This window comes from Passer domesticus, chromosome 1 (assembly GCF_036417665.1).
Source record: "Passer domesticus isolate bPasDom1 chromosome 1, bPasDom1.hap1, whole genome shotgun sequence".
Classification (NCBI taxonomy): domain Eukaryota; kingdom Metazoa; phylum Chordata; class Aves; order Passeriformes; family Passeridae; genus Passer; species Passer domesticus.
The window spans coordinates 78,603,857-79,171,723 of NC_087474.1; the positions used below are offsets into that span (position 1 = coordinate 78,603,857).

Here is a 567,867-nt window from a genome sequence, read left to right on the forward strand (position 1 = left end):
ACCAGAAATTTCAGTAATTTCTAATTTCCTCCTTAGTAACCTGGTCTTAAGGACTTCCAGCAAGACTGCAGTCAAAGCACCTCAAGTCCCATTTACATGCAGAGAGAGCCGAGATTTTCTTACAAGGAGTGAGTACAAACTGTGAGCCTGAGTCAAACTTTGACACAGGTACATTTGTTTCAATGGAAATTACTTTTCTCTTCATGTACCTAGAGACAGCAGTAGGGAAAAAGGCCACACTTCTTTCTGTCACTAATATAAATGACAGACATATTAAATACAGCAAACAAAAACCCTGGAGTAAACAAAATCAGCATTTATTCCTCATTCATCTTTTTACAATCATCTTTTTCATGATTTTCACAAAAGAACACATACCAGAGATACATGAGTTAATCTACAAAACCAGATATGCAAACCAAAGTGATAAAGGTACATGAAAATCCACATGCTTCATGATTTAGTTGCCACATGCCTGTTCTCTAAATTCAAGGAAAGTTGTCATGGGGTACACAAACATTAGTTCTGCCACACCAAAATGAGATCACCAACTCTACAGACACGGCTAAACAACATATTTACAAAACACCATCTCTACCAGTCTTCATCTAAGTTTGAAACAGGTAGTTAGCTGTTCAGCTACCAAGCCTTCATGGAAGGTGAAACAGTCTAGCATTCCTAAACAGATTAATGCAGAGTTTAGTTTTATACATAGGAGACACAAGAACAAGTACGTATCGGTGATAAATGTAGCACGTGAAGATGCATCATCCTCCTGGAAGGAATTTGGAGCATCGGTGCTCATTCATCCATTCATCACTACTCTGGGTGCAAAACTGCATCCGTTATCACATATCAAAAGTCCAAAAGCTAAGAATTGCCCTGCTCACTGGATCCAGAGGAATGGAATCCAATTATTCCAGGTTTCCATCAGTGGAGAAGAGCTGACAAACACCTTTGTTTCTCACAGCTCCTGGTGGGTGCCATTTTGCTGAAAGAGGCTGTCAGTGATTCATAGTGTCAGCATTAAACTGAAAATGCTAAAATAACTTGACTTTTACTGCAGCAATTTAACCACTGCAGAAAAACTGTTTCTTGATTGAGATTCCTTCACTGTTAAAAAGATTATGGTTCCTTTCATTTTTACTGATCAGGACTGGTGCAAATTAGATATTTTTGGCAGGAAGGCGGGGTGGTTAAACTGGGCTCTTCCACTACTCACATCACAAAAAGTGGATCTAGCATTTCTCTTATTTCTGTGAGTTACCCTGTTATTCCTGGTTGGAATCAAGAATTTAGGTTGACTTTTACTTCATTCAGCTTCTGCCATTAGAGGTAATATAAAAACAAAATCAAAAAGCAACTGCTCTTGTAATCTCCAGAGTGGATTGTCCAGGTTGCCAGCTGCTTATGCTGTGAGGGTATCCAGAAGAGTGACTGGCTGCAGGTGTTCACAAACATGGACATGATAGCATGGACATCTTTCTGCAGAAGAGGTTTTTACCCATTTCATAATCTTCAGGATGTACAACATATAAAAGCCATTGAAAAACCACTGATGTCCCATCTTGTGCCAAGTATATTTGCTTCTAATCTTGAAGTAGTTTTAGACTACGCCAGTATATCTGGCATCTAGTATACCTGCTGCATCTACAGGAGTGAGAATGACAGTGTCCTGATTCTTTTGAGTGCCAGGTGATACTTGTCATATTCCCAGGATTTTATTTTTTTAATTTTTAAATGTCAGGAAGAATGCACAAGACAAGCACAGCATCTGGGCACTTCATCCCTCCGACCACAACTGATGTTTCTATACCACTCTTGAGGCACCTGCAGTCATCCCTGTCTGTCTTTTAGTACACAGCTAGATGGAATAAAAGAAGCTAGAACAGTGTCTTTCACACCCAAACCTGCTCACAAGCACAGCAATTCACAGTTTCCAAATGCAATTACATAAGCCAATAAGTAGCAAAAATTATAAGCAAACTCACACAGATGTAGGTGACTTTGTAGAACCTAGTAGCCTTAGTATTATTATGACCTAGTAGAAAATAAATTATGATGTGTCAAAACAATGATTTAACACAGCAGGACTTAACTATTAGTCATTACAGAACATACTTAAATCATAAAATCATAGAATCACAGAAGAGTTTGAGTTGGATGGGACCTTTAAAGGTCATCTAGTCCAACCTTCCTGCAATGAGAAATGAGGTCTCCCACTTGATCAGGTTGCTTACGGGCCTATCCAACTCACCCTAGAATGTTTCCAGTGGTAGGGCAAAGTAAAACAGAATGCAAATCAAACTTGCATATGTGGGCACACACAAAACAGCATACTGCTCGACGTGCAATGAGACACAGCTAGGAAGCCACTAAAAAGAATCTGTCTCACGCTATTATTTACTAAAATTACAACAGCCAGAAAAGATCCCAGAATCACAGAATTACATAATTTTTAGGGTTGAAAGGGACCTCTGGAGATCATCTAGTCCAACCCCCTTGCCAAGGCAGGGTCACCTAAAGCAGATGACACAGGAACACATCAAGAGTGGTTTGGAACATCCCCAGAGAGGGAGACTCCATGATCTCCCTGGGCAGCCTGTTCCAGTGCTCTGCCACCCTCAATGTAAAGAAGCTCTTTCTCATGTTGAGGTGGATATAAGACACAAATGAACATCTCTGGAGACATTTTTCTCAGGCACATTGCTATACACAGCAGTGATGATTACACAGCAGTATAATTTTTTACCCTTGGTGACAGTAAGGCCCTAGGTAAGGTACGTCCCTTTTGACTCAGTGCTGCAGATCCAGCACCCCTGGAGAAAAAAAGCAGAAGTGCACTTGGGAATCTGTCCTTCTCCACTGCACACCTGCAAGCCCACTTAGGATTAATCCTGGGTAGCAAATGGCACCTTCAGTCACTGCAGAAACTTTCTCAGTCCAACCTCCTCTGACTGGCCCGCCCTCAAATTCAGCCCCTACTACAGGAGCTGTTCCAAGAATGAAACAGTGAGACAATTCACAGACAAGACTCTAGAGAGGGACCCTCATTATCCATGTTGTGAAGAATGGAACTTAAATGCCCTAATTGTGTTAGCACACTGCCCAGTAGCACAAGCCAGAGGCTGCTGAGGGGTCCCCTGCACAACTCATGCCTAAATTTTCAAGGTGGGGAAAATATGTCCAGCTCTTCTATCCTCCCATGCGTTCCTATTTCTGACAGAGCACTGTACAGATGAACTGGGGGGATGTGCTCAACAGAGGCCACATTTTCCTACAGTTCCTGGAGGATTTGTGGTTGATTCAATGCAGCATATTCTAACACTGGGCTGATCTTCATGGCACTAAGCTCTTAATTACTACTCAGATGTATATATCAAAAAATAATAAATCCTCTTAATTCAACTGAGCAACAAAGCAGAAAAGACTGTAGTCACACTATTATTTTAGTATTGTTAATAAGGTTCAAAATTACATGCAATTTATCCATGTAAAATCTACCAAAGGAAAAACAAAACCCTGATCCAATTCTACAACAATGGCACTAAAGTGCATAATGAGATCTTGTAATTCCAAAATAGTTTTGGAATTTTAGTCTGATCATTGAGTTGTTTACTGTACAAGAAGCTACAACATCTTGCAGACAGTCAGAACAGGAGTGGGAACTCCAGCCCTAACTGAAAGGCAACTTTTATATTCATTTTGACCAGACAAATGTAAATGGTGACTAAAAATAAGCAGCTCAGCTTCTACCTAGAAGTCATATGCTCATTTTCTTGCTTTGATACAGGTCAGTCTTTTCCCAAAGAAACTTCCATTTCTGCTTGGCAACATTTACTTTAATAAAGGCTGCAGATGAGGATTTGAAGGTGGCAGTGCTCTATATTGTATAAAAGCTACATGGCATGTCAGTGTGTGATAGCATTATTTGCAATCTCTGTTGCAACACATCAGTATTACTAAGATGTCACAGTTGTAAGAAGCCCAGTTCATTTACAGGAGCAGTCTTAAGGGATGTACTACAATGATTCTAAAACACTGGATCAAACTGGCTGTAGAGTGTGTGATGGCCATGATGTCCCAGTAATGGGCCCCTTTTCATTTCAAAATTAATGCTGCCCAGAAAGGACAAAGGTGTGAGAAGCCACTCATTGCATGGTGATGAATAATACTGTTTTGTCTTTATGTTGATCCCTTTTTTAAAAAGACAGAACTTAAATATATAAACATATGAAATGAGAAATAGAAATGCAATGTTAATATGTGGTTTGATCAGAACTGCATTAAGCAAAGACAATGTAAAGACACCACAACAGCATGATTAAATAAAATACTCAGTACAATTTGCATTTATGTAGTTCTGAAACCAAGCAGTAAGAAAGCCATATACAGCAGGAAGTCTCATTATTTTAACTTCAGAGCTTTGGCAACTTAGATTCACTTAATGATGAGCCATAAACAAAAAATTTCAGGTGAAGAATTCAACTGTTCTGACTCCTATTTTTTTTACCTAGTTAAGAATCAGAAAGGCTTGGGAGCAAGATAAGAAAACTTTAGAAATACAGAGGATTTTTACTTGAGCCTGTACTGAGAGGTTACAATGAGCAAAGCACTGACTCCCCTCTTTGCCAGTGGTCCTAACCAGTTAAATTAGCATTAAACAGATTAGCTGATATAAAATCACCCTCTGTTAAAATAACTCTGAATTATATTTGCATTTTGGTGAACAGGGTCTGCACGGGTACAAGTGAATAGTGCCTTGTTCTCTTTCTTGTTTAATTAATCCAAGTGTATTTACAGCGAGCAGTAATTCATCAGGCTGAAAAATCCTGAAATGTACCATACCACAGTTGCAGCAAATTCACCTGTACACAAGGAAAGCCTCATTTCTCCCTTCCAATGGTGTTACATTAACATGGCTTTAACTCTGGTTGAGCTAATCCTTAACTCATTTTAGTGTGACAGGAAAAACAAACTTCAAATCATCTACTAAAGGCAGCTTTAAATTTGCTGCAATTTGGTTTTTAGTTGTTTTTGTTTTGTTTTGTTTTGTTGTTGTTGTTGTTGTTGTTTTTTTATTATTATTTGACTTCAGTGTCAAATGAACTTTGGAAACAGATATAACATAGTGACAGATTGCCTTCTGGGAACACATGAGAAACAGTTAATTTTACATGATAATTTAAACTTTAAGGAGCCTTTGATAAGTAAATGAGGACATAAGACTAGATAGAGAAAAGTTCATTATGAAACCAAGCTAATGTAGCACTTGCAGGCATGGAGACCACGCTGCTTCAGAAGAAACACGTTCCTGCAACCTGGAGAAATACTTTCCTTCTTTTAACAGCTGAATAGAGAAGAAGCAGCTTCACAATGCTGGGACTTGTCCTGCAACTAAAGTGCTGTTGGTCCATTTAGTAGAAGTCTCAGTAATGGCAGGGGGTTAAAGCACCGAGACTGCTGATATTTTCAAATCTCTTAGCAGCAGTAACCACACAGCAGCTTCTCTGAAAAATAAACAAAACAAGAATCCAGTTAATTCAGCAGTATATTTTTTTCTTTTGGTTAAATGTTCTGGGATAACCACATGGTGGTTTCTTTGTGCAAAAGTAAAAGAAAGCAGCACTGAAGTTTCTTGCTTACAAACGATTCTCACAGCCACCTTTTCTGTGAAATGTTTTATACAATATTAAAAAGACAAGGCTTCTTTGTTAAGTAGAGAATTGATCCTGGAAGTATCTCTTTAAATGCAGTTACTCTGCTTTTTTTACTTCTCTTGTCATACAGATCATGGCCTGCAAAGACATGCTGCAAACCTCTCCATTTATTTGTGTTACCACTGCAAGCATTTATAATGCCAGGTTTAAATCCACTGGCACTTGAGTGCATTATTTTGGGTGAAATGTGGTAACCATACTACTTGCCTGATAAAAATAGCTAAAGGGATTCTTTAAAAATAAAGCACAGCTATGACTTTAGATCCACTCATTAAGTAAACTCAAATAAACTCCAAAAAGAAAAACACACACAGAGGAAATAACACTGCAAAAGCCAAAACCAGATTTTCCTGCAAGTTAGATCATGGGTAGGTTACTATGTTACAAAGCTATTAAAAGTTTATTTAAAAATAATTTTGACTGCTGTTGGACAGTCAATTTATCTTAACGTTGACTTTGGTTGTAACATAAAATTGTGTAATACAGTGCTTCCTGCACTGCAGAGGGAGAATTTTCACCATTTTGTTGTTGTGTTTGCTGCCACAAGTTAGTGGCTTGAAATGGGAAACAGATACAAACACTAATCTTGCAACAGGGCCGGAAAACCTGTTCAGATATCTACTGTGTAGAAGCACACAGGTGAGTAGACCAAAGCTTCAAGGAATCTGTCTCAGCACCAGTGATGTGAGGTTGAATGCAGAGGGTCACAAAGAGGTATAAATTCCCACTGGATTTCTACTCCAGAAGCCAATGGTCAGATATTACCATATCAGGAAGTTGCATGGCTTCAGAGAGCAAGTGGGGTGTCATAATGGTACCTTAGTCCTTACTGGCTTCCACTGTATACACTGAAAGGCATCTTCAGTTCTCTGAAATAGCTCATGTAAAGATCATTAGCTTCTGTGTTATCCCACTACACTGTATAAAATCTGCTCTAATCTTACTTAGAACAAAAATTTCAACCTCTCACAATACTCTGTTTTCCACATGTTCCTGGAAAAAACTTGTTGCAAAAAAAACCCAGTATATCACTTGTCCTACCAAGCAGATGATGTATGATGGCACCATTAAAAACTTGCCTTTTGGCAAGTGGTGAAAGGTGGACTACTTTTATTTTGGCATCCTGTTGTTACTCATGACGCACTATGAAAAGGAAGTGGTTTTACAGTGTACGTGTGTGTTCTCAGCCTAATTCACATCTTGACCCTCCACTGAGTTTTGGCCAGAGATGGCCTCCAGAACCTTTGAGCAGTTCCCCTGGCCCTGAGCAGAGCCACCAATTTTTGTGATAATTGGTGAAAGTGGCAAGGGGAATTGGAGTATTGGTTTATGGAGACACTGCACTGCCTGAGGCAGCGCGATTTCAAAGTGACCCAGTGAGTGTGCATTGGTCAAAGACCAGGGACAGAAAAAGAGAGCAGACTTAAGTCTGCCTGATGCCCAGGGGAGGCAGCCGAGAACCACTAATGAACTGTTTGTTAATGAAAGGGCAAAGACAAGGAGCCAGGGAGAAAGGACAGAGAGATGCTCTGTCAGACTCCTTTGGGCTGCTAAAAGGGGAGGTAAGTGCCCTGTCAGAACTGTGTCCTCAGACATGTGGAGCAGCTTCTTTTAGGGGTCACCTTGTTTTGATTTTGCTGCAGTTAGTCAAGCTGCCCTGAGGGTCTGGCCCGTGCCTCTGCTAAAAAGTTGTTATTTTTCATATTTCTACCCTTTTTAAACCATACTTCTAACCACAGCATGAAAACCCGAAAGCTTTCAACACTGAAAAATTATTGGGTGAAATCCCTGCCCCATGAGAGCCAGTGGGAGCATTACCATTCCCTCTAAAATGGCCAGGGTTTGCAGCACATATGGCTCCATACCCATTAATTATTTTGCACGTTGCTGTTACTTGGTATAAGTAATAGAGCCAGTTTACATTTTGAATGCCTTCCAGACAGCAGCAGGGATGGTGGTGGTGAATACAGTTTGGACCGTGCACTTTGGACTACCCAAGGTTTTCAGCTGTCCACTGATCCCTTCCACAGGGGATACAGCTTTTACATCTGAAGGAACATTTGGGACCTGAAACAAACCTTCTGTTTGGCAGCTCTTTCAGAGAGGTTATTTAGCCAGGGGTGCTTGAGACACGCAGTCACCTTTAGCCTTTCTCTAAGGGGAAAAAAAAATAAAAAGACATCATTATTGGAGCACTAATTTAAGATTAATCACATCTTACTTCTACTTAAGGTAATGGCAGAAGAACACTGCAACATCAGCATGTTTAGTGAAGCTATTTTGCAAAGCACAAGTATGAATAAAAACGCTGGGGGAGAAGATGCAAAGGACAACATGAGCTGTAAGGCTTGCATTTGGTTAGGATTTCCTGAGGAAAAAAATGGTGATAGGAAGGACAGTAGTTTGTGTTCCTGCAGCATTTGGAAAAGACTGTCTCTTCCCCAGATTGCAGAAATCAGAGTCTCACTGAAGCCCAACTAAAGGAGTCAAATTATATCCTACAAAAGACTCTGAAGATATATTAACCATGACAAACTCTCCTATTTTTGTTGTGCACACTGACTTACAAATCTTCTAATAATCTCATGGGCATTGCTGTTCTGGGATATTACAACAAAAACTAAATTTAAGTGAAAATTTGAGTAATTTATTTGATTTTTTATATCCTATTTTATAGTAGTTCTGGTTATCCTTAGTCTATAACAGGAACATCTTACAAGGACAGAGCTGACAAGATGCTGTTCAGTCCATCCCACTGCCTTATCAGTAGGGCTACCTCTGCTTGATTATCATCACAATCTTTTCTTTTAACAACACTATTTTGTTAATTAATATCATCTATTAATTCTTAATGATGGCTGTATATGCACCTTGACATATATATCCTAGACAATACAGCAGTCATTTTATTTAACTCAGAAGTGCTCTGCCTGCAACAAAATAACTGATTATTGCACTTCAAATGCTGTGAAAATTCTGAAACCTGTTTAAAATTATCCTTTGTGAACCACTGAACCACAGAGTGGACTCACTTAGAAACAGCCAACAGAGGTGCCACCAACAGCACGAATCTCCAAAAATTACTGACACAGGAATAACCTCCAATTTAAAAAAGTGTTTTAAAAGTGACTTAAAATCTTGTTGCTCCTCCAACTCAGCCCAACTGAATTGTTTGCTTGAGCAAACAACTTCTTCCGTGTTGGCCACTAAGCTGGCTACCATTGTAGGGCAAGAAGGTGTTTAACTACCAAGGTAAGCACCAGGTGAAGTTCCAAGCTCTGTTGGGAAAGGTATCTCTTTAGAAGAGGTAGAATGAAACAGCCCTTGGGGGATCTTCAGGAGAGCCTGAAAGGGTTTTTAAAGTAGGAACAAGAATCATCCCTAGCTGGAAAATCCTTTTAATACAGAAATTCAGTGCTCATTTAATAAATACTTTGATAAGAAATTGACCCACTCAGCAGCACACAGCATTGCAGGATCTTTTCTTTCCTCCCAGACATGCAAGAACTGATAAGCAAATGTGAGCATGCAAATTCTTACAGCTAAAAAAAAGCAATGGGACACACGTGGCTCACAGTGGCAAGAAATGAATCAGTAACAAAGACTCAAATGAAGTTAAGAAAAATGTCAAAGCAAAGTGATGCAGCAGCACAAGAGGGCAACAGTAGATGCACAAGAATATTTAAATGTAGGGACCTGGAGTCTGCAGTGGAGCTTGTGATCTGTTAACCATGGGTGTTTTAAGGCAGCAGTTGCACTTAATCTCCAGCTAGAGGAAAACCAGAATGCTATTAAAATGAGTTTTTTCCCAGAATCTTACACTTTAGCAATTATCTGCTACAGGTCATGTGTTCTGCCATCTTTCAACACTGTCATTTCAGAACAGTATGACAGACAGCAGATTAATTAAGTTTTGTTTCACAGTAAAAATGTATTCAGGTAATTTCAGAGTATTTGATGGACACAATGAACAACATCAATGAAGTATCATTATAATACTGTATGTGGGCATAAAAAACATATAAGTCGTATTAGTCCTGCAGTGGAGCAGAACAAGTGACACAAATGTGTCATGATGGCATGAAGTACACATTTCAAAGATACAGGATTATATACCATTTTTCCTTGATGAGAAGCTTTGAGATGAAATCTTTGGCCTCATCAGAAACATCTCGAAATTCCTCATCTTCAAAATCCCAGTTACAGGCCAGGATATTGTTGAGGGTCTCATTGTCATCATCACCCAAAAAAGGAGACAATCCAGTGAGGCTGAAGTAAAAAGGATTATATTCAGTAGAAACATAGAAGGAATATGTTCAGTCCTCCTGTCTTTCGCTCTTCCTGTACATGGTCTCCAATGTGCCAGCTAAGATTGTTCTGTCACTCTGACCTAACTTTAAAAATACTATTCTCTAAGAAGGTCTCCAGACCATTCCCATTTTCTCATCTATTTACAAGTTTAATCACCTCTCTTCTCTAACACACCAAGCATTACTGTCTTTCATGGTAGGTCATATTTTCTAGACCTCTGACCACTCTTGTACTAACCACTGGGAATTTACCAAGCAGCTTACATTATTCTGGAAGTGTGATGCTCAAACACTCCTGAGAGATGTGCAAAAAAACAAAGATGAAAAGTTCATGGCAATTGGAAAAGAGAGATTTCTCAATAGGGAACTTGGAAAGAAGTCTACATTTCCTATTTTGGATACACAATTTTTCACTCTTCCAGCATAACAGCAAACTTGGATGACTGACACAGTTCAACCCAGAAACAGCCTACAAAGCAGATACTAAATCCTACTTACAGCATATAAGCAATGACTCCTAAACTCCACATGTCTGTAGGAAAAGAGACAAACTCATAATTCACAACTTCAGGAGCAAGAAATTCTGGAGTCCCAAAGTTAACTCGAAGTTTTTCCCTGGGTTTATATCTAGGAAATGGAAACATTAAAAAAGGGCATCAATTACAGTTCTTATTAAAGTTGCATCATCAATTGTCTAGCACTTAGAGGAATTCCAGAAGCATACAGAAAATTCATTAGGAAAACAAGGACAGACAGAGGCACAAGCTAAAAAGAAATATACCCATATATAGAATGAAAAGTATTTTCAAGCTTTGTATCATACTAGGACAAAATGCAATTGCTACAAAAAGGAAGAAATTCATAATTCAAGGACTTCTCAGAGCAGGTCTTACCATCCTTTTGGGACTTCTCCATATCATAGGCATGAAATTTTTAACCAGTAAATCCTTCACTGAGGCTATAGCACCTAATTAAACTAGAAAGGGATATAGCATGGGATATTTTGTAAGAGCCCTCAATGGTATCTTACACTCTCTTTTGAAGAATATCTTAATACTGGAGACAAGAGACTAGAAAATATGTACCACTATTTTTGTGCATTTTACCTGTTCCAAGATACTTATATGCATTCTTAGTGAAAATCAGCCCTCTTTCAACCACCTATCTGAAAAGAAGGTTTCAGGGCAAATCTTTTTCACTCAGCTCCAAACATTCCATATTAAAAGATATCCCTGGTTAAAAGAAACAAATTTGTTCTAAGAACAGTAGAAGACCATTATGTATCAAATACATCATTGCAGGGATGCAATACTTTTTTCATTGTTTCCTAATTCATTTTTGATTAGTGAGAGCACACGCATGTACCTTCTCGCCAATCCAAAATCAATAATTTTTATTTGATTTGCCTCTCGGTTCACACACAGGATATTCTCAGGCTGCCAAGAGAAAGAAAAAAAAGAAAAAAACCTGAATGAGAAACAAGTATGAAAAACTAGGCTTTTAGTAAACTGTAGGAAGAAAAACACTAATAACAGTGCAAATATCTCACAAGCACCTTTTGCTTTCCTCCTTGTTCAGATCTCTTTGCATGGATACCCCCCTTGCTGTCACACAGCAATCAGAGCCATGCATTTTGTGCCTTTCAACTGCTTTTCCTATGCCACAGCTTTTCAATTTGACATAAGGCAGCAGTTCAGATAAAGAACTCATTAGGGGGAGGGGGACAGGGAACACAGACTTCCAAGAAGGGGTTTCAGGATGCTTTCACTGTGACTTTACAGACCTTAAGCTCACACTGACTTTAAAAAAAATTAAATTTTTTGGGCTTTGAAATTTATCCTACAGCTTTACATTTCTGAGTGCTCAAATGTTCTGTCAGACTGAACATTAATATATTAAGCCAGTCACATCAACTTCATGTTTTTTTCAGGTGTTTTAGCAAAAAATAGGATTCACAGGTTAAATCTCTCTGATTTTCACAGGGCCAAATGTTACTCTTCACTTTCCTGGCAGGAATCCATTAACTTCCAAGAATTACTCCAAATCCTTACAGAAGGAACTGAGAGAAGGATTTGGCCAATTGTCTTTGAAATGTAAATACCTAAAGCACAGAACCATAATCACTGCCAGGACTTTTATAGCTACTCTGTCTTGTTGCTCAGTGAGTCCTCTTTGAAACAAAACAGCCCTCAACACTTAAAACATTAGTTAACCTTTGTCACCATTACTAATTCATTTTACATGTAGGACTTTTAAACACCATATGTCCATAGTTTCTGAGGTCCTGGATGATTATGGTCAAGATGATTTTCTTTCAATTTCAAGCTTTCTTTCCCAAACTCATTTGTTACTGACAGCAATATATGAACAAGCAAAACAGAAGGGAGAAGCTGTAGCTGGCGAGCACATGAAAAGAGATCTCTGGGATTAATTTCTTGGATTGTATATGTATCTTTTTGTCAGCAGTTTGACCTCATATTAAAACTGTGCCATCTCAAGATCATAATTAATGTGTCCCAAAGAACTGTATGAACTTCTGTTTGACAGGTTTCTAGGTAACTGGATGTTTATAGAGAAAGAGAAAAGTAAGTCTGGCCATCGATCGGCTACAGAAGCAGGTCCCAACAAGCATCTGCTCATTTCCTTAACCACTGCAATAATATGGATGCTAACAACATTAAAGATGTACTATATTAACTCAGTTATTGCAAGCCAAAACCAGCAGCTGTTATAAAAATCTCACCAAAGAGAAAACCATCTTGTGCTCTCCTTGTTTCTTTTTATTGTATTGTAAAGCTCAGGGATCACTAGGAAGCTTTCTAGCCAGTCATAATGCTAAAGACATCATCCCATTTTATTCCTGCACTAAATAGAGGTAAGAAACAATTCCATTATTTAATTTTAAAAATGGGGCTAAGGTAAAAAGAGCCAGCTCAAGTGTATAGTTTAATGAAAAATAATAACAAGTGTTTTCTAAGGGGTGGCAGTTGACTATTTGCAGCTGGCCAGAGTGAGAATGTGTAAGTACGGTTAAGTACTTGTACATGTGTAAGTCCATGGTAGAGAATCTGCCACCTTTCTCTGGGCTTTCACCTACACTAGCCACGTTCATGACATTAACCACTGACTTTTTATTTCTTTCATTTCAGGAAGTACTTTTTAATGTACTTTCCCTTAATCAGACTATCTATTGATGCCTTTTCATGACAACAGCAATTGAGTGTAGTCCTCAGAAAATTGTGTGGGCTTACATTGATCCAGAATGACCCTTGAATTTAATTCTACTCACTCATGCCTTTCTGCATAGTACAAAACTGGGGCAATTGCCACCCCACAGCTAATGTGTAAAACATGCTTGTGCAGTTGAATTAAATAATATTTTCACAATATCTAAGTATTGAAATCAAAAATAGCAACGTATTTGTAGTCAACTGCTGGCTTTCTATGAAATCACTCTGTGGAAAATTTAAGCGCTATGAAGCTTGATGACATATGACCACAATTTTCATCTAATTTACTTAGTCCTGTAGTAATTTAACTGATCTCAATGTGGTTAAAGTAAATATGCATTGAAATAAGGAAAGCAGAATAAGGCTCTTTGTTGTTTCTGCCACAGGAATCTGCTAAGCTTTATGGCCTACCATTAAGAATGGAATTTCCACATCTGTCACTGCACAAAACATACATCTCAAAACTCTACCTTGAGATCCAAATGAAGAATGTACATTTGGTGCATGTACTGAATTCCCTTGCAGATCTGTTTTATGAACGAGATTGTATCCATTTCTGTCAAATTGTAGTTTTCATCAATAATTCGGTCAAATAACTCTCCTCCTTCCACACTGAGGAGAAAAAGACAATAAAGCAGTGACCAAGTTCAAATCCCATCCCATACAGTAAGACTTATGCAGAAAATACGCTATTGACTATTTTTATCATTCACAGTCAAGTTCAGTAAGATGAGCTTGTACTCTAATCTGAACTTTCTGAAATGTGAGTTCCATTGCATACTGGCCTGAACCTCTTCAAGGCCTAAGAGTCCAGTCTCCCATCCATTGAAAACCATGAACATCTTGAAATTTAATATGCTGTCTTGAGTTCTCATTTTGGAAATTAATGATGTTCCATGGAAAACCAAGACAACATGATGGAGAATCTACATTTAATTCTGTGGTCTCTTCCCTCTGAGTTTAAGAGGGACAGGATCCAAAAGGTCAATCTCAAACAATCTAAAGTCAACAAAATTTACTTAATTTCTCTTCACATTTCAGTATGCCTCCAGTTTATCTGTTCATAGGTACACAGACACTTTTCTTTTGTGATATGTTAATCATATAGAACAAATTCAGTTGACTATCCGAGAATGTCCAGAATAGTCAAATTCACCTAACTTTGAACCCTTCTGCCACACATTTCAATGTTTTAGTTTTGGCCTTTTTGGCTTCCTTAAGACAGCATCTGCTTAACCTGAGCTTAAGGCAGGTATTTTGTGCCTGATATTATTAGCCTGATAACCCAGCATAAAAGCAGGTTTATCCTTTCAGGCACCCAGTATAAGGATTAGGCACAACACCCATAGCTGGCTCCTCTTTGATGTAAGATGTCTTCTTGTTTGCCTCATAGAATAGGAGATATTCTAAGAGGTTTATTTATTGGCTGACACAAATTAAAGTATTTAATTAAATATAAGATATGTAACACAGCTCTATCTTCAATTGGATCAGTTGCTTTATGGCACCAGGAATGTGGCAGATTACTGGAAAAAATTTAAAAATGGCTGCATGGGAAAACTTTTCTCTTAAATTCCTGGTTTTTTTCCTGTTGTTCATGAGAACATATATGCATTTTCCACCTGTAAGAAGCTTTATTTCTCATTTCATGAGAAAGCAAAAAGGAAATTGACAATTCTAATGAAAGGAGTAAACACAGAAAGGAAAATAAGAGAACACACTTACTATTCCATGACGAGTACAATATCATTTTTAGATTCAAAGGCATCATATAGCTGGATGAGGTTGACATGATTCAGCTGGTTCATGACATTAATTTCATTTTTTACTTCATCCTGTAAAGAGCCATGAGTATTGCTTCAGATGCTTTTGTTTCCTAAGACAGCTATGTTTGAAGCAAATCTGCATTATCTTCATGTTTTCTCTTGTGGCAACCAAACTCAGGGCTCCTGCAGTAGATGTCAAAGCTATGGGAACTAACAGACTGAATTCAAAGCTTGAGTAGGGTGTTTCTTAAGGTATTTAGGTATCCTAAGGTATTTACTGGAAAAGGAAGAGGGGAGCCCACATGGGCAAGTAACAGGCTCCCAGGGATGTAAAGGGAAACAAAAAAAAAAAAGGCAGCAGAGGATTTTGTTCAAACAGCTGTAGTTGCACAAAATCAATCTGAGTAAAGTCTAGGACAGACCTCAAAACCTAGTTTTGCAGTTAGAGGAGAGAGATTGGTACCTCCATTCAGCCCAACTATGTTAGACATGCTGAATGACAATGACAGTCTCTCTCTGTTCACCATAAAGGGGGTCTGGAAGATCAGCTTGGCCACAGCTACACCTCAGCAACCCCAGTTACCTGAGACAAATCCCATTCTTGAATGCTTTGAATGACACCCATGAAAAAGGATATCATGCCTTTATTTCCAGTGAAAGCCAGTCCCAGATAGCCAAGAGCTTGCAAAACAGCCCAGACTAATTGCTCTCATCTGTATTTGTGTTGATGTCAGGTGCCCAGATCATGCCTGCTATCAGCCCCCACTGATATCAAGTCATTGCAGCAAAGGCTACAGTGTGCTTGGGAGGGAATATGCTATGTCACAGGCCTGACAAATGTTTTTACCATTGAAGAAAACACTAATAGAATTAGCAACAGAAAGGAAAAAAATAATATATTTAAAAGAAACAGAAAACACCCCAAAAATAATACTTTGATGAGCTATTGAAAGTTTTGGAGGAGACAGGAAGTGGAACTGGATTTAATGGTATTCCAGTAGATTCTATGAGTGTGATGTCTTGTGAGACACTTGGTCATGGCCTGTTGTGTAGCTGAAGAACAGCGTGTGATCCATTGGGCGACAAAAAGTTAATATCATTCTCCACCAACCTTCTGTTTTGGACCTTGTGCTTTTATAATTTTGGCTGCCAGCTTGAGACCTGTTGCTTTCTCTTCACATTTGTGCACTTGCCCAAAACGCCCTCTAGAAAAAAAGAGAAACAAACATTTTCCAGTGCTACAGGTGTCAACTCTGCACTATAAAGAATCATAAATTATCCTCTCCCTACTGGCTTTCATTTCAATTGCTCTGTTGCTGTTATTTTGTTGTGTAGATTGTACTTGCTGCTACTCATTTAGGCCCATCAACTTCACATTGTGTTCTATCTGGTCCTACTCCACTTGCATGATTCACTATACTCACCTCATAACCTGCAATGACTAATCCCAGGAAAGTCAAGGATATACTGTAAGGATAATGGCTCACTTCTGTGCAACATCTGCCCCTCTCCATCACATCATTCTCCTCCATGGGAGGGTTGTGTTTTCTTGATGATACAAAGCATTTTCCCAGAGTATGCTGCCATGAAAATTACAATATCCCACTCTCCTAAATAACGACAGCATGAGAGATAAGTAACTCCATGTCCTGTCAGATCAACCTGCTAATCTATCTGAAAATAAGCATGTGTCTTCAGGAGTGAGACTCACTGAGAGGAAGAAGACTACAATATGTGTCTACATACTGCTGGCTGTAATTTGAGGTAAAGTATTTCAGCATCCTAGGAGCCCTGTCATAAAGCCTGAGGGCATCTGGCTGGCCTAGAACAATGCCAAACACAGGCCAAGTCTGCTGGTGCCAAATAGCAAGCCAAAATTCACTCTCACTATAAAACCAGCCTCCTCTTTTCATCCCTCTGTTAAGCACTTCAAGACCTCAGACTTTCATGACTTCAGCTCTAGTGGGGCATGTTGCCTCCATTCACCTCCCAGGATGCTTGGCTGTAAATTTGTGCCTTGCTTTCCAAGTTGATTTACTACACCTGACTTACCCTCCCAGAATTTCATCCTCGTTGACATTATAATAATTGCTGATCCCCACCCTTTTGGCTGAGACAATCCGGTGATCAAATGGTGCTGGTGGAGTAGGAATATCATCTAAAAAAGACAAAACAGACAGAGTGCATATGAGTGGTCACATGCAGTACTTGTCTAGCCCATATTTTAGCTCCTCTTTTCCCCAGATAAGTTCATTTAAGAACAGAATACACTTACTGTAAGCTTTATATACAGGCCTTTCTCTGGTATTGAACAAGGGTTTTATTCCAGAAACTCTGGCTCAGAAAAAGAGGTTGTTGTTGGAGAACTACACTACCAAGACAAGGACCCCTTTTTTAAGTCATCGTCTTTCATACAACAGCTGGGAGAGGCAAAGTGAAGACCACTAGACTACACCAATGTAGCTTCATAGTCACAAGGGACCTCTACAATTCAGCCTAATCTCTGATTTTTTAAAATATTTTTTCCTCCTCAGGGACTGTTAATAGGGGAGTATGTACTTTAACTCTCCAGTGGGGTAGGAAGAGAAGCAACTCTCCTGCAGGCCCAGATAACAGAGACTATTTCCTAGCTTTTGGTGTTGAGAGTGAAGAATCCCCTTCTCAACTGACTGACAAAACTTGTCCTTCTCCACAGTGTGGTCATCACCTTTAAATATGGCATTTAGAGCTTGTGCACATGGGGGAGTTTCACCCTGGTGGACAGCACTTGGGGTTTCCAGTATGACCCAGGACACAGCAACCCTCATATGCTGCTCTGAATAATTTCTGCCCTTAAAATAGATGGCAGATAAAAGCTAAAGAGGTGCACAGAGGAGGGATGGTTCCCAATATTGCACTGCAGCAGCTATGGAGTTTTGGCAGGTCTCAGGTGTTACTTTCTGGACCTCCACATGCTGGACCTTTCTGCCATCCTGATGTCAAAATCCCTGCTGGAGACCAGCCCCCCACGCCTATTTTGGACATTTTGCAGGCGGTTGTGTCTTCAATTTCATACCCAAGTTGTTTTTCATTTGATTGATACTCCTGAGAGTGACCTTTGGCTGACCAAGGTGACAAATACTTCTTCAACCATTTGGGAGGGCTACAGCCCCAGTGTTTCAATATGAGCTCTCTGGTTTGGAATGCCAGCTCCTTTTTGTGTGAGGCTTGTTGAGCAATTTTAAAACCATTCATTACTCCAGTGAAAATGATCAAAAACACAAACAAGAAACCCCATGACAGCATGTAGCTGGCAGGAACACTTTGGTCATTAATGTGGCAGTAGATTGTCCTTATTCTCAGTGAATGTCCATTTTTCCAGGACACCAGCTGTGTACCTAGATTTTTTCTTGACAGTGTTAATAACTTACATGGTCAGGAAGTTAGTTCATGGTCAAGGAATTGTGAAAAGCTGGGGCTTCTGGAAGTTTGCCACCTACTTGGGATTCTGTGGAGTTTGAATTGCACGACTGTAAGTATGGGTCTTTGCACGTTACTGAGACCCAAAAAATGCCAAGAAAACCACTAACCTAAGGCAAAATTTGACGCTAACGACACAAACTCCATCAGCACCAGCATGTAAGTGACAGAAGAAAATGTAGTTCTGAAAGCTCAGCTAAAAACATTACCAAACTTTGGGCAAGGAAATATTCTTTTAAAGATGCCAGATTGCCTTTCAAAACTCTGTTTAAGTTTTTGCCTTCAAAATGTTCCCCATGACATACCCTATATTTTTCTTTTCCTGCAAGCCAGAGGAGATCTTTCCCTGTTCAAGAACAATTTCCTATTGCAGATCAAAGATGCTCCAACAGAGACACTATAACCTTAATGTCATCCATAAATATTTCCCAGAGCTCACAACAGTTTATGGATTTTAAAGTTTTAGTGTTCTATCTCCTGTTTTCTGCTACAAAAACCTAGGGCAAATCTGTAATAAATGTTCCTCTCCCACACTCTCCCCACTTTCCCAAAGCAGATAAATTCATCTTGAGTCTTGTGTATGCACATGCACACTCATATATTTCCAAGTCTTTCAGGCCACCTCCTCACATGCCATAATTTCACTTACAGGAATAGCCACTGAAATTCTCAAGATGGAGGTTTAACATTAGAAATCTCTGCCTCACCATGGTAGGAACTGCTTCAAAGTTTGGTGCCTGAGCACCATTTATCTGTCTGTTCAACAGCATCATTCGGGCTTACACAAAAAAGTCTGTATTTCTTTACATTGTAGCCTGCAGTTGTTCTCACTTCAGACTACAATTGTGTGAATATGAGCAAGATGGTTTTTCAGGCTACGTCCACAGCATTGCAGATTCCCTGTTAAGACACATTCTCAACACTTCCTCAGGCTCACCAAGTTTGCCACACCTGATATAATTTCTTCCTCTACTCTATACTTAGGGATTTTAGCTCTTTTGTTAAAAGAAGAGGGAGAGAGGGTAGTGTAAGTGGAGTAGCTGTGGCAGAAGCAAATTAATTTTGAATAATTTCTGACAAAGCAGAAGCCTCTAATATGAAAGCAAGCAGAATCGTGTTACTTCTCACCAGCACAAGATGCAGCCCGTGAAAAACTGTTTCCCATCAGAACTACCATACTTTTTCACCTACTAATTAGAATCATGAAATCATTCTCTTCTACAGATCCCTGTTCATCACTGTAATACCAGGGGAATCACATGCTTTGCCTTTAGGATACTTCCTTTAAGAGCCTTTTATAGTTTTACACATGCCATCAGCACTTTTTGCAACTACTCTGCTCTTTTTGTTGTCGTCTTTGACTAGACCATCATCATGCACTTGATGCTCACTTCTACTACTATGCTCAAATTGGCAGGTCTGCCCAGGGATTGAACTAGAATTTCCTGTACCTTTTTCGCAGCTTTTACACCTGCAAGGACAAAACATGGTATTAGTGCAGAGTACACTTAAAGCAGAGCAACTTTAGAAACATAGGTGAAAAATGCCTACACAGATATTGCATTCAAATAACATTAAGCTATTTTGTTTCATGGTGTAAAATTAACTGGTTTAATATTCATGTTGAGAAATAAAAATGGCCCTTAAATTTATTATAACAGCAAAATGTTTCTCAGTTACTGAAAACCTCACCTGAGGTCTTCTAAACTTGACATTAGGCTATCAATCTCACCTTTAAAGAACGGGGAGAACATTGAGTTTCCCCTTTGTTCATACAGGTTCCTGAGGGCTTAAACCTGTTTATCCCTGAAAGGCTATATATTAAATCCAGCAAAGATAGAATTGCAGTACACAAATTTATTGGGTCAATTGCCCGCGCAAATTTTAAGTTGGTTTTTTTTATTATTAATTTTTATTATTTTGTTTTATTTTAACATTTTTATGTTGTCTTTTAATTTATCACATTTTCAGTAAATCAATTCCCAGTTGGCAGATGGCCTAATCTATTTTGCTGAAGTTACATGACATTGCAGTATATAAACATAACCATGGGAGAATTTTCCTCAGAGATAAAGAATAGCGTGATGTAATTCCCGTGTTCCCAACATATTTCCCAAGAAAACAACCACAGCACACTGCTAATACCATGTGTGGTGGATTGTTTACCTGTCTTTTTTAAGAGTATAATTTCACTTAGATCAGAGACATAAACATGTTTTTAACTTTTGTATTGGGCTAAATTTTCACCAATATTTGTATTAATCAGCCACTTTGACTTGAAACTTGAACTACACATTTTTCTGAAGCAAGGGTCTCTTCAGAATGTGTAGTTTCAGTTTCAGACCTTACCTTCCCTCTGATACCTCTTCATCATCACTTTTTTCTGCCTCATCTTCCTTTTGGGAAGGAGCTGATGGTTCCTCAGCACCTTTTTCACTCTTAACAGCATTTTCCTCTCCTTCACTCTCTTTCTCCTCCTGTTGTTTCTCAAGTGCATCTTCAGGCACCTGATGTTCCTTCCTCTCCTCAGCTTCTGGGGACTCACTCTCTATCTCCTCCTGCACAGTTAGTTTTTGACAAGCATTATCAACAGCATCTTCTTCCTGCTGCTTTTCTGGAGTGAACGATTCCTGAAAAGAGTTTCTCCTATATTCATAATGGCTTTCTAAAGACAAACTTTCTTGTTTCTCCTCTGACTCTTCAGTATGAAACTTGGGAGGATCCACTTCAAGCAGAAGGGAACTTTCCCTCTTGGCATTTTCCTTGTTGAGCTTATCAACTTCTTCTTCCTGAGAGCAGGACTGACTCTGCTGGATGTCCCCATCTGTAAGAGATTACAAAGCAATCTGTCAGTGGTTTTCTGATAGTCAGTAACACTATTAAAATATGGCTGCACACTTAGCATAACTTCTGTAGAATTTTGAGCTAGGTATTTGTTTTCCTCTCCCACTTTCAAGGTCAGTACAAGTGTCTCCTAAGCAAGAAAAGACTACTTATTTAAAACTGGGATTTCATGGATCCCAAGTGCTTTCTTTGAGACACAGAACTAGAAAATGTTTTTCTCACTTGAAGTTATTGTCAGCCAAGTCAAGGTTAATAAACTCCTCATGCAAAGCACCTTATTGAGCAGTTGGATACCCTGTGCTTGCTCACGCTGATGAACACACATGTAACCCACGCAACTTCACTGGAGTTACTCAGGAAAGTCATGGTTATTTCTGTGTTATTTCTTAGGAAATAGAAGTTGATCAGAGAAAAAAATAGTCTAACCTGTTGAATCTGGTGGCTTCTTTTCTTTTGTTTCTGTTTCATTGAAATGTGACTTTTCTTTGATGACCTGTGGAGTAGGCAATTGATATATTAGTCAATTTATACAGTGTGCATGTTGTATTGGTCCTCATGAAATCGCAGCCTGATTTTTTTTTATCAAATGCAAATACTCAGTGTTCCAACTCATAGATTTCCTATAAATGATAGTCCTTATTTTAATTACTACAAGCTGATTGAATTGATACCAGTGCAAAGAGAAATTATCTTGGTTGTAATCAACATCAATGTTGCCATAAAAACAGCCTAGAAAAGATTAGGACTGAACCTCAGAGACTAAACCAAAGAAGCATCCAGGAATCAGCTGCTGCCCTGCCCTAGCTTTTGCTGTTAAAAAACTAGATTAAACCAAATCTCAGAAAATTTAATATTCTAGGAAAATATTTGGTACAATCTTACTGACACTTATCAAGAAGTTCCTTGCTGTTTAATCAACATTTGGTAAAAACTTCTTTAATGATGCCATGATTTATTAAGGGGTGACTGAGACAGTAACCAGGACTTGGAGCTTTGTATCCTTCTTTTACTTGGATTTCACAATGTTGCAGTGACATCTAGAGGTGTTTCGTACCAATCCAGGTCCTTATAAAACCTCTGCCATTACTGTTACCTTTGTGGATATTAACTCCTGTTTCTATGCTATGTGCTCAGTGTGTTTTTTCCTGGCCACTCCTAGACTTGTCAGTAGGTGACCACAGTACAACATGGCATCTGCAGCTGCTCGGTTCTCCTTTTTCACCTCTTCCTCTCACAATGCTATGAAACTGGCACTGTGATTACACATGGTGTGAAAAATGCTTTCACGTCAAAATATTTTCCAGAGGGGCTACCAGCTAAAGCAGTATTGTGCATATCCCAACAAAATATACAAGTTCAGGCACTTAATTTTAAGTGTCTTAACCATGTGATCAGTCCCTCAGCCCTGGGCATCAACCAGTTCTATTACTAAACACTTGTTCTGGTAGGCCCTTCACATTTTTTTATACTTTATTTTTTTTAATTTCATCAGGCTATATAGAAAATAGGCATGAAATCAAAGCAATGTGTATCTGCTATAAACAGAGTTCAAGGGAAAGGAAATTCCACAAGAAGCCAAAAGAGTTGAGACAAACTGGATGTAACTGCATAGAGGGATTTCAATAGGACTTGTTCAGAAAATCTTGATCCACAAGGGACAAGGAAACTGTAATACGAGCATAAGACCTGAGACTGACAATTGTTTTGGATGCAGTTTGTCCCAGGAAGTTGCAGGCCATAAAATGAAAAAGGCCACAATACAACAAGGTAAAACCCTTTGAAATATAAATTGGAGTCTTGTTCCTACAGAACTTAAATATATATAATGTTGCCAGATAGAACACAGAGAATCAATCAATGCTCTAAAAAGCACTAAAAAAAATAGGGAAAAGCCACAGACTTATTTATTCTGCACTCTGTTGGCAATTAGTAATGCACTCGCATTCCTGTAAGTATGTCAGCCTCTCCGTACCACTGAGAACATCAGCTCTGATCAAACACAGTCAGCTGAGCAAATAACCAGAGAAATGGCCTCCAAGCTCTTTGATGCATGAGGCCAGATTTCACTTCTGCATTCAGAATTAATTGCAGACACACAGCACTTCCAACTAAATATTGCTGTAGTTTGCAGGTGTGAAATACAGAAGCCAGCTTTTAAAAATCTGTCTAGTGGAAGAAACACTGGACAGTGCTGAATACCTGAGACTGCCAGGGCATTACATAAATTACTACTGTGTTTATTCAAGCACCATTTCTGATCTCCAGCATTTCAAAAGCAGATGAGGACTTCATACTAATATAAATTTAAAAAAAAAAAATTTACTGATATCCGTAAGAATCAATTTGCAATAAATATAGGGGCAAGAGTACTCTAGAGCAAGAAATACAGATATAAGGACTAGATATTGAAATAACTGTAAATACATGAGCAGTCCATACATGAACAACCCAGTTTTCTCCCCATTTTGCTGTTTGTAGAAACATGTGACTTCAACTTGTTGAATCTTGACCTGGCAATAAAAACAAGACTTTTTGCCCATTACTTCTTCCCTCTAAAGGGTGGGGGCTCACCAAGTTCTCTGGAGCTGTCAGACGTCAATGTATCCTTCCTATCCCAGCCACAGGCAGTACAAAGACCTCCTTGTAGTTTGTCAGGGGCATGCGTGACGTCCAGCCCCAGGCAGTGAGCAGCTGCTCTGAGAGCCCACAATTCCCAAAAGCCATCACACTCTTTGAAAAAAATCTCATCTGAAAGGTGTGGTGGCTTGTTAAAGACATCTATCCCACCTAATTATTCTTCATACCAACCCCTTCCCTCAGTCTGTTAGAACTTTCCTAAAGGTCTTTACAACTTAATATCTTATAATATTTTATTTATTTATGTATTATTCTTCACAAACTTATGTAACATGACTTTTTCCAGTCTGTAATTTCTAGATTACAGTAATCAATATTCCTTAGTAGAAAACTTTTTTTCCCTTTCTTTATTGACTTGAATATGTAAAATCAGGTAAATGGCACTACAGTAATTTTTCTGAGGCATACAAGCCTAAAGCTTCAAGGAATTTGACATTTTTATTTTACAAAGGCTTAAATATGAAAGTTTGTGTTGTGACCCTATAAAGTATACCACAGCAAAAATGTGTCTGTATCTACATAATTTTTTATTGTGTCTTCAAAAATACGTTTTCTAGACTTAAACATATTCTTTCATAGAGTATTGCCAGACCCTAAGGAAGAGAGACAGAATAAAAGCCCAGGTGATGATACAGAATAATATGAGATAGTCCAGAGGCTGAAATTTCAGTATAGACCAACAGAAAAAAAAAAAAAAGCCATTTGGAAATTATTTAAATTGACTTTAGAAACCTGCAGAAATCAAGCAAAAAGCAATAATATATATAAATATAATATACTCTAATTGAAATTTCAAATGCAACAAAAAAATTAATGAATTCTATAGACATTTGACTCCTTTTTAATGAGCTCTATATGGTTAAATTCCTTCTTTATACTGCAGCAGTCCTACCTTTGGAATGTTTTTTTAGCTAACTTTCAGATTTTTTATTCACCTAATAAAACTCTTTGATTCTTTTTTTCCTACTGCAAAAATTTTTTTTAATGAATGGCCTCATGATGTAACCCCAACCATTCAGTTAGAGGTCCTTTATCACCCCACCACCTTTCATTTTATCCCAAAACTATTATCCTCAGCTTCCATCTCCCAATACCATGACACAAACCTTGGCATGTGCCTAAACCATGTTTTAGCTGTGTCACTTTCTCATATTCTTGATAGTTTGCAGAGCTGTATTATGGCAAGATAAGCCGGTTTTGTGTAAGATCTGATCACCATTCCTTTATCAAAAGTATTAAGCTACTTGAGATTTCCAATGAATGAGTTTCCCTAACATGGGCTTTGCCTCTGAGTGTGCTCCCAGTATCTCCTCACCAGTTTCCAGGAGAGTGCAGAAAAAAACACAGAGACCTTGGGACAACCACATGTGTGGTGATGCCTCCTGTGCCATCCATCAAAGCTGTAATCAATCCCCACCTGCCCTTTTGTGTTCCTCTTCAATACATAGACCTTCCTCCCCCCTCAGCAGTGTAAAATACTTAGTGAGAGTATTTTTGATACAAACTTGTAAATGCTAAAAACCACACTCAAGGGAATTCTGTTTTTATTGGCAGGTGGTGCATCTGCTTCCATGTCATTATTTTTTTGGTACACTATAACAACTGCTGGCACCTCCAGGCAGATTTTGACTCCTGCATGATTTTTATTGAACTCCTTAAACTAGATAAAGAAACCATTCTTCTGTAAAATCCAAACTCAATCTACAAACATCTTTAATCACACACAAAAAATAAGCTCTGAACCATGAGAATCATGATTCCCTCAATATGAAATACATGAGAAGTTTTATGTGAACTGCTGTTTTGAAAATGCATAGGTAATGAGGTAACAACCTCTGCCGGAAAAATCCCTCAGAACAACATCCTGGAGAGGGAAGAAGCTGAAAATCAGTCAAGACAAAGCATTGTCCATTCCCCACTAAAATTTGCTGACTTCCCACCCAGTGTGCTGGAGAAGCTGGGGCTATCCTGTTTCAAACGGATGCTTACTCCTGCCATGCCATTCTTCCCAAAACAGGGGACCTTACTCCGAGGAGTAGAAAAGGCTTCCATGCAACCAGGCTCCTGACAGAGCCCATGGCCTCAGTGAAGATGTGACAGGTTGCACCAACACTGACAGGCTGATACCAAACATCTTTACTTTTATCTTGAGATCCAGTCACTGCCACTTAACAGAGCCATTATCAGGCCTAAGAAGGTCTTTGGAGGTAGATTGTTTAACTCCAATTGACTGGTTTACTTTTAATGTCACTGGAATACACAGAGACATTATACACAGTATAATCACTGACAAATCTGAGGCTACTAAGACACTCACTAGAACCAGAGCACTCAGCTTTACCTGGCTTTGACACATGTCCTTTCACTGCATTTGGGAAATCAAATGAACCAGTCACTGCTGGTTTGGAGTTTTTCTTCTGAACAAATAAGGGGCAACATCAGCACAAGCACAATTCAGCTGCTTTTCTTACCAACACGTTGGACAGCCTCACATCTACCCCTTCTCTATACTGCTCAATTTCCTCTCCTGTGTGATGATTGAAAGGGTGCACTTTTGCCTCATATGCACCTGTGCCATAACCCTAAATATCTTCCACATGCTACTCCTCACATTTTTACTGTTACTATTAAATAGGACAACCTCCTAAGTGGGTTCCTCTATTGTCACAGTGTGACACAGGAGAAAAAAATTCCATGTTGAAAGCCAAATCACTGGCAGATCTTTTTAACTGTGGGGATAATCCACCGTCTTGTCAAACTACTCAGGCAATTTTTTAAAATTACAGTATCAGTTAGGTAGCCTCACTGTAAAGAGAGTATTTCTCAACTTTAGCCCAGCTGAGCTAAGCAGGCAATGGTACGGATGGCAAACACCTCCATTCTTCATGAACTGTCCTTCCTAAGCTTTTCTCCAAAATCACACAGTTGGGAGATTTCCATCCAAAGGGTTATAAACTTAAGAAATCATCTGCTACAGCTTTGATGACTCACTTTGAATTGGACTCCCGAAATGCAGGTTTCCTAAAAATTCATTTAACAACAAGGGAGCTTGAGTTGTGGGGAGAGACCTGCTTGGGGCTTTTTTAATTTTCCCTTTACAGACAGACCATGGTTCTGTGGCACTCACCATGCAGAGCCCCGTTATTGGAATGTGGTGGGGCTCATTCCAGGCTCTGCTGGGGCTGCTGCCCAGCCACCCATCTCTGTTCCTTCTCACTGTTGCATGTGTATGCAAAACCCAGAGTGCTGCCAGGATAGTACCATATTAGTTGTGTTTCAGAGCAGTCACAGTTGTAATTAAAATTCAGTGTGGTGCAGACCCCACATTTAGTTGCAATGGCACTCTCCTACCAGAGGAAATAGTCAGGCATGGTACCCCTACACCTTCAGATAGGGGCTGAGAGGAGTCATTACCAGAAAACTACTTAAATGCCTAGGATATCTGATGACAAAAAATGAATTTTAGATGACTGCAGTTGACAAACAATTCCTCCCTGAGCAAATTCCTCCTACTACTGTCTCACCTCTTTGAGGAACCTTCTGCTTTCCCAGGGCTGCTCTCTGATGAGCTGCCTTGCTTTGCTTCCCTGCACTTACCAGTCATCTCTTTATCTTCATCATGAGGTCTCCCTAGTTTTGCAAAGAATTGTAATGGATTCCACAATGGTCACTCTAACACATAGGCATGCATGTCATGCCCCGAAAGTTATCCAAATTGGCTTATAGTTATTTAGAAATTAGCTGTGTCTACTTTGATTTCACACATTTTCAGAGTTGTAGAGACAGCAAAATCCCAACAGTGTTCAGGGAGGGATCCTATGCAGGGAACACTGTACAGCAGATAGCAAGTTCTGAGGGTAAATGGAAATAAAGTTAAACAGCATCATGAATTAAAAAGGCATGAAACAACTCATGTGGCTGTAAGCAAAGGAGAGAACAGGGCAAAACAAGAGGAAAACATTGTCCTAAGCAAACATACCAGTTTTATGACTGGTACACAGACAAAGAGAGAATTTTAACTCAGATATACTACAGCTCACTCAAAAGCTGAAATTCTTCTACCAAGAACATATTTAAGTAAATGCATCAGTCCTGGGGGAAAGAAGAGCATTCCCAAGTATAATGGCACCTGTGGGCACTGACCAGCTGCATTGCCCAAACAACAGACAACCCATCTGTTGAGATTCTGCAGAAATCTCTAGCCTTGAAACCACCAGCCCAGCAGAAACTCTTGCACAAAAATGTAAAAAAAAAAAAAAAAAAAAGAAAGAAAGAAAGAAATATTTCCCACCTATTTGGCTGAAAGATGAAAAATACACAGAACATGGCCATTTTGGAGAGAATTTAAATAATACATAAGGGACCTGTTAGCATTTGTAGACAAAATGAAGGGATCAGAACAGTTATAGACTGAGGCTGAATGGATCTTAAAACACATGTGGCAAACAGCAGTTTCATTGTGGGCTGCTACTAAAGCAGCCAGTGACCTGCAGTTGCAGTGTGATACCTGCACAGGAGGTACAGAGGGCTAAAGCAGAAAACACAGCTCCCACCACTGGCATGTCTTTAGTGTGGGAAACAGCCCCAAATTGCCAGAAGTTGTTATTCCTACAGCAAAGCCTGTAGAAATGTCAGGAAACCAAAGCTACAGTCACCTGCAGGCAGCTGCGGGAAGTTCAACACTGCTTTACGATGGCAACAAAATGGACTTTCTGACTCTCCAGATGAGTATTTGCAGGTTAATAGTATAGAATCTCTAAAGTCTTTAATTTGGAGGAAATAAGTGAAGTATTATTTTACCCTCTTTCTTTATAAGTGGAAGAAGTAGGACTGAAAATGGAGTTATAGACAGGAACCTTTTGCAACAGGATTATCACAGCCTACTTAAAAAGGTGAATTTGAGGAAAACCTCAAGGCTTTTAAAGACGCTTACTGTAGAACTGCTGATTTCCCTGAGCGGCAATAGCGACAAAATAGCTTAAATGACAAGTAATACACACTACTCCTCTCAGCCATGTGGTGATAAGGTCACGCTGCCCTCGGTGGAAAACGGCTGGGAGACATTTGGCAGCATCGACAAAGCACGAAGTGTCTCCAAGCTACACCATATTACAACTTCAACCCAAACCAGAAATAAACTAAGCTCCTGTATGAGGCAGTGGAGGTATTTCAGGATGACAATAAAAGGCAGGAAAGCAGAAATTTGCTTCAGAAGAGAGCAATCCCTGCATTTTGCAAGAGCACAAAATGTGCCTGTGGAGCCTGTGATTAGCAAACTGTTACAGCTGCTGCTGATGCTGCGAGAGAGATTACACACCCCAGATGCTTATACCCCTTCTTCACCTCTCTCTCATTCCCCCTCTTCCCTCTCTGTTCTGCCTCTTTCACAGCTCTCTACATAAGATGGTTCTGTAAAAAGAGGCAGTTAGGAAAAATTTAAAAAAACAGTACTACATTAAGCAAAGAGCATCACCTCTCTAGAGAAGGATGGAAAGGCAGCTGAGCAGCATGTCAACACTATTCACTGCCTTACCCAGTTGTACCCAGGGCCACCTACTGCACCACCTCCCAGTAATCCATTCATAAGTAATGGTTGGACTATTTTGCAGAACCAGGCTTTTGACAGACAAACATTTTGCAGACAGCTCAGCTATTAGAACCAAGAGATGGCATTTACTCATAGCTGCAGCAGGGTGGATGACAAATAGGAACATCATCCAAAATACCTGATCATCTCCAGTAGTGCATAGAAGTGGGTTCTGTCCTTCAAATCTAGCTGCAGTGAACGGATTGCCTCGTTTGTGGCTGTACAGAAACAGGATAGGACTGTGCATGGCTAATGGGTTGCTTAGTGTCACCACAAAAATTCCACCTATGATACAAGAGATGTTGTTCTTGCTGCCTGGCAGCTTGCACTTCTACAGGGTCAGCACTGTTTAAAACTATCATTGTGTGGGACTAGAGATGGGAACAAGGATTCTGTTAAGAGAAGCAAGGATTAGTATCTGCACATTTGGGTAAATGTGTTCATTGCTATGTCACCAGATATTAGTGGTGCATTTCAGGTGTAAAACTCAGTGTGAAATCCCCTGTTTTTCTATTATTTTGCTTTTTGTTAACTTTAATCACAATTATATAAAACATAAATAAATATGTAGATCTAATTCAAATATGGAGGCACGAGCAACCAGCTTCGCCATGTCTCATGGACCAGTGCTTTGATGAACTTGCTCAGAGATTCTCTTCCTTCCCTCTCACCCAGAGGAGAGTCTGGTTGCCCCAAATGCTGGCACACACTGTCTCCTACTAAGCTGACAGCCAAGCTCAGCAGTCTCTGCTGAAGGGTATCATTCCATGTTCTGTTACTCCTAATGCAGGGCTGACTTCAAGTCTGTTTTTACTTAAACTTAAGATGACTAAGTGTTTACCAAAGCCAGCTGTTGTTCACAGGATAGCTTGGTAATTTTATGATGGCCCTTTTCTAATAAATCAAACACAGAGAAAGGAGGTAATGACAAGGTAACATATGTATGCTATCTCATAAAACAAACAAAATATAAACAACATCATAATATCATCAGCATGATTCCAGACATGCTCATGCTGCCTTTCCTAAGCCCACATGCTAGGCAAGCTCCTACAAGTCCATTCAACATTGCCAAGAGTCTGCCTAAAGGAAAATGAATCAGTGAGGGAATTACAAATGCTGTTGTAAAAAAAGACAGAGACTCCACTTGCTCCTCTTTTTATTGGGTCCTTGTCAGTAGGCTGACTCTGTTTCCATCATGTTCAAGGCCTCTTGCCTCTCCTTCCAGGTATTTTATAGCCCTGAACTCTCCATGGGGGGCACCTGCATCTCTGCCATCTGTCTCCCCTCTGACCTGTCAGGAGCACAAGCTCCTCCTGTTCTGCTACACCCGTTGGTTCCCACAAACTCACTAGCAAAGCCTGCAAGGTTCTCTCCTTTCTCCAAGCCTGTGTTTCTATTGCAGAGAGCCTTGCACCCACTCCAGTCTCCAGGAGGTGCCAGTTCATTAACATGCCAGGGCTGATTCAGTTTTCATTTAAAAATACTTTAGATGAGTATGTACTGTCACTGAGATAAGTAGGTCTCTACCACAAACTGCAGTGACAGCAGCATTACAGAGATGACCTGTGGGTCTCACTCCAGTGGGGCTTTTACAACAGATGTCTTCATTGATGTTTTGAAAAGTAAAAGAAGCCCTAAACTCAGATGCTCAAAATAAATAATCTTTTCTTATCAAAGTAATTGTGTCAAACAAGAAAACTTCTCTCCTGTTGAAACTCCTTTTTTAGACCAGTGCAGCCTGATGTTCGAGAAGGACCTGTAATGACGATTTTTGTTATCAGTCTTCTCTGGCAAGGAAGCTATTTTTCTCTTCAGTTAATGATGCTCTGGAAACAAGGCTGCATACTTTATATCCTTACATAGCAACAGATCAGTCAGTTCAACTGACTGAGCTTTACAAGATGCTCCTCTGCTGCTACTCAGCACTGACTGATATTTTTATAGTTTCCTTTGAAGGCTCAAATTCTTCTGTCTATCTACGAAGTGGGGTTGCCTTAGGGTAACCAAACTGAAAAGCACATGGTTTGCTGACCAGGCCATTCTGACCAGGCTGCAGTGCTTCTTTTCTTCAAGGAATGCTGTTTCCAGTAGCACCTTCATATGATGTTTTTCCTGCTCAAAAACTTTAGAAAAACAAACTCAAAAACTACTCTTTAAATGAATCAAAGAGTAAAGCCTGCATGTGACTTTTTGGGAGAAAAAAATTAAGCAAAATGGAACAAAATATGAAAAGCAACCTTTTTGGTTCACCGTGCGTTAATTAAATACCAACATACTTTGTCAGAAGAAATTCCTTAATTTTCTTCACCAAAATGAATATTCAAACTGCCTTACAAAAACTTATTACAATCAAGAGAGTCTTTCAAGAGATTTTTGGTGTCTTTTAATCTGAACTTTAAAGAACATGGTGAAACTCTCATTATGGTAACAGAGGGATTTTTTACCCAGGGAAGTTTACACAAGCCACAGCTCCAGTTACAGTAACCCTACCTCAGATCCCAGTTTAGAAGTCCCCTAGTTCTCACCAATGGAGAGAAATACCAAATAGGAAGAGCACACTTAAGATGTTTCTTGAAATAAAGGATAAACATATGTACATGCCCTGACCTAAGGAGGCTTTTTACTAGTTCCACTAATCTCTAGACCCTGGTGCTCATAACACGACTGCTGCAACTTGACTCCCCCAGATAATTATAAATCCAGAAAAGATCATTGTAAAATTCATGGCCAGGACCCAAAACTCCTGAAGCCTGTCAATCTTTTTTATGTTCTTTGTTGCTATGTTTTACAGCTGCAAAGGAACAGTTAGGGAAAAAATGAAGGTCTGTATAACAAGTAGATTTTTCTATATTTTTTCCACTGAAATTTGCTCAGCTTGTTCTTACACTTTTCACTTTTAGAGCACATTGGTTGTTCTTTCTTAAATGTCAACAAAACGAAAAAGCTGAGCATGTAGCAGAACATATCCGTAGCTTGCAATGATTCTTGCCAAGATGAAACACAAACCTGGGCTCACCTTTTCATTTTTCTTCCTGAGCAGATCACCAGCTGTTGTCTCCGAGAAAATGTGCATCCTAAAGGGATGTCCAGCTCCCGCCTTGCAAACTTTACGTTTTTTAACATGATGTTTTACACTTGAATTATGAATTATTAATGTTTTCACCTTTTCTACCAGAGGTCCTACAAGTTTCTGTAGTCCAGAAACACTTTGTTCAAGTCCATCTAACCTTTTAACCTGCTGCTCAGCTTTCCTGTTTATATCAGAAAGAGATTTTTTCATTTTAAGGCAAAGTCTCTTCATTTCATTATTTCTCATTTTTTTGTTTCTTTCCATCCTTGATCCAGGTTCAGATGTTTCTGCCTTTACCATCTCCATGTCTTTTTCAATGCAACAGATTTCTTGGGAAACACTGTTAAGCTTCTTAAGGACATTGTCTTGCAGAGTCAACAGTTTATCAATTTTCTCTTCAAGGGAGGCAAATTTCACTTCCATGACGTTGAAACTTTCAGATGTGCTGACATCACTTCTCTCAACATGAAGAATTTGAGGAGGTTCCATTCCATTACCTGGCCCTTGGTTTTGCAAAGTGTTTGGATCAAATATTTTGGCCAAGTTGTTGACCATAGACGTAGAAGAGCTCTGCCTGCTGGATGTGGTCATTTTGCTGGTTTGGGTATGGGAAGGAAATGCTCTGATGATCAGCTGCTTGAGGACAATATCAGTTGCAAAGGCTTTCCATCCAGGCTGCTCAGATATACAGCCAAGTTTGGCAACTCCAGCTCAACTAATTTATAAACTACTCTCATGTATTTGACTAAAACAGAGAAAAGAGACACCCAAATTATTTAGCAGAAAAAAGCCTTTCATCCATTCTTTTCTTTCCATATATATTTATCTATCTATTTCCAAATGAAGTGAATATAGAGATGCATATCCTAAATGCACTCGGTTCAGTGACATCAGCCCTAGCAAGGACCGAACTATTTGCACTCCAATGGCATTTGACAGCAAAAAGGCAACGCGATACATGAGAAGTCATTAAGGGTAGTGAGACTTTGGCAGTGGTGTTGTTGCTTTTCAAAAGCCTAGTATGTAATGTGATCCCTGCTCTGAAGAGAATAAGGATCCTTACAGGGAACTTAAATGTGGCTGCTTGAAATTTCTGTTTTAAGGTAAACTTTTCAGATTAAAATTTCTATTCCTTGAAAAGTCTGTTATGCCCGGCAGGAAGTTGAGAGAGTGGTTAAAAAACAAATACATTAAAGAAAATAGAACAAGAAGGAGATGCTGGAATGTAAATATTTTGGAAAAAAAAAAATTAGAGCCTTTTAACCTATCCTATGTCTCAACTACCTGCCGGGCATAACAGACTTTTATATAGCCAGCTGTATATGCATAAGTAATTAGCTCCACAGCTAATATCTTCATTTAGCTCTCTATTTATCAAGGCTGCATTTGATAGAGACTCAACTCTTTTCTTTGTTTGCCTGACAGTAAATGTCTCATTATCAGTGATTAATACTCCTAGCTCAAAGAGTACATTTAAGTTTTGCTTTTGCAAAAAACTTCTGTTTCTTTCAGAAACACAACATTGGACGCAAAAGAAATTTCATTACTGGGAACAGGCTTCCCCTAAGGGTAGGCCTGAATTGTTGAACACCTTTTATGTTGGTTAGAAAAATGAAAACAGAATTTAAAAGGAAGCATAAAACCAGAATTTCTCAAGTCAGCTATACTCCACAGGAGCAAGAAGTAAATCAGTATGGATCAGCTTGATGGAGACAGGCTGCCTCTGAAACACAAAGAAATAGCTACCTTGGACAAATGACTGTCATATATTGACCACACATAGGTCAGTCTGCACTGTTGCCACATCTTTTATAGAAATAAATGCCTAAAGTTGGCCAGCTGGTTGGAAAATAGCCTTGCTCTGCTCAAAGGATCAAGAGCTTCTTTTGTGATCCCTGTGAACTATTTCTTTTGCCAACCTCAGTTTCTCCATCCTTTAAACAGGGAGCATGAGGGATAATTAGGTAAGGGATATAGTGAGTTCTGAATACCTAACATACTAAATAGTCTTTCAAAATTGCATAGTCTTCTCTTCAGTTTTAGGTGGCAAATGTCTTTTGGAGTAAATCACAGCTGAAGTTTCCAAAAGCTTCCACAAGGCATTCTCCCACAATCATTTGTGACTCAACATGTAGTCAGTGTTGATAAGGATAAGCTAATTCAGGAGCTTGTTCTCCAGTTACCGCAGGTTCATAAGTACATTTGTCACCTTCTGGGATCAGCATGTTACTGCAAGTGAAAGTGAACTGTGTTCATGCATGACCCTAAAACATGGACTGAAATCTCTCCTTTAAATAACAGACATTACCAAGAGGTGGCCATCATGTGTTACTGTGCACAGCATATTCACTGAGAAGGTTAAATATTTTTAAAATAGGAAACAGGATTAAAAAAAAAAAAAAAAACAAAAAAAAAACCCAAAAGAGTTTAAAGATCTCTATTTCATGAAAAGAATAATCATAATAATAATACAGGACAGCAGTTAAAAAAAGAGGAAGTAATAACAAAACAAAGAACATCACATCAGTTCCAGCAAAGTAGTTATGTTTGAGGCTCTTTTTCTTTCTCTGTTCATCTCTGCTAGAAACATGAACTAAACTCTCCTGACAGTTTCATATCTCCAGAAGCCCTTGCTGGAGACAAACCTCCAGAACAGGCATTTGCATGTTGCTTAACTGGTCAGGTTTGAAAAGCCATTTATCTTGGATGAATGAATGAATATTCCTGCAGGATTTCATGGTCAGCTTCCCCCTGTCCCCTGCCCTCCCTGCACACACACACACAAAAAAAAAAAAAAAAAAAAAGGTTAAAGTTTTATTAGACCTTGCCACCCATTCAGCTAGGACTCCTGGTCTGGGGAATTTCATAGGCAAAGACTGTCAGGCACAAGGATCCTATTCAAAAAGAACACTTGGTAAAGCAAGAAATCATTAAAAGAAAAAACAAAAGGACATCCAGATAACAATGGTAAAATCATGTGTTACATTACTGTGCATAGCCACATATGTTAAACATTAAAATCTCTCCTAACAGTTGCCCAGGGAAATACTATGTGAAATACCTCAAACCAGTACTATAAACACTAATAAAAATTTTAAGCTCTGTGAGGTAAGATCCTATTATCAAGTATCATCTGTAAAGTCCAAGTGATTTAACATTTTACCATGACATACACTGAAAGGGTAGAAAGCAAACTATGAAAATGCTTCATTAAAAGCTCATCAGTATGTTAGCACTTCTATCTGAAGCTGAAGAGAACTGGAAGAGAGAACTGCTGTGTAGGGGCTTGACAATAGGAATAAATGAAAGAAAACTAATATCAGCTTGCTTTCTAACTCAGAAAGCTTCTTCACAGCTGGGAATCTGTGATCCCTGTCTCTTGGTCTGTAAACTGGAAATAACTTTACATATCCACATGCTTTTCAGGAGTTCAGTGAGAATTAATTACTTTAGGGAAATTGTTTTGTAAAAATAGTGTGATTTAAAGTATTTGAATATTTCTTTCTTAGTGCTGTGAATTATTATTGCTACATTATGAAATTCAATAATACTATATGCAAATAATTTGAGCCATTTATAATAAATAGCTGAATGCAGTTTTCCCAGTTTTTCCTACCTGCACCTATCATTAATGCACAAAATAAGTCCATACAACAGCATTCTTATTTTTATCTAACACATTTTAGTGGTGACTGGTGACTGGATTTGCATAGTACCAAAGAATCTTTAAAGTCTGTTCGAAATTAAGGGTATGAGCTTCAGGAATATTTACTTTTCTGTAATTTTCTGTGAATTGAAAACAAAGAAACAGAACTGATTGAAATACATTAGAAAGAAAACAATTCCACTAGTTTTAAAGATTACATGATTCCCCATGTTCCCAATATTGCATAATACTACAATTCAGAATATTAACACTAGGCTGCTGCACCATGGCAGTGACAATGTCACCTAAAAGGCTGACATTGAACCCTGGGAATTTTTGCACACAGGTGTAACAAACACCTGCTAATCAACTGAGAAAATGTATGGTTTGATTTTAACAAATCTGCCATACAGCTTAACTTCTTCTATACAATTGCTGCCCTGTTGATGATGAATTCTTTTAAGTGGCTTTTACATAAAAGAAATTAACCTGTACATCTCTTTTACTTCAAGGTCAGTACAATCTCTTTTACTTCAAGGTCAGTTGGAAAAGGCCTTAAAGCAGTATATACCATTTTCCAAGTGTTGTGGCACTGAAAATTGGGAAGAAATATCAATGAAGTATCAATGGATACATTGATGCTACTGTGACTTTCACATTTTTAATATGTCTGCAGACATGATACAGTGAGCCCGTAAGAGATGCCATAAAACTCTGTACCTTATACAGACATAGTTAAACAGGCTATAGGTGAAGATTGGACAGACTGGAGAAGTAAATTTTTCCTTCTGATTTCTCTCTTGAGCTCAAATTTCAACCAGGGTTTTTTTCTATGCACACACAAATGTGAAAAGCTGGCTAGCATTAGGAAGTTATCCCAGCACAGCTATTTGCTCCCAAGCTCTATTAGCTGTCTGCTTCTGAACAGTGATCCTCTAGTTCAGAGATGCCCAGACCAAGCTTTTGGCACATTCTGCCCCAAAGCCTGTAAAAGGCAGGAGGAGCTCAGTTCCACAGTGTTTGGATCTCAGACTCTTAGGCATTACAGAATTAAACATTTGAAAACAAATCATAACAAAAAAACCCGTAATATTTGTGGTTCTTTTAATTCCACATGACAACTTATCACGCCTGCTTTCTGCCTAAAAAAGTTGTTCACTGAGGTTTTCATCAATTCTTGGTCCTCTGATCATACAGCTGAGCTGTTAACTACCCTGCCTTACTTTATCTCGTTCTACTGGACCCCTGTTACCAGGAGTTATCCTCTCCCTCCATGCTTTTTTAGACTGAGTCCTCTCAATTTAGTTCAGTTCAGTTCTTCATTTTTCCTAACAATTAAAGGTCCAGACAGTGCACATCATAAATTTAAGTCTGCTGGCATCAAACATTATAAACAAGAAAACAAGTGGAAATGTTTTACTTGTAGACTCTTATTCCAACTTTTTTGGGCTGTAAGCCATGTATCAGGATATTTTGTGGAAGACTGCTACGACTGAACTTCATCTGAAGAACATGGTACACATTCATCAATCTCTAGTTGTTCTAAACAAGGTATCTCCAAAAAACCCATGTCCACTTTAATATTTTACTGCAATGGAGAATTGGGGTGTTTTTCCCTCAGAAATAACATGAGGCCACCTGCTGTGCATGAGTTTGCAGCATGCGTGTGGTGCATGCTCCACGTTCCAGCCATTCCTCATGCATGCTCTCCTGACATTTCTGTACCTGTGTCCTGGCAAGGATTGAGTTTACACAGGGAATATATTAAGGGGACTGTGCTGCAGATATGTGAACAATCAGCGCTGACCGATTTTCTGAGTTTTCCAAAAATACTATCTAAATTCCCCTTGGTGCAACTGAAGTTGATTTCTTCCTGTGCCATCCATGGATGACTAGAATAAACTGTTCTCTTCTCTTTTGCAAATACATTTAATGTATTTGAAGTTTATTATTACACCTCCTTCCAAGTGTTCCCTCATATATATAGTTATATTTCACACAAAAACATATTACCATTTCCTAGAAGTGACCTGTATTGAGAAAAAATGGGGGGATTTTTTCTTGAGTACTTTTCTGGAGAAGTTGCCTTCTTAGATGAAAAGAAATCAAAGATATTCTGTGTTTGTGGATTTTTAATAAATTTATTTTTGAAAATTTTACAAGCCAACATGTTATGCTGTATCTCCCAGAAAATAATGCAAGATTTTGCTTTCCTTAGAATATATGAATCTTCTTTTCTATTAAAAAGAAATTATTTAAATCTTCAAAATAAAACCTCTGGACAGAGAAAAAAAATTTCATAAACATACAGCAGGATGCTCTTCAGGAGCCCACACACAAAAAAATATTATCCATTGTTTTATATTTCAGTGAGTTAAAATAAGACCTTTGTAAGATTATCTACAATTATCTTAATTTTCTGCTGATTTCTCATTTATTTTTATTATTTTAAATGTCTAGTTCATGCCTTATATATCCCTGCCCTACATATCTGGAATTTTCATATTCTTCTTCCTTCCTTAAAATGAATTATCTTCTGCTATCCTGACCACTGTTTTGTCTTCAGCATTTATCCTATGGTTGATCTGAATTCACTTGATGGAAACCCATTCATAAGTTAAGAAAGGTCAGGGAATATCCATTATCCTACTTTTATGAAGTTCTAGTTCAGATTAACTATTCTAATGATCTATCTTCCACAAATTAAAAAAAAAATACCGAAGACAACCAAGTAACCATTTCTTTTTCTGAAATTCCGATCTAGAGAAACGCAGACTTTATTCTCAGATTTTCCCCAGCAATGCATATTTTATGGCTGGACTGGCTACAGCACATAGTAGAGGAGTTCCTATAGTGTCTTTTATATCTGAATCACCAATTGTGGTTTAGAGATAAGTCGTATCTTTGTATTTTTCCCTATTGTGATAGTGGTCATAAACTGTAGGCATCCCTAGCAAAAAAGTCTGTCTCCTTTAATTATTTGCAAACAAGGTGTTTTGAAGAAGACGCTTATATCATGCACAGAATATTTGTGTAGAAGTCTCAGTACGATCCATACCTCAATAAGTCTCAAAGAAGGAACAACGTGAGACTTTGGGGAGCAGGAAAGCCACCATCCAAAATACTCAAAGATTTCTATGTGCTCATCACAAAGCTGAGAATGCCTGTATGCAGTAATGCACGTGAGAGCCAAAGCACGTCTGCTCTTTCTCTAGCACACAAAAACGTCTCCCTGAGAAACTGTATAAGCTTACAGCTGCCCAGCTCTGAAACAGATTAGAAAGCAAGCATGAAAGCTATGAACCAGATTCAGAAAGTCATGCTGTTTACTGAAAGTTCACAGATGTCCCTGATGGTAGAACAGAAAAACCATTCTCTTCCCTCTGCCCCCATTTCTCCGACTGTTCCCAATCAAAAAAGATCCATCAAGATAGATGAGGAAGTTTATCCAAAAAGATGTGTTTTTACAATCAGCAGTCATGTTGGACTCCTTCACCATGGGGGCTGAAATAACTGCATGCCTAAGATTAAGTGACATACTGTATCACAAGTGATACACCTTTATGGCTCCTCTGGGGCCTGCCTAAAACACTTGTCTGCAGCTCTGCTCAGGGTCAGAGAAGGAAACAGCTTCATACAGTGCAGGAGCATACAGCAAGAAAAGTCTGGCACTGAACTTCATGAGGTAGGACTAGGGAATTTACTGCTCCACAGGGCTCTCTGCATACAACTAGTCTACGACCTGTTAATTAATTATGAATTCTGACTTCCTTTACTGTAATGACTCTGGTAACTAAGTAGCCTGGAATACCCTGGGGATAAATGATGAGAGCAAGCCCCTGAAACAAACTACAGAGAGATCCCAACACAGTTCAGTGATCAATCTGCAGATGTCTGGTACTGGTCTTTCAGATATACTAGCATCTTCAAATTTTCAGCCTCTCTGTAAGCATTTATGTATCCACCTTTTGCAGAAAAATAAATGTTAATTGACCTGTATATCCTTCTGTAGAAAATATCTTTGAAGATGAAAATTATAACAGAAGGCACAATGCATGTTCTTGGGGTGAAATCTCTTGTACTCTGGAATTCTGAAGATCTCCTTCATGTGGAAAAATATTTTCAGAGGAAACATAGTGTAACTGCAAGTTGCATGGTGCAGCATGCAACATTTATCCAGGTGAAGAACAACTAACTCATACATGGCATCCCAGTGTTAATGGGTTTCTTTGAATGAATAAGAACTACACAGCACATAAAAAACACCACCAAAATCAGCATCTGTCTGCTTAACAGCAAAAGTTCAAAGCATTTCACCATCAAAGTGCATGGTGTTCTTTCGCTGAGGCTCGGTCTCCACTATCATCTCCTGCTGTCAAGATATCACATCAAGAGTCTCACCTTTGCTTAGCTGTCCCCAATTAACTACACTAAAAACAAAACAAACCTCAAAACCCAGAGTTTCTTAAGGCTGAAAAATACTGTGTGATAAATTACCCATTAATAACCTAAAACTCTATTTCCAGGAAACCTGTTTAAAGGAAAATTCCTGACTTTCTGAGGCTAAAGCAGAGGTGTCATAACTCTGAAACAGAGCAATGAAAGAAGTACTGTCTCCAGGTGCAGCAGGAGCTATACCTCATTTCATCTGCTGGGTAGACTGGTTAAAATCTTTGGTTTCAGTCCAAAACTTTCTGGCAGCTAGCATCCTGTATTAAAATTTATAAACTACAAAAGGCCTTTTCTTACAAAAAAGTTAATTCAGGATGGATAGGCTGAAAAGACTTGAAAGGGACAGTCATCAGAAGTGGTTATATGGAAAATTGGATGTAAGTAACACCTACTGCTTCATCAGAACATACTAAAAATACAGTAAATGCAATTTCAGTGAGAAAGGGAAACTGTACTGATTAAAAGATCTTTAAAAGAGCTGCAGAGAAGAGCCCCAGAGCTGCCTGTCTTGTTGGGAGGTAGAAGTTTTAAGTATGTAGTATCCTCTCCAGAAGAAACACATTGATAGCTCAGCTTTCTTCAAGCTGCTAAACTCACCTGCTGTCCAGCACAGAATAGCAGAGCCTTGGTCAGAAACCTGACCTAATAGCAGAGCCCAGGTCAGAAACCTGGTGGCCACCCTCTGGGATGACTGGCCAGTCAACAGGCAGAATAGACAAGACCCATGTGTGCCTCGGGCTGTCACTCTGTGGTCAGCTGGCTTTACAAACTAACCCTTACCATGCAGAGGCACTCATCTTCTGATTCCCCCAGAGTTAACCCATATTCCCTGCTATAAGAACACTCCAAAAGATAACACCACCAGCCTAGTGAAGATCCCAGTGTGGCAAAGAGGGGAATGTAGTGCTCTTCTGATGAATGACTTCTGATACATTTTCACTCGTGGTGGTTTGTTCCCTGCTGCCTTCTACTGTGAGGCCAGCTATGGCTGTGCAGAAGTGGGAAGGAAATTTCATGGATTTTTGCTTGTTTGTTTCTTTAGAATAAACACTACCCACAACTACTATCAGCCCAATTCTGTATCATACACTTACTGCACCAAAAATCAGGAATTCACTCACTCTGTAAGCAAGCCAGGGCACTAGTTATTTATCCAGGCCAACTCTGCTGAAGCAAACATTTTTTTACCAGTATGACTACAACCAGATTTGGAATTAAAGATACATTAACTAAGTAAATCAGCATAAAAAGCTGAATGTAGAAAATGCCTTGAATCATCTCTTGAAAATCTAGCATCAGAAAAAGTAAAATAAATGGCGCATTCATATCAGGCATGGATGTCAGAATCCAAGACTGTGAAAAAGAAAAAAGAAAAAGCACCACATATAGTAGCATATAGTAGCAACCAATGTTTTCAGGAAAGAGGCAATTTGAGCTTATTTTATCTCTAGGGTTGGCTAATTCTGGTGAATGTTGATATTTTAACAGATTGTAACCTGACCCTGGCAAGTTTCCATAGCATTACTTTATGCTTTGTGGATGAAGAATTCAAAGGAAGGCTGTTACCTAAAATTTAACTTCTGATCTATATTAAAAAGCCCTAATACCCAGGAAGTTAAGTATTAAAGTCTTTCTCCCCTTTGATCTATTTGTTTTATATCAATACAAACTGCCCATTCTGCACAATTTCATGACAGACTGAATGGACATGAGGTAAATAAAGGTCATAGAACTCTTTTTCCTTGTCTTTCTGTCCTGCCCAGGGGGCACATCCTAATATTTTTCACTAGTGGATATTTTCAGCAACAGAAATGCCTTTTAGCTACATGTCTTCTTTTTTAGCTAATTTCACTCCTAAAATGTTCATTCCAAAATGAAACATGGCAAGTTCCCAGCCTTACCAATGAACTTTGAAAGCCATCAAAATCATCACCTATTTTTGTCTCCTTTAAACCCCACATATTTCAACTAAATGATCATTCCAGATGCCTGGCCACCTGGCTGCAAAGATTAGCCACATTCAGTGCCCAGCCATAGACATTCAGAAATTAAGAATATCAACAGCTGTTACAGAGATCCTGCATGTCACTTCTTCAATTTTGCATTACATGGTGAGTTCTAAAAGGTTCTCTGGTAGCTGGTAAGACACTGATATACTGAACAAGCTGAGATTCACCAAATATATTATATAATAAAGCTTTTTTATTTTAATTAGTCAGGTTTTGTTCCGCTTGAAAACTTCAGAAGAAGAATATCAGTCTAGGCCTTATTGTTTGGAGAAATTTCAAATTAATTATTTCTAAGAAAAAAATTTAAAATATGTTTTGTGTGTAATAAATATACTCTTATGATCATTCACACAAAATCTTGGGAGAGCACTCTTGCTGCCAAGGGTTTACCTTAGCTTTCAGAGGAGGACTTTCCTGGCAGATGCAGGGAGCTTGAGCAGGATTTACGTTGCAGAAGCTTCTTCCACCTTCAAGAACCCACAGTGGCCCTGGCACTGATATCATTGCATCCCTGAACACTGATATTTTTTCTTCCCATGCTTTCCCTTCTGTCTGTGACACCCTTCAGGCATTCTAGGGTAAGTAAAGAACCTGTTTAAATGGAGGAGAGTGAGTATCACGAGGAAGGATGCACTAAATAAGAAGAAAAGTCCTGAAAGTCAAGCTGTTGTAAACAGGCTTCTGTTTACCATCCAGAAAGGTCCCAAAAAAGGGTAGTATGCTTCCAGATGTTAAGATAGTCCATAAGAACTGGGGGAGAAACTCTGAGGCTGCACATTTGCCATTTTTCAATTTCAAGTGCTTTTCTTGGGAAGCGATGTTCCTTAAGGCAGGCCAGAAATAAAATAACAGCTGTGTCATTCAGGAAAGAAGAGCTAAGGTTTTATTTTATGGTGATGCTGCAGGAAAACTGCTTTCAAAGGTCAGTTTGGACATCTGATGAGCACAGTGACCCAAAGCACACAGAGCTGGATCACAGTGCCCACAACTGAAACACTATTTATCCACCTAAATGTACAGGTTAAGTAAAATCATGTAAGATTTAAACTACTTGGCTTTTGGGCCAACTAGCTAAGCAAAACCAGCACTTCCTTTGGCCAGCTGTAGCTTTTCCCTGACAGAAGTTTCTTTTCACAGAAGAATTTTTATCAACATGTAACACTGGATAAGTCTGCAGTTTGAGTAAATAATAAAGTACACCAGTGTTACAGAATCTGGCTAATTAAACAGAGGATGGCATTACTCATTTATTAATGTTCCTGAATATTAATGTGCTTCAGCCTGTAAATACTGAGGAAATACCATTTTTTTATTTTCGGGAAAAAAATGTTTTATTAGTTCTATGCTGCCTGATGAGAAGCCTCATCTTCCTACCACATTGTATCACTTCCACACTTGCAGTCCTACCTGTTAAATCCCTGATTTCATGCAACTATCACAGTTTTTCTTCCAAAAAGTTCAATGCAGTCTTTCAGTAGACTTTAAAGAGCTCAATAGTCGGATTATTAAGCTAGAGTCCAAAATGAAAGCCTTGTGTTAACAGAATGCCTTAAGTTAGATCACAAGTGCTGAAGGCCAGATATTTTCTCTCAGTGAGTTCAGAAGAACCAAACCAATGAACTCACTCTGTCTACCGAAGCTCAGCAGTTGTATCACTTCTTTGCCAAAATGCACGCGTTGTGCTTTCCTGTTGACACCTGCTCCAAATTAAAACTCTGTTACAGTGCACACCTGCGAGCCACCAAAGTGGAGGCTGTAAGCCTTTGCTTGGTCCTTGCTTTGGGATTTAGAATTAGTTTTATGAGGACAATTTTAAGCTACAGACACCAGAACTGAAGTACGAACCATTTAGAAGGGCCCATCTATGCAGGTGGTCAGAACAGGTGCAAGGAAACCTTTGCAGACAGTAGCCATGTTTCAGTGTTTCACCATCTGATGTCATCAGGTGCATCCAGAAGCATTTCTGACTGCTTTTTGAAAAGCCTTTGGGGAGAAGCTGTGCTTGCTGTTCATACTTACTTGTATGAACTTCTGAACTCTAAGGCCTTCTGGAGTGTTCAGGTGAAAACTGTGCTGCTGTGTGAGAGGAGTGGGAACCCTTCAGAAGCTGAAGAAAAGATCATTCTGAACAATTCATGCAGTATGCCAGCCACATGCACTGGTAAACAGGCCTGGCTTAGTGAAGCAGATGGTCAGAGCAATGCTCTCCTAGAAATTCGTCCAGCAAAAAGAAAGTCAAGTGAGGAGTTTGTACCCTTATTTTTCCTCAATTGCTCCATGTAGTTGGCCCAATCACAATCTTGATTTCTTATGCTATCTGAGAACAGAAAAGGGGGTGATGATGTTTAGACGGCGTGTTTTTCTTGCACCTGTAACTTCCCCACTTCTGCATAGGAGGGACTATAGGCTCTCTAAATTTGAATGGTTAAAATACAAAGAAACAGCAATCAGAAAAGGTGGGGCTCTTGCTGCATTGCACAACTGACCACAGTGTACATCCTGTGTTATGCAGGAGTATAATAGTCAATAAACTTCACACATAGGAAACTCTGACTTGAAAATACAGCAGGAGTAAAAAACATTATACCCATGAAATACAAGAAAACTAACATTTCCTAGGAACCAGACCTATTGCATTTTCTGAAGTGTATTCAGGCTAATTTGTTAAGTATTTTTGTATTCAAAAAAGGAAACATAATATTGCTTAGAATAGGTTTGTTGTATTTATGTTAATGAAAGATCAGATCTGGATTCCTGAGTGTTTAGTGACTGCTTCTGGGACAGAGAAACACGAGAAGAGCAGTCATGTTATGAAACAAACTCTCCTCTTACCTCAAAGTCACTTTCCTCTCTTCTCCTGACCTATCCTCATCTGCTCCCTGCTTCTATTTACAGAACTCCATTAACGTTACACACTCTAATTTGATCACAAGTTTTTGGGTTCCATACAGAAACCCCCTGGCCAATTTCCATGGCCTCTACACCATGGAAGGGCAGATTGAGAGATGAAAATGGTCCTTTCTCATTTCATGCAACTGATGAAAGCCTATATTATAGGCCTTTTTACCTGCTTAACTCTGTAATATTTTTGGGATCACAGATACAAGTAGCATCCTCTTTCTCTCTCCTATTTGAAGGGAAATCACACGTAGATAAAGCCCTACTGATACCCTGTGTGCTTTTCCTCTTCTCCTCAGCAGGATAGCCAGCTATTACACCAGTTAAAGCTGAGTATAAACACAAGGAAAATGAAGATATAGAACCTCTAAACCCCATAGTATAACTCCAGTCATCTAAAAAATGTTTCGCCTAAGGCTAAAGCCTAAATTCTGTATAGTCAAGCCAGAGAAAAAGTGAGCAATGTCTAAGGACAGTTCAACCCCAGATTATAATGGAGGATTTAAATGGAAAGAAGTGTGCTAGGTGGCATTGCTCTCCTTCCTGACTAAAGGAGGAGAACTGCTACTGTTTCAAGGACTAGGAGCAGAGAAGACTAATGTCACCTTTTGCCCTCACTACAACAAAGCTTAGAAAAAAGTCTGTCATCACAGAAACTTGAATCATGGCTTTCAGCATTGTTTAAGTTACGTCTGTCCCTATCCTAGGCAAGAGCCAGCCTTGTAACCTTCCTTCTACTGCATTGTTGTTTTAGGCTCTAATGAGAGAGCACAAAGAAACAGAACAATTTCATTTCATTCTGAGTTCTCATCTCAGAACATCAAATAGTGGGGGGTTGATTTTGTGAGAAGATGGGGCAGATGGTATTCTCATCGTGACTTCTATCATGTAACTCATGAATGTTGCTTGGAAAAATGGCATTAGCAGGAATCATGGATTAAATCTTGTCCAAAGGGTAGGAAATAGATGAGAACTGATCAGAAACCAAATATTATTTCATCACTTTGCCTACACAAAACAGAGCAGCACTGGGAAAGGGATTGTTCTTCTCAAAAGACCTGATTTTCACTCTTTGGAAAGACAATTTTCACAGGCTGGAAAAGATCCACAGTCTTTGGAAAGGTGAGGAAATTTCACAGAGCAGTCTCACTTCACAATTTGGCTATGTTGTTCAGTTTTTTATCAGTCTGCTTAGCTGGTTTAATGATTTCATAAAATAGTTAATTTCTCTCCCAGTTGCTCTTTCTCTCCCCTCCCCCTTTTTTAAATAAATACATGGTTTCTAACTAATCCTTATCCCTTAATCTCAGTACTCACTGAAGAGTCATACATCCACCTGTAAGAAGCACCACAGCTCTAGACAATAATGATTTTTGTGACAAGATGAATAGGGAAAGACTGACTGCCATTTCTCCCAGTGCAAGAGGATACAGACACTCAAAACAAGTACTGCACATCAGTTTTGAATCATAAATGACAGATTCTCATACCAATTGTGGAGGAACTTACTGACACAGGATATTGATGGGGTGCTGGAATAAGGGCAGATAAATAGGAATTGGACAAAATTATGAAGGACAGTTGCATTAGGTACAATAGCAAAGATTAACTTCTGGCCATGGTCTGATGTCTGACCGAATGTCTCCCCAGGTAAGAATTTCATCTTCCCCAATTTTAGACATTGCTACTAGTCACCTGTAGCTGGGATGCTAGCCAACCTCTAACTCAAAAATACTCACATGAAAACCCCTGCTTTATCACTTGTAAGCCTTGCTTTCTGCCACTAGAACATAGTGCTTGCACCTGGAAACATTTGGAAGCCTTGCCATGACCTCACTCACCTTTCTGCCTCTGGGATTCAATTTCATGACTGCTGCATTTGTTTTTACCTAAATTCTTCATCTGACACTATGGAAAATGAGCTGTGATTACCCAGAGCACAAGCCTCTATTCCCTGACCAATTCATATGATCCAACATGAGAATTAAAAATAGTTGTCACTGGAGCTAACCAAAGAGTTTTGAAACAAAACACTGGAATGTGTTGGAAAACGATGGCTCATGAAAACTGAAGACTGATCAACACATGATGTGCTAAGTAAAATTAACTAGGGAAGAAGGCAGAGTAATACTTGCAACTCTGCTGGAATGAAGCATGCCTATTTTTCATTTCAGTGCAGTTTTTCTTTTGCAGCCCTCTCTTCAAGGCTGTGAAATTATTACAATGAAATTCAAAACCTTATGAAATGAGACAGATTATAAATTTCTTTGCAAACTAATTTCAACCAGCTTGCTTAGTCAAAGGTTTTTTCTGTCTTCTGGAGACCCACTGACTGAACTGAAATGTACTTACTGTGAAATAGAATCAACCAAACTTGACATGAAAAGACAATTTTGCCTGAACCTGAAGGAAGCTAATTTTAGTTTTAGGTGCTGCTAGTCTGTGTTTAACACAGCATACAAAGACAGAGCATAAAGCTCTGACAACAGGTAGAAGTGCTGGGATCAGCACTGATTTTTTTTTAATATTTCCTCTACATTTTCTCCTTTTAACCTGCATCACTACTTCCTGCTATTTTCCTTAAAAGATGGCATTTCTTAACATCAATTTTCATCCACAGTATCTGCAGAGCACAGCAAAATTCTTCAATTCTTTGGTTCTGCTGTACTTGCTGTTTCGAGTTTACTTTCAGGGGTAAACATGCCACAATGGGGAACATCACCATATATCAAGTAGCTGTAATCAGGCAGATCAGGTTCCAGTAATTTTCCTAATAGAGAGCCAGTGTCAGAGATCAAGCACGAAGGCTCAGATGTCTGCATTGCCACCATCCAGAATCAAGTGTCAGGGATCAGGGCTGTAACTGCCAGGAGTAAAGAGTCACTTGTGGCAGAGCAGGGAGCAGATCCCACCCTAGACCTCAGTGGGGAGGCTGTGTCTCCAGAGCTTCACCACTGGCAGTGGAGGACCAATGCAGCAAAGGAAAGGGAGATTAGGTGTTTGTCCTCCGAGGGGAACCCGATGCTTCTTTGCCAAACATTGATTTGTTCATGCAGGTGTGTCTCTGGGCAGGCAGCACCTGAAATTCTGTGTGTGCAGTTAATCTTTGCAGACACTGCCAGTCATGCCTTTGGCTTGCTGCTCAATACTTGTATGTTTTCTTAAGGAATACACCCTGAATGCATGTAATGGCAGGGCAACATCCCAAACCAGCACAGCAGTGCTCCTGAAGGGAGCTGAAGAGGCACAATTTCTTGACAAGGTCCAATCAAAGACCTGTCAGTGCCCTCTACTCCTCTTGAAGGTATTTTCAGTATGCCCAGTGCTATAGGGCTTAGCCAAAACAGTAGTAGAACATTAAGTAAAAAAGTAAAATAGGAAGAAATAAAAAAAAAACAAGTATTTTTAAAAAATTAAAATATTTCCTCTCATTTGTATCTTGTTTCAGGTTCAGATTTTTGAGATCAAGGGAAAATAACAGGGAACTAAGGTCAGTCAGTGCTTACTTGCTTGCATCTCCCTAAGAAAGTTGTGTAATACCTTTCTGATTCAGTTTTTCAAACAGGGATAATAATACAGAAATGACATTCAGAGGATTCATAACACGTTGAGAGCTTTGAGATTGGAAGGATGCATCCAGCCATGAAAATGTACAGACTGTTACACTGAAAGCTCTCCACAGGAGCAACTTTAACTGTCATGGACATAATTAGAGCTGGAGTGGAGTGGATAAGCATCACACCAGCAGAAAGAGTAATTATGCCTCTTTTGAGTAATGATAGTTAAAGTAAGCAACCTCTTTTAACCTTTCCACTTCCTGAAGAAGCGCTCATATCATTGCCTACCACTGTGGACACAAAGCAATAAGTAACAGATGAAGAGGTAATTCTTTGAAATTTCAAGACATGATTCTAACTTGAATATCAAGGACCAGTCAGCTATCTGCACCTCTCAAACATATCATCACTGTGTTCTTGTTGCTGTTTAGAAGCACTTTGTGCAAACCTGTTGAATCTTGTAACCTGGGTGTTTGGAGATGACAGAACTACCACTGGCAACATGCTCCCTGCCTCTCACTAACTCCATGCACAACAACCCTTAGGCTCTCAAAGTATGCAGAAACATTCAAAGAATCATTGACTTAATCCATCTGTTAATACTAAATATGTGAAGGTTAAGTAGGAAGATCCTAGTGAGTTCTAAATCCACATCACTTCAGCACACTAACACATGTTCACCTGCTTGAACACACTAATCCAAATCAAGGAAAAAATTCACCGAGCAGGGGCACTGAGGGAGCATGCAAGAAACAATTTACATGAACCTTGAATACCCTACTCCACTGCAAGGTACAGTAATTTACATGTCCCAAACAGAGACTTAGAGTTGTGCTTTAATATGAATAAACAATGCAATTTGTTCCTTGGGGTTTCAGAACTCACTAGAAATTGCAGAGATAGAGTTAAACCTGTTAGCAAAGTAAAAGTTTCAGATGTTTCATTAGTTCTGCAGTCCCTCTCACAGCGCACTGTAACATAGTCTGCCTAGGTTCAGAACAGACTATTTGAGTACAATTGTTTTAAAATTTAGTTTGGTTTTTTAAGATACTTAGCAAAAGAATCTGAGGCAACAACGTACAAAGAAGAAAGACAGGTAGAATGAAAAATAAAATTTAAAAAAAATGAATCTATTCCCTCTTTCCTCTCTCCCCAGCTCACCTCCCCAGACTAAGGGTAAATATAATTGTGATTTGAAACAGGAAACCCTGCAAATGCCTTTACATTGCAAAGAGCTTCAGTTGCTTGCATCCCACCTTTCCTTCATCCAAGGTGGGATAGATACAAGTTTCTAAGGAAGGCATCAGAAATTCTGTTTAGAGTGATATTCATTCCTCATCTGGAAGCACAAACCTTATTTCCGACCTGCTTCATCTTGAGCTGGGAAGTAATGTTGGTGCATGAAAGCATCTTAACCTTTTTTTCTTAAGCTAATACACAAAGCCACAGATCTGTAGATTTTAAGATAGGATGGGCAGCTTATAATTGTGTATTCTAATTAGTTTGCACAAGTTCCTAAAGATTATCTTGTGATTCTCAAGAATCACTCAGAAAACAATTCATTGTCAAGATGCCTACCGCTGCTGAACCAAAAAAGGAAACACCATTGTCCTCAGGAAGCACTTCTGGAAAGTACTGCCACAAGTAAGTTCATGGAGAATATCCAAAACTGTGGTTTAAAGCTATGACACATTTTCATAGTGCTTGGCATTAAGTTCTTGGCATATGAGCCATCTGTAAATCCCATCTATTATTAGCAGGGATAAAGAAATATGACTGGAGCCATTTAAGGAACAGAAACAATTGAGGAGAGGTGGACTCGTTAAAGTTAACATTCATAGCACTGAACACCACAATTAGAAAGTCTCATAAGCCCACAGGACTCATCACCATCTGCAGGTACTTCAGTTCCCAATTTGCTTTGATGTAAATTACTTATAAGCCAGAAGAGCAGAGCCAGCTACAGCCATTGCACCACCACATTTCATGTCATAGGTCTGAACCTTTGTCAGCACAACACCTGCTGTTCTGCTGACAACTACTGTCTTCTAACTTTTCTAGCTGCTGTGACACCATCAGCATCTCTGCAGCAGTCCATGGTCTCTCAGAAAGGCATGAAACCTGATGTCTGTGTTCCACTGTCCAGAGATTACCAGTGAAACCTTACAGGGAGGGCAGCTCATGCTGGCCACAGCAGAACTGTCCATGATAATGTCCATCACCAATTCTTCACCTCAACTCCAGTCTGAGCCTTGCTTTTTTGCTGGCCTGGACAATGAGATGAATGGACTATTTTTATACATGTTTACTCCACAGCTATGAGAAATGTGCACTCCAATTCTAGGCATTTACAGGGTTCACGAGGAGCAGCCTACAGGGAGATTCCCAGGAAGCTAGGAAGGACCTTGCCAGCATGACACACAACCTCCCTCCCTACAGGATTTGAATAGTTCCATGTACAAGCATAGCTGCCCCCTTGCAGCCCAGAGAAAGGAGTGCAGAAATGTGGTCAACACACCCTTTTCTTTGACAATGACAACTGGATCTTTCACTGTCAGTCACTGGGGTTATGGCAAAGGTACAGCAAACCTCTGTAGAGGAAATACAACAGCACCCAACTGATCTGTTTGGGAAGGATTTAGAAAATGCCCAGCTCAAGCACAGTTTGTAGTAGAATATTTTATGTTCTTTCAGTGAGCTGCTCTGCTGTGTTGTTTAATTGTTCAGTTTGTTTTCCAAATTCTAGCCTATCCGGAGGAAGACAAGGAACTCCAACAACATCTCAAATACCATCTCAGAGGTCCAAAGAAAGTCCACGAGAATGAAAGAATTATTATTATGATAATAATCAGCGAAACTTAGTTCAGAAAATCAGTAAACAAGTGTAAATTCTGAAACATGATCTTCATGCCTGTTTGGGTTTTATTCTGTTTATCTAGATATTCCCAGGAAAAAGCAACACCCAGTATAACCATATTGGCAACTCAGAATATGTCCGCTCAAGTAATGCATGTATGGATTTACATTACGGCTCTCTTGGGCCTGCTGATTTCTGATCTCTTGCATGCCTAGCACAGAGCACATTTACTTGGTATATAAAGTGCCAAAGAATAGAAATCATCTAGGAAAGGCTAGTGATTCCACATTAACCCCCCAAAATTTCCTCCCCACCCCTGTAAAACCACAAATTACCTGACATCTTGACTGCTCTTTGTAGAATTCAGCTCCATTTTCATTCCTGAAGATAGCTGTCTATTTTCTACAGGGAAAGGTCAGTAATGCTGAGAAGTGGAAGTAAAGAATTCAGGTTATACTGTGCTGCCCATAGTACAGAAGCCAGTGTAGGCAAAGACAAATATTTCTCTACTAAAATTGCTATGAGGGACTCTAAAGCAAAAAGGTATATTCTGCCTTGAAGAATAAGGAAATATTTTCCCTTCACTCTCAATGGCACATTCCAGCAACATCAGTTCAAAAAATCTACTCTTTCATACTATTTGTGGGGTCTAGGCTACCCAGATGGCTAAACCTTTGCAGAATCAACTCAGCACAGACCACTGAAAAACCACCTTACGCAAAATGGAAAAAGTCCTGAATGAACAACATACATAAATATATGGGAAAGACAGAAAGAAAGATGTAGAAGAAGGTTTAAAGAAATTATGTGCATTGAGAAGACTATAAAAGAATCATGAATTCTGAAGGAAAGAAGAGAACTGACCTCATGTCATTATACCAGGAGACACCTAATCAAGCAAAGCTTCATAGCTCATATACAATATGGCTCCAGTAGAACCATTGTCAGCTACTGTCAACCCAAAAAGTAAAAAGATTCTGAAACAAGAAAGAGCAGAAAGAATAAAAATCCAAGGTTATTTTTTGAAAAAGCAACAACAGAAACAGCACAAAATCAGAATGTATTATGCTGTATAGAAGCTGCATTACTTAAACCCTCTGAAAATTGGGTATTAGCTCTGTTCTTCTTCCAGAAGAGGGTTTTCACCACTGGAGGTCACTGTGAACTGTAGTTGCTCTTTATCAGCCTCTCAAAAGAAAAGGAAAAAAAAATATTGCAGGCGAGTTATCTAGAATGCAGGACCTGAGGTGAGGGAGAAATGAAATATCACTTGCAGAGTACTTGAAAAACACCCATAGCTAATTGGTGAGGACTTGTCTTTGCTGGAGACAAACTTAGTCTTGTTTCAACTCATTCCAAGCAAAGCAACTGACAGACTGCTGAGAGTTTAGACACAAGAGCTTGATTTTGCATGTCAGCTTTCCTCTCCTACTGCTCTTGCAGACACTCCCTGAACACCGGCAAGCTAACAACAGCTGTGGTGATGAGCACACAGTGGGAGACGTATTACTGGAACTCATGAAAATACCAGGGATTTTTTTAGAAAACAAGGGTAGATTACCTGCATTAGGATTAGGACCTCTAAAAAAGACAAAGGTTTGGCAAGAGTTCCTAATAATAAAAAAAAAAGCCTCTCAGTTTGAAGGTCTACATCCTATGGAATCCACAAATCACAGCTCATCTGAATGTAATTTTCTTTTCTCATTTCATTGCATTCAGAGAACCATTATTGTGAACAATCTTTCAAACATTTTCTAGCCCACCACATTCAATCAGATAGCAAAGCATACATACTATATTCGTTGCTGATTTAAAAATTATATTCAGACAGTGGAGGGACGTTTGTCTGAATTCCTGTCTCCCATACTGTAGGAATCCTACTGATATGAATATCAGAATGAACAGCCAATGCTCACAAAACAGTGGTGGTGGGCCACTTTTGGGGGCCATAAGTATGAAAGCACTAGAAAAAAGATAAATGAGCTCAGCTAAATCCCAATGTATTACAAAAAAATTAGCAGCCTCATAAAATAAACAATTTACATTTCAAGTACACATCTGAAACTCCCACTTGACCACAATTTTGACAATGAGTCAGTGACAGCTGGGCAAGTTTTATCTGAAATACACCATTTTATACACTGAAGTTATTTGTTTTTGATACAGAAGGGGAGCCATCCCAATGGAGGTTTCTGTATTTCCTGGTCAGTGAAATACAGCAGACCAATTATTGGCTTGTGTAAACCAGAATAATACCAAAGGAGTTTGGCCTTGTTTGACTCAAAATGAGAACTTCTGTAAAAGACAAGTAATATAAGTGTCTGAGAAATTGAAAATAAATTGAAAAGGGACCAGCTTTTCTTCACTCCTCTGATTTATCTTTTACTTTTCTCTTTATTCTTATACACTTTAACCTATTTCAAGGAATCAGCAACTAAAGGCTTATCAACACAATCCATGATACAGCAAAATCCTAACAAAGACCAAACCCTGCAGAATGAAGATTGAAAAAATCCTCTGATATGATTAATGCATCACTCTTGTCAAGCACAGGCTAGCTACAAAAAAAAGTTTGCTAAACAATAATTACTGCTTTAACAATAGTTACTGCTTTGTTGTGCTATTGTTCTTTCATTTACCTTTACATAGAATATGAGCTCCTTGAAAATGCAACTTTTTACTGGATGTATGCTCAGACAACCTCAATGTACAGGAATACATGATGCCAAACAACCCTGATTTAACAAAGCATTTCAGCATGTGCTTAACTTCAAGTATGTGAAGAGACTCACTGTAAATAATGTGTAATCTGAGACCACCCACTTGGCATCTCTGGCTATATTTTTTAGCATGTCATTTGGGCTTACTGGAAGGTAGAAAATCCCATCTTTCCTCTGGAACAAACAGTACTTGCTTATTTGTAATTATAATTGACAAACAGAGAGCAGGACGTTAAATGTCTTACATAGTTCAGAAAGCTATGCTTTAATTTTAGTTAGTTCTTTCTAATACTGGAGGAATCTTTTAAGCTATATGGAGTACCACACAGACCAAACAAAGCATGCTTTTAAAAGCTGAGGGGAAAAAAACAAGGACAGGTACTGAACAATGGATAAACAGATGCTCCAAAGCAATGATTTTTGCAGGGGTTTTTTTTGCAGAAAACATTTTTTTTGGCATAAACTTCCGTGCTTCCTTTGACAAATTAATTCTCATTCCAAATTTATGCTGATAAAAGTTGTTTGTAACACTAGAGAATCACATTTCTCTTCTTGACTTCCCTGGCATTGACGGCTCTTTATAAATTATTATGATTTCCAAGCTGAAAGATAAAATGCAGTTTCTAAAGTCAAATGTTATTAAAAGTTAATGCCAAGGGGTAATTCTTTTTGAGAGTCTATTTTTTTCTTTGGTGTCTGCTGAATATTTTGGAAAATTCATAGCTCCAGACACTGCATACATTAAGAGTATAATTCCAGATGCAGGATGATCCTGGGAACTATAGGAGGATTGGCAGTCATGGAAATAGAGCTTAAATCATTATTACCAACCCATATTCCTTCAATTATGCATTCCACTGATTTTGGAACTCAGAGACAGCTAAGAAGCCAATACTCTACTGCAGTCACATGATGCTGAAATGGAGATGACTGAATAATTCCTGGGGGAAAAAAAGTATCTCCCACATACTTGGCAAATGCTAGTTGATAACATGGAGGCTTTTATACAATGTGTCTCAGAGAATACAGCTCCAGACATAAGAAACAAGTGTGATAAACAAGACATTTCTTTTATTGCAAGGAGGTCCCACTGCAATAGCAGCATGACTTGGACCCCAGTCTGGAAGACAGAAAGTCTGACTTTCAGCCCTGCTTCTGTAACAGATCTCTTGGGTGACCTTGGATGCTTATTTCCATCCTTCTAAGCCCCTGCTTCTCCACTCAGTTTCATAACAGCTTGTCTACTTAGACTGTCATGCCTCTGATGTGGCAACTGTCACTCACAGTGTCCATAAATAATCTCTGATACATTTAAACTTTGTGTTGTCTGGGGATGTAAGGAGCAAATTCTCACCCTGAGCTGGCTTCTGAAATATCTAACCATCCATGAAGTTACTGCTAACAAAGCATGGGGACCTTGTAAAGCACAGTGTGAGCCAGGAACAATGCATTGCACAAGCTTTCTTTACAAGTCCCATGCTGGCGCTCACACACTTTGAATCAATCTGCTGGCAGTCAGTGGCAGCTACAATTCCAAGCTAAAGATTTTCATGCCTATTCTCTGTAGTAACTGCCTGATGAAAAAAAACATAGTGCAATTTTTATGCAGCATTAAGTGCACAAGGTGTTGTCCTTAATTAAGAAAAGTGGTGCAAATGCTGTGTTTAACAAGCCCAATAATGAACAATGGCAGAAGAGGCAGTAGTTGCATATGGAATCAGTAAAAGAAAGAGAAAACGCTTTCAAAAACCTGCCCAATTTAATTTTTTTTTTATAAATTCATGCCTTTCCATGTTTCTGTATTTTAACAGACAGTGAATTATTGTACAACTAAAAATGAAGTGCACACACAAGGGAGATTAAAGATACAGGTCTTGGATGTAGTGCTGGAAAGATGCATTTTAGGGGCTAGAATATTGTCCTGAAAAAAATGACAGCTTAAAGGATTAGAAGTGACTAAAACAGAAAAAATAAATTAATCATTTTAGTAAATTTGTCCTAATCTTCTGAATTTTGTTCATTCTTCCATTTTAGTAATGCCATAGGAAGTTTTTTTTACATCCCCAAGCTCTTTTAAAGCTCTCACCAACGAGTTACATTTCTGTATTGTACATTTCTATTCTTATACAATAGGTTTCTTATGAAACCACTATAAAACCCTGCTAAGATATGAGTTGGAAGAAATAGATAGGGTAGGTATAAATAGGAGAATGTAGGATTCTTCTATTATGATCTAAAACATGCAGGACCAAGAGGCTTTAGGCAATTGCTCCAGATTCAGAACTACCAAACATGGGTCTACTACGAGTTTCAGAAAGACAGCAGAACATGTTTGATTTGATAAAAGCAGTAATTCCTTTAGGGAACATGTCCTTTAAAACATAGTGATGATAATAAGGGCTATGGCAGCATCAAAGGTCAAGAGAAAATCACCCCACACCTTGTTGTCTCCCTGCAAAATAGTCAAGTTTAAAGGCAGAGATTTTCTCTATAATCTTCAACTACAGTCCCTATTTAAGATATGAGGTAAACTAGACAGAGTCATATCTAGGTGGGATCATAACTGAAATTAAACCTATCTGCCCATATATCTGCTCTATCACTGTTTAGTCCAGGTATGGTGTTAGGGAGATCTCACATACCAGTATGTCTGCTTAGTTAGCCTTGAAGACAGGAAACAATGGAAAAATACTCTTTTTTTATCGTCAATAACAAAATAATTTATGTGTATTATAACCACATCCCATTAATTTTCTTTAACATGAAGTCACATTATAAAGCTCACTTTAATTTCTCTCAAGAATTTAATTTGTAAATGGCAAATAAGCATTTAAAAGTACCTGCATTACATTAGTACTTGAAAAAATCCTCTCTTACATACTGTACAATGCATCTTTTCAGTATGAGCAGTTTAGCAATTTCTTTAACTCGGGAGAGTTAAAAAAAACATTTTCAGGAAACACAGAAGGACCAAACATGAGGAATTACATCAGGTTGTCCATAGAAGTGGGAAAATAACTATACTGGACCCCTTAAAATGTTCCTTACGTGTGAGGTTTCTGTTCAAGGTAACAGAAATGTGCCTCTCCCATGCAAGGGCCCTTGTTTGGAATTCTCATAGCACACTCAGTGCTGGAAAGTCACTTTTACTGCACCATGACTTCTGCTAAATGTGTCCACAAGACATTGCACAAGGATGCCAGAAGAGAAAGGTCACAGGGACAGTCTGAATGTCTCTCCCTGGACCTCTGTGTATATTACAAATTGCTTGGATAGGTAATCTGTAACTAGACACCTCTGAATGATTGTGGCCAAAAGAATTCTTTGCTAAGCTGTGCACCCAGGGCCAAAAAGAAGTTTTTAGGGGAAGATAGACAAGATGCAACATACACAGAAATCAATATATATGCCTTCCCTGTACTGAAACTGATTTTTAGATGTTTTAACAGTCATGTATTCCAAAGGTTACAATAAGACTTTAACCATGGTATTCATAGGATCTAAATAAAAATCAAGCAGAATTAAGAGGGAGAGGGTGAATTGTACGTAAATGAACACCAGAAAAATAAAGATATCTAGAAGATGCCATAGATTTTTGAAATTTTAGATCCTGGACCAAATGGTGTGTAGGAGCTTTGCAAAGTAATCAGCACTCACGAAATGGCTGGGATCCAGCAGGCTGTGGGTTCAGAGGCATGCCTCCCCTCAGATCTCAGCATATAGCCACGTAAAGAGGACACTGGACACTAGACAGAGAGTCAGCAATTTCATTTCCACATTGCAGATGTCTCTGCACAGATGTCACTGACTGAGAGCATGACCTTAGCACAGTCTTCATCCATGTCTGTACCTGTTTCTCATTTCACTTCTCCCTTTTCCAGCTGTTCAGACAATGAATCCTGTGGAGTGGATCCGACCTGTACTAAGCCCCACACAGTCCCAGTTAGGGACTCTGCTTGCTCATAATAACACACTTTGGCAATTATTACCAAAGGCCCTTCACAACCTGCTGAACAAACACAGGGTCACCCACAGTCCCGCTACCTCCCACAGGCAGTAATGTTCTGTTCTAGTATCACGCACAGAAAAAAAATGGATTTGCTGCTAGTTACTTGATATAACTCCAAACCTTTTTTCTCAATTAGCATTTCTTTGGGGAAGGAGTGTCATGATCAAAGGGTAGAACTGTTCCCTTAAAGTCTCTTAGGAAGCCAAATTCAAATTTTCACCAGAGCCTCAGAAAAATGAGCAAGACCCATAGAGCCCTCTTGATCCAATTCCTGTTTTTCCTGACTTTGGGAGTTCAAGGAAGAACCATTCTCAAATATGAATGCTGGTCACCTGCCTTTCTCATCACAGCAGTCCAAACCCCCCCAGGTCTGAGAGCCATGGGACACATATCAGCGTGCACAGGGACAAGGGAGCTTGAGGAACTGCTTTCTTGCAGTTGACAATAATGCTTCTCTAGAAAGGAAGAGGGAATGATGAGTCTGGAATGGACATGCCATGGGGTCCTGAGATGACAACACAACAATCTTGGTTTCAGGCAGCTGTTGCCTCATTTCCTCCCAAAGCTAAGGATTCCAATTACCCAGGAATCCCTGCATGAGCACAGCCCTACCGCCAGTTCCTGGAAAGGACGCTTGCCCTGCCCTTGAAATACTTGTGAGTCCCTGCACCTTTCTGAGTATGAGGACTTAGGAGACGGCCTGGGAAACTTGCACTTCATGAAGGACCTTTCAACTCAAAAGAACAAATGTAACATATGCAGAGCAATAAAAAAAAAAAGGGAAAAATAAAGTCTGACAGATATTACCACTCTGAATTTCAAAAGTGGGTTAATGATGTGCAAGAAAACTGGCAAAGAGCTCTGACTTATGCCAAATTCAGGAAAAAATACTTTAGTGCTAATAAAGACTAGAAAACAATCTCTGGTAGTCTTAATACAGGGTATTTTAAAATCTGTTTTCTTCACAGTGCAATGGATACAATTCTCTTGCTACCAAATACCATGTAATATGGTGGCCTTAAGTCTTAAGTGAAAAATAGATTGACCATAGCAAAACAGTAGAAGTAGAATACAAATGGAAAGAAATTAACAAGAATGACATTGGAATGAAATTAATTTCTTTTTTATTTCAGATTACAATTCACTCAAGAGAAAATGCAAAATTTTAATGAGCTAGGCATTAAGAAAAGAGTGGATCCTTTTCAAGCTCAGGTGTGAGTGCAGGAACTGTTTCAGATAAAATGTAAACTATGAACAACAGATTTGATTTTTTTATTTGCCAGGTGATTTCTTTGTGAATCTTATTAATTTTGCATGCTGATATATGTAGCAATATTTCAGTTATTCCCCTTATCACTATTGTGTGTGGTCCTTACACTATGTGTGAAAATTTCTGCTATAAATTCACACAATAGGTCATGACTCTTTTGGCTGATAACACTAAAAGAATATACAAATGTAAGGTTGCAGAATTTTCAGACCTCAAACCTTTGTCATGAAAACACTTTTGAGATTCTGCAACTGGCTGTCTTCAAAGAAAGAAAAATGCCATTTTTAGCAAACTAATTAAAATCCTGAGCATTTTGGCAATCTACATCCTTGGAAATACTTTAGAAAAAAAGCATCTTCCTTTTTGCCTTTCTAAAGTCATCTATACCTTTTGTTTAAGTAATGTTAGGAATTCTAAAAACGCTTAAGCACCAAATGATGGGTAATCCCTGCATTACTTTCTGGGAAACCACAGCAAACATGCATATTATCTTTGCAACGTGATGTAATAACAAGTGATGCTAATTCTTTGGGGAGACAACGCTACATTCACTTGGCAACAACAGGAAAATGAGGAGCTTGCTAGGGATCTCTGAGTCCCGCAGCAAGAAGGGCTGGCAACCTTGCTCCCACCATGGCCACGGCCGGTAACCTTGAGGCACTCCCTTGTACTGCACCCAGTAGAGGTCACTAGAGGATGTTTTAATGGCAAGACAAAGCCTTCCGAATGCAAGGGAAGAAGAGATGCACCTTCCTGAAAAGCACATCATCTGCCTAGGATTTACTGCCGGCCAGACCTGGATTCTGCCAGTATGAAAGAGAGAAATAAATGGCGCTACAGGAAAAAACAGATAGGTTTAACTGGTTACATCCGAACACAAGCAGCATTCATCCAGTTAAACAATACTGAGAGTATTGAGCAGTGAAATGTATCTAATTTATTAAAAGTATATCTACTACCTGTGCATTTCCAGGTGCAGGGATCCCTTTCTTTCTTCCACAGCTTAACACAGTCCACAAGGTGTGCCAGAGATATGAAGCCAAAAGGCAGAAATTACCTACAATCCAGGCAGCATTTCTTTGCAGGATTAGATCCATCCCTTTAATTTTAATCATCTCTTTAACTTGGTTCTCCTGCTCTAGCAGATGCAATTTGGCAGGCACCCTCAAAACCCTCCCCAGCTCTGTAAGTACCACCTAGCCAGACAAGGTTCGGACACGCAGTAGGATCCCATCTCACACTTCAACACATTCCCTGAACCTATAAGGAAAAGAAGTGATGGATCACTGACAAGCATGAAACAGGTGCAGGGATCTACACGGGATGTGTATTGCGCGAACTTGAAGGCAATTACGCTGACATTCCAGAACTTCTCCAATGAAAGCAAACTCTTAGCACAATCCATTTGCAGTTAACATTTCGGGCAATTGAGAATATTTTTTTTTCCCCCTCACTTTTAATAGGCCAGAAATGGAAAAAAAATTCAAGGCGATATCCTCACATGTATAGGTGCATCTGCATAGAAAGGTCAGTTTGAAACGCCAGCTTTACTGTCTTCAGTGCCTTCTGTTCCTGTGCTTGCGGTGTATCTCCACGGCTCCGTACCCAAACCAACACCATGCAGAAATGGAGTCCTAGCTGTCTGCCCTTTCATATCCAGCATTTGCTCACCTGCAGACCATCAATTCCTTGATCCAAAGTATGGAAAGTGCCAAATTATTTCAACGACGTGGATGTGAAACACTCAATATTATCATAAAAGTATCTTCTTTTCCCTAAAATTCCCAGAAGCAGATATACTGCTTTAGTTGAATTTTCCCAAGCAATTCAAAGTGATGGAAATTCTGCATGGAAAATATTTGCTTGAGCAGACTAAACCTGGGAAATTTCTAAACAACCAAAACCAAGGTAATAAAACTGAAAATGGTAAGTAACTTTAACAAAAAAAAGGTCCTACTACCAGCCCCATTGTAAGCCCAGAGAAATTTATTTCTAGAGATTAAAAAATGAAAATCTGCCAAACAAAGCATGTTGTGGTTTATTGTCTAATAAATAAGGATAAAAGGATATGTAAGGATTGTGGAGAACCATTACATAAGGTCTCAGGTCTATATTCATGGAAGGAATCCTTATGTATAAGGATTATACTTATCCCATGCAACTACTGTCCATAATTACAGTGCACTAAAAGTCATTGAAGAAGTAAGAAGAAATGGTGTCATTTCTTCTCTGCTTGGATATTTACCTGATCAGAGGTGAATAAGCAAAAAATATGAACACCAGAAATCTCAAGTGCTAAAAATTCACAAATCAATTTACAAATATCATGACATCATTTGGAAAAAAAAGTCATGAGATTAAAAAAATTTAATGACTCTTGCCCTTTCCTTAGTCAGCTTCTGACTTCTGTGACTCCACAGCGCTCTCAAGCCACTTTTGATTTTGTACATAGCTGTTATGTTGGGAAGGGTTAGTGCAGTGATGCAGTTTTTTTCAGTCAAGAAACATTGATATTCCCTTCTTTCTTTCTAAGAAAGACATGAAAATACTCTCACAAGCATGGGAGCTGGGAACATTAGGTAAAATGAAGCTACCTGAAGTCACAGAATCACACACACATTGCCACATGACAAGAGAGCACCATGAACTTGGGACGTGAAGAGAGCACCACAAAAAGGATATTCTGTAAAGCTGCGCCAGGCTGAGGTTGGCAGAGCCGTATCTCATGACAGCATTCCAAGCAAGCTGAAAAGGTGCTTGGTAAAACAAAATGGACCCAAACTTGGCTGAAGTCCACTTTCAATTTCCTGACCATACCAAGGCAAGCTTTAGACATGGTGCTTCAATTTCAAGGTTAAAGAAAGCCTTGCGGGTTTAAGAAGTTTTGCTCCAAATGTACTGAGTCCCTTACAGAGTTTTGTTAAAAAGCCATTCTTGACTAAAACTGTAAAATCAGAAATAAGTTTCTGTCAAAATATATAACTCAGTATCTTGAACAGTGTTAGGGACCAGAGAATAGTTATTTGGAGTTCATTGTGTGACAGATATCAATCGTTACATTCTCTGTACAAAATATTGCCACAACTCTGGCCTCCCCTGGAAAAAGAAACTTGCAAAAGTATCGTTACCACCACAGTCAGCCCAGAACCTGCAAGGAAAGTAACTGCTAGATAAATGGTGATGGTGGTGGAGAAGGAGGTGACAGAAAGCTCAAAGGATACAGGGAATTAGAGGACAATTAGCTACCCCCAGGCCTAGTTTAACTGAACATCAAATACCAACAGCTCTAGCTGAACTAAATATTAATGAATTAGTCCTTAAACTGTTTTCAGAATATCAGCAAAAGGATAGCTTTGCATAGAAAATGCTGCAGAATTAACTTCTTCAGGGTCAGTGATTTGTGTTTAAATCCTAGCTCCATGATTCACGAGTACAACTTGTTTATTTCATGTTGGTGATGTTCAGAAGCATAGAAGCTCTCAGGCTCCTCTTTACCCAGTTAACCCACTCACACTGGATAATAATTTCATGACCACTTTTTGCAGATAGCAATTCAAGATCAAACAATTTGATTTGCATTCTGACTCCAAATATTACTCAAGTAAGAGCCAGAGGGAAGAGGCAGCAGGTTTGTGACCAACAGCACACAGCTTTGGCTGGGCCATCAAAAGCAGTCCAGGTGTAAAACATGGAGCTCATTGGCATCTAATGCAGCTGGGTCAATTATGTGGCAGTTTCACAGTCAATTTACATTTGCATAAACTGGTGCTATTGTCAAAAGGAATTATTTCACCTTCTCAAACCTGCTTGCTCCTACCCTGTACCACCCCCTTCCCTTGGACCAGCACCTCCAGATATCTCAGTGTGTCTGTTCAGTGCAATGGGTCAAGGACAGGTCTGATTTTCAATCTTCTTTTAATTTGGTTCTCACACATGAAAACAAAATGTCTCTTACTTGCTAACATCTAACCTGAAGCAAAACTTCACGTTCACTGAAGACAGAACCTAGCCAAGATACAAAGACATGTGCTGCCAACAGCACAAACAGGGGACAAGAGGGCACTTTGAACAAAGCACACATAAAACTCATAAGGAGCTGTCAAGGGCTGTTTTGCCATCCTGTCCAAGAGGGAAGTGGTCGATGGAGAGCTGGAGTGGCAAAGGGTGCCATCTAGGGGGCACCGAGAGCAGAACTGATCACAGCACAAACCACTCATCACTGATGGTCAACGACTGAGGGGTTTGCTTTCCATTGAAGTCTTCTAATAGCTATGAACTAATAATAATAATAATTATTATTATTATTGTTGTTGTTGTTATTACTACTACTACTACTACTACATTGTGTTTGGGATTGAGTTTTTACAAAAATATACTGTACCAAAAGACAAAAATTGTGTTTGCTCCTTTTATTAAAAAAAAAAAAATAAATCTAGAGAAATAGTTGTTTTGAGGAAATGGATCATTTTCTTCTTTAATTATAATTTGGTAGTTTCAGACAGAATTCTTTTCTCCAGCAAGTACAGGCTTGACCACTGTCCTCTATTTGGTCTCTTGAGCTCCAACACATTCCCATTTAAGTGAATGGATGTTTGTCATTGCTATCACCTTCACCCACAGAAATTACATACACAAGGACATGGCATACATCTGGGCAAGGGTTACTGTATTTCCTGCCAACGCACTCTTCTTTCCATACTTTCCTGATCAATATAATAAAACTGCTCATCGGGCCAGCAGACTACACTAAGACCTCTTAAGGGAAGGTCTTGATTTCCCTTTTATCAATATTAACAGGCAGTTAATATTGATATCCCATTGAGAAATTCCTAAAAAAAAACCAAATAAACAACAAACACACACAACAAAAAAAAACCGAAACCCAACCCAAACAAACAAACAAGCTGCATGACAGTGAACTTTTAAAAGCCTAGGAGAAATATAACAAATGTTTATGTATCTGGAAGGCTCACTCTGGTGAGGTATATTACCAGAGTTCAGTTAGATTGACTTTCACCTTTGAAGTCTTGCTCCCAGGAGACTGATGAGCTAAAATGGGAATACAGAGCTATTTCTCCAGCTTGCAACTAGCCACCAGCTGTTCATCTTCTCAATGCATTCCTTTCTCCTCTACTGCACCACCAAAGTCTCCCTACCCTTTCTCTACAGCATGCTTAAGAAAGGGCCAGTCCCAACCATCAGACTAAAGAAGCAAACATGAAGAAAATGAATTAAGAGACTCTGCAGCACAAACTGGCAAAAAATCCCACCACCTTCAGTTACTATCTGCAATTTAGCATCAAGCTAAGGTACACTAAGGCAAAGCAACTCTCAGTCCCTTTGCTGATCTTTTGGATCACTGGAAGAGCTATGTTGCAGAAACAGCCATTTTTGCTGTCTCACTTGTGCAACTTGTTATTTTCACACTGGAAGTATACTCTCTGAAAAGAGCCAATAACATCTTCCAAACTCCAAACACCCAATTGTGGGGGTTTTTTTAGTTCTCATTTCCACTGTAACACTAAATGAAACTCTCTAAAATAAACACATCCTACTTATATGAGATATTATTTGTTTGTTTCAATATAAAGTTCTCTTTCTATGTCTACAAAGTAAAAATTGTAGCACCTTCCTGAACACTGGAATAATTTTGAACAAAAGTGATTCAACAGATTAAGGAGTTTCAAAAATCCAGCTTCTTGATTTGATAATACAAATGGAAACATCATTAAATTTACTTTACACCAGTGCTCCAAGGTATCATCTGAACACAAAATATTCAGAATACTGAAAAACTGCTCTGCCATATCAGCATACAAACAGCTACAACACAAATTTTTTAAGTCTTTTCACAAACTGGTATGTAAAATTAATTTCTCATTCTCCTACTGCAAGTGGATTTTCTCAGTTCTTATCTAAATGATGTGTCAGTAAAAATACTACTTCCTTTAGATTCTTGCATGGAATAAAAACATAATACAAGGAAACGTGCTGTTATTTCTAAACATATTTTGGCTGATCACAGAGCCATTTTCCTACCAGAGACCCCATACCATAATGCCTAACACCATTCCTACAGGAGACAGGTGGAGAACAGAGCCACACTGATAACACTCAGCCCTGCAAGAGTGGAACACAGCATACGTGGCATGTAACCATGCTCTGCTCACCAGGTAGCAGGGAGCAAAGCACGAAGCTGCCTCAGTTCCACTGGGGAATCTGCTGTTTCCATGGGATTCATTCAGTCTCCACTAACTCCACAGCTGTTAGGACAGATGCTTTCAAAACATGAATCCAACAAAATCTATGATTACTTTCTGATTTTGAAGGGTGGTAGAACCACACAACCCTTTTACAGTTTCTGAATATTAAGTCCAGTAGTAATTAAACCCCAGAATAACAACACATGCTTGTTTCTATGAACACAAAATATTAAAAGATGCTAACCAGTCTGTAAGAACCTAAAGATCACAGTCACCTGTCCCAAATACTGTTAGGGCCACAGAAGAACTTTGCCACAAGATAAACACAGAATGGAGCAACAGTGTGGTGCTAAGTCCAGACCTGGTGGAGGTGAAATCTGGTTAGCACACACTTGGTAATTCATTGAGACAAAAATTCCTGGTGTCCTGTTGTGGCAAATTGTGTAAAGAAGCAACTGCTTGTATGCATATCACAATCAAAAATCACCCCAAGTTATGGGACAGATGGCATCTGCCATCACCAAAGCCCTCCCCCAAATAGTTAAGCTACTGTGACAAAAACTTAAAATAAGATAACAGTGTTACTATTGTCCTGGCGTTATCTCAGACTGGGGATGAGGTTAACAAAGCCAGGGGGGAAGGATGTATCACTGAAAATGGACACAAAAAACACAGAATTTATGGGCCACGAGGAAAGCTTACTCAGCAACTGTGCTGAAATCAGCTGTGACTGGGTAAAAATTAATTCCAGCAAGGGGAGAGTGAAACCACCCACAACTCAAGAAACCCACCGACCCAAAAGAAAAGACTCAGCATGTGCACTACTTAGTATTAGAAGTGAAGCAATCATTTAACCAACAGAATAAGAGAACTGTGTAGCCAATGAACTTTCTTTCTCTGCTTAGATATATAAATAATGAAAAGTTTTGAATGACCTCAGGACCTCCACCACTGAGAAGCCATGTGTGAAAAAGGATCAATGGGATGTCATTTGATCCACAGGTGGTGACTAGCTTCTACTCAACCTCTCTCTCTCACCCTCCTCTTTCCCATTTCTATCTCTCTACCTCAAATCCATTATTAACTAAAATCCATACTATTGACTTTGGCATGTGGTCTCATTCGCACCTTAATTTGCGCAGAGGAGTCTCTCAATAATCAGATCTTAACACAGTCTCTCACAGCTGCAATACATTTTCACAGATGATAAAGAAAAATTGAAGTCTACTGGGAAATACACAAAGTAACCTCCTTAACTAGCTCAAAAAAGAAAGAGGCAGTGCTTTTGGGAAAACAAAATTAATTATGCAGTTAGTTAGTTACCTTTTTCTCTTCTGTTCCAGGATCTGATTCACTGAATTTTTCTTCCTGAAAGCTTCTAGTCATCTTCATTTTCTCCACACTCTGAAAAAAGGCTGTTTTTTCTAGTCTGCTTGTGCTGAATCGTGTATTTATTTCTTCCAGCCTGTTAATCTTAAGTAGCTTCATATTATGTCCAGTTAATTTACTGTCTGTTCTCCTCTCCACCTTAGATTCATAAACCAGAGAACACTCGTAACTTCTGATTTCTCCTCTTTCTTGGCTGTATGAAAGAAAGACAAATAAGAGGTTTTAGTGTTATTAATGCATTTTAGCTTAGAAAATTACCATGTTGCAACACTTTATATTTCAACTCTGTTTTCCTTATACTTGCTGAACAAAAAGTCAGAGTATACAGCACTGCCTGTTCACAGACACTGTTCTACATGGAACACCAGATAATTCAAGAAGGCGACAAGACCAATATAATTGAATTTGTTCATAGAAACTACTTAGCTTAGTGAAATCAGTGCCTACTGCTGTTTCTGCAGACCTTGCTTATGGAGCATTTCTCACTTTTTAGCCATCTCAGTGGTTCCCTCTGCTCAACATGTTCTCTTTTCTGTTGCAGTTCCAGCAAGTTGATGTGCTGTTATTAAGTCCAAAAATATGTTAATACTCAACAAAGTAGTACAGGCATGAACACGGGCCTTTTCTCTCTCTTCCCACCACCCTGTACCACAAAAATAATAGTTGCCAAAATGGTGGCAACTTCTGGTCCTCTGTTGAAGGCTGCAGAAGAGCACAGTCCTCAGCTGGGTTCTTCTCCTCTGCAGGCCCTTGCAATGTGCCTGGCAAGTACAGGATGTAGGATCACCAAGGCTTGTCTAACAGTAGGAGTGGTTGGAAGGCCACTGCAAGTCAAGCCTTCTCTGTAGAAGGCTTTTATTCCACAGCAAGGTCGTGGGTTCCCACCTCAAGCAATCACTTGGCTATACTTGGAATATATTTCCTTCTGAACAACTAATTTTTTTTTAAGAGTACTCTAAAATTTCACTTAGCATCTCTTTATACACCTAGGAAATAGAGGACCAAAATATTTCTGTTGCGGTTTTTGCAACCCTTCCTTCGCTGTACTGAAAACCCAGGTACAAAAGAACAGTGCTAATGCCTTAGCTCTAGAAAGCTGAATCTGTTAAATCTCATTACACAGCTCACAGTTTCAATTTAACTTGCATAAACACCATAAATTATATGGTGTAATTAAGAACTTATATACAACCTCACAGTCACTGGCAGCACAGAGAAACAGCTTTCAGAGTACAATCAAAGAGGCAATTAAATCAGTTATTTTTACCCAAACACCTTCCAACAGAAAATGTTCCTCAGTGTTTTGACCCCACATCTGTGCACATGCAACAGATCAAATGTGTACCTATACCAAGTAACTGCTCTGCCCACAAAGCTTCCCAGATGTGAAAGATGCCACATGCTATCCCATGTGACACGAGAGATGGTTGGATAGTGGTGACATTTAAAGACGATGGACAGCAAAAAACCATGTAAGCCTGTAGTTTTGAAATGAGCCTTCCAGAGTGATTCCTGCTACCATGTTGTTGTAGACTGTGCTGTTAATATGGGAGATGCAGGCACACCATCATGGGCCTGTAAGGCATTCATCATCTGAAGAAGTCGTGCATCCAGTATAAAAAAGTCTGCTGCATCTAGCATCGCTCAGCAACTTTCACAGATTTGACATCCCTCTCTTTCCATTGCCATTAGTTGAAAGAACACTTCATGAGATTTTTCCCCCCCATTTCTCAAAAGCAGGTTTGTGGATTTTCTTGAAGGTTCTGACAATTGCAGGTGAAATACCCAACAGCTCAGTCTGACCTTCGAGCCATTATTCTATGGATTGTCAGATCTACTCAACACCAAGGGATGATAAGATGTAATTGAAAGCTGTCAGAAAAAAAGGGGGATATGTTTCCAGATGCCCTCCTGCTAACTCCATGTCTGCAGCTACTCAAATCCTACAGAGATTTAGAGTGACCTAGCTGCGAAGACCTTGCGGCCTGACAGGACTTCAACCAAGGAAAGCTGATTCAGGCTCTCCATAGCTCTTCAAAGAGCACATCATCCTTTATGCTTTGATCACCAAATGTGGCTATCTAATGAGAATAACACATCCTCATTAAAGGACGTGTTTCTTCAAGCTGGCCAGTGAGTTATTATCTGGGAAAATATTAATGGAATAGCAAGCTCAAATGTCTTGCTGGGCTCTGTTACCAAGCAAAGACTAGGATTGAGTCCAAACATGACTGTGCTCTCCACCATTATTATCTTAATACATCCCTGAAACAAAAGCTGAATGTGAAATTTGTTTGCAAGTGCCTCCTCCAAAGTCCAACAGAAGAAATCTCACCCTGGTCATGTGCCACTGAGCAATGGGAACTATGACCTTCACATGGTGTGAAGTTCCATTTTCCCCCAAAGGCGGGTGAAAACCTTCCCCCAGTCATTTACATTTCCCAGCTGGGGCCTGTGAGATACTTTCTGGGTCATCTTTAGCAAGCCAATCGCTCACTCCAAGAAAAATATGCTTCATGACATCTTCACTTACACACTCAGAGATAACACATGTCATAAAAGCATTGCTTAGCTGTAAGCACAGGCAGTGCATACCTATGGTCCTGATGCTTTTTCTACCTTATAACAGCAAATCAATATATTTGCATTACAAAAATATAAACAATATAGTAATTGTTTCTAACTCTGATCAGGAATAGAAATGGGCAGGCAAATACGTATTAGCCAAAAAGTGGAACCCAAAAACACCTCATTTCACTTTCAACATCTGGGTTTAGACTGTAATCCCTTCAGTAAGAACTAGGTTTACATGATGGGCTGTAAAGCACTTTGCTTCAAACTCAGTCTTTGGTCTCAAACATCAGTTCGAATAAAAATTTTATTTTTGACCTGTTGGCCACTTTCTAACTAGCCATTTTCAAATTTTAAGCCTGGGGGTACTGTTAGCCAGTAGCTAGACTTGTTTACCTCCTAATACAGCTGACATTAGACTGACCTGAATTTTTACAAGCTGGGAACTATTATGTCACGGTGTATAATTAAACCTAAACATATACTTTAAGAAAGAAAACAAGATGTAATGTGGAAAGAATTACCAATGGGTCAAGTTCGGGTCATAAATTAGGATGCGAATGGTACCGCTTGCTGTCCCCATCTTTGAAATACAACCTGCCATGCATTCTGCAGAATGCAAGAGTTTGGTTTTGAACCTATTATTTTAAAGAATAGTAATTTATTGATTTTTTTTTTTCACAGAGAATGACGTTTTCACGTATTTCAGTGTAAGACCAGGTGGACCCGAGTTCAGAGACCTGGGCGATGTCGCTCAGCACAGAGGGGCGGTAAAGCCCGGCTGCTGGGGCGGGGAGCGGGCCCGGCCGGACTACAGCTCCCGAAGGGCCGCGGGCGGCTCCGCTTCCTGCCTCAGCCGCGGGAGCCCATGGAGCCTACGGAGGGCGCCGAGGAGGAGCGGCTGGTGCAGTGCCCCGTGTGCCTGCGGGAGCTGCCGGGCGCCGACATCAACCCGCACCTGGACCGCTGCTTGCAGGCCGGCGGGGCCCCGCCCGAGCCCCCCAGCAAGCGCCCGCGCCTCGCCGCCGCCGCGCCGGGCAGCCAGGCCGAGGGGCAGCCGGAGGAGGCCCGCCCGGCCGCCGGGTCCCCCGTCTTCTCCCTGTTCCACAAGGGCCGCGGCGGCGGGCAGAGCCCGGCAGCGGCCGGCGGGCAGAGCGGCGCGGGGCGGGACGAGGCCGCGGCGCCGCCGGGCCATGGGTGCGCGGCCGCGCTGTGCGGGGAGAGCCTGGCGCAGAAGCTGGAGGGGAAGCCCCTGGCCGAGCGGCTGCGGCCGGACACGCTGGGGGACTACGTGGGGCAGGAGCGGGTGCTGGGCGCGCAGACCCTGCTGCGGTCCCTGCTGGAGTCCCAGGAAATCCCCTCCCTCATCCTCTGGGGGCCGCCGGGCTGCGGGAAGGTGAGTGCGGGCGGCCCCGCGCGCAGCCTGCGGGCTCGGGCCGGTGCGGCTTCACGTGGCTCTTGAGGCCGCTGTACGTAAAACTTGTTAATTTTCGCACTCGCTCTTTTTTTCGCCCTTCTGCCTTCTTGGTTTCTTTTGTAGGTTCATTATGTTGGCTGATGTCCACTAGTTTTCACTGAAGATTACAAAAAACACAACCTGCCTCGTGAATAAAATAGAACTGGTCCACCCCCATCAGCCCCGCTCCATGCAATTTGGTCTTTGGTTATACAAGGCCTCTCTTGCTGTCAGATAATTCAGATCTCGTAACTCCAAAGTCCATACCTAAAACATAAGCCGTGGTTTAGTTAATGGCTGAGAAGCTGAAAAACAGCAGCAATACAGTATCTCTAAATATGTCTAGGAAACCAGCAGGTTAATACAGCACAGTTTGCAAGTACTAGGTTTGTTTTGGCCTACGAATTCTTGCCCCTTAGAGAAGGCAGCCCTGGTGTGAAAGGCAGGTAGCCTTTTGGCTAGGCACTCATCCACCTTCAGCCACTTCCAGGCTGGTGGGTCTTTGTGGGATCTGACCATTGCATCTTTGTATTCTGCCTCCTTTAGCATACCAGGGGCCATCATGAATCCCCAAAGACCCCCTAGCACAGCAGTGAAGGGGTTCGCAGTTGTTGCGAAGGAAGGACCAAAGGAATGCTCAGGTATGGTTGAGCAGTGTTTTAGGATCTCACCTTAATTTTGTCCTGTTGTTCCATATATTTCAGATTTGTGGTATGGCAGGGCAAACAAAATACAGTTTTCTCTGTCAGTCTAGTGTGTTCACAACATTTAGTTTCATGTATATATATATATATATATATACACATATATATATGTACATACATATATATATGTGTATATATATATGTGTATATATATATATATATATACATATATATATATGTAATTTGGTGTGTTGGCTGCGTGACAGATTGTTTGAGAAATTGGGAATAGGGGAAGTAAATGCTTAGCGGAGAAGTTAAGGACAGAGCAGCAGCTTGCTCTTGTCAGCATACTTAATTGAAAATAAAAAAGACTTGCTATGTGGTGTTTGAATAATAATGCTAGTCAATCTCAGTGAATAAGGAGCAGGTATTAGAATTGGATGAATACCTTTAGCAATGATGCAGCAGGTTTCTTAGGCTAGATAACTTACGCCTCAAAAGAACCAGCTAGTGAACTTCAATAATGTTTACTTCCTTTAAAACAAGAAAGTAATAATAGAAAGTAAGAGCTCAGAATAGATGGGGTGAAGAAGGGCTGTTTCTGAAAATTGATGAAAGGGGAGGTGGATTGACTGAAGTAAGATGGCCAGAGAGAGAAGTGGAATTCAGTTCTTTAATAAATAAGAATTCTCCTTTCTGAATAAAATATTCAGGGGCTTGCTTCTATATTTTTTGTGGTCTCCTGCCTTTTGTTTCTTGTTATCTCTGTCAACAGCATGTGCTTGCTCTTTCTTGAAGCCCTCTTTGTTCAGGAAAAAAAGGCTGTAAAAGTGCAGTGGTAGCAAAGCAAAGGCTGCAGAACAGTCTCTGCAAACTGGCACTGGCTTCAGTGGCCTTTGGGTTGTGATCCGATGAACGCACCTGGCTTTGACCATGGAAGTGCTTTTTCATGAGCTTGTGACAGCTTAACAGTTGTGTTCAAGGTCTTCTTTAGGAGCCTTCTGTGGTACTGAAAGTGCCTTTGAGTAATGGGCAATCTGTTTTATGCCTATAATGTCACAGCTTTCATTTTCCTTTCATATGACTCATCCTCCTCACCAATATGCTTTACACATAATTGTATTTAGTAAGCTTGCTTTTCACAGAGTTTAAATTCTGTTGCTCCGCAGTTGTCTGACTTGCATCATTTCTGTGCCTTTTGACCCTTTGTAAGTACTTTTGAGTACTTACACTGTTGGGAAACTTGTCTGCTTTTTAGGTTATTCCTTCTCAGCAGTTTTAAGTCTATGTGCTTTCAGCTGGCTCCTGATGAAGCAGCCTTTATTAGCTGAACCAGAAATTCCTCTGCAAAGAGTTGAACTCTGCCTCTTCACCCACATTTATCAATATTTCTATGATGGTGCTAGAGTAGAGTTTTATCTCAGGCTTTCTTCCCCATAAATCATATTGTCTGTCTGAGTTAAATATCTGAAAGTTCTATTCTTTTCCTGGATATGTCCTTATCAAATTCCTCTCCTAACAGATTTAACGTGCAAGCAAAGTAGTCCACCTGAAGATAGAAAGGAGATCTGTTCTTGCCTGCCTGTCCCGCTCACTTGCTGTTTGAGTTATATGTATATAATGTGTCTAAGAAGACGTTTCATGACAAAGCAACTTAGGGCTTGAAAACTGGAAAGACCCTGCAGAGGAGAAGTATTCTCACTGCCTCAGGACCTGGTTGGACTGATCAGAAAAAAACTTCTTCCATTAAATACAGTGCTTTTCAGCAGGAAAAATACTAAGAAGTCACTGTGTGTTATGTAGTCTTGTATATAACAAGGCCATATGCTTAGCTCTGCCCATCAAAGAGCTAAAATAGCAGCATAATTAGATATGTTGGTCTAAATTCAGAAGTGCTGTGTAAGGTGGTCATACATTTCTTAAACCTCTTCAGGCTCTTGCTACCCATGGAATCTGGTTATTGCAGCCCATCTATGCCTTCTTCCATTTCTACAGCCAAATGCCATGGTAACTGATACTTTTGAAAAGGGTAGAGCAGGACTAAGTAAAAAAAATAACTGAACATGGACTAAATCATCAGGGCCGAATTTCAAATCAATTTATGTATTATTTTTCAGTCTGGATGTTATGAAAAATTGTAGTTCAACAGACTTTTTCTAAGCAAGAAGAAAATAATCTTGCCTGTTATTTCATATTGTAGGTCAAAAGTATTTTTGGTGAATTTTTGGAGAATTTTGATCATGAGAACAATAAAGCTAGATGCTGGAGTAAAAATGTGTGGTATGTAACTGGTCTGCCCAAGTCGATTTTGGCCTCAGCTGCACTTGAATAGTCAAGGAAATATCCTCAAAATTGAAAAGACAAAATTTTGGTATTTCCTTTGTGGTCCTCTTTTCTTTTGAGTTTCCATCTGTACTGAGTCCTCTTACTTTAAGGGAACAGCATCTTTGTACCTTGAATCTGTCATCCTAATTACGTAGGAAGCCAAGGTGCTGTGGATGAAAAAACTTTAACTTTTTGTTTACACTTTTGTCACTCTGAAGTCTTGAACACAAGAGCCAATTTTATTCTTTTAAGAAGCTGACCAGACTCAGGCCAGAAGAAACACTGCTTCAAAGAGATGCCGTGGTTATTAACTTAGGAACAGTTAGCTTGTTCATACTGACTATGCAAATTTTTAAAGGCCTGTATAAATCCGAGTGTAATGTGAGTAAGCTATGCTGTGATTTATGGCACCTTAATACAGGGATTTAGATTTTTGCATGTCTGCCATTGGGGCACCAATTTTAGTAAAGAGTTAGCTGGGGGACACAGCGTAACTTGAGCACCGAATAATTTTGCTGCCACAGATGAAGTTTAAGCCTTATAAACCTGAACATTCTGTATTTAAATACAGTAAACATTCCCTCTTAGGGCTGCTGCGTAACAAGGAAAAAATAGGTAGCAAGTGTCATGAACCCGCTCCTTGTAGAAGATAAGACAAAGAGCATTCATGCATGATTTTTTGAGGTTCATGTGTGCACTCTAGTAATAAGATAAAATGTGCAATGCTGGTATGAGTGCAAAACATTAAAAACCCCAGTAAGTGGTCTTGGAAGTTTCAAATCAAATTTTCAAATCAAATATTCAAAATCTTCTATCAAATCTTCTCTGACATTATATTTTATTTCTAGAACTCCCTGTATTTCTTTTCTTTGTTTGCATTTAAAAAATGACATATTGAAACACAGACAGAAAGTCCAACACCTATTTTGGTGCCCACGTATTTGTTATCGCTTCCCAGTGGTTCCTATTTTGCTGATTCAAGTGGTTACCTAACAGGCTGTTTGATTGCCTAAGTGTATTTCGTCTTCCCTTATTCATACAGCTTGGGGCCTGATTTGAACCATTTGGACTAATGAGTTATTTCGATTGATTAGCATGAAATTTTAAACTGAAAATGCATCATGTCTTTTACAGTAGTGTAAACTGAAAGTCCAGGACAGCTCTGAAAAATGGGTTTGTCTTTGCAGTTGCCTGGGAGCAGTGTTGTAATGCAGTGTGCTTGGTTTTGCTTATGCCAATCTAAATCAGGAGTAAGTTGGGGTGGCTCTCAAGGAAGAGAACTCTGGAAGAGAAAATACCATTGTATCCATAAAGCAGTTAGAATTTAAGTACACAAATCAGAATTCAGCAAATGGAGATACAGCTCCATTTCAACAAAGATTATGCAATGACCTTGCATCTGTTTATGCTTGGTTGGGCTTGGATTCTGGAAGTGCTGTAAAGCACATGCTGTGTCTCTTGTTCAGTGACACTTACTCCTCCAGTAGTATCTCAGTGGGCTATTTGGGGTTTGAGGAACCAAACAAGATGGGTAAGAATAGCATCTGCCCTTATATAAATGCCAACTGCTGCTACTTTTGATTGTGTTTATCTGTATAGACAGTGTCCCCAGGCCATGTTCATCTGCTGTGCTGCCAATTTCCTTTAGACACGGCCTGGCTTATCTCGTGTGACGCAGTGTGGTACAGAGAACATCCACAGAGCAACATCCCAGAGAGCTGCTGCCCTGTGCGGCATCCAAGGATGCTGTTGGTGTCTCCCTCAAGGCAGTGAAACAGAGCCCGGCCTTTCCTGATTGCTTGGCAGCCACAGTATGGCCCTGCTGCCAGCAAAGGGAGGGTTGAGGGTGAGGAGAGGCCATTGATGGCAACACCATGTAAACAAAGATTTGGAAATCCTGGCCAGAATAAAGGAAGAGCAAAAAATAGCTGCGAAGTCATGGTCAAATAGCAGCAAAGAAAATTAGGGTGCTAGTTCAGCACTCTGATAACATAGTTTAGACCCTACAAGTCTGTAGGTGTAACTAGCCTGTTTTGTTTTGCACTAGGCTTACCAGTCTCTTGTCATCCCTGCCACAAACATAATTCACACTGTGGTTTGCTCTGGAATAAACCAGCAAAGTCACCTGTTGGGGAATTCTAGATGCCAGCTAGATTATCCCTGCTCAGGAATAATCCATGCTGTGCTGCACTTGTGCCAGTCTGTGCCAGATCTGCTTTGGTCACCTAAACGTGGCCTGGCAGAGCCTACAGCCTTCCAGACTTTCTGAGAGAACCTTGTCGCACCTTAGCTTTCACAGTATTCTTGATACAATCTAACCCTGTGTTCTAATCCCTTCCCAGTTTTTTCCAGTTCCACTTCCTGAAGTGAGCTAGGCAGTACCACTCTTCATTCTTGGTGAGGTAATGTGATGAGCATAGTTTAATGCCCTGGTATAGGGCTGCAAAAATCCAAAAGACCACCTTATTTCTGAGCAGGTAGTCCTTGAGCATTAGTAAGACTGGCTTGACTTGTACAAGCTTTTTGCTGTTTTCTTCCAGCCGTGGATGTGAGGGAGCACTGACTAGTGGCAGTGCAGAGAGGAGAGAAATGATTCATACTTAAAGAGTGTAGCCCAGTCAGGGAAACTTCTGAGTCTACAGAAAATTCTTGTCTCCTAGTACAAAGACCCAGCTTACAAACAGCAAATCTGATTGACTTTTCTGCTCTGACAGTGGGAAGTGTGTGGAGCCAAGCATGCTTGGTGGGTTGCTTTTGTTTCATCCATGACTTGTATCAAAGCCTAGAAAAACGGATAACATAGTTGCTGTGAGCGAGCCTGTTTGTTTGAGGGTTTTTTTTTTTGTTTGTTTGTTTGATTGCTGGTTGTTTGCAAATCTGAGACGGTTTCAGCCTTTTTGAAAGGATATTCTCATTTGGGCTGACACAAAGCAATAGGTACGGGATTGTGAAGGAGAGTTTCAGCAGTTAAGTGTTTGTTCTGTGTGTAATGGATCTGGAAATAAATTACCACAGATTGAAGTTAAGTGTTATTCATTGGTTTGGAAGTTTCTTCGTGAATATGTTTCTATTTCAGAACAGCTTTTTATGATGTCACTGTTTTAGCTTGTCTAAACAGGTAGGTCAGTAAGGTCTCACAATATTCAGCATAAAAGTTTGGTAATAATAGTAGGTACAAGTTTGAATAGTTTGGCATTGTAGTAGAAGAATGGTTTCAGGAAGGGGCGAGGATCTTACACTGTGAGCTTTGTAAGGTGTTATTTTTAGTGAAATTAGCAAAAGGTTAGTTTGCAGGATCACTGGATCACTGCTATTCATAATTTGTGGGAAACAATATTCCTGCTCCTGCCCATAAAGAAAAAAACAAGAACTAAATAAGAAATACCTGTATAATAAAAGGAGCACATTATCAGCTTGTTTGGATTTCCTTTTTGTGCCTCTTATACAGGTTCTGATTCAGGGCACTCAGAATAAATTGCAACATCAGTGTCAATATTTTAAGAGATTTGTTTTCCAATGTAAGAATCAAACTTCAAAATTTATTTTAGATGATGGATAATCAGTGTGTTTTCTTCTGCCTTATTCCATGTCAGATTTCTACTTTTCTTCTTGTCCCTTAAATATTGTCTGTGAGGGAAACTAGGAAATTAGCATATGAGTTACAGTTGTTCTGTGCTAGGGCCTTCATGCTTACGCTACTTTTCTTATGTGAATTCTGTACTAGGTTATGTGTTCCTTTAGGTTGTAACCTGAAGTAACAAAGAGGGAGAAAACTGTAGCTTCTGACTGACTTTTGCTTGAGATGGTTGGACAAAAAGCAGTATAAAAAACCTGAGCTCATGGGAAGTAAGTCTTTCAGAGGACCAGGGAAAGTGTTACATCTGTGTGATAGGCAGTTTGACTTGCTGAATGATTGATTGTGCAGAACAGAAGGAAGAGGCTGTGAACATGCCTGTCCTTGTCAAGCATTACATTTGAAAGGCAATGTATGTTATTCTTATTGCAACCTTTGGTGACCCACAAGTTGGCAGAGGGGAAGAGGTATCTGCTGGCTGAGATCCATGCAGCAGATTTCAAGTAGATTCTTGGTCTAATGGTAACTTTCAAATAAATGTCTTTGATTTTTTCCCCCTAAATTAGAGTTACAACTACAGACTCCTGTGCATGTGTATAAAACAAAGTCCTTACTGCTTTTTTTGTAAATAAGAAAACTCTCTGAGTAACAGCCAGGGTGCCATGTGAGCTACCAGTCCAAGTGCAGCTACAAGAAGAATAGCTGCTTTATATTTTTTTTATTTGTAATCTCATCACGGCCACTTTTAGAGAAGGAAGAGGTAAATTTTCCTTTTTCTTCCTCAAATTTGATGTATTGGGTGTTTCTGTGCTTTCAGATATTTTTAAGGCATAGATATATCCTCTGAAGTTACATTCTGATTCAAGGCCCTTTTGTAAGGAAACATGAATTTTGGGTTTAATTTGGTAGCTCGTTTTCAAAGATATTTTTCTTTTGGTTTTGGTGGGGTGAGGGTGGAACTTGCTTATTCGTTTATTTTCTCAGATCTGTCTAATGTCTGTAGGCTTTGCTGCAAACACTTTGCAAGTGTCTTTCAGTCTTCCTCTGCAATGATACGGCTTGGGGATGGTCTGGTGGATTGAGCTCCAGGAAGGAAGGAAGGATCTGGCATGGGATGCGAGTCTTGTATTAGGACCTGAAATGACACTGCTTCTGAAGGCAATCAAGAAACCCTTACTAAAACTAAAGCAAGAATAAATAACAATATATCCTTCTCCTTAGCCTCCCATTTCTAACTTGGGCTGGTTGCAGTTTTAGGGACAAGGAAATCCATTAAATGGACAGAGCAGCACCGTTGGTAGCCAAGTGGTAGGTGCTTGTTTCTGCAGCCTCCCTGCAAGAGGATCAGGTTGACACCACCTGCTGCTTTAACCTCAGCACTTAGAATATCTTCTGAGGTGGTTTTGTTGGCACCTGTCACAGTCCTCATCTGCTGAGGCACTCCTGTCTTCAGTCTCCTTTGGATCTTCCTCTAATACAGAATAGGGAGCTTGATGGAAGAATCACCTGCTTTCTCTAGCAGTACTTTCAAATACAGCTACACTCTCTTTGGGCATACACCTGTGTTTACTAAGGGTTGTGAGGGAAAGTCTCAAAATCATGTATGTGATATGTTCAGGTATAGTAAATCTACCCAGGAGGTTGATGGAGGTTGCATCTGTGCCTTGGTAGGCTAAGTGAAATTATAAATAAATTTGGATTTGAAGAGGCTGTTCATCAGGACAGAAAAATAACATAGCTGCTTACTAAGTTTGTTCAGTCAGCTGCCTTTTGCTTCCCTAGGCCAGCATTTGATTATTGTTGACTATTTAGATTTAAGAGTTATATTTTCTTAAGTACACATGTAATTTTTTAATACTAATGTTCTCATGCTTTTGTAGAAACTGCAGTCTGAATTAATTGCATTTTTAGTGTATTTGAAATATAGAAGGGTTTAGTTAATAACACTGTAGCTTTTTATTTCTCACATGCAGTTGCACTGTAAACTCTTAGGCAGGTGTCTTGGGGTAGCCCAGCTCTTTATCCATTAACATGCTACACAAAATAACTGCACAGGGAATTGCAGTCAGCCCGTCTTCTGTGACAGAAATGTATTTGGCAGAGAGTTCTTCTTCCGTGACAAAGGAGACAGCTGTCAGTGCTGTCCTTTTCTGTGCTGAGGCTCACTGGGTCTGTATGTAAAAGTGCAGGCATTGGAAGTGCAGCAGAGGAATTGGCAGTTACCTCTAGCAGGAAGTTTTTAAGTCTTCTGTGCCCTAGAATAACGTGAGCTAAAATCTCTTAACTCTGTAAACTGTCAACACTGTCCCTATGTCCAAAATATATAGCTTTGTTCTTTACTTATGTCCTTTAAATTGGTACTTTCTGTGTCTGAAATTATTTTTACAAAGCTTTCTCCTATTGCTGTTTCAGACTACACTGGCACACATCATAGCCAACAGCAGCAAAAAGAATGGCATGAGGTTTGTGACACTGTCAGCAACAAGTGCCAAGACAAATGATGTTCGAGATGTCATCAGCCAAGCCCAGAATGAAAAAAGACTCTTCAAGAGAAAAACTATCCTCTTTATTGATGAGATCCATCGTTTCAATAAATCTCAGCAGGTATTGTACTATGCTGCTTTTTTAAAACAGCCTTTGTCAGCACTTCTGTAAAATCTCCCACTTTGCCTTAAGGTGATACCTTCCTCTGGGCTTTTGATTTCAATGTTAATACAGGTAGTAGATGAATTTGGGAGAAACATAAAAATTAAGTCCTTAGCTAACTTCCAACCAACATTTAATTATTGTGATTCAAGGATTTAAATAAAAGACTGAGTTACTTATGCGCCAGTCTTTATATGATATTTTTATGAAATTTTATTTTTGCAAAGTCATGTTAGTAGTGTTTGCTGCACACATCTTATTTTCAGCCTCCATCTAGGGGGTATCATTCTGTATTACCTTTACAAAGGTCTGGAATGTGAATGTGCCAAAGGTGGGTATTTTAATGTTGTCCTCTCTTCTGTGCAAGAAAAAATAAGTCATGGCATGGTACTTCAGGATAACACTGCAGCCATGACTTGGGCTTTCTTGTCTTTTTCCTTTCCTAGGTATAAGTTTTTTTCAGTTATGCCATGGAAAGCTTGAATTCTGTACTACAGGTTGAATTGAACTATTCTGTAATCTTCCTGTAGTTTTCTGAGTACAGAACTAGGCAGGGAGTTGTAGTTGTAAAAGTTGATTCAAACATATTTAGGATTAGCCTCACTATTTGTTATACTTGATAAGGCAATTTCATGATTTCTTATGTTGTCATGCAATAAACCAAAGTCACACAAACCCAAAATTTGCAGATTTCTTTACCCTATTTCTTTTCAGCTGGTAGGGTCATTCTCAGTGCAGTCATTTATTATTGAGGTGTTGGGTGCATGAAATTAAATCATTTCCCTATCTGTGCAGATGAACTGTCAGTGCGGTTATTTGTCATATCAACAGGGAACCCAAAGTCTCACAAGACGCAAAAAAAAAAAGTAGCCTACTCACATGGGATGTTTCAGGTTGTCATTGATCGAGATCAGCTTTTTCTGCTTCCCTCCCATGCTCAGGACACTTTCCTTCCTCACGTCGAGTGTGGGACGGTGACCCTGATAGGAGCGACCACAGAAAACCCTTCCTTCCAAGTGAACGCCGCTCTCCTGAGCCGGTGCCGGGTGATCGTCCTGGAGAAGCTCTCGGCTGAAGCGATGGAGGCGGTTCTGATGAGGGCCGTCAGGTTCTTAGGGCTCCAGGTTCTGGGCCAGGGCGACCAGCACGGCACCCCTGCGACTGGCAGCTGCAGCAAGAGCTCGGAGTGAGTACTTTATGGGCTGCAGGGTGTTAACGTGCGCAGCCCGAGGAGCTGACTGCCTGCCAGGGAGAGAATGAAGCAGTTGGGGGGTGGGAAGAGAAACCCTAGCCACTTCTGATAGTAAAGAAAAGAAGTGGCAGCATATGGCAGGGGCGGGGGTGACAGGAGAGAGAGAATTCAAAGCATTGGCTCTCTCCATCCAAAACATAATCTCACCATCTGGATTAGGAGAGAATTTTATACTTGGATCCATAACTCCTGACTCACCCTCTCAGGATATTTAAATCTGTTCTGCTGCTGAGGATTTACTGTGGAAGCCTGTATCTGGGTCTTTGTCATGTCCTAATGTGTGTTACTTCTTGCTACTGGTTGTAAAAGCATCATGTTACCGTTAAGTGCTGGATGGGCTATCCCCTCTTAAGTTTGTTTTCTGAGAATTTGTTTTTAATAAATCAGGGGAGATGACGTTCCCCCCTGAATCAGGGAGATGCTTCTGTTCTTTAGTTACAGGATAAATCCTGTGCTGTGTTTTAGGATATCCAGTGACGAGAGGAGACTGCTGCTGTGAGATGTTAATAGATTGTTTTTAGAGAGACTTTGTTTTTCTCTGCTCCTTGATGTCCAGACATTAATAAATAAATTCATATTAAACACTTGAGAAAGTTTTGGGAAAAAACAACATCTACATTTGTCTACAGGAGATGTTATCTGCCTTCTGAAACAGGAGGCTGGCAAATAAGAGTAATGCGAGGTACTGTGCTACTCACATGCAAGCAATTGCACTTCCTTCGTGTTGCTTCTTGGCTGCTCTCCTAGTAATTTACAGTGCATTGGCCTGGTGGTGATTGATAGACTGCATGAAATAAATGAGAGGGAATCCACTTGAACTTTGTCACAGAATGTAAGCACAAAGAATTGCCAACCTGAATGAGGTCAGGACAGGTAAGGAAAGGTATTCCTTTCTTATTTTTAGGTTACCCTGCCTCATGGTTTAGTCATTTGTAGCTTTTATGTGTTGTAGTAATGTGAATTTCAGAAGAGAAGGCAGTACTGCATGTCAGCATTAATGTAGCGGCACAGCTGTGGTTGTGGCTACACCCTGACTGGGGTTCAGAGACTTTCCTTTCTGTACAGGATTAAAGTACAAGGCATAGTTTCAGCTGCAGTTGTTTGGGTTTGGGTTTCGCTGGACTCTCCATGTCTGTAACCTTCCGATAGCTATGGATGATTTAAACAGCGCGGTGCTTCATCAAACTGAAAGAAGTCTGGCAGGCAGAGAGTCAGACTAACACAGTTTCAGAAATCTCTCCATGGGGAGAGAGGACCACACTCCAAAGGCAGTCATGGGAGCCAAGCCTTTAAAAATAAAAGTGAGGTTTTGTTGAAGTTGTGTGTCAGGTCTTTCTTATCTTTCATTATGCGATCTGGTGCTGGGGCACAGTTCCTACACTCTATTGCTGATAAGTTCAGATGCTGATAAGCCATCCACCCTCCTATGATCCTGGTTTGGATTCCTCACTGATTCCTGCTTCTTGCTTCAGTGTCCATACCATTTCTGCTTCTTCATTTCCTCTCCACTGCTCCACAGGAGCAGCTGTCTCAGCTTTTTACTCCCTTGCCTCTATGGAACAGGACTGTCATTAGGTACAGGCAGGTACATAATTTATTCTTCATGCTGTCCTGAAGAATAAATGGAAATCACCAATTACAATTGATTTGGTTGTTAATGGTGCTCACCTTTATAGCAGAGTGAGAAAAGAAGCTGTAAGGCAGCACGTCCACAAACAGTGGGGTGTACCCACTTTGAAAATGCTGCAGAGATCTAGCAGGAAGGCACAAGAGATATGCACATTGAATTTTGGGTTTCATTTCCCATGTGAGTCTCCCTTTCCAAGCCACAGCAGTGTAGTATGAAGTACTGCATGCGCTACTTGGCCTCAGTTAATCAGATGGTTTTAGTATCACATCACTTGTTTGACAGGATGGCTTACCTAAAAGAGATTTTGAAGGAGAGGATGATTCTTTGTGGTCTCCTGTTACCTTCAGGAATAAGGTGAGGGTGAATCTTCCTTAGTCTTTACAGGCATCTTTTGTGCTTGGCAAGAATGTTACCATGCCCGAGTGATTTTATAGATTTCATCATTGCACTCCACAAGGAAAGTGTGCTCTACCCAAAACTGTTTCCTTAGATTTTCTTTGTGGATTTTTCTTATCTTGCTTCCACCATTGGCACAGGTTTCTGATAAAGTTAGATCACCTGGATTCTCTTTCATTCCACCATGGCCTTTTCTTGCTCTAAAGGTGGAGCAACTAGCAGTGGGTTTTAGTTCTTGGATATCTTTCTATTTGTTGTGTCATCATGGCTCACAAAGGTTCTTTGACAGTTTTTATGATAATTACTGAATTTCTTTAGGATAATGTGTACTTCTTGCTGTATTTTCATCAGCATGCCATCAAACTGTGCCTCTAAAGTCTTGAGTAAATCTGAAGACTTTACTGAAGTATAGACTTCAGTATACTGAAGATGGAGAAACGAGAAAGAAAGAAACATACTCATGGTGAAGAAGTCAATGTTAAAGATGTTTTTTATTACTGCAAGTGCTTGTTCTTTCTGCAGTTTATGCTGGGTCAGTAATAGCACCAGCTGTTCCAGGTGTGCACTGATACATTACACTTCACTGTGTCAGTGGTGGAAGAAACCAAATTCTTCCCTTGGCTTTTTATTTTTGTCATTCAAGTGCTGCCCTCAGAATGGGATCTCTAATTGAAGTCAGACAGTAAACTGGATGGTTGATTAATGTGTTTGAAGCTAGATAGCACAGAAGGCACACAGCTGAGGGAAATGGAAGGAACCCCAGGTTCCTGTTGGCAAGCCCAGACATCATGCATTTCAGCTTGTTATTGGCTGTATTACAAGTTCTGGCGTGTTTTGAATTCACTGGTTCGTAAATCACAACACTGAAGGTGGAATTCCTTGGGATCTTCGGTGTTCAATACTTTCTTGAATATTATTCCTTAACTGGAATATCCATTCAATTTCCTTGCAGGAAATGAGTTGCTGGATTGAGAGGCAATACTGGGAGACAATGCTGTAAGGCAGTGAGTAGTGCATATCACACTGCAGTAGTTCAGTTGAGGAGCTGTGTTTGCTTGAAAAAGTGTTGCAGTCTGCCAAGGAGTGAACATCGTGAGAATAATTGCACTGAGAAAGTAAGAAAGTACTGATTTATATGGGAAAGAAGCAGTGGGTGCTTTATCTCGTGTATTGGTCAGTAGTTTTTTTAATCTTTGATCACGCAGGTTATCATTGCTTGGGCTTCCTACTATTTACTCCCTGATATTACTTATGCTCTCTTGTCATTGGCTCAAATGCTGCAGGTTTAATGGGGTGCGGGTTTAATGGGTTTAATGGTTTAATGGGTTGTTCATCATACATTTCATGTTGGTTCTTGGCACAAACTGTCTCAAGGGTATGGCGATAAAGAGGAACTGGAAGAAGGATTTATTATCCTGTAGTGGTAGTTTTCCATTCCTTGAGGTAGTATATCACCTTCAGCCCAGTGAGTGATGGATCCCAGCACGTCCCTTTTGGCTTGTTTATGTTTTGGTCTCCAAGTATCACTGGTTACAAAGTACCAACATTGACCATTGGCATCCAGTGAGTGTTCGGTGTTAATTTTGGAAGTTGAATAAAATATGGGATTGCCCGTCTCCAAGCGTTATCAGGAGCTTGGAAGGAAGTCAGAAAGCATGGGAGTTACTCTGCCTTGTGGTTCTGATGGGTGCAGAAGTTGGGTAATCTGGAGGGAGTAGGGCACTTGAACTTCTGAAGACAGGATGGGCTTAAAACACAAGTGGTTTTTGGAAGCCAAGGTACTGAAATAATTGCCATCCTGATTTTGAAATTAGACTCCTGCCTACTGAAATTACATCATCCGAAAATTGAATTTATGGTATTAATTGCTCAGGAAAAAAAAATCTCAATTCAGTTATTCTGAGTATAACATTTTATTATTTTGAAATACCAAGTGTGTATGGAACTGAGATTATGCAACGGGGAAGCATTGTGTTATTTCCAATCAGTGATTCTCATCAATGTGCTGTGCAAACAGCTTGTATGTGGAAGTTTTCTCCATTTATTCTTATTCTTTATCACATCCTGCATGTCTTGCTATTGTAGGCATGGACTGGATCAGCCAATACATAGTGCATTATTTGGTTTGGAATTGCCGTTACCCTTAGGTTACAACTGAAATTTCACCATGGAAATGGACAAGGCCATTGCTTGTAACCAGATTTCTCATACTTTCTTGTGAATATTTGTTTCACTTTCTGTAATATAAATTGCTTACGTCGAGTCAACAGGGCAGTTAAGAGTCCTATAGTGAAACAAGAGAAAGGAATACAACTCAGCTTTAAATTAGCAGATAAATTGCAAAAGTGCTCTGAGGCCTCAATTTTATTTTTTTTTTTGGGAAAGACTGTACTTAGCTTCTTCGAAGGTAGCATCTGTCTTTTAGTGCTCTCAGTGCTTCCCCTTTACTTGCAGTCACTGTCTGCAGTTGTGGTATCAGTGTGAGGAGGCCTCAAGCACAGGGTGTGCTTCTCTGCAAGCAGCAGGCAAAGAGCTTAGTCCTTGAAGGTGAAACCTTCTCTCAAGTATGCTCTGCTGGTGTGTGAGAAATGTTTGCTCAACATGTTGTATATTTGGGGTCATTTCTATTAAAGGAGGCCTTAGCAGCAGGATGTCTGTGTGTAGTGCCTGCTGTTTTTTTAAAAGGAGCTTTTGCTTTCCTTGCTGGCTTTTTTTAATTTAATGCTTATGAAAGACCTGGTACCCATCTGTAGTGCTGAGGGAAAAATGTTGCTTCCTGATTGTCAAGGAATTTGATGCTGGAGATAATTGACTAATTACTTGCATTTTTCTGCTTCCTTGTTCAAAGACAGTATTGGAAGCACCCTGGCAAAAGTGCCACTGTATGTGTGTTAATATTTTTTACTAGATTCATCAAATACATGAGAAATAAGGGGATGGAAAAAAGTCATGATGAGATGTATTTGATGCATCTATTTTTGCGAGGGTCTGATTCCTACCATCTGCTCTCTGCAGCATGGGATTTTCCCCTAGAAGACATCAGTCAGCTTTTACTTGCAGTGGTTGATTAAGACTGCAGTTCTACTAGTTCTTCCTTTTTATGTGTGGCCATGAGAGGATTCAAATATTAACTGCTAAATTTTTTTAAGAACCTACAGTCTTTCTTTTGTGTGACAAGTGCAAAGTGGGTTTGTGGGGAAGAAGAGAAGGCAAGTAATGAAAATAAATGGACACATCTGTCTGGGAACCCTGACGCTCCCTTTTTCTACACCACTGGTACTAAGAGTAACACATCTTTTGGTTAATGAAGTGCAGGGGTGTTGTGAATCCTTAATTATTTGACACACAAGAGCTTCATAAGAAATGGCCTCTCACACCAAGCTCTATGTGCTAATCCTTACTGATACCTGTCACTCTTGATTTACAGTGCAGCTACTCCAAGTGGCTCAGTTAGGGCCATTAATGTCATGTTTGAATTCCATTAGCTGCTGTCTCCAGATCAGATCAGTTACACCCTCTGCCTGGCAACACCTTAGATGTTACCTTGTCTACATAAATGAGGTTTGAGGGTTAAATCTTCAACAGGGTGCCTTTGAAACATGCAGAGGTGAACTGGTTTGAATGTGTCCCAACAGTGAGGACTGCTGCCTAGCAGGTGAAAACCTAGAGACAAAACTTGAGTACTTGTTGCTCTCACAGATTTTTCATGGACTCACTAGAAGATCTCAGGAGATCCTGCTGCTGCATTTCTCAGGTCTTCCCATCTTCATAGAATCACTGAATATTCTGAGCTGGAAGGGACCCACAAGGATCTTCAAGTCCAGCTCTTAAGTGAATGGCCCATACAGGGATCAAACCCTTGATGTTATCAACACCATGCTCAGTCAACTGAGCTAATCTTAGTGACTTGTTCATTTAGATTGTGATTTCACTGGAATTTGGCCTTTTTCATGTTTGTATAGTTCTGGCACACTTAGAGTGTAAGTAAATGGCAGGAAGAGTGATGACATGTATTGGGATGCAGCTTCTTTCTAGTAAGATTTTTTTTTGTATCCCAGTGACTAAGTTGTAATACCAAAAAAGTAGGATACATGTGTTTTACATTGTAAACAATCTTTCCAGTTGTTGTTTTCTAAAAAACAACTGATAGCACCTCTTGCTGTTGTTAGTAGATCAAAACGTTATGCTAATGACTTTATAACTCACTGTATTCTCTCACCTGCATTTGGATAGCTTGCTGCCTTTTCACTGTCCTTCCACCAAGGAATTTGAAGTGCTAGCAGTGAAATGCTGGAGTAAAACCTTGTAAAGTTCAGCTGGCTTTATCAGAATTGGGCTATGGTGAAAACCTAACCCTAGTTTTTGTTGAATTTAGTGAGGTGAGGAAAAATAAGGGGGTTAAATAGATGAGAGCTCCTGCCTACATTTTTCATATGCAATTGTATTTAGCAGGTATTGGAGTAGAGGAAGAGAGTGGACTGCTGGCTCTGCAGGATGAGTTAAGACAAATCTTAAACCCAGCTGTGTATCAAGAAACTTTGTAAAGAAACATCATCTCCAGCACAGCAAGCAGGGAGAGGAGTGTGATGGGGGCTAAGGGTGTGTGGTTATTCTGTTGCAGACTCCCCGTGTACATAGAGGAGAAAGCTCTGAACACACTTGCCTATCTTTGCGATGGGGATGCCAGGACTGGGCTGAACGGACTGCAGCTGGCAGTTCAGGCCCGAGTAGCAGCGGGAAGGAACACTCCTTTGAACACCACTGCCAGAGGTGGTGCTGCACATGGCATTCTGGTAACAGAAGAGCATGTAAAGGAGGGCCTCCAGCGATCTCACATCCTGTATGACCGAGCAGGTGAGTAACAGATGCAGTTTCTGAGATGCAGTGTTCTCAAAATGTGATAGGTTTTCTAATTCCTCTTTCTTCTCCCTTTTTTGTACCAGCTGCTCGATTAAACAGTGGTTGTACTGAAGTTTGTCCTGAAAGTTACTTTTCTTCTGCAATGTAGTTCAACTGAAAATTCCTTCTCAACCAGGAAGTGTAGATTAGCTGAAAGACCTCTTTGCTGTCCTGAGAACAGTTAGTTGCAGGGTGAAATTATTTGTTGTTATTTAAGGTCTGTGGGGGTTTCAGTGAAAGGGGCAGAGGAATTTGATGAGGACATTTTTGTTGAAGGGCTGGATATCTTCCATTGCACTTCTACTCCTTTGAAAGTCTTGGAAGTGCTCACATCCACAGCAATATGTTATGTCAAAACCTGAGCAGTTTGCTTTATTTTTAGAGTTGCTTTTTAAGGTAATGAATTCTGTAGCTTGCTTAGGACAGGCCACATAAATCGCATTGCACTTAATGCTTCCTAGTGTGATAATCACTCCTGCTAAATTTGTGACTTGGCAATCTTAGGCATCATAGTAGTTAGCACTAAACCATTTTATGTTAGACGGTTAAAAATCAGTGAGTGCAGATTAGGTGAATCCCCTTGAATGCATATGCTGGTTCTTCAGCAACACTTGAATGACTGTGCAGAATAGTATGAAATGATTATGACAAGCAGTATTTGGAGAACTGATATTTTTTTTTGGGGGGTCACTATTTCTGATATACTGCATTAACTGCCACTGTTCAAAACCTGTGACGAGAGGTTTCTTGGGCTTGCTTGTAACATATGCCCGCTTGCAGCCTTCTTGCTACAAAGAAATAATGATGACTCACTGTCAGGAGAAAGGCAGCTGGGCAGATACTGATCTAATGGCAGCTGAGAAGTCAAGGGCAGGCTGGGGGAGGGAGAAGAAACATTTTATGAGGTCTGTGGCAGGAAGAGGTCATGATTAGAAGGAAGTGGAAAATCTGACTGGTTCGCTGGTACAAGTCTCTTGCACCATGTAGGTCCCTTGTGTGTTTGCTGTCGCCTTGTGGCCACTGTCACACAGAACTCTTGGCTGTGTCCATTGCTCCCAGCCCTCCAGCACCTTCTTGCTCTGGTAGGGATGGCACAGAGTGCCTCTTCCTGAGGCTTGCATCAAGTCTGGGTAGCGTGTGTCAGGCCCTTATCTGTTGCAGTAATCTTTGTTGTGGTTTATTGTGGGTTTTTTTGGTTAGAGATTTTCAGAATGGGGAAAGCAGTGAAAACTCTGTTTTTCTGGATTGTATAAATGCCAGAGAGCCTGACACAGATATTGTCACAGTAGCAGGTTGCCCGGGTACATGTCTTTTCTCTGTTCTGTGGAATGGTCTGTGTTGACCACTGACTGTTGACTGCAGGTTGAATCACAGCTCTGGTGGTGGGATCTACGGTCCTCTAAAATAAAATGCTTCAGTCTTTTAAAGCGGAGGGTCTAATCATGATTGCAGCAATATACATTTGTTACATGTTCAAGTAGAAAGCACCAAATAATTGATTAGTGTTCAGAGTGTAAATATGGACTTCTTGTTTTACATTATTTTTTGTTACTTTCTGCAAAATTTGCCAAATACGTGTAGTTTGGCATTCTCTTCTGTATTTTCATCAAGTAATCTAGGAAAGGATCATTGATAATGCTTGTTGTTAGGCTGTTGTTCTAATCTATGTGCAGACATGTAGAAAAAAGGTCTTTGTGTAGATAGTTTATGCATTTTAGCTGAAAGGACAAAGAAACAACTTTAATCAAATTTCACTGCCAGCAGCTGCCTGAAGCCCTTGTGGTTGGAGAGGAAACAAAAACTATTAGTCATATTTTAGCTTTTAATTGCAGTTGTTAAAATTTTGATCCTTTTAGAAAAATGATGTAGCAACCAAATTCACTGAAGTTTACCAGCAGCTGGGCAGCGACTAGACCTTTTAAATAGAGTTGTATTGTTGCCCCTTCATTTAACAGTTTGTATCACTCTGCTAACAGATTTAATAAGATTAATGTCAGTAATTTCACTGTCTGTATGGTGACATAACTTCATGTATGGTAAAGACCATATATGTATTGTGCTTAAGTTAATTTATTCTGCAGTCTGGAACACAGTTTTTTGCTTTACTTTCTCTGGGAGAGAAAAGAGAAGGTATCTCACTGTCCTGCGTTTGCTGTCAGGGCAGAGCTTAGAGCCATGTGGGCAGGAATAAGTTGCTATTCCATACCATGCCCATCATTGCTGGGGTAGGGGAGTGGCTTATTTGGAGTTGGATTCCCAACTGGTGTTAAATCACCGTACTCACACCATAAGGGCTTTTTCCAGCTCATTTTTTTTCTGCTGGATCAGAGTGAAAAGTCTTCTCATCCATGCTGTTGGTCTAGTCTTACTTCCAAGGCTTTCTTCTTTCCTTTGTCAATGAGCAGTTTGATGTGTACCTTTGGCTAAGATAGAAAATCATTTGAGATGGGGACTGATTTTAGTTTTTCCCACTGCTTTGTGAATAGAAATTGTTTAAGAAGCTCAAATATTAATTATGGTGAGTGAACGAAACCTTTTCCCTATCTTCTACCAATATGACTTGAGATAAATTGGCATCTTAAACTAGCCTGAAAACTCCTCATGAGCACATAAAGCAATCTCTGGGCATCTGTCAACAAGATTTATGCATCTGTATATGTCAGACACTAGAAAGCACCCTCTTCCACAAAGCCTCTTGTGCAGTGTCTTGTTTCAGAAAGGTATTTGCCTTTGTGGGAACTGCATAGAGAAAATTTATTTTGATTCCAAAAACTCTTCATAGTTTTGATTTCAAGAGGCATCTGGGATACAGCAGACATGGATAACTGGTATGTGTCTGTCTCTCAACTGATAAGGCCCAAACCTGTATGTTAGCTAACTAGCATGAGAAGGCTAATAAATAAAGGTTTACTAAAAGTTCTAATTTTTTTGTAACTGCTTTTGGTATCTCAGGCTATCTATAAGCTGTATTTTTAGACAGAAATGTAAGATCTCTTTCCAGTGTACATCACTGTATTTTGTCTTTAACTGATAATGCAATGTGATTATACTGATGTATAAGTGCTGTCATTGTAGCTCTGTCACCAACACTAACTTTGTAAGGAAGGAAATAAAAGGCAAAAACTCATTCCCTTCTCAGCATGAAATCTGAAGTTCCCTGCAGGATCCATATATATATATATATGGATCAAACCTATCTGCTGGATTTCTTCTGCCTCTTCAGCTGGTATCCCCACATAAGACACTTTACAGTAGCCCAAACAGCATATAAAAGCCTCCAGCAGAAAAATCTGGGTGAGTGCAACCTCTGCAGATATTTAAAGGCCTTCTTCCTTGCTTTCAAGAGACCAAGAGACGCCTCTTGCAAGAGGATGATGCGAGTTCAGCTGCTTGGGGTTATTGCTCCTGACTCAAGTGTTGTGGTGGAGCACGGACGTGCTGTTTGTGTTGGCTCGAGTGAGGGCTGCATACCAGGGCTCTTTGTGTGGAGTCCTGGCAAAAATAGCTGCCTGACTGCCTGTGCTGTCGGCAGCGTGTTGAATTCCCCACTGAACCACACTCCAGCAGGAGCAGAGATGGGGGGAATGCACCTGGGAGGTGGAGGTCTTGCTGGCTGCAAAAGGAGCAACTGCAGCAGCATGGTGATTTTGGTTCTCAGACTCACTCAGGCAGCCCTTTTATTTTTCAGGGCCTACAAGTCACTGGTGTGTTCTGATGTGGCCCTCAGGCCACATCAGAAGTAAATCCTTTTAGCCTTCGGAAGAAGAGGAATATTAACAGATGGCTGTGCATGCAGCCAGTTGTCTTTAAAATACATGCTTAGCTGTGAGCCAAGGAATGCCAGGCACTTGAAAAAATAAAAAAGGCAGATAACATGGAAAGTTTAATAATATTGCAGCAAAATACTCTTGCAAGTTTGATTAAAAGACATGCATAAGAATCAAAACCAGTTGCACAGAGAAGAATTGTAAGCAGGACGGGTCGCATTCAGTGTTTGTAATACTGACTCTCTGTTTTTAAGTGTAGCCCTAGAGGATCTGTGGAACAGCTTTCTCCTGGAGTCCAAATCTAATAATATATTAAGCTTTAATATTTTTTTAAAAATTCCTTGATTTCTTTCAGTCTTCCTACTTTTTACTTAGAAGCCTGGCATTTCAAGTGTTGTTGCAGTAGTGCAGATGTCTGCAGTTGAATTCAGCATTTCTTAGAGGTTTGCCAGTGTTGTGCACTGCAATTCTGTTTTTTCCAAATTGTATGATGTTCCATCATTGTATATCCATGGCATTTCGTTTTTTCTCACCCCTACAGAGCACATCAAACTTGTGTTTTACTGCACACTTTGTTTTCAAGTTTTAGATTATATGAAATGTCTTTTTTCTAATATACCACTACTGTATAGCACTGGATTTCTCTGATTCTTGTGTTGTCTTCTCAGAGCTCTGTGTGTGTCCAAAAACAATGATCAGTTGTTTGTATGTGCTTGTATTTTTTGGCAATTATAAGATATTTATGTAGAGTTTTCTTCCTAACTACTTAAAATATCTGGGGTTATCTTTTTTTTTTTTCCTTTTGAAGGAAAGGCAGTTAGGTTACAGAACGCAAATTGTTTGCCTAGCAATGCTTAAAAAACAAAACAAAACTTAATTTTCATCATTGCTCTGTTTTGCTTATCTAGTTAGGGAATGATTCACATGGGAAACCATGAAGGCACTGAAAACATTAATGAGTGTTGTAACCACATACCTGTAAAAAGAGCTTGGAAAAGCAGCTTATGTTTACTGATGTGATCCAGTAAAATATATTCTGTCCCCTTAAATGCATTTCACTTAATTTCCTCCTAACAGCTTTGTGTATTGCTTCTCCCCCATCCTAAACAGGAGAAGAGCATTACAACTGCATCTCTGCCCTGCACAAGTCTATGAGAGGCTCTGATGAAAATGCCTCCCTTTACTGGCTTGCTCGAATGCTTGAGGGCGGTGAGGATCCACTCTATGTGGCAAGGAGACTGGTGAGATTTGCGAGTGAAGATATAGGTCAGTATTTGCAGTATTTCACATTGGAAAATCACATTGAATAAAGATCTGCCAGGCTTCTCTGGTTTCTAAAAGTCGACCTTTGAAAAACAAACTAACCCAAAACAGTTATCTTCAGAATAGGTACGAAGTACTGAAATGCCTCCTCACATGGTATAAAAACTTTCTATATGCAGGCAGAGACCTATATGAGGTGTCATTGTGATGATTACCTATTTCAGGAAAGACAAATGTTTTTGAGATCAGGGTTGGTGTGTATTAATATGGATTCTTTTAAACCCTGCTGGTTGTAGGTCACCAATAAACTTGTGCCACAGGCAATGTGTATTTCAGGGATGTCTGATTTTCTGATAAGTCTGGCACATGAATACCTACCCTGACGTGTAGGTTTGATAGCTGTAAGGCATCTTTATTTACTTATCCAAAGTAGCAGATCCAGCAACACTTTTAGCACATATGTGATGGGTGAAGAGTTAGGAGACCTGTGGAAGCTATGTCTGTATAGCAATATTTCCCTATTTCTTTATTAATTAATTTCAAAAAGTAGGAGAATAATATGTGGTCAGCTACGGCTCCGGCTGCCACTGTGTGGCAGCAGATTCAGTCTAAATCATACCCACAGCTTGGACTTTTTTTTTCTCTTTTTTGTTTTGCTGGAGGAGGAAAGTTTGTGGATGGAGGGAGTGTATCTTATGCATGGTGTGGTATTGTACCATAAATTCCAATATCTGAGAAAGCATCTCTGAAATGTGCATGGATACCTTACAGGAAAGGAAAAAATAAACAAAACAAAAAATTAAGTAAAATAAATTGACTTTAGCCTGCTTTTATCTGATCCCTTTCTGTAGGACTGGCAGATCCTCTGGCTTTAACACAAGCAGTTGCTGCTTATCAAGGCTGTCACTTCATTGGAATGCCTGAGTGTGAGGTAAATGTTTCATTAATTCACTGATTTGAAAGTTCTGCAATCTGTAAAACCTATCTGTAACTATAAAAAGAAGCAGATTGCAAGGACAGGGCAGGCTTAATTACTTGTTCTGCATGCCCCTTCTTTGACAAGAGGACATTGTAGCTCTTAAAATAAATGTTGTATTTTAAAATAAAAGTCACTGCATATTTATTGTTAAAATGTGATACGTGAACATATTTTTCTCTGTCTGTTTTTGTCTATCATAGATAAAGTAGCTATTATTTTCTAGTACTGAAAACCACGGAGTTATGGTGTTTTTAAATAATAGTATTCATATTATAGTGGTAGGCAGAGGTCAGTTTAAAAACACAATCCCTGCCATGCTGTACATACAGCCTGAATAGCAGCCGTTTTCCCAAAGAGATTAAAAGAAGTATTTTAACATTCCCCTCTGCTTGTTTGCAGGTGATTCTAGCACAGTGTGTGGTGTACTTTGCCAGAGCCCCAAAGTCTATAGAGGTGTACAGGGCATATGGCAACGTCAAGGAATGCTTGAGGATGCACACAGGACCACTGCCCCCTGTTCCTCTGCACCTGAGAAATGCCCCAACAAGGCTCATGAAGAACTTGGGCTATGGAAAAGGCTACAAATACAACCCCATGTACAAGGAGCCTGTGGAGCAGGACTATCTACCTGAAGAGTTGAAAGGAATAGACTTCTTCAAGGAACGAAAAACGTGACTGCTGTGCTCAGAATGGATTTTGATTTTATGACTCATACATTTCTACTGGGATCAAAATTCCCCTTACAGTGTCATCTGCCTGTTACCATGGTGGAAAGGATTAAGCCACCAAGCCTTCCAGATACTTTTTTATCCTTCTGCTTTTATTGCTGTTGTTCAGAAGGTATTTTGTAAAGAATTGCAGTTGGGCAGTGTAGAAATGCAAAAATAAGCATTATCCATATAGTGCTGTCACTGGTTTAAATGAAATGAAGAAAAAATAAGAGACTTGTGTTTCTGACTCTTGCTGTGAGACAAGAAATATTACTGTGCTGCTTTTTAAAATCAGTGTCTATTTCAGATTTTGAGAACACTGTTTTCCAGAAAAATTGTACCCCCTCTGCTAAAATACTGTACAAAATATAATTACAGACTAATTCTTGCTCTTACAATGTTTCAGAGACCAATTTTGTATGGCAGTTATTGAACCAATAAAGCTGTTACAAATAGTGTCTATGCATTTGTTTAAATACTCCTGTGACAGCAGTGTGGTTTTGAAGGTTTGATATCGCTTTCCAGAGCAAGTTTAATTCATTTTGTAAGCAGAATAGTCATGAAAATGGCCACTGGAGTGATTCCGAGCTCTTTGCACTTCTCTCCAGCTGTGATGGACCCAGCCACCTGCGGGGCAGCGTCTGGAGCACACCAGTTGCAGGTGGGTATTTCTTGACAGGAGAGATATTTGTGCTGCATGGGCTTAGCTCAGAGGGGTTGCCACAGCTGCGCATCTGGAGTTCATTCAGCGCAACGTTCACAAGCCAGGAGCTCTGTGGGCTGAGAATGCAGTGCCAAGTCCAGAAGCCACCTTCATTCTGGTTATTGCTCTTCATTCTCAAGACAGATTGCTGATGCTTGGCCTTGATCAAAAGTTTTGCATATACAGCCTCATAATACAGTGATTTGTATTGGAGATTAATTTTTTGTGAGACTCCCTTCATACGAAGTTCTACATGATGTAGGGGTCAAGCCAAAGATCCTGGTGTAACTGAAATGTTTCAGAAATTGAACCTTTTTGCATAATTGTGTAATGTTAGACTGTATATTGTTCGTATTCTTTGAACATTTCTATGTTCTTCTACCTTAAATAAGTAGTTTCTGAATGGGCAAAATGCTGTTCTAAAGACAAGCAAGTATTTCAAGAAGTTTTATTTATATACATTTGCATGCCTTTCTTTTTAATACAGTTCACTTTGTTGTTGTTTGGTTGGAGCTTGCTTGTTGTATAAATTAAGGGGGTAATTAATTAGATTAGTATTTTCATCCTGATGGTCCTCTGGAATGCCTTTGGAGGAATACAGCAAGGTGTGGTCTTTTCCAATGCTGAACCAGCATGTGCTCACCTTCAGAGGGCAGCACAGGTTGGCAAAGGGTTCAGAGGTGGTGCTTCATTCCTCAGCCTCCAATGGAGGCAGAAATTGTGCCACTCAGGTCAGATCCATCAGACAGTGCTGTTTAATGGGCTACTAAAATCTTGGTAACTAGGAGTTAATGTTTCAAAGCCATTGTGCCTCATGGCTGCTCTCCAAGCCAAGTATTGTTTACTTTTTCCCTTCCTCCCTGTGGTAATTAGCCACACTGGAGAGTGGCTGCTTCCTGCTCTCTCCCTGCTGCTGATGTGCATCTCTTTTATATCCCCTTATGGAGGGTCATCTGCTCTCTTTGAAGAACTCCACACTCCATTAGAAAGTCCATCAGGACCCGATGCACTCAGAGGTGAACATCTCCCATCCCTCCAAAACAGACTCAAGGCAAAAACATCTATTTCCTCTCTTAGCAATTTATGCAGTCTCCACACAGGATTGGCAATGCTGCTTTCAACAAGCAGAAGACAATCTCCTAGTGAAACTGCTTCAAAAGCACAAGATGAAAGAATGAAATTTAAAAATCACAGAGCATATTTTCTTTTTTTTTGTTTTCTGGCTTTTGACTACCTGAAGTTTACCCTGAGAAGCTCACTGAAGGGCAAAATATGAATTGCATGCTGGTATAGCAGTGTATTTATTTACTCTTCAGAGTGTAGAGGTTTAAGGAAATACCAAACATTGCAGTGTCACTAGAAAATTTGGATTCTATCAGGTAACAGTTGCTTCTGCTGTAAGGAACCCCATCAAAATCCACCATGCCATGATCTCTTTTTCTCTTCAATAAGTTGTGCCACTAAGAGATAATGTAGATTATGAGAAAGGCCATGCCCTCGCCATTCCATGTTGGTGAATCCAGTACTTTGAGAAACAAATTGTACTGATGTAAGTTGTTTCTTCCAGTAGTAACATGCCCTTGTGAAAGATATGGATAGCCACGACAGAAATATTAATAATTCCGCAAATTAGTTCTATTGCAGGAATTTTTTAGAAAAGTACCTAATGAATATTGTTTCCATCATTTAGCTTGTTTGACTCTCACAGATAAAAATTTGGATGATACAGCTGGCAAGGAGTTGTCCAGGCTTTTATACTAAATATTTATGTGAAATCATTTCTTGAATTTTATTTTTCTTGTCCTGTTTCCTGTGCACAAAAAGTTGAAACCCTCAGTTTAACCTCTGGACTGCATTTCTTTTCCCTATTCTGTGAGCATTTTGTCTCATGTTGAGAGAGAAAAGCGCTTGACCAAAATGACTGCATACCATTTCCCATAAAATGACTTTAAAATATGAGTGTTTATACAAGCTGGTTGTTTGAATTCCCATCTATCCTGATGATACATTTTCTGGCTGCTGTGATGAGTTCATTATCTGAATTGCCAGCAGCTACCCTGCATGTTCAGCATGTTTCCAGACAGGCTGCGCTCTCCAGGATTTTGGCTGCGGTTTTTGTCTTTTATTGTTACTAAGTAGTCTGGGATTGCGTAGGCCTCTTAATGAATATGGATAATAGCATGCATTTAGATGGTACCACAAGATAATATGACTGAGCTAGCGGTTCACTACAGTAAAAAAAAAAACAACAAAAAACCCAAAACAAAAAACAACATTAACAACAAAAACTTAACCAAAAAAATAGGAAACCCTAACCAAAAGCAAGGTTCTGATTTCAGTTGTAGCTTTTTATCTCAATAGGTGCAAGAGAACTGGACTGGTCTTATTTCTGAAATAAACCACAGCAAATTAACTCAACCATCCATCTCCAAGACTTGATCAGGTCGGATTTTGGTCATTTTGGTCATGTACATTTAACAGCAAAAGTATAGCTACACATGCTCCAAGTTAACTTATCTGTGTAAATTTATCTAGTAAATTTAGTATAAAGTGACGTAAAGTGCAGAGATAACTGTCTTCCTTATCCACACTATGGAATGTACTTTCTAGGATGAGCAATTTCAGCTGTATGAATCAGACAAAAAGCAGACAATTGATGGTGGGTGGTGGTGGTTTTTCTGTTTAAATGACAAAACCAAAGGGCTTTCCTAGGAAGTCTGTTAGCAGAAGTACAAAGTCTGGATTACTCATCACAGCAGAGTAAACAAATATTTCTCAGAGTTTTGTCTTGTTATATAAAGGCTGGTCTGCTAAGGAGAGGCCAAAATGGATGGGGAAATCCAGCTACTGTAATCCTCTATTTCACTGGAAGAAACTCACATGTTGTCCACTCAAACCAGCAGCCTGTTGCAAATTGGTTTTGAACAGGGTACTCAACGTTCTCAAGAATTTACCAATTCCTTCCTAGGAAGTTTAACTGCAGGCAGGCTGACTTTTTAATGTTGCATTCCTGAGGGTTAATATAAACTAAAGATTTTGCAAGCAGAATTTTTTTATGTGGTGCATGTGGATTTATGAATGCTGCTTTGATAAGACTAAGGCTAAGTACCTGATTTTACATTGAGACTTCTGATGTTTCAGTCTCTCATCTTGTATGTCTTTAACTCATTAAAATTACATTTTTTACTATTTTCCTCAATTAAAACATCTTGTACTCAAAATTACCCTGCTTTGAACTTAGTGAGGCCTGTGTTTATTCAGTAGTTCTACAAACAAAATCCTTTTCAACAGGATAGTTGAAGCAGCATAATATTATTTAGAAATGTGAATACAGATAGCATGCCAGTTCTCTCTGTTGGAGTCAGCCCTTGTCAGTCATTTGTTCTGACAAGAGCACAGGAAAAAAGCATGGAGTATTAAGGAAAAACACAACCATCTTATTGTGGGACATAAATTATGGAAGGGCAGTATTGGCCGGTAGGGTTACGGGGTTTTTTGAAATGGTTGAATGTGAAGCTGATTTTATGGAGATTCTCATTGCTGAGATTTTGTTTTGTGCACCCTGTCTGTAGAAAACTAAACTTGTCTCAATGTAATTGAGTTATCGTTCAGTTACTGAATGCTGATACCAACACAATAAATACAGACATCAGTCTCTTCTTAAAGCAGATTTGTACTATTATGCAAGGTTTTATCTTTCTTCTGATTTCCTGGTAACTGCTGCCCTAAAAGGCTACAGTCATGTATCTTGCATACATTGACTGCTTTTGTGCAAATAAAGATAAGGATGAAATTAAAATGCAGTTTTTGAGCCTTGCTTTGCCATCTACAGCAGCAGCACCTTTTTTTGCTAAAATGCTGAAGCAAGACTCATAAACTCAGAACAAACACACTATCAAAGTGTTCCAAATTTTTGCATGGGTTTTGTGCTAGTACTTTTTGTTTGCCAAGGCACTGGGTTCTCGAAGCACTTGGTGCAGAGGTAGTTGCATTCACATCTGCAGGCTGCAAAACACACTCTCCTCTGCAAACCTACCAGAGCCTTTGCAACCAGGTATTGCAGACCAAGTGTTTGTGCCATTTCATACAACCATGACTCTCCCTGTTCCTGGTGGGTGTGAGCAGCTCAGCTTACACTTCCAGGAGAAGCTGCTGGTTCATGCAATCATCTCTTCTATTGAGTAATTTGGCTTTCAATATTTTCACCTACTCTGAACGACTTCAGACAGCCTGAAGTCGCACCTGCTGCCCCAGTGGTTTTCTGTGGCTCTACCCTTCAGACAGTTATTTTGGTACTCTGAAATACTGAATTGCATGTAAAAATTGCCATTTTGAACAAAAGTTGGGTTAAAGACTTTTATTTTTTGCTTAAAGACAAGATTAAAATACAGTTTGCAATTATATAAATTCTTGTGCCCCATTCAGAGCTGAGGTTGTACAGGTAAATGTTACAGTACCCAAGATACAAGCAAATAACCTCCAAAAATAAACACAGAACATGACAGCATGTAATTGGCTACCAGGAATAAGACTGTGGTACAGTACTAGAGGTTTCTGCAGAAAGAGGTAGTGGAAGTCAGCTCAGAAAATGTAGAATCCTTGTACATAAAGAGAAACATCAGATATTTCTTGCAGATCCTCCTCTGGGAAGCTGAAATATCTTTTGGGAATTACAGAGGTACTGGCCAAAATCTAATGTCATATTGGTAGCTTCTGAACTCTCAAAAAGGCACCTAAAACCTAATCCCTGAAACATTTTCTTTTAACACAATGTAAATTTTAAAAAATTCTCTTTAAACACATCACCTAAAGTCTTACTCATTTTTTCTTTCTCATTCAAAAGCTGTGTTACAATTTTTCCTGGCTACTAGCTTCAAGTGGTTACTTTTGTTTAAATAGCTTAATCCTTTCACTATTAATAGATGTCTCTAAACAAATGTTATCTGACCTTCTATTTCATGACAGAACTGTGTATACCCAGCTGTTTGAGACATGCCTTTTGGTGCTTAGAATGATTTTATTACAGTGTTTTTCTAAAGCAAGATTTTAGGGAAGGGATAGCTTTGCAAGAACAACCTAGTACTTATGCGTAAGGAGTGACTGGATGATTAAGCAGTGACTGTTTATCCCAATGGGGAGCTGTCAACACAGACAAACCCATGTGAGGATGCATAAAGGCTGATACTGTGCTTCAAGAGACATGCATTTCTTCCAAGAAAATGTATTTCTACTCCAAGATTTTCCTTGTTCAATTAAAAATTATGTCAATCTCAAGAAAGAAAAATAAATTACTCCTCGTTTTCTCTGGAGCTGTTTTAATGGAAAGGCAGAATCTCAGTCAAATTACTAGGAACTCACAACAGGAGGATTAACTTGTTCAGGAACAAAGCTTTCATTAACAACAGCAGGAACTGCTGCAAATGCTAAGTTTTCTTTTATGGGGAAGCATATCTGCCCAAGAAAAGTATGCTTTGTGTTGGGTTGTGGCGAATAAAGAAAAGGAAAGGATGGTCGGCATTGAAATCCTCTTCTATGGCCATGCAGAGCATAGCAATGCCAGCAGTGGCAGCTGCAGCTTCCGTGCCTTCCTCATTCACTTCCACAAAAGCCTTGTGGACAACTGCAGAGAGGAAGAGGTCACGTGCCCCTGACATTCCCGACAGGTCAGCCTTGCCACTGTCAAATACATCCAGCAAGCCCATAGCAGCTAAATCTGTTTTAAGGTCATAGCTTTCCTCCAGCTTAAACTTTGGCAAACGCACGTGAACGTCAGCGGAATACAGATGCTCTGGACGTGTCCATTCCTGGATCTTCTCTAAGGTAAGCTGCTTTTCCATCTAGAATTAAAAGGACAGAGAGCATTACTTATCACCAGTGTAGTATTTCATTTTCAGTAACATTTATGAGGGTTTATTTATAGAACATTATAAGAGGGTAAAGCAGCTATGCAAAAATGAACATACCCGTATCTTTGATAGCTAAATAGAGATTAAAAAAATACTATTTAAATTAGGTGGAGTCAGTGCAGTTTTTACTTTACAAAGTAATGTAGACATTTGCTTCTTGCTGCAGTGTACAGAAGGGAAAATCATGCACTGATAGCAAGCCAGTCTTCTTACTGTTTCATTTAACTAAATGGAATTACCTAATTAAAAACAAGTAATGAAAATCATAATCAGAGAGCTCAAAGAAGCTCGTCATTTAATGCAAAACAGTCTCACTACTTTATGGTTAAGAAAAGAAAGACTTTCAAAGCTACTGAAAATAATTCTGTCATTAAAAAGAAACAGACGAGGCAAGGTAATTCTCACAGTTAACTCTGTTTTCAGTCTCCATCACGGTTCATTCAGTTCAGCAGAGGACACATGAACACAAGCTACAAAATTAGAACACAACTCCTCTTCCTGATGCAGTACATCCATTTATTCTTTTCCTGCTGTACTAGTAGAGAATTGTCTAAAAATACACCAGATAGATCTGGTGCCCTGGGAACATGGGTTCACTAAGGTTTTAATTTTGAATGGCCCAACTTAAAAACACTGAACACTGCATTGGCTTAGATGGGTCACCTTCTGCAGTCCAGTGGAGTCCTCTTCAGTGTCATCAGGTAACAGGATGATCATACTAAGTTCTCTCCCATCGTAAGGCAGCTCTAAAACACGGATCTTCTCTTCAGGGATGTATCCAAAATTAAATTTATTTTTCTGATACATCATTTTTACTGTCCTTCTTTCATTCTGGATGGATAAAAGGCAGAGAGGAAGAGGTCTGTTACCAAAAGTAACAGTTAAGGAAATACTCATTTAAAGAACCAACAGAAGACATGGGTTCTTTAAATTAAAACTGCATTTATGTAAACACTTTTCCTCTATTATAAAACTTCTTTCAAACTTCTGACTGCCTGTTTAATAACGATTTCCTCTGAAGAAATAATGAGTTTGTATTATATTTGGTTCTCCTTTGGCTTCTATGGCATAGTCCTCACAGAAACCGAAACTGTTTCTTCAAACTGTTGTATGAAAATGTTAAGCCAACAAAGACCAACTCTGTTTAGCATAAAGCAGACGACTGCATACAGTAACTTGTAAAGCTGTTAACATAAGCAGAATATAGAACAAGAAGATGGGGCTTAATCAAAATGTCCTGTCATTTCAAGGCTGCTTACCTAGCATCACAAACAGACACAGTTCATAGCTGCTGGTCTGCTGCAGACAGAAACCCTGCTAGGTCCTAAACCATAGGTGAGAATTGTCTCTAACACTATACTGGTAAGTAAGACAATATATAGCTTGCTGAATATGGAAAAACACTAAAATCCATACAAAATAATTAAAATATTAATAAATTACTTTGTATTTCTTAAATATTTTATCTGTAAGCAACGCTTCACATTACCACCTATATTATTAGACCTTTTCATTAGATATGTCCCACCAGGATGTATCTGTATTACCTTATTTAACCGAAATGGTGCATCAGTGGTGTCAGCTTCTTGAAATTTCTCTGCCCAGTTCGCTTTGAAATAAATAGCATTCACCAGTACCAGCTTGGTCATGCTATCAACTGAGCCTTCAGCCAGCAGATCAGGGATTTTGCCTTCAGAAGCAGCAGAAAAAAGGGTCACAACAAAATCATGTAGTAAGTTGATGGCATATAAAATACACATTGAGAAACTGATGCCATAGAAATACTACGAATATAAAACAAATCTATTCCTGTAATAATGTGTATTTCAGTACCTGTCTCACTACTTCACCATAATTTTTCTTAATACACACTACTATAACTTTTGATATACAATGATTTCATGAAAACATAACATTGTCAGTCCAAACTGTCACATGCAACTCACCTATTCCTCATACAAGAACTGCAGAACACCCACATTAAGGAATACTGAATTTAAAACATATATATACAAAATATGTATTAATCAAGACAGACTAAGCCAAATTTTCCATCTCATGAGTACATCTCCATGTTTAGCCATCTCTCCTGCACTCATGGCCTGCGCACAAAACAGAATGGACAACCCTCAGGACTTATAGAATTGTTTAAACGTCTTGCTTAGGTAATTTCTGGTTCTGTCCAAGCATCAAATGAGTATCCTAGGGCAGAATTAAACTGTTTGAAAGACAGCAGAGAATGAAGCCCATTCCTTCTCCCAAGATATGAAACCCTGCCAGTTATTAACAAAAAAGTAATTTACCTTCAGTTTTCTCCTCAACCCACTGGTTAATTTCTTTCCTGGCTTTGTCACAAGCCTGAAGAAAATCAACTGTAGCCAAGTCAGCTCCATATAATTTCCGTGTATTAGTCAGGAAATCCTAGATTTTGGAACAACAAGAATAGCTTTCACTGCATGAAGATAAGAAAACATCTAATTATCAGGTAGATAAGATATACTCAGATTGTCACCAACTCTGAGGTGGAGTTCTAACAGTGGGGGGGAATTCTGAAGTTAGAGGTTTTTTCCCCACTCCTAGAGCAAGCCTCATAGCACACCAGCCATGTTTAGAGCTGATGGGGTGCTTACTGCAGCTGTTGCAATATTTACCTATCATTCTCCTGAAACAGGCTCAAGCACAGCTGGAATAAAACAAAACTTTCCAAAACAGCTGAAGAGGGACAAAAATATCACACAAAGTTGTAATTCACTGGCGAAGAGCCATGTTGTTAATGCATATTGGATATCCCCTCCCAAATAAATAGTGTTTTCAAAAAGATTGAGGTAATGTGGTACTACTCCAATGAAAGTCCTAGAAAGCTGATTGCAACAGGAACAGAACTGGCTGCAACCTAAAAAGCTGGTTGTAATGGAGTGGGATGTCATGCTAGTTATTGTAAACTAAGAACATAGACCAGTGATTCTTCTCTTGAGAACAAGAACAGCAGAAGTGAACAGGAGCAGAAAAGGATTTGCTGTGTTACACCCTTCAGGTGAGAGGCACAGATGCTCACAGCTATGGAAATTCACACGGCAAGTATGAAGCACTTTTGTCAACTTCCCAGAAAAGTTTAGAAATAGGCTTGGAAATAGTTCTACTTCATAAATACTCAAGTAGCTGCACTTTCCCCCCAGTTCCCACCACATGCCATCCTGACGTGCACCACTGTACCTGCAGAAAGCTGTAGGACTTCTCTCCAAAGAGCCGACTGGCCAGCCGTAAGAGATAGGGAGCATTGCTTCTGTTTATATCCGCTGTCAGAGCCTGGAATCTTGAATGAACATCTTCAACTTTGTCAAGATGAAGCGTCTGAAATAAAAAGAAGTGAACTAGCTGCTGTTGATACTGTCTTAAAAGAACATACTGTGAATCTGTAGGGTAGGCCTGATGCAGCAGGGTAGGCTGAAAAAAGAGAAAAGAAAAGGCTGGAAGCTGCTTTGAGACTTCTGTAAACCCCAAAGAATGAGTCAAACTGTCCCTCGGTGCTACACTGCCCATGTCAGCCACTTGTATTGTGATCCTGGTTTATACACAGTCACAGCTGAAGCTCTTGATCACAGCCCCAAATCCTGCCTGCATTTCTGTGGGCCTCTCCTCTGAGGGCCCAAGAACTCATTCCCAGGTGAGGAATCAAAAAGAGAGATGATGCCATTTTGCTTTCTTGGTTCCCCCTTTGGCCCAAGGGGATGTGGGGTTGTATATTTTTACAATATACAATCATCACTATCACAAGTGAGGTATTAAGAAAACTTCGAGCAATTTGTCCTTTATAATTTTATGAAAATGTAACTCCTTAAATATGCACTTCATATACACTTTTTATATAGAAATATATATACTTTATTTTATATATATATAAGTATTAGGTTTAAGATCAAGTGCATTACTGCAATATCTCTTTACCAGTACCTCCTCTTCCAGAGGCAAGCTGGCTGGCCAGGGCTTAAAGTTATGACAGCAGAAGCTGCCAGACCTCATGGATAGGGATGGCCATACCAGAGCAGGACATTCATATTCAAATTTAATCTGTGTGTTTGCCAGTAGTGAAGACTGCTGTGAAGGAGTGATTGGATTCAAAGGAAAGCCTGCTCTTTCCCTCACTCAGGCTTTGCTGACCACCTCAGTACAAGCTGTGCTGCACAGGTGCGTGGCTGAGCAAGAACATCACAGAGGCAACCTTACAATAGAATTATGATCCCAGAAACAAATTTTTGTGTCCCTGCAAACAGCTCTTGACATTGTTAATCGGTCCCACTTTAATTAGCACTGTGTTCATAAGTGAAGTATTATGGTATAGAAACATGCCCTGCTGAGGATGACTGTGTTGAAAGACATTTATTTTCCCCCCAAGTTCCTTTTGCATGATTTGTGCTGTCAGTAGGTTTATCCTAGGTGGGGCTGTCAGTCTGATTACATGAAATATGTTCAAAGTCTGTTTGAACAAGTAGTGGGGAAGTAATTTTATTGAGTAAGCCCAGCAATACCCAACAATATAAAACAGTTCCTCCTAAAGTCCAGAATACAAAGGTGAAATTATTCATAGGCAAATGCATGAGGATGACTGCAATGAGGAGACTCCCACACTTTTTTACAGGCGTTAGCCTAACGAGGTTGCAAAAATAACAGTGACTGAGTCCCTTCCGTGACAAGAGGTTTCAGGGGAAACTGGCACACTCCAATGTGCACCATTTTTGCAATTTATAAGGAGGGGTTTTTTTAAACTATCCTACCTACCCAAAAGCTACAGTAAAGATAACCATGCAGACCCAGCTCCCTCGAGATATCCGGGTGCCTGTTAGTGAGAGACTGGTACCTAGGTAGCATCACCATGTACCATTATAGCTTTAGATATAAAACTATAGAGTGCTACTGTGTTTTTTTACAAAAACACACAGAATTAATGAAAATGAACATACAGTTGGTGATCTTGTGTTATAAAGTAATAGTTTGTCAGAATATCTCATGAAAACTCATAGAGCCTCGCTGTGGGAAGTTATGATCAATTTAAAAGGAGACTGACTAATGTAATTAGTTTCCTCTGTCAAGAATTAACTACTGAAATTAAATTTACAACAAGGGCCATAGAAAATACAGAGGGCTCTGGAGCAGGGTAGGCAGAGAGTAACTAGCTGCAGAGTCTGAGAAAAACTGAGTGTGCATGACAGAAATCTTGTCCTGAACAAAAAAAAATCACCCTCATTTCATGTCCCTTCCTCTAAAACACAACCCTTTTCAATGTAAATAAAATATAAAATTAATGACCATTTTATTTTACTAACCTTCAGCACCTGGGCTTCTGTATTACCTTTGGCCCCCAAAAGGACCATGGCCAGAGCAGCAGAGATACTGACAGGAGAAAAGAAGACATTTCCTGTTGGGTTGGCCTCACTCAACCTTCTGAACAGATCAAGTGCAAATCTGCTGTTGGCACTAGACAGGTTCTCCATGGTTATAGCTGAAAAATAAAACAGTTGATAAGGACCCTGGGAAACATTCTTCAAACACCTTGTCTAACCTTGTGTGACTCACAGAGTAAAGACTGGATTGAACTGGATGCACCTGCTTACAGAAACAGCAAGAATATCATCGTCAGTGCACCTTATAATTAAAAAAAAATAAATCAGACACATTGAAAAAACAGGGGATTTTTTTCTATGCTAATGGTTTGTTCCAGCCTTCCTTATTATACTAACTTTACAGACATTATTTTTTAAAAATTCCTTTCATGCAGATCTGAAACTGGAAGTGTATGTGCTGGTAGAGCTGCAAAAGTCCCTCAGCCTCACAGCCCCATCACACGCCAGGGCTCCAGCATTCCCTCTGCTCCTCTACAACGCACAGAGAACATTCAAAGTATCTGCTCAGGGCCATTCAGACACCTCTCAGACACCCGCCCGCCTTCATGCCACAAATCCATGGCCCTGAGCGGTGTCAGCCCTGCCAAAGGCTTCCGTGCCCGCTGCCTTCCAGCAGCGGAGAGCACGGCTGTTCCCGCTGCCTGCCCGCCGCACCCAGCACCAGCGGGCTCGGGCAGGGAGCCCGGCGTGCTGCGGGCTGCAGGTGACCGGCGGGCACACAGGGGAAGCGATGCCTTTTGGGGAGATGCTCAGGAGCAGGCTGGCAGGCGCAAGGGCCGGGTCAGGCTCAAAACCCCACCCAGGGCCGGCGGCGGCACCGCTGGATGCTGCGCCAGCTCCCGCTCGCCCAGCTCAGAGCCCGGCTGCCCTGCGCTTGCTTGCAGCCGGAGGAGTCTCGCTTTGTTTCTTTAGCTCCTCCGGACAGAACTGCGTGGAGGAGTTCACGCCAAAATTTGGATGTTTCCTGTACAGCCCTTCTACAGCAATTGCAAATCATCACCATCGGCTTCCTCCGTGCCAGACCGACAAACAGCCGGCAGATTTGCCATGTACTTACCGAGCTGCAGGCTAAGGAAAAACCACCAACACCGCTAAAAATACCCAAACCCAAGCCCCAAGGCGTACTTTCGCTTTCGTTTACCTGCCCTCACTGCGCAAGCCTTCCACCCGAACCAGCGGCCGGACAGTGCCCACCCCCGGCCCCAGAAGCGCCCCCCGCCCGCTGAGGCGGAGAGGGGAAATTTCCCCTCCTCGTCCCGTTCCCGTCCCTTTCCCGTAGGATGCGCCGGGGCAGGGTCGGAGGCAGCCAAGTACTGCTTGGTCACCTACCTGCCGGGCAGGACGGAGCGGGCTGGGTGCGATGGGATGGATGGATCGGAAGGAGCCGAGCGGCGCGGCGACAGCGCGGTGCCACCCGCGGGGACCCCGCCAGGGCGGGCAGAGGCGGCGGGGGCGGGGCGGCAGGTGTCACCCCGCGGCCGCTCCCGTCCCGGTGTCCCCGATTTTCCGGCGGAGAGAAGAGGGAGCTTCGGGAGAGGGATTAACCAAAAACCCCCACCCTGCCCCAGCGGTAAGAGATCCAGGTGTTTTAGACCCATGGAGCAAGCGCATCCCTGCTGCCCAGGGAGGCTCCTCTCTGCCTTCCCACCCTGTGTCTCTATTTACACTCATCTTTTATGAAGTTGTTTCGCTTTTTTTTTTCTTCTTAATTTCAAAGAAACTAACTGCATGGGGAGTTTTCTATGGTTTATCACAATCTTCGTTCTCCATCAGTCCTTGGGATATCCCCAACTATCCTGCCCATATTGGTTTCAGGTGCACAGCCTTTTAAGTGCAGTGGCATGCATCCCGGTGATAAAAGTGTTGGGTCTCATCCCAACACATAATGCTTTTGTTTGCAACAAGCATTATGTGTTGGGATGCACAAAATGCACATAATGCTTTTGTTTGCACTCCCCTGCACATAACGCTTTTGTTTGCTTCACCTGAGACAGGTGTTACTGTGCACTGCATAAAGGATAGGCCCATCTAGCACCTTTCAGATAATGTCCAATGAGCCTTGACATCAACCTATGCAAAAAATCAAGAGGAAGCGTTGCAGTGCTGGCCAGAAAAAAAAAAATTATCTAGGGACCCCCTTGGTATCCTCTGAAATACCTTGAAATCTTTTCAAGGCCAACCGCTAATTCATGGCGAGCCAAGTAAGCACCTAGGGTTTCACTATCCAGAAAAATCTCGGGTTTTAGCAAAAACTCCAAACCAGCTACATAGAAGCGGGTATTACAAGAAACAATTTTCAGAAAACTGAAAAATGCACTATTAGTAGCAGCAAAAAGAAACAGACTTCTACAGCACATAGAGTTCTTTCACTATTTCAAAAACAGAAAGTGCAAGAAACATCCCCATGTCAGGAAAGCTGTTTCAGTTTTGTCTTTCATTCTCCACAGTTAGACTAAATTTTTGTTAAAGGACTAGAACCAGGTGAACGGTAAAAACCTCAAGATCTCCTGTGGTGATTATTCTCACCATAAACACCCTCTAAGGACATCTGCTGCAAGATTGTTCTTTACTAAGAGCTGGTGCAGTTGTAAGCCAAAAGCCCACATCTACACAAGAAGCTCAGCAATACCTTGAACAGGCTGCCAAAAACTCCTTTCAGCTCCAGGCAATGAATCAAGGCACTCAGTGGGTGAGACTGGAAGATAAAAGGGGAGGGCAGCTACAAAACTGCTCCAGCCTTGTCACAAGCAAAAGTAACTTCTTCACACCCATGGGCTCTCAGTGCCTGACTCTGCCTGCTGGACACCAAAAGTGAAGCCAAGCACAGAAGAAGCACTCATGGAGCAAGTGGGATGGTTCTTGTGTCAGCCAGAACCTGGAGACCCCTGCACACAGGCACAGGAGGGGTTGGACATGGCAGGTGCTCTGTTTGCCTAAGCAGCTGCCTTATTGCTGCCAAGCCCAAGATCAAGATCACACAAGAGGGTGCAGGCACAGCTGAAAGAGACAATGAGTGCAAAAGGAGTCAACTTGTTCTAGGGAAATATAAATGTATTGTGTGATGGCACCTATGCAGCCAAGACATCTCCTCCTTAGGGACAGCAAAACCTGCCACAGAACAAAATGCTGGAAGTTTTGTTGTGCCGGATGAAGAAGAGGAAAGGATGATCAGCAGTGAATTCTGGAACAATCATAGCACAGCAATTCATCATCACTGCTGCTGTGGCAGCAGCTGCTTCAGTGCCTTCTTCATTGACTTCCACAAAGGATTTGTGAACCACTTCAGAGAGCACCAGTTCATTACCAGGTGAGATTCCTGAGAAGTCTGCCTTGCCCATCTCAAATGCATCAGGCATTCCCATGCTGCTCAGAATTGGTTTCAGATCATAATTTTCTTCCAGTTTAAATCTGGGTAAAGACACCCTCAGTTTTGTAGACCTCATCCTTTTAGGACTGATCCAACCCATCAGCTTCTCATACGTAAGTTCTCTTTCCAGCTGAAGAAAAATCACAAATTTATTTATTTACAGTGAGAATTTAGCCAGTTACAGAGCCAAAAAGCACATAACATGCATCATTATTTCCCCAGAGTTTATAATGGAGATTAATAGATTTTTTCCTTTTTATTTTCAATATGGGGAGGAAATGCAACAAAACTTTTGGAATAAATTCCTTGTCCACAGTGCCAAAGAGCCCAAACTTGTATCCCACCCTCAGCACAAAAGAGATCCTGCCCTTTCCTGTGAGCCCCTTTCCAGCCAGTGAGCCACACACCACCTGCCAGCTGCCCAGCACAGAACACCTACTGGACAGGCCACAGGACTCCCAAAGAGCCCACCCAAAGTCCCCCGCTCCACATTCCATCGTCACCATACTGTGCCTTCCCCACAACCACAGCTGACCTCTGCTCCTGAGCAGGGCCAGCTCTTCTTCCAGAGCCTCTGGCCAAGGGAGCAGCACACAGCCTGAGCAGCACTGACACAGCAGGGGCTGTCACTCTGGGGACAGGGACGAGAGGGACATTTCTGATGGCCTTGAGCACCAGAGTCACAGTTGCTCTGCAACTGAACTGCAGCTCTCTGTGCAATTCAGACTTTCTTCCCTGGAGGGATTCAGCATGGCTTTGCACTCAGTTCAACTACTTACTCTTTCCAGGCCTGTGGATCCATCCTGGATTGCATCAGGGAGCAGGATGATCATGCTCAGTTCATTACCGACATAGGGGAGCTCAAGGATTTTGGTCTGGAAGTCCCCAATGTAGGTCATGTTAAAATTGGCCTCCTTGAACATCATCTGCACCGGTCTGGTTTCATTCTAGACATCAAGAGATGCCAACAGTTAGTGCTGAGCTTCTCTGCTGGTCTCACACTACAAAGCAGGCAGCAAGTTACTCATGGCCTTTTAGGATTTCACATTTAAGACAAGAGAGAACTGATCACACACTGATCTGCAGCAGCCCTACCACTACCTTTTGGAAAGCACAAGGTGAAACCTGGCCATGTGCAGCAGCAATGCACAATATTGCACCACAACTCAAAAGGAGATTATTCATAAGCCCTGTATCCTTTTGGTGTTGCATCTTGAAACGTGGTTCTTATCTTACAGAGCTGCAGGGAATTAAAAATGCAACGGCGTCACTGGATTCTCCTGCCAGGTTTTTAACACATTCCAAGAGGGAGAGAGCAAAGTGGCAGGAACTGAGTCAGTCCAGCAGTCTCTGCAATACAGTCAGAGGTGGTCTGGGGTAAGCATCAACATTCCCTTATTTAAAAGTTATATCAGCACTCTCAAATATTCTTGGATTTATTTCACCACTACAGGGAGGGGCACTTTCCAGACAGGCATGAGAGCTCCAATTTTCCTCTATGGCTGCTTCAAGCAGGTGAGTTAAGGAAGGCACATCACCAGGTCCTGTTCATGACTGCTGGAGGCCAACCCAGAGCTGCAGGGGATCCTGAGGGGTAGCCATGGCCTGCCCATGCCAGGGGCCAAGTCCTCCTCAAGAGCAATTCTAAAAACAAGACTGCAGAGAACACAGGTCCTCAAAGGAAATTTGTTTTCCATTACTTTTTGGATGTTTTCCATTTATTTTCTTGGATTGGCTCAGGGACAGGAATGCAGCAAGAAAGCTCTGACTGAAGAAAACTTAAATTCACAATCTTCCTCAGCTGTCGTTGTGCTGTATGAAAGGTTCTAGTAATTATGTGAAAGTTCAGAGAAACTCTGCAAAGAGAGACTGCCAGTGACAGGGAGGGGACATAAGGAATCTCACACAGGCCACCCAAGGCAACGCTGCTTGAAAGATCCAATTTCCTCTTAAATGTGGTCATTTCAGACAATATCCACCTAACAGTGTATTGTCAGAAGTTTAGCACATCATACCTTATTAATGTGGAATGGCCTCTCTCTGGTACTCTGTTTGTTGAACTGCTCTTCCCAGTTGCCTTTGAAATAGATGGCATTCACCAACACAAGCCTGGTCAGGGAATTCAGAATCCCCTCTGCCAACAGGTTCTGAATTTTACCTTTATCATAAAAAGAATAAAAACACATTAATTGAAAAGTTGACATGGAACTAATTATTATCCAAGATTGTATCAAGTCTGCATTTAATAAACAATAGAGAAGAGAAGAGAATGATGCACCAGGCACAGCAATAGCTCAGCATCTGCGTGGTTTGAATTCACCGTCCCATAGCCAGGGATTGTACCCAAACAATGGCTGCCATTAAACACAACTGGGCACTTGGCAAAGCACTCACCTTCAGTCCTTTCCTCCACCCAGCCATTGATTTGTTTTCTGGCATCCTCCCAAGCATGCAGGAAGTCCATCTGTTCCAGGCCAGCATGGTAGGATTTCTGACTGGACTCTATAAATGACTAACAGGGACGTTCACAAGAGATTTTCAGCAAGAGATTTACTCTCATTCAGACAAAGATGATCCTTACATTCTCCAATGAATGCTGCCTGCTTTCCTTCCCCAGGTTCATATAGTGCTATAAAGGTTCTAGCTGACATATTCCTACTAGGATTTATTACACTTTTTTGAACGAAGAATCAATATTGTTATGGCATTTGCACAGTAGTACAAACTTCTACACTTCACTGACTATAATGAGAGGTGATTTTCCTTGTATTATTTTGTGTTTCTGGGACCAGATGTATGATTTTGTGAGCTTCTTGATAAGACCTTTGCTAAGAGATACATCAACCATTTGTCCCACAGCCAAATAGATGAAGGGATCACAGAATCCTCAAGAGTAGAGACTGATGGATTTTACCCTGATTAGCATCATTTCCCCACTCAGTACACAAATTATTTAAAAGGAGATTCCCCACCAAGTTCAGACACCAGGCTTGGGCAGAATCTACTGCATTCCTGGCTCTCAGCACAGAAACATTGGGCAGCAGACCCCAAAGCCTGCCTTGACCTCCAGAGGAAAGAGGTAGCAAGTGCTTTATCCTAACAATCACAACAAATTTAATGGCAACTTACTGGAAGAAACTCAAAGGTCTTTTCTCCATAGAGCCGGTTTGCAGTCCTCAGGATGTATTTGGTGTTTGGATCATTGATTTCAGAGAGAAGGGATTGATACCCATTGTGAGCATCCTGGGTGTTCTTCAGAGAAAGCACCTGCACAAAGACAACATCCACAGCAGTGTTCTTAACTTCTCTAAACACACTTGTGACCAGTTTTATATTAAAATGACATTTAAGTTAAATATTGTGATGGGAAGCTAAAAAATTTTTTCACCACACCTCCCATCTGGAGCTTATAATGCAAATAACATCTGATGTACCCCTCAAGATGTTGCACAAGCCATAAATTAGGGAGCAGCAGAGTCAGCAGTGCTGATTTCCCTACCCTCAAGGCAAGCCCTACAGGATCACAGAACGGCTCAGGTGGGAAGGGATCTGTGGGGACAATCTGCTACAAAGCCCTGTCCAAGCAGGACACCTAGAGCTGGTAGCTCAGACTGTGTTCAGATGGATTCTGGGTATCTGCAACAACATAGCTTTTGGAGAAATTTTTATAAAGTACATGGAAACAAGATCTGAGTTCATACTCCTCTTCCACTTGGCAGTGGAAGCAAACATCCAAAGCAAAAGGACCGGTCCTGCACTCAATATTGTCACTTCCTACATAAAACACGTACCGAGAGATATTTGCCACATGAGCAAAATTTTAAAAAAGGAATAAATCAAGTTGCAGTTACCTGCTTGAAATGTAGACTGTGGCATTTTTATGATATTTTTAATGTGTCTGACTTCCTTTCTGAGCATGTAAGATATGATTTTATTGCCCAAGCAATGAAGGAAAAAAAAATAATTGATGTAGCCACCAACTGATCAATAAAAACACTCCAGGCACATCCTAATTACAGATTAAAGAAGATTAGTCTCAAAAAACACAAAAAACCCCACACAAGAAAAGGCAAGAAACTCTTCATTTTGTAATGAAGGAACATCCCCTTTCAAAAACAATGAAAATTTATTATTCTTGAACACACAGAAGAGGAACTGCTCTGCTGTCTCACACCACAGTGACAAAGTTTAGCACATGTGCATGCCACACCCTGGAAGACAACTCTGTTCCTCATATGATCCCATCAAAAGCCATTCGTTTTAACTTTATTCTGACCTACCTTGCTTATCTGGGCTTCAGTGCCACCTCTTGAACCCAGCAATACCATAGACAAAGCAGAAGAAATACTAAATGGTGAAAAGAACACATTCTGCCCACTCTTCTTCTCACACAGCTTTCTTAACAGCTCCACAGCAAAAGTGCTGTTTGCTGCACAGAGGCTTTCCATGCTTCCGAGCCTGCGACATAAAACACAGAACAAGAATGATCAAATTTATTTGAATACAAAACAGTTGTTTCCCCCTTCTACACTTCCCAGCACAAACTGGGCAGCAAAGGTTGGAAAATTATCAGCTCGCTGGAGACTGATTTGTGCCACAATCACCTGAGATCCCACACTACACATTGGAATTATTCTACCACTTTCTGCTCTGCTTCTAAATTGCAATCACATCCATATACAGTGTGACATCTTTTGAGTGATCAGGCACAACAGCATTTCGGTGAAGACTTCCTGAAAGAACTTTCCCTTGACTTCACAGAGAAACAAAATTCCCTTTATTGGACCACCAGAGCCAAAGTTAGACATCTGAACAGCACAATTACCAACTCTTACCTTCTGTAAGTCTACAGACCTTCAGTGATACCTGCAGCTTGCTTCTACGTGTGCACGATGGGTTTTAAACCTGCCAGCCAGGCTGGGAGAAGCTAGCAGAAGGAGTTTGCCTAAACAAGAATTTCATTTTCTCTGAAGCATTCTCTTTCCAAAAAATTAAAAAACTACCCGCCACAATCAGACCGAAAAGAACCAGAATAAGAACTCCAAACAAACTAAAAACATCCACAACACCAAGCAAGTATAAGGCACATTATAATACCATATTTCTTCCCCACATTATCTACAACCTTCCTTATCACTCCAAGTTAATGGCACTATACAGAAAAGAAAAATTCGTTGCAATATAACGGGAAATTGCAAGGATTTATGCAGCCAAACTCACGTTAGAGTTCTTCAGAGTCACAGACCTTGCACAAATTTCACTCACAGAGCGCCTTTCCCCACACTTCTTCAAGCAGAACTGTGAGGTTTGCTGCTTCCTTTCAGACCCAAAAGCGGGGAGGAGTTCGCATCAGAATTTGGGGACTTCCTGCTCTGCCCTCCCACACAAACTCCAGCTATCACTGTCATCTCTCTGCGGCGCACACACCATCGGCACGGCAGCTCTGCCATGGACTTTTATCAAGCTCGGTGCTAAGGAAGACGCCAGCAGCTCCCGAGCCCACCTCAGGACCGATGTCCCGGCGGTGCCTTCACTTTCCCTTCCCTGCAGCGCCCGTGCGAGCCTCGCAGCCAGAGCCCTTTCCAGCGCGCCCCGCGCTGCCCGAGGGCGCTGCGCTCTCGGGAGCCGAGGCGGCATTTCCGCGCTTCCCCCCGGGGCCGCCCCAGTGCCGGGGATGCCCCGGGGCGGGGACAGGGCGGAGGCTGCCCCGGGCCCCTCCCGCCCCCGCAGCCCCAGCGCAGCCGAGGCCGCTCGGCCGCGTCCCGGCCCGGCCGGCGACAGCCGGGACACAGCGCCCGCCTGGGCCGGGCAGCGACAGCGAGCCCCGCCGGGCCTGCCGCAAGGCTCCTCCTCCTCACACAGCCCCACAAATACGTGTAAAATTAGCCCTGAAAAGGAGAAAAACACCCATGCAGCGCTTATACTTCTTTTATTATTCCAGGAACAGGACACACAAACACATCCCAGTAGAAGTAAAGCTGTTGCATCTCTGTCTTCGGTATACCACAGATCAACTGTGGTTTCTAAGAGAATATTATTATGATAAACATATAACAGTAGTGTTATAAATGAGAAGCTTGACTAGGCCAATATTCAAGCAGGAAACAATTTATTAGTTAATAAGGTAAAGTATGAGTAATACAGCACTGAAAACAGTGGGGAAGTTTTCCCTCCAACTACACATCGATTATTGAGGCTTACAGGTATTTGTAGGGGTACTTGTAGGCTTTCTCAGCCTTTTCTATTCCCAATTTTTACATCACAATTCTATACACTATTGTGATTTAGTTTTTCTCAGGACGTATCCCAGAAAGGAGTATCCCCAGACGGTGGGGTCCAGCTTCCGAAAGAAGAAAGAAGTCTCCCAGCTGGTGAGGTCCAGATTCCAGATGTGGGTCCACCTTTTAACTGCAAGGACTAGAAATATCATAACAGTGATGGCCAGCTTCCCTTGGTCAAACCTATCAATCCTTGAGTTGATGTTCATCTTCCTTTCTCAAGCTGCTTTTCACTGTTTTGTTAAGGCGTCAAGATAAGCACCTTTCCTTTTTATGTATTCTAAAGCTATAGTTTCAAAGATCCTTACTACAAGCAATATTCTAAAGTTATACTTCAAAAGGTTATTACTGCAAAACTCTTTAAGGCTTAGCTAGAAGCAGAAAGTACCTGTCAAACAGCAACATCCTTAAAGCTTTAGTTCAAATGCTCCTAAATCAACTTAAGACATATAAATTGTGAACAAAGGATAGGTTCAAAGGCCTTCTTCCATGTTATTTATTTACTTCCTCAGTTATTTATTAGAATTTGTCTTTACTACTGCCCCATGGTTGGTTTCCACGCATATCACAAATACACACATTGCCTGTATGTACCTGACACAAAACAGAGCTTTGTATTTCACACAGTGACATTAGGTACAAAAAGATATTTTCTCATTCTTGCCTAAGAGCAGGTCCAGTTGTTGGCCAAAAGCCCACATCTACACAAGAAGCTCAGCAATACCTGGAACAGGCTGCCAAAAACTCCTTTCAGCTCCAGGCAATGAATCAAGGCACTCAGTGGGTGAGACTGGAAGGTAAAAGGGGAGGGCAGCTACAAAAGTGCTCCAGCCTTGTCACAAGCAAAAGTAACTTCTTCACTCCCATGGGCTCTCAGTGCCTGACTCTGCCTGCTGGACACCAAAAGTGAAGCCAAGCACAGAAGAAGTGTTGCAAGAGCAAGTGGGATGATCCTTGTGTCAGCCAGAACCTGGAGACCTCTGCACACAGGTACAGGAGGGGTTGGACATGGCAGGTGCTCTGTTTGTCTAAGCAGCTCCCTTATTGCTGCCAAGCCCAAGATCAAGATCACAGAAGAGGGTGCAGGCACAGCTGAAAGAGACAATGAGTGCAAAAGGAGTCAACTTGTTCTAGGGAAATATAAATTCATTGTGAGATGGCACCTATGCAGCCAAGACATCTCCTCCTTAGGGACAGCAAAATCTGCCACAGAACAAAATACTGGAAGTTTTGTTGTGCTGGATGAGGAAGAGGAAAGGATGATCAGCAGTGAATTCTGGAACAATCATAGCACAGCCCTCCACAATCATGGCAGCTGTGGCAGCAGCTGCTTCAGTGCCTTCTTCATTGACTTCCACAAAGGATTTGTGAACCACTTCAGAGAGCACCAGCTCATTACCAGGTGAGATTCCTGAGAAGTCAGCCTTGCCCATCTCAAATGCATCAGGCATTCCCATGCTGCTCAGAAGTGGTTTCAGATCATAATTTTCTTCCAGTTTAAATCTGGGTAAAGACACCATCACTTCTGTAGACGTCATCATTTTAGGACTGATCCAATCCATCAGCTTCTCATACGTAAGTTCTCTTTCAAGCTTAACAAACAAAAATGACAAATTTACTAAAGTGCAAGGAGAATATAGCCAGTTATACAGCCAAAAAGCACATAACATGCATCACTATTTCCCCAGATATTATAATGGAGATCAATGGGTTTTTTTCCTTTTTATTTTCAATATGGGGAGGAAATGCAACAAAACTTTTGGAATAAATTCCTTGTCCACAGTGCCAAAGACATCAAACTTGTATCCTACCCTCAGCACAAAAGAGATCCTGCCCTTTCCTGTGAGCCTCTGTCCAGCCAGTGAGCCACACACCACCTGCCAGCTCCCAGCACAGAACACCTATTGGACAGGCCACAGGACTTCCCAAGAGCCCACCCAAAGTCCCCCTCTCCACATTCCATCGTCACCATACTGTGCCTTCCCCACAACCACAGCTGACCTCTGCTCCTGAGCAGGGCCAGCTCTTCTTCCAGAGCCTCTGGCCAAGGGAGCAGCACACAGCCTGAGCAGCACTGACACAGCAGGGGCTGTCACTCTGGGGACAGGGACGAGAGGGACATTTCTGATGGCCTTGAGCACCAGAGACACAATTGCTCTGCAACTGAACTGCAGCTCTCTGTGCAATTCAGACTTTCTTCCCTGGAGGGATTCAGCATTCAGTCTTTGCACTCAGCTCAACTACTTACTCTTTCCAGGCCTGTGGATCCATCCTGGATTGCATCAGGGAGCAGGATGATCATGCTCAGTTCATTACCCACATAGGGGAGCTCAAGGATTTTGGTCTGGAAGTCCCCAATGTAGGTCATGTTAAAATTGGCCTCCTTGAACATCATCTGCACCGGTCTGGTTTCATTCTAGACATCAAGAGATGCCAACAGTTAGTGCTGAGCTTCTCTGCTGGTCTCACACTACGAAGCAGGCAGCAAGTTACTCATGGCCTTTTAGGATTTCACATTTAAGACAAGAGAGAACTGATCTCACACTGATCTACAGCAGCCCTACCACTACCTTTTGGAAAGCACAATGTGAAACCTGGCCATGTGCAGCAGCAATGCACAATATTGCACCACAACTCAGAAGGAGATTATTCATAAGCCCTGTATCCTTTTGGTGTTGCATCTTGAAACGTGGTTCTTATCTTACAGAGCTGCAGGGAATTAAAAATGCAACGGCGTCACTGGATTCTCCTGCCAGGTTTTTAACACATTCCAACAGGGAGAGAGCAAAGTGGCAGGAACTGAGTCAGTCCAGCAGTCTCTGCAGTATAGTCAGAGGTGGTCTGGGGTAAGCATCAACATTCCCTTATTTAAAAGTTATATCAGCACTCTCAAATATTGTTGGATTTATTTCACCACTACAGGGAGGGGCACTTTCCAGACAGGCATGAGAGCTCCAATTTTCCTCTATGGCTGCTTCAAGCAGGTGAGTTAAGGAAGGCACATCACCAGGTCTTGTTCATGACTGCTGGAGGCCAACCCAGAGCTGCAGGGAATCCTGAGGGGTAGCCATGGCCTGCCCATGCCAGGTGCCAAGTCCTCCTCAAGAGCAATTCTAAAAACAAGACTGCAGAGAACACAGGTCCTCAAAGGAAATTTTGTTTTCCATTACTTTTTGGATGTTTTCCATTTCGTTTTGGATTGGCTCAGGGGCAGGAATGCAGCAAGAAAGCTCTGACTGAAGAAGACTTAAATTCACAATCTTCCTCAGCTGTCGTTGTGCTATATGAAAGGTTCTAGTAATTATGTGAAAGTTCAGAGAAACTCAGCAAAGAGAGACTTCCAGTGAAAGGGAGGGGGCATAAGGAATCTCACACAGGCCACCCAAGGCAACGCTCCTTGAAAGATCCAATTTCCTCTTAAATGTGGTCATTTCAGACAATATCCACCTAACAGTGTATCTTTAGAATTTTAGCACATCATACCTTATTAATGTGGAATGGCCTCTCTCTGGTACTCTGTTTGTTGAACTGCTCTTCCCAGTTGCCTTTGAAATAGATGGCATTCACCAACACAAGCCTGGTCAGGGAATTCAGAATCCCCTCTGCCAACAGGTTCTGAATTTTACCTTTATCATACAAAGAAAAAAAACACATTAATTGAAAAGTTGACATGGAATTAATTATTATCCAAGATTGCATCAAGTCTGCATTTAATAAACAATAGAGAAGAGAATTATGCACCAGGCACAGCAATAACTCAGCATCTGAGTGGTTTGAATTCACAATCCCATAGCCAGGGATTTTACCCAAACAATGGCTGCCATTAAACACAACTGGGCACTTGGCAAAGCACTCACCTTCAGTCCTTTCCTCCACCCAGCCATTGATTTGCTTTCTGGCATCCTCCCAAGCATGCAGGAAGTCCATCTGTTCCAGGCCAGCATGGTAGGATTTCTGACTGGACTCTATAAATGACTAACAGGGACATTCACAAGAGATTTTCAGCAAGAGATTTACTCTCATTCAGACAGAGATGATCCTTACATTCTCCAAGGAAATCTGCCAGCTTTCCTTCCCCAGCTTCATATGGAGCCATTAGCATTCTTTCTGACAAGTTCCTGTTATGAATAGAAAGCTATCTATTTTTTTTAGGTTGCAGAGTTAAAAACAAGTCAGACCAGTTGCTGTAAGTTAGTTTCACTGCCAAAGAAAAGTTCTTCAATTACCTGTTAATGGCTGGTGATTAACCATTGTCCCCGTGATGCTGGACGCTTGCCAGGGAGGGACACCGGCAACCTCCCAAGTACCAGGAGGATAGGAGTGACATCAGAGCCCGTATGCAGATGAGAAATGCATTGCGCCCCGAATTTTTACAGTTTTTCCCAGGAAAACCCCTAAAATTACGAGCCAACAAGTGACCTGAGTGACGTCTAAGGATGGGAGCATAGTCCCGTACCTGCTTGGATCCTTTTTGCTTCTCACCCTAACCTGAAAAGATGTTGATTAAAGAGACGCCCTGGGGTGTTAGATAAAAAAGTAGGAATCTGCGACTCTTCCGTGAGGACGGAATCCCCAGCTCTGTCTGCAGACCAGTGGACGAAGCTGCATCACTCTCCTTCTCCGTGCCACGCCTGGGAGCAGCGACGGCGTGGACACGACCCGTCGATTTCTCCCCACCTGAGCTGATTCTTCTTAATAAAGGCATTAAAAAGGAGAAAGATCTCCTGCCAATTTATTTCAGCTTGGAGGCTCTTCCGGGATAGCCATGCCTGAAGAGGACACCAGGACTGGGACGGCCGCCCACCCTGGACCTGCAGGACAGCTGGCTATCCGGACCAGAGAAGATCGGCTTGGGACAGTGACACGGAGCAGCGTCGGATAGGTGAGAATATCCGGCGGCGGGAGAGGGAGGCAAGCGAGTGTGTGTGCGTGAGACGAGAGCCGGCAGCTCGGCTCCTCGAAGCGAGTGTGGACCCCTCAGTACCGCGGTTCCACACCCCCGCGAGGGGGCCAGCCGGGAACAGGGGGAAGCGAGTGGAACTGGTGATTGAGGCGCCTCCAAAGGGGTAAAGAGGACCCCCCTCCGGGCGTGCGGAGGAAATAGCTGTGTGAGTGGCACGCACCCCACAGGACCCCCCTCCGGGCGTGCGGAGGAAATAGTTGTGTGAGTGGCACACACCCCAAAGGCCCTGATACAGGTCCTAACGAAGGAAGTTAGGCAATTTAGAATATCAGGCAGTTTTGTCCTGACAAAGGAGGTCAGGCACTCCTCAGAGGCCAGGGTCTCGAGGTTCGGCTGGTTGAGTCTTGGCAAAGGAGGCCAAGGTCTCTCTAAGTCCTGATGAAGGAGGTCAGGCAAACCTCAGAGGCCAGGGCGTCGAGGATTTTTTTTGTTTTGTTTGTTTGTTGAGTCTTGGCAAGAGAAGGCCAAGGTCTCAACAAAGTCCTGACGAAAAGGGTCAGAGATATTGGAGTTTTGGCAGGAGGTCGAGACTTCTTAAATAAGATATATTTCCTTTAGAGAAAAAGGCATCTTTGTGATTTGTTTTGAGGCAGAAAAAAAAAAATGGGAGGGTGCAATAGTAAGAAAAGTGGCCAAAGACTGAAGAATATACCTCCCCACAGTCCCCTAGGTGAACTATTAGAGAAATGGGACTCTGTAGAAGCCACAGAAGGACTAGATAAAGTTAAGATGATTCATTACTGTTCAGAAGTGTGGCCAGAATTAGAAGTGCAAGGAGGATGGCCGTGGTATGGGACAAAAGACAAGCGGATGTGTCAACAGCTGAGTAACTATCTGACGGCTCGAGAAGATACTGATCCCGAGCAATTATTATATGTAGCTTGTTGGTTGAATGCTATAAAGAATGAAGGAGTGCAAATCTGTAAAGTGCAGAGCAAGAAAGAGAGGAATGAAAGAGGGGATGCTGGAGTTAAAGAAATTGGTAAAAGGTGGGACCCCCTAGACTACTTGCCTCCTGACGCCCCTCCACCTGCTCTCCTTCGAGCACCTCAAATAGCAGATCCAGCTCTTCTCCCAGCTGCCATGGGGGCCATTCCCTCACCACCCCCTTCGACTCCTTCAGCTGCTTCTGCTCCACCACTAATACCTACTCCACCTGCTGCATGCTCCACCCCTTCTCCAGCTCCACCTAACATGCACCCAAGCTCTTCTCCCCCTCCTACTGCTGTCCCTCCACCTCCTCCTAACAGGAACAATCTTGTGTCTGAAGATGGGCCATACTGTGGTACCCGATCCAAGACCACCAAGGCAGAGAGACTTTTTCCACTTAGAGAAGTTCCTATGGGAGGAGTAGCAGGAGGTGTTGGTTTTGTAAATGCTCCTCTAACTGCTTCTGAGGTGAGAGGATTCAAGAAGGAGTTAGGGAATTTAGTTGAAGACCCCGTGGGCATTGCTAACCAAGTGGATCAGTTTTTAGGTCCAAATATCTACACTTGGGGGAAGATGAATTCCATTCTAAATATATTATTTTCCCCAGAAGAGTCCCGAATTATTAGGGTTGCAAGCATAACAATTTGGGAAAAAGATAACCGTCCAGGGCCCCAAGTGCCATCAGGTGAAGAAAAATTGCCACTAGTGGATCCCAATTGGAACCCTAACCAGGAGGAAGGGAGGAAAGCCATGATAGAGTACAGGTCTCTGATAATTCGAGGGATCAGAGAATCAGTTCCCAAAGGAACTAATACAAAACTGGCATTTGAGGGTACACAGGAGAAAGATGAAACTCCTGCCACTTGGCTTAATCACCTGAGGCGGAACTTTCAATTGTATTCTAGAACAGACCCAGACACCAAGGAGGGTGAAGTGCTACTAAAAGTCCATTTTGTTACTAAATCTTGGCCTGATATATGGAGAAAACTGGAAAAGATTGAAGATTGGCAAGAAAAAGACATTAATGAGTTATTGAGGGAAGCATTGAAAGTGTATTTAAGGAGAGAAGAAGAAAAAGCACGGGCCAAAGCTACGATCATGGTTTCTATAGCCAGAGAAAGTGTGGGAGCAAACAACTCTTTCCTACAGTCCAAGGCCACAAAAGAGTGGGGGGGTCCACCACCAGCAGCAGGCAAGGATAGGCCTGTCCTGTCAGGGGCAGGAGGCATGGAGAGGCCTCGAGTCCCTTTAAGTGAAAGCTGCTGCTATTACTGTGGAGAAACTGGACCCCCAAACTGTTCAGCCTAAAGTTGTGAAACCTTTGCTAGCTGATCAAGATAGCAAAGGAAGCAGCTTTAGGACCAGGGGATCTGGTAAAAGTTTTTTTTAAGCAGAAACCACACCCAAGTAGGGAAAAAGAAGAGAAGAACCCATATTTCGTGAAATTTAAAGTTACATCAAGGGATATGGGGGAATGGTTAACATCAGACGGACAGGGTTTTTTTAAACAAAGCACTTGCCGGGACAGTGCTAACAGAACTACATAAATTAACCCACTGGGGAGTCCAAGGACTATGTGATTATTTCCTAAGAATAACCTGTGCATAAGCGTATATGACCTAGCAAAAACAATTATAAAAGAGTGTTTAACTTGCCAAAAAGTGAACCAGAATGGAATGGTGAATACCATAGACTCAGACCGAGGTCCACATTTTGTGGCCCAAACATTGCAAATTATAATTAAAGCTTTAAGAATAAAATGGAGGTTATGCTCCGTGGCACCCCCAGAGTTATAGGAGGCTGGAACGGAAGAACAAAACCCTCAAAAATGTAAATTGATCAAAGAAAAATGAATTGGCTAAAGTGTTTGCCCCTAGCGCTCTTGCGCATCAGAACAAGACCCCGGTCTGATATAGGGATTTCACCTTATGAAATGATGTTTGGACTGCCATTCTTGTTAACACCCTATAGCACAGGAGACTATCTGGAAGGAGAAGAAGCTACAAGGAAATATTTAGAAGTAATTGGAAGAACCCTAGAAGGACTTAGAAAAAGAGGATACCTTCCCCAAACCTCCCCTCTTGATACAAAAGCACACGACATCAACCCAGGAGATTGGGTTTTAATAAAATCCTGGAATTACAGACCATTAACGCCTAAATTTGAAGGCCCCTTTCAGGTACTCCTCATCGCTAATTCTGCTGTGCGAACCAGAGAAAAAGGTTGGACTCACATCACGAGAATTAAAGGACCAGTCCCACCCCCAGGCATTGGACAAGATTTGTCAGTGTCTCCCTCTGGTATTGGACCAGATTCTACACCACCCTCACACTCTAACTCAGGACAGGATTCAACCGCATCAGGAGTTAATTCAGCTGAGTATACTATTATAAAAGGACCAAATGACTTAAAGTTGACATTCAAAATGACTGATGAACTGCATAAGAAAAAAGTTTAGAATCATAACATGTCTTGAAGTGTTTTAAGAAATTTGTAAAAGTTAAAAATTGTTAATAAGTAATTCTGGTTAAGTCGTCCCAACTTAGTACCAAAGACCCCAGTTTAATTTTCTCCAGAGTGCTCCCCTAGGAGAGACCAAATTAGCAGGGACAGATCAAGAGAGGTTTGACCAGAGGAGCAAGAGACTCTAAAGGACTTGGAGACTTCTTCTCAGTAAAATCCTCAAGAGGCAAGGCCGGGTGGGCAGGCTGTGCAAGATGACCCATACCGGACTCTTGGGAAGGGTAGTAGTGCTGGCTCTGATTGCTGGTGGTGCTCTGGAGAGCCCAGGAGAGCTGTGCAATGAGTACTACCAACCTCTCTATGAGAAAGAAGTAAGTTCCTTGCTGAGAGTCCACAACAATTGTGTTAACCTCTCCCAAGTGATCCTTTATCAAGAGAATAAGAAAATATATTGGATGGCCCGGAACACTGCCACCTTTAGGCAGCCACTCCTGGGATAGCACCCTGTAGGAGAAGCCTTGTGGTGCTTCGAACGTGATACTACTAAAGCAAGCCTGGTAAATCTGGTCAAAGGAAAAGGTATTTCTAAATATTGGGAGGGCACGACAAAAACTAATATCTTTCAGGAAACCCCTAAACACCTGTTTTGGGTCAATGGTACCACAGCATCCACTGAATTGCCAAGAGACTGGTCTAGTGGTGGCATCATTAGAATTATAAAACAAACTGTCTTTATAATACACAAAGAATCTGGATCAAGTTTAAGAGTTCCTATATATGAAGATTTAAGAAAAGCAAAACTGAAGAAGCAATATATGTTAAACAAAATTTTGAAACTACAATCAGAATTAGAAGTAATATCTAATCAGACCGCATTAGTTCTTAATTGCATTAATGACCAACTCAACCAAACCAAAACAGTAATTTATCAAATCAAATTAATTGTAGCAGTCATTAGAAATACTTTAAATGAAATAAGAAAACTAGCATATTTAAGAAATCAAAGGACTCCTACACTTGATTCCAGTTGGTGGGGTAATCTATGGACTTTCAAAAAAAGTTGGAAAACTATAACCTTCACCGTGTGTACACTTGTTAGTCTGTTCTTATTTCCCGGTTTAACAAAAATAGTGACATCTGCTGTACAGAATAACCTGAGGATCTCTAAAGAAATTAACCTGAAAAAAACAAAAAAGGTAATGAAGTTTGGTAAATACGATCACCAGAGTGCTCAGGAAATTTATAATCAATACAAAAAATATAGGAAATTCTATGTCAATGAGCCAAAAATTATAAATTGATGCAAGCTTAAGATTAAGCCTGATCAAAGAAAAAAAGGAGGGACTGTTATGAATAGAAAGCTATCTATTTTTTTTAGGTTGCAGAGTTAAAAACAAGTCAGACCAGTTGCTGTAAGTTAGTTTCACTGCCAAAGAAAAATTCTTCAATTACCTGTTAATGGTTGGTGATTAACCATTGTCCCCCTGATGCTGGACGCTTGCCAGGGAGGGACACCGGCAACCTCCCAAGTACCAGGAGGATAGGAGTGACATCAGAGCCCGTATGCAGATGAGAAATGCATTGCGCCCCGAATTTTTACAGTTTTTCCCAGGAAAACCCCTAAAATTACGAGCCAACAAGTGACCTGAGTGACGTCTAAGGATGGGAGCATAGTCCCGTACCTGCTTGGATCCTTTTTGCTTCTCACCCTAACCTGAAAAGATGTTGATTAAAGAGACGCCCTGGGGTGTTAGATAAAAAAGTAGGAATCTGCGACTCTTCCGTGAGGACGGAATCCCCAGCTCTGTCTGCAGACCAGTGGACGAAGCTGCATCACTCTCCTTCTCCGTGCCACGCCTGGGAGCAGCGACGGCGTGGACACGACCCGTCGATTTCTCCCCACCTGAGCTGATTCTTCTTAATAAAGGCATTAAAAAGGAGAAAGATCTCCTGCCCATTTATTTCAGTTCGCACTAGGACTTGCAGCACTTCATTGAACAAGCAATCAATATTAGTGATATGGGTTATGCACTGTAGTACAAACTTTACACTTCACTGACTATAATAAGAGGTGATTTTCCTTGTATTTATTTTGTGCTTCTGGGACCAGACATATGATTTTGTAAGCTTCTTTATAAGAGCTTTGCTAAGAGATGCATCAACCATTTGTCCCACAGCCAAATAGATGAAGGGATCACAGAATCCTCAATTTTAGAGACTGATGGATTTTACGTGATTAGCATCATTTCCCCACTCAGAACACAAATTCTTTAAAAGGAGATTCCCCACCAAGTTCAGACACCAGGATCTGGCAGAATCTATTGCACTCCTGGCTCTCAGCACAGAAACATTGGGCAGCAGACCCCAAAGCCTGCCTTGACCTCCTGAGGAAAGAGGTAGCAAGTGCTTTATCCTAACAATCACAACAAATTTAATGGCTACTTACAGGAAGAAACTCAAAGGTCTTTTCTCCATAGAGCCGGTTTGCAGTTCTCAGGATGTAATTGGTGTTTGGATCATTGATTTCAGAGAGAAGGGATTGATACCCATTGTGAGCATCCTGGGCATTCTTCAGAGAAAGCACCTGCACAAAGACAACATCCACAGCAGTGTCCTTAACTTCTCTAAACACACTTGCTACAGCATGATCATTTTTATATTTAAATTACATTTAAGTTAAATATTGTGATTGGAAGCCAAAAGATTTTTCACCACACCTCCCATCTGGAGTTTATCATGCAAGTCATGTCTGATGTACCCAGCAAGATGTTGCACAAGCCATAAATTAGGGAGCAGCAGAGTCAGCAGTGCTGATTTCCCTACCCTCAAGGCAAGCCCTACAGGATCACAGAACGGCTCAGGTGGGAAGGGACCTGTGGGGACAATCTGCTACAAAGCCCTGCCCAAGCAGGGACACCTAGAGCTGGTAGCTCAGGACTGCGTCCAGATGGATTTTGGGTATCTGCAACTATAGCAACCACAGAGGTTTTGGAGAAGTTTTTATAAAGTACATGGAAACAAGATCTGAGGTTATACTCCTCTTCCACTTGGCAGTGAATGCAAACATCCAAAGCAAAAGGACCAGTCCTGCACTCAATATTGTTACTTCCTACATAAAATACATACCAAGAGATATTTGAGCAAATTTTTAAAAAGAATAAATCAAGTTGCAGTTACCAGCTTGAAATGTACACAGTGGGATTTTAAAAATATTTTTTATGTGCGTGGCTTCATTTTCAGAAAGTGTATCATATGATAATAAGCCCAAGCAAGGAAGAGAAAGAAAATAATTTATGTAGTCATCAACTGATCAATAAACACAATTCTAGGTACATCCTAATTACATCTTAAAGAACATCTGCATCAAACACCACAGAAAAACTCGCCCACATGAAATCCAGAAACCTCTTCATTGCATACTGAACAAAGCTCACACTGAAAACCCAAAGAAAACAGGTCCTGTTTACACACACAGAGCAGAGGAAGAGCTCTGCTGTCTCACACCACAGTGACAATCACAGTTTAGCACATGTGCGTGTCACACCCTGGAAGACAACTCTGTTCCTCATATGATCCCATGAAAAGCCATTCGTTTTAACTTTATTCTGACCTACCTTGCTTATCTGGCCTTCAGTGCTACCTCTTGAACCCAGCAAAACCATAGACAAAGCAGAAGAAATACTAAATGGTGAAAAGAACACATTCTGCCCACTCTTCTTCCCACACAGCTTTCTTAACAGCTCCACAGCAAAAGTGCTGTTTGCTGCACAGAGGCTTTCCATGCTTCCAAGCCTGGGACATAAAACAAAGAACAGGAATAATCAAATTTATTTGAATACAAAACAGTTGATTCTCCCTTTTACACTTCCCAGCATTAACTGGGCAGCAAAGGCTGGAAAATTATCAGCTCGCTGGAGACTGATTTGGTGCCACAAGCACCTGAGATCCCACACTACATATTTGAATTATTCTACCAGTTTCTGCTCTGCTTCTAAATTTCAGTCCCATCCATATACAGTGCGACATCTTTTGAGATGATCAGGCACAACAGGACATACAGAAAGAAGTTTCTCTTCACTTCACCCACAAAATTATTCCCCTTTATTGGACCACCAGAGCCAGAGTTGCAGTTCTGAACAGCACAATTACCATCTCTTACCTTCTCTAAGTCGACAGACCTTCAGTGATAGCTGCAGCTTGCTTCTACATGTGCACGATGGGTTTTAAACCTGCCAGCCTGGCTGGGAGAAGTCAGCTGAAGGACTTTACTTAAAAGCAAGAAAAGTGGCAAGAGTTCAATTGTCACTGAAACATTCTTTTACCATAAAATAAAAAAAAACCCCACTCCACAAACAAATTTTAAAAAAACCACAATAAGAAACCCCAAACAGAAATCTTCAACCATACTAAGCAAATATAAGTCATATTAAATTAGGATATTTCTTTGCCACATTACCAACAACTTATTGTAGCAGGCACAGGGCCTGCAAGGCCCTGGAGGTCAGAGGCCTGAGCTAGGAAATACCAAAGTCAGCATGACTAAGGGTTTAGAAGCCCCCCTCTTCCGCCTTCGGACCCTGTTATCTCTCTGTAGATCCATAGGCCACTTTTTCCCCTGACCCTTACTATTGGACAGTTTTCAATCCCCCTATAAGGTATAAAAACCCCTAACTCTGCCCGGTTCGGCAGAGGAGAGCTGTCCCTGGAACCTTCGCGGGGACCCCAATAAAGAACCCTGCGGAACCCATACAGCGCTGCTCCTCTCTCTCTCTGCGTCTGCTGCGGCTATACCCAGGGTGACGGCCCCAGGCATGCTGAAAGAGCTGAAATCACTAAAGAGCTGAGCTGCAAATCACTATAGCTGCCTGGACTGCCTGAACCCCCGCTGGGCGATCCTGGACCCCTCGTTGAGCTATCCTGGACAACCGGCCTCCCCGCTGGGCTTCTGCCCCGGGGGGCCATAGCTGGCGGCCCGAACAGAGCCGACGCCCGAACAGCGGGGGGCCCCTGGGCCGACATCTGAACCGCCGTGATAGCCTGGCCGCGGAACTGAATGCCGGACCTGGCATTCCAGAGGAGCAGCATTTCCTCGTGAAATTGTCACTGCCTCCGCTCGCCAGAGATCCTGGAAGGAGAAGCTCTCCGTTTTAGAAGGACTCTCCTGGACAGGAGGTCAGCCGACCCGCACGCCGACACCTGAGCACGCGAGTGTTCGCGGAGGCTGACGAGCAGACGACCCCCAGCAGAACTTTGACCCACAACAGGCTGAAAAAGTGTAAGTTTAACACAGCCTCTCTTGCGCGCAAAAATATTTTTCCTTGGGTCCTTTTTTTTTTGGGTTTTTTCTTTTTTTTCTCTTTTTTCTGCTGGCGGGAACTGAAAAATGGGATCAAAGCTTAGTAAACGATCCCAGAACGAGAGAGATTTATATTCCCTAATCCTAGAAATCCTATCTTCTAACAACTTTTCTTTTTCTAAAGGTAACCTTTCAAAAACTAACCTGAAACGTTTTATAAAATGGATTCTCTGCCACTTCCCAGATACTAATACACAGACTATTACCCTAGACTCCTTTTGGGATACAATTGGGACCACGATATATAAGTTTCAAACTAACCAAGACTTTTCTGTAACTCGGTTTTTACCTATGTTTCACGCTATAACTAAAGCTGTAGAAAAAACTAACAAAAAGACTTTAACTGCAGGGCTAACTTCTGTCGAACGAAACGAAAAGTTCTTATCTCACTTAACAGAAGCGCCTATTTCAAATGCTAATGGAGGAGATAACACCCCCTCCACCCTGGAATCCAGCACTCCGCTGGGTCCTAGGGTCCCGCCATCTGCGTCGCAACCCCGCGACCCCAGGGCGCCCACGGCCCCTGCCCACCCCCTCTTCCCCCCCGCCTTCCCCTCGGGAGCCACATCCTGCGCGCCTCCTTGCTCTGCGTTATCTCCGAGAGCATCTGCGCCAGTTCCCGCCGGGACTGACCCAAACCCCACCCCTCCCCCTGCTCCCCCCGACCCTGCTGGGGCCCCCCCCATCCCCTTTGCCGTCCCTCCTGTCCCTGCCGCGTCCGCCCCCACTCCCTCCCCCGCCCTCGCCCCCCCCGCTACCATCGCGTCTTTCCCTGCCCCCGGCATCATCCCTGCTGCGGCACGGGATCAGCCCGCCTGGGTACCCGCGCCCCCCCCCACCACCGCGCTTTTGCCTGCCGCCGGAATCGTGCCCGCTCACGTATCCGCCCCTGACCCAAGCCACCCTGTATCCGCCGCACCCTCTTCCAGTCCCGCCGCCTCCTACATCCCGCACACCCCCTGCCCCCATACCCTCGCTGCGCAACCCCATACCCACGCTCCGCAGCCCCCGGTCGGGACCCCCCAGACTTCCCTCAGTTCTGCCCCCCCTCCCCACGCCCCCCAGTCCTGTGCATGCTGTATCACGCATTGCACGGCCACCCCGGCCATGCGGCCTTCCTGTAGCCACGTCCTGCCATGTGCTGCCTTATACCCGGTCCAGCCACAGGCACCTCTGCCAAATGCAGCTCCAGCCAGCTATAAGAAACATAAGGCACGACCTGATAGCTCTCACTTCTCGTCATCTGATGACAGCAGTGACAGCGATTCTGATTTGGAAATAGAATATGTTGATCCTTGGGCAAAAATAAAAATGGAAGCCACACAGGCAGGGGACTGGCAATTAGCTCAGAGAATTACTGCCTTTCCAGTAGAATATAAGAAGGGAAAAAAAGGAGGTGCCACTAATAGAAAGACATGGGAACCTATTACAAATAAAGAACTTGTGCAATTAAGAAATACAGCCACAGAACATGGTAGAAGTTCACATATTTTTAGAAATTTCCTAGAAGCTACATTCTCAGCACATGTTCTGGTACCCCACGATATTAAAAATATTGCCCAGTGCCTCCTTTCTCCCGCCGAGTACATGCTTTGGGAAAGGCATTGGAAAAAGCAATTAAAAACATTATCAGATAACTATGCTGCAGATGCTGATAAGCCAAATTTTACACTCGAACAGCTGGCTGGTGAAGGGGATTTGCAGAAACCCTCTGACCAAGCTGATACTTTACCTAAGGCAACATTACAAGACGTGGCTATAGCAGCAAAAACCTCTTTATTTCTCACCCCAGATGATTCTACCCCTACCCACCATTTTTCTACTATCAAACAAGGAATAGATGAAAGCTTTATCAAATTTGTGGATAGAATTAAGGATGCTCTGGAAAAACAGATAGAGAGCACAGAGGCAAGAAAAGAACTGTTGTGTAAACTTGCCATGAGTAATGCGAATGAAAAATGTAAAACAATTCTGAGAGCCTTACCCATGGACATAGAACCTACCATAGAGCAAATGCTGGAAAGCTGCACACGCCACCTGTCCACTGAAGATACAGTGGCCCAAGCAGTTACTAAGGGTGTTGCAGAAGGAGTTTCTAGTGCATATGCAGTAATAGCTTCTAAAGATCAGGTCCGCTGCTACCACTGCGGAGATTTTGGACATTTTATAAAGGACTGTCCAGAGAGGTCACCTCCCAGGTACCCTCGCAATTTCCACCAAAGGCCCCAGAATCAGCAGTACTATCAGCCGCGTCCGGGAAACTTCCATCGGAGCGTGGTGGGGCCCCACGCAAGGACATCAAATCAAAGGCCATCCAGACCCAGTCACGCACCATCCCAGGAGATTCCAGACCACATGAGGAGGATCCAACACACGGAGCAATACCAAAGGGAACGCGCCGTCAGCTGGTAACTGCACTGTCCATTGACTTTAAAAATAACAATGTTTATCGTGTTCCCACAGGCAAACGTGGGCCAAAAGGAGGTCCTTCTAACATCCTAATTCTAGGTGATTCTCTCCATACCCCAAAGGAAATATTTGTTGTTCCAGAAGTACAAACAGTGCACCCGGGACAAGAAATCTTTGTCCAGGTGTACTGCACAGACTTACCATATTTTCTTCCAAAGGGTACCTCATTTGCACAGGCCTTTCTACTCCCTAAGAATCACAGGGAACAGCTTCCTCTCAACCCCACAGCAATGTGGATACAAGTTGTGGGACCGAGTAAGCCTGTCATCGAGTGCGGTCTTACCTGCAGAGGAGAGAAGTTCCACCTACCAGGGATGCTGGACACCGGTGCAGACGTGACCATCATCGCCCGCTCTGAATGGCCAGCACACTGGGAGCTACAACCTGTGGCAGGCATGATTACAGGGATCGGTGGAGCTACAGTTTCCATGCGGAGCAAGAACAACATCCTCGTCGAAGGGCCTGAAGGCAAGTTGGCTACCATCCGCCCATTTGTGGTAAGGGCCCCCATCACCTTGTATGGACGGGACATTTTATGTCAGTGGGGAGCCTCCCTACGTATTCCCAGTCCGGATTTCTGATTGGGGCCACTGAGGAGCGCGCACTGCCAGACACTCCTCGTCTCACCTGGAAATGCCATGACCCGATCTGGATCGAGCAGTGGCCCCTCTCTAAAGTCAAACTGCGCGCACTACACGCCCTTGTGGATGAACAGCTCGCCAAAGGCCACATCGTAGAGACCACCAGCCCTTGGAATTCTCCAGTCTTCGTACTACAAAAGCCTGGAACTGACAGGTGGAGGCTCCTCCACGATCTTCGCAAAATCAACGAGGTCATCGAGGACATGGGTCCCCTTCAGCCTGGCCTGCCCTCACCATCGATGCTGCCTAGAGACTGGACACTTGCTATCATTGATATTAAAGACTGTTTCTTCAGCATCCCGCTGCATCCCCAGGACGCTCCACGGTTTGCCTTCTCCGTTCCCTCTCTTAACAGAGAGGCTCCACTCAAGAGATATCATTGGTGTTTTCTTCCACAAGGACTAAAGTGCAGTCCAAGTATATGCCAGTGGTATGTTGCTCACATCCTGTCTCCTGTTCGGAACCTATTCCCAGATGCAATCATCCATCACTATATGGACGATATCCTGGTCTGTGCACCAGAAAAAACGTACTTGGACAAAGCAGTTAAAAAGACTATTGAAACCATAGAAAAGGCAGGATTTGAGATCCGTGAGGACAAAATACAGTACACCAACCCATGGACTTACCTTGGACTCCAGATCCGGGAACGGACCATCGTACCCCAGCAGCTCACCATCCGAGACGACCCAAAAACCCTGAGAGACTTACACAGTCTGTGCGGATCCATCAACTGGGTACGTCCACTGCTAGGAATTACAACAGAGGACCTCGCTCCACTGTTCAGCCTTCTCCGGGGCAAGGAGAATCTGGACTCTCCATGCACTCTAACACCAGAGGCCCGAGATGCCATCACCAAGGTCCAGGAAGCCCTGTCTTCACGCAAAGCCCATCGTTTCGAGCCCAGCCTGCCTTTCCAGTTCGTCATTCTGGGAAAAGCACCTAGGTTCTATGGACTGATTTTTCAATGGGACACTCAACTTCGAGACCCTTTACTAATCCTGGAGTGGATCTTTACAAATAACCAACCCACAAAAACCATTACCACCTTCCAAGAAATTATGGCACATTTAATAAAAAAGGCTAGAACTCGCCTCCGTTCCCTTGCAGGGTGTGAGTTCACATGCATATATTTGCCAATGACCACTGGGGACCTGGAACATTTGCTCCAGACCAATGAGAGTCTCCAGTATGCCTTAGATAGCTATACAGGCCAAATTTCAGTGCATATCCCAAAACATAAGCTTTTTAATCGTGATGTAACATTTCATCTGACTCCAAAATTAGTCCAAAGTAGGACACCTCTCAAAGCTCTAACCGTCTTTACAGATGGCTCAGGGTCATCCCACAAGTCGGTAATGACATGGAGGGACCCTAAAACCCAAAATTGGGAATCTGACATAAAAATAGTGGAGGGATCTCCACAGATTGCGGAGTTAGCAGCTGTTGTCAGAGCCTTTGAGAAATTCAAAGACGAACCTTTTAATCTGGTCACAGATTCAGCTTATGTTGCTGGCATAGCTATGAGAGCAGAACATGCTCTTCTCAAAGAGGTTTCCAATCCAAAGTTATACCAATTGATTTCCACATTAACACGCTTAATTTCCCACAGAAAACAACCTTACTATATAATGCATGTGAGGTCACACACTGACCTCCCAGGTTTCATTGCAGAAGGGAACAGGAAAGCAGACACCTTAGCCATGGCAATAGAGACTGCTAATGTCCCTAACATCTTTGCCCAGGCAAAGTTGTCACACTCATTTTTTCATCAAAATGTGCCTGCCCTTATCAGAATGTTCAAGCTTTCAAAAGATCAGGCAAAAGCTATTGTTGCCACATGCCCGAACTGTCAAAACTACCAGATACCATCTATGGGGACGGGAGTCAATCCCCGAGGTTTAAACAGCTGCCAGCTGTGGCAGACAGATGTAACCCACTTTGCACCTTTTGGAAGGTCAAAGTACGTGCATGTATCGGTTGATACATTCTCAGGAGCAGTATTTGCATCAACACATACAGGAGAAACTGCGCAGCACACCATAAAACATTTTCTCCTCGCATTTGCAACCCTGGGAGTACCAAAGGAGATCAAAACAGACAATGGACCTGCCTATACCTCTCGTAAGTTAAAAGAGTTCTTCAGTGAGTGGGGAATACAACACAAGACAGGTATACCTGCAAACCCCACAGGACAATCCATCGTGGAAAGGACACATCAGACTCTCAAAAGAGTCCTCAATCAGCAACAGAGAGGAACAAAAATCACTTCTCCAGTTGAAAGACTTTGCAAGGCTCTCTATGTCATCAACTTCCTGAACTGTACAACCTCAGAGCCTGATCCACCAATACTTCGCCACTTTGCAAATACCACCCAAGCAAAGCTCACAGAGAAACCACCTGTGCTGGTGAAGGACCCAGAAACACATAAAGTCTCAGGACCTTTCGAACTCATCACGTGGGGAAGAGGATACGCGTGTGTTCTGCTACCATCTGGTCCAAGATGGTACCCAGGGAAAAACATAAAACCATACCTAGGCACTGCAAATACCACTTCCACAAGCAGTGACAAGAATCCTCCTGAGTCAAACACGAGACCTCCTCAAAACCAGACCAGCTCGGCCTGGAGACGAAGACGTCGCCAAACATCCACAGGTGGAGGAGACGACTGTCCCATCACACAGCAGCAGACAAAACAGAAAGCTGAACAACATTCTGTGGCATCAAGCCCTAGACCAGGCACAGCCTGAAAACAAAACTGTTCTTTGAATTAGATGTTATTACCCTTTTTACCCTAAAAAACCCTATTATCCCTTTTATCAACCCTTACCAAAAGCCTCTAACTTTTACCCACTCCCCCACCCTTAGCACCATAGAAAAAAACAAAAACAAAAAACAGTAAAAAACTAAAAATAAAGGGGGGAGGTGGAAGGAACAGAGGAAAGGAACAAGAAAGGAACCCTAACTCTCCCCTCCTACCATAAAAATAACAAGTTTTGCTTATATTCCTTATCAGAAGCCCCACTCCTGCCCAAAGATGAAAAATATCTCCGTTGGCGCTGTCCTCACTGCTGCCTGGATGTTCCTCACCGTGCCATGTGCCGTCGGTTGGATCGGCCCACAGCCGAGCCATAATGTCTGGGTAACCTTAGCAAGAACATTAAAACAGGATAACATGTGCTTATCCATGGGGAGCGTTGATAACCCACTTTCCACATGTCTAGTAGGAATTCCTTTTGTAGCCGATGATTGGCCAACCTATAATTCAGAGCTTCTCCGCACCACAGGTAAGAGACCCCACCAGGTAGAAACTTGGGACCAGTGGACAAAAATACTGCCCAATGCTCTTGAGGAACCTCAAGAATTGGATCTATTGGGATCCTCTAAGGCCACATTCTGTGTCAAATTTTACTTTAGACGTCCAAAGAATAATTTGCCTGAAATTGACCTGAACAAAAACACATACCGAAAAGACATATCGCCAATTAACAAAGCCTACAACCCTCACGATTGGTGTAATTACACTGCTCGTGTGATCTCTGTGTCCTCTCTCCATCCCAAAATTCTACCCAAGGGAACGTTTCTCATCTGTGGTGACAGAGTATGGGCTGGGATCCCCTCCCGACTCCAGGGAGGTCCCTGTACCCTAGGAAAGCTGTCTACCCTTACTCCAAATATCACCTTGTTGCACAATTGGAAAAAAGAGAGCGAGTTAAAACGCCACAAAAGGTCCTACACAGCATTTGATGAAAATTGCGATCCCAAATTATACGATTGGAACAAACCTAAAAAGATAGCGGTCTCTATATTCCTACCATGGGTAGCTGCAGCTAAGACCCTGGGTGACATAAATCACCTTGGGTGCTGGCTCAGTAAGCAAGCTAACGCTACTTCTGCTGCCCTGAGCGATCTCTTAAAGGAAGAAGAAACCACAAGACACGCCTCACTCCAAAATCGAGCAGCGATTGACTTCCTGCTGCTTGCCCACGGACATGGCTGCGAGGACTTCGAAGGGATGTGCTGCTTCAATCTCTCTTCACGCTCGGAATCCATCCACGCCAACATCCAGAAACTGAAGGGACTTGTGAAGGACTTAAAAGTAGAACAGACCCCAGACTGGGTCAATGACCTCTTCGGTCAATGGGGATTAACGGGATGGGTTGCATCTTTGGTTAAGGGAATGTTGTGGATTTTTCTTGTAATTGTCATCGTGTTACTTATGTTCTCATGCCTTGTCCACTGTTTTAAAAGAACCATAGGGAACGCCTTTTTTCTAAATACAGAAAGTGGAGTTGTAGCAGGCACAGGGCCTGCAAGGCCCTGGAGGTCAGAGGCCTGAGCTAGGAAATACCAAAGTCAGCATGACTAAGGGTTTAGAAGCCCCCCTCTTCCGCCTTCGGACCCTGTTATCTCTCTGTAGATCCATAGGCCACTTTTTCCCCTGACCCTTACTATTGGACAGTTTTCAATCCCCCTATAAGGTATAAAAACCCCTAACTCTGCCCGGTTCGGCAGAGGAGAGCTGTCCCTGGAACCTTCGCGGGGACCCCAATAAAGAACCCTGCGGAACCCATACAGCGCTGCTCCTCTCTCTCTCTGCGTCTGCTGCGGCTATACCCAGGGTGACGGCCCCAGGCATGCTGAAAGAGCTGAAATCACTAAAGAGCTGAGCTGCAAATCACTATAGCTGCCTGGACTGCCTGAACCCCCGCTGGGCGATCCTGGACCCCTCGTTGAGCTATCCTGGACAACCGGCCTCCCCGCTGGGCTTCTGCCCCGGGGGGCCATAACTTATCACTCCAAGGTATTGGCACTACATAGAAAAGAAACATACGTTGCGATATAACAGGAAATTGCAAGGATTTGTGCTGCCAAACTCACGTTAGAGTTCTTCAGAGTCACAGACCCTGCACAAATTTCACTCACTCAGCGCCTTTCCCCACACTTCTTCAAGCAGAACTGTGAGGTTTGCTGCTTCCTTTCAGACCCAAAAGCGGGGAGGAGTTCGCATCAGAATTTGGGGATTTCCTGCACTGCCCTCCCACACAAATCCCAGCTATCACTGTCATCTCTCTGCGGCGCACACACCATCGGCACGGCAGCTCTGCCATGGACTTTTATCAAGCTCTGTGCTAAAGAAGACGCCAGCAGCTCCCGAGCCCACCTCAGGACCGATGTCCCGGCGGTGCCTTCACTTTCCCTTCCCTGCAGCGCCCGTGCGAGCCTCGCAGCCAGAGCCCTTTCCAGCGCGCCCCGCGCTGCCCGAGGGCGCTGCGCTCTCGGGAGCCGAGGCGGCATTTCCGCGCTTCCCCCCGGGGCCGCCCCAGTGCCGGGGATGCCCCGGGGCGGGGACAGGGCGGAGGCTGCCCCGGGCCCCTCCCGCCCCCGCAGCCCCAGCGCAGCCGAGGCCGCTCGGCCGCGTCCCGGCCCGGCCGGCGACAGCCGGGACACAGCGCCCGCCTGGGCCGGGCAGCGACAGCGAGCCCCGCCGGGCCTGCCGCAAGGCTCCTCCTCCTGACACAGCCCCACAAATACGTGTAAAATTAGCCCTGAAAAGGAGAAAAACACCCATGCAGCGCTTATACTTCTTCTATTATTCCAGGAACAGGACACACAAACACATCCCAATAGAAGTAAAGCTGTTGCATCTCTGTCTTCGGTATACCACAGATAAACTGTGGCGTCTAAGAGAATATTATTATGATAAACATATAACAGTAGTGTTATAAATGAGAAGCTTGACTAGGCCAATATTCAAGCAGGAAACGATTTATTAGTTAATAAGGTAAAGTATGAGTAATACAGCACTGAATACAGTGGGGAAGTTTTCCCTCCACCTGCACATCGATTATTGAGGCTTACAGATATTTGTAGGGGTACTCATAAGCTTTCTCAGCAGTTTCTATTCCCAATTCCTACATCACAATTCTATACACTATTGTGATTTAGTTTTTCTCAGGATGTATCCCAGAAAGGACTATCCCCAGACGGTGGGGTCCAGCTTCCGAAAGAAGAAAGAAGTCTCCCAGCTGGTGAGGTCCAGATTCCAGATGTGGGTCCACCTTTTAACTGCAAGGACTAGAAATATCATAACAGTGATGGCCAGCTTCCCTTGGTCAAACCTATCAATCCTTGAGTTGATGTTCATCTTCCTTTCTCAAGCTGCTTTTCACTGTTTTGTTAAGGTGTCAAGACAAGCACCTTTCCTTTTTACATATTCTAAAGCTATAGTTTCAAAGATCCTTACTACAAGCAATATTCTGAAGTTACACTTCAAAAGGTTATTATTGCAAAACTCTTTAAGGCTTAGCTACAAGCAGAAAGTACCTGTCAAACAGCAACATCCTTAAAGCTTTAATTCAAATGCTCCTAAATCAACTTAAGACTTATAAAGGTTAATTGTGAACAAAGGATAGGTTCAACGGCCTTCTTCCATGCTTTACTTCCTCAGTTATTTATTAGAATTTGTCTTCACTACTGTGCCATGGTTGGTTTCCATGCATATCACAATCACAAATAGAAATGTTGCCTGTATGTGCCTGACACAAAACACAGCTTTGTATTTCACACAGTGACATTAGGTACAAAAGCACACTTTCATTCTCATTCTTGCCTAAGAGCAGGTCCAGTTGTTGGCCAAAAGACCACATCTACACAAGAAGCTCAGCAATACCTGGAACAGGCTGCCAAAAACTCCTTTCAGCTCCAGGCAATGAATCAAGGCACTCAATGGGTGAGACTGGAAGGTAAAAGGGGAGGGCAGCTACAAAAGTGCTCCAGCCTTGTCACAAGCAAAAGTATCTTCTTCACTCCCATGGGCTCTCAGTGCCTGACTCTGCCTGCTGGACACCAAAAGTGAAGCCAAGCACAGAAGAAGCACTCATGGAGCAAGTGGGATGGTTCTTGTGTCAGCCAGAACCTGGAGACCTCTGCACACAGGCACAGGAGGGGTTGGACATGGCAGGTGCTCTGTTTGTCTAAGCAGCTCCCTTATTCCTGCCAAGCCCAAGATCAGGATCACAGAAGAGGGTGCAGGCACAGCTGAAAGAGACAATGAGTGCAAAAGGAGTCAACTTGTTCTAGGGATATATGAGTTTATATAATTTGTGTCATGGCACCTATGCAGCCAAGACATCTCCTTAGGGACAGCAAAATCTGCCACAGAACAAAATACTGGAAGTTTTATTGTGCCGGATAAAGAAGAGAAAGGGATGATCAGCTTTGAATTCTTCAGTGAACATTACTTCAGAAATTCTAAACATTAGCACAGCTGTGGCAGCAGCTGCTTCAGTGCCTTCTTCATTGACTTCCACAAAGGATTTGTGAACAACTTCAGAGAGCACCAGATCATTACCAGGTGAGATTCCTGAGAAGTCTGCCTTGCCCATCTCAAATGCATCAGGCATTCCCATGCTGCTCAGAATGGGTTTAAGTTTGTAATCTTCTTCCAGTTTAAATCTGGGCAAATACACAATCACCTCTGTAGAAGTCATCATTTCAGGGCTGATCCAACCCAACAGCTTCTCATACGTAAGTTCCTTTTCCAGCTGCCGAAAAATCACAAATTTACTTATTTACAGTGAGAATTGAGTCAATATTACATAGCCAAAGTAGTGATTTCTGTGTGTTTCTTCACATACCCCAGAACTTGCATGTTTTTCCCCTGGATTAAACATGAAGACTTGTGGGGGTTTTCTTTTCATTTTTAATAGAAGAATAAAAGATTCAAGTAACCTTAGAAATAAATTCCTGGTCCAGAGTGCCAAAGAACCCAAACTTGTATCCCACCCACAGCACAAAAGAGATCCTGCCCTTTCCTGTGAGCCTCTTTCCAGCCAGTGAGCCACACACCACCTGCCAGCTCCCAGCACAGAACACCTATTGGACAGGCCACAGGACTTCCCAAGAGCCCACCCAAAGTCCCCCTCTCCACATTCCATCGTCACCATACTGTGCCTTCCCCACAACCACAGCTGACCTCTGCTCCTGAGCAGGGCCAGCTCTTCTTCCAGAGCCTCTGGCCAAGGGAGCAGCACACAGCCTGAGCAGCACTGACACAGCAGGGGCTGTCACTCTGGGGACAGGGACGAGAGGGACATTTCTGATGGCCTTGAGCACCAGAGTCACAGTTGCTCTGCAACTGAACTGCAGCTCTCTGTGCAATTCAGACTTTCTTCCCTGGAGGGATTCAGCATTCAGTCTTTGCACTCAGCTCAACTACTTACTCTTTCCAGGCCTGTGGATCCATCCTGGATTGCATCAGGGAGCAGGATGATCATGCTCAGTTCATTACCCACATAGGGGAGCTCAAGGATTTTGGTCTGGAAGTCCCCAATGTAGGTCATGTTAAAATTGGCCTCCTTGAACATCATCTGCACCGGTCTGGTTTCATTCTAGAAATCAAGAGATGCCAACAGTTAATGCTGAGCTTCTCTGCTGGTCTCACACTACGAAGCAGGCAGCAAGTTACTCATGGCCTTTTAGGATTTGTCCAAAGAGAACTGGTCACACACCACAGAGTGCAGCCTCACTGATGCCTTGAGAGGCGACCTGCAGGGGAGGCTGGACAGACTCAGAGGATAAAGGTTGGTATTTAGTGAATGCCCTTTGAAGGGTAAACCTTGAGCAGTGCAGGAGTCTCGCAGAGACGACACCCAACATGGATGACTGTCACAGGTTTTTCGGACAGGTATCGTTTTTGTCTATTTGCATATCACAGTAAATTATCCAATTACAGCTTCAGGTAATGGAATCCCATTCCCCCAGTTGGCCCCACATAGCTAACTGTTGTTTGCATTTTTCAGGGCCTGAGAACGTGAGTTGTCCTTGGCTTTTAGGCTTAGAGGGAAATTGTCTTGTCCAAATAAAACAAGAGAACAGTAGCTGACAGGCAATTGAGTTTGAGAGTTATACATTTAAGCAACACTGATCTGAAGAATTTAAAAGCTAAAACTTAGGGGTCCCCAGCACAGACTTCTGTAAAAGCATGAGGTAAAACCTGGCCATGTGCAGCAGCAATGCACAATATTGCACCACAACTCAAAAGGAGATTATTCATGAGCCCTATATCCTTTTGGTGTTGCATCTTGAAACCTGGTTCTAAGCTTGCACAGCTGCACTGAATACAAAATGCAACAGTATCGCTGGATTCACCTTCCAGCTTTTTCAACACATTCCAACAGGGATGGAAGGAACTGAGTCAGTCCAGCAGCCTCTGAAGCGCTGTGTGAGACAGTGTTTTGGTAAGCAGAAACATTGCCTTATTTAAAAGTTACATCAGCACTTTCAAATATCCTCTGACTTATTTGACCACTGTGGGGAGGGATGGTTTCCAGACAGGCATGAGGGCTTCCATTCTCCTCTATGGCTGCTTCAAGCGGGTGAGTTAAGGAAGGCACATCACCAGGTCTTGTTCATGATGCCTGGAGGCCAACCCAGAGCTGCAGGGGATCCTGAGGGGCAGCCATGGCCTGCCCATGCCAGGGGCCAAGTCCTCCTCAAGAGCAATTCTAAAAACAAGACTGCAAAGAACACGGGTCTTCAAAGGAAATTTTGTTTTCCATTTCTTTTGGATTGGCTCAGGGACAGGAATGCAGCAAGAAAGCTCTGACTGAAGAAGACTTAAATTCACAATCTTTCTCAAAGGTCTTTGTGCTATATGAAAGGTTCTAGTAATTATGTGAAAGTTCAGAGAAACTCTGCAAAGAGAGACTTCCAGTGAAAGGGAGGGGATATAAGGAATCTCACGCAGCCAATCTAATTTAACCCTGCTTGAAAGATCCAATTTCTTCTTAAAGATGTTCCTTTCAGATGACATCTCTGACAGTGTATCTTTAGAATTTTAGCACATCATACCTTATTAATGTGGAATGGCCTCTCTCTGGTACTCGCTTTCCTGAATGGCTTTTCCCAGTTGCCTTTGAAATAGATGGCATTCACCAACACAAGCCTGGTCAGGGAATCCAGAATCCCCTCTGCCAACAGGTTCTGAATTTTACCTTCATCATAAAAAGAATAAAAACACATTAATTGAAAAGTTGACATGGATCTAAATATTATCCAAGATTGTATCTGCAATTAATACACAAGAGAGAAGAGAATGATGCACCAGGCACAGCAATAGCTCAGCATCTGAGTGGTTTGAATTCACAATGCCATAGCCAGGGGTAGGTGTTTACCCAAACAATGGCTGCCATTAAACACAACTGGGAACTGAGCAAAGCACTCACCTTCAGTCCTTTCCTCCACCCAGCCATTGATTTGTTTTCTGGCATCCTCCCAAGCATGCAGGAAGTCCATCTGTTCCAGGCCAGCATGGTAGGATTTCTGACTGGACTCTATAAATGACTAACAGGGACATTCACAAGAGATTTTCAGCAAGAGATTTAGTCTCACACAGACAAAGATGATCCTTACATTCTCCAAAGAATGCTGCCTGCTTTCCTTCCCCATCTTCATACAGAACCATTAAAGTTCTGACTGACACGTTTTTACTAGGATTTATACCACTTCTTTGAGCTAGGAATTTATATTATTGTTGTGGCTTATGCACAGTACTACAAACTACTATGTACAATAGTGAGGGGTGTTTTTTTCTTGTATTCATTTTGTGCTTCAGGGACATATGACTTATGACATATGACTTTATATGTTTTCTTTGTCAGACTTTTTCTAAAAAAGATACATCAACCATTTGTCCCACAGCCAAATAGATGAAGGGATCACAGAATCCTCAAGTGTAGAGACTGTTGAACTTTACCCCGCTTGGCATCACTTCTCCACTCAGAACACAAATGATTTAAAAGGAGATTCTCTACCAAGTTCAGACACCAGGCTCTGGCAGAATCTATTGCACTCCTGGCTCTCAGCACAGAAACATTGGGCAGCAGACCCCAAAGCCTGCCTTGACCTCCAGAGGAAAGAGGTAGCAAGTGCTTTATCCTAACAATCACAATAAATTTAATGGCGACTTACGGGAAGAAACTCAAAGGTCTTTTCTCCATAGAGCCGGTTTGCAGTTCTCAGGATGTATTTGGTGTTTGGATCATTGATTTCAGAGAGAAGGGATTGATACCCATTGCAAGTATCATGGGTGTTCTTCAGAGAAAGCACCTGCACAGAGACAACATCCACAGCAGTGTCCTTAACTTCTCTAAACACACTTGCTAGAGCATGACCGGTTTTATATTTAAATTACATTTAAGTTAAACATTATGATTGGAAGCCAAAAGATTTTTTCAGCACACCTCCCATCTGGAGCTTATCATGCAAGTCATATCTGATGTACCCAGCCAGATGTTGCACAAGTCATAAATGAGGGAGCAGCAGAGCCAGCAGTGCTGATTTCCCTACCCTCAAGGCAAGCCCTACAGGATCACAGAACGGCTCAGGTGGGAAGGGACCTGTGGGGACAATCTGCTACAAAGCCCTGCCCAAGCAGGGACACCTAGAGCTGGTAGCTCAGACTGTGTCCAGATGGATTTTGGGTATCTGCAACTATAGCAACCACAGAGGTTTTGGAGAAATTATTATAAAGTACACGGAAACAAGATCTGAGTTCATATTCCTCTTCCACTTGGCAGTGAATGCAAACATCCAAAGCAAAAGGACTGGTCCTGCACTCAATATTGTCACTTCCCTATATAAAACACATACTGAGAGATATTTGAGCAAATTTTTAAAAAGAACAAACGAAGTTGCAGTTACCAGCTTGAAATGTAGACATTGGGATTTTTAAAATATTTTTTATGTGCCTGGCTTCATTTTCAGAGGTGTATCATATCATAATAAGCCTAAGCAAGGAAGGGAAAGAAAATAATTTATGTAGTCGTCAACTGGCGAATAAAAACAATTCTAGGTACGTCCTAATTACATCTTAAAGAACATCCGCATCAAACACCACAGAAAAACTTGCCCACATTAAATTCAGAAACCTCTTCATTGGATACTGAACAAAGCTCACGCTACAAAACCAAAGAAAACAGGACCTGTTTACACACACAGAACAGGAAGAGCTCTGCTGTCTCACACCACAGTGACAATCACAGTTTAGCACATGTGCACGTCACACACTGGAAGACAACTCTGTTCCTCATATGATCCCATCAAAAGCCATTCGTTTTAACTTTATTCTGACCTACCTTGCTTATCTGGGCTTCAGTGCTACCTCGTGAACCCAGCAAAACCATAGACAAAGCAGAAGAAATACTAAATGGTGAAAAGAACACATTCTGCCCACTCTTCTTCTCACACAGCTTTCTTAACAGCTCCACAGCAAAAGTGCTGTTTGCTGCACAGAGGCTTTCCATGCTTCCAAGCCTGCGACATAAAACGAGAATGATCAAATTTATTTGAATACAAAACAGTTGTTTCTTCCTTTTACACTTCCCAGCATTAACTGGGCAGGAAAGGTTGGAAAATTATCAGCTCACTGGAGACTGATTTGGTGCCAGAAGCACCTGAGATCCCATACTACACATTGGAATTATTCTACCAGTTTCTGCTCTGCTTCTAAATTTCATCCCATCCATATACAGTGTGACATCATTTGAGATGATCAGGCACAACAGGACATACAGAAAGAAGTTTCTCTTCACTTCACCCACAAAATTATTACCCTTTATTGGACCACCAGAGCCAAAGTCAGACACCAGAACAGCAGAATTACCAACTCTTACCATCTCTAATTCTACAGACCTTCAGTGATAGCTGTCACTTGCTTCTACGTGTGCACAATGGGTTTTAAACCTGCCAGCCTGGCTGGGAGAAGCCAGCAGAAGTCCTTTGCCTAAAAGCAAGAAAAGTGGCAAGAGTTCAATTGTCACTGAAACATTCTTTTACCGAAAAAAAAAAAAACTACCCCACAAACAAATTTAAAAAAAGCACAATGAGAAATACCAAAGAAACAGAAACCTCCAAACACACTAAGCAAATATAAGTCACATTATAATAGGATATTTCTTCCCAATATTACCAACAACTTATCACTCCAAGTTAATGGCACTATATAGAAAAGAAAAATTCGTTGCAACATAACAGGAAATTGCAAGGATTTGTGCTGCCAAACTCACGTTAGAGTTCTTCAGAGTCACAGACACCGCACCACCACAAATTCCGTTCACACAGCGCCTTTCCCCACACTTCTTCAAGCAGAACTGTGAGGTTTGCTGCTTCCTTTCAGACCCAAAAGCGGGGAGGAGTTCGCATCAGAATTTGGGGATTTCCTGCACTGCCCTCCCACACAAACTCCAGCTATCACTGTCATCTCTCTGCGGCGCACACACCATCGGCACGGCAGCTCTGCCATGGACTTTTATCAAGCTCTGTGCTAAAGAAGACGCCAGCAGCTCCCGAGCCCACCTCAGGACCGATGTCCCGGCGGTGCCTTCACTTTCCCTTCCCTGCAGCGCCCGTGCGAGCCTCGCAGCCAGAGCCCTTTCCAGCGCACCCCGCGCTGCCCGAGGGCGCTGCGCTCTCGGGAGCCGAGGCGGCATTTCCGCGCTTCCCCCGGGGCCGCCCCAGTGCCGGGGATGCTCCGGGGCGGGGACAGGGCGGAGGCTGCCCCGGGCCCCTCCCGCCCCCGCAGCCCCAGCGCAGCCGAGGCCGCTCGGCCGCGTCCCGGCCCGGCCGGCGACAGCCGGGACACAGCGCCCGCCTGGGCCGGGCAGCGACAGCGAGCCCCGCCGGGCCTGCCGCAAGGCTCCTCCTCCTGACACAGCCCCACAAATACGTGTAAAATTAGCCCTGAAAAGGAGAAAAACACCCATGCAGCGCTTATACTTCTTTTATTATTCCAGGAACAGGACCCACAATCCCAATAGAAGAAAAGCTACTGCATCTCTGTCTTTGGTATTAAACAGGTAAATATGGTGTTTAAGAAAATATTATTAGGATAACCATATAAGAGTAGGAAAAAACAAAAAAAAAACCCCAAACAAATTACAAGCAAGGTTGTGTCATTCAAATATTGCATAGGCACCATCTGCCCTTCTGTTACATTCTTTTTTAAAGGACCAGAACCAGGTGACAGGGAATAAACACAGGTGTCCTGAAGTGATGAAACAAAGATACACCAGAAATACCTCACAGGGACATCTGCTACAAAAGCATACTTTCATTCCCATTCCTGCCTAAGAGCTGGTCCAGTTGTTAGCCAAAAGCCCACATTTATGCAGGATGTTCAGCAATACCTGGAACAGGCTGCCAAAAACTCCTTTCAGCTCCAGGCAATGAATCAAGGCACTCAATGGGTGAGACTGGAAGGTAAAACAGGAGGGCAGCTACAAAAGTGCTCCAGCCTTGTCACAAGCAAAAGTAACTTCTTCACTCCCATGGGCTCTCAGTGCCTGACTCTGCCTGCTGGACACCAAAAGTGAAGCCAAGCACAGAAGAAGCACTCATGGAGCAAGTGGGATGGTTCTTGTGTCAGCCAGAACCTGGAGACCTCTGCACACAGGCACAGGAGGGGTTGGACATGGCAGGTGCTCTGTTTGTCTAAGCAGCTCCTTTATTCCTGCCAAACCCAAGATGAAGATCACAGAAGAGGGTGCAGGCCCAGCTGAAAGAGACAATGAGTGCAAAAGGAGCCACCATGTTCTAGGGAAATTTAAATGTATTGTGTGATGGCACCTATGCAGCCAAGACATCTCCTCCTCCTTAGGGACAACAAAATCTGCCACAGAACAAAATGCTGGAAGTTTTGTTGTGCCGGATGAAGAAGAGGAAAGGATGATCAGCAGTGAATTCTGGACTAAAGCTCTTCCCAATCATGGCAGCTGTGGCAGCAGCTGCTTCAGTGCCTTCTTCATTGACTTCCACAAAGGATTTGTGAACCACTTCAGAGAGCACCAGCTCATTACCAGGTGAGATTCCTGAGAAGTCAGCCTTGCCCATCTCAAATGCATCAGGCATTCCCATGCTGCTCAGAAGTGGTTTCAGATCATAATTTTCTTCCAGTTTAAATCTGGGTAAAGACACCCTCAGTTTTGTAGACCTCATCCTTTTAGGACTGATCCAACCCATCAGCTTCTCATATGTAATTTCCCTTTCAAGCTAAACAAAAATCACAAATTTACTTAATTACAGTGAGAATATAGCCACTTATAGAGCCAAAAAGCACAAAACATGCATCACTATTTCCCAAGAGTTTATAATGGAGGTTAATGGATTTTTTCCTTTTTATTTTCAATATGGGGAGGAAATGCAACAAAACTTTTGGAATAAATTCCTTGTCCACAGTGCCAAAGACATCAAACTTGTATCCAACCCTCAGCACAAAAGAGATCCTGCCCTTTCCTGTGAGCCTCTGTCCAGCCAGTGAGCCACACACCACCTGCCAGCTCCCAGCACAGAACACCTACTGGACAGGCCACAGCACTCCCAAGGAGCCCACCCAAAGTCCCCCTCTCCACATTCCATCATCACCATACTGTGCCTTCCCCACAACCACAGCTGACCTCTGCTCCTGAGCAGGGCCAGCTCTTCTTCCAGAGCCTCTGGCCAAGGGAGCAGCACACAGCCTGAGCAGCACTGACACAGCAGGGGCTGTCACTCTGGGGACAGGGACAAGAGGGACATTTCTGATGGCCTTGAGCACCAGAGTCACAGTTGCTCTGTAACTGAACTGCAGCTCTCTGTGCAATTCAGACTTTCTTCCCTGGAGGGATTCAGCATGTCTTGGCACTCAGCTCAACTACTTACTCTTTCCAGGCCTGTGGATCCATCCTGGATTGCATCAGGGAGCAGGATGATCATGCTCAATTCATTACCGACATAGGGGAGCTCAAGGATTTTGGTCTGCAAGTCTCCCATGTAGCTTATGTTAAAATTTGCCTTCTTGAACATCATCTGCACAGGTCTGGTTTCATTCTAGACATCAAGAGATGCCAACAGTTAGTGCTGAGCTTCTGTGCTGATCTCACACTACGAAGCAGGCAGCAAGTTACTCTTGGCCTTTTAGGATTTGTCCAAGAACTGATCACACACCACAGCGTGCAGCCCTACCACTACCTTTTGGAAAGCACAAGGTAAAAACAATGCATGATATTCCATAACAACTCAAAAGAAGCCGATATTAGCTCATCAGCCCTTTATGCGTTTGGTGTTGCATCTTGAAAGCTGGTTCTAATCTTGCACACCTGCAAGGAATACAAAATGCAACAGTGTCTCTGGATGCTCCTGCCAGCTTTTCAACACATTCCTGGAGGCAGGGACCAAGGTGTCAGGAACCAAGTCAGCCCAGCCATGTCTGAAGTGCTGTGTGAGACAGTGTTTTGGAAAGCAGAAACATTCCCTTATCTAAATGTTATATCAGCACTTTCAAATAGTCTGTGACTTATTTGACCACTGTGGGGAGGGACAGTTTCCATACAGGCATGAGGGCTTCCATTTTCCACAATGGTTGCTTCAGGCAGGTGAGTTAAGGAAGGCACATCACCATGAACCAGGTTCAGAATCCCTGGACGCCAACTCAGAACTGCAAAGAGCCCCCCATGCCAAGGGCCAAGTCCTCCTCAAGAGCACTGATCTACTACTAACAGCAAAACTGCTGAGCAGATCCTCAAAGAAATTTGTTTTCCATTGAATTTGGATTGGTTCAGGGACAGAATTTCAGCAAGGAAGCTCTGACTGAAAAACACTGAAATTCACAATTTTCTTAGCTGTCTTTGTGCTCTGTGAAAGGTTCAAGTAATTATGTGAAAGTTCAGAGAAACTCAGCAAAGATTGTCAGCATTTTAGCACATCATACCTTATTAATGTGGAATGGCCTCTCTCTGGTACTCGCTTTCCTGAATGGCTTTTCCCAGTTGCCTTTGAAATAGATGGCATTCACCAACACAAGCCTGGTCAGGGAATCCAGAATCCCCTCTGCCAACAGGTTCTGAATTTTACCTTTATCATACAAACAAAAATCCCACATTATTTTATAGGTTGACATGGATCTAATTATTACCCAAGATAGTACCTACTCTACAATTAATAAACAAGAAAGAGAATTATATACCAGACAGAGAGTAATACCTTTTCATTTGAGTTGTTTGAATTCACAATCCTACATCCTGAATTGGTTGTTTTTCCGAACAATGGGTAATTGTTAATTCCCATTAAACAGAACTGGGAACTGAGTAAAGCACTCACCTTCAGTCCTTTCCTCCACCCAGCCATTGATTTGTTTTCTGGCATCCTCCCAAGCATGCAGGAAGTCCATCTGTTCCAGGCCAGCATGGTAGGATTTCTGACTGGACTCTATAAATGACTAACAGGGACATTCACAACAGATTTTCAGCAAGAGATTTACTCTCATTCAGACAAAGGTGATCCTTACATTCTCCAAGGAAATCTGCCAGCTTTCATTCCCCAGCTTCATATAGAGCCATTAACATTCTTTCTGACGAGTTCCCACTAGGACTTGCAACACTTCATTGAACTAGCAATCAATATGAGTGATATGGCTTATGCACTGTAGTACAAACTTCTACACTTCACTGACTATAATGAGAGGTGATTTTTCATTGTATTTATTTTGTACTTCTGGGACATGACATATGAGTTTATAAGCTTCTTTATAACACCTTTGCTAGGAGATGCATCAACCATTTGTCCCACAGCCAAACAGATGAAGGGAACACAGAACACTCAATTTTAGAGACTGATGGATTTTACCCCTCTCGGCATCACTTCCCCACTCAGAACACAAATTATTTAAAAGGAGACTCTCCACCAAGTTCAGACACCAGGCTTGGGCAGAATCTATTGCACTCCTGGCTCTCAGCACAGAAACACAGGGAAGCAAGCCCCAAAGCCTGCCTTGATCTCCAGAGGAAAGTGGTAGCAAGTGCTTTATCCTAACAATCACAACAAATTTAATGGCTACTTACTGGAAGAAACTCAAAGGTCTTTTCTCCATAGAGCCGGTTTGCAGTCCTCAGGATGTATTTGGTGTTTGGATCATTGATTTCAGAGGGAAGGGATTGATACCCATTGTGAGCATCCTGGGCGTTCTTCAGAGAAAGCACCTGCACAAAGACAACATCACAGCAGTGTCCTTAACTTCTCTAAACACACTTGTGACCAGTTTTATATTAAAATGACATTTAAGTTAAATATTGTGATGGGAAGCTAAAAAATTTTTTCAGCACACCTCCCATCTGGAGCTTATCATGCAAGTCATATCTGATGTACCCAGCAAGATGTTGCACAAGCCATAAATTAGGGAGCAGCAGAGTCAGCAGTGCTGATTTCCCTACCCTCAAGGCAAGCCCTACAGGATCAGAGAACGGCTCAGGTGGGAAGGGATCTGTGGGGACAATCTGCTACAAAGCCCTGCCCAAGCAGGGACACCTAGAGCTGGTAGCTCAGACTGTGTCCAGATGGATTCTGGGTATCTGCAACTATAGCAACCACATGGAAACCACATAGATTTTGGAGAAATTATTATAAAGTACATGGAAACAAGATCTGAGTTCATACTCCTCTTCCACTTGGCAGTGGAAGCAAACATCCAAAACAACAGGACCAGTCCTGCACTCAATATTGTCACTTCCTACATAAAAAACATACTGAGAGATATTTGCCACTTAAGCAAAATTTTAAAAAAGGAATAAATCAAGTTACAGTTACCTGCTTGAAATGTAGACTGTGGCATTTTTATGATATTTTTAATGTGCCTGACTTCCTTTCTGAGCATGTAAGATACGATTTTATTGCCCAAGCAATGAAGGAAAAAAAAATAATTTATGTAGCCACCAAGTGATCAATAAAAACACTCCAGGTACATCCTAATTACAGATTAAAGAATATTAGTCCCAAAAACCACAAAAAACCCCACGCAAGAAAAGGCATGAAACTCTTCATTTTATAATGAAGGAACATCCCCTTTCAAAAACAATGAAAATTGATTATTCTTGAACACACAGAAGAGGAACTGCTCTGCTGTCTCACACCACAGTGACAAAGTTTAGCACATGTGCATGCCACACCCTGGAAGACAACTCTGTTCCTCATATGATCCCATCAAAAGCCATTCGTTTTAACTTTATTCTGACCTACCTTGCTTATCTGGGCTTCAGTGCCACCTCTTGAACCCAGCAAAACCATAGACAAAGCAGAAGAAATACTAAATGGTGAAAAGAACACATTCTGCCCACTCTTCTTCTCACACAGCTTTCTTAACAGCTCCACAGCAAAAGTGCTGTTTGCTGCACAGAGGCTTTCCATGCTTCCGAGCCTGCGACATAAAACACAGAACAAGAATGATCAAATTTATTTGAATACAAAACAGTTGATTCTCCCTTTTACACTTCCCAGCACAAACTGGGCAGCAAAGGTTGGAAAATTATCAGCTCACTGGAGACTGAATTGTGCCACAAGCACCTGAGATCCCACACTACACATTGGAATTATTCTACCAGTTTCTGCTCTGCTTCTAAATTGCAATCGTATCCATATACAGTGTGACATCTTTTGAGTGATCAGGCACAACAGCATTTCGGTGAAGACTTCCTGAAAGAACTTTCCCTTGACTTCACAGAGAAACAAAATTCCCTTTATTGGACCACCAGAGCCAAAGTTAGACATCTGAACAGCACAATTACCAACTCTTACATTCTGTAAGTCTAAAGACCTTCAGTGGTACCTGCAGCTTGCTTCTATGTGTGCACGATGGGTTTTAAACCTGCCAGCCAGGCTGGGAGAAGCTAGCAGAAGGACTTTGCCTAAACAAGCAAGAATTTCATTTTCACTGAGACATTCTCATTCCAAAAAATTAAAAAACTACCCACCACAATCAGACCGTAAAGAACCAGAATAAGAACTCCAAACAAACTAAAAACATCCACAACACCAAGCAAATATAAGGCACATTATAATACCATATTTCTTCCCCACATTATCTACAACTTTCCTTATCACTCCAAGTTAATGGCACTATATAGAAAAGAAAAATTCGTTGCAATATAACGGGAAATTGCAAGGATTTGTGCAGCCAAACTCACGTTAGAATTCTTCAGAGTCACAGACCCTGCACAAATTTCACTCACAGAGCGCCTTTCCCCACACTTCTTCAAGCAGAACTGTGAGGTTTGCTGCTTCCTTTCAGACCCAAAAGCGGGGAGGAGTTCGCATCAGAATTTGGGGATTTCCTGCACTGCCCTCCCACACAAATCCCAGCTATCACTGTCATCTCTCTGCGGCGCACACACCATCGGCACGGCAGCTCTGCCATGGACTTTTATCAAGCTCTGTGCTAAAGAAGACGCCAGCAGCTCCCGAGCCCACCTCAGGACCGATGTCCCGGCGGTGCCTTCACTTTCCCTTCCCTGCAGCGCCCGTGCGAGCCTCGCAGCCAGAGCCCTTTCCAGCGCACCCCGCGCTGCCCGAGGGCGCTGCGCTCTCGGGAGCCGAGGCGGCATTTCCGCGCTTCCCCCCGGGGCCGCCCCAGTGCCGGGGATGCTCCGGGGTGGGGACAGGGCGGAGGCTGCCCCGGGCCCCTCCCGCCCCCGCAGCCCCAGCGCAGCCGAGGCCGCTCGGCCGCGTCCCGGCCCGGCCGGCGACAGCCGGGACACAGCGCCCGCCTGGGCCGGGCAGCGACAGCGAGCCCCGCCGGGCCTGCCGCAAGGCTCCTCCTCCTGACACAGCCCCACAAATACGTGTAAAATTAGCCCTGAAAAGGAGAAAAACACCCACGCAGTGCTTATACTTCTTTTATTATTCCAGGAACAGGACACACAAACACATCCCAGTAGAAGTAAAGCTGTTGCATCTTTGTCTTCGGTATACCACTGATAAACTGTGGTGTCTAAGAGCCTATTATTATGATAAACATATAACAGTAGTGTTATAAATGAGAAGCTTGACTAGGCCAATATTCAAGCAGGAAACAATTTATTAGTTAATAAGGTAAAGTATGAGCAATACAGCACTGAATACAGTGGGGAAGTTTTCCCTCCAACTGCACACCGATAGTTGGGGCTTACAGATATTTATAGGGGTACTCATAAGTTTTCTCAGCAGTTTCAATTCCAAATTTTTACATCACAATTCTATACACTATTGTGATTTAGTTTTTGTCAGGATGTATCCCAGAAAGGACTATCCCTAGATGGTGGGGTCCAGCTTCCTAAAGAAGAAAGAAGTCTCCCAGCTGGTAAGGTCCAGATTCCAGATGTGGGTCCACTTTGAACTGCAAGGACTAGAAATCTCATAACAGTGATGGCCAGCTTCCCTTGGTCGAACCTTTCAATCCTTGAGTTGATGTTCATCTTCCTTTCCCAAGCTGCTTTTCACTGTTTTGTTAAGGTGTCGGGACAAGCATCTTTCCTTTTTATGTATTCTAAAGCTATAGTTTCAAAGATCCTTACTACAAGCAATATTCTGAAGTTACACTTCAAAAGGTTATTATTGCAAAACTCTTTAAGGCTTAGCTACAAGCAGAAAGTACCTGTCAAACAGCAACATCCTTAAAGCTTTAGTTCAAATGCTCCTAAATCAACTTAAGACATATAAAGGTTAATTGTGAACAAAGGATAGGTTCAACGGCCTTCTTCCATGCTTTACTTCCTCAGTTATTTATTAGAATTTGTCTTCACTACTGTGCCATGGTTGGTTTCCATGCATATCACAATCACAAATAGAAATGTTGCCTGTATGTGCCTGACACAAAACACAGCTTTGTATTTCACACAGTGACATTAGGTACAAAAGCACACTTTCATTCTCATTCTTGCCTAAACGCTGGTCCAGTTGTTGGCCAAAAGCCCACATCTACACAAGACCCTCAGCAATACCTGGAACAGGCTGCCAAAAACTCCTTTCAGCTCCAGGCAATGAATCAAGGCACTCAATGGGTGAGACTGGAAGGTAAAAGGGGAGGGCAGCTACAAAAGTGCTCCAGCCTTGTCACAAGCAAAAGTAACTTCTTCACTCCCATGCGCTCTCAGTGCCTGACTCTGCCTGCTGGACACCAAAAGTGAAGCCAAGCACAGAAGAAGTGTTGCAAGAGCAAGTGGGATGGTTCTTGTGTCAGCCAGAACCTGGAGACCTCTGCACACAGGCACAGGAGGGGTTGGACATGGCAGGTGCTCTGTTTGCCTAAGCTGCTCCCTTATTGCTGCCAAGCCCAAGATCAAGATCACACAAGAGGGTGCAGGCCCAGCAGAAAGAGACAATGAGTGCAAAAGGAGTCAACTTGTTCTAGGGATATATAAGTTTATATAATTTGTGATGGCACCTATGCAGCCAAGACATCTCCTCCTTAGGGACAGCAAAATCTGCCACAGAACAAAATGCTGGAAGTTTTGTTGTGCCGGATGAAGAAGAGGAAAGGATGATCAGCAGTGAATTCTGGAACAATCCTAGCACAAAGAAACTGAAACACTGCTGCTGTGGCAGCAGCTGCTTCAGTGCCTTCTTCATTGACTTCCACAAAGGATTTGTGAACAACTTCAGAGAGCACCAGATCATTACCAGGTGAGATTCCTGAGAAGTCTGCCTTGCCCATCTCAAATGCATCAGGCATTCCCATGCTGCTCAGAAGTGGTTTCAGATCATAATTTTCTTCCAGTTTAAATCTGGGTAAAGACACAATCACTTCTGTAGACCTCATCCTTTTAGGACTGATCCAATCCATCAGCTTCTCATGTGTAAGTTCCCTTTCAAGCTAAACAAAAATCACAAATTTACTTAATTACAATGAGAATATAGCAAATTTTAGAGCCAGAAAGCACATAATATGCATCACTATTTCCCCAGATATTATAATGAAGGTTAATGTTTTGGGTTTTTTTCCGTTTTATTTTCATTATGGGCAGATAACGCAACAAAACTTTTGGAATAAATTCCTTGTCCACAGTGCCAAAGACCCCAACCTTGCATCTGACCCCCACCACAAAAGAGATCCTGCCCTTTCCTGTGAGCCTCTGTCCAGCCAGTGAGCCACACACCACCTGCCAGCTCCCAGCACAGAACACCTATTGGACAGGCCACAGGACTTCCCAAGAGCCCACCCAAAGTCCCCCGCTCCACATTCCATTATCACCATACTGTGCCTTCCCCACAACCACAGCTGACCTCTGCTCCTGAGCAGGGCCAGCTCTTCTTCCAGAGCCTCTGGCCAAGGGAGCAGCACACAGCCTGAGCAGCACTGACACAGCAGGGGCTGTCACTCTGGGGACAGGGACAAGAGGGACATTTCTGATGGCCTTGAGCACCAGAGTCACAGTTGCTCTGTAACTGAACTGCAGCTCTCTGTGCAATTCAGACTTTCTTCCCTGGAGGGATTCAGCATGTCTTGGCACTCAGCTCAACTACTTACTCTTTCCAGGCCTGTGGATCCATCCTGGATTGCATCAGGGAGCAGGATGATCATGCTCAGTTCATTACCCACATAGGGGAGCTCAAGGATTTTGGTCTGGAAGTCCCCAATGTAGGTCATGTTAAAATTGGCCTCCTTGAACATCATCTGCACAGGTCTGGTTTCATTCTAGACATCAAGAGATGCCAACAGTTAGTGCTGAGCTTCTCTGCTGGTCTCACACTACGAATCAGGCAGCAAGTTACTCATGGCCTTTTAGGATTTCACATTTAAGACAAGAGAGAACTGATCTCACACTGATCTACAGCAGCCCTACCACTACCTTTTGGAAAGCACAGGGTAAAACCTGGCCATGTGTAGCAGCAATGCACAGTATTGCACCACAACTCAAAAGGAGATTATTCATAAGCCCTGTATCCTTTTGGTGTTGCATCTTGAAACGTGGTTCTTATCTTACACAGCTGCTGGGAATTAAAAATGTAACATTTTCTCTTTGGCAGCTTTTTAACACATTGCAAGAGGGCGAGAGCAAAGTGGCAGGAACTGAGTCAGTCCAGCAGTCTCTGCAGTACAGTCAGAGGTGGTCTGGGGTAAGCATCAACATTCCCTTATTTAAAAGTTATATCAGCACTCTCAAATATTGTTGGATTTATTTCACCACTACCGGGAGGGGCACTTTCCAGACAGGCATGAGAGCTCCAATTTTCCTCTATGGCTGCTTCAAGCAGGTGAGTTAAGGAAGGCACATCACCAGGTCCTGTTCATGACTGCTGGAGGCCAACCCAGAGCTGCAGGGGATCCTGAGGGGCAGCCATGGCCTGCCCATGCCAGGGGCCAAGTCCTCCTCAAGAGCAATTCTAAAAACAATACTACAGAGAACACAGGTCCTCAAAGGAAATTTGTTTTCCATTACTGTTTGGATGTTTTCCATTTATTTTCTTGGATTGGCTCAGGGGCAGGAATGCAGCAAGAAAGCTCTGACTGAAGAAAACTTAAATTCATAATCTTCCTCAGCTGTCGTTGTGCTATATGAAAGGTTCTAGTAATTATGTGAAAGTTCAGAGAAACTCTGCAAAGAGAGACTGCCAGTGACAGGGAGGGGACATAAGGAATCTCACACAGGCCACCCAAGGCAACGCTGCTTGAAAGATCCAATTTCCTCTTAAATGTGGTCATTTCAGACAATATCCACCTAACAGTGTATTGTCAGAATTTTAGCACATCATACCTTATTAATGTGGAATGGCCTCTCTCTGGTACTCGATTTCCTGAATGGCTTTTCCCAGTTGCCTTTGAAATAGATGGCATTCACCAACACAAGCCTGGTCAGGGAATTCAGAATCCCCTCTGCCAACAGGTTCTGAATTTTACCTTTATCATAAAAAGAATAAAAACATTAATTGAAAAGTTGACATGGAACTAATGATTATCCAAGATTGCATCAAGTCTGCATTTAATAAACAATAGAGAAGAGAAGAGAAGAGAAGAGAAGAGAAGAGAAGAGAAGAGAAGAGAAGAGAAGAGAAGAGAAGAGAAGAGAAGAGAAGAGAAGAGAAGAGAAGAGAAGAGAAGAGAATTATGCACCAGGCACAGCAATAGCTCAGCATCTGAGTGGTTTGAAGTCACAATCCCATAGCCAGGGATTTTACCCAAATAATGGCTGCCATTAAACACAACTGGGCACTTGGCAAAGCACTCACCTTCAGTCCTTTCCTCCACCCAGCCATTGATTTGTTTTCTGGCATCCTCCCAAGCATGCAGGAAGTCCATCTGTTCCAGGCCAGCATGGTAGAATTTCTGACTGGACTCTATAAATGACTAACAGGGACGTTCACAAGAGATTTAGTCTCACTCAGACAAAGATGATCCTTACATTCTCCAATGAATGCTGCCTGCTTTCCTTCCCCAGGTTCATATAGTGCTATAAAGGTTCTAGCTGACATATTCCTACTAGGATTTATTACACTTTTTTGAACGAAGAATCAATATTGTTATGGCATTTGCACAGTAGTACAAACTTCTACACTTCACTGACTATAATGAGAGGTGATTTTCCTTGTATTATTTTGTGTTTCTGGGACCAGATGTATGATTTTGTGAGCTTCTTGATAAGACCTTTGCTAAGAGATACATCAACCATTTGTCCCACAGCCAAATAGATGAAGGGATCACAGAATCCTCAAGAGTAGAGACTGATGGATTTTACCCTGATTAGCATCATTTCCCCACTCAGTACACAAATTATTTAAAAGGAGATTCCCCACCAAGTTCAGACACCAGGCTTGGGCAGAATCTACTGCATTCCTGGCTCTCAGCACAGAAACATTGGGCAGCAGACCCCAAAGCCTGCCTTGACCTCCAGAGGAAAGAGGTAGCAAGTGCTTTATCCTAACAATCACAACAAATTTAATGGCAACTTACTGGAAGAAACTCAAAGGTCTTTTCTCCATAGAGCCGGTTTGCAGTCCTCAGGATGTATTTGGTGTTTGGATCATTGATTTCAGAGAGAAGGGATTGATACCCATTGTGAGCATCCTGGGCGTTCTTCAGAGAAAGCACCTGCACAAAGACAACATCCACAGCAGTGTCCTTAACTTCTCTAAACACACTTGTGACCAGTTTTATATTAAAATGACATTTAAGTTAAATATTGTGCTGGGAAGCTAAAAAATTTTTTCAGCACACCTCCCATCTGGAGCTTATCATGCAAGTCATATCGGATGTACCCCGCAAGATGTTGCACAAGCCATAAATGAGGGAGCAGCAGAGTCAGCAGTGCTGATTTCCCTACCCTCAAGGCAAGCCCTACAGGATCACAGAACGGCTCAGGTGGGAAGGGATCTGTGGGGACAATCTGCTACAAAGCCCTGCCCAAGCAGGGACACCTAGAGCTGGTAGCTCAGACTGTGTTCAGATGGATTTTGGGTATCTGCAACTATAGCAACCACATGGAAACCACATAGATTTTGGAGAAATTATTATAAAGTACATGGAAACAAGATCTGAGTTCATACTCCTCTTCCACTTGGCAACAGTGGAAGCAAACATCCAAAGCAAAAGGACCGGTCCTGCACTCAATATTGTCACTTCCTTCATAAAACACATACTGAGAGATATTTGCCACTTGACAAAAATTTTAAAAAAGGAATAAATCAAGTTGCAGTTACCTGCTTGAAATGTAGACTGTGGCATTTTTATGATATTTTTAATGTGTCTGACTTCCTTTCTGAGCATGTAAGATACGATTTTTTTGCCCAAGCAATGAAGGAAAAAAAAATAATTTATGTAGCCACCAAGTGATCAATAAAAACACTCCAGGTACATCCTAATTACAGATTAAAGAAGATTAGTCTCAAAAACAAAAAACCCCACACGAGAAAAGGCAAGAAACTCATCATTTTATAATGAAGGAACATCCCCTTTCAAAAACAATGAAAATTGATTATTCTTGAACACACAGAAGAGGAACTGCTCTGCTGTCTCACACCACAGTGACAAAGTTTAGCACACGTGCGTGTCACACCCTGGAAGACAACTCTGTTCCTCATATGATCCCATCAAAAGCCATTCGTTTTAACTTTATTCTGACCTACCTTGCTTATCTGGGCTTCAGTGCCACCTCTTGAACCCAGCAAAACCATAGACAAAGCAGAAGACATACTAAATGGTGAAAAGAACACATTCTGCCCACTCTTCTTCCCACACAGCTTTCTTAACAGCTCCACAGCAAAAGTGCTGTTTGCTGCACAGAGGCTTTCCATGCTTCCAAGCCTGGGACATAAAACACAGAACAAGAATGATCAAATTTATTTGAATACAAAACAGTTGTTTCCCCCTTCTACACTTCCCAGCACAAACTGGGCAGCAAATGTTGGAAAATTATCAGCTCGCTGGAGACTGATTTGTGCCACAAGGACCTGAGATCCCACACTACACATTGGAATTATTCTACCAGTTTCTGCTCTGCTTCTAAATTGCAATCACATCCATATACAGTGTGACATCATTTGAGTGATCAGGCACAACAGCATTTCGGTGAAGACTTCCTGAAAGAACTTTCCCTTGACTTCACAGAGAAACAAAATTCCCTTTATTGGACCACCAGAGCCAAAGTTAGACATCTGAACAGCACAATTACCAACTCTTACCTTCTGTAAGTCTACAGACCTTCAGTGGTACCTGCAGCTTGCTTCTACGTGTGCACGATGGGTTTTAAACCTGCCAGCCAGGCTGGGAGAAGGCAGCAGAAGTACTTTGCCTAAACAAGCAAGAATTTCATTTTCACTGAAACATTCTCTTTCCAAAAAATTAAAAAAACTACCTGCCACAATCAGACTGAAAAGAACCAGAATTAGAACTCCAAACAAACTAAAAACATCCACAACACCAAGCAAGTATAAGGCACATTATAATACCATATTTCTTCCCCACATTATCAACAACTTTGCTTATCACTCCAAGCTAATGGCAATGTATTTCTTTAGAAAAAAAAATCGCGGCAATGTAACAGGAAATTGCAAGGATTTGTGCTGCCAAACCCATGTTAAGTTCTTCAGACCCACAGACCCTGCACATCCCACAAATTTCACTCACTCAGCGCCTTTCCCCACACTTCTTCAAGCAGAACTGTGAGGTTTGCTGCTTCCTTTCAGACCCAAAAGCGGGGAGGAGTTCGCATCAGAATTTGGGGATTTCCTGCACTGCCCTCCCACACAAACTCCAGCTATCACTGTCATCTCTCTGCGGCGCACACACCATCGGCACGGCAGCTCTGCCATGGACTTTTATCAAGCTCGGTGCTAAGGAAGACGCCAGCAGCTCCCGAGCCCACCTCAGGACCGATGTCCCGGCGGTGCCTTCACTTTCCCTTCCCTGCAGCGCCCGTGCGAGCCTCGCAGCCAGAGCCCTTTCCAGCGCACCCCGCGCTGCCCGAGGGCGCTGCGCTCTCGGGAGCCGAGGCGGCATTTCCGCGCTTCCCCCGGGGCCGCCCCAGTGCCGGGGATGCCCCGGGGCGGGGACAGGGCGGAGGCTGCCCCGGGCCCCTCCCGCCCCCGCAGCCCCAGCGCAGCCGAGGCCGCTCGGCCGCGTCCCGGCCCGGCCGGCGACAGCCGGGACACAGCGCCCGCCTGGGCCGGGCAGCGACAGCGAGCCCCGCCGGGCCTGCCGCAAGGCTCCTCCTCCTCACACAGGTTCAACAATACGCGGACCATTTAGGATCGAAAACGAACAAATAGACCCATGCAGCGCTTATACTTCTTTTATTATTCCAGGAACAGGACCCACAAAATACATCCCAACAGAAGAAAAGCTGTTGCATCTCTTGTCTTCGGTATACCACAGGTAAACTGTGATGGCTAAGAGAATATTATGAGGATTGACATATAATAGCAGCAAAGGAAATAAGCTAAAATCAAGGCTTTCTAAATCAATTACTGCATAGGCACCATGTGCCCTTGTGTTACATTCTTGGTTAAAGAAGCAGAAGCAAGGGGACAGGGAATAAGCACAGGTGTCCTGGGATGATGTACAAAAGGTGCTCTCACCACAAATACAGGTTGAGAAGCTTGACTAGGCCAATATTCAAGCAGCAATCAATTTATTAATTAAAGGTAAAGTATGAGCAATACAGCACTGGGTACAGTGGGAAAGTTTTCCCTCCAACTGCACATCTACTATTGAGGCTTACAGGTATTTGTAGGGGTACTCATAAGCTTTCTCAGCAGTTTCTATTCCCAATTCCTACATCACAATTCTATACACTATTGTGATTTAGTTTTTCTCAGGATGTATCCCAGAAAGGAGTATCCCCAGACGGTGGGGTCCAGCTTCCGAAAGAAGAAAGAAGTCTCCCAGCTGGTGAGGTCCAGATTCCAGATGTGGGTCCACCTTTTAACTGCAAGGACTAGAAATATCATAACAGTGATGGCCAGCTTCCCTTGGTCGAACCTATCAATCCTTGAGTTGATGTTCATCTTCCTTTCTCAAGTTGCTTTTCACTGTTTTGTTAAGGTGTCGAGACAAGCACCTTTCCTTTTTACATATTCTAAAGCTATAGTTTCAAAGATCCTTACTACAAGCAATATTCTGAAGTTACACTTCAAAAGGTTATTATTGCAAAACTCTTTAAGGCTTAGCTACAAGCAGAAAGTACCTGTCAAACAGCAACATCCTTAAAGCTTTAGTTCAAATGCTCCTAAATCAACTTAAGACTTATAAAGGTTAATTGTGAACAAAGGATAGGTTCAAAGGCCTTCTTCCATGCCTTACCTCCTCAGTTATTTATTAGAATTTGTCTTCACTACTGTGCCATGGTTGGTTTCCATGCATATCACAATCACAAATAGAAAAGTTGCCTGTATGTGCCTGACACAAAACACAGCTTTGAATTTCACACGGGGCCATTAGGTACAAAAGCATACTCTCATTCTCATTCTTGCCTAAGAGCTGGTCCAGTTGTTGGCCAAACCCCCACATCTACACAAGAAGCTCAGCAATACCTGGAACAGGCTGCCAAAAACTCCTTTCAGCTCCAGGCAATGAATCAAGGCACTCAGTGGGTGAGACTGGAAGGTAAAAGGGGAGGGCAGCTAAAAAAGTGCTCCAGCCTTGTCACAAGCAAAAGTAACTTCTTCACTCTCATGGGCTCTCAGTGCCTGACTCTGCCTGCTGGACACCAAAAGTGAAGCCAAGCACAGAAGAAGTGTTGCAAGAGCAAGTGGGATGGTTCTTGTGTCAGCCAGAACCTGGAGACCTCTGCACACAGGCACAGGAGGGGTTGGACATGGCAGGTGCTCTGTTTGTCTAAGCAGCTCCCTTATTGCTGCCAAGCCCAAGATCAAGATCACACAAGAGGGTGCAGGCACAGCTGAAAAAGACAATGAGTGCAAAAGGAGTCAACTTGTTCTAGGGAAATATAAATTCATTGTGAGATGGCACCTATGCAGCCAAGACATCTCCTCCTTAGGGACAGCAAAATCTGCCACAGAACAAAATGCTGGAAGTTTTGTTGTGCCGGATGAAGAAGAGGAAAGGATGATCAGCAGTGAATTCTGGAACAATCCTAGCACAGCAAGGTATCACCACTACTGCTGTGGCAGCAGCTGCTTCAGTGCCTTCTTCATTGACTTCCACAAAGGATTTGTGAACCACTTCAGAGAGCACCAGCTCATTACCAGGTGAGATTCCTGAGAAGTCTGCCTTGCCCATCTCAAATGCATCAGGCATTCCCATGCTGCTCAGAAGTGGTTTCAGATCATAATTTTCTTCCAGTTTAAATCTGGGTAAAGACACATTCACTTCTGTAGACCTCATCCTTTTAGGACTGATCCAATCCATCAGCTTCTCATATGTAATTTCCCTTTCAAGCTAAACAAAAATCACAAATTTACTAAATTGCAATGAGAATATAGCCAGTTATAGAGCCAAAAAGCACAAAACATGCATCACTATTTCCCCAGGGTTTATAATGGAGATTAATGGGGTTTCTTCCTTTTTATTTTCAATATGGGGAGGAAATGCAACAAAACTTTTGGAATAAATTCCTTATCCACAGTGCCAAAGAACCCAAACTTGTATCCCACCCTCAGCACAAAAGAGATCCTGCCCTTTCCTGTGAGCCTCTGTCCAGCCAGTGAGCCACACACCACCTGCCAGCTCCCAGCACAGAACACCTACTGGACAGGCCACAGCACTCCCAAAGAGCCCACCCAAAGTCCCCCTCTCCACATTCCATCGTCACCATACTGTGCCTTCCCCACAACCACAGCTGACCTCTGCTCCTGAGCAGGGCCAGCTCTTCTTCCAGAGCCTCTGGCCAAGGGAGCAGCACACAGCCTGAGCAGCACTGACACAGCAGGGGCTGTCACTCTGGGGACAGGGACAAGAGGGACATTTCTGATGGCCTTGAGCACCAGAGTCACAGTTGCTCTGCAACTCAACTGCAGCTCTCTGTGCAATTCAGACTTTCTTCCCTGGAGGGATTCAGCATGTCTTGGCACTCAGTTCAACTACTTACTCTTTCCAAGCCTGTGGATCCATCCTGGATTGCATCAGGGAGCAGGATGATCATGCTCAGTTCATTACCCACATAGGGGAGCTCAAGGATTTTGGTCTGCAAGTCTCCGATGTAGCTTATGTTAAAATTTGCCTTCTTGAACATCATCTGCACATGTCTGGTTCCATTCTAGACATCAAGAGATGCCAACAGTTAGTGCTGAGCTTTTCTGCTGGTCTCACACTACGAAGCAGGCAGCAAGTTACTCATGGCCTTTTAGGATTTCACATTTAAGACAAGAGAGAACTGATCTCACACTGATCTACAGCAGCCCTACCACTACCTTTTGGAAAGCACAAGGTAAAACCTGGCCATGTGCAGCAGCAATGCACAATATTGCACCACAACTCAAAAGGAGATTATTCATAAGCCCTGTATCCTTTTGGTGTTGCATCTTGAAACGTGGTTCTTATCTTACACAGCTGCTGGGAATTAAAAATGCAACGGCGTCACTGGATTCTCCTGCCAGGTTTTTAACACATTCCAAGAGGGAGAGAGCAAAGTGGCAGGAACTGAGTCAGTCCAGCAGTCTCTGCAGTACAGTCAGAGGTGGTCTGGGGTAAGCATCAACATTCCCTTATTTAAAAGTTATATCAGCACTCCTAAATATTCTTGGATTTATTTCACCACTACCGGGAGGGGCACTTTCCAGACAGGCATGAGAGCTCCAATTTTCCTCTATGGCTGCTTCAAGCAGGTGAGTTAAGGAAGGCACATCACCAGGTCTTGTTCATGACTGCTGGAGGCCAACCCAGAGCTGCAGGGGATCCTGAGGGGCAGCCATGGCCTGCCCATGCCAGGGGCCAAGTCCTCCTCAAGAGCAATTCTAAAAACAAGACTGCAGAGAACACAGGTCCTCAAAGGAAATTTGTTTTCCATTACTTTTTGGATGTTTTCCATTTATTTTCTTGGATTGGCTCAGGGACAAGAATGCAGCAAGAAAGCTCTGACTGAAGAAGACTTAAATTCACAATCTTCCTCAGCCGTCATTGTGCTATATGAAAGGTTCTAGTAATTATGTGAAAGTTCAGAGAAACTCTGCAAAGAGAGATTTCCAGTGACAGGGAGGGGACATAAGGAATCTCACACAGGCCACCCAAGGCAACGCTGCTTGAAAGATCCAATTTCCTCTTAAATGTGGTCATTTCAGACAATATCCACCTAACAGTGTATCTTTAGAATTTTAGCACATCATACCTTATTAATGTGGAATGGCCTCTCTCTGGTACACACTTTCATGAATGGCTTTTCCCAGTTGCCTTTGAAATAGATGGCATTCACCAACACAAGCCTGGTCAGGGAATTCAGAATCCCCTCTGCCAACAGGTTCTGAATTTTACTTTATCATAAAAAGAATAAAAACACATTAATTGAAAAGTTGACATGGAACTAATTATTATCCAAGATTGTATCAAGTCTGCATTTAATAAACAATAGAGAAGAGAAGAGAATGATGCACCAGGCACAGCAATAGCTCAGCATCTGCGTGGTTTGAATTCACAGTCCCATAGCCAGGGATTGTACCCAAATAATGGCTGCCATTAAACACAACTGGGCAAAGCACTCACCTTCAGTCCTTTCCTCCACCCAGCCATTGATTTGTTTTCTGGCATCCTCCCAAGCATGCAGGAAGTCCATCTGTTCCAGGCCAGCATGGTAGGATTTCTGACTGGACTCTATAAATGACTAACAGGGACATTCACAAGAGATTTTCAGCAAGACATTTACTCTCATTCAGACAAAGATGATCCTTACATTCTCCAATGAATGCTGCCTGCTTTCCTTCCCCAGGTTCATATAGTGCTATAAAGGTTCTAGCTGACATATTCCTACTAGGATTTATTACACTTTTTTGAACGAAGAATCAATATTGTTATGGCATTTGCACAGTAGTACAAACTTCCACACTTCACTGACTATAATGAGAGGTGATTTTCCTTGTATTATTTTGTGCTTCTGGGACCTGACATATGATTTTGTAAGCTTCTTGATAAGACCTTTGCTAAGAGACACATCAACCATTTGTCCCACAGCCAAACAGATGAATGGATCACAGAACCCTCAAGTGTAGAGACTGATGGATTTTACCCTGATTAGCATCATTTCCCCACTCAGAACACAAATTACTGAAAAGGAGATTCTCCACCAAGTTCAGACACCAGGCTTGGGCAAAATTTATTGCACTCCTGGCTCTCAGCACAGAAACATTGGGCAGCAGACCCCAAAGCCTGCCTTGACCTCCAGAGGAAAGAGGTAGCAAGTGCTTTATCCTAACAATCACAACAAATTTAATGGCTACTTACTGGAAGAAACTCAAAGGTCTTTTCTCCATAGAGCCGGTTTGCAGTCCTCAGGATGTATTTGGTGTTTGGATCATTGATTTCAGAGAGAAGGGATTGATACCCATTGTGAGCATCCTGGGCGTTCTTCAGAGAAAGCACCTGCACAAAGACAACATACACAGCAGTGTTCTTAACTTCTCTAAACACACTTGTGACCAGTTTTATATTAAAATGACATTTAAGTTAAATATTGTGATGGGAAGCTAAAAAATTTTTTCAGCACACCTCCCATCTGGAGCTTATAATGCAAATAACATCTGATGTACCCCGCAAGATGTTGCACAAGTCATAAATGAGGGAGCAGCAGAGTCAGCAGTGATGATTTCCCTACCCTCAAGGCAAGCCCTACAGGATCACAGAACGGCTCAGGTGGGAAGGGACCTGTGGGGACAATCTGCTACAAAGCCCTGCCCAAGCAGGGACACCTAGAGCTGGTAGCTCAGACTGTGTTCAGATGGATTTTGGGTATCTGCAACTATAGCAACCACATAGAAACCACATAGCTTTTGGAGAAATTTTTATAAAGTACATGGAAACAAGATCTGAGTTCATACTCCTCTTCCACTTGGCAGTGGAAGCAAACATCCAAAGCAAAAGGACCGATCCTGCACTCAATATTGTCACTTCCTTCATAAAACACGTACCGAGAGATATTTGCCACATGAGCAAAATTTTAAAAAAGGAATAAATCAAGTTGCAGTTACCTGCTTGAAATGTAGACTGTGGCATTTTTATGATATTTTTAATGTGTCTGACTTCCTTTCTGAGCATGTAAGATATGATTTTATTGCCCAAGCAATGAAGGAAAAAAAAATAATTTATGTAGCCACCAACTGATCAATAAAAACACTCCAGGCACATCCTAATTACAGATTAAAGAAGATTAGTCTCAAAAAACACAAAAAACCCCACACAAGAAAAGGCAAGAAACTCTTCATTTTGTAATGAAGGAACATCCCCTTTCAAAAACAATGAAAATTTATTATTCTTGAACACACAGAAGAGGAACTGCTCTGCTGTCTCACACCACAGTGACAAAGTTTAGCACATGTGCATGCCACACCCTGGAAGACAACTCTGTTCCTCATATGATCCCATCAAAAGCCATTCGTTTTAACTTTATTCTGACCTACCTTGCTTATCTGGGCTTCAGTGCCACCTCTTGAACCCAGCAATACCATAGACAAAGCAGAAGAAATACTAAATGGTGAAAAGAACACATTCTGCCCACTCTTCTCACACAGCTTTCTTAACAGCTCCACAGCAAAAGTGCTGTTTGCTGCACAGAGGCTTTCCATGCTTCCGAGCCTGGGACATAAAACACAGAACAAGAATGATCAAATTTATTTGAATACAAAACAGTTGTTTCTCCCTTTTACACTTCCCAGCACAAACTGGGCAGCAAATGTTGGAAAATTATCAGCTCGCTGGAGACTGAATTGTGCCACAAGGACCTGAGATCCCACACTACACATTGGAATTATTCTACCACTTTCTGCTCTGCTTCTAAATTGCAATCACATCCATATACAGTGTGACATCTTTTGAGTGATCAGGCACAACAGCATTTCGGTGAAGACTTCCTGAAAGAACTTTCCCTTGACTTCACAGAGAAACAAAATTCCCTTTATTGGACCACCAGAGCCAAAGTTAGACATCTGAACAGCACAATTACCAACTCTTACCTTCTGTAAGTCTACAGACCTTCAGTGGTACCTGCAGCTTGCTTCTACGTGTGCTTGCTGGATTTTAAACCTGCCAGCCTGGCTGGGAGAGGCCAGCAGAAGGACTTTGCCTAAGCAAGCAAGAATTTCATTTTCACTGAAACATTCTCTTTCCAAAAAATTAAAAAACTACCCGCCACAATCAGACCGTAAAGAGCCAGAATAAGAACTCCAAACAAACTAAAAACATCCACAACACCAAGCAAGTATAAGGCACATTCTAATACCATATTTCTTCCCCACATTATCTACAGCTTTCCTTATCACTCCAAGTTAATGGCACTATACAGAAAAGAAAAATTCGTTGCAATATAACGGGAAATTGCAAGGATTTGTGCAGCCAAACTCACGTTAGAATTCTTAAGACTCACAGACCTTGCACAAATTTCACTCACAGAGCGCCTTTCCCCACACTTCTTCAAGCAGAACTGTGAGGTTTGCTGCTTCCTTTCAGACCCAAAAGCGGGGAGGAGTTCGCATGAGAATTTGGGGATTTCCTGCACTGCCCTCCCACACAAATTCCAGCTATCACTGTCATCTCTCTCCGGCGCACACACCATCGGCACGGCAGCTCTGCCATGGACTTTTATCAAGCTCTGTGCTAAAGAAGACGCCAGCAGCTCCCGAGCCCACCTCAGGACCGATGTCCCGGCGGTGCCTTCACTTTCCCTTCCCTGCAGCGCCCGTGCGAGCCTCGCAGCCAGAGCCCTTTCCAGCGCGCCCCGCGCTGCCCGAGGGCGCTGCGCTCTCGGGAGCCGAGGCGGCATTTCCGCGCTTCCCCCCGGGGCCGCCCCAGTGCCGGTTCTAACAGCTCAGCATTAAATATTTTGTAATTGAAAATAAGGCACTCTCATGAGGTAAACGAGAAAAAAGCCATTTTGATGATCACAGTTTGCATTAACAAATACAGTTTGTTCTTAAATCTTAATGGTGTTAAAACTGACACCCAAGTGTGCATATGTCTTAAATAATGCAGTCCCATTAAGCCATAAATTATATACCAGCGCACAGAGGTGAGGTACTTGGGATCTTAACTTTCAATACAGTATTCTCTTATACTCGGTCCGGCTGGACTGATACAGTCAAGGACTCGTTTATATAGGAAACTGCATTTTATACAATGAGATACTGTTTTATAGGGGTACGGCAAGTGAAAAGCCCTGTACTTAACTATTAATTGCAGCTTTGAACCTTTGTCACAGAACACACGCAAATGGTTTAATTTTGCTCAAAGCGACTGAAAAGCAATTGCATAGACACCATGTGCCCTTCTGTTACATTCTTTGTTAAAGGACCAGAAGCAGGTGACAGGGAATAAACACGGGTGTCCTGGATGCCCCGGGGCGGGGACAGGGCGGAGGCTGCCCCGGGCCCCTCCCGCCCCTGCAGCCCCAGCGCAGCCGAGGCCGCTCGGCCGCGTCCCGGCCCGGCCGGCGACAGCCGGGACACAGCGCCCGCCTGGGCCGGGCAGCGACAGCGAGCCCCGCCGGGCCTGCCGCAAGGCTCCTCCTCCTCACACAGGTTCAACAATACGCGGACCATTTAGGATCGAAAACGAACAAATAGACCCATGCAGCGCTTATACTTCTTTTATTATTCCAGGAACAGGACCCACAAAATACATCCCAACAGAAGAAAAGCTGTTGCATCTCTTGTCTTCGGTATACCACAGGTAAACTGTGATGGCTAAGAGAATATTATGAGGATTGACATATAACAGCAGCAAAGGAAATAAGCTAAAATCAAGGCTTTCTAAATCAATTACTGCATAGGCACCATGTGCCCTTGTGTTACATTCTTGGTTAAAGAAGCAGAAGCAAGGGGACAGGGAATAAGCACAGGTGTCCTGGGATGATGTACAAAAGGTGCTCTCACCACAAATACAGGTTGAGAAGCTTGACTAGGCCAATATTCAAGCAGCAATCAATTTATTAATTAAAGGTAAAGTAAGAGCAATACAGCACTGGGTACAGTGGGAAACTTCCCTCCAACTGCACATCGATTATTGAGGCTTACAGGTATTTGTAGGGGTACTCATAGGCTTTCGCAGCAGTTTCTATTCCCAATTCCTACATCACAATTCTATACACTATTGTGATTTAGTTTTTCTCAGGATGTATCCCAGAAAGGACTATCCCTAGATGGTGGGGTCCAGCTTCCGAAAGAAGAAAGAAGTCTCGAGATGGTAAGGTCCAGATTCCAGATGTGGGTCCACCTTTTAATTGCAAGGACTAGAAATCTCATAACAGTGATTGCCAGCTTCCCTTGGTCAAACCTATCAATCCTTGAGTTGATGTTCATCTTCCTTTCTCAAGCTGCTTTTCACCGTTTTATTAAAGTGTCGAGATAAGCATCTTTCCTTTTTATGTATTCTAAAGCTATTGTTTCAAAGATCCTTACTACAAGCAATATTCTGAAGTTACACTTCAAAAGGTTATTATTGCAAAACTCTTTAAGGCTTAGCTACAAGCAGAAAGTACCTGTCAAACAGCAACATCCTTAAAGCTTTAATTCAAATGCTCCTAAATCAACTTAAGACTTATAAAGGTTAATTGTGAACAAAGGATAGGTTCAAAGGCCTTCTTCCATGCTTTACTTCCTCAGTTATTTATTAGAATTTGTCTTCACTACTGTGCCATGGTTGGTTTCCATGCATATCACAATCACAAATAGAAATGTTGCCTGTATGTGCCTGACACAAAACACAGCTTTGTATTTCACACAGTGACATTAGGTACAAAAGCACACTTTCATTCTCATTCTTGCCTAAGAGCAGGTCCAGTTGTTGGCCAAAAGCCCACATCTACACAAGACCCTCAGCAATACCTGGAACAGGCTGCCAAAAACTCCAGGCAATGAATCAAGGCACTCAGTGGGTGAGACTGGAAGGTAAAAGGGGAGGGCAGCTACAAAAGTGCTCCAGCCTTGTCACAAGCAAAAGTATCTTCTTCACTCCCATGGGCTCTCAGTGCCTGACTCTGCCTGCTGGACACCAAAAGTGAAGCCAAGCACAGAAGAAGTGTTGCAAGAGCAAGTGGGATGGTTCTTGTGTCAGCCAGAACCTGGAGACCCCTGCACACAGGCACAGGAGGGGTTGGACATGGCAGGTGCTCTGTTTGTCTAAGCTGCTCCCTTATTCCTGCCAAGCCCAAGATCAGGATCACAGAAGAGGGTGCAGGCACAGCTGAAAGAGACAATAAGTGCAAAAGGAGTCAACTTGTTCTAGGGATATATAAGTTTATATAATTTGTGTCATGGCACCTATGCAGCCAAGACATCTCCTTAGGGACAGCAAAATCTGCCACAGAACAAAATGCTGGAAGTTTTGTTGTGCCGGATAAAGAAGAGAAAGGGATGATCAGCTATGAATTCTTCAGTGAACATTACTTCAGAAATTGTAAACATTAGCACAGCTGTGGCAGCAGCTGCTTCAGTGCCTTCTTCATTGACTTCCACAAAGGATTTGTGAACCACTTCAGAGAGCACCAGCTCATTACTAGGTGAGATTCCTGAGAAGTCTGCCTTGCGCAACTCAAATGCATCAGGCATTCCCATGCTGCTCAGAATGGGTTTAAGTCTGTAATCTTCTTCCAGTTTAAATCTGGGCAAATACACATTCACCTCTGTAGAAGTCATCATTTCAGGGCTGATCCAACCCATCAGCTTCTCATACGTAAGTTCTTTTTCCAGCTGCCGAAAAATCACAAATTTACTTATTCACAGTGAGAATTGAGTCAATATTACATAGCCAAAGCAGTGATTTTTGTGTGTTTCTTCACATACCCCAGAACTTGCATGTTTTTCCCCTGGATTAAACATGAAGACTTGTGGGGGTTTTCTTTTCATTTTTAATAGGAGAATAAAAGATTCAAGTAATCTTAGAAATAAATTCCTCGTCCACAGTGCCAAAGACATCAAACTTGTATCCTACCCTCAGCAAAAAGAGATCCTGCCCTTTCCTGTGAGCCTCTGTCCAGCCAGTGAGCCACACACCACCTGCCAACTGCCCAGCACAGAACACCTACTGGACAGGCCACAGGACTCCCAAAGAGCCCACCCAAAGTCCCCCGCTCCACATTCCATCGTCACCATACTGTGCCTTCCCCACAACCACAGCTGACCTCTGCTCCTGAGCAGGGCCAGCTCTTCTTCCAGAGCCTCTGGCCAAGGGAGCAGGACACAGCCTGAGCAGCACTGACACAGCAGGGGCTGTCACTCTGGGGACAGGGACGAGAGGGACATTTCTGATGGCCTTGAGCACCAGAGTCACAGTTGCTCTGCAACTCAACTGCAGCTCTCTGTGCAATTCAGACTTTCTTCCCTGGAGGGATTCAGCATGTCTTGGCACTCAGCTCAACTACTTACTCTTTCCAAGCCTGTGGATCCATCCTGGATTGCATCAGGGAGCAGGATGATCATGCTCAGTTCATTACCCACATAGGGGAGCTCAAGGATTTTGGTCTGCAAGTCCCCAATGTAGGTCATGTTAAAATTGGCCTCCTTGAACATCATCTGCACAGGTCTGGATTCATTCTAGACATCAAGAGATGCCAACAGTTAGTGCTGAGCTTCTCTGCTGGTCTCACACTACGAAGCAGGCAGCAAGTTACTCATGGCCTTTTAGGATTTGTCCAAAGAGAACTGATCACACACCACAGAGTGCAGCCTCACTGATGCCTTGAGAGGCGACCTGCAGGGGAGGCTGGACAGACTCAGAGGATAAAGGTTGGTATTTAGTGAATGCCCTTTGAAGGGTAAACCTTGAGCAGTGCAGGAGTCTTGCAGAGACAACACCCAACATGGATGACTGTCACAGGTTTTTGGGACAGGTATCATTTTTGTCTATTTGCATATCACAGTAAATTATCCAATTACAGCTTCAGGTAATGGAATCCCATTCCCCCAGTTGGCCCCACATAGCTCACTGTTGTTTGCATTTTTCAGGGCCTGAGAACGTGAGTTGTCCTTGGCTTTTAGGCTTAGAGGGAAATTGTCTTGTCCAAATAAAACAAGAGAACAGTAGCTGACAGGCAATTGAGTTTGAGAGTTATACATTTAAGCAACACTGATCTGAAGAATTTAAAAGCTAAAACTTAGGGGTCCCCAGCACAGACTTCTGTAAAAGCATGAGGTAAAACCTGGCCATGTGCAGCAGCAATGCACAATATTGCACCACGACTCAAAAGGAGATTATTCATAAGCCCTGTATCCTTTTGGTGTTGCATCTTGAAACCTGGTTCTAAGCTTGCACAGCTGCACTGAATACAAAATGCAACAGTATCGCTGGATTCACCTTCCAGCTTTTTCAACACATTCCAACAGGGATGGAAGGAACTGAGTCAGTCCAGCAGCCTCTGAAGCGCTGTGTGAGACAGTGTTTTGGTAAGCAGAAACATTGCCTTATTTAAAAGTTACATCAGCACTTTCAAATATCCTCTGACTTATTTGACCACTGTGGGGAGGGATGGTTTCCAGACAGGCATGAGGGCTTCCATTCTCCTCTATGGCTGCTTCAAGCAGGTGAGTTAAGGAAGGCACATCACCAGGTCCTGTTCATGACTGCTGGAGGCCAACCCAGAGCTGCAGGGGATCCTGAGGGGCAGCCATGGCCTGCCCATGCCAGGGGCCAAGTCCTCCTCAAGAGCAATTCTAAAAACAAGACTGCAAAGAACACGGGTCTTCAAAGGAAATTTTGTTTTCCATTTCTTTTGGATTGGCTCAGGGACAGGAATGCAGCAAGAAAGCTCTGACTGAAGAAGACTTAAATTCACAATCTTTCTCAAAGGTCTTTGTGCTATATGAAAGGTTCTAGTAATTATGTGAAAGTTCAGAGAAACTCAGCAAAGAGAGACTTCCAGTGAAAGGGAGGGGGCATAAGGAATCTCACACAGGCCACCCAAGGCAACGCTGCTTGAAAGATCCAATTTCCTCTTAAATGTGGTCATTTCAGACAATATCCACCTAACAGTGTATCTTTAGAATTTTAGCACATCATACCTTATTAATGTGGAATGGCCTCTCTCTGGTACTCGCTATCCTGAATGGCTTTTCCCAGTTGCCTTTGAAATAGATGGCATTCACCAACACAAGCCTGGTCAGGGAATCCAGAATCCCCTCTGCCAACAGGTTCTGAATTTTACCTTTGTCATAAAAAGAAAAAAAACACATTAATTGAAAAGTTGACATGGAACTAATTATTATCCAAGATTGTATCTGCAATTAATACACAAGAGAGAAGAGAATGATGCACCAGGCACAGCAATAGCTCAGCATCTGAGTGGTTTGAATTCACAATGCCATAGCCAGGGATTTTACCCAAACAATGGCTGCCATTAAACACAACTGGGCACATGGCAAAGCACTCACCTTCAGTCCTTTCCTCCACCCAGCCATTGATTTGTTTTCTGGCATCCTCCCAAGCATGCAGGAAGTCCATCTGTTCCAGGCCAGCATGGTAGGATTTCTGACTGGACTCTATAAATGACTAACAGGAACGTTCACAAGAGATTTTCAGCAAGAGATTTACTCTCATTCAGACAAGGATGATCCTTACATTCTCCAATGAATGCTGCCTGCTTTCCTTCCCCAGGTTCATATAGTGCTATAAAGGTTCTAGCTGACATATTCCTACTAGGATTTATTCCACTTTTTTGAACGAAGAATCAATATTGTTATGGCATTTGCACAGTAGTACAAACTTCCACACTTCACTGACTATAATGAGAGGTGATTTTCCTTGTATTATTTTGTGTTTCTGGGACCAGACATATGATTTTGTGAGCTTCTTGATAAGACCTTTGCTAAGAGGTAAATCAACCATTTGTCCCACAGCCAAACAGATGAAGGGATCACAGAATCCTCAAGAGTAGAGACTGATGGATTTTACCCTGATTAGCATCATTTCCCCACTCAGTACACAAATTATTTAAAAGGAGATTCCCCACCAAGTTCAGACACCAGGCTCTGGCAGAATCTATTGCACTCCTGGCTCTCAGCACAGAAACATTGGGCAGCAGACCCCAAAGCCTGCCTTGACCTCCAGAGGAAAGAGGTAGCAAGTGCTTTATCCTAACAATCACAACAAATTTAATGGCAACTTACAGGAAGAAACTCAAAGGTCTTTTCTCCATAGAGCCGGTTTGCAGTTCTCAGGATGTATTTGGTGTTTGGATCATTGATTTCAGAGAGAAGGGATTGATACCCATTGTGAGCATCCTGGGCATTCTTCAGAGAAAGCACCTGCACAAAGACAACATCCACAGCAGTGTCCTTAACTTCTCTAAACACACTTGTGACCAGTTTTATATTAAAATGACATTTAAGTTAAATATTGTGATGGGAAGCTAAAAAATTTTTTCAGCACACCTCCCATCTGGAGCTTATCATGCAAGTCATATCTGATGTACCCAGCCAGATGTTGCACAAGTCATAAATTAGGGAGCAGCAGAGCCAGCAGTGCTGATTTCCCTACCCTCAAGGCAAGCCCTACAGGATCAGAGAACGGCTCAGGTGGGAAGGGACCTGTGGGGACAATCTGCTACAAAGCCCTGCCCAAGCAGGGACACCTAGAGCTGGTAGCTCAGACTGTGTTCAGATGGATTCTGGGTATCTGCAACAACATAGGTTTTGGAGAAATTATTATAAAGTACATGGAAACAAGATCTGAGTTCATACTCCTCTTCCACTTGGCAGTGGAAGCAAACATCCAAAGCAAAAGGACCGGTCCTGCACTCAATATTGTCACTTCCTTCATAAAACACGTACCGAGAGATATTTGCCACATGAGCAAAATTTTTAAAAAGGAATAAATCAAGTTGCAGTTACCTGCTTGAAATGTAGACTGTGGCATTTTTATGATATTTTTAATGTGTCTGACTTCCTTTCTGAGCATGTAAGATACGATTTTATTGCCCAAGCAATGAAGGAAAAAAAAATAATTTATGTAGCCACCAAGTGATCAATAAAAACACTCCAGGCACATCCTAATTACAGATTAAAGAAGATTAGTCCCAAAAACCACAAAAAACCCCACGCAAGAAAAGGCAAGAAACTCTTCATTTTATAATGAAGGAACATCCCCTTTCAAAAACAATGAAAATTGATTATTCTTGAACACACAGAAGAGGAACTGCTCTGCTGTCTCACACCACAGTGACAAAGTTTAGCACACGTGCGTGTCACACCCTGGAAGACAACTCTGTTCCTCATATGATCCCATCAAAAGCCATTCGTTTTAACTTTATTCTGACCTACCTTGCTTATCTGGCCTTCAGTGCTACCTCTTGAACCCAGCAAAACCATAGACAAAGCAGAAGAAATACTAAATGGTGAAAAGAACACATTCTGCCCACTCTTCTTCTCACACAGCTTTCTTAACAGCTCCACAGCAAAAGTGCTGTTTGCTGCACAGAGGCTTTCCATGCTTCCAAGCCTGGGACATAAAACACAGAACAAGAATGATCAAATTTATCTGAATACAAAACAGTTGTTTCCCCCTTCTACACTTCCCAGCACAAACTGGGCAGCAAAGGTAGGAAAATTATCAGCACACTGGAGACTGATTTGTGCCACAAGCACCTGAGATCCCACACTACACATTGGAATTATTCTACCAGTTTCTGCTCTGCTTCTAAATTACATCCCATCCATATACAGTGTGACATCATTTGAGATGATCAGGCACAACAGGACATACAGAAAGAAGTTTCTCTTCACTTCACCCACAAAATTATTACCCTTTATTGGACCACCAGAGCCAAAGTCAGACACCAGAACAGCAGAATTACCAACTCTTACCATCTCTAATTCTACAGACCTTCAGTGATAGCTGCCGCTTGCTTCTACGTGTGCACAATGGGTTTTAAACCTGCCAGCCTGGCTGGGAGAAGCCAGCTGAAGTACTTTGCCTAAAAGCAAGTAAAGTGGCAAGAGTTCAATTGTCACTGAAACATTCTTTTACCGAAAAAAAAAAAACTACCCCACAAACAAATTTTAAAAAAAGCACAATGAGAAATACCAAACAAACAGAAACCTCCAAACACACTAAGCAAATATAAGTCACATTATAATAGCATATTTCTTCCCAATATTACCAACAACTTATCACTCCAAGTTAATGGCACTATATAGAAAAGAAAAATTCGTTGCAATATAACAGGAAATTGCAAGGATTTGTGCAGCCAAACTCACGTTAGAATTCTTCAGACTCACAGACCCCGCACAAATTTCACTCACAGAGCGCCTTTCCCCACACTTCAAGCAGAACTGTGAGGTTTGCCGCTTCCTTTCAGACCCAAAAGCGGGGAGGAGTTCGCATCAGAATTTGGGGATTTCCTGCACTGCCCTCCCACACAAACTCCAGCTATCACTGTCATCTCTCTGCGGCGCACACACCATCGGCACGGCAGCTCTGCCATGGACTTTTATCAAGCTCTGTGCTAAAGAAGACGCCAGCAGCTCCCGAGCCCACCTCAGGACCGATGTCCCGGCGGTGCCTTCACTTTCCCTTCCCTGCAGCGCCCGTGCGAGCCTCGCAGCCAGAGCCCTTTCCAGCGCACCCCGCGCTGCCCGAGGGCGCTGCGCTCTCGGGAGCCGAGGCGGCATTTCCGCGCTTCCCCCCGGGGCCGCCCCAGTGCCGGGGATGCCCCGGGGCGGGGACAGGGCGGAGGCTGCCCCGGGCCCCTCCCGCCCCCGCAGCCCCAGCGCAGCCGAGGCCGCTCGGCCGCGTCCGAACAGGACCCACAAAATACATCCCAACAGAAGAAAAGCTGTTGCATCTCTTGTCTTCGGTATACCACAGATAAACTGTGATGGCTAAGAGAATATTATGAGGATTGACATATAACAGCAGCAAAGGAAATAAGCTAAAATCAAGGCTTTCTAAATCAATTACTGCATAGGCACCATGTGCCCTTGTGTTACATTCTTGGTTAAAGAAGCAGAACCAAGGGGACAGGGAATAAGCACAGGTGTCCTGGGATGAGGTACAAAAGGTGCTCTCACCACAAATACAGGTTGAGAAGCTTGATTAGGCCAATATTCAAGCAGCAATCAATTTATTAATTAAAGGTAAAGTATGAGCAATACAGCACTGGGTACAGTGGGGAAGTTTTCCCTCCACCTGCACATCGATTATTGAGGCTTACAGATATTTGTAGGGGTACTCATAGGCTTTCTCAGCAGTTTCTATTCCCAATTCCTACATCACAATTCTATACACTATTGTGATTTAGTTTTTCTCAGGACGTATCCCAGAAAGGAGTATCCCCAGACGGTGGGATCCAGCTTCCGAAAGAAGAAAGAAGTCTCGAGATGGTAAGGTCCAGATTCCAGATGTGGGTCCACCTTTTAACTGCAAGGACTACAAATATCATAACAGTGATGGCCAGCTTCCCTTGGTCGAACCTATCAATCCTTGAGTTGATGTTCATCTTCCTTTCTCAAGCTGCTTTTCACTGTTTTGTTAAGGTGTCGAGACAAGCACCTTTCCTTTTTACATATTCTAAAGCTATAGTTTCAAAGATCCTTACTACAAGCAATATTCTGAAGTTACACTTCAAAAGGTTATTATTGCAAAACTCTTTAAGGCTTAGCTAGAAGCAGAAAGTACCTGTCAAACAGCAACATCCTTAAAGCTTTAGTTGAAATGCTCCTAAATCAACTGAATACTTATAAAGGTTAATTGTGAACAAAGGATAGGTTCAACGGCCTTCTTCCATGCTTTACTTCCTCAGTTATTTATTAGAATTTGTCTTCACTACTGTGCCATGGTTGGTTTCCATGCATATCACAATCACAAATAGAAATGTTGCCTGTATGTGCCTGACACAAAACACAGCTTTGTATTTCACACAGTGACATTAGGTACAAAAGCACACTTTCATTCTCATTCTTGCCTAAGAGCTGGTCCAGTTGTTGGCCAAAAGCCCACATCTACACAAGAAGCTCAGCAATACCTGGAACAGGCTGCCAAAAACTCTTTTCAGCTCCAGGCAATGAATCAAGGCACTCTATGGATGAGATCAGAAGATAAAAGGGGAGGGTAGCTACAAAAGTGCTCCAGCCTTGTCACAAGCAAAAGTAACTTCTTCACTCCCATGGGCTCTCAGTGCCTGACTCTGCCTGCTGGACACCAAAAGTGAAGCCAAGCACAGAAGAAGTGTTGCAAGAGCAAGTGGGATGGTTCTTGTGTCAGCCAGAACCTGGAGACCTCTGCACACAGGTACAGGAGGGGTTGGACATGGCAGGTGCTCTGTTTGTCTAAGCTGCTCCCTTATTGCTGCCAAGCCCAAGATCAAGATCACACAAGAGGGTGCAGGCCCAGCTGAAAGAGACAATGAGTGCAAAAGGAGTCAACTTGTTCTAGGGATATATAAGTTTATTGTGTGATGGCACCTATACAGCCAAGACATCTCCTCCTTAGGGACAGCAAAATCTGCCACAGAACAAAATGCTGGAAGTTTTGTTGTGCCGGATGAAGAAGAGGAAAGGATGATCAGCAGTGAATTCTGGAACAATCCTAGCGCAAAGAAACTGAAACACTGCTGCTGTGGCAGCAGCTGCTTCAGTGCCTTCTTCATTGACTTCCACAAAGGATTTGTGAACAACTTCAGAGAGCACCAGATCATTACCAGGTGAGATTCCTGAGAAGTCAGCCTTGCCCATCTCAAATGCATCAGGCATTCCCATGCTGCTCAGAAGTGGTTTCAGATCATAATTTTCTTCCAGTTTAAATGTGGGTAAAGACACCATCACTTCTGTAGACCTCATCCTTTTAGGACTGATCCAATCCATCAGCTTCTCATGTGTAAGTTCCCTTTCAAGCTAAACAAAAATGACAAATTTACTTAATTACAATGAGAATATAGCAAATTTTAGAGCCAGAAAGCACATAATATGCATCACTATTTCCCCAGATATTATAATGAAGGTTAATGTTTTGGGTTTTTTTCCGTTTTATTTTCATTATGGGCAGATAACGCAACAAAACTTTTGGAATAAATTCCTTGTCCACAGTGCCAAAGACCCCAACCTTGCATCTGACCTCCACCACAAAAGAGATCCTGCCCTTTCCTGTGAGTCTCTTTCCAGCCAGTGAGCCACACACCACCTGCCAGCTCCCAGCACAGAACACCTACTGGACAGGCCACAGGACTTCCCAAGGAGCCCACCCAAAGTCCCCCGCTCCACATTCCATCGTCACCATACTGTGCCTTCCCCACAACCACAGCTGACCTCTGCTCCTGAGCAGGGCCAGCTCTTCTTCCAGAGCCTCTGGCCAAGGGAGCAGCACACAGCCTGAGCAGCACTGACACAGCAGGGGCTGTCACTCTGGGGACAGGGACGAGAGGGACATTTCTGATGGCCTTGAGCACCAGAGTCACAGTTGCTCTGCAACTGAACTGCAGCTCTCTGTGCAATTCAGACTTTCTTCCCTGGAGGGATTCAGCATTCAGTCTTTGCACTCAGTTCAACTACTTACTCTTTCCAGGCCTGTGGATCCATCCTGGATTGCATCAGGGAGCAGGATGATCATGCTCAGTTCATTACCCACATAGGGGAGCTCAAGGATTTTGGTCTGCAAGTCCCCAATGTAGGTCATGTTAAAATTGGCCTCCTTGAACATCATCTGCACCGGTCTGGTTTCATTCTAGACATCAAGAGATGCCAACAGTTAGTGCTGACCTTCTCTGCTGGTCTCACACTACGAATCAGGCAGCAAGTTACTCATGGCCTTTTAGGATTTCACATTTAAGACAAGAGAAAACTGATCTCACACTGATCTACAGCAGCCCTACCACTACCTTTTGGAAAGCACAAGGTGAAACCTGGCCATGTGCAGCAGCAATGCACAGTATTGCACCACAAGTCAAAAGGAGATTATTCATAAGCCCTATATGCTTTTGGGGTTGCATCTTGAAACGTGGTTCTTATCTTACACAGCTGCAGGGAATTAAAAATGTAACATTTTCTCTTTGGCAGCTTTTTAACACATTCCAAGAGGGAGAGAGCAAAGTGGCAGGAACTGAGTCAGTCCAGCAGTCTCTGCAGTACAGTCAGAGGTGGTCTGGAGTAAGCATCAACATTCCCTTATTTAAAAGTTATATCAGCACTCTCAAATATTCTTGGATTTATTTCACCACTACAGGGAGGGACACTTTCCAGACAGGCATGAGAGCTCCAATTTTCCTCTATGGCTGCTTCAAGCAGGTGAGTTAAGGAAGGCACATCAGCAGGTCTTGTTCATGACGCCTGGAGGCCAACCCAGAGCTGCAGGGGATCCTGAGGGGCAGCCATGGCCTGCCCATGCCAGGGGCCAAGTCCTCCTCAAGAGCAATTCTAAAAACAAGACTGCAGAGAACACAGGTCCTCAAAGGAAATTTGTTTTCCATTACTTTTTGGATGTTTTCCATTTATTTTCTTGGATTGGCTCAGGGACAGGAATGCAGCAAGAAAGCTCTGACTGAAGAAAACTTAAATTCACAATCTTCCTCAGCTGTCGTTGTGCTATATGAAAGGTTCTAGTAATTATGTGAAAGTTCAGAGAAACTCTGCAAAGAGAGACTGCCAGTGACAGGGAGGGGACATAAGGAATCTCACACAGGCCACCCAAGGCAACGCTGCTTGAAAGATCCAATTTCCTCTTCATTGTGGTCATTTCAGACAATATCCACCTAACAGTGTATTGTCAGAAGTTTAGCACATCATACCTTATTAATGTGGAATGGCCTCTCTCTGGTACTCGCTTTCCTGAATGGCTTTTCCCAGTTGCCTTTGAAATAGATGGCATTCACCAACACAAGCCTGGTCAGGGAATTCAGAATCCCCTCTGCCAACAGGTTCTGAATTTTACCTTTATCATAAAAAGAATAAAAACACATTAATTGAAAAGTTGACATGGAACTAATTATTATCCAAGATTGTATAAAGTCAGCATTTAATAAACAATAGAGAAGAGAATTATGCACCAGGCACAGCAATAGCTCAGCATCTGAGTGGTTTGAAGTCACAATCCCATAGCCAGGGATTGTACCCAAACAATGGCTGCCATTAAACACAACTGGGCACTTGGCAAAGCACTCACCTTCAGTCCTTTCCTCCACCCAGCCATTGATTTGTTTTCTGGCATCCTCCCAAGCATGCAGGAAGTCCATCTGTTCCAGGCCAGCATGGTAGGATTTCTGACTGGACTCTATAAATGACTAACAGGGACATTCACAACAGATTTTCAGCAAGAGATTTACTCTCATTCAGACAAAGATGATCCTTACATTCTCCAATGAATGCTGCCTGCTTTCCTTCCCCAGGTTCATATAGTGCTATAAAGGTTCTAGCTGACATATTCCTACTAGGATTTATTACACTTTTTTGAACGAAGAATCAATATTGTTATGGCATTTGCACAGTAGTACAAACTTCTACACTTCACTGACTATAATGAGAGGTGATTTTCCTTGTATTATTTTGTGTTTCTGGGACCAGATGTATGATTTTGTGAGCTTCTTGATAAGACCTTTGCTAAGAGATACATCAACCATTTGTCCCACAGCCAAATAGATGAAGGGATCACAGAATCCTCAAGAGTAGAGACTGATGGATTTTACCCTGATTAGCATCATTTCCCCACTCAGTACACAAATTATTTAAAAGGAGATTCCCCACCAAGTTCAGACACCAGGCTTGGGCAGAATCTACTGCATTCCTGGCTCTCAGCACAGAAACATTGGGCAGCAGACCCCAAAGCCTGCCTTGACCTCCAGAGGAAAGAGGTAGCAAGTGCTTTATCCTAACAATCACAACAAATTTAATGGCAACTTACAGGAAGAAACTCAAAGGTCTTTTCTCCATAGAGCCGGTTTGCAGTCCTCAGGATGTATTTGGTGTTTGGATCATTGATTTCAGAGAGAAGGGATTGATACCCATTGTGAGCATCCTGGGTGTTCTTCAGAGAAAGCACCTGCACAAAGACAACATCACAGCAGTGTTCTTAACTTCTCTAAACACACTTGTGACCAGTTTTATATTAAAATGACATTTAAGTTAAATATTGTGATGGGAAGCTAAAAAATTTTTTCACCACACCTCCCATCTGGAGCTTATAATGCAAATAACATCTGATGTACCCCGCAAGATGTTGCACAAGCCATAAATTAGGGAGCAGCAGAGTCAGCAGTGCTGATTTCCCTACCCTCAAGGCAAGCCCTACAGGATCACAGAACGGCTCAGGTGGGAAGGGATCTGTGGGGACAATCTGCTACAAAGCCCTGCCCAAGCAGGGACACCTAGAGCTGGTAGCTCAGACTGTGTTCAGATGGATTCTGGGTATCTGCAACAACATAGCTTTTGGAGAAATTTTTATAAAGTACATGGAAACAAGATCTGAGTTCATACTCCTCTTCCACTTGGCAGTGGAAGCAAACATCCAAAGCAAAAGGACCGGTCCTGCACTCAATATTGTCACTTCCTACATAAAACACGTACCGAGAGATATTTGCCACATGAGCAAAATTTTAAAAAAGGAATAAATCAAGTTGCAGTTACCTGCTTGAAATGTAGACTGTGGCATTTTTATGATATTTTTAATGTGTCTGACTTCCTTTCTGAGCATGTAAGATATGATTTTATTGCCCAAGCAATGAAGGAAAAAAAAATAATTGATGTAGCCACCAACTGATCAATAAAAACACTCCAGGCACATCCTAATTACAGATTAAAGAAGATTAGTCTCAAAAAACACAAAAAACCCCACACAAGAAAAGGCAAGAAACTCTTCATTTTGTAATGAAGGAACATCCCCTTTCAAAAACAATGAAAATTTATTATTCTTGAACACACAGAAGAGGAACTGCTCTGCTGTCTCACACCACAGTGACAAAGTTTAGCACATGTGCATGCCACACCCTGGAAGACAACTCTGTTCCTCATATGATCCCATCAAAAGCCATTCGTTTTAACTTTATTCTGACCTACCTTGCTTATCTGGGCTTCAGTGCCACCTCTTGAACCCAGCAATACCATAGACAAAGCAGAAGAAATACTAAATGGTGAAAAGAACACATTCTGCCCACTCTTCTCACACAGCTTTCTTAACAGCTCCACAGCAAAAGTGCTGTTTGCTGCACAGAGGCTTTCCATGCTTCCGAGCCTGCGACATAAAACACAGAACAAGAATGATCAAATTTATTTGAATACAAAACAGTTGTTTCCCCCTTCTACACTTCCCAGCACAAACTGGGCAGCAAAGGTTGGAAAATTATCAGCTCGCTGGAGACTGATTTGTGCCACAATCACCTGAGATCCCACACTACACATTGGAATTATTCTACCAGTTTCTGCTCTGCTTCTAAATTGCAATCACATCCATATACAGTGTGACATCGTTTGAGTGATCAGGCACAACAGCATTTCGGTGAAGACTTCCTGAAAGAACTTTCCCTTGACTTCACAGAGAAACAAAATTCCCTTTATTGGACCACCAGAGCCAAAGTTAGACATCTGAACAGCACAATTACCAACTCTTACCTTCTGTAAGTCTACAGACCTTCAGTGGTACCTGCAGCTTTCTTCTAAGTGTGCACGATGGGTTTTAAACCTGCCAGCCAGGCTGGGAGAAGCTAGCAGAAGGAGTTTGCCTAAACAAGAATTTCATTTTCTCTGAAGCATTCTCTTTCCAAAAAATTAAAAAACTACCCGCCACAATCAGACCGAAAAGAACCAGAATAAGAACTCCAAACAAACTAAAAACATCCACAACACCAAGCAAGTATAAGGCACATTATAATACCATATTTCTTCCCCACATTATCTACAACCTTCCTTATCACTCCAAGTTAATGGCACTATACAGAAAAGAAAAATTCGTTGCAATATAACGGGAAATTGCAAGGATTTATGCAGCCAAACTCACGTTAGAATTCTTCAGAGTCACAGACCTTGCACAAATTTCACTCACAGAGCGCCTTTCCCCACACTTCTTCAAGCAGAACTGTGAGGTTTGCTGCTTCCTTTCAGACCCAAAAGCGGGGAGGAGTTCGCATCAGAATTTGGGGACTTCCTGCTCTGCCCTCCCACACAAATTCCAGCTATCACTGTCATCTCTCTGCGGCGCACACACCATCGGCACGGCAGCTCTGCCATGGACTTTTATCAAGCTCGGTGCTAAAGAAGACGCCAGCAGCTCCCGAGCCCACCTCAGGACCGATGTCCCGGCGGTGCCTTCACTTTCCCTTCCCTGCAGCGCCCGTGCGAGCCTCGCAGCCAGAGCCCTTTCCAGCGCACCCCGCGCTGCCCGAGGGCGCTGCGCTCTCGGGAGCCGAGGCGGCATTTCCGCGCTTCCCCCCGGGGCCGCCCCATTCCCGGTTTTAATAGCTCAGCATTAAATATTTTGTAATTGAAAATAAGGCACTCTCATGAGGTAAACGAGAAAAAAGCCATTTTGATGATCACAGTTTGCATTAACAAATACAGTTTGTTCTTAAATCTTAATGGTGTTAAAACTGACACCCAAGTGTGCATATGTCTTAAATAATGCAGTCCCATTAAGCCATAAATTATATACCAGCACACAGAGGTGAGGTACTTGGGATCTTAACTTTCAATACAGTATTCTCTTATACTCGGTCCAGCTGGACTGATACAGTCAAGTACTCGTTTATATAGGAAACTGCATTTTATACAATGAGATACTGTTTTATAGGGGTACGGCAAGTGAAAAGCCCTGTACTTAACTATTAATTGCAGCTTTGAACCTTTGTCACAGAACACATGCAAATGGTTTAATTTTGCTCAAAGCGACTGAAAAGCAATTGCATAGACACCATGTGCCCTTCTGTTACATTCTTTGTTAAAGGACCAGAAGCAGGTGACAGGGAATAAACACGGGTGTCCTGGATGCCCCGGGGCGGGGACAGGGCGGAGGCTGCCCCGCGCCCCTCCCGCCCCCGCAGCCCCAGCGCAGCCGAGGCCGCTCGGCCGCGTCCCGGCCCGGCCGGCGACAGCCGGGACACAGCGCCCGCCTGGGCCGGGCAGCGACAGCGAGCCCCGCCGGGCCTGCCGCAAGGCTCCTCCTCCTCACACAGCCCCACAAATAGGTGTAAAATTAGCCCTGAAAAGGAGAAAAACACCCATGCAGCGCTTATACTTCTTTTATTATTCCAGGAACAGGACCCACAAAATACATCCCAACAGAAGAAAAGCTGTTGCATCTCTTGTCTTCGGTATACCACAGGTAAACTGTGATGGCTAAGAGAATATTATGAGGATTGACATATAACAGCAGCAAAGGAAATAAGCTAAAATCAAGGCTTTCTAAATCAATTACTGCATAGGCACCATGTGCCCTTGTGTTACATTCTTGGTTAAAGAAGCAGAAGCAAGGGGACAGGGAATAAGCACAGGTGTCCTGGGATGATGTACAAAAGGTGCTCTCACCACAAATACAGGTTGAGAAGCTTGACTAGGCCAATATTCAAGCAGCAATCAATTTATTAATTAAAGGTAAAGTAAGAACAATACAGCACTGGGTACAGTGGGAAAGTTTTCCCTCCAACTGCACATCTACTATTGAGGCTTACAGGTATTTGTAGGGGTACTCATAAGCTTTCGCAGCAGTTTCTATTCCCAATTCCTACATCACAATTCTATACACTATTGTGATTTAGTTTTTCTCAGGATGTATCCCAGAAAGGACTATCCCTAGATGGTGGGGTCCAGCTTCCGAAAGAAGAAAGAAGTCTCGAGAGGGTAAGGTCCAGATTCCAGATGTGGGTCCACCTTTTAATTGCAAGGACTAGAAATCTCATAACAGTGATTGCCAGCTTCCCTTGGTCAAACCTATCAATCCTTGAGTTGATGTTCATCTTCCTTTCTCAAGCTGCTTTTCACCGTTTTATTAAAGTGTCGAGATAAGCATCTTTCCTTTTTATGTATTCTAAAGCTATTGTTTCAAAGATCCTTACTACAAGCAATATTCTGAAGTTACACTTCAAAAGGTTATTATTGCAAAACTCTTTAAGGCTTAGCTACAAGCAGAAAGTACCTGTCAAACAGCAACATCCTTAAAGCTTTAATTCAAATGCTCCTAAATCAACTTAAGACTTATAAAGGTTAATTGTGAACAAAGGATAGGTTCAACGGCCTTCTTCCATGCTTTACTTCCTCAGTTATTTATTAGAATTTGTCTTCACTACTGTGCCATGGTTGGTTTCCATGCATATCACAATCACAAATAGAAATGTTGCCTGTATGTGCCTGACACAAAACACAGCTTTGTATTTCACACAGTGACATTAGGTACAAAAGCACACTTTCATTCTCATTCTTGCCTAAGAGCAGGTCCAGTTGTTGGCCAAAAGCCCACATCTACACAAGACCCTCAGCAATACCTGGAACAGGCTGCCAAAAACTCCAGGCAATGAATCAAGGCACTCAATGGAAGAGACTGGAAGGTAAAAGGGGAGGGCAGCTACAAAAGTGCTCCAGCCTTGTCACAAGCAAAAGTATCTTCTTCACTCCCATGGGCTCTCAGTGCCTGACTCTGCCTGCTGGACACCAAAAGTGAAGCCAAGCACAGAAGAAGTGTTGCAAGAGCAAGTGGGATGGTTCTTGTGTCAGCCAGAACCTGGAGACCCCTGCACACAGGCACAGGAGGGGTTGGACATGGCAGGTGCTCTGTTTGTCTAAGCTGCTCCCTTATTCCTGCCAAGCCCAAGATCAGGATCACAGAAGAGGGTGCAGGCACAGCTGAAAGAGACAATGAGTGCAAAAGGAGTCAACTTGTTCTAGGGATATATAAGTTTATATAATTTGTGTCATGGCACCTATGCAGCCAAGACATCTCCTTAGGGACAGCAAAATCTGCCACAGAACAAAATGCTGGAAGTTTTGTTGTGCCGGATAAAGAAGAGAAAGGGATGATCAGCTTTGAATTCTTCAGTGAACATTACTTCAGAAATTGTAAACATTAGCACAGCTGTGGCAGCAGCTGCTTCAGTGCCTTCTTCATTGACTTCCACAAAGGATTTGTGAACCACTTCAGAGAGCACCAGCTCATTACTAGGTGAGATTCCTGAGAAGTCTGCCTTGGGCAACTCAAATGCATCAGGCATTCCCATGCTGCTCAGAATGGGTTTAAGTCTGTAATCTTCTTCCAGTTTAAATCTGGGCAAATACACATTCACCTCTGTAGAAGTCATCATTTCAGGGCTGATCCAACCCATCAGCTTCTCATACGTAAGTTCTTTTTCCAGCTGCCGAAAAATCACAAATTTACTTATTCACAGTGAGAATTGAGTCAATATTACATAGCCAAAGCAGTGATTTTTGTGTGTTTCTTCACATACCCCAGAACTTGCATGTTTTTCCCCTGGATTAAACATGAAGACTTGTGGGGGTTTTCTTTTCATTTTTAATAGGAGAATAAAAGATTCAAGTAATCTTAGAAATAAATTCCTGGTCCACAGTGCCAAAGACATCAAACTTGTATCCTACCCTCAGCAAAAAGAGATCCTGCCCTTTCCTGTGAGCCTCTGTCCAGCCAGTGAGCCACACACCACCTGCCAACTGCCCAGCACAGAACACCTACTGGACAGGCCACAGGACTCCCAAAGAGCCCACCCAAAGTCCCCCTCTCCACATCCCATCGTCACCATACTGTGCCTTCCCCACAACCACAGCTGACCTCTGCTCCTGAGCAGGGCCAGCTCTTCTTCCAGAGCCTCTGGCCAAGGGAGCAGCACACAGCCTGAGCAGCACTGACACAGCAGGGGCTGTCACTCTGGGGACAGGGACGAGAGGGACATTTCTGATGGCCTTGAGCACCAGAGTCACAGTTGCTCTGCAACTGAACTGCAGCTCTCTGTGCAATTCAGACTTTCTTCCCTGGAGGGATTCAGCATGTCTTTGCACTCAGTTCAACTACTTACTCTTTCCAGGCCTGTGGATCCATCCTGGATTGCATCAGGGAGCAGGATGATCATGCTCAGTTCATTACCCACATAGGGGAGCTCAAGGATTTTGGTCTGGAAGTCCCCAATGTAGGTCATGTTAAAATTGGCCTCCTTGAACATCATCTGCACCGGTCTGGTTTCATTCTAGAAATCAAGAGATGCCAACAGTTAGTGCTGAGCTTCTCTGCTGGTCTCACACTACGAAGCAGGCAGCAAGTTACTCATGGCCTTTTAGGATTTGTCCAAAGAGAACTGGTCACACACCACAGAGTGCAGCCTCACTGATGCCTTGAGAGGTGACCTGCAGGGGAGGCTGGACAGAGTCAGAGGATAAAGGTTGGTATTTAGTGAATGCCCTTTGAAGGGTAAACCTTGAGCAGTGCAGGAGTCTTGCAGAGACAACACCCAACATGGATGACTGTCACAGGTTTTTCGGACAGGTATCGTTTTTGTCTATTTGCATATCACAGTAAATTATTCAATTACAGCTTCAGGTAATGGAATCCCATTCCCCCAGTTGGCCCCACATAGCTCACTGTTGTTTGCATTTTTCAGGGCCTGAGAACGTGAGTTGTCCTTGGCTTTTAGGCTTAGAGGGAAATTGTCTTGTCCAAATAAAACAAGAGAACAGTAGCTGACAGGCAATTGAGTTTGAGAGTTATACATTTAAGCAACACTGATCTGAAGAATTTAAAAGCTAAAACTTAGGGGTCCCCAGCACAGACTTCTGTAAAAGCATGAGGTAAAACCTGGCCATGTGCAGCAGCAATGCACAATATTGCACCACAACTCAAAAGGAGATTATTCATAAGTCCTATATCCTTTTGGTGTTGCATCTTGAAACCTGGTTCTAAGCTTGCACAGCTGCACTGAATACAAAATGCAACAGTATCGCTGGATTCACCTTCCAGCTTTTTCAACACATTCCAACAGGGATGGAAGGAACTGAGTCAGTCCAGCAGCCTCTGAAGCGCTGTGTGAGACAGTGTTTTGGTAAGCAGAAACATTGCCTTATTTAAAAGTTACATCAGCACTTTCAAATATCCTCTGACTTATTTGACCACTGTGGGGAGGGATGGTTTCCAGACAGGCATGAGGGCTTTCATTCTCCTCAATGGCTGCTTCAAGCAGGTGAGTTAAGGAAGGCACATCACCAGGTCTTGTTCATGATGCCTGGAGGCCAACCCAGAGCTGCAGGGGATCCTGAGGGGCAGCCATGGCCTGCCCATGCCAGGGGCCAAGTCCTCCTCAAGAGCAATTCTAAAAACAAGACTGCAAAGAACACAGGTCCTCAAAGGAAATTTTGTTTTCCATTTCTTTTGGATTGGCTCAGGGACAGGAATGCAGCAAGAAAGCTCTGACTGAAGAAAACTTAAATTCACAATCTCTCTCAAAGGTCTTTGTGCTATATGAAAGGTTCTAGTAATTATGTAAAAGTTCAGAGAAACTCTGCAAAGAGAGACTTCCAGTGAAAGGGAGGGGATATAAGGAATCTCACGCAGCCAATCTAATTTAACCCTGCTTGAAAGATCCAATTTCTTCTTAAAGATGTTCCTTTCAGATGACATCTCTGACAGTGTATCTTTAGAATTTTAGCACATCATACCTTATTAATGTGGAATGGCCTCTCTCTGGTACTCGCTTTCCTGAATGGCTTTTCCCAGTTGCCTTTGAAATAGATGGCATTCACCAACACAAGCCTGGTCAGGGAATCCAGAATCCCCTCTGCCAACAGGTTCTGAATTTTACCTTTGTCATACAAAGAAAAAAAACACATTAATTGAAAAGTTGACATGGAACTAATTATTATCCAAGATTGTATCTGCAATTAATACACAAGAGAGAAGAGAATGATGCAACAGGCACAGCAATAGCTCAGCATCTGAGTGGTTTGAATTCACAATCCCATAACCAGGGGTAGGTGTTTACCCAAACAATGGCTGCCATTAAACACAACTGGGCACTGAGCAAAGCACTCACCTTCAGTCCTTTCCTTTACCCAGCCATTGATTTGTTTTCTGGCATCCTCCCAAGCATGCAGGAAGTCCATCTGTTCCAGGCCAGCATGGTAGGATTTCTGACTGGACTCTATAAATGACTAACAGGGACATTCACAAGAGATTTTCAGCAAGAGATTTAGTCTCACACAGACAAAGATGATCCTTACATTCTCCAAAGAATGCTGTCTGCTTTCCTTCCCCATCTTCATACAGAACCATTAAAGTTCTGACTGACACGTTTTTATTAGGATTTATACCACTTCTTTGAGCTAGGAATTTATATTATTGTTGTGGCTTATGCACAGTTCTACAAACTACTATGTACAATAGTGAGGGGTGTTTTTTTCTTGTATTCATTTTGTGCTTCAGGGACATGACATATGATTTTATATGTTTTCTTTGTAAGACTTTTTCTAAAAGATACATCAACCATTTGTCCCACAGCCAAATAGATGAATGGATCACAGAACCCTCAAGTGTAGAGACTGTCGAACTTTACCCCGCTTGGCATCACTTCTCCACTCAGAACACAAATGATTTAAAAGGAGATTCTCTACCAAGTGCAGACACCAGGATCTGGCAGAATCTATTGCACTCCTGGCTCTCAGCACAGAAACATTGGGCAGCAGACCCCAAAGCCTGCCTTGACCTCCAGAGGAAAGAGGTAGCAAGTGCTTTATCCTAACAATCACAACAAATTTAATGGCTACTTACAGGAAGAAACTCAAAGGTCTTTTCTCCATAGAGCCGGTTTGCAGTTCTCAGGATGTATTTGGTGTTTGGATCATTGATTTCAGAGAGAAGGGATTGATACCCATTGTGAGCATCCTGGGCATTCTTCAGAGAAAGCACCTGCACAGAGACAACATCCACAGCAGTGTCCTTAACTTCTCTAAACACACTTGCTACAGCATGACCGGTTTTATATTTAAATTACATTGAAGTTAAACATTATGATTGGAAGCCAAAAGATTTTTTCAGCACACCTCCCATCTGGAGCTTATCATGCAAGTCATATCTGATGTACCCAGCAAGATGTTGCACAAGTCATAAATGAGGGAGCAGCAGAGTCAGCAGTGCTGATTTCCCTACCCTCAAGGCAAGCCCTACAGGATCACAGAACGGCTCAGGTGGGAAGGGACCTGTGGGGACAATCTGCTACAAAGCCCTGCCCAAGCAGGGACACCTAGAGCTGGTAGCTCAGGACTGTGTCCAGATGGATTTTGGGTATCTGCAACTATAGCAACCACAGAGGTTTTGGAGAAATTATTATAAAGTACACGGAAACAAGATCTGAGTTCATACTCCTCTTCCACTTGGCAGTGAATGCAAACATCCAAAGCAAAAGGACTGGTCCTGCACTCAATATTGTCACTTCCCTATATAAAACACATACTGAAAGATATTTGAGCAAATTTTTAAAAAGAACAAACGAAGTTGCAGTTACCAGCTTGAAATGTAGACATTGGGATTTTAAAAATATTTTTTATGTGCTTGGCTTCATTTTCAGAGGTGTATCATATCATAATAAGCCTAAGCAAGGAAGGGAAAGAAAATAATTTATGTAGTCGTCAACTGGCGAATAAAAACAATTCTAGGTACGTCCTAATTACATCTTAAAGAACATCCGCATCAAACACCACAGAAAAACTTGCCCACATTAAATCCAGAAACCTCTTCATTGGATACTGAACAAAGCTCACGCTACAAAACCAAAGAAAACAGGACCTGTTTACACACACAGAACAGGAAGAGCTCTGCTGTCTCACACCACAGTGACAATCACAGTTTAGCACACATGCGTGTCACACACTGGAAGACAACTCTGTTCCTCATATGATCCCATCAAAAGCCATTTGTTTTAACTTTATTCTGACATACCTTGCTTATCTGGCCTTCAGTGCTACCTCTTGAACCCAGCAAAACCATAGACAAAGCAGAAGAAATACTAAATGGTGAAAAGAACACATTCTGCCCACTCTTCTTCTCACACAGCTTTCTTAACAGCTCCACAGCAAAAGTGCTGTTTGCTGCACAGAGGCTTTCCATGCTTCCGAGCCTGCGACATAAAACGAGAATGATCAAATTTATTTGAATACAAAACAGTTGTTTCTTCCTTTTACACTTCCCAGCATTAACTGGGCAGGAAAGGTTGGAAGATTATCAGCTCACTGGAGACTGATTTGGTGCCAGAAGCACCTGAGATCCCATACTACACATTGGAATTATTCTACCAGTTTCCAGTCTGCTTCTAAATTTCATCCCATCCATGTACAGTGTGACATCATTTGAGATGATCAGGCACAACAGGACATACAGAAAGAAGTTTCACTTGACTTCACCCACAAAATTATTACCCTTTGTTGGACCACCAGAGCCAAAGTCAGACACCAGAACAGCACAATTACCAACTCTTACCATCTCTAATTCTACAGACCTTCAGTGATAGCTGCCACTTGCTTCTACGTGTGCACAATGGGTTTTAAACCTGCCAGCCTGGCTGGGAGAAGCCAGCAGAAGTCCTTTGCCTAAAAGCAAGAAAAGTGGCAAGAGTTCAATTGTCACTGAAACATTCTTTTACCGAAAAAAAAAAAAAAACTACCCCACAAACAAATTTTAAAAAAGCACAATGAGAAATACCAAAGAAACAGAAACCTCCAAACACACTAAGCAAATATAAGTCACATTATAATAGGATATTTCTTCCCAATATTACCAACAACTTATCACTCCAAGTTAATGGCACTATATAGAAAAGAAAAATTCGTTGCAACATAACAGGAAATTGCAAGGATTTGTGCAGCCAAACTCACGTTAGAGTTCTTCAGACTCACAGACACCGCACCACCACAAATTCCGTTCACACAGCGCCTTTCCCCACACTTCTTCAAGCAGAACTGTGAGGTTTGCTGCTTCCTTTCAGACCCAAAAGCGGGGAGGAGTTCGCATCAGAATTTACGCATTTGCCGCTCTGCCCTCCCACACAAATCCCGATATCACTGTCATCTCTCTGCGGCGCACACACCATCGGCACGGCAGCTCTGCCATGGACTTTTATCAAGCTCGGTGCTAAAGAAGACGCCAGCAGCTCCCGAGCCCACCTCAGGACCGATGTCCCGGCGGTGCCTTCACTTTCCCTTCCCTGCAGCGCCCGTGCGAGCCTCGCAGCCAGAGCCCTTTCCAGCGCGCCCCGCGCTGCCCGAGGGCGCTGCGCTCTCGGGAGCCGAGGCGGCATTTCCGCGCTTCCCCCCGGGGCCGCCCCAGTGCCGGTTTTAATAGCTCAGCATTAAATATTTTGTAATTGAAAATAAGGCACTCTCATGAGGTAAACGAGAAAAAAGCCATTTTGATGATCACAGTTTGCATTAACAAATACAGCTTGTTCTTAAATCTTAATGGTGTTAAAACTGACACCCAACTTTGCATGGACTGTGCATATGTCTTAAATAATGCAGTTCCATTAAGCCATAAATTATATACCAGCACACAGAGGTGAGGTACTTGGGATCTTAACTTTCAATACAGTATTCTCTTAGACTCGGTCCAGCTGGACTGATACAGTCAAGGACTCGTTTATATAGGAAACTGCATTTTATACAATGAAATACTGTTTTATAGGGGTACGGCAAGTGAAAAGCCCTGTGCTTAACTATTAATTGCAGCTTTGAACCTTTGTCACAGAACACACGCAAATGGTTTAATTTTGCTCAAAGCGACTGAAAAGCAATTGCATAGACACCATGTGCCCTTCTGTTACATTCTTTGTTAAAGGACCAGAAGCAGGTGACAGGGAATAAACACGGGTGTCCTGGATGCCCCGGGGCGGGGACAGGGCGGAGGCTGCCCCGCGCCCCTCCCGCCCCCGCAGCCCCAGCGCAGCCGAGGCCGCTCGGCCGCGTCCCGGCCCGGCCGGCGACAGCCGGGACACAGCGCCCGCCTGGGCCGGGCAGCGACAGCGAGCCCCGCCGGGCCTGCCGCAAGGCTCCTCCTCCTCACACAGCCCCACAAATACGTGTAAAATTAGCCCTGAAAAGGAGAAAAACACCCATGCAGCGCTTATACTTCTTTTATTATTCCAGGAACAGGACCCACAATCCCAATAGATGAAAAGCTACTGCATCTCTGTCTTTGGTATTAAACAGGTAAATATGGTGTTTAAGAAAATATTATTAGGAGAACTATATAAGAGTAGGAAAAAACCAAAAGAAAAACCCCAAACAAATTACAAGCAAGGCTGTGTCATTCAAATATTGCATAGGCACCATGTGCCCTTCTGTTACATTCTTTTTTAAAGGACCAGAACCATGTGACAGGGAATAAACACAGGTGTCCTGAAGTGATGAAACAAAGATACACCAGAAATACCTCACAGGGACATCTGCCACAAAAGCATACTTTCATTCCCATTCCTGCCTAAGAGCTGGTCCAGTTGTTGGCCAAAAGCCCACATCTATGCAGGATGTTCAGCAATACCTGGAACACGCTGCCAAAAACTCCTTTCAGCTCCAGGCAATGAATCAAGGCACTCAATGGATGAGACTGGAAGGTAAAACAGGAGGGCAGCTACAAAAGTGCTCCAGCCTTGTCACAAGCAAAAGTAACTTCTTCACTCCCATGGGCTCTCAGTGCCTGACTCTGCCTGCTGGACACCAAAAGTGAAGCCAAGCACAGAAGTGTTGCAAGAGCAAGTGGGATGGTTCTTGTGTCAGCCAGAACCTGGAGACCTCTGCACACAGGCACAGGAGGGGTTGGACATGGCAGGTGCTCTGTTTGTCTAAACAGCTCCTTTATTCCTGCCAAACCCAAGATGAAGATCACAGAAGAGGGTGCAGGCACAGCTGAAAGAGACAATGAGTGCAAAAGGAGCCACCATGTTCTAGGGAAATTTAAATGTATTGTGTGATGGCACCTATGCAGCCAAGACATCTCCTCCTTAGGGACAGCAAAATCTGCCACAGAACAAAATGCTGGAAGTTTTGTTGTGCCGGATGAAGAAGAGGAAAGGATGATCAGCAGTGAATTCTGGACTAAAGCTCTTCCCAATCACTGCAGCTGTGGCAGCAGCTGCTTCAGTGCCTTCTTCATTGACTTCCACAAAGGATTTGTGAACCACTTCAGAGAGCACCAGCTCATTACCAGGTGAGATTCCTGAGAAGTCTGCCTTGCCCATCTCAAATGCATCAGGCATTCCCATGCTGCTCAGAAGTGGTTTCAGATCATAATTTTCTTCCAGTTTAAATCTGGGTAAAGACACCCTCAGCTTTGTAGACCTCATCATTTTAGGACTGATCCAACCCATCAGCTTCTCATATGTAATTTCCCTTTCAAGCTAAACAAAAATCACAAATTTACTTAATTACAGTGAGAATATAGCCACTTATAGAGCCAAAAAGCACAAAACATGCATCACTATTTCCCAAGAGTTTATAATGGAGATTAATGGATTTTTTCCTTTTTATTTTCAATATGGGGAGGAAATGCAACAAAACTTTTGGAATAAATTCCTTGTCCACAGTGCCAAAGAAGCCAAACTTGTATCCCACCCTCAGCACAAAAGAGATCCTGCCCTTTTCTGTGAGCCTCTTTCCAGCCAGTGAGCCACACACCACCTGCCAGCTCCCAGCACAGAACACCTACTGGACAGGCCACAGGACTCCCAAAGAGCCCACCCAAAGTCCCCCGCTCCACATTCCATCGTCACCATACTGTGCCTTCCCCACAACCACAGCTGACCTCTGCTCCTGAGCAGGGCCAGCTCTTCTTCCAGAGCCTCTGGCCAAGGGAGCAGCACACAGCCTGAGCAGCACTGACACAGCAGGGGCTGTCACTCTGGGGACAGGGACAAGAGGGACATTTCTGATGGCCTTGAGCACCAGAGTCACAGTTGCTCTGCAACTGAACTGCAGCTCTCTGTGCAATTCAGAATTTCTTCCCTGGAGGGATTCAGCATTCAGTCTTTGCACTCAGTTCAACTACTTACTCTTTCCAAGCCTGTGGATCCATCCTGGATTGCATCAGGGAGCAGGATGATCATGCTCAGTTCATTACCCACATAGGGGAGCTCAAGGATTTTGGTCTGGAAGTCCCCAATGTAGGTCATGTTAAAATTTGCCTTCTTGAACATCATCTGCACCGGTCTGGTTTCATTCTAGACATCAAGAGATGCCAACAGTTAGTGCTGAGCTTCTGTGCTGATCTCACACTACAAAGCAGGCAGCAAGTTACTCTTGGCCTTTTAGGATTTGTCCAAGAACTGATCACACACCACAGCGTGCAGCCCTACCACTACCTTTTGGAAAGCACAAGGTAAAAACAATGCATGATATTCCATAACAACTCAAAAGAAGCCGATATTAGCTCATCAGCCCTTTATGCGTTTGGTGTTGCATCTTGAAAGCTGGTTCTAATCTTGCACACCTGCAAGGAATACAAAATGCAACAGTGTCTCTGGATGCTCCTGCCAGCTTTTCAACACATTCCTGGAGGCAGGGACCAAGGTGTCAGGAACCTAGTCAGCCCAGCCATCTCTGAAGTGCTGTGTGAGACAGTGTTTTGGAAAGCAGAAACATTCCCTTATCTAAATGTTATATCAGCACTTTCAAATAGTCTGTGACTTATTTGACCACTGTGGGGAGGGACAGTTTCCATACAGGCATGAGGGCTTCCATTTTCCACAATGGTTGCTTCAGGCAGGTGAGTTAAGGAAGGCACATCACCATGAACCAGGTTCAGAATCCCTGGATGCCAACTCAGAACTGCAAAGAGCCCCCCATGCCAAGGGCCAAGTCCTCCTCAAGAGCACTGATCTACTACTAACAGCAAAACTGCTGAGCAGATCCTCAAAGAAATTTGTTTTCCATTGAATTTGGATTGGTTCAGGGACAGAATTTCAGCAAGGAAGCTCTGACTGAAAAACACTGAAATTCACAATTTTCTTAGCTGTCTTTGTGCTCTGTGAAAGGTTCAAGTAATTATGTGAAAGTTCAGAGAAACTCAGCAAAGATTGTCAGCATTTTAGCACATCATACCTTATTAATGTGGAATGGCCTCTCTCTGGTACTCGCTTTCCTGAATGGCTTTTCCCAGTTGCCTTTGAAATAGATGGCATTCACCAACACAAGCCTGGTCAGGGAATCCAGAATCCCCTCTGCCAACAGGTTCTGAATTTTACCTTTATCACACAAACAAAAATCCCACATTATTTTATAGGTTGACATGGATCTAATTATTACCCAAGATAGTACCTACTCTACAATTAATAAACAAGAAAGAGAATTATATACCAGACAGAGAGTAATACCTTTTCATTTGAGTTGTTTGAATTCACAATCCTACATCCTGAATTGGTTGTTTTTCCAAACAATGGGTAATTGTTAATTCCCATTAAACAGAACTGGGAACTGAGTAAAGCACTCACCTTCAGTCCTTTCCTCCACCCAGCCATTGATTTGTTTTCTGGCATCCTCCCAAGCATGCAGGAAGTCCATCTGTTCCAGGCCAGCATGGTAGGATTTCTGACTGGACTCTATAAATGACTAACAGGGACGTTCACAACAGATTTTCAGCAAGAGATTTACTCTCAATCAGACAAAGGTGATCCTTACATTCTCCAAGGAAATCTGCCAGCTTTCATTCCCCAGCTTCATATAGAGCCATTAACATTCTTTCTGACGAGTTCCCACTAGGACTTGCAACACTTCATTGAACTAGCAATCAATATGAGTGATATGGCTTATGCACTGTAGTACAAACTTCTACACTTCACTGACTATAATGAGAGGTGATTTTTCATTGTATTTATTTTGTACTTCTGGGACATGACATATGAGTTTATAAGCTTCTTTATAACACCTTTGCTAGGAGATGCATCAACCATTTGTCCCACAGCCAAACAGATGAAGGGAACACAGAACACTCAATTTTAGAGACTGATGGATTTTACCCCTCTCGGCATCACTTCCCCACTCAGAACACAAATTATTTAAAAGGAGACTCTCCACCAAGTTCAGACACCAGGCTTGGGCAGAATCTATTGCACTCCTGGCTCTCAGCACAGAAACACAGGGAAGCAAGCCCCAAAGCCTGCCTTGACGTCCAGAGGAAAGAGGTAGCAAGTGCTTTATCCTAACAATCACAACAAATTTAATGGCTACTTACGGGAAGAAACTCAAAGGTCTTTTCTCCATAGAGCCGGTTTGCAGTTCTCAGGATGTATTTGGTGTTTGGATCATTGATTTCAGAGAGAAGGGATTGATACCCATTGTGAGCATCCTGGGCGTTCTTCAGAGAAAGCACCTGCACAAAGACAACATCCACAGCAGTGTCCTTAACTTCTCTAAACACACTTGTGACCAGTTTTATATTAAAATGACATTTAAGTTAAATATTGTGATGGGAAGCTAAAAAATTTTTTCAGCACACCTCCCATCTGGAGCTTATCATGCAAGTCATATCTGATGTACCCAGCAAGATGTTGCACAAGTCATAAATGAGGGAGCAGCAGAGTCAGCAGTGCTGATTTCCCTACCCTCAAGGCAAGCCCTACAGGATCAGAGAATGGCTCAGGTGGGAAGGGACCTGTGGGGACAATCTGCTACAAAGCCCTGCCCAAGCAGGGACACCTAGAGCTGGTAGCTCAGACTGTGTTCAGATGGATTCTGGGTATCTGCAACAACATAGATTTTGGAGAAATTTTTATAAAGTACATGGAAACAAGATCTGAGTTCATACTCCTCTTCCACTTGGCAGTGGAAGCAAACATCCAAAGCAAAAGGACCGGTCCTGCACTCAATATTGTCACTTCCTACATAAAACACATACTGAGAGATATTTGCCACTTAAGCAAAATTTTAAAAAAGGAATACATCAAGTTACAGTTACCTGCTTGAAATGTAGACTGTGGCATTTTTATGATATTTTTAATGTGCCTGACTTCCTTTCTGAGCATGTAAGATACGATTTTATTGCCCAAGCAATGAAGGAAAAAAAAATAATTTATGTAGCCACCAAGTGATCAATAAAAACACTCCAGGTACATCCTAGTTACAGATTAAAGAATATTAGTCCCAAAAACCACAAAAAACCCCACGCAAGAAAAGGCATGAAACTCTTCATTTTATAATGAAGGAACATCCCCTTTCAAAAACAATGAAAATTTATTATTCTTGAACACACAGAAGAGGAACTGCTCTGCTGTCTCACACCACAGTGACAAAGTTTAGCACATGTGCATGCCACACCCTGGAAGACAACTCTGTTCCTCATATGATCCCATCAAAAGCCATTCGTTTTAACTTTATTCTGACCTACCTTGCTTATCTGGGCTTCAGTGCTACCTCTTGAACCCAGCAAAACCATAGACAAAGCAGAAGAAATACTAAATGGTGAAAAGAACACATTCTGCCCACTCTTCTTCTCACACAGCTTTCTTAACAGCTCCACAGCAAAAGTGCTGTTTGCTGCACAGAGGCTTTCCATGCTTCCGAGCCTGGGACATAAAACACAGAACAAGAATGATCAAATTTATTTGAATACAAAACAGTTGTTTCCCCCTTCTACACTTCCCAGCACAAACTGGGCAGCAAAGGTTGGAAAATTATCAGCACACTGGAGACTGATTTGTGCCACAAGCACCTGAGATCCCATACTACACATTGGAATTATTCTACCAGTTTCTGCTCTGCTTCTAAATTGCAATCACATCCATATACAGTGTGACATCTTTTGAGTGATCAGGCACAACAGCATTTTGGTGAAGACTTCCTGAAAGAAATTTCCCTTGACTTCACACAGAAACAAAATTCCCTTTATTGGACCACCAGAGCCAAAGTTAGACATCTGAACAGCACAATTACCAACTCTTACCTTCTGTAAGTCTACAGACCTTCAGTGGTACCTGCAGCTTGCTTCTATGTGTGCACGATGGGTTTTAAACCTGCCAGCCAGGCTGGGAGAGGCCAGCAGAAGGACTTTGCCTAAACAAGCAAGAATTTCATTTTCACTGAGACATTCTCATTCCAAAAAATTAAAAAACTACCCACCACAATCAGACCGAAAAGAACCAGAATAAGAACTCCAAACAAACTAAAAACATCCACAACACCAAGCAAGTATAAGGCACATTATAATACCATATTTCTTCCCCACATTATCAACAACTTTCCTTATCACTCCAAGTTAATGGCAATATATTTTTTTAGAAAAAAACATCGTAGCAATATAACAGGAAATTGCAAGGATTTGTGCTGGCAAAACCATGTTAAGTTCTTCAGACTCACAGACCCTGCACATCCCACAAATTTCACTCACACAGCGCCTTTCCCCACACTTCTTCAAGCACAACTGTGAGGTTTGCTGCTTCCTTTCAGACCCAAAAGCGGGGAGGAGTTCGCATCAGAATTTGGGGATTTCCTGCTCTGCCCTCCCACACAAACTCCAGCTATCTGTGTCATCTCTCTCCGGCGCACACACCATCGGCACGGCAGCTCTGCCATGGACTTTTATCAAGCTCGGTGCTAAAGAAGACGCCAGCAGCTCCCGAGCCCACCTCAGGACCGATGTCCCGGCGGTGCCTTCACTTTCCCTTCCCTGCAGCGCCCGTGCGAGCCTCGCAGCCAGAGCCCTTTCCAGCGCACCCCGCGCTGCCCGAGGGCGCTGCGCTCTCGGGAGCCGAGGCGGCATTTCCGCGCTTCCCCCCGGGGCCGCCCCAGTGCCGGGGATGCCCCGGGGCGGGGACAGGGCGGAGGCTGCCCCGGGCCCCTCCCGCCCCCGCAGCCCCAGCGCAACCGAGGCCGCTCGGCCGCGTCCCGGCCCGGCCGGCGACAGCCGGGACACAGCGCCCGCCTGGGCCGGGCAGCGACAGCGAGCCCCGCCGGGCCTGCCGCAAGGCTCCTCCTCCTCACACAGCCCCACAAATACGTGTAAAATTAGCCCTGAAAAGGAGAAAAACACCCATGCAGCGCTTATACTTCTTTTATTATTCCAGGAACAGGACCCACAAACACATCCCAATAGAAGAAAAGCTATTGCATCTCTGTCTTTGGTATTAAACAGGTAAATATAGTGTTTAAGAAAATATTATTAGGATAACCATATAAGAGTAGGAAAAAACAAAAAAAAAAACCCCAAACAAATTACAAGCAAGGCTGTGTCATTCAAATATTGCATAGGCACCATGTGCCCTTCTGTTACATTCTTTTTTAAAGGACCAGAACCATGTGACAGGGAATAAACACAGGTGTCCTGAAGTGATGAAACAAAGATACACCAGAAATACCTCACAGGGACATCTGCTACAAAAGCATACTTTCATTCCCATTCCTGCCTAAGAGCTGGTCCAGTTGTTAGCCAAAAGCCCACATCTATGCAGGATGTTCAGCAATACCTGGAACAGGCTGCCAAAAACTCCTTTCAGCTCCAGGCAATGAATCAAGGCACTCAATGGATGAGACTGGAAGGTAAAACAGGAGGGCAGCTACAAAAGTGCTCCAGCCTTGTCACAAGCAAAAGTAACTTCTTCACTCCCATGGGCTCTCAGTGCCTGACTCTGCCTGCTGGACACCAAAAGTGAAGTCAAGCACAGAAGAAGCACTCATGGAGCAAGTGGGATGGTTCTTGTGTCAGCCAGAACCTGGAGACCCCTGCACACAGGCACAGGAGGGGTTGGACATGGCAGGTGCTCTGTTTGTCTAAGCAGCTCCCTTATTGCTGCCAAGCCCAAGATCAAGATCACAGAAGAGGGTGCAGGCATAGCTGAAAAAGACAATGAGTGCAAAAGGAGTCAACTTGTTCTAGGGAAATATAAATGTATTGTGTGATGGCACCTATGCAGCCAAGACATCTCCTCCTCCTTAGGGACAACAAAATCTGCCACAGAACAAAATGCTGGAAGTTTTGTTGTGCCGGATGAAGAAGAGGAAAGGATGATCAGCAGTGAATTCTGGAACAATCATAGCACAGCGCATCATCATCACTGCAGCTGTGGCAGCAGCTGCTTCAGTGCCTTCTTCATTGACTTCCACAAAGGATTTGTGAACCACTTCAGAGAGCACCAGCTCATTACCAGGTGAGATTCCTGAGAAGTCAGCCTTGCCCATCTCAAATGCATCAGGCATTCCCATGCTGCTCAGAAGTGGTTTCAGATCATAATTTTCTTCCAGTTTAAATCTGGGTAAAGACACCCTCACTTTTGTAGAGTCCATCATTTCAGGATTGATCCAATCTATTAGCTTCTCATATGTAAGTTCTCTTTCCAGCTGAAGAAAAATCACAAATTTACTTAATTACAATGGCAATTGAGTCAGTGTTACACAAACAAAAGAAGTGATTATGGGTTTTGTTTACATAGTGCATAAGATGCATCTTTTTAAAACCAGTTAGCGTGTCTCTAGCCAGAACTGCAGGTTATACCTGTCACTAGAGAATACTGACCCCACCAAGTTCATTACGAAATGTTTGCTTTGGTAGCTGCAATAGGGATCAATCCCCTCCCTGTAACATTGACTCCTACAGAACATGTTGAATTGTTCAGGTTTTTTTTTTTTACTTTTTACTTATGGGACAGAAGTGACACAGGAGAAAAGCTAACAAGTACCCAAAGAAACCAAACCCAGTCCTTCTATCTCTTTACCAAAAGCTCATCCTCCAGGTCAATCAGAAGCATCATGAAAATGTGTTCACAAAGGCGCTTTGCAGTTACTCCTAGAAAACTTTATTCATAAACTCCTGGTCTAGAGTGCCAAAGAACCCAAACTTGTATCCTACCCTCAGCAAAAAGAGATCCTGCCCTTTCCTGTGAGCCCCCTTCCAGCCAGTGAGCCACACACCACCTGCCAGCTGCCCAGCACAGAACACCTACTGGACAGGCCACAGCACTCCCAAAGAGCCCACCCAAAGTCCCCCGCTCCACATTCCATCATCTGTGCCTTCCCCACAACCACAGCTGACCTCTGCTCCTGAGCAGGGCCAGCTCTTCTTCCAGAGCCTCTGGCCAAGGGAGCAGCACACAGCCTGAGTAGCACTGACACAGCAGGGGCTGTCACTCTGGGGACAGGGACGAGAGGGACATTTCTGATGGCCTTGAGCACCAGAGTCACAGTTGCTCTGCAACTGAAATGCAGCTCTCTGTGCAATTCAGACTTTCTTCCCTGGAGGGATTCAGCATTCAGTCTTTGCACTCAGCTCAACTACTTACTCTTTCCAGGCCTGTGGATCCATCCTGGATTGCATCAGGGAGCAGGATGATCATGCTCAGTTCATTACCCACATAGGGGAGCTCAAGGATTTTGGTCTGGAAGTCCCCAATGTAGGTCATGTTAAAATTGGCCTCCTTGAACATCATCTGCACAGGTCTGGTTTCATTCTAGACATCAAGAGATGCTAACAGTTAGTGCTGAGCTTCTCTGCTGGTCTCACACTACGAAGCAGGCAGCAAGTTACTCATGGCCTTTTAGGATTTGTCCAAAGAGAACTGATCACACACCACAGAACACAGACACCACACTGTCCTTTGTAAATAACTAAAAGTCCTGAGATTTCCTTTTGGATTATTAATGTAAAAATGTTTGTGAAGATCCCTGTATAGTAAATACATGTCCTCACCCTTTTGTTATCTTAAGAACTAGTGACAAGCACTAAAGTGAGCTAGTAATAAGGAGGGGCATTGTTCTTCACAATAAATGAGTTATTTCAGTGCATTTATTGTTGGTCCGTGTGGTTCTGTGTGGCTATGACAAAGACTTAAAATACTTTCAAATGTATATACTAAAAATACCAAGAAAGTATTATTATGAATTCTTAAAAGTCATAAGGATAGTAATGAGGGTAGAGATTTTATTCTTATTTTCATTATCTGCTATCTTATTCCATTTCCACATGGAGCATCAGCTACTATTGTTTACATCATTATTTCCATTCTTCTCAGTTTCATTGCTTTTTCCCTTCACGAGATTGTCACATAAATAGCTTTTTGTTATTAAAGTAGTGCCCAGTGGAATAATGCTCAGAGAGAATATGGCAGAAATTATTTTGCAGTAGGAATGACACATAAAAAGGATCAATAAGCAAAAAGAAAGCCACATAGCAAAAGCAAATCATCCAGAGAGTATAAGAATTGCAAGAGTCACAGAAATAATTTCACAGGAAATGTTCCTGGGATGTCAAAGTAACTCTTTGTTACTGAACAGCATGTAAAGTAACTAGCTTAAGGTTTCAGCTTACACTTTGCATTTCCAATTGTTCACAGAGGACAAGGTGTCAGGAGCCAAGCCAGGCTCTGAAATGCTCTTGTACAGAGTATGGGATGAACAGTAACACTCCCTTATTTAAACATGCTAGAAGCCCTTAAAAGCCTTCTTGGATTTATTTCAGCTCTGCAGGGAGGGACAGTTTCCATACAGGCATGAGGGCTTCCATTCTCCTCAATGGTTGCTTCAGGCAGGTGATAGAAGGAAGGCACATCACCATGAACCAGGTTCATGACTCCTGGAAGCCAACCCAGAGCTGCAGGGGATCCTGAGAGGCAGCCATGGCCTGCCCATGCCAGGGGCCAGTGTCTCCTCAAGAGCACTGATCTACTTCTAAAAACAAGACTGCAGAGAAGGTATTCAAAGGAAATTTGTTTTCCATTTCTTTGGGAATGGCTCAGGGGCAGAAATGAAGCAGGGAAGCTCTGACTAAAGAAGACTTAAATTCACAATCTTTCACAACTGTCTTTGTGCTAGGAATTATGTGAAAGTTCAGAGAAACTCTGCAAAGATTGTGTTCCTATGAAAGGGAGAGGGCAGAAACAATCTCATACAGCCCACTCAAGGCAACCCTGCTTGAAAAATTTAATTTCTTCCTAAAGGTGGTAATTTCAGGTTACTTCACATTAACAGAGTATTGACAGAATTTTAGCACATCGTACCTTATTAATTTGGAATGGCCTTTCTGTGGTACTCTCTTTGTTGAACTTCTCTTCCCAATTGCCTTTGAAATAGATGGCATTCACCAATACAAGCCTGGTCAGGGAATCCAGAATCCCCTCTGCCAACAGGTTCTGAATTTTACCTTTATCATACAAAGAAAAAACCACATTCATTAATAGTTGGAAATGTATCTAAATATAATCCAAGATAGTATCTGCAATTAATACACAAGAGAGAAGAGAATTATGCACCAGGCAATAGCTCAGCATCTGAGTGGTTTGAATTCACAATCCCATAATGGCTACCATTAAACAGAACTGGGTACTGAGTAAAGCACTCACCTTCAGTCCTTTCCTCCACCCAGCCATTGATTTGTTTTCTGGCATCCTCCCAAGCATGCAGGAAGTCCATCTGTTCCAGGCCAGCATGGTAGAATTTCTGACTGGACTCTATAAATGACTAACAGGGACATTCACAAGAGATTTTCAGCAAGACATTTACTCTCATTCAGACACCAATGATCCTTACATTCTCCACAGAAATCTGCCAGCTTTCCTTCCTCAGCTTCATATAGCTTAAAATTCTCACTGACAAGCTCCTACTAGGATTTATACAACTTTGAACTAGGAATTGTTATTAAATCAAATGACATATGTACTGTAGTACAAATGGCTACAGATATTCATTGAAGTTATAAGGGTTTTTTTCCTGTTTCTATTTTATGCTTCAGGGACATAACATATGATTTCATAAGTTTATTTATCAGACTTTTCTAAAAGATATATCAACCATTTGTCCCACAGCCAAATAGATGAAGGGATCACAGAACCCTCAAGTGTAGAGACTGATGGATTTTACCCTGCTCTGCCATATTCAGATCACGTGTTATTTAAAAAATATTCTCTACCAAGTGCAGACACCAGGCTCTGGCAGAATCTATTGCACTCCTGGCTCTCAGCACAGAAAATCTGGAAGGCAAACCCCAAAGCCTGCCTTGACCTCCAGAGGAAAGAGGTAGCAAGTGCTTTATCCTAACAATCACAACAAATTTAATGGCTACTTACTGGAAGAAACTCAAAGGTCTTTTCTCCATAGAGCCGGTTTGCAGTCCTCAGGATGTATTTGGTGTTTGGATCATTGATTTCAGAGAGAAGGGATTGATACCCATTGTGAGCATCCTGGACGTTCTTCAGAGAAAGCACCTGCACAAAGATGACATCTGCAGTGCTTGTACAAGTAATAAATTAGGGAGCAGCAAAGTAACTAGTCTGGATTGTCCTTTCCCCAGCCAAGCCTTACAGGATCACAGAATGGCTCAGTTTGGAAGGGACCTGTGGGGACAATCTGCTACAAAGCCCTGCCCAAGCAGGGACATCTACTGCCAGTAGTCCAGGACTGTGTCCAGATCGATTTTGAGTACTTCCAACTATGGCAACAACATAAGTTTTTGAGAAACTTATACTAATAGTAAATATGAAAAATAATTACATATTTTTACTCATCTCTCACTTTGCAAAAGAGCCCAACATCAGAACCAAAAGGACTGATTTTGCACTTAATTGTGTCAGGTAACATGTAAAACACATGACAAGTACTATCTGCTACCTAAGCAAGTTTAAAACAAAAAAGCGTAAACCATTCTAACAGTTTGACATTCAGTCACTGTGGATTTTATTTTTGTCTCTGACTATGTTTTGAAAACATGTATTGTCTGATATTAAGCCCAAACAAGGAAGCAGAACATAATATTTTATGGAGCTAGAAATTGATCATGCAAAATTAAAAAAAAAAAAAAAAAAAAAAAAAGAAAAACATATAGCTCTTAATTACATATTAAAGATGATCTGTCTCAAAACCCACAAAATCCCCACTCAACAAAACCCAGGAAATGCTTCATTTCATAAAGAAGGAATATCTCCTTTCAAAATCAATGAAAATTGATTATCCTTATACACACAGCAGAGGAAGCGCTCTGCTGTCTCACACCACAATGAAAATCACAGTTTAGCACAAGTGCATGTCATAGACTGAGTGACACATCTGCTTTTCATATGATCCCATCAAATGCCATCCACCAAGTTTATTCTGACATACCTTGCTTATCTGGCCTTCAGTGCTACCTCTTGAACCCAGCAAAACCATAGACAAAGCAGAAGAAATACTAAATGGTGAAAAGAACACATTCTGCCCCCTTTGCTTCTCACACAGCTTTCTTAACAGCTCCACAGCAAAAGTGCTGTTTGCTGCACAGAGGCTTTCCATGCTTCCGAGCCTGGGACATAAAATACAGAACAGAAATGATCAAATTTATTTGAATACAAAACAGTTGTCTGTCCCTTTTACACTTCCTAGCACAAACTGGGCAGCAAAGGTTGGAAAATTATCAGCTCACTGGAGACTGATTTGTGCCACAAGGACCTGAGATCCCATACTACACATTGGAATTATTTTACCAGTTTAGAGTCTGCTTCTAAATTGCAATCACATCCATATACAGTGTGACGTCTTTTGAAGTGATCAGGCACAACAGCATTTTGGTGAAGACTCCCTGAAAGAACTTTCTCTTGACTTCACCCACAAAATTATTCCCCTTTATTGGAACACCAAAGCCAAAGTTAGACATCTGAACAGCAGAATTACCATCTCTTACCTTCTGTAAGTCTACAGACCTTCAGTGGTACCTGCAGCTTGCTTCTATGTGTGCTTGCTGGCTTTTAAACTTTCCAGCCCGGCTGGGAGAAGTCAGCAGAATGACTTAGCCTGCTAGATAAAAGAAGGAAAGAAAAAAATTTATGTTGCCAGCATGACAGATAACTGCAATTTCCTGCTATATTACAAAGAAAAAAAATCAAAGTTCATTTTAGTTCCATTTTATTGCCTGCAACATGGCAACGCACACAATCATAAACTGTCATACTCTGTATTCATCTGCTATAGGCAGTGAATCTGAGATTAAACACCACACCTATCAAATGAGCAATAAGTACTAGAACACTGAGTTAACCACAGATACGTATCATAAGTCATCATAAGATAAATGCTGATAGTTTTTACTATCTCTGTCTTTTGTTCATCCCTTTAGGCAGGGCCTAGTGTTGACTTGTTGCTACCAAATAAACCCACCAAATAATTTGTACTACTGATTCATTATCTTAGACAGAGAGTTGAAAACAGCAAGTTTCCACATGCATGCTTTTTAAACCAAGAAAATTTCTTGCTAGCAGCTTTACTATAAAAAAGTAGCAATTTAATCCTATTTCTCTTCTCACATAACTTGAAAAAAGTACAACCAAAAAACAAGCATGCTTAGATGGAAACAATCCTCCAATTGTGTCTGAATGAATAACTTATTCACCGAACAGAATAAAGAAGAGACACACAGCATTCACACTGGTTACAGTGTAGACTTGAATTTTCCTATGACCCTAGTATCTGCAGATTGCTAGCAATAAGGTTTTTTTGACCTCCAGGTCAAAACACACAGGAATAGTGACACCAACAGGCTGTTATTTTCTACAAGTGTCTGTAGGGCTTCCACAACTGGCAAGAATTTACAGACAAAAGGACACAATTGACACTATTTGCCTGCCTGAAAATCAGGGGCATTTAAATAATAAATAATATTCATAAATATAATAAATAATATTCAATAGCTGGGACACAAAGCTAGGAGTTACATCTGCACAGTCAGCTGTGCTTCCTCTGCAGCTCAGGAGTAGCAACATAACTATGGACACTCTCCTCATCAGAGACATGCACAATTTGGAATCCACAGTTTCAGAGACAATACACGACTGCACTTTAAGGAACAAAAAACCTCACAGCACATATTTGTCAGTCAATTGTAAACCGCTGCAAAGCCCTCAGCGGTCAAAGGGTTTGCTGACAGTAGCTCATTCCTTACTCTGCTCTCTCCATGCTCTGCAGGTCAGCAGTGAGACACCGGTGCAGTTTTGTGTTCCTGCCACTCTGCATTTGAAGCATATATTCTCAGCAGTCGACACCTATGCCTCAGGACAGTCTTTACGGACCAAAGGGCTGTATGTAGATCAATCAGCAGACAAGCACTGCAGGGCCTTGCCATGGGAAAACCACAGCAGGGTGCAGCTCTCCTCCAGCCTGCAGCCCAAGAGACACTTCCCACGTTAACTACGACGTGGATCAGTGTCCGGCAAACAAGGACACTTCCCTACGGCGAGTCAGCTACATCAGAGGAGTCTCAAGCTGACTCCCAACCGCAGAGGGAACTCAGGGCAGTGAGCACCAGGCCATGTCCATCTCCACAGACACAGTTCTGTCCGTGGCACAGACACCGCTTTTCCCACCCGCGGAACTACAGCAGGCTTCCTTGAGGGAAAAGGCTTCATTTAGGATTTGGATTGTTGGGAGCGATGTAAAAACACCTGCAGGGCGAGACCGCGGACAGCTCCTGGTGATGGCCCTTGGCATCTCTGGGACGCAGGGAATGACACAGCCCCGCTGCTCTCGGGCTCCTGACCCCAGTGCCTCTGCAGGGGCGGGGAGGGGCAGGGAGGAGCCTGACACTGTCCCAGCAAGCTGAGGCACAAAAAGGTTTGGCCGTCCCTAGAAAGAAGAGTTCTTTTTCCGCCCCCGCCCCGAGATTCGCCCCGCGGGAGATGTCCCAACCCGCGGGGCTCCCGGCGCTCCCACAAGAAGCGCTCCAGCCGCACTGCCGCGGCTCCAGCTGGCAAGAAGCAGCTCTGTTTAGGGAATGTCACGAAAGAGAGAAGAAAAAGAAAGAAAATGCAAAACACAGTAAAAGCAACGTCATTCAGCTCTACTTCCTAAAAAAAAAAAAAAAAAAAAAAAACCACCAAAAAACAAAACACCACAAAACAAGAAAACCCTGAAAAGCACAGGCACAGGCTTCCCCGTAGAAAACCTTCACGACCACGCAGCAACAGCAACGCGGCCGCCGCACTCACCCTGCCGGCCGCCGCCTCCCTGTTCCCGGAAGCGCAGCCGAGCAGAGGGAAAGAACGGGAACCCGCCCAATCCTGGGATTTAGCCAGAGGCTGAGGCGCTTCACCCTTGGCCGCCGGGAACGGGAGGCGCCGCAGCCCCTCCCGGTAAAATGGCGGCCCCCCGCCTCAGGCTGGCCTGGCAGCCGCCTACTCTCCTGCCCTTGCAGCTCCGCCGGCCACAGCCCGTGTTTCTCCACCTCTGCCTCCCTCTCGTGGCAGAGCTGACAGAAAACACCCCCGGTCCATGAGGCGCTATTAATTACTTATTTCTGAAGCTAGGATTGCTTTGAGCCAAGTTGAGCTGTTGCTGTAGCCAGACACTGTACGGACTTAACCCTTCCTCGCATTCCTGAGGGTCTGAGTGAGGCAAATAGCCATAAGAAAGCTGTATTTTTTATTATTTTATTAAAAGGAATCTGTAGAGCAACATGAGGGTTATTGGGAGCTGATGAAGACTTGCAGCTGAGATGTGGAAGGCAAGCGAGGGGATGGCCACAGGGTGAAGGTTGGGAGGATCTGCCTCCAGTATTAACTCCAGGGCTTAGTCTAGGGCTAAAAAGCAGGAGCTGGGTCTGATTGCTGCAGGCTGGGGGTACATGCTAGGACCGCATCAGGATAAGTGGCCCTCATCACAAGGGTAAGGAGAAACAGCACTGTGCACAAATATATTTTGCCAGAGTCTGAGTGGGAGAGATATACAGTGATAAGGGCAGAGCTATGATGATGGCCTGATCCAAACGATAACCAGGATTGATCTGTGGGTGCAAGGCATCAGACAATCCTTGTGGCACTGCCATGGTTGTCCCTTCGGCTTAGAAAGGAGTCATTGGAAAACCTGTGCCTCAGGCACCAGAGTGTGTGGTCTAATGAGGAAGGGGTTCAATTCCTGCTCTCCCGGAGCCTCAGGTTTGGGGTTTGCCTCTATGCTAGCAAGCAAGCATCCCCTGCTCTGCAGGGCAAGGGCTCACCAACTAGGGTGAGCAAAACCTGCCAAAGAAGAGGATGGTTTGCGATTTGTTGTGTCTGATAAAGAAGATAAAAGGGTGGTCAGCTTTGAAAGTCATTGTTGGGACTCTTGATCTCATCATCAAGACACCTGTGGCAGCTGCTGCCTCTGTACCTTCTTCATTGACCTCCACAAAAGCTTTGTGAATAACTTGTGAGATGAAAAGATCCTTCTTCACTGACATCCCTGTGAAATCAGCCTGACCTGGGTCAAAAGCATTTCGTATCCCCATGCTGCTCAGAGGGGATTTAAGGTCATAATTTTCTTCCAGCTTCAACTTGGGCAGGTATAGATTCACTTCAGCTTTCATCATATTGTCTGATTTGGTCCATTCAGACAGTTTCTCATATGTCAGCTCTCTTTCCACCTGCAATGAGTTGAGGAAGAAAGCAGTTGGAATGTGAAGGACAGAGACAAGACATGTACAGACCAGTGTCTTATTGCTCATCAAGAACATGTAAAGCAAGGCCCAGCTACCAGCAGTGACTACAGATGGAACATGCATAATATTTAGAGGGCGTGGTCTGACAAAGTGCTGAGTGACTTATACTCCTATTTATTTTCTTAAAGGTGAGGAGGTGTAGGCCTGAAGCCTCAGAGTAATTTATCTTTTTTTTCCCCTTGTGTGAAGAACATTGCTGGTTTTGCAATGTATTACTTATAACAATCATATAAGTATTGTATAAATAATGGGTGCTTGATCTGTGTGTATATGGATAAATTTTCTTTTAGTGGTGATAAATAAATAGGATGCATGGGAACTGAGGTACAAATAAAAAAAATTCCCCTGCTCTGTTTAGAATCTGAAACTGATCCTGGCATAGTCATGAGTTGCTGTTGGCACCTTCTGGGTCAGGGTAGTCAGCACTTAGTTTGAGAAACCTCACCACAAACTATCAGCTGGAAATCCAGACTGAAAATTACATAAGAATGAATTAATACAGCCCTCAGGAGAAGATAACTCTAGGGCATGGTGATCCTAGTTTTCCCTATGCTATACTGGCAATAGGAAGGAGGATACAAAATAGTTCAAGACAGTTGTGTGGACATAGGTTTTAGATGTACTGTGTTTGCAATGTACCACATGTCCTGAATCCTAAGCTGAAAATCATGGTGTTACAGTTTCTGAAACAAAGAGCTATTCTACTGTGATTTGGAAGCTTGTTCTTCCTCACTCTTTTCATCTGTTTCTGTTACTGTTTCATAGTGTATGTGATGCAACAGTAGGTCTGCTTTACCAGCTCCAGGCCAGTAGTGTTATCACTGATGTCATCAGGAAGGAGAAGGAACATGCTGAGTTCATTTTCCACATATGGCAGCTCAATGATTCTGAATTTCATTGTGGTTTCATGGAATATGAAAAATTTGTCTTTCAAAAACATCATGTGTACTGGTTTAGTCTTGGTCTGGAAAAAATTCAGACATAAAAATTACCTTACACATTAAAAGGATGATAAAATTTACTTGCTTCATCGAACTGAAAACAAGTACAAGATTCAGCAGCATCTGGATACCAGGACCCTTTTCTTTAGACAAGATCACACACACCCCCCTTTTCAAAGTCTTTGAGATCTTTATAAAAAATTAGTATAAACACACAAGCTAAAAACCTATTAACTGAATCCCATGTAATGTATTTCTAAATCTAAAATAAAGATTAAGAAATGGTCCTGAAGACACCTAGATCTGTGAGGAAGGAGGGGGAGAAGGTGCTCCAGGCCCTGGAGCTGAGATTCCCCTGCAGCCCATGGTGAAGACAATGGTGGTGCAAAAATCCACCCTGCAGCTCCTGGAGAACCCATGCTGGAGCAAGCTCCTGGCAGGACCTGTCATGCTGTGGAGAGCAGCCCTTTTCTGGCATCACCTGTGACCCCACAGTGGACTCACACTGGAGCAGGTCTTGCAAAACTGCAGACCGTGGGAAGGACCCACGTGAAGGAGTTTATCCCATGGACAGGACCCCACACTTGAGCAGAGGAAAAGTGGGAGGAGGAGGAGGAAGGAGCTGTAGAGAGAACATTCAATGAGCTGACTACATTAGCTCATTCCCAGTCCCCTGCACTGCTTCGGGGCACAGGTGAGTTGCAAGTGAAGTTGAGACTGGGAGGAAGGGAGGGTGAGGGGGAGGCACTTTATGTTTGGTCTACTTCACACTAACTTACTCTGAGAATTGGCAGTAAATTAATTTCTTGAAGTTGAGCCTGTTCTGCCCATGATGACAATTGATAAATGCTCTCCTTGTTCTTTGCCTGACCCATGCATGACCTTTTCATCCTATTTTTCTCCCCCTATCCAGTTGACAAGGGGCAGTGATAGGGAGTCTCAGTGGGCAACTGGTGGCTGGCCAAGGTCACCCACCACAACCAACTGCTGTGACAGATCCTAAAACTGCACACGTAGTCTAGTAGGTTTCGGGTACACAGTCACATCAATTGGTTCACATTTTCTGGCATACAAAAGGTATTTGCACCCTTAATCTATGTCAAACAAAATGTTTGTTTCCATTGACAAATAGTTTTGCTTGCTTTTGACACAGTCCAGAAATATGCGTGCAGTCAGCTACTGGGAATTGTCAGTGCATGATCATTTAAATGCTGTTAGCTCAATGAGTAGATCATCTGAATAGATCACGCTCACACACTCAGCTAAAATGACAAACCCCATGGAAATTCCCTGTGAGGTTTGATGTAAAACCCAGGGTGCATGTGGGAAGAAGAGCTGGATGAGATCCCACGATCTCAGGGTCCCAAGACAGACGTGAGCTATAGGTGTGTGTAAACATTGCTCTCAAAAGCAACCTGGTCCTGTTTGAAAATGGTGCTTAGAGACATTTCTTCTTGTCCTTAAGCTACTTTTCTTAACTTACTTTGCTTAGCTTACTTTGCTTAGCTTATTACTTTAAAAAAAAATAACTTCAACTGTTCCCAAGTATTTTGATACTGAGGAGTTATAAATTAAAAATCCAGTTTTCATGGATATGCATAAACAAGACAATGCTGAGTTGTTTTCACAGTTTGTATTCTCCTGAGTTTTTACCACTTTCTCAGCTATGAGTAGTGTTGCAGTGGCATATTAAATACAGATGAAGTATTTTCTTCTCACTAATAGACATATTAACATAGGACAGCAGGCATAATGATATAATAATGACAAGGAATTTACCTTGCTTATTCTGAAGGGCATCTCAGAAGTATTTTTCTCCAGAAATTTCTTCTCCCACTTTCCTTTGAAATAAATGGCATTTACTAAGACCAGCACAGTGCGAGAATGGAGAGATCCTGCAGGCAGCAGACGCTGTATTTTCCCTTCAAAAATCAGACAAAGGGACTGTTATTCCATGTGACTGCACAACTTGGCAATTTTAACTGTTCTTTGTCTGTGCCTACCTCTCTTTCAAAAATGTTTGCATTTGGGAGGGTATTTTTTATATGTTTTTATGTTGTACATATGGTAAAAATGACCTTTTGAAGTATCTCTGTATCCTTTGTCCAGAGAAGTTGTGGATGCCCCATCCCTGGAAGTGTTCAAGGCCAGGTTGGATGGGGCTTTGAGCAACCTGGTCTAGTCGAAGATGTCCCTGTCTATGGCAGGGGGGTTGGAACAAGATGATCCTTTAGGCCCCTATCTAACCTAAACCATTCTATGAATTCTCTGGGTTTTGGGTTTTTTAAAATTATAGTAATAAATGGCTTTTGGTAGTAAATGGTATTGGAAAGTGGGTAAAGCAGAATAGCTTGGATGTTCTGTGAAGTTGGTTGCCAGCAGCTGAAGAATGCAGAAGTGAAACCCTCACTAATCATTGTGTAGCCACAGAGTACCTGTGCAGGCCTTTGAACAGCAATGATTCAGAGGAGGCTACAGCATAAAGAATTCAGGGAAGGACCTTGTAAGGAGCAGCAGTTAGGCTGAAGAGGGACATTCTTCAGACTATTTAGCTGTACTTTACTCATCACCTCCCTGCCCTGAGCTTCCACCTTTTATGGATTCTTGGCTGTGAGAGCAATAAATGTGGAAATACAAAATATTTGAAAGTTGAACAAGAAAAAAGCCATCAGAGTGATACTTACTCTCAGTTTTATTTTCTACCCATGAATTGATCTGTGCTCTGACTTGTTCTGCAGCTCTCTTAAAGTTTACAGCTTGTGGTTTTGCATTGTAATAGCTTGTAATGAGTTGTAAGAACTTCTGAAAGATAGAATTAAAGGATGTGTGCTTATGTAGTTGAACTTGAGTTATAAAAATATTATCAGTTTAACAGAATATACAATCTGCTGATACATAATTTAAGAAAACTTGGTTTATATGCAATAACCCTTATAGTAAGGCCTGATACATTCTCTTCTATTCAGTCTCAAGGAAACAGATACTTCAAATTTTAGTTTTGAAATCAAAGGTGGGAATTTTTAATTTTGAAATATCCATGAAACCTTTACATTTTTAATTTCTCAAATGACATTTTTATATAATTTAATTTTCCTGCTTTATGAAGTAGTGTTCAGTACAAGATGGAAGAATAGTCTCATATAAAGTTGAACAAAGGCTTTTAGTTTGCTTCAGAGGTGAGGAACCTGCAAAACATTTGTGAGGACAATAAAAGGAATGTTCTGGTAGAATAAAGTCATGGCAGAAAAACAGAATTAACATTTCCGTTGCTGTCTGCATGGAGATTCCCAGCAGGAAATTCCCTTGATTCTCTGTAAAGCAAACGTACATGAGATTATGGAGAAAATGAGCAATACACATTCAGAAAGACAAATTGTTGATTACTCAGGAAACCAAACAAACTCCAAAATCAAAGAACAGTAATCACATTTAAAACCCCCTTCCAAGGACCTGGAGGATGATTAATACAACATCAGTTTTGCAAAGATTTCAGAGATACAGATAATTACAAACCATGAGTCGGTGTGGGGCAAGTGAGTAGAATGGGTGTAGTGGGTGTTTGGGTTAACGTGACTTATTGGAGAAGTGTCAACACATTTTGTAATAGGAAATCCAAAATCACAAATCTGTTGGAGTTTTCTGAAGGTGTTAGGAAGCATATGGGTAAAAGGGCTGAGCCATTACAGTCTTTTTGGGTTACCAAAATGCATTTTGTAGGACTTGTCACCAAAGGCTGAGCATCCATGGGGCTACAGAGATACATCTCATTTGTTTAAAAGACTAGACTCCAAGAGTAGGAGGAAAAAACATTCACAATGAAGGGTTATTACTGCTGGAATATCACAGAGATATGTGTACTGTAATCTGTGCTACGGTATTTTTTCTATAAAACCAAAGTCTAGATGTTTACATTAATATATATATATTATCATATTTATAGGTAATCCAGTAAAGTGTAAGATATAGGAAGTGATTGTTATGGTTTAGGAGTGAGATATTGAAGCTGCAATGGACAGGTGCATGAAAAAAACCTGCCTAATCATGGCCAAAAATGCAAATAAAAATGTAGGAATTATGAAGAAAAGAGTAGGCAACAAAAGAGAAATTTCTATAATGACACTTTATAATACTATAGTGTGTCCACTGTCTGAGTTTACAATGCAGCTGTGGCCTCCTCAGTCTCAGAAACGCTACAGTATAAAAAATACAGACACAGGGATGAGGGTGACCAGAGGTGTGGAGAAATGTCCTTCAGAACAGAGATGAACCAACAGCGATGCCATCAGGCAGCAAGCCCAGAAAGCACAAGTGCTTCCTGCAGTGTATAGCTCAGCTGTGGAAATCCTGGTGCTGAGGGCTGAAGTAGATTCAAAAGACCAGTGTGCAAAGCCCTGAAACAACAGCTCATCAGGGTCACTTAAGTAGACATGCCCTCTGGCTCAGGAAGTCCCTGAGCTGCAGAGCAGTTGGTGGCCACAGCAGATTCTGGAGAAGAATCACTACACAGTTTTCTCATGCCCTTGCCAAACTATTGCTCACTGCTGAAAACAGATGGACCTCTTGCCTGTCCAAGACTATCCCTCTATGGCTGTCCTCGTGCACTCTCTCAATCCCCAGTGCTAGCATTTGGAATGTTTTCATCGTCTCTATTGATAATCACTCTTCATGTCAGCATACCCCCAAGTAAAGATGTTTAACTCACAGGCAGTAATGGGTAGGTCTTTTCCTCATACAGTCCATTGGCACTCTTCAGCAAGTACGTGCTTCTGCGTTTGTTGATGTCAGACAGGAGCTTTTTGAAGCCAGAGTGGATGTTTTCTGCTCCCTCATGCTCAGGATCCTTGGAAAGAGACACCAATTAATATGGTTGAGGTTTTTTTTCTGTTGCACCTGCTTTATTTAAATTGTTCATGCTGTTTTTATTAAAAAGGAGTTTTAGGGAATGAAACTTTTTTGAGGATATTGCATGTTTGCAGAACTGTGTATAAGTAGATAAATGGGATTCTACCTGTAGGGCAATGATTTATTTCTGCAGCACTTTGTGGGCATTTGGGGGCATCATCTGATGGTGCATCTGAGTCTCCTCATTTTTGTCATTTTCAGGCCTGATTTTCAGTTTCACAAGACCTTTCAGTTTCACAAGGATCCATCAATGCAGCCTGGCAACTTTTGAGGTGTTCTACCCTCACAGAAACTAATGTCAGGTCATGGATTTACCAACTATTCAAATTTTTCTGTTTCACATGGGTGCTTTCTGTTGCTATTTGGATTTTGGAGACAGCTTGTTTTGGATGTCAGTGGTGATGGTTTAAGGGAGGATGAGGTTGCTTGCCAGCTGTTTCCAGCTGTTGCTTTGCAAATGGAGGAATGAGCTGCTACCTGCCAGCAGCTCCCCACCAGCTGCCTGGATGCAGTGTCCTACCCCATGTCATGTGCTGTGCCCTGCACATGAGACTCCAAGAGCCTCTGCCACTGACTCAGGGTGACTTGTCTGTCATTCCTTGCTGTGATCTTTTCTCACTCATGCTGAGGTGTGGGCTGCCAGGAAGGACACCTAGGAAAGAAGTTGGTAGGCAGAGGACACAGGATAGCAGAGGCTGGTTTTTTTCAATGGGATGGGAATAGAACAAAGAGGCAATAGGGGGAAGGAAATACCTGAGGGAAAAGATTAGGCAGTTTGTGCTACAATTTATGAAGTCAGTGAGTTGCTAAAATGAATGGGAATGAAGTGATTCATCTTAAAGAACTATCTCACATCATCAAGGGAGAGAATTATATAATCCCCTTTTTTTATTTGAAGTTAGTCTAATTTAATTTCTTTCAGTTCTCTATGCTGAAAAAACATGGCTTGATTGGATTTAATGCTTTTCAGTGATTAGGGAGTTCATTTGTTGAAAAAGATCTGGGCCATTTCTCCTGCTGGCAAGTCTCTGGGGAGGGGATGAGCAAGGGTGAGTCAACACAGGTTACCTTAAAGGGGACTGTTGTCTGCCTGTTGTGTCTGTGCATACAAAAGGAGGAAGGGACTTAATTGGGTAGGGCTGGAGTCAGGTGTGAATGCAGTACTTGTTTATCACTACAGAAAAGATATCCCAACCAGCCTGAAGGTGATAAGAAATGGAATTGTCCAAAGCATATTAGGACCAATGATTTTTTTGCTATTTCCACAGCCCAGCTAAAACCAAATGAGAGAGTATTATGGGCAATCAAAATTCTGTTAGTGTTTCAGTTCTGCTTTTGAAAGACCGAATTAATGAGTTTTACAGCCATATTACCTCCTTGTTCACTTTTTCTGTATATAGTTCTTACTGAACTGAGACTACTATTAGATAATAGACTGAAAACAAGCAGATGGTAAAAGCCTAAAAGCAGTGGTTGCATTGGACTGTACCATTTTCAGAGATTTTTATCTCAGAATCTTTTGTTGTAATAAATACCATCTTTCTTTTCTTTGGTCTTGCTGGAGAAGGCCTTGTTTTCTCAGATGAACCTCCTTCTCTTGCAGTCTGGTTAAAATGAAGAACCTGTGATGATGATGATAAGTGTTTATAAAGACAGCTTGTTTGTTTGAGATTAAAATGCCCAAGGGTTGTAAATATCTTAGTTTTCTATGGTAATCCACCAGCCATGCCCAATGATAGTCTGTTGAAGTTATTGAGGACAATTATGTTACATGTTATTGAGGAGACATTGATTAAATCTTTGTAACTGTATCATCACTATATATATTTTGGCCACATGGATTGCTTAATAATAGATCAGTATTGTGAGTGGAACAGGCTCCCCAGGGAGGTGGTCACAGCACCAAACCTGGCAGAGTTCAAGAAGTGTTTGGACAACAGTCTCAGGCACATGGTGTGACTCTTGTGGTGTCCTGCACAGGGCCAGGAGGTGCCTTACAACTCAGTATATTCTATGATTCTCTGATATTTTCAATACTCACACAGCTCCATTATTCGCAGAAGAATTATAATTTCTATGGACTAACTATGTCACAAAGATTTCTGCCTCTCCTGTGTAGCCAAACACATGTTCAGGAAAGCTTGCTTTACTGTATGCAGTAAGAGAAAGCAGATATACTGCTGCCAGAACCAGCTGAGATCTAGGAGCAGTTGTATCTTGCTCAAAAGATTATCTCCAGATGTCCTTTCTCTAGCTATCATAGTGCCATATTAATTTTTTTTAATAGAGGTGTGTACTCATTACTTTTTGGGCACTATATTAGGTTAATTATTCCGTTCAGAGGGCAGTTAAAATGGAACAGAGAGCTCCAAGCAAGACCAAGAGTAGCCTCTAAATGTTGATAACTGCTCTTGGCAGATCACTTGCAATGCTTTGTTAACTGTAAGTGTAGGCTAAATGTAGGCTTGGTGGAAAGCAAAGATCATGGAAATAAAGTGGAAGTGACCTTCCATAGTGTTGGTACAGAAAATAGCTGTACTCATGCTGTCAGCATTGCAGATCACTGTCCTCCCATCTTGTTCCTCGCTGTTCTCCATAGGTAGAATAACAGTGCAATTTATGTAGGAACCCCCTGAAGGTGGAACATGGTTAATTTCAGAGCTTACCTCAGCCATCTGGCTTGCAGTGTCACCTTTTGCACCCAGGTGGACCATGGCAAGAGCAGTTGCAATACTCCAAGGAGAAAAGAAAATGTTTTGGCCTTTGGATGTTTCATTCAGCTTTTTGTAAAGGTCCAGAGTGAAGCTGTTGGTTGATACTGAGAGAGATTCCATTGGTACACCTGAGACAAACGAGTGTCAGAGAGAGGTGGTGACTGCCCTTCACTTCTTTTAAAAAATATGAAGCTGCCAGTGGGAGATTGCCTGCACCTCTCAAAAACAGTCAGAAGACACCCCTGGATAAAGAAGTATTTTACCCTCGGTAAAATTCTGCACTGAGACCAAGTACAGTCAGCTAGTAGGTTTCTTTCTAAGACCTGAATTATTTTTTCCTTCCTCATCACTTTCAGTGTCCTTGTCAGGTTTATTTGTTTTTCATCAGTTGAGTACAATTTTAGCTAGAAGTGTTTTCAGAGTTTAGACTTGTTTCAAAAACTTATTTGCTCTTTCCCTTATTTTCATGAAGTTATTATTCAATTCTAAGAGACTGAAACGGAATAATTTCTCACCGTGCTACTTTGGGGTTTTTTTTCTATTTATTTAAACTTCCTGTACTATTATTTTCTGTGGAAAAAAAGCTGAGTTCAGATGATATATCCTGAAGGCTAGTAGAGAGATACAGATTATTACACATTCTTGGTGGAGGTAAGCCCATATTTGGAAACTCTAGCTGGATTTGGAAACTGTAGCTAATTTCTGTTTTTCAAGAAAATTCTTTTATCTTACATACAACCCCAAATAGTTCCTCTTTTAACCAACAACAAATTTTCTTTGGTTTCCTGCTGGTTTGTTCAGTATGTTTTCTATCATTTTTCTTCCTCTTTTCTTAGGTATGTTTTTGCAGGACAAAACCAAAGCAAACAAATAACCACAACCCCAGGATTAAATTGATTTTCATACATGAATCCAGAACAAACCTGTGCATCCTATTAGCATTTTTTGGTCCATCTAATACTTTGATAAATATTATGACAAACTCAGACGTTTCCATTATCTTCATCAGAATAAAGATTAATAAAACATTTGATAAAGTTAGTGTAAGATGGCATCAAGTAAAATTTAAGCATTAGATCAACAACAGCAGTTGGGCATTTAAACCCATCTTCACCCACAATTTGTGTGGTTAAATCAAAACTGAAGTCCTTGAAGTGGGCTGCTCCCATGGAGTGTCCAAGATGCCTGGAACCTCTGAGGTCCTCAAGTTCTGCTTTTAAAGCTTCCCAGAGCTCTGCAACAGCTCTGAAGCATTCCCAGGAGCACTTCAGAGGTGAATACCATGCAGTCTAGCTCACGCCTAAGCATTTTTAGGTCCTTCACATCACATATCCTACTGCTGTTCCTGGAGATGCTGACACTCCCTGGTGATTAAGGCACCCTTTTCACAGGTCAGGAAACTTTCTGCCCTCCCAGGCTCTGTAGGTTTTGCCCAACCCTGGTTTGCATTCTGTCCACTGTGCCTCAGTACAAGGTTTTCCAAAGGGCTACACTTCATAAAAAAAAATAAACATTCCACTGAATGACTTTTGTGTCATCATTTAACCACTCAGTTCCAAAGAATTTTAAGTGAATTTTTAAGACTTTCAAATAAAAGCTAGTTATTTTGATACAAATATCTAATTACCTGAAATCCTGAGGGAGAAAAGAGTTAAGATCTGTCTTCAGTCAGGATCTGTGGCGGTCTGTGGGGCAATGAGTACTTTTGTAAATGTAGAAATATTTGCACCTCCCTTTTCTTATCTACATCCTCTTCTGGTGTTGAATGTGCACATTCTCTCATTTATTCCTTGTTCTCCTCTCTACCACCTGCTTTCAGAACTTAGAGACCTTCTCAATTCAAGGTGGGTGTATGTCCTGGAACATGAAGGCCAGTTCCCTACAGATGTCCTCCACAACCTTGGAGTTTGGCCCGCAAAAACATAGGAATTGCAGAAAATAATTCAACCATGCTGCATTGCCAACAGATATAGTGAAATAATTTTACACCTTTTTTTTCTCTGTACTCTACCAACAGGGAAAATTAATAGAAACTGATCTCAAAGCTATGGCTAAAAGGGAATATTGAAGTAGACTGTTAATCTCATTGATCCTCTTGTTAAATTTGAAGGGAAGCATCTAAATACTTGTAGACCTCAGGTCAATAAAGCTCTTATTTCATACAAGGATATTTTGCATTTTTGCTCCTTTTTTTAAAGAAAATAGATCACAAAGGACGTTCAGAAGGTATTTACACAGTCACCTAAAATAAGTGATGAAATAAGAGTGAATTCTGGGCTCATTTGAACTGGTGGATGTTGTTTTGAAAGACTTCTGGTCCTCGCAAAATCAGTGAAAGTGCTTTAGATACCTACAGGTCCTGCACTGTACTGAGCTTAGTCTCTGATGGACTTAGGGAGTTTGAATGATCCACCAAAAGCTGAAAAGCTACTTGGAAGCTCTGCTTGTAATGATTTCTTTTACTAAAACTGTCATGTTAGAGCAGGGAGCAGAAACATGAGAATGTGTAAAACTGGGTATCAGCAAAGGTGTAATGTAAGATGTGCACAAATGTTTTACTTTAAACCAGTGTAATTCTGATCTCAATCTGTGTAACTCAGATTAAATTGTATTGATAAATTTTATTTGTGATCATGATCTGTCTTTTCTGCTACATTCAACCTTAGTAAAGAATGGCCTCTGCCCACCAGTAGGGTACATGCAGAGTGAACAAATTACCTGCATGCTGTCAACCTATAGAGAAAAGTATGAAGTTCATCTTCAGTATGAAGTTCATCTTTTGAACAAGGATTATATTTTAGTGCTTTTATACACTTAAAATCTGACTGCTGCATGTGCCAAAGTTTCAAGAGAGATATGTGTGCCTTGCTTTCTTCATACCTTTTGTTTTTAAGTGCAGTTTTTGTGCCTTGCATGTTCATCTTATTTTCTTGCTTCAGAAATGTATTAGGCAATGTTGTATTTACTTATGAGCTTAAGAAATGTTTCTGCTGTGTATCTTGATATGCTGTTGTTTGTTTTTACATAAATTCATAGAAGAAAAACCCCCAAGCAGTTAGTGGTACTACGAGATCCAAAGATTGGCCAAAAATACAGGAAGATGAAGAAAGGGTTCCCAAAATGTGTAGACACTCTTTGTGGTATATACCAGCTGCTGCAAGATCCTGTTTGGTAAGAGATACTGGATTTACAGAAGAAAACACATTAGCCAAGTAAGTGCTCTTGGTTTTGCAGTGCCAGATGTAAACAGTGAGAGCAGATAGTCAATTGATGCAGACAGAATGGTAAAAAAATGTTTCACAGCATCACAATGCCTGACCTATTGACTTCAAGTGGATTGACTTTGACAAATGGTCATAAAAAAGTTTTTTGATAAAACCAGTCATTTTCCTCTGGCATACTGATGAAGAAATTTGGTCTTTTATGAAGCCATCCTTCATTCCCATCTGGCTCAGCAGGAAGGTTTTATCTTTCTGCCTCATTGACTACCATATTCCTATATCTGTACTTTGTAAATTATCTACTCTGAGTAGGCCTTTTAGGCATTTGTTAAAGATGAGTTCTCTTGCAGTTATTGCTGGTAATAAGCAGCAGAATTTAAAATCAGTGTTAGACCAAGTCTAATTATGGATTTTTGCTCTGCAAAAAATCCTATTCATCTTTGTTGCCTAGGAAGAAAATGAGACCAAGTATCACATCTGTTGCAATAGAACTGTAAAGACAGGACTACAAATAACACCTGAAAAGCGGGGTTCTTGTGCCTGTTTCTGTTGACAAAATAAAACCTTTAAAATATGGATGCATTTGCATTGCAGTTAGAAAGAGAGTGGATTTATATGTCCTTGTCTTGTATATTAACACTGTACACCAGCACTCTCAATTTTCTTAGCTTTATTAATATAACCTATGTCTACCATTTCTGCTTTCCATGAATTCCATCTACCACAGAGATGCCAGGGATTATTTTATGAATCTGAGATTGGTACTAGAACACAAAACGCCAATTTTTCATTGTAGGATAAACACAAAGTATGTTAATAGGCTGCATTTGGACAAGCATGGAATCACTAAGTGACAAGCAGTCCATGCTTACCTCATCTTTGTGTTGAGGCTTGCCCTGTCAATTTCCAGTTAGTACTTATTTCTTTAGTTTTCAAAGTTACTGTGACTTTTCAAAGAGGAGTTTGTGGAGCTGAAGTTGCAAATTTTGATGACACAGAGCAAAACCAGGTCTTCTTGAAAGCAGTTATTTAGAAACGCAGTCACGTTGCACCTGTTATTTGAGTAATGCTTTACAGGATGTAACAAAGAAGGAACCAGACTCTCCTCAGAGGTTCCAGTGAGTTTTGCATGGCCTGGTTTTTGGTAGCAAGGGGGCCACAGAGGTGGTTCCTGTGAGAAGCTGCCAGAAGCTTCCACCATGTCCAACAGAGCCATTCCCTGATGGCTCTGAAGATGGACATGCTGCTGGCCAAAGCTGAGAGAGGTTGGTAACGCCTCTGTGATAACATATTTGAGAAGAAAATCAAAACAAAGTGCACACAGTTTTTTTCTAACCAGAGGAGAGGAGGAGGTGAGAACATGTGAGGGAAACAACATGGAGACACCAAGGTCAGTGGAGAAGGAGGGGGAGGAGGTGCTCCAGGTGATGGAGCTGAGATTCCCCTGCAGGCTGTGGTGAGACCAGGGTGAAGCAGCTGTGCCCCTGCAGCCCATGGGGACCCATGGGGGATGCAGAGATCCGCCTGCAGCCTGTGGGGGAGGTGCTCATGCAGGAGTGGGTGAATGCCTGGAGGAGGCTGTGATCCAGTGGGAGACTCAGTGGAGAGAGGGGGCCCTGCTTCCAGGCAGGAGCAGCCTGGCCTTGGAGGACTGCACCCCATGGAAGGATGACACACCACAGCAGGTTTGGGAGGACTTCTGCTTGTGAGAGTGGACCCATGTAGGAGAAGTTCACAGAGAACTGTCTCCTGTGGGAGGGACCCCATGGTCTCACAGGGGAGGGCTCCTGTCCCTGAGCAGCAGAAGAAAACCCCGGGTGATGAACTGGCCAAAACCCCCATGCCCTGTCTCCCTGCACTGTTGATGGGAAGGAGAGGGGGGGTGGAAGAAGAAATGGTGTTTTAAGGGCTTATTTTATTTCCTGTTATCCTCCTCTAATTTGGTTTGTAATAAATTCACTTTGTACCTCTAAGCCAAGCCTGTTTTGCCCTTGGAGGTTTTTTTTGCAGTCCTTATCTCAATTCATGAACCCTTTGTCAATTTTTTTTTCCCATTTCTCTGCCAAACTGTGGCAGGGGAGGGTGAGTGAGCAACTTTTGTGGGTGCCTGGCATTTGGCCAGTGTCAAACCACAACAAGTGACAAGAGGCAATGGGCACAGGCTGAAAACATGAAGTTCAATCTGAACATAAGAGTGGATGAAGATGGTCACTTATGAGGGTGGTCAAACACCAGCATGGGTTGCCGAGAGAGTTTATGTATCCTCCATTGGTGGAGACAGGTATTCAGAATCCAATTGGAAATTGGCCTGTGCAACCAGCATCAGTTTAGCCTGTTTACATAGTGGGTGGGACCAGATGATCTCAAACAGCCACTTCTACCCTGACAATTCTGTTTCTGGAAGGGTTAGCCTGACCTGAGCCAGATGCTGGTTACCATGACAATAATGCAGGGAAGTACAAATGAAGCATCTCCAGTGTTGCTTGCAGTAGATGAGCTGTGTAGCCCTGCATAGGTTCCTTTTCTTCTCTTTCACACTTTTCACTTGTATTCCAGGTCATACACTGGAATGTGCACTCTTCAAGGAAAGCTGAGACTGGGAGTGGCTTGGTAGCCAATGTAGCCTGTTTGACCTTTTGCATCTCTCACCAGCTGGCAGTCACTCTGCTGTAGTGAGAGAGAGCCTTAAAGGTTCTGTTTTCACTCTTGTTTTTCACAGCCTTCACTTACATGTTCTTCCACACCTAAAGAACAAACTTCTCAGTAAAGCCAAGTCAATAGCACACTTCTGGGCTGCATTAGGGTAGGCCCTGAGGGACAGACAACTAAATCCTGAGCTGTGACTTACAGGCAAGGGAGGGCACTAATTTTAGAAGCAGTATTTTGTACAGGGAAGAAGATGTGGATATACTTTGTTGAAGGGAGATGTATTTCCAAATAGAATACCTTCTGGGGAGGTGAAAAAGTTGTAATTATAGGTGGAATTTTGTTGAGAGTAAATGCTTTTATGGTACCTCCCTCCTGTTTTGTTACATAATGTTCTCTGACACATAATTGGACTACCACAATGGCTGCAAAATGTTATGCTATTCCTTATGGCCACAGGGATAGCACAACTGCTGCCCTCCCAAGCTGTCAGAGGGACCTGATGCTGCCAGTACAGCATGGCTTGTTCGTTATTGTACATGGGTAAGAGGTGTGTGTGGAGGGTTCATTTTTTTCACATTGCTTGTTCACTCTTGAACATGGTCAAAAAGGATATTTGGAAGGTGTTATTCTGCACCATAGCCTCTGGTCAGACTCCTTATTTCTATGTGTTGTGAAAGGTATGTTTGTAAATGCCTAGGATGACATGCAGAATAACAGTGTTTGGAGGAGGCCTATTTGAAACCTAGTGAAAATAAGACACAAGTGTGTTGAAGTTTTTCAGCTTTGTCAATTGGGATGGTGTGGTGGATGATTTGGAATGACAAGAAAGGAAACACGCTCCAGCTGTGCAGAGTTCAGGATGCGTAAGAGAACCAAGTAACTCAGTGTCTTGAATAACACAAACTCAAAGTCAAGTTTCTTTATTTTTTAAATGCAGCTCATGGTAAAATAATAAGTAAGGCATCAATCAAAATGAAAATTTCACTGGGTTTCTGTCAATACCACGAATATTTTTGCTGAGATGCACTCATAAGCTACAAATCAAACACTGGTCAATATTACAGGTGGCAAGGAAGCTTTGCAGGTATTAACCAGAAAACAGGTATAATTAAGTAAAATTAAAAAGAGGAAGCAGACCTAAATTCTAATAGATTTAGATTGCATATCAATAAAAGATGGCAAGAAGGCATGTTGCTAATAGTTTTCTTATCATTTTTGCTGGTTGGAAATCTCAGCAACCTTAAACTAAAAAATTTAGAAAAATGAGGAAAAAATGTGATTAGAAGTCAGCAATTTAATGTTGAGGGTTGGACAATTTTCCCTCACAGCCTTACTTTTTTAGGAAGCTGAAAGAGAAGGAAAGAATGAATGTGATGTGCCTATATACATGAGGTGAGGCAAGGGATGGTAAGGGGCATTCTGAGATTATTCTGGATTTGTATTAAATTTTGTTTATTTCCAACAGTCATTGAAATTTGAAATTAAGGTTATGAAATAGCATTGTAATACAAATGCAGATTTCCCAGTGAGGAAAAGAGAGCAAAAGAGAGCATACAGATTTTTACAAGTTTGTGGGTTGTTTTTGGGGTTCTTTTTCCTCTCTGTGAGAGTCAAGAGAATGAACTGCATTTCCCTTGAAGTCAGCATTTGACATAGGGCTAGATGATGGCCTGTGTGCAGAGAGCTTTTATGATTCCACCTTACTTTTAGACAACAAAACCAGAAGAACAGATTTGATAAAAGCAAGCAAAATTCTGTGGTTTTTTTTCCTGTTTAGGACTGTCTCATTAGGACAATAGAAAGAAGCAGTAGAGGTGTGTTCCTTTGGTGACACAGGATGTTTTCTGTTTGCTGCCTTCTTTGAGGGGGTTGGGTAGAATGAAAAGAACAGGGACTTCAGTACGGGTGGCTACATAGCTTAAAGTTGAGATTTTAGTACCTTTAGTTCACATTTTTTGCATTGAACAGTGAACCTTGGTTGCTGTTGGAGAGCAAGTAATAATTCATTCTAGAGGAGAGCAGAATCTACCAAAAAAGAGGATGCTCTTGGACTGGTTGTGTCTGATGAAGAAGTAGAAAGGGTGATCAACCTTAAATTTCAGAGCATGACTAACACGTGCACTTGTTAGTTCTATAATGACAGCAGTAGCAGCAGCTGCCTCAGTGCCCTTCTCATCAACTGCAACAAAAGACTTGTGGAAAACTTTGGAGATCATCACTTTGTCCTTCTCTGTCATTCCACTGAAGTCAGCATTGCTGCTGAAGGCAGTGCGCATTCCCATCCTGATCAGATTATCGCTGAGGTCATATTTCTCTTCCATTTTGAATTTAGGTAGGTACAGATCCACAAGAGTCTCGGTCATCTTCTTGGAATCAGTCCATTCTGACAGCTTCCCATATGTCAGTTCCCTTTCCAGCTATCATTTTAGAAAGAGAAGGAATTTGGTGTTTGCAGAGAAAAACAATTAATTAACTATTAATTGATCAATTTTATGTCATTGTAATGAATTAACATTTTAAATAGCAAATGTAACATTTAGCTGAAAGCATTAAATGGAAATTGGTTTAATTAATGATCAGAGACAAGGTGCACAACAAGTATTTGAATCTTAATGCTGCAAAGTTTTGTGCAGTGCCCTTTCCAAATTCATTGCAAAAGAGAGATGGGAAGGGTGTTCAACAGCTGCCCATGGTACTTCTTTCCTCTCTTTTAATTTAGTCCTGATGTGACTAAAATTGCTGTGTGGCACATGGTTTGGTCCAGTTCTATAAAAACAGGTGTTAAAAATATTTGCACATATTTCCTTGGCAGCTTTGAAACAAAGTGCTTCCACAAAGTCTTTCTGTATCCTGGACACTGTGCCACCAGGGTTCAGCTCAGATCAAATGGAGGAAAGCAATGAATGGTATAGACTCCAAGAATTTAACAATTTTGGAATTGTAGTAATTACAGTAGCAGATCTCATTATTGTAGCAAATGCAGTCTCACCAAAATCCTAGTTTTTCATCGAGCAGAGAAATGGTGGGAGGGGGAAGGGCGGGGAAGAGTGAGAACAATATGGAAGTAGACTTCCAGGCCCTGGAGAAAAGGAGTCAACTCAGGAACAACCTGTGAATTCTTGTGTTGTGGTGTCTCTCCTGAACGTGCGAGGAAGGGAGATTTAACCCTTACAGATCATGTAAAATTGGGTGTCAGTCAAGGGGGCTCTTGAAGAGCTGAGCATCTGATTATGCACAATGGTGCCTGTCTTCAGTTCCTGCCAAACTAAGGGCACTCTTAGGGAAGAACTCTATTGGGATTAGATAAGTATTAAAGAAAATTAATTCAGCTGGTGGAGGAGGTCAAACAGCATGAGAGCACATCCTCAGAAAGGCAGATATTATTTTCAGCCTGCCCTTCTTTTTTTTAATGACTGAGCACTAATACAAAATTAGTTGTACCTGTTCGAGACCCGTAGTGTTGTCTTTGATGTCATCAGGAAGGATGATGAACATACTGAGTTCACGTTTCACATATGGCAGCTCAATCATTTTGAAATTCATTGTTTCCATGATGAGAACTGGAAATGTTTCTCTCATGTACATCATCTTTACAGGCTTGGTCTTGTTCTGGAAAGTATTTTTTATATGTAAGAAATCATTCATTGAATGGAAGGGTGATGATGTCTCAGTGCAGTGCAGGGAGAGGAGGTTTTATAAACTTTTAAAACAGTGATTTGTCATCCATTTTCCAAAGCTTTTCTTGACTGGACAACATTGCTTGTCTTGGTGTCTGTCCCAAAGCTTTTGTAGGGGGCTGAATAGAGATATTTTTCTTTTCTCCCCAAAAAATGCCTAAGGAGGAAGAGAGTTAGAAATGTCTGCAAGGATTAGGGGCATGGAGCAGGGCAAGACTCTGGCAGAAAAACAGCTGTGGTTTAAGGGGATGAGTGTTGTGCAGCTTATCAGTGGTCTCCTCTCTCTGAGGAGACAAAAGGTGATCCACTGATTGCTTGACAAAAGATAACACTAGTGTCAGAGCAAAAGGGCTCATGATGAGAGGAGTTCCTGGGAAGCAGTCACATTGTCAGGGAATATGTAACTTCTATTAACATCTGTATACCTTCATTCAAAGAAGCAGACCATTTGTACATGCTAATCATAGGGCAGAAGGTACACTTTGTGGACGTTGCACAGAGTTCTTTAACATTAAATTCATTAACATCTCTTCTGGATACATGCCATTGACATTGCTTCTAGCTTCACACAGCCATGCACTAGTTCAGGGCACCCTGTTGCAGCTGTGTTTGAGCAGGAATGATTGTGCCCAGCCTGGCTGCCCAGTGCAGAGGCCTGGTGCTGTACTCATCCATGACATGCCGTGTAGCTCCTATCCATGAAGCCTGGACTCTCAAAATCATGTTTTTACAATTTAGTCAATTTTAGCACTGCTTTACTGAAAAGTTTTAAATACCTGTAGTGATTTTGGAAGCAGTAGCTGTTACCTGGATCTCACTAACATTTACCTGAGCACATCCTACTGTTTCAGTGAGCTGAGAACTGACAGATTTTGCTGCAAACAGCTTTTCACAGGGTCTAGTTACCACAGGGCTACCTAAAAGACTTATGAAATGGAAAGATTTCAGTAATAGCTGTTGTGGCCAGGTTGTTTACAGTAAGAAGGAGGAACTTACCTTGCTCAGTCGGAAAGGTTGCAGCTCTGTATCTTCTGCCTTAAATTTCACTTCCCATTCTGCCTTGAAGTAAATGGCATTTATCAGGATCAGCTTGGTGGAGTTTGTCACATCTTGTGGACCCAGCAAATTCTTGATTTTGCCTTTTGAAAGCACAAGAATCAGGTTTCGTTCCAGCATAGCACAGTGAGGACATTTTGACCAGTTTTTCTCTCAGTTCAGCTTCTTAGTAAAAAGTCCATGCCTCAATGCCCTGCTCCCTAAAATGCTCCCCTGAGATAAATCAATGCAATTCTTTACACTCTCCAAAGCTGTTTCCTGACCTGTCCTCCTGACTGACAGGGATTTACTCCATCTTCCAAAACTGTCTCAGCTTCATGCAAGCAGCTAGAAGCAGAAAGCCTCACTGACTGCTTGCACCAGGTAGAAGGAAGAGCCCCTCTGCCCAGTGCAGAGTGGTCCAGCAAGGCAGGCATACCCCCCTGCCCTGGAGCACTCTGGTAGGCAGAGGTGTCTCTCTCCTCTGTCTGCTCTGCCAGTGGTGCCTGGGTGCAGCACCAGGGTACGTTCGTGCTGCAGACCAGCTGCTTCAGAGCACAGTGCAGTCAATGGGAATCTCCTCAGGGAGCTCAGTGAGGTCCAGATCAGATCTTTGAAGCTGCTTAAGTGTGCTGCTCTTTCTCTGCCCTCCCACCATATCTCTGCTCAGTGCCCACCTCCACATCAGAAGGCATGACCTGGCTGCTGCAGTAGCACCTGGGGAAGCAAAGGCACCTGGCCAAAGAAACGGCAGACTGACTTTGTGGGAGAGCAAAGGTGTTGGGGTTGAGCCCAGCTTACCCTCAGTTTGTTTTTCAACCCAAGTGTTGATTTCCTTTCCTGACTGTTCTGGTGCTGTCCTAAAGTTAACCTTCTGTGGCTCTGCTTTGTAGTAGTTCTTACTGAGCTGTATGTATGTCTGAAAAATAATAAAAAAATGAGTAAAAAAGTTCTGTACTAGAGAAATATACTATTTTTAGTTCCAAAAGGAAGTTGTTAGCTCTTATACTTGATAGATTCTGGGACCTAGAGGACTGTAGGATCTTGCTTGTTGCTTTGTGCTGGACTGTGGGTTAACAATTAAGAAATAACCAAAGAACAGAAGTTTCACATCTTTTGTTCCAAGATTTATCTGGAGAAGTGATGAAGGCTGCGCACATCCTGTGGATGTGCTTATTTTAATTTCTCATTTACAATTTTGTATATTGGGAGTTCCAATACTAAATGCACATTTCATGTAAGGGAAGCCCTACAATATAGTCAAAGGGCAATGCATCCTCAAATTTTGTGAGCAGACTGACTGGTGTTTTCCAGTTAGGGTTATCACTAAGTCCCAAGCTCCTATTCGCAGTATTGAAGGTCAGCTTCCAACCTGTTCTATTAATGGCAAGTAATTAAAAAGAGAAATATTTTTTCACCTTTTCTTCCTCTTCCCTGAGATTTAACTTACAGGCAATAATGGGAAGGTTTTGTCCACGTAAATGCGGTTGGCACTTTTCAGAGAGTAGGTGCTTCTGGGTTTGTTGATGGCAGTCAGGAGCTTCTTGAAGCCAGAATGGATATCTGCAGCTTGCTTGTTCTCAGGATCCTTGGAAAAAGAAACCAAACATTCAGCAATTTCATTTTGGCATGAAGCTTTCAAAACATGCTAAGCAATGTACATAGGAGAGGGATTTGGGTTCCTCTTCCTGACTTTTTATTTTCCCAAGTTTACCATCTCTGCAAATTTGCAGAGCTCTGTCCATGAGTGGATTAACTGAATTGTCATATAACAAACCTTCCAGACTATCCCAGTGACTCATCCTTTCAGCTTCTGAGAGTCTGAGTGAATGAAAGGAACTGAACATCATCCTGTTGTGAAGAATGGCTAGGGTTTGTACTTTAAAGAGGAGTGCAGACAATAAATGCTGGACTCCTAAAGCTGTATCTGGACATTTTGATTCTGCAGGGTCTTTATAATGGAATTTTAGTGCAAATAGATACCAGTTTTCTTCTCTTTGGTCTCCCCCGAGAAGGTCTGACCACAGAAGAAGAAGAAGCTTCAGCTCCTGCTCCCACAGTGAAATGAAGGACCTGCAAGCAGAGTTTTCAAAGATAAGAAATAGGCATGAAGGACCTTGTGAGACTTAAAGTTAGATGAGGTTCAAATGGTTGTCATGTTTCTCTCCTTGTGATAACTTGCTGTGCTATCTGCTGCTTAGATGACTAATCAAAGGGATGCTGAAGCTGTAGTGACAATAAAGCCCATGGAATAACAATGAGTTGCACCATTCCCCTCTGAGACCACCAACACTGTGCTCTTATCTACGTGCTGCAAGGCGGAACTCCCTTCCACAGCTGTTTCTCCCAACAACAGGAATGTGTTTGTGCAAATCCAAATGGTTCTCCCCAGGATAATAGTACAAAAGTAACCTACCTCTGCCATCTCAGTTGCTGTAGTTCCTTTTGCTCCCAGGTATGTCAGAGCCAGAGCAGCTGATATGCTCCAAGGGGAGAAGAAAATGTTTTTTCCCTTGTTGTTCTCATTCAGCTTGTTGAAAAGATCAATGGTAAAGTTGCCAACTGATGTGGAGACCACTTCCATTTTTACAACCTGGAAAGAGGCAACAGAGAGAATTGTACTCTTTGAGTGTTTACATTTTTGTACACAGTACCCATTAGTGAGAAATGTCGCATGTGCAAGACAGTCCATTTAAACCACTAAAACTAATAGCATAGTTGTATGTTTATCTTCCATACAGATACTGTTTGCCACCTGTTAGGAGCACCAGTTTATTTTAGGTTTTTTCCCTCTACAGCTGCAGTTTTCTTTGTGATTATTTCTGCCTTTGATTTCCAAAGATGTGCAGATTTGTATCCTCTGTATTTCTTTTCTTTTTTGTCCTTAACTAATGATTTATCAAAGCAACATTCCCATGGGAATTTATATGCATTTTTAGTGCATTGTTTCACAATATTTGAGTTTGTTTGATTTTCCCACTACTACATTTGGATCTGTATAGAATTGACAGCTGATACTGCAAAAGGATTTAGGCGTAATTTTTAGGCTCATTTGCTTTTCTTGGCCAGCAACCTATTCTGAGTAGTTTCATGGACAGCAAAGCTGTTGTTTCCATTTAGTTTTATGCAGTTTATTCATTGTGTGTATCGACCACCCCTTCTGTATGTTCCAGCAATTTTGTTTTCCCCAGAAACTGCCAGATGCCTTGAGGTTATGAGTGCTCCAGGCTTTAAGATATCTACCCAGTAATAGATGCCTCATGTAATTTACCACTCAAGAGACTAGAAATGTTTCGATTATTGTTGTTGTAATTGTATCTATGGAATGAAGCAGCAGAAATTGTGGGTCAGTCTCTGAATTCTGCAGATATTTATGAAGTGTTTGGTTTCCAAAAGCTACATTCTTTCTGGCAGTCAGTATGCCCTCAGGACCATGTCTGTACCACAGAGTGATTTTCTTTCCTTGGAGAACACAACCAAGAGAGCATCAGGATGGGAATTTCTGCTTTCAGCTAATAAATACTCCTCTGTGTCTCTGGCCTGATAATGTGCAGTGCTGTGCCTTCACCTGAAGTACGAAATTCTTTTATCAAAATGAAGATTTTACTTGTAATGCAGTCGCTGCCCTAAGAAAACTTTTCCGCTTGTGAATAATTCTGCCCCAAATTAGCAGTTTTCTGTAGGTTTACAGCATTATTTTCTCTAATGGTTGACATTTACAAAAACACAAGGCAAGAATAATGCACTATAACACAGGTATATTATCATTTATCCATACAGTCACACATGGCACACATTGATTTTTAAAAACACCATAAAATTTACTTAAAATTATTTAAATATTTACCTTTAATCCCGTGAGAGAGAAGACGTAGTTCTTGTCCTCAGTCAGGTCCTGCGTTTGTGTGTTAAGCAATTTTTAAATTGGGCAGCACAGTACTGCTTGCCCCTCCCTTTCCTTTTTATCTACATCCAGGTTGTTTCCACCTACCCAAAGTTCCTGTCTACCACATCCCCAAAAGATCTTACAAAATTTTTTGTTGACCTGGTCACTTTTCAGGTTTAGAGATTTCAAAAGGATAATGGAATTAAAATCTCAAGTCTGTTGTTGCACCACAATAGCCTACTGACAGGATAACAAAGCAAATTGCTGATTCCAAAAGTTTTCTGGTGTTGTGGAGATAACTGTTGTGTTGTTTAAAATAAATTACTTTTTAAATGGTTGCACAATACTTGGTTTTAGTTTCTGGACTAAGAATTTATTTTATTTATTTAAATATATATTGAGGGTCTGTTTCTGCTCCCTGTGACTTCTGAGTTTCAAATGCAGAACCTCAGCATAAAACACTAAGTTTAGTGATTGAATTGGAGACTGGGAGCCCAGCTTCAGACTGAAGATCATTAGGAGCACAGACAGAGGCAAAACTGTGAAGGAGGACAAGGGATGGACACTCCACTGGTTGTGTTGGTGTAGAAATCTCATTGCAGTCATGGCTGGGAATAATTTGAGACAAACACTGCAAAACCCTGAGTTCCTTCACAGCAAGGAGGAGGGCAAGAATTGAAATAACCCTGCTGGGAGAGCTCAAGCAAAGTCAGAGAGAAACAAGAGAGGTAAACGTGGCACAAGAGCTGTCACTTTGAAGTCCCAGAAGAGAGACAGTGATGGAAGAAGAACAAGGTGGTGACAACTCTAAGACTCTAGAGGGCAGCGGAAGGTGCAGGAAAGGAAGGAAATTGTGCTGTTTGCTAAGCATTTTACTGCAAGCCTGATTACAGGAATACAATGGGTCAAGAATTTTAAAAAATGTCAAAAATCAGTGTTGTGCAAGGCAGTGAAGAAATGCCAGAAATTAAACAAGTGCTAGTTTTAGTATGGTGAGCAAGTCCTCCAGAAATCTGGATAGGAGAAAAGTCAACTGAATGGTTAGGTGGTGAGAAAGCCCAAGCCAGGAGACTCCCAATTCCCAAAGATATATGCTATGAGCAAGGTAGTTGCCTTTGCTAGTCAAGATGTGAGGATGCCATCCAGAGTGAGAAAGGGAGATGGCAAGGCAGAGTGGCTTTTGACAAGAGAGAAAAAAAATCACAGACATTAATTGAAAGGGGCAGCCAGTGATCAACCTCCTGCTTGGAGCAGGGCCATGAGTAGATAAGGTTAGCGATAGCCCTTCCAAGGATGAGGATTCCACAACAATTCCAGCACTGCTGGTCACCCTGGGAAAAGGTTGTTCCCTAATGTACAACTCACTTTTCATGTGTTGTGGCCGCTGCCACTCAGTAATGATATAGCACTGCCAAAAGGACATCAACCGTGTCATCTTTGCAACCATGCTTAAAATCATGAAGGAGAGAGAAAAGTTGACTCACATTTCCACTGACTTTAAAGGCCTGCGTTTATGTTCATGTTGTCATAGTTTTGTTCCTCCTTGGCCTTCCAGGTGTGGCTTTTCTCTCTTTATTCCCAAGGCATATCAGGAAGTGCTTAAGAGGCTTATCTATGTGGACATGCTGCTCTTCCATGAGGTGAAGGAGGGCATGGCAGAATTGGACCTGCATGCACAGGGATACAGTGTCATGTTTCACAACTGAGACAAGCAGAAGGCATTTCTCTTGGGGCCCTATAAGGGTAGAATAAAGCATGTGCTTCATAATGCTTTTCCTGTGTTCCTTCCCATTTGGGAAGCAGAGCCAGCAGGGACCCTGGGAACTGCTGACCAATTGAATGAAAAGAGAAGGAATGCAGGGACAGTCAGCAGTCTCTGCCAGGAAAGTGGAGTTCTGCTGTTTCCAGAAAATGTGTTTGTAGCAAGATGCTGTTGCTGTGTGCAAGTCCATTAAGAAACCTGGTCCTTTGCTGTCTGTTGTGAATTCATATAGTCAGGAGCATTCCCTACAAACATGCATGACTGATCGAGACACTCTCTTAGGAGAAAGAGCAGTGACAAGAGTAAATATGACCTGGGAGATTTACATTCATCTTCCAGAAAGTGCTTATGGCCATTAGTATTACTTGTATTAGCTTTAGACTTGGTTCTCCCATTTGATCTTGTCTCAAACCGGTGAATAAGTGGCAAAGTAAAATGAAAGCAAAGCGGTACCGTGCTAAGCTGGAAATATTGTTGTGAGTGTTGTAAGGGTGAAAGTTTACAAAGGAGAAGGTTGTGAGGCACATTTGTTTTATTTTCCTAGTTTTATAGTGTTGTTAAATATTTTCCAATTGCTGTGGGACAGATATTAGAAGTACATGTGTTAACACCTTTTCGAGCAAAAAAAGAAGCACCAGTATCAGGAACAAAGGAGATTTTGCAGGTTTATTTCATTGCCAGTTCTGCCAGAGTGCAGAGCTGGTAAAAAACTGACAAGAAGGCGGGTGAGAAGCCTGCCTTAGGGATCAGCATGAGCTGAAACCAATGGAGATGCAGCAGCATTCTGAAAGGAGATATTCCTGGGTTTTCGTCTTCTTAGGTACCAAAATTTAATATTACTGGTTGAGCTCAGATCAGTCTGTTCTGAATTGTGGAAGTTCTAGTTCAGAAAGTGCTAAAAAACACAGTAATGTTCTTCTTTGCACAGTTTGGTACTTAGCGTGTAGTGCTAGCATTTTGGGGTTATTTGGCCAGGAAAATGAGCCAGAGGCATAAATTTGAGGTTATTTTTCATAAATACTCTCCTCTAACATTGAGAGATTTGTCAACAGTACAGGAAAATTGAGAAGTGCACTGGTTATTGAGATGTTCCTTGTGGTGTGTATTTAGTTCATTTTTCTTGTTGCAATAACCTGTTTAGTAATCGGGTTTTTAGGGGGAAGAAAACCTTCCCAAGAAGAGAATAGTCTTGGTCTTGTTGTGCCTGATAAAGAAGAGGAAAGGGTGATCTGCCAAAAAGATAACAGTAGCACCAAGACTTCGTGATGCCAGTGTTGCTGAACTGGCAGCTGCTGCCTCTGTGCCTTCTTCATTGACTTCCAGGTAACACTTGTGGAAAACTTGTGACAAAAACAGATCACCAGTCTTGGACATTGCTGTGAAATCAGCTTGACCTTCTGTGAAGGCATCTTGTATCCCCATCCTGCTCAAAGTAGACTTGAGGTCATATTTCTCTTCTAATGTGAACCTGGGCAGATAAACTTCCATGTTCATTTTCTCCATTAGTTCTGGATTTGTCCATGTAGACAAGTTTTCAAAAGTCAATTCTCTTTCTAGCTGCAGTAAGTAAAAGGAAAATTAGAAAATTAAGAAATGTTCAAAAACCTGTGCCCTATGTGCTATTTCTTCTTTTAAATGGATAACTTTTCAAGAGGTTTTAAGAGTACAAGGAAAACAGTAATGTAACAGCAGTTTGGAGATCTTTTTAACTAAAGGAGACTGTTGTTCTATGGTATATCAATGCAATATTTGAAATGTTCTCAGTAACTGTCAGGGAATATAGCACAGCTACAATCATCTGGTTGTTCTTCTGTTCCCAGGGCTGTCTTCCCCACATTTTAGAATTCACTGAAAAGAGCTTTCCCTTGCCCCCCCCCCACAACATCTTAAAAATGAAAATTTCTTAAGGGTTTGTTGTCCAAAAGCAGAATCAGGCTTTTTACAGAAGGTGGCAGTGTCCATACATATTAGTTCTGGACATCCTGGAACATAATAGAAGCTGCCCAATTTTTGGTGGGATTTTTCCAGAATGAAATCTTATCTGTCTGATTTGGTGTGGACAGTGGATCTAGCAAGGCTGGTTTTGTGTCCTCATTTTTGTTCTGCTGGAAAAGAGTCAGTCTTATGGGGTTTGGGTTACCTGTTTCCAGGACTTGTGAACTTTGGCAACCACAGACATTGGTTGGCTGGATTTCAAGACTAAGAAATCTAGTCTGAGCTTCAAGAGCTTCAAGCTCACAGTACCAGACCAGATTTGGGATTTGCTTTACCTTGAGCCTGATCAGTATACTCCTTCCACAAGCATGACTACAGCCTGGTCTTTTACCTCACACATGCATAAAGTAAGTAAATAACGACACTCTTACTTTTTATGTTCTCAGTTTTTTACCTTTTGTAAGCCAGAGATGTCACTTGGTAGCAGGATGAACATGCTGAGGTCGTTATTGACGTATGGAAGCTCAAGAACATCAGCCTGAACTGATTCTATGTAGTTTAAGTTAAATTTATCCCTCAGGTACATCATGGGCACTGATTTAGTTGTATGCTGCAACAAATAAAATGAAATGTTTTACATTTGTACTCTGAACAGTAAAAGGATTGAGTTAAAGTAGCACAGTGGATGTTTATTGTATTTACTCCACAAGCTGCCCAATGTGTCTGAGACATCCTTATGGGTAGGACACAGAACACAGGACCTTCAGAGGATCCTTGCAAGGCACTGGAAAGGCACTGGGAGGTGTGGCATGCTTTCTGAGCTGTCTCAGATGACACAGATTGTACGAAACTGTATTCCACTCTGATTTGCTGAATGGTAAAAGTGAAAATGTAAAGAACTAACCCATGCCCCACTTTTTTTCCTGTCTTTGGAGAATGGAAGTCTTTTTTTGAAGTCACCTTCTGACAATTTCCTTGTGCCTCAAGGCCTGGTAGGTGTGTGCAATTTTAGTGCTGAAAGTGTGGTGAAATAAATATACTGAATACACTGTGTGCTTTAAATGAAATAACTATCCCGCCACATGGATTTAAAGGGTGACAGGATTCCACACACCCCCACCCCCCCCCTTCTCTCCCTCCATCTTTTTCAGGTTTTTCCACCTGCAGTGTAGGAAACAGGGCAGTGTATTGCCATACCATGTTTATTCTGAAAGGCCTTTGCCTGGTAGCTGCAGCTTCAAACTTTGTTGCCCAATTTCCTTTGAAGTAGAGTGCATTTATCAGGACTAGCCTGGTGAGTGAATCTACGGATCCAGGAGGCAGCAGATTCTGGATTTTACCTAGAGAAAACAGAGGGACATTCACACATCTGTGCAGTTTCACTGTTTCAGTCTAAGTGCTGGCACAGTTTCTGGGGATATAAACCAGGGAAATTTTAAGTGCTGCCATAGCACTCATATAGCTTGAGATTATTTGCAAATATTTAGTTACTGGGGTAGTCTTGATTTACAAAGAAGAATAAGCCATATTCCTCACACACCGAGATGGAGGACACTAATTTTAGTAAGAGCTTGTTGGTAGATGAGTAATTCAGGAAAAGTCTGATTTAGCTTTCTGAGGTGAATTGTTTACCTGCCGTGGCCCCCTTGGGCAAAGAGAAACCAAAATGACTCCTTTTTGATTTGGAGAGGAGAGGCTGGAACTCACCTTCAGTCTGTTGTTCAACACTGGAATTGATGTCTCTCCTGATTGCATCTGCTGCTCCCACAAAGTCGACTGATTGTGGCTCCGCACCGTAGTATCTCTTGGCTAAAAATAAGTATTCCTGCAGTGCAATAGAGACACCTGACTTAGGTTTGCTGCCTGCCAATATGAGTACTACTACAGCCAGAGATGAAAATTGCATGGGCACAAGCACAGTGTTTTCCCAAAGGAACAAAGTATTTTTTAGTGGAAACATTAGATTTAAACCTTCTCATCTAATTACATCTACAAATCACTCTGAGATTAGATACGCATCCCAAAAAGCTAAAGTCTAAGGAAAAGTATAATAGAAAATGTTAAGGATAATAACATAATTTGCAAATGTAGCGAAAATATTTAAAAGTATATTGCTTATGTTGCCATAGGTAGATCATGAAGATTAAATGACACTGCATAATCTGAATAAAAGTCTCACCTTACTGAAAGGCAATGATTTTTCTCCATAAAGCTGGTTGACACTTTTAAGTAGGTAGTTTCTAGTGGGTTGGTTGATTTCAAAGCTGAGTGCTTTAAATCCAGGATGGATATTATCTGATTTGCCGATCTCTGTCTTGGAGAGAGAGAAATAGAAAGGACATTATTCATCTGTTGTGTAAAAATCCTGTTTTTTTTCCTTCACACAGATCCAAGTAAAGTATTTCTCTTCAGAATACTGTTACCTATATTACAACAGAAGAGGTGCTCTAAAGTGGACACCCATTAAAAAAATAATTTTAAAGTATTAGAAGTTGCAGGTGTGGTATAGACACACATAGACACTCAGTGTGTGGGTATCTTGGAATGCAAGTGTTAAGAGCCTGAATTATGTAAAAATTTGAGGGTTTATAAGTGGATATTGTGAAACTTCGGATATCCAGAAAACAAAAGGCAGAGAATAATTCTTAAACAATGCATGAGATTTGGCTCTATCACTCCCTTAATTTATCAAAGTAGTGTTACATGGAAGGTTTGCCACTAAATTTCTTAATGTCTCTCTTAATATTTTATAGTTTGAGGTTTTTTTATGTTTCAGTAATTGCAGTAAATTCTCTATATTGAAGTGACAGGTTTAAATAAATGTGGGTTCAGAGTCTTAAATGAGCTCAAGGAAGAAGCTGTGAATTAGTAAATTAAAAATCTGCACATGTGCTATATTAATCTCATCATTATATCAGAGTCAGAGGCATGAACAGACCCTTAAATCTCCAAAGTGTTAGAACCCATAGCACTACCCATAAGGCTAGCCATAGCACTCTGTAATTCTTACAGTGAGGACAAGTATTGCTCATGAGGAACAATCCCTTTCCTGTTCATGCAGTGCAAATGAGATGTTGACATAAGCTCTAAAATAAATCTTCCCACCATGGGATTTGGCTGTGGGATGCAGATCCATTCATCAAAACTAGCAGCAGTTGGGTTTTGTGGGCAGACTGCAGGGAAACAGCTCACGCCCTTAAAGAATAAGGATGACGGAAAGAGCAAGGAGAAGAGTTTGATATCACCATCTTTGAATTGTAAACTAGGAAAAATTTACAGACTTTACAGACTCAGAGGGATTACATTTGCTCTTCTGTATTGTTCTGCTATGTTAAATTACATACAAATTGGGACAAATTGCCTGCCAGTATGACAAAGGCTTATCTCAGAAATAAAACTATTCCCATTTCTCTTAGATTTATTGCAGGCAACTGGTCTACTTTGAGAAATCCCAACTCATTAATTTATATTGTTAACTTCTCAACTGAAATGGAGGCTAATTTCTGAAACATATCAAGAATAAGTAGCCTGGAAAAGTTAATGTTCTGGTTTTCTTTGTCTTGATGCTGCAATCAAGTGTGTGGAAGAGCATCTCTTTTCTTGGTATTAGCTCTCTGAGGTAAGAACTGTGCTAGCTAGTAATAGTTAGTAACTATTAATAGTAACTAGTTATTAATTACTATTTATTATAAATTAATTAGTTAATAGTAACTGTGCTGAATAGTAATAGTTTGAGAAAGAAATCTGTCCTCAGAGCTAAAGGAAAAAGATCAGATCTATTGATCATCAAATGTTAAATTTTGCAAATTTGAGGTTAGATTATGCAATTCTGTGTAAAAGGGGGAAGCATGCAATAAGTGTTGCATTAGATGAAGGTATCACACAATGCTGCAGTTAATTTTGTACACTAAATCTGAAGAAGGCAAACATAAGCAAACACAAGTGTGGAAGGAAAATACAGGAGAAAATGTGGCCATGCCCTTAGCTTGATCACCAGCTTGGCTGAGATACCTTCTGGAAACATGCACGTCGATTTGATAAACTCTCTTCTGTTCTGGCATAGACCTGCATTCTTATGGTTGTGGTGACGTTTTTGGCTCCTTCAGCTTGGTTGAAGTGAAGTACCTATAATGGAAAAAGCAATAAGAAATGCAACAATAGAAAATTTGCTGTTTCAGTGAAATTTTTCAGTGACATCAAGGGGACAATTAATGAGGACAGTCAATCTCAGATTTTATTCTTCTTTCTGAAAATGAAATCTTTGTCTAGGTCTCAATGCCCATGTGTACAAAATGGCTTGTGCAAACTAAGCTGAGGGCTGCAGGGCGAAACTCTTGTACCTGGCCTTTGTTGAGGAATCTGCCTGCTTTGAGTTATGCCCTGAGATGACCTGTTAATACCTGGAAAGAGCCAATTACCCTCAGATGGAGTCTAGGAAGGAGAAGTCTTAATGGAGCTCTGCTATGTGTCAAAAAGCCTGAAAACTGTGCAGGCAGTTCCATGCCTTAAATCCCTTTCTCTGGACTTGTTCACCTTAACCAGGATACAAAGGGGTGCAAACAACCTTGGAACACTTTTCAGAAGAGCTGAGTCTTTTGTTTTGTTTTGTTTCTGCTTCATCCTAACATAAGATCACTCCTTTTTTACCCTACTGGGTCTCTTTTGTCCTATAAATCAGGAGTTACATCACTGCAGGGGGACAACTTCTGCCATAGCAGAAGCAAACTCACTAGCCTCCCTTCCTCCAACAGGAGCTGGGTAGCTGCATAAGGTGTTTAGCAACCATGCATGGGGACTGTTCTCACTGTCCCCTGATGACACTACGAGCTTTGAACAAATGTGATTGGCAAGGTCAGTAAGTAATTTTGCCTGTAAAATACATACCCCAAATAAAGGGTTGTGATCTCAACTTAGTTTTTCTCTAACCTTGTAGATGTGGATTTATGTTTAGCAAAGTGTAAAACTTGAAATAACTATAGAGGAGAGTCCTCAAAACTCTTTTCCTCTGCTTCAATACAGCAAATTTCTGGCATGGAGGACATTACTCCAAGAAATCAACCCTTTCAGACAGCTACTTTTTGAAGCCCAGACTCACCTTTGCCATCTGATCTGCAGTGTTACCTTTGGCTCCCAAATAAACAGTAGCCAGGGCAGATGAAATACTCCAAGGAGAGAACAAAATATTCTTGTCACCATCTTCCTGCAATTGCTGTTTGAAAAAGTCAAGAGCAAAGCTTGTGTTTGCTTTATTCAATGTATCCATTGTCCTGGAGCTGCACAGAAAGACAGAAAAGATGCTATTAATGAACCACTATGATTTCTATTTGTTTAGCAGTTTCTCTTCTGAACTTTTTTATGCTTAAAAGGCTTTCTAAAATTGCTTATGTAAAGAATGAGGAGCATTAACTATTATGAAGTCACAAAGTTTATCATGTCCTATTTCACTGATAGCAGCAGCTATCATTTTTAGGGATGAACCAGCCTCTAGCTGTGTTTCATATTTGTTCACCAGCAAATTTATTTCACTGCCCTTGACAGCATCTTGGGGTGATAGTTGATAGCAAATTTTGACTTTTTGATTACTCAGCAAAGCCTGGGCTAGACACCACTGAGAAACTGTCTCTCAGGACAAATTTTATGCTTCAGTTTGTTCAAGAGCCTTTTGATACTCATCTCTGTAGTAAACAAATACTCTAGTAAGAGGAGCAGTCAAATTATTCCTTTAGGTCAATACAAAACTCTCCTTCCTATACTTGAGCAATCACTGCCCCAACTATTGCATGCTAAGCATCCTGAATTACCTTTCTGACTTTTAAAAATGTCCTGAAACCCTGTCTCACAGCACTAACCCAGATCCTAGCTTCCCAGTTCTTCTGCAATACAAGCTTTCTGTATTCAGCTGACCACAAAGGCTGCTATTATTAATTCGCTTTGCAGGTTTAGCTGAGGGTTCTAGTCAGGGACTAAAAGCTATTTTGGTTGGTGTAGGACGGCATTAGAATAAAAGATAGTTTGTGACCCTAGTAGCTTGCAAACCGGGAGCTAAACTGATAATTCTAAGCACTAAAGAGTACAAGAACAAATTACCTGAGACTTAGGCAAACACAATGGTTCTTAGTGTGCTGTGATATGTATGCTAGTCAGTGAGCTCTAGAAATTATAGAACTCTGAACAATAAGTTGTCTTCCTGTATATTTTTAAGACTTTCATCTTCTAAGCTCTGCCTGTGCAATCTTAGTTAATTATTTTCCCCAAGCATTAGTTGTTTCCAGTTCAGATACCTGCTTCCTTTTTTCCTATTTGTCAACTAAGAAACATCAGCCAAGAATAAGTAAAATAAATAGAATCTAGAAGTCATTACAGTACCTTGTTTTGTGCAGGGAGAAACACTGCTGCTCTGGGTGTCTCCAAGGTTTCTGCAGTTCACATGGAGGGTAGGATGAATTTATAGTGTGCCTGGCCGGTTCTGCAAAGGTTCTTATGACTCATGACTGTGCAATGAAATATGTCCTATAGGCCACATCCCTGTGGAAGAACTGAATCACCTCAGAGTAGGATGTGAAGTGATGGTAAGAATGATACCATAGAAGAATTTTACAAAAGTGACTGCTTAAGTATTTCTATAAACACTTTTGTGGCAACAGGCTAGTAACAACTTGAACCCACACTACTTTGAACAATCTTTCCTTTGTGGTTTGGAGAGTTTAAAAAAAGGCAGTGACTGACCTACTTCTTTTATGGTTTGTATTACAGAATTTATCTCTGAGAAACAGACAGATAGAAAAAAAGAAAGGGACTTATGTGTGAGTTTTTCTATTGCCTGCTTCCTTCTGAGAAAGTATTTGTCATTCCTGGTGGGTTTCTGTTTTGGAAAAATGGGTTTTGTTAATCTTGGAGGATTCTAAGACTGTACAGCCAGGGAAACTCTGTAACTGTGAGATAGGGAAGGTTAAGACTCAGGCACCAGAACTGGACTTGTATTAGCAGTAGGCAACATCACTTGAACTTAGTGTGGGTCTTAGATTAGACTTTATTTCTATTTCCCCACCCAGTCTGGAAGCTGTTTTACCCATGTAGCATGTCAGAGATCTATTCCTTATTTTCCATTCCAGCAATGAATATTCTGTCCAATCTTCTTTTTATTCTTTTCTGGGCTACTAAAATACCTCCTTCCCTGATTTTCTTTGCAATCATGGTGTCCCTTCTTCTGTAGTCTGTCCATACTCTTGACTCCTAACTGAAATACCCTTTAAAATCCTACCTTGCCCTTTATTTAATTTTTTCTGTCTGCACTGTTGATATCTCCACCTTGAAAACCTGAGCAGGAATTGGATACCTCCCCAACACTGAGCAGGACTCACTCACAAGGTCTGCTTCCTCAGCATAAACTGCCTTTGGAGAGCTTTCTTCTGACCTTCTGTCTGTGAGCATACATTTAACATGGACTTATGTTGTAGGGCAGAGGTTTGCATAAAGGATCTCATAATGAGGAATGAACCATGTAAATACCTGCAAAATTTGGAGCAGGGCATAGGAGGGTACAGCTGAAAAGGATTCCTTGACAATTCCTTGACAATTCCTTGAAACTTCTGTATCAATGTAACTTGGGAATTGAAAGCTTTACTAAAGTTGCTTTCCTACTTGTGAGGAGCCACATTACTTTAATTGGATGGTGTTTTCCTGCTCCTCAGATATTTTGAAATGGCAGCTACACAAAAGGGGCATGTTTCAGTGTGAGATGTATCCATTGTGTTTTCCAGAGAGCAGTGTAGTGTAGAAGAGGTAATCACTGCAGAACTAATTGTACCCATAGCGCCTGGGAAAGTTACAATCTGTTTACATTGGCCTTAAATGGTTTCCAAAGCATAAATGATTTGAGTAATCTTTGCAAATTGAGCCCTGTTGTTGAAGAGTGATAGATACCTTGAAAAGACGTTATCCCTTAGAGCAATTAGTGTGGATTTTCTGGTTATAAAGCAGGGTGAACTTAATTTGCTAACTAGTGCTACTGGTTGCTGCCTTACGACAAGAGACTGAGGTGTTCTGTTTACACAGAAATGCTGGGTTAGGCTGAATGAGAGGTTTGTGTTTTTGCACAAGGTTTTTACAGTGTTTTAGAACACCTCTTGAATGGCATGGCTGGTGGGTAGAACATAAAAATAAAAAAAAATACTGAATAACTAAAATTATACTCATCTCAGAAGACAAAATATGCTTTATCAATGTGATGGGTTGATAATATTTTCTAATATCCATTTAAATTAGCATCCCTGGAGGACACAACTCACTGCTGACTCAGTAGCTCCCACTCCTTACTAAGTCAACACAGCAGCACACTAGGAGACTTATATTTGTGTTATAGTGTCCTTCCTGTGGGAAGTAAACCTGTGCTCCCTTTCACTGCAGTCATTCATGTTTCCATTTGGTTAGGGCAAATATTGGCAGGATACCAGCACCCTGGCCAGCTACATAAAAGCATTTTGTTTTCCTCCAGTTTCAGTGGAACTTTGCACACGTCATTTTGACTACACAGTGTGTTGCTCAGTTCATTAGTGGCTGGGTTCAGGAGTAGGTAATATGTTTGATACCTGAACAGAACCTTATAAAGTGCCCTATGAAGTTCCTTTTCCTTGGGAAAAAGACTTGCTGTCGCAGAAAAGTGGTAGCTTCTGCTCTCACACAGTATTTTTAGGATGCAACTTTCTATGGCAGGTTTTCATGCCCATTGGTAGCTTATTTTTACTATCAACTCTTGGAACTCCGATTTAATTCACAACTAATGTGTTCTATATTGCAAGTAGATCAAAAGAAAAAGTGGTGTTTGAAGGAAAGCTCTTCAGTTTCCTTGACATCCTCAAGTGTTTTTTACAAGTACAAGCACTGTTTATTTACTTGGCAGGGAAGAATTTCTGATTCACCCAGCAGAGCACTCTGTTCAAGTTTTTGACTCAGCCAGAGTTGGCCAGATTTTAAACATGAAAGGATTTTAAGTACCTCCAAACCTTTAAAAAGACTTTAGAAGATACAAGAAGCATAGGGAGGAAAAGAGTTTTGAAATCTGCTAATATTTTAATCCTTTTGTAGGTGTGATTTTTTGTTGTTGTTTTAAATCTCTGTGTGATTTATTTAAAAACTGTAAGGAGGACAGGGGCACAGAAATTGAGAAAATAGTGAGAGTGATAAGTGCTCTACTCTGCATTCGTGTGGCCTCCCCTTGAATACTGTGTGCAGTTTTGGGCACCACAATATAAAAAAGACATTGAGCTATTGGAGAGTGTCCAAAGCAGGGCCATGAGGATGGTGAAGGGCCTTGAGGGAAAGCCTTATGAGGAATAGCTGAGGTCACTTGTTCTGTTCAGCCTGGAGAAGGGGAGACTCAGGGGTGATCTCATCGTGGTCTTCAGCATCCTCAGGAGGGGAAGTGGAGGGATAAGTGCTGATCTCTTCACTCTCATGACCAGAGGATGATGGGGCACTGGAACAGGATCCCCAGGGAAGTGGTCACAGCACTGAGCCTGTCTGAGTTCAAAGAGCATTGGGACAGCAATCAGGGTACATTGTGTGGCTCTTGAGGTGTCCTGTGCAGGTTGGACTCAATATCCTCATGGGTCTCTTCTACCTCAGCATATGATTCTGTGATTAGAAACATAACATTTTCTGTGCTAAGGAGGACTGTTTCCTGAGTGATAACTCTGTCACAGTGTAACTGAGAGCGTGGCCTGAGCTGTACCTAACACTGTCAGCTGAAAAAAAAAAACCCTACCTAGACTGATTATAACAGATTTTGGGCTGTGCTGTAAAGGAATTTTATGTGTGATAGTAAGTTTTTATCAGCCTGAAATCTCAAATAGTTTTTAAGTTAAAGAGTTATTCATAATCAATATCCTTTGAGTATCCTTTTTCCTTTTAAAGCTTTGGTTGGTAATACACGTGTCTGTATTTTGAAACAAGGTAGATAGTGATCTGTTGTGCACCTCCTACAAGTAAATTTGCAAGCCTTCCCTTGCCAAGCAATCTTTGCTGACATACTCTAACACTATGTAAAACCTTATGAGTTCCCAAAGGGTGTGGTGAGGTTCCTGTATAAATATTATTGAGGCATTTTGTTCCACACCTGCAGAGGCAAAGGTGTGGTAAAATTTGACAGTCCCAGCAGAATTCCTCTTACTTTAGTATTACTTCTACATGCTTTAGCTTAGGCACTGTAATTAATAAAGGCAATGTTTGTCCTGAGAAATTCTGCTCTGGTGAGAAGCATAGCACTTCTGATAAAGGACTGATTTGTATACCTGAAAAGGGGCAGTTTATCTGTGAATGAATATGCATACTGTTTCCACATGTGCGAGGAGGCAGTTTTCCTTTGAATGATTCAGGTGGTGAGCATTATAAAAGTATCACAGATCACAGATTACGCCAAAAACATGAAGAATGGCTGAATTTCTCAGCCATGATACACAGTTCTGCATTATGAATCATGATGTGTGTGTGGCTTGTGTGCACTTTGGCTGAAACTTGTCATTTTTCCAAAGGAATCTCTCAAAGGGTGAAACTGTATGTCAGCTGCACAACTACTGAATCAAAAAGCTGATCCCATCTTCCCCTTCCAGTGCTTTTGAAGGATGTGCCACGTTATGAGGTGAAGGATGGGAATATCAAGTCAGTGTATATCTTCAAAGCACATTTCTAAACAGGTGCCCATCCTAAACAGGAGCCTTGTGCTGATGTGTCAGAGCAGAATATAGAGGAAAGACTCTCTTTTAAGAAAGCCATTTAGATATTTGCTGTGTTTTTCATGCAGTTTGATTGCAAGTATTCTTGCTTGGTGGAAAGACCTGGAGTTTCCCAAGACAGCTGGTGTTTTCAGGAGTTTCATTAGGAGAATTTTCCCAATAATCACTTGAGGAAGTGTACAGAAAATCTTTGCTATTCATTGATCTGCTTGGCACTTGCTGCCCCTTCATGGTTTCGTGCTTTTTAGGCTAATCTTGGAACTCATCTAAGCTACCTGCTTAAGTGCATGTACAGCAGCATTAATGCTTTGTCCTGGAAGAGGAAGACCCCAAAACTGAGGGCTGAAAGGGGAATTTCCCCTTTGGATTGACAAGGACCTTGGCTAAGCTGTGGTGTCATAAGCATCACTTGAAAATGTCTCATCACTTGAAAATGTCTCAATGTCTTTGCCATTGCATCTTTCCATCTCTCACATTCCCTGCCTGTTGCACAAAGGATCTAAATCTCTTGAGACTTTACATCCTTTGCATGGTTCAAGTTAGCAAGCTTTTCACAACCAAGGAGAAATTGATGACCTGATACGCAACAAGTAATACAAGATGATCTCATGTTCATTTCTGCTCTCAGGTAAAATAAGATGGAAAGTTTTCATTTTGTTCCTCAAACTTTTGTGAATGGCAAAGTGTGAACTTGCAGGATATTGCACTGAGGACCTTCTTTTAAACTACCCTGATGAACATCTGCTCTTTATCAAAATACTTCCAAACTCTTTTGATTCAGCTGTAAGGAGATTTTCATGGCTCTATTATCTTTTGTACTGATATCAGTGGCTGTTTTAACTCTTTGAAAGCCAAAAGCAGAACTCTCTCTGTGTAGTTTAAATCTAGTGCAGTAGTCCCTTTCAGTTACTTTAGATTTTTCTTTCTTCTTGGTGTATCACCCTTACTTTTCTAACATTTGGCTTAATCTTCCTTAATATCCTTTATCTTTTTCAATATCCCTTTCTTCTGTGGTTGCTAATTCCCTGGCTGGTAACATAGACAATTTTAATTCAGTGGAACAGAGGCAACATCAGGCTAAGGAAAGTTACCAGAAGACATGTAAGGAAAGGCAGAGCAATGGTTCCCTGTTTGTGGCTGGAGGAAGTGGCTCCCCCCCACCTCAGGCAGATGCAGCTGAGATGCAGCTTGGCCTCTGACACAGCATAATTCCATAGCAGATGGTCCCTCCAGGCAGTAGGAAGGATAAATTGTCCTCTCACTTTCTTCCTCTCCCTGATATTTCTCCTCTTAGAATCAAGCCTTGAAACCAGACCTGCCCTCTTCCCTCACTGCCCACAGAAGTAGGGATTGCTGAAGGGCAAGGAAGAAAAAGGAGGGCATGGTAAGGGTGGGGATAGTCAGCACCTTGGGGAAAGAAGCTTAATGAACCACATCCAAGGGAAATGAGGCAGAATGAAAGAGAAAAGAGGGAAGAGGAAAGAGGAATTGCTCCTGCATACAGCCCTGTGAAGTTCAATGATTCCTCTTCTGCCCGCTTTGATCTGTAATTCCATCCTTACAAAACCACATCTGGCACCTCACTATTCTCCCACTCCTTATTGGCATCTTATCAGAGCCACTAAACTGGAATTTTATCTGTGTGACTAAGTCAGCCTTCCTGGTAAGGATTTGCTCACCTCTAGGAACCTTTTCCTGTTCTCTGAAGGTGCCACTAATAGAAACTCTTTGTTTCCCTGCTGCGGGATGCTATTGCTAGCATTTAGAAAAATTAGGAAAGTGATGAATGAGTTAAAGAAATAAGAGCATAAAATTAGTTTGGATTTTTTTTTCCTGGGAGTAGAATGCAATTTGAGACTGTTTGTTCCTTTCACAAGACAGTTGGACAGTATGGTATTAAACTATTTTTCTTGGGAAGTTCAATACTGTAACAAGAAGGAAATGGAGACCAGGTGCAAACAATATCCCAGTGATATTGCCATATAATAAAATGTAGATAAAGTATAAATTATGCTTCCAGACTAAAAATGCATAGCATGAAGCTATCTATTATCTCACTTCTGTTTCTAGTCATTAGGAACAATGGAATTTCCTAGGAATTTCCTGTTCACATGGTTGACTAAACACTCATTGGGATTTTCAGAGGTATTCTGCATTCTCCAAGAAGTTTAAAAGTAAGAGAAAACAGTGAGAGCTCTGTGGACTGGACATGGGACAATCAAAATGAAGGAACTGGTGGGTCTCATTTTCACATGTGGCCAACTCTCATTTGGTGAGAGAAAACTAAGCTGGCTGAATAGTCTACACTACTTCTACATTAGTAATATTTGGATTTATGTTTAAAATTAAATTAGTCCTAGCACTGTGGATTCTCCAAATTTAAAGATATGCAACATTTGGCTGGGAAGGGCCCTAATGTGTTTCTGAATTAAAACTAGGTGACTGTCAGCTGCCCATTCCAACACAAGTTAGTCTCTAACTCTGTGAACTTCAGGAGACCAATTCTTGCAAATAACTGACTTTGTTCAACCAAGCAATACTACTTGCATTTTTAGGTATTAGAACAGTTAGTACTGGAATAAACAGTAAGGCCCCAGGGTCAAATTCTGTCATCTCTATGGAATTACCTTCCCATTATAAGACCACAAGAAAGCAAGCAAGTGTGGTCTTGTATCAGCACAACTCATTAATCCTTTGAAGGCACGCTTGAAATTACAACCATACATGGGGTGTGGTGGTAGAGCAATAAAATCCTCTAATGACAGATCCTAAAGCTATGAGTATGAGCCTTCTTCCACACTTGTGCTGAAAGACATTCTGTGGGCAAACAAGAGAATAATGCACCTGTACTTCATGACACAGCAGTAAGCTGAAGTCTCTAGGACATGATGCTAACTATTTTGCTTCTTTGAGGGTGGTGAGATGAAGCTGTAGCCTCATTTGTTGGCACAAAGGAGAGAATTTGTTCCTCTGAGATTTTGTTCCTCTGATGCTGAGTGGTGGAGGTCTGATATCTGGCACATAGCTTGGGGCTAGATCCAGGCATGTTTCTCTAGGGGCCTGTACTTTGGGTGCCTGTTATGGCAGAAGCTACAGTACCTCAGATGTGGAAGGCTGGCTTTGAACATTCAAACAAATATTTTTCTATCTGGGATCTGAGGACTCTGGCATCCATTCCATAATGGGGGTATGATTTGCCAAATTCCTAAATGGTTTCTGAAAACAGGACTGGGAACACGTGGGGTTTTTTTTTTCTTTTAAGGAAGCAACTACTGAGGACAAGAATATGACTGCTTGTTGCTGTGCTGGCAGTTGAAGTCAACAAAAATCAGGAGGTAGCACTGAAAACATCTGTCTACATACAGGAGCAGATGGACTTCTTTGTGTCTTCTGTTTGTGAAGAAGTATGCTTTAATTGATAAAAACTTAAACAGCCTGTAAATATTGCATTTTTAGAAAAAGTCTGCTGAGTAAGTGTCCTTAGGAATTTAGGTGCCTTATTTCCATGACCAGATCAACAGAAACTCTAAGACTATAGTAAACACACTGTTAGCTCTCTTGCAATAAGTTTCTCCATTGTTATCTCTTGATCAGCAATCAGCTAAGATAAAAGAAAGTGAAGGAATATATTTGAACTATTTACATAGGTGGTGTCATGTTATCTTTGCTCTTTTGCAAGATCATCTTTACTACCAGCAAGTCGTGTCCCCTAGGTCCTGCCAAAGTATGTGTTATTTTGGAGGATGGAGCAGGGGAAGCCAGAACAAGCAGAACAAGTAAATATTGTGTGGTGGAACTCAAAAGACATTCCACCACAGTTCTCCCAGCACTGGTGCTATGTTGTACATACTGGAATCAGGAAACAGCATAGCCTTCTTTCAGTAACTGCACTCCCAAAATATTTCTGTTTCACTCTTCTGGTGCTTCTTTGTGACAGTTCCTCACAGTTCTGTTTCCTTTCTTGCTTCGGCATCAAAGAGATGAATAATTCCAGAGAAAAACTATAACTCACCATAGACATCCCATCTCCTAGCGTGATTATTCTCATTAGCGTCTGAATAAAAGCCCATAAAGCTTTGTAAACACACCATAAAGATAAGTAAAAAATTGCTTCCCATTTCCCATTCCCCTGTATTTTCTGAGGCAATGCTTTGTCTCAGTGGCATGTTGATTCTGTACATATCCAGCTGCCTTTTGGACTGCTTATCAACTGCGGTTTCAGAGAAACTGGATGAATCATGTTTTGTGCAGAAATTGTTGCATCTGACTAGTTTGAGTAGCATGCATGAGGGAGTATGGGTCACACAGCTCCCTTCCTGGCAGAAAATTGGTCTCAATACTCTATCTTAGCCCAGAGTTACGACAGACTTATTCCTCACCTCTCTGAAATCAATGAACCAACTCAGGCAGAAAAACTGCAGAAACCTAGAATATTTTAGGTGGAAGAGACTCATAAGGATCACTGAGTCCAGCTCCTTGCTCCTCACAGAACTGTCTATAAATAAACCATATGACTAAGAGCATTGTCCTGATGCTCTTTGAACTCTAACAGGCATGGCACAATGACCACTTTCCTGGCAAAGCCTGTTCCAGTGACCAACCCTCTGGATGAAGAAACTTTTCCTAATGTCCAGTTCTGATACAGCCCCATTCCATTTCCTCATGCCCTTGCTGGTCACCAGATAGAGAGCAGCACCTCCCCCTCCCCTGCCCTCAGTGAGGAAGCTGTAGGCTGAGATGAGGTCACCCTTCAGCCTCCTCTTGTCCAAGCTGAACAAGCCAAGTGACCTCAGACACTCCTTGTAGGTTTTGCCCTTGAGATCTTTCACCATTTCAGTCCCCCTCCTCTGCACACACTCTTAGAGTGTGATGTTCTTATATTGTGGCATCTAAAACTGCCCCCAGCACTCGAGGTGAGGCTGCAGAGCAGGGACAATCCCCTCCCTTGCCTGGCTGGCCATGCTGTACCTTATTCCCCCCACGACACCCCAGGTTGGCCCTCCTGGCTGCCAGGGCACTGCATGTTCAACTTGCCATCCACCCAAAGCTGTAGATTTGTACACAAAACCAGGATTACCCTGTCCCAGGTGCATTCAAAATACTCCAAATGAAAAGAATTTGCTTAAATAAGTTTTTATTATGATTAAAGGAACAAAAGCGTACACACACAAGACCCATTGTATACAGGGATAGGATACATGGAGAAAATTTGAATAGCAACCTGAAAAACCACCACACTTGGTCATGATGATTGATTCTAAAAGGCTTAAGAAGAAATATTACTTACAAGGTTTCTATGATGCATCCTTAGAAAGAGAGGAAGAGCCTTGCAGTATCAGGGGTCGAAATAAAAACCAATTGCTTTGTCAGAGTAGCTATGGTTGGTAGTAGTTTAGAGTTTAATTTAGAAAACTTTGAGTGACTTATGAAATTTGTCTGTTGAGAAACCTGGCTCAGTTAGAAGACTGCATTTTTTTCCCAAAAAAGGTGATATGTTTTTTCAGTGTGATGATTTGGCACCATTATTGTTAAATGGCACCAGGAACATCTCTGCTAATGCTCATGCTTTCTTTGGGTCAGATTTTCATTCCTTTAACTCTTGATCTATGAGTAAATAATAATACTCAGCAGAAAGGAAAGGCAAAGGGCCTCTGCTTTCCTGGCAAAATTTCTCTGCCTTAATTTCTTTTTTTTTTTTTTTTTTCTTTTCTTCTTTTTTTTTCTTTTTTTTTTCTTTTTTTTCCTCTTTTTTTTTTAAATAAAGCATTCTGGTTTTAGAAAATATGGATAAAAGAGAAAGTTTGTGTTTCTTTTTACCCTTGATACTGCAGCACTTTGGGTCTTGCTGTGAGGGACAGAAGCTCTTCCAGCTTTCCTCTCTTTAAGGGGAATAGCATCTGCCAAAGAACAAGATGCTGCCACTTGGCTTGTGCTTGATCCAGAAGAGGAAAGGGTGGTCAGCTCTAATCTCTTCAGAGACACTTGTGTCATCTACCCCAGCTTCTGATGAGCGTGCCACCTTACTGTCTGCTTCATAGATCTCCACAAATGCCTCATGGAATGCTCCAGACACCTTCAGGCTCTGTGCTGAAGAGATGCCAGACAGATTGGCTGATGGGCTGAACAGGTCAGTGATACCCAAGGATTTTAAGACAGATGTGAGGTTATATTTTTCCTCAATCTTCATGCGAGGGAGATAAACTTTAATTTTCCTCTCTTCCATCTTACGAGAACTGGTCCACTCCTTGAGATTTTCAGAAGTGATTGCTGTCTCAAGCTGCAAGGAAGCAAACAAATTAGATCTCTGGGATGAGAGCACAACATCTTTTGTAGCAATGCAGTACTGTTTGTGGGTTTTTTTCTCTTAAACTGACTGCTTTTCTTATGGTGTATTTTCTGGGTGTATATGGATTAATGTGTCTAGGAGAGAAAAGCAAACTATGACTCTCTCTTCTCTGTCCTGCTACCTATTTCTTTAATAGGCTCACTGGCAATTTAGTCTTGACTAGACGGCTACTCAGAAAATTTCCCAAGGCTCTTGCCAATTTATCTTCTTTTCTTCAGAAATATATTCCAGAAGTCATTCTGTGCTTATGAGTTGTAAGCTCTATTTACATTTAAGACCTCCAAGTAAGGAAATGTTAAAGGTTTTACTAATACCTGAAGTATCTACAGGCATTTGAACACACCTAAATTTCTTCAGTAATAAATGAGCTATCACTTATTACTGAAGAAATTTAGCTGTGTTTAAATGACTCTTTATTTTTGTAATTTAGGTTCTTAGAGTTGGTGCGCAATCATTTCAAGGAACTTGGATTTATTGCATAACTTTTCCTATTCAAACTGCATTCCTGCTAATGGCTATATTCTTTTCATACCAACAGTAATATGTCATGTATGTTTTATTTTCTGAAATTGCTTTAACCATTCCAGTACTCATATTCAATTTTTAGATAGTTTAATTTTTGAAGGCATGAAGGAAGCATGTTGAAGGCTGTCAAACCATTCAATAATTAGAAATACTCAAGCTAAGATGAACTTCCCAGTAAGTTCCTCAGTATGCAGAAATTGAGATACAAAATCTTTGGAGCTCAAGGTGCTGGAGTAACAGCTACTTATCTGAGAAGAATCTGTTCTGCAGTGACAAAAATTTAACCCACTAAAGCAGTTACTTAGCAATCCATCCTCACACAAACTTTTGCAGGACCACTGAGAGAGCTGCGTGCCTCTGTGCAACAATTCCATGCTGCCAATATTCAGATCTGTGCTGGGGATGTGCTTTAAGATAACTTTATTATGAAGATCTTCTTTGCACCTAAAGTTTCATGGTTTTCTGAAACCCAGCTGCCAGGGCCATACCTGCTCCAGGCCAGAGATGTCATCAGGCAACAGCACCCACAGGCTCAGCCGCCCACTGGCATATGGAATCTCCAGGATTCTGCATTTCTCAGAAGGGATCTCCGCCACTTTAAATGTACCAATCTGAGACATCATCTGCACAGGTTTGCTTTCTTGCTGCAAAACCAAAGAAAATAATATAGTTTTCAGAAAGATTATTCCCAGAGTGTAGAAATGCCTACTTATGATAAAAGCTGATGATTGCTCTTTTTCAGGAAGATTGTACAGCAACTTGTCGACTCCCTTCATAAGTTCTAGAAGATGACACCTTTAAAGTGATGTATGCCCACATACCTCAGAAATTCTGAAAGGAACTGTCTGGGTATCTTCTTCCTTAAATGCTTTCTCCCACAATCCCTTGAAGTAGATGGCACTGACCAGGACCATATCAGTTTGTGAACTCACAGAGCTTGGTTGAAGTATATTCTTGATCGACCCTTTCAAAATACACAGGAAAAGAGAACATGTGTAATACATCTGTGTATAACACATCTTACTTGGCAATTACAACATTAAATGGAGTGTAAAGAATTTGTGGGAAGGAGAGCATAGGGCAAGGACCTTGCTTTGGTTTTCTAGCTGTTATCTTGTAGTTCCAAGGTTGATTTGCTTACTGCTGTTGGCAATGGTTGTTGTTTCTCTCCCTATAATTATAGTGAGAGATATAAGATCCAGAGATTTACTTGATACAAAATTAGCATATTTTGTGCCAATAGGAAGAACCATTGGAACCTTGTATCTCAGGATGGTTTCCTTTTTGCTTCAAACAAAAGTTGAAACACTGGTGTCAAACTATTTGTCAATGTGTAAAAAAACATATTTTAGTACTGTCCTTTTTATCAGGACTGGAAATATTACATATCCACAAAGCCTCTACAGATAGAGAGAGTCCTCTAACAGGGGTATGTCTGAGGAAAAAGAAATTGTTAGATGATAGTTCTGTATCTGGGAACTGATCTCTTATCCAGGAAAAGGAGCAGAGGGAGATGTGTTGGTTTTTCATCACCTGACTTAAATATTCTCACATGTTGTTCAAACATGGTGGCAGGAGGGAAAATACCTATGCTGATATTTGGCCTCCTCTTACCGTTTGTCTGACTTTCAACCCAGGAATTTATGAGCTCTCTGGATTTTTCTGCAGCTGCTTGAAAGCTGATAGATTCCAAACCTCCCTTATACAGTTCCTTCACACATTGAATGTATTCCTGTAAAGAAAGAGTATGCCATTTTCAGATCAGAATGTCAAAGCATATTGCAGATGTAAAAGGCAAGAATGAAATTAACAGATGTGAGCAATTTATTTATTAAGGCTAATCAGTAAACTATGAGCTAGTTCATAAGCATCTTAAGGCTTGACATGTATTGTTTCAAGCGGGAGTATATGCCCACATTTTTTAAAAAATATTTTCCAGAACTGAGTTTAATCTAAAACCAACATTCATTTTGGTTAAGTATGTGGTTTTTTTTTCTTTGCCGACTTCTAAATTTTTTTTGCAATGGTATTCTCCTTGAATTTCAAATTAAATGTTCTTTTCAATGGAAAACTTTGGAGTATTTTTGAGTACCTGAAGTATTTTTTTCGGGTTTGTTTTCCAAGTTGGGAAAAGAGTTGGAGTTATCTCTTTATTAATTATATCTTGACTCGATTGGATCTTTATTGGACTTTGCACAAACATCTTTTTGGCTAGTCACATTTTTTCTCAAGACTTTCAGGGGTTAGGGCTGTGATAGACAGAATCTTTCCATATAGAAGAAAGTTTCTTTAGCAGAGCCTAGACTTCTGACAGTGCTTTTTGCATTACAGAAAGCTACAGTTTTGACATTCAGACCAGATCTTAGAGCAACTCACTGGCAGAATTGGGTATTTCTCTTCAGCATAAAGTCTGCTGGCAATGCTGATCGAATAATTGTCACTTGGTTTGGTGATTTGGGTGAAGATGTCCTTAAGTGAAGCGTGGATGCTCGCAGATGTGCCGCACTGATTGACATAAATACAAATAAAAATACAGATTATGTTACCCTAGCTTTAAGGATGAGTAGGTATTACATACTATATGAAAGGAGTAGAGTAGTTCAGATGCTTCTGCTTATTATAAAATAATTTTAAAATCGTTCATCCTATGGTGATGTAGTAATTTTGCAATATGTATAATTTGGTGCTGGTTTTCTACTGTAATTTCCTCATACCATTTGGGGGGGGGGGGCTTTTAATTTTCTGCTACAGTAATCTAGCTTCAGCAGATCAGTTCCCAACCAGTTCTGTTTAACCACTAGCACCCAGCTACTTTGCCTAATTATACAAATATCTATAATTTCCCCCTATTGGCCCAATATTATGGTGATGGGTTACATTTTATGCTTGCTCTGAATTCTCTGTTACCTGCCTTCTCTGGTCATTCTTTTGAATGAATTGTTCCCCCAAATGCTGGATGAAGAGCACTAGCTGCACATTAGAGTAGGGTTGGAACTGCTATGAGACTGCTTTATCTGATAAATTTTGCTCCCAGGAGAAACTGATGTAGAGAAGGGATTAAATTGTTTCTGTACCTGAGATTCAGTACTCTCTCCAAATCCTGGGATTTTATCAAAGTGGATAGCCTGTAATTAAGAATAGCAGTCATTGAAATAACTGGTATGACAAGAAAAAGGTTATGCAACTGAGATTAACACATAATGTTTGAAGCAAACCTATTGACTAACTGAGAATGACTCAAAAATTACAATCTATCTGTACCATCTCTGAACAGCCTTGCATACAGTTGCCTGCTTAGATGATCCTTTTTTCTACTGGGCATCTAGGATTCAGCTCCAGTGTGTGCTACCAATAATGCCAACCTTCTTGTAGATAACACGCCAGCCACTCTCTGTGAAGATAGTGAGAGCTGTAGGACACACATGAAACACTTTGCAGTCTGTGGATATGTTTAGGCTCTTTCTCTATAGATTTTATCTCCTTTCCCTATTAAAAAAAAAAGGCTTGCTAGAATGTATTTTTGTCTTTGAGAATTCTACTGCTAAACTATGGTACAATTTTAAATCCAGTCTCAAGATTTCAGGCTGATGCATTTATTTAGTGCTGTGGGAGTTTCAGGTGGTCACAGCTTTTGATAACTCTGGATCTATGTTTTGATAACTCTGGATCCATGTTTTGGTAACTCTGGATCCACATTTTTTAACCTCTGAAGGACATTATCATATCATTAAGGGCTGTGGCTCTGTTGAGCATCAGGAGGGTTTAAATCCTCAATGTAGTCTCACCTTTTCTATCTGAGCCTTGGTGTTATCTTTTGCACCTATGTAGACCATGGAGAGAGCTGAAATGATGAGCAGAGGGGAGTAGCAGACATTCTCCTGGACACTCTGGCTTCTCAGCTCCCTGAATATGTCACAGCAAACTTCTGTGCTCACTGGACCGATGGAGGCCATTGTGCAGAGGTATTGCCTAGAGCAAAGAGCAGAATAGCAATGTGATGATGGGAATAGCATACACACACAGCACATGCACTTTAATAGGAATTTTCAGGCTATAAAATGTAAACAAGTCATTTGGAAATCATTCTATGTTAACATGTCTGTTGCTGTGCTCACCTCTCGTGCATGTTGTAAACTGTTTTCACAAATCTGCTTCCTTCTGCATTTCTATACATTTACATTTTTGTAACAGTTCCTCAGAGCTGTGGAATCTGTATGTGGTTTCTGCTTACCTTTTCAAAGCACTCAAACAACAATTGCCTGTACTTATTTTCATTCACTGAAGGCTACAGTTCCTTAGTACTTTGTAATAGCTTGATGAAAACAAGAAAATATTCTCTCTTTCATGTGCATGCAAAGCTGGAAATTTAGGCACAAATTATATTTCCATTTGGTTTAGGTCTGGACAGATATAGGTAAAAGCAGACGCTAGTTATTTTTATTTTCTAAAAATAAGTAGGTGTAGTAAAGTATCTATTTGTTGCAGAGTACTTACTGTCAGTAGTTCTTCAAAAGTCTGTAACTTACCTTTGTTTTAGTAATGGAAACATGGACAGGAAATAGAATTTGTCTAAGGTCACCGAATCTAGGAGCAAGACTGATGCACAAAATTCGTGTTTCATTGTATTGTGCTTTCAGATATAGTTTGCTTTGCATAAACATGCTGTGTTTTCTCAGACTACAACCTGTCTGAGAAATTAAATTGCTGTTTTTCAAAATCCAGCCCCTTATGTAGGAGATAAATGCTAGGATCTCGAGTTTCTATTTGTAGTATTAAACTCTACCAAAATGTTTTGTGACTGGCCTCTTGGATATACACATACAGACACACAGCTGTTTTTTCTCACTTTTCTTTCTGTATACATGTTCCCACTTGTAAGTTATTTAAAACTTGTACATCTCTGCACCCACGTACCTTTTTATGTTGTGTTCACCAACTGTATTTTTCAGGAATGCAACTCAGAGAAATTTCACACTAAAATAAACTTAGCAAATTCACTGAACACAACAGTTCTGCTCTCAATGCACTCTTTTGAACCAGAGGTCAAGCAAGGAAACTTATTACTTGTCTGTCAAAATCAATCTTAAAAGATATGGAATGGGAAAATAAGATGCTCTGAAATAAAATAATGTTTTGAGCACAAAATAGCACTTTAAGCACAGAGAATAACTTTTAAACCTCCCCAAAACCACAAACATTCAGATTTTGCACATAATAAAATAGTGTGGAATGCATATACACTGTAGAGAATATAATCTAAATATTCTGTTCTGAAAAATATCAAACAAAAGACAATAACTTCTCTCTTTTTAAATTCAGTCAGAACCAAGGAATAATGCAGTAAGAAGGTAAATTTTCCTAGAGAAATTCTTACCTTCAAGTTTCAGCACCAAAGACAATACAGCTTTCCAGCTGTATGTGGGTATACTGGCTGAGCCCTTGGGAATTTATACAGTCTGAGTTGTGACCCACCCATTTCTGTCCTTCAGAAGTTTGACTTTTGACACCATAAAAATAATTTAATGGTATTAGGTCAGTTTTTTGTTTCAATGGGTTTGGGTTTGATTGAAGGGAGAACAAATATTAGTATTTTATGCTTTTTAACAGTGCTTTCCACCAGTACATGAGGACCATTGGGCTGGAGAAGAGGCTGGGAAACAATGCCTCATTTGCAACAAGATACTGGGATGGCAGTAAAAACAAAAAATGTGAAAACCTTAGTGATATCACACATAATTAGCAGCTATTAGTCATACATCAATAATTAGTCAATTTGATATAATGGTTGTAGTAATAGACCAGAACTCTCTTTCAGTTAGTCCTTTCTGAGTGTACAAAATGCAACCATGCTAGACAGAAGAGATGGGAGGACAGGACTTAGCCTTTTATTCTTCTAAAAAAATTGGGGAAATAAAGTAGGGCGGATGTGACAAAACCAATTGAGATGAAAGTCAAAACCAGGAACTTTTTTTTTGAGAAGCTGGAATATTTGTAAAAGATCTTTCTATGAATGTGGTTGCATAGAAAAGTATTTTATTCTCAGGGGTTAACAGCAAAACATAACTCTAGACAAATTAAAAAGCAGTCAGTTCCAAATGTATTTGTGTATGCACTTGCCTTGTAACTCTCAGATCTTCCATGAGTAACTTAATGGCATGACACATGATGGAGGAACTGTGAAATCCAGCAAGAGTTTTCATGGTCTGTGGGGCAATCATAATATATAATAGAAAATATATTTAATTTATAAAATTCTATTGTTCTGTATTGGAATAATAGAATGGACAAACAGTTAAGAAACCGTTCTGACCTCTGCAAAGCACTGTGTGATTTCTAAAAGGAGGGGGAGAAGGAGGGAAGGCAGGAGGGGGATCTCAAAGTCTGTATGATGTAATTCTTTAGAACATATGGGACATAACTGTGATCTCTGTTAAGTAGAGTAGTCTTCTGTACTGCTGTCAAAAGTTTAGGCAGTTCTTTGCCTCAGTCTGCTTCCTCTTGTGAAAATAAATGTGCCATATAAATCTACATTCCCCTTGATGAGTTGTTGTCTGTCAGTGTGTAGCTCAGGAGATGAAGTGAGGTGGTAACACGGACATCAGGAGAGGCAGAAGTGCTTTCTAGAAGTGCTAGGTAGCCAGAAGAAAATCTGACATATGATTAAATAGTGGGAGGTGTGCCTGGACCCCAAGTCACAGGGCATGTTGCTTTCCTTTTAAGCTTTGTGCCCAAAAAATAATGATTATTAGTCATCCTTCTAAGATGATGATGAAAAAGCTGATGTGAATATGCCAATGTGGGCTAATGCCAGCTATGCTGAACTAGGAGAAGCTGTGGACTCCCTTGAGGGTTTTAGGAAGAGGTCTGGATAGACCGGAGAGCTCAGCAATCACCAAATGTATGAAATTTAACAAGAGCAAGTGCCAGATTCTCCATCTGCAATGGGGTGATCCTCATTGCAAGTACAGATTGCAGGATGAGAGGTTAAAAACAGCCCTGCATGAAGAGATCTGTGGGTTTGGATCAATGGCAAGTTGAATATGAGTCAACAGTGTGTCCTGGTAGCCACAAGGACCAACCACATACTGGTGTGCATCAGGTTCAGCATCACCAGTTGAGGGGGGTGATTGACGCTGCCAAAGGCAGGGGACATCTTTAATGTTCCTTGAAACCCAAACTATTCTCTGATTCTATGATTTTCCCACTTTATTCTGCACTGATGTGGCCTCACCTTGAGTACTGTGTGCAGCTTTGGGCACCTCAGTGTAGGAAGGACATCACACTGTAAGGGCCTGTACAGAGGAGAGTGACAAAGATGGGGAAAGACCTCAGGGACAAGAAGAGGAGGCTGAGGAGTGATCTCATTTCAGCCTACAACTTCGTCAATGGGTGCAGTGGAGGTATTGCTCTCCTCTCTCTGGTGACCTGTGATGAGCCACAAGGAAATGGAATGAAGCTGCAACAAGGGATGCTCAGATTGGACACTGAGAAAAGATTCTTCATCCAGTGAGTGGTCAGTCACACCCTGAAACAGGCTCCCCAAGGAACTGGTCACAGCACCCAATGTGTCAGAGTTCAGTGGGTATCTGGACAATGCTCTTAGTCATATGGTTTATTTGTAGGTAGTCTTGCAAGGATCAGAGAGCTGAACTCAATGATCCTCGTAGTTTCCTTCCATTTGAGATACTTCATGATTCTTCAAACCTGTGTGTCTTCATTTAATAAGCTGTTTTCTCACATTGTTCACAATGCACCTCAGATTTATGCCACTATTTTCACTCCTTTCCTTTTTTTGTTCAGGGCCACTTTATGTCCACAAGGGTTTAGTTCTAATTCCACCACACCAGTCTTCAATTTCTGCATGTGAGAGTTGGTCAGTGTATTTAACTGAGTGAAACCTGCCTTTCAAATGTCCTTCAAGACCCTGCTAAACAACCATGATTCCCATTCCCTTTGTCTAGTCGACCATACATGAATTACAGAAGTGTCCAGACCTGTATCACAAACCTAGCTCATCTCAGATGGCCTGAATTTTAGGACCTAAAAACATATTCGGGAAGAAGCTTTTTCACTTTTTTTAGTGATTTTTTTTTTTTACGCACTATCACACTGCAAGAATAGAATAAAAATTATCCCAGTGGTTTTTTATCTGGTGAGTTCAACTACTGTGTAGTGTCCTGGTTCCAGATCTTTAGAACAGCTTTGTATGCATTTGATGCAGAGCTTTGTTCCATGAGTTATACAAAAATCATGTTTTCTCTCCAAGAATTGGAGTTTCAGGTTCAGAACACACCCACAATAAGCAAATACACGGAGGATAATAAGCTCTGCTGTGATAATGTTTGATAAAGAGAAGGTGGGTTCTTTCTGAAGGGTCTGGTGTGGTTTTCTGTGCTCAGACTGGGAGTTAATGCAAGACCAGTTTTAAGCAACAGAATATACCCATGAGTAAACGAAGAACTGGATCAGAGCAGACTAGCAGCATAGCATCAACCCTAAAAGGTCTTTGACAGTCTGCTTGACATGAGATCTAGAGTAAGCAAATCTTCCTGCACTTGGAAGACTACCTGAAACAACTGGCAATGGATTTTCCTGTCCAGCGCAGCTGTGCAAGCAGTACAAACAGTTCAGTCATAAATCCTTGTTTGACAATGCTTGTCCCAAGAAAGAGGTCAGCTAAGGCTCAGTTGCCCTTTCCTCTGCCAGGCATTTCATTGTGGAGCTGTCCCTAAACCAACAGTACCTGAGCTTTGGACAACTGACAGTATAAAAGGAACTTCTTAACCAAAAGAATATGAAGTCAGGTCAGCTCACAGAACAATGCCTCTCATCCAATCACAAAGACCTACTCAGAACTCAGGATTCTGTCCTTGATCCTGCTCTTTTGCCAATAGAAAGGAGCATATTAATTGTTATGTGTTTGTCTTTGTTCCACACTGTGACTCTAGAAGCTGGCTTTCAATCCGGGACAGAGGTAATCAGTCACAGAGAGATTTACTGATTGCAGCTGACTGTCTAACTTGTTGCCATTACAGACCTGGGTGCTGCAGCTATCGATGGTTTCTCTCTTTGTTGTTCTGTGGTTCTGTTTTTTCCCCAGTACAAAGCAAATGAAGTATCTGGTCAAGCTCCTTCAGACAGGTGCCCATAGCCCACCTGGCACCTTTCTGCAACAGCTCTATGCCATTGGGGATGTGCACTGTTGCCTGCAGTGCTGCCTTGATCTCTCACAGTGACAGGGCATTTGTCATTGCTCTTAATTGTCATTGCATTATCATGTATGACATCTTACATCTCTTTATTCATTTGAAACTGACGCAGGCTTAGACTTCATTGTACAGATGATGATTTCTTACTGCTCCCCCTGACACAGGTTGATGTGACCTTCATGGCATAATTTTCAATGATCACATCCCACAGGCCAACAGTGGGTTGGATGGGATTCTTTGACTCCCATGTTTTAAAAACATCCTCACTGTGGTTGAATGAGTTTTAGCCTCACATATATGCAAAACTTTTGCCTTGCTTCCATACATGCCACGTATCTTTCTGTGGAAGCAGCATGTCCCTGATGATAAAAGTGCCTTCATTGTGTCCAAGCTCAAAGGCAAAAAGCAAGTGTATAAGAGTTGAAAGCAAGGAGAGTTCACCAGGCAGGAGTACAGAAGCTTTCACCAGGCATGCAGAGATGGAATCTGAAAAGCAAAAATTGTGCTGGAAGGAAAACTGACAAGGGATGTGAAGGACAGTAAGAAAAGTTTTTTTAGGTACAACAGCAAAATGAAGACTAAAGAAAAGTCAGGATGATTGAACAAGGTTCCTGATGATTTGAAAAGCTGACTAATTTTCAGAAAGAAAAAGAAGAATTTAGGAGACTACAGGTCTCTGCAGTCACTGAAAAGGGGTACTGCACTGCTGCAAAGCACTGAGGGTTAGTACTCATTATGATCTGTGTCAAAAAAGACACAGTCTCCAGGACACTGCTTAAAATATGATTTATTGCAGGTAACGTTGAAAGGAAAAAGGATAATAAAGATCATTTTTATTGTCACTCACTACAATTACCTGAAAGGAGGTTGTAGCCAGGTGAGGGTCAGTCTATTCTCCCAGCTAACTAGCAATAGGACAAGAGGACATACTCTTAAGCTCCACCAGGGGAGATTTAGGTTGGACATTAGGAAGAAATTCTTCACAGAAAAAGTGATTGGGCATTGGAATGGCTGCCCAGGGAGGTAGAGGAGCCACCATCCCTGGAGGTGTTTAAGACTGATGTGGCTCTCAGTGCCATGGTCTAGTTGACATGGCTTAGGTCATAGGTTGGACTTGATGATCTCAAAGGTTTTTTCCAGCCTAGTTGATTCTGTGGTTCTGTGATATTCCCTGAGCTGCAGGGAACCCCAAGCTCTGCAGCATTCAACAGATCACCAGGAATGGCATGCAGTGCAAGTCCCATCCACAGACGTAGGTGTTCACTGACACTTTGGTTTTTAGAGTTCTTGCAGGAATTTTTAAAGGAGAAAACAATTAATTTCTTCTGAGAAACAGAAATATGTTCACATGAAAACTTGCTGCTTCACTTTATGATAAATGCAAGGAGGCAGGGGATGCAGTCACTCATGCCAAGTGGGAGCTACCTACAGGTTCCTCCCTTCTTGCACACTTGCACACAAAGTTCATGCTGCAGCCCAGGGCGATGTGCAGGACAGCACAGGATGGGGAGCCAAGCTCCATGCTCAGCAAGCTCAGGCCTGTGCCTTCTCCTGTCAAATACTTTGTAGGTCACTAACGCCCTGGTATACAATTGTATTTGAGCTCAAATCCCTGCAGAAGGCTTCCAAGCAAAGCCTTCTGGGAACATTTTGAGACATGTGAAGAGATAAAAGATGATGGGGAAAACCAGCACAGATGTACCAAGGACAAATTTCTCCTGACAAACATCATTGGTGTCTAGGATGGGACAGCTTGTTGTATGAACAAAGAGAGAGCAGAGTATATTGTACACCTGACTTTAGTCAGGCCTTCAGGATGATCTCCCATAATATCCTTGTAATCATATAGGAGAGCTACAGCCTGAGCAAGCAGGCAATATTTTGGGTGGAAAGCTGTCTGTACTGAGAGAAGCAGCAGGAGCAGGGCTGCTCCATGAGGACAGTGAGCTGGGCCAAGAGTCAGCCCCCAGGGAGGGCAGTGCCCTCACCACAATATCTGACCATAGGGAAGCAAAACCAAATGTCAGTGGCAGGGTCCATCAGCATCCTTGGACACAGCAAGAGGAGAACCAGGGTCATGGTCCATTTCCAGAGCCTAGGGTTAGGGAGCAATGAGAGCTGTTTGCTGCCTGTGGAATGGGAGGCTCACTGACCAGGGCCCAGCCCCATAGCACCTGAGCAAGGGAAACAGGACAGACCCTGAAAGGGTGACAGGTCCAACCAAGCCTTCAGAGCACGAGGCAATATAAGTGACAGGGCATGTCCAAAGCTAAGCTGGGAAGTCTCTCCACCAGTGAGGGCTGCAATCAGATCCAGTGACTACAGGGCAGGTCAATAGGGACAGAGTAGGCTCAAGTTCAAGCCAGTGAGTGCACACTCAAATGAGTGCACAAGTTGATTTCAAGCAGGCCATGGCCAAGCAGGGCAGGACTGAAGGGAGCAGGAGAACAGGCCCTGATGTGGTGTCACTGGGGTAGGGGCTGATGGCCCAGAGCAGGGGGCAGCATGGGATCCTGGGTTTTGGACAGGTGGGAGAGGTCCCATGGAAGATCAAGGCTACTGAGAACTTCCAGTGCAGCCTCCCCTGTGAGGACAGCATGTCCTTATTCCTCAGGGAGACCTGTGCTCAGGAGGGACTCACTTCAGAGTGACTCAGTGGCTGTGGGGTGTTAGGGGGCTGTTTCAGGGGACACAGAGCTGGGACAAGGGCAGTGGATAGGAAATGGACGTGGCACAAGAGGTCAAGAACTGAGTGAGATGGTCAGGCCACCCCAACAGGCCCCAGAGGCTGGTCAGGAACAAGCCAGGAAGGATGGTCTGGCTGGGTGGAAGGGGATTCACTGAGGAGCCTGGCTCTGAGTAATGAGTGAGTGCTTTGTGGAGATCAGGAAGGTTTGTAAGGACCTCACAAGGTCTCTGTGTGAGCAGAGACCCAGGCTCCTCAGTGCTTGGCAGAAGGCTCAGGCAGGATTGAGTTCACTGTCAGGGGGCAGCAAGGACCATCTTTTCCCAAAGAGGAACAAACCAGGAGGCAAGGGGGATGCCACAGCTGGAGCCTCACCAGCCAGAGCTGAGCAGCTGAGCAGAGCAGGCCTGGAGACCACGGGCAGCCCAGATCCTAAGGCAACGTCATGGCTATGAGGCAGGTGCAAAGACAACATTGACCACAAAGTCACTTCACACAGCAGAGGTAGGTCCAGGTCCAGTGATCACAAGCAGGAGCCAAGGTCACATTAGGAGTCCTTGGCCAGGAATGGGCACAGCTGTGTTTGAACTGGAGAGTGACACACCACTGATGTAATGCAGATGGGAACTGAAAGTCCAGCACATAGCTTGGAGCTCCTGGCATCACAGGTGTGGGAGAGGCTCCAGGTACAGCTGAGCAGGACTATTACAAATTCATTAGTGCACTCAGAGCTCTGTCATACAGTTATGAGCAAAAGAGATGGGTCTGGAGACAAGGCTTAGGACTGAGGTCTGCCAGGAGGTAGAACTGGAGACAGGAACCTGCAGTGCACTTCAGTGCTATGTCTAGGCTGAAACAAGTTTCTCTTAGGGCAAGAGCTTTGACTTGGGGAGTTTCACTTAATTTCTTTCTGATTAACATAAATTTTTTGTTGTTTATTTGGTCGCTGACAAAGTCAATGTAACAAACTATAAAACAAACAAACTTTTTATCCTGCTTCCCCACATTTCACTTCAATACAAAAAGTCTCTTCTTATGCTTACTAGTTTCAGCTTCTGTCTTACACTCAGCGCTCAATAGTCCCTTTGGTGAAGCAGCAAGCAGTGGAAGAGGTTGTGGTTGGTGTACAACTGTTTATGTCTGCCAGATGCTGCTGCTCACTTTTATCCTGTGCTCTAGTCTGCTTCAGGAGCTGCAGTTCCACAGGGATGTCCTTGCTGCAGCATCAGTGACCAGCAGGCTGCAGTACCTCTGGAGTGTCACTGCTCTGGCAGGAGCTGCCTGTGGCTGCAATGCACCAGAGGTGACTCCCAAGAGTGTGTCTTCAGCTGTGCTCTTTATAACATCCCCTTCTTAGCAACTGATGCCTAGAGAGGCTGACCTGGAGCAGAGACTAGACAGAGTTAAAGGAATAAAGTAGGTATTTATTAAAAGGCCTTTAAAGGATACACCTTGGGCAATACAAGAGCCTGGTCATGGCTACACCCAAGATGGATCCAAAATAGACACAAGATGGATGCAAGATGGACAACTGGTCATGAGTCTTCATATTTTTAGAAGTTTTGATCAATTTTTATATTGGGGTTAATTGTCCAATTGCAGCTTCAGATTATGGAGTCCCATCCTCCCAGAGGAGCTAACGAATCTCCCCAGTTTGCTCTCTTCAATTTGCCATTGTTTATGCTTTTGGGTCTGAGTCTGTAATGGTTGTTCTTGGTTCTCAAGCTGGAAAAGGATTGCTTTGTTTAACTACCCTGTGAAAAGAGCTTGTTAACACTTTATATGAAGTTCAGAGTCACACACTAAGGCAGTACAGAATCTAAAAAATATTAAAGCTAAAACTTAAGGCATCAAACATCCCCATGTCTTCTCTCTTTTGTTTCCCCAAACACATCTGTCATATGTCTCTGTCCACTCTTTCTTAATTACACTCGAGCAGAGGTGCTATATGCTCCTTTGACTGGAGATTTGGCATACAATGAGTTCTTTTCATTCATTACAAGGTCTGCTGCAAATGGCCAAGGACAGTTCATGTTCTCCTCTCACAAATGGTGCCAGCACCCAACACAGGCTCCAGACCCATGTGCAGAGGGTGTTGGGGAAATCTCCTGCTGAAGCTGGTTGTGCTCTCAGGGTCCTAACACTGGCTGTTGTCAGTCCTGGAACTTAAATAGCTGCTAGTATTTTCTATATATTTATTACCTCTCAACCGATTTATCTACCATGGTTTTGTCCAGTTTCCCTTTAAAATCATGTTCCCTTTAAAATAATCCAAATTTATCATCTTCCACATTCTTTGACCATTAATGCCATCATTCCGCTGTTGTCAGCTACCACTATGTGCTGGGGTTTTTTAACTGCTTTCTGCTAACCTTTTTTAATGGCATTAAGTTCCTATGTCAGAAGATATACCAAATAGTCAACCTCTGTCACTGCCTCCATAACACTCAGGACTTCAGAAACCTCTGCTCTTGAGATCATCCCTCTCCTTAGAATTTGACTGCATAGGCTCAGGGACATGTGAAACATCTTCCAAGCCTTGAATCAGGGCACTGTTTGTGGCAGAGCTGTGAGATTCCTCCATGGGGGTCTACATCCCCCTTGCTCAAGAGAAGAATTTAAGTGGAGTCTTTGACTGGCCCTTGCTAGTTTGCATGCCTTTGCCTGGCCATGAACCTCAGCAAGATGGACACTGCAAGTGTCCATTTGGGACACTAGTAAGAAAATTATTAAAGTGCATTTTATTGGAAATTACATGAGAGGGGGCAAGGAGACAACAAAGACAATTTCATATCTTTTCCATTGGTCAGATTCCAAAGCAGTGCAGTATTGGATGGATCTTTCTTCGGGGAACAGCACACTGTGCATATCCCATGCATGCAGATGTTCACTGGTGGTGTGATCTTTACACTTTTATAGGTATGTTCTGTTTATCATTTCTACTGATGGATGGGAGTACACAGAAAAATGCTGCTTCACTTCAAGATAAAGACAAGGATATGCCAGCAACATCATCACAGGGTGCCAGTTCGGAACCATCTGTGAGGTTCTCCATTCCTCCATCTGTGGGCTTCTCCATTATGATTAGCAGATGAAGTTTAGCCCACAGCCACATGATATGTTCAGCATTGTCCCAGACACTAAGCCGTATGTGCAGCATAACTTAACACAAAATTGCACCCACTGATCAGCCTGATCAGACCCATTTTTATGTGGTCACTAACTCCTCAATGTACAATAGTGCTCTGGTTAGGAGCACTACAGACCCTGATTTGTGGATTTAACCTGCAGGCTTGATATTTGACGTACCTCATCACCACAGGCTTGTTTGGCAATCACTGGACTGTAGCAGTAGTGTAGGCAATTGCGGCATCTAATATCTTATGGGGAAAGCCCCTGCCCTTCTGGTCTTATTGTCAGCTCCTGCTGTGCATCCCCTTTTCTTGCCAAGCCACTCCATCCTTGCTGCTTTTTGACAATCTCCTCTTGCCGGGGTCAGCTGTTACTTGTCTCTGCCCCAGCATGGGAAAAGGTGGTTCTGGGCAGGCCACGCTTTCAAAGAAGGAGTCTGGACTCTTGCTTTTCAGTCTTCAGTTGAGTTTATTGTTCCTTATCTACAAAGTTTTTCCGTCTGTGCAGCTGAGGTCTGATCAGCAAGACAGCCAAGGGCACTCTCTCCAGCCCAAGGGACGGTTGTCTCTTTTATAGTAAAAACTACGTATAAGATATTTACCTTCAATTTCCAATACTTTTCGCCCTTGTTGGCAAGTGCACTTTCACTATGAACCAATCCACACATGCCAACATCATCCTGAACATGGATGCCAAGGAGAAGAAAGAAGAAGGACAGGGCATGCCCAAATCCCTCCATCTTGGGACTCCCGACCCCCATGTACAGAATTTCAAACCCCCCTGTACAAGGTTCCAAAGTTTTTTCCTTCACCCTGTGATTCCTACTACTGTGCTACTTAAACTTTAGTGGCCTGTAATTCTTTATATAAAGTTGGCAATTTGCTCTATGAATTAAGGTCAAATTTCCAGGTGTCTTTGGCTTCCTGCCAGGGTCTCCGAGCCCCTGCCAGGGCTTTGAGACATCCAGGGCATCCAGAGAGATGTCCTGTGCTCCGACACCTCTCTGCTGTCCCTTTTCCCTATTGATAAATCTTGGCTCACAAGCCACAAGAAACAGAAAGTCCTGCTCTGTGTCAAAGCCTTTCTAGCAGACACACAGCTTTCAATTTGATTCAGCATGATGTGCTTTCTCAAATACCATTTAGGAGCCCAGGACAGCTCTGTCCTGGAGTCCAGGGGCTTCTCTGCACCTCCTCTAGTGACTATGGTTTCAGCATAATGCCTGCTAAATCTTGTGCCTTCAGCCATGAGGATACGGTTTGCTTAGGAGACAGCAGGCCTCTCTCACAAGTCATACGTGCAGAGGGATGGATGTGGAATGGTCTCAGAAATTTATATTTCACAAAGGGCAGGAAAGATATGTCATCTCCAACCCTTCCCCAAATGACATAAGAAGGAAAGCCACATGCAGTTCACACAGCATTTCAAATGCTGTCCTGTATGTGTCTGTTTTTGTTCCACACACCTCTGGCAGTACAGTAAATCCAGAACAACATGGCACATAGTGAAAATGGAGGGTAGTGAATGGACAGATGGCAGTTTATTGACATACCAGCTTCAATGATGCTGCTGGGGAGCAACAAGGGCTGCAGGACCATACCCAGACTTTGTGGGAGCTGGGATTAATGTTACTAAACTCTTGCCAGACTGCATAGCTGGGACACTGCAGGCAGAGTTTGCTCTCCTCATGGCTGCTCTTCCCTCATCCCTTTGTAACACCCTCCACACTGTTTTTTTCGGAATTGCTTCCCATGGTAGCTGCAGCAGCCACACTGACTGTGGCAGAGCCTTTGCAGCAGGTCCTGCCAGCCCACACCAGCACTGCACAAGCACAGTACTGGGCCCAGGCATTGATACAGGAGTATGGATCTTATTCAACCTCTCTGAATCTGCACTTTTATCTCTCATTTTAGCCTCTTTAGAGGATGGTTTCTCTTTCATAAACAAAACAGCTCCATCCATTCTACAGTGTTTGACCATTATATTTTTTTCAGGACACAGACATTTAAAAATGTCTCTGATCTTTCACCAAATATTTCTGTCTTTTTCTTCAAAAATTACTGGGTTTCAAGCCCAATGACACTGGTTTACATTTTCAGTATATTGATCATAATCATCTTCTTGCATAAAAATTAAGAACAAAATTGGAACATGCGTTAAGCCAGAAGACTCGAGACATCATTTTGTATCCCTAGTGACACCTAACGGCCCAGTGTAAAATGAGTCAAATAGCTCTGTTTCACAGTGAGGACATTAGGTGGACCGCTCTCATGTGTAGTTTTAGGAAATAATTTACGATTTCATTCATCTTCATTCCATTACCATTGATTTTCCCCATTTCTTTTCTTTAAAATAATCATCAAGCAAAGGAACAATTAAACAAGAGAATAGTTATTTTTAATATTCATGTTATATAATTCAATAAATATTAATTTTATTTTCATTGTACCTAGAAAGTGCAGAGTGATAGATATGCTTGTTTCAGTTTAATAAGAGATCTATAATTGTTTATAAACTTTCACCCTCTGCTTCTTAGAACAGTATTTAATAAATCCTGCCTTTTTATTTTTTGCTTTAGTTGTAGCAAAACAACTCTTTGCTGTCTTAAGTTTTAAGAGAAGCAGAACATTATATGCATAGTAATGTTTGAAATTACATAAAAAAGAATATGTTTTTACTTGAATACTTCTGTTAACCATGTCTAATTCCTTAAAACTGTCTTGGGAAGACCAGTATTTGCAGTTCTTCCATAGGCTTCATAGCAACCAAGATACATTTCCCTGTAGTCAGCATCACCATTTCAAGTTATATTTAATACTTCTAAAATGTTGAGACAGCTCCAAATACTGCCAAGTGTCTCCCTTTTCTAAGCACTTTTTAAGTACTGTGATTTGCAGCTCTGCATGTGTATGCCAGCAGAAGGAAGATTGCTTAAGTCAGTGATCAACACTAATAAGTCTTTCAATTGGATAAACTGAAACCTGATGAACCTTCCCCCTAAAGACTCTGAAATAGGAAATGATGCCTCTAGGGGCCTATGTTATCAAAAGGCAGCAACAAAATTTTCTTGCACGGTTCCTGTGGGTATTAGACAGCTGAAGCAGTACATCTTTAAAAAAAAATAGCAATCCACCTTTCCTCATGTTTTTGAACTTGTATCTCTTAGGCATCACTTCAGTGTATTTCCTGAGGGCGATTAGAGGAAATATTTTTAAACTATCTGTAAATACAATAGCAGATTTAAAAAACTGAGTTGATATGTCATATGGAGATGGGTGCAAGGTAAAAATAGGAGCTAGAGGGCTTATCTTGCTTAAATTCAGAATTTTAGAAAAAAAATGTTAGGCTCTAGAATACTTCATATATGTGTACATTCTGGTTTTGAAAATAGTATCTAAATTCTAGTATTAATGCATTCTGCAAATAACCACTACCCAGTATACGATGTATTTTGGTTGTGTGGTGCAGAAATACAGAACAGGCAGAGACATGTTTAATTTGCAATGCTTTTATTAGAATAAATAGAAGGACCAACAATTGGCACTCACGAAATCAATGACATATAATGGGAATGAAGTTGGGAAATTGTATCAGTCAGGAAGGTGCTGTGTTTGGAGATGATGATTTAAGAAGAAATGGTAAATTTTCTGTATGCCTCCTCAGAACAAGACCTTAGCCTTACAGTATGTGCAGAACAAAGAAGCATAAATGCATTACTCAAAGAATGATTTGCTGAAATTAAGAATTTCATCTGCAAGTTGTTCAGGCATCAATTCAAGGATGGTTGCCCAGAGAGTTCAACAGAAAGGAATGGGATTATTCTAATGGCTGTGTTTATTTCAGAGAACTCCTGTAAAAAAACAGACTCTCAATATCAGTGTCAGAATTTCTCACAAGAATCAAAACAGTGGTCCTGAATCTTAAGTTATTCAATCACAATGTTAAGCTACCTCTTGAAGTTCTTATTTATTCCTGGATATGTCTTAAGTGCAACTTCCGTAAGCAGAAATATCAGCACCCAAAGATCTTAAAAGTCACACATTTCTTCAGGAATATCTCCCTAGATACTGAAGGCTTTCCAAATACTGAAGAGATTAGATTATACTACAATACCAGAGTAAAAGGGGTCTGTTCTAAGGGGTAGGCAAGCATTATTTCCAGCCCATTTTCTCCTTAGGGAGAACAATATCTACCAAAGATGAGCATCATGTCGCTTGGATTGTGTTTGACCAAGAAAAGGAATGGGTGGTCAGCCTTGAACTCTTCAAACTCAGAGGAAGGTTGGATGTCTCCAGTCACCACCTCTGAGCCACCTGCCTCTGTACCCTCTTCATTGACTTCCATGTATGCCTCGTGGATGGCCTCAGACACCCTCAGGCCCTCTGCTGAAGAGATGCCAGAGAGGTTGGCTGAGGGGCTGAACAGGTCGGTCATACCCAAGGACGTCAGGACAGATGTGAGGTTATATTTCTCCTCAATCTTCATGCGTGGGAGGTACACTTTTACTCTCTTCTTTTCCATCACCTTGGGACTGGTCCATTCCAGGAGTTTTTCATAGCTGATTTTGTTCTCAATCTGCAAAGAGAGGCAGGGAATTAAATGTATGAGACAGAAGTTCAATGGCCTTAAGAGCTGTGTTTTTACCACCTGTTACTGGCTTTTTCCATTTACTTTAGGCACACAATAGAACTGATACTTGTTCTTAAATGCACTTGTTTATCCTGTGTGCTTCCTCCTGACTATGGAGCCTATATCATATGTCTGTCTTGAGACAAATCTTTTTCATCTGAAAATTTCTTCATCAGATCAAGTCTTTTTTGTAAAATTAAATTTTGAAAACTTCAAATCAAATTGGCTCTAAAACTGTTCCTCTTGGAAGATATTTTATTGATCCCTTTCTGCAACTTTTTTCCTTTCTAATGTTACTTTTATAATTTTCCTTTTAGTCGGTTCTTGGAATGCTTTCTTCATCACTTTCATTTTTTGTTTCCCCTAGGATAAATTTTTCTTCTTTTGCAAACATTTGAAACCACTCACAGTTTGGCTGTGAAACCACTCACAGGCTACCTTGCCTGCCTCTGATACCTGATAGAGATAGGTGCATTTATCAACATCCTCTTCTGCAGTGCTGCAGCAGCACTACACTGCTTTACCTTCATTTTATGCAACTGAGCTCAGGACTCTCCTCAGAGGCTCTGCCTGAGCACCTGGGCACATTTTGTGCTCCCTGCCTGCCCAGCACAGCCGTGGGGTGGGCAGCTGCAATGTCAATGGGCAGCAAAAGGTCTGACAGCAGCCAAGCCCCACTGAAGCCACAAGTCTTCTGCTTGCCCTGCCAGGGCCATACCTGTGCCAGGCCAGAGATGTCATCAGGCAGCAGCACCAACAGGCTCAGCTCTCCGCTGGCATAGGGAAGCTCCAGGACCTTAATTTTATCTTCAGCCACTCTTCCCACTCTGAAGGTGCCGTTCTGATGCATCATTTGCACGGGTCTGCTCTCTTGCTGCAAAAACAAAAATATGTCAGATGATTGTGGGAGCAATCTTTTTCTTTGGTCAGACAAATGTACAAGGCCTTTGAAAGGGCAGGATTCAATTTTCAACCATGCTGACTATTGAAGAGAGCTGTGTCTCCATTTTCCTCTCTTGCTTGCTTGTGTGTCCTGGAAGCCTGGTCAGACTCAAATCTTGTGAACACTAATTGGATCTAGGCCAACTCACTGACAATGATGGACCCAGAAAAATCACCCAACCTGTGACAGATATTTGTAGCACCCAGGCTCCTGCCTGTGTGAGTCAACAGCTGCCCTGGCCAGAGGTGTGTCTGTGCCCTCCTACCTCAGTCACATTGAAAGGCTCTTCCCAAGTGTATTCTTCTTTAAATGCAGTTTTCCATATCCCTTTGAAGTAAATGACATTCACAAAGACCAGCGCAGTATTGACATCAACAGAGTCTGACACAAGGAAGTCTTGGATCCGTCCTTTAAGGAAGAGAAGAAGAGAGAAGTAAGATGCAGCTCCTCTGATGTGCACAAATCTCTGTGATGTTGGGGTGAGGCTGGGGGTTCCTGCTTTGTGGAGTTTCAGTTTCATAGCAATAAGCAACCTGCACTTTCTTGACCCACCTTTCCTAGCGGTTTTGAGGAGAGGAAGACACGGATATAGTTTGTGGTAGGTGAGGGAAAATGCCTGCTACCAATTTTTAAGTCCTTACCATTTGTCTCCTTCTCCACCCAGGAATTAATGCGCTTTCTTGCTTCCTCTGCAGCTGTTTTGAAGTCAACTTCTTCCAGCTCTGCTTGGTAGAATTTCTTTGCACACTTTATATATTCCTATAAGCAAAAGGGTTACAGTTGTCAGACTGATGAGGTCTTGGATGAATGTCTAAAGCAAGATTGTGAAATAAAGCAGAATGGTTTAAGGAATAGTGCTAGGTCTGGCACTTTTTGATGAGACAGGTTTCCAAGTAAAATTTGGATGTGTTTCCTTTGTTTTACCAAAACAGTTTCTGTTTAACAAACATTTGTAAGGACAAGCAACGTTTGTCACCTTCTCTTTGTGTTCACACTTTAGGGTTTTGAATATTTTGTTCTCACATTCTTAGATTTCAAAAGCAAAGTTTCCTTTTACTAGGAAAACTGAAAATTTCAGTTTTCATTATTTCAAGTAAAAAACTTTATTTAATTTCCCTTAAGAGTTACAAGCCATTTTTCTAGTAAATTAACAGCAATCTTGATTACTCCCTGTGATTTGCAATATAGGCATATTTTATGCCATTATATCTTTTGCCTTCATCTAAAAGGCACAGAAAAGTCCAAACTCTTTTTGTACCAGTTCTCTCTCACAAGCACCTCTTCATCAACAGAGTGGGCTACTGTTGGTGGTGATTTACAGGAAATCTTGTAGAAGTCAGTTCACAGTATAACTCACCTCAAGAATAGGGTAAGTTTTTTCAAAATAGAGTCTGTCACCAATCCTGAGCGAGTTAGTAGCATTTTGCCTGCTGATGTCTGAGAGGAGATCCTTGAATGTTTTGTGGATGGACTCAGCAGGGCCGCACTGAATTGATGACATGAAAAAAGAAGAGAGATTGCATAAGGAAATAAGATCCTAAAGTCTCATCCCTTTCAGTTAAGAGTGATGCTACAGGGCAGTCTTCCCCCACAGACTTTGGGGCAGCCAGTGCTGTGGTAGTGCTGCATAGACTGGGCACATTCATCCTTGTCAAGACAAATCCCCTGAAATGTGCTTTTTAAAACATGCACTTGAGTTCCTGTCACTGAGACCTCTGAAGAGGTCTCAGTGACAGGGCTCTTCTCTGCCCAGCTGAAAATTGAACTGCTGTACCCTGGCTCTAGGTGCTGAGCCCTCTTCATTCATCCCCCAGCAGCACTTGCCTGGGAAGCCACCCTGGTGCCCAAAGCACTCTCCTCACACCATTACTTGTTCAGGTGCAAGATAAGCAACCTGTTGTCTTTCTATGTTTGTTTAAAAACAGGTGAACTCCACCCTCCTTCCCTCCCTCCACAGATCCCCTTGGTTTGAAGCCATTACTGTAGTTTTTGTCAGGGTCTGAAACTGCCAGGAGGAGAGGCAGAAAAGTTCTACTTTTGTTCTGAGGTGAAAATAAGACAGAAAGGAAGATTAAATTATTTCTCTACCTGAGAGTCAGAAATGTCTCCATCTCTTGTAACATTATCAAAGTGAAGAACCTGCAAGAGAAAATACCAGTGGTAGAAATGAGAAGCATGACCAACAACAATGTGAATTTGAGACTTACATATGTTGCTTGTGTAAAAAGTCCTGTTGGCCCAGGAAAAAAATAAAAAGTTGCTGAGAAAATAGATTAACTAAAAATTCACAGGTAAGCTTGCAACTGGTCTATGCCCTCTGTGACCTTCTTGGAAACTGTAAATACTATTCTTTGCTTAGATTACATTTTTTTCTAGCGAATATCTAGAAATCAATTGAGTTGCATATTATGTGTTGCTAAAAATAGTCTGTCTTCATGTCTTTCTGGGATGTATCTTTTATATATATTGAAAAAGAAAATCCGATTACATTATTTGGAACTTGTCAAAATTTAAAAATCATAAAATTGTTGACTGGTAGTCTATTTTGCTATTGTCCCTGAGATGTTTTTTTGGTTTTTTTATGTTTAAGTCAACTGCCTGTTATATTGAAAATATACACCTTTTTATTAGTGTTGTCTATATGTAACTCTTGAGTAAGTTCTCCATTTTGTGACTTTGGCTTAGTCCTTGTGCATTGAAACAGGTGAAAACCTTATCAATGGATATTTTTCAGCGATGTTACTTAGAAGGAACAAGTGGCACAAGTAGAGGTCACTTACACCCCTGTAAGTAACTTACCTTCTCCATCTGGGATTGAGTCTTACCCCTTGCTCCCATATACACCAGGGCCAGGGTTGAAAGCATGCTCAGGGAGGAAAAGAGCACGTTGTCATGGCTGCGGTAGATTTTCACCTCTTTGAATACATCAAAACAAAATTCTGCATTTGCTGCACTGATGGAGCCCATTGTGAAATCCCTGTTGTCTGAAGGAAGCAGAAAGAGTCTGACTTACTGTGTGAAATAGGTCAATTGTAATACAAAAAATTCAGTTCACATGAACCCCAAACTTAGTGCACAGAGTTTTTTCAGCAAACAGAATCCAGTGGTGTGGATTTAAAAGGCAGATATGCTTTTGGATTCATGAACAATCAAAGTGCTGGATATCTGCCAGCTGTGCATAGGCTGGTGAAAGAAGAAAACACAGACTAGAAAATACAGTGTGCAGCTGCTAGAGAACAAAATCCAGGGTACTGTGCCATATGTATATCACAGTCTCTATTAATTCAACATGTTCGTGTGACAGTCATCTCCTAATGTAAGATAATTTGAACAACAGTGCATCTAACTCTTCCCCTGATAGAATGGATGCTCATTTTCTCTCTAAATTGAACTGATTGTATAAGTAATATAAGATGGATTTTTTTATTATTTACCTATTCTGCTTACTATTATATTTTAGGCTTTAAGCTCTGTTTTTGTTCCTGGAGAAGAAACAGACTCATGAAGCAAGTGCTTGGGGGTTTTTTTGTTGTAATTTATCTTTGAAAATGTAACTATTAAAGATAACACAGAACTGTAGAATGATGGGATTATTTAAACATTCTGCACTCCTTGATTTCATTCAGAGAATATCTTACATAACCCCCGGGATTGAAACAAATTCAATTTTGTCTTTTAATTCTAAATGAAAAATTAAAGCAATAGAGGAAGAAGGAAGAAAGTCTGTTGTAACTTATCACCAGCTTTTCAATGTGGAAGAGTTAGTAAACAAAACTATAGCTCATAAATACAAATACTTTATTCATGGCAGACTGAAATAACAAAATAATACAGACTATGCATCTGAAGGTAGGCATGGTTTCTGCAAAAGGCATCCTGTGATAATTAGTTTCTTCAACTGACACTGAAGGCCACAAACATGCAGTTACATTACTACAGTTATAAGTACTGTAAAAGACAACTGGATTTTATCTTGCAGATTAGAACTTAAATCGTCATTGAAAGAAATGCTTACCTTATCAGGTTCACCAGGGAAAGGTAGAGCACAGCTTCTCAGCTGTACTTGGGGCAGACTTGACAAACCCCCTGAAATATATCTTGTGTTATTTTGTGACACGCCCCACACTGCCTGTTCTGTGTTTACCCAATAAAGTGATGGATGGAGCTCAATGTCAGACATGCACTTCTACTTGGAATAAGTCCATTCTTTGAAACAAAAAAAAAAAAAAAAGCCCTAATAAAAGGATTTTAACTTAAAGTTTCCAAAAAGCACGGTTTATTCATCATGGCACATGAAACCTTGCAGAAAAGACAGGAGAACATTAAAATGACTGAAGCAAAAATAATGATAAAAGCTGTTCATTGGAACTTGAGTAGTAAGTATGATTTGGTTATCACAGCAAATAGTGTAACATAGCTTGTGAAAATAGAACAAAAAAGAATGGTAAGGAATTCAGTCTTGCAGAATGTCTGTAAAGAATTTTGTCTTATTTTCCTTAATATTCCTCTGTCTTGAATAGTGACAGGCCAGACCCATTTCAGAGTCACCATTCTGTGAACTTACAAATTTTAGTAAGATCAGCATATGCAGGGCTGTATTTATTGCAACTTTTCTCTCATTGTTGGCTGGATTACCAGTATCACCAGTCTTTCTTCCCACCAGAATCTATAGCTCTTCCTAAAGAATGGAGCAAATTTGCCACTGAGGAATGCAAGAAAGAGCATTTCCTTTCAATGTTTATTGCCAAATTTAATAAAATTGAAGTACATTTTTCTGCAAGAAGTTATATGTATGTCTGGTGTCCCTTGCTGCATTGTAAAAGACCACAGACATAGTGCTTCACAGAGCACAGTTTTTCATTCCAAAGCAATCTAGCTCGAGGAACACAGACACAGTCACAGTCTGAGCAGCACATCAGTGGAACAAAACCCTCAGTGAGAGGGTTTTGGGAATATCAACTAATTTCAGCACATCTATATAGGGAAGAACTACAGAACTAATGAAAAATGTGTTGGGGAAAGAGAAGTTGATGATATAAGAAAGACAAGATTTCTGTAACTTTTTAATTCAGGCATCAGGATATTTAGATCCTAGTCAGATGCTACCAGAAAAGGATTTGAAGTCGCAGCTATAATTTTGAAGGGCAGTTTAAGGTGTACTGTTCTTTTCCACAGGTCACAGCACCAGATGCTAGGTTCAAAATGTGCCTTTTTTACAAACAGAGACATTCTTACAAGACCATTCTTACATTCTTCCACAAGCAACTTTGTGGCACATCAGCTGAACAACCCAGCTGAAGAAACATTCATGGTCTGCAAGACAGCCATAATATACAATAGCAAGCAGAAACCAGTTGCATAATTCCTTTGAAATAAAAGAATGGACAGACAATAAAAGAAACTGCTTTGACCTCTCAAATGCCACATAATTTTAAAACAGAAATCCAAAGTCAATACACAAAATGGCTCTGAAATTGTCTAGAACAAATTATGCCTCAGGAGAGTAGCGGTGGACTTTTTAACCCTTTTCGTTGTCTGTGAAAGAGGAAAGCCTCTGGATCATCCCTACCTTTCTCTCTAGTTCTTCATAGTCCCATTCAGCTGAAGTTGCTCATGCAATAAGAGTTATGAAGAGCTCAGTCTGGACTGGTGCATTTACATCACACTGGTACTTTACATGGTACAGTGTGTGGTCCAGGCCTGTCTACTACAACTCTTGTTATGCAGGAACAGGGCATTTGAGGAAAGATCTTTAGACTTTTACCTGCTTGGCTTATCACTGCAGATCTACTGCAAAGAGAATGAGATATTCTTTCACAGGAGCAGTGTGTAAACTGGTCAGCACTGTTGTGAGTCCCATTTATCTGAAAAGGTTCCCATCTTGCAGGAGGACAGGAGGTCAAATGAGTGCATGTAACTGTGTAGGGTGAACCCACACAGCTGGGAGGTGCTCCCTAGACTGCCAGCTGTTCCTGCAGCTGCTGCCCCTTCTGTCTTTGCATCTTGCGACTGCCTTTTTTCTGTTCAAGCTGCCTTCTACACTTGGCCATGGTCCATTGCAATATACTTGACAGCTCAGAAGGCAAAGGACTACCAGTAAGTTTGTCTCTGTCACTTCTAACATTTGAATATGTCTTGAGTCTTTTCATTTGGCAATCAAATTATCTAGTGGTGTGCTTCAACTCGCCATATGTGAGCCACCTTGGCCCTTGTGCACCACCTACCTTAATCATATTTGTATCATCATAAACAGCCTGTAACTTGGTAGCTACAAAGATGTCCCATGACTTGGTACAGGTGTTTTGTAACAGCCAACCCACAGCATTGATGTTGTAAGCAAAATATTTCTGAGTTGAATATATTCACTAATGAGAGAAATGTTTTGGTTTACAGTGGAGAAGGGGCAGTCCACTGCTTGAGAAGTGTGCTAATGCACAACCCAGGTTACTGTTTTTCTATTTTTTATTGGTCAAATGAATGATTAATGTAAAACAACTTGCAAAGGCAACTAAATCATTCCACAAGTAAGTGAAAATCTTATTATCATCACATATCAGCATAGAATTGTAACAATATGAGAGGTAGTGCCTAGTGGACTGGACAGCTTCAGATCTGTCATGGAGTCCAGTAAGGTTAAGCAAACCTTCCTGCAGCTGAAATGCTTCTTCGGAGCAAAGATCATATATTGCCCTGTCCAGCACATCTGTGTAATGCAGCACAAACACAAAAGGATGTGTTTATCCACATATCCTTGTTTGACAATGCTTGTCCCAAGAAAGAGGTCAGCTAAGGCTTGGTTGCCCTTTCCTCTGCCAGGCATTCCATTGTGATGCCGTCCCTAAAACAACAGACTCTTGCACATTTAGACCTATACAAAAGGATATGAAGTCCAGGTCAGCTCACAGACCAAATCCTCTCATCCAATCACAACATCCCACGCAGAGCTCAAGGTTTAGTTTGCATCCATGCTGCTGTTCTTTTGTCAGTGGGAAGGAGCATTTTGATTGTTTTGTGTTTGTCTTGCTCAGGGTGAATGCCAGTGATTGTTCAGTTAGGTGCTACTGCAGACCTTGGTGCTGTGGTTAATCAATGATGGTTTCTCTCTCAGTTGTCCCATAGGACTGTGTTCTTCTCCCATTCTGAAGAAACTTCAGGTGTCTGTCAAGCTCCTTCAGACAGGAGCTCTTAGCCCACCTGCTATCTTTCTGGTAGCCCTGTGCCATCCTGAAGTGTTGGGCATCTTTGCTTGCAGTGCTGCCTTGGTCAGTCACAGGCTGTGACAGGGCTGTGCATACCTCAGTGCTGGCAGAGTGAATTTCTCCAGTGAAGGCATCTTCAGAAGGGTCCTGTGATGGGTTTGGTCACAACTTGCCCACCCTTACTGCATCTGCTTAGCAGTGCACACATCCAGGGTCTGCAGCTGTACAGGTTCTGGACCAGCACACACAGCTGTCCCTTTATCAGTCACCACAGCACATATGAAGTCCCTTATTCATCCCTCAAGTCCATGGAATCAGCCAGCAGCGAGGGTGACGCTGGGTATGGACTTACTCACTGGCTCCTAAGGAGGCAGCAGGGTAACGAGGGCCTTGCAGCCAGCACACACACAGGGCAGGAAAGATGGCAGCTGGCATTGGCACGACATTTGGCTGTGCCACCTGGGACCTTAGTTACTAGCATCCCTCCCCAGAGAGAAACCTGTTTGTGGCAGCCTGTGGCTAGCACTGCCCATGTCACCATGCCTGCTACGTTACCTCCCATCACTCAGAGTCTGCCCAGTATGTCCTTTATCTCGGCACATATTCCCGGGAAAAATAGCATTTTCTTTTGCACAAAATAGGATAAACAAATCTCTTGGTTTGTTTCAACACAGACATCCTTCCACAAAGCCTTCCTCTCCTATGAACAGCAGCCTACTGAGATTCTTGGCAATACTCCTGACTTGCCTCCTGCAGGAAAAGACTCTGCAGAAAAGGTGAAATGTTGCCGGACAAGGGTCCATGCCATCGTGTTGGCTTTGCAAAAAAGAACTGGGATGCCTGGCAGACACCAAGCTGACCGTGAGTCAGCAATGTGTCCTTGTGGCAAGTAAACTCAACAGCACAAGGGGATGACTTACAGAAAGCACTGCCAGCAGGTAAGGGGGGGCTTTCCTGCCCCCCCCACTCAGCACTGGTGGGACCACAGATGGAATGCTCTGTCTGGCTCTGGGATTTCCATTCCAAACGAGATGGGAGCAGGAGCAGAGAAGATGATTAAGTGCTTAAAATATCTGTCATGAGAGAAGAGGCTTGGAGAGATGGGACTTGTTACCCTGGAGAGGAGAAAGTGCAGAGGGATCTTATTTGTGTGCATAACCTTCTTGATGAGAGAGTAAAAAGAAGATGCAGCTAGACTTGCTCCTGTGATCAGGCAAGAGAGAAGGGACACAACCTGAAACAGCAGAAATTACATTTAAACATAAGAAAATACATTTTCTTTTGGATAGGGAGGTAAACCCAGGTTGCCCAAAGAGGCTGTGGAGTCTCCATCCTTGGAAATATTCAAAACACAGAAGGACATGATCCCAAGTAACCTGCTGTAGCTGACCCTGACTGAAAGGTTGATCTTAGAATAAAAAATCAGCAGAGGTCACTTTCAGTCTCAGCTGTTCTCTGCTTCCATGTAATATCTAGAGGAAGATCTCAAAGGAGATGGAGAGAGCAGGGTTATTGCTCATTAATGTGCAAAGAAAGTACAGCAATGTGGATGAGGCACTTGGAATGGGAGTGTACAGCATGTTTCACAGACAAGTATTATTTCCATGCTGTACAGAGAGAAATGTTGCCTCATAGTGGCAGGCCCTTGGATGTCTCTTTCTGCAATTTGTACCACTAGATGAAGAAAGTTTCAGATTTTTTCTTCTTACCTACTAAGCCTTATTTCTGGTACTGCACAGCAGTCTGTATGAGAAAAAGGGACTCAGTTCTTCAGAAAACCCATTTGGAAGATTGTGACAAAAATGCCAGTCATAACAAGGACGTTTTCAAGGTTTATTTATTTTTGACTTTTTTCATTAAATACTTTTGGGGCATTTTAATATTGTAAAAAAGCAAATATTAAAGCAAGTTACAGGTTTAGTACAGTATTTCTGAATTTGCAATTTTTACTGACTCTTGTTTTTTCTTTTTGGAAAGGGGAAGCTTTGTACTTGCCTCTGAATCATGGCCCCTTTGCTTTTCTCCCATTCCTTAATTTTATCTATTATTGCTGTTCAGGAAACAGCATTGGTCATTGAGGCATATCTTTGTACTTTGAGCACTTTCTGGTTTAATTATCATAGGAAGGAAAGTTTTCAGATGTAACCCTTTTGAGTTCTTCTTATTGTTTAAGTGTACAGGCTTTTAAATTTAACAGACTGGATCAAGTGCTTCTGGCTACAAGACATGCAGAAAGTGATTAAACTGCTTATGGCAAGCCTTGAGATGTTGAAATTTTGCATCTCTTGGAACAGTTTAGACCACTGCTTTAATTTCTAAATAAAAATAATTAAAATGTACTTGGTGAAATAGCTGTCTTTACCACTGGAAAAAAACGGAGCCTATATCACAAACATCCTGATGACATTCAGGTAATGTGGGTGTCAGACAGGTAGCACCACCTTTTTTCTTCTACAGGTCTGCTTTTATCATGCCACACTATATGTTAATGTGGAAATAGAATCACAGAATGTCCTGAGTTGGAAGGATCTGGATCATGAAGTCCAACTTCTGGCCCTGCATAAAACAGCCCCAAGAATGACAGCATGTACCCAAAATCGTTGTCCAAACACTTCTTGAATTTTATCAGGATGGTGCTATGACCACTTCTTTGGGGAGCCTTTCCAGTGCCCAAACACTCTGGGTGAAAAGTCTTTTCCTAGTATCTAAGCTAAGCCTACCCTGACACAGATTTCTGATATTCCCTCAGGGCCTGTTATAGTCATCAGAGAGGAGACGTATTCCTGGTCCTCTGCTTTCCCACCTGAGAAAGCTGCAGAATGCAATGAGATGTCTCCCTCAATCTCTTCTTTTCCAGGCTGAATAAACCAAGATCTCAGCTGCTCCTTCTATTGCTTCCCCTCAAGGCCCTTTACCACCCTCATGGCCCTCCTTTGGATAATCCCCAATAGTTTGTCTTTTTTATACTGTGGTTCCCAAAACTGCCCCCAGCACTGGAGGTGAGGCCACCCCAGCTCAGAGCAGAGCAGGACAATCCCCTCCCTTGCCCGCTGGCCGTGCTGTGCCTGATGCCCCCAGGACAGGGTTGGCCTTCCTGGCTGCCAGGGCACTGCTGGCTCATGTTCAGCTTGTCACTGAGCAGGACCCCCAGGGGTCCCTTTCCACGGGGCTTCTCTCCAGAAACTTATTGCCCAGTCTATATGTACATTCAGGGTTTCCCTGTCCCTTATTATTGGAATAGCTGATATTAGTGACAGAGTACCTCCTCTCAAAACTCTCAGTGGGGAAATGCTTTGCCTAAGAGTTGTCCATCTACTTATTCTTTCTTATGCCCTTTGAGTTACATGATTTTTCGGATGATTTCATCATCTCAAATGGCAGAGTTGCTGGAACAGTTTTTCCTTGAAATATTTTTCCAAGTAATAGTGCATCTTTAATACCCATTGGAATTGTATCAAAGAATAAATAAGAATAAGTTAATATTTCACTGGGCTATTTCTTGGTAACCAGTATTACATGGAGGAATCAAACTATAGAAGTGTGCATCCATTTATTTCAAAAATGGGTAGGAAACTTCATATTTACATAACTTTATTAATTCTAAAAACTGGAGAATTTTATACTAAATCCCATTTTGCTCACAACAGTTACCAATGTAATAATATTTTAAGGGTTAGTCACCCAGAAAATTAAGAAAATTCAGATAATTTCATGACCAGGATTTGTGACTTTCTTTTATTGTGTTAAGAAAGAAAAAAATCAATTATGTGCATCAAAATCAGTAATATATGATTAGAATGAAAACAGGTCATAATATTGTGCCAATGGAACTGTACTTGGAGGTGCTAGTGGACACATTGGAAAAAAAGACAGAGAAAATTAGGATTCTCATGTATTTCTTGAAAACAAGAGATGTAGTCTTGGATTACTATAGGAACAAAGAAGCCCAGCTACATTCATAGAATAATAATGCTCTTGAGTTTTGAACAACTGAGAACTTTCCAGGAACAAATTGAATTTTACTTGTTAAGCAAGATCAACAGAAACAGGAATTCTTTTGAAAGCTGTGTTTTTTCACAAAACTCCCATGGAGAAATCAGATTCTTTAACACCACTTTCAGGATTTTTCACAAAAATAAAAATGTTCTCAAATTTGGAGTAACTTCCAATGTTTCAAACAAAAATTCATGTAAGTCTTTTGCTTGGCAGTAGAGTCCTGGATCATCCAGATATCCATGTTTCAGGCTTTGAAGCTATACTCTGTGACAAGACATAACTGCACCTAGACTACGTTAGATCTCCTTGAACATTCTGAAGTGGAAGGGAAACTCTCCCTGACTTTGGAAAGCCTCTGGAAGAAATTCAGTATTACATGAGGTACTCATGGTGAGAGGACAGCTCTGGTCATAGTGGATATGTGCACCATTTCCCGACAGATAAGTAAAAAATAAGTAAAATTTACAAATTTACATAGGCACCAATTAATACCTGCATAGCAGAACCTTGTCCACAAGCATCTTCTCCAGACTGGGGGATTTCAAAGCCAGTGTTTCAGGAACTGCATGGGTTTGTTAGCAGGATAGTACCAGGGAATGGGCGTAGCCCATGGCTTTCCACGTAATGGAATACCAAAGACTTGGAGAACTGTCTGCAGTTCCTTCCTCAAGTGAAAATCATGTGACCCCTTCCTGGCCTGTGAGGGCCTCTATTCTCTGAGGGCTTACTCTTTACTTGGCTCAATCCACACTGAAAACTGTCTGAGAAGGGGAAGGAGCAAACAGACTTGCTGCTGTTTCCTCACCTGCAGGTGTCTCTGTGCTATCGAAGCTTCAGGAAAGGGTACAACCTAGAGTAGCCTTTTCACTTGCAGAAAATATTGGAGATTAGATTATACTACAATACCAGAGTAAAAGGGGTCTGTTCTAAGGGGTAGGCAAGCATTATTCCAGCCCTCTTCTCTTTATGGATAACAATATCTACCAAAGAAGAGGATCAGGTTGCTTGGATTGTGTTTGATCAAGAAAAGGAATGGGTGGTCAGCCTTGAACTCTTCAAACTCAGAGGAAGGTTGGATGTCTTCTGTGTCATCTGCTGACCCAGCCTCCTCAGTTCCCTCTTCAGTGACTTCCATGTGTGCTTCGTGGATGGCCTCAGACACCTTCAGGCCCTCTGCTGAAGAGATGCCAGAGAGGTTGGCTGAAGGGCTGAACAGGTCGGTCATACCCAAGGATGTCAGGACAGATGTGAGGTTATATTTCTCCTCAATCTTCATGCGTGGGAGGTACACTTTTACTCTCTTCTTTTCCATCACGTTGAAACTGGTCCACTCAGCAAGTTTTTCAAAGCTGATTTTGTTCTCAATCTGCAAAGAGAGGCAGGGAATGAAACGTGGGATGCAAATCAAACTTCTTCCTACCATTCATTTCTGTCAAGGCTATCACTAAAGTAAAACCCCCAACCAGAATGGTTCCTGCAGCTCATCCTATTGGCATCCTTCTAGTATTTTATTAATTGCCTCTCCAGTACTGCCTGTGTCACTCACCTTTTATTCAGATTTTTACCAACTTAACACAACTCCCTTTGTCCAAGTAATCTTGTGTCTTATGAGGCACAACCCAACAGTTTCACAGTCTAGCAAATCAGTCAGCTTGTGAAAGATTGCAAAAACGAGACCATGAAAATTTACCTACAGTTGGTAGCACCTAACAAATGCAAAATCTTCTACATCTGTAATAACTTTATTTTATAATTTAAAATTACTGAAATATGAGTAATTGTTCATATATTATAGACTGCATTGATTTTTATCCTTTCTTGGGTACAGATGGGTAATTTTATAACACTGCCTGTATAGCAACATCCTCTTCTGCAGTGCTGCAGCAGCACTACACTGCTTTACCTTCATTTTATACAACTGAGCTCAGGACTCTCCTCAGAGGCTCTGCCTGAGCACCTGGGCACATTTTGTGCTCCCTGCCTGCCCAGCACAGCCGTGGGGTGGGCAGCTGCCATGTCAATGGGAAGCAAAAAGTCTGACAGCAGCCAAGCCCCACTGAAGCCACAAGTCTTCTGCTTGCCCTGCCAGGGCCATACCTGTGCCAGGCCAGAGATGTCATCAGGCAGCAGCACCAACAGGCTCAGCTCTCCGCTGGCATAGGGAAGCTCCAGGACCTTAATTTTATCTTCAGCCACTCTTCCCACTCTGAAGGTGCCGTTCTGATGCATCATTTGCACGGGTCTGCTCTCTTGCTGCAAAAACAAAAATATGTCAGATGATTGTGGGAGCAATCTTTTTCTTTGGTCAGACAAATGTACAAGGCCTTTGAAAGGGCAGGATTCAATTTTCAACCATGCTGCCTTTGGAAAATAGCTTTGTCTCCATTTTTGTCTCATCTGCTGGTTTGCTCTGTCAGACACAGCTATTGTAAGTCTGATAGTGAGGCACCCAGGTAAATCACGCAGTCAATGATAACAGAATTTTAAATAGAACAAATACACATCTGGCCAGAAGCTGTGTCTGTGCCCCCCACCTCTGTCACATTGAAGGGCACTTCCTGCGTGTGTTCTTCTTTAAACGCAACCTTCCATTTCCCTTTGAAGTAAATGGCATTCACAAGGACCAGCGCAGTCTGAGGATTAACCGAGCTTGGTTCAAGGAAATCCTGGATCTGTCCTTTAAGAAAGCGGTAGGACACAGAGTGGTAAGTTTCATAGCAGTAGTCTTGCATTTTAGAAGTTAATCAATATACTGGTCCTTCACTTGACTTTTTCTTCTCTAAAAGTCTGCACATTGAATTAAGATTCAGAAGTATGATTTAATAATACACTGAAAGACAGGCACCTGGCCAGACATTTCTGCAAGAGGACTGGTAGATTGAAGAGTGTTATAGATTCCCAGGAACATTTCCAACCAGCGCTTGGAAAAAATAAATATTTATATAGGAAAGAAGGAAAGGGAGAGGGAAGAACCAACACAGATTTTCTCAATATGTTTGTTTCTCACAATTCACTCCAGGTTTTTCCTTCCACCTCAACACAATAAGTGCACACAAGCTTCTGAATCATTGATTTCCTTCCATCAGTTTAGTATGCATTACTTTCTCCCCTGGAAGCTCATTTCTTACCTATCCAGCATATCCTTGTAAAAATATGCCAATATTCTAGAGATTCTGGGAGTAACCTTGCATGAGTTAATCTCTCCAGATACAAAAAGTGCATATAAAATGTGCATATTAAGTGTGCATATCATGGCACCTCTGCCTTTGCCAGATGTATTTAAAACACTCTGCCACTGCCACAAAGATGCAATAGAGTCATCCCTTTCCACGGAATATATCCACTAATGGGAACAGGAAGAGGAAATTTCTCCTCTAATGTTTAGTCCTTTCAGAAATTGCTAAAATACAGTTGTATTTTAAAATACATTAAATACATTTTAAAATATGTTAAAATACAATTGTATTTTATACAGACAGGAATATATCTCATAGTCTTGTCGGACTTACCATTTGTCTGATTTTTTACCCAGGAATTAATGCGCTGTCTGGCTTGATTTGATGCTGTTTTGAAATTGACCATTTCTAGACCAGATTTGTACAGTTTCTTCACACATTTTGAGTAGATCTGTAAAGATACCAATTAATTATAGCCAGTGAACTAGTAATTTTTTAGAAACAATATGAAAGTGACACAAAATATGACTAATAAGATTTTTATATTGATGTCATGGTTAAGGTGTTCTCATTGCTTACTTACTGAAATAATTTGCTAAAACTGGACCAGAAAAATTATTTTGTTTCATGACAATTTCAGATCTGACGTCTTTAGTATGTGACCAGTTTAGAGCATATATTAAAAATGTTTTAGAATTTCTGGAAGAAAACCTGATCCAAACCCCCTGTTTTCAGATTAATTTTAGACTGCTTTATCGTTTTTAAGTCCTCTTCCTTTTATCAAAGCATTTTTTCTTATTTTTAAAGATAAGAAGTTCCTTTGATTTAGAATATTTGTATCTTTTGTTTTGAAAATATGAAAGAAAGATTTTTGACACTTTCAAAATTTGGTTTTGAGGTGAGTTTTCAAGTGAAGAAATATGCTAAAGTCAAATTATTTTCTGAAAAAACTCCAACAACCAGTAAAATGAAATGCTTTGGGGAAGCAAGTAGGGATTGAGGAGTTACATTACTAATAATTTTGTTTATTACTCCATTCATTTTTTAATAGGGTCATATTTAGCCTCAAATTATTTTCTATTCTAGACTGTTGCCAGGGCCATGGCAAAGGGAAAAACCAAGTAAATCCGCACCAGTAGGGACTATTGGATTAACTGGTCACCTACTCTGGCCAGTCCTCCTGGATTAGAGAATTTTACAGGGTTTATCAAAAGATCACTTACCGGTAGGATCTGACTTGTCTTCTCAGCATAGAGTCTGTTGGCAATGCTCAGTGAATAATTGGCTTCTGGTGCAGTGATATCAGAGAGAATTGCTTTAAACAGTATGTGGATATTCACAGACTTGCCACACTGAGTTGTTGATAAGAAGACAGAAAAGTATAGCTGTTAGGTTATTTTACGAGAAAGAGGATTATTTATAAGGTACAAATAACGTGGGAAAACACACAGTGTTTGGGCATTTGCAAATGAACATGTAACAGGGTCTAAGAGTTCCATGGGAGGGATGTTCAGTACAAGTAGCAACTTATGCCACTCATTCTAGAAGTTAATTATTGAAATTGGTGACTTTTCATAGGTACAAAGCCTCTAAATCCCAGGCACTGCTTGCATTTTCATAGCATTTTTTTGCAGAAGCTGCAGATGGAAGAAGAGAGCTAGATGGCAAGGGAGTCAGGAAGTGTTTTGTAGTACAGTGAAAAAATGGCTCACCTGTCTCAAGTTCCAAGAATGGTGACACAGGCTAAAAGAATGTAAGAAAACTGCACAGTGATAAACAGTAGATGGAACTTTATGTTTTGAGAATAATTGTGTTGAACAGCTCCTTTCTAAATGTTTAATGAGTCCCTAAATGCTCTAGCTTTTTTATCTTTGTTTAAAAAAAAAAGTCTCATCCTTTTTTAAGTCCCACCTTGTGTTTTGCATCCCAAGTAAATGGGGACACACCAGGCTCCATGGCTTTTTTTATCTTTACAGAGGCAGCAGATTAACATGGACAGAAGTATACAGGTGATATCAAGGTACTGGGACCCCTCATGGCTCTCTTGGGGTAGCAGTGGGAATTGGAGGCTGTTAAAGTCCCTGTAGCTTTGTAAGGATGTGGTTACTTTTCATCCTTTGGGGATTCTGGGCTCTTTTCTGCTGTCCCACTTTGGAGTCTCAGCTGCAAGTCTGCCTACTGTACCCCAGCTTCAGGTGCTGAGACCCTTTCAAGGGCTGCAGCCCAGCAGCACTTGCAGGTGTGGAGTTCACTTACACCAAAATGTATCCTGGTGCCCAAAGCACCCTATCTTGTCCTGTCACTTGCAATATGTGCAGCCTGTCTTCTTTTTCTGGTGGTGTTTTGGATTTTGTTTTTGTTCGTTTTGGAGTGGTATTTTTTGTTTGTTTGTTTGTTTTTGTTGGTTGTTGTTTGCTTGGCATTTGTTTTGTTGCTGTTGTTCTTTGGGCTTTGGTGGTTTGTTGTATTTTTTTTAACTTGCATCTCTTAAATTAAGAGAATTAGCTAAAGTTTGGCAAGGTGTTGAAACTACTGAAAGCACAATCAGAACAGTCTGTTCTCAGGAAAAGGATGTGAAAGAGAAATCAATGTACCTTAGATTTCTGTACCTTGGTTTGGATACTTCCAAGTCCTGCAATTTTGTCAAAGTGAAGAACCTGCAATTGAAAGTAGAAATTAGGTATGTGAAGTCCACAGTGTCAGTCACTGATATTTGTGCTAAAACTGTAGGTTTTCACTAAGCAAGTCTGATTGGACCAAAAATAAACTGAGAAATTTCATGTGAGCTTTAAACCAGGCACCGCACTGAAAATTTGTGATTGTGATCTTCAGCTTAGATCCTGTCTTTTCCAGTTAATGGCATTGCCCATAAACCAGCTACAGCCTTACAGCACTGTATTTACAACTATGACTTTTGTTTTCTGAGTGTTTCATCTTTTGTATGTCTCAAGTTGTCCTTTCCACCTGAAAGGAATCAGGTGTCTGAGATAATATAAGCTGAAGCAAGACACCTGCCTTAACCATCCTCCAAAACCGTTCTTTCTTAATGAAAACCAAAGGTGATTCTTGCACTTCATGGGGAAATGCAAGAAATGGAAATTAGCTCCAGAGTTTGAAAGCCATTTTTTGCTGGGCATGTTTGGAAGATATAAATGGATAATCTGCTGCCTCTGAAAAGGATCAAAGAGAGTTTGTACCCATTTATGTAACTTACCTTCTTCATCTGATACTCAGTGTTGTTTCTTGCTCCCAGATAGACCATGGCCAAGGCTGCAATCATGCTCAAGGGGCAATAAAAGATATTGTCGTTGGGATGGTGAAGTTTCACCTCTTTGAATACATCAAAACAAAATTCTGCATTTGCTGCACTGATGGAGCCCATTGTGAAATCAGCGTTTCCTAAAGCAAAAAGAAATATGACTTTATTGTCACAATATGTAGTGCTTGTTTTAAAGAGTATTGCCAATAGCCCAGAAACTGCCAGTTCATTGCTGGTTTTGTGATGCTGAACCAGTGAATGATGTGAAGCCTGCAAATTCTGTGATCATTAAAAATATTGTAACTCCTAATCCATTTACATATGAACACGTGTTTGTTTCCTTTCAACAAGATCCTATCAGCAAGATAATACCTTCTACTTGCCTTTTAGGAAATAGAAAGTTTCATCCACCCTTCAATATGATAAATATAACACTGAATCAGTTTCCCTATGGCCATCCAGAGGGTTCTGAATGGTGTTTGAAGCAATGGCTGCTCTCAATCCCTCAGGTGTAGGGAGTAGTCAACTCTCTACACTCTTTGGGTACTTCTCACTGTTGCTTGGTACAGCCAGCCACAAATTTGGAGGTTGCTTTTCTGTAGTTTACAGCAATAATGCAAGGTGTAAGACAGCTGCTTGGATGCTGGTATATAAATTTAGGGTTTTCCTGTGGTCCTGTTTCAGACATTTAATCACTGCTGGTGTTTTTTAGCACAATCATGCATATATATATATATATGTATCTACATATATCTAAATATATATACATAATATATGGGTTTTGTCAGGGAGTGAGATTGAGAAAAGAGAAATACCTTTACTCCCAATTATAAGAATTATAAAAGGATAGTTTTTAATGTGACAACAGATTTTAAATGAAAAAGATCTATTTCTACTCTACTGTGCTGTGGTGCAGAAGCCACATATTTTGCCCACTGATAAGTATTTGACAGTGAAACAGTATAAAATATAATGAGAAGGCAAGGTAAAATTACTGTATATGCTGTCTTTTTACATACCTGTCTTATACTTACCTTAAAGTTCTTAAACATAATATTTTTTTTTTCCATCTTAAAGAATACAAATTAGAAATTACATTTTCTTGGAGAAATACTTACCCCACAAACTTCAAAGAGGCATGTAATAATCCAGCTTGCCAGCTGAAGCTAAACAGCTCCCTGAGCTCTTGGTGATATATAGAGCACGATTTTGAGACACTCCCACTGTTGCCTTCAAGGAGTCATCTTCAAACACCGCCTTTTGTCACGATTCATTGCACCTTGAAACTTTGAGCAGGCCTATGTTAAGCTGGTATTCTATCTGCAGCAAGTCAACTTTCTTCATTACGTAAAACCTGATTTAAAAATGAATTATTTAAGCTTTTGCTGTAACCTTCTCCTCAGGGGTGAGGCGCTCTCAGTGCTGAAAGCACTCTAACAGTACTCCCACCTGTCATGAAGGGAAGGGTGGATGCTGGGCTAACTGCTGAACATCTGGTAGACATGCATCAACTCACTACAACATCTGTGCAGTGACAGAGAGAAGTTCGTCAAGAATGGTGGCCATCTGACCTTGCCAAAATAATGTAATTCCAAGTAAAGCCAGCTGCAGGATGGTAATTCTATCGAGAGAGGTTTGAAATTGATCTTTTTTTTTCCATGTTAGAACAAACTCAAAACTTCCTGTGTAGTTTTCAAGACTGAAAGGTTTTTGGTCTTACAAAAATCTTAGTTTTTGTAAGACCAAATATATATATTCCTGGAGTGCAGCCTGGTGTGGTGTATGGCTTGTAGTTGTTAAAAGCACAGCCACATCCATTTCTCTGCCTAGGTGAGCCTACAGTATTTTACCTGAGGCCAAACTATGAAGGTCTACAGCATAGGTGTGCAGGAAGAGGGGAGAAATGCTCTGAGGAGAAAGCACATTTTGCTAAAACCTCATTTTGAAGAAAAAATTTAGAGCAACAGTATTGAGATGACTTTGGGACCTGAAGATGAGCATGGAAGAGGAAAAGATTTGAGGAATGGTCAGGAATTACATATTTTCTGGGCTGTAAGCCTGACCCCAGAGTATTCATGTATTCAGAAATTAATTTAAACCAGCCAGTGGTATTTAAAGAATGACTAAGAGTCAGCTTTTAATTTTCATTCTGTACAGGTCATGGCAACAAGGCCCATGGTACTTGCACAGGCCATTCCCATAGATCTTCCATACCTTGTAACTATGGCAGGTGAACAAACTACAGAATCTGTCTGCAGGAACATTCATGGTCTGTTAGACAACCATAATGCACAATATAAAATATAATTCAATTGTAACAAGCTATTACTCTTTATTAAATAATAGACTTGATGAGCAGTAAAGAAACAAATCTGGCATCTGCAAAGGCCATAGGGGTGGATACTATAAATCCAAATTTATACGTGTTAAGCCATAGCATACAGCAGTAAGAGCCTCTGTGAAAAGGAAAGGGAGCTGCTTTACCCTTAACAGTGTTCTTTGCCTTGCTGAAGTGCAGGGTTGTATGTGCAGAGTCTGATAATTGAAGTGGTTTTTAGTTTCCCCATTCAGAATGAGGATATTATAGCAGCAATGAGGATGGGAAAATCTGAAGATAAGGAGCTTTCCTCTGAAGCTGGCATAAACAAGGAGAGCAAGGAGCTGGGAAAGCAGCTCTTTCCAACATTTCTCTGTTCTTATTTTCACATGTAATTTCTCTGGTTGTTCAGGAACTACTGAACAGTGTTTGAGAGTGGTGTTTGCTTGTGCTTTTGGATGGCCTCTCTGTATGTCACATACCGTGTACATTTTACTGTGCCTGAGTGTCTTTCTGACTGAGACCATAAGGAACTAGGATTTCCTACTATAAAACCTACTACCAGCTATATTTTGAGGAAAAGAAACATTAGTCTTCTTCATGGGGTGGGGGGGAAGGTGAGGGACAGAGTGGAGTGTGACTCAAAGCTGACCTCTTTGGCTTATTCAGTGACAATCCAAAAATCTTCCTTTGCCCTTCTAGCCTATCTATTGCAAAGCTTTTGAAGATATAATAAAAAATTATGTTATACATAGGTACTAAAAACTGTTTAAAGGAAAGCACAGTTTCAGAGAAAACTGAGCAGAACTGCAACCATCAGAGAGAATAAAGTTCAGTGGCAATGTGTATATGTAAAGAGCTACTCAGTTAATCAGACTGTGGGAAGACACAGATTTTTCTAATGCAGGAAAAATGTGTGTTACCTTTCCATGGATCCTCATGCAAATGCTATTTGACATCTTCTGCTTTGTTTTTTTGCCAGTCTACCCTTTTGTAGGCTGTCATCATGGCTGGTTCAACACTTAGCGTGGAGCATGTCCCTGGGGATGAGGCAGTGAAATGCCCTTCGGGGCTATGTCTGCTCCAGGCACCATTTGGAGTTTCCAACTTTTCTCTGCTCTGCGAGCTCTATTGCTTGGCATCAAACTTTTACAGACTACAGTTTCCCACAGGAGAAGCATTTGCTGCCAGAGTGGAGGGTTTACCTTCTATTTTCAAGTAAACATCCATGATTTTGTGGAAGCACTGCCCTCCACAGTAGGAGCTGCTGCCACTACACTAGCAGCAGGAGGCTACTTTCCAGCTTCTGGTGTTTTTCACCACATTTTTTTTCGTGTCTTGTAGATTAAAATGGCAGTAAGGAAAAAAAGATTTTATAAGGAGAAGGAGTTTTTTAATTATAATTTATACTGTATTTTGTTGCAGGTTCTGAATTATCTCAATATCCCTGAATTAAGTTTTTGGGTTTTTTTTTAAATTACAATATGAAGTTACTTCTGCTGCAGTAAACTAAATGAAATCCCTGTTTCAGCCACACCTTCTCCTTTACTCACACACAAAATTTCTTGTTGTAAGACTTGTGCTTTTTGGGATAATATGTTAAAGCACTTGCCTTTATCACATTGATTATTTTTCTTTTACATTTTATCTGAAAATATATAGGCCTGATTGTGCAAGCTAATAAATTCTAATACTGTTCATTTCACTTTTTTTCTTCTAACCCAAGTAATTTTAACTGGAAACAAACCAGATATCACAGAATCCCAAAAGCAGTTGTTGAAAAATGTGTATAGCTGTTTTTTGAATACTTTATTTATCAAAGAGCTAACAGCATGTGTTTTGTGTTCTCTTACCAGCTAATTGGTATGAAAACTGTGTCTCTTCAGGTAATCTTACTATTTCAGGCTGTATTTTATACTGCAATTGCAGCCATATGAAGCATCTCCAGACTATAATGGGTCTGCTTTATTCAGCAGTTCAATTTGTGTTGAGTACTGTAATTTACTGTAATTTTTCCTGCATATCTCAGCATTTGGAAGAGCCCTTTGAATCATCAGTTCTACAATGGTACTAGTATGCTCACAGTGCTTACCTTCTTCCCATCAGTGAGTAACAGGGAAAGGAGAAGTGAGTCATCAAAGGCTGGAATATTTTTCCCATAAAAGCAAGTATTCTTCATGTGTCTGTGGATTTTGGACGTTACCTTCTGCCAGACTGGGCAGGCTGCTCCCTTCTTGTGGCTATTCCTTCCCACCACCTACTCCACAACATCCAGGAGGTGGTTTAGGGAACTAGATCATAAGCAAGAAAATTAGCTGTACCAGAAATTTTCCTCTTAATTTGCTTCCCAGAGAGAAGCAAATGAGAACTGCTCATCCCCTAAGTCAGGCACTAATAGTGGTCTTGTAAAAGAGGGAGAAGGTTCAGAGTTTATGTACCCTAATGTTGAATTATCCAGGGCCTAATCTCAGCATGGGGAATATTTAAAAGTGGGAGGTAGACTTCAGTGTCATTTACATTTTTGGAAAGGAATACCATTATTTTTACTTACTGTATTAGACTATTCCTCTGTTCACTTAATTTTACTACATTTACTATTCTACTACATTTACTTTACTATGCAGACTACTACATTTATTATTTAGTTTGCAATGGCTTTATCATGATAAATAGTAGTAATAATAATAAATAATAAACACAGGCTACCCATTTAAAAAACATCACTTATAGATTTTTTTTTATGTTAATGATTAAAAAAATAGCTGGAACAAGAAACTCATGCTATCTGAAGCCCAAACAGAGCTGGCTCTTAGACGTGAGAATGGCTGATCACTACTCAAAGTTTTATGTGAGAATTATGTGTCTCATTCCCAGCCATCACAGAGCAGGCCTTGTCAGAAAATTGTCCCACTATTCTGAAACCCTGGTTTTATTATCTGGGAATTTATGAGGTTTATGAGGAAGTTGGAGAACTTGGTCGCAGAGACAGGGTTTTTCACAAAAAAAAAAAAAAAAAAAAAAAAAAAAAGCAGTGGGTCTGCCCTTCTTGAGAGCAAACAAAATTATGCCAGAAAGTCTTCTGTCTTCTTTGCTCTCTGAGAATAAACCCTGAGAGCTCCACTTTGAAACACTGCCCCCAATCATTATTTAATAGGAGACTCCAGGGGAATATTGTGATGCTGCCCTGTAAAGTGCTATTTTACTTGAGACCTTAGGTAGGTAAGGCTAGAAGAGACCAAGTAGCTGAGGTTATGCCTTTAATGCAGATCCCTATCCTCCTGTCTACTTCATGTGAGAGAAGGTATCACTTATCTTCAGGGCACTAAACTCATGGGTTTATTGGATCCCTACTGCATTAGGAAAGGTCAAAGTAAAAATTTCTTTGCAGATATCTCTAGACGATTACAGCGTTTTGGCAAATACCTCATAGAGTATTTTAAGGTAGATGTCATTTTCATGAGAGCTTCTAAAAGTAAAATATGCCTATGATTCATGGGGTTTAGGGTTTTTTCTTTAATTTGGGTCTTCTCAGATAGTCTTTTTATTTACAGCAAACCAGACTTTAGGACAAAGTCTAGAGAATTGTCTTTTGTTTTGTCTTTTATCCTTATTGCTTGTCAATGGGACGGAAATGGGGAGAAAGATCTAATTTCCAATATAACCTCCGCTTAAGGAGAGGAATATCTTCCAAAGAAGAGAATGGTGTTGGTTTGGTTGTGTCTGATGAAGAAGAGGAATGGGCGGTCAGCTCTGAACTCACAAGTTACTGGGCAACACAGAGGCATTGCAAGAAGCCCCATGGAACAACCCGCTTCGGTGCCCTCTTCATTGACTTCTACAATTGTCTTCTGGATGGCCTTGGACACAACCAAGCCACCTTTCATAGAGATTCCTGACAAATCAGCTTTTCCCCAGTCAAAAACATTCATTACTCCCATCTCCTGGAGAGTGCTGTTGAGAACATAACTTTCCTCCATCTTGAACTGGGGCAGGTACACCTTCACTCTCAGTGGTTGCATCGTAGCCGAGCTGGTCCATTCTGCGAGTTTTTCGTAGGTGAGGGCACATTCAAGCTGTAAGGTGGTATTGGGAGTAATGAGTGGCACCACAATGAATGCAAGGAAAGGAAGTTCAGTTTTTCCCACTTGTCTTCTGACCACACTGAAGCAATGCTAAAGCATTGCTCTCTATGTATGTTACTAGAGAGAAAATGAAGTGTTACCTGTTCTAGGCCAGTAAAGTCCTCACCGTCGTCTTCAGGAAGAAGAATGAACATGCTCAGTTCATTATTGAAGTATTGGAGCTCTATGACTTTTGTTTTCAGTTCCTCTATGATGGCCATGTTAAAATATCCTTCTTGAAACATCATCTGCACTTTCCTTCTCTCATTCTGGAACACATGAAACAAATTAAATGGAAAATACAGAAATTATCACCCTGGTTTTAACTGGTTTCAGCACTGAGCTTAGAGTTCAGCTTAAAGCATTATTTAAACTGGTCATAGGTTTAATATACTTGTAGCATTGATATGTTCCTCTCAACTGTAGTCCCAATTAAGTTATCCATTTTAGAAGCATAAAAACTACATTTCCCTTTCTAATGATGCCAAATTACTTTACTCACAACTTCCTCATTATATCTTTCTTTTTTCTGGTGTGTTAGATGAGGAAACTGATATATCTTATGCAACCATAAATTAAATTCCTCATGAATAATGTATACATTCCCCTGAGACAATTTGTCTTTAATACTTTTTTTTCCCGAAATCACACACTGTTCTGTTCATAAATAGTAGCACAGAAGCAGAATCTTCACTTTCAATCTCAACAGCAGACTATTTTTGAAACAGCACCCTTAGTTGCAAAACCCCCAACAAAGTTAGTGCATGTGCTCAGTGGATTTGGTCCAAGGATCTCAGCTGCACAAGAACCACTTCTGATGTGAATTGGTACAAACATTGACATATTTGGTTAGGAAAACAGAGAGAAATACAACCTTCTATTGTTCTCACTTAAGACCACCTTGTCTTGGGATAACAGAGAGGAGAAAAGCCCCCATCTGTTATTACAGAAGACATCTGACCTCCATCCCCCAGCTGCTTCAGCTTCTGCCCACACTGTACCTGGTTCAGGTGGAAATACGCTTCCTTAGTGTCTTCTTTCTTAAATTCTACTGCCCACTTTCCTTTAAAATATATAGCATTGACCAGGACAAGTACAGTCGAGGGATCAATAAAACCAGCAGCAAATAGGTCCTTGATTTTACCTTTAAAAATAATGAATTAAGACAAATTATTACTTTGTTCTGGCAATCAGCTGAATTTGACTATTAATAGTTATTTCTTTTAAATTGACAAGTGGTATAATGCTGTCAGACAAATGACAAATATTTATGTACAGCTTTGGAACCAAGGAACTCAAGGCATTTTTGCCCCCTTACTACTTTTGTTTCCTATTGAAAAGAAAAAAATAGTGCAGGTGTTTAATATACAAAAATCTTGCTATCTTTGGAAAAAAAAGCAGAGAGGGATATGTAAGTGATTCAATTGCAAACCAAAAAACCTGCATATTTTTTCTTTACCTTTTGTTTCATTTTCAACCCAGAAGTTAATTTTGTCTCTGACTTCTTCTTCAGTGTATTTAAAATTTACTGGTTCCAGTTCTGCTCGATAGAATTTCTTTGTGGAATCCAAGTATTGCTGGAAAGTACAAATTGCAGGAGTTTATTGCAATGTGATTATTTTTATAAAATAATTTAATGGCTTCAGGATAGTTCCATGTAGTAGATCAGCAAGAAAGAAATTGGTAAAAAATGCATATATCCCTTTGTGCTTTATGATGGAAAACATTCTGCTGAGCTCCCCACTCCTAGGAGCTGTTACAAGGGAGACCACAGTGGCTTACCTGGAAGAATGGATACGTAATTTCTCCAAAGAGCCTGTTGGCAATGGTGAGACAACAGCCTGGTCCAGGTTCACTGACTTCAGCCAACAGAGCCTGGAACTGGGAATGGACTCCTTCATCTTCGTCACACTTCAAACAGGAAAACAGATGTTTCGTGGTAGGCTTGAGCTTTCCTATGCAAAGTTGGACCTGAGGGTGAATTGCAGCCTCTCTCTGCATGCAAAACCCTACTCCACCCCGCTGATTCAGGCACTGGAATAAATGCACCAGGACACCACCTCCTACTCCCCCTGCGCTACATGTGCAGAACGACAAAACAGTTCCCCTTCAGCCCACACCTGTTCACCTCCAAACCACACTGTATTCTACAGTGGTGTCCTTGTGCACACTAAGCAAAAGGCTGCTGGCTTAGAGACTGGGAGAAGCAAGCTCAAAGGTGCCTTTGGCATGCTCTGTAGGCAAACCTTTGCAGGTGGCAATTGAAGCACATATCACATTTTAGATTGGCACTGCTGTTTTGATTAGAAACCCACAATGAGAAGGCTCAGTTGTTGAAATGTGTGATCTCACAAGGCCCCTTAAATAACTAATAAAGTAACAGTAATAAGCAGGTTGGCAAATCTAGATGGACAGGCTGATCAGCCCTGCTGTGCTTTATGATTAAGTGATTGTCTTCAAGGAAAAAGACTGACAAACTGGCTGCTGTTGATTCAGCTCAGAGCTGCAATTGTGTCTTACCTCCTTAGAAGGGTATCTGTTTTCCTGCCTTGTACTGCTCAAAACTTCTCTGAAATGAAAGACCTGCAATGTAAATGTTGGGTGAATGCAGATGAGTGAAGGTACTTCAAAGCTAAAGCAGTGTTGCAAGCGCATCCCAAAACACAGCCAGACACAGGCCCTGCAGAAGGGCCCCTTTGCTCTTTACCATAAAATCCTTGCAAATGAACAAATAGTTTTAGGAGATGGTAAGTGCATGAAATCTTTGAAATCTTTCTATATGAGAAAGGAATGTCCAGAGAAGGCAAAAAACCACATTAAAGGTAAGGAACGCTTCTGAGCTCTGAGTGTGCAGGGATACCTCCAAAACACTTTCTTTAGCACTGATGTATTCATAGAGCAGTCAATTCAATAATAATTCTTAGTCTGAAGAAGTTTGGTATTAGGAGCAGCATAATGTATTTTTAAAAGGGCTTTCTGTGTGCATCAGCCCTTTAGATGTTTAGGAACTGTATCAGATGGCACAATCAGCCTCTTGGCTCATATCTTGCCAGCGCTCCCTTTTCAAGCAAAGCCCTACCTTCTCAATCTGCTCGAGTGTGCTGCCCCTGGCTCCAAGGACAACCATTCCAAAGGCAGCTGACAGACTTAGTGGGGAGAAGAAGATATTTTCATTTCTTTTTCTTTTGTTCAGCTCTCTGAAAAAGTCAAGACAGAACTTGGCATTGGCTGCACTGAGAGAGCACATTGTGGCACTGTGATCACCTGAAACAAGGGTAAAAATAATTTAGGTTTCTCATCCTTACACCTGTTATGTTTACAGTAAGGTTTTTTGCAATAGCTTGGCTGAATTATTCAGTACTTCATGGAAATTCCCTGTTCATTATATTTAGGATTTCACAACGAATCTGAAAATCAGCGCCCTGAATTGCAGAAGAAACACATATTCAGAAACAGTATTCTGAGTTGAACTGCTTCTCCAGCTCAAGCAATAGCTATGGCTGTGCCACTTAGCCCTGACTTAGTCCTAACCAAACTTCCAGCTCAGTTTATATCCTGATCTTTGTGCCTTGAGTTCTCTAGGTATAGCACTTATTAATTACACCCTTGATCGTATCTGACTCTTTGTTTCTCTCTAAAAACTTTATGTGTATTACTCAGTTGTGCATCACTTAACATGTCCTTCTAAGGTTGGTTGCTTAACAAATGTTTGACAGAAAATGGAACTATAGACAGGCTCACTTAGTAAGATTTTTAAGAGGAACACATTTCTGTGAAAATTCCAGATATATTTTATTTTCTGAAGCTTAAAATATTTTTCCTGCAGATTAAACTCTTCTTCCCAGATACCCTTCAGTTATAATCACAATTATTACAAGCAAATCATCTTGAATGTTCTGCAAAACTCTTCATATCTTTGACCTAAAACAGAGTTTCTTTCTCATTAAAGACTTAAAGAGGTAGCGTCTGCATCCAGTGAAATGTTGTAGAAACATCTGATCATAAGTTCAGTATTTTAGAAATTCCACTATTCTAAGTCACATTTGGTTTGATTCTTACTGAGTCTGAATAATTTCCTCTACACATGTAGAAAGCATATTTCCCCTATTACTCAAGAAGAATTAAACTATCCATACAAACATTTGAAAGCTAGAGCACTATAGAAAGACTATGCTCTTATAAGCTACCAGTCTGGGTCATACAGAAGAAATGGCAAATTGTTTTAATCTTCTTTAGAAGCACACTTGGAAAGTAGAAGTTTAGAAGCACCATTGTACAAGTTAAGCACAGATTCATTACACAGCCCATACGTTTTAATGTAATCCAAAAAATTGTCACTTCCTCAGAATATGCCACATGCCATATTTATGTGCAAAGGAGGTATGTATATTACTAATGCACATATTGATCCTTAGATCCTAGTTCTGTCATTTAGAATTAAAGATCATGGAGATATTTACCTTCTCCTCAGAACTGATGGTGTCAACTTGACGGTCGAGCTTCTTGACAGAGCTTCTGGAGCAATGGGATATAAAACCATTGCCACTCCCAATGGCAGCATAAATTTCACTCCTGATGAATCACATTCCTGTCTGTTGCAACCACTTAGTATAATTAGGGGACCTGTTGCGGAATCTTGAATTTTTCCATATCCCTAGGAATTCAGAAAGTAGTCACAATTTTAAATGCATACTAAGATGTCAAAAAGAAGTAAAATCTAAGTAGTTATAAAAAAAGAAAGCAAATTCCTAGAAACAAAGGCAATTTCAGAGATGGTTTTCACCTGTAAAAAAATTCTAAGAATTTTGTTTTGTTTTGATGTCAGAAGTGGCACCAATGAATGCAGCATACAGTTTTCTAGTAGAAACAATTAAACTGCTATAACCAGCCCACTGACTTAGTCCTGAGCTAAACCATATCTTAAAGTTAGCCCAGAACTTGCCATTACTCCTCATTTTTGTCAGTGTCTCTGAGGACACCTGATCATTGTCTTATATTGCTTCAGCAAGGCATAGGCAGCAGGGACAGAGCAACCTACTTATAAGAAATAGTATCTTTCTGATATATTTTTCAGAGAAATTATCTTTCTTCACATTCAAGATGATATGGTGTGTGGGTGGGCAAGTATTTGTATGAGTGTATGCATGCACTAACAGCATTGTTTTGTAACAAGTACTTAGTTATCACTACTGAGATATATTTACACATCAATCCAACCAGATACTGGGCTTTTCTGGTATTTAAGAAATTCTGAAGGCAGTTTCCTATCAGTCATAAAGTACTCATGGTGTTTAATTCCCTTTCAGTTTGAATTTTCCCATAGCTGTTTCTTGGGAGGAAACAGAAATTAAAAACACACTGCTCATTCAAGCCCTGAGAACAAGAGAGTCAGACCTGCACAGATTTTGCCTGAAGCAACAAAAGCCGTGCAGTCTGGTTTAACTTGCTTAACACTGGAGAAAGAGAATTTCCCAAAGAAGCATCTAGCTTGCTGTCCTGGTTTCTGGCTGCTCTCCACACAGTCACCTAAAAACCCACCTACTGAGCCTGTTCCTCAGTGTTGAGCCCTGTCTGACCACCCAGGAGCCACTCCAGCAGTTACATCTGCACCAGCCAATCTGGGATCAAGGCCACTTCACAGCTGAGTCCCCCACACCCACCGTCACACCAGATTCCCTTACCATCACAGAGCCTCAAACATCTCAATCCTTGAAATAATTTAATCATGATGCAATAACAAAATATCAGTTTGAGCTGGTGCCTCCAAGGAGGAACCCCAAAGAAAAGGACACCTTGGCAAAGTGGGAATACCTGCAGTGAATAGATTCCCCAACACTCAGCATTGTCATTGACAGGGAACTGCAGAGCAGAACTGGGCAGATGCTGTTCCCTTCCTCGTGATGATGGGCTGCTCTCTGCAGTCGCTTGGGCACTAGGCACAGTTGGAGGAAAAAAAGTTGTAGAATATAAGAGGGGGTAAGTATAGAGGAAGGAGCTACAAGATGTAACAGTTTTACCTGGCATCCAGGTGTCTCCCAGAACAGAAATGATATGGTTTTTGAGCAGCAAGACACAACCAAGTACTTGTCTTTCAGGAACACAGGCAATTTTTAATCCAAATTAATACAGTGAATGGGAAATTGCAATCCTGAAGCACAATAATTCATGGCCTTTGGGCACAGGGGTATGTGCTAAAAGCCACAAGTACCCTTAAAATGTATTCTTCTGTGTAGGAATCTGTTAAAGCAAAGTTCAAGTTATCTGTTATGCTTGCAGAGTGAAACTCTACTTTCTTAGCCCCTGATTAGTTTTCTAATACTTTTACCTGTCTTAAGTGAACAGGTTTCTCCAGGTTTTTTTTCAACATTGTTTGTTATTTCTCTGGTTTTGTAGGTACTTCTGTTCTTAATTCATTTTTAATTAAACTGAAGGTTAACTGTGACTCCATTTTTCCATTTGGTGGATATTTCTTTCACACAAATCATTTTTTGTTAGTGGTCAAATTACAGGCAATGGAGTTGGACAGGGCTCCCTTCCCAGAAAGGAACACTCTCTGCTGTTCTTCTAGTCTCCTGCTTTGCTATTTTGTTCTCTTCTAGGTTAGTTTACTGTAGGTTAGAGTGTGGTTTAGATAGAGATAGTTATTAATGGGAATGTCTGAGAAATCCAGGAGCTTTTGTTCAAGCAGCTTGAAGGAACTCCTGAATTGTAGGTTTTGAGGAGACTCACTATGCAAATGCTTGCTGGGAAAGGCAAAGCTACAGCTCATCCTGTTGTTGAACAGAGCTGGACTAGGACTTGCCCCGCATTTTCCACATCTGTGACTCCCTTCTTGCTCTTTGAATAATGCAGAGGTTCATTGCAAGCCAGAGAAAAGCTATGAGGATTGAAGATGGTCAGAGTAGTCTCAGAATCAGGAGACTCTTTATTCCTTTCCATTGATAACCTTGCTAAAAGGAAAGGATAAATAGCAAGAGGACTTTTTCTAAAGGTTACAGAGAAACAGTTGCTGTGTTTGTGTGGAAAGGAAGATGAAGATGTAAAAGCACTGCAAGTACAAAGGCATGACAGAATTTGTTTCAGATACTTAAACTTTGTCAGGAATGAAAATTTCTGCCATTTTAGCTGGTGGTCAGATGCTTGTCATAGTAAAGTTGCTTTAAGGCACAGAGGAAAGGATTCCAGACTGACCTGCTTTCTACACCTAAAATTCCACACATTTAGATAAGATTGTAAACAGCACTACATCATTAGGGATAAGTTTTGCCCAGCACCATTTATCTGTTGGAAGTTATTATGGCTGAAAGTCTCAAAATTTTACTTCACTTTCCAGCAACATTTTTTTAATGTTTCTGATGGCCCTGGAGCCAGGACCAACGGAATGAAGACTTCCCTATATGATTTTTAAACCACAAAGAGTTCTGATTATATGGATGAGATAAGCACAGGAAGGCCAAAGCAGGGAACAAAGATCCAGCTGGTGATGTCAATCAGCAGAACACAACCTCACAGCAAGAAGCAATGACTCGCTCAGTAAGGAGAACAGACCACCAGCATATTCCTTGTGAGTATTCTTTGCTTCAAGAGAATGCAAGAAACTTGGATGTCTCCAGTTCTCCCCTGGCTTATTTCTCACTGTTTGCAGCCATAAGCTTCCCTTGCTGTTGGTGACTGCAGGACGTAGCAGGGAAGCAGATTCTTGTCGAGGAACCAGAGGCTGATCTCAAGTTTGACCACAAAGGCTTTTCTTGCCCCTTTCATCTTACAAAATGCATGTTCTGCTACCACCCTGTTCAGGTGGTAATTACAGAGTACCTGATTTGTCTGAGGTTGCCTGTGGGTAAAGGCCACTTATCTAAAGTGGAGTTGCTGAATAGCAAAGGTAAAACAAGGACTCCTTTGATTTTCACTGGCCAAGAGGGCCCCCCTCCCTGTTTGTCAGACATCTGCTACACCAAATAACAAGTCTTATACAATATATCAGAGCAATTAGTGTGATAAAGTATCTGTAGTGATCCAGAGAAACTTTAGCATGACAGAAAACATGCCTCTTGAAGTTGAGCAAGTTGGAGGTATTTCAGATGTTGCTGATGGTCTCATCTCATTTGGGAAGAACCACATGAACAGATTCTGATATTCATTTTTGTGATCTTCAGGTTGTATGAGTCAAGAACCTATTAAAAACCAAATGTCAGCTTATAAATAGCACTGCTGTCTGCTGACTCTCCATTAGTGAATTTACTGGCAACAAGGTGCAAGAATTGATGAGTGTGAACTTGGCAGAGACCTGAGCCACCTCATGCTGGTCATTCAACTTGCCAGGGAAAAGGTGAGCCCAGCACTGTTGTTTTTCCAGCTGAATTTCCTTGTGCACCAGAAACTTTTCCACAATTAAAATAAACCCCATTTACTCCCCAGGGAAACTTAGACATGACACAAAATAGGACACATCTTTGTTTCACTTATCAGCATCCAGAAATAGCTCTAGCAATACAGCCAGTTCTGTCTGCTGCACCTTTTCTGCTCACGCCTTCTCTCACTTGTTCATGAGCTTTGACTAACAGGAAATTACATTTGTAGGCAGTGATGTGTGTATGTATCTTCTTAACAGACTTCCATAGTGTAAGGTTATATGACTACACAGATAAATATTTCTGCATGATGACCCTGTTTTATAATGCTGATTCAGTCTTTATGAGTGATCTCATTTATAGTATTTCTGGATATAATTTCTTTGTGGCAATTTAAGTAATTTTGTAAGCCAGGTTTCTTTAATAGCAAGTGCAGCATTTTTTAAAGCTGTGTGATACAGAATGTCTATAAACATTCCTCTCTTTACTCTGCCTCAGTGCATACTTTTTCTTGTCATTCATCATTGTGGGATGCAGTAGAAAGTAGGAAAATTCCTTTGCATTTTAAAAAAGAGACTGCTTTTCTATATTGCTTAGACAGTGAAAAAGATGACAGATATTTTCAGGCAATGGAGCTGTTGTTGTTAACTTTGGTTAGAAATGACAGAACTGTGGCTGGAAGGATCGTTGAGATTCCTGGTGCATCTGCTGCCCTAAGGTGGGATGAAATAACTAGATTACAGTTGATAGGTGTTTGTTGAACCTGTTTTTGAAGCTTCTGGACAAAGTGTTTTCAAATCTCTGTTGCATTTCTGTTCTTCCTTATTCCTGAAGTTTTAACTCAACTTTGTCCTAAGTTGTCCTGACTGTGAATTAAAAACAGTTGCATTCAGTTATATTTAAACTTTGATATGTGCTACTTATTAGTCCATTTATCCTTTGTACAAGACGTAGCATCTAGAAGTGTCTCCCTAGTCATAAAATGTAATTATTGTAGTTGTACTCATAACCAGCAACTTAACATTACACTAATCACACTACCTAAAACCTGTGGGTATTGTTAGCTCCTGAGCTACTTTACCAGATTATGGACATGGAAACCTGAAACACCCTTCAGGGCTGCTCAGCTCTGCAGCACATTGTATAATTTTCACCATTCTGAGGAGAAAGGTATTGCTTTTGGCCATCAGTCTGGATATTAAAAATAATTGTTCTTCCTCATTCCTGCGACAATCCTTGTGGTATGATTTCCATAGCTAGTCAAATTATGCTGTGGCTCAGCAGTCCCATATATTATTTGTATAAATGTTAGTGCAGAAATTCTTGCCAGTCCTTACAGTTAGTGAAGTCAGATGTATCACAGGTCCAGAAATGGAGCTTGTTTGCCAATATTGTGTACATATTTTTTAGTGAATGGGTTTTGAAAACAAAATGAAATTTGAAAATACCCTTCCTAAGCTGCCAAGCACTGTGAAGAGCAGGCAGGTGAATAATTTGAAAACAAAAAGTCAAATTTTCAGCCAATGTAAAGTGACTGAAGTGAGAAAAGATAATTTGTTTCCATGGAAAAAGGTTCCTCTTCAGGCCACAGAATAATACAGATGTGTAAATGGTATGTTTTTCACACACTGCCATGGAATTCGTACAATATATAATTTCTGCATTCTGCCATTCAAATTCCTACCTGCCCAGGGTAACTGAGGACTGAACTGTCCTGAAAATAAATTCCCTATATCTCTTCACATTTCTGCTTTCCCTCAGTTCCACTGATTTTTACTATTGATAAAGTTTTTGCTCTCATATTATCCTGGATAAAATTTGACAGCCCTTTTATCTTCTGGCCTGCCTGTAACCCAGACACATCAACTTGTGATTCCCAGGTACTTGTATCCTGGCTGGTTGTAAACATTGGTGTATAATCTAATGAGGAACCTGTGACCAGCATCACTTACCAATATCCTTCATAAAACAAGGTGATTTTACTGCACAGATATTTGAGAAAACATGACTTAAACACATTATGCTTCCAAGAACCACTACTTCATGCAGAATGTGTAAAATAGTCCCTGCTATTGTGTTCTTGAGTAACCACTGGGTGCAAACAAGCATGTCTTGACTGAACATGATGTTCAATAGCTTTGGTGTTTGGCCTGGGACATCCAAGTGGAATTCACACACAGAAAAGCCTCACATTGTTCCAGATGGAGGCAGGTATCTAACTACAATATGCTGATGAAGGGACATTAAGGGTGTGTGAGAAATCATGAAACACTTCCCTTGCAACTCTCTGTGTGCCAATGGGACACAGATCCCCTGGTACAGAGGCACACACAGCCAGTGTTGCTGCTGGGGGAAAGTGCCATTTGGCCCTTTCCCTAAATCTCCTTTTTTTTTATACAAAGTAAACATTACCAGTAAGCCATGGGAGGTAAACAGGATCTGGAACACCATCAAATGCCTGTGGGGTGACTTCAAAGCTCTGACCCTGCCAACAAGCCTTCTCATTTGAGATTTGGGAAGGCTTCCCACATCTTCATTCACAGAGCTGAAGTTTACTGTATATTTAAGACATGGTTAATTTTTTCCTCCTGTATTTGTAAACCAGAAACAGGATGTACCCATAAATATATTCTCCCTTTGTATGCTTTTGTGCTACGTGGAGAAACAAAACTCTGTGTATTCATTTCTAAACTGAGATTTCAAGATGGCCTTTTTTCTTCCTGCTCAGCTAGAACTGGGACTGAATTCTGTTCTCGGACATGAGTGTAAATCTATCCTAACTCCACCAATACCTCTTCACTGATGTTTTAATAGCCTATAAACCCATTTTGTATAATTGCAAAAAAAAAATTGTGTGGGCAGAATTTGACCAGAATTAGACCAGAATTGCTTTTGCAGTAATGTTCAGCAGTGGCCATAATATATCAACACTGCTTTAGCCAGAAATTCCAAAAGACCATGATATAGGCTGCTATGAACACAGTCAGCTCCATCCCAGTCACACTCAGTGCACCCCAGTGTAGACACGAGGCAATAGGATTAATATATGCTGAAATTAATATGGTACTTTAGAGGGGCCTTCATCCATTACGGAGTTCTGGATCAAGAAACACTTTCCCTTCAGAGGTCATGTCTGTATTGTACAGTAAGATTGTTTCCCACTCATCAGGCAGAGAGTCATAGAACTGGCAGGGTGAGAAATTATAGACTGAGAATAATCTTCCTCCAAAGCCAAACATCTTATGTCCTTCAAGGACCATGGTTTTTCAGGCACAAGTGAAACACCAGAGCACCGGAGAAGAATTTTCTTAGAAAGTTTCATAGTGATACCAAACAAACCCAACCTTTTGCCTTCATTATTATTTTCAGAATGACCAGTCAGAGAAATGAAGGTGAAAGACATTCAAGTTCCTGGTGATGGTAAATTGCACCTACTGTGCTTGTAGTTCACGGATGTAATACAACAGGCAAGAGACAAGATGTGGCAGAGGTTCAAAAGCATTGAGTGCCTAAGGCAACCTTCAAATCAAGATTCAAAAATCTATACCAAGTAAATGCTTTGAACTTTTATTACTGCCACACTTTACTGCTTCCAAAGGGAGGGCCTGGAGAGAGCATCTGAGGAGAAGAGTGTGGGACAAACCTCTACATATCTCCATGTCCAACATCTATATGGAGACTTGCTCAGGACATGAACATGGCCTGTGGGTTTCAGTGCCTTCATGGCAGCCAAAAGCCTTCCCTCATGGTGGTGTTTAAGCATTGGAGATGGGGTTACTGGAGACATGTTTCAGGAAAGTATGGGATTCAGCACTGAGCTGTGTCTGGCTTGGGACCTGATGGCTGGGGACAGAGGTCTGATACCTCCTGGAGTGTGGCCCTGCCATCAGACTTCTCATGCATCATGCTGGACTTGAGATTTACACTGCACATCATCCAACTCTTTAGACAACCCCACTGCACAGGTGTTTTCATGGCTAAGAATGAAATAAGTATCAAATAAGCTCTATTAAGTCTGTTCACTTGTTGGAGAAGATCTCTAAACAGGAAAGGCCCATTAGAATTTTTCCAGTTGTCTTGCTGAAGCAGTGTGATGTTTTTTGTTGGGTTCAAGAATATAGATATCAGGAAATGTCAGTGGAACTTGATAGCAACATGTTATTTATGCCTTACTCCTCTCTACCACAGCATTGTGCTCTCTTTGTGCAGAAGGAAGCAGAACCTGCTCTACCCTTCAGGGGAACATTGGCCAAAGTAGAGAATGTTCTTGCTTGGATTGTGTTTGATCAACAAGAGGAACAGGTGGTCAGCTCTGAACTCATAAGGAATTACAGAGGCAAAGCATTCTTTTGGTCACCCCTGTAGTAGCAGCTGCCTCAGTTCCTTCTTCATTAATTTCTACAAAGAACACTCTTCCCCTATCTGCTCCAGCTAGCTCCACAATCACTTTAATCTCCTGCATTTTTTTTCTAAAGGCTGTACTCTGTGTAAACACAGTCATGTAGTCAATATCCTGGATTTTTTGCAAGAACTGCTGGTTTAGAAGCACTGACCAAGCTTCAGACACTGTGGTTCACTGAAGTACATCATACTGGATGTGGATTTTTCCCACAACACCACAGGAAGTTAGACACTGGTATGAGAGCATAGCTGAGGCTCTCAGTTCTGGATATTTGCTGCTGTACTCCAGCTATGGATCTGATTTCCTGTACCCTAGGCCTAGCCCACATCTTTCAGCAGAACAGTGTGGGGAGCTTGAGGCATCAATGGTTATGGCTTGAAATGTATGTTGGCCTCCTGAGGCTTTTGTTGAGCTCCACAATCATTGTCAGTCTGCACCTCTGGAAGGTTTGCACCAAGCAAACCAACAAGCAAATAAGGCAGCACGGTGGATATTTTCCTGTCTGGGGTACAAGAGATACACCAAAGGCCCCTGGGCATGACTTCCAGGATCCTTCATATTCATCACCATTCATAAGCAAGGAAATGGCTGCATGCTGCCAAGAACTCATCCTTCAACCCTGGAGGCTGCTCTGCATCACAAGCAGCAGTCAGCTTTTCCACAGTGTTTCCTCCTGCTGGCTGGAGGCTGGCTGTGGGCTGAGCAATGCCCATATTTTAGGCCAACAGGCATTGTGTTCAGCACTGCTCTGGCAGAATATCGCATTTCTCATGGAAGACCAGCAGCTGAACCCACTGAGCAAAATGCAGCTAAGCCCCCACTAGATAACATGCAATGATTGCATGACTATAATCTGAAAATATGACTGAGGGGACTTTTCCTCTTATGAAACTCTAGTTTGAGAAAGCCTTTCCCCACAGTGGTCATCCCACTACAATTTAGTAAGATGATTCCTCACGGGGCAATCTGAGGGCTGTGGAAAAGGCAGGACTGGTCATTGCTGGCCCACTTTTAGGAGATCTTCGTGCTGACAGATTGCAGGGGAGAGAAGTGAGAGACAGCAGAGTGGGCTGCAGTGGGGGTCTCTTGGAAAAGGAGCTGTCAGGGTGTGAGTGGAGGCAGAGCAGCCACTGGTGCTGTGAGGTTGCAGGCTACAATTACGGCTGTGCCAAAAGCTACCTGCCTCATGAGACATTCCACAAGAAAATAAGGCATCCATCAGAATTGGTGAGACAGGTCCTTTGGGGGTGCTTTTCCAGCATGTTTAAAACTGTCAGTAAGTGTGTGGAAAAGCTGGACTCTGTTTCCAAACTGTAGCACTCAAGTGAGGGAGGATTGCAAAATAATCTTGGAGATGTGTAGGTGGCAGTGCTCTTACACAAAAGCTGTGATTTGCCATCCCATAACTAAGAATATCTAATTTAATGCCTGAGGATTCATCTGAAAAAGCTGCACAGCAGCACTCCCTGAAGAGCTGAGAGGAAGCTCACAACTGTCCTACTTCATTCACCATGTTCTTTTCTAGGCAGATATTAAGAAAGTGAAGAAAAATTCATGCTATCAGAAAAATGTAGAAAAAAATTCTTCCATAGCATTCTAGTTAGGATAGACACCCACATACAGATAATTTTTTCCTCTGTTACTGGACTAAAACAGGAATGGCACTAGATCCTGGAAACCAGAACTCATCTCTTATACAGTTATTGACTGCAAAATTTTCAGTCCTGGAATTCCCTTCTTGTGTGTTTAAGCTGCATGTCTTCACATAAGGACTTCAACATGAAGGTGGGCAGTTTTGCCCTGCAGCCAATGCTAAAGCCTAGTGCCCGAGATCACTTGGTGCATCGAGAGCTGCAGGGTTGAATTCCAACAAGGATATGGGATACAGGCCCTTCACCTCCTGAGACACATGAATTTCTCCACTACAGAAGTTAGGTACTATTTTGAATTTTAAAAAAAAAAAGAGTCTTTGCAATGGCTTTTTCAGGAGCCCTATTTGAACAGCTTTCTCAAGGTCTGCTTTGAATCCATTCACTAGATGTTCTCTAGGAATTTAGGAATTTACACCTTATCTTACCTTGCTCCTGAATTTCAACATGGGCAAAGTATCTAATTGATCACATCAAGATAGCCCAGAGCAAGAAAAGGAAAATGCTAGCTGCTAAAAAATTTACAAAAGGAGAAAACAAAATGCCTGCAAATGTTGGATGAGAGGATTTTTCTTTCAGATGGCTTTTTGGATGTACAAATTTAAAGCCAGCCTATATTCTATTTAGGAGAGACATATCATTTTCGTTGTGTCTTCTTCTTTCTGAAGCCATATATAATTCTGTGCATTGAACATGTTATTCACTGATTCTCCATTATATATAAATTTTAAAAGCACATTACAAATGTTAATTTGTTAAACCTCATCCCTCTGAGGAAGATGTCACTTATGTTAAACCAGGAAATTAGAAATGATCAGTAATGTCTCCCTATCAGCTGGAAAGAAGTTTATTTTTTTTCCCACAAGCATTCCCAGGTAATGTTTAACTGTGATTTCCATGATTTATACCTTTCCTCATTCTTCAAAGTATGGAGAGAGCTCTGTCTCTCATATTTGCATCTCAGAACTTCTAAATTCACCACTCAGCAACATGGGAAAAGGAAAACACATTTCTTGGAAATTCATTGCTACAGTGTTCCACATCGGTAACTTCAGTGGGATGCTTTGGATCATTTTCTTTCTATTCTTTGAAACCTTGAGATAAATAGTTTGATTTATCCCCATACAAGAGACAGCCCTCTATACTATGTAAATAATTAACCATCTTTAGAAATACATGTGTTTGTGTCCTGTTCTTGCAGACACCATGCATATAAAATTCTCTTTGGAGTTATTTGAGAACTTAACAAAGACTTAGGAGAGGTTGTCCAGACAGGTGGTGGAGTCTCCATCTTTGGAGATATCCAAAAGGAATCTCAACTTGGTCTTGGGCAACCAGCTGTAGATGGCCCTGCTCGTGCAGAGGAGGACCAGATGACATCCAGAGGTCCCTTCCCAACTCAACCCTATTGTCACCATGAGCACGTGCGCACATCAAGGAAACAAAGTGCTATCCATATCCAGTGAGCTTAAGATAAAATTTACTTGTATTCTGGATTCAGATCAATATTTACAATTCAAGGAGTCTACTACTAGAGCATTCGATTCATAGGTTCTAAATAAACTGGCTGCAGTGACTATTTTGAAATACAAATTAGCCATCAAAGGATTAAGAAAGCATTTGGGAGAAAAATACAATTTCAGCTTTTCATCCAGGTGGTCCTCACAGTGTTAGAAAATGGCCCTGACCTTAAGGTGAACAGAGTTTGCCAAAGAAAACAATAGCATTGGTAGGATTGTGTCTAATAAAGAATAAGAAAGGGTGATTAGCCATGAACACCTCTGTGAGAGGCAGAGACCTCCTCACAATGGAAGCTCCCGTGCCAGCCGCCGCCACGGTGCCTTCCTCATTGACTTCCACATATGCCTTGTGGACAACGTTTGACAGCACCAGTGATTTTGCAAATGTCATTGCAGAAAGGTCAACTTTTGATTCAGTGAAGATGTCAGTCATCCCCATCTCTTGTAAAACCTCGTTGAGGTTAAAGGTGCCTTCCAGCTTGAATCGGGGCAGGTAAACCTCCACTGTTGTCTCAAACATGTTCTCTGAGGAGGCCCACAGCATTACATTTTCATAGGTGATTGTGCTTTCAATCTATAAGATGGGGGGAAAAGGAGATTAAAATAGGTGAGAAGCTTTGAAAAATCAAGATCTTTACCCAGTGTTAATTCAGAAACATGGCTTCCAGCCCTAGTCTGTGACATGTACTGCCTTACCTGCTCCAGCCCACTGACAGATCCATCAGCCACATCCCCTGGCAGCAGGATGATCATGCTCAGTGACTTCTGAGCATAAGGGAGTTCAAGGATCTGAGCACCCACCTCCTCGATGTAGCCCAGTTTAAATTTGCCTTTCTGATACATCATCTGCACAGGTTTCTTTCTGTTCTATTGAAAAGAAAATTACACAGTCAGTTAGGCAATACAGCTCTTACCAACACCTCTACCCAATAGGGGATGTAATTTAAGTTCCCAACAGACCCACAGTTTACAGGGCAGATCAGCCCCGAACATTGTTATGCTTGCTGCAATGCTGACAGTATCTAAGGTGAATAATGTTAAGATTTACAGAATGCAGATGTACCTGATTCAGTTTAAAATCCCTCAGAACTGTTTTTTCTTCCTCAAACTTGCTTTCCCAGGATGCTTTAAAGTAGATTACATTCACAAGCACCAGCAATGCACGTACATCAATCACACCAGGTGCAAAGAGTTCCTTGATTTTACCTAAAGGGAATTTTGATCCACAGAAGCATTTTTTAGCATTAAGACTCTGGACTGAGACTCTATTATTGGTCTGTGAACTTAGTTTTGGAAAAACTTAGAAACACAGTTCTTGGTTTATTCAAAGGACAAAAACAATGTAGGCAAACAAATGGTAGATTCCTCTGCCCTGTAACCAGCCAGGGAGGATGGGGGTCACCAAATTTTGCCATGGTGTTCTGATTGGCATTTATGGCTGTTTGCAGAAGCAGTTTGTCTGGCCAAGACTTATAGGTATTGCTGCAATTACCAGGGCAGGCATAAGGGTGGGAATAAAAAAAATATTCTACAGCAAATATATCTTTAACTCATAAATAAATTAGTCAGTAACTTAGTCTAATAAGAGCAGATGGAAGACAAACTACCCTTAAACAGCATAAGAGTGAACACACACAGAAATGTGAACAGGTCTTTGCTTTTCCTATCTTGGAATGTCATTTGTTGAAGCCATGTAGAAAGGCAAGGATAGAATGGCTATAGTTTTGCTTTGTTTTACCTTGTGTCTCACTTTCAACCCAAGCATTAATTTTTCTTCTGGCAGCTTCAACAGCACCATGAAAGTCAACTGTTTGCAGCATTGCTCCATACAGTTCCTTGCTACACATTAGAAATTGCTGTAAAGCAAAATAAGCATTATGAATTGGTCAAATCTATTAAGTACTTACTGCCTTTTGAAAGAAATCAATCTCTTGATAGTATTTTAGAAATGGTGAGGGACCTGTTGAATCTGTGAGGCAAAATTTCATTTTGGAAATGTCAAATATCTGAAGTTTATCCAGATTATCTTTGAAAAAGAGATTCTAATGCATAGGTCAAAAATGTAAATAAGTGAAAAGAAAACCAGAAGAATGAGTCTTATCATGGAGAACTGCATAACTGAGATTCGGATAAAAAAATTAAAGAAACAGAAAAAATTCAAGATGAGTTGTTTGATGCTTAAGTGTCAAAATAATTGACAGAAAAGCAAAGATGTGACTAACAAGTTAGCCATACCAAGTAGTCTCAAGACCACTCAGTCATTCAGTAGGAAAGGAGAAAGAAGTTCAGCAGAGCAGTCCTGTGCATGAACCTGCACAACCTTCCTGGAGATAAACTCTCTCCAAGCTTACTGCTGCCTCAGCTGTCCCACTTGCAAGACCTGAAGTAGGTGGTTTACAGAGAGCTTGAATAGGCTATTTTTGGCTGTAGGTTCTCCTCTGGCTGAGTGCACACATATGAAAAATGTGCCAAAAATTAACAGATCCCTGCTTTATTTTTGCTCTATAGCCTTTGATATCCACAGGATGGTTTGTTTCTGGGTTTTTTTGTTGTTTGTTTGTTTGTTTTTTGGTTTTTTTGGGGTTTGGTTTTTTTGTTGGTGTTTTTTGTTGGGTTTTTTTTTTTGGGGGGGGGGTTGTTGGTTTATTTTTTCTTTTTCCTTTTTTTTTTTTTAATAAAGTCATGGAAAGTTGACAGTCTTGTCTCCTTCCCACCAGCCTCAAGAGCTATACCTCCATATAGCACATTACATGCTCCAAAACACACACATGAGGGGTAACAGTGAGGCTCACAACTACAGGGAAGCTTGAGGTCATGGCCACAACAGTTAGCAGGTGACTTACCTGCTGGAGCTCAAATCCTTGTTGTATAAAGAGATTGTTGGCCAAGGTTAAAATGTATTTTTCACCAAGGTTTTGTAGTTGCAAAAGCAGCTCCTGGAACACTTTATGATCAAGGTCTCCTTCCTTGTTACACTGGGAGTAACAAAAACACAACAATTAAAATGATTCCTCTGTACAGTTTTGGTTGCTAATTTTCGTCTTAATTAGATAACACTATAATGTTAACTCCTGCTGTACTGATTTTTAAATCCAGCTAGTCCAAGCTTTGTAGGCTGATCCTCCTTTGGATGAGATCACTGAAGGCTTTGATATTGACTTACTGGCCCTTAATAAAATAAAACCTTGTATCAGTCATTTCCTAGAGGATTAGGCAGACTCTGAGCATGGGATCTTGACTCCCTCCAGTGGCAAACGCCAGTGTTTTACCCGCACTAACCTACCACACAGTGAAGGCAGGGCTCCCCACCCAAGGACACACCTCTGAGAAGGAAGGCTGACTCTCCAGGCTTCCTTCTGGCTCCATTTCTGGGGCTGCATTCTCGTGATCAGATCCAAGACTCATTCTTCCTGCAGCTTTCCTGACATGGAGCACCTGCAGGTCAAGATGTCAAGTTATGTCAGTTGTAACTGGGATAAAACCATATTCCTTGTTTTAAAGTTTTGCTGTCCCCTACTGGATAAATGGTGTAGATTCACGATAGATGTTTTAGCAGCTCCACTCATCAGCTAAAATGACAGACTTGAACTTGTTCATACATTCATGTTCAGACTCACTTTTCTATATTAACACACCAACAAGAACTTGCACTTAATCCCTCAAAATGTTACTCTTCACTGCCTCAAAATGTTTATATTTGACTTGTGTTTTCATTGCTATATTTGATTTGTGTTTTCATTGCTAGAGTTATCCTAAATTTCAAAACAAAAAAGTTGCCCCAAGTAAAGAGACAAAAATTAATTTTCTTTAAAAACACCAAAACTGGCTTCTTGCAATCATTCTTAACACGAGCATCAGCTTAAGAAATAGATCAAAGCCACAGTGCTCTTAATGGAAACCAGTCCTTGTTTGTGCTGTGCAAATACATCACTGAGAAATTTTCAGCAGTTTTTCTATTATAATAATGTTCCATCATGCATCATACATAGACATGCTCTCGTTTCTTAGAGGATACTGATATTGAGCAATTCCCATTTCTTTCCTAAAATAAGCAGGAGTCCCTGTCTAAAGTAGGGATGTGGCAGGGTTATGGTAGCCAGGGGGCTGTAGGGGTGGTCTCTGTGCAAAGAGAACAGACTCGGAGTGTCTGGGTGGGCACCTGGCAGCCACAGCAAAGGTTAACCCACCACATCATGGTGAGAAGTTCTGCCTTAAGATTATTGGTCTTCTACCACTTATGGTAGAGAAGGGGAAGGAGAGAAGAAACTAAAAAGAAAAGAGAAGGTTGTAGAAAGCAGAACTTGCACTGCAGGAAGTAAAAGAACAGTGACTGGAGGTGTGATCTTCATCCCCTTTTTGCCCACCTGGGGCTCTGTGGGGAGAGACATTTTGACCCTCAAAAGTCACAAGGGACGAGTGAGCTAATGCTTTCAGCCACTCAGGTGCAACCCCTTGACGTGTCTGCAGGTGTACCCAGACTCCCACTCTCAGGATTCTCGTAGCAACCACAAGAGGAAACGCCTGCCCATAATTCTGAAATGAGCCTGACATTCTGCCACAGGCCTGGGGAAAGCCAGAGCACCCCACTGTGCTGTATCACCTCCCCTCAGTCAGCCCTTGCAGGGGACAGGATGAGACTCACCCCAGCAGATGGCAGGGATCACAGTGCCCTAAGCACAGCTGTGAAGGCAGCACCTGTGCCTGCCCTTGTGCACGTTTCCTGTGAGACACTCACACGTGTGCTGTGCTGGGATGCCCAGCATTTCCTCTGAGAACAGCAAGCAATGTTGAAGCACCCCACCATGGTTCATTCATACTCACTTTTTCTATCTGAGCAGCAGTGTTGTTTTTTGCACCAAGATGGATCAGGGCCAGGGCAACAGAGATGCTCATAGGAGAGAAGACAATATTTGTGTCCTCTGCACTTCTGTTGAGCTTTTTGTACAGATCAAGGCAAAACTCAGTAATTGGTCTAGAAATGGAGTCCATCATGAAACAGCTGCTGAGTGAGAGCACAAAAGAATTAAAAAATTTAGTGCAGCTGCCCTAGCTTGACTACACTGTGGATCATCTCTCAGCCCTGAAATTGTCCCACAGCTGGTTGTTGAACATAATAGACATTTTCTAAATCCTGAAAATTTTAATCAGCCTTGCCCAGATGAGTCTATGATGCACAGCAGGAGCAAAGGCACAGAGGGTCTGCAAAAAGGACCCATGCTCACAACATATGTACATTACTCAGAAAGGATCCTTTTTCTGCCTTATCCCATGCTGTGTTTTATTTCAATTTATGGCATTGAAATTAGACAGGTATGGATTAACATTTTCCTTCTCCACACTGGTTTGATGCATACCCCTGCATCAAGTCTTTCCTCTTAACAACATACATCAGTGATAGAGACGTGGTGACAGAAACTAAGCCTGCATATAACCATCTGTGGTAGCCAAAGCTGTGGCAAGGGGGTTTCAAACAACAGGTTTTTAAAAATAAAATCACTATCAATTAAATGTCTCCATACACAAAAGAGGCTCATTAACAGCTATGGAGACTGAACTACATATGGAAACACTAACAGTTTTAAATACACTTTTAACTTCTGATAAGTTTTCCAGGAGTCACAGATTGAGGCAGGATTCACAATTAAAAATTCCAAACAAATAGCCCAAGAGCCCTGAAAAGAAGTCTGTAAGTTCCTGATTAGTGATATGACAAGATATGTGTCACTCTCTACTTTTGTACAAGAAACATTACAGTCTGATACCTCTCCCAATGGTCATTTACTTTCAATCCACTCCACTCAGAACAAGTTAGGACTAAGTTGAGCTTGATCCTTGCAAGAAGGAGGCCATCTAAAAAATAGGCAATTAGAAAATCCTTTCCTGAATCTTAGGCTTAGGAGAATTGTAAAGATGTTGTATAGATACCAATGGGTTCACACAAAATTTTCTGGACTCATTATACCAAAAAAAAACCCAAAACAAAACAAAACAAACAAACAAAAAAAATAAAAAAAAAAAAAAAAAAAAAAAAAACAAAACAAAGCAAAACAAAACAAAAAAAAAAAAACACATAAACACATTCCTTTCAGTATCAAACATTTTTTACAAATAGCACTGGTCTGTGTTCCAGAAAGATTAAAGATTGTCCTTCATGTCTCCCATGGCACAGATCTGGCTGACTCTACCTTTCATCCTGCACTGGGACCAGCATGGGTCAGGTCCAGAGAAAGCTGCCAGAGTTCCTCCTCTCTTTTGGAAAAAAGAGTGAGTGCACAGCCAAGTGGTTCTCCCCAGTGCCCACAGACAGCCACAGCACAGCAGGCACTCTTCCTCAGCCCTGTCTGCGCTGAAGCTGCAGCCTGCAAGGTCAGGTTACATGAGGAGCTCCAGTCTGTGTCACCAGAGGTTAAAGGTGGGAAGAGGCTGGTGCAAAGCTGAACTTCAGGATCTTTTATCAGCAGGACACTTGAACAGCCTGTCCTGGGCTGCTGGTGCCCCTCTGAGAGTTGTCTTGAGCCCTCTGGGGAAGGGGTTACCTGGTGCTGGGGACCTGCAACCCATTCCAGCCAAAACTCCCCTGTCAGCCTCCCACTGAGGCCCCAGTTCTTCTACCAGAGCCACAGCTCCCTCCCCTCAGAGAGACTCTGACCTTCACAGAGTTCTCTTTATGCAAAGAGCTGCTCAAAATGCATTGCACTGCTCTCAAGATGCAGCATGCTCACCATCTCCAGCTCAGCCACGAGCCTGGCATGACGTTGCATGGAAAACTGGCACTCAGGTTCCAGAAGTTACCAGGGCATTGGGAGCTGATATGGCTCAGGCAAGATATGACATTTGTGTGTGAAACCTTCCTCACCTGCAGCAAGTGCCTGACAGTGGGAATGAACTCAGCCCGCAGGAAAACAGACGGAGCCTAAAACAAACTGCTGCAGAGGCTTGGAAGAGACGAAAATGTAAAGTTTCTGAATATATGAAGGTACAATGTGTGGCATATGCAGACATTCTTTTCCATTTGGCTAACAACAGCAACAATTAATGCTTCATACTGTTTCTGAGTGATGCTCTGTGGAAAGAACCTGTGATGCTAAAAGAAAAGCTCATAGATGTTCCATACTGAGACTTTTGTTTTGCTCTGGAGTCCAGAAGTACTTCACATAAAGACCTAATGCAAATGGACAAAACAGATTAGAAATACCAAAGGATTCTTTGCACAGACAAATTAAGGATGAATTTTATCTCATTTATTCTGAACACAGCTGTTTTAGCTCTGCTATTAGTGTATTTTTATGTAATATGGTTTTAATTTTCCTTTTATTCTTACGACAAGACATTGCACAAAACAGTTTATCTTGTTTTCCACCTTCATATCCTACAATCCACAACCTTCTGAAAACAAAACAGTGCTGTTCCATGGCTGATGTTTGTAGTGCTATAGTTCCACATCTCTTGCAAGATCTGAAATGGAGCTGTGAAATCGGGCACAGTGAGTGTAGGGCATGAGGCACTTTGTAGGTGTGTCCCACCTTCAGACCGAGTCAAGGAGAAAAAAAAAGAGTTAATAATCTTACTCAGTAGGAAGAAGGCAGCTCCACCTCACCCTGCAGGGAAAGGCTGAGTGCCAAGAATGGAGGGAGAGCCCAGGATCTGGGAACAGGTTTTCAAGTGAGTGTCTGGCACACTGATGTGGCCACTCCTTCAGCAAAAGCAGCAGGCTGCCAACAGGGAGACATCCAGGTGCAAACACTAGAGCCAACTCCATGGTTTTGTGAGCAGGAACTGCTTAGAGAGCTGCCCTCGAAATCCAGAGGAAGAGAGGGCAGGTATAGGCTAATGAAGGAACTTTCTTACTGCACAGTGAAAGGATTTAGTGAACTTCCTTAATCTGAAATGGGGTGGGAGCAAGTGTATGAATGATTCCACACCACAAAGCCTTCTGTGTAATCTGAGCAATAATTCAGTCAGACCTTTGGAGCTACTGCAAGGATCACAGCGTTTGGATCTACATGGTGAACAGCAAATGGTAATGTCACTTTTAAAAAATCTTGGAGTGTAAGGAGGGATGATACAGGATCAAAAGGAGTGTTCCAGGAAGTTCCTAGATGCTGATCTGCACTAGCCAAAGCACCTGTGCTGAGCATTATTGGTAGTGCAGAGCCCCTGATGACAGGAGATCCTTTGCATGATGGTTCAGCAGCTTTTAACATAGTCTGGCAAATGAAATTACTGGCACTGCAGTATGTGAGCAAGAAGCTACCCAGGAAAACTGCTTCCTTCAGAAGAAACCACTGCATACCACAGACCTTGTGAAAATTACAAACTTCCTCCATGGCTGTGTGAAATAATGAACACTCCTTTTCTATAACTATTCATGATCTGTTCTCTCTTTCTAGTTTGTTTTTGGCTAAGGGTAGATGAAATCAAAACAAAAACTATCAAAGAATAAATAAACCTGTGCTGAAAGCTGTCACAATTAATGGTTGTGTTAGATTATATTATTCAGTCAACAGGAGGAGGCAGTAAATTGGGTGGAGAAGGTAAGAGACCTGTAGCCTTGCTGTTAAGGTAATTCTGTATTTCATACAAGTTAAGTAAGAAGGAACCTGTTTTGCCTGATGCCACATGATAATTCCCATTGCATGTTTGACTTATTCAATCTGCATCCCATTAAGGTGCCTTAATATACATTCATTTCTCCTGCACAGAGGGAAATAGAATTGGCAGAAAATACATGGTCTATCCTAGAAAAAGACAATGTGACAGTGCTGTCCCCTCACATGAAAATTGGTAGAAGTGACTTTCTTATTTTTCATTACCAAACAAAATAATATACAAAAATAAGTTTCTAAGTGTTTCTGTGCTGATTTGGAATGAAATGGACAATCAGCACACAAGAAAAATTAAATTTCCTATAACATAGCAATTCTGATCATCCCTAAGTAGCACAAGACATGCTTTAAATCAAAAACCAATATATTTCAGTACAAAGCAGCTTTTCAAGTGAAATTGTGCCAAGTTCATTTTCCAAACAACATAGCCTCTCAGTAGGCTACTTTTATGCCAGAAAGCTTTTTCCTGACTGCTTTTATTAGCTTGCATCAGCCCCTCTGGTATCTTTTGCACCTCTTTCTAGGCCAGTTATTTCTTAATAAACAGGCATGGATGTGCATTGGCCTGTTACAGGCTGTAAGGTGGCAAGTTATTTGCAGTGCCTGTGTGCAGCTGCACAGGCTTCTCTGCAAGCTTCTAAACAGCATTGCCAAACCCAGGAGCTCATATTTTAATAACAAAGACTTGCACCCCCACTAACAAAACAAAATCTGAATGCCACTCCACCCTTTCTCTTTTATAGCGTCATTGTTTAAGAACATAAACAACTTCCCTGGTAGTGGGGATCAGTGTAAAGGGGAAATGCCTTAGAACCCAGCCAAAGAATTGCCTGCCCTCTCTCTCTTCCAGAGAACATTTCAAGGCTTTTTCTTGTGCCACGGAAATGTGAGTAAAGAAGGAAAAGCAACCTGCATTAATCAGGCCCAGTTCACCAGCACCATCACTTTATATGAAGCCTGTTTCTACCAGAGTGAGTAGAGGTGTTCTGAAAGTGCCTGGAATACTTCAGCCCTTCTGGAGAGACAGGAAGAAAAGCATCTACTTTCTCATACAACCCACTGAACTCATCAGTCTTGTGGCAATTAGACTTTACTGGGTGGACAGAGAGGTTTTGGTGAAAATTCAGATTCAGAAGCCCGTGAAATTTAGGCAAGAATCTTTAGATGTGTCCCTAAAATCCTCATTCATGTCCCACTGAAGATCAGCTCCCTTTGTGTGAGCTCTTGAGCCACCTAAATTTTAGCAGTGTGTTTTGCTGCCTGCAGCCTGTAAAGGTATCTCTCTTTCTGCCCAATATGTAAAAATTATGTTTACTTTACCAGCCTGTAGAGTACTTTGGATGAGGGAAAAAACAAAGGGAAAAAAAAAAGGAAAAAAAAAAATCACAGTTATTTTGGAAAAAAAAAATAACAAAACAACAAAACAACATAGAATTTTTACCTTCTTGCCTGAAGAGGTTAAATCAAGAAGACAACAGCTGAGTTCCGGAGCACGTTCCTGTGAATACTGTATTAAAAAAAATCTCCCACTCTCTTGTGGGAAAGTTCAGCCTCTAACCAATGATTGCTGATATCAGCATCTTGCTGTTTAATGCAAATGCCATTACTATGAAGTTTCCCCACAGAAGAATGAGAAACCTATATCTAGCAATACGCTATTAGCATTTCTCTCAAGCTGCCCAACAAGTCTGGCAGGCAGTATCTGCTGGCAACATCTCCTGATTGCAATGCCAAGCCACTGTCAGCTGGAAAACTGGTCATTAACCCTAGGAAGACCCTTGACTGCACTGCTGTGCTTAGTCCCTTTTAATTTTTGATGGGGTCTGGCCTGGACAAAGGAGTGTGCAGGGTTCATGCCAAGATTGATTGGAGCTGAGCTTGCTTGCAGAGATAAAGGAAATGAAGGGGAAATGCATGAGCTTTCTGTTGCCTACAGCCATCTCTCCCTCTCAGGTAAGGAGCTGGCTTTATATGCGTGGAAGGAGCTTAATTAGAGAAGGGAATAAATATTTCCTTGAACTGTAACAGGAATCCCCAGCCAGGGGGTATCCTTTTAAATCTTAAATCACTGGAGTTAAGAATAAAAGAAGGCCAGGAGTGGTTGATCACTGAGGTTAGGTCTCCAGCATAAAGTGAGAAGGAAGTAAAGAGATGGGAAGCATGGAACTGCACTAGCACAGTGTTTGATCTCTAATCAGTGCCACTGAACTCAGCTGCAGCACTGGGTTATGGCAGCTGGACTGAGAGAGCCGAGCTAAACCAGGGCTGTATGTGGCTTTGCAACACCAAACATTTTATGTCTTTTCTCTCTCACCTCTATTTTCTTCCTACAAAGCATAAAACTGCCTTTGGATTCATAGGGTACTTATGGGATCAAAGATGGTAAGCAGGAAAGAGGAACAAGGTCCCTAAGCACCATCTTGCCCTACCCACACTTTCCTTCCAGTGCAGAAGCTGGACCATCCTCTTCTTTAGGCACGGCAGCGTCCAGCTTTGCTGTTCCCCACTCCTCTGCCAAGGTCTCAGCCCAGCTGGCCAAGCTCCAGTAGTCCAGTACCCTGAAAATAGGAATCTGTAAGCAATGGAAGATACAAGGATAAAATAATCATTCTCATTATGTCTGGTTTTTCCTTGCTTTTTTGCTTCCATTTGCCATTCACATTCTTGTTTTTGTTTCTTCTTCCTGCATGTTCCTGCAGTGGTCCTTGGTCTTCTTTCTCAGTTCTTTCTTTCTCTATTTTTAAATGTATTTATTTATGAACATTGCCTTACCATGTATCTTCTGATGCTTTTCTAGTCCATGCATCTTTTCAGTGACAACCAAAGTATTTTGAGTATCTTGCAAGATTTTCCTTCTTCCAATTTCTGTGTTTTCTCCCTTCCTTCTATATTGACATAATTCCTCCACTGATTTATTTTGCTTGCACTGTCATACATTCCCTCAGAGCTTCCCTGGCATCTGTTTAAACTGCTTTGCCTCAGGAAATGTCAATGTAGGTGCAAATTCTGTCTTTTCTAGGCCCTTAGGACAGCATATTCACAAAAATGTGCTGCTTTTCCAGTGGGGCCTATTTGCCCTAAGTTGCATTTCAAGGCTCAGAACTTCCCCACAAACCACTTTTGCTACCACAAGACATTGAGACGTGTCCCTTCTCAACCAAATGGGAGTCAGGAGCAGGCAGTGACTGTGCAGGTGGGCGAGTGATGAGGTGAGCAGGCACACAGCCCTGCAGTTTGCAACCACCTGCCAAAGCCAGCCACAGCTTGCTGTTTTCCAGGGGCATCATCCATCACTGGATAGTAATGCCCTGTTGAAAGGTGAGGTGGAGCACCCTGTCAATGTGAGCAAGCCCTCAGCTATGCTCACTCTCTCCTTTGTGACCAACACCTTCCAGCACGTAAGAGCTCCTGCACACAAACTCCCACACACGTTTTCCCACGTCCTCCCGGGCAATTTCTTGCCCAAGGCCCAGAGGCCAGCAAAGGGTAGAATGAAAATAGTAGACTGTAACATGGTTTCTCACAGCAGCAGGAGCCTCACGGATACTTCTCCCTCACATGCTGCAAGGTGGAACAGCTTCACACTGGGACTGGCAGAGAGAAGAGGCAGAAGTGGAAAATGACCCTGAGGTTTTCATGAGCAAGCCACCCTCTTCATAAATAATCAATAAGTGGGTTTGCTTTATGTGGGCCAAGACAGCTTTGTATCTCTAACATCTGCTTGCCTTGCACAGGCTGGGATACCTTGGAATTAGTCAGGAGGTGGAGAAAGACGGGCACACCCTGAAGCAGTGTTTCTCTCTGCTTTCATGGGATAACCCTTCCTGGCCAAGCTATCACAAGGAGAAGAATATTGTCATAAATTTGTGGGTATATGCCAAATGCTCTGATCAGCATTTAAATGGACTACGGTTTCCATTAAACGAAGACTGGCTCCTGAACTGGAATGTATTCAGAACCTGAAAAAATTGAGAAAGAAATGTCTGAGCTTTTCTCCTTTAGGAAATCTCATCCAGGAAAGAAAAGAGGGTTGAGACAATCTGCCAGAGTTTTTCATCAGTCTAGCAGACCAACAGAGCTGTAGCAGTGTGAAATGGCCTGCTGGACAACTGGAACCACTTGACAAAGAGTCAGTGCCCAAGCACAAACTGTACAGCCCCTCTTCTCTATGCATGAGCTGCCTGTGCAGCTCCTTAGTCACCAACCCCATGTCCTGATCCACCTCCTACAGGAGAACCAGTAGAAGCCACAGTGACAACAGCCCCGGATACCTCTGAGCCCAGCCTCCAGAGCAGATCAGACAATGAAAGGGTGCATCAATCATTACCAGTATTTCAGGTACCACTGAAGTTGAGCCAGTAAAGATCATTGCAGCTAAGTCCTTCTCAGACGATGGGCTCATGTAAATTGTTGTATCTTTCGTTTTTCTGACTACTATCCTTGTGTCAAAACATCTGATGCATATCAGCAAAGACCCCCAGAGATCTGCAGTGTCTATACCTGCCATTGTTTTTGATCCAAGTTAGTCTCCTCAGTACCCTCAAAAATACAGGCCAAAGACCCCAATTAACCCTCTAGCACTAAAATGCATTAGAAACCATTAAAGGTCCTCCGAGGGAACTACGGAATTATTGTGACTAAAGGCTTCTCATGGGTTGTCAAGTTCAAGAATCAAAACAGAACTCCCATCTCTCAATTCACAAAAAGCAGTGCTCTGATGTTGAAAGTATACATATTAGGTGTTATTGCATGTTCTCATTTAGAGATCTCTTTCCAGTTTCTTTCAGACCTGAGGCATCAAGATGATTTCTCAAGTAGAATGCTTCTATCTTTTAAGGATACATAATTGAATTCTGCATGTATCCTGACTACCTAAGATAGTCCTGACTGGGAGCTATCATCATCTGGCTCAGAAGGGCAATCCAGACATTCACTTAGCTGCTTTTTTTGTTATTTTGATTTTGTGGCCTAAGTGAATCTGCTTATTTCTGTTCCTATAATTTACTGGAAGTCAGGCGTGAACACTGACACTGTCAATGAACACACAGACTGGCACTAGAGGTATTGTACATTTGACACAGGTTTTATAGTGCTTTATTCTGAACAGTATTTAGGTAAATGAGTACTGAACATATGCAGCAGGCAGTCTTTAGATAGAAATGAAATCTGATTACCATAATCTCTTGTGGAATTTGAAGACTAGTAATTACAATGTTAATTTCAGTCAAGTTGAAGTCCTTATTTCTTTCTCATGCCTTAGACATTGAGTAACAGTAAGGAGTTTCCTTAATGCTGAATCCAGAGCTAGAAATGGCAGATAATCTGTGCATGAGAAGTGTGGCACTTCCAATATTAATCCAAGTGTGTTCTATCCTTGATTTGCATAATGTTCTTTTCCTTAGGATATATACAACAAGATTCCTCTTGTCCCATCTTCCATGTCTGAAGGGAATGAGTCAAAAAAGGCCACACAGCAGAGTTCAACCTCCCCAGTCTGGGAACTTAATGCTGAAGAGTCTTCTGGGGACACAGATGTCCCCATGATTTTTGCCTCTGGTGTCCATAGGCCTTGGTGTGGCTGTTGTTTCACAGATGCAAATCCTGATGCCAGCCTGAACCGTTGTAACTATGATGCAGAACTTGTCCACTTCTTCAGTGGATGCTGGCAGGGTCTGGTAGGGCACCCTGGACCACCAGAGTGTGACCAGGTACAGAGGGAGAGCTATCATACCACATGTCCACATTTCCCCTTTTAGGCAATTAGGAATCCGGAGAGTGCAAGTCACAAGGGAGAGAGATTTCACTAGGGAATAGGAATGCAGCTCTTCCTCCTGGAGCCCTTTCCAGCTCCTGAGCTATCTTAAATCAGGCTCTCACTTCATTTGGGGAAAAAAGTGTCACAGAGGAACAAAATGTTCTTGTTGCTGAAGCTGGGATATTTTTCAATAAAATATGGTGTGTTCTTCACAGTGGAAATTATTCCGCTAAAGGGGAGGAAACAAAAGGAGAGAAACTACTTCTGCTGCATATGTAGAGTACATTGTATTACTCAGCCAATATATGAACCTCTTAGATTTCCTTTCAAAGGTGATAGTTGGGAAGAAAAGCTTTACAGGAGTGTGCACCACCACAAATGTAATTGTGCTTTTTTTGTAACGAACATGCCCCGCTTAAGGAGAACAGAATCGGCCTGAAAGAATCACATTGCGAGTTTTGTTGTGTCTAAACAAAAAGATAAATGGATGGTCAGCTTTAAATTCATCTTTGTGTTGCAGAATCCGATATCCAGGTACCTCTCGGGAGTCGCCACCTTGCTCATTTACTTCCAAGGAGACTTTATGGATGATCTTTGACACAACCACACCTTTTGTCTCACACATCTCAGAGAAATCTGATGCGCTTTCGTTGAAAATATTTGTCATTCCCAGGCTTTCTAGAAGCGGCTTCAGGTCATAGTCACCTTCCACACTAAACTTTGGAAGAAATACATTCACTTTGGTGTTGGCCATCATGCTGGGATTCGTCCACTGTAGTAATGTTTCAGGGGTCAGTGCCTTTTCCAGCTGAAAACATAAATGAATAAAGGAAATTAGTGAGCAGTCTGAGGAAAGTGAAAGGAGAAAAAAAAAGACCATTCCTGAACTTCTCACTCCTATCAAACCTCCAAAAAATAAAGTCCAAAGGTAATTTTTGTTTTTAAATTCACAACCACAACCACTTGAATCAATATAACTGAGAGTATGTTAAGCATTCAGGCTTAACATACTCTCAGTTATATTGATTCAAGTATGATTTAATCCATAGGACAGGCCTCTGGAGCAACTCTTCTGCATGTGCATGCTCTGGCAAGCTTTTGATAAGCAATCAGCTCAACAGCCATATGAAGGAACCTGAGTAAGACAGTCCCTACCCAGGTTACACCTGGCCAGCTGGCAGAGATCCAAAAGTCTTTATTCCTGACCCTACAGAGTAATGAAATTGCTGGTATTTGGGACACAAAATCCAAATCCAGAGCCTGATCTCAATCAAACATGCAGCTGTTCAAGCATTTATTTTTTTAAACTGGAAAGGGAGGAGGCAGAATGTGGGGCCACAACAAATTGCTATCACGAAAGGCCTCACTTGCATTTTATGATAGGCGTGTTCTGTAATTTACTCCAACATATAAAAGCATCTTACAGCTGCAAAGACAGATTCTTCCTGCCTTTAAAATTTGTGGGTTGCAGCAAATTACAAAGGAGACTTAAGTGATCATCAGTCTTTTAATCCTTAAATAACTTTACTATTAATTAATATTAGTAATTACTTAGTTCATAATAAACTTTGAATAGGGGTGAAAATATGTTGTAAAATTTTCATAGAGAAATGACATATGAAATTGTTGATCTTTAAGAAATGCTGTATTAATTTTCGCATTTATGTGCAATTGGTAATAAAAAGTGGTTCATTTACAGTTATCTCTGCTCTAAATTAAAACTTGGAGAAGTGTAAGACCTGAGTAAAATAAATCATGGACACGTGCCAATTGAAAAAATAAGGATACCAGAAATAAGTAAACTTCTGCACTTTACACTGTTTTGTGTGCATTCCCTATCTAGAACAAAGCCTCATGTACAACCTCCACTGGAAACAGTGAAAACATTGATGCCACAAATATGAGAGGAGGAACAGAGAAGCAGAATGAGACGGTAAATTCACAGGAAAGTTACTTTTTGTTTCCTTATGCATTGCTTCTAAATAACAAAAACCTTCCATAAACATATGGCATTATATGGGCTGTTTCCAAGGGAAGTATCATGGCAATTCCATTTTTTTCTCTCACCTTCTCCAAGCCAGTGCTTTCGTCTTCAATCTCTTTGGGCAGGAGAATGAGCATGCTTATATGTTTGTTAAGGCATGGGAGCTCAAGGATGGCAACATTTAAATCTTTTACATAGCCCAGGCAAAAAGTAGCTTCCAGATTCATCATCTGCACTGGCTTAGTCTCAGTCTGCAAAACATAGAGGAAACAATCTATCATTTGTTTTAATTCACAGATAAGATGGAGACAGAGGAAAGTCTGTAAGCTTCCATGGAAGCGATACATTGAGTTACCACCACAGAATTTGTTGGCTTTCACAGGTAATGAAAGCAGCAGCGAGAGTTGGCTTTTTTACAGTAGACAGCTTTCCAAAGAAAAGTGGAACAAAATTCTACTTAATACAATAGCAACATATGGGGGATGTGCCTTAAAAGAGCAATTTATCTAATACTGGTGGCCTTTCATGCCTTTTCACTGAGTACTACCAATTACACTGTCTACAGGGCATTGTAATTCTAGCAAATGTTAAGTGCTGAGCACAGTTTAACAGTGAAGGTCAAGCTGTTCATTCCAATAATTGATATTTTGGTTTAGGAGTTGAAAGAGAATCAGAAGAAATTTCAGGCTTACCTAAATCTCTTTGGTTTTGAATTAAATGAGACAGAACAAAACAAAACACTTTATTTCATAGGGAAGACTTTAAAACTGTTCTATCCACATGAAAATGTTCAAAATTCAAATTCAGTAGAAAAAATGTTACTTTAGGGGGACAAAAATTTTTGAGATGTCTCACTTAAAAATTTTAGTGTTGATTCTGTGACTTTAAAAACATTTTTAGCTGGAACTATTGGCCGATGAGGTAATTTATTAATATTTTCAGTGAACTTGAAACTCCAACTTTGATTTTGCACCTCTATATGTATATGCATATTTGCATATGCCTATGCATATTTGGAATATAATCTCTTTATCTCACAAATGTTGTGCAGCTTTATATCTTGGCTGTAAGTTTTCTGATTACAATATTCACCACAGACTCCTGAATGCACCAGCCACAGGTGCTGCTCCCACATGGACCTCACGGCTCAGCAGGACTGACATGCAGGGAGCTGCAGTCCTGAGCCTGACTGGAAAGAGGGAGACTGATGAGATGACATCTCGGAAGAGGAAAACACAGGGCCAGGCACCTCAGGGATGTAGTCAAAGAGGTGACACAACTGTACACATTTTACCAGCTCAAGAAATGCAATGTGCTTCACCTCTGCTGGTTTTTGGATGCAGCCTCTAGTACCTGCAACCTTCCAATCTCTTGGAAAAAGCTGCCCATGAGAATTTGTATCTCCTTGCAGACAACAGCTGCTTCTGACCACTTGTACTCAGCTCATGTTGTACTCCCAGGACAGTCTGGGACCCTTGCAACACTGGGTAAGATTAGACAGAATCTAAGAATGCCACAGTAATACATATTTCTCATTTTCTTTTATTGGGATTTCCTTAGCTCAAAGTTTGCATTTTCATGAGAGAAAACAGTACCTTTTTTTTTTTTTCCAGAACATACCTTGTTGACTTTGAATGGACATTCTTTGATCTCTGCCTCTGGGAACTTCTTCATCCAGTTTGTGACAAAATATGCTGCATTAACTAGAAGGATCTGAGTCTGGTCACTTACACTATCCTCATTCAAAACGTTCTCCATTTTTCCTGTGAAGAGATTTAATATGCTTGTTATTACAACAATACATTAGCAGTATATCAATTGCTTTAAGTGAATATGGTAACATTTCACTGAACTAAACAGATTTGTGTCTTACATCTCACAGATAAAAGATTTTCTTTCTAATAGAAAATTACAAAAAGGAGCACATAAAATTTCAGCTTAATTTTTGATGTGGGGTTTGGGATTAAGGCAGATCTTTTAAATTACATGTTTTGTTGGTTTATATCGCATGTAATCAAAACTACATCTCCTGCTTTTTTCAGTACCTTAAAGAAGGTGCTGAGTTTTCAGTGAAATTCAACAGGTTTAACTGAAAAAACACTTTGTCATTTGGAGAGCAAGAATTGAAGGGAATTTTCAAATTAGCAGCTACTCTTTTCTAGACTGACACACAAGAATAAAATAACCAGGATAACAAAAAAATTCTGCTGTGATTACAGTTAATATCCAAGTACCGCTACAGACTTCAAAAGAGGATGTAAATGTCTTGACCCACTCTCTCTGTTTTAGACCTGTTCAAACACTGCCATAAATGACCCTGAATTCAGAGCACTGGGAAGGCAAGTCCTGTCTTGGAGCTGCACAGGCAGGGCCAGGTGCTTCCCCGTGGCACCTGTGCCAGCCTGGGAAGGACCAGGCTCCTACACGGTGTTTCCATATTTGCACCACATGAGGGCCACAGGTGGCCACCAACCCCAGGGCCACCTCTGCCAGGACTTCCACAAGGTGGCAAATGAGAGACCCACATCTGCTTGTAGCACTCTTGCTGGCAAAAGCAGCTGAGATATTAATTAACAGCCTGAAACTCAGAGTCCAACAAGTGCTTCCCATTACAATGAAGATTTTAAAGGAATTAGAGGGTTTGATGTTTTGGTTTTACATGTTGTGATGCTCCACAACCAGGAACGGCCATTCTCCCAGCCCATCCTGCTGCAGTCAAATGTGAGCAGCTTTCCCCAAGGCTAATGCAAGGTCAGTCTCACAGTTCCACCTTCATAAGTGCTGCAGCAGCGAAGTCAGTGCTGCTAATCCTCATGAATCCAAATAGTAGGCCTAGTCTTCTTTCACTATGTATTTACTCCTAAAGAGGTGTCACAAGGATAAAGATCTTTCTCCAAAGAGGCAAACAGCATTCCCAAGGTTAAGCTGTACCCACCATCAGTCAGCTCTGAAAGGGATTTGTTGATCTTTTCTCGGGTTTCCTCAGTTTTTTCTTTGAACTCCACTAATTCCAGTTCAGATGGAAAAGGTCTCTTTGTGGAGTTGACAAAGTCCTGAAAGACACAAGTAACCAGTCATTCTTGGTTAAGTGCCATTGGGTAGTTGAGGAGTTCATAATTATTTGAGGAAACGTACTAAATAACTGCAGGAGACAACAAGGACATACACCTGCATCCAGCACAGCACTCCCAAGGTCATCTTCAGACCAGTGGTGCTACATCAGCAAAGTAACTTTGATATTGGAGGAGTGACCATGTTGCCAGAGTTTACAGGGTAGAACAGCCCTCAGTCCAGGCCTGAGCAAGACTGAGACAGAGGCCACAGTCTGCTCCTATCATGTCTGTCCTCTCCAGGGAAAACACTTATTGCTCTGGGTCCTGGCCTTGCTGTAGCAGAGGCTGAACAGCAGGTGATCTGAGCACAGCATCACTGCAGCATGTTGAGCTTTCTGAAACACCTCTTTTGGGCTGATGCTGTCCTTGCTTGGGACTCTACTCAGAGACAACTTTGGCGGGGGGGAAACCCAACACACACAGCATTCTCGTCAGTTTTTTGCAAAGTTCATAAGTTAAAAGGCCAAACACCACCTTCTTCACTTGTGTTGCTTCCATATCCAGGCTTCTGCCTTCTCAGGCAGATTGGGAAAACTGAAGCTTATGCAGTAATTACTTGGGTGTGTGAACTGGACATACACTTGCACCACCAATTTTTTTAATAGTCATTTTCACTCATACTTGCAATGCAAAGACTTTGATGTGGCATAGAAGTTATGTTGCATTCAAAACCAAACTTGCTACTGACCTAAAGCATATTAACAAAAGACTTAAAAGTGTTGTAAGAGTTGCACAGCTTGGGGTCAAGCAGCAGACTCATCTATCCTCCTACAAGCCTTTATGGCAGGAGACAATATTATGCTGTTTATCATTTGGGTCCAGTCAACCAACAACCAAAAGTACAAAAATTAATTTTAAATAACATTGCAGTCTGACACCATAACCCATCAATATGATGGCCAAGTAATCCATAACCCCAGGGTTTTCCTGCAGTACTTACTGTGGTAGGATTGAGAGATTTGTCTACAAAGAGCCTTTTAACCATTTTCAGTGCAAAGAAAGAGCTGAGTTTGGAAACATCTGAAGTTATTGTTTGAAACCCAAAAGAAACATCTTTGACATCTTGTAAATGGAGCACCTGTTAAATGAAAACGATAAAACACTAAGCATCTTTTTGATTATTATTGTCTAAACATTCCTAACAGCTAAGCAAAAAATGTTAGGTTGTGACCAGAGCTGTTGCTTTTTGTATTTAAGCTAATGACAGAGCCTCTCACTGTTGTTACTTAAAAATCATTTATGTATTTGACATGCTCACATAAATCCAAAAACCTGATCCTACCAGGACTTCCACCAAATGCATTTCTTGCCTATGAGCAATCCAAAGAGCTGATCATGCTGCTGATGTACTTAGTCAACTAAAACTCCATAGCATGGAGTTATAATGCTTTTGTCAAACTTACATTCCCACTCAAAATCCTGAAGCTTTTAAGACAGATACGTGAGCATCCCAGATAATCTCCTTTCTAGAACTGGGCTATAACTTTAAAAATTCTTGACAGATCATCAAGTTTTCTGACTGCTGTGACTAACACATGACATCACATGACATTTCAGCAAAAACTGATCAGATAAAGATAACTGTGTTTGGTTTTGTAGACAGAGAATAATCATGGGTAGGGCTGCTGACCCACACATGGCTACCTCCCAACTCCTGGGAACGCCAAGTCCAGTTCTAGGAAATACTGGGATAATGATGCCTTTGTTTGAAAATAACCCTATAAATATGAATTCAACTTTTAATGCCTACTTATTACAGGCTTTTTGATGGTGACTGTTTCATTAAAGGAAGCCTGTCCACCCTCCTCACCTGCCTCAAATTGCCTTATGAAGCACAGCAGGCACTTGTGACCTTCTTTTCCTTTTGTTCATCACTACTGCCCTTTCTCCCAGAACACATCACATCTTCACAGACAAAATTGCTGCTCTGCCTTAGTCACTCTTCCATACCCTCCTCTCTCCTTGCTCAGTGGGAGTAGAAGGAAATAAACTCCCATTACAGCAGCAGCACAGCTGTCATAGCCAACTCCAAGTCCATCTCCTTAGAAACAATTTTCTCAACTTATTTCCTTTTCCTCCAACAGTTTTACTTCTTTGCATGTCAAGTGCAGAAAGCTTCTGTGCCTGGGAACTAGGTTGGAGGAGAAAGTTACTGCTGCTTCTCTACCTGGAAGAATTTTTGGCACAAGTTTGTTGACCGATGTTTCAGAGTACAGCTGCCAATCTGGCTCCTTTTCTACCTAGTATTTAAAACCCAAGCACAAACTCAGGGAAAAGCAGAAGCTAAAACAGACATGGAAAATAGGAGATATTACACTTAAAAGCATACCAAGCTCTCCTTAGCATCTGTAGTCAGCACTTTTTAAATACCACTAGAGAAATATGAAACAGAAGTGTGCTTGTGTAACAGAGCTCCACTTGCGGAGGTGCAGGTTAACTTGTTATTATGGAAAGGTTCAAAGCAAATTGCAGACACAAGTGAAAGCAAAATAAGGGCAGGGTAATATTTTTAACTTTCCTACCAGAAAGACAACACTTGAATTTTCAAATGGTAAGGGAGCTTCAGGGTACCATTTAAATTTCAACTTTAATTTTTTTTTTTTTAATACTGTTTGGGAAAATGTGCCGAGCTTACAAGATCCATCCCTGAAAGTCTTCAATGCCAGGTTGGGAAGGGTCTAGAGCAACCTAGTCTAGTGGAAGATGTTCCTGCCTGTGGCAAGGAGGTTTCAGGTCCCTTCCCACAGAAATCATTCTATGATTCTATGACTTTCATGGAGATATTGCTGTGCAGCTCTGTGAACAGCACAAGACTCCCTGTAATCTGTGGTATAAGTAGGGGCACAGAAGACTGTGCTCAGGGGTACTTCCAGTGAATGAGAAACTACATGGAGGAGTTTCCAAAGGAGGGAAAATACATTCAAATATGTTGAGAGTCTTTCAGAGGTAGATAATCAGCATACAATCAGCATACAAATGCACACTTAATTTGCATTTCATGCACCTTTAGGTAACTACAGAAACCGTGGGGACCCTCACTGGGATTAAAAGGATCCAGCTCAATCTCTGCTTACACAGGCAGCAGACAAGGCTGGAGGGCTGACTCCCTGCACCACAGGGTGAGCTCCATAAACCAATTTAATCATGACTGCCATGCTGGATCATGATGCTGGAAACCCCTTGAACATCATGAGCTGCTTGAAAGGAGAAACATGGATGCGATTGTGCCCCTTCTACTTTATCCATCTCCTCTTTACAGTATTGTGAGAGATAGGGGAAAAGTCAGTGACAGGGCTGCTACATACACTTTCTGCTGACAGCAATGGCAAAATAATTTAAGTTCCATAAAGCTTAAGCATTCTTGAATAATGAAAAAACATTTACCTAGATCTGGACAGTGACTACAATAAAAAGAGACAAGGCTTTAATGCATCTGCAAGGACCCTGCTATGTCCACTTCCACCTTATACATGCCTGAAAAGATTTGTCCTTAAGACAGTTTCACCATTTTGTTGTGCAGGGCCATGAAGTGTGGAACTATTCAAGAAATTCAGACGGATGATTTGAAGCCTATCTTACAAGGGAACCAGACATCCAGGAGAATGTTATCAAGAGTTAATAAGACACCTACAACAGCCATATAATTTTGCAGCCACAGAGCAGGTTGCTGACAGCTTACCTGTTTCATCTGCTCTGCAGTATCACCTTTCGTAGCTTTATATGCCAGAGCCAGAGATGTTGAGGTACACAGTGGGGAAAAAATAATATTGGCTGTTTTGTTCTTCTCACATAGCTTTTTGAACATATCAACTGCAAAGGCAGTGTTTGCTAGTTGCAGAGCGTCCATTGTCATCCTGAAATAGAAAAGAAAAAGGAGAGATGACTCAGGTTGTAACTCTAGCTCCTGCTGTGGTGGGGCTGGGTCAGAGCACTGAAAGAAACTGGCACCAGTATCTGGACTGGGTATCTTGAACTTTCAGGATGAAAGAGGAGAGGAGAGGAGAGGAGAGGAGAGGAGAGGAGAGGAGAGGAGAGGAGAGGAGAGGAGAGGAGAGGAGAGGAGAGGAGAGGAGAGGAGAGGAGAGGAGAGGAGAGGAGAGGAGAGGAGAGGAGAGGAGAGGAGAGGAGAGGAGAGGAGAGGAGAGGAGAGGAGAGGAGAGGAGAGGTTCAGTAATAGCCATCATCTTCAAGTGACAGCGGGCAATGCCACGTGTTATGTAGAGCCACTATTATCAGAAGCACTTGAGAAGATCTGTGTGGTTCAGGGTGACCCACACACACTGAGTCAAACTGGATCACATTTGAATTTAATCTGTTTTTAATTGATACTCTTAAAATGTGCCAACTCAGAAGGTAATTCACCTACGCTCTGGGATCTCCTGGCTCTCAGACAAGTCTTTAATGGTCTCATAACTTCTCTATCTTACTTCATGGCTAATTGTCCATTAAACCTTTAGCTTTGGTACACGTCCCTCCTCTCAGGGTTGATTATCCCTGGCCTTTCTAGAAGTCTCCAGAAAGTTGTCTGGTCCTGTACGTTGAGATTATTTTAGAAACTTAAAGGAGGCTTTCTAAAAAACACTGCTGCGAGCCCACCCATCACTTACACTGTTTTAACTCAAAGGTTTTCCTAGCCACTCTCAGTAACTGCAGTTGCCATAGGGCTGTTACATGACCCGTGCAGTCAGGAAAGGCAAGGCACAGTTGCTGCTGTCCATGCTCTGGGAAAGCCAGAGACTATTCCCATCTTCCAGGCCGCTTTCTCATACCCAAAGTTGCACTTTTGTATAAGCACATTTGTGTGGATTCAAGCCAAGAAGGGTGAACCCCAGCATTTAGTCAATAGCACAATTCTGGCATTAGACCAGCAATCACACAGAAGATGACCCCTCTGGCATAGTGAATTTGACAGTACTGTATCCCCAATACTATGTATCCCCCCAAAAAAGGAAACTTAAAACTGGTGCTAAATGGCTCCATCAAAGCTATTGACAGAAACAGAAAGGAAATGGAAATTTTTGCATGTATTATGCTGCCCAAATGTAGCTGAACATCTGACACCATTGTACAGAGACACTCTAGAGCAGCTGTGCTACTTGACAGTAGTAATGACTTCCAAATAATTTGTGGCAGTTATAAATTTTTATAACTATTTTTTGGTGGGAGTAACAGAATGGGCACGTAATTGGCCTGCAACACAGTAGAGAAAGAACTTTGATTTACTTGTAAGACCTGTTTGACTACAGAAGGCCTTTTACAAAATAAATGTCTTTATTTTTATTTTAATTAACTTATACATGTTCTTGGATCTGTTAGGTAGGTCAATTGTTTTACTTGACAACTACTTTGTTATGGACTAAAACATGAAGTATAAAAGGTTAGTGAAGTGCACTGCATTTAATCAGGTTTTAAAAAAAAGATATAGTGGCATTAAACCCAGGCTTTTTAAGTCAGAGTTTGAAAAGAACACCTAACCAGCCCTGCACTCTTGCAAAACGTTCTGACTGTTGGCATTAGCAACAAACTGTTTGCTAACAAATCCCCTCCCACTGGGGGAAGAAAAAAAAACAAAGCAAGGAAAAGAATTTGTCTTGACTGCAAACATTGAACATATTTCACTGGAGAAACTTATCCCCACATGAAAATACAGAGGAGTATGCTTTGCAATATCCCAAGGTTTTGTCAGACTCGGAATTCAGAATGGGTCTGGCTGGACTTGTCTCTCTTCCAGTACTCTGGCAGTCTCTGGCAGCTGCTTGGTAAAGAGGAATTTTCCAGGAGAGATTCCATTTTACAGCATCAGCAGGCCTCAAGCTGATGTCACAACGAGGTTTGGGAAACCTCTCAGAGATTCAAGTGCCAGCCTAGCCCTGCAACCACCCGCCTCGCTTACGCAGACACCATTTCTCAGGCATGAAAGCAACTAATTACCAGAAAAGTCGAGCTTGCCAGCAACCATGGGCTCAGCACACACCTTCAGGGAGGAGAGCTTAGGCAGGACAGTGGCAAAAGACAGAGCAAGTTTGAAGGACTGAGAACATTGATGAGGGAGTATCTTGGACAACAGGGCAAAGAAGCAAACAGAAAATCATTCCTTTGAATGCCTCCTTGCAATTGCTCATCACAAATGTGCTCTTTTGTGCCTGTGCATGTCTTAAATAAATTCCCCTGCATAGGCTACCCACCTTATCGTTGCCATTAACTCAACCATTCTCACAGGAACAGACAATACACTCCTATACTGTGTCTGTCTGCTTCTCAATCTCTCTCTCTCTCTCTCTCTCTCTCTCTCTCTCTCTGCCCCACCCCACTCCACCCCCCAAAATTGAAGATTTGGGGCAAGTACTAACTTCACAGGTATTTCTTTCTGAGGAACTGGAAAATTACCAATTACCCAGGGAACCAAGAATGCGTCATTCAGTAAACATCTACCACCCTCAAAAGGACAAATAATACAAAAAGTCTCATGAGTCATGCAGTACACCTGAAAAACATTTAATTTGGAGTTTAATTTAATTTTAATGGCGTATATTATTTAGTATTAGCTGGCATGATATTATTCTATTCAGGCCTCTGGGCTTTCCTTACAGGGTAAAAATCAATATGAAATCATAGCAAATTAAAACTACCCCTTGTTCCTTTCTGGCTTAATGTTGAATTTGAGATGTAAATGCACTACCTGTGTTTCACTTCCTTGGGTTGCAAGACATTCAGAGTGAGAAAACAAAATAGGAAATTTTACATAATTGAATTAAATTCTTCTTCCTTATGCCAGTTAAAAGCTGTACCATGGCTCAAAAACTCCTCTGGCCTCATGAGCAACTCTCATACTATTCATGTTGGATTATTTTTTATAAAGTTTCGATGCTTCTTTTCAGTGAGAAAAACAGGAGGTATTTCATGGTGAACCTTTTATGTACCTTTGTTCATCCAGTAACTGCTGATACTCTCAAAGCTTCTTTGGAGGAGAGTGAAATTGTTTCTGGTAGTGGCAAAGCTCTCCATTCTAATTTCTTCCTTTCAACGCTACTATTGAAATAAGGACCATTCAGGACATTTGGTTGAGGCAAAAAGCTCAGTTGCACCCTTGACCTTGAATTATTGGCTGGATAGCAAAGCATAATCTCTATTCCACCATCTGTTTCAACTGGTCAGTCTGTTTTTTATTCTCCATTTATTAATGACATATCGTATTATATTATATTACTTACAACATTCATATTACTGAAAAAAATTTACAGTATTAAATATTAAAAAAATCTTAAATCTCTTTAAAGCCTTGAGCACCCCAAACCTTGCAAGTCCAGTAAAGCCAGTTCCAGCAAGGTGAGAAGGGCTGAGGCTCCCAGTGAGAGGAAAGCCCATTAGCTGCCCATTAACAGTCTCAGAAATCAGACATAGCTCCTGAGTCGGTAATCACAGGGAACCCTCAAACAGGGAGGAGTCAAAAAACTGAAAATGAAATTTTACAAAGGCCTGCTGCATGGATTCCTATTGGGTGCCTCCTTTCCCAGGAAAGCAGACTATCTGCATTTCCAGAAAGGCCCGCAGCACTGGGGCATCTTCTAAGCACTTGGAGCATGCGGTCCACCCAACTTTACTTAAATCTGTGACTGTCACAGCGTGAAAGAAACACTTTCAGATACAGAAGGCAGCTGAAAGGTTACAGAACCAGTTCAGAAAAACCTTATTTAAACTTGTTTATTGGTATAAGACCCCATTTTTGCTTAGTCGATCTTGCATTCAACAACAACTACAAACCTCCACCCCAAAAGAAAAAACAAAAACAGGGAGGCTTTTTTTACTATCTGCTTACTACGGGAAAATCTAAATATAACTTACATTTAAAAATATAATCACAAGAATAGCAGCATCAGTGTGCAAACGTCTGACAAATCAAGTTAGTTGTATGGCAGGAATAATCTGATAAAGCAGAACCAAGTATTTATTTTATTCTTCTCTTGGTTAAGCAGTCTTTCCAGGAGGAGACACCTGTGGCAGATAAAGCATAGACAGTGCTGGCCATCCAGTCCTGGGGGGTATATTTGGTTTATATCTCAGGAACTGTGAGTCCCAATGCTGTAGTCTCTCCAGTCCAAACAAAATTCCAAGAGGTTGAATTATATTAAACAACCCACATGCAAATTTCACAAGTGAGGCATTAATATTGAAACTAGATCAAGAGTTTAACATGACCCTACTTCAGCTCTTACTCAGCATACACGATCACAGGAAATAAAAGATTTATCTGAGCCTTTTCTTCTACAGAAATGACAACTTTCCACCTGGCAAAATAACCTGGATAAAAAACCAAGGACACAATTTTGTCTGAACAGGCATCGAGGAATGCAAGACATCAGACTGACGTGGGACCAGAACATCTCATATGGTTGAGGAAAAAGCACTGTCAGCAACAGAGCAGGGAAAGTCACTCCAGGAAAGAAAGAGAAACAAGCCACTGCAATATGCTTCAATAGGCAATGAACTGTTCAAACTAAATGGTCACACTGAATATAAATTTGTAATTACTAGGCCTAAGCTAAAGTGAAGTGTCCTTCACTTTAAACAAGTGCAAATTAGTCACTTGGTTAATAACTCGGAGCAAACAGAGCAGAGCATACACACCTCTGCAGAAAACGAGAGGAATGTTCCTTTCTAACAGGGGTTTACAAATCTAAATCCTACTTTGGTACATGAGGATTTTCATGGCATCACACGCAACCTGCTTTTTCTAATATGGAAATAGCCATTTGCAATAAACCACCATATTTTAATAATTCCTAATGCCCTTGCTGTCTCACCTGACAGATCTTATTCACTGTTTCCAATGAATCTTTCCAAAAAGAAAGTAACCGAGAATAGGAATTTCAGCAGTTTTGAAATGAAACCAAAACAGTGTCATTTGGGAAGGCAAAAAAGCTTCTTTAATTCCACATGTACATTTTTGGCACAAATTTTCCTTATCCCACTCCCTCCATGCAATTATGTTTCACAGCCAAGATTTGTTAACTATTAGCTCAGCATAAATTAAAGTATCAGAGAAAGAAAAAAGCTGTACTCACTTTGCAAGGCTATAATCCTGGTAAACGAATCAATGAAGTGAGCACAGCACGAAGAACCAGCTGCCCGTGCTGAAACCTTGCTGAGCAGAAGACTCTGTTACTCGCCTGCTCATAGACACCACTCCCACTTTCCCAGCCTCAATTTGTGCACACACACACTCCCTCTCACTCTCGCTTTTTTTTTTCCCCTCCCTTAATCATTCTTCATGGCAACTCCTACATTGGAGGAGCAAAATGATTCACACCAGAGTTGTCTTTGCCTGCCCAGCCACTGAAGACAACAACAAGCTGTGGCAGGAAAGAGCAGCCCTGTGTGTTGCCTTCAGCAAGCGCAGTACAAAAGGCACCAGACAAGAACGAATGAAGGAGCGAATGCAGGAGTTCATGAGCAATTTGAAGATCTTCTCAACAAAACCAGCACTCCAAGAAACTCCAACTGGGATTACCGCTGTTGGCAGAAAAATTGTAACTGTGAAAAAGAAACCCAGAAGAAAACCAAAACACGTAGAAGTGTGTGGCTGGGCACTTTGCATCTGTACATGCATTAAGACAGTATCTTAACTCTGCCCACGAGGCATATGTGTGTGTTTGGCTGCCTAAAAAGCCCAAGGTCAAACTGGAGTTAATGCTCAAAGGAAAACACCTTGTTGCTGCAAAGCAAAGCTCCTCCTGTAAGCAGCCAGGTCCTCTGCAGGGGAGCAGCCTTCCCCACTGCCAGCTGTCCCAGAGGTGGTAGGGGAACAGAAAATCCCACCCCTTCACTTCCAGAATGGGCACCACTGGGTTCATGTAAATACAGCCCACGTTAGTACCGGTGAACATGACAGGGTGGCAGAAGAAAGGGACAAGGAGAGGTGCCAGTGCAGCCCACCAGGTCTATTTTCTATAAGTTGAAAGATGTACGCTGCCCTTACCAAGCCCTGCCCCTCTTCCACACAATTCCCTGGCTGGGCAGCCCAGCTGTCCACAGTGGACAACACCAGCAAGTACCCCTGGGAGGCCATGGCTGCCCCTCAGTCCCCATGAGGACATGGCCCCAACCACAGGCACAGCTCCAGGTCACACCCCACTAACCCCAGGTGGCCCTGCATCTTTTTAGACTACAAAAAGCACAAGCAAGTTAATTGAATCTGCTTTCAGGTTTGAAGTGCTGGTGTGCCCAGCTGCCCAAATGAAAGGGGTAGGACACCAAAGGATGCATTTTCACCAGCATGGTACTCCCTTGGTGACAGTGGGAACTGGGGAGATGGTATCTCCTTCTGGAACAACATGTTTCTGTGTTGCTTTGAGCATAAATCAGGCCACACCACAGCAGCCTGATCGAGTCCTACCCATGTTTCCTTCCAAGAAGCTCCTAAACTCTTAAGTTCACCTTCCATCATTGCCAGACAGCAAATTTAAAATTCATATCCTTTTCCATAACTGAATTCATAACAAAGACAGGGTGTGGATATGTTTAGGCAATTAAAATAAGATACAGGCCAGCTGGCTAAACTGTGCCATCTGGGACATCATTGTTATGTATCTAATTAAGCTCTCTGTAAGAGAAATGTTTATGAAAATACACAATAATTTTTGCTGCCAGACTTTTCTCAGATGTCTGCAGGTAATCTAAAGCCAAGTGTTGCCATCTCTGCAGAAGCAAACCTTTTTTCAGACCCAGGTCTAACAAGTAAAGTCACTGTGAGGTGGCTCAGGAGCTTCTGGATAAGCTGCGGCGAGGTGGACAACCGGCAGATTGCCTTCATAGAGAGAGCACAACTCACCAGATCAATTTCCTTCTTACTGCTAGGCAAGAAATACAGATATAGGCATGTGCCTCAAAGGGCTGGACAGTGGAAAAGGGAAAGGGCTCTGCACTGCCAAGCTGGAAGTGTGTAAACATCACCTACACTTCACTGGGTAACTGCTCTGAGATGGCTGAGATCTGGCACCATGTAGCAGTACAGAATCCTTCAGTCTGACCTAGTTAGTGCTGAGAAATTAATTAATTCTGATCATGGTGCCATGAAACTAGTAATTACTGCTGCAATTGTTATGCTTCAAATGAAGAAGTGCACTGGCTCTGGTGTGAGTGACTCATGGGGCAGTTTTGCTTCCCCTAAGAATGGACAGTTTGGGCTCACTTGCTCTTGGAGGCAGTGTTAAAATTACTGTGACTTCTTGCTAGCTACTTATTCAGATTTATGGGACTTGCTGGACTTACAGCCCAACAAGAAAGATGTGTAAAAGCAAAAGACGCTAACTTGAAGAGTAAGAAGATGCTGAATCTCAGGTAGTTGAAGTTTGCACAGTACAAGAAGTGAAGTAGTTGTCCCTGTGTCCATGAACACTCTTCCTCACTCTGACTGAATAACAACTACTTGTATCAGCATCCCCATGTCCTTCATTTACCTTTCACTAAATTAGTTCTGCTCAGTTTAATCTCAAAGTATTTTCAACACACACATTATTTTTCCACCACCTCAATAAATTAAAAAAAAATAGAACCAATAACAGGATTTTTTATATGAAAAAATAAAAATTATTTTTAAGCCCCCTGTGAATTGGACATCTATCAAAAATAGGTAAAAATAAAAAGGTAGAAACAATGGGGATGTGACATGGTACACTTTGAATCTTAGTGTAAAGCCTTTAACATGGACAAGTTACAGTCTACTGGCAAAGTAATAAATGAGCCACTGTCCTCACTCTTCCAGGTCTCAAGGAAAAATCCAAAGATGTTGCTGGATGCTAGGATTCAGCAGTTACATTTGTGTGCCTGCATCTCTGAACTGGCATGCCAGACACACTCCCTTGCAGAAGGGATGCAACCCACCAGGTGACTCTCCTGTTACTCAGCCTGCTCTCAGCCCTCACTCCCCTGGCTCTCCCTGCCACTCCCTCCTAGGAACACTGTTCCTACATGCTGCTGGAAAGAAAAAAACCCCAGCTGCCTTCTCCCCACTCTTGCTGCTGGGAGGGACTACTCTTGCTGCTCAATACAGCATGAAGAACTATTTCAATTATTTCAGAGGCTCAAAGCATCCACTGTAGCCCTTATTTTTCCTTCCCCCTAATCACTAACTCTTAGTGCATGTCTCTTTGCAATTAATGCCCACATATTTAGAAGACCACATGGGGAATCATTTACAAGTGGGACTGAATAATGAATAGCCTAAAACTGGTGCACTCTTTCTGTGCTTTCACAATAAGCTTTGGACCTTGCAAAGGAACCGGTGGTAGGAGGTTATTTGTACAATTTTGTTTTGATTAAGTGGCCTACAGCTTTAATACAATTAGAAATATTCAAAGGGTAAGAAAGACTGCAGTGTCTGTAAACACGTATACACAGCAGAGCTTTTCAAAGTTTTTACATAGCATGGGTCTATATTACTATTTAATAACAGGAATAAGCCATAGCCAAAGTATTTTTAATTTCATAAGAAATGTGAGTAAAAGATCATATTGGCCACAAGTTAATTTGAAATTAAAATAACACCACAATAATAAAGCATTACTCTATGCTTCCATTGAGAGAGACATAAACTGAACAGCAACAAACACCATATTTTTTTTCCCCTCCCAAGGCATCTTCAGCAATACATGTAAAGGGTGGTGTCACGTAGCAACACACTGAAACAACATGCATGGTAGCAAAATAGTATTCTTCAAACATCTCTGCTGATGTAGAAGTATTACTCACCAGTGGTTACTTCTAATAACAGACAGGAAATTAATTTCTCATATTTCAGTGCTTTCACTTTTGTGTTGGGTTTTTGGTGGGTTTTTTTTTTTTTTTTTTTTGGTGAGGCTCTTCTGAACAGGTTTCATTGGAAAAAATGTTTCATTGGGAAAAAAATTAAATAGGCAACCAAAGAGCTGACAGATTTCAGTGAGAACAAGGCCTTTAATTTGCTCAGTAGGAAATGAATTATTCTGTATTCTGAGATAAGGCTGTTGAAGATTTGACTACTTTCCCTAAAGGTGTTACTCCCAACACTTATCACCAGGCATAATGCTTAGTGTAAATCAGCTTAGTAAAGACACAGATTGGACTGACTACTTGGAATAGCCTTGCAATATAACTAGGAATTTGAAACACAAGGGGAAATTAATATATGTAAACCAGACAAAAAACTCTGACACATTACTCTGAAAATACACAAAGATCAACTTCCGTGAAACAAAAGCAGAGAGACAACACTTTGGATTAACAACTTCTCAAAACACCTGTGATCCATTCCTTACATGAAAAAAAACCCAACTTTGAACCCATCCCTGTGTCCACTGCTGGTTCAGGGTGCCATCTCATGGGGACAATGTTAATAGTCTTTTTCCTTTGTCACCAGTGCCCATTGTTACTGCATCAGCTTCCTTCGCCAGGCTGAAACTATGATTCAAAATCACCTGCCCTATTTTTGTCCCAGATAAAATGCCAACACACTCACATTTGTTATGTTTTCTCAGTGTTTTTTTTTTCAATTTAGTGATATTTTCAAATGTTTGAAGTGTCACTCTCTAGTATTGTTTAGTTGAAATCACTTAACCAAGGAGTGCTGCTATTAGGAACGCTTTCCCTACATATCCACAGTTTCATGTGCGTGATTATAATTTGTGGAAGATCCCACTAGTGAATTATTTGCAGCATAATAATCCATCAGTAAATTCCAAACTGGGCATACGAGCAATTTTAGAATTATCTGCCTTCAAATAGCAAAATAAAATCCATATGTGGATAAGATTGCTCATGTCAATGTGGAAACTAGAGAGAGAGATCACACTGACATAGGGTAAATTAGCAGAAGTATCTTTCCCAAAAGAAATAAAGGGATCAAGCAGCTCCCTCCCTCAGACACCAAACCAGTTTTAACTCAAGATTCAGCAGATTCTGGAAGAGATTACATGACCATTGCTCACCATAGCAGACCTGGACTCTGACACAGTTTCTCTTCCAGCTCTGTGTTTTTTGTACTACTCCCTTAGGTGCCTCCTTATCAGTACAGAGGAAGGGGGAATGAGACTTAGGGAATTTTTCCCCCCATTTTTATCATCCATTGTCATCTGTAGATGAGTCACTTTCTTCTGTAATCCAAGTAGTTACCTCTGTATGATTAATCTTGGTGAAGGCACATATTTTCCCAGGCTTGCTTAGTGCAGGTTCACAGACTGAATTTATGCACATTAAAGTAAAAGAAAAGCTTAGAATTAATATTTGCTGAATATTTCACTGGAAATGGGCGTGACTTCACAGGCTGAATTTACTCCTCTTGTGTGTTTTCAGGGTAGGATGAAGGTCTTTGTTTATCCCTGCATGCAGCTAAGACAAGGGGTGAACATGTTAATTCTTGCTTCTCCAGGTGAAAAGCAACCAAAACACTGTGTGGATTCTTATGCATAACTTGCAGAAATGCACCCTGCACGTTGTCTGTCTGATCAGTAAAATACAGAAGTTATACCTGTAAACCTATCTTGACTCCCAGTTTTAAAATTTACAGTTAATAGTCCAAAGCTCCAGCTAATGCAAAATGCAAACCTAGTGCCCATGAAAGTGAGACAGCTATTCCCATAGTCAGTTGATTCAGCTCCTATGACCACTGACCCAGGACTGCAAGACTTGCACCACAAAACATGTAGAAAAGAATATTTTATTAGCCCATGATAGGAGAAGTATAAAAATGCTGTAAATTGTGAGACTCAGTTATATATTTTACAAAAGAAAGTTCTAGGACTTTACAATAGACTTCTTCCTTCTTACTTTCCCACTTACATTTACCCAGGCAATAGGTAGTCCACTTAAAACTACTTTTCCTCAGTCCTTCTGAGATCTAATAGTCTCATTAAGCTCTATGGAAAAACTTCAGAGGATACTGCATGTATATTACAAGCTAATAAACTTACTAGCACAATAGCATTAACATTTCTATAACAGGAGTAGGGCATTAAATTTAATAACACAAAAATGTAATAAGGAAAGATGTAATTACTTGTGGTAATGCAAATACTTTCCTATTTGTCTATCTGAGGCTAACATTCAAAGTCCACTGCAAATGTGGCTACTGGCTTCAGTGGGTTTTGGGTAGAAAAGGGCAACAGACTTCCTAGAGACAATTGTATTGAAAGGTGTGGAAGCACGGTATATGTGGAAGCACTATAGACAGGTTATGGTAGAATAATATCCTGGTTCCAAGAGCTTCCTGCTTAAAATTAAAATTATTCTGCTAAGAGTGGCTTGGATCAAGAGAAAGTTAAATGACCTCTCTATCCAGTTTTTGCTCCTTTCCATACCTAATTAAAAGGCTTAGGGATTAATAAACAGGGATCCAGTAGGGAAATTCTAGCTCAGGAATCTAGTGTAGACTACACTGCAGTAGCTCACAGCTAGTCTAGTCCCAAACCAGCTCTCTTTCCCTTTATCACCTTAATCATTCAGACCACAAGCCATTCAGTTATGTTGGAAACACTGCTCTCTACAGTCACACAGGCAAAAGCCACCTTGAATTCAGCATGAAAATTAAGTCTGGAAGCATGAGAGGCAGCCCATCAGTCTTAAAAATAACTCATACAGATGAATCTCTGTGTTGCAACAGCCAAGTCCAGTTATTCTGCTGTATATTGGAATGGCAAAAGTTATTCCCCTGTCATCTGCTTAGAGGAGTCTGGTAATATTTTAAAAAGGACCTACTGGAGCAGAACTGCTTTTATGCTTCTCCCTGCCTAACACAATTCAGATTTCTGGTACTCTGGCAACAGTAAACACTACAGACTTTCTATTGCATGGGAGATGCATGGAAAGAAAATCTGGGTCAACTCACAGATTTGTGTCTTTTTTAAGACAGTGAGACACATGCTGTGACAACCAGCTGGCTTGAACCCTTTCATAACACAGGTTGCAGAACCTGATCTACCAATTTTATGAGACCCATGATTTCTCTTTGGGTTACAGCATATATTTTTGAAAAATCTGGCAGTGATCAAAACAAACCCCCAGCTGATGAGAGCATCTAGAATATCCTTAGGAGTTGTTCCAATGATTCTACAGGTCATCAAAAATTTAAATGAAGGCAGTATGAAGCAATCTAAAGTGCACAGTCCAAACCTGAACATTTCTAAACTCAAAGAAACATTGGCTGGGGAGCACTTTTTAAACTTTTAACAATAAAACCTCTGAGGTGAATAGGGCTATATAAGGCTGTTAAGTCCTGTGACTATGAAAACGTTTCAAAAAGAAATGCTGCTGCACCAAACTCAACAATGCAAAGCACAAAATCCCTGAACTCATATATGTGCAAAAGAGCTGGCAGTTTCCACCTGGCAAAAAACTGTGTATTTTAAATGAAAATGAGTCAACCACTACAGCCCTGAGGCCACATCTGCTCAGTTGTACAAAAAGCCATCATAGAAGAGATTTTATTTCATTCAATCTCAACACGTTATCAAGACCTACAAATGAAATGGTATGCACAAAAGACCTAGGTGAAATGTTTGCCCTTGGTCTCTACATAGAATGCCCATGACAGTCCCTGTTTGCTGAGTTCAAGATGAGAAAAACCTCAGAAATCTCCAGACTTATGCTCATAGAGGACAAATATTGCCGTTGAAGATAACACATGTAACGTTAATAAAAATATTGTTTCAGATTTCGTTTTTTATTCGTGACAATTTCTGCTGGTACTCATGTAACAGCAGGAAAAAAAGTCCTGAAACTCACTATGTTCAATGTCATTCAAAAAACATAGTAGTAGCAGTGGATGGAATATTTCATAACTTAAGAAAATAAGCTATGGTTTTATTTCTGTGCTCTGTCAAAAAAGATCAAATTAACAACTCCAAAATGTGCCCTGAGTTATACCTGCAATCATTGTCATAGGCTATTTTCATGTTGTGCTGGATTAATCTCAATAGGAATTTCAGAAATATACATCCTAAGTCATTCCATTGCCTGGAATAAATTAAGTCCAGAAAACAACACATTTTTGTATATATGCACACCTGATTTGAAATCAGTGTGCCTTCAAGCATTTACATATTTTGAATTTCCAAGTTTAAAAACTAAAGCAGAAGTAGAGTGAAAATTAACGTAACTAAAAAATATTAAGTGTTTAGTTCAAAAGTGACAAATTTAAGTTTTCCTTTCCAGGTAGGTACAACCACACCCATTGCTGTACTATGGCAGGAAATATTGTCATCATCCACCTCAGACCCACAAGATTGGGTACAGTCGGAGGACCACAAACTCCTCAAAACCCAGTGCTTCAAGTCTTGCCCCAAAGCTCATTCTTGTCTCTAATGCCATAAATGTAACACGACTTTATTTTGTTGTCAGTCTTTCTGGCCCTGAATGCAGCTTTAATTCTTTCCCTCCTAGGCTCCATAGCTGCACACAACCTTCTCTGCACCCAGAGCACCGGGTGCTTTAGGAATAAGAGCTCTTAGGACACAGCTCTCCTCCATAAGGCTGCTGTGGTTTCAGTGCTCTTAAAGGAGATATGTATGGCAGCATCCACCTGGGAATACCACAGCAGCAGGACTCCCACAGGCCAGGCACTATGTAACAGGTAGAAAGGTTCCCAAACACTGGTGGCTTGAAGTGCTCCTGCTTTTCAGCCCAGCATGGTTCAAAGAAGGGACCCAGCTGCACCACGAGTGCTTTGCAGGTCCCGTCCCATGTGCATGAGCTCATTATGTGTACACCAAACTGGATCGAGGTGCTGAAATGGAATTTGGACAACCTGAATTTTACTTGCTAGTCTTGCTACTGACAGACTTCGTTTCCTAGGTCAGATTGATCTGACCAGATTCAGCATCATTTCATCAGCTAGAGAACTACAGGAAAACAGAGGCTGTATTTTCCTGCCTTCTCTGCCTCGTCTGCCTGCACTGTAAAGGTCTCTAAGGCACTTCCCTCACCTGCATGGCTCTCACGTCATTTGGCTGATGCCAATCTCACTCTGATGGTAACATTAGTCATCCCTAGCCACCCTCAGCTGCCAGGGCAGAATCACACACACGACACCTGTTGTGCCGTAGGCATGACTTCTTTTATTGACGTAACCATCTACCCTTGGCCCAAGGTGTCCAGGCAACACGCAGTGTGGGCCCTTCCCTCCAAACCAAGGCATGGCAGCAGGAAGCATTCTCCACAACAGCTTACTCAGCCTTAGGAAACACAGATCATCAGTGCCCGTGCCACCTAATGCCATAGCAATGCGAGCAATAACACCCCAGGCAGTTATGGGATGGACTTAGTTCCATCCAGGCCAGCAGGTACCCATATTAACACCTTTAATATGTTTTATTTTCATTACACCTGGTTGTACACAATCATTCTTAGAATATGGTAACACAGGAACTTCAGCACTAGGAAGCATTGGATAATGAGACTGTACTTGTCCCTCAAATTGAAGTAATGCCCTTAACATGACACTTCATTAGCTTCTCAAGAAATAATCTTGATGTCATTACTCAGCATTCATCTAGTCTTTCCTCAGGCAAAACTAGCTGCGAAGTCAAATTATAGCAGGAATATTGTATGAGTAAGACTTAAATAAAGAGTGCAAGATTTAGCCTGTTATCTGTAAATGACAGAGGTGCCTTTTCTGATTTACTTCCTTTAATCACATTTGCAGAAGGCAGTCATTTTTTCTGCAGTTTCTTCTGGAAGCCAGTTCAGTGTGACTGGAGAGGCATACTTACACTCTTGTGAGGTATGTATTGTTTTAGACCTCGGTCTAAAATCTAAATGTAACATTAAAGAATTAAAAATCATAGGTCCAGATGACACAGAATTGCTAGCAACAGAAACATATCTGAAAATACTCTGTTACACTAACCACAATGAGAAGGTAAGGCCAAAAAGGAAATGATACCCCAAGGAAGGAGCCTGTTTTAAATAAAAAGGAGGTTAAAAGTAGCCCAAAGGCTTCATAATGGCATAATCAACCATGAAAGAGTGAAAGGGATGGTTTTGCCTCATCCTTTGAAGACAGAAGAAAGAAACGGACATACAATATTTAACCCAGTTTTCTTGAGCCCCTCCCACCACTGATGCTGTGCTTGAATCCTGATGACCGCACAGCTGTAAGGTTCCTTTAGAAATCATCATCTGTCCTTTCACTTTGGCCAGTTTCAGTCTCTTTAGGGGCAAACTCTCTTTACCGTCTCATTTCCCAAAGCCTGATTGCATGACTTTCCTACATCACGTCTTTACACGTTTGCAGCTGATGCAAGGAGAACAGCTGTGACTGACCATGTCTAAAAATCAACCAAAGCATCCCCAGCTCGTGAGGACACTTACCAAAATAAACTGCCAACCAGATGACATAATGAAGAGATTCACCATGACCTTCCCTGGTACAGGGGGAACTGTGGATGTGCCTTTTTCCCTTGTGCCCAGAGTACACAAAAGTACAGAGTACTGTATCAAGAAAAGTTCAGAGGACTTTTATTACAACATAAAATCAAAAAAGTTACACTGGAATTATTAAGTCAAAGCTGGTAAGTTGGAAGAATAGGTTTTATTACAGCTGAGTTTGCCAGATACTTTTTTTGCCCTAAAGGAATTAATGCACCAGAGGGGAAGATATGGCACTTATTTAGCAGACGTCCATACATCCAGACAGCAAGCTGGCTTTCCAGAACTGGTTTGTAATTGCTCGTGTGTTGAGTCACTTCCTCCTCCCCACTCCGTAAGCATCACGCGTCACCTGATCTTTGTCACCAACCCATGGGTGAGTGACACTTGCCCATGACTCCGTCACGGTTGATTAAACAGGATTGGGCCTGTTTAATCCGGAGAAAAGAGGACTGAGAGGGATCTTATTTAAAGCATACAAATGTCCCCAAGGCAGAGCCACGAGGACGGTGCCAGGCTGTTTTTGGTGGTGCCCAGCGGCAGGAGGGGAGCAGTGGCCATAACCCAAAGCACAAAAAGCCCCATCTCAACACGAGGAAGAACTTCTTCACGTTGAGAGGCAGAGCACTGGGACCAGCTGCCCAGGGAGGCCGCGGACTCTCCTGTGGAGATTCCCAACCCCACCTAGGTGCGTTCCTGTGCCACCTGCTCCAGGTGACTCTGCTTGCCAGGAGGATCGGACAGGACGATCCCCAGAGTCCCTTCCAAGCCCGAACACCCGGGGGCAGCGCGGGGCGGGCCGGGCGCTCGGGGCGTGCCCGGAAGCGGAGGCGGAAGCGGCGCTCGGCGCTCGGTGCGGAAGCGGCGGCGGAGGCCGCGCTTTGGGCTCCGCGGGCGGCGGGGCAGGGGCGCTGCGCCACCGGCAGCCGGGCCCGCTCCCCGCGCCACTCTCCTGCCGCTCCCGCTGCCTCCCCTCGCCGCTGCGCCATGGCGGGCAACTCCGGCAACCTGCAGGTACAGCGACGCCGGCCCTGCCCTGCCCTGCCCGGCGCGGGGCGGACCCGGCAAGCGGCGGCGGGCGGGGGGCGGCGCCAGGAAGGAGCGGGGCCGGGGCTGTCCGGGCCGGGGGTGTCCCGGGGCACAGGCAGCGCGAACGCCCCTGCTCAGCGGGCCGGGGGCAGCGCAGCCAGGGGGGCGTGGGGGGGACTCGGTGGCAGAACCCGCGGGGTCGGCCCTCATCGCCCCGGGCGTGAGGGGGTCCCGGGCAGGGGTCCCGGGCAGGGGTCCCGGGCAGGGGTCCCCGCGGGCACGGCGGCCTAGCGCCCGCCCGGGCAGCGCTGGCGCTCTGGACGCGTGGTTCGGCTCGCGTTGTGAGGCTGCTGGCGGCCGTAGGCAGCTCTGCCTGCTCTGCTGTTCCGCTTGCGCTAAGCCTCGGCTCCGCGCGTGTCGTCGGGGCTGCGGCTGGCCGGCAGAAAGACCCCGGAGTGAAATAAGCGCCTTCCAAACAGCTCCTTTTGCTCTTCGGCTGTTTGAACCGTGATCATTTCTGTATGCCTTGTCTGCACTGGCAGTGTGATGTCTGCATTGGCGAAGCTAGAGGAGATGTTACAGGGTTTATAATAAGCATGACACCTCTTTAAGCTGACGTTCTTTCCTTGGGTGATGTTCATCAAACTGTAAGCCCATGGCCTGGTACAACATAGTTTATGCCTCAGGGATGGTTAGAGCTGGTCATCTGTGCCCTAGTTCACACAACTTTCTAATAATGTTTTCTGTTTGATAGCAGTGGTGTTCTTCACAGTAACAGGCTAAGATGCAGCTGATGTAATGAAGTATTAGAGCTGAGAATCTAATAGCCAGGTAATAGTCTTTGGCTGTTTACAAAGAGAGGGTATAGCAAAACCATGATGCAGACTTTTGCCTATTTCAGAGGAACTGGTCTGCAACATGCTCTGTTTTCTCACAGTTCTGTTTTAGCAGGTGATCTTTGCCATTTATTCTTTGGAATTAATGTCACGAGTATCACTGTCTTTGTTGTACTGGATCCAGGGGGTTGCCCTGGATATTGGGCAATAATACAGTTACTGGGCTGCCCTGTGGTAATTTAAGTCACTGATGGGACTTATGAACTTTAATATGAAAATAACTTTTTGGGGGTTAATTTTTGCTCTGTTGCTGTATTTGAATGGTTCACAGAGGTGAGTAAGGGAGTCAGCATGAAATGGGCAGCAAGGAGGCAGCTGTCCATTCATACCTGGGAAACTGCTCTTGAGCTCCCAGCCTCTCCATAAAGGAAAGACTTTGGTTCTGTTCTGAAAAAACAGATGCTTACAGTGCTCCAGCACTTGACACAACAGAGCCATAGTCTGTTTAATTGGTTCATTGTTTTTAAATACCTTTGATTTAAAGTAGATCTGTTGAGATGATCTTTGCTTCCAAGACTGCAACATAAAGCGATAGAATGCAATATTTTGCTGTTTCTTTCATGGCTATTGTTTACTAGCTTTGTTCTGCCTGAAATACAGCAGACTGTAGGTAGTGGCAAGAGTATCTGCACTGGAATGTCTAATGGAAGTTCCTTTCTGCAGTTCAAACTCTTAACCTTGCTGCCTGACATTACATAATCATCCTGAGCATACTAGCAATGGGAACCAATGGAAAGGGAACCACATGGGAAAAAATAGGTGAGGGACTATAGAATTCTTAGTTGGTGTTGGTTAACTCTGGCTGGCTGCTTGTTTTCAACTTACATGAACCGATGGTCAAAATGACAGTTTTAATTGTCTGAAAGTGGTCTGGGCATTCCAAGAAGGAAAGTGTAATAAAAAGTAATAAGCACTTACAAGCAAGCAACGGAATAGTGGTGATACCATAAATCCACAGGGCACTGTGTGCAATGCAGTGGCTTAGATCTCAGTCATATCTATTTGAAACTAGCTGAACAAATAAAGTAAAAATCCATTCATAGCTTCTCAGAACTCTTTGATGCTTGAGATTTGGGTATGTTCTCTGTCTGTTTTGGGGGTTTTTTTCTCCTCTCCCAGTGGAGTGATAATTAAAATTTCTCACTAGAATATCAAGAATCTAAATCCTCCTAGAGAAGCTAAGCAACTCGTCTTTGAAGATGTCTCCAAGCGTAACGTTTGAAGAGTGATAGTGCTAGTTTCAGTGATTGTAATCAAGTACTTCCTGTATTGACTTGGCTGTTTACAGGGTTTACTGATGTCATCAGTCATAGAATCATAGAATTGTTTAGTCTGGAAAAGATTGAGTCCAACCATTAACCCAGCACTGTCAAGTGCACCCCTAAACCACGCCTTAAGCAGCATATCTGTATCATAGTTCAAAGTTTCTGTGTCTGTGATAAAAAGCCCCCAAGCCTTATAATGGATTTCCAAATCTTTCCATGAGAAAGTGCAAGAGATTGGTAAGACAGACTGCATACTGGTAGTAGTAGTTCCAGTTTAGTACACAGAAACTTTTTTGTGTGCTGGTAGATTTCAGCAGTTTGTAAATTCTGCTGTTCATGAAAGGATGGAAATATTGTGTCTTGTACAAAACACCACCTATGACAATCAATTGCCTCCAGCTTTGAGGGGGTAAATGTTGAGGAGCAGAAAAACTGGCCATCAGAGAACAGTAACAGCTTAAATGGTCTCTGATCATGGAAAATGCTCTTGTACAGTAATTAATTATTTGTTTGTGTTACAGAAAGCAATAGACCTTGCTAGCAAGGCAGCACAAGAAGATAAAGCAGGAAACTATGAGGAAGCCTTCCGCTTGTACCAACATGCCGTGCAGTATTTGCTCCATGTTGTTAAATGTAAGTGTGATGTGTTGGATGATTAAGTAGAGTTTAGTTGTCAGATTGCACAAGAGTAATCTCTTATTTTGACATCAGTATTTAAATTTTTGCTCTCATCAACAGTTGATACTTGCTAATTGTAGTTTGACTAAGGTCATATATTTTGCAGCTTTTACCTTTACTGTGTTGTGTGCTTGCTCCATTCTTGTAAGAAATTAGATTATTTTTTACTTGTGTTTTGTTTTAGGTTTTTTTAAGACAGGAGGCAGGTGTTTGCTGTCTCTCCTCTGGACTTTTGTAGCAGTGTTTCAAGCGGGCCACTGCACGAGGAAATATGACAATAAGTACAGGGATCCCTGTATTTCTGTTGTGCTGAAAACCATGTTACACATGAAGTCTTTGCTGTATCTGCAGAGCGCTTTTTGCTCCTTTAATTCATGCTGCTTGCCCTTCTGAAGCCTCTCTGCTGACATTTTTTGCTCCCTAATGTCATAGTCTTGCTGTTTATCTTGGCCGAGAAAATGTATGAGATGGACTTGTATGTAACAATTTTTCTTCAGTTTCCATATTCTCATTACTTTATGCCTTTTCACACTTCTGTGTACCTTTTGTGCCACATTCAGTGTTTGTATGCAAGAAGTGGGCTTTCTTAAAGTGGGTACAGACCTAATGTAAGTGGGTTAGGGTTGCTTGCCTGACCAAAGTACACTTACAGATCTTCATGGTTTGAAAAAAATAGTTTTCTTTATAGTCCATTATTATTAGGATAATCTGTGTTTATCACTTCCTGACCATTTAAATCTTACAGACTTTCTCAGAATATCACTTTCTATGCTTTTAACAATATTGATGTACTTTTGGAAATTTAGCTCAAAAATCTGACGTGTTAAATTTTGATTGTTGGTTTGAAATACTGTAATTGTGATTATGAGAACAGCATGGCTGTTGAAACACACTGAGTTCTTTGAGATGTTTTATGTAATGTTTCTTTATCTTTTAAAATTAGCAGGCTATGGAAGAATCAAGTATGGTTCTAAATAAAAATTGCCTAGCACAAGCAGCTTCTTGATTAGCTATTTTAGAAAAGCAGTTATTGAGGCAATGTCTAGCAGCTTGAAAGGCTGACAGAAAAGCTTCCAGTGCTGTTGTCCTTAATCCTTTAGAGTCAAATTTTAAGGCAAGGCAATGTTCAGGTGAATATTTGATTTCTGTTACATGGTGACATCCTTCTGGTCAGTTCTTTCCAAGGTATAGTGGAAAAATAAGTAGCTGAGATGTTTGGTTATGTCGTGAGCCCTGAGAGAGGTATATTGATAAGAGATAAAGAAGACAGATCTTTAGTCTTGTTTCTTGATTGATGCAGATGTGTTTTGCTGTTAACAAAGAATTGTTTCTCTTCAAACTCTCAGATGAAGCGCAGGGTGATAAAGCAAAACAAAGCATTAGAGCAAAATGTACAGAATACTTGGACCGAGCAGAAAAGCTGAAAGAATATCTGAAAAAGAGAGAAAAAACTGCACCAAAACCAGTTAAAGAGTCTGGTCCTGCTGAAGGAAAAGGGTATGTTTTTGGAGAAGGTAAAGCAAAATACTTCCTGAACTCAGCTTATTCTAAACTTCAACTATTCAAAGATGAATTTCACTTGTGTTTCTGAAATGCTTCAGATGATTACAATGCTACAGTGGGCTAATAAAAATAACTTGAATTACAATCACAAGCATTTCTGTGCTTGTTTACTAAAATGTGAACATTTGCATAGGAAATTCACTGAAGAATGAAAGCTGCATCAGACTAACAGCTGAATCCAATGATTATTGGATTTAATCGCCTTCAAAGGCTTTCTCCATTTAAATACTTAGTAACTACAAAATAATTTCAGACTGGTGATTACTGGGGTTACTCAGTTTGATCTGACACTTGATAAGAGATGAAAAGCCCTATGCAGGGTAAAGTTCTGTAAGGTGGAGTGAATCCTTCCAATGTGTTGCTGCTGCCTGGTCCCTCCACTGCTATCCTTCTCTTGGATTTGTTTCTCACTTTGCATATGAGAGAGTTGAACAAGCAGAGCCTCCCAAACAAGCCCAGCCTCTTTTGCATTTGCTACTTCCTTTATGGGGGTAGGAAAGAGGAAGGATTCAAGATTGTACCTTCTGGTGGGACTGCCCTTTCTAGGAGTCCTGAACAGCTGAAGTTGCTCAGTTGTCTCTTAAAACTTCACCTGGTTTTCAGTCTTTTTCAATGTCTGCTCATCTCATCAACCTTATTTTTTGAGCTGTATCATCTCCTGCTTATTTATACTAGAAGGAAATGGTAAAACCACGAAGGCTACGTGTATTTTCATGACCTCCACTCCAGTTGTTCCCTCTCTAGTCTCTTTTCCTTTAACTTCCAGTTTCCTTTGCTCTGATGAGAGTTTCACAGTACTAGATGGAATTGACCAAGTCCTGTTGCATGTCCAGGTAGAGGAGAAGTGCCAATGTCTACAAACAAACCATTCCAGCACCTCTGTGTTGCTGGATATAAGGGCTGTGTTTCCTAAAAGCAGTCTCAAAGCACACAGAAGTGTATTAAGAGGGCTCAGACCCATAAGAGGAAGTTGAAATGGCAGAGGAGGGTGAACTGGAAAGAAATCATAGGAAAGTGTACTTCTGCTTTTCTACAGTCATGTAAACCTTTAGAGGCTGGAAGCATCTCAGTGTTTATTTAATTCCGCAGCCTGATGGGTTTTCTGCTTTTTGCGTTCTGATTTTTATGCTAAGACAGAAGTCTCCCTTATTGAATTTCAACATTTTGTTTCCTAATCAGGAATGACAGTGATGGGGAAGGGGAATCAGAGGACCCTGAAAAAAAGAAGCTACAGAATCAACTTCAAGGTAATTTTGAAGCATCCTTTTCTTTAAATAGGGATTACTTCAGTCAAGCAAGTTCCTATATTTTTGCCATCTAAATTTTATGGAATAACTTAATATCTGTAAGTGGCTCAGCTAGCATGTAATCTTCAAGTGCAAAAGCATAGTCTTTATGGAAGTAAAAGGACTAGTGTGCCATGAACTTACACAGTCACTATATTGAAATGCATCTCCTGCATCCTGTGCTTCTTGTTAAAATTGTATCACCTATCAAGCTAGCATTTTCCAACAGAAGTTGCAAAATCCCAGGTAGCTATTTGTTAAACTGATTTAGTAGGTTTTTTTTTTTACTCTGAAGTGCACTAGCATATTGCCTAGAGGCTAAGGAAATGATGATCCAAATACATAGTGTAAGCAGGACTGTTTTCACAAAAAGACTGGTATTCATGTTCAGGAGTAAGAAATAGGGATTCTTGCCCATTTATAATAACAGGCAGCATTTTCTTATATGCAGGGATGATGCTGTCCTAGTTCAGTAGCATAGTTTGGGTTTTTGCACTCAAGTACAGAACACAGTCAGTGAAGCAATGTATAGCAGCTACCAGCAGTTTGGTGTGCAGTAAAACGGAGGCTTTTTGATATTTATTTCCCTTTAATAATGAAGAACTGTTCAGAACTTCCCTACCAGAAGGTGCTTATGGATCTGAAGAAACCTCATTGTTTTCCTGTTTTTGATTGTAACAAAGATCAAATGCATTTACCAGATCTTGTGCCTGTGTAATTTCAGGAGCTGTTGTATCACCACTGGAAACTGTGCTATGCTTTTTCTGCTTCTCTGCACGTTATTTAATCCTGTGCACAGTTATAAGAAACAGTTTCCTGGTTTTTAAAAGTAACAGAAAATTGATGAGCCTTAAACTCCTATCCTCTCACTATTCAAACTTTGTTTCTTCCCACATGAATCTGACCTCAGAGAGTAGAAGTAGTGGCTAGGATTACAAGATCTAATATTATAGGTCTAATAACCTATTACTACCTGAGTTCCAAGTTTTCCCATCTAGAAGTAGTTGAGACAAAATTTTTGGCACACCAGACTAACCAATCTGAAGAGAAGGCTGAATTACAAGCTCAGTTGGCTGAACTCATTGACTGAGGAGGATGAGACTTGGTGCAAAACTTTGAATGTGCCTTGACTAAGAAAATACTTCTGCAGCTAGGCAGGATCCACATAACCTTTCTGATGCTTTTCGCCCTAGCTCTCAAACCTCTTTTCCATTAGATGATCCATTTGTTTGCAGCATGTCTGGAGATACCAACAAGTTACTTCATCTGCTGGAAAATCTTAAAAATCCCTGAGCTAGTACAGCTACATTGTTTAAAAAGAAATTTTGAATTTTTTGGGAAGTGCAGTGGTGGTTTAGTTATGAGATAGTGCCAGGACTTCTACTAACTCACAAATGTTCTGGTTATCCATGGTTTATTTTGGTTAAAAAATGTGACAGATATCTGTAAAAATAACACCCATTTGACTAATGGAATTCAGTGTTCCTATCATCTTAGAAATGCCTTGTTTTTATTCAGTATAGACATGGGTGTAGATTTCTTTTTTCACCAAATGGAATTTATTGTAATTTTGAAAATATACGTACGTCACTAACTTAGACAATCTTTTCTTACAGGTGCAATTGTTATGGAGCGACCAAATGTCAAATGGAGTGATGTTGCTGGCCTTGAAGGTGCCAAAGAGGCACTTAAAGAAGCAGTCATCCTTCCCATTAAATTTCCACACCTGTTTACAGGTCAGGATTACAGCATTTATTTGCGATTGGCCAGCCAGGACTGGCAGTGGGGTCTGTGAAGTGTGTTATGCCAATGTGTCACAGACTCAAGAGATCTCTTAACAAAGAGATTTTGATCGATCTGACAGAAGTTTCATGGGTAAATGTGGAAAACTTCTGAGCACCCTACAGGAGGATACTCAGAAAATAGTGTTTTGAAAATTTCTGGTTTCTCTCTTGCAGGCAAGAGAACACCCTGGAGAGGGATTCTTCTATTTGGACCACCAGGAACAGGAAAGTCTTATTTAGCAAAAGCTGTGGCAACAGAAGCAAACAACTCGACCTTCTTCTCAGTATCTTCATCTGACCTTGTCTCAAAATGGTTAGGTGAAAGTGAAAAGTAAGTTGGAGTTGCCAGAGGTCTGGGAAAACATTGTTGAGAGGAAATAATTATAGAGATAAGTTGCCATGAAGAATTTAAGAGAATGGTCTTGTCTTTTTAAAAACCAACTATAGGTGTTTCTATGCTTCATGCTGCAGTGCCATGTAACGATACCATTATATGCTGCATTTTGAGAAACTCTTTTCAGTGCTCAGAAAGATTTTGGGAGCACCACAGAGCTCATACTAACTCTTCATTTGTTACTGCGTGATGTATGAAGAAGACCAGGAAGCCAGAAGACCATGAGTGACATGGCTGCAGTCTAGAAGTCCAGGAATTTGTCCATCTAATCTTCCAAAAGAGATTTCCTGAATTAATAAAAAGCTCTGGGTTTATAGGGAAAGGATTTCATATAATGATAAGCATACTTGTCATAATTTAATTTAATAGTTTGAGCAACACTACTTAAAGCTGATAGAATGAGGAAGAAAGGCTATTAGATAAAGTGTTTGAAGTGAGTTATTTTTTTTCTCCAGAAAGCTGGAAACCTTAAGCTGCTTTTCTTCTGTTGCAAAATTAATACAGAACTGAAGGCTAGCTTGGCATTAGATTTTATGCTTGAATTCATTTGAGACTATTGCCTGAGATTTACTGCTGTAATATGAAGAATTTCCCAGTGTGTTTCTATTTATTTTTCTTTTTTCAACTAGTAAAGTGTGTTCATGAGAGATGGCTAAGAGTATATGGAGTTTGTTTTAGGTTGTCTTGTTTATTTGATTTGAAACCAATATTCCTTGTCATACAAAAATTATTTAGTAAGTAAAGTTGTATAAAGTAAAGATACATGTTATTTCTTACAAAATCTCTAGAATTAATTTGAGTTAGAAATGTTTAGAGAAAGCTTTTTTCTTTTGAATCTTTCTAAATTGGTGGTTTTGTATAGTCCATTTATATAGGCTGTCATGTAGAAGTGTAAACTGAAAAGGGGCTTTATTTTGAGAAATCATCCCTGGAGCACTCTAATTTTTTTTCATTGTGCTGGGTTCTCTCATTCGGTGTAATTCTGAGTCATGGAGCTGGAAGAATGTTGTTTTTTTGAGTAGCTTTATGTTAATGCTTTTTCCCCTTGCTTTATCTAAAGGAAATGACTATATCAAAATCTGAAGTTATGTGTTTCTGCTGTTGTAATTATTAATATAGCTGAAGCTGTTTCCTTCTTTAAGATTAGTGAAAAACTTGTTCCAGCTTGCCAGAGAAAACAAACCTTCTATCATCTTCATTGATGAGATAGATTCCCTCTGTGGGTCAAGAAGTGAAAATGAAAGTGAGGCTGCTAGACGGATAAAAACGGAATTTCTAGTCCAGATGCAAGGTAAGTTTTTTTGGTTTTCAAAATCAGACAGAGAAATTAAGGCATATATTTTTAAGTGTAACTTGCATTAGAATACTAAAAATATCTGCAGTTCCACCTCATTAAATTTTGATGGCTTTTTAAAACAATCTCTCTTTATCATCTAAACTGTGAAATTATTTCTGCCCTCATACAGGGGTTGGTGTTGACAATGAAGGAATCTTGGTCTTAGGAGCAACAAACATACCCTGGGTTTTGGATTCTGCTATCAGAAGAAGGTATGATGGCATTTTTTTTCATGGTGTCCAATTCACAACTGGTGTGAGCCTTCAGGCAGAGAGTGCTTAAGGTGTTCATCCAGCTCATGTTTGCAGAAGTGCTTAATGTTCTGCAACTCAATTCCGTGAGGTAGACTTAGCTAAACTGATAGTCACTTGCCTCTTTAGAGAGAGGTAAGTTGTTCAGTTCTGTAGTTTATCTGATTTCTTGGTTAGATGATTATGCTTGAAGAAACAGTTTTCTGCTTGCTTTTTGGTTTTCTGGGGCCTTAGGGGACAAGTTAGAAAATACACAACTCAGAAGGGCAGGAGAGAGTAGAGCTTTCCTTTTCGGCTGTTAACAAACTGGTGAGTAGCTTGAGATTTTTCATGGAAGTGTAACCTTATGGAGAAATGCCATGTTTTTCTACTGGTCAGGCTTAACTTGTAATTTTTTAACTGCGGTTTTGCAGATAAAGGACTTTTGCAGATACAGGACTGCCTGTACCTGATTATTTGGATCTTTCTCTGAGCTGCAGAGCAAGTAGAGGACAGATAGAGTTATGTGACAAACAGGATTATGTTGTGATGAGGACGCAGCTTGGATAGTGGCCATTTTTGTTGGCTAAAGACTCATTGATTCTTTTTTTTTTTATGACTGACACTGGCTTTTATTTATGTACTGAATTCAAGCTGGCCATACTTCAGTTTGATTTGGGGTTGGACCAGGTCACCTCCAGATGTCACTTCTCATCTGCATGACTCTAGAGTTGTATGAGCCAGATTTAAAAGTTAAGGTATTGCTGAGAATTTCAAGTCATTCTTGAAATTCCAGCTTTGGTTGGAATCCACAGTAAAAGACACACAGACCTAATCAAGTGTGTTCAGAAGGGGGCCCTGAAAATGATCAGGATGCCTTTCTTCTGAAGGCAGGTTATGAGAGTGGGACTTTTCAGCCTGGAGAAGAGAAGGATCCAGAGAGACCTTATTGTGGCTTTTCAGTGTATAAAGGGAACTTACTAGAAGGGTGGAGAGATGTTCAGTGTTTTTTTCCCAGGCTTGTAATGCCAGGGCAAGGGGCAGTTGTTCAGACTGAAAGAGGATAGGTTTAGATTGGGCATAAGGAAGAAATTTTTTATGATGAGGGTGGTGAGACACTGGCACGGGTTGCCCAGAGAAGCTGTGGATCATTGGAAGTGTTCAAGGCCAGGTTGGATGGGGTTTTGAGTAAGCTGGTCTAGGGGAAGGTCTCCCTGCCTGTGGCAGGGATTGGAATTAGACGATCTTCAAGGTTTCTCTCAACCCAAACCATTTTCTCATTCTCAGCAACATGAAAGAGAAATTCCCTAGTTCTTGCCCACAAGACTTAAAGGAATTTGTACAACAAAGACTGTAATAAAATTAATTTTTCATGGATTTGAGCCACTTTGTCATGTATATCAGGTTTATTGTGTTCAGCAGAATTTGGAGTTGCTCTTACTTCGTTGGTAAGAGTTATCTCCACTCTGAGAACAGATGCTGCTTCAAAGGAGGAACTGCTGTTACCAATATTTTCTTGAGAATGACTTCAAATTTACTTCCATGTATGGTGTTTTCTTAATTTAGTTGGAGACTGTAGAAAGTTGTTGCATAAACTTGTTATCAGGCATTTCTTTCTTTGAGTGTGAAATCTGTTCAAATACACTTTAACACTTAAAGACTTCTTCCTCTCAGTTTTTTCTTTTAAGACTCAAATTGTGCTGGAAAAACGTCAGTCTGGAGAGAAGGACTTTGTAATGGAAAGGAAGCAGTTGTTATATTCTGGATATTAGGTTGTACTAACTAAAGTATTATTTATGAGAACAAGTTGCTGAATATTTGCATCAGATTTTTTTTAAAGGTTTGTTGTACTGAAACTGTTTCTAATATTGCTAGAAGCAAGCTCATTTGCATGAGATCTTTCCATTGTGCACCTGCATGAGTTGGCATCTTGGGAGCTTTGTTTTTGTCTTTTTTAAACCAGGTTTGAGAAGCGTATTTATATTCCTTTACCTGAAGACCATGCCAGGGCTGCGATGTTCAAACTTCACCTTGGGTCAACTCCAAATGACCTAAAAGACTCAGATTATCGGGAGCTTGGGAAGAGAACTGATGGCTATTCTGGTGCAGATATAAGCATCATTGTCCGTGATGCACTGATGCAGCCTGTCAGAAAAGTGCAATCAGCGACTCACTTTAAAAAAGTAAGTAGGAATCAAAATTTTTCAAGTTATTGCACCTATGAGAACAGTCTTAATTTGAAAATTCCTTACAAATAAACTGAATTTGGTTTTGGATAATACTGCATGCTTATGAATGTCCCTTTTATTGGCTGGGGAGAACTGTTCCATTCCCCATACCCTCCCTAGTCTTGCCATAAGTCTGGAGGAGCTAATTTCTGAATATTCATGCTCTGACTCTTAAATGTCTCTAGAGAGTGTTAAAAGCATTCAGTTTGCCGTTTAAATGGCAATGTTACAGAAGTGTTTTTTTTTTTATTTTAAGTGGTTCTTAACATGCTGGGAAAAAAAAGTATCCCTCATCCACTTGAGAACAGATGGATTGTACTTAAGCACATTCTGTTTACTTGGCATATTTTTCAAACTGAAAAATTAAGGTTCTTGTAGAGTTCTGGTAGAAACATTGAATCAATTACAGTAGTAAAGATGCAACACAACTGAGCGAGGTCTGTGTTTCATTTACACTGCTGAAATGTAAAAACCAGTTTACTTTTACATAGGTACACACCAAAGAGCCTATTCAAACTATATTGTTTGGCTTATCTTCCAGTTACTTGTACAGGCTATGTATTGATTTAAGTAATGTTTCTTCACAATATTTGAATCTCAGAAACTTTGTCTGTACAAGAACCAATTGGCATTCTTTACCACCAGTCTAAATCCATTACATCTGGGAATGTCTTTCCCCTGGAGAATTTGCACAGATGGGCCTTGTTCAGTCAAATTTATTGTTCCTTGAAAACTATTAAACTCTTAAATGGAAAAAAAAGGAGTGATAGTATCAATGGTATAAACAGAGGTTAAAATACCTACAATGTGTATCAGTTAAATAAAATTTTATTTTGCTGTGTATCATATTTTAAAGCAGACCCAGACTAAAGGTACTTTTTGTTAATATTTTTAGTGCAAACTTTGTTTTTTGCAAAAATTCATGGGTTTTGGGTGAAGGTGGGTCAGGATATTCTGCAGAGGTGCTAATTGCTGTAGAAGGAAGCCTTAATTTGTTGTTTCTTAAAAGAGCAGGTGTAGTAGGAAAAACTCCTAAGGTGTGGAGTACCATGTGTGTTCTTTGTCATCTCAGTTACAATTACAGTTTCTTTACCAGCAACTCAACCTGACATAAAAGGGTTAAGGGCCCTGAACAGAACAGCTTCACTCTCTTTGAAGATAGGCTCCTTTTTTTCAATGTGGTTTCTTCCAATGAACTCATTCAGCTTGAGACTCAAAGAGAAAGACACACTTAAATCCAGTATGGTCCAGAATATGAGAGGGCAGGAAATTTAACTTCTGGGGACAACTCACAGTAACAATGTGATGTAAGCTGTATTTGTTGATAAATAAACAGTGACTTTGATATATCAAGGATTTTCTAGATGCTTCCTTCCCTTAAGCAGTGATGTCTGAAGTATTTATCTGTTGTTAACTTTACGTGACAGTGACATTTCTGGCTAAAGGGCTGTTAGCTTTTAGTGTTTAGTTCAAATTTGGAACAATCTGAGGCATGTTTCAACTTGCCATGGAGCAATGAAATAACCTCAGTCATCACAGTTTGTGGAGCAACTTCGAAAGAACTCCTTCCATCTTAACTATTTCTGCTTAAGAAAATAAAAAAAAAAGGAAGGAAAAACCCCAAAACTGCACTACTCTGAACGCTCTGACATGAGCCAGGTTGATTCCACTTGTATTGTTAATACTTTAATTGGATGGGATTTTGTGTTTGTGTAAAGCAAAATCTTAGCGTTATTATTTGTGTTGTAACAGACGACTTGTCTCAGTTCAGCAGAGCTTTCCTCAGTTGTCAGTAATTAACTGCAAACCTTTCCTTGCCGTCTGTGATAGTGCAGGTTTGCCAGAGTGCATTTTGAATATTACAATCTGCTCCCCAGCATCTTGCTCTAAATAAATCCAGCTTGGAGCAGCCAATCCAGCTCTGTCCATAGTTAGTGTGTTGTGCTCTGACCTCTGTGTGTGCTCCCAGTTCCGTGGGTGTGTGGAGCTGCAGGTAACAGCGGGGGAAGGCAAAATCCTTGGTACCGGACAGTGTTCTGCACAAAGGGAACAGATGCACGGGGCAGCTTTTTTTGGGTCTGTCCGTCTGTCTGGCGCGGGGGAAAAAAAGCTGTTTGTTCTCCCGCTAGGTGGCGCTGTTTTCTAGGGAGCGCTGCTCAGGTGCCGGGAAAAGTGCTGGGAGCTTGGGAAGGCAGGATGTCAGAGGGAAAAGCACTGGGAAGCTTTTAGAGAGCTGTTAACTAGCGATGAATGAAATCCTAAAGTGACCAGGGACCAGGAAGGGTGGTCTTCACCAAACAGATTTCCTGGCGTGTCAGTTTTGCACAAAAATCCTCAGCCTTAAGAGGATGTGGCTTCTGGGATTTGACCTGATGCGAATTTAAGTATCTGGCTACAGCTGCATGTTTTCAAGGTGAATAATACCAGTACACTTGTACAATTTCTCTTTCACAGGACATGTGTTCCCAATGGGTAGGGCATCTGCATAAAATCAAGGGATGGTTTTTGCTTGGGGTGCTGTTCAGCTTCTGGTTTCTGTCTTCAAAATAATAACTCCCATAAACTGACTGTTTTCTTATTTTCAGGTAAAAGGACCATCGGTGTCTAATCCAAATACGATGGTAGATTTATTCACCCCTTGCTCTCCAGGTGATCCTGGTGCCTTAGAAATGACATGGATGGAGGTCCCAGGTGATAAATTACTGGAGCCTAGAGTTTCCATGGTAGGTATTCCTTGTAGCATTTCTTTCTTATTTTGCAGAACTCTCAAAACACTTTAAGATAAAGAGTCTTTTTCAGGACAGTCAGATGAGATGTTTGTTTTCAGAAATCCTGGGCATACCAGATAACATTTGAATTCTCAACATAAATCACTACAGTATGGCATGCTATGAAAAAGACAGCTGTCTATCCCTGATAAGCATTTTTTATTCTTGTCTGCTGGCATGCAGCTGCCATCTTTTCATCCATAGACAGTATCTGCCTCTTGCACTGTTCTTTCACTTGGCTTTTATTCATTCAAAACCTTGGGGTTCCTGCACCATGATGCACTTTCTTCTCATCACTGTGACATTAATACTGGGAAGTGGAAAATTACATTTACTGTAAATTGGGAAGTGATGTTCTATAGGTAGATATTGCCCATGAAATAGATACAAATATAAAACCAAAATGTCAGAAGATTTTTAATATAATGGTAGTTTAGGTTTAAATTTATTATAGGTGATACAGCTCTTTCTGCTGTTTTCTTTGTGCATATGAAATTACTTTGGCCTAGGGAATGAAATATGTAAGACAGTTTTCAATTTTAGATCACTGTTTAAAAAAAAAAAAATAATTGCTGGACACTCGTTCTGTATTTTTCCCCAGGAGCAGCAGAAGAAAATTTTATATTTAAATACAGAGTTTGTGGGAAGCATTTAAACAAATCTGTGTTGCTGTAGTTTCCTGTGTGCAAAGAGTCTTGTAAGGAGTGAAAGAAATCAATGTGATCATGGGGATCACTGTATTCCAGAAAAGAATTTCCTGTGTGTATTTGCACACTGAGGAAGCAGAAGAAGATTTATGCAGGTGCAGGCCTGCCCTAAAACCTCTCTCTGCATGGTCTAATTGGATTTTTAATCAGTCCTTCCTGGAATTAAAGACAGAAGTTCCTTGTGTGCTCCTAATGGTACCTGGGCTCTGATGCACTACAGGCAGGTGTTTCAATGTCCAAAGTCACTTCTTGCCTTAAAACATAAGGCTTTAATTCGTTTTGAGGCAGGATGCCTCTGGTCTGATGAGACAAATGTCATGTGTGGAAAACCATTATACTAATTTTTTTGGATATTTCCTGTAATTTTATAGCAATATGAGGTGTTGGACATCTACTTTTTTCAGCTGCCCTTGGCTGGGAATTGTTTCATTTTCTTTACCCTTTTTATTCATATTGTGTTTTAAGTGCTGTTTTCAACTTCATAGACCTATGAATTTTTTTCTAAACTCCATTTCCTAGCATCTAACTATTCATCTAGGAAATTTACTGAGTTGAAGAGACAGAAGTTACCAGTCAGGAGCAGTAAAACTGCTAGAGATTAATCACAAACTGTTGTTCTGCATTGCTGGACTGTGAAGAGTACATGGGAACATCTGATTATTTTCCACTTAATCTACTGTAATTAATCATGGATTGAAAATAGTAACTGACAAAACAAAGTTCAGTTCTTTTAAAAAAATAGATTAACAAAACTTGAATGGCTGAGTGGCTTAAACCTAAACCTGAGGTTGTGATTTTGTTACTGGAAAACTCATTGACTGTTGTCTGCATTCAGAGGATTAAAAGGCTGTCTCTGCAGAAGTGTTCAGGCTTACTTAAAGTTTTATGTTAATAGGAACTTTTTAATGATTTTTTAATGCATATTTGTCCTGGTAGCAAAATTGCCAGCACTGGTACTATACTTGTTTCTGAAAACATGTTTGTTTTTTTTTCTGACAGGGTGATATGCTCAGGTCGCTTGCTAGCACAAAACCAACAGTTAATGAACAGGACTTGGAGAAGTTAAAGAAGTTTACAGAAGACTTTGGTCAGGAAGGCTAAACCAAAGATATGTGTGAAGCGTTAGAACTTTCTTTTTTTTCTTTTTAAAGTATTCCTGTGTCTTTATTGATGGCACTTCAAATAAATGCCAATAAAATCACCCCTTTCTTACTTTGCAGAAGGAATAGAAGATACCTTTGCAAAGACCTGTAAGCTTTTGTATTGTATTGTTTTCCTCAGATGTCTATTAAATGTCTTCTATTGAAAAAATAATACAAAAATGCAATTTTAGGGTGAGACAGCAAAGTGATGTGGTAATGTCTAATAAATACTAGAAAGCTTTAAATTACTAGTTCCATATTAGGTAGTATATTAGACCTGGATACCAGTGAGTTTTAGGTTTTGACCTTACCTCCCAGTAAGGTGAAAAACCTTTTTAAGGGATGGGAGAGAACGTATTTGTCAGGTGTTTTCAATATGAGTCAATCAGCATATGTATTAATTGCTCTCATTTCATTTAGGAAAATGTAACAAAATTTTCTAATCAAGCATGCTGCAAGTGTGGGTTTGCTGTTAAAAGTAAGAAAGAAGACACTGTGAGGATAAGACTACATAGGCCAGTACTTTGATTAAATATTGATGGACCTGTTATTTGGCTTTTTTTTCTGCTATGCTGTGTTAAAATTTTGCCTTAAACAGCAAGCTTTTATTTTTAATTCTTTACTAGCTGATACACACTGTCACTATGCAATTTAACACAATTTGTTAAATGCAAGTAATTCAGAGGGTGTTTTCCTGGCTCTTCTTAGGAAGTTGTTTGGATTTGTTTTATTTGTTGTTTTGGTTTTTAAAATCTGGACTCTCTTCCTGGTGAAGTTTTGACTGAAATTAGAAAAAAGCATTAGTAATGTCCTCTAAGATCTCGTGTGTTGAGGCTGGCAAGGTATATGTAGTCTTTGGAGAATGTCTGGGAGGTATTTTGGGAAATAGCATGCTTCACATGCAAGGAGATTGGAACAGATGTTTTAGCCACAGCCTTTCCAGTGATAAATTAACCCTGAACCCCACTGGTAACTGTAGCATATAGGTTACATCAATTTAGTGCTTAAACTGGGAGAGAAGGCTGGCAGTTTAGTATAGAAGTAGCACTTCCATTGCTCCTTTTTCTGCAGAACCGCAAATGGAGATGTGCCTGAATGTAACTTAAAACACTACAGCATCAGCATTGAGTTTGTGCCTTGTAAGTTTGCACTGGCTGTAGATATGGAACACCATTAGAATATCTAGAATACTCTTCCATTATCATTGTACAACTCTTATCCTGCAAATGTTTTGTTTAACTTGCATTAAAAGAAATTTGCACATTTTAGGTGTGTATGTTCTATGTACATATGCACAAATATGATCATCTTTTGATGGGGTTTGGTTTCTTCTATGTACATATTTTGTGTACTTTATAAATCATAGGATGGGTGACATTTTCTGTACTTTAATGAAGTAAAATGTTGTAGTACAACATCAGTTATGTTATTTGAGTATTTCTTCAATGTTATGTTCAAGTTTTTACTCATCATTGTCTTCTTAGACTTTTGTTTCTGTGTTTAATAGCCAAACAAAGTAGTTAAATATTCTTTGATCTGCAAGGTGCTGAGCTTTTTTTTACTAACATGATGAAGCATTTCTTCCAAAATCCTTCAGTTACACAGCTTTACCTTTGTCTTACATCAGAATGTGTAAATGTGAATCAGTGGGCTGCAAATCTTTCTGACAGCTTTTGGGGGGATGGCAGGAGAGGGAGTGGGCGAGGGCGGGAATTCCAGCATAGGTACAAGTAACTATGGTTAGTAAACTTAATCCTTATTGCAACAAGATCTCGTTTGTAGTTTTCTCTTGTGAACACTTCAGAAGTGAGCCACATACTAACGTGGCTGTCCTTCAGAGGTTTGAAGCCACTGTCTGAAGTATCTCTCTTGACCTTTTGAAAAATGAGAGTCCTTACTGCAATCCTGCAATCTTAAAATTCTCAGGAACATTTTGGTTTTTGGTTTATTTTTTCCTTTTTGTGGTAAGCTGATTTGTCTTACGGGCTTCCATATGCTTAACTGTATAATCTTGTATCTTTAATGCAAAAGAAAAATATACTGTATGTTTTAAATTTACATCTTGCTGCTTGCTCAGATGACATCTGTAACAGAACCTTTACTATTTGATGTTGAAAGTTGTTTTTAGAAATATTCCAAATAAACTTTGCTGCTTAGAATTGCAGCTACAAGGGCAACTTTTTGGTTTGCTTCTTTGTAAAATTATGAGACATTAATATATATATATATATATATATCACTGAGCGTCTTAGCCAAGTTACCCATTGCAGACTGTAGCCTAACGAAGGAACATGCAAAATCACTTTTTAGTTTTCAGTGTTAATTTAAAATACTCTATATCAAATAATTCGTGAAGGGTTGTATTTGCTTTGAATAATGAAAATCTCTGTAAATACTGGACAAATTAGTTGTACATTTTTAACAAGGTCTGATCTTTGGCTGGTTAGCTTACAAATTGTTTTTGTACCTTCTGGTGTTACTGCTTACTCTGACTGCAGTATGAAAAAATGTCATTTTCCTTCCTGTGTGTAAAATAATTTTTCAGTTAAATCACTTCTGTATGTGCTTATGTCCTTCACAGATGGTTTCTTCACAGTGACATTGAGTTTTGGATTTCCTACCATTTGTGGTCTCTCTCTTGATGTACATACTTACAGGGTTAAAATAGCTCAGTAAATCAACTTATATTTTTTCCTGCATTCCCTGACTGATGTCAAGTTCTATAGTAGTTTGATTTATGTGTTGCCTTTTTGTTCTTGTCTAGCATAACAAAAGCATACAAATCTTTTCAGGCTTCCATAAATGTCTTAAGTTTTTCATTTGGTTTGGTTTTTCAAGTCTGCTGGTCTTTGAATATACTCATATGCTTTTGTTTTAACTAGTGGAGCAGAACAAGGGTAGCTGAGGGAGATACTCTGGAATTGGCTTTTTTCATGTTCCTGCCTGTCAGAATTTGCTCTTTTTGTCAACTGAAGCAAAGAGGCTGCTGAATATTCTCTGGTCAGGTGTTTTGATCTACTTTTGGTGTTTATTTAGTGTTAATAAGAACATTCCACATTTTTTTTGTTGTTCTTCAGAGGATTATCCTGACAGGAAGCTATTTAATAGTTCTGAATATGTTGAAATATGCAGGAACATCTTCATTTTGCTGTTTACTCTTTCCTTCCTCCAGAATGACAAGCTTGTTTCAAGATTGGCTTCCATACATGTTTTTGGTCTTAACCAGATTCACCCTAGTAATCATGGTTGACTTAAAGCCATTCCTGTAACTTACGTAAACTATTGCAAGAACTCAGTGGACTGTTTGTTTCATACTGTGCTGCTATTCCAGCAGATAATTAATTCTTATCAAAACATTGTTTCTTTTATTCTTGAGCAGTCAGCTTTTGTTGTAGCTCTTGTGGTGTAGCTTCAGTGCTTACCCCTTCAATTTTTCTTTAGGTTTTTATTAACAAACTAATCTAGGGATTTTATTCCACAAATCCTCTGTCGTCATAATGAGCTGCGTAAAAACTTTTTTAATTGGTCGTTCATCCTCTGTCCTGGCATTTGTGTAGTGACAGCGCAGGTATTAGATAAGATTGTCCTGTTTTTATCTTTTGGTCCCTGTGACCTAATTAGAATTCTTCCTCTCCCTCCCTACTTCTACATGCACACACACCCTTCTGATGGGAGCTTTTCTATTAGGTCGATGGTTTGTGACATTTTCTGTTTACTCGCTTTTGCAGCCTTCCTACCTGAGAGGCTCCAACTTGATGCATAAATACTCAAGGATACTTCTTTCCTTTGTCATATCCCAAGTTCAGGGACACTGGATTTCCATCCATCCACGCCGCCTGTGCATGGTACCTGCCACATGTACAATCTGCAAGTCTTTTGCAGAAATACTTGACATTTTTGGACTCATTCAGCTGAACTTCTCAACCAGTAGTCATGGAAACACAATAGAATGTCCTATCTGCATTGTAGCAGGAGCTAGGTTCCCTTTTAAATAGGCTTTGGTTGTGTTTTGAGACATCTCCAGGAAATAAGTCACTGACACATGACACAGCCCTGATGTTGATAATGCAGCCAGAGTTTTCTTTCCTGCTTGGTGACCTATTATCAGGCACTGTAACATGAATTGGCAGGACTTGCTTTTGCTTGCCCTCGCTCCTCCTCTGCTGCCTCAACTCATTTAAATCCAAGCTATTCAAGGCAGGGACTTTGCTTTCAAACATGCTCAGTGTCACATGCATTCTGTCAACTATAAACAGTAATTTCCTCTGACTCACTCTGTTGTTGGTCTGATGACCATCCACAGGTAATTTGTTACAAAAATCTCAGCTGGAGTAGTTGCCTTCTGCTGCTTCTCTGTCTCAGCAGTAGCAAGTCAGCTAGGGAAGGGGCTGGGAAAGTGGCTATAAATATCACCATCTCATTCAGGAAATACAGCGACAAATGGGGACTGTTAGTTGCAGCTGTGACTTAGGCGCTGGCAGAGCCAGGTGAACTGTTTGCCCAGTAGAAAGTTAGGAAAATATTAAAACCATAAGAATGCAAATTATCATTTCTTCTTCCTCTTCTCCTTGAAGGCTAGAGCATGGGCTCTAGCAGGGAGGCTGTGACCTATCAAGACTTCTGCTTTATGCAAGATTTTAGAAGATCTGGAAAAATTAGCAGATTACTGTTTTCAAATGTCCCATTTAAGTTGCTAGTTGAAATGCTCATGCTCTTGCCTGACTGAGCATGAGCTCATTTAAAGTTTTAATGATGTTTTAATTAATTAATCACAGCTATTAGTTGCTCCATAGACAACTGAACAGTAAAGAAATTATTACTGTTTTAATCTTCATACCTGCTCTTGTTTTGCTGTAGACTGATATGTTTGTGTCCTGCCTTGGCCTGTCAGTATTATTTCAAAATGTTTTCTTTTTTGTTGTTGTTTTTCTTACCTGCCCAAAAAGCTCATGCCCACGATGCACGTGTCCCCTTCCAGTGTGGGAGCAATCAGGGCACTGTGCCTGCCTGACAGCAAAGCTGGTTTAGCCGCAGCATAGCCCAAGTTTCCACAGGAGCCACAGGACCTGCTGACAGAGCCTAAACCTTTCTGTCCACCCTTCGTCTTCTCTGCCCCTTCACCAGCTTCAAGGCAGAAGAGGTGCCCCTGTAAAAGACACTGCCATTGCCCAACTCACACAGAGGGCACACGTGCACACCCGTACGTAGGAGTGCTGGTGACAAACACCTCACAAACACGCAGGGTCCTGTGTGACCACTCACCCACCCACCCAGGGCACACCACAGGGATGCTGCACAGTTACCTCCATCCAGCGCCTGGAGCGCTGCGAGTTTCCTGCACATTCCAGCTTTAGGTGGGCTCACTCCAGCTGGGAACAAATGTGCTGGAGCATTTGTGGGGTTTCTGTGGGGCAGTGGGATACAGTGTTGTTGTTCATCCTGAGCAGCCTGGGGCTCTACATGGGATAAAAAGAGTCCACAGAAACATGTGTAGGGTTTGTGCTTCAGATCCCCTGGAGCTGGCGCAGGCTGGAAGTTGACTGGTGAACAAGGGCAGCGATGCTGACACTCAGGGCTCCTATGGGGTTTTGTCCTAGTTGTCAGCTGTGTAAAATGGTTTCCACAAGCTTTGAGGCTATTTGGCTTATTCTCTTGGGCCTTTTTTGTGTAAAATGTGCTCGCTTCACTGCAGTACATACTGGAAATGCATGATGCTTCTTACAAGAAGAAAAAGGTTTTGATGAGAATTTTCCTTTGATGTGAATGCTAATTGGCAATCTTTGCCTGCCTCTCCTGTTGCTTTTGACTAATTTTCTGGGGGTTTTGCTTTTTTTTAATTTTGGTTTCTTTCTTTTTTTTGTCTGTCTTACCCTCTGTCCTTCACACCATTTTTTTTCCTTTCTCAAAAAGAAGATAAAGCACTGATTTCTTTTTAAATCCTATTTCAAAGCTCTTTATGTTCCAATATTTCTCCAGTGTTTATAGCAAAGCAAGTTTATATCCAACAAAGAAGAAGCTGACAGAGTGTCTCTGATTTCTGTTTTTCCCTTCAAAGCAGCAGGCCCATCTGTACACGCTGTCCTTTCCCGGGCTGACAGCAGGAAGGCAATGGGCTGTGCTGTTGTTAGAGGATGGAGACAGACTTGGAGGAGCACAAGCAACTCTGCTGTACTTGGTAGCAGTGCAAGGGGAAGGAATGGTTGAATTGCTTGTGTTGAGCAACCTGTTTTGTACCTGTTTTTTGGGTTAGAGGGGGAAAAGAGAGCTATGTACAAGACATCTTCTAAATTTCTATTGCGTAGCAGCAGCTTCTCTGCAGTGTGTGCCAAAGTTAAATTAGCAGGGACTGATGGCAAGGGTAGAGGTTGTGTAATTTCATTCAAGAAATAAACACCAACCTCTTGCCAGTGCTGTCAATATCCTGTGCGTTACCTGGAACTGGAAACAGACTTAATTCATGTTAAAAGATTGAGCAAACAAAGTTGTCTGAATGACTTTGACAGAGAACCTCGCATGAACCTGGAGGAGGTAATTTCAGTTCTTCCAGTATTTTCAAGAGTGCAGCTATAAAGCAAAGAGCAATGGGAGCCCACGATGCTGTCCCACACAGCAACGTGGGGTAGGGCAAGCAGCTCTAGAAACAAGAGTTGTCAGTGAGAGGCACAAATAAGGACCTGGGCAGCAATGTTGTGGTTTGCAAGCATAGCAACTACCCAAGATCACCTACAAAAGGAAAGTTCTTGATAAAACCAGAGGCCTACCAAGACTACAAATCATTAATTTGGCCTTTTGTACCAAGATTGAGTCATATCAACATGAGCATAATAGACATGGCTTAACTGGGGTGGTACAACTGGTAGCTTAGTTTTGAAGCAGAGAAGACTGCTCACAAATGTGTAGGACCTGTCAATCTTTAAAGATTACGTGGAGGTGTTTCCAAAAGTACAGTACAAAGCAGAAAATTATTCCTATTTTTGAAAAACACATTAGCAGCTTGGGTGGAGCAAGTTAATCACCAAGTTGCTGAGTAGACATAGGCCAAAAGTTGCTGCAAGTTTAACTACAAAAATGTTCCCTATCTGGCTAAAAAGTGAAAGCATTCATGAAAATACATATCCAGGAAGGTAATGATGACAGTAATAGATAAAGACTTTGTCTGAGGGAATGCAAAACATGATACAAACATTGAGACATTGAGCAAGCAATTCAGTAGCTTCAATGGTAATTCCTAAGCCTTTTCTGGCAGTTTTTTTTTTTTTTTTTAACAGACAAAAAAGGCTCCCTCCTTTAGCTGTCTGCCTAGAGTTTCTACCTGAAAACTTAGAAAACTATAGTGACCAAGGAACTAATTTCCCCATAGATGAAATTCTGTATTAAAGCTCTCCCTGTCATAGTATCTATCGTAATAGGAGCTTAGAAATCATAAAAGCAGCAGCTGTGGATTTTCTAGACAAATAGGGGCCAAGGGAAGGTGAAGCCATGGCAATCCTCACATTAATCTGTGTTTATTAAACAAAGCGGGAGGGGGGCTCTCAAGCCTGTGAATCTCTTCTTTTTCTCTCATTACCCAGTTTTCAGCAGGAGGTGTGTGTCACCCCACAGTAAGCACAGCACTGGCATCTTCTCCTCTTCCATGCCTCTGAAGCACAGATTCCCAGGCAATGCATATTTTTATCCCTCTGGTCGGCAGATCCTTGGTTTATGCACTCAGCCGTTCAGCTCTTCCTTTGACACTGAGGGAAGGGGGCAGCTGCAACCAGCTGGAGAACTTCAGGCAGGGTAGGAGTTGCAACTGATTCTGCTGGCAAGGAGGAAAGGCTTATGGCAGTGCTGACAAGTGGAAGGCTGCAGGGGGAAGGTGTGGAAAGCCAGAGCAACTCCAGAAAAGGCTGACACGTGTCACATCTTGAAATACTGCTGATTGTAGGAATGGCTCTACCTTCAATTCAATGACAAAGACCTTCAAAACACAAGCACTACGCTTCCTCCAATAAACACTACAGCATATCTGCGTATTAGAAAAAGGACTGCCTTTCTTTAGAAATTAAGAACCCCCTTACCCAGCACTCAGGGTATAATAAGTAGTGGAGAAAATCATACTACACCTGAAAGGAAGGTGATTTTGGTAGAACTGCATTTTCAAACTCCCCAGTGTATCACTTCTAATCCTATAGTGCATTTTCCTGTACATATTCAGTGATTGTGGCCCAGTAGAGTGTTCCCAGGGGATAAGTGCAATAAGGTGGGAGGGGCAGTGAGGCACTGGGGGTATTGTTACAGTGTCAGGGGACCACACCGTTGTGTCTCTGGAGCTTCATCTAGTCAGACAACTGCTGTTACCTGTAATATCAGCTGTGCTACCTTGTAACATGAACTTGCATTGTAATCATCTGCTTAAATATCATTTTTGAGGTGATAAGACCAGTTGAGAGAGTGCTCATGTCAAGAAAAAAAGCGGACGTCCCTGTGTAAAAGGCCTGCATTCACTTCTTGCAGATACTTAATTATGTTTGAGCTCTGAACCTTTCAGTGCAGGGACCAGCCACAGCCTCTTCCCTCCTGTGCCTGTGCCTGCTCGCTATCAGCAGTACTTTTCCATGCCACCTGAGGAGAAGGTAGGCTGCCCAGCCTTCTCTTCCAACCCACAGTCCACAGCATCCCTAGGAATATTTAGCAAGCTAAAGGAGTCTCATGTCCAAGTGTGAACAGCAAATTGTTCCCATGTGAGGTCTGGTATAAGTAGGTGTACCAAAGGAAAAGAAACACAAATGAAGTTCAAGATCATTTTGGTCCCACATTTAATTTATGTCTTTTCAAATTACTTGCTTTTACTACTGGGTTGTCACTAATTTTATTTCAATAGACCTAGTGCTCAGCATGCAAAATATCAGTTCAGTTACTTCTTCAGCATGAAATAAAAATTGTAATGGTTCATCATTTACAAGTAGTTAATTCAGAATATTGTTTTCCTTTTTTTTTTTCTTTCTAATATCTATGCCAAACATGTTAAGGAGTTAAATAAGTTTTGAAGTACAGTATAAAGACCAAGTTCTGATTCAAACAGCACTTTTGTTTCCAGAGCGCTCCTCCCAAAGCAGCTGCAGCAGCCCGGGAAGCAGGCTGGTGCCTGGGCTATATATGTACATGTCACCTGCTTCTGCAGCACACGATCAGGCACCAACACCTCCTCTGCTCCAGCAGGCAGCCCCTCTTCCACCTGAGCCCCAGCTGCCTACCAGCACCACCTGCCTGTGTGCACACAGCCCTGGGGAGCGATTCTGCAGCAGCCCCGGGGCCATCAGCCCTGCCCATGTTCATCGTGGCATGGGCTGGTGGCTGTGAGAGCTCTGGGATCCAGCCCTGCTGCGAACAAACACCTCCTGGGAGACACACAGAGTGCAGCAGCACGGGAAATTTCCTTCCAGGGAGACCCACAGAATTAGGCTGACATTTTTCCAGCAGAGAGGGTACCTGGACAGGGTGCTGTGGCCTGAGCACTGCTCTGGGAGCTGTGTGGCCCTGCAAGACAAAGACAATTCTGTGATTTCTGCCAGCACGACCACCAGCACACAAGTTGTTGTACGGATACAGCGGGGCCAGTTCTTTGTTTGGAAAAGCAAAACAAGCAGACAATGGGTGTGATATGCATTTCAGTCACCCTACATCTGTCACCACCATATACTGGTCATCATTTCACTCCTCTTTCCCAAGTACCCTCTATAGATAATGGACAGGGACAGACAGTATGTTAGATCCTTTTCTGATGGAGTACAGCAGCACTTGAGTTCCTATTAACTATTCTTCTTCAAGAGATAAGGGATCATGAAAGCTGGTTGACAGGAACCACCTATTTGCACTGCCATTATTCTAAAACCTTGGGTTTCCCAGGAATCCCAGAATTACTAGCATGGCTCTTATGTCGTGTAACCATTAATGCTAATTTCTTAAGAGGGCTGTTAGATGACACATCTATGCTTGCTACAAGAAAGAAGGGGGAAAAAAAGAGTTGGGGGAGGCTAGAAAAGAAAGCAAGTTATTTTGGAAAGAGAAAATAAAAAGTTATTTTGCTTGGCCATGGAAATTACTCTCTCACTGCTATTTCTTTTTCTAAATACAGTAGGAGAGTTTGGATGGAAATCTCACCAAGGCATCTCCAGCTTTATCACAGTATAACCTATGGCATACTGGTCTTCCCCTGGTCTTCCTCTGCCCTTCCCAATAGGCAAAAAACACAACCAGAAAATCCAGTAGATTAACAGTCAGGCACAAGTGATTCCAGAGGCTGGAGGCTGCAACTGTGCTACCTGCTCTTCCAAAACTTCATCCCTTCTCCTGAAGGCCTCTGGAAGCAGGACAATTTTATTTTACATGTTGATGTGTTTTGGGAGCATGTATCTTTTAAGATCAAAAGGACATTTGTCCTGCAGTATTACCAATTCAAAAACTTGTTTCCACGTTTAAATGATAATTTTGTTTCTACAGTTGCCACACTGTTCATATTGAATATCTCAACCCACAAAACTGTTACTGCAAAACTCTGTTGAAAGATTTAAATTAACAAATCTGAAGAAGCAGAAAACCACAGCTGCAACAGCTCTTATACTTTGCTTTCATCTACTTGTATTGTATTCTCTGTCCTTCTCTAAACACATCACTGTTGTATTGAAGCTTCTTCTGCAGATTAATTAGCAAAGTAATGAGTATGTTTTATCCATTCTTTCTCCCTCCCCATCCTCAGGGTATATACAGACATTGGCCAGCTCCCTCTTGAAAATTATACACTTTGTGATGTTATTTATGAAGGTCAGATTAATTAAGTATTGCTTTATATATAACTGCAGTTTGGAGTGGTGTTATGATGTTTATGTTAGCATTCAAATTCCAACTCCACAGTCATTGAGAAAACAGTTCTATTGTAAACAATTCCCTTGTGCCAGGAATGCATTTCCTCTGTGAATGAGGTCATGTGAGATGAATACAAACCAGGTAACTTGGGGAAGGCAGACGTCAGTTTCCATTGGCATTATTTAAAATAATCAAAAAGCTTTGCTGGGGAATCCATCGGTAACTTGTATGGAGTTCATAAGGTCTTCCCCTTTGATTGCCTTTCTCACACAGAAGTCAACATCACTTTACAATGCAGAGAGCAAAACAAGAGCAAACATTATCACAGCTGCACTGTCAATCCCAAGGTGGCTAAAGTGGCCTCTTAGCCAGAAGAAAAAAGCAGTATAGTTTTTTTCCAAGAAATCTGCTACAAGAGAATTTCTCCATTAGTAAGCTGTGAACATTTAACTGTGACTGACCAGGGCAATATCACGAGTTCAAGGATTCTAAAGGTCTCCTACCAATGTTTAACCTTCATTTTACTGGGAACTTAGTGTAGATGATTTTTTGCACTCATGTCCTCACCTCACCTTGACCTCAAGAGTTATATGGTGAAAGACAGATTTACTTTTGTCTGCTTTGCTCTATCTCTATACTGCTGACACTTGAGCTTTGAAAGCCTCAACATCTCTTGTGGTGGAAGTCTAGAAGTAGTCTATAGTTATTATCTGATTGATTTCCTCTTTTGTGTTGATGGACAATTTGATGTTGTTGGAAAGATGGCACATACAGACTGTCCCGTATGTAAAAGAGGAAATGAACATATTTAGTTGCTGCTTTTTCCTGTCCACATCCTATTTTGACTTCTGCTAACAACATAACTGACATACTTTTATTACATGGATCGCTGATCAGCTTCCATGGATGTCACCCCAGCAGCTAGCATTATTTTTATTATGCACAGTATCTTCCTCTCACTTCCTTGTGCCTCCACCTCTGAAGCCCTGGATTCAAAATGCCACCAAAGACACATTCCAGATCAATCCCATTTCAAGACTAATCCTTGGTTTTCTCATCCTTTTACTGCATCAAATTCAGGTCCTTTGTTCTCACCCTAAAAACCGCATAATCCCTGCCCACAACTCTGTTTCCATTTCCACCTACTCACTACTTCTAATCTCCTCCTCTAAAATATTACTTTCAACACCCTTCTGCACACCCTCTTGCCTAGGGGATTTTAGTTTTTCCTTTGTTTTATTTTGGTTTGGGATTTTTATTTTGGGGCGGGGGAAACTATTTTGTACAAGCTAATGACTGTATATTAACTAGTAAGGAAAAGTAATCCAAGTTTTCAAATTACAAATAATTATAACTTAAATGAAAACATCCTAAATAAATATCTAAATGTCTAAGTCAAACATGTGGAATTATTTTATTCAAACTGCTCTGGGTTATTTGTTTGTTTGTTTGAATATTTGTTCCAATATTCTGCCTTAAAGCTGAAAACTGTGCTTTTATCTTCTTTTAATGTGAATAACATGAAAAACCTGTAGTTTCACTCAGCAGGGAACACCACGCTGAAAAAAATTTTGCATTTAGAAGAAATGAGCAGCATGAGCTTCAAGTGCAGCCAGCAGAACCCAGCGGAGCTCAACCACTGTGCAAACCAAGTCCCACAGAACCTGCACCTGTTTTTAATGGGGCGATGATATAAAACATCATCAGGCTTCAAAACGCGCCGTGATAAAGTCTGTTAATCATCTTGCACAAAGGGTTTATGCTTTCTACCTCACTGACACACGGCAGAAGGGAGAGCTCTCTGCCCTCATCCCATTCCGAGTGCGCGTTGCAGGAACGTTCCGACACATCTCCACAATTTTCGTCATGTCAGTTGGTGACCTCAGGCAATGTATTAACAAGTTGGTGTACAAACAGGTACTTCATACTCTATAGGAGAAGTCTGTGTAAAGACCTCGGAGCAACCTCCCAGTGTCTGAAGGGAGCCCAGAGGGAAGACAGACAGGGATTATTTCTCAAGAGCTGTCGGGATAGGACAAAGGGGAAAGGGTACAAACTGAAAGAGGCGAAATTTAGGTTGGATATACAGAACTGCGTTACTGTGGGGTGATGAGGCACTGCAGCAGGCTGCCCAGAGAAGCTGTGGATGGCCCATGACTGGCGGCATTCAGGCTGGACGGGGCTTTGAGCAACCTGCTCCAGTGGAAGGTGTTCCTGCCCACGGCACGAGGTTGTATCCAGGTGATCCTTAAGGTCCCTTGGAACCCAACCCATGCTACGATTTTACGATTAACCAGCGTCAGGGGCTTTTCCCCCTTTCCCTCCCGAGGCGGGCAGCTCCCTCCCCACGGACAGGGCACTCAGGGCGAGCTCCGAGCCCCCGCCTCCGCGGCGAGCGGGCGCGCACCGCCCATCTCGGGGCGGGCGGCAGCGCCGAGCCCGCGGGCCGGGCCGGGCCGGGCCGGGCCGCCCTCACGCTGCCCTGCCGCCGGTACCGCCGCCAAGGCCGGGCTCCCCGCCCGGGGCCGCTCCTCGCAGAGGCGGAGGGCCCGGGGGGCGGCGGCGCGGCACCGCCGCTGTGCCGTAGGGGGCGCTCGCCGCGCCGGGAGCGCTCCCGCTTCCCGCCGCCCTTTGCCTCCGTCCCTGACCCCGGCAGCGCCGCGGGCTCCCAGCCGCCATAGGCGCGCGCGCTCCCGCCCCCCGCCCGCCCGCCAATGGCGGCGCGCGGGCCCGCGCCCCGCCCCGGCAGCCAATGGGGCGGCGGAGCGGCCGGGCCCGGCCCCGCCTCCCGCGGCCGCCGCCTCCGCGCCGCGCTCGCTCCCGCCGCGGCAGCGCCGTCCCCGCCGGTCCCGCCGCGGCACGGGCAGCGGACGGGCGGCCCCGCGAGCCCCGCGCCGCAGCACCCGCCCCAGGAGCCCGGCCCCCCGCCAGCCCGCCGCCGCTCCTCCGCCGGCGCAGCCCGAGCCATGCTGCTCCTGGCCGCCGCCTTCATCGTGGCCTTCGTCCTCCTCCTCTACATGGTGTCGCCGCTTATCAGCCCCAAGTCCCTGAAGCTGCCCGGCGCGCACGTCGTGGTGAGTGCGGCGGCCCCCGGGAAGGGCACGGCGCGGGGTCCCGCTCCGCCGCCGGAGGAGGCAGCGGGCGGGCGCTGCCGCTCGGCCTCGGCGCCCGGGGAGGCGGCGGGACGGCTCCCGAGCCGCCCGCCCCGCGCCGGGAGAGGGAGGGAAGCGGGGAAGGAAGCAGGGAGGGAAGCAGGGAGGGAAGCCGCTTTCTGCGGGGCGGGGGCGCAGGCTGGGGGCAGTGCCCCGCTGGCATGGCTGCGGGAATCCCGCGGCAGGAGCGGGAAGGGAGGTTGGAGCGCCCGGAGCGCGGCTGGCGGCCGGGCAGCGCCAGCCTTGGAGTGCCCGCGGGTCCGGGAGGAATGGTGGAAAGCTGGCGGCGACACCCCGAGCTACCAAAACACCGGGAGCCACAGGTCCCGGGTGATAGGGAAATGACCTGTCCCCACGGCTCTGACAGCCGCTGCGTGTCCCGGTTGGCTTGAGGCGATGGTCTGAGTCACCATCTTCCAATCTCAGCGCTGGCTTTTTGAGACATTCCTTTTGTGTTCTCCAAAGCCACCGGTTACCTGGAGTTTTCTTTTCTTTTAGCATCTCCCAGGGCAATGACGTGGTGTGTGTACACACGTATAAACCAAAGGCCAAATCTATTATCTCCTTGGGCTAAAAAGCCAAGTCAGGTATGAGGAAATGGGAAAACCAATACAAAGGAAGTGGTCAGATGGCACTTGGGCGCCCTTTCATCTTTAGGCACATAGATATGGATGTCTTTGAGCAACATTTTGACAAGCTGGTAGAAGGAAGTCTTTGGAAGAGCGTACTGTTGAAAGAATCCATGAGTAGTACATCACTGGAAGTTGTATGAATATGTGGCTTGGGAAGAGGGGGGCGGAAAAAAGGGGAATGCTACCCAGTTGTTTTCAGAGGCATCACAAAATAGTAAATTTGAGCACATGACAGCAAATTAGTTAAGTGGTTCAAAAGATTCAGCGTCCTCGAGTCAGCTTTCTTAGTTTATCTCCAAATCTCCACGGTGTGTTTTGCGCAGAAAAGCTGCAGTTTACTGTTTGTTTAAATTTACTGTAAGTGAGTAATTTTGGTTTGGTTTTTTCATTATTATCTTTTGGAGTTCCTCTTTGGAGGATGGAGCTGTCCCCAGAATGATTAAGTTGCAACAGTGCTCCCCAGTTGCTTTATGCAGTAGGTGTTAACTTGGGTGCTTTACAGCATCGTGTTCTGTGTGAGGTGTGTTCAAGGTTGCATTAAGGTTCTTGGGTTATGGCTCTTTCCCTGCAGGAGTAATGATTATTATGGCAAAGGTGAAGGAGATTTACACACTTGCTGTGACTTGTGAAGAAATAGAATAGCAGACATAAAAAGTGAAATGGATTTTGGTTGGTTTGTTTTATTTATTTATATATGCAGTGATTACATGGAGTTTTGTTCATTCTGTATTTTTTAAAAGCTACTGTGCTGGCTCTTCCAATCAGAAGGGTTAATTTAAACAAATTCACATTGAAAACTATGAGAGTGTTCTTGTTGGAGAAGCCTCTCTGTAACCATTGCTGCTAATTAGCAGTTTAAGCCCCATTTGGTACTAGTAGAAGTCTGAAAAACAGTATTCCTGCAAGTCCTCTAAAATTAGGAGTTCAACTGGAAAACTAACTTTATGAATATATATGAATACACTGATAATGAAAAATCTTACAGAAAGGCTGTAAGATATATCCGTCTTGATGATGCAAATACAAATATGCAGGCAGCAGTTTTATTGATGTCACCACCTGTGGAACTGCTTATTTTGACTTCAGTTATGCTCCTCAAGTGTTTCTGCAAACTAATGAAATATGGAACAGTTGGCTTGAAGGTCACTGGTTTTTAGATGTGTAGATGCTGTTAATAATGCTGGACACTTGCACTTGTGGATTTCAGATTCCCTAATATCATGCATAAGGAAAAGTATTGGGTGATGGTAATGTAAATCAGAAATACTATTCAAGAAGACTTCCCATGTTGTGTGTGTGTAAAGTGAATTCTTTAATCGTATGGTGGGAGTGAACATTCTCTGCTACTGAAATGACTGAGAGACTTCATGAAAATATTTAAGGACCGTAACATTGTGCTTCTTTGAAGTCTTCTCACAGAAAAAGGTCAAAATCTGTTTAAGCATCAGGCCTCAGTTAAACCCACTGTTGAAATAAATAAAAGAATGACCTGCAAATTGTGTATATAGCTGGCTGAGCCCTTTCAGCCCTTTCAGGGTGAGTGATTGTCATTGCACACTATAATTTTTCAAAATATACCTGAATAAATTGCTTTACTGAAGCAGAAAAAGTCAGTCTTCTCTAGAAACATTTCTTTCTATGGGTCTGTTGAAAATATAATGGAATCTGTTATATTTCTGAAGAAAGGTCATTGGGCAATTTCAGAAGCTATTACATACCAGTTATTGAATTTTCAACTTAAGTCAGCATTCTTTTCACTTTTAATCCTTCAGAAAAATTATTTCTCTTTACTCCTAGCAATTATGGTTAGGAGATGTTTGAGTTATGGCTGAATAACTTACTCTGGCTGCCATTTGGGATAGGAATTTGAAGCAGAAAACTTGAGGGTTTTTTTCCTTTGTCCTCTCCCACAGTCATTTGCACATTTGCGTGATGGAAGCCCTTGCTGTGTTAGGCGAGACATAGTTTCTGGAGAAATCATAGAATTCTAAGAGTCCCTTTTTCTTAGAAAAGGAGTGCTATTCAGAGTGAGAGTCTAGAGAACTCCAAATTACTCATCATCTAATCTCATGGGTTGCTCACCCCCTCTCCCCCTCGTCCGTATCTGCTATGTATTTTCTTTACCCCATCTAGCACCATTAAATGGTAAGGGCTTTCTCTGCTCTTAAATTGGCTCAGGCATTAAGTTTAGCTTATTTTAAACAAAATGCTTCTTAGATGCTTAATACTTTTTTACTCCTTGCATGACGAGGAAAGCATTCTCAAAGAAAGGGTGTAAAAGCTATTTTTGTGCTGCAAAGATGCGGCTTCATGTGCTGAACTTCTTTGTGCTTTGTGATTCAGAAGGCAGCTTAATACCTTTATTATTTTGCCATTGGCTTTATCTCTCTCCTTTGGTCTCAGGCTACAAACTAGCACACGTCAGGGATTCTGTGAGAATAAGCTAGTATTTTGGTAGCTGTCTGTAACAGTAGACAGGGGTATGAAAATAGGTTAAGGCAGTCACCACTGCTGCATTTGCATTGAGCTCACCCGGACCACATTTGATTTTCCTTTGTCAGGGATGTTACACCTGCTCTCTATCCGTGTTCTTCCTTAAGTTTCTCAACAAAAGTTCTTCAGTGGTGTTTAGAAACCCCTTGCTTGAAATATTAATGCTAATCTTCTCCCCTTGTTTCAGGCTTAATCTTTCTAAAACCAAGTTGAATTTCTGAGAAAACTCAAACCCCTCAGGTCTCAGTGTTGTGAATGCAGTTATCCAAGTTCAGAATAGCGATGGCAGGAAGCGGAAAGACATTACCTGCTTGGGACTGTCTCCCATTCAGTTTGACAAGGTCCCCTTTTCATGTGGATGTAGTTCAGGATGATCGTGCTGAACCCTCCTGCACTTGGGTCATCTCTAGTCCAGTAATTTCCCCACTTCTGTGCAGAACCCAGCCTGGTGACTGTGGTCAGCTGTAAGGAAGGCCCATCTTGGTGTCTCACACCATCGTTCCTGTGTTGGGAGTGATAAGATCTGTGGTTTGGACACATCCGAGTGGTTCGACAAGAGGTCATTCTGAGTGAAGTCAGGCGTGCTAACCACTTAGAGCCGATTAAAGGCACGTTCTGTTTCAGTAGAACCTTCTTTCAGAGCACTATCTAAAAGCATGAAGCCTGCTTGCATGCAGTTCTCAGTGAAAGTTAATAAATTCTATTGGAGATGCCATATCAAGTCTTGATCATTCCTGATGACAGTTCAGTTAATTTGGATTTGGACTGTCTCGTCAAACGAAGTGAATTTCCAGTATCTCAAATTTGAAGATCTAATAGATCAATTCTCTGTACCTCATGCCACTGTTTCCACTTATAAGGGGGAAGTAAATCCTGTGACTCTTAAAAATTGAACTCTGTTATTAAGGATCAAAGCTCAACAAGTTGGAGCCAGGTACTTCTTGGCATACATAGTTTGGTACCTGTTCTTTTTAAGCATAGAAACAGCTCAGTAACACTGCTCAAGTTCTGCATTCTGAACATCTGAATTAATGCTAAGGTTTAATTGTGCTTTCTTGTCAAAATACTAATCTGTGGTTTGAGTTGCACTGGCCATATTTTTATTTTTGTAACTCCTCTCAGGCTGGGTTACACTAAAATTTGAAAATGGGATCGGTGGCAATTCAAATGTCCAGAATTAATGAAATGCAGTACCAGTGTAGAACCATTAGCCATAAGGATAAGTAATTGTAATAATGTTGTCTTTAACAGAGTAGGTGTGTGCTCTTCTGTTAGTTCTGAGCATGTTAGGAACTTACATACCTAACAGACCTCATAGATTTGCTTAGGTTAACTTCATCATAGCACAAAGCAAAACTTTCACTGGTGTTGGGGATTTTGTTTGCTATTACATTAGCGCTCATGGTGAATGTTTCTTAAAGATGTATTAGTAGCAAACTCCCACATGCTTGTAGCAGCCTCCCACCTAAATGCTAAAGTTCCCAGCTAATTGATATTGCACTTTATCATCAGCCAATCTGACATGAGCTCTAGCCAGTGTTCTTGGGTGTGACTGTAAATAAAAACTTCCTTTTTCTGTTCCTTGCATGACTTCAGACATTGTTTTTCTGAAGTGAGCCTTAGCGCTGTTTGACAAGCTGGAGGCATGGTGCCTGTATCTTCACTGCAGAGAATTCCTCAAGCACTGCTGTAGTTGACCCATTCCTGATAGTTGCCAGTTTGTGCTGGTAGTAATCAACTGTCTCACCAAAAACTGGAGTTGGAACAGTCTTCCCTGCCCATTGATTAGTGCTGGTGTACCTGCTGCTGATCTGTGGAAGCATCTCTCACATACTGTGGATCTGAGGTCTGCCTGAATGTATCAAACTATTTTAACCTTTTCAGATATGTATTGAAATATTGCAATCTATTTCAAGAATTTCAGTGTATTTGTTGCTTCTTTCCCTAATGAATCATTAAATTAATTCTGTGATTCTGCTGAAGTCACAAATCAATAATTGCCACTCACACTCTTATGGGCTTATTTACTATGAGAGCTGTCATTGTTGGTTCATAATACTACAGAGAGGGTTTTGCATTTCCAGAAGAGGACACACATCTTGGAGTTACCCCCAAAGGCTTGGGTAGTGTGAAGCTGAGCTTGCAGAGTCAGAAGTTAATCTGAAGGAGTTCTCTCTAATAACAGAGGACGCCTAAAGTGCCAAAATTAGTCTTTGTGAGTGCTACGCCCATTCTTGGCCCATTTGCGGCTCAAGATGAACCAGTCAAAAACTGTGGATTGTGTCGAAAATGTTTGCTGGGATTATTTTATTTGCGCTAAGCTGTTTTTGAGGCTAGTGGTAAAATACTCAAATGAAAGAAGAGTTTAGTGACTCATGGGAATGTACTTCTGACTCTTCTGACTTTACTGCCTCCGGGAGTGGAAAGAATTTTGAGGATAATGCATCTCTGAAAACAAAACTGAGGCATTACCTAATGAGGAGACAACACAAGGCTTTTGACAGAATGTGTAGTTAGAGATTGGGATCTTTGCTGGTACATCAATTAGCTCAATGCCTCTATTTTCTTAAAATGCAGAAGGTAACCTTTCACTGGAGTCTTTGTAAAGGTTTTGATAAAAAGCGAAAGGTGATGATTTCCAAAGAAATCTGAATTTCATCTTCTTCCAGTTTCTTCTGAACTCATTTCATCAATGTGTTTTTCTTTGAAATAACTGCTTCTAGGTATTTTGTTCCAATATTTTCTCAATATGAGTTTTAATATGTTGTTTAAGGAAAATTCAAATAACTTCAGTATATAAGGAGGATACCAGTGTCCTAGAACCAACGGCACATGCAGGGTGAGACTGATCCAAGTCACCTAAAGATGTCAGGACAGACATTTTTATTTTAGTCAAAAAGAGAAGTCAGGATTGCCATCTACATCTTGATCCACAGGCAGTTCATAAGTAGGTTTATTGAGGGTAGTGAGAGAGGTAGTAAGACAACCTTCACCTGTATATTGGTATGATTTGTCAGGGTACATTCCTGCAGCATATGATGCAGGACTGTAGCCATCAACCTGTATTTGTGTAATATTAATGAAATATTAACTTCCTGTTTGCATATAAGACTATCCAGGTGTTGCAGCTTGGAGGAAGAAGAAGTGGTTATGGAAATTCAGGTGGTGACATCCTCAATAAACTGAAATAGCAGGATGGCATGGGGACAGTTCAAGGTTCTGACTGGGGGACCGAAAAATACAGCAAAAAGGGCAAATTGTTGAATTAATAGGATTTCTCCTTTAATAAGAAAGAACGTGTTTTCTGTTTATGTTTACACCATGACGTCTTCAGAAAACAATCTGCAATAGCTGATTTTACAGTAATTTCTGCTGTGACCAGGTATGAAGGGACAGTGTGTAATGGCACTATCGTGGCATTCATAGTGATTTCAAACTTCTAACAACGCATTTTTAGAAGCAGCCTACGAACACGTGAGAGCACCCACGTGGGAGTGGTCTAACTGTGCCTGACAACAGAAATGACCAAAAATGACCACTGAGGTAAAACTGGTTTTGAGGCAGAAACACAGGCTCACTGATCTATTCAGGTCTTATGTTTCATTCATACTCCATAAGTAAGCTAACCTTAGTGCATCTCCTCTACTTGTGTCTCATCGGGTGATATTTTAACCTCAGTATGTTTTTAGAATTTTCATGTGATTTGACTCATACATATGTGAGAAGGGATGAGAATCGTGGACTAACACTGATATTTTCAAATAACTTTTAGGTAACTGGAGGCTCCAGTGGAATTGGAAAATGTATTGCTATTGAATGCTATAAGCAAGGTGCTTTCATAACACTGATTGCAAGGGATGAGGTAAGTGTATGTGTAACTTTACTGGCTAAACTGTTCACAAAATCTGTATAGGTGGGGAATAATTTTGGAATTGATGGTTATTCATACTACTTCAGTGTATATTTTAAGGGGACCCTAAGCATTCCAAATTAATGCATTTGAATAGCAGAGGTGGCTATCTTTTTAATAAGCATAGCCCAACATGGAATTTGTGATTAGCTTGCTTTAAAACTTCACCAGTTCTGTTGCTTTTGTTATTGGTGTTTGTTATATCATTGTCTAGATTTGTGCCAGAGAACAAAATTAGGAAAACCCCTATATTGGTTAAAACTGTGGAATTTCCCTACAGTAAGTGACATGTGGGAGTTTAATCATCTCTAAAATTCACAAACTGTACTGGTGTCTAATCAGCATTATATCATATTTTTTACTAGTGAAAAACTCTTCATCAAGACAGCTTTGGAAGAAAACTCATTGCTTTGTTGGGTTTTTTTATTGGTGTTTTTTAACTAAGAGGTATTCAGAATTTAATTGGAATTACTCTGTTTTCATAACAGGCTGTTGTTTTATTTGTTGCAAAAAACCTAATTATTCTGGAAATAAAAGCATTTCATTTTTGGGGGCCCTCAGTCCCAGCTGATTTGAGAATTTACTTACACTTGAGAGCTTACTTTACATAATCTTAAATGTAGTGAGAATTGAAAGAATATGTCTTGAAAGGATTATTACACTTTGAATTTACCAGATTTTTGGGATTTGATGATTTCATGCCAGTGATTATTCTGCAAGAAGGTTTATGTAATATCACATAAATATAAAACAGAGCCAAAATAAAGGAGAAGAATCAATACCTACAGTTTTAGGTGCTCTCTGTTGCATGAAACAAAAGCATTAAATCTGTGGAAGTCATTACTGCTTTAGAACACAAAGTGAAAAACAGAGAAGTGAGTTCTTGATAAATTTCATGTTTTCATATCTTTGTAAGTCTTCAAAATGACAGTAAAATGCTGTAACTACTTGAGGATAGCTTTGGGGGGCTTTAGGGTTTAAGCCTCATTGAAGCACTGAGGACTAATTCTGCTCTCAGAACTATGTTTCTGTTGTCCTTGTGTCCATTTCAGAACAAGCTGTTGCAGACGAAGAAGGAAATAGAAAAGTACTCTGTTAATGACAAGCAGGTAAGGTCACTGCCAAGGGGGGCTGTTGTGTGTTTTGTTTAACACAGTGACTGCAGTTCACTGGTCCTGTGTTTAAAACAAAGCTGTTTGACAAAACTGAGTGAGGACTCAGTGTTTGGATTCAGGAATACCAGTCTGTTTACATGAGATGTTTTGAGCTCTTGCTATATTTGATGTTGCCTAGCTAGTGCATTAGCTTGCTTTTCTTAGAAAAAGATGTCTTCATCTGTAGGTGTAGAATGCTTTTTTGGATAGCTGCAATTTACTGTCACTTGATAGGCATTTTATTCTTTCAAATGAAGTGGAAGATCCAAATATTTTTTCCTCAAATACCATGTTTTTTACAATTCATAAATACAGCATCTATCTTGGGAAAGAAGTTTAGTTGCTTGTTCCCAGGTTTATTTCACTATATCATACTTTTGTTGCTTTTCCTGAGTAATTCCTGTACCGGTTACACAAGTTAAATATGTGAAGTTCAGAGACTTCTAAACATAGAAGCTGCTTTACTGAATAGATAATGCACTTGTGCATGAGGGCAGTGGTTTGGAGCTTGCAGAAGTACTAGCTTGGAATAGCTAAGCTTGCTGTGTTCAAAACATGCAACCTTGAGGTGAAATAGTAAAATAATTTTTTCTTACTACTAATAATGAAGGGGAGAGGGAAAATAGTACTGAAACTATTAACATCTTTGATTTTTTGTCTTCCAGAACTTTGTTGATCATAAAAGTAACTTAGTAACTAAGTTCCTTTCATGATCACAGATAAAAGTAATTTATTTGCCCATAATTTTTAGGAGGCCCTCAGTCCCAGATGATTTGATAATTTACTTACACTTGAGAACTTACTTTAAAGTTCTAAAGGACTTCAGAGATTTGAGTTGATAAACCAGATATTTCTGTTGAAAAGAAGCAATGAAAAAAGCTGAATATTTGCCAGCAAAAATGTTAGTATAGTAGCTGATACAAATTTTTTTAATACCTCCATTTATAAGATAAGATTCTGTCTTTGCTTCCTTATACTTTTATCAAATGGCTTGAGCTGTTTCTCTTTCTTTTCTGTGCATGCTGCCTTACTCAGATCAACTTTGTTTGAAAATCTAAGCCATTTGAGGTGAGGAGAAGCTGTATTTTGCCCATTAAAAAAAATCCTGATAACCATTTTCTTTTAGCTGCTCTAGCAGTTTCCCAAGCTTAGCATTACAGTTAATCCCTTGTCAAACACTGTGTCAGGATGTTCTTAAAATCTGTCCTAGCTTGATAGATGCTGACTTCTAAAAAGACTATTATTTGGTGCATGTACCTAGGAGATTCGGTGCAAATCTCCAAAAGCACCTTCAAGGCTGAGCAAGCTCCAGTGTGGACTCACTAGGACTTTTGTTGCAGAAGCAGTTTCAGGCTTGCAGCCAGGTGCAGCAGTTGGCAGTGGAGGTGGCGGGCAGGCTGGCTCCTGGTTGTGGACGTGGTCTCTGGGAAGCCTGGCTGATCTGAATGGAAAGGACAGAACTGGAGAAGGCAGGGAGTCTGGGGCAGAGCTGGCACTGGAACAACAGATCAAACGCTGTGAAGTGACAGTAGATGAACAGAGAAGCTGTACAAAAGGATTACTGAAAGGCTGTAGAGAAAGGTGATGCCTGGTATAGGTAACATACACTGACTGTAACCTTTAGTAGGTCACAGAATCGTGGAATGGTTTGGGCTGGAAGGCACCCTAAAGATTGTCTAGGTCCAATTCCCCTGCTCTTGGCAGGGACACTTTCCATTAGACCAAATTGCTCAGAGCCCCATCCAGCTCGATCTTAAACACTTCCAGGGATGAGGCATCCACAGCTTCTCTAGGCAACCTATGCCAGTGCCTCCCAGTAAAGAATTTCTACCTAGTGTCTAATCTAAACCTGCTGTCTTTCAGTTTAAAGCCATTTCCCCATGTCCTATCATTAAATGCCCCTCTTCAGCTTTCTTGTAGGCCCCGTTTAAATACTGAAAGGCAGCTGTAAGGTTTGCCTGGAGCCTTTTCCATGCTACACAACCCATCTCTCAGCCTGTCTTCATAAGAGGATTGTTCCAGCCCTCTGGTAATTTTTGTGGCCTCCTTTGGACTTACTCCAGCAGGTCCATGTCCTTCCTTTGCTGTGGCCCCAGGGCTGGGTGCAGGGTTCCAGGTGGGGTCTCACCAGGGCAGAGCAGAGGGGCAGAATCCCCTCCCTTCCCTGCTGCCCACGCTGCTTTGGATGCAGCCCAGGACATGTTTGGCTCTCTGGGCTGGGAGTGCCCGTGGCTGGGTCATGTCCAGCCCCTCATCCTCCAGCACCCCCAAGCATCCCCAAGCCCTTCTCATCAGGGCTGCTCTCAGTCAGTTCATCTCCCAGCCTGCAGCAATAGAGGGGGTGGGGGATTGCCTCAATTCAGCTGCAGTACCTTGTACCTGGTCTTGTTGAACTTCATGAAATTCCCAAGAGCCCACTTCTCAAGCTTGTCCAGGTTCCTCATCCTGTCCTTAGTGTGGTCAGTTGTACCATCAAGCTTGGTGTCACCTGCAAGCTTCCTGCAGACCAAGTTGTCTGTGTCCTTGAAGACACTGAGCGGTCCCATGTCAAGAGGCAGAGATCCTCAGGAAAGATTACTCTTTTCTTGGGCGTGTGCTGTCACTGTTCGGCTCTTGGATACATGCTTGAAACCAAGTTGCAGAGTCTGGCCTTTAACCTTTCGCCTTTGCATGTGATTTGGAGTGCTGATGGTGCAGCCTCTCTGGATGTAGGTGTGCACCACAGCAGAATCCTTATCCTTAGAGTTTTTTCCCAGTATTTTTAAAATCCTTTTCCTAATCTAGAATATTCTCAGTTATTTTACTGGGGGTAGAGTTGATCTTTAATTGGGGAAGGCTTCCTTAATGATCCAACATCATGCAATATTTAGAACAAAATGTAATGAGTAGGGCTGGGCATAAGACTACTTCTGGTGTCCTAGATATGGATCTATAGTCCATTTTTTGAGTAAAGGTAATTAGTATATGGTAGCAGAAAGAATGTATGATAATAGAAGCAAAGAGGTGAATTGTAAAACATGGTAATAGTCAGTAAAAGCTGTGGTAGTTCCTGAGTGTGTTGTACACAGTGTAACTAATCTATGAAATCTGTTAAATTAAAAAATTGCTCCAATTTCTATAGAAAACTGTGATTTACTTCATCTCCTCACTGATCTTGGCAAAGACATCCAGATGATAATTCAATGTTGTTTGCGTTCAGCTGCTGTTTTGTTCCCAAACTTACGAAAAAGATAAATGTTTTCAAAATGTAATAAATGCCTTAAGGGGATTCCTGCCAATAACTTGTGCCACAAGTTTACTCTGCTGTCCAACTACACACAGTGCTGGGAGGCAGGAATAGCCAACCTGCTGTACAGGAATGGCAGGCAGATTCTGTTTATGCAGCTAAGAAGTGTTACAGTCTGACCAGGGGCAGGACTGAGGATCCCTGGCTGCCAAGCAGTTAGTTACGCTGTGGTGAGCCTTTTTTTGTGTGTGTGTGTTTGCCCACATGCTCCGTGATAAGTGGTCATGAGCACACTTTTTACAAACTACTGATGACTTTGTCTTATTTTATCTCTGACTTTTAAATTAATTGACCAAAGTAACAGAAAGGATAGAAGTTGGAACAAGAATACAGGAGTCCCTCCTATTATAGCAATAGGAAATGGCTTTACTGTTCAAGATGAGGAATTGCCCTAGAGCTCTGTTGATGGCTTAGCAGAGAGAGTAGCTTATTAACACCAAACATGGTGTTTGCAGCAGTCTTACAGTTTGGAAGTGGTATCCCAAAAGAAGCAGTGCTTCCTTTGGCCAGAAGTTGCTTTGAAGATGTTTGAAAACTTAGATTCTGAGACCATCTTGCTGAAAGTAGTCAATAACTTCCAAGGAAAACGGGGCCTAACTTTTAGCTGCAAAAAACCATATTGCTATCACCTGTTTTCCTTCATCCTGCCTGCCCACCTCTCCCCTCTGCTTCTTTCTTCCCTGGTTATTTTAATTTTTCTGTATTTTTCAAACTAAACCTCTTAATGTCTGATTTTCAGACAAGATGTAAATATGCACACATGCCTTCACTTTTTTAGATATTTATGACACTGTGCAATGACTCAGTTTTTCATAGAAATTTTACTTTCATTTTGTCCTTGAGGTGTCCCAATTAAATATTATGCAACTAGGTTTACTACTATTCTTAAAAGAAAAAAATCATGAAATAAGGAGGGAGTGTGCATTGCAAGTACTAAAATTAGTGGGGTTTTAACACTTGCTTTCTAAATTTTGGAACAGATTTTTTTTTTTTTTGCAGCGCTGGTACTGCTGTTTCAGGGTAACATTACAACAGTGCCTTGCTATGAGGTGGAAAAAACCCCATTTTTTCTTTAAAGATGAGCCTAAGCCATACAAATTTTTTAACTTATATTTAGCTGATGAAAGTTAAACATATCACAGGGGAATTTTGATTGTCTTAGTTAAAATAGCTTTTACTAAACTTCATGTAAATAACTCGGTCAATAGTGTCTTAGTACAGTAAACTAGAAATTGTACTTTGCACATGAGTCACTGCTTTGAAGATCATGAGGAGCTTATTTGTTCTTAATGCAATCGTTATTACACTAGAACCTGTGTGTGAGGGGGAGGAGCTTGGAGGTAGCAGAAACTGCTTTCTTCAATGTGCCAGAAGGCAGAATATCTTGTCAAAAGACTTTTTTTTTGTGGAAAAGATATGACATTGGGCTTGTTTAATTTTGAAAGGCTCTAAGACAACAATTACTGGACTTGGTGTGTTGTGAAAATGGGCTTTCACTTTCTTTTCTAGGTTGTACTCTGTATTTCCGTTGATGTGTCTAAAGACTATGAACAGGTGGAGAATGTTCTAAAACAGGTGAGAAAATAACTGGTTCACCTACATAGCTTATCTCTATGTGTTGTATTTCTGTTGGAAATAGTATCTTATTTGGTGTGATGATATAGGAAGGTTTTTTCCTCATTAAAAATATCTTAATCTCTGTCCCCTCTTCCAGGCTCAGGAGAAGTTGGGGCCAGTTGACATGCTTGTAAACTGTGCAGGGACATCAGTTACAGGAAAATTTGAAGATATTGAAGTGAATTCCTTTGAAGTGAGTGAGCATACTTTTTTATTTCATCATATGATAATTTCTTATTTAACCATTCTAACAATTAACTTGCATTCCTGTGTCTGTAGACTTGAACAGTGCTACACTTGACTTGTGCTAGCTGTCAGAATCTCTTCAGATTTGCAAAGGTTGCCTCTAACTTCTCCCCTAATGATTTCACATAGTTTCATTTTTTTCTGTTGAAGATTTTTCAAAACAGTTTTTAACCTGTTTAAAAAAAATGCAGAAAAATAAACAAAAATCAGTGTTCACTTCTGAGATGGATGAATTGTTTCAGCTTGAGAAGCTGCTGCTCTGATTAAAAGACAGAAAAGCAACCCCAAAACACCTGTATTTTGGTTACTTTTTGCCCACAGCCCTCAGGCCTCCATTCATCTACAAACACCGCTGAATCATCTGAAAATACTAAATGGGCATAATTTTATAATAAATTTGAATCATCCATTTTATTGCTTGTATAGGCTATCAGTTGTGTTTTATGTTTTGTAGAGAATGAAAGTAAAGACTTCCCTTTATCCTGGCAAAGAATAAAATCTCTGAAACTTGTAAATACATAGCATTTTTCCTGTTTCCTGTTTTAGAAAGCTCTTTAAACTTTCAGTATGTTTTCATGCATCATGCATAAATAGATTGCTTCCTGGAGGCTGTTCAGGTTAGATTTTCCCTGAAATATTATTCTTTCTCCTTCGAGGCCATATGGTTCACAGTATTATCAGGATCCTGGATGCTATTAAGACTTACAGGATTTCTTTTGGCTTGGAGTGAGATTTTTAGCTATAAAACAGTTTATGAAGCAGTAGAATAGAAAACAGTTGTTTCTTTTGCCAGAACAGATCTGGTGAACTTGATTGTTAAAGCAGACTGAAGCAGGGGTTTTTTTGATAGATGAGACCAAACAGCTGAAGAATTCTGGATCTGAGGCTCAAATACCCCAATCTTGATGTTGTTTGTGCAGAGATTAATGGCAGTCAATTACCTGGGCAGTGTTTACCCCAGCCGAGCGGTGATCGCTACCATGAAGGAGCGCAGGATGGGAAGGATTGTCTTCGTGTCGTCTCAGGCTGGGCAGTTGGGCCTGTTTGGATATACTGCTTATTCTCCCACGAAATTTGCTCTTCGAGGCTTGGCTGAAGCCCTGCAAATGGAGGTATGTGTGCAACGATTTCAAGTAATTTTGGTTGTAAGCAATTTCGTTTTAACTGTCCTGTTTAGCACATGACATTTTCATTAAAAAAAATGGGGGAGGCTATATTGTGCAGCATTGCCAATATCTGTGTGTTATTTGCCCACATTTGGCAGCAGTATAATGCTATTGCTGTGCATGGGTTGCAGAAGCTAACCTGATTTCAGTTGCATAAGAGGAAATAGATTGAATCTGTTCCCAAAAACTGAGTATGACCAGATGTGCAAACATCTTTTTAATCTTTTATTTTAATTAAAAGGACTAGATTTTTAAGACTTTTGATTAAAAGCCTTCTTCAAGGTTCTAAGTGCAAAATGCTATTGAAGATATCACATGGATGCATGAGATTGCCAGTTTGTTTGAGTGTCCATGGTAAGTGGTATGTGAACCATATGAAACTGTAAAACTCCTAGGCTAGAATTTGAGGATTGTCCACCAAAACAAAAATTGGGTTTGCGGTCATTCACCCTGCTATATTTTGATATATATGAGCTTTTTATCCTGCAGTGATTTAAGCTTGTGTTTAAGACTAAAACCAAACGAACACTGTTTTCATTATTCAGTGGAACAAGGTGAGTAAGTACATTGTAGTAAGAGAGATAAAACTGACTTGAAAATTACTTTTGTAATTTTCCTGTCAAGAATGTATATTTGAGTAATTACATGTTTATATATAAAATGCTTTTGTTTGGTTCCAGACCCTTGCATAGTCCCTGTCATATGCCTTGATCAGGATAAGAATGTGGGGTAAAACTGCCTCTAACCACTTCTGGTCTGCCAAATAGAACAGTGTGACTGCAGGGTCTTTCTTCAGACTGGTGACAGATACTTTTGTGAAGACTGAATTATTCAAGACTAAAAATAGGGTGTTTATGGGTGTGTGGTATTTCAGGAAGTGTTTGCAATATAGAGTGTTTCATAATATAAATGAAAATGCTCAGTCTTTTACAACATTTTGCTTTATCGTAGCCTTCTGAATATTTTCATTAAAAGCTTGGGGGTTTTTTTGTACTGTGGTACAGATTTGCAGTTTGAATAGGATTGTAGTAAGTAGTGTAATTCTATGACATGTACATACAAATACATAAATAAGTACAATCCTTGATGTAAGACTTTCCATTTTCCCTCACATTTTCCAATTACTTTTTGTCTCCTTAGACTTTGACCTCTTGCAAGTTTATACCATGGGTTGAAAAGCCTTGAGACTTGAGTATACCTCTTAAAGATAACAAATTTGAATTTTACATTTTTGTTGTTGTTTTTCCTCGGTTAAAGCGTTTTTGGCCTTGTGTTTATAAATGTTGGGTGCTGATATTTGACAGTGGTTTCATCTTCTTTTAGAAATTGAAATTGGTAAAATTATAGACCTGAACTACTTTAATATTCTTCCTAAGTGTCTTGAAAACCACCAAGATTCATCAAATAATTTGCAAAGTTTTTAGGGCATTTTATTAGAAAAAGCACCACAGCCACCTTTTAAAAATCTTTGCTGTTTTGTTTCAGTTGACAAAGCTGCAAGTCTTGAAATTGATGAGTACTTAACCCTAGAAGCAATCTGAATTGTTGCTTCCTAAACTTATTAATTAGAAGATAAATAGATGAAATTATAAGGGACATGTGAAAGCTGTCAGTATTAAGGTAACACTTAATGCTTTTGTAAAACACAGGTAAAACCTTACAATGTCTACGTAACAGTGGCCTATCCTCCAGATACTGATACTCCTGGCTTTGCAGAAGAAAGTAAAACAAAGGTAAATTATCCTTCAGTTTTTGAAATCAGTATTTTTAAAGCATATTGAGATTTTAAGAAGTACTCTTAAACACTTCAATTTTACCAGTTTTTAACTATGCAGAGTTATATAACTTGCAGGATAATTTTGTGTAGTTTCTTGTTCTGAGGCTTTCATACTTGCCTTTAAGATCTGAAACATTGCAGAGTATTCGTGCATGCAATCAGAATATTGCTGTGGGGTGGTAAACTATAAAATCACTATTTGTTTTGATACTAAAGCTTAATTAACCGAAAATAATATTCCTGTTTTGCATCTTCAGTAATGTGTGGCTGTTGTGATAGATGTGACACATCAGTAAACCTCAGTTCCTTCAGTGGAGCCTGCAACCAGATCAAATTGTATGAATGCATGTAATGACCCAGTTCAGGAATGGCTGTTCTCTAGTATTACAGTAGAAGGGAAACTCTCTGGCACTGTGTTCATAGTGGAAATGACAGTATCACTTTTCAGAAGGATGTGTCAGCAGCAGGAGGCCTTTTTCATTTGGATTGCCTTAAAAGTGAAAGTTTTCACCTTTAGTCACATCTTGTCATTTGCTATGTCCATACATGTGAAGTATAATTCCAAAAATCACATTCAAGCCCCCTGTTCAGACTACAGCATCAGGTAACCAGAAAAAAATATCTTTATTTTTTATTTGCATACTGTGAACTAAAAATCTGCTATCTAAGACTATCATCTTTTCAACATGCACCATCACATACAATTGGAAATTGAGTTTGAATTCCATTTTGTCTTTCACCCTTTGAATAGGAATCAGTAGGGATTGTATAACACAATTCTTACTTCATCATTTCTTGATACAGATATTCTCTATTAAATGTATACTCCCACACATCCGCATAAAGTGCCAGAATTAGACATCTGCAGATACTTGTACAGCTTGCATATTCTCTAGGATTTTTAGCCTATTTCAGGGCACCAGCAGGCACCAGGAGAATGTACTGTTCGTCTAAGATTTCTCTTTGAAAGAGATTCAGAGAATTTTATGTTATTTGTCAAAAAAGTCTTTTGTCTTTTAGGAGAGAATTATGCTTTGTTTTAGCCTATATGACCTCTTTGGATGACTTGCTCCTAGCATGATAGTGTACCTTAAATCTCTGCAACATTGCATGGCTCTGACATTTCAGATACTCATTTATTGTTGCATTTATTTAATAGTACTGAATTAATATTAATATTCAGTACTACTTAGAACATATGCCTCCATCTTGCATCTCCTTATTTTTCTCTGTAGTTATTGAATATAGTAAAAAAAATGTCAGGAGCTAGGATACAGCTTTCCTGTGTTTATTCAGTAAGCTTCTTTTTTTTTTGAGGTAGCTGCCTCACAAATGACAGCCATGCCTTGGCCAGCTGAGTAGCTAGATCCAGCATTTAATGGCTGATTTCTGCCTGCCTTATTCCCAACATGTCATTAACTTTAGCTGTCGCTCCTGAACAGCTGCTATTTTTTCCCAGATTTAGAGTATTTGAGTTACTGTTGATATCCCTATATCTCATTCAGATTCATTTGATACTGGCCAGTAAGCTCAAAAGTAAATAAGGGGCTATGAAATGGAGATCTGATGACATGAGCCATATCACTGTAGGAATGAATGTAAAAGGTATTTGTATGTGATTTGTGCTGACAAAGGCACTGATGAGCTCCTGGCCACCCTTAAAATACACATATTAAAAATAATAAAATTCAGTGAGCTTGATTGATGAAATCTCATAATTCTACAATATAGGGAAATAGGCCTTTTTCTATGAAATTTAATTACTGTAGTACTTCAAATTGATGATGAGAGACCTGTAGTTGTTCAACTTTTCCATAGAAGTGCTTTTAAAAGAAATAATAATCCCAGAATTAAACTAATCCCAGTATTAGAGTAGGCCTGGAAAAAAAAAAAAGCAGGCTGTTTTATAGGATCTTAAAATATTTCAGGTCTATCTTATACTTCATTTCTGGCAAAAAAACATTAATGAGCAAATATAAGTATTGAGGAAAATAGTTAAAGTGTTTGATAGCTTCTACTGAAAAAAAATACTTGGAGGGACAAAAACCCAACTTTCATGGAAGTAATAAACTATATACAAAAAAGTACTACTCAGGGAAAAGTATAATTTCCCTTTGTAAAATTGGACTATTATTTATGAACATGCTATACCTTTGTTTAAATGGGTGTTTTAGGTGACACGTGCTAGCAGCGGTGTCATCTGTGTCAGAAGACCCACACCCAAAATTCGACCTTCATGTTTTTCTCTCCTGTGTGTGCTTAGTCAAACTTAAACTGGTGTTTTTCTATTAAAGCCCTTAGAGACGAAGCTGATTTCTGAAACCTCATCTGTTTGCCAAGCAGAGCAAGTTGCCAGAGTTATAGTGAAAGATGCCATAGTAAGTAAATTGTGTTTTTTGAGCATGTTCTGTGTTGAAGAGTCTGGAACTGAGACCATAAGATAATGGCTAAGCTAAATGCAAAAGCAATTAGCACAAAACAATTCTCTTAGGTTAGTTTGAAAAGAGCTGTTTTCTTTATTCTTTTTTTGCCACTGTGCCCACAAACGATTTTATACAGTCTCTCAGAAGTAAAAGGTATCTGAAGTTGTACATAGACACATTAAAATGATGCATCAGTGTGATGCAATGTCTCAGGGATGGATTATGACTGACTTGAAAGCACTAAACTACTGACTTTGTATGTATCAATTACCATTTGTCTAACCTCAAAAGCTTGTTGTAATCTCTTACTTTTCTTGAAGATGAGTTCATATAAAAATAATTTTACAATAAAGAAAGGCAGTTGACCTTTATTGGCTTATATCTGAAGTATGTGATTTATGAGTGATTAAAATACATAAAATGCTGTTCTTAGTGTATTGCCTTTCTGAGGATTTTTTTCAATGTTTTGTGCTACGCCTGCATGCTAAATGAAGCACCTCAGAATAGAAACAAACATGAAATTTCATGATTATAAAGCACACCCATTGAATCCTAAAATCTTCAATTACTTTGCAGTTCCAAATACTCTTGATATTCAACATGGTTTACACCTACAGCAGGTGTTCAGTTGTGATGTTTTTACAGTGTTGTCACAAATACAGCACATAAACATGAAATTATGTCTGATTTTGTTTTAAAAGCAAGTACTACCTCAACAGAGTATTCTTCTCTGGTGATTAAGGAAAATTAATCTCTTCTCTCATCTTAAGCATCTGGTATATTTATACCATGCTTTCTACACTTTGGGTCATATATTAGTTCAGACGTGGTCTTTATGCACTCTGGCCCTGAGCAGAGAGACTGAAATAGAAACAAGAAGGTGTTTGTGTACTCTCAGGTATATGTTGGGAAATAATCAGATCTAATAACCTCTGCTACTTTGCATAGATTTACCCCTAACCCTGAATCAGGAACTCCACCTTTTCCTTTTACTTCCACATTCCATAGATTTAGTCCCACAATGTTTCAGAAAGTCTGTCTGGCATAAAGTCAAATGAAAACAAATGAGCGAAGCCTGGGAGTAAGAGCTGTAGGACTGCAATTTTACTGTTAAGTAATTAAAGTTGTTTGGTTGTTTGGGGTTTCTTCCTGGTATCTTCCCCCCGCCTTTTCCCTCCTCTGAATTGCCTAACAAGCTGTGTCTTGCAGTTAAAAATCCTTGGTGTAGGTGAAAGAGAACCTGCTACCTCTAGCATTTGAAATACACCCCCTTGCAAATCTCATGTGATAAGCAAGCTAATTTTAACAAAAGGCAAGCTGTATTTGTCATACAATTACAGTAGTGGTTGGTGATCTGATAGAGTTAGGGTGTCATTTGGTTTCTGAAATATGCTTATAGCTGTGAAGACTGTCATGTATTTTCTTTAGAAGTAAGAAGAAATTTACAGCCTTTATATCTTGTAAAAAACTGCAGTAATTTAGCACACTCTCTCTAAAGAGAAGTTAGCTTCCTTTTCCGTTTTTAAATGAACGCCTTTTAGAATGTTGCTGTATAGCCCAAAATATTTTGGAGTATTTTGCTTCTTAATTGTGGCAATATTTTTTTACAATAAAGTATTTGTTGTTAGCGATGTCAGTTATCTGTGTCCATCAAGAGTAGCTGTTGAAATAAGACACATCGTGATTTGCCACAACTGGGGAAATTACTTGTTGTTTTCTTAATCCTTCCATCCAGCAAGGGAACTTCAACAGCTCAGTTGGATCAGATGGTTACATGCTGTCAATATTGACAAGTGGAATGTCACCAGTCACTTCTATTACTGAAGGTCTTCAGCAGGTAGGATTTGGGAAGTACCTGTTGTCATAATTTCTGGTAGTTCAAAACAATTTCAGAATGTAGAGCATGATGCAAAAATGGATTATCTTTTCTTCAAATGGCTGTTAATGCTGTGGCACTTGGGTTTAGGAAACTGCAGTAGTATTTTCAAGCTGAAGCGGCAAGTTGGTGACTGAGCTGAAAGTATTCACTGCTACTCAGTCCTGAGCTGTAACATAGTCAGCTTGGTTTGGTCAGTTTGTTTTCTGAAAGTTATATAACATGTCTGCCTAGAACTTGGGGTTTCTAAAAAATTTTATGAGTCAATAATATGGTGGAATCCAGGATCCAGAATGAATTGAAAGCTGTTTCTCTCTGTTTCCAGGTTGTTTGCATGGGCATTTTTCGCATCATTGGCCTATTTTACCTAGGAAGTTTTGACAGCATAGTTCGTCGCTGCATGATGCAAAGGGAAAAATCTGAAAGTGCAGATAAAACTGAGTAATCTTTACTTTGAGTGGAAAGAAGAATGTCAAGCGGTCCTGGACAGCTTGCTGCTTAAGTGGGACTCAGTTTTGCTCCTGAAGGATTTAGGCTGGAAGTACTTGCATGTGTGACAGAGGAGTCCCCTCAAAAGCTATGAAAGAAAAAACAAAAGTACAAATCCAGAAAATGCCAAACTATGCAAAAGTGTAAATGAGGATTAGATAACTTTTTTTTTTGGTGATTTGAGTTGGAAAGAATTTGGAGAGCTCATAAGTGATCTGCAGAGTAGAATTTGAGAATGGACTATGTGCGGTAATTCTGGACAAATACTTAAGTTTTCTCACTTTGGTGCTTATGGATGAAACAAGTACCATGACAGACTGGGCTGAAGTAGATTGAAGTCCCCTGAACAAGTTGGTACCTTTTGCTAACGTTTTGGGACTGCATTTGATTTAGAATGTTAACTTTTCCTTTGGCCAATCTACAGATCCTTCTGTCAATGACAGCTTTCCTTATTCTGTCCAACATACGACTGTGGAAACCTGAAGATGGCAAATATGTTTGTATGATCCAAGCTTTCTCAGTGTGGGAGTAATTAAAAAGTATGGTTAATATGTGCATACTTTCTAAAGGGAGATGAAGAACCCGTTCCCACAGAGAAATGCTAGGAGATGTGGTCGGGTCCATAGCTCTTCTGGCTTTTGAAGTATGTTGTGAACAACAACAACAAAAAATCAAACCAGTATCAAGTGTGTCAGTTATAACTCAGCATTTTAAGCCATTGAAACAATGTACAATTTCTACAGATACCTAATCTGCCAGTTTTTCCTCTGGAAAGTGGCTTAATGCTACTGTTATGCACATTAATTTCAAAGCTGCAAATGATGAGCCAAACCAGTAGTTGATGATAGAATCAATTGTAATTAAAATGCCGGGCTCTTCCAGTAGCAGGAATGTAGCTTTTTAAGGCAGAGGGGTCAGGAGGGGGGAGAGGTGTATGTCAGAATGGCCTTCCACACTGCATTTTATCACTGCACGGAAAAGCTTTCACATGAGAAACTACATAAAATGCTCTCCTTATATGACCCACTTCTAATTTGTTTCATTTACATTATATGAAACAAGGCTGCTCAATAACTGCTTCAGAATACACAGAACCCAGTGGTTGTTTCTAATAGATCTCGTTTAACACTGAAAAAGCTTGATGCATAACAATGATGTTTTAAGGGTGCACTATGTATACAGTTTATTTAATGGACCACTATAGTATAAGTGCCTTGTGAGCTGCTTTTTTTTTCAAAAGCTGCATATTTTGTATTTGTTAGCACTGCTGTGTTTTCAATGTCATATTTCCATTTTCATTCAGTACTCTGAATCTAAAATTATGTGTAAAACTGGGCACTTTCACTTCTTTGACAGTAATATTTAACAACCAAAATAGGCAAAATTGATTGCTTTTGTTAAGAGATTCTCTGTGTCTATTTAAGAAGATGCATTCAGTTAAACTGAGATAAAAATTAACAGGTGGTTAACTGGAAAACCTTAGAATGTAATTTATTGAGGCTAATTTTTTTCCCTCTCTGAATTAGGTTGATCACTTTTCCAATTTTCTTCACATAGACTAAACTTGCTTTAATACCTGGTTATAAACATATTTTTTTGGAGAGGATCACATTGGCACTCTCATTTTAAGTGGTGAAAATTCATTGCAAATGTTGAGGCACTGTTGAATTCTTCACAAAGCCTGTGTTTTAGGTCCTGCCTCCTGATTTTGTTTAGATATGTGAAGTTGTGCATGCCTATAGTATAATATTAATTTTGAGAATATGGTGTATTCCTGCATTTTTAAACAGCTTGGCTTCAGTGCAAAGAAATCCAGTGTGCATTTGTATTTCCTGTGCTGCTTAATGTGAGTGACATAAAGGAGCATTTATCATACATCCATTGTCAACATTGCTGTGTTTCTTAAAGCAACATAACAATGCTATTCATAGAATCATGGAATGATCTGGGTTGGAAGAGGCCTTACAGATGGTCTCGTTCCAACCCCCCTGCCACGAGCAGGGTCACCTTCTACTAGACCAGGTTTTGCTTCATTCAGCCTGGCCTTGGAACACTTCTTCAGACCCTATGATATATGTTATCCTTGTTTTAATGCAAATCAAATATTCTTTTGACCACCTGGAAAAGATACCAAAATGGGTGAATTGGTTGTTGTAGTTTGAAAGAAATGCTTATGTAAGCAACTTGATACCAGCACAAGCTTGAAGGTCAGGACTTAAAACCAGTAAGCCTTTGGATGCTTGAATTTTTGGATCTTCAGCTTGGAATGTTAAAGGGTTTGTGTTTAAGAAACATGACCCAGAAGGTCAGAGCACACACAACACTATGACAGCTGGGCCTCTAAAGCTTTCAGGTTGGAGATGCTGGATCGCCACTCGCCTCCCAGTCATGACGGATAGAATTCAGTGCAAGTATCTGGATAAGTAAGACTACCAGGTGAAAGTTATGGCCCTGACCTACAGACACCTCAGTTTTGCAGACCTGATTTTGCATAGTCTAAGTGGTTGTCTTGACAGTGAAACTGTAGATTGAACCCCTCAGCAACTGTGGAGGTTGGAACAAGGTATGGTTTTAAAGCAAGAAGCATAATATTTTTCACTGTTCTAGTTTCTGCTGTTGCAAGTTAATGATGTTAATTTTAGCTGATAAACTTCTCCACTGTTTTACTGTCAAAACAATGTAAATTTTCAACTACAGCAACGTTTGGTGTAAATTTTGGTTTTTTTTATCTACCTGCACATTCTCTATCTACCAATGTAGTTATTTTAAGGTCCAATATAAAGTGAAGGAGATGCCTTGTAATCTTGTGGAAAAATGTTTAGCAGTTGAAAAACTCTTGCCAGTTTAAATGTTACAAAACTTCTGCATCAAAATGTTTTAGCAGTGTATTAGATCCATGAAGATCTTCAAATAGGCTTTACTTTCTACTTACTGTCTAATTGTCAATAATTTAATCACTTGTGCCATATCATTTGCTGTCTTGTCTCTTGTTTTCTTGGTCAGCCTTTAAGATTCAGTTTAGGCTTTGATAGTCTTTTCCATTCCATGTAGTTTCTAATGACTGTTTGCTTAATATACAGATTTATTATAATTTTACTTCTAGTTTATTTCACCAAGGTGTTCACGTGCAATTTAAATAGATCTAATATTTTAATAAGGAAAAATATATAAGTGAATAAAGTTTATTTGCTGTGAAAAACTCTAGGCACTTTTAAATGGTAAAGATATATAGTGTTATTTGTAAAAAGAAACTTTGTGCTTACTGCGACATCATTTTTTGTGCCAGACCTGTAAACTAGTTTTCATATTTTATATTTCTCAAAATAAATGGAGAATCAACAAAGCTTGTAACTTCTAACTTCTTTGAGAGGATAAAGAGTAATGGATATGTTCGTTTGCAGGGCTTTGGTGTGGTGGGGTTTTTTAGTTTGGGTTTTTCTTTTTTTAAACCCGAGATTAGCTCAGCAGGAGTCTCTTTAGGACAGCAGAGGAGGCAACATGTCCTTCCATTTTAGCAGCTTAGGGCAGAGGTAAAAAAGGATGTGAAAAATTTGACTGAGCATTGTCAGCAGACCCAGTATCCTCAAACTACAATGAAAGTGAGATTAAATTGGCAAAACCTGCCTTTGTTGCTGGAGGTAGTGCCGGTATGTAACCAGTGTTTGTGCTCTCTGGAAGCGCTCGAGAATCCTGAGGAGCCGAGCGATGCTCATTCTTCCCAGGGGAAAACAATAGAAGTAATAGTTAGGGCAGATGTCTTTCTGTACCAGCGCTGAGCACGCAGCTGCGTAGAAAATCACTGCATTATGTTGGAGTTCTGTGGTAGGAAGGGCTTGAGTGTGTAGCTTGCCCCCAGCATAATAGTGAGGGGAAAATAGTGCCAAGATACTTATTCTCAAAGTAAATACAAAATCTCAAATGCTCAATCTTTTAAAGAGACATTTGTATTAAATTATCAGAGAGACAAAATCAAAGATGGATTGAGGAAAGCATGTGCTGTCTAAAATGTGTTGCCGATGTTAATCTTTTAGTTCCCCAACATTCTAAGTTTTGAAATGGGAGAAGGCCATTTTGCAACTGGAGCTCTTGTTTTTTTCCAGTCCAGTACACGTAGCAGGCCAAACTAGATTGCTCCTCAATTTTTTTCATAATTTAGCCTTGTAAGTGAAATAAGATTATCTTGTAGTTCCATTTAATTGGGTTTGTTCCTGCCCAGCCAGTACCAGGCACGCTGTAGAGTAGGGGTGTGTGTGATTGTCAAAAGCTGGTAGTAAAAACCTCATGAAGTAATTTCCTTTCCTCTGTCACTGGAGGGAGACTTCAAAAGGTGACTGTCTTGCCATGCCTCTCATTGTCTCTCTTACTACTTTCAACCTTAGTTGCTCTAAATTGTTGGGAAAGGTTGGCTGTGGGTGATGGTTTGCGGTGGGGGGAAATAATGCTGGTAAGCTTTTGGATGAAACTTGCACTGAAGGAAGTGGAAAGTGCAAATTTTTATTTTTTTTTTTAACCCAAAAGATGTGTATCTAATTTTTGGAGGGGGGTTGGGGGAGAATCTAATTTGATGTGGGAGATTGATTTCATATACTTGATTGGGAAGGTTTGCTGTTTGGGGAAACCTTGATGAATGTAATACTAAGTCTCCTCTGTGGTAGAATACCACCAATGCAGTCTGAAATTTTCTTTTTTTAAGTTGAAAACAAGTTTATTTTCAGCTTGGAGGGGAATCCCCATGTTAATTTTAAACCTTTCCAGTTCTAATTCTGAAGTTGATTCTGTAGTCGTGCTGCTAGAGCAATGTAAATAAACATAAGGGGTAAGAGCAAAACATACATGATTAACACAGTCATGCAACCAAGCACCAAGAATCAACTCCCTTGACCAAAAAAAGGTGTTAAATCTATTAAGATACCAACTGTGTAAATAATATATATAAAATTAAATCTAAAATGAAATTTTTGATGACATAGGCTACTTGCAGTTGAAGGGAACAGCCTCTTTTCAAAGCTAAGTTGTTAAAATGAAGTGTGTTGGTCTTTATTTCAAAGCATTTACTCAAAAAAGTGCTTTCCTCCCTTTTTACTTTAAGAAATTTTAACAGGTGTAATAAAAGTTCATGAATCAGAGATGGATATTCCTGTTTGTCTAGAAGAGTGTTTCGATTTCCTATTCCTCTGTGCAGAACCTGCCTGCTTTGCTCCTCTGCAGTTTCATCTGGGAAGTTGGTGTCCAATCCTTTTCCAGAGAGCAGAAAGACAGGGCATGGGCGGCACTGCCTCAGTCACAAGCACAGGTTGGTGTCTTGCGAAAGGTGGCGAGACAGCTCAGCTCTTGTGAAGGCAAGACCCTGTTGCCACATAGAGAAGTGCAAGAGATGTCATAGAAAGAGATATCCGGGGCTGTTTGCCTCCTTCCAATCCAAACCATGGGGCCTATGGATCTTGACAAGAAGTGAAGATGGTTGAGGGATGAGTACAGTAAAAGGCATCTGAAAGCCAGGAGCTGTTTGCTATGTTGGACCCTAAGGATATTATCCAAGTATCTCATCCAGCTGCCTTTCCTGATGAGCGCAATTAAACCCCATGAAATAAACCATAATTGCAGGTTGGGCATGCTTTAAGTGTTTTACAGTAGCATTATCTGCTCTGTAAGCGCTTCCAGCAAAAAAGGATCCACTCCACACCTGCAGCATTTGCAACACCAGCAGGATGAAAGGCAATCTCCCATTTCAGGAATGCACTCTGAAGAAGTGAGGAAGTTTGCTCAGGTTAGCCTGCCATCATGCTGGTTAAGAATGAAGAAAATATGCATCCAGGCTTCATGGGTACTACCTTTTCCTATACTTTTTTCATGCAGAAAACTGATTTCAAGCGTTCTATACAACAGACAGCTGCTTCCTCGGCAGCAATGCTGGGCCACATGTTGAGCAAACCAGATGAGAGTCTAAGCAATAAACGGTGGCACCTGATAGCAGAACATTATGTGCATCCATGCAAGTCTCTACAAGAATATTGCTTTCAAGACATTTCATCCAGCTTGGCAGAGATACCGTAGATCCGTGGGTATTGTGGTCTCACGGACAGAAACAAACATGAAAGGTCATGTGGTTGGTGGTTAGTTTTACTCAGGGAGAGTTAGAAAGCTCTTGCAGGAACAAAGGCATCCAGAGTAAATGAATGCTGGCATGGGAGGGAGCAGCACTGAATGCCTGGAACTGTGGGAAGCACGGCCATAGTGGGTGGCACAGACAGACAAATACCTCACTGGACACAGCACCAAAAAAGTATTTACAGAGCCATTGGCTGTGTGAGGAGCGGCTGATTTGCATATGTGCAAATTCCCCACCTGTGGGCACAGTCTTAGTGGACTCTCAGTGAAGCCAGTATTTAAGCTGCGCTCCAACACCATAAGGCAATGGACCTCTTCTGATGTCATAGGTATATTTACCTATATTGCCCTAAATGCTTCTTTCAGGTCACTCAAATTTATTTTACTGTTGTTGGGGGTTTTGGTTGGTGGCGATGGTGGTTTTGATTTTTTGCCACCCTGCAGATTTTCAGAAAAAAAAGTGGCAATGTCCTTGCTCACTGTGAGTGCAAACACACATCCTGCTTGTTTTGTGCCTGCTCATGCAGGGCTTTAAACAATCATTTGCTTCTCTCTAACTTCTGTGCATGATCCAAGGAAATAAAAGGGTGGGCAGGTCACCAGGAATCAGGATTGCTGCTGAAAGCCTGTTGATGTTAACACAAAGGTACAGGGAAAAGGTGTCTGCTTTCAGGTTGTTGGGGAGGTTAGAGTTGCCAGACATTACAAACTTTTCTACAGAATTTGTTAGTAATACATCTGCTGTACAGTGGGCATCTGGGAAGCCACAGAAGAAAGAGCAGGCTTTCCAGGACCCTGTCTGGTCAGTTGCCCAAGCATGGATAAGAAAGCCATCTCAAGAAAATAATCTCAAGAAAATCCCTCATGCTACCAGACCTGACTGATGCCTGAATGGCAATGCTTTCACCACTCTTTAAGTGTCAGAAGAGCTTTTTGCAGGTGAACTGCTGCTTGTATTCCTAATCAAGTTCCAATTCTTCATACAGCTAATTCTTATAAGTCTGATTAACTTTGGTGGGCTGACTCACATAAAGGTAAATGTGTGTGGAAGGACTTGCAGGATCAGATCTTGAGTAGTCAACACCTTATTCTGCGACGTAAAAGCCCCATGGTTTCTTAGCTGACTTTGTGCACTGACTGCAGGTTCCTTAATAAATCCTGAGCTTCTTTTGCCATTTCTTCCATCTGCCTCCAAAACCATATTGCCTTTGTTTTGGATGTCTTCTTAACTGTTGTTTTATCCTGCTGAGCTCAGACAAACAAGCAAAGTGGAAAGCAGTGCTGTGATGCAAACTCGTGACACTGTAATAGATGTTTATCACCCATTCAGGTAGCATAATTGCTTTTAAGATGCCGCTCCCTTCAATTAGAGCCGTACAGGTCAGATGCAATGCTTTTGACGTTTAATGTTAAGAACAAGGCTTCAGATGTGCATAATTTTGTTTTGCTTTTTTTCACAGAGTCCCAATTTGTCATTCTTCAAGGCACAGTTTTTTGTTTCCCATGACTCAACGCTAATACCCTTGCTTAAAGCAAACATTTCCCAGGATTTTTCCTTGTGTTTTTTATATTTTTTGGTACAGTCCCAGCTGTGTTTGGTGTTAGCAAGCTTTCTGGTGAACCAAGACCACTATTTTCCTATTAAACTTTTTAAAAAAGCTGGGAGCTGTCATTCCCATAACAAAGTGCTGAATGTGGAGCTGGTGAGGAAGAAGCATCATCACTAAATCCATTTCAAACAGGGTATCTCATAAAATTTTTGCTGTACCTGTTTCCATCAGGAATCAGTTATAAATGATGAAACTCTTATTTTACTGATTGTGTCCTCAGTACACTGTTCATTTAGCTGGCCTCAATTGCATTTCTACATGCAAAAAACCTTTAAATACCATAAAATCGGTGATATTTTCAATTCCTCCTTACAAAATCCCATTGATTTTACATGCATCTTTTATATCTGTCCCACACTGATTTACTCTTTGGGCTTTAAAACTGGTCTTGCTAGAACATCATTGTGCACCTAGAAAGGGTTTCTGTGTTACTCAACATCTCTGTCTGATGCATTTTCAGTTGCAGGACCAATTGCATTAGATTCAATCACCAGCACAGTGACAGACTGAATGAGCATCCAGGTTGGTTATGGCTGCTCTGATTGCCTGTATCACTTGTTCCATTTAAACCATGGAAATGGTTACACGGAAATGTCAGGTTACTTTCAGTTTTGGGAGACCTCTTGTTCTTTGTTCTCTTTCGGTGAAAGAATATAAAGGTGATGATGTTACTTGGTTGACAGATCCCTTGTCTGCATTTCTGCCATCAGAAGCCATCCCTCAGCTCATTGCAAGCACCTTACTTTTGGGGAGTCCTTCATATGGATGGAGATGAGATGAGCTTGTGGTCCATCATTAAACCATGCTGTGAGTTACCTGGTCAGGTACAGCCCTTAGTCCACGATTTCACAGAGCATCATCAGTCTTGTCTGAACTCATTTCACTTGCTGTCCTGCAATCTCCGTCGCTCTTAACCCCCTGAGCTCAACCATCCACAGCCAGCCCCGTTTCACACACCGGCAGGCGGGAGGGCCCCGCTCGCTCCCGCGGTTTCCCGGGCGGGTACGGGGCGAGCTCGCTCCCGGCTCCCGCAGGGACGGAGCCCCGAGCCGGGGCGAGCGGCGGCCGCTGGGTGGCAACAGCCGCCCGCCGGAGAGAGAGCAGGGAGAGGCAGAGGAGACAGGAAGACAGGGAGAGGGGAGGATGCTGGCACTAGGTATGGTGCCGAGTGCCTCCCCGTGCCCCCTAAAAACCAGACGCCAGAAGGGTTAAACACCCTGAGCGCCTCCTCGGGCACCTGGAAAGGCGCTGTTTCGTACATGTCAGAAATCAGTTCCTCGGTGCGGCCTCGAAGCAAAACCCTGGATCACCGAGGGCACAGGTGAGCTCCGTTTAATGGAATCCCTCTCGGAGACTTCCCCTTCTTCTGTTGGAGGGACAGCTGCTCACCCTTCCCACACCAGTGCCATTTCCTCAGAGGAGCAGCCACCCTGTGAGCTACCGGCCCGTGCCTGAAGGAACCATCTCTAAAAACAGACTTGGAGGGCAGGGTGCATTCATTCCCAGTGCCCCCTGTCCAGGAGAACTCATGGTCACAGCTTTGTTTATGCATTTCATTCCTTTTAGTTTTGGGGATGAGATTATCAGCCCAATCACCCTCATATTGACAAAAACTGGAAGAATTTATCTTTTCCCCTCCTGTACTGAGCAGAGAAAGGTGCCGGGAATGTCCTTCTCCCGTTCGGCTTGGCATTTCCCGGTGTGGTGCCCCATTTCAGCGGGGGCAGTCCCAGCAGCACACATCCCTGGCCCCCAGTGTCGCTGCTCGATGGCAAGGGGGCTGAGCCACCGCTATTTCCCAACTCTTTGGGTTTACCAGCTGTAAGGTTAACTCTGCTTCTTTGGTCAACTCCAGATCGACCTCATCTTCAAGCAGCTCCTCAATGCCTCTCTTCAATGTAAAAAAAATTCTTCAGGCTGGAGCACAGGGACAAACCTGAGTACCGTTTCTACAAAAAGTCCCAAACCCCAACTCCCTGCGTGTCCCATCGCCTGGACACCGGCCGGGGGCGGCCTGCGCGGAGCAGGTGTGCGGGACCCGCCCGGCCCGCACGGCCGCCGGGAGCGGGGCACCCGCGCAGCCGGCCCGGCGGGGCGCGCAGCGCACGGGCTGCGGCCAGCGCACACCATCCAAAATGCACAGAGCCCCGCACGCTGCAGCGGCCACTTTGCTTTTTAAAAAGGTGTATTCTTTTTTCTTCTTTTTTTTTTTTTTTTCCCCTCCCCGTTTCATTTATTTAGCAAAAAAAAATTATTTAAATGAATCCGCGCGGGGCGGCGGCGGCGGCGCGGAGCGGGACGCTCTCCGCCGCGGAGGGCGGGCAGCCCCCGGCCCCGCCGCCGCTTTCCCCGCACGGGCGGTGGCGGTGGCGGCGCGGGCCGGCAGCACCGCCCGCGGCCCCGGAGCCCGCCGCCCCTCCGCGCCCGCGGCCCCGCCGCGCTCCGCGCCGCCCCGCCGCCGGCCCCAGGCCCGCGCCGCGATGGAGGGCGGGCCCGGGCCGCGGGGGGCTGCTCGCCTCCCCCCGCCGCCGCCTATTTTATTTTTTTTTCCTTAAACACCCCCCCTCCCCATTTCCCCCTTTTCTTGAATGAAGCGTGAGGCGGAGCTCTAGGAAACCACCGCGCCCGGCTACGCCGCGCGGGGCCGGAGCCTCCCCCTCGGGCTCCGCTCCTCCCCGCCTCTCCCCGCCCCCGCCGCTCCGCTCCGCTCCCCCCGCCGCCGCCGCCGCCGCCGGGAGAGCTCCCCGCCCGCGCCCGCCGCCGCTCGGAGCCGCCGCTGCCGCCGCCGCCGTCCGGAGCCGCCGCCGCCGCCGCCGGCAGCAGCAGCGCGGAGCGCCCGGAGGAGCCGCCCCCGGCCGGCGGGTGCGCGGGGCTGCGCGGGCGGGCGGGCGGGCAGCGGCGCCGCGGCCGCGGTCCCCATCGGCACCAGTCACACCGCACACACGCCCCGTCCGCGCCCCTCTTCGGCAGCGCCAGGGGCTCTTCCTCCGCCGATACAAAGCTGCTCGGGAAATGGCAGCAGTCAAAAGCAATTTTCCGTCTTTATTTTTATTTTCGTTTTTTAATTAATTTTTTTTGCGCTCTTTCTTGTGAAAAAGAATTAATTTCCTAAATACATACGATTTTTAAATTTTTTTAAATTTTTTGGGTGTGTGCGTGCGTGTGTGTGGAAGCACCGGGTTCCTGCGATCGGTGTCTGAATGAAACTACGTAAATGCATATGTCTGTACGTTGCACTGGAGGGAAAAACAGAGCACTTCTGCGAGAGCTTGGATTCAAATGTGGTTCATCTGGTCTCCAGGATTTTCCGTCTCTTTGGGGTTGTTCGCCTTCCCGGTCTGCGAGGCGGGATTTTCTGAGCTTTGACACATCTTTGGAGATGTCTGTTAAACAGGAGTCTGGGAAAAAACATTTGAAATCGTAGAAATTTTTTTTTTTGCCCCTTTCCCATCCCCTTGTTGACTTGAAGCATCAAAGCAGCCAGAACTTAACGCTTCTGAAGACTTGTGATGTTTGGATTTTATTGTTGCTATTTTTCTTTTAGAGGAAACTTGACAGAGGAACATATTTATAGTCCAAGTAAGTACTTTACAGAGGAAATTTAGTTTGTGTAACAAAAAACCCAAAACCTAATGTTGAGGTTTCTAGCATAAAGTGCATTGGATTAACGTCCATCCAAGGCTGCTTTAGCAAATTGTGTTGAATTGCAGTTTTTGCAGTGTGTGTTCGTCCGCTCCTTCGTGTCCGTGGTAGTCCAGCACCTAGGGGAAAATGCACCTGATTTTCAGTTGGTATAATATTTTTTAAGATGCATTTCAACACCGAGGAGGAAATGGTCCTAAAGTAAATTTATAATAAGTAATAAATGTGCACCTGGAAGTAAAGTATTTACAGCATTTTAATCCCTATTTATGCCGTGCATCTCAAACCGAGGAGGAAACACTGAGAAGACAAAAGTACCTCCGAGACCCCGAGAACTCCCCCACACCAGCATGAATGAAACCGTGTCCAATACAATAACTGGATTATAATTTTTGGTATTATTAATTTTATTATTATTGGCTGCTTTACTTTTTTGGGTTCATCCTGCTCCTCTTCTTCCTCTCTCCCTTCCTCTTGCTGCTTCCTCGTGGGAATTATGGCTCATCCGGGGAGAAGAGGCTACGATAACCGGGAGATAGTGCTGAAGTACATCCACTATAAACTCTCCCAGAGGGGATACGACTGGCCTGCCAGCGAGGACAGGGCATCCCTGCCTCCAGGTCTCTCTTCTCCTGCTGCTGCTGCGGTTGCTGCTGCTGCTGCTGGGACTTCCTCTGATCACACTGGGCTGGTGTCTCCGCACCCCGAGCCCCCCGGCTCGGCTGCTGCTAGCCACGCGCCCCCGGCCGAGGGGCTGCGCCCCGCACCCCAGGTCGTCCACCTCGTCCTGCGCCAGGCGGGGGACGAGTTCTCCCGACGCTACCAGAGGGACTTTGCCCAAATGTCTGGCCAGCTGCACCTGACGCCCTTCACGGCCAGGAGCCGCTTCGTGGCGGTGGTGGAGGAGCTCTTCCGAGATGGGGTTAACTGGGGCAGAATTGTGGCCTTCTTCGAGTTTGGCGGCGTGATGTGCGTGGAGAGCGTCAACCGGGAGATGTCTCACCTCGTGGACAGCATCGCCGCCTGGATGACTGAGTACCTGAACCGGCAGCTGCACAACTGGATCCAGGACAACGGAGGCTGGGTAAGTCCCCCGACTGCTCGGTTCCTCTCACGGCTCCAGCCCGTGGCTGGTGGGACCCCGGGTTGGGCAGTGCCCGGGAGATCGCACCTGTGGGAGCAAAGGTTTGCCCAGGGGGTGTCTGCAGTGCAGGGATGTGCCAAAGCAGTGCAGGCCCTTTGCCAGCTGTCAAGTGTCACCTCGATGCAGGGTAGGGTGGAGTGGTTTGAGGTGAGGGGAACAGCTACAGCTTGTGAGCAAAAGGGGTGAGCAAAAGGGGTGAACAAGGCTCTGTCTTCATCAGCGGTCTCCACTTTCCTGTGGTCTCCACTTCTCCTGTCCACCCTCCCCTGTTGGCAGAACGGAGGCAGGTTCCTAAGCAAGGCAGGTTCCTTGCTGAGGCAGGGTCGTGCAGGGGGGTGGGAGGGGCAGCAGAGATGCCCATCCAGCTGCTGGGCAGAAGAGGCAGGTCCCAGGCAGTGTCGGGACAGCAGGGGCCACCTGTGTGTGTGTGCATGCAGTATCCCTACCTGCGAGGGGTGGTGTACCAGACTGGTGTGCAACAAACGTGGGATTCTGGTGTTACCAGCAAGCAGGTGGCCATCAGTGACAGTGTCTGCAGCTCTGGTTGTCACTGGAGTGGGGTTTTATAGGATAAGATATGTCTAGAGTGAAAAACCTTTGTCTTGAGATGAAACAAAGGTGCTGGGAGCCGTGTCTGTGGGATTGTTCTGGAAAATGAGTATTTGTTGTGATCTGATGGGTGGCTGTGTTTCTGAGGTAGAGATTACTCTGTCTGGGGCAGGCTTTACCATCAACTAGAAAGGGAAGCTTTCCACTTGTGGAAAATGGACAGCTTTTTCACTTGTAGTCAGTTAAAAGCCTTTCCTTTTTCTCTCTCCCTCTCTTTCCAGAATAAGTAACTGCGTTGAATTAGAAGGGTATTTCTTTCCTTTTTTCCTTTATTAGTTGATGTACTGGAACAAAATGTGCTCCCAGCTGCTCTCCCACAAAACCAAACCTGTTGTATGTGTAGAGGTTACGATATTGCTCTTTTGGAGGGAGAAATGGCAAAAGTTATACTGAAGAAGAAACCTGGGTTGAGAGCTGGCATAACTCACCTAGAAATGGAGGTCAGCTAGGTAGGACACTGGGAATTTCAGGTTCGGTCTCCTGTGAAATACAGAAAGCTGACTCAATTGCACAGCACACTTTTAAGAGGTGTGTGTAGAAAAATGTGAATTACATGTATGTTTCCCAGTTAACATGTTTTTCTAGCCTGGTGTTTGTTAGCACCAGATCTCTTGGTAAATCAGTGTTAGGCTAAATAATGTGCTGCCTGCATTAACCATCTCTGTTAAAAAATGAAGGTGTTGCCTTCCCTGCTGCTGAACCTGCCTGACTAAAGGGGATTCGTGTCCAGGGATGCAGAGGACATGTCCTGCTGCTGTAACAGAGGGAGCAAGGCTTTGGGGTCCTTTTCTCAGCAGAAATCCACATTGCACACCTCCCAGAGGAGTGCTGCTGATCCCCTGCTACAAGTCACACTGGAGGCAGGATTGTTCTCCTGCTCTCCTCTGCTTCCATCAAGAAGAAAAAAAAAAAATCAAGATTCATGGGGCCAGAAGGGGGAGCAAAAAATGTGTGTGTGTGAGTGTGTGTCTGTGCATTATATACAAATATGCACACATATACAGACACACACTTATGTCTATACGAACATACACACAGCGTGACTCCAGCACTGGTTGCTGGGACCACACTTGGGAGAGGGAGGTCTATCCCCTGACCCTTAGTGCATGGATCACTAAAGAGGGTTTGTTAGTGTTGTGGGGGTCTTTTTTCGTGAAACAGATAACTGGAGGAAAGAAACCAAATGTGAATGGTTCAGGCTTTTGGAGACCTTGGCTTGTTCAGAGGCGAGCAGCTAAAGGGTTAGGGATTTTGCGACTGCACTTCTGGGCTGGGATGCCTAACTTGTGCGTAAGTCCCTCCTCAGGCTGGAAGCCCGTCTGCGGAGCTGGGGCCCTCGGTTCGCTCCAGAGCCAGTGAAGTCATTCTCTTGACTCCAGTGAGCTTTGGATCAAATCGTAAGCATGCTGGAGATGTATTGTCCTGTGGGTGTATTGTGTAAAGAGAAACACAAATAATGAATAAAACCGAGAATGTGAAAAGACAGGTGTTACCAGGCGTGATTGGCCAGAGGAGGAGAATGCCGGAGCTGTTGCTCGACAGTTAGAAGTACAAGAAACTTGGACTGTAAACAATGACTGCCTTTAAAAGGAAAAGATGCTTCTTATTGATAGCCATTTAATTGTTTATTGAGGTTTCCCATTAACAAAAGCTCCAGAATTTGGATGCACGTGATACCGTTTACTGTCACTTGTTATTTGTAATGTACACATGAAATACTACCTGAAGGTGGCTTTTGCCTGTCTCTCTGGTACATGGCTGGTATCTTTGAACCCTAACATTATTAAACCCTAGCATTATTAAAGCATTGAACTCTAGCTTAATTAAACACAGGCAAAACCTTATGGGTGCTTACAAAGAACAAAAGACTACCATGAAGTTGCAAACACAGCTTTTGGGGTCCTTTCTTCAGAGAGAAGAAATCAAGGAGAGCATGGGGCAGTGGATTTTTCTTTTATTTTTTTTTCTTTTTCTAGATTTCAGGATCTGTCAGTGTAAAAGGACGCTTTAATACATGTGCTCGGTCTTCAACTTGCCTCTTGCACCAAACCCATGTAGGAACCTTATTCATAAATGGCTTTTCCAGAGTAGCTTTGTATGTGGTCATGCTTGGTAGGACTTCAGCACAGCATCTTGCAAGACCTCTCTGTGATGCAGGGTGATACAACAGGCAGGAGCCCTGGCTGCTGTAGCCTTCTCCTCCTCTATATTTTGGCTCCTTGGTATTTTGTGGAGTGGTAAGTTTATTAAAGGCTGCACAGTACCAGAGAAGAGAGTGTCACAGTCATGAGAGCATGTTTTACACAGCGGGTAATTTGGGCACCATGGGCCTTGTGTCTCATGAGTGGGCCTGTGTCTTACCCTCAGGTCTGAAATTTGGTTGACATTTGGTTTTCTTATTTGTCTGTTTGGTCTGAGTCCATTCTATAAGTTGGCAGTGTGTTTTCAGGATGTGAATTCTTTATATTGCAAGGGAAACAAAGAAGGAAAGCATATCGAAGGGCAGGGTGGGAGGGGGATATAGCTGGTGGAGTATAAATTTTAGGCACTAGACATCGCTGATAATGGTGTCTGGGGTTGCTAATGCCCTTACAATACACGGCCTCATGGGTTTGTTCAAAACTTAGGAAAAGCAACAGATGGGGACTGCACGTAATCTGCATTATTAGCTTGTGGTTCTGGTGGCAAATAAATGCTGCTTTCAAAGATTTTCACTTTGGCCAGGACACTGCAATATTGTACTTCGGCCTGATAACATCTTAATTGTATTTAAAAAGAAAAAAGTGGAGAACTAGCTCATCTCTGCAATTTTGTGGTACTTGGTATAATATATGCCTTCTGATTAAAAACTTAATGGCTTTGTTTTAATTTCCAGAGCTGCAGAAGGACTGGCTTGGCAGTGGCCTGTCGCACTTGGCAACTTTTTTTGACATTGACATGGGGAACACTGAAGGGATGCAGTTGGTGTGGGAGAAAGAACTGTGTTTGTCTTGCAGTGATGGGTTCCCTCTTTGGGCACACAACCTAACAGACGTGGGAGCCATGCTTAGCTCTGGGCACTTCTAGTCCAACATATGGCTTTCTCCCCAAGCTGTTCAAGAAAAAAACAAGAACTACAGAAGGAGACATAGGCACCATCATATTCACATAGACATGTACATTTTTGATGTAAAGTATGAAAAGAAGCCCAGGTGAGAGAACCAGAGAAAAAAATCAGCCAAGAACACTTAATTTTAAATTACTGTATTTACATGTGAACCAGTAATGCAATGGCCATGTGTTTTCATTTGATTCTGTTCCTTTATTGCAGTTCTTTATATTCTGCTCGAGAGTTAAGGCCACATACAGGGAAGGGTTTAGATGTCTGAAGTGGACCTTCGGTGGAACATACGCACTTGCATCCTCCGAGTGCCTGCCTAGCCAGAGTTTGATGGAAGTCCCAGGCTTCTCACTGTTCCTCACCTGAGCTAGTCAGGAGCTGCTTCTGCCATGAGAGAAGGGAGGCACTTTGGGGCTGTGTGGGACACCATTCCCAAGAACTTCCATGTCCCAAAGCTGGCAGGCACCCTCTGGCCCAGCTGCTGTCACTTAGGTGTCATTCTCACCTGCAAAAGCATCTGAGGAGAGGTCCCCACTTTTCCCCACTGGCGGCTCCTTAGTTCAGGCCTCTCCTGAGCTTTGGCAATGAGACTTTCTCCAGCCTGGCAGTGGGGCATCACATCTCCAACATCTCTGGAGGTTTCACTGATTTTGCTGAGGTGTCTTCCCCTGATTTTGCTGAGGCTGATTTTGTTGAGGTGTCTTCCCCTCTGGCAACAGGGCTTCTTCTAATTCTAGAGGGGTGATATTACATTTGGTGGAGGAAGAAGAAGTAGGGTGTCTAATTCCTGCAGTCTGATATGTTTTCTCAGGTGGCTGTCCACAGCCAAATGAATAAATGCTTCTTAGATGAGCAACAAGACCTCAGCTTTCTCCTCTCCTGAGCTCATTGTCCTAATCACTGAGCTACCTCTTTTATTTTGTGCCTATTAAATAATTAACTTTCTTTGCTTGGTGGCACACCTTGGAAAGGAAGCTGGAGGATCTCTGTGCCCTGCGGTGGTCCATGGCTGTGTCATGAAGGTGGGGGATGGCAGAGGCATTTGCCTCCAGGACAGAGCTAGAAATCATGGATCAGTGTGGCACAGGCCAAAACCCCATCCCTTTTGGGCTCTGGATTTGGGCTGCTCTGCCAGGCACCCTCCTGCACAACACTTCTGCTTCTTGTGCAAGTCCCAGGCAAAAGCCTCTTGCTCTTTCAGCACAGGACTTCACCTTGCTTGCAGAGGGATGCCACGTGCTTTGCCAGGGAGAGCATGGAGCAATGAGCTTCGCCTTTCTTCAGCGGCGAGGCGCAGCCTTGTAGCGACTCAATCCCCAGTGGGGCTAACCCCAAGTCACTGTTTGACTGGTAAAAGGAAACGATCTGAAATCCACTCCGTTCAATAAGTGAATTGGCAGTTTCAAGTGTTGCACCTTCTAGGTCCTTTGCCAGTTTTTGTGGCTTTGTGGGTTTACAATCAAATTCTCAAAATATTATCAAAATATTTTTCTTTTTGCTGTTGCTGAAGAGAAAGAAATTCATTCTGCGGAGGACCTGTGCCGAAGCAAGGAGAAGAGCTAGAGCAGAAAGAGAAAATTATTGTGGTTCTCTAGTCCCTTTCATTTATAATAGCTTTCTCTGTAACTTGCAAAAACAGTGGGCTGCATATTTTCTCAGAAGTCTGTTTTTTTTCTAAAAAAACAAAAAAAAAAGTATTGACTATGACCTTTAAAATTTCAGAACCAGGGGTCTCACTTGTGGAGATGATGTCATTTGCCTTGATCTTGCAAAGAACTGTAAAGTTCAAACAGCAATCCTATTAAAAACTTTTACTTTACTTTCAATATTGAGAAATAAGTTTGTTCTGTGCCTGAACTAACACAGGCATCTCCCGAGCTGCTGTGTTAGCTCTGCTGGACAGTAAGGAGCTTAGTTTTTTGAGTATGTAGCTTGAAATTCAGAGTTGGTAATCCATGAAGAAAATCCAGTTGAATTTTTCTGCCGAGGCACAAGCGTTCCTCCGATGGCTCTAGCAGGAGAATCACAAGACCTATGCAATGATGTGTGAAATTGCATGTGGAGCAGAAGCATTTTCCCAGCGGCCAGATCCCAGGGCCTGGGCTTCCTAAGGCAGCATGGGAACTTTGTCCTGCATCACCAGCAAACATTAAGCCCTCGTGCTCAATACAGGTGTCCTTGATGAGGGAGAGGGCCATCTCTCAGCAGGTCGGACCTGGCATGGTGGAGGGAGGTGGATGCAGAATCGGGAGTGGCGCTCAGGTGTCGCTCTGAAACCTCTGCTGTGGTTTTGGTCTCGTGTGGTGGTTTGTGCCTGGTGCACAGAAAGCCAGCCCTGTGCTCTGCCACCGCCACCAAGGGGTGCTGGGCTGGGGCTTGGGGCAAGGGTGGCTGAAGTGGTGGCTCTCTGCTTGCAGATGCCAGCAGTTGTGCTGTGTCCTTGTCTCCCATCCTGCCCTGCAGCCCCCGTGCCGAACCAGCCCAAAGCCTTTTATCCCCAGGCTCTGGTAAGGCAGGGGCCACTGGCTCCTGATCTGAGGTCTGGGTAGCCCCAAACTAGGTCAGCAGCCTGGGCAGTCATGGAGCTAAAAACAGTGTGAAAGATCTGATTGAATAACGGCTATCCTGTTAGCAAAGAGGATTTTTACTTCTTGCCTGATTCGTTTCCATCCCTTTTGGTGATCAGGGTTATGGTGAGACGTTCTGGTTCTTTGCCTGTTTTTTTCTTTCTGCTTCAAGGTGGACCAGCAGTCCTCAGCTTCCTGACTGTCCCCTTCCATCCCTGCTGCTGGCACCGGGCACGGAGTGCTGGGCAGGGTGCTGGGCGCTGCCACCTCAGGAGCTCTGTGTGCCAGGTCTGGCCTTGCCCTGCCCACCTCCATCCCTGTTTTATTTTCCTTCACGCCCTTGGGAGGGTGGAGCCCAGCCCTGTTTGGTTTGTTGGTTTTTTAAAAATAATTTTTTTATGAGCACCTCGTGGCTGCCCTCCTGCTGATTTAGTAATAATAATAACAACATTTGTTACTCAGTGGCAGCAAAATACTGATTATTTCTAAGGGCAGTACCAGCCTGTTTTATTTTCCATTTCATATATAATAATAGGATGGATGAAGGTGTGTGATGCCATAAATCTTCTCTTCCCCAGCAGGATAACATCCAGGCCTTGGCAAACATGAATACTGATGACAGATTTGAGGGATTTTTATTTTACTCTGGCTTTCAGTCTCATTAACAATCTGATGGCTTTTTTTTGGCCTTTTTTTTTTCCCTTTTGGCTCCCAAAAGACTATGAAACCAGATAACTTTTCCAAATGCATCTGACAGTCTGGAATTTATTTTCTGTTATTTTATCTTAATGTTAGGTTGCTGTCATAATTATTGTGTATTGATAGATTTTGCAAAATTCCCCCTTGCTGGAAAGTTCCTTGCCAGTTTCTGGATTTTACAGTTAATGAGTAAGAAAACAAATCTGATGTTAGAAAGTGTTGCCATTGACTTCAATAGGAACAGGAAGAGGCACTTAATTGGACAATTGCAGTTGTGTTTACTTTGTATATGTGGCAAGAAAAATAAGATCAAATGAAAAAGCCACAGGTTTTCAGCTAATAGACAAAACCAGCCTTTTCTGCAACACATGATTAACCTTTGGAGGTTGTTTTCATGGGAAAGCTGTGAGTGAAAGTACTGAGTTGCATTCAGGAAAGGTTTAGATATTTATCTATAAGAGTAGGGAAAACATCTATGCTGCTGTTTGAGTCCAATTCCTTGAAAGGGCAGTCATACACCTTAGGGTAAATTTAACATCAGGTGCTGAAATCAGATCACCAGGTGCTGAGGGTAGAGCTTTCTCCAGGTAATGCTATTTCAAAATTATCAATTCCATCACTTCTCCCCCAGAGCACCTGCTGTTGGTCAGTGACTGGGGATACTGGGATGGATGCGCTTGCTCATCCATCCAGGGAAAACCTACTCCTGCATGTGTTTTGTTGTTAAGGTAATTGTAAATGCACTTGATGTGTTTCTAAGAGCACCCACATCACAGAATTTACTCGTGTGCTGACTGGAGTTCTGTTATGCATTGCCCCTTCTCATTTAAAGTTGCAAGCCAATCTTCCTTGTATTTGTCATCGAAGCTCTGTGAAAAGAACCAGTGCTGAGTTAGTGGTTTGTCTTGATGATCTCTGAGGTCTTTTCCAACCTAAATGATTCTGTGATTTTATGATTTTGAGTTAGTTGAAAGAAATAGTCTGCATCCTTCAGTGCATACATAATTTTATTGCTATTTTATTTAGGAAGCATAAAAAGAATGATTCTGTTTTGTTGATTGAAAAGGTAGCTCAGTGGGTTTCAGGACACTTCAGTGAGTAATTTAAGAATGTGGGCCAGGTACAATGAAAAAGGAAAGGCCTCATTTTACCCCTCATAGTGACTGAAAGAGGCCATCACACAGTTGTTTGAGAAAGTAACTAAGAGTCAAAACTTAACTTCCTCTTCTTGCTCTAGTACTGAGTACATGATAGGAAAAGGGGCAAATCACTAATATCTCTCTTTTTCAGTTAACCCATATATGAAATAGGTATTCTTGATATACAGCACACAAAGTATGGGAAATTTGTTGTTGCCCATCGTGCTATTGTGAATTGAGCTGATGGTCTATAATCTATAAAAAAAAAAAGTGATACAAGGTAAATTTTGAACAAAAAGCGCCGTTTAGTAATTTGGAGCTTAGAATAAAGCTCAAATCTGTAGCATTGCATTTTGTCATTGCTGGAGCTTGCTAGCCTGGGAAAGAGCGAAGTGAGTCAGATTGTGAAAGTATCTTGGGTGAGATTTGAGTGGAGAGAAGATAAAAGAAGGAAAAAAAAGTTAAATGGAAAGTGGGTTTAAACTTTTTCAGTTCCACTGTTTGGATGTTTAGCAATCCTTGTGATGGAAGCAGATTAAAAAGATGGGTTTCAGGTGTTGATTTCTAGTTTTTATGTAGGGGAAAGGTGAGCAGTGAGAAATGGCAAGTAATACTATTTGTGTTTTCCTTTAAGTATCAGCCCAGTTCAATGGGTGTTTCAAGAAGGAATTTGTCTTTCCTTTTCTATTCCTGCTGTATGAAAAATCTGTCTGTGGCACTTCAGGGAAGGAGTAGTATAGGTATATCATATGCACCTGTAGGAAGTATCTTTATACACTTGTATTCTTCTGTTTCCATTCACAAGCTTCATTAAATGCTCAGATACAAGCAGCAAAAGCAGTTTTAAACTTAGTTTTTTAAAATGAATAGTAATCAAACCTTTTGGCTTAAGCATGAGCTTGAAGTTACTCTTAAATATCTTGCTGAACTGAGGCTTAGGAGACAAAATTTTTGTTATGTGCCTTGGAGAGACTTGCATGACTCAGTAGAAAGATGGAGTAAGACCACAGACAACAGGCCAGTAAAATCTATGGGATAGTCCTGTAGCCTGTTTTTGTGATGGAATAACTATTGCAGGCTTATCTCTAACAGAATGAGCTCTTTTCTTAAGAATATTCTTCACATGTTCAGACTTGTTATACGATGTAGTAAAGGATCCTATTTCTAATCTCTTGTTTTTAATAGAGAAAAAAGAGGTAGAAATAAATCAAAGATAAATACTCTAGTAAATGAGTTGACATTTCCATTAGCAGAATAAGATGGTCAGTGCTGTAGATAGATAAAACCTGTTGAGGTTTCATTCTCAAGAATGAGCCCACAGCTTAAGTTTAAAAAAAGACACTAAAAAACTGTAGTAATGACTCCCTCCTTCATAACTGAAGCAAATTCTACATTGTGCTCCAAGATGTCTGCAAATTTTTCCTTAAGTCAGACATATCCCAAGCCCCTCTCCTGAAGTGATCTGGCACATCACGTTAAATCACACTCTCCAAATATCTAATCCTGTCTGCTGCTGGATGCGCAAGGTCCCAGATATAACTGAGAAGGAATCCTAATGCCTGTGTTATTTTCCAGATTCCAGCTCGACCCGTTCCTTTCTCTGTTTTCCAGATCTGCAGTAATTAGCAGCGCTGCTGTGGAGCTTGGCTGAGGGAAAAGCTTTGCTCCTCACGGGGCCGGAGTGCCGCAGCAGGGCGCCCTGACAAGGGAGAAAATAAACCAATCTCTTGAAATGTCAGGTGGCAATCAAGGCTGCAAGTAAATGAGCCGGCCTGGAGTCTGTTCAGGCTTCTGCAGTAGCTCATGGCTGCCTGAAAAAAAATCCCTGCAGTAGAAAATCCATGTATTTGGCTCTGGGCTGAATGTGTGGAATCCTTGCCCATTTGGAGTCAATAGCTATTTTTTTTCAGTGTGGGTGCTAGAAGCGGTGATGTCTAGCCTCACACAGCAGTGAGCGTGTGGACAGACCCAGAAGGGGATCAGTGAAGTGTTGTGCAGAGCCCTGGTTGCAGTGGGTGGCTGGGCACGGCTGTGCAGTGGTGGAAACTGGGGCAAGGCTGCCTCTGGCTTTTCCTTGTGAGTGCTTTTCAGCCTCCCAGGAATCTTTCACTGTAAGGGGAGCCTGGAATGCCACACACATCCTCCTGACTGTGCCTGTGTGGGACAGGGATGCTAGTGTCCCACCAGGGCCACAGCAGTTTTCTGGAAATTGGTCCTGCCCAGCTTGGCCAGTAAAGCTGTTCCTCAGCCCAGGGGCAAGCTGGGGAGCCTCGCTGGTGCTCTCGGAGCATGAGAAGGGGGCCTTTCCCCTCTGCTCTCAGTCTGAGTGGCACAGGTGGTGGGGAGAAACCTGTACATTTTTTCATACCTTTTGAAGTGGATTCTTTCACAAGGGAATAGTATATTTATTTTACAAGCAACTGGTTTTTTTCTGCCTTTAAAATAAAATCAAATATTTTCCCCAACGCAGTGAGAAGGATGCTTGTGATATGGTAGTACATCCTGCAGGCTGGGACTTCTGTGGGAGTTCAATGGACTGAAGGAAGAGGCAGCACTGGCACACTGTTAGGCTGTGTAAACTGGCCTAGGGTTTGTTTTAGAAAACTTGCTTGCTTTTTTTTTCCCCCTGTCTTTCTACTCCCTTCTCTTCCCCCCTGCAGACACAATACATCATTCTTGCAAACGCAACTGTTTAACTTTAATAACTGGCCTAGAGCAAAAACTGACAGTGGGAGAGGAGCTGTTTGGTTTGCAGTTGCTGACAGCTGGAATAAACTACCTGTTCTTTTGGAAGGGATGGACAGGCAGCTTGTTTGGTTTTCAGGAGACTTTGATCCCTAAAGAAACTCTTCTCAACAAAAGGAAATAATGACTGGAACTGTGGCAGCTCAGTGTTACTGACTGCTCTTTATATGTAAGGCTCCAAGTTCAATGGGGAAGCGCTGTGTGTAGGTGTCCCTTGCCTCTGTGCTTCAGACCTTTCTGCTGAGAGCAACTTCTCATGTGAAAGATCACTGTCACCAGTGCCTTGGGAGAGACCCAGAGTCCCGCTAAAATCAGTTTCCTATGACCAAGGTCCCCATCAGGCTGGTTGGCTGGTTTGACAGGAGCTCTTCAGAGTAGTTAAATGGTTTGGGTTCTCAAAACCCTGCCTTGAAGCAATGAAGGCTGAATGATTAAGTTAGAGATTAAATAATTTTGCAATGAATGGTTTTACCTCTGGCTCCTTAAGAAAGCCAGCCTTCTTACTTTGCCAGGTCTCAGAAGAAAATGGCAGCAGTCCCATTTCCTCTTCTCTTCCCTCAGGGCCTGCCACCCTTTTTATTTTTATTTTTTTCCTCCCAGGGCTATTAGACAACATGCAAATTATTGTTAATAGGGCCAGAACAATACTGCATTCCCAGTGGGATCGTTAGGGTCTGAGCCACCGTGTGCCAGCCCTCAGTGTGATACTAATTTTGGCCGTGTCTGCCCCAGGGCTTGGAGGTCAGCGGAAGGGGGCTGTGGAGCACAAACCCAAGCAGGACCTGTCCCTGCAGTGGTCTCTGGCCAGCCTGTGCCTTCTTCTGACCAGTCCCCCTTGTGTGCCACAAGGCACTGGCTCCTTCCTCCATCTCTCCTGCAGCCTCCCTGAAGGTTCCTCAGAGGGGACAAGTCCTCTCCTGCACCTTGCCAGGTGCAGAGCTTTGGTGCAGAGTCTCCAGAGGACAGGGACAGGTTGAGGGAGCTGAGGAGAGGATGCTCTACCCCCACATTTCCTTCCTCTGCCAGGCCTTTCCTCCCAGGAACCCTGAGAGTCCTCCCATGGAGGAACAAGTTGGCAATTAATCTTTCAATGTTGGCTTTGGAAACTACATGGACTGTGTACCACAGCTCAGAGGGAAAGGAAGGGCAGCTGCCTTCAGGCCTTAGCCTTGAGCTGGGTTCTGTCTCTTGCCTTTGCTTTAAAGTCATGGATTTTGCCATTGGAACTGTTGGCAGGGTGATTAGGGCATTTGCAAGACTCTTTTGTAACACATTTTACAGGGAAGTGGTTGTAACTGTATTTTAAAGTGAATGTGGGGGACAAAATAAAAGTACGTCTGACTTCAGTGACTGAAGTAAAAGTAGAGGGAATTGGATGTCTCTGTCAAGACTGGGATTGCAAGTTCCTTTTCTCCTGCAAGACTTGCTGAGGGATGGTTGTGCCTGCTGCAGGGCAGAGGCTGAGATCCCCACCTCCACTGCATTTTGGCAAATGGCAAGACCTTGACATCATGTCTTCACCCTAGGTTTTGGTGGATGAACGAAATAAAAAAGGAATGCATTAGATTTTATAAAACACTTCCAAGTAGTAGTTTGGCTGGGCTTTTTTTTCCCTCTCTCTTTCTCTTTTTGACCTTGGCAAGGACTCTGTGTGCTCCCCAATGCTGGGAATTCAGGTGTGCTTACCTTTAAAAGGTATCAATAGACTCACTGAAGTCTCTGACTTCCAGGGAAGCAGAATGAGAGGGCTCAAGCAGAAAGTGAAACTCTTTAAAAACATAAATGCGACAGAGCAGCTTTCTTTCATTTTCCCAACTAAGCATAATGCAAAAAAGTAAACAGTTGGCACAAATTACTAATACAGGTTTGCCAGGGGGCTGATCAAAAACACACTGAATTCAGCAGTATGTTTTGCATGAAGTTCAACAGGTTTTTTGCATCAGACTCGTTGCAAGGTAGAGAAGGATATTTTTTGAAAGAAAAATGCCATTTGAAAAAAAATGTGGAAAATTCTCCTGCTCTACCTCCTACATGTTTCTATTGTCAAACAGTCACTGATCTTATTTTAGACTTGACCTTCGTGTTCTTTCCACAGCACACAGGCTGAATGACATGTTATTCAAGTTCTCAGACAATATTATGATATATCTGCTTTTATATTTAGCTGTAACTTTTATTCTCCTTATAAACAAACCCACCTAATGCAACCACCACCTATCCAGGGAAAGTATTTCCATTCCCCTCGGCTTAATTTGGACAAATTTGGCATGAAAACATTCAATAGTTCCATAATAACCTTTGCAACAGGATGCCTGCTGTGCTGACATGCAGGTCTAGAGTGACTTGTACCATGTGCCAGGAAATTGCATTCTTAAGAAAAATCTAGACATAAATTCTGAACAATCAACACTTAAATTTTGAGAAGTCTGGCAGCAAGCTGTTATCTGCCTCATGGGTTTTCACTTTAATGACTTTTTACTTTCTGAGCACTGCCTCTCTGTCCTGTATGCAGGCTATATGCTCCCAGCCTAAAGCTGAGCTTTGGAGAGTGGGGAGAGGGGGCAATTCCCTCTTGTTTCTGTTGTGCATTCCAGCACTGCACCTTGACATGGCAGGATGGCTTTTCTTACCAAAAGAAAGCAGAGCTTAGCTGGAAGTTACATAAATGGGCATTTAGGTCTCAGTGGGCATTCACACAGCTGCTGGGCTGAAGGGCAGTTCAGCCTTGCCTTCCCACCTGGCAGGCTGGAAAGAGGATGGAGAATTGGAAGATGTGGAAGTACCATCAGATCCATCTATCCTAAATCAGCTAGGGGCATCCTTACCCTAGGACAGAATGGTTTGTTGAAGTCTGAGGGGCCTGAAGACAGGGAAGAAAAGGTTCTCCTGCCTTGAGGTCTCTGAACATTCTTTTTTGCCCAAATCACTGAAAGTGGAGCAGCATCATATAGATGCCTGTCTTCCAGAACTTCTGTGCTGTTGCCAGCTTGAACAAAGGCTCCATGATTCTCAAACACTCCCCAAATCTCCATTGTTCCTACTTAAGGGAGCAGCAGCGTGGCTGGAAGATCTTTATGTGCCTCTCTGCCAAGACCTCCTAGGTGTGCTTAGCATGTTTCATCAGCAAGAAAGCGGTTGTAGACAGAAGCAACTGGATCCCTGAGCTTTGCTGTTAGGAGATTGCAAGAAAAATTGTCAAGACACACAGAGCTCCTTAGGAAATAAAAAACCTGCTGGTTTTTGTGATGAGTTCAGTAAAGCAAAGGGCCAATTTAATCAGCAAAACATTAAATGGGGTACTAGAAGGAGGCAGGGTCGGGGAGGGGCATTCCATGGATATGAACTTGAAGCAAAATGAAGGGCTGTGAAACCGTGTGAACTGAACCCCATCGGGGAAGACTTACTAAAACTTGTGCCAGGAAAAATTATAGAGTTCTATAAATAGCTAAATTGAATATTGAATGCATTTGTGTGTGTGGATGCACACATCTATCTATGAGGTCATGTGTGTAACAGAAATACAGTAGTACTTCATGTGTCGAGGTTTTTTTAAGTAGTGGAAAATGTTTTAATGATTTTTTTCTTTTTTTAATTTTTTCCTAGAGACAGTACATTATGTTCTGTCCTTAGGGCCAAAAGCACAAAGTGCCTATTTTCATGAGGAATCCTACAGAAGGAGGAAGGGAAAGTATTATGTAGTGAAGCAAGAGTATAGTAGCCATTCCACAGTGATTACACATCCAAGCAAAGCCTGCACTAGAAAACTCAAAAATATATTAGAAGCGGAAAACAAGATGTGTGAAGTGTTTCCTATTCCCTCCCCACACTTAATGACAACCAAGCAAGCAGGGAGGTGGTCAGAGTTTAAATTTAACCCCTTGTATTTGATAATACTGTATTTCAGTGGCAGGAAGAAAGCATGTTATGTATATACTAGATTGAGGACTTCCTCTGCTTATTAATTTTGCTCCCTCAGAACTTTCAGTTATTTTCAGTATGTTAAAATAGTCCAGACACAAACCAGAAGTGACTGGAAGCACTAAATAATGCAGCAGACTTTGAAGAACTGAGGTAGTTTAAATGAATCCCAGCCCAAGCAGCGCCTTAATTAAAGTACAAAACTGTTTTTAGTTTTACACTAATAATTTGTGATTCCACGTCTGACCCCCCCCCTCCCCCCCCTTTACCTTTTAATACCTTTCATTCATCCTGTGATGGTCAAATGATGAATGAAATCAGTCTTCTGGGAAAAGGAGCACTTCTCCATACAGAATTCAAATGAATTAAAGAATCTGTGCAGTTGTTCAATTTGATTTAAGAGCAAGACTCAGTCTGAAGTGGTAATGCCCTCATACCATAAGGGAATCAGCTTTGTATTCGAGTCCCCTTTGCCGGCTTGTTTAATCGTTTATGATAACATCAGTAGCTTGGTAAATGATGTAATGGGAGTTAAATCAGGATGACCAACATAAACATCTGTCAGTGCATGTGAACATTTGATGTATGACCCCAGGGCCCAGTGCAGCAGTCAGTATCTTGGCAGGCAGTCCTTGGACATCCGCGTCAGTGGAGCTTTCAGGATCGCACGCTGGAGAGGATCCGTGTCCTGTGCTCCATGTCCTGTGCTCCGTGTCCTGTGCTCCGTGTCCTGTGCTCCGTGCCGGTACCAGGGAGTGCGATCTGGCTGCTCAGTGTGGGGTGTAGCACTTGGCAGCAGGTCCCTCCTCGATGTGGGCACAGCTCACCCCAGCGCCCAGGGTCAGGGCAAGGCATCGGCGTCGCAGCGCTTCTCCCAGTGAGCCTCAGCTGGCACTTGGTGTTGGGCAGGCTCACGCTGGTCCTCTGAGTGCAGGAGAGTTTTACAGAGGTAACCAAGGTTACTCTGAGTAGCCATGTAGTTTGAGATTCACAGTCCAATTTGCACCCAAAAAAAATCAGCCTTAGTGTTTTGTGAACATAATTTCAGAGGAAAGATTTCCCAGGCTTGGATTATGCTGGTGTTATTTTCATTCAAAATCATCCTGTCATCATGTTCTTGCATAGATTTGTAATTTTCTGAAAGCAAGCTGGCTGGTATGTTCATGCTGCTCATAAATCTTTTTTTAAAAACTTTTTTCTTTTTAATGGAAGTCATGTGAGAAGCTAGAAGTTTCTAATACAGACAAGCATGTAAGTTACTGGATGTGTATACCCTCTGCAGAAATGAGCAGAAAGGATATGAAAATAAAATGTGTTACAGAGGAAGCGCAGAGCTAAAGGAACTCTGCCTGTTGCATTTTAGATTGAATTGTTCTTGGAAGGTAAAGTCTTTGTTGCAAAGGTAATACAGGTGAGAAATGCCAGATGAAGAGTACAGAGGGGTGGATGGTTGTGGCTCCTTGGTTATCAATGAGCCTCAGTGTAAGCAGACATGAAACTGTGATTGGTCCCATGTGCCAACCCACTCTGGGAGCACCTTTGCTTTAATGTGTGGAGATAGGGGAAGACTCTTCCTGTTTATACTACATCCTTGTTGTTATTAAAGTGGTTGCTTTCACAGAAAAATTAATCTTATTTAGATATTTTACTCCATTTTAGTCCCTTCAAGGTACTGCACGCTTATAATTGACTTCAAAAAGAGCCTTTATCAGTCAAGAGTAAGTACATGAAGTTGCAGAACATAGACTTCCTATTGCCACGAGTTTTCAAAAGAGAGCTGGCAGCACCTCTTGATTTTTATTATGGATATGATATATAGAATCTATTTGCAAAAAGAAGGAATGAGTTATGTATTCTGTAGTTACTAGTATTTTTTTTTTTTTAGATAAAATGCAAGCCATTCAGGAATGCAGCTTAATCTCCATTAGTTAAAAGTAAAGCTATAGAAATAAATATAATTGCAAGCTAAAATATTTTATCTCTTTAAAGAGGCACTGCCCAGTTTAAAAATTATCATAATTAGCTGGACCATAATGTTAAAATTAAAAGTGGCAGAACAGCACACAGTTATTCTGAATGAGAAGAAAGACTGGAAAAAGAAACCACCCCTCCTTGCCAGCAGTTGTGCACACATGCACCACACATGCCCATGGTTTTTACAAAGTATGCTGTCAAGTGAATACTGTCATGTTCCCTGTTTAATCAGTTTCCTCTTTTATTTGTGCGCTGTTGTATATAAAAGGAAATCTGCTTGTAAAGTCAGGCTGTTTAATAATTCATTCAAAAATGATTAGAGTTCAAGGGGAAAGTTGTTCCTTTAAATGACTGAACCAAACAGGAAAAAAAATGAGTAACAGAGGTTGAAATTCACTTCTCCCAGGATTATGTATAGTATATTTCAATTCCATGCTCAGATCTAAAAACTTGGCTTAAAGTAGAATGTCAGTAGTTATCATCTTTTTTTGGCTCCTCCTTTATTCCTCTTTTGGGTAAATTTTGTTTGTTCTGGTTCTTCAAAGGTGCTTTCTTAGGCAGTAAGATAAGAAAGATGATTTTTTTCTTTTGGTCTTTACATGTACTGTGTCTTCCCAAAACAGGCTGGAAAATCCCAGTTGGAATTATTTTTGCCAGCGATAGTTTTCATCTTCTCTTCAGACTGTGCTCTACCAAGTACCCCAGTAACCATGGCTGGGAAAGGTCCCCACTTGGGGGCTGGGTGGTGTGGAGGACTTGGTGGGTGGGATGGCAGGGCACAGGACTGGCCGGGTTTCAGCCCCTGGGGTGACTGCGCCCGTGCCCTGGGAAAGTGCTTCCAGGGGGTTTTTTATTCAATGTTTTCCCTCCTTTCTCTTGTGCAACAAAACAACTACCAAGGGCCTGAGTTCAACAATGTGTTTAGACCAGAAATTTCCCTTTGAAATCCCTGTCAGCACTTTCCCAACATTAGCTAAAGCAATGAAACTACAGAGCATGGGGACACTGAAGCAGAGATGAGAGCCTGTGCATTGTACTGACTCCGGTCTCCAGTGCTGTCCACGTGGCCCCAGAAAGCCTCTTTCTATTAATGGGAATATTTCCTTCAACTGCTTTGCTTTCCAGAAGCAGCCTAACCAGCTGTGACCTGCACTTGCAGTATTTGCTGGGGGCTGTTTTCCTGAGCGCTGCTCAGAGCTTGCATGGTGAGACACAAACCTTTCCAATCAGGGCAGGCTCAGCTGGGGTGGTCTGCACTTCCCCTGTGCAAGTCCAGTCTGTTTGCATGTGATTCACGTGGGCACCATCCTTGGGGATGCTGCTGTGCCTTGCACTTGGACTCTTGTCTTCCTGAAGCCACTCTAGAATGAGTCAAGCAGTGGCATCCAAGTCACTCCAGTGTGATGATGCCACTTAGATGTGACTGAAGGCCAAAAGGTGATAAAGGTGTGAAGAGGAAGGGAGATAGCACTTGTCAGATAGCACTCTGGTCAGCAGAGCCAACGATATTTATAGGTCAGTGTCACACATATGGTCAGGAACTCCTTGATAATGGGAATACATCATCTCATTTCTTGAGCCAGAAAAACCTTTGCCCAGGCCCCTGGTATCACATAAGATGGTTCAAGTCTAAGCTTTAGATGTATCACCATGGGAGGGTGTTTGGTAAGTTCCAGCAGTGTCATTGGGATATATCCACCTTGTTGTTAGTGCCAGAGGGACCCCGGACTTTGTGGGGTCCATGGCTGTGTTGGAGGAGTGGGCAAGTGCCACAAGCTGTGGCCTGCAGGCAGATAACCCATTTGATGCTGGGTACGGTACCAGCAGATGGTGCTGAAGAATGGATAGCACAGTTTCCAGGTTTTGCAAGGACCCATTAAGGCTTCTTGTCTTGTGGCATTTTGGGAGCTCCTTGCACACCGGCCTTTGTGTGGAAGTGGTATTGTCAGCTGGGCTCAACCTGGGCCCTGAGCTCTGAGCCAAACAGGTTATTGAGTATATCACAACCTTGGTTTCTCCTGCTGCATCAAAGATGTTGCACGTTTCAAAATTGTGCATGATGCCACTATGACACTTCCTCTACCAAGCATGCCCTGAAACTGCTTACTCACTGGTGGTGAACAGCATTATTTAGCAGCTTATCCCAACACCCAACAGCTGCTTGTTTTCATTGAAATGCCAATGGTTATTGTCCTCCTGCTATTGCCTCTGCACTCTTCTGCACTTGTGCTCTTGTCTCAGAAGGCCTGCAGTCCTTGTGGGCATCATCCCAGTCCTAGCAGGCTCTCACTTGACCTTGGTACAATTTGAGTTGGATTTGAAGCCATCTTTTTTCACCCCGGGTGGTGTCCTACTTGCTACAGATCAGAAATGCTGGAGTTCATAACTGAGTAGGTCATTGCTATAACGTTTTCCATTTGAAGTAGGAAACTGTCTGAATGAGGGGGGGGATAAAATAGAATTTGAGATTGTTTCATGAAAAATAGATTCTCTATTTTACAAGTTTAATTATGACTGATTTTCCAGTTTTAGCTTTATATGCTTTTAATGTTGAGTATAAATTAGGCCACAGGAAAAGGATGGTCTATCTTCAAAGAAACATTTAAGCTGATTGTGTTCTTCAGATTCACGGAAAACAGCTGTGGGTGTAGCAGTAACTCTCAAGCTCTCTTCCATGCTAGCACACGAGATGCGGAGGCAAACTGGATACTTCTGCTGTGTGGGAGTTTGGAGGAGAGGCTCAATAAAACTGGTTGGCAAAATTACCACCAGAGCTGTAGAGCTTGTAGAGCTTTTTAAGACCTTTTAGAGTATGGGAGCCAGGGGAAGTGGACAAGAGGAAAGGCGTCCCACATCCTCCTCATGCAACTATGAAGCCTCTGATTTTCATGGGCAGAGACCACATTGCATAGATGGATGAATACATTCTTTTTCTTCGCTGCCTGCCCATTAAGCAAAAAGTACATAATTATAATTTCTTTGATTGAATGCAACCCTGTATATATATATATGTATACACACTACCACAGATGGAAGGTGATACCACAGGGAGATCTCCTTTGGAAAACATGTGGTAGCTCTGCCAGCAGAGACTCTGATCATTAAGGTTTTGTAGTGACAGTTCCAATTTCTTAACAGGTTTTAATGCAGCTCATCCAGGAGTGTTAGTTAACCTGCACTGTTCATATTTGTAGTGAACTGTGCATAGGTGACTAACATATCTCACTAGATTATAGCTTGACATTTTTGGTGATGTAGATATCCCATGATTTCTCTACTCGTGTTATTCAGAAATAGGTATGGAAGAGCAGTTGTTCCAGAACAGTCCATGAGCCAGTAGTCTTTTTCTTTTGGAAAGAGGCCACATTGATCCTCAACAGTCTTTCGGATATTGCAGCACTGGCTTTGGCTGAAGAGGAACATAGCACTCATATTGCAGAGCAAAAAGTGGCAACTTGTGGAAAAATTCATAAATAGTTGCTCTTAGAGTAATCCCACATGAAGCTGAGCTCTGTTCTTTCAGCGGACTCTGTGGATGTACTGCAGGGCTTGGTTTGGGCCTGCTGAAGACCTGTCGTCACAGTTTATGTTATGTAGTGCTCGTCTGAATGGTGACTTCAGAAGCACCTAGCTTGGCAGGCAAACTGAACAAGCTCTGTTTAAATAACCACACAGGTACAGAAGACTAGTTGATGTTTGGAATTGTCAGCAAATGACGTTGAATTTTCAGCAAAATTGTTGTATGTTTCCTACTGCTTCAAAGTGCAAATTCAGAGAGCAGGATGCTTTGAGAATATTAAAAGTGCAGGGGTACAAGTGCTCATTTGTGAGGCACCGCAGTTTTGTTTGGGCAGGCAGCTATTTGCTGCTTTGCCAGTGGTAACAGAAGGAATAGCTGGGCCTCGCAAAAACATGTGTTTCTCTTCTTTTGAGAAGCTCCAGCTATTTCAGCAAATATAAAAAAAAAAAGTAAATTAGAAAACATCTTAATTGTTTTGGTGTTATGGGTTTCATCAGCACCTGGAAGAGGAATGCAGTTCCTAATTTAAAACCTTTCCAGTCTCCCTTCCAGCACAGGATGGTTCGTGTTTCTGAGAGGCTCTCTTCGTGTGGATGTCTGGAGAGGCCCTGCAGCCCATTTGCTTGTTTTAAAGCTGAAAAATACAAGAAGTAATTTTGAGCGACATTCATTCTACCTAATTTTCATAACATCTTGCCTCTGGGCAGGCTGCAATGCCTTTGCATGGAGGACTGGGGCTATGGGAGAGTAGCTGCTGAACCTCCCCAAAGCTCAGCCTCCCCAAAGCTGCTTGCCTGGCCCTGAGCTGCAGCAATGATCAGGCCTTTTGGGCTGCAGTTCCTCCCCAAAAGCCAAGAGTTTTTATGTGACTTTTTCTGCAGCAAATGACAGTATTTCAGGACTTTGAATTACTCTTTGTCTGTTTGGACTTGCAAGTTACTGAGACGTAGGCAGCTTTCTTGTTTATTGTTCCCTCTCTCTCTTTCACATGACTTTGTTGACGACTCAAGCACTTCTTCAGCAAAGTGTTAGATTGAACATTCTTTTTAAATTAAATGTGCTGAGGTGACCTAATCAGATGGTAGCTGGTTGACCACAGGAATGGGAACTACGATACTGTGTAATCTAGTTTAACGTTAATTCACTCTCTGACCTTAGGCAAACAGCTTAGTTGCTGCAAAATGGGAATGATAATTCCTTTTAAATGTTGACAGAAAGTTGAGTAAATAAGCAAGTTCTACTCCCTGTGGGTCAGGCAGTTTTATTCTCAGAGGGACTTCAGAGCTTGCATTATTTCAAATTACTTTGGAGTAAAGGGGTGTAGCGCAGGCATCTGGACTCTGAGGACTATGTTTTTCAATACTGATCCCCATACCTCAGCTTTCTGGTGTGTGTGTGGGTCTGTTTCAGGATGGAGTGAGGGATTCGTGGTGGTTGGGCTGGGTGATCTTGGGGGTCTTTTCCAACCTGTGATTCCATAATTCCTGGCTTGTGTCCAATAGCAGTGTCATTTACCATCTTACACCTTGTGGCAGGTAAACATAAACCTCTTACTTCCCCTTCTGGCAGGAATGTGGCACTCAGTTCCATGGCATTTTTAGTTTTGAAGCATGTTTATACTAAATGATGACATAAATGAGCTCAGCTCCATAGGGTTAAGAGCAGCAGTGACTTCATTTGCCACCAGTGAGTTTGCCTGAAATGTCCTATGAAGCCTAAAGCAGACTACTTGCTGTTTAACACCCTGGTGACAAAACACCTCGGGACAGCAAAGCAACCTTTACAGTTTTTTTTGTTTCTCAATTCTGTTTCTTCAACTTTGAAGTGCCATTTATTTTGATACCTGGTGTTTTTCAGGCCACGCTTTTATTTGGTGGGAATAGCATTAACATGTATTAAAGGCAGAAAAGCCTGCGGAAATGGCTAGGAGTTATTCCCAGAATGTAAATAATTTCCTAAATTTTGAGCTCTACAAGCCTGATGTGTTTTAAATGGCCTTTTAGAAAGCAAAATGAAACTCAGTGTGGCATTTAACCAACAGTTTACAGAGGTGCTAGTTATTCCACTTGGCTATATTTAGGAGTCCAGGAAACAACAATGACAAAAAAAATAGTGAAACACTCTTGCAAAAAAATTAAAGGAACAGTTTCAGCTATAAAACTGATGTCTGCAGCAAAAAAACACAGCTGCTAAATGTTACCAAATCATAATAATTGTGACAGAGTTACATCCCGATCTTTCTTTAAGACATCTTCACCCGTGTGAAGGCCTCTTGATTTAAACAGCGCTCAGCAGCAGCAGGGAGGTTTGTTTTAGAGGATCCTGGTAAAATTGGACTGCACATGTAAATCAGGGCTTATTTTTGCATTCCAAAGGGTGAAAAAGTCACATGAGGGGAGTGAGATGCAGGACGTGTGAAGAAACCTTTATACAGCGACTCCACGCTGGGGAAGTCTCAGCTGGATGCTGTGCCCTGCTTCAAACAAAAAAGCATTTGACCACTGTGAGAGGGAGTCTTGGGGACTCCCCGGTGGCTTGGGGAGCATCATCTGCAAGGAAAGTCAGAGCAAACCTGCTTGTTTGCTCTGTGAGAAAATGCAGAAGGCTAAAGGATAAGTCCTCAAATGAGTGAGAAGCAGACAGAGAGCAAAAGGGACAAGAACAGAAGTGACAGAAAACACATAGGTGAGGGATAGCTAGCTCAGCCAGCTGGCTTAATGAAACCCTACTTAGTAAAGATGAAACAGTACAATTTATGTGTTATAAGTGGGTATAATTAGTCCCTCTCCAGAAAATAAAGTAGGTGAAGTACTTAAGCTGATATTTTGCACTCTGCCTTATGAAATGATGTAACTTTTACCAATCTTTGAAATACTGATTGTGAATGAGTCAGTGTTTCTCAAGAGCTTTGGTCAGCTGTTCCCATTTACTGGTCTGGAATATCACTTTTATAATCCAGTTTCTCTGAGTTTCCCCTCATGTGTTCAAAACCAGGTTAATGTCAGTATGCTGAGATACTGTCATACTATTATCGAGGTTGGAAATGCACTGTGATAGATGCTACTTAAAAATATGGGGAGACAGAGCTACCTGCTTCTGCAGGTCTGTGGTTGAATTGTTTTCCTGCTACAGTATAGTTCATTAGGGCTGTGATTTCTTGTCACAGCACTTTTACAACCCTAGTATAAATGCAGATTTATCATCAAAAGGGTTTTTTTTTTTTTTTTGCTGCAAGAAGGGCAGCATATTGATGTTTCCTTCCTTAATTTGCACTGTTCCCCAGGATAGGTGTCCACCTGAGCTCACCTGTGCAATGAAGTTGCCTGTTAGCCTGGTCAGCTCTTCCTCCTGCTGACCCAGCCTCAGCACAGCTTTGTGAACCCAAGAGGCATTGCAGTCTAGAGGGCACCTGCTTGAAAAGGAGCATCAGCAGGCTGGCTGGACACAGACACTGTATTGTTAGGGACGGGAGGGAATTCCTCTCACAGGGCTGGTCTCGGCATCCTGCAGCCGTGCCAGAGGGAGAGCCTGGGAACGACTGTGTTAAAGTGTGGATTGGTATTTGGCTCTCCTCTTTCTCTTCTACAGCTTTCACCGCTGTTCAATGGTGATTACTCAATGGGCAGAGCAGCCCCTTTGCTCTGCTCTTGGGCAGGTAGGAAGTCATTCCATAAGCAAGCACCCTCTTTTGCCTGCCCTCCCTCCCACCCCCGGCCCCTTGCCACGAGCAGGTCAGCAGCAGTGGTCAGAGGCATCCTTAATGAGGTCCCTAGCTGCTGGCTGGGCTGATTTGGTTGTAGTTTTTAATAATGTGAGGTTATTTTGTTAGCGGCTTTACTTTCCAAGTCTTTTCCCCCTTCCAGCACCCCTAGGTACAGCTCTACTGGATCAGTTACCATCTGCTCCAGTGTTTGCATTTAGCCTGCAGGGCCTGTGATCTCAGAAATATTTCCTGTAAATGGGATCTCTCATGCCAGGCCTGTCACACAATAGATATATAATTGGATAAAACCTAAACTGAAAACAACAAACAAAAAGAAGAAAACTACATGTTGTGCCATACACAGCACGTGAACCGATCCAAAATGGGATACGCTCCTTGTTTATGTCTGAAGCTGCTCTCGTATGTCTTTTTTATTCCCTTTTGCTGTTGAACAAAATCAAATTAATGTAATAATTAAATTCCATGGTGCATTTTTTTCTCTACTTACTCTGGAGCAGCTTGCGGTGTGCATGCAGAACAGCAGTAGTGCCACAGCAAATGCAGTTGCTGGGTTTTAAGTCTTGGCCCTGGTGTTGGATACCAGGTAGAGTCCATGTTGAAGTCACAAATCCTTCTCCTCCATGGTTTGGCTGTGTGCAGCATTTGTTGTTGCTTGGGAGGCAGGATGATGTTCCTGGGAACAAGGCTGGGCTCTGGGGGAAACAGTGGGCAAACCACAGGCAGCAGATCCCCTGGTCACTGAGAGCAGGGGTGAAGATGGCATCACTGATCCTTGCAAAGGAGGAAGAAATGCAACAAAATGACTTTCAATTCTTTAATCCCATTTTGAAGGCCTCCTGAGCAGGGGTACAGGTGTGTATAAGATGCATGCTGCCCTCTGGGACAGCTTGCCTTTTGGATTTGCCAACCTATCTGCACGAAGGCGGAGATGTTGAAAAACACCTGATGCAATGTATCCACACCTAAACTAAAAAAAACCCCGAACTGATTGTATAAATCAGAAATTGTTCACTATGATTTTCCCCTTGCTCATACTGTGAATTTTCTTCATCATTGCTGCAAGAACAAACTGTGTGAGTCGTATTGGTGCTGTTTTTCTGGTAGTAATGAGCTTACAAATACTTTTTCTGATTTGTTGGAGGGACTGCAAATGCTCTACTCTAGTCATAGCTTGCAAAAGCTGCTCAGAAGTGCACTGCAGAACATCAAAAAAAGAATTGAATTCAGCTTCAGTCAAGACCAGTAATTGGTTTTCATACAAAAAAAAAATCCCCAACCAAAAGCTGTTCATCTGTGTCTGGAAGATAAAAAAAAAAAGCCCAGAGTTTGGATTTGATTGTCCTCCCCCTAAAGTAATAACAGTAATCCTAATAAATGGGCAGATTTATAAATTTTCACCAACAGACAGTGCCACAATGTTAGAGTAACTTTGGTTTATTTATGATAAATGCAGTCTAAAGCACCAGAAATATAAACCTTGAATCTTTTTTAATTCTATCATAAAAGGATTACATTTTATCAATATAGCTTATCTCCTACCACTCTGCCTTTTTTATGAACCCACAAAACATGCATTTTGTCTTCTTTTCTGCTTTTTTTTTTTTAATCATAGCCAGCAATTTCTAAATCAAGAATACAGTCTTAGTGCTAGTGCCATTTTGGCGATAGGCTGTTTTATTGATTTCCACAATGCTGGCATTTCATCAATAACAGTAGAATACAGGCCCATAAATTCACCCTTCCCAAAAGAAAGTGGCCTGATTTTTCGTAGCAGCTTCCATTTGCCTTTGAGTTGAACTGTAGGTTTAGTGGTTCAGGAAAAAAATCAGGTTTGATGAGCCTTAAAGAAACAAATAAACCAAGCCAGAAGCAATCAAAAGTACATGGGAGTTCATAAAAAGTGAGCCTTGGTTTCTTTGTCTAGAAGATTAACACTTCCTCAGGAGGGCTGTAATAGGATTGAGCCTTCCCCGTGGTACTTCAAAGACGTGTGCTCCTGAAGACTTTTACTGAGTAACTTACAGTATTATTGGAAGCTTTGCCTCTGCTTTCCTTCTGGTTTCTTTCAATACTTCGTGGAAGATCTGAACTGAGGATCATGTTACTCCTCCTTATTTTTATCCCCCAAACATCTTCTTCCCTCTTCTGTATGCAAATTTTGTGTTCTTAAAGAAAAAAAAAAGTAAGTTGTGTAACAGTTGGAGATTTTAAAATGTAAATATCCATCTCTTTCATGTTACTACTTCAGTACTTTCATGTGTCATATTTTTACATTTAATGCTGTATAGTGAAATCCTTTCCTTTCTTTTAATTCAAAGAGACCCAGGGTGTGTATTTTTGTTACATTCGTAGCACTGTAAAGAACACGCTGTAAGCTGTGATTTCCCAGGCACTCTGTACAGAGTACTGAGTTCAGCTCTCGGTGTTCATCGGTGCTTGTAATGTGCTATCTCCTTTTTCCCAAACTTGAGCTCTTTTCCCCACCCTGGCTCAGATGGTTAGGCTGCTTCCCATGGTAGTGGACACCTTGAATTCCATCAGACTGGAGACAGAGAGATCCACTCCCTGGGTAAATGTTAACTGCTGGCCTGGAGACAGCCACTGCTCTGTGTTCAGAGAAAAGAAAGGAGCTGTGTTAGGAGGGAGCAGCTGGTCTGGTGCATGGGTAGGGATGCTCTGCTGGTTTGGCTCCATAGCTAATAGGTCCTACCTCCTTGGGCTGGGCTCCTTTGAAAAGTGAGGTTGTGGTGACCCAGCAACTTCCCTAGCTCCAGGGCTATGTGGTGCCCAGCTGGGCTCTCTGGTTCTCACTGTGGGTCTTACAGAGACATGAAGAGCCCATGTCCTGCTTAAATGCTGGAAGCTGATGTTTCGGGATCAGACCATGAGTTGATGTGCCCAAAGTGAGGCAGGGAGCAGAGAATTAGACCCAGATACATGCAGTCTTTGGCCAGTTGGATGAATCACAGGATGAAACTTCCTCTCAATGCCTCTAGGCGACATCAAGGAAAGGATCAGGAAGTCCCCAAGCATCATGATAGTTTAGTTCTTTTTCTTTCTGTGACGAGTTTTGCTCTTGTACTGATTGAAATGAATGGGATTAGACAGGGAACACCATTTATGATTTAATTTCTCACTTCGAATGTGCTGTCAACCTCAGTAATTCTATTGCCAGGATTTCTCATAAAGCATCTTGGTATGCTAGTTAATACATTTAAATCTACTTTAAAAGCCTATTTCTCTCAAGAGCAAATGGAGCCCTTCTTAGCATTCCTGATCAGCTTGCTTATGGGGAAGAAAACAGTTGTCCTTGCTGTATTGGCTGGCAAAGGGAGTTGCATTCTGACTCCATGTACTTTACTAATTTGTAATCTTTCATTCTAACTAGCTTGTTTCCATGTTCTAGAGATTCAGTTGTTTTAGTATCAGCCTTGACTAATAATGTGGTGCAGCAGCTCAATTTCGATGACCACAAATAAGCAAGCAAAAGTTGTAGACTAATTCTGGTAGTCAGATATACCCAAACAGAAGTTTCCTGCCCATATTCGTGTAAGTCCCAGTGAAGCAGTCCCCTCTGCCCAGCCCCTGGGCCTGCTTGTCACCTAAGCCATTACCAGGAAGCATTAAACAAGCCATGGAAAGTCCCCTCTGCTGGCACTTCTCACATTACTAAGCAGCACACAGGGGCTCCAGCTACAGGATGAATAATCCCAAAGTTTCCCAGTATGGCTTCAGAGTGGTGGGACTTGTCACTGGGAGGGAATTGAGGGCTTTTTGGAGCAGCTGGGTGGGGTGGAACACACTTCTTGTCCTCACCCAAGGGGGAAGGGGTGGTGGATACCTGGGGTGGCCCAGTGCTGCAGCTGGTGACATTGTCCAGGTGTGACCCAGCGTGCAGCTATGGCCCATGTGATGGAGAGGGAACGGACGGTGTGTCAGTGACTTCTTTTATGTCAGGAATGGGCTCCTGGTTTATTGCAGTCCTGTAAATTCTGCCTTTGCTTGCTATAAATTAACCGCCGTATTAAGTGCAAAGTCCAGAAATAAAAGGGCATAAATAGTTGCATTTGAAAGCTGTATCATCGTCTGTAGATGTTTAAGTGGGGATTTTATCCGTTAGATTAGAAATACCACTTATCTCATCCTTCTGGATATTTTCACTACCCTTCTAACTTGGAGATAAATATCCCTTAATGGTTTTTTTATGTGTTTTATTTCTTTTTCCATGATGATCAGATCAGTTCTGACTGAAAATGAAGCCAATTATCAAGAACAATAAATAAAAAAGTGCGTGTTGCTCCTTCTGCACTGAAAGAAAGAACAGTAAGTTGAGACAAAACAAATTTGGTTGCCAAGTCCAAGTACCAAAGGCAGCAAGGAGAACTCAGGCCCCATCCTAATTAAAGAGATCTAAACACAATGAAAACATATTGTACTGATGTCATATGTTAAAATATTTATAATTGCACAAAAAGGAATTGCAGTCTATTGAAAACATTTACAGAGCTCGCCATTTCTGCGAGCTAAAGAGAAAGAAGGAGGACTAAAAGGGACTGGTTTTGCTCAGCTGTGAAAGTTTTACTCTTTAGGTTTTTCCTGTGAGGTCCAACATTACCTTGCCACTTCCTCTTATCAGTCACTAAGATAAGCGAAGTGCACTGCTGACATTGTATCTGAAGGCAGGAGATGGTATCTGTCAGGAATTGCCATTTCTCCGGGCATTGCATTGCAGTTGGCTCTTCTGGAATAATTTCAGCTGCTGAGGAGCTGCTTGTAACGCAGGGGCCCTTCATATCCATCCAGAATGCCGGGTTGGGTGTGGGAGAGCCAGGGGCTCCCAAAAGGAGAGGGTGTGCTGGAGGAGAGCAAGGCAGGCACCCTCCTCAGATACATTCAGCAGACTCAAGGTTCAGCAAAAAGATGTACCTGAAGCAATGGGGGAAAGCTGACATGTAGGAAGTCACGCTCCCTTTCAGCAAAACCAGAAAGGCAATAGGAAAAGCCACAGCCATATGTGCAGAGATCCTGAAAATGCTGGGAAGCTGGGCTGAACCAGTTTTCTGTAGCGGTGTGTGGCAGGGGTGGTGGGCACAAGCCACTTGCAGTGCTCTGGAAGTCTGCGGGAAAAACGGGAATCCACCTGAGTGCGTTGTGTGAACAAGATTCCCCCGTATACATTCCCAGAGAAGCCTATTGCAGATGTGCTCACTTAAATACTTTCTGTAGTATAAAAATAGGCTTTTGGCTGCACACCATGTACTCATTGGAGAAGGAACTTTTCAACTGTGGCTTAATTTAATATCTTCCTTGTTTGTGTTTATGTTCCTTGATATTGATTTCCATGTTTTTCTTCCTCAAATACTGGCGAGATCCTTTTAAGAGTAAATAATGCAAGCATCTTTTTAAGTTTCTCTAGAGCTTTATGGCAACACATGGACATATTGAGACTTCTTACTAACATATCAAAGATGAGGAGCATTTATTAGTTAATGATTTTATTAGGAATTTGTGTTGCACCAGAAATGTGATTGGAACTTGAAATATTTAAAGCGTCGTTTTAGGGAAATAAGAGTATCTTTGTTTAGCTAGTTAATGTCTACCTATGGTATTCATATGAAAGGAAAAACCAGCTTGTCAATCATACAAAGGAGGGAAAATGTTGCTGCCTCTCTGGAATTATTAATGAGCCAAGAAATGCTATTGCATTTCTGTATGACTTTGCTGTAGTTGGAAAAATTGACACTTTTTGTCAGAGGGAGATTGATAGCTCTGCAGGGGTTCAAGAAAGAACAAAAGCAGGTTAGTGGGGGAGTGCTAAAAAGGACATGTATGAGGAAAGATGCCCGTTGTTTTTCTAAGTGGCTGTGGGTCATGGTGAGGGGATGCAGAAAACCCTGCACTTGACCAGGGTTACACACTAAGGGCAGCTTGAAGGTTAAGTCAATTCCAGACCAAAATCCATATCTGTGGATGATTGTAGGGCTGTCCCCAAGGTACGTGCTTGCTGGGGAGTGGAGACAGTGGCTGCAGCATGGTGTCACACAAAGGTGGCTGCATGGCTTTCCAGTGGTGTGGAGGCAATTCAGCCATGGGTGGCTGGAGCCACTGACTCTTGGTTAGCACAGCTCACATAATGAGGGCTGACAGTCAGAGCACAGCAGGAGCAGAAATGACATGTAGAAAGCCAAAATTTAGCTTAAGTGCCAAGGAAATCTTGCTACATTAAGGGCTTTGACGGTTTAGTACTGCCTCCTCAGGGAAGTGAAGGGTGGCAAGCAGTTCGCAAATTGTGAATGTAGATTGCTCTCTTAAAGCCAGACCAAGAAATGATGACCCCAAAAAGGGATGGATGATGGCTTAAGCCTCTGAAGTACACTCTCTACCCTCCACAGCAGTGGTTCTGTGTCTGTGGCAGAGACATGGCCATGTTACTCCAGTCTAAATATCACCTGATCCTTTCTTGATCAGAAGATTGGGGGATTACTTGATGGCTTTTGTCTGTTTCTCTAGAAACGGTGCACAGCCAAAGCCATGTGATGACTTGTTTCTCACAGCTTCCTGACCCAGGTTTTCTGTCCATGCTTTGGCAGGATGGTGCTGGTGCCTGCTCTCCAGGAGGCCAACCCAGGGCCCCAGCACGGCTCTTGGCTGGAGTAACGTGGCTGCTTGCCCTGCCCATTGAAGCAGACCTTAGCTTGCCCTTCTGCTGCAGAAGTCCCAGGCTCTGTTCTCTATTTATTCCTACAACAACTCAATTAGTTTGATGGAAATGAGATGTCAAAATGCCCCAGGCTTCAGCGACTTACCCAATGTCACTCAGAAAGCTTTGGCAGGGCGGCTGCCTTCTGAAATCCATGTGCCCTGCAGCAATGGGCCATTTCTCCTCCTCACCTTCAGAGACAGCTCAGGCGAGTGGAAGTCTGAGGCATTCAGAGGACAATTACAAAAAAATCACTTGTTTATTTAACTTTCTAACAATTTAATCAACATCCTATTATTCTAAGGAAGTTTAGATACGGCTCTATTTTTTTTCCTCTTCCTTAATTCAGCTTGACATATGCACTCCTGGGGTCAGTCCTTTTACACAAAGCTTCAGCCTTGGCAAGATAAATCTAGACTAACAGAGAATAAACATATTGATATGATTTGTTTAATAGTGTATGGACATACTCCTACAATTAAGGCTTACTACAAATGTAATTTGACTATAGGGCGAAAACCCCCCTCACTTACCTTCAAATACTGCATGTGAGACCTGCCTAGCTGACGGATTACAGAGCAGGTTTTAAAGTGGACATGAAAAGAATGCCAAATTCAGCTTTCCTGGCAATAATTGCCATGGAAAGAAGCTGGATTAGAGCAGCTGGAATAAAAAGTCAAGCACTAAAAGAAAAATGCTAATTACCAGTTTCTCTAATCATGTAAAATGAATGTTTTATGACATTTTAATATGATGCTTTTAGCCTTTCCTACTTTGTCAGTGCCAGCATCCTCTGAGCAGCTCATGGATGCTATAATTATGTGCTCTAAGCGATCAGCTGCATTGTGCCTTACCTGGCTGATTCAAACTGAGCTGGAGACATCATATTCTGACTCAGTACTGTACCAACCACCACTCATTGGGAGGCAGAAATGAGGACACCAAAGCAGAACCTCCTAGCATGTACTATAAACTTTTGGAAGGGGATTTTTTATGGAAATCAAGCCTTGAGATCCGTAGACAAGCTTTGCATCTGAGGTGTTTCAATTTGATAAGGTATCTGAATGCAGGCTTTTGATATAGCTTATTAATGATATACAGGCTAGTTAAAATGTCTGGACATAAATTTAGACCTCCACAAAGTTTAGGAGCAATAGGATGCCAGCTTTAAGGCCAACCCTGCCCCAACCCCATCCTTCAGTGAGAAGAAAACTCTTCAGATACTTCTAAAATTAAATTTGCCTGCCATCAGCCATTATCTGGTTTTGAGAGGGTTGATTATAGATTTATGTTTGAAGAGGGTGCACTCATCTACCCTTCCCTTTTCTTAAGGCTTACAGTTTTCCTAAGGTTGGCACTAATTCTCTATTGATGCCTAATTTAGGTGGTGAGATTGGCTTATTTACAGGCTGACTTGGGTGCACTACTATTGAAATTAAATCTGCACTTTAATTTCCCTCTTAATCTGTTTCTTCATCAGAATCATTATTTCTTGATAATACTCTGTAGGAGGAGAAGGCTGCTGTTTCTATTTTAGCATTGCACCTCGGAGGTGCAGGATTTGGACTTATCCCATCTCTGTGAATTGCTAATTCCCTATATTCATTCAGGTATGTGATTTTTAATAGTATGGGAAAGTAAGGGGAAAATACTCTGATTTTAAGTGGACAGTGCAGACTGTATACAACTGTTTTCCACCCTACCCCCATCAGGACGTGAAACAGCTGGTATGTCTCTCCAGAGACTAATGTGCTGTCTCTAGCTCCATTTTGCCTTCATAAGCCTCAGGCATTACTCTGTAAGTGCACTCCAGGAATTAAATTAATTTACAAGCTGAGGAATACGCTGTTTCTCCTTACTTACAGGTCTCAGATAGGACTGCTACTGTACGTTTGGGAGGGTAATGTGCACATTGCTGTTGAGACTAACTAGCGTCTTCCCAGGGCAGTCATCACGCTGGGCAGGGCAAAGGCAGTCCTGCAGCCTGCACCCCATCTGCCCATGTCATTTCTTCTCCCAGTAAGGTTAGCTCACTGGTGAGGTTATCAGGAGATAGTTCAGATCAGCTGTGCCTCCCCTGGTCTTAGTCTTTATCCTTGCCATTCACAAGTTTCTTGATATACCAGTTTGGTTCTTCGAAATCATATCCATCCATACTTAAAACCAAGTAATTCTGAACTGTCTCCCTGGAAGATGATTACTTGGACCTGCCTTGTAATTTCCTGGATAGAAAATGCAGTCAGTGTCTGTCTTTGAACCAGCTCAAGTTCCATCCCCAAATATGCACTAGGTGACCATAACCAGCTAATGAAAGCAATCAATGTGTTTTTGTTCGTGTCAGTAATAACCTTGTCATTTGTAATTGCTGCAGTGGAGCAGTGGTTTCTCCTTTCCCTTTGCCCAAGCCCCCATTGCCAGGGTGTATGTTTAGGTGTGCTGCTGCAGGGCTTCGTTCCTGATGTCCCTGGCATCCTTGTCTGCCTTCCTGCACGAGATCCATCACCATATGCATTTAATGCCCACCCTCATTAGCACTGAAATAAACCAGGACGTTCCTCCTGCCTTCAGCTGGGATGGGATTCGACTTTGCAGTGAGACCAAGATAAAATCTGGTCTTCAAAGCTCTCCTGAGGGTCTGCACAATAGAGCAATTGGAAAGTAGGGAAGTGTCTTGCTTCATACTGTATTATTCTATTAAAATAAGATTTTTGACACAATTGGGCCCTTATGTTTCTAAGTGCTGGGTACCTTTAATCTGGCTGGCATCCCCTCTTGGCGGGCTCAGCTGTCCTCCGATTGCTTTCCATCACACAGCCAGCCCAGCAACTTGTGAAATCAATTGAGTGTTGTGCATCCAAAGTTTATTTTTGTGTTTCTATGTTTGTTGCTAGGGAGATTTGCTATACCTTGCCTCACGCCCCTCCCAGTGAAACGCCAGTCACAGACGTGCTGTGGGTTACAAAGCAAAGCCGCACACCTCCACAGAGAGCAAGGGCACCGGCCCTGCTGCGCGCCGCTCTTGGAAACCCAGCGGTCAAGCAGCAGCATTCGAATTAGAAAAGCAATTTTTAAACTGCTGCAGAGCATAATTCATGTCATGGTGCAGGAATGCTGAAGGCTTTTTGATCTTTGTCATCATGGACCTAAAGGTGAAGGGCTTTTTTTCGGGGGGGTAGTTTCTTAAATCCCCTGAGAAAAGGTAACTATAACAATAAGGGAGCAGATGTGTGGGAGTAAATGCAGCTGTAACTCAATCCAGACGCTCTTCTGTATGTAGGGACATGAAGGGAATGTTCCAATAAAATTCACGTAATAAAAATCTGAGCCCCCTTTTTTTTTTTTCTTGCTTAAACTTGGATTCACATGTGTAGAATTCCTGTGGACTTTGATGTGGATTGACATTAGCACCATACAAAACCGGGCTGGGAGAAAGATTTTTAACAGGCATGGGGTACTGGAAGGTAAATGATCTATGGAGACCTGCAAATTTTAATAGGAAAAACTTTCCCAATTAAAAAGAGTTTAGCAAACCAGATATTTAAGTGATGCAATCACCCTAGTAGGATGAACTGGCTGGTCTAGTAAAGAGTTTCTCTAACTTTCTGAAAGCAGGACTGTCTCACCTGTTTTTGTGCCACCCTGAAAGGCATGCAGAAGCAGTTCAGCTCCTGGGGGAAAGGAGAGCAGAGGGAGGGGGAGCTGTAGTCGCTGGCTGGAGGTGCCTCCCCCCAGCCCAGGGCGAAGAACTGCTGCCAGAGACTGCAGGAGGTGAGCGGTGCTCTGCTGAAGGTTAAGGCTCCCTGTCTGTAGCTGCTCCCTGCTCACTCTGCTCTGCTTTCTAACTCCAAGTTTAAACTCAGCTAAATGAAGTTTCTCATGGTTGTTGCTGCCCTCTGGCAGTTGCCACCCCCTCACCTTTCTTTGAGTAGCCCGGCAGTGTGGGCAGCTCTCTTTCTTCTAAGAGAAAGGAATGGGCAGAGCAGCAGGGTAAGCCATCCACTCCTCCTTGTTTTCCTGTAGTTCACATAGCCCTGTGCTGAATTAATTTTTTACCAGACAACTTACATTGCACAGTAGTGTATTTTGTTCTTGCCCCGTGCATGCTTCCGAACGCGGGCAGTACCAGACATTTCAGCGCGGCCAAAAGCGCCTTCCATCTGCCTCACAGCAGCTGAAATCCTCTTTGTATACAAAAACAATTTCATTGAATGCACACAAGCCACGTTTGCGCTCGGGATGTAGCAGGAACACTGTGTCGTTGTCCCGGCGGGACATCTGTAGGGCCTCGCTTCTTCCTTCGCGTGATGTCACTCCCCATGCCCCTGCACCCATCTCCCTCCTTGCTGGGGAGGGCAGCAGCCTTGCACCCCAAAACTTCACTGGCTGCTTCTGATTAGCCTGCTCGGCCATTGCTCGTGACATGTGGGCTTGTGAGGGTGCAGCGGTCACGGATCGTCTGCAGGGCACAGCACCAGTTGAGCAGGCAGCACTGGGAGCATTTGCTGAGATGCTGGGTACCCATATAAGGCTCTTCTATGAGTCTGACTCTGACACAAGACTATTTAGTTAGTCCAAACTCCATCAAGCATCAGTTTGCATAACAATTTATCAGAGAAGTGTTTAATGATTGCTGCATGAAAAAATGGTGAGGTCTCTGAAGCACTGGATTTTTGTAGATTTTCTGAGATAGGTATACATATTTCTACTTCATATAGCTGTTGTTTGGTTGAACATTATTATTATTATTATTATTATTATTATTATTATTATTATTATTATTAGGAGGAGGAGGAGGAGGAGGAGGAGGAGGAGGAGGAGGAGGAGGAGGAGGATGTTCAATTTAAAGGAATAACTTGGGACTTACTCAGGTCCTCTTTTACAGCTGTCTTTAGTGGGCAGCATCAGGAACTGAGAGAAATATGGTTGTTGCTGACTTGTTTGCAATTGTTTGGCCTTCTAACTATTTAAATATTTAGTTGTTACGCTACTTGCAGAGGAAAATTCCAGTTCTTGTCCAAAGCTACTTTGGAAGTGTATGTGCATAGATTATCTCCCTGGTGTCTTAACTGTAAATATGTAGCTATATGTATTTCACTGTAGCTGGAAAAACTTTGCTGAAAGACTTTTTCATGTAGCAGACTACAAGTTATGCTTTCTTATTACTTTGGAAGATGTGACCTGGAACTGCTGATGTGCCGTAATGCTCCTCTGCTTCTGTTCTGCTGTGTCAAGTATGCTTGGTGCCCCTCACTACTCTGTGACAGGGAGATGCATCTGTCCAAGGGAAACAGGACACAGCAAAGGCTGTTTTGCATAGAACTGCTTCATTCAAAAGTGTCCTGCTGGGCACTTCCCCCTTGAGCACCCACAGGTGATGCCCTGCAATGCTGGTCATCCTTTGGCCCCTTTCTTAGGCATGGGTTGCTGCAGCTGAGGATGGTCTAAAACTCAGCATTCCAGGATGCTCCAAATGTGCTGCTCTCTCTGCCCTATGCACCAGGCTGGGAAACGCAGGTCTTTCTGTGGTGTGTTTTGATCACAGACCTTCCTGCTTTTAGGAAACTTGGATTTGTTCATTTTACTATGTACAGCCTGATTCTGCCATTGAAAATGTACTCAGTGTGGTTGGTGGAAATGTCGAGGCTTTGCTGGGCAGACAGTGCCAGCTCTCACCCTGCAGGGGCTGGCACATGCCCACGGTCGGGCTCCGTTTCCCCTGTGCCCAGCACACAAAGGCTGTGATTCAGCCGCCTCCCGTGGCGCAGACGCGGCTTTTATGTACCTAAGGAGGCCCAGGAACCCAGAACGATTCAAATCCCACAGTTCAATGTCTAGCTGGCAAGGGGTGAAGTTGTTTTACATGCACTTTGCACAGATGGAAATGAGTATGGAATCGGTAGGAGGGTGCTAAAGGGGAAGCAGTAGACACAGTATGTTAGTCTCTCTTCTTTTATCCCGCCAGCCTTAGTGTGCTTAGAGCTTTACACTGGATGAAAATGAAGAGGAGATATTAGGGCCTGCTTTTTCAAGCCTTGGATTGAGTTTTAAAATCCTCTCCACTTATGGCTCCTTCTAAGTTCTGGGTCATTTGCCAGATACCTCAGGGAAACGCGGTGATCCCATCTCTGTCTGCATCCTGGGGTGGTGACATTGCTACCATCCTTTTGAGTATGGCAGCACAACTGTGCTTCCCACTCTCCCTGTGGATACAGGCGGGCAGAGGGATGCAGTCCATTATGTCAGGAGCCTTCAGGAAGCAGCTGCTCACCTCAGTGGCCAGTGTCCCACCAGAGGGGACAATGCCAGTGGGTCAAAGGGAGGGTGGACTGCCCCACAGATGTATCCCAAGAGCCAAGAGCACCCTGTGCCACCAAGGCAGCCTCAAGGGCTGTCACCACTGCAGCCTGAGCTGTTCAAAGATAATCTGTAGATGTTCTTGTGCCCTCCGTGGACTGTACTGAAAAAAGGAAATGTTTTTTCTTAAAGAATGAAACAAAAAGGGGAAGATTGAGCTGTTGTAATCGAATCTGTGCAGAATTTCTTTAATAATAACAATATCATTCATTATGGTTTTATAACCTTAATGACTAGTGAACGGTGACAGGAAAGCATCACGATTGCATCAGGATTTCCTTGCTAACCAGCCTTGCTGTACCTGAGACACAAAGAAACTGGATGCTGAGTGGGGAGAGAAGGGTGGAAGAAAAGGGAAAGGGGGAGAAATTAGAAAGTAAAGGGAAGATAAAGTATGAGACAAATACACTGAGAAAGAGACAAGATTAGTTCCATGGTCTGTACCAACAAAACTTTAGCAATGTTTCCACAACTCCGTGTTTTAGCAATATAAAGCCAGACAGTTTAGTTTTTTGGTTTAGTGTTTGTAGCCACAAGAATGTGTATTATTTCCTTCTTACCCACAGTGTACTCAGAGTCATCCATCCAATACAGAAGTTAATCCCAAATAATCTTATCACCCAGAATAGAGAAAGTGCCTTCAGTTTTACCACCCTTTATTCACTTTTTGCTTACATACATACTTCAGTAAAACTTGTGTTACAATGTTTTGGGGTTTATCACCCTCTCCTTGATGCATTTTTAGAGAAATATCTTCCTTAGCAGTAAATTATGCTTACTGAGAGTTTTTCTGTCATGGCATAGTTCACAAGCCCAGCATTGGAACAGACATGCTGAGGAGTTAATTCATTGTAAGGTAAAATATATTATAATCTCTTTTCTAGATTTCAGAACTTAAGCAGAGGAAGATTCAAGGGCCTCTATATTTTTTGTCAGCTGTTTATATAGAGAAGATATTATAAGGTTAGGAGTTGGTGGAAAGATGCATAGCTATATTCAGCTTCACCCATAACTACGGGCCCTGCCCGTACACCTGGCGAGGGAGTTGTTCAGTTATTATTATCAGCAATGCAGTAATTTGATGCTGTTATCAATAAAGTTGTCCATATAACTCAACAGGAGAAATTCCCAGAGCTTTGATCTTTTTCTGACTCTGTGTGTCACATCAGGTCACATCCAGAAGCTTTGCTTTGCAACTGAACAATGTAAGACCTGACTGCTTAAAGCAAGGAAACTGCACTTTGGGGCAAAGGGGAGAAGTCCATCTGTGACCTCTGTACATCCACTAAGTCCATTTTTGCTCAGAACTTTAAAATATGGGGTTTTTTAGGGAAACAGATTTAACAACGAAAACCACCTCTGTTCCTCCTGCCTATGAAATCAAAGAACTAATGGTGCAATTGTGCAAGTGCACTAATTACTTGCAACTTCACAGGCAGGAGGTCATCATTTCCCAGTTGCCAACCCTAAAGCCCTGAAGTTTTCTATGGCAAAGCACTAACATATGGTGCAGAATGCCCAGGCTTTTAGTTTTAGTCACTGTGGTTTTCATCATGTAGGCTTTAAAACACTTGAATAAAAATCCCCGAGCTGTGCAGAACCTCCCTAAAACCTGTTGGTAGCAGTTTGGCATAAAGCAAGGAGAATTTTTTACCCTGGGGATTGCCCATAAGAGTGAAATCAGTCATGAAATAGAAACTCACCAGTTTGCATTTGAGGCAGTCTATCTGTTGGCTTGCCTGAGGCACTTGTCACTGTGGGAGCAAAGATGCTTTTTATCTGTCTGTAGGTCTGCTCAGATAGGCCTCTTGGGTTTCAGAGGCCTTTTGGGCTGCCACGTACGTTGGCAGCATTGCCAAGCCTTCCTTACAAGGGCTGAGTCTCATCCTGACCCATGTCCTTAAGACCTTTGCTTCTGGAGCTGGCTGCCGAGAAGTTTCTCGGTTGTGGAGGAGTCTTCTGAAAACTCAACACCAGTGCAGCCTAAAAAAGTCAAAACCAGAGGCTCCACAAACCCCCTGGAATTACATTTTTTCCAAAACCCAACATGTTATTTTTAAGTTGATGGCTTGGAAGGGGTTTGATCACATGGGAATCACTGGGGAGTCTCCCCAAGAGGCGAAACTCTCTGTCATCTCTGCAAATAATTCCTGCAGCTAGATCTGTACTGAGCTCCACCATCTTTTTGGAATTGGACATTAAAAGTAAAGTGAGCAACAGGCACAGAAGCAGCAGAGATTTGTATCCAGCTGTGACATCAAAGTGGGCTTGACCCTGTTGTTTCAGGCAAGATTGGGTCTTAAAACAGCACACATTTGAGAAGGAACCCATCTGGCACATGGCTGGCAAGAAAACACAAATGTAACTTCAGCCCCTCCTAAGACATATGTACAAAGCTAGAGGTACAGAAAAAGGCACACTGGCTGCAAAGTTTGATTATGTGTTTGCATTGTCTTCCTCACCATCTCAACAGAGAGACTATTTCAATCGTGTGGTGTGCCTGACAAAGTAGTAGTTTCTTCTTGAAGCATTTTCTGTTAAAACATAGTGGCTCTTTTGTTTGTTTTTGGTCAGGGGAAACTGTTGAGATTATGAAAATTAAGCATTTGGTATTTTTGTAATTTCTGTCAAAGAATACTAGATAAAACTCTTCTGTTACTAGCCTTAGAGAGATACATTTTAGAGTTTATCAAGTATTTAGTGGAGATGATGGTGCTTTTCTGCATAGGATGGATTTGAGGTATCTAAAAGTTAGACATCCAACAGACAGAGACTTTCAAAAGGTGATTCATCTGGTCCTAAGATAGGTGGTGCGAAACGAGATGAATCATCCAGGGAGCAAGTCTACGTGAACACTTTGTTTAGACTTGCAGTTTTAAGGCAGCTCAAGCTAGGTAAAATACATCCCACCCTCCTTTTCATGACTTCTCTGAGTGGCTTCATGGTCCAAGGAGAGACCTGACTGCACGGGCTCAGCCAGTGTCACGCTTTGTCACTGACAGAACTGTGTTTGTCCCTGCCTGTAAAATGGGCCCAATTCTATTTCCATAACCAGCAGATGACGTATGAGTGACAGAATCCACAAGCACTTAAAAAAATATCTTTGGATCCTCAGGCTAAATAGATAATATAAAAAGCCAAGGAGGATTACCATGACCTGGAAGACTACCCATTTATCTAATGGCAACAAAAATTATAATGATGGCAATTTTCTTCTCTTTCTCCATTGTGGGTGAAAAGGACTGTAAGATTTTCCTATTTCGCATTCCACTGCTATATTTAAGAATAATTAAAGCCATTCTGGCTAAGGGTGATATAATGCATATATTCAGAAGCAGGCTTTCAGTTTAATTTTTCCAGCTGGTGGGCCTGTTAGCCCATTTATTTGACTATTCTTCACACGTTGACTGAAATAGGTAATTGCTCTGTTCCCCCTGAGATTTCACGTCCATTTTTTTCAGGCATGAAAGATATTAGGCTGTGTGTATTTTAAATTCAAATACACTGTAGGATAGATTTATGTCCTTAAACGCTATGCAGATCTAGCTATAATTCATTTCATATAGAACTGGAAAATGGATTAAAACAAGAGTGCTAGACAAGAAAATCCAGAGTCTTATCTGATGAGGCTGGAGTCCTTTAATCCTCACTCCTTGAAGTGACAGCAGTATCTCCCTTCATTTATGTTCATTTCACATTTTTATCTTAATGGGAATGCAGGGTTGATTTGTTTGTTTGTTCTTAGATTTTTTCAGTGTTTCTTTAATGGATTGCTGTGGGATCGTGGATAAGATACTGAAGGGGTGTAAATCAGGGTGTCCCTGCTGAACGTGGTGGGGTTGTCTCAGTGAGTTCAGCAGTCGGCCTTGCGGGGTGGGTTGTGCAGACCCTCACCTCGACATGAACAGGCACCAAGTACTTTTAATAGTTGAAGGCTGTGGACTGGTTGTATTCAGAGCTGGACCCGTGCCAGCGAAAGGTTGCTAAAGGAAAGAAGCAGCAAGAGGTTTAAGGTCCAATAGTTCATAAATCATCAGGGATAGAAATACATGCTGTATCCCACAGGAACGCTGGGATTATATTGTTGTACCACTATCCAAACAATGTTCTAGCTCCATACTATCTGAGGATACTAACCTTATATAAATAAAAGTCTTTATTCATGTATATATAGATAATACTTGTCATCTTAATTCAAATTTCAGCATGCTTTTGCTGTAGATTGTGTCAGGAACTATCAGACATAGCAACCCCCTTCTTTATACAGTTCAGAAACTCAGCATTCGGAATCTACAAAGCAGGGGTTGCTAGTCCAAGGAAATTTTAGCTACTGGGCTGATAAAATAATTTAGGATTTAAACAGCAGGGAGGAGATAGGAGAGGATTCAAGGTGCTATTTAGTATCAAACGTGACTGAAGTACCTGATTTTCTCAGGTAAAACTCCTGCTTGCAGGATGTGTTGGGTTTCCTGAAATGAAACTGAAGGAAGGGAGTGATGTGGCAAGAAGTTCTGAATTGATATGCAGATGGTTTCCTAGGTTTGTTTGGTTTTCACCAGCTGTTCTTGGATTACTACTGTTGTATTTTTCATTTCCTAACAAGAGAGAATGGCATTTTCAGGTAAGAAGAAATCTTAATGGCCAAGGATTGCACAGTGTATAACATATACATGTGTGTATTTCCCCTAAGGCAAGTTTAATTTCTTCTCCATTTTTGACTAGCTGCAAACTCCATGACTTCTCTTCAGTTTATTCTGGTGGAGTGTAGTTTTCTGGGTAATAAAATAGTGTTGCACTTACATTAAGTCCTTTGTTCAAGATTATTTATCTTGAACTTTGGAAATGATTGAACTAAACCCAAGTCTTTGCATTACTTTTAAATGTGTGGGTGTTGCTCAGAAGCCTATTTCTTATTATTACTACTTAGGTAGTTTGCTGTGCTATTAGTAAAAACACAATCCAGAAGAATGGTATTTTACTGTGTATTACAGTTGTCTTTCACACATACCTTGAAATTGTTTGATATTTTGTAGCTTTTTGAGGAGCTGGGTTAAAGTTTTCTTACCTATTTGCAGCTGCAAAAACCCCAGTTTGGCTTCTTGCTGTTTGGGAAAACATTCCAATATGTCACCATCTGGGAAAAGCATGAAATGCTGGCTGAGGCCTGGAACCCATTGATTTCATAGATATCTTGTCCTCCAAATATTTTTCCCATAAACATGAAGTTGCATCACATGTTCTGGTTTTTCCTTCTCTATCCCCCTCCCCTCCCATCCAAACACTTGCAATGGGGCAATGGAAAGAAAAACTTAATTAAACCCCCTTCTCACAAAGACACTTTGTGTGGGTTACAGAGCTTGATTGGAACATTTTCTTATCTTTTAAGGCCACTGTTGTCATTGATAATGAGCAGATAAAATAGATATGAGAAATTATGAACTACATATTTTCCAGTGCACTTAATAGTAGAGGTTGTCTTAATCCCATACCCTTCTGGGGCAAGACTTTAGAACTTAATACCAGGAGAAATCATAATCCACAATTTAATATGGCTATTAACTGGTTTTAACTGTCTGTGAAGAAGATTAAATTCCAGATGGTAGAAGTTATAATCCAAGCCTGTTACAATCACCAAAATGAACCAAATAACCAAATGCAAAATGTTCTCACCAGAATTATTTGTTTAGGAGCTTATCTGCTGTAGCCACCATAAGATATGCAAAATATCAGAAGTATATGGGAAAGGATTTGGCCAATGGTGGCCCCCACCAAAGCAAAGAGACAGCTGCTCTTAAGCAACATACTGGATAAGATGAAAGCATGTCCTAGATCATCACTGCAGACCAGCTTTTCAATCTCCTTTCTCCTGTCTATGAGCCACACCTTCCCTCATCATGTACATCAGCCTTTGGAGAGGAGGAGGGAAGGAATGGTGAGAGCAGTATGGGAGGGGATGTGAAATAAATGCAATGAATAAGTGCCCTGCAGTGATGTTTGCCTGGTCACACTTAAAGAACTTGTTATTTAACAGTCAGGTTCTCCTGGAGGCTCCCAGAAAAACGCCAGAAGCAGGGGAGAACTCAGTTTCCAGCCCTGGTGAGGTATGGGGCTTATTTGGATGCATCACCCTGCAATGAAAGTGGGGATGGCAGAAATGCCATCCATGCCCATAGGTACCTTTGGTTTCCATCCCAAAGGCCTTGCAGTCGGACAGAAGTTCCGCAGATGTGCTTTTAAGTTGTGCTAAGATTTACGGGTTAACAAAAACTGCCATCTAATGAGTGGTTCTTGCACTGCTTCCCTAGAAAATTGGACTGTGACATCCCTCGGAAATCACATAGGTCAATTGTGAAAAGTAGGTAAGAGGAGCAGTTTACATTTTAATGGGCACTACCAGCAGAATTCATGCTGAATTATTCATTTGGAAACGATGTATGAAGTGAGTAACACAACACACTTCTTTGGGGTCATTGACGGAAACATTTCATAAAACACAGCTCACAAGCTACATTTCAGAGAGATGTCAAAAACTATGTAGGATGCTTACGTATGTGTCAAATACATGATAATACCTACCTCCCATTAACAGCGGCTTCCCCACACAGAAAAAAGCATAGCATGTCTTCATGTAGATAAGCAGACCCATTTCCATTTTTATTGAGGAAGAAATTGAGTTGCACGGAGGCAAAACGACGTATCCTTAATGGGAACTGGACAGGGCACAAAAGCAGGTTCCCACTTCCCAGCTTATCTCCTCCGTGCCCGAGTTTCTCCAGTCATTCCAAAACATTGCCTCCCAGTCAGCTGCAGAGATTTCCCAGTAAACAAAGTTACTTCATGTAGTCACATGCAGGATCCCTAAAGGATTTCTTTTTTTTTTTAAGGCTATGATTTATAATAGCCCCTTTTCAAGGACTAGCTGTGCTTAGGTGAGGTTAAATCAACGATTATTCCGAAGTCCTGTTTTCAGTGCAGGCTCTCTGGATGGTTGCTGATTTTGTTCCATTTAAAGCATTTTGTGGCATGAACTCACTTTGTTTCTGCCCACATCACTGCATTCCTGGGATGTTTTTCACAGGCCTTAGCAAGATCATCTGACAGCAACTAGTGAGGTCAATGAACTTTATACACAATTAAACACTTGAAGCTAGGAGAATTAATTGTTATTTTTTTCCCCTGCAAAGTTAGGGAAGGATACACGGTACGTTATACTCTGTAACAGAGTCAATGTTATGTGTGGTAATCAAGCTAGTTTCACATGATTTAATGCTGAACAGAGTCAGAAAATGATTGCATCCTTTACATGGGCCTCACAGAGCAGTCACCACCCACACTGTTTATTCAGACTCGGAGCTCTGCCATTCACTGTTTAAGCCAGAGGAGGAAAAAAATCCCTTTGTGAATGCTCTTGTAGCCATGTATTCTCAGTGCAAAGTGGAGCTGGGGGGAGGAATCCAAATAAGGTCCTTCCAATTGCTGCAGTTGTACAGAGGTGAGATTTTCTTAGATCCTCCAGTGCCACAGTAAAGGAAGGATTATTTGGAGCTGGTGATGTGGGGCGAATCGAGCTAAGAATTTGTAGATGCCACTAAAATTTTCAGAGACAGCTGTGTAGCTTTTCTTCTCCCAGCTTTCCCATCTGCCACTACCTGAACCAAGAGGTAAAGTTACCTCTTCTGCTCTGTGTAAAATTGGTAGGGTTTGCTGAAAAGTCATGTGGTGGTGTGGATTTTGTTCAGCTTGTTTCTTTCAAGAGTGGAAAGTTTTTCTGCTGTCTTACGCCTTAACTTTTTTGGTAAGAGAAGTGTTTGGAAAACACTTTGCTCCTTCATGCCTATCCATCTGTTGCAAAGGAAATTCTAACCAGAAAAGGTTGTGAGTGAGTATGCAAGACATCTATGAGAGCCTAGTAAAATTTTATATGCATCCAGTGGTAGTGTTTTTACTCCTTCTATAGCTAAACTTATCTCATCAGGAAGGCTTTTGCTACCTCTTCCATTGATATTTTGCCTTTTACAGTTCTTCACATTTCTTCTGCGTAATCCCGTTCCTTTAAAAAAGGGATTCCTCACTTCCCCAGGCACTTATATTTTAAAGTTACTACAGATCTAAGCAACTCTTTTAAATTTATATCTGCAAGTTTCTGAGGTTATAGAAAATGCCATGAGCATATCATGAGTTGGTCTAGAGACATAAACTAGAGCACCACCACCACCAACACCCCCATTAATTTTATGCAGCATTTAAACTTTTCATGTTATGTGATGGGTAATCTGAGTGGCAAGCATGAACTGTGTGGTTCCTCATCTGAAACTGGTTCTGTGGTGTGCTCTATCCAACTGATAATTTTGGGTCCATGAGCAGGAGATTTTGTTAGTCTTCTCCCAATCTTTTAGCTGCTCATCTGTTAGGTGGCTTCTAATTCCACTTTGATTTGTTTTGAATAAAAGAAATAAGTATTCCCTTGCTTAGTAAGCTCCTTCTCATGATAGTAATTTTGTAATATATAGTGATGTAGCATTACACTGGTATCTTCATGTTTTCTTGATGGCTTGCAATTTTTCAAGACCCACTCCCTTTGTGTATTCCTTTGGCTGGAATAATTTTATTCCAAGCTCAGGTATCTCATCCATTTTTCCATTTAAGAACTGATCATAAGATGTGCAATAGCTGTGTCCATGTGCTTTTGTTCTTCTTGCCAAACTCTTGCTTCATAAATTAGAGCTTAGCCACGGTAAATCCTGGGATCTGGAGTGTCCTCCAGGTTGCCGTCTGAAAATACTTGGGGTATTTTTCCAGTCCACCAATATCTAATAAGATGGATTTGCTCATTGTAGTTAAATACTATGGGTGAAATTCTTCTTGGAGGAGCAGAAATGGAGCACTCGCTGACTTTAGGTGGTGTGGATCAGGGAATAAAACTTGTCCAAAGTGTCTCTCATTGGGAGCTTGTGGAGTGCTGTGAGCTTACAGAGAGCACAGTGACTGTTTTAGTCATTGTTTTCCTTGTTACTCAAAGCACTTACTTAAGGCAGTGCCTGGAGGGAAAGAAAGATAATTATCCCCAAACAGAAACCCTTTTAGATATAGTAGGGGTTATTGAAGCAGTATTTATATTTCCAGCATCAGGCTGCTTTCCCACTTGCCTTTGAGATGTGACAGAAATGTTCCTCTCCTCCCGCCAGTGAATACGTTGCTAATACAGAATTCATTGGTACCAGAATTATAGTTCTGTTTCCACATCAGGTCAGTTGAATACTGTTAACCCATGTTTGCCTCATTCCTCAGTAGCCTGAAAATTGCAGTACATAATATTTTGGCTTCGTCAGCCAAGGTCAAACAGTTAATTGCACCTTCATTCCAGCTCTACGTACTTTGATAACAGGTGCCCCCCAAATCAGATGTCTTCAGAGGGGAAAATTATTTGCTTTGTGAAGTGAACGAACGTGATGTAGGAGTCTCTGTGGGATTAAATATCTTTATAGATACAAAATAATCATGTTTGATATGGAAAAGTGAGTCACCCAATGGTTTTGGTTTTTTCCTAGTCATTGCTGGAGTCTTTCCACTTTCTTCCCAGAGCTGTCAGCATTGTGGGGTCAGAGAGGAGTGCATGAAATCTTTGCCCAACTCAAGCCAATGAGGGTAGTAATTAGTAACTATGCAGTTCAGTTGTGCCCAGAGCCTATTTAGATCGTGGCACAAACTACTGAATAGCTCCTCAGGGCTGTTCCTTGAGCCAGCTCTGCCCCTGGGCCATGGGCAGGCATTGCCAGGCTGAGCTTGCACATCCTGCTTTTACACAGCCCCTGTCCTGCCTATAACTGTGTTTTGGTTTCTGTCCTCTGTGATCACAGTTCTGTTAACTCTCTTGAGGGCTCAGGGAGCTGGGAAACTGATTTTTCTGTTACTCTCTGCTTATCACAGGCCCTGCCTCACTGGTATTTGCATGCCTTGCACGACTCTGTACCACTAAGATGTAGGCAGTTGTCATTTTACAGCTAATACTGCTCAAAATCACAAGTAAATTCAAGAGAAATCTCAGCAATTGCTCTGAGGCTTTGGTGCAGCCGGTGGCCACCTTACTCTGTAAAGAGTATCTTATTATTACTTTTGAAGTACTGAGACAGTTTTCAATTCTGCTGGATTTATTGCTGAATCCTGGCACTCACCTAACAATGGAGGCCAGAAACTGTCCAACTGTGGTCACCTGAAGCCTCTTCTGACAGATAGGGTTTATTTGACTTCCCTTTGTCAGCTGGAGAAAAAAAGTCCTTACAAGCTAGGATTGAGAGTGGGGCTTGTTCATGGTAACACAGAGCCCCTGATTCCTGAGAAGCACTGCCCTTAAGTGCTTCAGGGAAGCTGCTCTTTGCCTTCAGGTGTGTGACAGCAAGATTAAACCTAGACTGAATAGAAGTCTTTCCAGTTATCTAGAAAGCTCTTGTTGCTCTTAAAATGTTAGAATGTGCTAACAGAGCCTCAGCTGAGTCTCTCTACCTTCTGGTTCCCACCTTCAAGCACATGCCTTCCAGAAGGCTGTGCTGGGAAAAGATTTGTGTGCCCTTTGCCTCCTCCCCTTGGTTTCTTTAGAAAGGGTGAGGCACATGCAAGCCTGGAGAAATGCAGGATGTGCCCCACAAGTCTCTCCTGAGGACAGTCTGTGGTCCTGGAACCCGGATTTGGATTGTACTGTGCAGGTGCAGTGCTGTTAACTCCTATTTCTTCTTGACTATCTAAATTGTGAAAAAAATCCCTCAGAAGTAATGTTGCTTGCTGGCAGTTTATCACATAGAATAAGAGAATCATAGAATGTTAATGGGTTGGAATTAACAAGACCTTAACAATCATCTAGTCCCAACCCTGCTGCCGTTGGCAGGGACACTTCCCACCAGGTTGCTCAAGGCCTTGTCCAGCCTAGCTTTTAACCCTGTCAGGGATGGATCATCCACAACCTCTTGGGCAACCTGTTCCAGTGTCTCCACCCTCACAGCCAAGAATTTCTTCCTAATATTTAACCTAAATTTCCTGTCCTTCAATTTGTATCCATTACTCCTTGTGCTGTCTACAGTTCCTGATGAAGGGTCCCTCTCCAGTTTCCCTGTAGGGCCCTTTCAGGTACTGGAAGTTTTCTATGAGATCTCCATGCAGCCTTCTCTTCTCCAGGCTGAGCAGCCCCAACTCAGACTGTCTTCATAGGGGAGGGGCTCCAGTCCTCTTACCAGCTTTGTGTCCCTCCCAAAGTCCCATGTCCCTTCTTGCTGGGGACCCCAGAGCTGGGTGCAGCACTCCAGGTGGGGTCTCACCAGAGCAGAGCAGAGGGGGAGAATCACCTCCTTTGTCCTGCTGGCCACGCTCCTTTGGATGCAGCCCAGGGCTCCATGGGCTGTCTGGGCTGGGAGCTCACATTGAGTTTTTCATCAGCCATTCACCGTGGTCCTTCTCCTCAGGGCTGTTCCCAATCACCTCTCTGCCCAGCCTGTGGGTGTTTCTGGGATTGCCCTGACCCATGTGCAGGACCCTGCACTTGGCTTTGTTAAACCTCAGGAGGTTTGCACGGGCCAAGCTCTCCAGCCTGTCCAGTCCCTCTGGATGCCATCCCTTCCCTCCGGCACACCGACCGTCCCTCACAGCTCGGTGTGGTCAGTGAACTTGCTGAGGGTGCCCTCAATCCCACTGTCTGTGTCACCAACAGGATGCTGAACAGTATCAGCCCCAGGGCTGGCCCCTGAGGGACACCTCTGTTACTGGTCTCCCTGTGAACAAGGAGCCAGCGACCACAACTCTTTGTGCACAGCCATCCACCTGCACCATCCAGCCATCCAGTTCTTTGTCCCCAAGTAGTCCATCCATCAAATCCATGCCTCCAACTTGGAGACAAGGACAACATGCAGAGCAGTGTCAAACGCTTTTTCTTAAGTCCAGGTAGACAATGTCAGTTCCTCTGCCTCATCCAACAACACTGTGGGCCCATAACAGAAGGTGACCAAATTTATCAGGCATGATTTCCCTTTGTTGGTTGTTCCCCACGTTGGCTGTTACCAACCACCTCTTTATTTTCCATGTGCCTCAGTCTAGTTTCCAGGTAAATCTGCTCTATGATCAGGCACAGGAAAACATCTCCATGGTCTGTTTTGTTGTCCCATTCCATGAGCCTTGCCTTTCTCTCCCTCAGGACAGAAGCTGCTTCGCCAAATACTTTTTTGCAGTTGCACAGCTATGGATACCAGCTTTGGATACCAACACTCTGTAAGGGTTATTCATGCTTCTCCACTGGAAAAATGAAGTGAGCCTGAAGTGTCCCTGCCAACCTGGCAGTGCTGGTGGTAGCACTGGTTGTGCCTGGGACATATAATGAAGCCCAGACAAGCAGTAGCTTGCGGAGTGCACTCCTCCCACAGGTCCCTGCCAAGGGTTAAGTGTGGGCATTTTTAAAGTGTGTTTCTGAATCGGGATGCTTGCTTGTTTTGGAGACTGATTTATTTCCTCCTGTACGTGTTTGGGATCAGAGCACTTGTTTCCTCTGACTCCTGATGCCTCTGTGGTCTCTTTGCACTGCAGCTCTGTGAGGAATCTCTTAATTTGCTGAGAAGCTGGCACAATAAGGCTTCTTGGCATGACCATAGCCCAGAAGATCAATAATAATAAATAGTGGAGACATTTCAGATGCCTTAAATCAAACAGTCATATGGAAAAAGAGTTTGTGTTCACCATGGCTATAATGTGTATGCCTTATAGGTGGGTCAGGAGATTGTGTTAGGAGTCCAAATGCCAGATGTGCATCTCAAAATCCTTGCTTTTGGATAGCAGAAGCTGGGGAGTGGAGGTGGAGGTGGGATTTCAGCCCCTTAATTCTATATAAATATAGCTCTGTGGTTTAATGTGCACAGCAGTAGCTCTGTGGTTTATCATTTACTGAGAACTATGCTTTTCTAAGAAAATGCTCTCTTCCTGGTGCATATCTAAGGCAAGGCCTCCGCTGTCATTTCGTAAACTATAAGGATTACTCTTTAAAATAGCTGTTTGGTAGCAATAAGGCCAAACAATTGCCCGATTCACACTGCAGGTGAGTTTAACAGAAATCATATTGACTAAAGCTAGTCTGAGCAAGACAGCAGTGTTGCATTTGAGTATGTGCCAAGAAAAACCTGTAAGTTCCTAAAACTGGCTGCAAGGACAAGGGATTAGGCTGTCCTTCCAAGTCTGTAAATAAGGTCCTCAGACACTTTTTCCACTTGGGAGCATGAACACAGACTGTTTATATTTTTTAAAGAAAAAATTGAAAAATCCCATGATTTTGTAGATAGCAAAAAATCAGCTTTGCAGTTGCTCAGCTACCAGCATGTGGGTAGTTTGATGTGCTTTTCTAATCAGGAATGCATTGTGATATGGCTGTTCTTTGCAGTGAAAGGTCACTGCATTTTTAATTCCTATTCACTGTTTGTATTTTTCTAATAAATCACACCCTCTGATAAACCAAATTACTGGAACCACGGAGCAAATGAAACTTTGAAACAAACCCTTTCCTGTTGCACATGTACGGATCCTGAATTTCCAAAAAGAGGTGCCTTTTCAGTGACATAATCAGCTGTTGGGAGTTGGGTGCACTCTGTAGCTGTGTGACTTTGAGCTGCCAGAATATTTTGTGGTGCATGTTTGTAAGCACGGATATTTAGTTTCAGAATTAGTACAGGACCTGAGTAGTTGATAGCCCAAGCTGTTATGACTACACCGCAGTGCAGAAATACATTGAAGTGCAAGTTCCAAAAAGTATAACTTGATATTTATGATGCTGATAAAAAGCATCGTCTGCTCTATCTGTTCGGGAAAGACCAAAACCACTGCTTTGTTGCTGGGCTTTATGCAATGCAGCTCCCGTGAAATGCTTCCATATAATGGATTATTGGTAGAGGATCCTTTATTCTCTTTTCTTTCCTCTTTCCTTCCCTTAAAAAGAAAAGCAATCTGACTTTTATAGCTAAGGGCTTGCTTGTTTTTGAGTAATGGCTGTTGAACTGGTGGAAAACTGGAACAAGGCAGGATTGAATCAGACTCAGAGCTTCGTTTTGTCTCTGCTGGGTCATGCAGTGGGACAGTGCTTGGGTGCGGGAGGGACGGCATCCAGGCTGGAGCTCCCTGGCTCTGAGCTGCTTGGCTTCACCTCTCCCCGTCATTCCCCTGCCGCTTAAGAAAATATTTCCATTTGTTCTCTCCAGGTACTTTATGGCAGTGCGACGTGGCCAGAGAATGCAGTCTTCCCTCTGTGAGAGAGGCAGGACGAATGTCCTTTATTTCAGTCGCTCCTGCTTCTGGTGTTGAGCAGGCAGTCTCACTTCTGGCATCTCTGAACTTTTGAGTACTTGCCTTTGCAAGTTTAGGCTTCGTTTGGCTGGAGAGGGTTTTTTTGCATGTCCTGTTGCTGTAACTTACGGATAATTTTTTCCCTTAATGAAAAGAAGAGGAAAAGAGAAGACATACGCTTTGTTTTGCAGATTCAGCTGAGACACAAAGGGTGCGTTGTTCTGACCTTCCCAGCATGCTGGTAAATTTTTTATATTGGCAAAAAGGACCTGGACGTCAGAAGTCCTGAACACTTCTGGTTTCCCATACAAGAGCTGGGGCCTGCAGTGTGAGCCAGAACAAAGTCTGGAAGCTCTGGTCAGCAGAGTGAGCATGTGCTGGCAGCCTGCGGGACAGAGGGTGGCAGGGGAGCTTCCCAGCGTTGCTTGCCCTCTCCCCTGAGCATTGCTGCTTACTAGACAATTGAATAGACCTCTATAGGAAATACTTGCAAGGCTCTGCAAGTGCCATTTGCAAAGCCGTCTGACTTTGCCTGCTCTGTGTGTCCCCAGCAAGCCGCCTGCGTCACCTCAGGTGCTGCAGCACTAGGCATGGTGCTGCTGAGCCTCGCTCTAAAGCTGTCAGGAAGACGCTTGGCTCTGATTTAGTGTCCCAGACCCCATGCACGTGTCACAAGTGAGTTTGGTGCAGCAGAGAGCAGCCTCCATGAGTTGGTGGGAAACCTGCCTTGCAGCCAGAAATCCTGGTAACTTTGGGGAGGGTCCCAGGAGGTCTGGAAGGATCCGAGCAGCTGAGCACAGCTGTGCTTAGGGTAGTGGGGGTTGAGCTCCTTTGCAGCACTGACCCTCAGCTAATAAGGCCTAAGACAAAGGATTGGACAAAGGTAGCCCAAATATTATGTTCATTTTCTCCTTGCAGTTTTTTTTTTTTTTAATGGCAGCTAAAATCATTTCCTGAAGCAAGAAGTGTCATTTAAAACAGAGCAATTGTGAGTGCACAGATGCATCACTGGAGTTCAGAGGCAGCCTCCTACATCTGATGGGCAAAAGATTGTACCTGCAATTCACTTAGAGGAGGGAAGGGCCTCATCCTCACTCATGGGGTTTATTTCCTTGATCGGAGGCATCTGGTTAAACTGCTGCTTTGCAATTTGCCTGTTGTTCGAAGTTTCAGAGGGAAGAAAACCTCTCTGCAGAAGATGCACAGCAGAGCTTGCTGGTTTTTAACCCTCTGTGTCAGTCAGGTATTGCAAGAGAAGAGCAAAGGATATACTTTAGTTCCTCTGGTGGGCTGTTTTCATATACTTTGTGCTCATTCAGAGGAACAACTTGCTTTATAGTTTTATGTGGAACCAACTTTTACCATGAAATGTTTTGCCTACATCCTTCCTCTCTTCCTCTGGGGTACACCCCTGCAGAGCCAGGATTAGGACTTTGGCTGCAGCAGCAGGAATGCTGCAGGCGTGTCCTGGGACCTATCCTGTCTCTGAGCCCCACCTTTGCCTCCCGTGGGAAATGCTGACAGGGCCATTGGAGCCAGCAGGGCATGGAAAGCCTCTGCCTGCCCCTGCCCTGTTTCCCCAGGGTCACAGTGATTCCTGGTCCCTACCCACAGCCCCAGGAGGGATGACACAGGTGCTTCTGGTCCCCCCTGTCCCATCTCAGCGGTGGGCCGAGCACGAACCCAAACAAAGGTATCTCCATCAAGGCACGGGGACCGCCGAGAGCCTGGTAAGGGCTGGGGCGGAGGTAACCATAGATGGCTCTGATTCATTTGACTTCCTGTCTCTCTCTAAGAAAAGGATGTAAATAGCCAAAAGCAGGGGATTCCAGTGAAAAGAGCAGGCGGGTGCCGTGCGCTGTGCCAGCTGTGGCAGCGGGCCTCACGGAAAGCCGGTAGTGGTGAGAGCTGCGCTTCTCAGAAGTGGGGGAGGCGCGGGCTGCTGCATCGCCCGTCGCATCAGAGAGGCTTCCTGCAGACGGAGGAGATCGTGGAAGGAAGAACCTCTGCAGCGCCCGTGACCTCGCCCCTGACGGCAGGAGAGCTGCGTCCTGGCCTCCGCACCCTGAGCAGTGCTGCTGCCCTCACAGCCAGGCTGGCATCCCTGTGTTGCATCCCTGTGTTTTGGCCAGGCCCCAGCTCGGGGGAGGTCCCAAAGGATTGATGGCTGGAACCGCGGTGACATTTTTTCATGGGAACTTCATGTCTTGGGGCCACTGGCAGGGTAATGTGGGCAAGGTTTGTGTCCATACTTGGTGCTTATACCCATGCCCATGAGTGTGGAACGACTGCCTCCTTACAGAAACACAGACTGTCATCACCAGTGTTTTCTGTGCTGCTAATGCAATAGCAAATTGCAAAGATCCTACAGAGAGTGGCTCACACACCAGCATTCTGCTGCCATAGGAAGGCAGGTATCACTCTGGCCTTGGGGGAATTGTCTGGGTGGTGTCCTGGGTCCAGCTGTGCTCAAGACACTCGGCAGTGAGGCAGTGAGCTCCATATCCCCAGCTCATGTCACACATCACCCTCACAGTCATCAGCTGGCTAAAGACACACCACCAGTAGTGCCTTCACCCATCTGGCTCTATAGCCCTTCTTCCTGTGCCCTGTTTCATTGCACTCAGAAGGAGAATGCTGAGGAGGCAATCCAAGAGAAGGTGGCACAAAGGGGGTTCAGTTTTGTAGCACCAGCAAGTGTGTGCTTTTAATTGATGTAACATTGTCAAGGGACTTGAGGTGTAACAGGCACCCACTGGCAGCCAACAGACATGGGTGTTCACCTGCCTGGCTTACCTGTGGTGTTAATCTGTATAAATCCAACACCCCAGTACTGTTTGGATGAGGAAGCAGGGAGAATGGTTCACAACATGGTGCTGGAATTGCCTATTTGGTGTCCAGCTCCGTGCCCTTGTGTCAGGAAAAACGTCACCTCTTTAATAAATTGTCCTTAAGGCTGTTACATACATGTTCCTCTTCTATGAAGACAGGCTGAGACAGCTGGGGTTGTTCCATTTAGAATAGAGAAGGCTCTGGGGAGATCTTACAGCAGCCTTCCACTACCAAAAGGGGTCTGCAAAAAAACTGGAGAGACACTTTTTACAAGCACATGCAGGGATAGGACAAAAGGTGATGGATAGATATAAGAAGGAAATTCTTTACTGTAAGGGTGATAAGATACTGGTACAGGTTCCATCCCCAGAAGTGTTCAATGCCAGGCTGGATGCAGCTTTGAACAATCTGGTGTAGTGGAAGGTGTTCCTACTTGTGGCAGGGGGTTGTAACTGGGTGATCTTTAAGGTCTCTTCCAGCCCAAACCATTCCATGCTTCTGTGGTTCCATATGTAAAAGACGCAAAAAATACAAGAGCTGGGGGCAGAGCTGAGGCCCAAGGCAGTAATCTGGTGCAGAGTTTGAGGTCTTTTTTGGAGTGTAGCTTTCTGAGACAAGGTTGCAGTGAGAAAGCTTCTGTCACTTTTGGAGCCTGAGTATGGTTCATATGGCATGGGATTGTTAATAGAACTCTTCTTTTTTAGAAGTAGCTTTGTATATAAGTGGAACTCAAAGAACTCATTTCTCTTCTGTTTTCTGTACCCTAAGCCTAAAAAATTTCTCTGTCAGTGGTGAAGTTGCAGGCAGGAGAAGGTGAGAAACACAGTGCTTTTTACAGGGAGCAGTAACCTAATATAAAATACATTCAAGGCACAGAGAAAAAGCAGGGGTGGGTAAGGTTGAACTAGCTACATCTTCTAAGTGAGTGCTGTGGGGATGCTTCAAGGTTGCAGATAAACCTGTTCAGCCTTAATTAAATAATCAATGCAACAAATACTAGCAAACTCCCCCAAAAAAATTTCAAATACAGATTGGTTGTTTAGGAATACATTTACTAGTAGCAGACAGTTAATCAAGGTGATCTCTTTTCCTCACCATCTTCACTTCTCTGCCAATGCAGTCCTTTCTTTTTCAGACTGCTCAAAATGGATTCCGCCGCCGTCCTGTAAGAAATTCAGGCTCCACCTGTGTTTAATTAGATATTGGATAACCTGGGTTGTTGTATTACAAACATCTAGGCCAAAAGTCTAGAAAAACAAATCAGTCCTAGGTCAAAGAGCAATAGTTCCAATTTTAAGCCAAGTGAAGTGATAAAAAATATAGAGAGAGACATCTGAAAAATGTAGGAAAATTGTTTTTAAAAACCCTAAATTAAGTAAACTCTGGTGCTTGTGTCTACTGCTTTGTAACATATTTGTGATTACATAAAGTAGCAAACATATAAAACGATCTTTCTCAAAGACACATGAAAATAAATAATTTTTGCAAGAGGTTCTTTTACGTTCCTTTCTTGCTGTTCTACAGGACATTTTAGATATGCAAGGAAATCCTACTTGCGGAAGCAAAGGATAAATAAATTATTTTCCTTTAAATGCTTTGGCTGGTTTTTGAACAAAGGAAAGAAAGCAGAGTGTGTACATCTGTAAAGGGACTGATCCAGTGATTATGCAGCATTTCTGTAGGCTAAGGTACTGCACAGGGAGTGTGGGGATCTGCAGTTTGCTGCTACCCCAGTGATGGAAAGTGGGACAAGCAGGGTTTGTAGGCAGCAGTGGTGTCTTTATAACATTCCTACCCCAGCTGATGGTGGTGGGAAACACATGCATGTTTGGGCTTTGTTGCCATTCATGCTGGATCTTGCAATGGTTCCTGTGTGAGGGCATCTGCTGCTCCATCACAGGGATTGTTCCTCCCTCTGTCTCAACAAATTAGCTGTGAGATGTGAAAACACTACAGCAGTTGGGGCTTGTTGCATTTTCTCCTCAGCATATTCAAACCCACAGTGCTGAGTTTGAAATGAAGTGAAATATTGGGCTGCAATCCCTTTGGGCTGAGAGGAATGATCCCCAGTCTTCTCATATCCCTGTAGAGTGGGGTGAGCCCAGACCCCCCCTGGACTAGATCAGAGAGAAGTAGTTTTGGAAGGAAGAGGAAAGCATAGGCCTCTGGGTTATATTTTTTTCTTTGAAGGAAAGTAAGTGCTTCCAAATGTAAGTGTCTGAACTCCCTGAGGACACAGGCATTGCTCTGCAATCCTGAGTTAACCCCACACTTTGGCCTTGGGGTGAGGGCATGGTTTGTCTCCCACATTTTCTCTGGTTTAGCTCATCGCTTAGCCAGCTGATTTCCACTAAGTCTTTTCCTAAATGTTTAAAATTCCCTCTGCTCCGAGCAGAGAAACCCCAGCCCCACACATGGGTTTGGCCAGACTCAAAGGCCAAAGGCACCCTCTGCTTGGATATGTGAAAATGTCCTTAGCTGAAATAAATCTTTCTCAGGATCTTCATGCCACAGCATTTTGTTTTACTAGCTGCAGGCCCAGTGCAACCCATGCCTTGTCTACAGTTGATGAGCCTTGAAGTTCGTTGCAAAACCTTCCAGCCTTCGGACTCTAAAATACATGACTCTTTCCCCCTGCCCACCCTAGGATTAAAGCAGCCTAGCCCTTCCTCCTGCAACACTCACCAGGCTCTCCCTCCTCGCAGAGCTGTCACTATTGACAGTCTATGGCTGAACTCTCTTGCCTTGGATTTTTTTCCTTCAGGATGGGGCTCAGGTCTAATGACGACACTCTGGTGGCCATAAACATCCTCATCTGCTGACCCAAGAGCTCTCCTGCCACACGTATACTTCTTCTTAAGAACTTGTGGTCTCCTTTCACTGCAAAGGCTCAGTGAGTCAGCAAAGTTCTTTGGAGTGCTCATGTGCCTTCAGAAAGAGCTTTGTAAATACTGGACTTTGTTTTTGCAAAACAGCCAAGTAAAAGTTATCTGTTTATGATGTGATACCTGCAGTTGTATCTAAATACTTTGCAGCTTGCGTTTGTTAGGCCTGGCACAGTTCCTCAGCCGCCAGACCAACCCCAGTGCAGCTTTGCATGCCTTTCTGCCTTGAGATGAAGAGCAGGTCTTACATTGCCACCTGCAACCTGGCTGGAAATGAGCTTGCTAGAGGGTAGTTAAACTTGTTTCTGATCTGTGGGAAAGAGTAAGAGTCTCCTTAGATCTGCAGAGGTTAGGGACACGGTGGATATTAACTCACCTGGCCTACTTGCCTATGTGTCATTCATAAGTTTCACCCACACATTCATTTGCTAAGCCTGAAAGATTTTACATTGCAGTGTTTGGAGCCAAAAAGGGAGGGGAAAATGAAGCATCCCCAGATGGGCCCAGAAATATCCTCCAGATGATCGGTGCAGATGATGGATCATAGGGATAGGCTTGTCTCCTGTGATGTGCAGGTTCCAAGCCACCTATGGGGCTGGAAATGCAAGAGCAAGCCAGGACAGACAAACACAACATTGTGCCGTGCTGTGTTGCCCCAGCAGTCTCATGCATGGCTCCCAAATGTGGTGCTTCCCAATGGGTAAGCCTTTCATGCACCTTTCACGCACCTTTCACTGGCTTGGGACCATGGAAAAAGGCATTCGTCTTTTCACACCAGGCTCCTGTGGTGATTTTTAAATCCCTTACTAACTGGATATGTCTTTTTGGTTTTCCCTCATGTTTTATACTTGTGTTAACACTGCTTCTGTATGTTCTTTAGTATAAATACATTTCTATCTAGACTAGTAGTTTTAGGCTTTTTTGTCATGAATTTTCCTGTGGAATTGTGGCTGTCTTTTTATAAAACCATCTTGTTGTCAATTAATTCTGTTGTTAGTTTTTGTTGCTCTTCAGTTATGCTAATACGTCAAGTTTGGGGATAGTGACGCATTTAAATTTATTTCATACATTTCCGTGGTTGATGTTTGATTCTACTTGATCCTAATATGGTCATCATTATGCCCAGCCACCTGCTAATTCTTCACTCTGTAAAATTTTATACTTTTTGTCTATCTGAATGAGGTCAGTACTCATCTCAAGTGTGCTGGGTGCATGACCGTCTAAGGTATTTTTTGAATGACCACATGAGATCTCCAGCAAATATCTCTGAGGCTGAAGTCACCAATGATGGTAATTCCTCTCTGCACATTACAAACAGATGGTTGAGGAGATGTTCCATTCACTGGTAAAATTTGTTCTGTAACAGATGCCTGCCAGCTGCCATTCCCTGCCCTGCTGCATGATTTTATAGAGCTAACAAGATTAAGAAACTGTTGAAATTGATTTTTGATTCTAAATACAGCAGATCTGAATCTGAAAATGCAGGGAGGGCTCTGTCTCAGGTGGTGCAAGCTGGCGCAACTCCAGTGAAAAGTCAGTGGAGCTGAACCACTCCGCATCAGCCACGGCGCTGCCTTGAGGAGCAGCTCTCTTAAACGAAAGCGTCAGCACTAAGAAACCGACAACAAAAAGAAGTTTCCTAAGTAGAACAACAGCACAAAAGTGGGACAAAGGGAGAGTTTGGGGCAGTTTAGAAAACTACCCTTCCATACCAGCATTTCAAGACTGCTGATACATCTTGAAAAATGCCTTTCACTGGAAACTCCAGTACATCAGATAGCTCATTTCTCAGCCTCGGTGTCATGGCAGGAGGTTGTTTTGCAGCCTTCAAACTTGCTTGCTCATGAATCAACGCTTCCCACCTGTAGCCACTGGGGCTGAAGCCATGAAACCTCCCAGGCTGAAATCCTTCTGCTGATAAAAATCTAGATTGAACTCAGCATGAAGCTGTGGAAAAATGCAGATGTGTATTTTGAGAGTCCATGGTCAGACTTTGAACAATCAGATGAGTATTAGGAGAAAAAAAATGCAGTAGTTTAAAAATAACAGATCTACTGCGTGGCAGCCATAAAAGGAGATTTTAAGGAAAGGAACAGAAAATCATGCCAGACGAACGCATTAGGAATAGCAGTTAATATGGCATGTACTAATGACAACATATATATCTCCTTGCTCTCCAAAATAGATGTGAGAACCTTACAGCCAGAGCACACTGTTTTAACTCTGTTAGTACAACATTCACCACATCTTCTTACCACTGCAGGCTTTTGCTGAGCACTACTACTGATGCTTCTCCCTCCAGACAAAATTTAAACTCGCGTCAAAGCTGTAAACAGTTCTTAATTGAATGATCCAACTTAAAGCATTACAGGCTGCTTGAAAACCTCTGTGACCCGACAGATTTGAATACTGAAAAACATGACATCAGAATGACCTTTCCTTCCGCACTCTTCTCACAGCTCCTTTCTTCTCAGCAGATACTTGAATCTCTGCTGTCTTCCTAGTCTTAGTGCCTAATACACTGAGTTTGCTCCATCCATCCATCCATCCATCCATCCATCCATCCATCCATCCATCCATCCATCCATCCATCCATCCATCCCACTAGGACCTCTAGCTGCAGGGTCATTTATTCCCTCTCCTCTGTTTTGTAAAGGGATGATAAGACAGCGCTGGGTCTCAGCAGCATCCCCCAGCTATCCAGACACCGCCATGGGCTTCCCAAACACCCTCATTCCCAGAGAACAGAACTCTGAGGTCTGTTGTGGTTTGAGATTACTGACAGAAGAGTTTGGGCTGCCATTACCACCCCGCAAACCCAGCCTATCTTAAATCACGGCCTGCTGCCTACATCAAAAGTCCTTTGTGAAGAACACAGTTGCTCCTCTGTAACTGTTCTACATGGAGCAGGTCATCAGCTGCTTATAAGCTTTCCTTCTGTTTCTAATTTTTTTCTCAAAAAACCCCCACAGTATGAAGTAATGTTGGAAATAAATAGTCTTATCCTTCTCCCCTAATAATAGAAAGAGGAGCCTCGTTGGGCTACATGTGATTTTCTGTGTCAGCTCCTCACCTGGGAGTTCGAGTGGGTTTCCTACAAGTTACAGCAATTTCATTCAGCAAAATCTGAAATTAAACCCTTTATTTTCTGTGAATCCACAGGATGATCTTTGAATTGCTGAGCTTTTCTCAAGGTGACTTTGAAAGCCATCTTCCTTGCCCCAGCGATGAGATCTCTGTGCACGGCATACAGCTGTGATAATCCCTGGAGAGTTTTGTCCAAGCCAAGAAATTAAGAGCCCCGTCTAATGGGGTCACCGGCTGCTAATGAAGTTGCACGTTCATAAACTACAGCTACGGCTCTCAAGGGAAGCTCCCCGTCATCCCTGCTTCGGGAGATGCAGTTTGTCTGTGTCATAGGAGCTTGTAGGACCTATGAGAGCTGCTGGAGGCAATCTGCTGTGTGGGCTTTATTTTTAACCCCACCTCCCCAACCCCTAAGCAGGTTCTTCTTTCATTCCCAAATTGAACGGAACAGAGTTTTAATTTCGGTGCCTGTGTCAATTTGCCAGCAGTAGTCAAATGAGAGAGGAGTTATTCAGGTTTTTTCCTCCTGTGGAGGATCAAACAACAAATCTGTATAAAGAATTCCTGATGGAGAAGCCTAAAAGGAAGATTATGAATTTTCAAAGCTGTGGCCTTGTAAACCAAGCGTCTCTGCAGACATTGTGGAACAAGAGCTCATTAGGAGTAATCATCTAAAACCTGACTGAAATGTCTGTAGCTTTTCTGACTTACACCAGATGAAGATCTGATCCATTCACCTAGTTTTAAGGCCAGACACACGTTCTTGTGGTGGAGACATAATTTCCTCTGCATGCTGTAACCATTGCTCTGCACTGTGACAAGCAAATGTTTATTGGGCTTTGCAGGCCTCAGCAAGAGCTCATAGCACATTTCTTTATGGCATTTGTTTTGCTACATGATGTATATTTTGGTGGGTTTACTGGTGCTTTATTTGATGCTCTAGATCAATCATTTCTGAAACACAAGTGTGACATTTTGGGAAAAACAACTTCCACTCACTCAGTACTAATCTATCATGTTGACTTTATTTCCGGCACAGCATACCAAGAGCAAACAACTTCCTACTACTCCGTGCTTTTCAGCTAAATGCCTTTTCCAAAAGGTTAGGGAAATGCTTGTGTCATGGAAAAAACAGAATCCAGCTACGCAGGAAATAAAGAGGTGCAGTGGATCAGGCTTAATTGAGCACTTAACAGGCTCAGACTGGCCTGAGCTTACATTAACTGAACCACTGAACCCATCCAAGCTGAACAGATGCAGAGCTTGGGCTGTGCAGTAAGGATGCACTTTAGCATGGGGTTCTTTATCTGCAGGTAGTAGCACATAACCACCTGGGCAGACCCCTGGAAATGAGTCCCAGCGTGGGCAGGGGAGAGGGGCATTTTGCACCTGCAAAAGGCAAGGTGTTCTCAGGGTCTCTGTGTACAATATCCCTCTCTGCCTCTCTCAAGATGCAGCTAAGGTTGTTCCTCGTGCCTTTGTTTGTTTGGTTTATTTTTTTCTCCAATCTTTGTCCTGTGAAAGAGGTGCTGGGGGATGTTCTGAGGATTGCAGGTGGCTTGGAGGCAGAAGGGCTTGTGAATGACTTTGTCTTTTCTACAAGACCTTCTCTTACAGGCCTCTGATGTCTCACTAGTGTGATGCTATTTCTTCCTTTCTCAGGAGCCGGTGTCTCAGTCAGTGTGGGAATTGCCCCACAAATCCCCACCTGACTGGAAATACTGCTTCTCAAGCTGAAAATAGTGCTTCTCAAGCTGAGAGTTAGTTTTTGCTAACTAGAGACTGTCACAGCTGTTGGTCATTCTGCAGTACTTTCTGCTAGACTTTATTTTTGAGCTGGGGAAAAAACCCCGGCCCTGTGCACACTGTTAGCTCAGACAGGTGATAACATGCCTGTCTTAGGTGATTGAAATGACAATTGGTATCATTACTATGCCTGCAGATAATTTAGGATTCAGTAAAGTAATATTCGGGGGGAAAAGTGCGTGATTGCAGTTTAGCATCGTGGTATTACGGCATCCCTGGCTCTATGAGGAACATTGTAGCTCAGCATTTTCTGGATTGTAGGGATCTATCTGTTGGCTTAGGCTTTGCAAAAATGTAAGTGGTGTTTACAATTGCACTTGGCAATGAGCTGCTTTTTTCTGATACAAATCCAAATGCTAGGGTTATAATTACTGTGAATGTTGCATCCTGCAATCTGGAAGCATAAGCAACATGCATTGGTCTGGTCTTCACAAAGAAATTGTTGAGGGCTGCAGTGACCATCGCTGAGGAATCTTCCCATGACCCTGAATTATGTAGCAAGCCCACATCTATGTAATCTCCTCTCCATACTGTTTCATTTTGCCTGCAATAACTGTATTAGACACCACTGCAGATTGACTCTGCAGGCTCATGCTGGTCCAGATGTAAGATGTGGGATTCATCATCTTCTAGGGACTAATTTTAAATACTTAAAACAAAATGGAAGACTTTCAATAGGAGAGAGATGCACTTGAAAATAGATGCTCTTTTATACAGCAGTCTTGCAGGTCATGTTATACTCCTTGTAGTGATCAAGGGAGAAAGCAGACCTTAATTCTTGGGAGTAGCAGCATAAGGATTACACAAGTTTGGGTTTTTTTGGAAGGCCTGATCTTGACAGTCATCTGTGTAGATGCATACCAGATCAAGCCAAAGCAAAGCCACACAGGCAGCCAACACCTAGAGACCTAAAATAAGATTACATTAATGCTCATGGTGACTGAGAGGGGTTGCCTATATTTGGGGCTGGCGTGGGTTGGATGACAACTAAGGTATGAATCACTTTGTGGGCCTGCTGTATGCTGTTGGCATTGAAGGGTTCCTTGTTGCCAGCTGCCAAGAGGTAAATCTGCACAAGGGATGAACGATGGACACCTCACAGGCCAAAGCAGCACTTGAAATCTACTGGACTCAGTGGATGAAAACTGAAGCTAAAACCACAGCTGAATTTTTGGGCCAGGTTATAAATAAAGTACCTGAGTGAACTGAAGAGAAATTATTTTTAAAGGAACAGAGCAGAGGGAGAGACTCATGTACATGCCTTGCACTTCAGTGTTGGGAAGTAGCTTGGTTGAGTTTTTTTTCTGGTGGTAATACAGTGTGTGCTTACAAAAAATACATTTGAACAAACATGGATGCTAGAATGGTAATGGCATGGGGGTTTTTCCCCATAAGCAATTTGCTAAGTTTTTCTGTAAAATTTGATTAACAAAAGTCTAATGAACCAGTGTAACTGGTGCATTTCCTATGCCAAACACTTTGTCTTACAGACACACTGTATCTTATAGTCACAGAAAAGTAAGAGATTCTTACACAAGACACGGGTAAGCTCACAGTCTTTATTTTATCTATAAGGAAAAAGTCCCCAAAAACTGAATAGGTCTCAAAATACTTATACTCTTCTCTAGATTTTGGTTTTGCACTGTATTATGCATTTGACACAGCAGAAAATTTTTCAGCTAAGGATAGAGGAGTTTTTATACAGACAGACATACTCTTTCTGTCCTGTGTGTCCCTACATGTGTCTTTATATATATATATGTCATTTAGAGAAGAAAAAGATGAACTGAGCCCTCTTTGCTGAACTATACCCTAGTTAGAAAAGACTAGCTCTCAGCTTGATAAACATTATTTTCAGCTTGAGAACTTAGCTTTGTAATAAACTCAAACTAAAGTGAACCCAGAGGAAGGCTGGCTGTGTGCTCAGCCTCTGCAGGTAGAGTCTCATTTCCAGCTTATTCTATAAACAGACTCTTTTCTTCTATTATTTAAAACTGCTCAGCTGCTTCTCTGCAAGAAAACAGCAAAGGCAATTGAGCACAGTCTTGGTCACGTAAGTGGCTCTTGTCTCAAAAACTACTTCGTATTCAGTGCTGTCCTAGTTTTTCTTTTCTCAATCCCATAAAGGTCCTTTTCAGAGTTGAAGAAATTCCAATTAATGAGCACTGGAATCAGTGTGTGAGCAAAAAAAAGTACAGTATTTAGCATACTGCTATAAAATTATGGATAAATATTTACATACCTTTTAATGTCCCTTCACATTCTCTTAAGCTGTTGGGTTTTTCTCTAATCTTCATTTGACCATTTCAAGCATGACTAACATATTTTGAATTATTTTTACACTTCCAGCATCTACTCTGTAAAAACAGTGAGCACGAAGGTGCAGGTGGCTGAGCTGAGTTCAAAAGATTAATTTGCTGAGGAGAACTAGGACTTTCCAACTGTATTTCTGTGCTTGAGTTTCTTAATAAAGCCACCGTGTTATCCTGAACTTAAGCTAACTCCATGGTTACGGTGGTGTCGATTAACCATAGTGTCAAAGAATCACTCAGCCTGAAGCAGCCAATACAGAGATTTTTATTTTCCTCTCCTCTTTATCCAAGCATGGAAAAGGGGGCAGGTTGCTACGTGTTCTTGTTACACGTTATCTAAATATATCGATCACTTCCTCCGGACTCTTATCTGTTTGCTCTGCGGTGGCTGTGGTTCATTCACGCTGGGATTTGCAGGGAAGCTGAATGGATACAGCCACGTGAGAGGTACCGGTGGGCTGGTTCAAGCCGGGTGACACAGTGCCTGGCTTCTCTTTTGTTTCTTCTGGCTGGTTGTTTGACATGCGCCAGCCTCTCTGTTCATTAAGGCGGCGTGATGAATGGAAGGCAGCGAGTGTAATTGGGGCAGTTAGGGCCACCTGGTTCATAAATATAATAAACATCCACTAGTGCATCTCTTTCAGCACCACATGCACCAGTGAAGTGCAAACTGGCTGATAGTGAATGAAAATCATAAGCTGATGTGAAGATTCTAGCAGTTCCCAGAGTCACGCTGGCTCCTCTTGCCCCAGCCTTTTTTATGTCCCTTAAAAGAACATTTTTAAAGGTGGGGCTCCCCCAGTAACAGAGGCTACATTCATGTAGCGTTATTGTTCATGGAGTTAACAACTGGAATAACTTCATTAGAGTAGATCCTCCACTGCCCCAAGGGTGGGTGTACGCAGCCATACAGAATTGAGCTGGTGGTTGGCATGGTGGTTTATGTGCCATTTGTGCAACACGTGTGTGGCACAGGTCATTTGCTGTGGGAAGGCAGGAGAAGGGTTTTGTGCACCCCTGGTAGTCCTTGTGCAGAGAGGGGAGGAAGTTCAGCCCACAAGAGACTCATACCAGCTGATTTAAACACCAACTTCACACTTAATGCCTTCTGAGCTGAGCTCTCCGGTCCTGACTTGAGCAGGGCTACAGTGGGCAGAGATGTGGAGCCATCTCGAGTTGGAAGCATGGACATCCCACTGGTGGCCGGGACTGGATAACAGTGACTCATAGATGTGACCTTGGACTCAGCAGTGATCAGTGAAAGCAGTGCTCAGAGTGTATGGGAACAGCCCCGTGCTGGCCACTGAGGATAATGTCTTTAGCAGACTTTGCATCGTGAAGCAGTTAATGAATTCTTTTGTAGTGAAAGGCTGGATTCAATAAAAAGTTTCTGGGGCAAGTTACCATGGCCTGCCATACTACAGTGTGTCAGGCAGACCCTTGGTTTTTTTTCCCTTTTCATTTATTTTTTCTTCCCCTTTTAATTTTAAATTGAGTGCAGCTGACTGCCTCCAATGCTGTTAACAATGGCACTTCTTTCCCTGGGACAATGTAACATTTAAAACAGATAAAAGCTCATGTGGGGCTAATAAAAGTTTGCCCCCATCCTCATTCCTGTAGGGCAAGTTTCCTCATTGTTAACATTTTAAGTAGCAGCTCTATGAATATGAATGTAATTGACTTTTACACGCTATTACTCATCAACGGGTAACTCCAAGCAGGCGTCACTGGAGGGATGTGCAGACTCTCAAAGAAATTTTGTGGCCCAGCAGCAGGGGAGCAATGCTGTGTGAGATGAATCCTCAGCTGGGACTGGGAAGTCAGTGGGTGAATAACTGCGGGGACTAGAGTGCTGGGCATGGCAGCCCAGCAGCCCCAGTCCAGTAAGAGTAGCAAAATGGGAGGACACACACAGGTCACCCTCAGCAGCCTGTGTGCTCCTTCTGGTGGTTGATGGAGAGAAGGGAGCAAGTCAGTGGGTTCCCATTCCAGATTCTCCATCAGAATTGCTTGTACAGGTTGGGTTAGAGGTCCAAAGGAAACCCTCTGAGCACTGGTGTTTTGTCCATATCAGGGACAAGGAAAGGCATATGACTTGCATACCTTCTTGGATAGAATGCTAACAAGTTCATCATTGTTAGTATTCAAATTATTGAATACTAACAAAAATCATTATTAGCAACATTATGATTTTGAAGGCAATGTAAAAGTGTTAGGTTTTATAAATGCACTTTAAGGTGACTTCTTTCCTGATGAGTTTGTGAATGTGTGAATATGTGCTTTTACACAATCAGTCTAAATTCTCCTTCAGTCAGCAAACCAACTAGTTTTAAAGCAGTCTGTGTGTTGCAGGCACGTGTTTTGACTGTCCTCCCTGCAGAACCCAATCCAGAACATCCATGACTTTTCCTTCCTGGATCTTCCTTTGCCTGTGGTGGTCTTTGGATTAGGTTCCATGGTGCTTTGAGTATCCATGCATCTTTGTGAGAGGGATTTTTTTTTTTTTATGGTTTTAAAGCCTCGATCAGTGCTATGATGGGAAGGTGCCTCTGTTCTTTTCCTCCACCTCTTCCTAGTCTCCTTGTTGCTGGACAGTTCTTGGTTCCCCCTCAGCTGCTGTTGGCTGTATCTACCAAACCTGCCCAGCTGTGAGACTGAGCCCCTGCCCTGCCCTTCCCACAAAAAACACAGGACCAAAGAGTTGCTGCATTACGCACTGTTTATATTTACAAATTTAGAAATATGATTGCTCCCCACCAATGTTTACCAATTATATATTCCAGCCAAAGCAGGAATGAGTCATTTTTACATTGCTCATAGAAAATTTAAAAAGACTGAAACACCCACAAAATTTGCTTACTCTTCAGGTGTAGGCCCCGGAAGGGTGAGGACAGCTTCCGCCGTATTCTGGTTGGAAACATCACTGACATGACTGTTGGGAAATTGAACAGTGATGGGTGATGTGCAGAAAAATATGGAAAAGGCCATGAGGTCAGATGCTGAGGACAATTTTGAAAAAAATTCTGGGTTGCAAAGAGTGTGCTTGTTTTCAGTAAGGCCTTTTCATGACATGTCGCCTGATGACTCTGCATGGTGTTTGTAGAATTAAGCCAGTCTTTATCCACAAAGATAGGAAGTCAGATCTTTTGATGCACTAGTGGCTGTCAGCAAACCGATACAGATGGTCGTTTTGTTCAGAACAACGTGCACAAAAGTATCCCAGAGGTGCAGCTCAAAATACCCACATTGCTCTCGTGTGTCACTCCCTCTCTTTCCATTAATGCAAAATGACTCACAGGCTTGAAAAGGCAAACATTGATCAAAAGACCGAAGAGTGATTTACTGGTGCAGGATGGGACAAGATGTTGTTTTAGCCCAACAAACAGTAACTGCATTTAGAGGTATTGCCAAGGGAGTCCGAGGCGGTGCTTGCTTACTAAATTGGGTAAAATGCAGGGATTTCACCAAATGCAAATGACAATGAACAATATGTATGACTCAATATATCCGCTATGCTTTCAATGTGCAGTCAGAGGGTGGTATAGCTGACCTTTTAAAGTGATGCTTTTCAAACCACATTGTTATGATTATCAAAGTGTTCATTTTAGAGTACAATATTTGGACCCACTCCTGTTAACTTTCTTGTGTATCATTTGAAGACTGTTTTCCCCTCTGTTTATAAGAAAAGCACTTCCAGGCAACCCCTAGAGTGTCATACATTTATTTCTATGTCTAATCAGGGAGTGAAACTTGCCATCAGTTCTCCGAGGCTTGACACACACCTCTGGAGTACTTCAAGTCACGTATGGAATTAGCTAAAATAAGTTTGATGGTAATTTTGTGAGACCTTCCTGTGTGCCAGAAATAGTCTTCAAGAACAATGTAGGGCAAGAAATATTCTCTGCTCTTTAGCCTCAGCTTCCTCCTATCTAAAAGCTGTCAGTGGCATCTCTGGCTGTGCAGAGCAGATCCCAGAATGGCTGCGGGGTGACTCCCATTTTGCAGTGCTGTAAGGGAAAGAAAAGAATCTGGCGTCAGATTTGTAAATTGAAGTGTAGAAAAGGCTAAAAAAAATAAAACAATCGCAGCTCATAGTCAGCCCAAGGCCAGCAAGCAGACTGGAACAAGGCCCCCGCAAATCCAAGAGAGGCAGTTTTGCTGGGATGCATTTCCTCTCCGTCCTCCATCAGCCAAGCCAAAAACTTAACAGGAAAAAAATAAAAAGGAAGCCGTACAGAGCAATTTGGCTGCACAACTGGCTGCACTTATCACAGACAAATAGCCTGGGCCCAGCTTCTCCATGGTGTGGGGACTCAGTGTCGTGCTCAGGGGCTGGGTGAGACCCTGCCACCGTGACCAGCGATGGCCACCACCCTGCTTCCCACTGCTCATCCCTGAGCAGTCACCCCTCCAGCCTGCGGGGTCTGGCACAGGCTGGGCCCACCACAGTTAAAGCACAGCTTTCCTGGGATGCTCAGATACCCCATCAGGTGAAGAGTTAAGTATCAAAAAAATTAAGTATCAGTAAAAAATATCAGAATTTTCTATCAGGTCGAGGATGCCTTATTTTGATCATGGAGGTCAGACACAGACATGGGAATTCCCCCAAGCTGGTTTATTTGCAGATTTGTTCAGACAGTTTCTTTTCTTTTTTCTTTTTTTTCTTTTTTTTTTTTCTTTTTTTTTTGGTAACAAATCAGCCTGTTTTTATAATAATCTCATCTTGAAACTTGAGAGGAAGGGAATGTATGGGTGAGCAGCTAATATCAGTGAGTTCTGGAAACTCCCTTTTTATGGTCTCTCTCATTTAGCAGCTGTTATGATACTTTCATTGCATTAAAAACTTACTTTACAAGACTGACGATAAATTAACTTAATCTCTTCCTGTAAAATTAGCTTCAGATCACAATAAGTTTGAGAAAAGAACTACTAAATAATATTAATATACAGACAACAGGGCTTTGATCTAATATATCATGAAAAAATAAAGCATTGGAGGTGTTACGACTAGGGAAGGCAAAGCTATTTTCCTTCTTCTTTACTGATATTCCCCTGGTTCAAGTACTATTTTAAGAGTGTATGTGTAGGATCTACTGACTCGTAGATGCAAACATTGGTTTAAAATTAATTTGAAAATATCTCTTTATATGAAGCAATATATTTACTGATTTAAATCATACCCATCTGGACATGTTTATCAAAATCAATCCTTGTCTACTATAAGCCATTTGCTGCCATTGCCACCCACTGGCCAGGGACAAACAACCATCCTGTTAGTGACCCAGATCAACAAATATCCTGATTAAACAGACACATCTTGCTACACATCCAACTGCTTCCTATTCAGCATCTTGCCTTTAACACAAAATCTGGCCAGCTTTGTACAAAATGTATTTACTGTTTTTATCTTTAAAACATAAATCATAGTCTGGGAAGGAGGGGGCAGGGGGAGCCTGCTTTGCAGAACGTGAACTCTGATCTGATAGTTTCATCCTTCTGTCATCTCTTTAAATGTAGTATCTAAAAACTGAAGGCTCTCATCCTTTTATGTTTCTGTAAGATGAGATACAGTTTTGGTAATACATAGTAAAATAATGAAACCGAATTACAGTCTGTAGGGAGCCATTTTTCTCACATAAGGGTCAGCGTGTATGGTAATACTTTGGATTAAGTATGAAATTACTACAGGACTGTAATAACTAACCTTGTTAATCTTTTCTCATTTTCTTAAGAGTACATCAAAAAGAAATATTACAGCAATCACAGCTTAATATTTGAATCCTTCTCTGCTTTAATCAGAGTCCTTATATACTGTGATTTTGTGTGTTATTTTGTCCCAATATTGCTAACAATTTTATTAATCATGTCTGTTGTTGGTTGGTTTACCACTTTCTTCACAAATTATTTTAGGGCCGAATATTTAGGCCTTTTCTGAAAAACTGATACAAAAACTATTATTCTTAGAGGAGCTGCTCTTCACTTAGGTACCCATGAGCAAAAGCTAAACCAGGCCCTTGGACTTCTCTTGCCTGTGCCTTTCAGTACCATACCAGGTTCATACCACCAATGCTGAGACAGCCTTCTCTACAAATGAAAGGCAAAGAAAGGCAATAATGTTTTGTTGTCTGCATCATTAGTAAGGGGGAAAGAGAAGAACCTAGCAGAACAACTGCATCTTTTGTTTTTAAGTTCTTCGGAACAATTCTGCCAGGCAGCGCGTTTTCCCTCTGTTTCATTTGTCTTTGTTATTTTCCTATCTAATTAAAATTCTGCAGTGCCGTCATGAAATTGTTGTCCGTTTAAGGTCACAAACAGCTTCTGTCCTAATGAAATATGAATTGCATTAGTTAATTGAATTGTGCACTTATTGTGTGTTGTGAATGGACTGAGCACACTTATATTCTTAACATATACTGAGGGTTTTATCAGTTTAGGCAGTGTGTGGACACAGAAAATGCTGCTATCATTCTTTGCATCACAATAGGGAGATTTAATTGGCAATAGACGGGACTAAGAAGTGTTTGTGAAGGACAAGAACTCTAAGATCTCACACAGGCATCTGCTAGCTGGGATGAGATCGGCTCTTCAGTGGTCTGGGGTCAGGGCACAGTCCCGAGCGGAAAACTCGAATAAACCCTTATTATGCACGGTGTCTCTGTGATGTCTGTCAAGATAGGAAGAACCAAGGGGGAGTAACGAAACATCTGTGGCCTTCTGCAGCAGGAGGCTTTCTGGGTTAAATGAACCTTGTAATTGAAACCCTCAGTGCACGGTCCAGACCGTTCTCTTCCAGGGTCTGCCCAGTCTCCGTGCAGATACAACCCCCACACCCCTGGTAACACAACAAGCTGAGCTCTGGGGTCCTCTTCACAGCTGGGAGGTTCTTCCTTTGAACGGTGAGAAGGTTCACTTTAGGATGTTGAGAACCTGATCAAAGTCAAATGAAGCATGGGAACTCTTTCTGTTGACCTCAGGGCTGTGGATGAAGCAGGTGCTTACAGGAAGTGCAGGCTTTGGCACTGAGCCTTTGCAATGTGAAAGATGGATGTTTTGCATCGGTAACCACTCAGTGCTGGACTCTGCTAATGAACCAGACTGTTTTAGAGGATGGTCGTTAGCTGGGAAAACGGTAACAGAATACTGGATTTCATTTCCTTGCACAGGTCTTGATTTTTCACTTAGTTCTTCTGACTGCTCAGCATTGTACATACACACACATATGTATAATATGCATATGTATATACATATACATATATGTATATCTCCAGTATTTAGGTATTAGATTTATTTATAGGGAAAAGTATCTTTGGATTTTGCATAATACTTCTGTAAGGTAGTAAATCTGAATGTAGTACCTTCCAGATATCCTTGAGCTTGACAGGAGAAATACCTTTTGTTCTGTCAAATAGTGCCTCCCTTAGCTCGAAATGGTACTTCATTCAACAGTAGGCTGAAAGGAAAGATAAGCAGTGTTCAAGTTGAAGAGTTATTGAGAATTTCTTCTTCTTGTTGTCATTTTCTACTCAAAAGCTGAGGAGATATGCATATGGAAGTTTCTTTTACTATGACAAATTCATGCGGGAATATAAAACCACTTAAGATAAACACAGCTAAAAATTGACTTGCCACAATACACAATTCCCAAAGGGAAATACCATGACCCTTTTTACAAAAGAAACAGAGAGAAGAGTGTCTGTGCTTGATCTCAGCAGGCATGGACACCCCATTTGTGGGGACTTCCCAGCTCTGCACACAAGCAGGAGCACTTGTCATTTCCCACTGTGGGTGATCCTCCACAGCTGCCGTAGCACTCACCTTCCAGGAACACTTCTCCATGACAAGCACTTTGTTACCACCAACCACAGACGATGCACTGAGATACAAAGACTAAATGAGGGATTCTGGTTCAGGTAGGTAGGCAAGGACTTTCCCCTGTATGCTTGATAGACTGGAAGACAGGTTTAATCAGAGGGCAGTGTGGGAATAGCCACATTATGTGGCTGCTTCTCTGAATCAGCTGGAAGAGTTTCTTTTTCAATCATTGTAATTGCTGAACCTGAGAGGACCTGCCTCTGGGTGTAGTTGTTGCATTACAGAAGTGCTTCAAGCAGATGGGTTTCCTGCACTCCCCAACTGTCCTGAGAGACTCATACCTGCTTAAACTTCTGACTGAGGAGTTTCCCACCCAGTGCCCGTATCACTTGGTTCTTTCCTCTCTCTCTCTCTCTCTCTGAATTTATTGCATCGGCATTACCGAGAGCTGTAGCTGAGCAACTGATGAATATCCCTGCCCGCATGAAAGGGTTCAGGAGGTGATTAAGAAGGGGTGGGTGTCTGTAATGGTTTGGTGAAATAAGTCCTGACAGATTCGAAGGCAGTGGGCAAATGACTGAGAGCGAAAGTGGTGGGATGGGGCGTGAAGGGTGATTGGCAGTGGTTGCTTAGTGGTCTGAAAAGGGGTGAGTGAAAGTACTTGGGGGAGGGCTGATGGTGGGAAAGACACTACTGTGTTACCCCGTGGCACACTACAGATGTACAAGCTGTATTTTCTTCCATGAAACAGTTTTAAAAGACTTGATGTCATTAAAAATACTCACGTATTTCTGTCTAAATTATATCATGTAGTGCTGCATAATTAAGCAGGGGAGGAAATGAAAGAGATTCAAGGAAGCCTGAAAAATAAAAATAAACTGAGGAGTCCTCTAGGGACAGTAGAGAAGAAGCAAAGACTGATAAACTCCTGCAGACTGATGTGATTTTGCTGTCTCCTGTAGCACCACCATATGAAGGGAGACAGTCTGCGTCCCGGCTCCTACGGGTGGCCTTCCATGAGGATACCTGTGCTCAGCCTGCCCCTCTGCCCCTGGCTCCAGCCACAGGATCCATCTATGGTGTGGTGAATCCTTTTCTGCCCCAGCACCATCGGCCACACTTCTGTGGCCTCTTCCAGCATTCACTCCAGCCTCAAACAGAGCAGGAATGCAGGGGTGGTCCTCAGAGCAGCCGGGAAGAGCGTCCTCCCCTGCTGTGATTAATTCAGTTAAAAACCCGTGACTGACCTGTCACAGTGTCTGTGGCTGGACAAAGGAGTGAAGGCGGCCCTACGTAAACAGTAGCATTTTATACCCTGGCATATGGTTAAATTCCATATTGTTAACAGGTTTTTTAGCTTTATCTTCAGTTAACTAAGGAACAGAACTATCTTTTTCTTTTTTTTTAAATACAGCCTCTTTCCTTTATGATGCTGTCATTATACGTTGAATTATTATTCCTTCCGTTTGGATAAAGCACATGAACAAAACCTAAATTTTGTTCTATTTACTTTTTAGTTTTCATTAAATAGTTTATGAAAATGTTCCTTCTAAGATTATAGAATTTGTCCATTCTAAAAATGGAGTTTGAACTTCTTTTCTCAATCTTTCATTATGCCTTGCATTTAACTTACAGCATTTTTTAATATTAAATAATCCCATTAGTTTTGCAGATAAAAAGACATACTGTAATTTTTTTCTTGAGTTAAAGATACTGTGTTGCTTGTATAGAATTTTTTCAAATTTCTATACAATTCTTACTTTAGGAATCCATGGATTCTGTCTCAGTCAAAGTATTTTTGTTTGATAAACATGAAAAAAATTAGAAGGATATGTTTATAAACACAAAAGGACACAAAAATCCCCTGCTCAGCTAATACATAATTATTTAAAATGGTCCATGTTTATTGGAATCACGATCAATCTAGCACAGACTCTGTCTGTGTCTGTGCCTGTGCTGGGCACCACCTGCTTCAAATGAAGGCAAAAAAATGCCCCAAGAGGTGGATTTAGGATAATGTCATCTTCCACCCTTCCCTGTCTTGTATAGTCCTTTTGAAGATCTCACACTAATCCCAAAAATCAGAGATTTATTTAATCCTTCAAACAAAAGCCTTTCATTATAATTATTATAATAATAACAACTATTATTACTATTATTGCCACCATTATTATTACTACTACTATCCCTATTATTTTGGACCGTTAATGGCTTTTGTTTACTGTAGAAATATTTACTTATTCTTTGAAGCTCACTAAGCTCACATCTCAGCATTCTGTAGCAATTATCTAATTTAAGGACTTTGTATAATAAGACGGTCTAATTGAGGATGGCATGCAAAAGTATGCTGTCTCACCAGCTTTGAATTTCCTGTCCTTCCTTATGTTATTGAAATCCCTCTATTTCTTGCATGCATGAAGAGGACTGGGAGTGCTGAATCTCCATCTGCACATTCTCTCTCCCTGTCACTCCCTGACTCCTTGTTCCGTTAGGTGGCTACATTCCCAAATGGCTTGTTCCAGTGCTCTCCCTATTGAAAAGTTTCCTGTGTTCTTATAGTCTTATTGCTCTACTCTGATCCCTGTCAAATAAAGAGTGCAGAAAATTCAAACACTGTTTTCAGAAAAGATTTCCTAAATCCCAGAAGCTTTAATAAGTTATTATCAGTGCAGTGATTATTAATGCATAATATTCAAATTTTAGAAATAGGATCAAGAATTTAACTGATTTCCTCTGTCCCCATCCAGACTGTAGCTTTGTAATGTATTTCTTCGCCCAAGACTTCCAATACTTGTCATGTGCCTAACTTCAGACCACCAAGGCAGGAGGTCCCCACTGTGAAGTTCAGTCTACTCAGGTGTCTACTCATGTGTTTAGGAATCTAACTTTAAAGCATATTTTTTCAAGATTTAGGTAAGTGGGATACATTACAGTGACAATGAGAAGGAACTCATATGGGCTATGCCGTACTGACAGTTGTTTGCCCATACAAAAGCCAAACATTTTATTACCACAAGCAAGTAGATAAAAAGACAGTAACTCTTATTTTGACTATGGAACCGGTTAAAATATCTTACCTTAAGGACCCTTGATCTGACACAGCTTCTGCTTCTTTACTTTCAAATGTTCTGAAGTCCCACAAATATCTGTGACAAATTGAGGAAGCTCAGAAGCTGAAAGGTCATCTGGGAGGGGAAGGGTGGCTCTCAGGCACGAGCTGGCCAAGGCTTTGCTTCAAGAAGCCAGTCTCCCTATGGCTGCAGAGTGGAGGGTCAGATCATCCTTCTCTGGCAGACAATGAGACTCTTTGCAACTAAAGCTGGCTTTTGCCAGCTGAGAATGAGACTGGTGAGGCAAACACCCCCAGTTGTCCCCAGGAACATGGTCATGACGAACATGAGCTCAGCAAGCTTCTTAATTTCTGCCAAAACAATGGATATCATGAGGCACTGGGTGAACTTTTCTTACCAGTTAGTAAGAGAAGTTGTCTGGGAAGTAACATCATTTGGCTAGACAGAAAACTCCAAGACGGGGCAAATGGCTTTGACTCAGCTGTTCCCAGTTTAATCTTCAAGTCTGATGAAGCAGTGAGATCTGTGCCAGTTCTCAGTGTGGCCAGAACAGACTGTGCAAGAAGGTGTTTTAGTTTGTTAGATAGAGAATACAGTAACTGAGTGAAGGAGAGCCTAGAAAATTGAGAGGACCAGAACAGAAGTAGATCCTGCAAATAAGCCAGAAGTTATGGGAGTCTGGGGAACATATTAGTCAGATATGTCTATTAAAGACATCTGTATATATGGCAGCGTCTTGTGAATTCAGAGAATATGATGCCAATTACGACCATTGGAGAGTCGTAATTTTGGTAAACGTATAAAAGGGAATTCAGGAAAACTGGGAAGGTATCAGAAAAAGGAGTTGAATAGCGTAACTATTTAGACAAATGTAACAAGCTTAAAAGCAAAAGAACAATCAGACTATTTTGCCATGGAAGATGATTTTAATAGCAATGGGTGGTAGGGAAATGTAGTGGAAAAACATAATTATCTACCTACAAACTGTTCAGGAAAGAAAGACTGGGCCACAGGGGCAGAGGAAATACTCTTGTATAGAAGGATAACATGAACATTATTTAGCTGAACTGTAAGTGGGAAGGGCTGTGCAACTGAATCTCTGAAGACAAATAAATAAATGCTAAAGTAGAAATTCCAAAGCATTTTTACAACTTTTGTAAAGTAAAGACATTAGCAGGTCTTTGTTGCTAATATCCAGCTTAAGAAAAGGAAACAGAATGAGCGTTGTTGAACTCAAAAGAATTGTTAACAGATTTGTGGTAATGGGGACTTGGGCTACTCCCCTAAGCCAGGCCAAATGAATCAGGAGGCACACAAATTAGAAGAGCAATTTTCTTAACACTTGACACAACACTACCTTGGAAAAGTGAGAGACAGAAGAAAGAAACTACTCTTAACCCAGGTATTAATCACAAACTGACTGTAGCTAACTCACTGAGCACTAACGCTTAGGTGTACCAGAAACTTAATTCGGGACAGCAGTTCAAGGATCAAACTTTCACCTCTTGGAGGTGATGGTCTTTTTGTTTTCTTTAACCTCTGTGACATAAATATGTATTTTAGCATGTAAAAATTCAACAAAGATCAACTTCATCTTCCTCCTCCTAAATCTACCCTTAAAAATTGACCAGAGGGGAAGTAATAAACACAGCTTTATGAGCTGCTCCTCCTCCCAGGAGTGTGAAAGCCTTCAGAGAACTTCTCACATGGCTTGGCTGCTACCAGCTCCTTGATAAATCATGCAGGTGTGCTGTGCCTTCCACACAGGAGGTTTTTGCATGCAGGTGTCCAGGTGTACAGTGCCCAGGTATCCCTGCTTTCTGAGCATGGTTTTGTGTTGGCTTCACACTAAACCTGGCACAACTGGTGTTGGACTAAGCCTTATTTTAAGTATTCCTATCTGACCCCTGCTTGCTTCTAGGGGAACACCACCTCAGCTTGGATTTCTTGAAGACACAAACTGAGTCTTGAGCTATTGTTGAGTACTAGTCAGGGCTAGTCTCACTGCAGGCTACCGCTGTGTCACAGCACAACCTTGAAGAGTCCCTTTGGCACCATGCCTGCGGTGACTTGGCTATTACATCCACCTAGGCTACGCTCAGCGTTGTAGCAGCCAGCTGCAGTTAAAACCTGCTGGGACCACGGCTCAAGCACGATTAGCTGGCACAACGACAGTCATGTATTTGTCTGCACTAACTTGTGCTCCATAGACAGGAATAAGCAATACACCATCAAGGAAAGACATAACTTGCGTATGGACAAATGCTTTGTGGAAACTCTGCGAGGCAGCACCAAATGCCTGAAAGCAAATAGTGAAAAGAGAAGCAATGAAGGAAGTAAGGTTAAACAGCCAGAGGAAGGAGGAATCACACAAGAAATGGCAGAAGAAACGCGTACCAGAAAGAAAGCGACTACATGACCAAAGCACATAAAAATCCCCCAATTGTGAAAAGAATGCAAATTCAGAGGTACAATTTTGGAGTGAACACAGATGGAAAAATTAGACTGAAACCAACATACAAGGTCAGGTCAGTGTGAGAAAAGACTCACTGACCCTTTCATGGTTCTTACATGTGTAGAAGGGCCATTTGGGTGGGACAGAAAACATTGGACAAAAAGAATGCAAAGCATCAGTGTATTTTTTTCCAATCAAAAGCCATCTATAATGAGGTTTTGAAAATGTCTTTTTTCTTCAAGCATAGTACATGATGGTACATTATGGCATTAGTACATGATGGTATCACTGGTGACACTGAGAACACTGGCCTGTAGTGAATCAATAAGTTTGTATCATCTTTAACTAATTTGAACCTTTAATCTTCTTGCTTGTACGAATTCTTCTTCCTTCAGGTCAAAGTATTAAATAGGCTCAAGAAGTAAATAAGGAAATAAATACCACAAACCCCATAGGGAACATTGAAATTAAAGTTTTCTAATAGTCAAATCAACTTAATGCTGTGATTACCAGCTCTGTTCAGCTTCTTTCCCTCACCCCCCTCCCCCCAACTCTATGGCTAAAGCTGCAGGAGTAAATAGCCTAAAAAAGGAAGGTGCTTTGGGTTTCTTTTAGTTTCTTGATGCTTGTGTTTCTCTAGATTGGGGTTGAGGGTCTTTGTATTTTAACTGCTCTCAGTATGGACATACAAGAACTTTTACTACACAGATATGAAAAATAGTCCAAAACATTGATCTTCTCTATGTCTCATGCCTGGTTTGCACTCTACTGTGTGCCCCTGTTGCTGATGTGTCTGATTTTTTAAATGAATTTAAGTTATACTGGTGTGAACCCTTCTGTAGACAAAATCTTGCTGATACAACTGTCTCCCACCAGCACAACATATTTCAGTTAATGAGTCAGAATACACTTTGATATCAGTATAAATGGTTCCTCCTGGAGGGAAGATTGCTTTTTTACTGTTAAAAGTATAGATAAGTTCTGAACTTTTCCCTTACTTGTTCTTAAATCAATCAAACCCATATCTATTATTTCTCATGCAGAAAAAATACACCTTTTTTTTCATCACCTTTTTGACTGCTTGTCCCTGTCCATGTTCTTGCTTCGATCCTATGGTCATCAGAAAAGGGTATATCTAAAATCTTGTTGAAAGCAGAAGTTTTGTTTCAAGTGATGGTAACCACAGGATCAAACGCCTCCTATCTTAAAAGAAAAAGAAACAAAACTGACTCAAAAGTTTGAAGCTAACAAATGGTTTGTAGCTGGATGATACACTTGTATTTAATATTGAGGAAGCAATGACTTTCTGGTCTCCAGTGGAGCATCTCCTAACAAGACAGAAAACGAAATGAAGTCTTAATGCTGAGAACTTCTTGAGAACACTACAATAACATTCTGGCAGGCTGGGCTCCCTTGGCTCATGCACTCACTGCAATTTAATTGTCTCTTTCACTTTAGCATGATGCTTGGCAAATTTCCCAACCTTACATTATCTGGGAAAGGAAGACAGGAGAAGCTGGTACATTCAGCAAATCTTTGAAGAAGCTTCTTTGCAGTTTGCTTGTAGCAAAAGTGTTGTCTGCAAAAGAGTGTAGAAGTGTCAGGACTGCAGCTTAGCTAGCTAGAAAAGGGTTTGTCTGACTTGCATCCAGGCATCAAGATGCTCAGATACCACAGCAATGTGTGTGGTATAAGAACCTAGATAGAAGATGATTAGATAGCAAATCAGACAGAATTTTGCATGTGATTTCCTGGGTTTGTCTAAACTTATAGCAGCAACAGTTAATTATAGGAGGTTATGAAGGCAGCTTCTGGGTGGGTTTATGACACTTATACGTTGGATTCTAGCCATAAAGAGAAAGCTGAGAGTTACCACTGTGGCAGGAAGCCCTTATTGATGCAAAGCTGATGGAAACCATCTTTGGGCCTTCCCACTTAGGGCTAGGAGCAGCAGATATCAGTGATGGAAGACATAGGGGGAGAAGAAGTCTTTTGGCAGCAATGGCAGAACTCCAAGGAAGAGAGCATTGAGATGTGCAAGGGACATCACCTGAAGAGGGACACAAGCAGGAGGTGGTTGCACACAGGAGTTACTCGTGGTCATCCTGTAGATGATTGCTGTACCTACTTCCAGACCTAGTGCCTCTCCTACCACCACACATGAATTCCTCAGCCCTTGTAATCACTTCCTCTGGCTCTTAAGCAAGGGCAGCTCTTTAATTGCAGATTAATGTGTTAATGAAATTCTTGAGGCTACGTTGAAGTGGCTGGGCAGGAGAGACTGGGATTTCAGCAGCAGCTGCTGGCACAGGAGTCACAGCTCACGCTGCTCTACGGGGAAGGCAATGCCGTAAGCAGGAGCAGGATCCATCATTTTTAGTCCGGTAGTGCCTCGGGGCACATCTACATGGCAGAGCTCAGCACTGCACAGGGATTCTGGAGCTGCCTCTGAGCAGTGTTGTGCTACTTTCACAGCAGGAATATTCAGTCTGCCTGGAGTGCTATTCTAATATACCCACAGTGTTTGCACCCCTATCCCTGACCCTGAGGTAGCTTGATGAGTGCAAGGTGAGCTCTCTTTTCCCCTCTGTAGAACTGCACTCTGCTGTGTGTTCCCACCTACTCTTAGAAGTATTAAAAAAATAAATTATGACATTTATGAAGGACTTTATATCAGTTCTGATCTGTGGTTGCTGATCTGTGGAGTCTTATTTATTTTAGAAACTGGGGAAGCTTTCAAGGCTGATTTCATAGGTGATGCTTTTTTGTTTCCTTGGCTGACAGTCCTGATTTTGTTTTATATTCTTTCCTTTGAGTATCTGAAATTTTGCATGAAATTTCTACTGACTTGGAAACACCAACACATGGAGTAATTACCAATCTTTCCTGCCTAAGTTAACAGCATTCCCCTTCCTTGTGCTCTTAGTTCAAGGTCACAATGATAGAATTTAATCCTTATGAATTTTCATCCGACTTGCCGTCCACAAAAATTGTTGATTATAAGATCCAATTTCCATTGGCATTCTCCCTTTCAAAGGATGTCAACAGGAAATATAAATGTGCAGCCCTTGCGAATGATCTGCAAGGACATGCAAGCTTATGAAAAAAAAAAAAAGCAGCAGTTAGCTAAATCCTTTCGTTTCTGTTTTGAATGACTGGCCATAGGAATGCAGGCTAAGCTGTATTTCAGCTGTTCCCAAGGATGTGTATGTGTAACTTGTTGATAGTGGTTGGTACATCAGGCTCCAGTGACAGCTACGTGACCACTCCGATGATCACTGTCCTGTAGCAGAACCAGCCCCTGCCTCCCCTCAAGAACACCAGGCATGAAAGAAAACAAAGAGGGATCTGTTTATTCAGAGGACTGGCACTCGTACCTCCTGCCTTTTACTGAGAAAAGAGAGATCCTAGGTCATTTCAGCTCTCACTCTATTCTCCCAGCAACCATTAGGTTGTAAGAAACTGCATGACTTGCTCCAGCAATTGATGGGAATTTCTGATACCTGGGAGAGCTGAGACTTTCTCCATACAGGGCCTGTGGGGAATCTGATTGATAGGAGCAAAACTCAACACCCAGAACACCAGGTTACTTCATTGGGAGCTACCCATTACCAACAAAAAGAAAGGAAAGCCCACCACAGTCTTAAAGCTTCAGCATTATGTTTTTACAATCTTACCAGTGTCCAAGGTATATGTCTTTCACAGTAAAAATTACTTGGAGTGTGCTGTGAATGCACAGACACAGATCAGTGCCGAACATCTGGTTAAAATAAATTACAGTCTTATTTTGCAAATAAAAATTCCTAGGGTCTACATGACAAAGTCTGGCCAGCACAACTATCTCATGGGGAAAAAATCACATCCCTAGCTTACAAAGATAGCTATTTTGGCATGATTCCCTTCCCCACTCTGTAGACTTACGTAGACTTAGACCAGAGAGGAGTCCTTTTGCCAGTGTAACTCGCATTGTTTGGGAGGTACTTCAACCATACTGGCAGACTGCTGCAGCTGGTATAAGCCATGTTTCCATCAAGGAATATGGCCAGAATAGTGACACCAGCAAAGCCCCTGAAGTACATAAAAAACAGCATTTTTTTCTCCTGATACCAGTGTCCAATGTTTTTCCATTTTAGAGAGAGCTTTCTGCTAAAAGGAAATATGCAGAATTTGTGCCCTTTCTTATATCATCAAGACATTATTTCTTGTTACAGAAGAATTAAAGTACACATATGGATAGGAGGTGTATTGCCTTCCAACATTCTGGTGGTACTTCCTTTGAATGGGAGAAGATCCCAGTTCTCCTGCAGGATGCCTGTTATATGTTTTGGTGTTGGTTTTGGAAGTCAAGAGGCAGAGATGGTTTGCCTTTTATTAGATCTTCATATTTTGGTTTTGTTGGGTGGCATTTAAATAAATCTGTTGGTCATAGTTAATGAATTACAACTGTGTATGCAAATGAATTTGAGCTCTTTTGAATAGCAAAACAAAGTCCTTTTACTCTGTGACCTGGCCTGTATTCTTACACTCTTACTGGTCCTTTTTTTTTTTTTTCAAGTGGTCCCTGTTAGCTCTTACCTGATAACATTTACCAAAGGACTTTCTGGATGAACCCAAAAATTGAAGATTTACCAGCCCACTTTAACCTACAAGCCCCCCCATCTATAAGGCAAGCAACACCTAATGCTGTCTTGGCTTAAAATTTCAGCTTTTTTGACAATAGTTTTCACCTGTCCCACTTAGTTCATTTTGTTCAAATTTCTACTTGCCTCAGTCTATGCAAACTCTGCTCATTCCTTTCCTTGCTCCTTCACCCTCAGTTTCTCTACCAGAGAAAGGTTTTTGTGCAAGTGGTGAACAGGACAGAAAGGACTAAAAGTGGAGTGGGGGAAAGCACTCAATTAAAAACAATCTCTTCTGAGCAGAGAACTTCCCCTTATTTTAATTTCCCATTATCACTTAGCTGTGAATTGATGAGAACATGAAGCGAGACACTTAGAGGCCCCATTCTCACGTGCACCACATTGGAAGGGGAGAATTTGCAGCATTCCATCAGACTGCCAGGACCTGTCTGCCTCCCACAGCTCCTGGTGGGAGGGCTGACTTAGGAAATGGCAAAAGGCAGAAATGACCAAAAAATGCTGCCTCTTCTCTGCCTCAAATAAGGCTTTTTCAGGTGAGCAGAAATGGTCTGAGCCGCTAATGAGGTGTAGGCTGCCAAAGAAAACACATGGGCAAATTCGTATTTTCCAGGTGGCTGGTGGTAGAAATGTAACTGTCCATTGAAGTCTACAGCATGGCCTTTTTTTGCACTTACTCATTAAATTGTGGATTTATCGTGAGGTTACTTTAGCATGATGTTAGCTGTGTTGTCTCACTGGCCCGGTAAATCAGTTGCTTATCACAAGATTTATGAAAAAAAACAAGTGCCTGCATCAAGTCACATGAGGATTGGGTGGCACTTCTGCATGGCCTCTTGCTGCTGGAGCACCATGGAGCACCACGGAGCACCACGGAGCACCACGGACCAGCCAGGCCACCGCTCCAGCTCTGTGCTACTCTTGCTCAATGCTGAGCACGAGTTTGTCAAGCCGAAGGAGTTTGGATCAGAACTGAGTGTTGAAACAACAAACATGAGATGGAACATATCCCTGAGGGATGTTAAAACAAGCAGCACAAAAACGCATGACTGGTCCCTCGTGGTGCAGTCGATGGGACAACCTGCTCAGACCAGTCGGATTTCACCCATCTGCTTCACACGTGCTCTCAGCCTTCTCTGGCCAAGGCCACCCCGAGCCAGGTCCCTCCCCCTGCTGACAGCTTTGCCACCTTGCTGTCCTCTCTCTGCCTCCATTCATACCTGTGCCTTGAGCCCAGCACCACTGGATGCTCTTGTTAAATGAAAGCCTCTGTGGCCTGGAGGACAAACACTGTGCCACAGCACCCTGAGCACTTCTACAAGCAGCCACTTTCATTTCCCATTTCCCAGGCGGTTACATGGTTTAACTCTTCTGCAGCAGCCCAAGAGCAGCCCGGGCAGCTGGAGCAGACAGGGAATATAATGGGGGATGTGTTCACATTTCCCTCTACTGTCACTGCAGCACCCAGTGTAGACAAATCTTCAGAGATGCACTTTTAAATTAGCTGGGCTATTTGCAGGATAAGGGCACTCATACTGAAAGCCAGTTACAAACAAGATAGAGAATTTAAGTAAGATTTAGAGAAAAACAGGCCTGCATTGACATCCAAGCCCTTTTTGTCATTATTTTTTTCTAAGCCATTCTGAAGATTTGACAAGGGTATTAATGCATCCAGCCTCTTTTCAGAGGATGCAGGTATAAGTACAATGTTACAGCGTGAGATGAGTCTCCCCAGCAGCTCTGTGACACTTGCTCTCTCCTTCAAAGGGATTCACAAATCCACAAATGGATATCACTAAATTTACTGTTGCATGGGAATGTAAACTCTTTAGAATGGGTTTGATAATTTGGAGAAGAATATGGCCCACTAATGACTTGGTTTTAGTGCAACCAAGATTCATGTGTAGGGACACATTTGTTTTCTAGGTAGAACAGTTTCTAGCACTCTGTTTAAGTAAGATACCTTCAGAAAATTTAATAAAGCATCAAATTATTTGAGTAGGACTATCAACTACAAAAGATCTCAAAATTGTGAAGGATCAAATAGAGCAGCTTTGACTGTGTTGTTTGAACACAATATGTTGTCCAGGAGGCCTTCTTGCCTTCTTTTTCTCATAATTGCTAATAGTGCTCCCTCAGAAGTGGCACCCATTAAATACGACCAGCTAGCTGTTGCAGTGACATTACAGCTGTTATCCTAATGCCAGAAATACTTCATTTTATAGTGTGGGCCTTTCCAGGAATAAGAGAACGAGGCAGCCTCCATTAAGTCTGGGCTTTTGCATATTGCAGAACCACGTCTAAATGAATTAAATAGAAATGCCAAGACTAAATTACTGAAACAGTTCTCATGCTGACTTGGTTTGACAAGAATGTGGCCTAGTCTGAACAGCGGATGGATTTCCATTCAGCTGAGTGATCAACACATTACAAATCCTGTGTTTAAAGATGTGGCTTGACTGTTCCTCAAGGCCTGGATTTACCCTTCATCCCGCAGGGGTCTGGAGAAAACCTACCTGCCAGCAGGGTCACCCTTTAGGAGCACAGACAGGAGGACTAGTCATCACCATTACTCTAACTACTCACATTTATGTATTTCTAAGCCTATGCATCACTTTTCATTAGCAAACCTAACCACAGTCAGTCCTTGCTCCTTACATGTCTCCGTCTGACTGACATGTTTAGTCAGTCATGAAAATACTATTTCTACTAATGCCAGTTCACAGAGCTTTACAGTGAGAGCCCCAAAATCACAGGACTCACTGATGCAGGAATTTATACAAATAGATAGTAAGGACAAGGAACAAAGTAGTTAGGCAAGACTAACTGTGATGGAAACCAGTTTTGGTCAAAGTCAGAAACCTCAGACAACACTGGAGAAACAAAATTAAAAAGTGTATGCAGCCAGCATCTAATACATCAGCTGCAGACCTATGACTGTGTCAGGCTTTGCAGAAACAGAGAATTCAATACAGAATCATAGAATCATAGCAGGTTGGACAAGACCTCTAACATCATCAAGTCCAACCATTAATCTAGCACTGCTGTGTTCACCACTGAACCATGTCTCCAAAATAGACCCAATTTCTACCATGAGCAAAGGTGAAGGGGGAAAGGAAAAAAAAACCCAGATGGAAATTGGTTCAGGGGTTCACATGCCAAAGCCACTCCCCAGGCAGGTTCTTTTTCCATGATCAGCAGGGCTTGCATGGTGACACCTTTTCCTTCCCATTATAATTTGCTAAAGTGCACCTGGCAGGACTGCCAGCATGTCGGCACTCCCAGGTGTAAAAGGATATCGGCCTCTCTAAAGATACGGACCTTGTGAAACACCACACCTCAGCACAGCACAGCCAGGGGCTGAGCTGCCCTTATTTGTACTCACGACTTAGGCTTGCATAAAAGACTCATAAACTCTTTGGGAAAAGAGCAGCTACACATTTGTCTACTTTTTGTGTTCCAAGAACTTTTCTTGTTAGCTGCAAGATGACATTTTAATGAGGTTTCACGGCATAGAAAACATGGGACGGTTTAACCAGCTCTGTCCACCCCCTCCCTCCCTCACTCCCCAAACCCTTTCTGAAATGAGTTACCATGCGGGAACAAAAGCTTTTATGAGAATTTATGTCATTTGTGTGGAGGCAGGGGTGAGGTAAAAGTCATTCAGCTGCCAAACCTTGGCATCAGAGTGTGTGCCATTCCCTCTCCTGCCCCGTAGTGGTTGGCAAAGTGGCCTTGTTCAGACCTGTGCAAGTTTCTTCAAAAGCCGGGGGCTAGTGAGTGTTTGTTTGTTTGTTTGTTTGTTTTGGAGTCACAGAGCAGGCAGCGTAAAATAGCTGCGAGGCAATTCCCGTACAGTAAAATGGAAGTCTCTCTGGCTCTTCATTCAATACAATGTGGCTCAAGAGGATATCCTGCCAAACCAATGATAACGAGGGAAATAAAGTCACTTCCTCACCAGCTGTTTGATTCAGGTAGAAAAAGGAAGCGTTTACTTCCTCATGTTCGCTCTCCCTGCCGCCCCCTCGGTCAGAAATGCCAGGCAGAAATTGCCTTCTTCCTCCACATTTTTGGTAAGGAGCTGTCAGATCCATAATGCCTCTCTGGACTCAGCCTGTGGGCAGCACGTCCTTCTCTGTGGCCGAGGAGCTGTGCCTCTCCTTTCGGGCTGGGGTGCAAGCTGCGCTGTGAAAGGTCCAGGACTGAACAAAATTGGCTCTTTCCACAAGCAAAGAATGCCCGTGTAATTAAAGATGACATTTGTTTCTTGGATCACAGCTGCCGAATTTGGGCCAGTGGAAGAGCGGGATAGTGTGATCTCTTTGTTTTGAGACTGCACTGACTAAGTGCACTATTACACCTCCTAATCCTCCCAGAGTGACGAACTCTTCTGTCCTGGGCTCCCTGCAAATCCCTGGAACTCTGTCCAGGAACATGCTCTGTCCTCCCTATATATAGTGCAGTGGGCAAGTAAGGCAGTAAGGGATGCCCCTGGGGTAATCCTCATGGCTTCCAGTCAAAGCAGGCAAGGTGAAACAGGCATCTCAGGGGCTTTGGTGCCCAAGAGGAGCTCAGGCAGAGCATCTTTCCCTTCTCCACTGCCACCTTTCTTGCTTCACAGAAACGGTCAACACAAATTTGCACAGTAAACCAGCAACAGACTGATTTGACTTAATAAAAGCTTCTTAAGAAATGGCTTTTTAAAAAGTTACAGAACTGAATGAAGAGTTCTTTTCCATATAATTTTTAACAGCCCTGATATAATTTTACATCCAGGATATAACTTCCCATTAAATTTTGAAGGTCTTAAAAGCAAGGTCTGTAATGATTTTCTTTCCAATTGTGTAAGACTTCCAGAAAGGTTCACCAAGCCAGAACTTGCCTCAGTGTATTTGCCAAGGGGACCCTTGCTTTCATTATAAAGAGTGCTTTTCAAAGGACATCAAGTGTTTTAAACAATTTTTCCTAATCTTATTTATTTTAGCTGAGATTCTCTTATTTTAAACAGAGCAGTTTAGGTGACAAAAATCCAGTGACAAATACATGGGTTTACAGAAGACAAAACCTTATGAAAGGTTAAAATTCTGTTTAGGGCTCTCTTTGTGCTAAAATAGTTTTCAGCAATGGGTCATACTTCCCTCCTCCCACCCCCCTTGTTTTAGTACATAAAATGGACATGTGTTTATTTAAAACAGGTTTGAAACTTAAACAAATAGTGACAGGCTGTTCAAACAAGCTTCGGAAATAGGCCTAATCAGAATGTTTGAGAAGGGGAGGGGGAACGATCATAAAGAGCTACTTGTAATATATAGTGCAGACACCATTAGGTTGGGTTCATGTTATTGTTGTAATAATCTCGGACAAAAAAGTACTGCATGCTGCACATTTTTTGTTAACATTCCTCTTTTGAGCCATAGGTTGTGCCATATTTTTGTCTTGTATCCAAGTTTTACTGTTCTCCTCCATCCGTCTCCATACCCAGTACCAGAAGCTCTATGGAATCATTGGAAATGGTCTCACAGAAAAACTTGGAAGAATGTTCCTGAACTGGCATAGAAGGGACACACAAAATACTCCCATTTTGATATTGATACTCTGTATGTATCAACTGTCATGAATATACAGAAGTGAGACCTTCTCCACAGAAAGAAACCATGAAAACCTTAACATTTAAATGTTTGCACATGACTTGTGTTTCCATGAGGGTTTTTTTTTTTCATTTCCTCTCTTTTCCACCCATAATAATATCAGCAAGTGTTGAACTTTACCCTTGTTGTATTTTTATAAGGCCCGATCTTGAACTCCCTGTACAGAGAAGGCTCCTGTGGAAGTCAGTGAGTCTGTACTGGCGACAACAGGATTTAGCCCAGTCCGTAACATTTTAGGATATTGTGTTACTTCATAGCCTTAAGGAGAAATAAAAGCAGCTTTCCAAAGAGCTGCACAGCAAACTGAGTGTGCTTTTTCAGCTCTGCAACAGCAGAGCAGAATATTAAGGCCAGAGTTTGCAAATGTCTATGTCAAAAAACAGGCAGCTAAGCAAAAGTTGCCAATTTCTCTCTGAAATGAAGAATTTGCATTAAAACATTCCATCCTCTCCACAAAAGGTTAAGCTGCTTTCACTTAAGAATATACCTTTGGAAACCCAAGCTGGAAAATGATTGCCTAGAGGAGCAAGCCTTCAGAAATAGCAAGAGGCAGGCATGTTTTCACGTCACTGGCTTGGCCAGAGCCTGTGGCTGTTCTGCTATCAAGCCTTACCTACTTACATCCACTCTGACCTACAACATGCACCAATATTACTTAATGTAATTACACATTTTGGAAGCAAATATCTATTATTTATTTGAATCTCACTCAGCGTCTAGTGAATAGAAGTCAAAATATTAAAAATCCTTACACGCCCTCTCGTGGTAAAACCACAAACGCACCTCTTCTGACAATAACTAGAGATGCCTGGTGAGGGAAGCTAATTTAACTACAGAATTTGGTTGTCATTAACTCGGTTGGAAGGTTTACATCAATAATGAACATCTTCTTCTCCTCAGTTCCTGCTGTAAACCATAACAATATATGCATTATTAGAAGACAAATATGCATTATTAGAAGACAGGTCAACTCCTAGCATAATAACATTGCAAAACAGCTAAAGGCACTACAACTTTAATAGAGAATGTGATCTTCTACCAAAAATGGGAAGTCTAGGGTAATAAAAGTAGACACAGAAACTGTCACGTTAGATAGCTGTTTCATGGGCTTATTGCAATAGCTTGGGAGCAGACCTTAATTGGCAGCACAGTAAAAGAGTTGCCATAAATGATGCTATCAGTTTTGTCACATTTTTAAAGTCATTCAGCTTGGCTATTTACTGCTTTCGTGCCATACAGTATGATTTATCTGTGTCTGAGGAATGCCCTGAAGCATCACGCTCGTTAGGAATTGCAGCTTGAAAGAAAGGCATTACGTGCAGAGTATCACCAATCCAGTCATTTGTCGGTCAAATCCCACTGTATTTATGAGTCACAAAAACTTTATCTTTGCTACTTAAACAGCCATTTGGTGCCTACGTGCACGACCAGATTTTCCTGGAGCACTGGACCACAGCATCACCCTTTTTGGTGACAGTTGTGAAAGATTATCATAGGTGTAACACAACCCTAACACCTTCAGTTCAGATGGAAGAAACATCTGTGGCTACTACACAAAGTCTTCTGAGCCCATCCAGGGGAACCAAACAAATACTGCCTTATTTTCCATGAAGCTGACCTGCAATATAGATGTTCCTTATCCAGTGGAAATGAAAGATGTGGAGAATGAAGATTCATTTACTTCCTTTGTGTGTGTTCATATAGACAACATTTTGGACCCAAAATAGTGGTAACTTCTATTTTACAATGCTGCTTCTGTCTTTTCTGTGAGACTAAACATGCCTAAAGCAGAACTCACAACCATAAGTAATTTCAGCAGTATTTATAAAGAAATAGGCAGGAGAACTTTTTTTAAAGCACACAAAACAGACCTCCCAAATCACTATTTTAATAGGTTTGTGTGGTCTTCTTGTGCCAGCGGGATTGTTGGGTGATCCCTGAGGGTGAAGAAATTGCCTCCCTTTCCCCATTCTCCCTGTCCCCCCAAAAAAACAGTAACTGCAATTCTGATATTCCTTTTCTCACTATTTCCCTTTCTAGGATGCCTTTGTGGAGTTGTATGGCAACGGTATGAGGCCTTTGTTCGATTTCTCCTGGATCTCTCTGAAGACTATCCTGAGTCTGGTTCTGGTGGGAGCTTGCATCACTCTTGGCGCTTATCTTGGACATAAGTAGAGTCACCCAGTTTATTGTGGATTACAAAAGTCTTTCAAAACAACAAAATAATATTTTTTTTTTCTGTAGCACAATGATATTTTATGAGCAAAGCAACTTCCCAGCGAAAGATTAAATCAGCTATTACTGCCAAAGGAAATATCATTTATTTTTACATTGCCGGAAAATTATTTATTAAAAGATATTTACATTTTAACCTGCTATTTTCAGAACCTCAGCAAGTTGTATCTGTCATCACATCATGTTGTTATTCTTAACTTTAATGAGCCCCAGAGTATTTTACGTTCTTTTTTTTTTTTTTTTTAATTAATGCCGCTGGCTGGATTATTTTATCTCTGAAGAGCGAATATACTGACAAAGACCTACCTGCTTACACTTACAAGGGCAGTTACTTGAGCTGCTAAAAACTGCCAGATTGTGTTGAATTTCCTAGCATTTTCCGGGAGGGATCTGAAAGACAAGGTCAGCATGAGCAAAGTTCTCACCCTGTCCTGCTGGCAAGAACTGATGTAGTAAACAATTCAACATGGTACATATGTGGAGTCAAGACAGAAACTTCTTGAAGGACACTGCTATCCCTACAGGAGAACAGTTGGAAATATGATTGCCTATGCCTTTTAAACACGTGTTTTCAAGTTACCAGCTGTGCCATCACATCCTAATCACAATATCCACACAATACATGTCAACTTTTTTTTAATAGAAGTGTGAAGTTAAATCTTTGGGGCTCGCAGGAAATTGCTGTTCCAATGATTTTCTCAGCAGCAAATGTTTTTTGTGGCTACTGACACAGAAACATCAGGAGACCTTAAGTGCCTGCTTCAACAGAGCAGAGCTGGAGTCTGAAGACCTGACCTGTGTCCCACTTTAGTGGGCTCATATCTGCAAATAATCCTGCTTACTTACAGAGTTCCTCTGGGGGTTTGAAACCAATTAGATGTGGTCTCTAAATCCCTGAAAGTTGAAAAAGATCTTAATTTTATTTGGCAAAAAGCAGACCTCAGCTAAGTTACAGATTAGCTCTGACTATCCTTGTTTATCAAACTGGACACCAAAATCAAGTTCATATTCATAACAGGAAAGGAAAGTGAGATTTATCATCCTGCCCTTCGCCCTCAAAATATTTTCATGCGAATAGTCTCTTAAGACTTTCTACAGAAGAAAAGTTGATGAAGAAACTCAAAATCCTATCTCTGGACAGAGACTCTTTGACACCTCTCTCATGCAGGTGCCTACTGTCATCTCAAGTGAAAATAGGGTGAAGGAAAAGGGGGAGTGGGAGGCGTGAAGTCATCTGCTCCTGTTACAAAATGCACCGCGTGTAAAATTAACGCAGAGTACATAACACAGCTTTATGAACAGACCTGTGTTCAAAGCGGGGCTTTCCATGAGTTCGACGGGGGCCAGGAGTCCCCTGGAAACAGAAGACTCTGAAGCATTGAGTCCCAGGGGCTGCTCTGAGGCAAGGAAATGTCCAGCTTCAAATGTTTTAAATCCTGCGCTTCTATTTTTTCTATGAAACTTTTGAAATCTGGGATTTGTGGGTAAATGGATGTCCAGATGTAAAAGGAAAGTTTGCAAAGCTCTGGATAAAATGTACCGTACAATACATAAGTGCTCAAAGGGTGAAAAACACACAGTGAATAAACTGTAGCTCCAACCTCAAGATTTCAGCTGAATAACTTTGTGGCATTATATGCAAAATATCTCCAGTAACTCGGGAATGTAATATGTTCAATGTTAAGGCTGTAGTTGATATTGTGTCTTCAAAGCTGCTTTTATGTTTGGTTGGTTTTTTTAAGAGTTGTACATCTCAGCATTTTTACTGCTATTTAGTCGTGGCACCTACACTTTGTATGAGCAAAGATGGGGCAAGCTTACATTTCAGATTTGGAATTACTTAATTTTATAGAAATGTAGAAAGGAAATATTTCTAAGAAGACAAAAATGTGAACTATGCTTGATTAAAGGAAAAGAAAAAATCTCACCATCAAACAAATAGTACCTGCAGTGCTTTCAGAGTGCTTCTCAAAGCAGTGGGCATGGTCATGTCGGGGTTTTATGAAAAATATTTCAAATCGGAGGAACTGAGGAGTATTGTGGATTGAGTGTGGGCTTTGTTTTTTATCTCAGCTTACAAACTGAATTTGTTTGCAGCCAATTGCACAACTGGAATTGGCTGCTATTGAGCTTATGTTTCATTTCACAATCTAGTCTTCGTTTCGATTTGTGCCCATATGCCCATTAAAGTTTATTAACTATTAGACCTCAAATTGTTTCAACATTGTTTGTTTTATTAAAGGTTTACATTGTCAAAAATAGTAAAAAATATCAATTCCAGTGCTGCTATAATACCAGAATAATTTGAATGGGGTTTTGATTTTTAATACCTTCCAATGGCTAAAGTTTTTTAAAGCTGCTTTAGAAATAATATGAAGAGGACACATGATACACAATTAAATGAATACTGAGGATTTTGTGTTCTGTTGTGTCTACTCACTGGACTTCCCAGTGTATTTGTTAGTACCAGGCAAAGAGGAGAGTCATGATGACTGTTGATAATTTTATTTTATTAAAGAGCTGATGGAGTTTTCCCATCCTGACTGCAGAATAGTACAGTATTGTGGCTACATTAGGTATAATGATAGTTGATAATACATTTATTAAGAAAACATTTAGAAACATTGAATGTATATAAAAGCTTGAACTTCTTAAATAAAATCCTCTCTTCTCACTCCTGCATTTCTTTTGCAATAATTCCTGTCTTTCCTACTCTCCATTACACTTCCATGTAAGATTTTTTTTTCTCCACAAAATGCCTTACAGACTTCCATGCTCAAAGACTACGCTTCAGTGAAAAGCCATCCTCTGTCACTGTGCATGCACTGACATCTAACCACTCCCACCATATCCAAATTGTAAAAGGAAAAAAAAAATTAAAAAGAGGGAGACTTCTGAAGTGTTTAGGTGTAGAGAATCAGAGGTCAAAAAGGAAGGAAGAGGTCAGAAGTAGAGGGAAACTGAGAGATTGTTGAACCATCTCCATGGTTAAAGATGAGTGCTACCTGGAATTTGTTTATCTTTCATCCTTTCCATTGAAAAAGGATTATATAAGGACAGAGAAAAAGCTTGCAGAGATCCCACAATTATTTTTCACTATAGAACTTTGTTAATACTGCAGGCAATCTTTTTCAAAACAGCAAATGCACAGGCATCAAAGAGAAGTACTGGGTTTTGCTATATTCAGCTTAGATGTCCTTAATTCTTTTTCACTCTATTTTTTAAGAAAATAATGAAGAAAAGTATTTTGCTTCTGAAAAAAATAATCTGTAGGATCACCTGAGATCTGTCATAAATCAGTAACTTAGAAACAGATGAAAAAATCATGCAAAAGTGTTCTGAAAGTAGAGGTGATACAGAGGACATTTCTTAATGGAACAAGCACTGGATCCACCAAAGGACTAATGGGGCTGTCAAGGTAACAGGGATATATAGAGAGAGATGAGAAAGGGAGCTGGAAGATATGGAGAATGACATTGGTATGTAAGAAAATCTTCAGTTTCACATGTTGCAGGAGTTCGCTCAAGATGGTCTGAAAATAACTAAAAGCAGCAACAAATGTGTGCACTACATGGCTATGATTACTAAAAAAATAGCAATTACAAAAATACAGGTAAATTATTATAAAATTATCTGGTCTGTAAAAGTTCATCAGTTTGCTGTTATGTTTGGGGATTATATAGCCTGAGTAGTTTTGCACTAAGAAGGAGCAATTATGAAAAAAGAAGTCTGAAACCAGATGTGCAAAGGTAACACGAAGGTGATGCAGTTCAAAGAACACAGTCCCAGTCCCCCCAGTCCATGCAGTGAGAGTCTGGACTGCACGCTTTGACCCTGAAGCATGACACTGCTTAGCTGTGCACCTGCACTTCACCAACCTATTGATTAAAAGTATCGTGAAGTAGCATATTTAAAGCCTTTCCTCTTTTTCCTCTCTCTATCTCTGAACAAACTAGCAAAATGATTTATTTCTATTATGAGTTTATGGCTCAGTACTATATGAAAAATGATACGTATTTTAATTTATGGGTATAAAAATTCTTTCTCATTGCAAAAGCCCAGCTTTATTTTTCATTCCTGTCTCTCTTTACAATAAGGCTAAATGCAAGGAAGACAAAAGAGCTACTTTTATCCATATTTGGTTTAAATCACATTTCTATACTAAGTTAATGCAGCTTCATCACACAATAAAATTATCTTCAAAAAGTAATACAGCATTAAGAGTTCCACACAAAAACGATATATTTTTATAATTTAAATAGCAGTTTTTTTCCTTTTCTTCTGAATATTTGAATTTTAATTATCACCAGCATAAATGTACATAAGCAGATATTGTTTATCCAGTACCCTTGGATGATGTATGTATGGTAATGTAGTTTGTCAGTTTATCATCATTTAATATGATTATGTTGTTCTTTGTCTTTAAAATGTTATAAGAACATGCTGCCATTAAACTTTCCATGTCTGTCTAGTTTATATTGTGAAAAAATAATAAAAGCACACTGTGAGATACTCATTTTGCATTTGCATTGTTTAGGATTTGTCGATAAAAAGCTACTCAAACATTTTGAGTGTAATCCCATAAATGGCACATAATGTTTCTTTCCTTCCTGATAGTTCTGTTCACCTGTTCTGCTCAGCAGTGGCCAGTACTCGCCAGCCTTGCTCATGAAGATGCAGTGACCCAGGTCTGAGTAGCTGCAGACCCCAGGTATAGTCTCTGCTTTGGGATCCAAGGACAGTGTCACCCTTTCTGCCCTCTGATTCATCTGCTGTCTTGCAGAAAGTGCAGCAAGGGTCTTCTAGTTATTTGCTAAAACTGGTTTTCATTCTTGCAACCATGAGCTGGAAATGGACATTAGCAACAGGAGCAAAAGAAATATTTTTGTTACTGCTGAAGGGTTCCTACAGTTATGACCAAAGGTTTCCAAAAAGTATTTAGGTATTTTGCTTCTTACAGGCTCCTATTAACTGGCCCTTAATTCACAGGCATTGCCTCTTACCTTCTGTGGCTTTAACTCGGCTAGAACATAGCTACATGTGTTCAGGTCATGAGTATTTAACTGCTTTAAGAATTTACCCGGCTTCTCCAGTGGGTTTTGCAGCCAAATATGTGCACTGTGCTGTCATGGATGCACTTTTTATGAATGTCTGATCTTCATAGTTTAATGCTTTTCAAGCACAACTCTAGCACATGTGCAAAACATCTACCCCTCTGTATGTGTCCATGAAGACAGAGAAGGTGAAGGAAGTCAGCCTGAAACTGAAAGAAGCAGCAACACAACAGAATGCAAAGCTGGACTCTGTCCTCTGGGATTTAACTGTCCAGCAGAGAGCAAGGTTACTAAACCTTTGCAAGGTAGAAGGTAAACCACATTGCAGTAGGGCAAGTACTACCATTTCTCTCTGCCATTATTTTGTGAAATAAGAAGAGGAGGTCTTGGAAGAAAGCAGCCCCAGAACTGCATTTTTTCTAGCTAAAACCTAACAAAGGATGATGGGATTAAGTTTCCACAGGGAGTTCAGCAAAACCAGGTAAATTAGTTCAGGAATTCTTCTCTTTCTGCCCAGTCAGATAACTCCAGTTTTTCTTAAAAGCTAACAGATTTACACACCTGAGATTACCTTATCCCTGAGACCAAGCACAGTGAGCAGATGGGGAGAACAGAAAAGGTCTGGATAAAGACAAAATTAACATTAGACCTGGTAACTAAGATGGGTTTTGGCTGTCTGAAAATTAGGTAGGAGCACCCTAAAAAAAGATGTTTTGCTGGGCCAAAACCAGAAAGCTCCTTCCTCAAAACATTCCCAAGTGGTTTCAAGCACTGTAAGTCTCTACTGAAGCTGCAGTAGCATGCAGTTGTCCCTCTGCAGCAGCAAGTTCTCCATCCCATAGCTCCTGCCTTTGTCCTCCTCAATTGTTAAATATTTAGCAAGTCTACAAGTGGTAGAAAGTAAAGTTTATTCCACTATGAATGGCTGGGTACCACCTGCATGGCATTTATGTTTCATGTAGCAACTGACCGTAGGAGGAGCTAACCTCCTGCTTGGAACTAACTTTTTGGTATCCAGTACTGCCTCTGAAGACATGTTACCCTGGGCAAAAGACAATGGAGTCAAAATTTCTGCACTGCAAGAAACTGATTTGCACAGGTGGACAAACAACAAAGTAGCTCTTGAAGCATCCCATGATAGGCTGTAGTTCACTGCTCCCAACTACAATTGAGCACAAGTACTGAAAATGTTCAGAATGGATCTCTAAAAGCTTATGGGGATAAATACTTGTCAGTTAAAAACATGTGTATCTAATTTTTATTAAGACTTCTAAAGGTGCAGACACACTCCTTGCTGTCCTGCAATGTACTGAACAATGTTTCTGGATTAGTTCACCTGGAAGATGCCTTGTCCTCTTCAGTGGGAGTACCTAGTCTGGTTCTGACCTATCCAACTCATATTAAATGTACTGAGTTGGATATCCTGGAGAAACATCAGCCTGCCCTCTTCTGCATGTGTCCTCCAAAACTCTTACTACAAGTACAATCACAATGGTGGGAATTCAATGCCTCGATTGTGGTGAAAATTTGGACTCAGAAAAGGTCCTGGTTGTACAGCTGAAAGCGTCCATTTGGAGCAGACAGTACTGATACAAATCTTTATAAAGCCACAGGTGACAGAGACAGAAGTCAACCAGTCTGTTTATTTGGGGATGAGATGGAAAAAGAGCCACCTTCCCTTTCTTTGTCCACCTGGTAAGCTGCAGGCACTTCTCTGCCTGTGTGGTCAGAGATGCTGTCCAATGCCCTAGTTAATCATATCCTTGAGTTTTGTGCCTGTTTAAATTTCTCCCCACTCGTACACTCCCACTCCAAAAAATCTGCTGATCCTTAATATATCCGGTAAGGAAACTTTTCCCTTTCCTACCTGTGACTTCTAGATTATTACTCTTCTTACCCCTCAGGTAACATGTCTTACCCTCTGGCAAATCTTGTTTGCATGGCAAGGTTTTGGTAGCTGTGGTTCTACAGGAGTCCAGAAGCTTCCCCCATGTCCATTACAGCCAATGTCCACTGGCTCCAGGATGGACCCACTGCTGGCCAAGGCTGAGCCCATCAGCAACAATGGCACCACCTCTGGTATTCTTAACTTGTTTAAGAAGGTGAGGGAGGAAAACCACACAATTGCAGCTGGAGAGAGGAGTGAGAATATGTGAGATAAACAGCACTGTACACACCAAGGTCTGTGAAGAAGGAAGGGAAGGAGGTGCTCCAGGCACTGGAGCAGAGATTCCCCTGCAGACCCTGGTGCAGACCATCGTGAAGCAGATGTGCCCCTACAGTCCATGGAAGTCCATGGTGGAGCAGAGAATCACCTGCAGGCCATGGAGAATTCACCCTCAGACCATCAGAGCAGATGGATGCACAAAGGAGTCTGTCACCCCATGAGAAGACCCTGCTGGGGCAGGCTCCTGGCAGAACCTGCAGACCCATGGAGAGGGGAGCCCATGAGGTTTTCTGGAAAGTCTTGTGACCCCCTGGGCTAACTCACACTGATACAGCCTCTTCCTGAAGGACTGCACCCCACGGGAGGGACCCACGCTGGAGCAGTTTGTGAAGAACTCCAGCCCTTGGGAAGGACCCTCATTGCAGAAGTTTGTGGAGGACTGTGTCCTTTTGGAGGGACCCCACACTGGAGCAGGAGAGGAGTGTGAGGAGTCCTCCATTTGAGGAGGAACAAGTGAAAGAGACAACATGTGATGAACTGACTACAACTCCTAAAAGCAGCTCCTTTACACTGTTCAGGGGGAAGAAGGTAGAGAAAATCAGGAATGAAGTTGAGCCCAGGAAGAATGGAGGGGTTGGGGGGAAAATGTTTTTAAGGTTTGGTTTTATTACTCATTATACTAACCTGATTTGATTGGTGATAAATTAAAATAATTTCCCCAAGTCAGGTCTGTTTTGCCTGATGGTAATTGGTAAGTGATCTCTACCTGCCCTTAATCTCGTGCCAGGAACCTTTCATGACATTTTCTCTCTGCTGCCTAGCTGAGGAGAGTGGTAGAGCGGCTTTGGTGGGCGCCTGGCATACAGCCAGGGTCAATCCACCATATCCATTCACCAAAAAGCCTTGTTGCAGAAAGTTTACTTACAATGGTGGAGAAAACATTTAATCAACTTGACCCAGCAGGGGAAAGTTTGCACTGGAGAAGCACTTTGTGTAATGAAATTATATAAATGCAAGCCACAGAACTACTTCATAGTCTTTCAAAAAACACTCTTTTAGTCAGTTATCATGAATCCCAAAATTTGATTTATTGTTCTACTGACCCACAATAATCTTATTAACTGATAAGCATATCTGATGCAAACACAAAAAGTCAATGAATGCAGTCTACATATTAGTGTGGCAACAACTTTGATATGCCCTTTGTCTTTGTTGGGGCAACTACATCAGAAATTGTGAAAGGAGAAAATGCTGTGTTCAGGAAAAAAACAGACAAAAAAATAGACTGTACATTACTGCTGCAGTGGAAGTAATCACCCCTGATTTACTTAAATTTTACTCCAAAAAACCCTCAAAACAAGTCACTTGTCAAAAAGCCTCTTGCTTTCTTCTGGGTTCAACCCTCCAGTCACTAGACTGACAACATACACCTCCAGTTTCCCAAGCATGAATGCTTAGCATTCAAACTGCACAGCTTTTCACAGAATCATAGAATGATTTGGGTAGGGAGGGACCTTCAAAGATCGTCTAGTCCACCCCCCTGCCATGGACAGGGACACCATTCACTAGATGAGATTCCACATAGACTCTGGCCTCAAACACTTCCAGGGACGGGATATCCATATATGACTGGATAGTTTGAAAAGAAAACAGCAAAAGACTGGAAAGTGAATCCACGAGTCACATAAAACACCCTAACAGGCATCAAGGCACTTTGGAAATGCACTTCTTTAAAGACAGGATGGCTGGAAAAAGCTGAGAGGCATCACACCTCCCTACCTCTTACTGTGTCATCCCACAGCACTGCCAATGGCAAACCAAAGAGACTTTGGCTAAACAGCTCCTCTTCCTGGCCTCCACTGCCCTCCTCCCAGCAAACAGTGGAGGAACCCACTGGCAGGGCCCAGCAATGCCAAACACGTCAGCCAACCTCAGACAGGAGTTTTGGCAAGCCCACTTCCGCAGCGTCAAGATGCCAGCACCCTGTAACACACCAGGCAGGCGGCGCAGAGCCACGGAGCTGCAGGATAATTAATGCTGCCTTTCAGCAGGGAGCTGGGGCACAGACGTGCTCTGTAATGTTTGCGTCGGAGCCCGGCCAGGAGCCTGGGCTGTCTGCTCCAGTGCCCAGATGCCGTGGCCTGAAAGGGACCACTGCCTGCACTGCTCTGTCCTCCGACAATGCTGCTTGAAGTCAAAACTGGCAGCAAGCCAAAGTGTTCTCTCATGAGACTGTAAATTAATGTTGCTGAAGGAAGCTGGCTAGTAGTTCATGTGGCTCTGGGTTTGCTTTACATCTGGTGTCAAACTTTGAATTCCCTCTGCAGCTAGGAATAAAACAGGTGAGGTGCCTGAGCCACTCAGCACGCCCTACACATTACTAATTTCCTTTCATCCAGGCCTTTAAAAAAAGATCCTCGATCATGCTACGGTTTTGAAATGTTATAGGGTTGGGGTTTTGGTGGAGTTTTTTTGGTTTTTTGTTTTTGGTTTGTTTTTTTTTTTTTTTAACTTAAAAAAGCAGCTGTTATTTCTCTCCAGGCTTTGCAAACATTCTTCCCATTAAGTAACTCATTTACTGCTAGTGGCAGGCACAGCTTCCTCCAACTCGCAACTCTAAAAGAAGCTGATACCTTTTCCACTTGAAAAATGTGGCCATGGAAAAGAAACAGATGTATTTTAAACAAAAATGCTCATTTTCAGCTCCTCCTCACTCCTTCGCCTCACCGACTAGATACCTAATAAACCATTCATTCCAGCTGCCTACCACCTAAATCAGCATGATTCCTTATCCCTGTGTTTTCATTAGGGACATGAAATCAATCTTTAACCAAGGACAAATAGCAATGCTTCCAGTTACATCCAAATAACAACTTCCAGTTCTGGAATTAGATGTCAGTGTTGTTACTTTATAGCTGCTTTCTTGCTTTCTGCCAAGATGGAGGGGGAAAGGCAGGGCAGTCCAGAGGCCATAAAAGATATTCAAGAAGTATAAAAAGAAAAGTTTATACAGCTACCTCCAAGAAGAGGTGAGACAGAATCCAAGGTTCAGATAGGCCAAACCTCCTCTTCACATCATACGCTTTTCAAAGCAAGCTACCCACTTGAGAACTACTCCAATCATCATCTACTGGGAAACTCCCATCGATATTTACTGGAGCTAGGAAGAGAAATTTTAGTACTTGCACTGGACGTGGAGCACTGATAGCTGCAGAACAGCTTTAACTGCTACACAAGGCTGTTCAACTCCCTGAGAAAAGCCTGGATCCTTCCTCAAATACCTTTACTTTTCTTAAGTTCAGGTCGATTGTGATGGGAAGCTATGTGGCAGGGGAAAAAATCAGCCAGCAATCCCGAATATTGCTCATGCCTTATGAGGAGAAACCCCAGCTGTAGCTTGCAAGCTCCTTTGAAAGCAACATCAAAATCCATAGCACAGTCAGAAAGGTATTAGGGAAATGGACCATGACACACAGCTGCTGCATGTGTTACAAGTGAGCATGGCACATGCAAGCAGAGATGTGCCTTGGACTAAGCACTATCCTTTGCTTTGCTTATTTTGCATACTTGACAAGTGATGTATTACCTCATGCTTTCCCAAGTCTTTCTGGAAGTAATTTCTCTATGTATCTCTAGAATGCCACCAACAAGGATATGACCAAAAAGTCTTAATTTGCTTGCCTTAAAATATTCAAATTCTCTCCTACTGCGGAAATTGTATTTAAAAATAAAATAAATAAATTAAGTCAAATATTTTTTTGTTTTAGTAGATACTTGGAAAGAGTTATCTAGTCAAAAAGATATGTCACTTTTGGCAAACAGAAGTATACACACCCACATAAAAAAATCATCCTGTCCTTCATTTTCAACTGTATGTCCACTGCTGAATCATCCTTTAATTACAGCTGACAATTGCACAGATGTCTCCAATGCAGTTTGCTTATAAAGACACATTCATTGCAATGAAATACATGACAGACTTCACACTTAGCAGTTGTCAACATAACTTCATTAATGTGTCTTAAGTATCCACTTGCCTACCCCCACCCACTTCAAAACCAAAATTAAAACCCGCTTTTCTTCTGTCATCACATCCTCCAACAACTATCACCACTCACTCAAGTGTTAGGAAAATAAGTCACCACTTTTTTCCATAATCCACATCAAAAATTGCTACTTCCAACAAAAGCAGTGTACAAACAAACTCAGTCACAAATGAAAGAAGCCATTTTCATTTCCTAAGACCACATCTATTTATCTTCTTGACCCATCCAATTAAGTGGTATGATTCACCGATGACTAGTAGCACAAACATACATTTGTGTGTTAAGTTCTGTCAAAACATTACAAAATTAGCAGAGAGCAGCTACTGTTGTAAATTTAATGATGTACCTATGATGACTGTAGCTGGCAAAACAAATGTTCCAGCATTATAAGAGCCCTTTTAATACATAAATATGTCCTCTAAAAATAAGCTTGCACACTTAGAAGACATTGTCTTTATTGGGTAGAAAATACCTAAATGTTCTCACTCATGAATGTCAGTCAAGCTTATCTCGCGTATGTGTAGGGCAGCAGACCAAGAGGAGACAACAAATGGGATTCTAAACAAGAATGCCCATGTTTTGTATTTGTCTACACAGGGATTGAGACTAGGATGGAACATGTCTACAGATGGAGCCAATTTTCTGAAAACAAGAGATGTTCACAGATTTCAGTTTTTGATTAGAGACATTTATCAGTAAAAAAACTACTCGTGACTCATGCTAAGATTAGTTTTGTATTATAACAAAGAATTAAACTACCTCTTGGTGTCATTATTAAGAAGACTGATATTCAGTCTGCACTCCTGAATTTTGCCGACTTTGATAAGTCTTTTGACTAGGACTTGGTTACAACACTGCTCAGTTTTCATACACTCACAGGAATAGCAACAAAATGTTCTGGTACCTCTTTATGAGGACTTGAACTGAGGGAAGAGTCTAAGATAGAGGAAGTAGAGTTCAGGAGGTCCTCCCCATTCATACTGGCCTTTGGATTTTGCCAGCTGTTTGCATCTTTAAGTGCTAGACTGAGCTAAGGGTGTTTGAACCTTGTAAGGGTCAAGCCTTTGGTGACCTTCAAAGCCAGGAGAGCACTACACCTGAAAGGAAATATCGATGATAGGAGCTGGAGCACCAATAGAGGGAAATTTCCCTTCTTATTCAATTTAGGCTTAGTTTGAGTCCCTCTACTGATATCTCACTGTGCTTCTTTGCTGTCTCCCCTCTTCTGCACTGCAGACATGTGCACATACACAGCTGTAACTTCAGACCCCAGTGCCAAAGAATGTCATCCTCATTGTCACCCATGTCTCCCTATCACCGGCTATCTGAGCAAGAGCATTTATCATCACAGATACATGTCCTCATGAAACAATCAACACTGTGAGAAAACTTCTTCTCTGAGTTTCTCTCTCTCCTACAGCCTCCCTTTTTTGGTGGGAAAATGGAACACATTAAGGAAAGGAAATTATACAGCTGGAAGTTCCCCAGTAAACCTTGGAATAGTTCTTCAGTGGGAAAAAACATCCACAGGAGTTATAAAATCACTCTAATACCAATGATATACTAATGACCTATCTGTATTGCTGGAAGTGTGTGATAAACATTTCTTTGTAAATGTGAGCTGAATGTATGTAAACAGTACTGTAAGACAAATTTGAATTTTGGCAAATGAAGACTTTGTATACTCAGCTAAGTAGAAATTCAAAATTACACACAGCAACATGAGAAAAAAAACAGTCAGACTGACAAAAGTGTGTGTGGTGGTTTTGTTTGGTTTAAAATGTATTTATTTTGCCAAAAAATCCATCTAAATGAAAAACCTTAACATCTTAACTATGATGCTGCAATTCTACCTGTATAATCAGTTTAATGTCTCTGAAGATTTAAAGAATAGTGTAGTGACTATGTTAGTTCATCTTAATGCCAGCTTCAAAATGAAAGGGAAAAATCACTTCTGTATGCCTCACAGAAACAAATAATTGCTTTAAATCCATCTTCCTTGAAAGCAAGCTGCAAACTCACCAGTTTCAAAACAGACAGATCAATCTTATGCAATTTGTCTGGTTTCTAATTATTAATATAATTCATAATAAAAAACTGGAGGGGGTAGAGTTAGGTGCTAGGGAAAGATGTTTGGGCACACATCAGCCACCAAAATGGATTAAGATCAGATGAAAAAGAGAGAACAGAACAGCTATTAAACTTCTGCCTCGTCTTCACTGGGGCTGTTGTTAGAAACTTGGAGTACAGCTGCACTTAATGAGTTTGTGTAAAAGCAGACATTATACAAATGGGAGAAAGTAGGAACTTCATCCAATTAGATAAGAGAATTGGCCAGCAGCCTCCAATGAACTGAAAAGCTCTTCCAACTTTAGGGATAAGAGCTAATTATAACTCTGTTTTTGTGTGTGTACAATGCTACTAAATTATTAAGAAATATTGTTCTGTCAAAAAACTATGTCATATATACTGACTTGATTATTACAGATAGAGGATTTGCCAGAGACAGGGCTGGAAAGTGATTAGCCTTGATAAAAAGAGAAGTCATTTTGCCATCAGGCTTCAGGTTGCAAACAGCTTGTTTTCTTGAGCTTCTCCCAAAATTTGGGCAATCAGGTGGAATGGCAAGAATTTCTATTTCTTCCTCTTGGTAGTTAGGATGCAAGGAAGAGAGGCTGACATAGGTAACTATGTGCCTGTTGAAGCTAACACCCAACCCGGGGCATTGTTTCCTTTTTTTTTCCTTTTTCTTTTAAAAACACAATAAGATGAAGCAGAAATAAGCTAGATATGAATGGCCACAATATCACTTTTGCTTGATAACAATTAAATACCTTGTTCAGAGAGTAGACTGAGGTACAGAGAAAACGAGGAATTGATGTTTCATCTCCTCCTCCTTTGTCACTTCCAAACACGCCTCCTTAACACACGATATAACAACCACTTAGAGTGTGCAACTCCCAGTAGCCATGGCCCAAACACTGTTCTGTACTTCATGGCCAATTAAGTCTCCCAGCCAGCTCCAGAGTGTCCATCAAGTAGGGCAATTTTCAGGAAAGAAATGACATTTTATATAAGGGGAAAAATGTGTGAGATGGCAAGTGCTCACTCCTCCCTGCATGTTGAGGGCAGCAGGAAGGGGAAGTGAATTTAGAGACTTTATTAACTCAGAAAGCAGGTTCAAACTCTGGACTCCACTATTTCACTTCACTCATGTCTCCTTTGGAATAAGGGCTAACAACAACTGCCAAACAATGTCACTCCTTATAGCCAAACACCCAAGTTCCGTGCTTACTGAAAATCTGTGCACACTGTCCTTATGAGCATGAAATGTAGTGTGGTTTCTTTTCAGGACGAGGTAAAGGCACTGAGACTCTCTGAAAGAAGCCAGAAAAACAAGACAGAAAAATCCCAGAGCAGACAGAGCACACCAGAAGGCTAAGACTGCTAATGGGACAGCTGTAAACAAGGACGACAGACTCAAATTCAAGATTAAAAAGGGGAGTTGGAAGAATCCAGAAGAGCACTATGTTTAAATTTAGACAAGCCATACTTCCAAATTAATATCTTTTACTTCAATTATCCTAGAAGCAAATAAAGAAATTAACTTAGATTTAAATCATCAGTTAGACAGCCTCTCAAGAGACTTTCCACAATGTTTCAGACTTTGAAGGAAGACTACCAGTGCCGGTCTGGTAATTAACAGTGGCAAGAGAGAGGTTTAAGGCTCCTAAACACAGATTCAGCATGTCAATCCTGAAATGCTAAATAAAAGCATTGGTGTCTTATTAAATGAAAAACAAATCACCAAGAAATCAGCTTTCAGGGATCTACTGAACCGCCACATTGTACTTGCTCAGAAATTACCCAGCAGTTTTTTTCTGAACGAAGAAATACAAATCAGTTTTGCTCAGCAAATGCAGGAGCCAAACTCTTCTATTGTGAGGGTTTCAATAGACACTCAAATAACTTTGACAGCAGCATGGAGGGGGAAGGGTGTCTCTGACCCAGTTTCTGTATTACAGCATCGCTCGGGTGATGGTGGTACGAGTGTTCACAGCAGAACCCCTTTTCTTCAATTTTCCTCTTCTCCTTGCCCACCATCACTTTGTTTAAATAATCTACAGATGTATCATGGGCACAAGAATATGGTTAATTGAGCTTAATGATTGCTGGCGGCTTCTTATATGTATTCAGCTGGTGATTGTTCAGCAGAAAGCCCTTTATACAGTGTGAGAGGAAAATTTGCTTTTTAATTTGTCTTTCTCATTTCATGGCCATTCTGAAAGCAGAGTTCTCATTTTTCCCTGAGATCTTTGCCCAAATCCTCTTAACATGCCGTGGGAAATTTTGAAGGTCAGGTCCTCTTCACCCAGTGGAACCTAAAAGATTTTTTTCTAGGCTCCTCATCAAGAAGTTTCTTGCTACTTCTCACACCACTGATCCAGAAGAAGTTTCAACTAACTGCTCCTTTTTGTAGAGCAACAAAAGCCTAGAGAGGCAGAGAAGTGAACTACTGAACAAGTGGATAAATGCATGAAAGAAAGGCTTCACATACCCAGGCAGCAGGGAAATGGGGACTCCACGTGTGCAGACACCTAAAGGCAGTATCCCTGCCAGGAAGGCAGGTAAGAGATGCGAGAGATGAACTGGGATGAAAACACTGAAAATCTCAGCAAGAGAGGCAAAATCCAAAGGATGCCCATAAAGCTAGTCACAATTTGTTTCCTACAGTAAGGGCTGAAATACACTTCTGAGTCTGAATATGCACAATTAACATTTTCTCTTAAAAACCCTCACTGCTAGCCATGTTTCAATATGGTTTTCAACAGATCTTGAATTATTATGAATCTTTGCTTATCTGCTTTTATATGTCACAAGCCATCACTAACCTGTCAGCTCTCTGGCAGTCTTTCAAGCATCTTCAGAAATACAAAACTAATCTTGCTTTTAATGTTTTCCCTACTTCCAGCTCCTAAATGAAAATCAAATTCAGAGATTTCAAAAGAGCAGAATCAGAAACAGATTTTCACAAATGTCCCAACAAAGAAAGCTGAAAGTAAAGAGTAACACTGCCAAAAGCAATGGTATATTGGGAAAAGAAAAGCAGGAACAATTTTAAGTCAGACTGTAAGCTGCACAGTGGTGTATGGCACAGCTAGGGGTAACCAGCCTTTGAGAAGCCCACAGATACTTCTGCTGTACGTAGACTGGGATTATGCCAGGTGGATCCCAGCACAGTTGCACGAATCTGAGGGCTACTGCACAATGAAAACCCAGGCCATGGAAGGAGGGGAGACAGAAGAATTGCTAAGGAGATCCCTGTTCTACTGGACAGTAAAGCAACCAAAGTCACAAGAAGCCACTGTCATCAGCCATAAGACCCCTTCCCAGCGCTCTCCCTCTCACTTTCCTTGGCTAATGAGTGTTGTTCAAAGTGCTGGTGCATGTTTGTTAGGGTTAAGGAGATTAGTCAGTTAAAGGACAAAAAGAAAAGACTAAGAATAAAAAGACTGAAGCCTGAACAAAGATGTAGTTTTATTTTTCCATAAACAATACATTAGCATTCTCATTTCACTGGAGAAACCAGGTCTCTTTTTTGCTTTCTTTACAGCTTTTGTTTGGTTGGTTTTTGTCCGGGTTTTGGGGGTTTTTTGTTGGTTTTTTTGGGTTTTGTTTTGTTTGTTTTTTGTTTTGTTTACACATCTGGGAAAAAGGACAAATTGGAACATTTACATTATCAACCTTATAAACCTAACTCATTTTTTTAAAATCAAATAAATTTTCCTTCACTTTCTCAAAATAATTACATTTTCTGCAAACATCTTGTATCATTTGAAAACTCCTATTTGTTAAGAAAATAGTGGTGATAAAAACTTTTGACCATTTCTAGTGATTCCTTGTTCATGAGAATTGTGGCACTTCCCTGGAAAACATTAGCTAGTACACTAACTTCAGTACTGTTAAGTTCCCTCAGGTGGCACAACCATAATTTCCTCTGCTGCCAGAAACTTCCCTCTTGACTTTGGACTATTCACTTTGCCTTTATGTTTCTCAAATCCAGCTATAAAATAAGTATAAAACTTGTACTCTGCAGAATCACCACGGGCATGAAACCACTCATTATTTGAAGCTTTTGCATACTGTGGAGGAAGAAGGTATAGAATACATAAAAACCACTTGAAATAGGCTTTAGAAAGAGGCTGGGAGGATGATGGACCTGTCTGAATTAGTATGCTCAACTGAGCAAAGCAGTGTGCTTCCTGAATGACTAAAGCCTTAAGATGCTCTTAAACTTGCAAATAGCACTACAAAATCTCTAATGGGTTGCAGATAGGCAGAACTGCTGTTTAATATCTCAGCCAGAAGATAAGAATTATTCTGCTGCTCAAAAGGCTACGAACATGCAGTGGCTCAAGCAGACCAATAGGAAAAGCAGCCAGCACCACAGAGTAAATACCGACGAAATAAACACCATCATTCCCACAGCACTTTAATTTTATCTCCAGTGGAAAAGCCAAGCACTGCTTTGCTTTGCCAATGGTATATGAAGAATTTGCTGTCCTGATGCAGTGTGTCTCTGATGTCACTTCAACACTGGACATTTGTAGCTCTACTCCTGCAACTTAAAACATGTTTTCTGAACATAGCTTTAGCTAAAACACCTTTTCCCGGCTAGAATTGATCCCATTCACTTGCTGGTCTTTGACATCCCTCATTTAGGTTCAGAGTGGTCTGTTTGCCTTTCTCTGAAGGTGGAAACACAGGCCCAGAGTTGAGCTCGACGTGGCAAGGTCAATAGCATCTCATAGAGACCAATGCCCTCCTCCTCTGCCAATTACCAGCAGTACCTGGTACTGGAGCTAGCTGTGCAGGGGGAAAAGGGAGAAAAACTGAGAAAAAGTGAAGCCGATGATTAAGGAGTAAAGAATGGCAGATGAAACTAAAAATAGTCCCCTCGGCAGTTGTAAAGGAAATTCGTTTGACAGGAGGCTGCTTCTTTTGTCGAGAGCGGTTTGTTTTGCAAGAGACGATACCAACACCGGCTCTTCTTATCTGGCTTGTCAGTTTAACTGACAAAAGGAGCAGGGCTAACATCGCTGGAGCCACTGCCAGTCTCAACATTTGGTTGTTTTCATGCATGTCCGTGTTTTAAGAGGCAGCCCGGGGATTAATACCGTCCAGAAAGTGTGGTGCAAGCTCAGTTAGGCAATTCCACAAAAAATCTTCAGAGTACTTACTCGTCATTAAAGGCAACAATTGAGCCCCTGCCTGCTGCTGGTTTGGTTCCCTCGCCTCCTGCTTCAGCCATCACATGGTGACTTTCCTGCACAACAGAAAACTGAGTGCCCACAGGTTTTTCCATGCACCGGCAGCAGAGGACAGCTGCCCCTACTCTGCTTTTCCAGTTCTCAAGATACATGACTCAAAACGTGCAGAGCCTCCTGGATACAAGAAAATGAAAAACTAAACCAAAGAAAGTTGTTTCATTTTCCCCCCACTCCTTCCTGATGCTGAGCCTTCAGCAGCACTTACACCTCTGTGTGCAAAGGTAAGAAGTAGGAAGGAAGAGGCTTTAAAAGAAACCACCTTAACACCTCCTTTCTTACAGAAAAGAAGCTGCCATAAAACCAGGGGGAGAAGAAGCAAAAGTGAGGCTATCAGCAGCTTGCTGGCCAATTTCCCACACGACTGCAGGTGAGTCTGTATGTTCCTCATTAAGGTGCCTTCTGGCATGCCTGAAAGCTTTTGGAGAGAGCCTGGTGGTCACGGCTGCCAATATCTGCTGGTGAGGAGGTAAGCAAATCACAGCCTGTCCAAGTTAAACAAGTTAAAGCCAGGACTTCCAAAAACTCGAGTGACACACATACACTGTGCAGGAGTGAGCACTTGGGTATGATGTAGGTGCAAGAGAAAACAACTCTTATTTGTCTTCTTTTCATTGGACTTCCCTGAAGCATTCATTTTGAGACCCAGTGTGCTGCACTAAACCGTGGGTTAATTAGAAACAGGAGTCTCTCCTCTATTCCTATTTTTGGAGGAAATGTTCATCGGCACAAAGACAGAAATGCAGAAGTCCTGTCTCCTCAGTGAATAACTGAAATCATCCTCTCTGTCCCAAACATCAAGGTGTTCGGTATAAAAATAAGCAGAATAAGATAAAGGGTTGAAAAATCCTGGTTGAAAAGTATATAGCAGGATTTTACTTCAGGTTTTAAATATGCACTGTGTTGAAATATTGTGGGCTTCTTCTGAAAACTAACTTAGAAACAACTCGATCCATTTCCCGCTCAGTGAAGGAAAACCTTGGTGGAAGGTTCTGCCCTAAACCAGACCCACCTGCCATGAACTGCTGGGGCCACAGGATGCCACTGTTGCATTTCTTTTTCAGGAGGTCGAAAGAAAGAATGACAAATTGTTTGCATGAACAGGAGACCTAAATTTAACAACTCTTTTCCTTCTTAACACATACAATCGCTGATGTTTAGAGCTCCAGACAGACCATCCAGATGTAAATAGCTCAGAGCTGCACAGGAATGTTTTTTGTTCAGGAACAAAATGTTTGAATACCTTTTAAGGCTTGATTACTGAATCCAGCACCTCTGTACCTTCATAAATTTTCTGTGCATGAGAAACCTTTCCAACGACTGCCCCAAGTGTTGACTCAAACTCTGATAGTTTTGTCCACAAAATAAATACCTTGTTATGGGATTTTATCTGTGTCCAGATGAGAAAAGAAAAACACTAGATGGGAGAGTAGATTAAATCAGAGAGAAGGCTGCTCATAATTGATACCTCTTGTGAAAGAGCAAGAGCCCCTACCATGTTAATAAAACTTCATAAATATTTTACTAATATAAAATGGAATGTAATGTATTCATGCCAAGAGACAGGGAAGTGGCCTGAGCTCCCAGATAGCTGCTCTTGCTGCAATTTTATGCAATTTGCAAACTGGCACACAGAATCAGAAGCCCAGGACTACTGAGAACTCTGGGACGGTCGAGACAAAAGCACTGCACAAAGATCCACCAGTGTGAATTTTAGAGCAATCCAGACTGCAGAGATCTACACAGGGTCTAAAAATCCTCTGAAAGCAAATTTAAGTCCTGATATATTTTTACACTGAAGTGGTAAATTATTACAGAAAAATAAGTATGGGGTTGCAGACAGTCTCTAAGATTTACACAGACAAGGGTTCCCCCAAGCTCAGCACAACACAGATGGAATTTGTGAGAATGGGTTGTTAAGAAATGAGGGAGAAATTTTAATGCTAACAGTTTCTCAGATTTCAAAAGCCATTTTGGTTTTGCTCAACATTTTAGAAGGGGGAAAATGGCTTTAGCCCACTACATCTCCATTTAGGAACAGGGAAAAAGAAAATGAATGATAAGGTTTCAGATACATCTTGGGTGGCCAGCAACAGAAGAACTTGAGGAAAGCCAGCATGAAAGTGACAGCTGTGGTGACGCAGAGCATTACCAAGGCTGGTGTTACAGCTCTGTACTTCAAGCTGATGTAAATATGAAGGGGCCCACAGATAACAGCCTTTTAGGATTCAAGGCTTCAACAGAAACATCCTCACTACCTCCAGCCTGTTTTGGATGTGTCCCAGAAACTGGCTGTTCCACAGTGAGGGTCTAGATTCAGTGAGACAAAATCCCTCTCTTCAGAAAGCCATGTTGTAAGATCTCTAAATCAGAGCTAGACAATTACTCAGAAGATGCTGGGAAGTATCAGACTTGTAAGAGAAACAGCTACTGACCAAACAACTCACACATTTCCAAAGACAAAAATAAAAGAAGCTCATGGTTCCACTGCTTTTAAAATTAAGTATTTGTAACAGCACACACCAAGGATATAATATTAATTCTGTCATGACTGTTTACATTTCTTTTGCTGAAGAAATATTTAGTGTTGTGATTTTGGTTTTTGTCATTAGCATAGAAAAAATTTGACCACACATGACCAATTACTTAGTTCCCAAACTGAATTTACCTCCCATTCCAAAGACCAGGGATTTCAAAATCTCCTTAAGAAAGAAAGAAAGAAAAAAAAGCTTTCAATCCAAATTCTTTTCTTGTTGTTTATAACAATAAACAACAGATTTCATATAAAAGCAGCAGCATAAGGGTAGAAAACAGTGTTCCAAAGCTAATTTTAGTCCTGCTGATCTCAGGAGCTTAGTGTTCCTGTCAGACTGAACAGACTCCAGTGGTGCCCTGCCTGCCTGGCTGGAGAAATCTGTCCCCAGAGATCTATTTATAGCACCTTGTACCCTGTACCTAGATTAGGTTTCAGGTTTTTTGTTTTGTTTTGTTTCATTGTGTTTTGTTTTGTTTGGTTAGGCAGGAGCATGTATCCAGGACTACATTGATCCAGGACACAGATGTGACCTACTCGAGTAAATTACCACGGGGAAAAAAAATATCAAAACAGTTCACACTTCATTTTCTGCACATCAGTCCCTCTGGACTTCATCAGCTAGCCAAAATTCAATCCCAAAGGTTATTTCTATTACAAAGAGAAATTGATGACAGAATTGAGTGCATCTTTGATACAAACCCATCTTCTTACATACAACACAGCATCCTTTCACCTGCAATAACGTAAAAACAAATGACCTGATCTTTTTCTTTGGTGGTTGTCATTTAAATTTAGCCAGTACAATAGCTAATCCCTTCATGATTTTCTCCTTAGAAACACACTCCTACTACTACATTTGGATGTTTCTCCCTAGTCAGCATGATTTTCTGTGGCTTGTTTCACTGGTTTTTATGTCATATATAGGCAACTCCAGCAGTCACTATCTATCTTGTATTTCCTTCATGAGTCTCCAGAGAAAAACGCTTATGTCATAGAGTTAAGCTTTTTTTAATGTAGATCTCACCTTGTAATTCTGTGTTGGTTGTGACCCTGTTATTTCAACTACCTGGTTCCATAATGACTTGAAACTCTTCTAAATACTTACTATGCCCACCAGCTTCACTGAATTTTACCCAGTCCATAATTGCATCCCTTCAGTTCCACCCAGTCTTCCAAACCAAAATGGCCACACTGAACCCTTTCAGCCCAGAAGGAGAAACAAGAAGTAGTTTTAACAAAACTACTAGTTATACTGCAAACAGTGGCTGCTTATATTTCAGCCCCTCCAAAAAAGTCTATTTCCAGCCATGAATCCTTGTTATTTTTCAACTGTTTGTATGAAACCTGCCCATCAGAAGGGAGATGTAATTCCTCATGCCATCAAGAGTAGCTATCTTCTGCTGGATGCAAATGATGAATCAATTTCCCAAATATTTGGTATCTAGACAGGAGAACAGAGTTCATGCAGGCACCCTAATCTTTGGGGTAAAATCTGCCAAACTAGCTTAAACAACCTCTAAATAGAAAGAGTAGGAATTAGAAACAAGCAAAGCTATGAAACAGTAAAACCCTGCTGCTGTTAGGCTGCCTTTGCTAGCCAGATGACAGCCCCAAACAGAGAAGGCGTAGCGACTGATGGGCAGTGGTGTCTCAAACTGCAACTTCTCATCAGGGCTTCAGTTACAGTCACCACTCACTGCTGCCAAGAGAGGTAGCCCTCTTCCCCCATCCCTCCCCCAGTTTCTTCCCTGTGGGACATGTGCTTCTGCCAAGTCTTTGCTCCAGTGCACATTTGATTGCAGCACAAAGCCAATTCAGCTCACTAAAACAGCAGAAAGTAAATTGGTTTTGGCTGGAAAGCAAGCAGAACTGGATTATTATGTGATCAAGCAAGCACTAGAGTTGGTGCAAGACAGTGAGAAGAAGATGAAGTGTACAGCTGAAGGCAGGAACAGCAGAAGAGGTCTAGGCAAGGTGTGAATGGTAAACAGCAAAAGAAGCTGTTAACACAGCTCAGCCAGAGCAGGGAATCACACTCCTACCACATTTCAAAACATGTGCTTCGAGCATTCAATTCCTGTAGCTATCTCCTCATTTCAGGGACAGCAGCTCCTCTGTTACCTGCCTGTTACTTACAGGGGATTTTGGATTTACCTCTGCCATGGGACTGCACTTACAGCTACATATCTTAGCCCAAGCTCATGAAGCACTGGTACCCCGAGCTTGCTGCTGTGAAAGCCCTGGGAAGGAAAGGGATTTCCTGCTCCCAGCTTTTGTGCAGGACAGTGCCACAGCATAAGGCAGCTTTCCAAAGCTCAGTATTAGCTGGGCACGGTGTCATGTTAACACCATCACCCTGTTTCCCAGGCACAGGCTGCTTTTGTGTACAGGACTGCACAACCAACAAGCCATTTGCTGCAATCCCGGTTCAAGAGCCTGTCCAGACTCATTCAAAAAAGAGATTATAAACACCAACAGAAGGCATCTTGAGGAGACCAGGACATTGTTCCTCTGTAAGAGAAACATCACAGGCTGGCAGTGAGGTGACAAAGCCCCTGCTGATGCTCCACAGGGAGGGCTTTCAGCAGAGCACCAAGGAAGGAGACTGCATGCATTCAAATGGCTGCTTATCCAAAACATGGCTCTGCACCAGAGGAGAGTTTATCTGCTTACCTCCCTGTGCAACCTGTCTAGTGTTACACAGGCCATTCCCACACACCTGCCCCTGGGCACAAGTTTCACCCATTGTCTTTTACCTCCTCCCACCCCACATTCTGTGGGGCTTTCTGCCCTGAACGCTGCCAGTCAATGGGGGTGGCTTTAGAAAAACAATAAGGCAACCTGTGGGGGCCTTGAATTTCAACTTTATTAACCTTCAGGTTTTATATCCTCTTGCAGTTACCAAGTTCTTCCTCAGCATTGTAGGGCACAGGGACATTATTTTGTTAAATTAAACAAAGCTGGGATTGTCCTGTGCTCCCAGACACCAGCCCATCCCCACAGCCCTCAATCCTCTTCACTGAGGAGGAGGAAAGGGCAAGGGAGCTGGTGAAGGGTCTGGAGCGCACATCCCATGAGGAGTGCCTGAGGGAGCTGGGGGTGTTTAGCCTGGAGAAAAGGAGGCTCAGGGGTGGCCCTATCATTCTCTACAGCTGTCTGGGAGGAGGGTGTAGCCCGGTGGGGGATGGCTTCTTCTCCCAGGGAACCAGGGACAGGACAAAAGGACACAGCTTCAGGCTGTGCCAGGTGAGGTTCGGGACATCAGGAAGAAGTTCTTCACGTGAAGAGTGATTAAACATTTGAATGAGCTGCCCAGGGAGGTGGTGGCCTCGCCATCCCCGGCGGTATTTAAGGAATGCCTCAGTGCCACGATCTGTTTGACACGGCGGTGTTGGATCACAGACTGCGCTTGATGATCCCAGAGACCTTTAGTTCATTTCCAACCGAACTGACTCCGGGATTTTGTAACTCCGCTCACCTTTCCCGGGCGCCGGGCGGGCAGGGCCCTGCCGGGCAGGGCAGGCGGGAGGCGGCCGGGCCGGGAGGGCGGTGCCGGCGGCGCCGGGAGCTGCTGGGGGACGGGACGGAGCCGGCGCTCCCTCAGGTGAGGCCCCGGGGCAGGGGGGAAGCGAAGGTGCCCGGCGGGAGGTGCCCGGTGTGTCCCGGTGTCCGGTGTGTCCCGGTGTCCCGGGGCGCTGCGGCGGCGGCAGCAGGGACCTTTCCCTGCGGAATGGCTCCTGCCCTCGGGGGAAGGCGCTGTCTCTTTCCCTCTTAGATGTAAACAAAACTGAATGTATTCCTTTATGTTATGTTTTTGTATGTTTTCATTTATTTACTTTGTAACACCCAAAGGTGATGGAGGAAGGTTATCAGGCCTTGATGAGTGCAAATTAAACCGACTGCAGGGATGTTGAAGGGCTGTGATGAAGGCAAATGAGTCTAAAGATTGCTCAGGTGTTTGAAGTCTGTTTCCCTATTTTACAGGTTTGGGTTTAATCGTATCGCACTTTGAAAAGATAAAGACACCTTTCAGCAAATAACAAACTGGTGTGTTTAATATGGAACTATCAGGGTATAGCTTCTTGCCAGCTTACTTTTCAGCCCAGCACAGCTTTGCCTGTACCTAATGTTTATGTAAATCATAGGCAACGTTTGGTAGTGACTCTGCTTACACCCACGGGTGCCCTCCTCTTAGAAACTCCCAGGACAAAGGTCACAGCCTGCTCTTCCAGACTTCCCTGTGCCAGTGGCAGCTGTGTGCACACTCCTGCAGTGCACTGGCACTTGCTGGGCTTAGTGCTTTACTTGAGACACAACATTGCAGAAGACAGGATTCAGTTCCTGGTGGACAAGATCCCTTGCACTGGCAGCAAAGGCAGGAGAATCAGAGCAGACCTAGTAAATAATCGAAGTGCAATAAATGTCAGGTACAGAAACATTGCACGCACTTGATGAAAAGGAAATGGTAAAGAAAAATTTCTTGCTTTAATGAAGTTGCTTTGTAGTTTAAAGGGTTTTACTTCCGTCACTTCTTGAAGAAGTCTGTACTGATTTTGAATAGCATTTAATGGAAGTGAGTGCTGGTCAATGAATAACTTTTAAGTGGAGCAATAAAATGAACCGGTTTTATTTTTCTGGCTCAGGAAGTTATTTTAGAAGGAGAGAATACATCTGAGAAACAAGATGTCTCATGCTGGGAGTCGATACCAAGATAAGCAGCACCGGCACCATGAGAACCATAGATCTGATAGATACAAGGAAGACAGAAGAGCAAGAAAACCATACCCATACAATGCAAGGTACGTCTTTATCTCCTCAGAGAAATAGATCACAGCAGGTCTATAATGTCTGTCTTCTCTCTGCTTTTAAGTAGGCTTAATTTACAACAGTAAAGAAAGCTTTTACTCAGCTGTGAAAGCATGGGCATACTGCATTTGGAAGAGAGCTATTTTACACTTAGAAATTTAAACCTTTTTTCTTTGTTTTGAGCTGGAGACAGGACAAAAAGCTAGGCTGTGTAACACAGGCTGATATGTGAATTTCCTGGGATGATCTGAATCAGGTTGGGTGACAAGTAGGTGAAATGTGGCTATGAGTCTTAGTACAGTTCCTGAAGGCACTGGTCAGCAGGTGATGGCAAGCTGTGGCTTGCCAAATATGCACTGCTTAAATAAGAATGTTACATGTCTGAGACCAGCACAGGGATTTTGTGAGCTCTCAAGTTGCTGTGAGCATGTTCCTGTTAATCTGAAATAAAATTACTTTCAGTAGTCGCTGTCAATAGATGAGTGCTTGTTGAAGTGTCTAAGGCTGTTGGCAGCACTTGAGAGTGGGTCAGCCCCTACCACCACAATGAGCAGATCAACTAATGGGTTTCCAGTGCCAAATAAACTCTTAGGATATTGCACTTCTCCTTCCAGCCTGGCCTGGCTGCAGCACGCTAGATGTGAGCTTAGGCTGTTTGCCTTCTAGGTCATGCCAGTGTGTGGCTGCACTGTAGGAGAGAGGTCTGTAGATCTAAACACCACTGGTAAATTGGCCATGGCAGCAGAGTGTTCATCTCTGCCATTTAGTCTCTGGGGACATGATTGTAGGGGAATTTAAGAATAAAGAGAAACAGGGAGAGGAGATAAATATAATGGAAAAGCTGAAAAGCTTTTTAATTGAAAAGCTGAAATACTGAATACTCCCTGATAATATGCATTTTAGTAAGGAAAACAGGATGACAGTGAAAGGAGCAGAGAAGAGCACTGTGTGGACTACAAGTAATACTTATGGCTAAGTATAAAACACTTGGATAGTGCTAAAACTATTGCATCGTGAAAATAGCTAATGATTTTTTTTCTGTCTCTCTTAAACTATGAAAAATTGAAGAAAAATGGGAACAAAGACCAGCCTAAGAATCATCCTCAGAGGCTGAATGTCTGTCCTTAGCAAAAGCAGAGATTGGCAGGCAATATAGTTAAATTATTTTGAACTCATTAGAAGTGAGAGCAGCTAATGCCAGTAACACATTAATAGCACAGTGGAGAGAAAAAGAAAAAAAAAAAACCAAAAAGGTTGGAGGTTTGATGTGGGCTTTTTTTTCTTTCACGTGTAGCATAATATAAGCAATGTGTGAAAGGCTAGCAATAAATTAAACCACCACTTTTTAATAAAGCACTTCTCTGGATTTCTTGGTTTTGTGTTAGTTTTATATGTTTGGACTCGTAGATCGAAAATTGATGGATGGGCTGTAAAGGTTCACAGACATCCCTGTATCCACCAGGGGTTAGAGGAAGGGAAGCTGCAGTTGCAAATCTGTAACAGCCACGAAGATAATTCTTAGAGTCAAGTCAAGCATCTGGGGGCCATCAGACCCCACTAAAACTGATTGAAAAACTTTTCTGTCAGCTGTTTTGAAGGAGTTTGGCTTAACCTAACAGCATTTCCTCTGCTTGGTTCTCATGGAGTTCTCATGGGTTTTGGTGAAAACTTTGGCTGATTGATCAGAAGACCACCAGACCCTGTAATGAAATACATGGGAAGAATTTAGTTGTACTTTGGGTGCCTAATACTTTAATCCCTGATGAACCAGACTTTCTAGCCAAAGTGTTTCTCTTTCCAAATGCATTTCTGTGTGAAACTCCTACAGCAACCTTCCTCCCAGAGCAGAGGAGAATTACCTAGAATGGTAAAATCCTCAAGGAAAGCAGCAGCAAACATGGCCAGAACAGGCCATATTGAGGAAAAAAGGCATCTAAAAAAAGGATTTTTTTTTTTTTTCCTAAATGTACTCTGCTGCTGAACATTGGTGGTAGGGGGGAGGTTTGGTTTGATTTTTTGTCGTGTTTTGTTTTCTGGCAAGTAACAGGAAACAATAGAGAGAAGCAGCTGCATCAGAAGTACCAAAGGGATTGCTTTCAAGTTACTGGAAGTCTTATAAATCACACAGCTTATTTAATTTATGTGACACAGCTGCACAGGATGCTTTGGTAGTTGCACAAGACACAGGACAGAGGTCAGAAAAATCAGAAATGTTTCAGCCAAATAGAGCTGTTGGCAGCTAAACATGGAAACGTTAGCATTGGTCTTGTTATTGAATGTCTTAATTAAAATGTAAAAACTACAAAGAACATGATTTAATGTGGATGAACGAGATTACATTGAGTCTGGAATTGGATGAAGATAAACCTTTGTGAAGTGCAGTGATACTAGGAAACAAAACTACAGTTGAAAATGCTGATCTGTGGATAAGAAATTCAAGATAAAAAAGGAATACAAAGAAGACTTTTAAAAATAATAATGCTGAATGAGACTTAAAATACCCTTTAATAACAAATTCATCCAGCTGTACCTTGAAAAAGGCCAGCTCCAATTCTTCTTCAAATGAGGGACAAAAATTTCTGTTAGACCACACAAAAAATGTGCAGCCAATGTTTCTTTTAACCTGTTTGCTCAGTTTAAAGGGAAAATTGCACTTTCCTTATAAAATAACCAAAATCTCACCAACTTAAAAAATCATCAGGCTTCAGATATGGAGCTGTATGTCATTGCAGAAAACTGGACCATTTTATCAATGAAGAGACTAATTGGAGACAGGAGAAATGGATCTTTTTGGGGAGGAGGGTTGAATTTAGATTCTTCTTCAAATATCTTCAAGGACCTCCAAAATTTGAATAGGCTATTTTTTCCCTAGTTTAAAATCTTTCTGTTTATTTTAATAGCTTTTATTTTTTTAAAAGACATCTTTGTGAGAGACACTAGTTGGAAGTACAAAGACCCATTAAATAGTTGTGCTACTTTGCACGTTTATTATGCCAAAATCTCTCTCATTTCTATTATGTGGCCTGCTGTGGACTAGCTAAATTGTTTGGTTTTCATGAAAAAGCTGTTATTTCCTCTTTCTACCTTTTGCCAGTAAGCTAAACAGTTCAGCCAGCCTACCCAGTGAGTACACTATTTTTCAAAATGAGGACCATTGAATGCAAATATCCTTGTGAGCATGGATTTATGCAAGTTTTTGGGATATTTGCTTTCAAAACAGGCAAGCAAAAAAAGGCCAGATGCCTGTGAAGCAAGCTAGTTGCTTCCACTAAGAGGAGCATCTAATAATTTCTCATGTTCTAATGTTTGGGAGGACATTAGAACATTCATTTCTCACGTTCAGGAGAGACTGTGACCTATGTATAACCATCAGTTGTTTACTCCATTGTAGAGACATCCGAGGTGGCCAGCACTCAAGGACTTCTCCTGTTTGCTCAGACCCTTACTCTAAAACCTCAGGAGCAGCACCGGAGTATTTTGGCCCACCACCAGAATTTTATCCTCCCAAGGAAAGTTTCTCAATGAAGTGTTCAAAGGTATGCACAACAAGAGGTATGTGAGACTCTTATTGCCTGCCATCCACCCCTCTCCTTCCAAGGACTTCTCTTGGATTTGGTTTCTGTGTTTAGAAACACAACAAAGTACAGCTAGAGGAATATTAAAACCAAGGAAAACAAATGGGAAAAAAAAACCCTACCACAAAAAAGACCTCAAGGACTGAGAGAGTTAATGAATTGCATGTCTGAGGGTTATGCCATTTTAGACATCTAAAGGCAATATTTGTACAGATATTTAGATACTTGAAAATACATCTCTGGAATGTGCATCCAGAGCACCAGAGAAGATTGTGTGTGTAATCAGCCAATCTGTACAACAAGAGTTAGCCTTTGGGATTTTAGGAATAAAATAGACATTTGCATCTGTGAGCCGTTTAGAGATGGCTGTTAAAGGTTTGATGCTAGTTTGTTTCCCAAACATTCTTCTCACTTTTTATCAATTCTGAATTTTCTGCAGTTATCACTCATACATCTTTATAAAGCATCATTGCAGGAGACAATTTTTTCTTCTGGACATGATTCCAATAACACAGTTTTGGAGGAATAACTTGGGTTTTTCCTAGGAAGAAAGCATCTGTATCAAGGACAGAAATGAATCTTAATGTGGGAGGAAATCAGCCTTAGTAAACTCATTCCTGTAAACTGAAAAAAAGAAGTTGTTAAAATATTCATTACCCCTTGAAAGTTTTTGCTCTTTCAGGGCACTGCTCATTCTCACCTTGTCTGTAGGAAAGCTCCACTGCAGTTTGAGTTGAACTTGCAGCTAGGTGCAAAGTCTTTGGCTGATGTCTATAAATAGATTTTCAGTGTCCTCCAGTAGAGAGAAAAAGAGGAGATTAGCTGTTGGAAGTAAATTAAAGCACATAATGTTAGATTATTTCTTTACCCCATGTAGGAAAGTTAAGTAGCACAATCAATTTAATATTTCTCTGTATGTGAATATGTGAACAATTTTAAGAGTGAGATGAACTATTTTGTCTTAAAAATATGTTCTGTGTATTAGTATGCAGTTTGTTTTTCATCTTCAGATATAACTTTAACCATTAGTAAGGTTTCAATGACATGGAGCCATGCTGATATTTTATCCATGATAAAATTGTATCATCAGTTTCTTCTTTAAACATACTGAATTATTTTAACTTGTCCGAAAAGCTGCATAAAACTCCATGCCCTATTTCAACAGAGCTTTAGGAAAATGGAGTGGCAAGTTAGTTTTAGTTTCCAGTTTTACTGGTTGCTTGGACTTATGGATAGCTTAATGTGAATATCTAGGGGTTTTTTCCCCCTGAATTTGATTTTCATTATTTCAGTGCATTAAACATCATTAAGATTTTTAAAATGTCCTAGTTTTGGATACATCAGTTGACAATGATGATTTTACTCCAGCCCCTCCCTCAGGTATTGCTCAGTGTTTTCCAAAAATTTCATGTCTGAGCTTTCAGTGGAGGAAGGAAAAGAGATCATGCAGAAAATAAACCCTTTTATTAGCAACCTTATTTCAAAAAATGAAAATATATTGAAAGTTGATGAGATTATGAGAATGTTACTACCCTGTTCAGTTTTTGGAAGTACCAAGATTTAGCAGATTTTAGCAGAATTGTTTTGCAGAATTCTGTATTCCCTGCAGTTTTGGCAGATGCTGTAAATGAACTATATGAATTGTTTACTAAGAAGTCAGTACATGGGAGCTGCAACATTTTAGAGGATGAAAAGTTCCTGTAAATACTTATTAACCATCTCCTTCTTTTGCCAATGATTTATCAGCACTCTGGTGAAATTCCCCCTTCCCAATCACCATAATTTTAAAATAAACTAGACTCAAACAAGGCTGGGAAATCAAGTGATGAAGCACAATCTTTTCCAAAGCAACAACTGAAATGTGAACCTCAGTTTCTGACTGTCCACTGAGTAGTTGAACTTTGGGGCTTTTATCTTTTGCCTAGCACACCTAGGTTATGTTCTTTTTGCATTTTGAGCAGTTTAGCAAACTGCTAAAGCAGTTTAGCAAACTAGAGAGGAATTCTATACAACCAGAGCTCTGAATAGTATTTGCTTCACCCAGATAGTTCCCCCTTCATCCATGTTTTTTACCAGCTATATCCCAAAAAAAACTAAAGCTGAATTTGAGAAATAAGCAGCTGGATTTTTTAGGGATCCTTTAAACAGCTTAGGACACTTTAGGACCTCATTCTCCTGTCTTTGTTACTCCCCCCCTTCCCTCCCTGTTCCTTGCCCCCTTTTTTCCCCCCTACAACCATAATAGGACAAAAAACCCAGATCAAATATAGTGGAAGAAAAAACTGATACTGACCCTTTTTGCTGGTAGGAGCATTTGATACCGTCTAAGAAACTTCAAAACATTCTGCTCTTTTTTAATCATTTCATCTTGAAAACAGAAGGGGGAAAAAAAAAGTCTGTTAAAACATTTTATGAGGGATACCTATTCAAAGCCATTCAGGTGGGATCACATGGATAGCAGTGCTGGATCATACAGGCCACTTCATCACTCTTCCTCCCAAAAAATGGACTAAAGTACAGACTTAGGAGGACCATCAAAGTTTGGACCAGTAGAGAGTAAGCTGTCTTCTGGAATAGACTTCAGACTTTGGATTGGTGGAATTTCCTGAATTGGAAAACTGCACTCACATCTGTTGTGTTTAATGCCTCTTTACAGACCTATGAAGTTTGTTTAATTTTCTGCTGAATCGCTTTTTTAAATGTTTGACCTTCACATTACCTTAAGATAAGCCATTCCAGAGTTTCACTTGAAGTACTACTGTTTCATTCCTTAAAATGTTTTAAAGAAGGTGTTTCTGATTCTGATGGTATTCTAAATATGTAGTGATAATCTCATATATTCAGCTTCTCTATGAGATTTATGGTTTTAGAGTGAAGTCTTCCCTTTTTCCCTGTGCCCCTATTGTTTCTTCACAGATTGAACAACACCCAGTTTTGGTCAGTTTTCCAGTCTTATACCTTTTCCAGGTCTGCCACACCTTTTTGAGATAGGCTGACCAGAAATGCAGTAAAAATTCCATATAAATTCCAGAAAGAATGAGACATCTGCCAAAAGGCTCTGGTTCTGTAATCCTGTTCTAATGCTTCCTACCTTTTGTGTGGTGTTTGACTATCAGTGAACACTGAGCTGATGTCTTCAAAGAAAGCTACCTGAAATGGAAATGCTTTGCTTAGAACCCATCTGCGTACTCTGTCCAGAGGGGCATCAGTTGTTTGTGGGTATTTCTGTACAACCATGAAGTGGAAGTTGCTTATTAAACACTGATTTCATTAATTTCTCATTCAAAGCTTGAGCTGTTAGCAGCCTACCAATTTTACTGTTGGCAAGCATGAATAAATTTTTATTATTATTGTTAAAGCAGATTTCACCATCTCAGTTTTCAGTCTTTTAAGTTCATTAGTCTGTGCATCCACCGTAGTATTTTGGTATGTAGTTTTGAGCTGAACATGCTTGGAACCTCCACTTTACAGGTCTTTGGGCCATATTACAGAGCAGACCCAGGGTGCACAAACTGTATTTTCTTTAGTTAAAACTAAGTGAAAGGATGAGCTGTAACTGGTAGCAGGTACTCTGCCCTTTGGAACAAACAAGACCCAAAATGAAGTCCTTCTCTCTCCCCAGAAAATGCCTGTCCTGTAGCCCCTGTGTCTTGAACTCACCTGACTCTGCAAATCCCCTCCCACTGCACTGCTAACATGGGCATACTGGTGGCAGGCAACACAAACCAGAGATTGCTCCCTTAACTCTAGTTGACTGAAAACTGTGGCTGTTTCCTTTTTAGTATCCTTTAACCACTGCTAACCAGTGAAATGACTGTTTATCTCACAGGAGCTTGTGTAATTTAAGAGCATTACCTTTCTCCGTATATCTGCTGATTCTTTTAAGTGACTTCCCTATAAAACTCTTGACTATTCCCTGCTATGCTGTCTTTATGTCTAGTTTCTATATGTTGGGTAATTTTACATAGCAGAGCCACACTTGTGGGCCTGCAGATTACAGATCAAAAGGCAGTAGAAACAGAAGTGTTCCACCTTCTGTTTCTACAGTAGTGAGGGAGATTGAGGGAACAGTTTATAGACCAGTGTCAAACTGCCTAGATGCACTATATAATTTCTGGGAATTTGAAATAAACTGTTTGTGATAAAGACAAACCTTTCATTAACAAGGAACTGCTGCTTGCAATATCCATTTCTTACTGCTTACACACAATATATTACATATGCCATTTAAATCAGCACATGTTAAAAACAACAAGAGTTTTTTGACCTGGGGGTTCTTAAGGCTGAAGTTCTGTCAGAAGGAAGCATTCAATTTGCTTTTCACAGTGCAGGTAAAATTTCTGTCGTTCTCTATTCTATGTGGAAAACCTAAATTAGTTATCATTTTTTCTTTCAATTAACCCCCCTAGATATATATAAAATATAACCAGATTCAGTGCTTTTGTTTAGTAGATGGAATGAAAAAAGTGTTCAAGGCTGGCTGCCATCCTTCACCTCAGTGAGAGGAAAATGTGAGTTGAACCCAAGAGTGAATTGCTGGTGATAAATTGGTCTCAGATATTTGGTCTTGACCTTCAAAACTTTTTATTTTCTTTTTATTATGTATATTGGTGTGAAAGAGCTGGAGCAATGCAATTCTTGGATAATGCCTCCTGTAGTTTTGCTTAAACAGCAAAGGTAAACTTAAGTTTCTGCCATCTTTGGTCAGTATGTGACTCAGAAAATTACTTGTGCTTTTGCCTTCTATAGAATTATACTGTGCTGGTCATGATTCCTGAGCAAATTACTTTTTTCCCCTTTTTTTTTTTTTAATTTTTTGACCCATTTGGCCTTTAAGGGAGACAACACTGAAAAGGTTACGAAACAGTTTGTGAGGGAGCAAGTATAATTGAATCCCTGTTCTTTGCTGCTATGAATACAGCTTTGCTTCTTGAATAGTGTTAGATTTCTTAAGCATATTGTAGTCACTTCCAAACAATCATGCCTTTAGCCTACATTCTAACATCTACAATTGTTAAAACCTTCAGACCAATTTCCTCTCAGAAAAAGACAGCATTATGGTTTGTAACAACATGAAAAGTCTCCAATTTCAAACATAGCCAGGAGGAAATATCAAACTGAATTTATTTGGAGGAGGAAATAAAATTAGGGAGTAACAATTACTTTCTCCAGGATACGTTCATGCACTAACAAGCCAGCATTAATTCAAATGTAAACATCTATAAGCTTTTGTTTTTACAAAACACAGTCAATTTTTTCCCCTGTAGCTATGCATGATGGGAAATACTCATAGACAAGAAAAAATACTGAGATGAAAAGTTAGCCAAGACACAGGGTTCACACTAATAGAAACTCGCTTTGAGTTATGCCATTGTTCTCAGCCATAATGCTGCTGTTGTTTCTTTGCTCTGTTATGTTGTGATACTGTTCCTCTTGGAGTCAGACAGGGGAAAGGGAGCAAGAGGGGAAAAACATTTTGTGGAGGACTTGTATCCCTTTTAGTGCTGTGGAGATGTTGGGGGAGAATAGTGGTCTGCAAGAGGCATTGGACTGAAGGAAAAAAATCTCCTGTAGCTTTAGGTATGCACATTTAAAAACACTGAAGGGTCATTAAATGTGCATAGTGCAGGTAACTCTGTGTGTGAAAACAAGCATTTGATAAGTACATTCAGCAGCATGTTGCATCTTTTTGGCAATACAAGACACCTACATTCCTGTGGGGGCACCCAACAGGATTAGAAACTGTTGTGTTTTGTAGTCACCATCTTCACATTTCGCCCCCACAGTGTGCTGTGCTTAGTTCCTTTAAATTGTGCCAAAGCTGCTGCACACTGTTCCTGTGGCAGTTAATTTCCATGTGTTTCTGCCTAAGATGGGAGCACTAGGGTCCCCTATAGTCTCATTCTAATTAGACAGCCTCCCCTTCTATCTTTTACAAAGTATATTTTAAATACAGCATGACTAACAGGCTGGAGTTGCCATAAAGTTTTTTTAATCTTGTAATTGTGAAGACAGATGATATTAATAGTGGGAATTGGATGGAGCTGTGCAGATTAAAATAATCCCAGTTATTCAAAATGCTTAATTAAAGTAGCAGAGTAAGAAGATACAGCAGCAGAGCTGCAGGTAACTTTCCTTCCTGTTCTGATGTTCAAGTATTTCATTTGGAGCTCAGTCCTCTTTACTATGAAATACAAACAGCCTTGAGCAGTTGGCTCTGTAAAAACACTCAGGGGAGCTACACTACTTGCAGATGCCAAATCCTACCTTTAGCAAACTGTTGCCTTGCCAACACACGGGACTTCACTCTGCCCACATTTTCATATGAAATTATTTTCATCTACCTTTTGGCATTGTGCTAACATGTACACGATTGTTTTTAGAGAAGGGAGAGCTGCAACTGAGAAGACTCACTAAAGCTGGCAGGGGAAGGTACTGGCAAAGTTGAGGTGTGTGTTAGACTCCAGTCCATGTTTCCCATACTGGCAAATCTTATGTTTGCTCGCTGCTATTACAGAAGAAGAGTTACACCATCTTTCCTGTGAGAGAACCAGGTTTGTCTTCCCTACATCTGACCCAAATTATGGGAACAAAGGGAAACTCTTCTCTTTTAAAAGTGGCTCACAAAGCCAATTGATACAGCAGACAGACTATCTATTGAATGTAGCTCTATTTCTTGAGCAAGTGATCCTAGCTCTCTTAAAGGAGAAAAATCCACCCTGACAGGAATGTTGCTCACCAAGTGTGACAACGTACAATTAGTAAAGTGAATGAGAAGCTTGGGTTCACAGGTGCCTCCAACCCGACCCACCTTCAGCCAGACTATGATTACTTAAAGAGCAATAACACCCCAATCTTTGTACTTTATAAAGGTGGCTCAGTTTCAGTTCAAAAGGAAGGAGTGGCCATGGAAAGTTGGCTTACGGAACAAGAACGGTTCATTGTTTTCTGAACTCCTTTTAAAAAAAACTCCTGCAAGCTGGTTTCAATACCAAGACACTTGTTTACTACTTGAAAGAACTATTGGTACATTAAGAAAAAAAGGATAAAAAAGGCCATTTCCTGAAACGTAGAATGTGAGGTGACCATACAGAGACCTACCAGTGCTACAAATAGAATACAGCCTTTTACAGTTGTTATGTTTAAGCAGTACTGTCAAATACAACAGTTTAATGCAAGATCTTTTGCTTCCCACCCTCTCCAAAATTAGGAAAGATGACTCATGCTCAATTAGCAGGAGAGAAATCAAGAACATTCTAGAAGTGATCTTTAAAGAACTACTGGGTACAAGTAAACCATAGCTTTTGTTCCCAGGCAAGGGCTGGGTTGTACTGAAACTGTCTTACAGTGGTGGGAAAATATGGGGATAAAGGATGATGCAGTAATTCTACAATTTAAGTCCACCCTTTCCTGTGAAAATTGGACAGCACTTTTTAGAGGATGGGAAGTTATTAAGCAGAAAGAATAGAGCAGGTGGGATAGTTATTCTTTAAGGGAAGAGGATACACAGAAAAAACAGGATAATACATTTGGATCTGAGCACTCTGTGAATGCAAGACTTCTCTGAGTCATTAAAACCAAGGCTGGTCATCCTTTGAGATTTCCTAACAGAGTGATTATCTTGACTAAAGAGAGACAAATTATTAAAAGGTAATAATAAAGTGGTTTTTTTTCTAGAGCACATAAATCTTTTTATTTTCCCAGTTTTAAACTATTTTTTCAGTGATTTCCAGTAAGATGGATATCTCAAATGAGCATAAGTGTGTTGGGCACATCCGTGCAATTTAAATGCAGTTGGCTCTGAGTTTGTGCATCCCTTGGGTCCTCTGAAAAGCCAAGATTTTGTTGGTGTTACATTGCCTAATTCTTGTGTTTTAGGGTTGGGTTGTTTTTTTTCTGTCTTTGATTTTAGCATGACTAAGTGAAAGCTAAGTCCCACCACTGGCTGAAGAACACAGAGACCTGCAAAAATAATAATGTTGTGGGGGCTTTCTTTGTTTATGAAAAAGCTGTGCATTGCCCTTATTCTGCTTTAGTGAAGCTGGTTGAATTCTTGTTACTGGTTTCAGTAAGATCTTGCTTTCTACATAAAGGGAATAACACTGTTAGAAAGGTATTAAAACATCTTTGCATCCAGATTCTATATTTTTGATCTCTTGCAACTGTTGTCTTCATTTCTTTTCCCTTGTTCGGTTCTCCTCCTCTGTTTTGGTTTCTCCCCATTTCTGTCACATTTTGTCCCCTTCCAAAAGCAGAGCCAAACCCTGCTTTACTTTGAAATTTGCTCCCCTTCTCCTTATCTTTTTCCTCCTGCTACTGACTCAGTTTAGCAGAGAGGTGACCCAAGCTGCATTGAGCTGTGCCTTCAGTCTCTGGGGAATGCCAAACCTGCGCTGGCAAGAGACGTTCTCCATTTGAGATCCTTTTCAGGACTGACTGCTGCTGTTGTAAGTCACTGTATATGTTCAAAATACTTGTCTTCTCATTTTTGAGGGGTAAAAAAATAAATAAGAAGAAAGATTACCTCTAAAAAGCAGAAAGCTACCCAAATGGGGGTGTGGAGGAAAGGAAACAAAATACAACTTGCAGTGAAAAAGGCTTGGAGAAAGATTTTTCATGTGTGTTGTAGCTTCTGACTCCTCTCTTCCCTTCTCCTGTAGCGACCCCTAATGGGATGTGACATGGGTACCACTAACCTGTCTGTCACCAGCCCTGCCACTGGGACCCAGGTGTCCAAGGGTGGCAGCCACATTACTCCTGGGGCTGGGCTGCCCCTGGGTCCTGCTGGTCCCAGTGGTATGTGGTCTGCAAAGGAAGCAGAGGGAGAAGGCAAGCCAAAATGGAGAATGGTAGACATAGAATATTCTGGAAGTACACAGTGATGTTCACTGAAGAGGAGCAAATGAGACAAAAAGAGACAGGAGGAGGAGTCCATGTCCATTCAGCAGAGGAAGAAGGTGATTTCTGTCTCAGATACAGTGGAGGGAGACACTTTGAAGGCCTTTTCCATTAGTATGGCCCTCATGGGGTCAGGGGAGTTCAACAGAAAAAGCCAGAACTGTCTGTCCTGCAAATTCATTTATGGCAGAAACAAAGGAACAAACAAGAACTGACCATTGTACTTTATGTACTCATGTTACACACACCACAACCCCCACACCTGAACATCAGAGCTGTCCTGCCACAGTGCCTGGATGGAAATTCCTCTTTGCGCTTCTGACACGAGACTTGAGTGCACAGCTGAGTTGCTGGGTACCACACATCCAGCCACAGTGTGGTCTTATGAGGCAGAGCAGGTGGATTTAACAGCTCACCTCACCTGAGAAGGGGAGATTCTGGTCCTTCTCTGGTCCTGGCTGTTACTGCCCTTGCTAAACTCATGCCAGCATGATTGCTCATCAGATATGCCGTGAGTCACCTCAAGATGCTAAAGTTGCAGAACAAAACCAGCAGCACAAAAGAAAAGAGTTAAATAGTTTCCTGCTATTTTAGTTTATTTGAACAACTCTTAGAAGGGCCTAATGTGGAGGTAAGGGAGAAAAGCAGTGACTGCCCAGCCAGGGGTGGGAGCTGTTAAATTCAGCTGCTTGTGGGTCTGTACCCTTAACCAGCCCACCTGTCAGCTTTGCTGGATGGCCAAGCCCACATTTGACAGAAGATAAAACCATTGCTCAATGGGTTGATACCATGGAAATATCCCAGCAAGGAAAATAAAGGGAAAGAAAAAGTGAATAGTACATAAATAGTACATAATACTACATAAATTGGAAGGTTCTATTATTGGTTATAGCAGGAGGTGTACTCACAGCAAAAGACAACTGCATTGAAGCAAAATTAACAAGTAGGATACATTAAAATTACTATCCACTGCAGATTTAGATTTTATGGAACTAATGAAACAGTTCTCTGGAAATCTCTGGCAACACCCACTTGCAGCCCTTCTCCTCACCTTCAGTGCTGAAAAGCAGTGCAGGAAAGAAGCACAGGAAAGAAATAGCAATCCAGGAGCCCTGACAGGGCTTATTTGGTAAGGAAAGGGTTAGTTCCTAAAGTCAGCTGTTGACTGTGCTGATTTTAATACAAATGAGTAACATTTTAGGTAAATCCAAAGATGTTGAACCTGAGTAAGGAAAAAATAGCCAATAGAATTCCGAGGTGTTCAGACCTTTGGTTATTTTACACTTAAATCTTGCAATGTGTTCATTGTTGCATGGGATGAGGGAATCACTGTAGAGATAAGCAACTTTCCTGTAGGAAGACCTTTTGGTTTCTGCAGGTGTAACTTCAAGATGATGTGGCTAACTGGCCTGTGAAAGCAGAAATGGCAGGGCAGACTCGGAAGCGTGGCTTGTAACTCAATCCTTTCCACCAGCAGCACACTGCTTGACACAGGTCACTGCTAAAATGTGTGTGACCATAGCTTGGCAGAGCTAAGATTCAAAACTTTCCTGTCCTTTTATTCCTTTTATTCACAAATCTGTCTCTATCCTGTTATACTAGTAGGATTTTGTATCAGCTTGTAACTATCACAGATTAAGCCTGCAAGAGAGGCCTTTGGGGTTACTGGGTTGGAACATACTGTAAAGGCTTAATATTTCCATCAAAGCCCTGATGATTATACAAGGTCTTAGGCATTTCCACTAATTGTCTGCTACGTTCGTAAACCCAGCTGGCTGTCATCATAGACCTGTAATTCATTCTACATACTGCTTATCATTTTAAGATTGTCTTTAATACAGGAGGCTTTGTTCTTGCACTTTCTTTTAAAAAATCCAAGTTAATCCAAATGATACAAGTGATTGGTAAAGTAGTTGCTGCTGAACCTCTCTCCATTGTTTAGTCACTCTAATCAATTCTACAGCAGGCATGTGTCACAACTGTGCAGGTACATACAAAACCTGTCCAACCTGAAAGCCCTGTCTAAGGAAATTTTTCAGGCATGCCTTTAAAGCACCTACTGCTGTGGTTAAAAATACAGTAGACCTGCACTGACACATTTGTCTTCCCATTATCAGCTCAGCAAAGTTAAGCTCAGAATGTGTGTGAACACATAGAAAGTTTTGGAGCAGCATCATTGAGGATTGGGGTCAGTTATAAATGTGGGGAGGTTAGCAGCAGGCAATGACTACTTTGAGAACAGAAAATTGCCTTTTCCAAAGCTTAGCAAGGTGATGTAGAGGAAAAGTTGATGCTTGGCAGGTCAGGGGGCCTCAGTACACACAGATGAAAAGGAAATTCTGAAGTCAGCAGCGGACTGATCATGAATTCCCAACTACTAAGTAGCCAAACATACTTAAAATTTATGTTTCCCTTAATCAAATGGTCTTTCCTCCATGTAGACTTGTAAGAAACTGTTTCCTGATGGAGCATCTATGAAATCAATAGACAGCCTTTAAAAAGGGAAGTGCCTTCCAGCATCCAACACTGTCACACTGTCTGAGGGCCCTGAGGATCTAAGTTGACTCCCTGTATTTGGAAGGTATAAAGTACAACTCAACTGAGCAGACAAAAAGAAATCCCACCTGACTGAGTTCCAGTTAATGTTCTGCACAGCTACTACTCTTTCAAAATACTATGAACAGTCCTAGTAAAGTGATGACTCTTTACCTATTAAAAATGACAAGTCTTTTGGCTGCATTACTGGATTTGGTACAAGAAGTTCCAAATCCTAACTCCAGGGCCAAAAATTAAATTTCTCTCTATGTTTAGCTCCACAAATACCTCCTTTGAGGTACTTGAAGCCTCCTGAAGAGATTTGGTAACCACCACAGTTAGTGCCCTGCTTCACAGAAATGGTTGTGCAGGAGGGTCAAAGAAAGGGCACACTGCCATGCAGAAATCAGCATCACCTCTGAAGAACACATACACAGAACTGCTCACTTGGTTCCTCTTGAACAAGGGGAAGAATTTGTCTGCTCTAACTAACACTACCTTCCTGTGCAGAGCAAGTGGCAGCAGGAAAGGAGTCATTACCTTAGCTGTCTGTGGAGGGAGTAAGAAGGGGCAGAATGGGAATATCTGATAATCCTTCATTGTGGCTGTCACTGGCTTTCTTTGGTTAGAAGCATCTGGCAACACAAGAGAGGAATTTGTTTAATTCCCTTGTGTTCCTGCTTCAGTTCTTCCTTTTCAAGCCCATACAGCCTTGACAACAACTGAGCCACTGCTCAAGAGGGAAATGCCATGTTGGATCGGCGCTAGTAGCATAAAATGAAAGTCTGTGTGCAAACCACAGATCCTGCTCCACTTTAAAGACAAATATAGGACCACTGTGTCGAGCATCTTACATTCTTGGCTGTCAGACAGCAATGGAATAATAAGATTTACAATTCTGTAATTAACTTCAGAACTGGAGCAACACGCCTGACACGCTAAGGGTTTTCATTTCCCCAATAGGCAACTCTAGCTGTGCTACGCTTCAACATCCGTCATGTTTACTAATCTTAGTCTGACCCCTAGTGAGCTGTCACAGAATAATCAGATTTATCAAATATGAGGCAGCTTCCTGAGAGGCAGCTACCACAAAAATAAGTAATTTCACCTTTTTGGTTCTGGGTTTTGTTTGTATTTTTTCCCTTAAAGATACTTGGTTACTATTACTAGTAGCCTAACATAAGAAAAAGTGAAGAGTCAACTCAGAAGTTGTAAGGCTTTCTTCTGAAGGTCAGGGCGTGAAAGTGCATATGACCTAGTATCAAATTCACTTAATTTATTTCTGCATACAAGGTGGGTTTCGCATCCTTCCCCTCCTAATTTTTTTTTTTTTGGGGGGGACGGTTTGTACAATCAGAAACTTCAGAGTTACAAGCGATTTTTGTCTCTGAAGGAGATAAAGTGCAAGTTGTATCTGGCTAGATATTAAGTTCAAATTAACAAATACCTTCACAGGAAAAAAAAAAGGTGTAAGTTAAAGTAGTAAATGTGTTTTGAAGGACTGAAGTAACTTGCACAATTTTTCAAGTCGTTAGAAGCTTCTAGGTTTTTGTCAGCTTCAGCCTCAGCATTTTGTTCATACTGGATATTTCTTGCTCAGTGTGTTTATGCCAAGTAGTTACAGGCCAAAATATAATCACTGTGCGCTTGCCTTGGCAGTAACACAAGCACTGTAAAATTTTTATGGATTTTTTTTCACTGCATGAAGATCCATCTATCAAGCACACTGACAAATTAAAAAAAGTAATTTGCCCAGCCTCCAAAATGTACCCGTGAGAGTTCAGGCTTCTCTATTTTTTTTTCTTTCCAAGTGCTTTTCTGTAGCTGTAGCCAAGAGGATTATCTCAGTATTAGTACTCTCTGCCTATGATTTTGGTGTACTTCTGTCACCCACAGTTTGCACAAAATGTGGTTTTGACACCTATTCCCATCTTTCTGCTCCTTCCAGGCATTTTGAAGTTTGTGGAAATCACAGTTAACCTCCTGGTGCTGATTTGCGTGGGCGCTTCCCAAGCCTCCGTTGCAGGCTTCACGTCCCTCGGAGGCTTCGGCTCCTTCAACCTGAACTCGGCCTACAGCCCCTTTGAGGGCACGGAGCTGCGGGAGGTGCGGGAGCTGGACATGCAGTTCACCCAGATGAGAGCCCCTTGCGTGTACGGCGGAGTGGCCTTCAGCTTAACAGCAGCCGCGCTCACCCTCGTCTTCCTCGTCGTGGGCGCCAAACCCATCCAGCAGCTCCGGCCAGGGCTGCTGGTGGGCGAATGTGCCTTCAGCCTGCTGGCTGGCCTGGCGTACCTGGCGGCCGTGGGGCTCTACCTGCACTTCGTCAGGCAGGTGAACGCCACCGAGGTGTGCAGGCGGCGCGAGCGGCTCTACGCGCGCCGTGGCTACACCTCCATGAACTGCGACGTCCAGGGCGGCGACGCCGCCGTCGGCCTCTTCGGGGTCGTCGCTTCCTGCCTGTACTTTGCCAGCTTTGTGCTCTGCGTCCTTGCTATCCGCACCGTCCGGGCCTTCCAGAGCCACGCGGCCAAGGCTCAGCACAGCCCCAAGGGCGGCGTGAGAGACAGAAGCGTCAGAAAGCACCACGCCGTGCACAGGACCGCTGAAGGCTCCCACAGCGTCCAGGCTCTCGCCACGTTAGTGTGAAATCAGCTCTGGGACTGGGCCAGAGAACTGAGGCTTCAGCAGAGGATGGACGCTCGCAAACAGGCAGCCAGCCCACAGCGTATTTTCCTACAAGGCGCTGAAGTGTGTATTGAATCACCCATTGTAACCATACTGCTGCAACGTGATGGAATAAAATCGATATTGAGTGACTGTTTTAACAAGGATTTTTGCACCGGTCTCTCAAGCTGGACTCCTGCATTTAAAATGAGTTTCATTGTAATGTTTTCATCCTGCACAGAGCAAATCCAAACAGCAGTACAGGTTACAACTGCGTTGCTGCCAGACTTGAGCTAACAACCACTTCTTTCCCTCTCCCATGACATAGGGAATTGAATACACAGCTAGGATGGGCAGCTTTCAATAGATCCTGTGTCTGTTGTGTGTCCTGTTCCGTTATCCTACAGTGCTTGTAAAGCAAATAACACCTGAGTGCTTCTCTGAATCCTGTCCGAAGTTACACTTGTAACCTTTTTTGCCTGGGCTAGTGAAGCATTTTATCTTTTGAGTCACTGGGATTTACACATGCCGATCATGTGCTCCCTGAGGAATGCTGCTGGGGGAGCTAGCTGCAATGTCAAAGGCAGCATTCAGGGTTCTTATGCAGTTTCCTACTACATTTTCCCATCTCAGTGAGCACAGATCAGAACCTGAGAGACATCACACTGGTCAGGTATCAGCTTAGTAAAGATACCATTTGTTTCTGTAAGCACCTAAACGAGGTTTGGCTTGCTGACTCCACAGGCAGTGGTGGGCAGAGCCTGAATCGGGAACATGCTGCCTGTCCTGGGGATGCTGTAACAGTGACAGAAAGTACATGTATCCTTCCAATATCTAAATAGGCAAAGCATGAGTGAACAGCAGTAATTGTATGCCCCAGGGCTGAGAAAATAAATTTAAGAGAACATCTTTCAAGAGTCCTTTGTTTGAGGCAGATGAAATAGATCACTGGTCTTCAAAGATGAGGGAGTGGGAAAAAGAAAAGGCTGTTCTTCAAGTGCATAAGATCTGTCAGCTTGAGAAGAGGGAAAGCTCTGGCCGTTTTCATTCTTTTCAGTTTTGTCTGGCTCACAGTCATTGCCCAGACTTTTTTGAACCATAGTAGAGATTATTTACTGCGTACTTCATACATACATATATGTATACACACACACACACACAGATCTCAAAGGATTGTGTTTGAGGCCAAACAAGAAAATGTTATGGTTCTGATTAGAAGTGATTACATGAGCCTTTACAATAAGTATCATTTGTATAATTCCTTAAACATCTCTTTAACACTTTGAACACCAACAAGCTCTATAGCATTATTATGCTTATGGAGAGACAGGAATAGAGTTTTTCCAAACTGGCTGTGACTCACAGTCATCACAGAGTCAGGAAATTAGGACTTTGATTTCTAGCTCTTTGCCAAAGCACAGACCTTCTCTGGTATGCTGTAATCAGCTGCAAAGTCTGTTCCAGGGATGTCTGGCATGCAGCTAAAGCCGCAGCTGACCACTTGTTGGGCATCTCTGCTTGCACTCCTGTTCTGTGCTACCTCTGCACCTTGCACAGTTTGAAAGCAGGCTTAGTTACACAATGACACACTGTTATTAACTTACACAAACAACAGAAAAGAAGCACCTTGAAGTGACAAATTCAAAAGCTTAGAAAATGTTGCAAGTAAGAATGCATAAATTTAAATTGGTCATTAAATACATGCACAATGTGAATTTTAGTCTCAGGGCTTCTTACTCTGTCCCATTCATTTTTGGATGCTTGCCTGGCATTGCTGTGTAAAAGCAATAATCTTCTTGGGAGCATTGATTTTTTTTTTTTTCTGCTTGTCTCTATTCCTTGTGTCTGTGGTAGAGGCCTCATTTGCTGCAAGGTATTTCAGTCTTTGGAAAATGGTGCACAGAGCTCCGCTGTGGACTCTTGCTGTGGTGTTCTTCCCTTGGACACCTGGGTCCCTCACAGTACAAACATCTTGGGTCCCTTTCCTGTTAGCAGGAGCAATTTTAATGTGTTTTACATGGAGAGTCAAAATGTAGGTGCTGAATACAGGTCACGTTCTTTCAGCCCCTCACCCAGCTGTTTCCCTGCACTCATCATCCTCTCTTGTTTCTAACTTTTGCAGCCTCAAGTTTATTCCTTATAACACAACTAATTCTACTCTCTTTTAATCTAAAATGGTTCCCCCTTGTCCTGTCACTACAGGCTCTAGTAAAAAGTCTCTCTCCACATTTTTCAGCCCTCTTTAATATATTGAAAGACAAAAGGGTCTTCCCAGAGCCTTCTTTTCTTCAGGCTGAACAGCCCCAACTCTCTCAGTCTGTCTTCATAGCCAGCCCTCTGATCATAGTCCTGGCCCTCCTATGGACTCTTCCCCAGAAGGTCCATGTCCTTTCTGTGCCAGTGACCCCTGAGCTGGATGCAGCACTCTGGATGAGGTCTCACCAGAGCACAGCCCAGGGACAGAATCCCCCCCTTCACCCTGCTGGCCATGCTGCTTTTGGTGCAGCCCAGGATACGATTTGTTTTCCAGGCTGCAAGAGTACACTGCCAGTTCAAATCCATTTTTTTATGCACTATTTTTTATTCCCCCTGTCTGTCTCCACAGGGCTGCTCTGGATCCCTGCAGTACCCAGTCTGTACTGATCCTGGGGATTGTCCCAGCCCAGGTGCAGAACCTTGCACTTGGCCTTGTTTGAATTTGGTGAGGTTCACATTGGCTGAGGCCTGGAGACCCTGAGAGGTGGCTGTGGATAGCATCCCTTCCCTCCAGCATTCCAGCTGTCAGCTTGGTGTCATCAACAAACACGCAGAGGTCCTGCAACACTGCAAGCAGAGGGGCCCCCACAGCCTAGTGATTGAGTTTCTTCAAAGTTTTGTGCCTTGAATTTGTTTCCTTCCTTGACACCAGGAAGAAAGATTATTAGGAAATAATTGTGAGGAGGTAATAAACTGCTGTTTCCTCCACTCACCTTTGCAGAAGGAAGTGTAGGAGAGGAGTGAGGAAAATCCCAGAAATATTTCTCAGAGGACTAAGGCAGGAAAGAAGCAGCTTTCCTACCTGTTGGGGTGAAGGACAAGCCAAATGCCATCAGAACAATCCAAACCACCCTGCTTTCCAACTATAACACCATGCTTGATGTCCTCTAGAAGTCATGAAAGTCTCAACTGTGTGAGCTGGGAAGGTGTAATACAAGAGCAGAGGTTTCCTAGCAGCCACGTGTGACTAAGGCCACAACAGGCTGTCATCCCCAGCTGGAATTGCAGACATCCTTCTTCCAGGGCAGATTAGCCTTCCCGCTTTCTGCTGGAGATGGCTGTGCCTGACCATTACCTGTGAGCAGCCAGTCAGTATGGGACAATAATCCACATTTGGACCAGTAAAGAAAGGCAGGGCAAATGGCTCCTGTCAGCCCTGCCCTTGCTTTGAGCCTTTCCCTGCTGCCTGCCCTGTGCACACGTGTGTCTGCATTGCCTGCCTGCAGCCTTCAAGGTCAGCACTGAAAACAAGCTCAGCTGTTTCTGTGACACAGCCCCTGACAGCCTAAATCACCTGCAGCCAAAGGAATGGCCACAGCCACCACCCTCAGTCCCTCTTTGCTAAGGGGGATCCCTCAGGCTATATCCAGCTTGCCCTCTGTGACCCCCACAGCTCCTCACCTGCTGTGAAGGAAGCAGGGATAGCAAAGGCCAAACCTGCCCTTCTCCAAGAGGCTGTCCTGGGGGTAAACAGCACAGCATCTTTCAGCCTCAAAGCCTTGGGTACAGCAAGAAGCCTTCTGGCACACCAAGCCTTTTCTGAACCTTCACAAAGAGGATTAAAATGGCCACCATCCCTAGAGACACGAGGAAATGGATGCAGGTTGCAGAGTGAACTGGAGCTGCCTGGCAGGAGAAAAGCCCCACTGCAGATGACAGGTCACTAGTGAAAGGAGCTGGGCTCAGTAGCTCATTTATCTCAGAGTTACCTGTGAGACTCCTGGCCAGCCCCTTTGGATTTAAACCATCAATTTGCACCACTCTGCTTCAATGTGTGAGCAAACAGCTTTAGTCAGTCAGAGGGAAAAGCCTCCAGCTGAGCCCCCCAGCATTAGCTACCCACAGAGGGACCCCCTCCCCACAAAAGATTCTCAGGAAAAAGAAAAAATTGTCTTTGAAAAAAATGTGTCTCCACGCCCTAATCTTGAGGAGGAAACCAAGGACATAAGATATTTATGCTGAGAAGGACTGAAAGATTAAAAAAATAAAGTAGAGAGGAGGAAGGAGGGGAGGGAATCCTCTCCCCTGATCCTGCATCCCAACACTGAGTAGACTGCCATGAAAATTCCATCATGCTGGGCTGTGCACCTTTGAATACCCACTTTCATGGATGTGTCCTTTATTCAAACAAATTGATAAAATAGTTCATTCTGGGGTAAATCTTGTCCAAAAGAGAGCAAATCAACATCCAAGGACACAGGTCTCTTGTTTCAATGCGAAAGGCAAAACTGGGGGAGTGGAGAACAAAGAGGAAAGAAGATGTTTACCCTTCCAAATAAGCTTAACATAACCTTTATATTTCCCAAATAATTCATGTATCTGGAAATGGAAATCTGGTGCTGCTGGAAGATCTGCATGTATTAGGGCATTGCCATCCTGCTGCAGAGCAGCTGTAAAGGGGAACAACCTTTGTACCCATCTGCAGAAAGGAAATTTTCAGGTAAGCAGAAACAAGAAGCTCTCCTATCTTCTTAATGACAAAAGAAAATTAAAAGAAACATTCCCAGACTATAATACATTTTATCCCAATTTAAGCTTTCTCCAGGAGTCCACCAGAGAAGAGTTTGAGAGCATCCAATGTGCAGAAGCAACGAGGGACACAAACTGGTTGTGCAACAGCAGAAACTGAATTCAAGGCTTAGCATTAAGAAAAGTCAGGATCTCAGTTTACATGGGAAACTGCTTTAAACTGATGAGATGAGAATACATTCAGGGATTAGAGCACTAAAGAACAGTTTGAATGGAATTTTTCTTTCATAATCCATGTATTTTACTCCTACTGCAGACTTGGCTTCATTAAAGTTACTCTTCTGGTAGTTTTCCACCACAATTACATTCACCATGGAGATAAGCAAAGCTGCAGATAGACATCAGACCTTCAGTAACTCAGATCCCTCAATCACATTTGCCAAACCTGGATGCCTCCTTTTCTTTTTCAACACTCAGGTAAGTTACTGAAGGGCACCAGTGAAGTGCAGTGTTTATGACAGCTGTGACATTCGTCATTACTCTTCTCCTTCAAATCATCCATCTCTCAGAAATTGTGGCGCTCAGGGTATTGCAGCAACTTAACGCCAGCACAGCATAAAAACTGTCACAGATGCTCAGCATCACCCATCATAAATAAAACATGAGACCCCTCGCAAGGTCCACCAGTTGTCAAGGCGTTTGATGTAATTGGTTTGGGCGTGTGACAGTGCAAAACAGGCAAGTCACAGGATGCCCTTCATTACTACAAACGGTCTATTGATTTCCAGGGATCCTTTCACACAGAGACCTGCACCGGCTACTGTGCTCCCCAAAACTCTCAGGCCGTGCTGAAGGGCTCAAGTCTGGGAATGCCTGCATTCCTGTGTTTTACAGGTAGTTTTTCAGAAGAACGTAGAAAGGCTCATAAGACAGATGCACACAGGTGCCAACAGGGTATTTTCCTCGCTTTAGAGTGCAAAAATAATTCCCTAACAAGATGGCCCCATCACAGAACCTTTAAGGTTGGAAAAGACTTCTAAGATGAAGTCCAGCTGTTCCCCCACCTGGCTACAACCTCCTTTCATGCAGTTGTAGAGAATGATAACATCTCCCGAGCCTCCTTTTCTCCTAAATAACCTAGACAAAGCAGCTCCCTCAACTGCTCCTCATCAGACTTGAGCTCCAGACCTTCACCAGCTCCACTGCCCTTCTCTGGACATGCTTCAGCACTTGTGCAACTGAAAAAGGATTCCGATTTTTCGACTTGTGAATCAGCTCTGACAGTGAAGATTTGGCAGTTTATTGGTCCAAATAAAGACATGCTGGGATCAAGATCTCATTGTACATAATTTGCTAAGACTACATGAGATCTTGCTAAGATCCTGTTTTACCTGGCAGCACTGCGGGTGCACTCATGAAGGTGTGGCTTCCCTGGCTCCTTCAGCCTCACATCCTTGTTTGGACTCACAGCAAATACTTGCAACACTCAGGAGGCTTCTGAGAGCCCTCAGTCTGTGCGAAGCAGACTCCTGCTATGTCTGTGTTCTGCCTTCCATGCTCATCTGAAGAAAGGCTTTTCCGAGCCTCTGGCTGTCCTGCATGGCTCGCAGGATGCGGTGGCAGCACCAGGGTGTGGGATGCAGCCGCCAAGGAGGATGCAGCAGTGCTGGTCCAGTCCCGCGGTAACACGAGGGGGAGCCCTTGCAGCTCCCAAGTAATAGGGACAGCAGGAATACGCCTTTCCCCACCCCAAATACGAACGCTCAATTCCTCGTCAGAAAAAAGCAGGAGGGCTGAAAGCCATCTCTGATCATCCTCACAAGGACATTGGTCCTGGTTCAAACACGTGCAAGCCACAGACCACTGGGAGTGGGGAAGGTCACTTGCTATGGATCCCCCTTCCTAGACATTCTCTATTTCTGACGGTGCAGGATGGTCTGGGGACACCTTTCCCATGTTCTTATCTCCAAAGCATTCAAAAAATGCCAGGGAATGACTGCTGATACCTGAGCTGATTCTGAACAGCAAAGCAACAAATTCTGAAAATTTGTGGTCAAATTTTGCCCAGCAGAAATGAGAGAACAGAAAAATCTCTTACCCCTTGTTAAATGAAACTCCCATAGGTGATGTAGCAAAGCTTGCTTTCAGGGACATTTGCTGCTTTCAGGAGGACAGCTTTGGCCACTTTAAAAAGACACAGCAGCTTTTGCTCTTCCTTGCCACCCACTTTTAAATACATTTGAGCAGAGCACTTCACTATGTATTCTATGCCCTATTCTGTGCACTGTACATCACTATATATTCTGTAATTTCAGGACCAAGTAAGTACTAACTGCAAGTGCACCTACCGCAAGATTTTTTTCCCACAAAATGCTGGTGTCTCTCTCCTTAAGAGGATTTAAAATGAAAAAGCATCTTTAAAGTCACAGACTTCTGCTACACCAGTCTCTCTTCATAGTTCTGCATCCCAATTTCCCTTAAAGCATTCAACAGCATACATTTAATTAGCAAAACAATCCCATCTGTTCCACGAGTCAATACTGACAACTTTATGGTTAAAACACATTTATTTCTCTTGGTGCAGCTGTGCTGAATCTGACGAGGGAAGAAGAGCCTGCTGTGCTCAGAGCATTGTGTCTGGTGCCCAGGCTCTCATCACAGGGCTGCTGGCACTGGGAGCTCCTGAAGGCCTCCAGAGCTCCATCCCTGCCCACTGATGGCCCCTGGGATGCCCCTAAGTGACCTACATGCCCTAAACACAAACCTCCAAAGACAATTCTACAGAACCATTGGTAAAAGATCCCTTTTCTGTCCGTTTCCTTAATTTTAACAAAAGACACAAAAGAACAAGCTCAAACACGCACCAGAGGCTGTGATGAGCAGCAGGACACTGGCACTGAGGCCCTAATGGGCAAGAAGGGCAAGAAGAGCCAGCTGAACTTTATCCACCAGCAGGAACTACTTCCCAGCCTTCATCCTCTTCCCCAAAGTCTGACGTGCAGAAATCCACACTCTGCTTGTAAATCAGGCACCCTGAATCTCCTACAGCAGAAAGCCCCAGGGAATCATCAGCTTCTGGGTCTCCCTGTGAGGGAGCAGACCAGTCCTGCCAGTCCCAGGTCTCTGTCACACTGCACTTATTATACAACAGCTTCCTCATGCCGTCATGCTTCTGATGAGCTCTTGCAGTTTAAGTGTCTCCCTTTAGCTTACAATATTAAAAAAATATGGAAAAAGATGAGATAGCGTCTGCCTCGTTCAGATCCTGCCTCAGTCTCAACCTAGAGGGCAAGCTTAGCTCATGGCATGAGATAAAAGGTAGGACGAGGTATCCAAGTCAACCGCAGGTGAATCCAAACTTGTCAGCCAGAGAAAGGATGATCTAAAGGATGAACTGTTGACCTCAACAGGAATGGAAATACAAATACAAAACGGTCTGGATAAAAGCAGGGACCAAGCATTTAAACCATGGACTTGGAGCAAACAGGGAACGTTTTCCACACTGATGTTGCAGATAAATGGTGTACTGATTCTGCCCTGGGGCTGCGGTTAATCTATTTAATATTTGGGGGGTTTCCACCCCCACCTTTTGATTGAAATAGCTGCAAAGAGTCACTTGCTCTCACACAGCAGACAAATTTTAACTTTCAGCTTTCCATAGAAGCAGCAATCTTGTTAGGCAGGGCATTTGAACACTTACAGCATCAGTGTAAGGCATAGCAAAATGCAAGCAATCAAGAGGAAACAGACTGGTTCACTAGCACTCCATGAAACCCTCAGTGCAAGCACGCAGGTAACACATCTGTAAGACAAAGCAGTTACTGCAACAATAGCAGGCGTTAGCCCCAAACAAGTCAATTGAACGAACAGAGCAGGGCAGTAAAGCAGGTTAACAGAGAAAAGTAAACAGAGTCATTTAACAGATGCCAAGACTGTCTTGGTTTCAGCTGAGCCCAAGATATTTTTACCACCTTCTGGCCATGTAGCTCCCCCCACCCTGCAGCCAAAGCTCTGAGGGACCGAACCCAACAGCACTGCTGAGAACTGTTTGGCTTGAGTGCCCTCTCCTCTTAGGAAAAGCACTCCTCTCCGCTAAGGGGCTGGCAGTGTCCAGAGCCATCAGGCAGATCAGGCTGAAGGCACTGTTCTGTTCACTCCTTTGAATTCTACTGCTCTGCTTGAATTGATTCAAGCCCTCCTCCCCCCAGAGCAGCAACATCCTTCACGGGGTTATCCCAACCAAGCCCAGACCTGCAAGGCTGCACCCGAGAGGCACCATCCATGACTAGATGCAGAGATGCAGAAATTATCTTCAGAGCCAAGTGTGACATTTCATTAACACCCAGCCCCACACAGATACACTTCCAAAGTAGCAAAGTTATGCTTAAAAAATAAATATGTACAATTTGCTGGGAAATTACATGTATGAGCTGTAAACAAACATGAGGGCTGGTGATGAAGCTGAGCTTGCTGCAAAGAGATTACCTGAAGCAAGACTGTGCTGCTGCTGTAGTGTCCCATCATTCTGCAGCCATGAGGGAGACAACCCACGTGGATGCAGTGACACACTCCAAGGCCAGTAAGCCAGAGGAAGGCGATGCCACCACGGTGGCTGCCATCATGGAGATGGTGGTGCCACCCGCTGAATGCACAGGCAGGATGCCAACAGGCTATTCCAGCACAACAAAATGTCTTACATTAGAGTACTATGGGCAGAAAGCAAGAAAAAAGCTTTTATAGCTTTTAACAAAAGGCTCGCATTTACAAGCACAGAAGCCACTCAGTTACTTCTCAATAGTACCACAACTTTCTGTTTAAAATTATCTTCCAGAAAATAATGTAAATATGTTAATTTCTCTGCCATCAGCCATCTTCCTCTTATTCACACATTTCTGCTTGTCTCAGATACAACTATCAGCAAATTTCAAAGGACAAGGAAGGTTTGATTATAAAGGTAATGGAGTTTTACATTTTCCATGGCTGAAAGCCTTCTTTTTAGCTCCCAACCATCATCCCTACTACAGCTGTCAAGTTCTGCAAATAAATCCACATCTCTTTGAGTCAGATAGTTCCCAGTAGGTCAAAACTGTGCAAAATACACTGTGAACATAATCCAAAAATCATATGCAGTATTAGTGCATGTAGATGCAATCAGTGACCTTAGCTTCAGCACTCATGAGGTAAGAATACACTAACCAGCTTTTGTGAGAGAGGATGGTCCAGAAAAAATCATGAGTTGCAAACACTGCACCTTATTTTTCAAGTCAGTTTAAAGCCAGAACAAAATACCTTTTGCCTCTGTTGAAAAATAAAAGCTATTTACAAGCATGCAGCAAGCCATCCAACCTAGCAATCCAGCCCGACACATGACACAAAGCCCAGCAGAGGGATGAAGTCACCCCTATGAATGCATCAATCCTTCACATTATGACTTGCTAAGACAGGCTACTATCACAGCCACATTTTCAAGGCAGAGCAAATAATCCAGAGGTACAGTTCCTCCACCAAAATCCTGTCACGTTGCTGCTAACTTTACAGAAGGCACCAGGCTGAAAGAGGCAGCCTTCAGTGGACTGTCAGTTTTGACCATCTACACTCCAAAGTAAGGGCACAAGGAGGGAAACCACAGTGTCACCTGTAAGGAATGAATGCCACAGGGGCTGGCAAGTTCTTGGGAGTATGTCCTTCACATGGAGGGAAGGCAAAGTCTTTAGAGCCTATGTGCATATCCTTCTATTCACATGAGAGAAGGGGAGCATCAGTCATCAGCACTGAGCCAAAGTCTGGCTCACATGAAATGGTTCCCCTTCCACCCTTGTTCTGCCCTCTGCTCCCCTCTCTGAATTACCCCATGTACAGCACAGCAGACACCTCAGCACAGCCAGACACAGCGACAGCGACATTACTCCTCCACCAGCAGCAGGAAAATAAAGGTAGTGCCCTTGCTAGTTATCACCTTCAGCCTCAAGCAGCATCACAAGGGAAAAAAAGAGCATTTTCCAAGGACAAGGAATCAATTCAGCAAAATCTGAAATAACAGTTTACCAAAGAACCCCCAAGAGTTACTGACCAATAAACCATAAACCTTTTTTGTTTAAATACATTATTTAATGAGGTTTCTTTAAGAAAGAGATCTTTTGAAGCTCAAATTACAATGAAATACAATCCTCTAGATCTACAGTACACAGTGCTATAAACATTTATCAAACCAGGTATTTTAATGTTTGCTCCTTTGTTGTTATTGTTATTAAGGAAAAGTAAATAAAAATCTTCTGTTAACAGCAATCCTGTTCTAACGTGGCTATTTCAGCCTAGAACAGAATATGGACAACAGCCTGTCACCACACTCCTCTTCCAAAATACAGACCAAATGCCAAGAAGGAACAAGACACTGTCATGACTGCACGCTACTTCAGCTTATAAAGAGTGAGAAGTAAAATGGAGCAGTTGGCTGATGGCAATACAGAGAAAGGACATTTCACCTTTCCCATAGGAATCACAAAAAGGTGCCCCTTTGCTACCGAAGTCTGATTTCCATCGAACTCATGTTCATGCAGCACATTGAAGCAAATTTACATAGGTAGTTTTAAATTCACTTTTCTGCCTTCTCTTCATATTTTCTCCCTTCTCTCAGTATCCAATGCTTTCCTTCTACCTTTTGTTATCCCTGCATCATTTCTACCTTCACTCACTCAGCCCCAGTGGGACAGAGCCAGAGCACACCGCTCCTCTTCAGTCTTGTGGCATTGTCAATACTGTGGCAAAGGGCAAATCAATAGTGCTGCATTAGTACCAACAAAGAAAAAATGGAAGAGGTCAATTCCT

At 42.0% G+C, this 567,867-nt stretch overlaps 26 protein-coding genes and 3 long non-coding RNA genes across 82 annotated transcripts; 5 read left to right on the forward strand and 24 right to left on the reverse strand.

The window, feature by feature from the left end:
• Nucleotides 1–321: 321 nt before the first annotated feature.
• MYLK4 (myosin light chain kinase family member 4) lies at nt 322–81,872 on the reverse strand. 4 transcript variants are annotated; one of them, XM_064426315.1, is made up of 16 exons: nt 81,732–81,872; nt 67,571–67,829; nt 32,573–33,371; nt 21,756–21,822; nt 20,835–21,309; nt 19,937–19,956; nt 17,079–17,184; nt 16,138–16,231; nt 14,986–15,095; nt 13,731–13,872; nt 11,396–11,466; nt 10,529–10,657; nt 9,837–9,989; nt 9,417–9,489; nt 7,799–7,874; nt 322–5,510 (listed from the first exon to the last, which is right to left on the reverse strand). In XM_064426315.1, the coding sequence occupies exons 3-15, from the start codon at nt 33,215–33,217 to the stop codon at nt 7,827–7,829; spliced, it is 2,133 nt and encodes a 710-aa protein (XP_064282385.1). In that variant the 5' UTR covers nt 33,218–33,371; nt 67,571–67,829; nt 81,732–81,872; the 3' UTR covers nt 322–5,510; nt 7,799–7,826. The 4 variants fall into 4 exon arrangements, with proteins under 4 accessions (XP_064282385.1, XP_064282376.1, XP_064282395.1 ...); XM_064426306.1 differs by lacking the exon at nt 81,732–81,872 and adding an exon at nt 70,732–70,895 and having other exon boundaries at nt 19,877–19,956; XM_064426325.1 differs by lacking the exon at nt 32,573–33,371 and having other exon boundaries at nt 19,877–19,956.
• On the forward strand, nt 71,015–96,206 carry WRNIP1 (WRN helicase interacting protein 1). Its single transcript, XM_064426327.1, has 7 exons — nt 71,015–71,603; nt 80,619–80,810; nt 81,794–82,038; nt 88,752–88,984; nt 93,907–94,062; nt 94,911–94,990; nt 95,438–96,206. Exons 1-7 carry the CDS (start codon nt 71,076–71,078, stop codon nt 95,711–95,713), a joined length of 1,710 nt encoding a protein of 569 aa, XP_064282397.1. The 5' UTR covers nt 71,015–71,075; the 3' UTR covers nt 95,714–96,206.
• A 4,587-nt stretch (nt 96,207–100,793) lies between these two features.
• Nucleotides 100,794–109,237, reverse strand: LOC135304331 (leukocyte elastase inhibitor-like). 3 transcript variants are annotated; one of them, XM_064426622.1, is made up of 7 exons: nt 109,086–109,237; nt 107,679–107,854; nt 105,571–105,708; nt 104,661–104,778; nt 103,905–104,047; nt 103,021–103,188; nt 100,794–102,288 (listed from the first exon to the last, which is right to left on the reverse strand). In XM_064426622.1, exons 2-7 carry the CDS (start codon nt 107,844–107,846, stop codon nt 101,887–101,889), a joined length of 1,137 nt encoding a protein of 378 aa, XP_064282692.1. In that variant the 5' UTR covers nt 107,847–107,854; nt 109,086–109,237; the 3' UTR covers nt 100,794–101,886. The 3 variants fall into 3 exon arrangements, with proteins under 3 accessions (XP_064282692.1, XP_064282705.1, XP_064282697.1); XM_064426635.1 differs by lacking the exon at nt 109,086–109,237 and adding an exon at nt 108,898–108,996; XM_064426627.1 differs by lacking the exon at nt 109,086–109,237 and adding an exon at nt 108,814–108,902.
• Nucleotides 109,238–110,112: 875 nt separating this feature from the next.
• Nucleotides 110,113–129,959, reverse strand: LOC135304074 (serpin B6-like). 9 transcript variants are annotated; one of them, XM_064426369.1, is made up of 8 exons: nt 116,627–116,709; nt 115,978–116,068; nt 115,404–115,581; nt 114,253–114,390; nt 113,518–113,635; nt 113,139–113,281; nt 111,903–112,070; nt 110,113–111,253 (listed from the first exon to the last, which is right to left on the reverse strand). In XM_064426369.1, the coding sequence occupies exons 3-8, from the start codon at nt 115,569–115,571 to the stop codon at nt 110,849–110,851; spliced, it is 1,140 nt and encodes a 379-aa protein (XP_064282439.1). In that variant the 5' UTR covers nt 115,572–115,581; nt 115,978–116,068; nt 116,627–116,709; the 3' UTR covers nt 110,113–110,848. The 9 variants fall into 9 exon arrangements, with proteins under 9 accessions (XP_064282439.1, XP_064282422.1, XP_064282437.1 ...); XM_064426352.1 differs by having other exon boundaries at nt 115,959–116,068; nt 116,627–116,708; XM_064426367.1 differs by lacking the exon at nt 116,627–116,709 and adding an exon at nt 116,344–116,603.
• LOC135304295 (serpin B6-like) lies at nt 117,034–130,020 on the reverse strand. The gene is made up of 7 exons (XM_064426558.1): nt 129,917–130,020; nt 129,372–129,549; nt 128,204–128,341; nt 121,259–121,376; nt 120,885–121,027; nt 119,650–119,817; nt 117,034–118,993 (listed from the first exon to the last, which is right to left on the reverse strand). Exons 2-7 carry the CDS (start codon nt 129,537–129,539, stop codon nt 118,589–118,591), a joined length of 1,140 nt encoding a protein of 379 aa, XP_064282628.1. The 5' UTR covers nt 129,540–129,549; nt 129,917–130,020; the 3' UTR covers nt 117,034–118,588.
• Nucleotides 130,021–139,976: 9,956 nt separating this feature from the next.
• On the reverse strand, nt 139,977–147,899 carry LOC135304218 (serpin B6-like). 4 transcript variants are annotated; one of them, XM_064426466.1, is made up of 8 exons: nt 147,583–147,899; nt 146,920–147,010; nt 146,364–146,541; nt 145,198–145,335; nt 144,453–144,570; nt 144,079–144,221; nt 142,449–142,616; nt 139,977–141,770 (listed from the first exon to the last, which is right to left on the reverse strand). In XM_064426466.1, exons 3-8 carry the CDS (start codon nt 146,529–146,531, stop codon nt 141,363–141,365), a joined length of 1,143 nt encoding a protein of 380 aa, XP_064282536.1. In that variant the 5' UTR covers nt 146,532–146,541; nt 146,920–147,010; nt 147,583–147,899; the 3' UTR covers nt 139,977–141,362. The 4 variants fall into 4 exon arrangements, with proteins under 4 accessions (XP_064282536.1, XP_064282539.1, XP_064282526.1 ...); XM_064426469.1 differs by lacking the exon at nt 147,583–147,899 and adding an exon at nt 147,294–147,556 and having other exon boundaries at nt 146,901–147,010; XM_064426456.1 differs by lacking the exon at nt 147,583–147,899 and adding an exon at nt 147,294–147,555.
• A 91-nt stretch (nt 147,900–147,990) lies between these two features.
• On the reverse strand, nt 147,991–169,681 carry LOC135304178 (leukocyte elastase inhibitor-like). 8 transcript variants are annotated; one of them, XM_064426422.1, is made up of 8 exons: nt 165,546–165,577; nt 161,699–161,789; nt 153,271–153,448; nt 152,100–152,237; nt 151,360–151,477; nt 150,971–151,113; nt 149,923–150,090; nt 147,991–149,274 (listed from the first exon to the last, which is right to left on the reverse strand). In XM_064426422.1, the coding sequence occupies exons 3-8, from the start codon at nt 153,436–153,438 to the stop codon at nt 148,879–148,881; spliced, it is 1,131 nt and encodes a 376-aa protein (XP_064282492.1). In that variant the 5' UTR covers nt 153,439–153,448; nt 161,699–161,789; nt 165,546–165,577; the 3' UTR covers nt 147,991–148,878. The 8 variants fall into 8 exon arrangements, with proteins under 8 accessions (XP_064282492.1, XP_064282482.1, XP_064282467.1 ...); XM_064426412.1 differs by lacking the exons at nt 161,699–161,789; nt 165,546–165,577 and adding exons at nt 153,845–153,935; nt 154,498–154,635; XM_064426397.1 differs by lacking the exons at nt 161,699–161,789; nt 165,546–165,577 and adding exons at nt 153,845–153,935; nt 154,215–154,479.
• LOC135304305 (serpin B6-like) lies at nt 154,941–170,433 on the reverse strand. Of its 6 annotated transcripts, none has more exons than XM_064426577.1 (8): nt 162,363–162,399; nt 161,699–161,789; nt 161,125–161,302; nt 159,953–160,090; nt 159,232–159,349; nt 158,760–158,902; nt 157,532–157,699; nt 154,941–156,877 (listed from the first exon to the last, which is right to left on the reverse strand). In XM_064426577.1, exons 3-8 carry the CDS (start codon nt 161,290–161,292, stop codon nt 156,473–156,475), a joined length of 1,140 nt encoding a protein of 379 aa, XP_064282647.1. In that variant the 5' UTR covers nt 161,293–161,302; nt 161,699–161,789; nt 162,363–162,399; the 3' UTR covers nt 154,941–156,472. The 6 variants fall into 6 exon arrangements, with proteins under 6 accessions (XP_064282647.1, XP_064282655.1, XP_064282664.1 ...); XM_064426585.1 differs by lacking the exon at nt 162,363–162,399 and adding an exon at nt 162,125–162,162; XM_064426570.1 differs by lacking the exon at nt 162,363–162,399 and adding an exon at nt 162,125–162,139 and having other exon boundaries at nt 154,942–156,877; nt 161,680–161,789.
• A 788-nt stretch (nt 170,434–171,221) lies between these two features.
• LOC135304237 (serpin B6-like) lies at nt 171,222–212,476 on the reverse strand. 10 transcript variants are annotated; one of them, XM_064426513.1, is made up of 8 exons: nt 212,448–212,476; nt 210,171–210,261; nt 177,904–178,081; nt 176,752–176,889; nt 176,017–176,134; nt 175,648–175,790; nt 174,016–174,183; nt 171,222–173,340 (listed from the first exon to the last, which is right to left on the reverse strand). In XM_064426513.1, exons 3-8 carry the CDS (start codon nt 178,069–178,071, stop codon nt 172,933–172,935), a joined length of 1,143 nt encoding a protein of 380 aa, XP_064282583.1. In that variant the 5' UTR covers nt 178,072–178,081; nt 210,171–210,261; nt 212,448–212,476; the 3' UTR covers nt 171,222–172,932. The 10 variants fall into 10 exon arrangements, with proteins under 10 accessions (XP_064282583.1, XP_064282558.1, XP_064282551.1 ...); XM_064426488.1 differs by having other exon boundaries at nt 210,171–210,264; nt 212,448–212,475; XM_064426481.1 differs by having other exon boundaries at nt 210,152–210,261; nt 212,448–212,469.
• On the reverse strand, nt 179,386–186,862 carry LOC135304344 (serpin B6-like). 3 transcript variants are annotated; one of them, XM_064426661.1, is made up of 7 exons: nt 186,582–186,862; nt 185,620–185,794; nt 184,469–184,606; nt 183,734–183,851; nt 183,360–183,502; nt 182,132–182,299; nt 179,386–181,473 (listed from the first exon to the last, which is right to left on the reverse strand). In XM_064426661.1, the coding sequence occupies exons 2-7, from the start codon at nt 185,782–185,784 to the stop codon at nt 181,069–181,071; spliced, it is 1,137 nt and encodes a 378-aa protein (XP_064282731.1). In that variant the 5' UTR covers nt 185,785–185,794; nt 186,582–186,862; the 3' UTR covers nt 179,386–181,068. The 3 variants fall into 3 exon arrangements, with proteins under 3 accessions (XP_064282731.1, XP_064282717.1, XP_064282725.1); XM_064426647.1 differs by having other exon boundaries at nt 186,557–186,862; XM_064426655.1 differs by lacking the exon at nt 186,582–186,862 and adding an exon at nt 186,172–186,280.
• Nucleotides 187,776–195,858, reverse strand: LOC135304033 (serpin B6-like). Of its 5 annotated transcripts, none has more exons than XM_064426333.1 (8): nt 195,697–195,821; nt 195,033–195,123; nt 194,477–194,654; nt 193,310–193,447; nt 192,576–192,693; nt 192,202–192,344; nt 190,572–190,739; nt 187,776–189,896 (listed from the first exon to the last, which is right to left on the reverse strand). In XM_064426333.1, exons 3-8 carry the CDS (start codon nt 194,642–194,644, stop codon nt 189,489–189,491), a joined length of 1,143 nt encoding a protein of 380 aa, XP_064282403.1. In that variant the 5' UTR covers nt 194,645–194,654; nt 195,033–195,123; nt 195,697–195,821; the 3' UTR covers nt 187,776–189,488. The 5 variants fall into 5 exon arrangements, with proteins under 5 accessions (XP_064282403.1, XP_064282411.1, XP_064282415.1 ...); XM_064426341.1 differs by lacking the exon at nt 195,697–195,821 and adding an exon at nt 195,409–195,544; XM_064426345.1 differs by lacking the exon at nt 195,697–195,821 and adding an exon at nt 195,409–195,544 and having other exon boundaries at nt 195,014–195,123.
• Nucleotides 196,664–203,420, reverse strand: LOC135304149 (serpin B6-like). Of its 3 annotated transcripts, XM_064426376.1 has the most exons (8): nt 203,142–203,160; nt 202,460–202,569; nt 201,905–202,082; nt 200,753–200,890; nt 200,013–200,130; nt 199,624–199,766; nt 198,576–198,743; nt 196,671–197,924 (listed from the first exon to the last, which is right to left on the reverse strand). In XM_064426376.1, the coding sequence occupies exons 3-8, from the start codon at nt 202,070–202,072 to the stop codon at nt 197,529–197,531; spliced, it is 1,131 nt and encodes a 376-aa protein (XP_064282446.1). In that variant the 5' UTR covers nt 202,073–202,082; nt 202,460–202,569; nt 203,142–203,160; the 3' UTR covers nt 196,671–197,528. The 3 variants fall into 3 exon arrangements, with proteins under 3 accessions (XP_064282443.1, XP_064282446.1, XP_064282444.1); XM_064426373.1 differs by lacking the exon at nt 202,460–202,569 and having other exon boundaries at nt 196,664–197,924; nt 203,142–203,420; XM_064426374.1 differs by lacking the exon at nt 203,142–203,160 and having other exon boundaries at nt 202,460–203,037.
• LOC135304281 (serpin B6-like) lies at nt 203,551–212,486 on the reverse strand. 2 transcript variants are annotated; one of them, XM_064426547.1, is made up of 8 exons: nt 212,448–212,486; nt 210,171–210,261; nt 209,596–209,773; nt 208,566–208,703; nt 207,843–207,960; nt 207,501–207,643; nt 205,788–205,955; nt 203,551–204,849 (listed from the first exon to the last, which is right to left on the reverse strand). In XM_064426547.1, exons 3-8 carry the CDS (start codon nt 209,761–209,763, stop codon nt 204,445–204,447), a joined length of 1,140 nt encoding a protein of 379 aa, XP_064282617.1. In that variant the 5' UTR covers nt 209,764–209,773; nt 210,171–210,261; nt 212,448–212,486; the 3' UTR covers nt 203,551–204,444. The 2 variants fall into 2 exon arrangements, with proteins under 2 accessions (XP_064282617.1, XP_064282609.1); XM_064426539.1 differs by lacking the exon at nt 212,448–212,486 and having other exon boundaries at nt 210,152–210,267.
• Nucleotides 212,487–212,800: 314 nt separating this feature from the next.
• LOC135304214 (heterochromatin-associated protein MENT-like) lies at nt 212,801–224,189 on the reverse strand. Its single transcript, XM_064426444.1, has 8 exons — nt 224,119–224,189; nt 222,444–222,619; nt 221,313–221,399; nt 219,578–219,715; nt 217,560–217,677; nt 216,655–216,797; nt 214,731–214,898; nt 212,801–213,859 (listed from the first exon to the last, which is right to left on the reverse strand). Exons 2-8 carry the CDS (start codon nt 222,609–222,611, stop codon nt 213,458–213,460), a joined length of 1,224 nt encoding a protein of 407 aa, XP_064282514.1. The 5' UTR covers nt 222,612–222,619; nt 224,119–224,189; the 3' UTR covers nt 212,801–213,457.
• Nucleotides 224,190–229,310: 5,121 nt separating this feature from the next.
• On the reverse strand, nt 229,311–237,022 carry LOC135304364 (heterochromatin-associated protein MENT-like). Its single transcript, XM_064426684.1, has 8 exons — nt 236,921–237,022; nt 235,490–235,666; nt 235,057–235,146; nt 234,524–234,661; nt 233,875–233,992; nt 233,035–233,177; nt 231,803–231,970; nt 229,311–230,778 (listed from the first exon to the last, which is right to left on the reverse strand). The coding sequence occupies exons 2-8, from the start codon at nt 235,655–235,657 to the stop codon at nt 230,365–230,367; spliced, it is 1,239 nt and encodes a 412-aa protein (XP_064282754.1). The 5' UTR covers nt 235,658–235,666; nt 236,921–237,022; the 3' UTR covers nt 229,311–230,364.
• Nucleotides 237,023–239,372: 2,350 nt separating this feature from the next.
• Nucleotides 239,373–247,455, reverse strand: LOC135304358 (serpin B10-like). Its single transcript, XM_064426673.1, has 8 exons — nt 247,023–247,455; nt 245,752–245,929; nt 244,668–244,781; nt 242,836–242,970; nt 242,364–242,481; nt 241,854–241,996; nt 241,111–241,266; nt 239,373–240,278 (listed from the first exon to the last, which is right to left on the reverse strand). Exons 2-8 carry the CDS (start codon nt 245,917–245,919, stop codon nt 239,874–239,876), a joined length of 1,239 nt encoding a protein of 412 aa, XP_064282743.1. The 5' UTR covers nt 245,920–245,929; nt 247,023–247,455; the 3' UTR covers nt 239,373–239,873.
• Nucleotides 247,456–257,210: 9,755 nt separating this feature from the next.
• On the reverse strand, nt 257,211–262,222 carry LOC135304371 (ovalbumin-like). Its single transcript, XM_064426689.1, has 7 exons — nt 262,043–262,222; nt 261,332–261,382; nt 260,634–260,762; nt 259,872–259,989; nt 259,079–259,221; nt 258,746–258,901; nt 257,211–257,663 (listed from the first exon to the last, which is right to left on the reverse strand). Exons 1-7 carry the CDS (start codon nt 262,208–262,210, stop codon nt 257,268–257,270), a joined length of 1,161 nt encoding a protein of 386 aa, XP_064282759.1. The 5' UTR covers nt 262,211–262,222; the 3' UTR covers nt 257,211–257,267.
• Nucleotides 262,223–276,790: 14,568 nt separating this feature from the next.
• LOC135304384 (ovalbumin-related protein Y-like) lies at nt 276,791–282,921 on the reverse strand. The gene is made up of 8 exons (XM_064426713.1): nt 282,872–282,921; nt 281,656–281,840; nt 280,945–280,995; nt 280,214–280,342; nt 279,498–279,615; nt 279,122–279,264; nt 278,632–278,787; nt 276,791–277,859 (listed from the first exon to the last, which is right to left on the reverse strand). Exons 2-8 carry the CDS (start codon nt 281,821–281,823, stop codon nt 277,458–277,460), a joined length of 1,167 nt encoding a protein of 388 aa, XP_064282783.1. The 5' UTR covers nt 281,824–281,840; nt 282,872–282,921; the 3' UTR covers nt 276,791–277,457.
• An 8,094-nt stretch (nt 282,922–291,015) lies between these two features.
• Nucleotides 291,016–296,609, reverse strand: LOC135304387 (ovalbumin-like). Its single transcript, XM_064426724.1, has 7 exons — nt 296,442–296,609; nt 295,837–295,884; nt 294,451–294,579; nt 293,561–293,678; nt 292,586–292,728; nt 292,149–292,304; nt 291,016–291,417 (listed from the first exon to the last, which is right to left on the reverse strand). Exons 1-7 carry the CDS (start codon nt 296,607–296,609, stop codon nt 291,016–291,018), a joined length of 1,164 nt encoding a protein of 387 aa, XP_064282794.1.
• Nucleotides 296,610–302,471: 5,862 nt separating this feature from the next.
• On the reverse strand, nt 302,472–306,171 carry LOC135297627 (leukocyte elastase inhibitor A-like). The gene is made up of 6 exons (XM_064415729.1): nt 306,004–306,171; nt 304,707–304,895; nt 304,384–304,501; nt 303,926–304,068; nt 303,026–303,193; nt 302,472–302,876 (listed from the first exon to the last, which is right to left on the reverse strand). Exons 1-6 carry the CDS (start codon nt 306,169–306,171, stop codon nt 302,472–302,474), a joined length of 1,191 nt encoding a protein of 396 aa, XP_064271799.1.
• A 12,724-nt stretch (nt 306,172–318,895) lies between these two features.
• Nucleotides 318,896–324,788, reverse strand: SERPINB12 (serpin family B member 12). Its single transcript, XM_064426700.1, has 7 exons — nt 323,668–324,788; nt 322,168–322,281; nt 321,690–321,821; nt 320,585–320,702; nt 319,910–320,052; nt 319,543–319,713; nt 318,896–319,420 (listed from the first exon to the last, which is right to left on the reverse strand). The coding sequence occupies exons 1-7, from the start codon at nt 323,836–323,838 to the stop codon at nt 319,016–319,018; spliced, it is 1,254 nt and encodes a 417-aa protein (XP_064282770.1). The 5' UTR covers nt 323,839–324,788; the 3' UTR covers nt 318,896–319,015.
• Nucleotides 324,789–333,480: 8,692 nt separating this feature from the next.
• Nucleotides 333,481–347,504, reverse strand: SERPINB5 (serpin family B member 5). The gene is made up of 7 exons (XM_064426738.1): nt 347,367–347,504; nt 341,984–342,158; nt 339,245–339,382; nt 338,127–338,244; nt 336,812–336,954; nt 335,275–335,442; nt 333,481–334,015 (listed from the first exon to the last, which is right to left on the reverse strand). Exons 2-7 carry the CDS (start codon nt 342,155–342,157, stop codon nt 333,623–333,625), a joined length of 1,134 nt encoding a protein of 377 aa, XP_064282808.1. The 5' UTR covers nt 342,158; nt 347,367–347,504; the 3' UTR covers nt 333,481–333,622.
• Nucleotides 347,505–358,536: 11,032 nt separating this feature from the next.
• Nucleotides 358,537–377,182, forward strand: VPS4B (vacuolar protein sorting 4 homolog B). 2 transcript variants are annotated; one of them, XM_064426756.1, is made up of 12 exons: nt 359,403–359,559; nt 361,411–361,522; nt 361,752–361,848; nt 362,914–363,064; nt 364,310–364,377; nt 366,033–366,152; nt 366,375–366,531; nt 367,737–367,885; nt 368,061–368,142; nt 370,124–370,343; nt 372,974–373,111; nt 374,863–377,182. In XM_064426756.1, the coding sequence occupies exons 3-12, from the start codon at nt 361,839–361,841 to the stop codon at nt 374,962–374,964; spliced, it is 1,197 nt and encodes a 398-aa protein (XP_064282826.1). In that variant the 5' UTR covers nt 359,403–359,559; nt 361,411–361,522; nt 361,752–361,838; the 3' UTR covers nt 374,965–377,182. The 2 variants fall into 2 exon arrangements, with proteins under 2 accessions (XP_064282817.1, XP_064282826.1); XM_064426747.1 differs by lacking the exons at nt 359,403–359,559; nt 361,752–361,848 and adding an exon at nt 358,537–358,713.
• Nucleotides 377,183–388,649: 11,467 nt separating this feature from the next.
• On the forward strand, nt 388,650–413,414 carry KDSR (3-ketodihydrosphingosine reductase). The gene is made up of 10 exons (XM_064426769.1): nt 388,650–388,924; nt 395,900–395,989; nt 397,090–397,146; nt 401,987–402,052; nt 402,192–402,287; nt 403,261–403,452; nt 405,156–405,239; nt 407,578–407,661; nt 409,442–409,543; nt 409,908–413,414. The coding sequence occupies exons 1-10, from the start codon at nt 388,817–388,819 to the stop codon at nt 410,025–410,027; spliced, it is 999 nt and encodes a 332-aa protein (XP_064282839.1). The 5' UTR covers nt 388,650–388,816; the 3' UTR covers nt 410,028–413,414.
• A 7,123-nt stretch (nt 413,415–420,537) lies between these two features.
• Nucleotides 420,538–517,217, forward strand: BCL2 (BCL2 apoptosis regulator). The gene is made up of 2 exons (XM_064426781.1): nt 420,538–422,515; nt 512,511–517,217. The coding sequence occupies exons 1-2, from the start codon at nt 421,928–421,930 to the stop codon at nt 512,643–512,645; spliced, it is 723 nt and encodes a 240-aa protein (XP_064282851.1). The 5' UTR covers nt 420,538–421,927; the 3' UTR covers nt 512,646–517,217.
• On the reverse strand, nt 451,256–458,162 carry LOC135304435 (uncharacterized). The gene is made up of 3 exons (XR_010365825.1): nt 458,135–458,162; nt 453,377–453,490; nt 451,256–451,687 (listed from the first exon to the last, which is right to left on the reverse strand). It is a non-coding gene; the product is annotated as an uncharacterized LOC135304435 (long non-coding RNA).
• LOC135304424 (uncharacterized) lies at nt 477,789–480,234 on the reverse strand. The gene is made up of 2 exons (XR_010365819.1): nt 479,443–480,234; nt 477,789–477,942 (listed from the first exon to the last, which is right to left on the reverse strand). It is a non-coding gene; the product is annotated as an uncharacterized LOC135304424 (long non-coding RNA).
• Nucleotides 489,584–498,207, reverse strand: LOC135304429 (uncharacterized). The gene is made up of 3 exons (XR_010365824.1): nt 497,737–498,207; nt 494,203–494,297; nt 489,584–490,854 (listed from the first exon to the last, which is right to left on the reverse strand). It is a non-coding gene; the product is annotated as an uncharacterized LOC135304429 (long non-coding RNA).
• A 13,843-nt stretch (nt 517,218–531,060) lies between the features above and the next one.
• Nucleotides 531,061–557,226, forward strand: LOC135304443 (MARVEL domain-containing protein 3-like). Of its 7 annotated transcripts, none has more exons than XM_064426876.1 (4): nt 531,061–531,670; nt 538,480–538,635; nt 542,034–542,194; nt 555,599–557,226. In XM_064426876.1, exons 2-4 carry the CDS (start codon nt 538,520–538,522, stop codon nt 556,297–556,299), a joined length of 978 nt encoding a protein of 325 aa, XP_064282946.1. In that variant the 5' UTR covers nt 531,061–531,670; nt 538,480–538,519; the 3' UTR covers nt 556,300–557,226. The 7 variants fall into 7 exon arrangements, with proteins under 7 accessions (XP_064282946.1, XP_064282918.1, XP_064282892.1 ...); XM_064426848.1 differs by lacking the exon at nt 531,061–531,670 and adding an exon at nt 536,642–537,082; XM_064426822.1 differs by lacking the exon at nt 531,061–531,670 and adding an exon at nt 537,368–537,440.
• Nucleotides 557,227–567,867: the final 10,641 nt, after the last annotated feature.

Excerpts from the sequence above, each read along its gene's own strand:
- LOC135304371 (XM_064426689.1), bottom strand. The coding sequence starts at position 262,210 with ATGGCCTCCATCGGTCCAGTGAGCACAGAAGTTTGCTGTGACATATTC. Across the intron at positions 260,763-261,331 it reads GAGAGAGTACTGAATCTCAG|TGCGGCACATCTGCGAGCAT; the intron begins GTACAGAAACAA and ends TATGTCAATCAG. Across the intron at positions 257,664-258,745 it reads ACATCTCTGGCCTGGAGCAG|CTTGAGACAGCAATCACTTC; the intron begins GTATGGCCCTGG and ends GCTTCCTTGCAG.
- LOC135304387 (XM_064426724.1), bottom strand. The coding sequence starts at position 296,609 with ATGGGCTCCATCAGTGCAGCAAATGCAGAATTTTGTTTTGATGTATTC. Across the intron at positions 295,885-296,441 it reads CTGAGTATCAGATGAAGAAG|GTTCTTCACTTTGACAAAAT; the intron begins GTAAGTTACATA and ends TTTCAATTGCAG. Across the intron at positions 291,418-292,148 it reads ACATCTCTGGCCTGGCACAG|ATTGAGAACAAAATCAGCTT; the intron begins GTATGGCCCTGG and ends CTCTCTTTGCAG.
- LOC135304149 (XM_064426373.1), bottom strand. The coding sequence starts at position 203,275 with ATGCCGCCTCGGCTCCCGAGAGCGCAGCGCCCTCGGGCAGCGCGGGGT. Across the intron at positions 199,767-200,012 it reads GGTGGAGGAAAGGACTGAAG|GTAAAATTCAGAACCTGTTG; the intron begins GTGAGTGCTTTA and ends TGTGTGATAAAG. Across the intron at positions 198,744-199,623 it reads GGCCATTCCACATTAATAAG|AATGAAACCAGACCGGTGCA; the intron begins GTATGATGTGCT and ends CTTGATGTCTAG.
- BCL2 (XM_064426781.1), top strand. The coding sequence starts at position 421,928 with ATGGCTCATCCGGGGAGAAGAGGCTACGATAACCGGGAGATAGTGCTG. Across the intron at positions 422,516-512,510 it reads TCCAGGACAACGGAGGCTGG|GATGCCTTTGTGGAGTTGTA; the intron begins GTAAGTCCCCCG and ends TTCCCTTTCTAG.
- VPS4B (XM_064426747.1), top strand. The coding sequence starts at position 358,687 with ATGGCGGGCAACTCCGGCAACCTGCAG. Across the intron at positions 361,523-362,913 it reads TTTGCTCCATGTTGTTAAAT|ATGAAGCGCAGGGTGATAAA; the intron begins GTAAGTGTGATG and ends TCAAACTCTCAG. Across the intron at positions 370,344-372,973 it reads CAGCGACTCACTTTAAAAAA|GTAAAAGGACCATCGGTGTC; the intron begins GTAAGTAGGAAT and ends TCTTATTTTCAG.
- LOC135304364 (XM_064426684.1), bottom strand. The coding sequence starts at position 235,657 with ATGGAAGTGGTCTCCACATCAGTTGGCAACTTTACCATTGATCTTTTC. Across the intron at positions 234,662-235,056 it reads GACCAAAGAGAAGAAAACTG|GATCCTGAGAACAAGCAAGC; the intron begins GTATCTATTTGC and ends TCTTTTTCCAAG. Across the intron at positions 233,178-233,874 it reads GGTTGAAAAACAAACTGAGG|GCAAAATCAAGAATTTGCTG; the intron begins GTAAGCTGGGCT and ends TGCTTTCAAAAG.
- MYLK4 (XM_064426306.1), bottom strand. The coding sequence starts at position 33,217 with ATGACCACATCCAGCAGGCAGAGCTCTTCTACGTCTATGGTCAACAAC. Across the intron at positions 13,873-14,985 it reads ATTGTACTCGTCATGGAATA|TGTGGAAGGAGGAGAGTTAT; the intron begins GTAAGTGTGTTC and ends TTTTCTCCTCAG. Across the intron at positions 9,990-10,528 it reads GGAGTCATTGCTTATATGCT|CCTCACTGGATTGTCTCCTT; the intron begins GTAAGTAGGATT and ends TTTTTACTTCAG.
- LOC135304178 (XM_064426385.1), bottom strand. The coding sequence starts at position 154,631 with ATGCCGCCTCGGCTCCCGAGAGCGCAGCGCCCTCGGGCAGCGCGGGGT. Across the intron at positions 152,238-153,270 it reads CTGAAGCCCAGATAAGCAAG|GTGCTTTCTCTGAAGAACGC; the intron begins GTAGGTCAGAAT and ends GTCTTTGTGCAG. Across the intron at positions 149,275-149,922 it reads GATCCACAGGCCTGGAAAGA|CTTGAAAGGGAAATTACATA; the intron begins GTAAGTAGTTGA and ends ATTTTTGTTTAG.
- LOC135304384 (XM_064426713.1), bottom strand. The coding sequence starts at position 281,823 with ATGGGCTCCATCAGTGCAGCAAATGCAGAATTTTGTTTTGATGTATTC. Across the intron at positions 280,343-280,944 it reads GAGACATTTCTGACTCTCAG|TGCGGCCCTGCTGAGTCCAT; the intron begins GTAGAGAAATAA and ends TCATCAATTCAG. Across the intron at positions 279,265-279,497 it reads GGTGGAGAAGGAGACAAATG|GACGGATCCAAGACTTCCTT; the intron begins GTAAGGACTTAA and ends TCTTCCTTAAAG.
- KDSR (XM_064426769.1), top strand. The coding sequence starts at position 388,817 with ATGCTGCTCCTGGCCGCCGCCTTCATCGTGGCCTTCGTCCTCCTCCTC. Across the intron at positions 397,147-401,986 it reads ACTCTGTTAATGACAAGCAG|GTTGTACTCTGTATTTCCGT; the intron begins GTAAGGTCACTG and ends TTTCTTTTCTAG. Across the intron at positions 407,662-409,441 it reads TTATAGTGAAAGATGCCATA|CAAGGGAACTTCAACAGCTC; the intron begins GTAAGTAAATTG and ends CCTTCCATCCAG.
- LOC135297627 (XM_064415729.1), bottom strand. The coding sequence starts at position 306,171 with ATGTGCTCTCTCAGTGCAGCCAATGCCAAGTTCTGTCTTGACTTTTTC. Across the intron at positions 304,896-306,003 it reads CACTCGAGCAGATTGAGAAG|GTCCAACTTTGCATAGGAAA; the intron begins GTAGGGCTTTGC and ends ATTCACCCTCAG. Across the intron at positions 303,194-303,925 it reads CGTATTTCCACCTGAACCAG|AATGAGAGAAGGAAAGTGCA; the intron begins GTACAGTGTGGG and ends CATGTGTTCCAG.
- LOC135304295 (XM_064426558.1), bottom strand. The coding sequence starts at position 129,539 with ATGGAAAGCCTCTGTGCAGCAAACAGCACTTTTGCTGTGGAGCTGTTA. Across the intron at positions 121,028-121,258 it reads GGTGGAGGAAAGGACTGAAG|GTAAAATTCAGAACCTGTTG; the intron begins GTGAGTGCTTTG and ends TGTATGATAAAG. Across the intron at positions 119,818-120,884 it reads GGCCATTCCACATTAATAAG|AATGAAACCAGACCGGTGCA; the intron begins GTATGATGTGCT and ends CTTGATGTCTAG.
- LOC135304331 (XM_064426622.1), bottom strand. The coding sequence starts at position 107,846 with ATGGAGAACCTGTCTAGTGCCAACAGCAGATTTGCACTTGATCTGTTC. Across the intron at positions 104,779-105,570 it reads AGTCCTACAGCTTTCTGCAG|GATTTCCTGACTAATACACG; the intron begins GTACAGTGGTGC and ends TCCAAAATCTAG. Across the intron at positions 103,189-103,904 it reads CACCATTTCGGTTAAATAAG|AATGAAAGAAGGACAGTAAA; the intron begins GTAATACAGATA and ends TTATCCATCCAG.
- LOC135304237 (XM_064426513.1), bottom strand. The coding sequence starts at position 178,071 with ATGGAAAGCCTCTGTGCAGCAAACAGCACTTTTGCTGTGGAGCTGTTA. Across the intron at positions 174,184-175,647 it reads GGCCATTCCACATTAATAAG|AATGAATCCAGACCTGTGCA; the intron begins GTATGATGTGCT and ends CTTGATGTCTAG. Across the intron at positions 173,341-174,015 it reads GATCCACAGGCTTGGAAAGA|CTGGAAAAAGAACTTACGTA; the intron begins GTAAGTAGTTGA and ends ATTTTTCGGCAG.
- LOC135304033 (XM_064426328.1), bottom strand. The coding sequence starts at position 195,830 with ATGCCGCCTCGGCTCCCGAGAGCGCAGCGCCCTCGGGCAGCGCGGGGC. Across the intron at positions 192,345-192,575 it reads GGTAAAGGAAAGGACTGAAG|GTAAAATTCAGAACCTGTTG; the intron begins GTGAGTGCTTTG and ends TGTATGACAAAG. Across the intron at positions 189,897-190,571 it reads GATCCACAGGCCTGGAAAGA|CTGGAAAAAGAACTTACGTA; the intron begins GTAAGTAGTTGA and ends ATTTTTCGGCAG.
- LOC135304443 (XM_064426876.1), top strand. The coding sequence starts at position 538,520 with ATGTCTCATGCTGGGAGTCGATACCAAGATAAGCAGCACCGGCACCAT. Across the intron at positions 538,636-542,033 it reads CCATACCCATACAATGCAAG|AGACATCCGAGGTGGCCAGC; the intron begins GTACGTCTTTAT and ends ACTCCATTGTAG. Across the intron at positions 542,195-555,598 it reads AAAGGTATGCACAACAAGAG|GCATTTTGAAGTTTGTGGAA; the intron begins GTATGTGAGACT and ends TGCTCCTTCCAG.
- LOC135304218 (XM_064426466.1), bottom strand. The coding sequence starts at position 146,531 with ATGGAAAGCCTCTGTGCAGCAAACAGCACTTTTGCTGTGGAGCTGTTA. Across the intron at positions 145,336-146,363 it reads CTGAAGCCCAGATAAGCAAG|GTGCTTTCTCTGAAGAACAC; the intron begins GTAGGTCAGAAT and ends GTCTCTGTGCAG. Across the intron at positions 144,222-144,452 it reads GGTGGAGGAAAGGACTGAAG|GTAAAATTCAGAACCTGTTG; the intron begins GTGAGTGCTTTG and ends TTTATGATGAAG.
- LOC135304074 (XM_064426351.1), bottom strand. The coding sequence starts at position 116,760 with ATGCCGCCTCGGCTCCCGAGAGCGCAGCGCCCTCGGGCAGCGCGGGGC. Across the intron at positions 114,391-115,403 it reads CTGAAGCCCAGATAAGCAAG|GTGCTTTCTCTGAAGAACAC; the intron begins GTAGGTCAGAAT and ends GTCTTTGTGCAG. Across the intron at positions 111,254-111,902 it reads GATCCACAGGCCTGGAAAGA|CTGGAAAGAGAACTTACGTA; the intron begins GTAAGTAGTTGA and ends ATTTTTCTTCAG.
- WRNIP1 (XM_064426327.1), top strand. The coding sequence starts at position 71,076 with ATGGAGCCTACGGAGGGCGCCGAGGAGGAGCGGCTGGTGCAGTGCCCC. Across the intron at positions 82,039-88,751 it reads AGCTGCAGCAAGAGCTCGGA|ACTCCCCGTGTACATAGAGG; the intron begins GTGAGTACTTTA and ends ATTCTGTTGCAG. Across the intron at positions 94,991-95,437 it reads TTGGAATGCCTGAGTGTGAG|GTGATTCTAGCACAGTGTGT; the intron begins GTAAATGTTTCA and ends GCTTGTTTGCAG.
- SERPINB5 (XM_064426738.1), bottom strand. The coding sequence starts at position 342,157 with ATGACAATGGACGCTCTGCAACTAGCAAACACTGCCTTTGCAGTTGAT. Across the intron at positions 338,245-339,244 it reads AATCTCTCAATCCTACCACA|GACTTTGTCAACTCCACAAA; the intron begins GTAAGTACTGCA and ends TGTGTCTTTCAG. Across the intron at positions 336,955-338,126 it reads CCTTTCAGAGCTGACTGATG|GAAAAATGGAGAACGTTTTG; the intron begins GTGGGTACAGCT and ends ATCTCTTCACAG.
- LOC135304214 (XM_064426444.1), bottom strand. The coding sequence starts at position 222,611 with ATGGAATCTCTCTCAGTATCAACCAACAGCTTCACTCTGGACCTTTAC. Across the intron at positions 219,716-221,312 it reads GACCAAAGAAAAGAAAGATG|GATCCTGAGCATGAGGGAGC; the intron begins GTATTTATTACA and ends TCTCTTTCCAAG. Across the intron at positions 216,798-217,559 it reads GGTAGAAAATAAAACTGAGA|GGAAAATACAGCGTCTGCTG; the intron begins GTAAGTATCACT and ends TGATTTTTGAAG.
- LOC135304358 (XM_064426673.1), bottom strand. The coding sequence starts at position 245,919 with ATGGATACATTGAATAAAGCAAACACAAGCTTTGCTCTTGACTTTTTC. Across the intron at positions 242,971-244,667 it reads GACGTGCATGTTTCCAGAAG|ACAGAGATCGGCAAATCAGA; the intron begins GTATCTCAGCCA and ends TCTCTCTCCAAG. Across the intron at positions 242,482-242,835 it reads AATCATTGCCTTTCAGTAAG|GAATACTTATTTTTAGCCAA; the intron begins GTGAGACTTTTA and ends ATTGCACTGCAG.
- SERPINB12 (XM_064426700.1), bottom strand. The coding sequence starts at position 323,838 with ATGATGGACTCCATTTCTAGACCAATTACTGAGTTTTGCCTTGATCTG. Across the intron at positions 322,282-323,667 it reads CTGCTGCTCAGATAGAAAAA|GTGCTCCATGTCAGGAAAGC; the intron begins GTGAGTATGAAT and ends CTTGACCTGCAG. Across the intron at positions 320,703-321,689 it reads AAGGATTTGAGCTCCAGCAG|CAATTTCTAATGTGTAGCAA; the intron begins GTAAGTCACCTG and ends TTTGCTTTACAG.
- LOC135304305 (XM_064426610.1), bottom strand. The coding sequence starts at position 170,417 with ATGCCGCCTCGGCTCCCGAGAGCGCAGCGCCCTCGGGCAGCGCGGGGC. Across the intron at positions 167,271-167,887 it reads AGACCTTTGAGTTTCTTCCA|TCATTTATAGAGTCCAGTCA; the intron begins GTAAGTAGCCAT and ends TGTCCCTGTTAG. Across the intron at positions 166,924-167,148 it reads GAGGAAAGGACTGAAGGTGA|TAAAATTCAGAACCTGTTGG; the intron begins GTGCTTTGCCCA and ends TTTATGATAAAG.
- LOC135304281 (XM_064426547.1), bottom strand. The coding sequence starts at position 209,763 with ATGGAAAGCCTCTGTGCAGCAAACAGCACTTTTGCTGTGGAGCTGTTA. Across the intron at positions 208,704-209,595 it reads CTGAAGGCCAGATAAGCAAG|GTGCTTTCTCTGAAGAACGT; the intron begins GTATGTCAGAAT and ends ATCTTTGTGCAG. Across the intron at positions 204,850-205,787 it reads GATCCACAGGCCTGGAAAGA|CTGGAAAGAGAACTTACATA; the intron begins GTAAGTAGTTGA and ends ATTTTTCTTCAG.
- LOC135304344 (XM_064426661.1), bottom strand. The coding sequence starts at position 185,784 with ATGGAAAGCCTCTGTGCAGCAAACAGCACTTTTGCTGTGGAGCTGTTA. Across the intron at positions 184,607-185,619 it reads CTGAAGCCCAGATAAGCAAG|GTGCTTTCTCTGAAGAACAC; the intron begins GTAGGTCAGAAT and ends GTCTTTGTGCAG. Across the intron at positions 181,474-182,131 it reads GATCCACAGGCCTGGAAAGA|CTTGAAAGGGAACTTACACA; the intron begins GTAAGTAGTTGA and ends ATTTTTGTTTAG.